Genomic DNA, 439,888 nt, shown 5'->3' on the forward strand with positions numbered 1-439,888 from the left:
AGGGAAAAAAATCTAATCTCAGGTGAATATATTAAACACATATTATAGGTGAGGGATGAAGGACGAAGGGAGAGGTTTCAGTCTAATCTAATTCAAAGCTAAATTTATTAAATGCCTAGTTTCCCAAAAATCACTCAGTATGAATGTGCAATATATTGTTGGACAGATTTTAGTTTCTGGGTTTTTAATTGTAATAGAGACTTTAAAAGGGTAGTTCTTTTTTCTGTTTAGAAAGATGGAATCACTTGGGTTAATTTTTCCCCTATTTGATTTAAAACATTAACCCAAAAATCAATGCCTTAAACACCAAAGACTAATTCCCATTAAAATTCGTGCAGTGTGCCACAGTCAGAATACCGTGTCATTTTTAACAGTAATTACCTAGAGTGAAGAGTAGACAACTATGCATGGAAGTAAACCCAGAATCCCAACAAATGAGTATCGTTCTGAGATCAGGGTCACAGTGAATAATTTTGAAATTGCCATCAGAATTATACAAAGATAGCAAGACCAAGGATTCATCTTTATTGACTATCAAGAAGAAAATCATTCAAAATGGCACACAAGACACCGAACTAAAAGAGCCAAAACCCAAGAGCCTAGAGCAATTCTTTCTGAAACCTATCCGCCCTCTACCCGCGTCCCTTCCTCGGGCCCTGGCGCGTCCTTGCCTCCACTTTCCTCAGCTGATGCAGGGCAGCGATCCTCCACCAGAAGTACTAGCAGAAGGACCGCGAAATCACTTCTTCCAGGTGTTCAGGAGCCCGGCAGTCCTCAGCCCAGCGCGGAAACTCGGCTCAGCCCAGAGCCCGTACTCCTGGCCCCGCCCCTTCACGCCCGGCTCCGCCCCACGTAGGCCCCTCCCTAGCCCCGCCCCGCCCGCGTTCTGTAGGCTTTTCCAAAGCTCCCCTAGGGAGTGACGGGCCGGGGGCCAGGAGGGGTCTATTGCGTAAGCCCAGTGCGCCGGGCTGGGAGAACAGGAGAGGCCTCGGTGGCGCGCTGGAGACTATGAGTCGCTGCGTTCGGCGGGCTCCTTCCCGGAAGCGGAAGTCCGAGGGGCGGGCCGAGGGGAGCTGGGAGTACACGGCGGTTAATTCCTTTTACCGTGCGGTTCAGCTTCCCTCGGTCTGTGCTTCTCTGAGGCTGCGGGAGATGGTCAGGTCCGGATCTCGACCGGGCCAGGTGAGGGCCGCGGACCTGAGGCGTCCACTGTGGGGGTGGAGAAGGAATCAAGGCGTTCTCGGGTTGGGAGGAGTGCAAAACTCTGAAAAACAAACAAACAAAAAACAGAGACATTGCGGCCGCGTTAAAAATGCTGGGAAAGGGGAGTGGGGTGCAGGTGGGGGGACACCTAATCTTAGCATCTTAACACAGCCTCTCTGTCCATAGATGTATAATCTTTAAAACCTTGTAGCCCTCCAGGGGGTCCGGGTTCGGGTTCGGCCTTCGCCGCTGAGTCGGATGACTTACCCTCTCCGAGTCTCTGCGTTGTTGCATCAAATCCAGGTGCTCGGCTGTTCCACCAAGTCGTGCTATTAGCTGATCTTTCGTCACAATTGCTGGTATTTTACTATTAGTTAAAAAAAAAAGTCTCCTTGTTAGTGTCGCTGCCTTTAGCCTTGCCCGTGCCAAATGCACGACCCTCGTAACTAAATGATTCAATTTTCTGCTTAAACTCTGACACTGGAACAGTTCTTTTTCAAGATAAAAATCTCAGTTCTTTGGCCTATCAACACGGCCATTTTTTTATCTCAGCCTGTGCATTTTTTACCAACCCCCACCCCATTCCAATGTTATCCTACACTGTTCACCTATCCTGCAGTGTCCTAGATGCCCCGTCCCCTCTCATGCTTCCGTGTCTTTGCAATTTTTGTTCCACCTAGAATGCTCTTGTATCACTTACATCTCTGCTTCCTATCTCCCATCCCTCAGCTCAAGAGCCACTTCTAGAAGCTTTGCCTAGCACTCTCACATCCCCATTGTTTGGGTGCCCCTTGGCAACCCTTTTGTGCCCTGTGCTAACCTTTATCATACCACTTTTCAGGCTAGAGACGTTGCTAATCTATCAGCCTCCTTTACTACACAATTTATCTCTACATCTTCGAGGCCTAGGACAGCACCTGGCATATAGTAGATTTTCACGTAATGGATCAACTTTTCCTCACACAAACCCACTACTTAGACTGTTCTTCTTAAATATATGAATGCTATACGCCCCCCCCCCCCTTTGATCCTCCATTTATTAACTCACCTATAATGCTGTCTTCCCCATTATGTGAATCTTACCCTTTTTTCAAGACCTGGCTCAAGACTTCATGCATATGTCCAGACCAGCCCCACCCATATAGATCTTTTATATTGAATGAACTCAATATGTGCAGTCAGCAAGGGGGAAAACAGGGTTTTTGTAGTCATAGTCACCTACAGACTCAAATTCCAATTCTTCCACTACTATCGTGATAGTAAGTGAAGTACTTTTTTTTATCTATAAAATAATTATAAATAGATATAAAATTCAGCCTCAAAGAACTGGGGAGATTAAGTCAGAACCTGGTGAAACGTCTCGTATCTCACACTTGGCATCAATGTGCAACAAAATTTAGTCTCCTTAAAAACACTTATTTTAGTGCCATCTTAATAATAAGATCAGCTAGCATTTAGACAGCAATGAGGCAGGTACTACTCTAAGTGCTTTTACATATTACGTATAATTTCTCATTTAATCTTCAAAATAGTCTTAGCAGGTAGGTACTATTATTATCCCCATTTTATCTGAAGAAATTGGGATGAAATGTTCATATAACTTCCCTGCAGTTACACAATTGGTTAGCAGTAGAAACAGGAATCAGACCCACAGGACTAGTTCCAGAGTCCATTCTTATAAACATTACACGATACTTAGAAGATATATGTCTGAACCACCTTTCTGAAATTTAGGTTCCCACCTCAGAACTAAGAATAACTCACAGGGTGTGGATTAAGTGGAAATGTAATATTATTTTGCACTTGTGCGTAGAAGATAGAACTAAGAAATGCTTATATTTTTTTCAAATAGCAAAGTAAAAAGTTTAATGATGATACCTAGTGTAATAAAATGTGAGGTAAAACAAACTGATTCTCTCACGTGTTGTGATTTGTGGCACTCAGTTTTGAGAGAATGGTTTTGCAATTTGTATGAAGGGCCACTCAAGGAAGCACTATGCAATCATTAAAAAATTTTGAAACGATGTTAATATGGAAAACAATTTACTGTGTTTCCCTGAAAATAAGATGTAGCCGGACAATCAGCTCTAATGCGTGTTTTGGAGCAAAAATTAATATAAGACCTGGTCTTATTTTACTTATTTTATAGTAAAATAACACCTGGTCTTTAATATAATATGATATGATATGACATAATTAATATAATAATATACCAAGTCTTATATTAATTTTTGCTCCAAAACATGCATTAGAGCTGATTGTCCAGGTAGGTCTTATTTTTGGGGAAACACGGTAAAAGTAAAAATAAGATACAAAATTGCAACTGTCTTGTCAACATGACTAAGTAAATAATCCATATGAAAAAAAATTGGAAGCCCCAGTAGGAAAGAGCACATCTAGTGGCTAGATCTTGGTTGCTAAATACCATTGTTCACTAAAAGGAACCATGGCTTCTTGGAGAAATGGTCAACTCCAGGCTGAGTCAGGGAAATTATAAGATGAGCCTGAATACATCAAAATGAAAAATTTTTACGCAGCAAAGGAAACAGTTAATAGAGTGAAAAGGCAAGTTACGGAATGGGAAAGAAATACTTGTAAGCCATATATCTGATAAAGGGTTAATATCCCAATATAGAAAAAAATTCCTACAACTCGAGCAAAAAGTAACCTGATAAAAAATGGGCAATGAGCTTGAATAGACATTTCTCCAAAGACATATAAATGACAATTGGGTATATTAAAAGATGGTCAACATCATTAATCAGGAAATGCAAATCAAAACCACAGTGAGATATCACTGCACACCTGTTAGGATGCTATTATCAACAACAAACCCCAAAATAACAAGTGTCAGTGAGGATGTGGAGAAATTGGAACCCTTGTACACTTGGTGGGAATTTAAAAGATTGTAGCTGCTATAAAAAACTGTGCGGAAAGTTCCTCGAAAAATTAATCCCATTTTGGGTAGTTATCCAAAATAATTAAAAGCAACCTTGAGATATCTGTACTCCCATGTTCACTACAGCATTATTCAAAATAGCCAAGATGTGCAAACAACCTAAATGTCCATTGATGGATGAATGGATAAAGAAAATGTGCTATATGTGCACAATGGAATATTATTCAGGCATACAAAAAGAAATCCTGCTACATGCAACATGGATGAACCTTGAGGATATTATGCTAAGTGAAATAAGCCAGTCACAGAAGGACGAGTTCACATCCTCCTACTTACCTGAAATTGTCAAACTCATAGAAGAAGAGAGTAGAATGGTAGTTGCCAGAGGCTGGAATGGGGAAAATGGGGAGTTGCTATTCAATGAGTGAAGTTTTACACAAGATGAATAAGTTCTAGAGATCTGTCGTACAACATCATGCCTATAGTTAACAATACTGTGTTGTACACTTAAGTATTTGTTAAGAGGCTAGATCTCTTAAGCGTTCTTAGCACAATGGAAAACAAAAAAGATGAGCCTGAAGCATCTTGTTGCAGAAAGTAAGCGATAGCTCAAAAACTAACAGGGACATGTTAAAGGATACAGGAAGTGGTTTGGAGAGACTCATACTGACAGAATCTGGGACAATTTGAGCATTGAAATTAATAATGGATCATAACCATTTGACTGAAGTAGGAATCAATGAGTCTATAGTAACTAAATGAAGAAGGAAAAGTGCTTCACTGAGTAAGAAATGTAAAAAGAATGATGTAAGTTAGAGCAATCACCACTTGACAAACAATTGATTAGGTAAGAATTATCAATGGATGCAAAAACTGCTCGGTAAAAGTCTTATGGATCGGATGCCTGTGTAATCTCAAAGTATCTCCCCACAAAATGCTTAACATTTACAAAGGTAAAAATAGTAACAGCGAAAAACCTGGCAAGCACCATCTTAAATAAGGTTTACATCACCAGTAATGGGACAAACTGACATCATATGCCTACTCATGATGCTGAGAAGGACACAGCATCCCTTTTGTGGTATTACTGCCAAAAATGCACAACCTGAATCTAATCATGAGGAAACATCAGATATCTAAATGTCCAAAGGGACATTCTACGTAAATAACTGGCTATACTCTTTAAATATGTCAAGGTTGTAAAAGACAATGAATGACAAACCAAGAATCTATTTCAAACTAATGGGAGCTAAAGAGATATGATAACTTAATGCAACATATCCTGGATTGGACATGGGCCAGAATTTTTTTCTTTTAAGGACAATATTGGGATAATTGGCAAATGTGAATAAAGTCTGTAGATTAGATTATACTATCGTATCAATGTTAATTTCATGATTTTAATGAATATACTCTGGTTATACTATGAAAGAGTGACTTTGTTCTTAGGAAATATGTAAGAGTAAATATTTAAATATAGGGGGATATCATGTCTGCAACCTACGTATACATTTTGAGAGAACATGGCAGATGTAGTAAAATATCAACAGTTGGGGAATCTAGGTGAAGTGTATACAGTGCTTTGTACTATTATTTAAAAAAAAAAATCGAAGGAAATGTACCAATATGACAATTATTGTGTAGGGTGTTTTTATCCTGAGTAATTTTCTTTACCTGATGGTTAGTACTGTAACCTCGTGTGTATTTTTTGGAGAAATACTCTAATCTTACAATTATGCCATACATTTATCTCAGACAGTACACATTTTTTTTAATTTTGAAAGAATAATTGTGGTAGTTGTTTTTGGATTTAGCAGCACCACAGTTTGGATTTTTATATGGTTCTGGTCAAGATACCAACATAGATATATTGAAGGGAAAGACCGTAAGAGTGTCATTCAGGGACCAGTGGAGCTACATCGTGTGGGGTCTTGTTTCCTACAGTGTTGGTTCTAACTGCTGGCTTCATGACTTCACATGTTCCAAGTTATCTCAAGAAGAAGTATAACTCTACCAATCCAACTTTCTCAATGTATTCTCAGTCGCATTCTTAGAAGGCAGGAGTACATAGTCAAGCAAATATTAGAATATTATATAACTCTAGAATGTGTAATAGTTACTGCTCAAAGCTATCTTGGGATGACATATGTAAATATGTCAAGAAAAACCATAAATACAACTGCCAGTAGTGACTATACCTGAAGAGTGAAATGAGGGAGTATATAGAGAATTTAACCCTACTTACACTTTTTAAATTTATGATTTCATAATTTATAATTACAACTAAATTTATAATTTTTTAAAATTATATTTTGAATAGAGATTATATTTATCTGTTACAAAGTTATTAAGATATATTGATAAAAAGGTATGCCCTGGAAAGTCTCCCTTTGCTCTGTTTCTCAGTTTCCCTCTCCAGAGGCAGCTACAATTAACTGTCTCATGTATAACTCTAAAGAGATTGGATGCATGTAAAAACAAATGCATATTTTTTCGTCTACACAAAAGGTAGTCCACTTATATTACTTTAAAAATAAAAATTTAAAACAGCGTTGCTATATGAGTTTAAAAAGATTGAGTGAATGAAATGTAGATAAAGAGGAATGGTAGAGTTCTGTGTGCTGGTCTTTTCAGGCATTGTAAACAATGTGGATAAATAGAATCAGAGTTATGAACTCTGCCCTATGACTTGAAGTAACATGTTTGAAGAATTTAGGGAATATAGAACATGGTCAGGGATTGAGTATAATCCAATTTACTGTAGTAGGTACTTCTGGTTAAAATAATATCTCAACTTCATTTTCAGCTGAAATAGAACATTATTTATAAGAGTTCAGTTGTAATTGTGGATTTTTAGAATATCACATTTATTAAAATTAATAACAGTACATTTGTAAAATGGAATATTATTCATCCTTAAAAAGGTAGGAAACTTTGACAAGCTGCAAATACAACATGGATGAACTTTGAAGATATGCTAAGTGAAATAAGCCAGTCACAAAAGGACAAATACTGTGTGATTGCACTTATATGAGCTTCCTAGAGTAGTCAAATTCACAGAGACAGAAAATAGAAGGGTAGTTGCCAGGGGTTGGGTAGGAAGGAGATGGGGAGTTTCATGGGCACAGAATTTCAGTTTGGGATGATGAACAAGTTCTGGAGATGGATGGTGGTGATGGTTGCACAACAATGTGAATGTATTTATGCCGTGGGACTATACACTTGGAAAGGCTAAAATTGTAAATTTTATGTTATGTATGCTTTACCACAATAAAATAAAAAGGAAATATTGAGTAACATTTCAGCTTTTGTCAAGACAGCATACTTAATATAGTAGAAAAATATTTGTGTATCTGCTATAATATAATGCATTACTCCATAGGTGTTATCTTCAGGAAGGCACACTGGACCTACTAAATTAATAAATGGAAAGAAAGGGTAAGTATGTAAAGAAGTTTACAACTTTAGCAAATCTCGAGATTTTTCAAGTCTTTGGGCTGGACTAAATTTAGCCTACCCTAGAAAATTAGATGGGTCTGTACCTTTACAAAACCCCGAGGAGGAACCTCCCATGTTGATCATTTAGTGTTTTAACTAAATCTTCATAAAGTCCAAATACATCTTATACATGATTGGACAAGCTTTCTTATCCAACCTTTGCTGGAAAGAAAATGAGTACTTAAATTAGGAAAAAAATTTGTATTATTTGTAAAAATGTTAACAAACTTGTTTTCCAGGACCCATTTAAGAAAGGTATCACGTTGCAATGCAGATTCTGGCTATCCCATCCATTCTGATTCAGAAAGTCAGGTAAGATTAAACTGAATAGCTACAAGTTACACTATTTAATTGGTTTTCAGGTAAAAGCCAAGAAGTGGGAATGAAAATTCAAAAGTAAAGTACTAATTGCTGTAAGAAAGTATGAAACCTTTTCCTTTCAAACGTGTTTTCTGTCAATACTTTAGTCTTAAAAGAAAATGTGAAACTGTAATTATTTGTTTTTTCCTGCGTTAAAATTTTATACCACATTTCTAAATGACTTTTCTCTTTACAGACTGAAACTATACAGGGGCTTGATGGTTGTGCTTCTTTGCTGCGGGACATTTTGAGAAACGAAGATTCAGGTTTTATTTTTTAAATGCTTCTTTGCTGATCACATATTCTCAATTAACTAGTTATCTTAATGCTAATGAATTTTTGTTTTAATTATTAATAGGCTCAGAAATAGCATGTTCACAAAATAGATATAATCCCAGACCTTTGGAAGGCAAAAGGTACAGTTCTAAGAAGAAAGGACACGAAAAACATATTGTTCCTTCAGTACGGAAAGAATTTTGTAAGTTTTATGTATTTAAATATAATACTTAATTCTGAGGATTTTGATAAATTATGAGAATTATGCAGTTGGTCTTTCATTTTAATAATATATTGGTTATTTGGGGTGTGTGTGTGTGTGTGTGTGTGCTCGCTCATGCGCGCTTATGCTTCTCTTTCTCTATTCAGTTCTAACGCTGAATAGTTATTTGTTTACTATCACTTTTCCAAGAATAAAAGTAGAAAAGTGACTCACTGGGTTTTATAGGAGAAAAGATTGAAATGCACAAGGGTATTTGGGAGATACATAGAGTTATCTTTGTTTTCCCTGCCACTTGTTTCCATAGAAAATCACAGATTGATTGGGTTTCATGTGTATACTTATTGTTTAAAATTATTTTATATTTATATATCCCAGTAGGTTTAATAGCTCAACTTGTTGAGCTGCAGTTAGAATACATGCTACATAAGAAGGTAAAATTCCAAGTTGGATAGATAAATATGGAGAGAGGGCCTGTCGCTGATTGATGGTGAATGTAGCCAAGGATATTTTACACCTCACAGTTAACTTGTTGACTTAATTAAGTGTAATAGTTCAGCAAACAGCTTAGAATAAGCAAGTTTTGATTATAGAACAAGATCGCCCCAAGTGGAAATTAAAAAGTCTGCAGTGGCAATTTAGATGGACAAGAATGGGATTAGCTAGGTCCACAGCTCAGGTGGGCCAAAAATGTTAAAACGGCCATGCATCCTGAGATTCAGCTCGGGCAAGGGGTGAAGTTTAGAAAATTATCTACAGCAGTAGCCCTGGATATTAAGAGATCAGGATCCAGGCAAAGAGGCTGAGAAAATGAGGATACAGCATTCATAGGACTAGAGGTTGATGATGTCCCACTCAATCCCTAAGGCAGAGAAGACAACTTACTAACTTATCTTGGAGTCCAATCACATTTAGCCTCAGGTTGTCTTGTCCTGCACTGTTCAAAATGGTAGTCACTAACCATGTGGCCGTTGAGCACTTGAAGTATAGCTAGGACAACCAAGGAGCTGAATTATGAATGTTAATTTTAATTAATCTAAATTTAAATTTAAAAACTATTACTTGATCCAGTTATTAGAACACTTTTAAGTATATTTGGAATAACTTGGGTACATGAATATACTTTTCAGCTGTAAATTTCATTAAATCTAAATACTGATCAAGTATTTCTGATGAAAATTTAGCATCCAGATTGAGGTGATTTAGAAGATTTCATCCAGAAAATAAAATAACTCAACTTTTTACATGAATTATGTGTTTAAATGTTAATATTTTGGGTATATTGCTATGAGTAAAACATACGTCTTATTTATTTTTACTTTTTAATATACCTACTGGAAAATTTTACATTGCATATATGCTTTGCATTATACTTATATTGGACAAAACCATCAGTCAGCATACTACAGCCAGTTTTATAAATCATGTTTAGTTATTTATTTTGTAAATAAAAATTTTATCAGCACCACCATTCTGATTCATTTATGAATTTTCTATGGCTGCTTTTGTGCTGCAATAGCTGAGTTGAGAAGTTGTGACAGAGGCTTTTGAAGCTGCTAAGCCTAAAATATTTATCCTCTAGCCTGTTAAGAAAAAGTGTGCTAACCCTGGTCTAAACTCTTAAAATAGAGGCCTAGGTATTGGGGCCCAAAGGACAAAGAAAGAAGTGGTAGTACCATGGCCTGTTCCTCCAGTGTCCTACTTATTTCTCCAGCCGGGTGATTTCTAGTCCAGGGCCCCTTTCTTCAGGGAACTCATTTGGAATGTTCGTGGCTGTCAGTTGTGCCATGGTAGCAACTTGGATCCCAGCTTAACTGCTTGTTACTCAGAGTTCTAATAGGAAACAGATGGCAACACTCATATTAAGATAATTCAAAGAGGGTTTATTTACAAAGGAACTCGTTGCAAAGGTGTGAGTGAGGTACAGGGAAACCCCAAGGGGCTGTGCTAGCCCAGTGCTACCGTAGCAGCGGCAGCAGCGGAGCTGTTATCATCCCTAGGTCTTAAGGAGTAAGGTGAGAGAGGTTACTAGGACTCAGAATGAGTAGGCAACCTGAAGAAAAGCCGTGAGCTTCATTTAAGGGACAACACCAGCCCAAGGTAGCCTCGTAGAGGGGGAGTTGTGAATAAACACTTTGGCTTCATACTTCTTCCTTTCCTTGATAATGTCAAGAGTCCCATTGGCTGCAGCCCTGTTGATGTATGTCAGGTCTGGCATTTGATTTTTCTTCTTACAAGCTAATGAGTTAGCCTTACTATGTCATGTATGCTGGCAGGGGCCCCAAGACTCCTGGGTCAGAGACAAAGGATTTATTACTCATCCCACAGCAAGCAGCATGTACCTCAGCAGCAATTCTTATGGGGATGATGTGATGGACTCAGATGGATGCTGTGCGTGCTGTAGATTTACGTTTCAGGAACATGGAGTTGGGGAATCCATCACGTTGGTAATAAGCAAGCCTATACTTGTCTCAGGGGAAACATTTCCTTACCCTCGAAGGTTGCTCACTACAAACATAACCCTGAGAAATGGCCCAGGTAGGGATTGGTATACCCAGCAAGACATGTAGGAGCAGAAGAGACCCGTGAAAGACTGTGTTAATGTAATCTAGATAGACCAGCATCTTAGGGACAGGGGGTGGAGGCGAGTAGAAGATGGGTTTGGAGGAGGAGATGAGCATATCTGGCATTCTGGGTGGGTCCTTAGCATTAAATTCTCGTTTGGATGAGAGTCACATTAGCAATTTTTTCCTGTGATCAGGATACAGTATTCTTACCGTCATTTCTCCTACACTTTCGTCATCAGAAGGAAGGACCTACTTCACATAGGACAATTTCCTTTAGGTTTGCAATATTAGAAATTAGTTCTCATTGACTTATTTGTTCCTAAGGTTGACTCATTAGAAGCGGAAGCCTCCTTTCCTTTAGTTCAATATCTCTATCTTTTATAGTTTACCAAACTATAGCACTATCTAGAAAGGATATCTTTTTGTTTGTGTGGTTGGCAGCTGTTAACCAGTACAAGGTTTTTGCTCTGTTATCACAGCGCTCAACAATATACAAAAACCACACTCAGCATTTGCTCTTTGCTCTCTCGCCACAAATGACTTAATTGTCAATAGAATTTTAAGGAATCTGTACAATATGTTAACTACTATCTATGTATAATTTTAATTTTAACATACGTTATCTTACTGTTTCAATGTGAGCCATCTTCTGAGGAGTGGTCTCCTTATGTTCTTTCTGCCTGGGACCTGCCTGATCATTTAGTGCCTGTGGAGTCAAGTCTGCCCACCTAGATGCATATGGGGAATAAAGAGGCAGAGAGGCAGTTCCAAAAGTGCAGTGAGCTGACTTTAGAGTGTTCCTGACATTTAAAGAAAAAACATTTTTAGGGGTGGCCGGTGAGCTCAGTTGGTTAGAGTGTGGTGCTGATAACACCAAGGTTGCTGGTTCGATTCCCGTATGGGCCACTGTGACCTGCACCCTCCTTAAAAGCAAAACAACAACAACAACAAGAAAAACATTTTTTTAAACAAGCAACTTTTTATGTTTGTTAACTGACACATGACTCTCCTTTCAGTAACATATGTGGTGCTGCCCCCACCTTGAGGAAATAAACCACTGCAGGCAGAATACTTTCAGCATTGATTGCCCCCATCTAGGCCAGGTGTCCTTTTACATATTTCAAATTATAATAGGTATCCAGCAGCTCTTATCTGCAGTAGATGTTTGTTTTACATTTGGATGGCAGGCATTAACTGTCACACAAGACTTGTAGATCCAAGCAACGGTGCTGTACAGCATCTGGAATTCAAAGAGTGAAAAAGTTGTGTGGACTAAATAAATGAGTGAGTCCCTTTCATGAATTCTAATTATCAACTAAGACCAATTAGACATATTGCCATACTAATTTGTTAGGTAAAATTTTTATGTAAGCTGCTTTGGTGTAATCAACAAGAACAAAATATGCTTCATTTGTATTTGTGTAGTAACAGGCTCATTTTGTTGTTGTTGGTTTTTTTGTTTATTTTAAAATTGTATAGTATTAATATAAATGCAGTGTTTTTTATATCTATTTATTGTTTTTAACTTGTCTTGGATAATTTGCATTAAGATTTTGTCTCTTGAATATAAATCTTCAGCATCATCAGTGGCGTTTCATAGGGATTGAGTTAATAAAGTAGCAAAATAAGTTATTTTAATTCTAAGGCTATGAATTTTAACAAATATGTTTGAAGTTCCTTAATTTATGTTGGATGATGACACCTGCTGGCAGAGGCATAATATTGTAGCTCATCTTTATCAGAGATTGTGAAAACCACCCTTTGAAAAAAAGGTAAATGAGAGCCAATGTCTGGGACCTGTGAGTGTGAAAGCTGAGAATTCCTCAAATCAGACAATTCTTATCTCAAATGAGGCCAAAGGAAATCCAAGAGCAGAAAAGAGACCCACGAATCAAGAAGAATGGAAGAGCTATGTGCTGAATGGACATGGGCTATGCTCTCACTGTCCATCATTTTAGATTTAAAAGATAAAATATTTTATTTTAGAGGATATTTTTCCATTTGATTTATTATAAAACTGTATTTCCAATAAGTAGTTTTTTTACAGAAATGTTAATTAACTAATTTTGTTGTAGCTCATCTGCTCAGATAGTGAAGAATAACTATTATTGCTTTTGGTTGTATCACCTCAGAGATGACATTCTCTGGTATATTACAAATATCAGATGGGAAACTTGTGAATATAAAATATTTATCTGTCTATCTTAAGACTGTGCAGCCATTTGGTAATAGAGATAACATTTATTGAATTCTTACTATGTGCTAGACATTGATACTTTACAAGTGTTATCTTGTTTACTTCTCACAACAATCTTAAGCAGTAGATGATACTTTTATTATCATCATTTTTCTGTTGAGGAAGAGGAGGTCAAGACAGGTTAAGTAATTTACCGAAAGTTATTCAGCTAAGTTAGAGCTTATATTCAGGCCTGGGAAGTATGTTCACAGGAATGGATCATCTCAAAAGAAAGCATACCCCAAGTCAAAAAGGAAGGATGTAATACTTCAAGTCAAAACAGAAGCATGTAATATTTCCAACCATTTTCATATTCCAATTTTAATTTAGTCTTTTTCTTTAAAATTTTTTTCTACATTGGTTATAGTACTTAATCTGCCTTTAACATTTTGCTTTTACATGCATGTTTTATGCTTTTAGCAATGTTATTATTTTCAATAAATTGTATATATAGATGTGGAATTCCATACCATTTAAAAAAATTTAACCATTTCACTCTTTGAACAATTAAGGAATAACTTTCATAGAGCAAGTGTATAAATCTCCATAAATTTTTGCATGTGTAAACTCCCACATAGTCACCACCCGGATGAAGACAGAGAACATTTTCAGCTCTGTCCTAGGCTCCTGCTCCATCAGTGTTCTCCCCAGCACCTATTCCGTCATCCATGCGTAACCACTTTTCTGACTTCTCTCCTCCATTGGATAGTGTTACCTGTTTTTGAACTTCATATAAATGCAATTGTACACTCTACAGTCTTGTGTCTGACACCTTTCAGAAAGCATTGTCTGTTAAATTCATATAGGTAGTTGTGTATATCAGTAATTTGTTCTTTTCCATTGCTGTATAGTGTTCCATCATATGAGCACTCCACAATTTATCCATTTCTACTTATTCATGGCTATTTGGGTATTGTGGTCAGGCTTCGGAGACTTTAAGTGCCAGGTTAGGACTCTGTTTGATGACGCAATGTGTAGATTAAGTCCGTTTTTATCTTGCTCTCAAAGCTCTGATAGATTGATTTTTTTTTTTAATGGTCAAAGCATCCAAATTGTTATAAAATATTCTTTTTTAACTCCATTTTCCCCCCAAGAGCATGAAGTAAATAAAGAGCAAGATGTAAGAGTTTTATTGGATTTTAGAGAGAAATAACACCCTTAACCTTTTCGCTGCGACGTTTGTCTATAGTCGAATGATATTTCCATGCTTCTGACTGCGGCGTTCGACTTTACCCCATGAGCTCAGGGTTCCAGAAAGGAAGTTTAGGAAAGCAGATGTACATTTTTCTATATTTTTGTGTTTATGAAGAATGAATAACAATAGGAAATTTTTATACTTTAAAGTAATCATTTATTTTAATGAAATGTAACACCTTAACTGTATTTACTTAAAATATAAATGCTATAATTATTTTCTGTGGATTTCTGACACATTTTGGAGAATAAACTTGAAATCAATTAACTCAGTGAAAAGGTTAAGAGGGGTCTTATAATTGAAGGCAAGATTTTACAAATAGCATTGAATAGAGAATTTAAAGACATAGTACAGATAATTTTTGTCTGGAGAACTTAATTGATTATGAACTATAAAAAAAGAATTTGGGATGTCTGATTTTCTTTAGGGGTGGAAGTGCTAGAGCCTTTCTGTAAAGTATATAATGAATCGAGCTACTTCAGAGTCCTTTTTTCCCCCTAATATCTTCAACAAAAGTTTTTGAAGAATCATTACTTCCAGAACTTGTTTCCTTCTTCCACATTAGTATCTTCAAATTATAAGAAACAGATACCTAATGAAGCTTCTGCTGGAAGTGAAAGAGACTCATCAGATAAGCCACAAAATTGGTCATTCCAAGATCATTATAGAATGTATTCACCTGTAATATATCAAGCCCTCTGCGAGCATGTGCAGACTCAAATGTCATTGATGAATAACTTGGCTTCAAAGAACAACCCTAATGGAATCCCTGCTGTACCTTGCCACACTGTGTCTGGTTCTGGTTAGTATGAATGATGTTTTTAAAAGCCTGAATAGAAACTCTAAGTTACCTGGTTATTGTATAAGCAATATGAGATGTGAATGATCTTTTTCTCCCTCTTTTCAGAATCTCTCTCAGACTCTCAGGCAACTCCACATTCTAGTTATGGCTTATCTACTTCCACCCCAGTCCAGTTACCTCAGCAGCCTCCCTGCCCTGCAATGGTTCATTCTGTGGGTACAGTTTATATATTATACAAGTAATAATTTGCTTTTAGAAATTGTCATCATAAGAGAGAAAAGTTTTTTTTTATTACAAAAGTTTACCTATTTATTAAAGACAATGGTGAGGAGATCAGTAGAAAAAAGAAATCACCCATATCCATCACCCAAACACAATTGCTGTTAACACATTGATAGAGCACTTTCCAGTTGTTTAATTATCTGTGTAGATTTTGTTTTCTGGTTTTTATTTAAGTTTACTTTCTTTTAAAAATATAGTCATAAGTTTTATATAGTTTTATGTACTGCTTTTTTTCACTTAACATTTTATTTTAAATGTGTATCTCTATTAATATATACCTTTTTTAAATTTTAATAAGTTGTTAATACTCTATTTAGTAGATACACCATAGTCTGTGTAACTACTCCCTATGGTTAGATATTTAAGCAACAGTCAGTTTTTTACTACCATAACATTTCTGTAAATATGTTTGTGCAGAAGCTTTTTGTATGTTTGAGCTTATTTTCTTTCAGTGCAGTTTCCCAAAGTGAGAATTTGTTTTAGTCCCAAAGTGGACTAATTTTTGATGCCTTTTAAACCATGTGTGATATTTATAAACAATCTATTTTAGTCATGGCTTTATAATGTTTCCATATTACAGAGTAAACTAATTAAGCTTTAAAAAACTAGACTATTGTGCTAGGGGAACTCTAGCTTACTCACTGGTAATCTATAATTCCATCCTACAAAAGTCATTTTCTAATATTTCTGGTTTGAGTTTATTATAATTGATGCCTTCCAGTCAGCATTTACATTTTTGAAGATTTAACTTGTTTTTTTCTTTCTTTAGGAAGTTCAGACTGATGGTGACAACCAGTTATCATCACAGCATAAAACAGTTTCGGGGAACTGTACTGATATTCTGAGGAATTCCTTCAGTACTAGTCTTGGAGTTCCATGTAGCCTGCCCCAAACTGACAAACCAGCTATTCCAACATTTCAGCCTCTGGTTGTTGCTAATGGGATTCTGCCACAACAAGTTCCTAAGGAACCAGACCTACTAAAGTGTTTCCAAACATATATGAATCTGTTGCATTCTCAGCTGGACAGTCAGGCACACCGAAGCCCCACTCTATTACAGCCAGCTTTCTTGGCCACTAATGAAGCAAAATGTGCCAAAGAACATACTGGAGAAGTCACAAGTGAAGGAAAGGATTTAAACACACATATGCGAGATTCAAGAATAAAGGATGTCCAGAAGGAAAAAAATGCAAACCAGAGTGCTGAAAAAGTTAGAATTATAAAGTATTTGTTGGGAGAGCTGAGGGCCCTGCTAGCAGAACAAGGTAAATGAGTTCTCTCTTTGTAATTTTTGTAGCGTGGTGTTAATGCTGTATATTAATAGCAGTGTCATATTATTTAGTCATCATTTAAATTTAGAATAATTGACATGGAGTTTGTATTATTTTTCAAAGCTAATAAGGAAATGAGTTCTACCAGTTTTATTCTTATTTTTTAGGGTCTGATCCCTCTTATCTCCTGTGGATTTGAAATGTACTAGGGAATATCAAACAGTCTTACTTGCAAGGGTATTAATTCTACTTGATCCAAAGGGATCTTGAAAAGATTCAGCCAAAGAGAATTTTTAGACCTAAACTTTTAAGGTTTAGAGGATCCCTAAAGATGATTAACTCCCTTGAATAGACTGATAATTTTTTCTATTTTAATAAAAAGATGCAGAGATTGTCTTCCCCTGATTTCTTTAATAACCAGTTGTTACAATGTTTCACAAATCTCACTTTGAGAAGTAACCCAAATCTTTTTATGCCCTTTTCAATTTACTTTTGGGATTTTTTTGTTATTATTAAATCAAGAAAAATGTCCTATGTGAAGCTATGAGATATTTGAGCCAGGTTGTATTCATTTGTTTGCGTTGCATGTGTATATTTTAAATAATGGCTTTTGCTTGGAATGATTTACAGGTTTGTCATCTTAGGAAGCACAATAATTGATTATAGAACACTGACTGACTACTTAATGTTTGCAGACTGACAAACTAAATAGCAAATCTTAAAATGTATCTATAGGAACATAGCACTATTAATCCAAAGGTTTAATATATTAAAATATCTTGTTAGATCTTCATCTTATTACTATTCTCCTAACCAAATACTTGTGGTAGCAATAATAATAATAATAAAGATAGTAACAATATTAGCTATTATTTTTTGAACGTTTACCATGTGCCTGGCACTACGCTAAGTGTTTTATGCGCGTTATCTCATTTAATCTTCATGGCAATCCTATAAGGTACTGTGATTGCTCCCATTTTACAGTTGAGGAAACAGGCTTGAAGAACAGTAGCTCATTTAATCCTCTCAGCAACCCTATGAGGTATTGTTGTTATCTCCATTTAACCATGAAGAAATCTAGGCTGCAAGAGTTAAGTTTAAGTAGTGTGACTGAAGTTACATTGCTAGAAATTGGTGGAGCCCAGGTCTCTGCCACCAGTGCTTGTGAGCGAAACCGCTATACAAAGGACTGGCAGAGGAGCACTTAGTGATTAGGGACAGTTGTTTACTGTGTGGGTGTACTTTTCATCATCAGGGTATTAAAATACCTGTGGGATTGAGTTACTTTTGAAGCTTAGAATATACTTCCTACCTCTTTTGGGTATCAGATAGTTACTATTATGATTATTGAATGTTTTCAGTGTATAGAAAATTTGAATGGAAATGAAGGAACAAAAGTAAAAGGGCAAAAGATCTAAAATCCACCTTCTACCTGTGTCTGCCACCTCCAAAACCACTCACGTCCCCCAGTCGATAACAGAAATGGTGCTGCTTTTGATGCTCCATCCAATGAGGTGTGGCTGGTTATGTTAAATCTCCTTTATAAAATTAAGTAATAAAACCTATCTTAGTAGACTCTCCTTCGATATTTTGCCAAATTGAATCACCTAAAGTGAATTATTTGCTTATGCCAGGATCAAAGGTTGTGTTGTAAAACTGAATATTGTAATATCAATGATAGGAAACCTGTTAGTAATTGTAGGAGTCTGTAGTCCTTTGGTAATATGAATTAGGAAATAGGTGTAAACCGTCTTCCTACTGGTCTCTTTAACTGAAAAAAAAAAAATCACTAATCTGTGATTTAAGATTAATCTTTAGTTTACTGAATTTAATTTCTTCAGAATTTTTCTGAATAATCAAATGCAGGTAGCAGGAAAGAGGAAAGTAGGATTTGTGTATTAAATTTAGAAATAGTTTATTTATAGCCAGTATGTACATATCTGAAAAATTTTCTTTTTTTAGTAATACACATGAATAATCTTATCTAAAAACAATTTACAATATTATTTTTACTCATATCTTCTGCCTCTTGTAGAGGATTCAGAAGTTCAGAGATTGCTGACAGAATTGGAGGCATGTATATCTCTGCTTCCAGCAATAAGTGGAAACACAAATATTCAAGTTGAAATAGCACTGGCCATGCAACCACTAAGAAGTGAAAATGCTCAGTTACGCAGGTAAGAATTGCTCTGAATATTTTTGTCTCTATGACAAATGTCCCATGGCTAGAACAAAAGGTGCCAAATGAGATTATCTAGGGCTCCATAAGAAAAATAGTTTTACTGTCTTATTGTTTCTACTTTTTCTTCCCCATTTTCCAAACATTGCTAGCATTCTCTAACTCTTCCATTACTTCTGCCCACTAGTACGTATTTTCTCCCACCTCTTTCACCTCCGTTGTCGGTCGGTTGGTAGCATATAGATAGGATAGTGAAGTACCTAAGGGTATTTATCAGGTTAGTGTAGACTATAGTGCAGTAACAAACTCCAAAATCTGTGGCATAACACAGCAAAGACCAACATGGCTCATCAGAGGTTCTCTTTCATCCTGTAACTCAGGAGTTAGGTTCCCTCCATTATGAGTCCACTGTCTCAATAAGTGTTTTCCAGGAAAAAAAGAACATGGATATGGCACACCAAGTCTTACATGCCCCAGCCCAGAAGTGACAATATCACTTCTACTATATTTTGTAGGCTAAAACGAGGCACATGGCCCTGCCTAATATAAACACCTGGGACACACATTTTTCCCATCCTTCCCACATACCCAGAAGGAAAGGAGCACCTGATATGGGTGAGCATCAGAAGCCCCATCACAGACATAGAGAATCTTCAATTCTTAGATATTTTTTATTTTCACCACCTTAACTTATATTGGAATTATAGTCTTAATTCGTTTTTATCAATATCTTAACTTTGAATGTTTCAGTGATGACCACCAAGGCCACGACCCTGGTGTCTTTGTATCAGTATGCTTTGCAGAGCATTGGAGGATATTTTCAGGTACTTCTGTAGCACTGCAGCGTGAGTGTGCCCTGAGGGCATTATAGTTGCATGAGCTATAGACACTACCAAATAGGACCTGCAAGAACCTGTACAGACAGTGTCAAAAAACTGGAAAGCAATAAAATAGGATTCCTAGTTGGAGAGTAGCTCAAATTCACGGAGCTAGAGCCTGCAAAGGCACAACACCTAGTGAGAGTTACTTGCTTAGGATTATTTCTCTATCAATCGTTAGTCTCTTCACAGTATGATGTGTGATGGGGTTTAAATGCTAATAATAAATGTGTCTTCAGTCCTGGCTTAAGTGATCTCTATAATAATATTAGTTTTTAAAATCAAAACCAACTATAAATAATAATGATAATAGCCAATGCTATTTTTAACACTTATTGGATGTTTCTTATGTGCCAGGCTATTAACAACTTCTATATGTGTCACCTTTAAATTCTCACAACAGCTCTGTAAGGTATGTATTCTTGTTATTCTCATTTACATATGAGGAAACCCAGGCACAGAGAAGTTATGTAACTTGCCCACGGTCACAAACCTAAGTTAACAAACAAGACTCAAACCTGGGCACTTTGACTTTAGAGCACAATGATCTTGATTTCTGTACTTCTACATTCGCTCTGCTAGGAAATAGAGACTAACTTATTTATACTTCAGTATTTAGGTGTATTTTGTGGAATAAAAGAATATACTATAAACCATTTAAAGTAAACAAGCATGTTTTTAAAGGTATGGCTATCAAATAATTGGTAGCATGCTATTACCATTGTTTACTTGACCTTCTAAAATTTAAATGATTGCAAAATGAAGTATTTCTTAGATGTATGCTCTTTTTAGCAGAATGAGGTTTCCAGCAGAAGTGTAGGAATTTTTGTGCCTCTTTGGAAATCTTAGCTTAGAATCATCCATAATCTCCATTACAAATGAAAGTTGGAATGCATTGGCTCATTCAAAAGTGTTTTTCAGCACTTTGAAACAAAAAAGTTTTTTTTCTGTTTGGATTTCTTTTTAGCCAGAAAGTGATCTTTCAGGATTCTCTTGGAGTTTATTGCCATCTTGTGGCTTTAAAAAAAAAAAGCTCGATCCATTTTTTCTATGGCATTTTGGCATTTTTGGCATTTTTGGCTGGACAGTTTTTGTGTGGAACTCCTGACACAGTGCTCAACATTTAGCTGTCCTGGTCCCTACCACAAAGTGTCTGTAATGCCCCATTCATTGTGACCACCCAAAGCCCTGGAACATTCCCAGATTTCCTGGATGAGTGTTGGAGGGATACCACTTTAGTTAGGAACCATCGAGCTAGAGAGTGCTTTAATATTTATAGGGCAAGTTAGAATTCATGACCACTTCCTGATTTCAGTCTCAAACACGAGACCATTTAGTACCCACGCAGAACAAAAAAGTAAAATGGGAATGAGTGGGAGGAGCCAGGAGGGACATTCAGTCTTTCGATTTGATCATTTGACAGATGGTAACATGGTTCTTCCGGGCAGAAACTACTAGAGGAAGAATAGATTGTTTTTCATTTCTTTTATTTTTGAGGTAGAAGATGTAATGGGATAGAGCCGGTGAGTTAAAATGTAGACGTGTTAAATGTGCCTTTTAGACCATCTGGACATACGTATGGTACAAGTGGAGCACAGGAGCATGTCCGGGATAGAAATGTAGGTGTGAGAGTTATTCACTGAACACATTTTTATTGAGTTTTTACTATAGACCTGGCACATTTTGGCACTGGAGACAATGGTGATTATAAGCAAGTGATTTGTTATCAGTGTAGAAGTGGTAAATTCATAGAATGTGAACACAGCCAAGGGTACATTGCTGGGGAATAACAGCGTTTAGGGAAAGAACAGGAAGAAGAGCCTGTGAAAGAAACCCGAGAAGGAACACCTTAGGAAGTAGTAGGAAAACTATGTGATGTTACAAAACCTATGGAAAGAAATAAGTTTATAGGAGGAGAGATCTTTGCATAACATTCAAAATAAATAAACTGACAAAAGGGACAAAGGTAGGTTCAAGAATGAACATCACAAGATGAGTCACCCAAAGAAAACCCAGGAAAACTTGAAACGGTATTCTAAAGTCTCCAGGAAATTATGGAATCCATAGAAGCAGGAAAAGAAAAATTGAGAAAATGCTTAAAGAACATAAGGCAGTAAAAAGAGAAGAAACAAATTAGATGAGCTCAGCAAAATAAAAGAGAAAAGCAAAAAGTATTACAAAAATTGAAAGCCCCATTAGAAACAAACAAAAAAAATTAGCAAACATAAAGTGTCAAGGATGTTATGTTTCATAAGAACCTAAGCAATAGGAAGGCTGAATTTTTTTTGTTTTTTATTGGCTTTTGCTGTTCTTCCCCAAAGTAATCTTTGTTTCAGTTGTTATTAAATTCCTTTAGTGTCTCCTCCCAGCCTTAGCTTACTTCCCTTCCCAAACCCCTTTAAAAATAATTTAATTTATTTTCATTGTAGTAAAATATATGACTATTTATCTTTTTAACCATATGTAAGTGTACATATCAGTGACATTAAGTATATTCACAATGCTTTGTTCCTATAACCACTATCTATATCCAAAACTTTTTCATCCCCAGTATAAACTCTGTACCTATTAAACAGTAATACCCTTCTCCCTTCACCCACAGCCCCTAGTAACCTGTTCTCCTTTGTATCTCTGAATTTGAGAAGGCTGAATTTTTGTCTCTTTTATTTGTTTCTGCATTTTTAGTGCTGAGAATTGTGCCTAGCACTCACTCTAATAAATATTTGTTAGGAGATTGAATGTGTGGTGGATATGTTTCAAGAAATAATACAAAACAAAATAGAAAAAGAATAATCTAAAAATTAGTATAAATAAGATGATACATATGGAAGAGAAACAAAAGAAGGCAAAATTGGCATAATTAGTGTTCTTGAAAAAGAGAACGGAACCAAAAGATTAAAGACAACCTTAAAATACCGGGGGTGCCAGAAAAACGTACACAAGTAGACACTTTGGTCAACATTGCTCAAGCAATAGTTTGCTGTAATCAAAAATGTCTAGATGCTGATGGTAACCACTTTGAGCACCTCTTTTAGTTGCTGAAGTCAAATGTGACTTGTATTGATCTTTTGTTATTGGTATATATTGAGTATTACAATTTTAATACAGTTTTCCTTTCTTAAAATATGTATACATTGTTTTGGCACCCTCTGTATATATAAATAAAGGAAAATTTACTAATCTAAAGATCTGTGTCCAGAAAGGAGTTGCATAGAGGATCCAAAAAAACTATCAAAATAATTAACACCAAGACATAAACTGATAAAGTTACTACACCTTAAGGACAAAATAGAATTAACTTTTATAGACACTCAAAATAAAAAAGCAAAATATGTATAAAGAGAAAAATTGTGGGCTGGCCTCAGCCTTTTCACAGCTATAGTCATTGCTTAAAGATCATAGAACATCATTTACAAAGTTCTAAGGGAAAAAGTATGCCCTAAGAATCTAAGTATGTGATCCATCTGTCCTTGTAGTGTAAAGGCAGCAATCATATTCTCAGGTATGCAAGAACTTAGGAAATACAGTACCCTTGGAGTCTAAAACCAAACAAACAAAAATTATTCAATATCAAAGTCCAGTAAACCAAGAGATGAATTCACATAAAGGAGTGGATTAGAGATGAACATTGAATTTATGTATAGAACTAAGACAACTATGGAAAATATAGTTACAGAATAGAATGTTAGTAACCTTGACAATGTAAATTTTATTTCCTATATTTTAGGTTATTTAGGAATAATGTTTTTTTAAAGTAGAGAGATATTTGCCTAAAGTTCATTAATGAGTTCTCGTTCCACTTGTTACTTTTCCTTCAGTTAAAATCACGTAATCCTAAACTGAACACAAAATATTTTTAAATAGCATTTGTAATATCATCCCATTGGTTTTAATTCTGCTTACCTAATTTTTCTGTCTATGCTAGAAAAATGTCTGAATGATATACAGCAAATAATAATTATTCTATTCAGTATTGTGCTAAAGGGTCTAACTAGTGCAATAAGGCAAAAAAAAAGAAATAAAAGCCAGCCACATTGGAAACAAAAGAAGTAAAACTGCCTTATTGGCTGATGACGTGATAGTCTCTGTAGAAAATCCTACGGAATCTACAAAAAAGCTACTAGAATTAGTAAATGAGCTTAGCAAGGTTGAAAGATATGAGATCAGTATACAAAAGGCAATTATATTTGTATGTATTAGCAATGAACAATCTGAAGTGCAATTTAAAGTCAATATGATTTATATTAGCATCAAAAAATATGAAGTTTAGGGATAAATTGCAAAAGATGTGTACAGGACCTATACACTGAAAACTGCAAAACACTGCTGACAGAAATTAAAGAAGACCTATGATATATAAGTGAGAGATAAACCAGATACATTGATTATAAGACTTATTGTTAAGATGTCAGTTTTCCCAAAAACGATCTATAGATCCTATGTAATTTCAGTGAAAACCCCAGCAGGCATATTTGTAGAAAGGTGATTATAAATTTATATGGAAATGCAAAGAATCTAAAATAACCAAAACAATTTTGGGAAAAATTGCCATTATCCTATTCCAAGACATAAAGTTGTAGTAATCAAGACAGTATGGTGTTGGCATAAAGGTCGACAAATAGATAATTGAAACAGAATAAGAGTCGAAAAACAAACTCACACATATAGATAACTGATTTTTGATAAAGATGCCTAAGAAATTCAATGGGGAAAGAATCATCTTTGCAATAAATAGTGCTGGAACAATTACATTTTGTTTGATACTGCCAAATTGCCATCCAAAATGGCTACACCAATAGACTCCCTCAATTGAGACAATTCATTGCCCTTTATAACATTGCCTTCACCCACAAATAATGTTATTTCCTTTTATTTTTGCCAATAGTATGGCCATAGAATATCTCCCGTTTTAAACTTGCATTTCCTCATACTAATGAGACTAAGCATTTTTCAAATGCTTATAGGCCAGTTTTGTTATGTGATTGCCCATTCTTATCCTTGGTCACTTTTTAAAAAAGATTTTTATTAAACATATAGCTAACATGCAATATTATATTAGTTTCAGGGGTACACCATAGTTATTCAACATTTATATACCTAAGGAAGTGATCACCACAATAAGTCCAGCAGCCATCTGACACTGTACTATGTTATCGCAATATTACTGACTATATTCCCCATGCTGTACATTACATCTCTGTGACTTATTTGTTTTATACCTGAAAATTTGGGCCTCTTATTCCCCTTCACCTTTTCCCCTCTTTTTAATTTTTCAATTGCAGTTGACATTCAATATTATTTTATATTAATTTCAGGTACAAAGCATAGTGGTTAGACATTTATATAATTTAAGAAGTGATTCCCCTGATTAGTCTAGTACCCACCTGGCACTTGGCATAGTTATTACTATATCATTTACTATATTCCCTATGCTTTACTCTACATCTCCATGACTATTTTTTAACTACCAATTTGCACTTCTTAATCCCTTCTTTTTTACCCTGCCCCCAATCCCCTCCCATCTATCATGCCAACAGATCTAGTACCCATCTGACACTGTACATAGTTATTACAATATTATTGACTATATTCCTTATGCTGTACCCATGACTACATTGTAACGACCAATTTGTACTTCTTAATCCCTTCCCCTTTTATCACCCACACTCCCAACCCCCCACCCCCGCTCCTCTGGCAACCTTCAAAATGTTTTCTGTATCTATGCGTGTGTTTCTGTTTTATTTATTTTGTTCTTTAGATTCCACATATAAGCGAAATCACATTGCATCTGTCTTTCTCTGTCTCTCACTCTACTCCAGAATACTCTCCAGGTCCGTCCATGCCGCCGCAGGTGACAAGAACCCACTCTCTTCTATGGCTGAGCAATATTCCATTGTATATATGTACCACCTCCTCTTTATCCTTTCTTCCATCAATGGACACCCAGGCTGCTTCCACATTTTAGCCATTATAAAGCAATGCACGTATGAATGCACATATACCTCGAAGTAGCATTTGGGTTCTTAGGATAAATACCCAAACGTGGGATTACTGGGTTGTTCATTGTCTCTTGTTATAGCCTTTGTTTTGAAGTTTATTTTGTCTGGTATAAGTATTGCTACTCCAGCTTTTCTTTTTCCCATTTCCATTTCATGAAATAACTTTTTCCATCTCTTTCTTTTAGTCTGTGTGTGTTTCAATCTGAAGTGAGTCTCTTGTAGGCAGCACATGTAAGGGTTTTGTTTTCTATCCATTCATCCCTCCTATGTCTTTTGGTTGGAGAATTTAATCCATTTACATTGAAAGTAATTGTTGATAGATATGTAACTATTGCCATTTTATTATTCATAATTTTGATGTTTTTTTTTGTTTGTTTTTTTAATCCCCTCTTAAAGAAGGCCCTGTAACATTCCTTGTAATACTAGTTTGGTGGTGATGAACTCCTTTAGCTTTTTCTTGTCTGGGAAACTCTTTATCCATCCTTCAATTTTAAATGATAGCCTTGTTGGGTAGAGGAGTGAGTCTTAGTCGTAGATCCTGACTTTTCATCACCTTGTATATGTGAGGCCAATCCCTTCTGGCCTGCAAAGTTTCTGTTGAGAAATCAGCTGACAATCTAATGGGAGCTCCCTTATAAGTTACTAGTTGCCTTTCTGTTGCTGCTTTTAGGATTCTGTCTTTGTCTTTAACCTTTGACATTCTAATTATAATAGGTCTTGGTGTGGGCCTTTTTGGGGTTCATCTCATTTGGGACTCTCTGCGCTTCCTGGACTTGTATGTCTAATTCCTTCACCAGGTAAAGAAAGTTTTCAGTCATTATTTCTTCAAATATGTTCTCAATCCCTTGCTTTCTCTCTTCTCCTTCTGGTACTCCTATGATGCAAATATTGTTATGCTTGATGTTATCCCTGAGGTTTCTTAAACTATCCTCATGTTTTTTATTCCTTCTAGTTAATTCTTCATTTCAGTTATTGTATTGTTCATTTCTAACTGGTTCTTTTTTATGGTTTCTATGTCCTTTTTTATGCTTGCTATCTCTTTGTTGAAGTACCCACTAAGTTCCTTGAGCATCCTTATAACCATTGTTTTGAACTCTGTCTGTGGTAGTTTGCTTGCCTCCATTTTGTTTAGTTTTTTTTCTGGAGTTTTCTCCTGTTCTTTCATTTGGGACACATTTGTTTCCTCATTTTGGCTGCCTCTCTATGTTTGTTTCTTTATATTATGTAGATCTGCTATGTCTCCCAGTCGTGACTGGGTGGGCATATGTAGTAGGTGCCCTGTGGGGCCCTGGCACAGTTTGCCTGGTCACCTGCTCTGCTTGCTCCAGGAGCGTCCTTCTGTGGGTTGTGTGTGCCCTCCTGTTATAGTTGAGTCTTGAGTGCTATTGGCATGACAGTGGGTGGGATTGGCCCTCAGGCTGGTTGGCTGTGGGGTTTGGCCACATCCACAGCTTATGGGCTGCTGTACAGGGGGATCCCCTCACTGAGTGGGATTCTCCTCCAGGAGACTCTGGTGCCTGTTGATACCTCCCTTTCTGTGTACTGCTTGTGGGACTAATTGGGCGGTGTTCTGTAGTCTGAAGCCAGCCTCCAAGTATGTTGGTTCTGGGACCTCTTGGGAGTGGCTCCGGTGCAGGCCCAGGTCACCCACTACCTGTGACCTGCTGGGGACTACCCTGGTATGAGCTGCAAAGTCGTCTGCAGTTGTTCGCTGGTTGTGCTAAACCTGGAGACGTGTGGGAGAGGCTGTGCTGCGAACTGAGGATGTCTGCCACCAGTACCTGGCCTGAGGTAGCTCCACAAAAAACCAGGACACCCTGAAGCCCGCTGCCACCTGCCAGCTCCCTTAAGGTTCAGCCACTAATAAAACCTCTAGCAGTACACAAATTGGGTGAGGCAGGGTTTCAGGGAGTCACTAGAGTGGGAAGAGTTGTGGTTACCAGGTTAATGTAGATTCTGGTTCGGTGCCAGTGCTGAGCCTAGAGATACTCAGCAAAAGTCTCAGAGCATACCGAGGCCAGTGCCTCTGATCCCCAAGTCACCTTCCCTTTGCCAGACCCCAGGGTGAGTGGCCGGTGAGTGAGTCTGTGTGCGGGTCTTTTCCGAAGATGTCTGCATTTCCCGCAGCCTTTCATCCCACGTGGATGATCAGAATCCCCACTGTTTTTCACAGCCAGGGGTTGTGGGGGCTCCTCTTCTTGTTACCAGTACTCTGGGCTGGGGAGCCTGATGTGTTGCTTGGGTCCCTTACTCCTCTGGGGGAACCTCCTCCGCTGATTCTCAACTACCACCCGGAGGTTTGGGGCCATCCCATTTTGTGTCTCTGCCCCTCCTACCAGTCTTGACATGGCTTATTCTTTATATTTTTAGTTATAAAACTTATATTCAGCCAGACTTCAGATGGTTCTCCAGGTTGATTGTTCTATAATTTAGTTGTAATTTTAATGTGTTCATGGAAGGAAACAGGCACAATGTTTATCTACTCCACCATCTTGGATCTTCTCATATTTATGTATCTCCTTGGTCACTTTTTTTCTGCCTTTCTTAACTATTCTATAAGAGCTCTTTAAATGTTTTGGACCTTTTGTCATTTATATATGTAGAAACTGTTTTCTTCTAGATTGTTAATTCTAGAACAAGTTTCAAATTTTCATATGGTTAAATCCTTCATTGTTTCCCCTGATGGTTGCTAGATTTTGAGTCTTGTTTAGGAATGCCTTTCTACTTCAAGGTTATGTAGATTTCCACATGAAGCTTGCATAGTTGGGTTTGTTTGCATATTTTATGTTTAGCTCTTTAATCCATCTGGAATTAATACATATAAATGTTGTGAGGTAGGGCACTATTATTTTAGATTCGTAACAAGAACAAATACTTTAATGCAGAATATTTTCAGATAAGTAATTCTGGACTGATATTAGAGATAACCTTTTTTAGTATTAACTTCTTAGACTTAAAGAAAACACTTTTTTAGTTCCTTTTGTATGTTTCTATTTGTGAAGCAGCTACATATTAGGAAGTTCATTGTAGGGCAAAGTTGCTGTTTATTATTCTCTTTACTTAAATTAGACCATTAACTTTTCCATCTAATAAAGAAATTATTAGAAGTATAGATTTGCATTTCCCAATTTTTTTCAGTGTGTGACAAACTAAGCAGATAGATGTCTGATAGCAGTCAGTTCCTGTAGGTATTCTAGTTCATAGTTATGACGTATCTTTTAAAAAGTAGATCATTACTATAGTATAGAGAAAATACAGAGAATCAAGGCAGAAGAAAACAGCAAGAGGAGATAGGAAATGAAAGAAATAGGAAAACAAAGATATTATTGATTGAAAAGATAAGAGAACAAAAAAGAAAAGAGGAAAAATCAGAGAAGTTCACCTTTCCCTAGAGAGAAGTTTTATGCTGTCCCCGTCAATCTTTTAAAATTATCTCAGACCTATACATAATAGTGTGGTTTTATTTGGTTTTTGTCTTTTGTTTTAGGGTTGAGATGGACTTCTGCTGTCCTCCTGGATGCCATCATTTGTATTATCTGTTTAAATAGACTGTCAAATGTACATTGTTAAATAAGCTTGGGATTCTTGTATTTATGTTCATATATCTTTATTATTTCCTTAGGCAGTTGAGAATTTTGAACCAGCAACTTAGAGAACAAGAAAAAACTCGAAAGGCATCTAGTTCATGGGAATGTAACCTTGAATGTAGGTAAAAGAACTTTAAGAACTGATGGTAAATTCTTTGTGGCTCTGGAAATATTGATAAAGAATTGAACTTTCTTAATTATATCTTTGTCTTGAATGGACTATTTTTTAATCAAAAAATTTAAAAATAGGAATAATACTCCTTATTAAAATTTAAAGTAGTATAGGAACAGAAAAATAAAAAATCCATGTGCCCCATTTTAAAAAAAGGCTGTATTTCCTTTCACATATTTTCTGTTGCTATATGATTGATTTACTTCACAAATAGTTACTGAGTAGCTACCATGTGACAGGTACTAATAGAACTATGTAAATACTTTGCTTTTTGTAGAAATGAGATTTATATATATATATGTATGTATATATGAGATTTGTATGAGATTTGTATGGTATGTACTCTTTTGTAGCTTGTATTTACTTAACACGTAGTGGATATTTTTCTCTATCAAAATATATAAACATGTTTATTTCTATTTAAGGACTACTTGGATATTCTGCTTATAGGATTATGCATTTAAAGTCCTCTGCTGATAGGTATCTAGATACTTCCCCATTTTCTCAATGCCAGCAGTGCTGCACATATGTCTGTGCACATGTGTGAGCAAATGTTTTTATTGATTATAGCAGAAATGAAGAGCCAATGGGTATATACAGTTGGAATTTTGACAGCTATTGCCAAATTGTCCTCATGGATCACATAGCTTAAAGTCAAAGAAAAGGAAAAGGACAAAAACTAATAGTACTAGAGGGAAGGATGAGAACTTTTTTGGGGAGTTGGGGAGGACATTTCCTAAGCCTGACAGAAACTCAGATGCCAAAATGGAAAAGATTGATAAAATATGCCCACCCCCCCAAATTTTGTTTTCCATTTTCTGCTCAGCAAAATTATAAATACATTCAAAATGCATCAACAAAATGGCAAACGTGATATGACAAAGGCTTAATTTTCTTTTATTCCTCTTACAAAGGAATAAGAAAAATATGAGCACCCAACAGAATATGCACATCATAAAAGTGTTCAACTTCAGAATAATTTTGGAAAAGATCACTGGAATTTTGCTCTGAATAAATGATGGGGGTAGGGAGGATGCGGGGGAGAGAGGCCCAGATGGGAAGTAGGGATATCAGTGGTTCCTACTCTAACTAGCTTATGTCTTTTTATTCTGTACGCATTTACTTATTGTTTCCTTGAGAGCATTTATTGCTACTTATAATCACTTGTTTGTTGCCAGCTCCATGAGAGTGTGGGCCATGTCTCTGTTGTTCACCACTGTGTGCCCCAATTCTACTATAGTGCTTCACACAAAGTAAGCCTTCACTCAAGCCTGTGTTGTTTAAAAAAATGGTATCACATACTTCTATAGCCGTTAGAAAGAGTGTGATAGATATATGGCTGATACATAAAATCTTATGGGGGGAAAAGGCAAGGTTAGAAACTATGGCTATACTGTGGTATGATTAATTTATGTTTAAATATGTATTACTTGCAAAAATGTTTTCAAGAAAGATACCAAAGTTAATAGTGTTCATCTCTGGGGGAGAGTGGAGGTGGGATGGGAGAGAGATTCTTCACAGAGAATCATTGGTATTTCGTGGTGTTGGAACTTTTAAAATTTTTGTGCATGTATTATTCTTGCATTAAAAAAGGTTAAAAAAATCTTTTTTAATGCCCAAAATATCAATTGGAGAAGGAAGGCATAGCTTCTGCCAAACAATTTTACAAAATACATTTAGTATTAACATAGAAGTGCTCAAGCACATAATTGTTAAGTGAAATCAATAAATTCTAAGCTTTTTCTTTTTTAAAAAACAGATCTCAAGTATGTACTTTTTAAATTGGGGAAGTAATTATTTGATCTGTTTTGTCTTACAGTGTTTTCTCTTCAATCATTGAATAAGTCACTGCAGAATCAATTACAGGAGTCATTGAAGAGCCAGGAATTACTACAGAGTAAAAATGAAGAGCTTTTAAAAGTGATTGAAAATCAGAAAGATGAAAACAAAAAATTTGCTGATATATTTAAAGAGAAAGATCAAACTATACTTGATAATAAACAGCAATTTGACATTGAGACAACTAGAATAAAAATTGGTACGTATTTGAACTGTAGTTATGGTCACATTTTTTAAAAAGGAGTAAGGAAAGTGAAACTTGTTTGTCGTTTTAGAATTGGAGGAAGCCTTAGTCAATGTGAAAAGCTCCCAGTTTAAGTTAGAAGCTGCTGAAAAGGAAAATCAGATATTGGGAATAACATTACGTCAGCGTGATGCCGAGGTGACTCGACTGAGAGACTTAACCAGGTAATACTGGCTATTTGAATAACTTATTCCTTTGATTAGATGTATCTATGAGCTTCAAAATAATTTTAGAACTGCTGACTGTTCCCTTTTTCTCTTATTTTATCAATTTTTTGCTAATTTCTAATGATTTTTATTGTTGTTGCTCCAATTAAGTTAGTTTAGAAATTTCGAACCTGGCTAAATGCTTTTTGAAGTCATGTGATTCCAGGAAAAGGGCCGTGATGAGGAGCTGAAGACTTGTATAGCAAAATGGTTAAGAGCGCTCTGGCTCTGAAGTTTGAGAGACCTGAGTGGAATCCCAGCTCTACCATGTATTAGCTATGTGACGTTGAGCAAGTTATTTACCTGAGCCGTAACGTTAAATACGGTTGATAGGGGGACTAAGAAATGTCAGGATAAGCACCTAGCACAGTAAGCCCTCCTAGCATATGATCTTGGGTAAGTCATTTAGCCTCTTTGAGCCTCACGCATTTCATCAGTAAAATGAGGGAGATGGCAGCAACCCCTAAGATCCCTTCGTTCTCCTTACTCAAATAAATAAAATCACCTCACTCAGTTGTTTTTATTAGTAGTTTCAGGTGTGCATTACTCAATTTTTATATGGTACACACTTATATAGTTCAGTTTTCTCTTGAGACATTTGCTAAGATTTGGATTTTTAACTACTTTTTAAAATCCCAGAAGTCAGTTATTTTAGGCCTGCATATCGTCACATCTGACTGCGCCTTTGAGTGATCCTGGAAGTTCATAGTTCTAAATATAAAACAATTTTGAATAGAAAACAGTCTCCTTTGTATTTTAAATGAGCAGATCCATTTTGAATTATAAACTTTTAGGAGAAAAATAGATGAAATAGTAATATATATATTATTTAGTTTATTCATTTAGTTTTGTAAACATTTGAAATGACTTTGTAGAAGTTATGTTAGCATAGAAATATTGCTTTTCATCCACTTTCATATTTCAAAGAATAATTTTATTCAAACTTTATTGAACAGTAGGAAAAGCAAAGACACTTCTTATATTCATGTAGTGTTATAATTAATTAGGCTCTAGTCAAAGTTCCTAAAATGTTGGCCTATACCACTCTCATTTAAAATAAAATAATTGAGAAAATGTGCTGTCTTATGAAAGCCTTTATAAGGTTTCCAAAGAAAAAGCATCTCATTTCTGAGGAGTACTTTTGGGGTGAAAAGTCTGTTGTTATCAAATATTTATGATAAACCAGTCACAAAAGGCTACCTACTGTACGGATTCCATTTATATGAAATGTCCAGAGTAGACAATCCCATGGAAACAAAAAGTGGATTAGTGGTTGCCCAGGGCTGGGGAGAGAGGGGAGACTAGGGTGTAACTGCTAATGGGTACAGAGTTCCTTTTTAAGGTGATGCAAATGTCTGAAATTAGGTAGAGGTGATGATTGTACAACTCTGAAAATACTAAAACCCACTAAGTTGTACACTTTTAAAAGATGACTTTTATAGTATATAAATTTAATCTCCAACTTTTTAAAAAGTGTATTGATATATAGTCCGTTTGGAAAAGAAAAAGGACACAAGTGAGCAGGGTCCAGGTCCATGCGCGGTTGCTTCAGTGTCACTGGGAGCGAGGGGCTTGGTTCTCAGCCTCAAACAGAGAGTGAAGCAGAGAATCTGGTTCCCTGGGAGTTTACTCTTCTTCTCACAGTTTTTCTCTTCATACCACAAAATCTTGCTCCTTTACGGGCATGAAATCAGAAGCTGATGTTATCTTTTATTTATAAAGTACTTTGATTTAAAAAAAAAAAAAAAGTCCTCTCTCCCCTGTCTACAGAGGGAAGATTTTAATATCTGCATTTTCATAGATGGGGAAACTGGGACCATGCAAATTAAATATTAATACAAATTGAATAACAGAGCTGGGACTACAACGCACATCTCTTAATTCCTAGACATGTTTTCTTTCACTCTTTCACATGTCATGGCCTTAGCTATAATAGGATAGTTTATTCCTGGTAATAACTCCATGCCTAATGTACTCTAAGTAAACCTTAGCATTTTTCTACCTGGGATATGGGTGGATAAATAGATGGATTCATTTGCTTATTCATTTATTCAACAAACATTTATTATATATTAAGTTCCAAATATACCTATATGTGTAAAACACAAACAAAAATATTTAAACATTTTAGTTGCTAAATGTCCGCATCATGAAGCAGAAAGCTTATTCTAGTGCATTGATTATTTATGTAGGGAGATACATCTTTTTTTTAAGAATAAACTAGACTAAAAACTTTTAACATGTGTGGTGCATTTGAGAAGAAAATTAACAAAACTGTAAGAACAGTTTTCAGAATTTGTAATAGTATAATTATTCTAGAAATTAGCATAAATACAAGCCCAAAGAAATTAAGGAACTTAACCTGATTTTCACAGCTAGTTGGTGCCTGAGCTAGGACCTGAGCCAATTTTTCAGATTCCCTCTTTAGCCTTGTTTGCTGTTTTGAAAGGACAGCTTCTCTCTGAGAGAAGATGACCCATTATTGAGAGATTTTTCTACCTTTGTAGAGGATACCTTTGTGTCTGCTCATTCTTTCAAAATAACACACAGTCTGCCTTTTCCAGTGTTTATTAGGAATGAAAAAGGATTCGCTTGTAACTGGAACCTTTTCTTAACATTTATCCTAACCTAGAAGCATCGGAACTGAAAAAGCTCATTATTTCTTGTATATTATCTACTCTTAAACAGACTATGTCTGACCTATTAGACATAGATGTTTTGCTCTCTTTTTCTTAAGACTCAAGAATTTCCCTGTCAGCATTTTTCCATTGTTGTCAAGGACCTTTTATTTTTATGCTGGCATAAATCCTGCCTCATGACTGCTAGCTCACCCATTAGACTCTTTAAATGATTATAGAATGATTTAAATGGGCTGGCTTAGCACAGTGTCTTATAAGGGGTAATAGTACCCCTACATTTTCTGAAGATTGAGTAACAGCCTCAAAATGCAAGTGCATATACCCATTGATGGCAATTTTTGTTTTGTCCTTTAAATTAAAAATCAAAACAAAACAACAGGCCTGTCTTTGAGCTTAATTGTATCTAAATTCACCCACGTTGGTGATTTATAGTATTAATATGTTTGGTGACATCCTATGCAGTTCAATTCATTAGGAACATCTGCAGTACAATCCTATAGCTGGGCTACCGTCACCACTTTACTTTGACTTTGACATTAGAAGGTAAAGCAGCAACATCCGACAGTCCAGATAAATCTTCACATTCATCTACCCCATCCCTCTTCCCTATAGTACTCTACCTCAGTTAGCTAGGTGTATGTGTTTTGTATGTGTGTTTTAAATAATCTCTTGGAAGAGAGAGTTCACAAAATTTCTGAATGCCTTTCTCCGACTATTGGGGAGGACTACTGGCACTAGAAACACATTCAAGGTTTAACCAAATATCCTAAATGACCTCTCTGTCCCTTCTCCAAACTTCAATAATTTTGAAATACGTATTTATCCTTTTTTTTAGATTTTACCACAATACATATAAAACCATTAAAAATGTGGGGAAAATGAATATATTTTCAGTAAAGAAATAGTAAATCTTCTAATAGCTTCTAAGAGCACTCTTCCAAGTGCTGAAATTTATGTAAATTAGTATATTTTTATAACTAGCCAAGAAAGAACCTTGTCTGTGCTAATTTTCTAAGCATTAAAAGTCAACGTGTTTAGCTGTACCCCAACTAATACGAACACAGATATATCCACTTTGTTGCTCTTTAAATGCTTGCTTTGCTACCTTTAAAATTTTGGCATAGTCTCATCTCTTTAATTAGAGATTTTTCTTTTAATTTCAGAAACAGTGGTGAGATATATTTTGTTTATACATCAGAATCTTTAATTTCCATAGATTAAGCTGTTATTGATGTCATTGTCCCTTCCTTCCTTTCTTTATCACTGATTTTGTCCATAGCAAAGATAACGTTTTTAAGTCTAGAAAGAGAGCTCAACATGTCTTCCTTTTCAAAAAATAAATGAAAACTTCAGTAGGCAGTTCTGATCGGATTAATTAATGGGTCATTATTTATTATAGCATTCCTTTAAAGATATGTACCTATAGCATATTTTTTGTCTTTTAATAATAGCTCATTAGCTTCTTGGAAGAGTTATGAGAAAAGATGGCAGGAGCCATTGCCATTTGAACAACAATCAGAACTCAAAATAGAGCATGTTTAAGATTATGGTGTAAGCCAAGTTGGAAAAAATAATTTTTTTCTTTCGTAGCAAAAAAAAAATCACTCATTCTACATCCAGAGGTATAATCACTACTAACTGTTTAGTATAAACATTTCCTTTTGGTACATTATTTGGATGTGCGTGATTGCTTTTACAAAAATAGTATTGTATGCATGTTACTTATAGCCTGCTCTTTTTAATTTAACCTCATATAACGCACATTTCCCCATCAATATTCTGTACAACAGGAATGTAAATGGCTGTGGTGCAGTTATACGATAATTTACCTAAATCAGTCCACTGTATTTGAAGATAAAAATATTAAGCCTGTCTATTTTTTATTGCAACTTATATCTTTGGGTACAGCATCTTGTGTAGGATAGATTTATCAGTAGGATAAATTCCTAGAAGTGCAAATTGGTGACTCAAAAGGTGTGGCACATACAAATTTTCTGATGTATTGCCAGTGTGCTCTCCAGAGAGCTATACCAGTAGTACCTGCCTCTCCACGTTTCTCTCACAAGGGCTTATTTTACTGTTAATTTAATAGGCAAAAAAAGTCACATTTTAAAAATTTGAATTTGTCTGATTAAAAGTCGAACTTTTAAAACATGCTTATTGGCTAGTTGCAATCTTTTAAAATCACCTGTTGATGTCCTTTGTCTCTTTTTTAAATTGGTGCGTTTCTTTTTCTTATCAATGTGTAAGAACTTATGCGATTGAATTCAAATAGACTAAAGCTTGGTATAAAATGGCTTTAATAAGACTAATAATAAAAGCTGCCATTAAATGAAGTGCTTAGCACACTTCACCCTTAGGTTTTATTATTTTATCATATTTAATGTTCATTGTAATTCTGAAGTAGGTATCTTCATTTTGCAATTGGGAAACTTGAGATTCAGAAAGGTTGAGTGACTTGCCCAAGAGCTAGTGATGGCACTAGGATTTGATTCCATTTCTGTCTGACTTCAAATCCTGTGTGGTTTTCCTTACATCACACTTTTCCTGGTACTTAGCTGTTGCTTATACTTATTTATGCCAGATGATATTCGAACCACCCTTTTTTTCCCAGTATTGTTCCAGTGTCCTTTGCATATATTTTTTGAATAAAGAGAAATAACTTAATTACTAACAAAATCCACTATCAAATGAGTAGTATATTTAACATTTTGCAATGTTGCTCAAGAATAAAGCATCTGTATACCTTAAGAGAAAAAAATTTCCGAGCCTCTCCTTTTAATATTTTAGATATAATAATGCTAGATTTGATGCAAACCAAGATCTTTCATCATTTGTTATTTTAATTTGCTCTTTCCTGAGAGTATTCTTTGATTTTGTGCTTTTAGTTGCTCTTCTCCATAGTAAGAGCCAGACACTTGCCTCCAATCCTTTTTTTTAAAGATGAGGTATATATAAATAAATGAAAGAAATGGGTGAAAAAATAATTAGTGTGCTAAATTCTTCTTAACAGAACTTTACAGAGCAGTATGGCAAAGCTCCTGTCAGATCTTAGTATGGACACTGCTCGCTGCAAGCCTGGGAATAATCTGACCAAATCACTTCTGAACATTTATGAAAAACAGCCTCAACATGACCCAATCCCAGCTCACACTTCCATAATGAGCTACCTAAATAAGTTAGAAGCAGATCCCTCTTTTACACATTCACAGCCGCTTTCTACAATGAAGAGTGAGGAGAACACAGTGCCAGATAGTCCCTACGAAAACGTTCTGCCTTCCAAAGGCGCTCCGCATAGTGACCCTGGGAGCGGAGAGGAAGTACCTGCCCCTGGAATCTTGTCTACCCTTCCCAAACAGGATTCCGGTGAGGAAAGCGAAATGACGACTTTAATAGAAGATGAGTGTAATCTGGATAATACAATTTACATTCCATTTGCTAGAAGCACTTCTGAAAGGAAGGCAGCACTGTCTAAGAGGTTATCCCCCCAGCCACAGGTCAGCGTAGCTCCGCCAAAGCTGATCAGCAACAGTGGACTTGTCTCTGAAAAAGAAAAGAAATTGTGTGCACCCGGAGTTTGTTCTTCTCTCGGAAAGGAAGCAGAAGATGCACCTGAGAAACTGGCCAGAACAGCTGACATAGAGGACAAGCAGCTCCTCAAAAAAATAAAGGAAGCCATCTGCAAGATCCCCGTGGCCACAGAGGAGCCACAGGAACCGGCCGTGCATCACGGCCCCTCCACTTGTCAGAGCAGCCGCTTTCAAGCGAAAAGCAGTGCTGTCTCCGACAGTAGCTTTTTACATTCGGACCTGACATCTGACTGGAGCATCTCTTCTTTCTCAACATTCACGTCTCGTGACGAGCAAGACTTCCGAAATGGCCTGGCAGCGCTGGATGCCAACATCGCTAGACTCCAGGAGTCCTTGAGGGCTGGTCTTACGGAGAAGTGAACTCAGAAGAAAGTGGATCAAGGGCTTCTTTTAAAGAATAGAACTTGGTTACTCTGAATGTATATTTTAAATTTCTTTAGAGAAGTGATGTTTTATATTAATTATGTGTGAAAAAATGAATAATAAATTTATTGGAATATATTGACACAGTGGAACTTATGAAAGAAGTCATCTTACACTGACGTTTGCTGAAAGAAGAAAGTCGTGGATAACTAGGGAAGTATTATATATAATATTTTATTTTAGTACTTAGCAGTCAGAGGTCTTTTATTACCCTACTGGGCAGAGGGTGCAGGTTGGAAGGATTCTGGTTTTCCTAAAGGATAATAGGAAGGGAGTCTCTGGGTAAAATATATTCAACCTAGAGTTTATGGATTCCTTTTTGGTTTTTTTAACGGCATTGTGTTTTTATATGGATGTTCCGTGCTACAGGCTAGTATTTTTAGTGAGATGTATAAATATTTAAGACACAAAGTATTCCACCTCTTAAAAAATATTGATTGGTCCAATAAAATATAGGTAACATACTAAGTTAGCATATGGTTTCTTAAAACTAGCACTTTTATTTATTTTTATCCTGAATGCATGTTTAAGGCCTTTAAAAAATAAAGTCAGACTCATAAAAGAATTGCTAACAGGTAAGTTTCAGTTTGAGCACTTTGGTTATTTTAATAAAAAAGTAATGTTTATTTGTGTTTTATCCTTACTACTTGTATATTTGAATGTGATGGAGTTTGTAAATCTTGCACTGGTTTTAATTCTGCCTTTCTGGACTAATTTTTTTTTCAGCACTTGAGCTGAGAACGTTCTCTATAAATAATATGAACCAGGTTGGACTCTGCTGCTCTGTACTAACACCACTTAACTACTCAGTATCTCTTCTCTCCATGTAAGTAGCACATTGTAACTCTTAGGAAGCTGAGTGTTGTGTTATCACTAATACTCCATACAAATCACCTACCTGACGTCATGTGTTTAGTGCTTGGGCAAGCTTTAGCATTAAAGAGGGTTCTGCTGGTCCCAGAACCTCTTCCTGCAGTTTTGTTAAGCATTGGTGCTGCAGCTTCTGAAGTAACCCGGTATAACCTCTTTGACAGGTCCACATTTTATAAATAGAGATTTCTTAAGTCTGAAAATATTAGGTGAATTCTAGGCTATTTTCACAGAATTGTCCATTAATACTTTTAATTTTTCTTACTTCCAGTGATTAATTTTCTTCATGAATTAATTCATCAATTAATTCATTTAGTGGTTGCCCAACCACTAAACACATGACGTCAGGTAGGGGATTTGTATGGAGTATTCATGATAACACAAGCTAACAGGCCACAACTCTTTAACATATTAAGTTCACAAGTATAAGATAATAAAGCAAGGAAGAAAATTGTGTGATCTGTATATTCCCAAATATTCAATTGTTATTCATATGCAGAAGTACATTCTTAAGATTATTATATGATGATACAAGAAGATTGTCCTATTTTACTCTTACTACAGGATGAGCATTCTTATGCGCAAAGACAATTTTAAGCTGCTTATGAGTTCATTTAATTAGGGGTTAATAATTTGATTGAAGAAAAATGAGACTGGAAAATCCTTGAGGGACTATTTATTTGATATAAGACATACATGGCATAGAAACATGAAAAAATTCAGTTAAATTTCAAGGTGGAATATGACCCTAACAAAATGGATGGAAGAGACACTGTATTTCATAGAAATTTAGAGAAGAAGGAAGGCAAAAAAAAAAAAAGTGGTAGGAGAAAACTTAGAAGAGGTTTCATTTGGATCTTAAGTAATGTATAGGATTTGGACAATCCTGTGAATATCTTCAAAATGTTTACCCCACAGAAATTCATTATCACAAAATGTGGGGGTTGTTTGGGTAGAATATTAAGAGGATGGTAGATAATAACATCAACCTGACTAAACCAGAAGGGTCAAGATCATATTATAATGGTAATAATAGATGTTGATTACACAATTAGAAGTCTGGGGGTTAGATTGTAGCTCCAGGCTGAGGAACAACCATTAAACATGAAGTCATTGGGTGTTTGGGTATCTTTGGTGATAGTGTTTTGGTTTTTTTTAATTGAGGATCACCAGATGAAATTGGGTGTTCTTAGAATTGCACAGAGTGATGGTAAATCAGGACTAGAGAAGGGAGAGATTGGAGACCACTTAGAAAGCTGTTGCAGTAGTCCACACATAAACTGACAAGCCTTTGGCAATAAAAGTGAAAAGGAGAGACAAACTGAAAAACTGTTCAATAGGCTTGGTGGTGACTTAATAGAAAGTGGAAGACAAGGGGAATTCAAAGATGACTCCAAGATTTCCAATTTGATCAGTTTGAGTCACACTGAGCAAATAAAAAATAAGGTCCAAGATTTGTTAAGTCCCAAGTTAACAAATCCCAAGTTGAGTCTTAATACAGAACTGTAAGTGAGGAGTTGGATAAAAAGGAGAGAGAGAAAGGGTGCCCATTCTCAGGAGTCGTCTAGCTCTGCACACCAGGAGTGAGTACAACTGCCCATTGTAGTCTCAAAACAGTCAGTCTCGTCCAAATCCCAGCTGTCTCACAAATGCTTTTCAGATGTCCCAGAGTGTGAGAGACATATTAGTGGAGTGTCCCCTAACCTCTGCCAGGGCGAATTCAGTATCTCCTGATAGATACTGGTGTAGAGGAGGGAAAACCATCCTCCAGCCTTTTGTCACTATTCTGCTGTCCTTTCTTGGATCTGTGGTGGTAATGTACAAACTGTTAATGGATTTAGCATTTGTGTACCATTGAAGATGAAAGAATCTGATTCTATTTGACCAAATGTAAAGATCCTAGGGGCAGAGCTAAAAAAGCCAAAGTACTTGGCCACCACCCTGGAGCTAGTAAATATTTCAAAAATCTTTACTTTTCACTAAGGGTAGCATTTATGTCAAGTGCCTTACAGGTTATAAAGGCCTGCTTAAACTACATGGGAAGTAGGGCATGCTTGCATAGCCTAGTTAGAAAGGGCATACAGCCAAATCACATCTTACCAAGTACGTATCTAGTGCTCATGTGGGCTAACCCCTTCAGCTACAGATTCATTCATTCATTCAATGAATGAAATAAATGAAAGCTCTAATATGTGCCATGTCTTAATCTGAGCTCAGAGAATACAACAAAACGAGATATTCTCTGTCCTCAAGGAGTTTACATTACAGTGGGACACAAGTAAAGGAACGTATAGTGATACCATGTTTCTCTGAAAATAAGACGTAGCCGGACGATCAGCTCTAATGCGTCTTTTGGAGCAAAAATTAATGTAAGACCCAGTCTTATTTTACTATAACATAAGACCAGGTCTTATATAATATAATATAATATAATATAATATAATATAATATAATATAATATAATATAATATAATATAATATCAGGTCTTATGCTAATTTTTGCTCCACAAGATGCATTAGAGCTGATTGTCCAGCTAGGTTTTATTTTCAGGGAAACATGATAAATACTGTGAAGAAAACTGGTAAAGGGAGAATTGCCAAAGAATGGCAGAATTGCCTTAAGTTTTAATTATGGTAAGAGGCCCCTTCTCAGAAATGATGTCCAGAATTTAAGCATACCACTAGATAAAGTTGGATTTAATTTGCTAGCTAACAATCATTTTTCAAATCTGTTAATTCTAAATGTCCTTATGCTCAAAATTGCTTAAACGAATGATTTCTACAATTATACTGCACCTTGTATTTTGATGTTTTTGTATACCTCTTGTGGAGAACTGGTCGCTATTTTATTTAAAGCAGTGGGCCCAAGTAGGACCTTCCAGAAAATTGTTATCAGATATGATAAGATTTTAGGGGTTTTAGGGCTTAGAAATTGAGTTTTCAGAAGGATGTTAGAAGTCACCTATCTCACTCTCATAGCCAAAGACGGACTCTGTCCTACAGTGATACCTATTCTGGTACGATACCAAACGCACCATGTATATTCCTTCTGCCTGGACTGCCCTTTTGCCCAGGCTCCTGACGACAAATTCTTACTCATGCTTCAAGCCCCTCGTACTACTTCTGTACCTTGTATGTACCTCCACTGATGTATGCACCTCCACAGGTGTCAACCTTCCTACCTTGTATGGTTCTTAAAGTCAGGGACCAGGATTTCTTCATCTTTGACACCTGCTGTGACACTTGGTGTCTTTCATATAATAGGCAGTTGATAACTCTTGTTGGACTTAACTAAATCTCTGACAAATGGTCATGTAAGCTTCACTTGATTTCACTTAGTGTTGGTAAGTTCATGCAACAGCTTCTTTCTAGCTTTAATGCACACATATAAGCTCTTTGCATTAGTCTTCCTGTAACTTTTGTGCTTTCTTCCTATTATTTACTTCTGAAAGAAAAGTCACTTTTGTTTAGCAAACATTTCACACTACTGCTTGTTCTAAGGAGAAACCATACATTGTTAAATATTTAGGAGAAGAGATACGGCAGAAACATTAACTATATCACCAGTGCAGGGATAACCTATCCTACCAGCCTCCCTCATCAATTTATGAGAAGGATAAATGTAGGAAAAAGCCCTTTGAAAACTGGAGGGCACTGAACAGTCTGACTCATGACAACATTTAAGAGCCCTCACCATTCTTCTTGGCCTCTTGATGTCCTCCAGTTTGTCCGTGTCTTAACATTTAAATCCAGCAATGAGCAATGAACTCCAGATGTGATGTGATTAAGAAAATACAATTAGATTATCATTTCCTGTAATCTTGTTCAAGTCGTATTACAGAATTGTATACCTGAAACCTATGTAACTTTACTAACAATTGTCACCCCAATAAACTTTAAAAAAACCCAAAAACCGGAACCCAGTCATCATTTCCACATATTGAGATGGCTGCTGATATACACAGTCAACTCCGCAGAATAAATTCCTATTCAGGTGTAAAAAATAATAATAACAATAAAAATAATAATAAAGTCGTTTTTAAATGGACAAAGGTTAAGTTGGCTATTTTTGGTCATCATACCTATATTACTGCAAATCATATTAGGGCTGTAGTCAGTTTCCAGATAATACTCACGTTGTCATTCTCAGTGCTGAGTGGCCTCATTCTCAGCTCCGGGGCCCAGGTCCTGTCCAGCTAGAAATGAGCAGTTCCTCACAGTCTGAGGTTCTGCCTGACCAAACAAGTGGCCTCAGTTACCCCTAAAGGAAGAGCTCACGTTTACCACAAACTCGAAGTGTTCTCCTTGAAGCCAGGTCTTAAAGGCCACAAAGAATGGTAAGACGAGCTAGACTAGGAATCAGGAGACCTAGGTTCTTCCATGGCTTCTGCTGCAGTTTTTATGTACGAACCTTGCTTTCCAGTTACACAATGCGAGAATTTGACTATGAGTTCTCTATGGTCACTCCACGGCTTGACTTTAATAATGTATTCTAGCATTTTGACAGGACATTTCTTTGAATTAGTCAGCCATGAGATTCTGCTTAGGGTATTTAGAACTCTATAGGCAGGCCATTCTCCCAATCAATGGGATGGCCCTGCCAACTCCAGAGCAGATTTATAGAAAGAAGGAAGGTCATTATTTGTCACATATGATTCAAAAAAGCTGTGACGTTGCTGGTGTCTCTATGAATAATTCCATCTATCTCAGGACTAATTTTTAAACATCACCATTTCTATTAGCATTCCCTACTTAGAAGATTAAAGTACTCCCAGTATAAAAACATGGTGGATAACTGTTGCTTTTCTTTTTACAGACATTGACTTTTATAGCTAAAAGGGACCTATGCTCATCTGATCTAATCTCATTTTTAGAAGTAATGGGAACTGAAACCAAAAAATATTAAAGACATTTGCTCAAGGTCACACAGCTAACGTTTTGAACCAGATACTGTGATTCTCAGTCCACTTTCTTCACTATGTTATCTTCCCACTATCGGACAAATCTCATAACCATTTGAACCCATGAGGCCTGAAATCTGTCACTAGAATCTAGCTGTATGCCATTCTTGCTCTACTAACATGGTCTAATAATAGGGAATTCCCTCTGAGATTTGCTGCAAGGATTAAATAAGTGAAAATGCTTTGTGAACTATAACCACTAAATAGATGCTAATGATCATTAATTATATAGAAGATGCCAAAAAAATGTATACACATTTTAAGAAAGGAAAAACTATTAAAATTGTAATAATATAGACCGATAACAAAAGATGAATACAAGTCACGTGTGACTTCTGCAATTACAAGAGGTGCTCAAAGTGGTTGCCATCAGTGTCCAGACACTTCTGATTACGAGGAACTACTGCTTGAGCAATGTTGACCAAAGTGTCCACTTGTATACATTTTTTTGGCACACCTGGTATATAGGTAGTCTATGTGTATATACTCGTATATACAAAGGCTGACAATTAAGTTTGTGAACTTGCCACCGTGCACTTACATTGGCAGCACTGTACAAACAGCTCGGGAAGGTTTCATAACCTTGGTATATCAGTGTCTCACAGCTGTGTTTGTGTCGACATGTGGCGGTGTCTTGCTGAGTGGCGTTCATTATTGTTTTGTGTTTTTGTGTGCCGTCGCAAGAATGTCTGAGCTTGAATTAGAGCAATGAACAAACATTAAATTTCTTGTTAAACTTGGCAAGAGTGGAAGTGAAATCAGGGACATGTTAGTCCAAGTTTATGGGGATAATGCCATGAAGAAAACGGCAGTGTACAAATGGACTAAACTTTTTTCTGAGGGGAGAGAACGCGTTGCTGATGAGGAGAGGGCAGGGCAGCCAGTAACGAGCAGACCTGACAAAAATATTGCAAAAATTTGTCAAATTATGAGTCAAAATCATCGGCTGACTGTGAGAAGCATAGCAGACCAAGTAAACATCGATAGAGAAACAGTCAGGAATATCTTAACTGAAAATCCTGGTATGAGAGGTGTGTGCAAAAATGGTCCCAAAGGAGCTCTTGCATCACGACAATGCACCAGCTCACTCGGCACTGTCTATGAGGGAGTTTTTAGCCAGGAAACAAATAACTGTATTGGAACACCCTCCCTACTCACCTGATCTGGCCCCCAATGACTAATTTCTTGACCTAAAGATAAAGGAAATATTGAAAGGAAGACATTTTGATGACATTCAGGACATCGAGGATAATAGGATGACAGCTCTGAGGGCCATTCCAGGAAAGAGTTCCAAAATTGCTTTAAAGGATGGGCCAGGCACTGGCATCGGTGCATAGCTTCCCGAGAGGAGCACTTCGAAGGTGATAGTGATATTCAGCAATGAGGTAGGTAGCACTTTTTCTAGGATGAGTTCGCGAACTTAATTGGCAGACCTCGTATGTGTGTGTACTGTACTAGACACTTAAGGTTTTACTTTTGCTTAATGAAAGGCACACAATGCTCTTAAAATCTGTTTAGCATGTGGCATGGTGCTAGTAAAACAAATTTCCCACCTGTCATTCAGCCAATTCCATCTATTTTTAAAGTAGATGGAGAAAGTTACATGAGTTTTTCTCCCATTAACACTGACCTTCACAGTGCATTCTGACATTTCCGGGACTATCTTCTGTTCAGTCTGAAATGGTTCATTTCTCCATGAAGTTCTCAAGGAGACATGTAGAGGTCTCCTTGTATCACAAGCTATGCAGGAGGAAAACATGGTCCCCCTTTGGAACTGGAGACTTACACATTTGTCAAGTCTATAACAAGGAGTATTGCCCACTGCTCAGTAGGGGGCATACAGCCAAGGTACATATTTTCACCCCATCATCCTTTCGAGATTATTCTGCACTTGGCTGTGAGCTCTAGGCCCAGAATGGGGTAGGAGACCAGAATCAAATATTTTAAAAGTGAGCAGCTCCAAAACAAGCAGAACAGATCCTCTTGGAGGGTAGTAGTTTGTTTGTGGTTTGGCAAGAAGAAATGAGTGAAGGAGAAATAAAATTTCAAATCCAGAGCCTCAATGGATGGAGAGAAAATTAATCTTTTTTTTTAGGTCTGTCAATATTATCAGACTTGCTATCTTTGGATAGGGAGATAGGTTGGTGGAAGAGGAGACAGACTAGAACAAGTCAGTAAATAAATATTTGAGTAAGTAGGGCTTCACTATTTAGAGCCACGACCTATATATATCCCACGATTCTACACTTCCCCCACCATAAAGCTAATGATCCTTTTTTTCACCAGAGACTCAGACCACTGTCATCACCTCTTCTCTCCCACCCTCCCAATTAGTCTAAAAATCTGTCAGGTCATATTTCTGTAATGATGGATGACTAACACATAAAGCAACTCCTCTCAACGCCTGACTTACCCAGAAAGAATATGTGAATTTAAGTTGTAGTTTTGTATCTTTGACCAAAGTTTGAGAAAAGGTCATGATAGGTCCCTGATGAAGATGAGACACTGAAACAGGCAATGATATTTTAGTCTGTGGCAAAGTTCGTATTAACGGTGCATTAGAAGAGCAAGAGCCCTGAATCAGGAATCGTGACCTAGTGACTGTCTTCATATTCTATGTGCCCTTCATTCATTTATAATGTATTAACTCTAATTTATGCTGCTCTCTGAGCATGTAAAGACAAAGAAGACAAAGTGTGCCCTTGAGAGAACTAGAGCCCAAGGACCTGCCAAATGAGGGGATCTGATCTCAAAGACCCTCTCCAGCTCAAAATGCTACATTTTCCAAGGAGAAGTCTCCCAACACCCCAGGAACTAGGCACATTGTTCTGATACACCCTCACACCATGGTGGTGTCATGTAGAATCTTAGCTTTGGATTGCTGTTCTCTCTCTTCCTTTCACACTCATATCTTAGGTGCCTTCCATATTTATTTGATGTCACTTCCAAATAGTATCTCTGTGTGGTGACTCTCTGAAATAAAAGTAAATATTTTTATTTCATTCTCACACTGAAATGATAGCTTCCACTGGATTTCAACGTGAAGATGGTCGTGTAAAGTTGCCCCTTTCCCCTTCCTTTGTAGAAATCAAAACCAGCTAGAGGAGTACAAACTCCATTTGTGTGGGGAAACTAGGAGAGCACTCTAAAACCAAGCCACAAATTAGCTAGAAGCACTGCCAAAAGCAGTAGTAATCAAGCAGGGTACATAGGAAAGGAAGCAGAGAGGGGATGCTCCAGATAGCAAACAGAAAGAGCTGGCAGAGTACTATTCTCTGATGAACAGCTCACCCAGAGAGAACAGTTTTAAATGCTTACTTTATGACCGTGGGAAGAAGATCCATAGGCTTTACATGGGAGGGTGGGGGGAACAGGTGGACATAGATGCCTATTGTCATGTGGAGAAGTAAACACTAAAATAAATACACAAAACAATGTTAAGGAAAAGTCCAACCCTTCTTACAAGAATTCTGCAAATAGCTGATCTGGAAAAACCTTCCTTATCTGTTTCAAAAAAGTGAGTTATCAAGAAGTATGAGCAGAGGATCTATATTAAAATATTTTGAGGGGAAAAAAAAGAAATAGAAAAATAAAACTAAATTAAAAACACTTATCAGACAATGGTTTGGTGGTTGCCAGAGGGTAAGGGGGGTGGGGGGTGGGAGATGAGGGTAAGGGGGATCGAATATATGGTGATGGAAGGAGAACTGACTCTGGGTGATGAACACACAATGGGATTTATAGATGATGTAATACAGAATTGTACACCTGAAATCTATGTAATTTTACTAACAATTGTCACCCCAATATATTTAATAAAATTAAAAAAACACACACACTTATCAGAAGTGTTGCCATGGAGTAGATAAAAGTTGGAAGAAATCAATAAATTTAAAACATGATAGTTTTAGTATAAAATCCTAGGTACCCACGTTTTTCCTTCATCACTTTGCATATCACACCTTTCTCTTCTCACTCCCAGTGTGGCTATTAAGAAACCTGTCATGGAGCAGGTTCTTGTAGCTTTGAAGGTGATACAATTTTTCTCTCTGGTTTTGATGATCTTAAATTTCACTCTAATGAGCATGACAGTGTTATTGTGTGTTTTTTAATGTCTCCTATTAATGCTTTGTTAGCTTTTTAAATCAGTGATCTTACATCTTTTTCTAATTATGGAAAATTTTTAGTCACTATTCAAATATTTCCTTCTGTGATTCCTACTAAGCTTCTACTTCAAAACTTCATGTCTCTTTTCTCTTATTTTTTTTTTACCATATCTATTCTTAACTCTTCTGAGGAAAGTTTCCTGATCTGATCTTTCATCTCACTAATTTATTCTTCAGCTATATCTATTTTGCTGATAAATTCATTTATTGATTCTTAATTTCAACTGTTGTATTATTCACACAGTTTGTACTTCTTTATAATTGCCTGTTTCTGCTTCATATACCCAACCCTTTATCTTATCTTGTTAAACATATTTATTATGTATTTTAAATTCTTGTGTGTCTGGCCCATTGATTCTGTTTCCTTTAGCACAGAATGTTAAGCTTGTGTACCTTGTTTACATTATTCTTTCCCTCTGTAAGTTCATATTTCCTTGGGAACATTAGCTACCTAGACAGGTAGTGTACACCTGGGAAAGGTAGCTGAAACCCAGACTATAACTTAGACCCCTCATGATATGTTAACAATGCAGATTTATAGATTTATAATGTCTTCATATCTAACAGGATGATACTTTCTAATTCATCTTCTAAATCAGGGGTGTCAAAACTGCGGCCCGCGGGCCAACTGCGGTCCGCAATCCATTGTTAATTGGCCCGCAGCAAATTCCAAAAATATATTTAGTTTACTTAAATAAACCAGGTGAGGCAATACGTACTTCACCTCGAGTGAGTGACCCGGCTGTTTGTGTATTTTACTGCGTATGGCCCTTGGTAAAAAACGTTGAAAAAAGTTTGGACACCCCTGTTCTAAATTAAATTGTCTTGACTATTCTAGGCCCTTTACTCTTCTGTGAATTGAGAGATTAGTTTGTCAAGTTCTGTGAAAAATCCTCTTGAGATTTTATTGCAATTGCTTTGAATTTATAGGTTAATTTGGAGAATTGCCATCTCATTATATTGAGACCGCTAATCCATTAATATTGTGTAATGTCCCATAATGATCTTGTTAAACTTTTTGAAGTTAATTCCTAGGTACCTTGTAGCTATTGCTACTATTGGAAATCACTTTTTTTTTTCTTTTTTTTTCACAAGAAAAATACTTTTTTTCCCTTTTTTATTTTTTACAAATAAACTCTTATTTATAAAAATTTGATCATTTTATAAGTATGTAAAGAAGAAAGTAAATCCCACCTGAAATCCACTATCCTAAGATTAACATGGTGGTTATCTTTTCAAGCATTCTTTATACATACTGTATAGGTACACAAACGAATTTATATATATTTTTTTCAACAGTACCTTCCCTCTTCACCTCCTCTTCCCGTATTATCCCCTTTCCTATTCCCTAGCCACACACTTGTAATATTCATAACCCAGTGTGTGACCGTCAATATTTTCTCCTTGCTCATAAAATTCTATATAGATCCTTATATTTATACAAATTTTAGGGAGTTGATCATTGTTTTACAAAAATGGGTCATATTATATACTTTTCTGTCTCTTGATTTTCTCACACTTAGAAGTACCTGTGAAAGTTCCTCTAGATGACATCTAGAAAGTCATTTAGTAGGGATCTAATTCATGGTTTTCAATGGCTGTTTCATATTCCATGATACAGAGATATAGTCCAATTTAGTCAACAATTTGGTTCAGTTGTATATAATAGAAACTAGTTATTTGAAGTAGAAAGGGATTTGATGTAGGGAATCTGAGACTTAGAAAATTATTAGAGGGGTCCAAGTAGCAGGGTCTAGGCTGGGCCTCCAGGAATGACCCAGTACTACAGAACCTGCCCAGCAAGGGAGCTGCTCCATCATCACAGTCAGAAAGTTGCTATCCTGGCTGCTGGTCCCAGAATCACACCCCCTTAGCTGCAACTTGGGGATCAGGAAGCTACCACCATAACTATTGACTCTAGACCCATACTGTGTCTGTTAGATCTGCATTAGTACCTCTGATTGGTAAACTTCAATCACAATCTAGACCCCTAGCTTCAAGGGAGTCTGGGAAACATATCTTTAGCTCTCCAGCCTCTGCAAAATAGACACACAAGAAAAGGGTGAACTGGAGCGGGAGTGGGCCAATATACCAAATCTGCTGTGAGCGTTCACTTTGTTTCCAGTTTGGGGTCTCCTATGAACAGTCTTACAGTAAACATACCTGTCATGTGGCCTCATGTGTTTCTACTTCTGTTTCTAAGGAGTAGTGTCCCAGGAATAGAATTTTTGGGTCAAAGGATGTAGGTATTTTTCTTTTGTTGACCTAAAAAAACAACTAAAAGAATTGACTGTTTAGTAATGTAACAATATTGAACAAAACTCACTATTTTATTTTGAACATATTAGACCATAGATCTATTAAAATCAAATCAGTACTATTTAGTTCATTGTAAACAATAAAAAAATATGTTTTCATATTAGCCAGACACCACACTTGAAAAATAAAGTAGATCAAACTTTACTGAAATACAGTTATTATGAAAACTGAGATGGCTCTGAAAATGGCCTTTGGCTTGCAATGCTCAGGCACACCCCGGGCGGTGCATTTGCAGCTGGTGTGCCTGAGGACTGCCTTGGTGGCCTCAGACATGGCGTGCCTGCCGGTCTCCCAGGGCGGAGCAGGCGAACCACCTTTGGATCTCTCTGGAGGTGAAGGTGGAGCACTTGGTGTAGAGGGCCAGGGCAGAGGCATAGTCTGAAATGCATTGAACAATATCGTTAAGAAAATAATTCACAATGTGCCTTAGGATTATGTATTTTTAATAATAGGTCTTGCCAAATTGCCTTCTAAAAAGGTTGTAACTTTACATTTCTGCAACACTGTGTGAAAATTGCTTGCGTACATACCACCAGCAATCAGTAATAGGAACTATGGCTTGGTGTGTTTGTGTGCATGTGTTTACTTTTTATTATGGAGAATGTCAAACACACACAAAAGTAAGCAAATAGTATATGAATTCTCATGCTCCCATCAGCCCACCTTGACCACCGTCAACCTATGCCCAATCCTGTCTCATCTACTTCTCCCTTGTTTCATATTGTTTTAAAGCAAATTCCAGACACCATATCATTTCATCCATAAATATATTTCTAAAAGATAAAATAAGCATAATAGTATCATACTCAAGAAATTTAACAATATTTATTCATTAAATATTCAGTTAGCATGTATATTTTGTGTAAAGATTCAAATAAGGTCCACAAATTGCAATTGATTAGTCTGTTATGTCTCTTAATTTATAGTTTCCCCCTCCATCTTTTTGTTCCTTACAATTTGTTTGTTGGAGGAACTAGGTTGTTAGTGCGTGAAGTTTCTCACAGTCTGAATTTTGCAGGTTGCATCCCCATGTTCAAATAGAATAGTTACCTCATCCTGGTTATTTCCTGTGAGTTGGTAGTGGAAGCTGTAGGTTGGGTCACATGTGGATTTGACCTTTATGGCAAGAATAGTTCATAGATTGGTGTCTGTTCCTCCATCAGGAATCACATAATGTCTAGTTGCCTCTTCCCTTTGTGATGTTAGCAATTATTAATGCTCCGTGTCCAGATCCATTAACATTACAAAATGATGATAGTCGTGCTCTGTCCTTTTTCATTTATGACGTAGAATACATCTATAAAGAGAAACTTCCTCATCTCTGATTTTTGGTTACCTGATAATACAGGTCATATACATAAGACAAGAAAAATGCTTGATTCTAGTTATTTACCAGTTTTCAAAATAATGAATTGGATCCCTATCTCCTTCAATTGTGACTTGATTTTTAGTATCACTGTAAATTCATGGATTACATTTATTTGATGTATTTCAATCCATTGCAGTTATGATTCTTATTCATGTTTAAATTGTCCCACATTTGATCAGTGGAAGCTTTGCTATGGCTATTTTTATGTTTGCCAGTGTGATGGGTGTCAAGTAACTTTATGTCACTTTTATTTTTATTTCCCTAATTTCTAGTGAATTTGAGCATATTCACATTTGTTGGGCCTTTTCTGTTTACTCACTAGTGCATTTTTCATTTGTGTCTGTTGGTTTTGTCTTATTAATTTGTTAAGGGTGCTTTGTATAGAAAGCAATCCTTTTTGAGAATATCATAGCACAAACATATTTCCAGACATATTTATTGTTATTAACTTTGTATTAGTACCTTTTGCCATACCAAAAAAAAAAAAAAAAAAGAAAGAAAGTACCTGTATATGGTCAAATAAGCCCATCTCTTATTTTATAGTTTCTTGGTTCTCCGTAAGGAAAGTCTCCCCAAACCATAGATTATACATGTAATCTCCTAAATATTTTTCTTCAAGTTCTAAAATAATTTTTCTTTTACATTTAAATCTTCAATCCATTTGCAGTTTACTTTTGAATTTAATATAAGATGGCAGTCCAGTTTTCTTTTCTTTTGGATAGGTGGCCACTTGTGCTTGCACTTTTAGAAAAATAGTTCATCTTTTTCCATTTGAACTACTACTTTAGCACATAAACATTTTTAATCGCCATTGTGATATAATTGTCAATTATTTGGTTCTGATCCACAAATATATTTTTATATATCCTTAACCAGTGCTATATTGATTTGAATTCATAAACTTTATAGTATGACTGATACCTTAGTAAGCCCCCCTATATACACACTTTTATTTTATTTTAATAGTTGTATTAGCTGTTTATTCATTGGCATTCTTTATATTATGAACTTTGTAATTATTTTATCTAATTCCAAGAAAAACCCTGTTGGAATTATAATTGGAACTACATTAAATGTGTGTATTAAAATCTCTGGAATTAAAAGTTTTATTTTGTCTTTCCTTCCAGGAACATGATGTGTCTTTCATTTTATTCAAATCCTGTTTTGTGTCTTTTAATAGTTTTTTTTTCTTCAATATTTTGTTAAATTTGTTTATAAATATTTTGATTTTTTGTCACTATCATAATTTGAATAGATTTTAATTAGCACCATGAATGATTATATAAGCATAAGAAAGAACTTACAAGACAGAATGTCCAGTCACTGCAACTGATAACTGAATTGAGGGCTTCTTCTCATATCACCAGGAAGGAAAGGTGAATATGCATCTTTCTAAGACCATTTACGTATAATCTTGATGACAGGGAGGGGGAGGGATCAGATGAGTACTCCTTGGCAAACCTACAAAGAAGAATCAGGAATGTTGCAATTTTAGCCAAGCTTCTAATTTCAGACCTCAGTTCTTGTGAGGGCTCTTGACTTAACTAGACAGTTTTTCCAGTGGGTCATGGACGTGTAGGAGACCATTATAAAACATGCTGGGATAATCCAGAGTAACAATTTCCCAAAGAAGAATTTTTTCTGTGTTTTTTTTTTTTCTTTCCTCTTAGAAATTTCATTTTATTGTTACGATATAGTTTGGCTGTTTTGTTTTTGCAATGAATATCTATTTGTTGTTGTTTATTTCCACAGGTAAGTAATACAATAAATATACTCATTTGTTCACTTTGTGTATTCACAAATAATGGAAAGAATTTTAGCTGAAGGGAGGGTGGAGTATTGAATTTGGCATGGCATGATTGAGTAACTAAGTGATATTCTACAGAACAATAGTTACCGTCTGTGGAACAATTATTATGTGTCAAGCACTCTGTTAATATGTTTTACGGCGCATCTTTTCATTCAAACTTCAAAACAATCCTGTGACGTGAACAGGGTTTATTTCTTTTGTATCTCATTTTTAACAATTAGGAAATGAAGGCCCAGAAGAAGTCAAGTTACTTGTCCAAGGTCACACAACTAGTTAATGGCAAAGCTTCAGTACAAATTAAGTTGTTGACTCAGGAGACCTTTCCACTACACCGTGTTTCTTCCACACAAAAAATATAAGGTAGAAAGGTATGACTTTCCCGCTAACTTCCATTTCCCCTTCTGCAAAACCATGAATTTTTAATAGATGATATTATCTGGCTGTGTATTCTCATTATGCCGAAAATTGAGTTTACAGAATATATAAAGCACGGGTCTTACATAGAAAATATCCCTATATTTGCTTTACACGATAGATTTCTTACCCATAATTTTCACGTGCTCATTTTGTCCTTAAATGTGGTATTTGCTGTGCGGGTTTTTATACTACTTCCCTCTCTGGTTTCTAAGATAAACCTCTACAATGTGGTTTGGGGTGGGAGAGCAAATAGAAAGGCTATAGGTTATTAGCAGCAGAATATGAGGAAGAATGATAGCTAAAATGTGAAATAATAGAATGGGATCAGTTCATATTTAAACTATTGTTGCTGTTTTTTCACACTATGTAAAACAGTGGATTTAAGTGTCCTGCAGTCGCACGTGAAACCCCAATGCATGAAACAGAGAAAAGCAGAGCTGCTCTGGACAGGGAGCAGGTGGGGGTCTGGGGGCCTGGCCCCAGTCCCCTGCCCCATCCGCACCAATCATCTTCTTGGATCCTGGGGTTCTGCAGCTGGAAATCATTGATTTCGATCTTAAACTTGTTTCTTACATAATAATAACCACAGGAACTTTAAAATAACATTTTGGACTAAATTCTGAAACTATTATTATAATAAGTGATCTAATAAAAACAGTCCTTTCCTGTAAGATGCTTAAGAAATTTTCAACAGAGTTACTTGGGGGATTGCAGGGACTGGTCGTGGGGGAGATGACACATTTTACTTCCTACCTTTTGTATTTTTTCTTCTTCTCTTCCCCTCCTCCCCCTCCCCCCTCCTTCTGTCTCTTGTCTCGGTCTCCTCCTTCTTCTTACAATTAGAATGTATGACTTAGGGTTAAAAAATGAATTTAAACATTTTTCTAGAATTTGGAATTATATTTTCATTAGTGGATTTGTAGTCAAATATTTTCCCCCCAAAGATTTTTTTCAATTATGTAATTATAATGCATCCAAAAATAGGATTTAAAGTACAGAAAATCAATTTATAGTAAATATTTACAGGAACAAATCCACAAACATTCTGGAGCTCAGTGTGTCTGTATTTTCCTATGTCAGTGCATCTGGTTAAAGCACTGGTATTTACACAAAGCCTTTAGAACTGAAGAGCACAGTGAAAGGAAGCACAGTTAAAGTTAATTTCCAAACGGTTCTTTCTGCTTTGGAATTTACCTAAGCTATAAGTAGTTCTCAATTCCGGTCCCAGATCAGAATTCCTGGGGAATTGAAAAAAAAAAAAATCATTCCCCTGGCCCCACCCTAGACCAACTGAATCCATTTCTGCGGTTGGCACTCAGGCATAAGGATTTTTAAAAAGCTCTAAAGGTGAATCCAACATGCAGCCATACTTTAAAAACCTTAATCCACCAATGCTGATCTAGGTGGATTGAATACATTCATAAACTCAGGTGAGCGATTTATTATTCAACACAGTGAGAGATTAATGACTTGTGGCATTGTTACCTTGTCTTCCTTCCCTTTCTTTCTCCTTTGGCTTTCCTGACAAAGACCCAGCAGTGAAGAGGGCCAGGCCAGAGAAGGGATTCAGAGATAGGAAGGAAATGCAGAGGATGTGCACAGGCAGATGGAGGCCAGGGCTGGCAGATTAAACTTCCCAGGGAGGCAGTAAAAATAAACAGGCACCCCTCTCCCCAAAAGCAAAGGAATATTTTCTACAAATAGTGTCTTGCTTTGGGGCAATGGGACTAAACTGCATTATTTCGGGATGTGTAAAGGAACAAACACGGTTCTGTCACATTTCTTTATCTTGGCAAACCAAACATTATGTACTGGGTTTGTGTGTTTGGACCATGGTATTTTTCAGGTTAATGGATATATTTCTGAAAACTTTGTGCAAACCCTCTTGATCTCTAGTCATTAGGCAGAGTTTAGAAGGACTGGTGTGGTCTAACCCTCATTAACTCTCGAAATAACCAGCCAGCGTTCCCGTATAGGATAGGACTCCACACTAAGGAGAAATTTTGGAAGTGAAATAAAATTGACATAATATGGCAGGATATAAAAATCAATAAACGAAAAAATCAGTTGTACTTCTATATACCAGCAATGAACAATCTGAAAAGGAAATTAAGAAAACAAATTCCATTTTTTATAGTATCAAAAAGAATAAAGTACTTAGAAATAAATTTAACCAAGAAGCTGAAAGACTTGTACCCTGAAAACTACAAAACATTGCTAAAAGAAATTGAAGAAGATCTAAATAAATGAGAAGACATGCTGTGTTCGCAGACTAGAAGATTTTTAATTGTTAAGATGACAATACTACCCAAATCCATCTACAGGTTCAACGCAATCTCTGTCAAAATCCCAATACCAGTTTTTGCAGAAATAGAAAAACACCATCCTAAAATTCATGTGAAATTTCAAGTGACCACCTCCGCCCCCCAACAAGGAGCCAAAACAATATCAAAAATGATACACAACGTTGGAGGTCTCACACTTCTTGATTTTAAAACTTAACTATGAAGCTACAGTAATAAAAACAGCACAATCCTAGCATAAGAGCAGACATATATAGCAAAGGACTAGCATAAACAATCCAGAAATTAACCCTTGCATATATGGTCAATTGATTTTTGACAAGGGCGCCAAGACCAGTGGGGAAAGACAGTCTTTTGAACAATTGGTGCTGAGAAAACCAGATATCCACATACAAAAGAATGAAATTGTGCTCTTCCCTTACACCACATACAAAAATTAACTCAAAATGGACTAAATACCTAAAAGTAAAATCTAAAACTATAAAATACAAGAATACAACGGAGGAAATCTTCGTGACCTTGGATTTGGCAATAGTTTGAGTATGATACTAAAATCACAAGCAATAAAAGAAAAAAATTTTGAATCATCAAAATTTAAAGCATTTGTGCATCAAAGGACACATCAACAGAGTGAAAAGGCAATCCATGGAATGAGAGAAAATATTTGTAAATAATTGACAGAATTATGCAGAATATATAAAGAACCCCTACAACTCAGTGACAACACTCTAATAATCCAATTAAAAGGTGGGCAAAATAATTCAGACATTCCTCCAAAGAAGACATACAAATGGTCAATAAGTACATGAAAAGATACACAACATCATTAGTCATCAGGGAAATGCAAATCAAACCACAATGGGACATACTTCGCACCTGCTAAGATGGCTATTAAAAAAAAAAAAAGTAAAATGTTGATGAGAGACTTCCAGTTTCTAGTCTGGCTTGTGAGAAGTTTGGAAATCTCCATCCTAACAAATAAAAAGCAGAATAAACAAAAATCAACAACTCAGATCTGTGAGAGAAATGATCTCACAGGGCAAACTGCACTTCCTATATTGGAGAGACAGCTGGATACAGAGAATCACAATTTATGGGAGCAGAAACACAGGAGCAGAAATCTCTACAGGAGCCAGTGCCGGTAACAGGAGCCAGTGAACTGTAACTGACAAATTGTTGGAAGCTCAGTGTGGACAACTCTGACAGTTGAAAACTTCAGGGGGACCCATACACGGAGGTGGGAGGAGCCCACAATTTTGTGAGGTTCACCTCCATTAGCTCAATTTGGTTCTCACAGTGAATACCAGAGTAAAGGACCAGGGCAACAAATAGAAAACAGTAACAAATATGGTAGCTATTAATGCAAATATGTCAACAATCCCTTCAAACATCAGTGGTCTACATGCAACAAATTAAAAGAGAGATTATCAGAGTAGATGAAAAAATAAGACCCAATTATATATCGTCTACAAGAAACCCACTTTAAATATAATGACACATAAATTCAAAGTAAATGGTTGGAGAAAGATATACTATGTTAACAATAATAAAAAAAAATAAGTAGTTATATTAATTTCAGGCAAACCAGACTTCAGAGCAATTAAAGTTATCAGGGATAAAGAGTGGCATTACATGATGATGGAGGGGTCAATTCTCCAAGAAGACATAACAATCCTTAACATGTATGCACCTGACAACAGAGGAACAAAACACATGAGGCAACAACTGATAGAATTTCAAGGAGAAATAGAGGAATCCACTACCCTGTTTCCCTGAAAATAAGACTTAGCCGGACAATCAGCTCTAATGTGCCTTTGGAGCAAAAATTAATATAAGACCCAGTATTATAAGTAAAATAAGACTGGGTCTTATATTAATTTTTGCTCTAAAAGACACATTAGAGCTGATTATCTGGCTAGGTCTTATTTTCGGGGAAACAGGGTAGTGGAGTAGGAGGCTTCATCACCCCTGGGTCTGGTTAGCCTGGCAGCAGAGTTGGGTGGGAAACCCTGATCTAAACCCTCCAGAGACTATCTCTAATCTTAGGGGTTCTCGCTTTGCCTTCTATAACCTCTTCGCCCCTTCTCCCTGCTTCTTGCTTCTGATTGCCTTGATCTGATTGCCTCTCAGCTAAGTAGACGTATATCATACTTGCATAACATTTATAGTAAGAATGTTAGGCACTGTCCTATATCTCACTGAAACCACATTCCTATTAGGCACTTAGATTTCCCCATTTTAGAGATAAGAAAACTGAGTAAGAGATCGTAAGTAATTTGCCCAAAGCTTTGCAGCTAGAAAGTAAGGGGTGGTGTTCTCGCCTCCAGAGCCGCATTTCTAAGGACTATGTCATCCTGCCTATACAATTTCGTTATTTCTTCATTTACTGAAAATTGCACGTTAATCTGTTAATAATTAGGTTTTTCAGGATACTCTGTCCAAAAAAAAAAAAAAAATTGTAGTCATTTGGGGGATGTACTCGATTATTGGTTGTTTTTGACAGCCACATCAAAAAAAATTTAATTTAAAAGTCTACAGAGTTTTCCCAGTTTGTGGTCTTGTTTTGTCCTGTATCGAATGGTCTTCCAGGGGAATATACAACAACAACAACAACAACAAAATCGAGAAAACACCCTGACCACCACCACCACCACCATCAGTCTGGTGTACGAGGAGGAGTTGGGGCGTTGCAGGGAAAGGAGGTGGATCCGCCTCGGGCGCCGGGTTCTGTTGGGGATTCTCCGCGCGGGACTCCGGGGAGGAGGCGGGTGGGCGTGGCGGGAAGGACCGCAGGTCCAGTCCCTGAGCGCTATGCAAATGACATGCAAATCAGCGCATGTGAGCCGGCGTCCTCAGTTTGAGTCCCGGCCGGGAGCGCTGCGCTCTCAGTCGTTCTTCACGCGCGTTCGCTCCTGACTCTCCCACTTGCTCGCTCTCGCTGGGCCGCTTATCCCCGTCCCACTCCGTCGGGCCCGGGACGCGCCTCACCGCTTCCTGGCACCGCCAGGTCGGCAGCCGGCGGCGGAGCGAGCCCGGCCCCCGCGCTCCCTCCGGGACGCTCCCTCCGAGCGCTGTGCCTCCGCTCCCGGGCCGCCTTCGCTGCGCGGGTGAGTGAGCCCGCCCGACGCTTTTGTCCCGGCGCGGCCCCTGGGAGTCACGCTGCGAAGGTGGGGGTCGGAGGTCGGGACCTCCCTTGGAAGCCTATCCTCACTCCTCTGTTGGAGAGGGGTTCCTACGTGCAGCAAGGAGTTGGGCCAGGGGGCGCGTGAGGGGACGACTCCAGGACTCCAGCAGCCCGGGTTTTCTTTGGGGAGGTGAGGTGCTTTGGGGACAGTGATGCGGGTGTGTCTCTTAGCGTCATCCGAGGTACGTGCCTTTGATTCGAGGGGTGCGAATTGCCGCTAGCCCCCAAAGAAGAGAGGTGGGCTCTTCTTCCAGTTCCCCAACCCCTGGCAGAAAGACTCCGTGATGACGGGCGCGGGGGCGGGGTGCCACGTGAAGGTCCTCCCAGCCCAAAAGTGAGACCCGGAAGGTAGGGCAGCGAAGGCGGCCGCGAAGCCCCAGGCAAAGCTGGGGCGTCGGGCTCTCACTCCCTGCTCCTCATTCAGGCTCCTCGCCTGCTCTGCTTCCTTCGTTTCAACGGGGGTTCCATGGTTGAAGGACCCTAGTTTGCAGTCATTGCGGTTGATAAGTTTTGGATAAACTAGTCCCAGTGCTAGCTGTCCGTGGTGGAGGTAGAACTCCTCCCCAGAACTTGTGCTGCTGTCATCCCTCAAGAGCCAAAGGACTGGATGTAGGAGTGGTATTGTAGATGCGAAGAATGGCTGATGGGGAGAGGTTTTCTAGGACTGTTTTGGTTGGATGGGGGATGCACCCTCTATATCATAACCTGAAGGAGAAAGAGCCCGCTCCTTTGAGGCCTGGAGGGCTTAAAAGTAGCTGTGAGATTCAGGGAGCTGGATGAGGGTGGGGGTACACCCGGGCTGTGGGCACAGTGCCAGCCCTCAGGCCACTGGTTTTCACCATTCTCTCCAAGTGCAAAGATCAGAGTGAGTGCCATGCCCCATCTCCCTAGCCTTCGGGAGCCTGCTCTAGAGCTGCCTCCCCCTTCCCAGCCGGGCTGTAGGTTCTTCCCTGTATGTTAAGGCAATCCTTTTGTCAAAATGCACAACTTGTGAATATATTATTTCCAAATGGGGGGCTTGAGGGGACATTTGGTGAACCCCTCACACGTCAAAGCCTGTGGAATCCACAATGCAAGTCTCTGGGGGAAGTGGAGGTGCTTCTGGCAACCTTAGTGGGTTCTTAAAAGGCATTTCGGATGCTAGTAAAATAGTTCTTGTTTTTCTCATTTGCTTTTCCTCTTCCCTCCTATCTCTCTTATTTTCTCTTAAATTCTTAACCTCCTTTCCTCTGTGACCCTGCCCTGCACACTTTGGGACTGTGGAGGGTGACGCTGCTGGCCCCACAGTACCCTAGACCATCGTGGTGCCAGAGTGAGGTTGACTCTTTGTCTCCCACCACAGTGGGCCAAGGGCCTTAGCCAGAGCAGGTGGGAGCCTGGGCACTTGGTCCCGGGTGGGGAGTGTCTGGGTCTGGATTGGGTAGAGGGCATTCTGGGGACTTGCACAGGCCTTTTCATCCGGATGTGCATGTCGTTCCCCTCATTCAATGACACAAAAGGACGCTGGTCCTCCCACCGCTAGGCGTGAGCTTGGAGAACCATCCGCAGTGGTGAAGGATTTGTGTGTTTAGTTTCTTTTGTGCATGGCCTGCTAGCTGAGGAGCAGGGCAGCTGGGACACTGGAGTCATTTTCTTTGTATGAAATTTGCTGACCCTCTCATCAGGAGACTTTCCCCAGGGGCCAGATCTTGGGGGACATATACAGAGCAGACGAGGCCCTTGGGAAGTTCCTGGTCTAATTAGTCAGGCCAGGGGGACCCACCCGCTGCCTGGACCTTGGACAGACAGGTGCAGTCACTACAGGGCAGGGGGCCCCCGGCTGGCAGTTGCAGGGGAGTCTGCTGGGAAGGCTTGTCAGGAAAGGAGGTGGCCCCAGATGGTGCTGAAGGGAGAGGAGCCCCTTCAGCAGTGCCAAAGGTGAGGGAGGGGTCTTGATCCTGGCTGGGGAGGTCTTCGCCAGCCTCAGAAGAATAGATTGTGAATGCTCTGGAGTCACCATGTCCTCACTGCCTACAGGAATGACCCGTATTTTCCCCCAAAATATGAGTCTAGAGTCTTTGAAACAGAACTAGTTGGTTTATTGGCTCTTTGTGTTTAAAGAGGGTCAGGAGGTGGCAATCTGAGAATGCAGCCCTGTCTGGGGGTAAGGGTTCAGAGACCCCATGAACACGTGGAGTCTTATTTAGTATTTTTCTGAGAACAACATTTCTTGGTATTCTGGAAATATACACTAAGGCCACTTGAAAGCCCAGCTGCCCTTCTCCCAGTTCAAACCAGCACACAGGTTGGAAAATTGTTCATTCTTAAAAGTTTCCAGTTCTTTCCTCTCTGTAAATGTAGTGACATTATAAAACAACCTTTAGACAGTAATCTTACTGAACAGAAGACATTGTCTTTGCCCAGTTTGACTATTAAGTCATTTTCCTGTGACTAACAGAAGGTGTACCCGGAGAACCTGAGGAAGGACCATTCCCATGGAAAACAAACAGGTGGATGCGGCTTGCAAGTGGGCTCAGAATCAAGGAACCACCCAGCCAGTAAGCCAGAGTGAGGACATCACAGATGTCACTGGGATGGTCTCTGTGCCCTGTGACTTCGGTCCTTTCCCTTTACTCTACCTTCGTGCCCCACAGGCACAGAAAAATGAATGTGCTGGCCTGGGGTCTGCTGGAGCCATTCCCTTCTTCCACCTGTGCCATTCCACAGATGAATTTTCTGTCTCATTATTGAGTTTTGGTTTCATGCTTTTTCGTTTTAAGCCAAAAGGTTGAGCAAATGCAGTTTTCCTTACCATCTCAAGTGGGTGGACCTTGGTGCTTGACAGTAGACCAACAGATGCATCCCTCCTGCCTTGCTGTATCACCTGGTGTACCCGGGCTGCAGCCCTTGCTAAATGGACAGTGGCAGCCAGCCCAGTGGGGCTGAGGCAGGAGGAGGGCCAGTAAGACTTGCTCCCTGTTTATAGCTGGTGGCATGGGGATAAGGCTGGATTTCCAGATGCTCACTCCACCTTCTTTTCATTGCCCTCCTGCTCAGTGTCTAAGAGTGAATGCTCACAATGGGCACCCCACTAGGGAGCTGTGGGAATTTTCCATGTAGATCCAGCTTCTGGAATTTCCCATTGTCCCCATCCCCCACAGTTGGTACTTCTGTCCCCCTTTTTCTTCTCCCCTTTTCTCTTGGGTCCTGAGTACAGAGCCCTCTGGAGACAAAGGAAAAAGGATGAGGAGAGGATTTCCTTTTCTTTCAGATCTGCTTCTTGATTCCCCACCCCCGCCCGGCTCTGGGCGCCAGATCTGTTGCTAATTTGTTAATGTGGGACTTCACGAGTTATTTCTCATAATCTTGTGGGAACCAAACCCCTACGGTTTTGAGTTGTCATAGTTGAGGATGCTGTTTATTTTTTGTTTTCAGAGATTGAGGTTTCTAGTAGAGAGTAGCTCTCCTTCAGATTTCTGGCAGGAGGAAGCAGCACGAGGGTGGAATGTGGTCTTTGGTGTTCAACTTGGGTTCAGAGCCATCCCGGTCACTGATTGGCTAGATGTTCATACGCATGTTTTTAACCTCTATGAGTGACTTCAGTTTCCTGACCTGATAATGAGGGTGGTTATAAAAATTAAATGAATATGCAAATATAAAGAGACACAAAAGAAGGGATCACTATTACCTTACATACCAAGTAATGTTCTCTGTGCTTATGGAATGACCTATCCATCAGCCGGCAAACATTAATTACGGACCTGCTCTCCATGTAGCCCTGTGGAGGATTGTGAAACAAAGGCAGTAAGCTCAAGAGACTCGAAGTCTATATGGGGAAACCGCTAACACATGAAGTCATTAGAAAACAGGGCCAAGTTCTGTGGTACAGACTCAATTAGGGGACTGATGGGTGGCAAGAAATTCAGGGGCTGGAGTGGTGAGGAAAGGCCTCAGAGATGAGGAGGTCCCTGAAGGGAGGGGGCACTGGCAGGAGAGAGAAAGGCGGGAGCCCTTGGCTCCCGTGTTTAGAACTCTTACCTCTTCCTTTGTTGGAACGTTTGACCTGGTGGCGAGCTCTCAACCACGGAGGCCTGCTTGTCCTGAGATTATTTGGGGGGTGGTTTTCATTCCGGCTCGTTTTCCCTCTGCTGCCTAGGCTATTCCTGGAACAATTTTGTTTTGACTTTATACTGGATCAAAAAGAATGGGAAGCAAATCTGCAGCAAGCATGAAAGCCCAGGCCCATGGAAGACTTTTGGGCTCCCAGAGCTTTTTGTTCTTCCCTCATGCTTCATTTATTGTAGCTCATTTCCTGGTTCTGGAATGGCAGGCGTTTGGGCTGCAGGAAACCAGTCCACCTGACACCTGCATTATACTGAGGTGGAAACCAGGTCTACGAGGCCAAATGATTAGGGGCAGAACTGGAAACAGCCAGAATTCTTTTCACCCCACCCTGATAGAGGATGGTGATGGGGCTGGAAGGTCTGACCTGGGCCAGAGGAATGGAAGCACATTGGTTCCATCACACGTTCCACCTGGTTCTCCAGAGCCCCTGAAGTTTGTCCTCTTTAGTCTAACGGTTCATGGGCAGCAGGGGTGAATATTTCTGTGTCTGGTCTGACTGTGATCACTGCCGTTGTCTGACTCCAGGTACCTTGCATCTGTCCATACGAATTCCACCGACCTTGAAGTCCTAGCCTCTATCCCACTTAATATCCAGACATACGATCTGTGGCAGACACTGTATTCAGGGTCTGCCTTGACTCTGGAATGCACCATCCTTCTCAGGGATTCTCACCCTCATGAACAGTTCGAGGTCCTGGCCGTCTCCACTGACCTGGCAGGAGCGCCTTTCTCCTTTTCTAGGACTAGGCTAGATGGAGTGTCCTCCGAGGCTGTGTGAAAACCCAGGAAGAGGCCATGGTTTGCAGTCAGGTGTCGGTGGGTGCCTCTGTAAGTGGAGAGAGGAGCCACATCTCTACCTACCTGAGGAGGCTGTGGGCAGATGAACAAGTGCTCGCCCACCTTAGTCGTAAGGCGTGGTGTCCCACTAGGCCACGAGCTCCCAAGGGCAAAGGCCATGGTTCTCTTCTGTGTCCTTACCCTTAGCTCAGTGCCTGACACACCGCAGGTGCTCAGACATGGGGGTCAAAGGACTGGCTAATGGGGTGAATGGAAGTGCTCCACAGAAGATTCTAAGGGTTTTCCCATCTGCTGTTCTGTAAGAAGGTGCTTTCCACTCATCTGTTGCACTTCTCCAATTGTCTTCTTTATGCTTAGGTGTAACCATTCTAATTTTCCTCCTGAACTTTATGCATTTCCTGCTAGTTACTACGCCTGTTCACACAATGTGCCCCAAAACAGACCTATTCCTACCCTTCGCCATTACCCAAGTTAAGTTCCCATTTACTATTTTTGTATTACTATAGCATCAATAGCGTGATCATTTTTCACAGTCACGTGGTTGCTAACCTTGTGGAAATGAGCATATTAATGAGGAGGCAGCAGGTTGTCTCAGAGTGCGTCTGGAGGACCTTAGTCCTTGCTCTAGAACTTGCCTCTTATTACGACCAGAAATTGCTGTCTTTGCAGTGGGTCCTCCTGGTGGGCATAATACAATTAACGCAATGGCTACCGATTTTCCCCTTCCTGTTTCAACCAGTGGTGTGGTAGGGAGTTCTCAGGCTTTCTGTAGTGATTGGGCAGCCGCCTAGGAAAGCAGCTGGTGGTAGATAACCACAGCTGCTCAGCGCCTCCTCTTTCTGTGGGCGTTCTGGTTACCCCAGACGGAGAAAGCCTTGGCTGTACGTTCGTATTGCTGTGGCTCCTGACCAGGCCTTTGCTGGCACACCCTGAACTATTAACGGTGGCCTCTCCATGGCACAGATACATTTTTACACCTGATTGCTTTGTTCATCGTAAAGCACAGTCTAACAGTGTCATTCCACCTTCAGAAACCTGCAGTGGCTCCCTGTTTCTCACAGGAAACCCAAGGGCCTCCATAATCTGACCCCCAAACCAACAAGACTTGTTCATTTCTTGTCCGTGAACCCAACTTACACTCTCCTGTCTCTGCCTTTGACGATGAGTTTATCCTTTCATGGAATAGTGTTCACTTGTTTTTTTGACTGGCAAGTCCTTCTATCCTTAAAGATTTGTTCAGCGGATGAATTAAATTCCCAATACCTGTCAGGCACTGTCCCATAAGGGAGGCTGCCTTCATCCTCCTCAGCTTCAAGTTCTCTTCCTCATTTGAATGTCTGTAGCAATTAGTCCCTGTAAAATTCTTTGGATGGTGGTGAGTCATGTATTATTATGGAATGTTTATATCTTTTGTTTAGTTGGTTTTTTTTTTTTTTCATGTTGAAATTTTTATATCTACAACTATGTTGAAAAAACTTCAAGGGCAGGATATACCTAATGCTTTTATTTCCTCATAGCAATGGTTCCAAAACCCAAAACTAGCTGATAACAAAACCCCTTTGGGAGCCTTTTCGCAAAATAATCCATGCCTCCCCAGCACCTGGGAGGGCTCAGGGAATTTTTATTTTTACAAAGCTCCCCAGGTGTTTCCAATGTCAGCCAGATTTTGGAATTCTTGGTTGCTTTTTCACTAATTATTTGTTTGATTTGTATATTAGGAAGAATTATTCAAAATTAACAGAAAACAATTCGGGCTAGCAGAAGAGAAAAAAAGGTAATAGTTGTATAGTAACAGGAGATGGATTCCAAGTTCCCATAGGTTAATATACACAATTTTAGAAACATTTCTAAATTATATGTTTTTATACATAAAATTGTATACCACCTTCTTCATTATTATCAGAATCAAAATATTACCCTTCTGAACTGTGTTTGTCTGTCAGAGTTGCACATGATTTCAAGATGAAATGCTGTTTTTCATAATCTGTGTTCATGATTTTTGAATTCCTTGAATTCATCCTTAAATTCCTGGGATAAACTTGGTCATGATGTGTAGTTTAAAAAGAACTTGGTCATGATGTGTAGTTCTGGCTTTGATTTTCTAATAGTTCATTGGTTTTTTTTGTTTTTTTTTCATTTATGGTCATGAGTGATATTAAACTATTAATTACCTTTCTTTCCTTGGCCAGTTTTGTATGTGCCCACGATTTTGACATGTTTAGCACCTTCAGTATTGACAGAATAATTGAGAGGAATATTAAAGTATATCAGGGTTTTAGCTACATTTCCTTTAGGTTAAACTTAATAGTTTTATGTTTGTTTGTTTTCTGTAAGTAAATAGTATTGCTGAAAGTTAAATATCTTCTGAAAGTTAACTGAAGAATTTAAAAAAAATTATTGTTCAGTATCCAACGATGATCTATTGCACATAAATCAATCACACCTGCTTTTCCTAGCTTTGAAGCATCTGTGCTTTATTCTGATACATTTGGCCGTTTCTCCTGCCTTTTGAGTCCATTTCTCGTTAAGTGGTAGGCACTGTTCTGGTACACAAGTTTTCATTCAGTGCTGCATCATAATGGAATCTTTTTGAAGACATTTTTTTTTAAATTGAAGTATAATTTACATACAAACAATGCACTCATGTTAGTGTATAATTCTGAGTTTTGAGAAACATATATATAGTCATACAAGCACCGTTACAATCAAGATGCAGAACAATTCCATCACCCCCACAAAATTGCCTTGTGCACTTTTGTAGTCAACTCTTCCACTGGCTGAAGACCCTGGGAACCACTGACCTGTTTTCTGTTCCTATGATTTTGCCTTTTTCAGAATGCCACATACACGGCATCATACATAGGTAGCCTTTTTAGTTTGCCCTCTTTCACTTAGCACAGCGTGCTTGACATTCACCTATGTTGTTGGTACCTCAGTAGTGGGTCGTCCCTTTTGTGGCTGAGTCGTATTTCTGTGTGTGGATGAGTCGTATTTCTTTGTGTCGATGTATCACAATGTGTTTATTCACCAATTGAAGGACATTTGGGTGGTCTCTAGTTTGGAGTAATAATGAAAAATTCACTATAAATATAACCGTACAGGATTTTATGTGAACATTTTATTTCACTTGGGTAAATACCTAGGATAGTGGGGTTGCTGGGGGGTATGGTAAGTGTAAAATGCCAAACTGTTTTCCAAAGTGGCTGTATCATTGTGCATTCCCACTAGCATTATATGAGGGTTATAATTTTCACATCCTGTTGGCACTAAAGAGATTTTTAAATTTTAGGTATCCTAATAGGTATAGTTTTATCATTGTGGTTTACATTTGTATTCTAATAATGACTAATGATGTTGAGCGTCTTTGTTATTTGGCTTATTTGTAATCCGTGTGTTGTCTTTGGTGAAGTATCTTTAAGTCTTTTGCCTCGGTTTTGTTGGGTTATTTCCTTATGATTGACATTTGAGATACAATTCTTTTTATATTCTGGACACGAGTCCTTTATGGGGTACATGTTTAGCAAATATTTTCTCACTATTGTCTTTTCATTCTCTTAAAATGTCTATTATTTCAGAGCAGAAGTTTTTAATTTTCATGAGGTCCAATTTATCAGTTTTTAAAAATATATTCTTTTGGTGTTCTAACTAAGGAAATGTTTACTTAATCTGAGGTCATTAAGATTTTCTTCAATACTTCCTTTGCGATGTTTTATAGTTTTAGATTTTATATTTCGGTCTGATCCCTTTTGAGTTATTTTTTACACATGGTGCAAGGTATAGAGATTCTTTTTTGCATATAGATGTCTAATTATTCTAGCACTACAGTGAAAAGGCCATCCTTCCCCTATTGAATTGTGTTTGTATCTCTGTTAAAAATCAACTGAGCATATTTGCGTGGGTATGTTTCTGATTATTCTGTTTCATTGGCTTATGTAGTTATTCTTTCAGCAATACCACGCTGTCTTTATTATAGCTTTATTGTAAGTTTCAAAATCAGGTAATATGAGTTCTTTAACTTAGTTCTTCCTTTTCAGAATTGTTTTTGGTTATTCTAGATCTTTGCCTTTCACATGTATTTCAGAAACATCTTATTGTTTTCTACATAAAATCCTGCTGGCAGTTTGATTGATACTGTATTGAATCTATAGATCAGTTTGGGGAGAATTGACATCTTAACAATATTGGGTCTTCTAATACATACATAAGCTGTATCTCTCCATTTACTTAGATCTTCTTTTTTTTAATCAATATTTTATAGTTTTTAGCATAAAATATTGAACATATTTTGCTAGACTTATAGATATGTGTTTCATATTTTTGGTGCAACTTTAAATGGTACTTTTAGTAAAATTCTGTTTTCCAGTTGTTCATTGCTAGTATATATAAGTTTTTTTAATAGATTTTTTAAAAAATATAAATCAGAGAATAAAGTGATTTATTAAATATATTAAAATATAAATCATTTATATTAAAATATAAATCAGAGAATAAAGTGGGTGGCTTATAAACAACAGAATTTATTGCTTCAGTTCTGCAGGCTGAGAAGTCCAAGATCAAGGTGCCAACATACTCACGTTTTGGTGCGAGCCCTCTTCCTGGTTCATAGCCAGCACCTTCTCACTGTGTTCTCACATGGTGGAAGATGGTTAGAGATCTCCCTGGAGTCTCTTTTACGTGGTGCTAAGCTCATTCACGAGGGCTCCACCCTTATGACTTAAGCACTGTCCAAAGGTCCCACCTCCTAATTCCATTATCTTTGGGGCTTAGGATTTCAACATACGAATTTGGGGAGGACACAAACACTCAGACCATAGCAGCCCGATAGTAAATATTTCAGGCTTTGTAGATTATGTAAGTCTCTCTTCAACTCTCTACTTGACTCTCATAAAGTCTCTACTCAGTGACTCAACTCTGGCATAGTAGCATGATGGCAACCGTGGACAATACATAAATGAATAGATGTCTCTGTGTTCCAGTAACTATTATTTACAAAACAGACTGCATAGTTTGCCGACCCCTGCTGTAGTTTGTTGATAAGATAAATTACATTAATTGATTTTCGAATGTTGAACCAGCCTTACATTCCAGGAATAAACTTCAATTGGTCATGATATATTATTCATCTTTTTATATATTGCTAGATTCAATTTGCTAACATTTTGTTGTATGCTCATGAAGGATATTGGTCTCTGTTCTTGTAATGTCTTTGTTGGATTCTGGTGTCAGAGTATTGGTTGCCTCATAAAATGAGTTAGGAAGTATTCCTTTCCCTTCTATTTTCTGGAAGAGTTTTATAAGATTGTCATTTATCCCTTAAATTTTTGTTAGACCTTGCGAGTGAAGCCATTTATTTGAACATGGAATTTTTGTATTTTTGTAGGATGGGTTTTAACTACAAATTAAATTCTTTAGTAAATATAGGGCTATTCAGGTTATTTGTTTTTTTCTTGATTGATTTTTGATAGTCTGTGTTTTTTGGATAATTTATTTCATCTAACATGTAGAATTAATGACCAAATATTATTTATAATATTTACTTATTATCCTTTTAATGTCTTCAGGGATTGTAGTGATGTCTCCTCTTTTATTCCTGATATTTATAGTTTATATCTTTTTTGCTCTCTGTCAGTCTGGCTAGAGGTTTGTCAATGGTATTGATGTTTTCAAAGACTAGCTTTTGGTTTTATTGATTTTTTCTCTGTTATTTTTCTGTTTTCAATTCCATTGGTTTCTTCTTTCTTCTTTGTTATTTTTCTTCTGCTTGTTTAGCTTAATTGTCTTTATTCGCCTAGTTTGTTAAAGTGCAAGCTTAGGTCATTGATTTGAGACTTCCAGGGTTCTCCTTTGCTGGGACAGTTGGGTTGGGAAAGGGAACATGGGAAGGTAGAACCAGTGTTTTTACCTCCAAGCGTTTATTATGAAAGCTCTGGTAAAAGCTTGCGCCCGATTCTTCCAGAGAGCCCTGAGGCTTCAGTTCTTGGAATGGGACCAGTGGGAGGGAGGAGCAGATGTCACACCTTGGATGTCACACCTTGGACTGCTTTTCTCGTGGAAGGCAGAGCGGGGTCTTCTAGTCCTGATAGCCTGGCATCCTAATGTTCATCTGCCTCCCAACCTGGTCTGTAGAACACAGAATAGAGGGGCTGGAGTTGCTGCAGTTTTATGGGTGAAAGGGCTCTCTCCTAATAGTTTAGAGCAAGGGTAGGCAATTTTTTTCTGAAAAGAGACGATAGTAAATATATTCAACTTTGCAGGCTATCCCACCTCTGTTAAAAGTATTCAACTCTGCCACCATAGCATAAAAGCAGCCACAGATAGTATGTAAATGAATGGGCAGGCTGTGTTTCAACAAAACTATTTACAAAATAGACAATAGGCTGGATTTGGCCATAGTTTCCCCAGTCCTGCTTTGGTCTGTTAATACGGTGAATTACATTGATTAATTTTCAGATGTTGAACCAACGTTGCAATCCCTAGATAAACTCCACTTAGTTTATAGAGTATCTGGTCTGTACCTGGCCCTGTCTTTGCACCTTAGCTTGTGTTGTCACCAAACTGTGAGCTTCTCAGGAGCAGGGACACAATGGTACCACCCCATATCTCCCATCAGGCATATAGTGGATGGTTGGTAAACATTTGTGCTGGATGGAAACAACTGTACATGTTCACGGTGCCTCTGCTAAATACCCTTTATGGTCCCTTTAAGGGCCCAGAGGAGTGGGGGTTGTGTGGCAGAGTTGGGCTCAAAGGCTGTCACTGCACGCGCAGGCTGATCTGTCATTTTGGAGACTATTTTGGAAACATGACTTAAGTTTGGTCTGTGGGGTGCTGCTTTCTAATTACTCTCTCCTTTTCCTGAGCATTGTGGTTGGCACAGTGGTCGCCAGGCCCAGGAACTCAGGCATCCAGATGCCAGCCCAGCGCTGGGCTTCTGAAAGGGCTATGGCCTCCTCCTACAGAGGGGTGTGCCTGTGTGCGGGAGCAGTGCCGCAGGATGGGCCGCGCCTGGCTGGGTCCTGAAAGTGAGCGCCCTTGACCTTCATGTCTGTGGTCAGCTTCGTGTTGAGCACTTAGTGCCACGGCGACTTGGTGCGCCAGACAGGTTTTGTACGGGCAGATTGCAGAGTCCGTCTCGGCTCCTTTTCCTCAGTGACTGGGGGAACTGGATGCGTAGTTAGTTGATGGGAAGTGTCTGGGCTTTGTGGCTAACAGACCTGGGTTTGAATCTCTGCTCAACAACTTATTAGATGGGTGATCATAGGAAATTATTTAACTACAGTGGTACCTCGGTTTTCGAACATAATCCGTTCTGGAAGACCGTTCGAGTTCTGAAACGTTCGAAAACCGAGGCTCGGTTTCCCCATAGAAAGTAATGCACAATGGATTAAGCCGTTCCAGACCTTTAAAATCAACCCCTAAAACTGCAAATTTAGCATGAATTTTACTATCTCATGATACCATAGATCCATAAAATTTACGGCGTCCGTAAACCAAAACGTTTGTCAACGGAGACGTTCGAAAACCGAGGTACCTCTGTGCTCTGAATTTCTGTGCCTCATTTCTAAAATGGAGATTTGTACAACCTCCCAGCATGTGAGGGTTACATTCACACCACACTCTCCTGGCTGCGGAGATGAGAAGGGACTTGGAAGGATATAAAGCAGGGAGTGTTGGGCAAGTCAATAGAGACTTGTTAAACAAATGGCAAACATGATAGGAAAATCCATTTGAAGACGAGGGTGCAGAGAGGTGGCATTGGTCACTTTCTCCCCCGTTATTTCTGGACTAAAAAGTGTGGAGGGTGACTCAAGGGCTGAGTCTCTCATTTTGCTCTGGAGCAAGGAGGGGCCACTGCCAGGTCTGGGTGATGCCTTGGGTGGGCCCTGTGGTCTTTCGTTATCCAGCCTGGTTCACCAGGATGGGACGGGGTCCTGGAGTTGTACCAGACCCTGTTTAGTGGAACCAATTGCATAATTGCTTGGAATTTTATGGTGCCAGGCCCCTAGGACCTGGTGGTAACAATAACCCTCCTTTTTACATGTATAGGCCCTCGCTGTTGGCAGAATATGTTTATGCCGTGCTTACATCCACCCAGGGAGAGAAGGGGGAGGAAAGCCCCCTCCAAATGCCATCAGAATGCTCCCAGCTCCTTGTGCGCTAGAGGGGGCTCTGCTGTCCTATTTCCAACGTTCCAGATAGACCCCTGGGTGCGGCCGTTATGGGACGAAGCCCCTGCCTTTCTTGCGGAAAGTCAGTGAGTTGAGGAAAGTGCTGCTTCCAGGCCCACCCTGCCCTCCCTCTGGAGACATCAGACCAGCCTTTACTAGAGAGCTCAGAAACTTGTGGAAGATCAAGAATTAGATAAAATTCCAATTTTGTCACCCTGAGATGATTTTATGGTATTATATCAACCCTAAAACAACATTAAAACACAGATCTGCTTGTAACACCCCTGGTTACAGAATCATGTGGATGCTCTACTCCATAAAAGATAAAATTCTAGCTGTTTCCGCTTGGCATGCCACATAGGCTGCAGTCCAACTCTGGCCACCTGAGATGTTCAGACCTATTGGTGAGTGGCTGTAAGTACTTTTCATTTAGTTAATGCTTTAGTCTTAATGTTGTCACACATTTTGCATTTCATCTTTGTCAGGCTTATGACGTTATTCTTGTGCCCATTTTACAGTTGATGCCTAAGGCTTAGGGAAGTTACGAAGGGCCCACACAGTTTAATGTGGCCACAGTAGCATCACTACTCTAAACACAGGCATAAGATAGAGGTCACTTGCCACTTCCTAGCTGTGACCTTGAACAGGTTTCTTTATCCCTAAAACAGGGGTAGTACAGCTATGTCTTAGGTTTTTGCGAGGGTGAAACAAGACAATCCACGCGAAGCACGTGGCGTAGTGCCTGCCATATACAGTTATACAGTAGTGCGGGATCAGCACATGGTAGGTATTCCTATGATGCGCTCTTCTAAGGGTTCCACAACTCATGTTTCCAGTTTTTATTTCACTGTTGTGAGTCACACTGCTATATTATCTTTGTCCAAATGGTTTGTTTTTTCTGTTGTGTCATTTCCTTGGATTACATTCCAAGAACAGCATTAACTAGGTTGAAAGGTATGATCCTCTGGGTTTTTTTGTGTTTTTTTTTGCTTTCGTTTCATATTGCCAAATAGCCTTTTAGTGTGATGATTCCCATTTAACAGGCCGCTACTAGACCCATGAGAGTGACCCGTCTCTGTGGGTGGTACTTCCCCGGGACCTCTCAGCCCCTTCTAGGGCCCGTCAGTCATTCTTAATGAGGATGAGAAGACCAACACATCCTGGACTGGTTGGAGCCAAACCTTATGAAATAGGTTGTGCCTGCAGCGAGACACAGGCCAAGGTGGTCAGCAGATTGTACGGGCAACACCCGGAACGGCTGGCCTCTCACCTGCTTTCTGCAGGGCTCTGTGGGCGGTCTTCGCCCGTGCGCTGTAGCGGATATGGACAGACATGGAGGAGGGGGGCAGGGGAGGCCGGAGCTGCTTCTCAGCACTGGGTTGGCAGAGAGAAGGGCTGTGTATGGGGAGCCCGGGGGGCTCCAGACGTTTTATAGACGTGGGTGTTCTAGTTTCTTAGGGTGGCTGCGACTAAACTCCCACAGCCTGGCTGGCTTAAAAGAGCAGAAATTTATTTTCTCACAGTTCTGGAGGCTCAAGGTCCAAATCAACGTGTCAGCAGGGCCATGCTCCCTCTGAAGGCTCCAAGGCAGAATCCTTCCTTCTCTCTTTAGTTTCTGATGGTTTCCTGGCAATCCTTGGTGTCCCTTGGCTGGTAAATGCATCACTCCAATTCCTGCCCCCGTCTTCATACGGCCTTCTCTCTTCTGTGTCTGCGTACGTTCACATGGTATTCCCTCTGTGGATGTGTCCACAGTTTCCTCCTCTTGCCCGGACACCAGTCATTTGACTAGGACTCACCTTGCTCCAGTATGACCTCATCTTAACTTGCAAAGACCCTGTTTCCAAATAAGGTCATCGTCACAGGTTAGGGGGTGTTAGGACTTCACCATGAATCTTTGGAGGACACGATTCAACCCACAGCAGAGGGGTTAAGAAGAGAACACGGGAAGTATCCATGTTCTGTGTCCCAGGCTGCATTGTGGAGGGGGTGTTGATGGAGAGGCCATGGGCAGTAGTAGTGCCGCTGGTGGGACGGCTGGCATCAGCCTAGGGTCAGTGCTGCATCTATTCGTGGACTCCCCCACCCTGCCCACCCTGGGGAGGGGCCTGGGACTCTGTCTAGTGACAGATGTGGCACATCAGTTGCGTCTGGCTGGGGTGAGGCAGCCCGGGCAGAAAGAGCTTAGTAACTGAGGGAAAGGAAGCGGTGTCCCAGGAGCCCGTGGAGAGTGGGAAGAAGAGCGCAGGACTGACCTTGTTAAGTCAGGCAGGCTGCACACCATGGCTCTGCTGGAAGGTGACGGGTGAGGCTGGGTAGCTTCTGAGGGCTCTTCCTGCTCTCACATCACATGCTTCTGATTTGAGAGTTGACGTCTTAGAGACGCGCAGGTTCCTTGACTCTAAGGATTGTCATGAGCCTGTCTGGGTGATGAGGTGTGAGCAGCTGAGATGGGAAGGGCCCTGAGTTGGGGACAACCAGATGGGACCTGGTGTTTCCCATCCTAGACCTTTCCAATAGGACTTTTTTCAAGTCGCCTTCTCCATGAGGCCTTTCCTGGGCAGGCTGCCTAAAATTCCAACCCCACCCTGATATTCCATGTCCCAGCTTTAGTTTTTCTCCACATACTTAACCCCTATGTTACATGGTTTATATTCTCCGTTCTTGGATCACTTATTGTCTGTTTTCTCCACTAGATGGTAAGCTCCCGGAGGGCAGAGACTTCCATCCAGTACTAAAACAGTGACTGTCACATACTACGCACTCAATACGTATTTGTTGATTGTTGACTAAATGAAGACATAATAAGCTTGATAAGTGGGGTGAATTTTTTTAAAGGGACGTACCAGTTATAATCTTTAAAGGGGTGTCACTCGTTGCTGGCTCCAGGTCCCCAGCCTAGCCTACCCTGAGTACCACCTGCTTTTGAAGTCATTATCCCTGTTATCCACTGCTGGTAACAAAACACCCCCAAACTTAGTAGCATAAAACAATATTATTATGCTTGTCGTAATCATAACATACTGTTTATTATGCTTAGGAGTTCTGGGGGTCAGGAATTTGAACAGGACATGGGTGGGGAGGGCTGGCTTATGAAAACCTGAATGGCTTGGGTGACTCAAATGCTAGAAGCTGGAATCATTTGGAGCCTCCTCACTCACATGCTATCTAGGCTGAGGTGACTTACGGCTGGGCTCAGCTGGGACGCACGCAGCCAGTGTGTTCCGTGTGGCCTCTCCCTGTGGCTTGGGCTTCTTCACAGCAGGGGGCTGGGTTGTGCAAGGAGTGTCCCCAGAGGGAGCATTTGGAGAATGAGCATTCCAGGAGAGCCAGGTGGAACCTGTCGGGTCTATTAGTCCCTGACCTCAGAAGTCACAGAGGGTCACTTTCGCTGTGACAAGCAGTTAAAAGCTGGCCCAGATGCAAGGGAGAGGGAGCACAGATTCCCCTTTGCTTGGAGGGGAGGAGCGCCAAGGGCTTTGGGGCCTTGTTTTCAAACTGCTGCAGGGATCCTACAACGCGCCCACCAGCGTCAATCTGGAGTGAAACGAGTGAAATGTTTGGTTCTGCCACCTTCAGATCAGGACTTACCCTGGTGAGGACTATGCTTCTCCCTCACTCTTTCACTCACTGAGTTTCTTCAGGGAGGGTTTTTACCTCTTTTGCGGCTCCTAGTAGATTATCTGGCACATAATAAATACTTAGCACGTAATAAATACTTAGCGAGTGAGACAGAGAGTGAGTGAATGAATGAACAAAGGGGGTAGGTGCGTTCTGCCCGGGCATAGCACTCTGAGAATCTACAGGAGGCCTGGAAACTCATCTGTCAAGGCCGAAGTTTTCTGAACTATACCTCACTCTGTGTAAAGCTTCAGTCACGGACCGAACTGCTGAGACCTGTGGCTTAGCCTCTGGCCGCCCAGGAGTAGATTGCTGTGGAGGAGGCCACGATGCAGAGATGGGAGGTGTGTGTTGTGTTAGGGGATAAGCAGTAATCTGGTTTGACTGTAGCAAAGAGTTTCTGTATTTCCGTTGGGCAATGGTAGAAGAAGGATAAAAGGCAGAGGCCTTGCCGCAGGCGGAAAGCTTCGAGGTTATTAGTTAATGGAGAGTCATCAAATAATGCTGAGCAGCACAGTTCACGTAATAAAAGCTGTGGACTACGAAGCTTAACTTGGCAGTGACATTGAAGAAGGATTGGGGGAGGGGAGCAGCAGTGAGAGGCAGGACAGAGATTCTGCAGTTCCCGTGTGAGACCAGGGCCTGGACCTGGCTGGAGATTGCAGGAGAGCCCGTGAGGGGAGGGACGTGAGTGATTGTGAAGTTCGTAGGTGTTGGAAACTATGTGAGTGGTGGCAGAAAAGCGAGTAAAAGACACAACAATCTTATATTGTAGGTACTGTTTTCTATAACTTTATTATGAAAAATGTCAAATACGCAGCAAAGCTGAAACAAATGTGCCTCGATACCCTCCACTAGGTTCTAAAATGAACATTTTACTGTGTTTGCTTTGTCACATACCTGTCCATCCCTCTATCATGCACCAGACCATCCTGTAACTGTGATATATTTCACAGTAAGTTGTGGACGGTAGTGTATGCCCCCAAACACTTACGCATGCATACTGTTAATGAGAGTTCGATGGTTGCTTAGATTACTTTTACATTACTTTTCTTTTGAGGTAAAATTTACATACAGTGAAATGCCCAAATCTTAAGTGTGCCGTTGTATGACTTTTGACAAACTCATGTGCCTGTGCAACCCAAGCCCCTTTCACGATTTGGACATTCCCAGCATCCCCAAAATTCCTCTATGTTCCTTCCTAATCGGTCTCTGTCCCCACTCACCGGAAGCAGCCACTGTTCTGATTTTAAAATCATCAACCCACCGAGCCTTTCCCAGAGCTTCACCCAAATGGAATCATGCAGTATGTATTCTTTGGTTTGAGGTTGCTTTCACTCGGTTCAATGTTTCTGAGATTCATCCATGTGGTTGCGTGTATCAGTAGTCGTTCCTTTTTATTTCTGAACAGTATTCCATAGTACGGCTGTACCACAGGTAGTTTCTGCATTCCTCTGTTGATGGACACTGGGCTGTTTCCAGTTTGGGGCTATTCTGAGTAACGCTGCTACGAATGTCCTTATGCAGGTCTTTTTTTTGGTAGACATGGGTTTTCATTACTCTTAGGTAAATACGTAGGAGTGGAATATCACCGGGTCATGGGCTAGGTCGAGGGTTAGTTTTATAAGAAACTGCCAAAGTGGTTGTACCATTTTTACACTTCTACAAATAATGTGTTGGAGTCTAGTTGTTCTACATTCTCATTACCTTCTGGTGTTGTCAGTCTTTCTTAGACATTCTGGAGGATATGTGGCAGGATCCCAAGATGCTTGTAATTTACATTTCCCTAATGATTAATGAGGATACTAAGTACTTTTTCACGTGCTTATTGACCTTTTATATATCTTTCTATAAGTGTCATTCAGATATTTTGCCCATTTAAAAATTGTGTTTTTCCTCTTTATTGTGGAGTTTTAGGAATTATTATTTATTCTGAATACCACTTCTTTGTCAGATATGTGATTTGCAAATGTTTTTCCTAATTGTGGCTTGCTTATTTATTTTCTTAATAGCGTCTTCTGATGAACAGAAGTTTTAAATTTGACAAGGTCTAGTTTATCATTTTCTTTGTAAGGCGATTTTTTGTTTTCTGTGTCCTAAGAAACTTTTGCCAACTCCCATATTACAAAGCTCATCTCTTATGTTTTCTTCTAGCAACTGTATAGCTTTAGTCTTCTTGTTTAGATCTATCATTCACCTCAACTTAATTTTTGTGTATGATGTGAAGTGAGGGTCAAGATTCTTTTGTTCCCCTGGTAGATATTCAGTTGTTCCTGCCAGATTTGTTGCAAAAAAAAAGTGTTGCTTTCTGTTAGGTACTGTTTTTATCCTCATTTTGCAGATGAAGAAACCGAGACAGAGCTGGATTAGGAACTTGTTCCTAGGTCCTACAGCTGGTAGAGACAGATCCGGGATTTGAACCCAGGGCCTGTATTTTTAAGCACCGTCCTCTGTTTCTTCTCATGCTGATGACTCTGACGCTTTTGGCCTGAGTACCAGGCAGCTCAGTATGAAGCTGAGCTGCAGAGAAGTCATGAAGGGGGCTGAGTTCGTGAGCCTGTTGGATACCTGAGTGGGTACACGGGGAGAAGATAGAAAAAGAAAGGAAGAACAAGTAGGGAGGAGGGTGCTAAGCAAAAGAGGAGGGAGGCAGAGGGTGCTGAAAGGGGACATTATTAAACCCAATGTGAACTTTGACCTTTTGTTTAGTGTCAGGGGATTGGTACCGTGTCACATCAGCCCTGGTCCAGAAGAGCCCGTGGAATAGGCAAGATCCAGTTAGTGTAGATCTTTTCAGTTGAGGTGGTAAGGTTGACATGAGCAAGAGTCATAAAGCGAGAAAAGAGAAATAGATTCAGTGGGGCAGGAAGGGTCAGCAAGCATCGCGATGAGAGTGCCTGCTCTGTGTCAAATAAACCTGGCTTGTGGCCCACCTCCCAGACCTGCTGCTCACTGGCGTGAGCTCAAGCACGGTACTTCGTTTCTGTGCCTCAGTTTCATCATCTGTAAAATGAAGACAACACCAGCCTCACTGAATTAAATTAGACAATGGATTTAAGTCACTTCACACAGTATCTGACACATACTAAATAAAAACTCTATAAATGGCATGTTGGTAACTTCTTTGAAGATTCGGTATTTTAGGAATGTGGTTAGTACCTGGAATATCGTAGGCCCTTAGGGATTGCTGAATGAACAGAGGACCTCTAGAGACACAGAATTCTCCAACTAAAATTGTACACGTTGGCAGTTTTAGAACACATGGCCAGGAAGGTAGAGTAAGAAGCCAGGATTGTGAGCTGGAGCTGGTCTCTAAATACTCAGGGTGGCTCCGACGGCTGGTGCGGAGCCAACATGGCCTGAAAAGACTTCCTTGGGAAGGGTACTAACTGCTCGCCCAGGTTCTGCGTGGGGTCCCCACAGGCCTGGAGCTCTGCAGCGGGCAGGGGGTGCTCCTGCTGGGAGCGACAGGGAGGAAGCGAGCACCTCTGCCTGTGGAGGGCATGGCACCTTCTAGAGTGTTGTTGCCCAGTGAATCACAGAAAACCGTGTCTGTCTGTGGTTTTGATGCATGTGCTCTGCTAGATCTGGCTGCCCTTTTAGAAAAGCCCGTTTACATGGAGTTTGTATCCTCCATATTTTGAGTGCCATCTACTCCACACATGAACAGCAAGCAGATTCATCAAGTAAGTATTCGGTGCGTGCTCCCTGAGGACCAGACTCTGTGCGAGGGCAGGGGAGTGCCTGCCCCCCAGGAGCTCACGATCTAGTTAGGGAGATGACATGGGCGCAAAGAGGTCCATGATAAGTGCCAGATGTGGATGGCCAAGCACATGAAATGGCCAGGTGGTGGCTTGGGCAGAGTGTATGAAGAACCCCTTCTACAGGGGTTGTCAAGCCAATGATAGGCATTCAGGCCCTTCCGCCTTCCTCCAATCCCATCACCTCCTCCCCGCAGTGGGAACAACTAACCCTTGAGTGCTTACTGGGAGGGTGGCGCTGTGATTAGATTAACTCATCTGCTTCTTGTGATGAGTCTATGAGATGAGCTGTTAGAATCCCTGTAATTGACAGACACCCGGAGACTTACGCACGGTCCTGAGGCCGGAAGTGATGGGCCAGGGTGTGAACTAGCAGTCTCTCTATGTTGTTAGGCCTGCAAGGCCCAGCTGGCTAGTATTTGATGGGTCTCCTCTTTCAAATATAGAGCGGGAAGGAGGATGATTGACATTTCTTTCATGATCTTAACATGTAATCACATAGAATCCCACCAGTTTTTAACTAAATACGTCCTCTTGTACATTTTGCCCTGGCACTAGTTCAGCTAAAATATTCTTAATTTCAGAAGAGGAGGCAGTAAGACGGAACCACAGTGTTTATTGGCCCATTTAGACAGTCTCAGGGCACAGCATTGACGATCGGAGCACACTGGGAGTGAATAGTTTAACAATCCATGGCAAGATGACAGCATCTTGGGCTCAGACACAAGAATTATTCTCAGACAGGGCTTTTTTTCAGTGCCGTAAATTTAACCAGCTGGAATTCTTTTCCATCCTATTCAACCTCCAGAAGTCAAGAATTTTGTCTTTTATTAGGAAATCTGCGTTTCATTGTATAGATAGAACACTATGTCCTTGGCTCAGTGGGTCTCCAAGAGAAGCTGGGTCTTTATTTTATTGCAGGCGCTGGGTGTCCTAAAGACCCAAATACCAGCAAGTCTGTTTCAAGCATGAGAGGTCGGAGACACAGCACTGCTCTGATCAAAGAATGTGAGAGGCAAACTGTCCCCCTAGTGCGACCCAGGCCTTGTACACGACAGAGTGAGGAAGGACCACAGCGGGGAAGAGGGCAGGGCTGCTGCTCAGCAGCGTGCTTTCCACTGAGTTTCTGGTCAGGAGCCCTGTGCTGGGCCTTCCAGGGCATGGGTGCTGCAGGGCATGGGTGCTGCGGGGCATGGGTGCTGCGGGGCATGAGTGCTTCCAGGGGATGGGTACCGCCGGGGGATGGGTGCTGCCGGAGGAGATGGGTGCTGCCGGGGGAAGGGTGCTGCCGGAGGAGATGGGTGCTGCCGGGGGAAGGGTGCTGCCATGCCCTCCAAGATGGGACTGCGGAGTTGGAAGAAGGGTATTTTTAATCAATGCTGGAAGTCATTGTCTAACCACAGATGTCCTTCAAAATAGTCCTCTTTGGAGACTATGTATCACTACCTCTTATTCTGGTGTTGCTGCTAGTGCTCAAAATGTTTTTGGAATTTTCATTTTAGAATAGTGTTCGGCTTGGTACAGTTGCTTCTTCCTTCTGAGGCAGAGTTCTGCTTTGTATTTAGCTGCGTCTGAAAACACTGATAATCCCATCACTTAAAATTTATTTATGTACATGCATTTATTGTTTCTACTCCCTAAAGGAAATGACTAGTAACAATTTGATGCCCACACCTTATGAGATCGGTCATTTAGACTTTCATCAATCTAATGGGTAATAAATGCTAACCCGTTATTTTAATTTTTACTTTAGTAATTTTGTGCATGTTTTTTTGGGGGGCTACTTGTGAATTGTCTGTTCTTGTCCTTGGCTCAATATTCTATTAAACTATTTGCCTTTGTCTTATTGAGTTGTAGAAGCTCTTTGTATGATAGTAGTATTTGGACAGTCTTTAGTATCTTGTGTTACAACACAGCGTCATCTTTTGAACATGCATTCGATTTTTGGAAATGGCTGACATGTGGCATGATTGAGTCAGGCTGAATTAGATGTGAACTTAGTTACATAATTGAATAAACACAATTGGCACAAATGGTTTTGGGGTACAGGTCAGCTGACCGCTTACCTGGAGGGAGCAGAAGTGTGCAGGTGGACTAGAAAACTAGAGAATAATCTACTAGCCCTGAACATTCAGCGTGATGTGGCATCAGTCAGTATCTCGTACAGCGGGAACCGGAAGTGTGGGCTACAAGAGTGATTCTGGCAAGTGGAGGTTATTGAAAAGGGCTCTGCTCCCGCTAACATTTATTGAGTGACTGCTATGAATAAAGTGTGTTGTGTGCCAAGAGTCCTTTGTCCCCTACCACTGAACAGGCATCCCTTAGAGTGTGTGGAAAGATCAACGAGCATAGCCCTTCCAGCAGTCAAAACACGGTGCTGTCAGAGCCCAATCCCCCCAAATCCTTATAACTAATGATCTGCACATGCAGGTTTTATGTTCATCTTTTCTGGTTTATACTGGGGGGCTCTCTCTAGAGTAGTTAGAAGTGCAACATCTGTATCAATCTGCTTGGTTTCATATCCTAACTCTGACATATTATAGGCTGTTTAGTTTTGTGTAAATTATAAAACTTCTCTTTCCCTGGGTTTTCTCATCTGTAAAATGGGGGTAATAGCACCTACACCTCACACGCTGTTGTAAGGATTAAATGGAGTAAGGCACACCAAGCACTGAGCACATTTGGTTTCAGTGTGGGTTGGGGAGAAGCATTTTGGTGAACTGATGGCTATTTCAGGCAGTCCGAGGAATTACCAAAGAGGCCGAAGGAGGGGGTGAAAGGTTAGAGCCTGTCCACATTTCTGGGGAACCAGCTTCAATTTTCCTTCCCTTAGTACTTTGAGGTCTCTTACTCTGGAGACCTCTCAATCCTTTCAAGTCTCACTCTGCATTTTTCTGCCTATTATACCATCTTCAGGGCCAAGGCCAATACCACAGGATCTGGGCACCATTGCAAGTGATAAAAATAAGCTTGACAAGCAGACAAACCTCTAGAGCTTCAGCAGCAACAGCAGCAAGAAAACTATCAAACCTCAGGGCACTGACTGACAAGGCCCCGAATCCAACACCAGCAGGGACCCAAAAGTTCTCGTTGGCTCTGTCTGCATTCTGCCTGTAGCTGAGAGTTGTCAGCTCATAGGCCCCAGAAGCACACATGCCAGAACTGTGGCGGAGGGAAAATTCATAGATACCGGCCAGGCGACAGCCCTTGCACAGGCTGCTTTAGGCTGGCATAGCCTCAGTGTGAAAACTTAGGGCCATCACACATTATACAATTTCTTTATACCAAAGAACAGGTGTGCTCAGATTGAAATAGCAAAACTGGGTGTTTTGGAGCCTTATCTAAATTCAGTCACCAGCCTGTGTGACTTGGAGAAAGCACTGATAAGGAGCTACTATTGTCATTATCAAAAGGTGCTTAAGAAATATGTGAATGGGTAGTAGAGCTAAATGGAAAACTGGCTCTGTTAGGATAGACTTGGTGAAAGCAGAAACAATAAGCACACATACAAAGTAACCTGTTGGTGGTTAGAGCTGAGATCGTTGAGCCCCATCTCGTCCCACCTGGTGCTGAGACCAGTGTATACACAGATGTGTTGACCCAGCGTAAATGAATCAGGAGGCTTCGCTAGAATTAAATGACAAAGTTTTATTTGAGCGTCTTGAGTGAATTGCAATTCCGGAAACACTACCGGACCATACCCAGAGTGTTCCAAAGAAAAAGAAAAGTTGAGAGTTTTTACAGTAAAAAGTACATTTTTGAGAAGAATCAGTCCTGCATTCTTAGCTTCTGGATTGGTCCGCAATGGCGATCTTCCAGATGTCCGGTAGTCTGGGCACGTGAACATTTTTTCCTAGTTCTTCAGAGGGTTATCTACAGGATTTATATATCGAGGGAGGGGCGGGGGAAGAGCAAAGTCTGAGTTTGCTTGGGCTGTTACAATAAAATACCGTAGACTGGGGGCTTAAACAACAGACATTTGTTGCTCATAGATTTGGAGGCTGGTAAGTCCAAGATCAAGACTAATTTGGTTTATGGTGAGAACTCTCTTCCTGACTGCCTTCTCACTGTGTCCTCAGATGGCGGGGAGAGAGTGCAAGCAAGCTCTCTCCTGTCTCATATAAGGACAACTGATTCAGGAATTATTGCCCCTTCTTCAATTTTTTGGAAGAGTTTGAGGAGGACAGGAATTACATCTTTGAATGTTTGTAGAATTCAAACTAGTGAAGGCATCTAGTCCTGGACTTTTGCTTTTGGGGAGGTTTTGGATGATTGTTTCAATATCCTTAGCGTTGATTGGTCTATTTAGATTGTCCAGTTCATGATTCAGTCTAGGAAGGTTATATGTTTCTAAGAACTTGTCCATTTCTTCTAGGTTATTGAATTTGGTGGCATAAAGTCCTTTGTATTCTTGTGTGATCTTTGTATGTCTGTGGTATCTGTCATAACGTCTCCTCTTTCATTTCTGATTTTGTTTCCTTGTGACTTTTCTCTCTTTTCCTTAGTGAGTTTAGCCAGGAGTTTTTCAATGTTATTCATCTTTCCTAAGAATCAGCTTTTCGTTGCATTAATTTTTTCTATTGTCTTTTTGTTCTCTATTTCATTTACTTCTGCTCTAATTTTTATTATTTCCTTCCTTGTGCTGACTTTGGGTTTCATTTGTTCTTCTCTTTCTACTTCTTTAAGATGTAATGTTAGGTTGTTTATTTGGGATTTTTCCCGTTTCTTGAGATAGGTCTGTAATGATATGTTTGCATCTTATTATTGTTTTTGCAGCATCCCAGTAATTTTGATATGATATATTTTCATTCTCATTTGTTTCTATGTCTTTTGATCTGTCCTTTTATTTCTTCTTTGACCCAATCATTCTTTAGTAAGTTGTTTAATCTCCACTGAATTAGTGGACCTTGGGTTCAGAGAGGATTTTATGCGTTTGATCTCAAAGGCAAGGGAAGTAGAAGCAAAAATAAATGAATGGGACTGTATCAAACTAAAAAGCTTCTGCACAGCAAAAACCCCAACAAAACAAAGAGGCAACCAACTAAATGGGAGAAGATACTTACAAACAGCCCCTCTGATAAGGGGCTAATATCTAAAATATATAAAGAACTTGTACAATTCAACAACAACAACAAAAAAACCAATCCAATTACAAAATGGGCAGAGGACCTGAACAGACACTTCTCCAAAGAAGACATACAAATGGCCAATAGATATATGAAAAAATTCTCAACTTCACTAGTTATTAGGAAAATGCAAGTCAAAACCACAATGAGCGATCACCTCACACCTGTTAGAATGGCTGTTATCAACAAGAAAAGTAATACTGTGTTTCCCCAAAAATAAGACCTACCCAGAAAATAAGCCCTAGCATGATTTTTCAGGATGACATCCCCTGAACATAAGCCCTGATGCATCTTTTGGAGCAAAAATTAATATAAGACCTGGTCTTATTTTCAGGGAAACACGGTAACAAGTGTTGGAGAGGCTGTGGAAAAAACGGAACCCTCATACACTGTTGGTGGGAACGTAAATGACACAACCACTATGGAAAACATGGAGGTTCCTTTAAAAATTATGAGTGGAATTACCATATGACCCAGCAATCCCTCTTCTAGGTACCTACCCCAAAATTCTGAAAACATTTATCTATAAAGATATATATACCGCTATGTTCTGGAGCATTATTCATGGTGGCCAAGACATGGAAACAACCAAAGTGTCCTTTGATAAATGACTGGATAAAGAAGATGTGGTACATATATAAAATGAAATATTACTTGGCTATAAGAAAAGATGAAATACTACCACTTGTGACAACATGGATGGATCTTGAGATTATCATACGAAGCGAAATAAGTCAGAAAAAGTTGAGAACCATATGTTGTCACTCACATGTGGGATATAAAACTGAAAGCAACAAACCAACAAGACAAAGAACCAAAATTTCATAGACACAGACAACAGTTTAATGGTTCCCAGAGGGTAAGGAGGGACAAAAGGCAGTATAAGAGGGTAAAGGGGGTCAAATATATGGTGATGGAAGGAGAACTGACTGGGTAGTGAACGAACAATGCAATATATAGGTGGTGTATTATAGAACTGTACACTGGAAACCAATATAATTCTAACAACACCTCAATAAATTTAATAAAAATTTAAAAATATATATGTTAAAAAAAGGACAGATTCTATCTGATCAGGGCCCCACTCTTAGGAATTCATTTAACCCTGATCACCCCCCAAGGCCCAGTCTCCCAATACTGTCACATTGGGAGTTGAAGCTTCAACATACGAATGGGGGCTGGGGTACAGATACAGTCAGTCCATAACAACCAACTAAAAATCAGAGTTAAAAATACGTAATATAGAAAATTCCCCCTCAGTCAATGTAGCCAGGTTTCCCTACTCCAGAGCAAAGAGTACCCCTTCATTAGGGCTCAGTTCTGCTTCCTGGGTGCCTCCTCCCAGTCCATTGTTCTCCAAGGCTGTTGACTCCATTCTTCAGTCTCTTGGTCCTCACCCCCCATCAAGAAGTCTTTCCTTCATTTCCGTAAGAAATGGCCCATGTGAACAGGTTAGTATAACAGCTTTCTCATCCGGCTCCCTGTGCATTGGTATTAAATAATAGTTGAGAGCTGAGAGACCTCTTTGCAGTTTAATCACTTAGTTCCTCTAGTCCAACTTGATGGTGCTTTTGCTGGTATAGTTTTCTTTACAAAACATTTCAGGCTTTCCAAGTAGCAGGTTAGTGTCCACCTCATTTGACAAAAGCCACAATCACAATTGTTTTGTTTTCTCTAGATTTCTTCACAGCGATTTGGTATTCACATGCTCTTCATATTCTTTTTTGTCTAATTAAGAAGATGTACTTGGCACTTCCTTAAGTCCTTCAGAGGTCTTAACAGGTGGCCTCCCCTTGATTTGCCCTGTGTCTGAAAGTCTCCTTTTACTTTGAGAATCTTTTACTCAAAGACGGAGAGACTGGAGATCAGAGACATTTTTATTTCCTAACACAGTAGGTCCTGGGCCTCCTGCATTTCATCTAAATTCTGGTTGCAAACTGAACGCTTTCTTCTTTAGCTCATCTTTTGTCTTGCCATACTTGATCATACGCAGTTAAGAGTGCCCAACTAACACTCTTAATATCCTGTCTGGAGACCCACTTAGCTGTAACTGAATGTTCGTTAGGTTCATTATTTTTCTCTCTCAAGTTACTGCAGGCTTCAGTCTTACCAATTGTTCTATCTCTGTATAACATGAGTCATCATTTTCCAAGCCTGCTGTGTAGTTTTCTTTCCATTTTCCCAGCCTTTACAAGCTGTTATGCTTTTCTAGCCACTGCCCTAATCCAAAGCTAACACCACATATTTTAGGTTTTTGTTATGGCAGAACCCCACTCTTGAAACCAGTCTCTGTGTTAGTTAGCTTTTGCTGCATGAAAACAACCCCAAATTTAGAGATTTAAAGCATAGCCATTTTTATTTATATTGCAGTTCTTTGGGTTGGCCAGGTAGTTGGTCTTTCTGGTCGAGGCCAGCACAGTTGACCCTTAGCGGAGTCACTAAAGCTATTCTTTGAGGAAAATTTCTGACCTTAAGTACATGTATTAAAATTTTAAAATATGAAAAATATGTTTAATATTTCATTATTTTAAATTGTATTTGGCTATGTATAAAAGAGAATCTAAATGACTATGGCTTAAATGACCTAGAGGTGTAATATATGTTATATAACAAGAAATTTGGAGGTAGACAGTCCAAGCCAGATGTGGAGACTCCATTTTGTCATCAAGATCCCAGGTGCTTCTAATTTTCTATTCATATACACTTAGCTTTCAAATGCATGCATGCTGCTGCATGGTTGCAAGATGACTTGCTTTACTTCCAGTTTCATCTATATTCCAAGCATGATGGAAGAAAAGGACAGTTTATGAAAGAGGCATGTAGTAGCTGAGTCTGCTACCTTAATGTAAAGAACTTTCCTGGAAGCCCTCCTTAGTAGTAACTTGCACTTATGTTTCATTGGTAAGAAATGTATCACAGTAATTTCTAGCTGCAAGGGAGCTAGGGAAGTATAGTTTGTTCCTTAGCTTGGCACATTGATTTCCCAAACCAAATAGGAGTTACATTAGGAAGGAAAAAAGGGAGAATAAATATTGTGTAGGCAACTATGATTGTCTATTATGCATGTCCTGTCAAGAAACTAGGAAAGGAAAAAAATAAGCCTTTAGAGAAGTAAAAGGAAGGAAACAAAGATAGGGTGCAAAGGAAACAAAATAGAAAACGATTTGAAAGATTAAAAAATTATCTTTCCTAGTAAGACCTTTTTCTTAAAAAGCCACAAATAATATTTTTAATAAAAGGGAAATACAACTAAAACTATGAAATTGATAATAAAATCATAAGACTACACTCTGAAAAAAGTTTATGCTAAAATTTGAATTGGGAAAAGGCATGGAGTTTTCTTGGCAAATGTAATTTGCCATACCTACTTCAAAAGAAACAGAAAACTTCAATAAAACAACAATCATTAAAGGACTTAAACTGATAATGAAAAGACTTTCTCCCTGCCCCCAAAATATCAGGCTTAGATGATTTATATCTGTGTTTTGCTCAACTTCCAAGAATTAGATAATCTTAATATTGTACAAACTATTTAAGAGAATAGAAAATAAGGAAAAGCTGTCTACTTTCACAATGATAATATAACCTGAATATCCCAACTAGACAAGAAAAATACAAGAAAGTAAAATTATAGACCAGTTTCATTTATAAACGTAGATGCTTATAAAATGTTTGCAAATCTATTTGAAATATTTACATTCTGATTAAGTAGAGTTTATGCAAGGGATTCAGCATGATATAATATCAGAAAATATATTAATGTAACAAACCATATTAACAGATTAATAATACCTATAGTCTATAAGATACAGGAAAAACATTTGTCAGAATTTAGTACTCTTTCACGATTGAAACAAACTTCTCAGGAAACTAGAATAGGAAGGAATTTCCTTAACTTGATTAAAAAAAAAAAAAAAGCACCTGTCAAAATAATACAGCAAAAACTGTCCTTAACAATAAGATTTTAGAGTACCTTTCAGGAAAGTGGAAAGAGAGGGTTCACAAAAAGACAGGGATGCCTTCTCTTATCATTTATATTCAGCAGTGTACAGGAGGTTCTAGCCAATGCAGTAAGACAAGAAAAATGTGAGTACTGGAAAGAAAGATGAAAATGTCCTTATTTGCATACAATATGATTTCCTTGGAGTTTTTAAGTGGAGAATATACAGTAAGAGCTTGCAAATTTCCTGAGACACAAAACCGACATCAAAATGTTGTTCAACAGTAATAACTAATTAGAAAAATTAACAAAGAATCCCATTTCCCATTTTCAATAATAATAAAAGTCTCAGGATACCTAAAAGAATTCCTCACTAAAAAGTGTACAAGAATATTTTTTTGGCGAAAGTTACAATTATTGAAAGAAAATAAAACCTAAATGAATGGAGAAAAAGGCTGTGTTTGTGAACTTGGAAAACTCATTATAAAGATACCAGTTCTCTCCAATTAATGTTGTAAAATAAATGCACTAACAAGTATGGATGAGGATGTGGAGCAACAGACGCATTTACTGCTGAAAGGAGTGAAAATCGGCACAAAAGCTTTAAGAAACAATTTGGTTACACCTTTTAACCCAGAAATTGCTGTCCTAGATGGAGAATCTTTCCTGTGTACATCAGCAAACATGCATTAAAATGTTTATTGCACCAAAAAATAGGAAATAGTCTAAATGTTCATCAGTAGGAGAATGGATACTAGTGGTGTACTCATAGAAAGAAATACTATACGTATTACGTATTGCAGTAAAAAGAACTGTAACTATATTTCTTAATAGATCCATCTCAACAACAATGTTGAATGAAAAGAAGCAAGTTATGGAAGGGTATGTAAAAAATAGTATTTATATAAGTCTTAAAGCCTGGAAAATAATGCTATATGGTGTTTATGCTTATATTGTCCTTTTATGAATTCATGCAAACATGCCTGGGGATGATAAACAATGAGTTTATGATAGTGGTTATCTCTGGCGAGGGAGGAAAGGTCATGAAAATGAAAAGAAAGGGTTCACAAAGACCTTCAAGTGTATCTGATGTTCTTTTTAATAAAGGTCTGTTTGTCCCTATTTTATAAATCCTTCACCATTAGAAGATGTTTTATCCTAACTGTAATGAGGTGTCCTGGATTGGATCCTGGAACTGAAAAAGTACATTAGTGGAAAAACTGGTGAAATCCAATAAAGTCTGGAATTTAGTAAATAGTAATGTGCTGATATTGGTTTCTTAGTTTTGACAAATGTACCATGGTAATGTCAAATGTTAACATTAGGGGAAATTGGATAAAGTAGTTGTCTGTGTCATCTTAGCAACTTTTCTAAAACTCTAAAGTTATTCCCAAATAAAACATTTATTTTAAAAAGTGAGGGGCTGGATTTTATTTTATTTTTTACATGGTGCTTACAGCTATTTCCCCTAATCCCCACCATCCCCACTGTCTACTCTGACCTCTGTCCCTGTGTGGATTCACTCCTGACCGGTCCTTGTGGTCCGTCCTTCTTGGGTTTAATGCTTGTGGTCTGCACATATATTTGCCCTGCTTTAGAACGCTCCTAGAGAGCAAGATGAGTCTCTCTGCAAAATCTGATTTATCCCAATTTCATGGATTGATTGGTACTCACCTAGGGTTCAGAGATATTAGAGCAGGAAAGGACCCTAACAGAGCACGCTGTCCAGCCCCTTTTCACAGGGAGGTAAGGCAGGGGGGTTATTTCAAAAGAAATACTTGCAGACCAGGGTGGCTGAGGAACTCAGAACTTTTGCCTCCGAGGATGATCTTTGTTCTCACCTCCTTGCCTCACGTAAAAAGACAAGTGCAGTTAGTTGAACAGCCTCCCTTATTTGTTTGGAAAACCAGAGGAGAGTTATAGATCACTCAGAAATGGTTTAGATGACAGAAGACACGGGAGCTGGAGAAATCAAGGTGAGGTTGGTGCATCTTTTGGTGTCTTTGTTATGAATCTTCTTAGGATTAGACACTGCCTACTTCTGAGGGCAGAGTGGGCTGGGTGGCGAGGAAACGAAGAGTTGTAGAATGTACCTACCAGTATGTCCCTCAATCCTTATCTGAACCCTCTGGATAGACGTAATTGGTCCCATCCTACAAATGAAGTAACAGGCTTAGAAAGATAAAATGACTATCCCAAGGCCATAAACCGAATCAGAAGTAGGCCTATTGTGATGTTCTGATATAATACATATATCCATGATTCCTGGCAGTAGCACCTACTTTTGTAATTTCTTAAGTGATAAAAGCTATATATCTTTCATTCTGAGCTCTAGAGCATAACGATGAAATGGGTGTTTTTTTTGTCATTTATAACCAGCCCCTTTGAACCATACTTGAGTTTATATCAATGAGGTGACTTTGGAAAGCCCGTAGATAACTGCAGGAGGAGGGCTGGTTCCCGGAGGAACCGACCAGGTGATTAGAGGGTTGGAACTTTCAGTATCACCCCTTTACCTCTGGGGAATGGACCGGGGCTGGAGACAGACTTAATCAGCAGTGGCCCGTGCCTATGCAATGAAGCCTCCGTAAAAACCCAAAAGGATGGCTTTGGAGAGCTTCTGGGTTGGTAAACAAGAATGCATCCACGTGCCAGGAGGGTGGTGCACCCCAAAGTTCTGTGGCTGGGCTTCTTCTGAACCTCATCCTGTGTATCTCCTCATCTGACTGTTCATTTGTGTCCTTTAATATCCTTTGTGATTAAACCGTTAATCTAGTAAATAAACTATTTTCTGTCAGCTGTCCTAGCAAACGATCAAACCCAAGAGGGGTGGTGGGAGCCTCTGATTTATTTATAGCTGGTTAGTCAGAAGCACAGGTGACAAACCTGAACTTTTGATTGGCTCCTGAAAAAGGGGCAGTCTTGTGGGACCTGACACTATCTCCAAGTAGATAATGTCAGACTTAAGTTGAATTACAGGATAGCCACCCGGTGTCTGAGAACTGCTTCGCGTAAGGAAAACCTACACACACAGAGTAGAGAAAAACAGAGTTTTCCCTTTACACCTATGTCCTAGGAAGCCAGGGCTCTAAGAACTGATGATTAAGGAAGACCCCTCTGAAGGCAGGGACGATAAATTCCCCAGAGCTGACTGCCCCTCTCTGAACAGCTGGAGCTGGGAATGTGGAACGTGAGCCAAGACAGAACAACAGCCTGGAACAGGCTGAGAAGAGCTTGGGGGTGGGAAGGGCATCAGCCGTGCCCGGGCTACAAGCCTCCGTGGATCTTTCCCTCTGGGAAAGAAAAAGTCACATGGGTTGGCTCCCCTTTCGCCCACGCCTTAGTCCTCTGTCTCTTGTGCCTGATAGAGGGTCCCTGCCTGCTAGCCTTTCTGGGCAGGCCTCCCGAAAACCAAGGTCCTCACTTTGTCTCTCTTTAGTTGGTGTGGAAGAGGCTGATGTGACTGAAGACGGCTCCTCAGGGCTTAATTGAGGTGATGTGGGTAAAAGTAAACCGTAAATCACTATATAAATGTGGTTGTTGGCTGAACAGAGTGTAAACCTGGGAGGTTTGTGGGGGCAAGGGGGGAAAGTGCCTCTTGAGAGAGGTCTCCCAGGAGCATATGAGATTAGTTGAGGTTCATTGAATTCCTTTGTTGGTAACTCAAGAAGCATATTTGAAGGGATAAACCCCCTCACTTAGAGCAGAGCATCCCAGACTTGTTACCATAGTGACAGTGCTTCAACAGAAGCTTAAAAACCAGAAAACACCAGGTCGGAGGGATTCTTTTAGAACCATGCTTCTCCAGTAAAGGACTGGACTATTGTGTGCTATGGAGGAGAGGGGGCAGGGAGTTTGAATAGTTTCCCTTACTTCCTGTCTCTTGCTGTGGGGCTTTTGTTTTGGTGTTTCTCTCCGGATGGATGTGACTTTTGGGAAGGGGTGCCTCCCTGCAGAAGAAACTAGTCTTCATTAAAACCTGTGTCAGAAGTTGGAGGTACTAGCAATGAACTATCCAAAAAAGAAATTGAGAAAACCATCCCATTTACAATAGTATCAAACAAAATAAAATACTTAGGAATACATTTAACCAGGGATGGAAGAGACCTGTACACTGAAATCTGTAAGACTTTGATGAAAGAAACTGAAGAAGATACAAATAATAGATATCTAGTGTTCATGGATTAGAAAAATTACTATTGTTTAAATGTCCATACTATCCAAAGTGATATACAGATTCAAGGCAATTCCTATCAAAATCCAATGGCATTTTTCACAGAAATAGAAAAATCCTAAAATTTGTATAGACCCACAAAAGACCCCAAATAGCCAAAGCAGTGATGAAGAAGAGCAAAGCTGAAGGTACCACACTTCCTGATTTCAAACTATATTACAAAGCTATAGTAATCAAAACAGTATGCTACTGGCGTAAAGACAGACAGATAAATGGAACAGGATAGAGAGCCTAGAAGTACACCTTCACATTTACGATCAACAACTATTCTTTGACCAGGGGGCTAGGAATACCCATTGGGGGAAGAGAGTCTCTTTAATAAATGGTGTTGGGAAAACTGGATATTCACGTGCAAAAGAATGAAATCCTTATCTAATACCATACACAAAAATAAAATAAAATGGATTAAAGACTTAAACATAAGACTTGAAACAGTAAGACCACTAGAACAGGAAAAAAAAAACCTATTGACATTGGTTTTGGCAATTATTTTTTGGATATAACACCAAAAACTTAGGCAACAAAATCAAAAATAAACAAGTGGGATTACACCAAATTAAAAAACTTTTTCACAGCAAAGGAAGCCATTAACAAAATGAAAAGGCAATCTATAGAATGGGAGAAAATATTTCCAAACCATGTATGTCATAAGGGATTAGTATCTAAAGTATGTAAAGAACTTATACAACTCAATAGCAGAAAATAACCTTTTTCTAATATTAGCATTTAATGCAATACGTTTTCTCCTAAACGTTAGTTATTTTATCTGCATCCCCCCAAATTTGATACATTGTGTTTTCAGGTCATTCAATGTGAAATATTTTCTAATATCCTTGTGACTTCTTCTTTGATCTGTGAGTTATTTAGAAGTGTACTTTTTAGTCTGTAAATATTTGAGGAATTTTTCAGATATCTTCCTGTTATGAAGTTCTAGTTTAATTTCATTATGATCATAGACCATCTCTATATTAGTTCATTTATTTCAAATTGATTTAGGTTTGTATAGTGGCTCAGAATATAGTTTGTTGTGGTGACTGTTTCACGTGCACTTGAAAAAAAATGTGTATTCTGCCTTGTTGGATCTAGTGTCAATGCAGTCAAGTTGGTTCATAGTGGTGGTCAGCTCTTCTATATACTTACTTATTTTGTGTATACTTGTTTTATTACTATAAAAGGAGTGTTGAAGTCTCCAACTACAATTGTGGATTTACCTAGTTCTTTCTATTCTAAGAGTTTTTGAATAATGTATTTGGGGCTCTGTTGTTTGATGCGTAAACATTTAGGGGTGTTATACTTAGTACCTTTTCATCATTATGAAATTTCTCTCTTCATTTCTGCTAATATTCCTAGTTCTGAAATCTACTTTGTCTGACATTAATATAGCCATTCCACTTTTCTTTTTACTAGTGCTGTGCTTGCATTTATATCTTTTTTATCCTATTATTTTCAGCCTATCTCTGTCTTTATATTTAAAGTAAACTTTTTGTAGACAGCATGTAATTGGATTTTGCTTTTCTATCCAATCTGACAATCTTTAACTGGTATGTTTAGGCCATTTAAATTTAATGTAATTATCAATATGATTGGATTAAACTCTACCATCTAGATGTTTTATTTGTTTTGTTTCTTTGTTCCTTTTATTCTCTTTTTCTGCATGCCTTTGTATTAATTGAGAGGTGTTTTTTTTTAGGATTTTTTTTAACTTTTATTTATTTTAAATGTGTTTTTCCAGGACCTATCAGCTCCAAGTTAAGTAGTTGTTTCAATCTAGTTGTGGAGGGCATAGCTCACACTGTCCCATAAGGGGATTGAACTGGCAACCCTGGTGTTACGAGCATCGTGCTATAACCAACTGAGCTAACCGACCACCCCTGAGAGTTTTTATTATTTCTGTTTACCTCCACAATTGACTTATTACTTATATTTGTTTTTTGTTTTTAATTTAGTTTTTGCTCTAGGGCTTACAACATGGCATCTTTAAGCAGTGCACCTTCAAATAATAATGTGCCACATCATGTATAGCACAAAAACCTTAGAACATTATACTGCAATTTCTTCCCTCCCAACTTTTATACTGTTATCATATATTTTCTTTTATGTATTCTATAAACCCACAGTACATCACTACTATTTTTACTCTAAACATTCAATTATCTTTTAGAGTAAGTAAGGAAAAATTTTAACGTCTTTTATATTTACCTTCATTTTAACCATTTCTAGAGATCTTAGTTTAATTATATCCCAGTTCTTTCTGGTATATTCCTTCTCCCTGAAGAACTAATTTTAACAGTTCTGGTTAAAAGTACTTGTAGTATATGCCTGCTTACTGGTAATGAATTCTCACAGGTTTTCATTTATTTTTAAAAGTTTTTACTTCTCTTTTATTTTCAAGAGATATTTCCATGGATGTGGAATTCTGAATTGATAGTTTTTAAAAGTATTCTTAAGATGTTACTTTGTTTTTTTCTGGTTTGCATCATTTCAGATGAAAAGGGTGCTTGTACTTACCTTTCTTCCTCAGTAATATGGTTTCCTCTGTGTCTCTGACTACCTTTAAGATTTTCTCTTATCTTTGATTTTCAGCAGTTTGAATATATGACTAGGTGTATCTGACTGTTTTGTGCTTATACTGTTTAGAATTCTCTGAGCTTCTTGGACCCATGGTTTGATGTATTTCATAAGTTTTGGAAAATTCTTGGCTATTATTTCTTTTTCCCCAATCTCTATTTCTTCACTTTCTAGAATTCCAATTATACATATGCTAGACCATATGATATCCCATAGCTCTTAGATACTTTATTCCACTTCCCTCTTCCCTGCCCCTCCCCACACACACTCTTTTGTGTTTTCGTTTGGATCAGTTCTGTTGATCTATCTTCAAGATCACTGATTTTGTTTCCTCAGTTGTATTGAGTGTGTTGATGAGCCTGCTGAAATGTCCTTCATCCATAGAAAGAGAAAGTAGATTGGGGGTTGTCTGGGGCTTCGCAACTTGGGAATTATGGGCAGTGACTGCAAATAGGTACATGGTTTCTGTTGAGGGTGATGAAAATGTTCTACAATTTATTGAGGTGATGGCTGCCTAACTCTGTGACTGTACTAAAAATCCATGGGTGAATTATATGGCATGTGAATTATATCTCAATAAAGCTGTCATTAAACGGAAACCTTCATGCTTTAGGTTCAAAGTCTACACTGATAAAAATCTGGCAGGAATCAGAGGGACGTGACATCTTACTGATAGTGTTGAAGGACAAAAAGTAATTCTGAGGGAAATGCTACTATAACTGAAGCTGGTAGAGTGATAGACGTTATTTATATATTATTGTAGTCTGTGTTATATATGTAAGTATTGAAAACTGACCTCTACTAAGTGTTCATAACTAGTTTCTGTCTTTATCCTGCATGTTTGTTAATTCCTATAGATCAAATGTGATGTAGGGTTATTAGTCTTATAGATAAAAATGTTCCAAATCCTCTTGTTGCTCTGAATTATCGCCAGTGTTCCAGCTCCCCTCTGCTGTGTATCCTGCCTAGGACACCTGACCCGCTGGGTGCTGGTGTCATCTGGTAGTGTTCCCTTTGGACTTTAATGGTCTGAGAGTCTTCTTTCTGTTAGGTTGGTGCAAATTAATTGTGGTTTAAAAAGTTAAAAAGAATTGCAAAAACTGTAATTACTTTTACACCAACCTAATATTATCAAACTGTTCATGTAGGGCCTGTGGGGAATTCTCCAAACCAGGAATTTCAGGACCATTTCCCTACAGGGGGTTCACTAAGAAATCTACAAGAATCACGTGATGGCCTAGCAGCTGCTCCTCTCTGCAGGGAAGGTACATGCCCCCCTGTAGGGTGTTGAATGTTCCCAGACACTCAGAAGTCCTCTAGGGGTTCTTGATGTTTCTGATGTGGACAAATCCTGAAATATATTAAGTGAAAGAGGCAAGGTATAGAATTGTGTATTAATATGCTGTCACTGGCATTTAAGATAAAGTGGGTAAAAAACATGTAGGTACGTTTATAATATATTCCTAGAAGACACTGGTGACAGCTGACTTCGAGAAAGGGAAGTTGGAGCTGGGTACCTAGGAGCAGGGGCGAGTGAAGACCTTTCACTGCCCCTTTGTATCACTTGAATTTTGAACCGTGTAAATGGATTGGCTCTTCAAAGAGAATACAAGTTACATTAAAAACAGAATCCCTCTAGTATGGTTAATCAAAGCTGAGACTTAGATTGGCTCCTGATAATTTACTCTTTGCACCCATTTCTCCTCACTTAGCTCTTCCCCTTTCAGTCCCTCGCCTCTGGTCATTGGCCAGCAACGTGCCCCCTCCTCAGAGTCTAACAGAAACTCTGCACTGGCGTTGAGGCAGCACTTGTCAAACGCCTCTTGTGTCTGGTTGTCATAGTCAGCCCCAAACCGTCTAGATTGGTGGCTCTCAAACTTGAGCTTGCATCTGAATCACCGGGAGGGCTAGTTAAAAAGATTGCAGGGCTCCAGCCGGAGTCTCTGTTCAGCCAGTCTGAGGGGGTTCTAACAGGTTCCCAGGTGATGCTAGTTGGGGTCCACACTTTGAGGACCAGTGCTCTAGACTAAAATGGTTTCTCCTGTGATGTGTTGATGTGCAGTTTTGATGTCCCAGTGGTGTCCTCATTTAGATATATGAAGAAATGAAAAAAAAAAAAAAAAAAAAGGAGAGGTCAGTTCCTTCCCGCAGGCACACCTGTAGCTCACCACTGTGCAGCTCTCCGTCCAGCCAACAGTACCCGTCAGGCTCCCACCTCCTGGTAAGGTGCTATGGCTGTCACTACCGGCAGGACTTACATCAGAAGCCTGGCGTCCCCCTTCTTCTGTACTTCCCAGAGCAGACATTCTTCTGGTCACTGCTGTCAACTCCCTGTGGAAACTTAATTGGTATTTAAGAGCAGGCATCAGAACAGTCACGCTAATCATTGATGCCTCTTCCAGTGTTTCGCAATAGGGCCACGACTAGTTAGCATTTTAGACAAGACAATTCTTTATAATGAACATTCTATTTACTGTAGGCTATTCAGCATCCTTGCCCCGCTCCCTCTGTCCTCAGTCCTTATGGCAATCAATAATCCCACTGCACTTCCCTGTGCCACCCCTTCTGCCACCTTCCCTCCCTGACTTCCCCACGGATGGGTGTTGAGGGCAGCACAGCTTTCCACTGAGGACCACTGTGCCTTGTACTAAGTAACTAGGCCCTCCCCAAAGCCACATTGTTTAGCTCCCTGCAAAAATCCTATCATGCAGGGACTCAGCTCCCACACCCCGCACAAGAACGCAGGATATGGTGAGCAAAAAGGAACAGCGGAGCCATGAGTAGGGGGTTCATACCACTATATTCTTGCTGGTAGCTGGTTGACACACCAAAGCAAACATTTGCCAGTACCCCAACGAGGGGTCTTCCTGCACCCGAGTCTCTCTGGCAGCCGGGCAAGACGCGAGAAGTAGGATCAACATGATCTGCAATGTAATCCACTTGCTAACCACACTTGCCGCAATCCGCACTTGCTAGCTTCTCTGCCAACGTAGCCACGGCAGTTATATGAGTGGCTAATGGCTAACTGGTAACAGCTGATGGCCATCTAATAACTGAGCCAGCACTTTTCCACATGAGGCCGAGAGCCTGGAAACTGCTCTCCTGGCTCTGTCCCTACACTCCACCCCTCCAGGGTCTCGCCTCACAATCTATGCAACAAGCATCTTCCGTGAGGGGCCCTGTGCCAGGAACCCAGCTCACGAGAGAAAGTTTCAGTCCAGTTCAAGTAATGTCCCAGGGGGTGTCCCTTGATGTCCACCTACTTCCTGGGCCCAGCCAGGGTTCTCAGGGCACTGTGCTGGAACAATAGTGGCTTCCAGCCAAGGTGCTTACATATCCTCGATGGCAGCCGGTCGAGACACAGGAAGTAAACATCTGCTTGTACCCCAACAAGGGGTCTTCCTGCGCCACAGTCTCGCTGGCGGCCGGGCGAGACACAGGAAGTAGGATCAACACGGTCTGCAATGTAATCCACTTGCTAACTGCACTTGCTAGCCACAATCTGCACTTACTAGCTTCTCTGCCAATCGACCTCCTTACCAGCGTAGCCACGGCAGTTATATTAGTGGGTAATGGCTAACCGGTTACAGCTGATGGCCAACCAGCCACAGTGGATGGCTATCTGATTACAGTTGATGGCCGTCTAATAACTGAGCCAGCACCTTTCCACGTGAGGCCGAGAGCCTGGAAACTGCTCTCTTGGCTCTGTCCCTATAAATCCCAAGTCATGTTTTAATATTTTCCTTGCTTTCATTAAATATTGATATTGAAAAGCGACTAAATGGTGAACATTTCTTTGTGAAAACCCTGTGGGTGGAATTGTTTGTTGTAACGTCCAGACCCCTCTCTGTCGAGATTTGCACTGGAGGGCCCTGTTTCCTGATGAAGTGGTTTTGTATCCTCATCTGGCAAGGAGAACTATGTGACCCATCCTGTTTGCTTTTTTTGCCATAAGTGCCAGGGAACTTGGGGGTAGATCTTATGCTTGATAAGGTTGCAAAGTTAGCTTAGAAAACCATTTTGCATGTATTACCAGCTTTTATACAGTTTTGATTTTTGAATCATCCGTAGCTTACTTTTGCATTTCCTTGTGAGTGACTTCACGTCCTCATAGTAGCACCCCTTGGTACAGGTTGGGTTGGGAAAGGATTCTATCCAGGAGTGGCTAATCAGCCAGGCCAAAGCGTGGAGCAGCCAGGGCCGTGTGTGGGCACAGGACAGGGCGTGGGCCTGGCACCGGAGGAGCAGCAGGCAAGAGGGCTCTTCGTGCTGGCAGCAAGTGGAAAGGTGGCCGTAGGATGAGGTGCCCTAAGCTGGAGGTAGAGTCAAGATCCAGGAGCTAAGAGCCACAGTTATGCCTGAACCCTCACCAAAAGTGGAAAATTCTTGAAGAAAGTGGCAACAGATGGGCTGAGCTTGCTGGGTCAAGAGAAATTCTGCTGGGACAAGAGAAATTCTGTTGGGACTGATAAACTTAGCCCATGAGAGCCGCAGAAACCCTTACTTACAGAAACTGTGTCCTGCTTCAGCTCCCACCTGGTCCTGTGAGCAGATTCCCAGGAGCAGTTGGGTGCAGACAGGCTGGTGTTCTGGGGATCAGCTTTCTGATGAAGCTCCAGGTGGAAAAGAGCATCTAGCTAGTGGGTCTGTAACAGCGTGGGGATTCCACCCCGTCCACCCCTCCTCTGAGGCCCTGTCACTCCCATTTCCTCTTCAAAGTGTGCCTCAAGGTGTAGGGGGATGCACCCTAGACCGAAAGTCTCCACCCTCAAGATTTCCTGTCTGATTTAAGGAATACATAGGACCTTTCGGTCTGATTGTCTCTGCTGAAATTCCATTGTGAGAGCTTGATTTCCTTTGGATTTACAAACGATCCTTTACACAGTAATAGATCTTCTGAACGGTAGCCCACAGAGGGAAGGCTCAGAGGCAAGTCATTTGCACCTTTGAGAGAATAGATTTACTACTAACTGTAAGCATTTGTTCCCCTCTGAAGAAGGATGTATCATTGCTGCTGGAAGGAAACAGAAGTTTCTGAAGGGAGGAGAAAGGGTGAACTGCAGGAGCGTGGGCCAGGCTGAGAGGTGGGCCCTGTGGGCTGCCTGGGTATGGGTTCTGGGGGAGCAGTGGGTGTGGGCTTGGCTTTGTGACAGTGAGGGGGCATCACTCACTTCTGAGGACAGCCCTCTCCCGGGTGTGGGTATTGTGGGGACAGAGACCCAGAGAGCAGTTTCTAGGCTCTCAGCCTCACGTGGAAAGATGCTGGCTCCGTTATTAGATGGCCATCAGCTGTTACCGGTTAGCCATTAGCCACTAATGTAACTGCCGTGGCTACACTAGGGGGTTGGTGGTTGGTTGGCAAAGAAATGGACTGCGGATTGCATATCATGTGGAGCCTGCTTCCTATGTCTCCCACCAGCCGCCAGTGAGACTGTTCTGTATGAACCCCCATCCATGGTTCCGTGGGTGTTCGTTTCTGTCCTTGCCATAGCCTGCGTTCTTATGTGGGGAGCGGGAGCTGAGACCCCGCATGACAGTATTTTCTTCCTATCCCGTCCTCTCCTCCTTCCCCTGGCCCTGTCCTAAAGCTGGGCCCCTGATTGCTCAGGAGCCAGCTCCCTCCAGAAGTCCCAATAGCCACCTACCTATGCCGTGACCTTCCTCCCTCACCCCTGCCAGGGCCTCTCCCCAGACCTTGTGACCTCAGCCCAGCTCCACCTGCCTCAGTTCTCCCTTTCTGTTTTCTGTGGAGGAGGAAAGCACCTCATTCTGGTTCTCCTTGTAGCTATTGTTCTAAATTCTAAACCCATAATCCCCTACACACAGCAATAAAAGCAACCGTTGTCTCTGGGACGTTTCCATGTTTCCACGCAGCCTCTTTAAGTGGTGCCCTCCTCCCAGCTGCTCCCTCTCCCTTTTGCATGTCTGTCTCTGACTTGGGTTCCTTTCCTCCTTCCCACCAGGCACCAGCCAGGTGGCTCCCAAACGGCTGCCTCTGCTTCAGTTCAGAACAACTTCAGGAGCCACCGGCTGAGGCAGCCGAGCCCACAGGGAGGCAGCCCTCTTTCCTTATCCTCCCAGCACACTTGCCACAACAAACAGCACACAAGAGGGTGAGTGAGCCGAGGTTTAACTATGCTGTGGACCATTTCTCCTCAGTCCGCCCTGAGGAGGTTGCAGGGAGGAGACCTGTGTGTCTTCCTGGTCCAGGAGGGACCAGTGCCCCCGAGGTTAGGTGACACCTGGCAGGTGCTCAGGCGGTGGGGGAGAGGTCAGCATGCTTCAGCATTATCTGCTGACACTGGTTTGGCTGAGCAGAATTCCAGAACTGGTGTCAGTGGACCAGCCAGGAAACCAGGTGGATCAAGTACCTGCTGGGTGCCCTGACCTCTGCTAGAAACCGTTCATGCTGCCGAACTCTGGTTCTCCTTCCCTCCAGATTGACCCAGAACTTCCTCCTCCTGCTGCTCTAGGAGGCTGCTCTGATGGACTCCATATGGTTTTGGTTTCCCCTTTGCGGTTCCTTAGCAAGCGGACACCGTTGGGGTTAGGGAACAGGTGGGATTCTGTGTTAAGTGTGGGTCCTGCCCAAGAGCTCCCGCGGGCCCTGCTTCACAGACGTGGGCAGCTGCAGTCTGTTCAGTGAGCTGAGTGAGTCTGTTCAACCAAGATGGTGCCTCTGTGGGCAGCTATACTGTGGGACATATTCTCAGTAAGATTTCGGAAGGGTGAGTCATCTTTGGGATTTCCTGTGTGATTTGGGAGCAGGGGTCCGATGCTTTCGGCAGCTGTAGCTTGTGAGGAAGAGGGTTTCCCCCTGTCATCTTTAACCTCTCCTTAGGGTCTCACACAGCGCTTCCGGCTCCTCAGCCAGCCCGGGGTAGGCTGTTCACTCTCACAGCAGAGGAGACTCACAGAGTTACAACCAGTTCTGGTGAAACAAAGACAGTGAGGAAGAGGAGGGGAAAGAGGAATTACTGAAAGGAAGCCTGGCCTGTGATTTTATAACACTGATTATTTCCCCCATGGTTCTAAAGCTTCTTTGAACTACGGCCCCCACCACTGAAGTGAGAGAATAGCTTCTTAGACTACTTTGAAAGACAAAAGTATGTAGGTTCTGCTGTTTGTTAAGAAAATAAATTCTGTAACTTTAAAGGAATTTTTTTAAAGTGACTATGAGTTTGGACTCTAAAAGTGGTTGATAAAGGGAAAAAGCAGTGCCCTATTACTGCCCGAAAGAAAATACAGAACCTGTGGCTGTGATGGGAGGCATTATTTTAGGATTCAAGGCAGGCTGGATCAAAGTGAACAGTGTGTGTGTGTGTGTGTGTGTGTGTGTGTGTGTGTGTGTGTGTGCGTGAGTGTGAGCATGGCTCCCTCCAAAGGCAAAGCCGTAAGCACGTTGACATTGTGAAGCAGCGGAGGCAGATCAAAGGATGGAAACATTAATGCAAGTCCCTTTATTTTAAAGGCAGGTTTGCTTTGGCTAAAATCAAAATGAAGATAGAACTCTGGTGCTGAGGAGAGACGCTCTTTCTGGGTAGTTGCCAGCTTTGTGCTTATCACGGGGAAATTTACAGTGAGGAAAAGAGGACAGTCAGCCTTCCGTTGTGAAGCCTAGAGTGGACGGGGCTGCAGAAATCATCCCGTGCTCCTTTCCCTGCTTGATGAGGAAACGGGGCCTCTTGAGCAAAGGCATAGCAGCACAGCTGTCAGTGCAGGGGTGGTGTAGGACTCCGTGCCCTTCTCTGGAGTCCCTTAAAGTCTGAGCTGATGGGCCACTCACAGAGGATGCAGGGGCCTGTAGCAAGATACATTTCTTGATAGACTTCTCTACAAGGCAAGTAATCTTTAGTCTCCTCCACACATTTTTTTCAGATACGTCCATGGACAATCCCTTATCTGAATTCCATGCATGACCGTAATGAAGGTGTTAATTCTGCTTTTGATAAAATTTTGAGCTATAAAGTGTGATACTGTATCACATGAGGTTCTATTTCATTGTGATTCTTTTCTGCTGAAAGCATGTGTGCTTTAGAGAGCTTTATGTTGCTTGCTGTAGAACTTGGGATCAACTGTGGGGTTTAGTTACACAGTAACCCCCCCTCCCCTTAGCCACGCTTTCACTTTCTGTGGTTTGTTACCCGTGGTCAACTGCAGTTTGAAAATATTAAATGGAAAATTCCAGAAATAAACAATTCATACGTTTTAAACTGCACCCCATGTTGAGTAGCGCGATGAAATCTCGTGCCATCCTGCTGTGCCCCATGGGACGTGACTCTTCCCTTTGTCCAGTGTATCTACCGTGTATACACTTCCCCTTCCCTGCCTGGGGGCCACTTAGTAGCCATCTCAAAGGTTATTAGATCAACTCTCGTGGTACCACAGTGCTTGTGTTCACATAACCCTATTTTATTTGATAATGGCCCCGAAGCATAAGAGTACTGATGCTGGCAATTCGGATATGCCAAAGAGAAGACATAAAGTGCTTCCCATAAGTGGAAAGGTATATGTGTATAGGAAAAAAACATCATGTACATAGGTGTTCAGGACTATATGTGGTTTCAGACATCCCCTGGGGGTCTTGGAACACATCCCCCATGGATAAGTGGGAACTACTGTATTTCTTTAAACATTGGGCATTAGGGCCCTGACCAATATTGTAACCATCCCTTGTTTTATTGTTTCTATGAGAAATTGAGTTCCCTTCCCAAGAAAAGAATGCAATCTGTGTCAGTGTGGTTAACAGTGATCTGATGAATGGATCAGACGTGGCATTCATTCATTCATTCGTCATGTGCTCCTTGGGAGATGAGCGAGGCAAAGTCCTTGCTCTCGTGTAGTTTTCATTCTGCTGAGAGGAAGACAGTAACGTCTGGCATTGATTCTAATGTGCATTGAAGAAAAATAGCAGGGCATGGGATGGAAGGACTGGGGGAGAGGGTTGTTTCATAAAGGCTCATCAAGTAGTCAAGGGAGGCCTCTGAGTGGACGTGAGCTGTCAGCAGAGCGCAGAATGAAGTGAGGGAGTGAGTTTTGAGAAGATCTGGAGGAAGACCTCTATTGAAGGCAGAAAAGCGGGCCACTGCAACCACTGCCAAGGCTCTGAGGCAGGAGTAAACTTGGTGTGATTGGAGAAAGAACAAGCGCTAAAGTGGAGGGTGAGGCACAGCATGAGAGCAGGCACGTTTGGAGCAGCAGGCAGGCTGGGTGAGGTAGGGCCTAGTCGGCCATGGTGAGGGGTTTGGATTTTATCCCGTGTATAATGGGAAGTCATTGGAGGGTGTTAGTATGGGGAAGTGTCATGATCTGAGTGCTGTGTGGAGAACTGACCGTAGGGAAACGAGTGTGGAAGTAGGAAGGCATTTAGGAGACTCCTGCCATGGTCTAAGAGCATGATGCTGGTGGCTTCGATGGCTGGTGCCGTGGAGGTGGCGAGGAGTGATCAGGCTGAAGGTGGAGCCAATGGGAGTTGCTGATGGATTTGAGTGGAGTGAGAAAGTGAACGAGAGAGCCAGGGATGGCTCCGAAGCCTGAGCATTTGGATGGATGATGGAGCCTTTTGCCTGGGTGGGAAGTGCTGCAGGAGGAACACGTTTGGCTGGAGAAAACTGAGCAATCTAGTCAGATAAACCAGGGGAGATGTGGAGTAGGCAGTTGGAAGTAAAATCCTGGAGGTTGGTGGAGAAGTTGGGAGGGGAAATATGTTTGGGAGCCTCTAGCCTCTAGATGATATATAAACCCATGGGGCTGGATTTGATCCCAGGAGTGAGCACCCCCATCATTTGGAGACCAGGAAGAGAAAAGCAAGAAAAAGAACAGAGTGCCGCATCCCAGAAACGAAGAAAAGAAAGTCTTTCCAGAAGGCGGGGGTGATTGTACCAATGCAGCTGAGATTATCTAAATGCATTATCGTGTCCTTTGATTTCTAACGTGCTCGTGGGCTCTGTCTTCCCTCGTTAGACTGGAACTCACTGAAGCCAGGGATTCTTTCTTCTGCTTGCACTTGGAGCCACTCCAAGCTGTGATTTAACTGCCTACCGGCAAAGCTCTGCTATATGGAGGTTGAGGCCCGAGGGGACACTTCCTTGTAGGAGTTGTCCATCACTGGGGCTGTGGGGACAGATGAGGAAGGGGCAGGACCAGTCCCACTCTAGGCAAAGAGCATAGTGATGTCCCAGCTCTGAGTAGAAAGGCTTGGGTGGCAGAGGAGAAGACAAATGGGAGGAGCAGGAAGGAAAGACAGAAGTGTCAGAGTCCTGATTTAGGGGACTATTAGCCCCTTAAATGTAGTCTTCCGGTACCCACCCGAGGAAGGAGGGCACTGGGGAATCAGTATGAGCTCTTCGAATGGTCACTGATGGTTGCAGCCTTTGGATTCTCTGCCTTCCATCTCTGCAAAGTATATATAACCTCTGCTGTGGCTGAAGATCGAGGGAGGAGCCCCTCACAGCTTCCTTGGAGGTTCCTGACGCAGAACTACCCAGAACTAGGTAAGGTCCTGCCCAAGAGCAGTGTCCCCGGGGGACCTGTGTCCATGGAGTAGTTCCGTGGGCGGAGCTTCAGGACAGTCATGGCCTCTTCCCTTGGCTGGGTTGCATTGATCTTTATCTGTGGGGGTGGGAGGAGTACCCAGGCCTGAAGCTTTTATGTTCACATAGTTTTATGTGAACTGGGGGCAGTGTTTGTGGTGGAACAGCTTCAAAGACCCCTAAGGGCTGGGAGTTCATCTGTGTAGGGAGAGAGATGAGTTTTCTGGCAATTGGGAGTCTGGGATAGCTTTTGGATCATTTCTTGTCTCTTCCACAGACGTGGTGAAACTAGGGGACCTGTAGGAGTGTAGGAAAGCACAGGGACAGTCTCTGGTGGGGGCACTGTGAGAGGTCTGAAGAGATGGGACGCCATCTTGAGGAGGGAGGACCAGGAGTTGAGAGCCCTCTACGCCACAAAGTTGATGCCGGGTGTGGGACGCGGGTGGATCCCCAGCCCTGCAGAGTTTAGGCTGGTAATAAGCCTGCAAGCCAAGGGTCCGTCCCCTGGAGTTGTCCTGGGAACCTAATTACTAAACTGTTCCAGGCGATCCCTGATCAGGGCCAGATAAAGCCCAAGCTTACTGCTAAAACTATGTTAACATAAAAGCTGTTTTTATTCATTTCACATCCATTAAAGCCATCGCAGATTAGTTATTTTTCAAAAGAAAGAAAACTGTTCCACAGTTCTGCAAGTAACTTATGACCAGATGTTGAGGTCTTAGAGTACCCTGTCATGCTTAAAAATACTGTAAGAAATCTTTAGACAGTAAAATCTAAAAATAAAGCCCCCTAAATTAAAAAGATGAATAAGAGAAAAGCATTTTTGTTCATGAGATTTATTGGCTTATTTATTTTTATTTATTTTTGAAAAGAATCATAAGTTATAACTTAATACCAGATGCTAGAGTTCTAGATATACCCAGTTTTGTAGTGGAGAGGGAGGGTAATTATAAAATGCAAGAAAGTACCCAAGGGAGAAAAACTATGAGAATCATTGGTAACTTAGCTGAATAGTCAGTGGGTATCTGCAAGCTAGAGTTTATCATGCAAATGAATCCTTGATCTGAAAATGAGTGGCAGTGGTAGTACTGGTGGCAGGGGACAGTGGTAAAGGTCACATTCCACTAACTCATGGTGTCTGAGGAAGATTTGGAACCACTGACAGCTTCCATGTTTACCAGCCTCCCACTAAGCTGCCCCTGGGGCAAGTTGAAGTGATAGCTCATAACATTATCCCTCACTGTGTTTCTTTCTTTCGTAGTGTCTGAGGTGAGTCTGGAGCACAGCCATGGCTGTATTTGTACTTTCTGCTCCCATTCATGCAGCTGCCTTCTCAGATCTCAGCTTGCTCCAGGTTATAGCTTTCGTGGTTCTAGGCCAGATTTCCCAGAAGGACATGGATGTCCTTCTTACCTCGCCTACTTACACCAGCTGGAGTCCGGCTGATCTTTGGCTATGTCCTATCCATCCGGTTGTGCATCCCCATCTTTTGGGAGGGGGTGGGAGTGGTTCGTATGAAAGGCCCCCTCAGTGCTGTCAGTGAAGGGTGAGGAGAGAGTGAAGAGCTCCCTAGGACGTTGAGAGAACTTACAGTTCTCACAAATCGAATGAAGGTGGACGCTTGCCGTGAGCTTTATACAAGAGAAACCCAGTGTCTGACACTATGGGTGAGAATCTAGATTTAGACAGAGGATCTACTTGGTCTGTGGAATGGGAGGAAAGACTGCTCTATGCATCTCAGACAAGGGAACTTGAAATGGGGACCTTCAAGTTCAAAAGATGTCTTCCCCTAAAAGAAGTTTTAGAAGGACCTCAAATGAATGGAACTTTTGATGAAATCAAGAAAATGAAAATCAACATGAATAAATAAGGACATAAGGAGAAATCCTTCACTTAGAATTTTTTAAAAATCAGCTAAATATGGACAGAATGTCATGGGGTTGGTGATAGTTTAAGAGAAAGACCGGTGGGGGGGGGGGAGTTTATTTTGCCACCATCTGTTTAAGGTGTTATTAATAACTGTGGAAGGTCTGAGATTTCACCTACTTGCAAGCTAATGAGTTAGCCTGCCATAGTTTCATGACTGCTGGCAGAAGATGAGACCCATGGGTTAGGGACAAAGGACTTTCTGATTCACAACACTAACAGTGACCAGGGCATCAGCACTTTCTCCCACGGGTTCTGTGAGCTCCAATTTTCATAAGGTGACGCCGAAGGCCAGGTGGCACTTGCACACACAGTGGCGAGAAATCCTGAGTGTAGGAGCCTCAAATCTTTTATAATGGACAGTAAACATGCCTGCGCTTTGCTCCAAGAGGAGACACTACCTCTCTCTTCCGAGGTTGTTTATGATACAGATGTTCTTGAAAAGACAGTCTGGAACAAAGGCAGTGAGTGCCTGTGTTTGCAAGATGCGCAGAACTGCCAGACACGCACGGAGCACGGCGCCCAGCTGCGGCATCAATACAAAGGGCATGGAAGCTGATGTTTATTGCCTTCTTGTGAGGCACCAAGCCCTGACCAGGAGACTTCTCTTCTCATTCCTCACCTCATCAAAGCTCAGGGGTGGTGGTGTTGTTTATCAGTCAGGAAGCTGGTGAGTAATTAAACTGGAATATCCAGCTGCAAAATGCGTGTAGGTATTACATACTTATATGCTAAGTGTTGTGCTAAAAAAAAACCACAAAAAAAACTTAAAATGAGGTGCTTATCAGATGCCAGGCACAGTTCCGAGTTCTCCATGAATTATGTAATTCTCATAACAAAGATGGTCAGGTGCAGTGTAGGAAACTGAGGCACACACAGTGAGCGATGGGGTTGGGATCCAAAGCTGCACATTTAACCACTGTGCTCCTGTGTGCTGTCTTCACTCCTCAGGATCACACCAAGGGCGTCACGATGAAACGTGTGTGACCAGAGGATGTGGAAGGGTTTGGTTGAGGGGCCAAGTGTGTTTTGTCTGCATCAGGATAAAGGATAAATGATGACTGCCTTCAAATATTTGTAGGCATATCTTATAGAAAAATAGTTTATAGGACCCCAGGGAGCAGAATTGGGTCCAGTGAGAGGGAGGTCCATCCGGGCGCAGCCCATGACGGAATGGGCTCCGTGTGAGGGTTGGGGCTTCCTCTTGCAGGATTTTCTGGGTGACTGCCGTTTGGGATGCCCGGGGCTGGGATCCGTCAAAGGTGCCACAAAATACCCCTCTGTTTCTCCTCTTTACAGAAGCTGGACTATGGAGGACGATGGCCCTAACGCGGTGCTCTAGAGTTTTCCTAAGAGAGCAGAGCCTGCTGAACACACTGACCCAAACTCCCTTGCCATCCCTTCTTATCCCCTCTCTGACAATTCTCTACTGTCAGACACGCCAAGAGAGGGATCATGCATGAGTGAGGGTGGTGTCCTAACCCTGGGGCATCTGGCCCACCCTGATGGGGCCGGAGGAATTCATCTCAGCTGCACCCCCAGTCCTGCAGCTCCCGGTACGCTGCTTGGTCTCACCAAGGGACCTTCCAGGATCTCGGCTCAGTCTTGCCTCCAACCCTGATGTGTTGGGTTCTATCCCTGCCGCCAGCCTGGAATCACCAGCCTCACGGCTTGCCAGGCCCTGGCAATTGTTCACACACATACCAGGCTCTCTGTTGCCCAGTTGGTGACAGATCAGGATTCCTCTACTGGGTGGGAAGTGGAATTAGAAGATCTCCATGCTCTCCTAACTGTATCTGTGGTTCTGTGATTCACGCCTCCTTGTCAATAGCCCATACTTTAAAAAGAAGTGGGAACAAGTGGTTGGGCCCAGCACGGCTCTGTAAGGACCTGGCTATAGCCCGTGGTGAGTCCCCAGGTCTTGGGCAGCTCCATTCCCCAGCAGAGCAGGTCTGGACCAGACGCAGGTCCGGGGGGAACCCTGGGCAGGTGGGGAAAGGAATTTGGGGAGATGATGAGGAATAGAAGTGGTGGCAGCTGGTTTAATGGCCTCTGTTCCCCTCAGCCAGAAACATCTAACACTGGAAGCTAGAGACTCCCTAAATGTGGTCTCAATTAGTCTATGCATATCTTTAAAATAATTACATTCTCATCAAAGGGGTTTTTAGAGAGTGATGTTTGACTCAAAGTAAAGGGCAGGATTAGGACCTGATCCTGAACTAATGCCTCTGCTATCCCAGATGTCCGAAGTACTAAAAATATACTTAAAACTCTGAGGAATTCTTGGTTTATTGGGCCCAACTCCTTTCTCTCTCAGCCTCCCTCCAGAAAGTGAGAGAGGGAAGAAGCGAGCCAAAAATCCTTAATTATCCAGTCTGCTGACATTATTTTATCTGCACCACGGATATTAAATCTGTACAGCATTCCATTTCAATCACAGAGCTAAAAGCAACCTCTGCAAATTTGGGCCTTTGTTCTTCTGCTGGTTGTGGCCAGTGTTGTTTTTCTACCCTGCCCCACCCCCCTCAGACTTCTTCAATTCCACAGCTCTCTACGGCACCGGAAGTTACCTGACTGTGGAATGTACATACTTCTGGGAAGTCCCTGAACTGTGTGGGTTTATCCCCACTTGTGCACCCTTCAACTTATCTGGGCCACGTATGGTTGAGTTCTGGCTTGTGCCCAGCATTGGAGACACCTGGGTTTAGCAGGCGCATTTTGCCCAATTTCTGTCATTGACATAAATGAAATCCTCTCATTTCTATCATTGACACCAGTGGAGAAGGAAGAGAAAATCTGGCTAGTTTGTTTTTTTCTTCCTTCCTATACAAATTTAATTTTTCCTGTTGTATCTTTAGCTTTTCTGACCAGTCAAATGACTCTTCAGTTTCACTTGGGTTCTCTGGGCTGTGACCGTTCACCTGGTTTAATGTTGACACAGTCACCTCTTAGCCGATTTATTTAGCACCCAATTGATGCCGCTGTCATTGCTACAACTAGGTTCACTTATTGCGGGCTCCTGATGTGCCACGCACTGTGCTGAGGGCTTCAGTCGTCATAGCCTCTTGAGGCAGGTGCTATTCCCATCCTCCCCATCTGACAGACGCAGGCAGGCTAAGAGAGATGGAAGAACCTGCTAACGGTCCCACAGCAGAGCTGGGATTGGAAACCAGGAGTGGGGCCTCCTTACTGTCCATTGGCTCCTGCTGTGCGCTCACGTGTCCCCACTAACCCTCCGGAAGGTGCTGGTGTCTTTACAAAACGCTGTCCTCAGAAAGTATGTACTGAGAATGGACGGTGCAGGACACTCCGCCTGGAGATGTAAAGACGTGCAAACCTGAGTCGCCCAGCAGGGCACTACCGCTGAGGAGACAAAGCTGACCCAGTCAGAGCTTCGGCTCTGGGTAGGGGCACTGTTTCCTGTCTGTCTGAGCCTATGGATAGTGACACTATTGCCTTAGAAATGCCTAGGGACGCTCAGCTGGGCCCTACTCCTGGTGGAGAGCCCTCACAGACATCCCCATGTTGTGGCTGGATGGGCCCTGGTGGTTCTTAGGAAGATTGCACCATCCATCAGTCCATTAACAACCATCCATCCAAGCAACAACCAACCATCGGGGAACTTAGAAAATACTGTGTTTATTACTCACAGGTCCTGGAAAGTACAGTGCATGCCCAGGGCCACACAGGGAGGTCATGGGTGCAGGGAGGGAGAGAGAGAAGAGGGCGGAGGTGGAGAGAGATAGATAGATAGATAGATAGATAGAGAGAGAGAGAGAGAGAGAGAGAGAGAGAGAGAGAGAGAGAGAGAATGATCCCGTGGACCTAGGTTCTGCTTTTATTGGTATCAGGGGTGGGGTGCCTAGGCTTTCACGGGTTCACTCTCTATTGGTGAATTTAAAACAGCGGGGATTAAAGTGCAGGAAGAGGAAAGCAAGTGGTCAAATGGTCAGTTATCTAAGTCAGCCAGATCTCTCTAAAGACATGGGAACCTCATGGGTGAGGTGGCCTGGGTCTGTATCTAGTTCTGAACTTGGCAATGTGTTTATTCAGGGTGGATGTCTCTGAAGTAGATGCCTTAGCGATCAAAAGCTTAACATCAGGCATTTATATTACAATCAAAAAAGCTCATGGTCAGGTCTCACACCTCAGGAACCTGCTGTGTTCATTCCTGTATCTCCCCTGCTGGCATCCGGCATAGCACCTGGCAAGTAGTGAGCTCTCAAAAAATACGTGATGAATGAACAACTTACTATTTAAACAAAGCTGTGACATTTTTACAAAGAAAAATACATTCAAATTTACATTATAAAAATACATTAGAAAGACTACATTAACTCCAAAAAAGTATGGACATAACCTGAGATTAAAGGACCGCCTCTTATACCACATACATTGAACTATATGGAAAACTCCACGCATCGTCCTTAGTTTTTGTATTTTGTCATGGATTGATGGGAATTTTGTCCTGGATGGACGCTTGGGAACCTGTGTCACAGGTCCTGCTGGGCAGGCCTTAGAGAAGATGGGATCTTAAGTTAAAAGTAGGACTCAGCTGGTTGGCAAAGACTGTCAAAGACATTCCAGAGCTGCCCCACTGGTAGGACTGTGTAGGAGAGGGCAGCAGGCCTCATGTCGTGCTTGATACAGCAGTTGTTTTGAACTTCATGACTCATTGGGGTTGGATCCTTTCCTGTCTTGCTCAATATTTGCCTCACTTCCCAAACCTCGTCTAATTTGGTTGGATATTTAAGTGCACATGCCTTCAAACTGTGCAGAAGTTCCAGACCTGGCCCTTGTCTGAGACCTAGCACCAGATCAAGGAGCTCAAGCTCAGACTTGGGTTGAGGAAGAAGAGTGAAATATTTGGGGAGCCATGAGTTGGCCCCAGGTGGTAGGCTGACAGAAATCAAGACCCAGAACTATAAAAATTCCATGTACTTTGACTCACTATTCAAAATTCTTGAAATATATGTATCTTGGGGAAATATTCTAGAATGAAGGAAAAGTTATATACGAGGCCTGACAATTAAGTTTGTGAACTAGTTGCCACGATGTTGCTAACCTTTTTAGATATCAGAGGGATTATTCATTATGAATTTGTACCAAGTGGACAAACAGTTAACCAAGTTTACTATTTGGAAGTGCTGAAAAGGCTGCATGAAAAAGACGACCCGAACTTTTCGCCAACAATTCATGGCTCTTGCATCACAACAACGCACCAGCTCACACGGCACTGTCTGTGAGGGAGTTTTTAGCCAGTAAACAAATAACTGTACTGGAACACCCTCCCTACTCACCTGATCTGCCCCCAGTGACTTCTTTCTTTACCCGAAGGTAAAGGAAATATTGAAAGGAAGACATTCTGATGATATTCAGGACATCAAGGGTAATACGACAGCTCTGATGGCCATTCCAGAAAAAGAGTCCAAAATTGCTTTGAAGGGTGGACTAGGTGCTGGTGTCGGTGCACAGCTTCCCAAGGGGAGTACTTCAAAAGACGACCGTAGTGCTATTCAGCAATGAGGTATGCAGCACTTTTTCTAGGATGAGTTCACGAACTTACTTGTCCAACCTTGCACATGAAACTATAACTTATGATGTTGTTTTAGTGGAATTGGAAGCCACCTAAATAGTAAATAACAAGGGCACAATTGAGTAAATTATGATTCATCCACTTGAATAAATATTATAGAGTCATTAAAAATGAGACTTATGAAGAATGTACCATGACTAGGGAAAAGTTTGTGATTTAGCTTGAAGAAAAGTATGAAAATAAAGGCAATGATAATGTGTATATATAATTTTGTTTTTAATAAGTATACATATAGAAAAAGACTAGACAAAATATAGAAATGATAGTATTTATGTCAGGAAAAATACTCATTTTTGACCTACTCACAATCAGACTTTCAACAAATACAGAGGGTGCCAAAAAAATGTATACATATTTTAAGAAAACTATATTAAAATTGTAATACTCAATATATACCGATAACGAAAGATGAATACAAGTCACGTTTGACTTCTGCAATCACAAGAGGTGCTCAAAGTAGTTACCACTTTACTCAAAGTGGTTACTTCTGATAACGGCGAACTACTACTCAAGCAATGTTGACCAAAGTGTCCACTTGTGTACATTTTTTTGGTACCCCTGGTATTATTTATGAACAATGACAAAATAGGACGGAACAGGGAACTGGAATGAATTCAAAGTTCATGCAAAGAATCAGCAAGCAAGATACTGTTTAGGAAAGGAGCAAGGCCACATATGAGAACATGTCCAAATATAACCCAGTGTGTAAAATAACAGTTCCCTGGACTGAAGTAGGAGCTTGGCCAGAATAGGGTGAATGTGACCAGGGAAGACATTTTTGAAGTCACATCTCATGTCTAGCATTGGGGAGACTGTGGAAGTGCTTACGGTGGCCTTGTATACATCCTGGCTCCTCTGGGCAGTCCCAGTATAAATATTAATGGTGCCCTTCATTCTCAGAAGAGTTCTGGCATGGATAATATGTCATGTGGTCACTCTAGTTATTGAAGAGGAGGACGGAGGACATTCTAGGTTGAGGACATTTGTTCTGCTGCCTGCCTCTAGCACTTAAGAGCTGGTGAATTGAGATTCCCTGCAGCTGAGGTAGGCCCAGCCTGATGGAGAAGTGGCCCAGGTGTAACATGTGCCTATAGCTCTGCTTCCCGATTAGTTACAGGATAATCAAGGTGGTTATTCCCAAGCTGCCCCGTGTGTGGCTAGAATTCATATTTCGCTCTGACCCAGGAGTTCCTCTTTCCCTGGCCTCCTTCCTCACCGATCCCACAGGTCTAGTACATCACCATTAGCATTTTCAGTGAGCAGAAGCAGTTCGAGGAATTTACCAGCTGAGCCTTCCCCCTATTTGTGTTCCTGGGAGCATTGCTCCCTAGAGAAGTTCTTGACTTTTAAAGAAAAGCCCATGCATGGCTAGTGCAAAAATAAGTTCAAAGCGTACAAGGTGATAACTCGAAGCAGATAGGGGCTTGGCCTGGGTGCGCTCTGTTTACTTCTTGGTGTCTGCCCTTTGTTCTTTCGGCTCTGTCAGGGCGGGCTTGTTGGAAACCCTGTGACTGAGCGGAGCACCAAGCTGACCGTGTGTGAATCAGCCTGGGAGCTGAGCCCAGTTCAGTTTGTAAGAAGAGTGGGGTGGGATTGTGGAGGAGGCCCACAGTCCTGTGCCCACGGAGCATTGGTCTGACCCTGCGTGCCCCGAGACACCTGCCTGGACGTCATGGGGCCTGGAGAGAGGAGGCACGTGACCTTCTTCAGGCAGCGTCACCTTACAGTCTTAGCTCAGGGGGGGTTTCAGTCAGCAGAGAAGCCAAGCAAAGGCAATCCACTCTACACCTGAGCAAACAGGTAAGTGCTTCCGGGATTGCCGCAGTGAAGGGACAGCTAGACATTTTGTAGTTGTTTTGCCCTGTTGTTTGGTTGAGGGACATGGGTGGCGAGTATGAGAGCAAGTTCTCTTCAGCTTTTCCTGGACTTTAGGAAGAAATTGCCTTCTGGCCCCTGGATACTATTTTAACTCTGTAGTTAAAACATAAAGGGAAAAGCATTGCCTCACTTAAGAGAGACGGCTCGCTGCGTTGGAGGCCAGGCCATACGTAGGCTTGCCAGAAACCTGGTAGCCGAGGGAGGATACCTGAGCTAGTGCACATAGGCCAAATCGCAGCTTCCTACAGTGGTCCGCTGGGGCAAGTTCACCTTTTCATGGGGGAGAAAGTACCATTGTGAAGACTGAAACTGAACAGCGTAAGCAAGACAGTTCTGACCTTTCCCTCGTGTCATTTGAGCCGTGCCACGGGGAACAGGTGCTGTCAGTAGTGAGGTCCAGTTTTTCACCTGGACCCAGAAACTGAGAGGGACGAGGCCCTGAGGGAGACGGAACCCAGCCCTGACTAGTAGGTGCGGAGGGAGCAGCGCTGAGGGCAAGACTTCTTCACTATAATATCCTAAATCTCCCCGCATCAGACGCTGGACTCTGGGAGGTCCCAGGCTTTCTCTAAGAAAAGTCCTATAGCCAGTGACGAATAAAACACCAGAGTGAGAGAAAAATTGATTCATGACGTTAAACATTAATAATAAAAGCTCCAGATGACAGCCTTTTGTTCAATGTTCTGTGACTGTGAGAAATGGGAGTTAGTAATTAGAAGCGCGTTGTTAATTTAAGAGACGTACTCGGTGTCGATAAGCACATTTGGTACTCTTTTGGGTCGAATCACCCACACCTGGAGAGGCCTAGCTGGCTGGCCGCTGTGCCCCTAGACGGAAGCTTACCTACATCGCCTAGGAGATGTTCTGACGACTAGAATGGCCGTTTCAGAGCTTTGCAGTGATGGTGAACAACACACTTCCCCTCAGAGTCCGGGCCCATCTAGTTACTGTGGGGGAGAGCGGACATTTAACATCCAGTTGGGGCTGGGACTGCGCTGCCCTCTGGGCTGAATGCCAGGAAAGGGACTGCTGCCTTTGTGTTGGCTGAGTGTCCTGAGCCGGGTGCAGAATTGCCAGGTTCAGGAGGGGGACAACATGAAGGGCTGAAGGGCCAGTGAACAGGCCAGTGCCCCGCGATGGCTTTGCTTTCCAACCTCACTCCCTGGCCCTTGGGGTTCTGTTCTCTTTTGTAATCTGGCCTCTGCAAGAAGATTCTAAGTCCCCTAACCTCAAGGGGACAACTCCCCTGGCCAGGTGTGAGCCCAGCTCATACTTGGGGCTGGCCCACTGATCTTCCTGCTGGCCTGCATTTCCTCTCCGGTGGCTGATGGAGCCGCCTGTGGGGGAAGTCTTTCCTGCTGTGTGCCAGTGATCCCCTTTTCTGAGAGAGGGTTGGGAGGGACACGTGCCCTCTCCTTCCCACTGGGAATCAGTTGACCTGACACCTCCGAGCATGGGTTCCTCTCTCTGGAGGGTCAGTCACACTTTACTGTGTTCCGGCTGATATACTGTCAACCCAAGCCTGATATTGGGGCCAGAGAGGCCCACACTCCCCACACACCAGACCCCAGGATGCCCCATCCACCTGTGAGCTGCAGATGGAACTCTTCACCCAGAGACTGGCCACTTCAGCTGGGAAAGAAAAGCAGGGGAAGGTGTGTGAGGGTGAAGGAGGGAGATCATAGGAGCAGCTGGAAACCACCGGCAAAGCGAGGTCCAGAAGTAATGAGGATGTGCCCTCATTCTTCCTGTAGCGCTTATGTCATTGTATTGGGAGGTTGTGGTGGCCCCCACCTTAACCTCTCCCCTTATTTGTGCTCGCAGGGTCCTTGCAGGTGCTCAGCAAACACACAGGGATGGATATGTGGACAGACTGCATTCTGGTCCTTAGGCTGAGTTCTTCCTGCTCTGCTGGGACGACAAACTTGATAAACCTGACTTGATTGGCCTAGGTGATCAATATGGGAATCTAAGATAATGCAAATATTCTAAGTAGTCAAAAGGGCGTTGTATCTTCTCAGCATCCTTTTGTCCCGCCGTGGAGTAGGCCTTTCAGACAAACATCAGTGGCCTAGGAAGTTGGAATCTGGAAGAAGATTTGTGTAGATGCAAACCACAGAATGAATGAACTTCTGGAATTTCCTTGCTAAGAGGGGTGTGCAGGTTTGGTGGCTGTGGCTTTTGGCTACTATTGTATCCGTTCTGCTTCCTGGTACACAAGGCTTAGCTAATTTCTAGCAGACTAGCCAATCACTTCAGAACCAGAAGCGACTGGTAATTATCGAATGAGTTTTCCTAGCATCCCCCATCTAGCTACCTGGTGAGAGGTTCCAGGTAGCTTGTCTGAGCTGCCTTCTACAGACCAGTGTTTGAGGACCCCGGAAAGTGCTTGGGCTCCCAGAGGCTGAGCAGATGTACACGTGAGATTGTAAACTGATACATCCAGGGGGGATGTTAGAGGTTTCCTAACCCCACAGAGGTTAGGACACTTCCCCAGGACCCACTGTTAGCAGATTCTGTCCCTCTGGCCTTTAGCCGGGCCCGTCTCTCTGGGCCTCAGTGTTCTTATCTATAGACGGAGAAGGTGAGCTGAGATCAAGATCCCCTTGTGTTCTGTGGCTGTGTGTAATCTAGTGGCAGAGCCAGCGTAAGACACCAAGACCTTGGACTCACCCCTCGTAGCTCTTCCCTGCGGCACCTTGAACAGTGTAACCTTATTACCAAGGGTCTGAAGATTGGAGTCAGACACCTGGGTTCAAAGCCACCTGATAAGATGTAGCTGTTATTGTCAGCTCTGTGACCTTGGATGCATTGTTCAGCTTCATCTTTAAAGTGAAAATAATGCCTATCTTAGACAGTTGCTTTGAAAGACCCTCAGTACAGTTCTGGCCCCTAGGAAGCATTCAGCAAATGGGTTATTGTTATTAGTAACAGTAGATATTGTGGTTCACAGTCATTTCATTCGTCTGCACCTGAGGTTTCCTTTCTGTGAAACAGGAGGGTTGGATAGAACCAGTGCTTCTCTGACTTCACCATCCAAAAGGAAAGTGGAGAAAGAACATGTATTCTGGCAGTAGGGGTTTGGGGCTTAGCGTGACGCAGCTTGCAGAAAGCATTGCATTCCTTTGACATCCTATAGTTATTGGTAAAATCTACTTATAGTTGTCATTTTATACAATAATGTGAACCCACTGGTTTTAATATAAAAATTCTTCCCCCGAATCTTTGAGTATAGTTGATGTTCCAGGATGAGGTGGCCTCAAGTGTCCCCAAAGGGGCACAGAGCTGTACCCCTCTGGGGGTACAGGTGGGATCGCATCATTTCTAAGGGCCCTCTCAGCTGTGACATTCCAGGTTCCTAGGGTGAGTGAGTCTCCTCTGCAAAGGACCTGAGGGTAGTGCCCAAGAATCCTGAAGGAACCTCAGAGAGGCAGGCTCCCTGGGGCCCCTGCCCCTGGTGGGACTAGGAAGTGGTAGGTGGGGGTGCAACCAGAAAAAGAGAGGGAGATGACGTAGCCCCTTGGAGTGAAGAATGAAGAAGTCTGGAGGAGGAGCGGGGCTGTGTCTGAGCCTGACTTTTGGCCCTTGGGCTGCTAAACCTGGCTGGGTTGGGTTGGCAGCCCTCCACCACCCCAAGTAAGTTCCAGGAAACATTAAGCCATTGTTTCTCATCCACAGCTGGAGGCTGTCCTGGGAATGGGCCCTGATCCTGATATCATGGGAGGACAGGTGAGGGCAAGGGGTGAACTGCGTGTGGAAACACAGGGCTTGTCACACAGCCAGGGCATTGTCCCGGCAGTTCTGATACAGCACCCAAGACCGAGGTCTGGGTGTGTGCCCAGCCCGTGGAAGGAGACTCGAGGGGAGCCTGGAGTAGAGCAGCAGGCTTCGGGGGGAGAACACAGAGATCTGTGGCCTGTGAATGGAAGAGAGAGCATCTCTATGTGTGGGGAGCATTAGGTCTATTGATGGTGGTGTAGGCCCTGCATACATTTGCTGGAGATTACCCAGTATGCACGGCTCCCTCCCAGGCGTGAGCGATGGAAATGACGTTTAGGACAAATAAGGGGCTTTCCCTGGGCTAGGAATTGACTACATTAGTCAAATTTGTACCCATCAGTTATCATTCCAGGAAAATCTAAGAGAATAGCAGCACAATTATGCTGGAAGTTTCCTGTTGGGCATGGTATTTATTATAAGATTCAACATAGCTTGCTAAATGGTTCCTGAGTATGTTGTCAAATTGAGTCAGGATTTGGAGTAAGAAAGACTGGATTCTAGTTCTACTTTATTAACTATGTGACTTCAGGCAAGTCACTTGGTCCCTGAGCCTCAGATTTCCCATCAATCAAATGAGGTTATAATACATCTCGATATGTCATGAAGTTGAAGTACAATTTTGATTCGGAAAACATTTCATAAGTTGTCAGTAGCTCGATGTTAATTTTAAATAAGAAACCTTTCGGTAGCATTCTCTAAGAACATCGCTCTACTGTAGGCCATCCGTCACCTAGGCTCAATCAATTCGATGTCTATCGGCCCATCCCATCCCCAGACGAGTTCCCTTGCTCTTAGACCTGCGGCTCCATCTCCCCACCCCACCCCAACTCAGCTCCCGATTGCAGGGCTCAACTGCTTAGATGGTCCTGGCCCTTTCCTTGTGCCTTGCAGGCTTCAGAGATTCCCTGCCACCATCTTTGAGGATACATAGGTCCACTCTGCATCCATTTCCTCATCTGTATAATAACTAAATATAGGTGAGTTAGGTCCCCTTTCAGACCCCACATTCTGTGATCCAGCCATATTCCACTGTACTAACAGTAAGCCAGAATTTGGGAGGGTGACAGCAATGCATATGGTCTAATGTCAAGTAACTGATAAAAAGAAGTCAACATAAGAACGTGAATTAGTAATCTCCTCGTCGTGATAGGTAGGACGATATTTGCAGCAATATTTAAATAAACTAGGACCTCTAAGTGAAATGTGATAACTCTGATTCTTCATCATAGTTGACTGTTATCAGAGAGTTACCATGTGTTGAGTGCTTGCTACATGCCAGGGGTTGTTACAGATGGCATGTTACAATTACAGTGTATTGGGTCTTCTGAGTATCTACTTTGTGTTAGATATTTGAAGTTGTCTCTAATCTCCACAGAGCCCTACAAAGCAGATTTACAGATGGGAAAATTAAGGTTTAAAGAGATTAAGTAAATCACCCAAGGTCATCCGGTTACTAAGTGGCAGCGGCAGGCTCACATCCAGGCACGTGTGACTGCAAAGCCTGTGATAAGACCTCTCACTCAAGCCCACCGGCTCGCCATCGCCACCTAGTTTATTCTTAGATTGTCAGTGTATTGCCAGGAGTGTCCTAGGTAGGATTGGTGGTTACCCCAGCTGTGTTCTTGATACAATTCTGGGCTTGACCCTAGAGTGCGGATTGGTCCTCTCTCTCTCCCTAGCTGAGGTGGCCAACCTGGAAATTGCACGGGCAAACTCCACCTGGGAAAATTGCATGTGAAAAACCACCTGGATTCAGGACCCTGCCTGCTCCAGCATGTTGGAGACACCCAGTGTCGGCTCCCTCCTCATTGCCCTTCTCTGTGTACCTGCCCTCCTCTCTCAGTGCTGAGAACCGAGAGTGGAAGGAAAACTAGAAATCTCTGTTTGCCAGGCCTTTGGCTTTTGCCAGAGGAGACAGATTGTGTTGGTGGGAGTAGTTAGAAAACAACTGCAAACTCGAATTTCACATCCGGGAGCCTGTAGGAGTTGGTGGATCGGTTGGCTGTGCCTCCTTTTCCTGTGCTGTGTCACAGGAGGGAGGATTTGCAAAAGCAGCTCCAGGCTTCTCTGCAGGGGAAGCTCGAGCGAGTGCGCCCTGGACATGCTAGAGCCAGACGGGTGCCGGCCGCTGCCTCGGGCCCCAGGCGGCCCCGCGGGAGCTGTGGGCACTTGTGGCTGGAGACACTGCACACTCAGCCTTGGTTCCTGGGGGCGCTCACGTCTCCGCAGCCCCTCTCCGTCCGCAGTGCTTCCCGCTCCTCCTCTCTGTGGAAGACACTGCTCCAGCCAGATGCCTGAGGCTCTCGCGTGCAAAGGCAGGACTCCCACGGAAGCGTCCTCCTCATTCCCTCCTCCAATCATCCAGGTGTTAGTCCAGCACAGAGCTAATGTTTTCCCGGGAGAAACAGGCCATGGGAAGCTGGCGTCATCTTCCCTAAACCACATGGAGAGGAGCAGGGGCCACGCTGAGCAGCCCGGCCTGCGAGCGCTTTGCTCACAGTTCACCTGCATCCGCCTTCTCAGACTCGAAGGGGCCTCCCAGCACCAGGTCCTCTGGGCCTGTCGCTTCAATTCATCAACATAGGGCCAGCTTCCCCAAAACTCCGAGGGGCAGTGCGTGCTTCAGGGGACTCCAGAAGGGCGGGCTGTGCTCCGCAGAGCACGAGGCTCACTTCCTCCCTGCTCCTTCTCTTTCAGAGCTGTCCTAGGTTTCTCCAAAGACTAGGAGAAGAGGGGCGGGGCACACTGGTGACCCTTCTCTTTACTCCCTCTCCCTCCCCTTTCTAGATCTTTCCTCAGCCCTCTGACACTCCAGCATCAATAGCACCATACCCTGTGTGCTGCCCAAACCCACCCGCTAGCCTTCCCGCCTGCTGCCCCCTACTCGAGACTCATGTTTCAAAATAACTCAAATGACTAAATGTGGGCTGAATTGGGAGAGGAAGAATGAAGTAATAGAAAGAAAAGGAAAATACGCCATTTACTGAATGATACTCTCCATTAATTTTGCTATTAATGTTTGTCGCTCTGCTAAGGTCCATCCTAAGTACTTACTCCAATGCCTGGCACACAGTAAGTGCTCACTAAACAGTAACTATTCTTGGTTGTGTCTCTTTCTCCTTTTCCCCCCCTAGGGTTTCCCCTCAGCTCTTTCAGCCCCAGCCCCTCTCTAGACAGACCTGGCAGCTGGCCAGAGGCTGAGCCGCTGAAATAAGTGCATAGGTAGGTGCCTGTTACTAGCACTGGCCTGGGCTTCAGGCTCGTCCTGGCCTGTGCTGGGGTCCTGCAGGTGTTCCCTGAGGACCAGGTGCGCCTGTCGGGTTTGGCTCTCAGGCCTTGGAGCCTTGCATCGTGGGCCCAAAACAGAAGTCTGTGGTAAGGAGGGCTTTGCCTCCCACCTGGTGTCTTGCAGCATCTCATTCCTGCTCTGGGCGTGGCTCCTTCTGCTGGGACCTTTCCTACCTGCCCAGGTGTGCTAAGGAGAGCTGGCAGCAGTCCCGGAGACACAGGTGCGCTAGGGCAGGCAGGGTCCGGAGAGGCCCTTCAGACCACGTGGGAAAGACTAGAGAAGGGAAGGGACTTCCTTCAGGTCACACAGCCGGTTGGGGTGCAGCCATGGTAAGTGCTGGAGTCGCTGACTCTTCTGTACTGTTTTCCCCTCTGGTGCTGCCTCCCGATTTCTCCTGTGCCGACCCCTCCTTGGCCAAGGCTGCCTCTATCCTCCGAGCTGACAGAAATCCTAACACAGCAGCAGTGTGAACAATAATAGCTGCATGTATTGAGCGCTTCTTCTATGCCAGTGAGCGGGCTGAGGCTTTTCATTCACCCTGCTGACCCTCATAGCAACCCTGCAGATGGGCAGGAGGTGGGATGATACTAGCCCCATTTTACAGATGAGTAAGCTAAGGCTTTCAGAGATTGTCGCTTCCCTCAGGCCACATGGTTAGCGGTGGAGAAATGCAATGTCTGACTGCAGAGCAGTCTGTACCCCGCTGCGGGACATCGTGGGGGTGTGAGCCACGAGCACTGTTCCCGTTGCTGCGCTGATTTCCCAGGCTCCTACGAAGTGAGGTTGTGGGGCTGCCCCTACCCCCTCATCTCGTGGGGTTTCATTGGTATGGCTCAGCAGATTGGAGGGAGGAGACCTGGTGGTGGAGAAGGGGATGTGGATAAACACGTGTGACCCCAAACTTCCTTCTGCAGGGATGACACCTGATAATTAAATGAGTGAACTTCAGGATTTTTGCTAGACTGTGATAGGAACGTGCATTTTGCTAATTTAGTTATCATTGGGGTTTCTGGCTTTGATTTCTTTTTGCCTGTGACTTTTATTGCAGGAAGCTTCTCTCAGCCTGTTCTCATTACATCCCAAATTAAGCAAGAATCCCAACAGGAAGAGAGCAGCTTCAGGAGACCAGGCCGCACTCGTTCACACTGTGTGTGCGGTTGGGTCTATTTGTTTGATTCGATCCGTGTGTGTGTGTGTGTGTGTGTGTGTGTGTGTCCCCTTTTGAGAAAATTTAAAAATAACTTTCTGCCAAAGATGTGGGCACTCAGGATTGTGTTGCTGAGCAGACGTCCTCCTCCCACCCGTGGTCTGCTGCTGTGCTGACGGGGCAGCTCATCTGCTGCAGAAGCCCAGCCCCTCCTTTAATGTGCTTTCCAAGAGGAAAGGCCCAGGGAGCCATGGGGAGGGAGAGGCTGCCGGGTGCTGAGGCAAGAACTCAGCTGTGGGGACAGAGCGGGCTGGCTTTGCATGATTTTACGTGAGAACCCAGGGACCTGGATAGAGTTGCCAGAAGGAAACCAGAGCGGGTACTCAGGGCAGAGCACATTATGCCGTTTCACACATGGGAGGACTGAGAAGTAAAGAGTAGAAAGGGTGCATGAGTTACATGGCAGGTTTAGAGCTAGACCGGCACCATGTGTCTACAACCAAATCCCTACAGGCCCCAGAGGGGTAGATATTTTATTACTGTGACTTGTTCCCCTGCTGCTTTCCCTACGTCCTCTCTCTAACATTCATGAGATTCCCTAGCCAACAAAATTAAGTGGTGTCATAGTGTGGAAGTGATTTTTTTTTTTTTTTTTTTAGCCCAAATGTCTGTTCATCCATATATTCCGCAAGTTGTCTTTTGAGAACTTACTATGTGCTCCTCAGTATTTGAGGCATTGGGGATATAGCAGTGGGCGAAACACACAGGACCTGTAACCTGCTGGGGCTTGCGTTCCAGTGGGGGAAACAAAAGTTAATCATATAACCACACAACTCCATGGCTGCCAGCACAGAAGGGATTCGGTGTGTGCTCCTAGCAAGGACCGTGGCGGCCTAACTTCTGTGGGGCAGAAGTCCCTGATGAGCGTTTCCAGTCAGCCATTTTGTACTTGGATAGTTGTTTAGTTTTTGTTTTTGACCTAAGGTATAGGCATTTTAAAATTGTTCTTTTAAACATCCACTCAGGCTCTGGTCCCTTTTGCTGATCTTTCAGGGGGGTATTTAGCATCCAACATATTAGCTATTCCTACTTGCTTAGTGTAGCCCACAGGTTTGATAAATGCACCTTCCGAGATTTTGTCCAAATGATTGTCCTCAGTTCCTTCCAATCTCAAATGACTTTCCAGTCCCGTTGCCCACTAACAGGGACCACCATCTAGGAAGACTTAGTTAGATTCTGTTCGCCTCCATTGTTAGTGATGAACACCATTGATTTTTTGGATTTATTTCTTCTGTTATTCGCCATTGAAATATTCAGAATATGTACCACCTGCAAGGTCTTCCAGAATCTGGGGTGTACACTATGTTTTGGCCAAGGATTTAATTGACCTAAAGGTGTTCTCTTCTCAGTGTCTGTCTCAGGCTTCGAAGCTCTCTGGTCCACATTTGTTCAGCCATTCCCTTTAGAAGAAAAGATGGAATCAAATTATGTATTGATTCACCCACTGCCCTACCTGTCCCTCAAAGCTGCATACCACTAGTCCTAGAAAACCACTTTTCTCTGTCCGCGTATATCGTAAGGAGGACAGAAGTGAGAGCGGATGGTGTGACAGGGGGAGGAGGGGCATAAGCTAAAGCAACGGTTCTCGAGGTGTGCCCTGTCCCAAAGTGTGAGTTACACAGGATGAGAGAGTCCGCTGGGACTATGGACAACCTTCTGTCCCCTGGAGGAAAGGTGCTGGGCTGGGCATCACCTTGCCACCACCTTTTAGAGGTGTGCCCCAAGGACTGTTCCTGGAGCTCCCCAGGGGTCGGGACCAGGGCCTTTAGATCCTGTGCATGACGGGAACCAGTCTGTCGGACTGGTTCAGATCTCAGCCCAGATTCCTTAAAAATAATTGCGGCCTGGAGTTCCCCCCTCCATCTGCTCTCTGGGCTTGCCTCCCATTCAGGGATCGTAAATGGGGCTTCCTCAGTTTAAGGAGGAAGAAGCTTGGTCTCTGGAGACAAATGTCCCACGAGCCCCGGGTGGTAATCCTAGGCCGGATGTGCCAAGGGGTAAGGTGGGGTTCCAGGCCAGATGTGGGGGGGGTGCCCAGCCCCTCCAAAGTCTCAGCTCTCTCCTTGACAGTGTCCTCCCTTTACTCCACACTCAGATTGGAATCTGCAGCGCTGTAGAAACCCGTAAGCTTCCACCCCTGGTTTCCCCGGGACTCCATTGAGAGCCTCTGCAGCTGGCAGCCAGGGGTTTCAAAGGTCACCCCAGCTGGACGAATTAAAACAACAGATCTGCCTGACCCGGTGAAGCTGGCTGCCCAGCGGAAGGCAAGTTGCAACATCTGCGAGCAAAGTCAAACGCCCCTTAACTTTTTCAGTCAGGCCCTGGGCTCTGTGGCGTCCCTGTCTCTCCTTCCTTCTTCTTTCTCGGCCGGACCTTAGACAGGAATCTGTGCCGTGCAGTGGCAAAGCGTGGCTGCCCCAGCGACCCGACTCATGTGAGTTCTGCCCAGGGGAAGAGACCAGGTAAGGCATGGGCCGTTCTCCAGTGTGTGGCCCTGCACCCCTGTGTGTCCCGTGGGTCACAGCACATCAGCGTGGCACAGCCCACAGCTGAGGAGCGGCCTGCTTAGGCATTAGGAGCAATTAGGGAAATTGTCAGGATTTGAATGCACAGCAGAGAATTAAGGGGTGGACAGAGGAGAAGTCATTGCCTGGGGCATTTGCATCTGGGTGGTTTTACTGCCTCTGATGTGCGCTGTGGCTGGTCACTCACTGCTGACAGCTAGGCTTCCAGTGCGGAGCCTGCCAGGAGCCCTTTCCTGTAGGGAAGGCAGGGTCTGTCCAGGATACCCTGCTGCCGGATCTGGTGCTTCAAGGCTGCGATCATTTCCAATGTATGCACTTTGGGGAGGGAACGGGACGACAGCTGGTTTCGATAAACTTGTTCTGCCATAACTTGATCCCTGATTTTTACCTTTTTTTTCTGAGTCATTTTGCCTCACAGTTGCACTCCGTTTTGGCATAGTTGAAAGTGTTTCTGGGTTCAAGAGACAATTTAAAGTGCTTCTGATCAAATTAAAGTCAAATTAACTTAGTGCTGCTTTGAATGATCAATATATTCTGTTACTTGTGGAAACAAGTAAGATGTTCAATAAATGTATTTGGACGTGAGTTTTGCCCCAAGTATTGTGTGTGTGTGTGTGTGTGTGTGTGTGTTGGGGTGGAGGGGCTGCTTCCAGCTCTCAGACCACTGTTCTTTTTGACCCCACGCCTCCGTTTTTCTCTCTTCTTAACTTTTCTGTCCTTTGATCTGGGTGTAACTGGTAATGAACAAAACCCCCTAGTTGGTATGTTTCATTCAGCCACTGAGCACTGCTCTGCTGCTGAGAAGATATTGCAGAAGTCACCCCGGCCTCTGGTCTTCTCGATGGGAATGTGGTCACCAGGCTGGAAGAGGGATGAGAAGGGAACAAGGATGGTTTGACTTTTTTTTTGATAGAGCATTCCAAATATGTCAGTAACTATTAATTGGCAGTGTGGATGGAATCTGTTTATTCTGCTGATGGCAGTGGGCTGAGCGGAGCTGTTTGGTGTGTCTGGCCCGCCTGGTACGGGGCTGTGGTCCTGCTTGCATGATGGTTAAGTATCTGCCCCCTGCAGCCGCCTCGCAGGGGACTGGATGTCTTCTGGCTGTATCGATTTGCGTATTTGTTCTGTTTCTAACCATAATGCCAGACCTCCCCTAGAGCTGGATGACTTCTGTCTTCTGTGTTCTTGAGACCAAGGACGTTCCCTTTGATGACAGTCTCTGGGGTCTTCGGGAGGTTTTAGGTGGACCCCAGAAGGTCTTGGATCAAGAGGATTTGTAAAGGGGGTCATGAGCCTGATGTCACCACTCATAGTTTCCGGCTCCCCAGAAAACAGAGGCAGAAGAGACTTGTGTCTACCAAAACCAGGCCTGAGAGTAGGGAGGCAACACATTCCCTGCCCCCACCCCTTTTTCTCTCTGCAACTCCTAATACTCCTCTTTGCAATAGCCTCTGCCTATTTCATCCTTTTTCCTGGGAATAGCATGAAATGGCTCCCCTGGGTCTGGGGCCCTCCAGGAAAGGCACAGGGTTTGACTGCAGTCAGACTGCAGTGTGGTGTCCACCTCTTAGCTGTGTGACGTCAGACAAGTGCAGTTGGCTTTCTGAGCCCGTGTCCTCATTTGTACAAGGAGCATAGTCAGAACTGCCTTGCAAGGACTGTGGGAACCGAGTGAGATTAGTGCCCAGCATGCTGTCAGGGGCACACTCTCTGCCCATGAAACGGGGCTGCGAGAACGGACACGCCAGTCCTTCTTTCCCCCTGTTTTGCGGAATTCTGCCATCTGCCTCCTCCCGCTGTTCTGCAGCAATCCCACTCTCCTACCCTTGCCCTGAAGATAATCAGGCTGGCCTGGGCGTCTTGCTGTCCTTGGTGAAAAGGGTGGGGACACTGGTTTTCCTTTGGGAGCTGGGTGATGATGTTGACGGCTACCACTTACTGAACCACTTTTACGCTGTACTATGTGTTTTGCATACACTCTCATTCAAATCCTCCCTTCAACCTTGCACGTTGATATTATCATTCCCATTTTACAGAAAAGGAGACCGAGGCCAAGAGAACTGCAGCACCTTGCCCGGCTCACAGAAAGAAAGTAGCAATGCCCCTGTATTTACGGCAGGGTCAGACCCTCATGATCCCTGCCCCCACCGCTGGTGCTGTCGGCACAGAGTTTATCTGTCACCTCACTTCTGTGGCAGTGGGGGAGGGCAGAGGGAGCAGTGTCCCCTCTGGGGGACCATCCTAGGTAGCTCTGCAGGATATAAGAACCCCATTCCTTCCCTACCCATGTGACCACATTCAACACACACACAAGTAACTATTCACTTCAGTGTCCCAACACCTAGCTTGTCACATAGTAAGATGTTCAATAAATATATTTTAACTGAGTGAATGAATATATCCTGATTCTTGCCATTAAAGTTATGTCATGATTACTTTGAAATTGTTCTGCAAACACATACACCAACACAATGATATAAATATGGCAACAGACTAATTACTGGGTCTAGGTGATGGGTATTTGAGGTGCTCATTTTATTTTTCTTTCTATTTTTCTGCATGTTTGAAATTTTCCATAATAAAACTTATTTTTAGTTTAAAATTTTTATATTATTAAATTCCTGTCATTGTTTACCTTGTTAAGTATGCACTCATGTAACTGCCTGATATTCCATTGTACGTAACCAATTCTCACTGTTAGATGAGGGTTTTTTCTCTATTTCTATTTAACTGGATTATTTTCCTATTTCTTTTGTTAAAAATAATGTGATTACATTTTTATATATAAATTTTGGGCTGCATCTCTGATTGTTTCCCAATCATACATCTCTAAATGTAGGATTACTAGGAAAAGAGAGAGACATTTTATTCAGAATCTTTTTGCCAAATTGCTTTCCAGAAATATTGTACCAATTTATATTCCCCGGGTGGGTATAAGTATATCCACCTTACCACAATCTCACCAGCATTATATGTTATCTTTCTTTTTAAATGTCAATTGGGTTAGTTTTTTAAGACAACAGCTTGTTCCTAAGTTGCACTGCTGGGTTCTTACTGTTGCTAGGCAGTGTCCATTTGTTTAGTCGTCTTCTGTCTGTCTTCTGTGAACCAACCATCCAAGGCATAGCCTCTGCCCATTTATTGTCAGGTTGTTTTCTTTTTATATGTAAATTGTCCTAGTCCTTTGTTTTTGTTCCGAACATTTTATCCTGGATTATCATCCATCTTTTAATGTTGCTGATGATATGTTGTGACAGAGAAAATCTTAATTTTTGTTTGTGTGGTAGCAGCTCTCATTTCCTCCCTTGTTACCCCAACCTCACGCCCCTTCCCACCAGCCAGTTGTGACTGTTTCCAGGTGAGAAGGCCCAATGATTACGAATGATTAAGAATAGGGGCTCTGGTGCCCGATGCCAGGTTCAGATGCCAGCTCTGCGCCCTACTGAATACCACGACCTTGAGCAAATTTCTTAATCTCATTGCACCTTGGTTTCTGTTCCATAAAATGGGGATGAGGCGATTATCTGTCTCATAGTGTTGTGTGGAGCAAATGAGCTGTGACTTATAAAGTGTTTAGAATAGTTCCTGGCGTATAGTAAGTGCTATGTAAGTTTTGCTTTCATTGTTACCTAATGCACTGAACCTCTGAGTCTTATCACTTGGAAAGGATTTTGTTTGCAAAGCTGATACCTTATCAGTGAAAGAGAAAGCTGGATTTGTCCAGCAGGGATGTGCCCTGTTGCAAACAGATCTAGGTGTTTGTTATTTTAATTTGAACTGCAGAATAGTATCTCCATTTTATTTTTGTTAGATGTCATTAAATTTAAACAAACTAATTACATGCCCTGCATACCGCTGTTCATTTGTGTCAGCTTATCCAGCTCACAGTGTAGAATTGAAGTATGTGACTGAAGATCCCAAGTAAGTGAACAGAAATATAGCAGATGTTTGTCGCACGCCTACAATAGTCCAGGCACCACGGATTCTGTAGAGAATAAGACCTGGTCCCCGACCTGGAGCCGTCCCAGCCTGGCAGGCTTCTACCTGGACTTAGAACCTGGAACAGGGATACTTAGGATGTATTCCAGGCGGTGGCTGTGGGTGTCTAGTGACCTTGGCTGCAATCTGACCACTCAGCCTATCTCAACTGATGCCTAGTCTGGTCCTCCAACCTTTCCTGTGGATCTCGGGAGCTCCCCCAAACCCCCATTTTTCTAACAGATCCCTTTTCCATTTATGAGAGCCAGCGTCAGTTTCTGTAGTTTACAACCAAGAACTCAGATTCGTACCTGTTGCTAATTCCACTTCTGGAATCACTCCTAAGGCAGTCCCTTTGTTCCAGCTAACCTTGCCGTCCCCATTCACATCTTGTCTAGTCCTAATTAGGCCCTGGACCAGAGTCAGGAACCTGAGGTGTTGCCATCATTTTGCTTTGTCTCTGTGGGGAAGTAACTGAACCCTCTGTGGCCTCAGTTATAAATGTAGGAGTTAGCCTAGATAATCTAAAACTCTCTTCTCTAATGTTCTGTGACCTTTGAGCCTTTTTCACAGTCTAGTCCCCAGAAGTAGGATGTCCTTTCTGGCCTTGCTCCCTTCCCTTCGTCCAACCACACACGCTTACCTCACCCAGGATCCTTGCTGTATTAACCCCAAACTACTTTCTTTCTTGGAGGGTGAATCCTGTGTTTCTTTGACCTATGAGCTCTCACGGTTCAAGCAAAACCAGCTTTTTCTTTCTACCACAGTGCCTAATGTAAATATTGATTCTGACAGGTCAGTAGCTAATCAATACTGGTTTTAGGTACCATTGTAAAAACTCTGAGGACCATTTGGTTTCTCTGTTCTTGCCCCAGCTGCCCCTCTCCTAGTTCTCCAGGGTGTTTGGGGGCGGCTAGGGCGTGGCCCTGGGAGGTGGCGTCTGGGCTGGCTGGGCCTCCCCCTGGCAGACTTGCTGTGGAGGATACAGAGCCTCTCATTCCCCGAGAGGAGCTTCAGGTGGACCCTAACCTAGTGTGGCACCTGCTCCCTGTAAAACCCACAACACAGGGACCCAACCAGCACACTGGGCCCACTGCCGCCTGCGGGGAAACAGGGCTGTACTTTTTGTGTCACCTGACCTGCCTTCCTTCCTGTTTGCAGACCATGGGGGACGTGAAGCTGGCTGCGTCGACACACGTTTCTAAAACCTCCCTCAGTGTGGATCACTCAAGAGTCGGCTCCATGCCCCTGACTGCGGCCCCTGCTTTCATTTTGCCCCCTCGGAACCTCTGCATCAGAGAAGGAGCCACCGCCAAGTTTGAAGGGAGGGTAAGAAGCTGGCTGGGTGGGAAGCTTGGGGGAGATGGGAGGGGTCCTTGCTCTTCCTCCAGCCTTTTCCGCAGAAGGTTGGATGTGTTGGAGGTCCTGGTTTGTTTTGGACCCACATATGAAGTGAATATATGCCGTTTGCCCTATTTCTTTTGTTTATGGTTGGCCCTGGTCTGTGTCGGACAACTTGAGGGTGGGAGGGACACAGGTGTTTTGCTGTTAACATAGGTCATGTCTGGGTATGTGCTGCCTGATTATAAGAGAAGAAGCCATGGGCTGGTGGCAGGAAGCGTGCGCCCTCAATATGGTTTAAATGTGTGCCCTCAAATATGGTATAAATACTGTGTCTCCCTGAAAATAAGACCGGGTCTTCTATTAATTTTTGCTCCAAAAAACGCATTAGAGCTGATTGTCCGGCTAGGTCTTATTTTCGGGGAAACACGGTAGGTGCCCTCAAGTATGGACAATTGAGAACTGACTATAATTTTTCTTTCACTTCCTCCCTGGATGGAGTGTTTTAGTTAACTCACCCCCTCGTGTATCTACTGGGAACCTCCAGAGTGGGGTGATTAGATATCGGACCCTTTATCAGTTCTTTTGCTAATGAACATTGCTGGCTTGCCCTTATTGGGTCTCCATTTCTTCTTCTGCAAGTGTGCATGGTAATTCCTTGTCCATCTTGTACTAGAAAGGAGGAGAAGCTAGGAACATTACAGACTAATTGTCAGAATATCTGGTGTTATGCCCAGTTGGGGAGACTTTCAGTAAGCTGCTGGCTCAGGCCACCAGGAAGTCAAATCGTCCACTTGACATGGAGATGCATGTGGAAGTGGGGGTTGCAGGTGCTATTCGTGCTGGAATTAAACATGGGGGATCTACCCCAGAAAATGCTTTAGAAGCTAGAGGGCTTTGATGGGAGCAAAAGACAACTGAGGTGATGAGGAATTCTTAGGTTGCACTATGAATCTACAGTTGGCCCTTGCATGACACGGGTTTGAACTGCACAGGTCCACTTATAGGTGGATTTTTTTCAGTAAGGATACAGTCATCCCTCCTTATCCTTGGGTTTCACTTCTGTGGATTCAGCCAACCACTGATCGCAAAGTGTTTTTGATCTGCGGTTGGGAATCTACGGATAGGGAGAGCTGAATTAAACGGTACGAGTATGTGAATTTTCAACTGTTTGGGGGTTGGTGCCCCTAACCCCCGCGTTGTTCAAGGGTCAACTATACGATTCCAGAGCAGGCCCCGAAAGCTTGTAGAAGGAAGAGGTTGAGCGCATCCCTCTGCCTGGATGACGCTGGGCGTTGCCCAGGTTTGGCTGGGGGGCCATCTGGAGAGGGTGCAGGGGGTGCTGCTGTGCACATGGCCCGAAGCTGCACTGCACTGCCTGGTGTGCTCTGCACGGGCCTGTCTAGCTGACTGTTGCTGGTGGAGGTGACACAACAGCCCTTGTCATGTCTTTTACTTGGAGAAGATTGTGGAGAATGTTCGTGCTGCTGCTGAGGGATCCGTTTCTTCCCTCTGGGCACTGCCGGGATGAGGGTTGTTTTCGGTTACCCTGACCGTGATCCCCCCACACCCCGATACCCCCACAACTGGCAGGAAAGAAGCAACAAGAAGAATCCCTGGAGGGTTAGAAGTGGCTTAGACAGCCATAAAAAGGAATGAAATGCTGGTACATCCTACGACATGGATGAACACGGAAAGCATCACGCTAAGTGAAAGATGCCAGACACAAAAGGTCACATGTTACATGATTCCATGGATATGAAAGGTCCAGATCAGACAAACCTACAGACATAGAAGGCAGATTACTGGTTGCCGGGGGGCTAGGGAGGGGTAGTGAAGAGTGACTGCTCATCGGTACAGGGTTTCTTTTGGGGATGATGATGGTTGCACAACTTTGTGAATGCATTATGAAACACTGAGTTTACACTTAAAAATAAAGAAATTTAAAATGAACTTTAAAAATGGCTTAACAAAACTGATTTCATCTCCATAACGGCCGTCTTGCCCTCTGCCTCTGAGAGATGAACTTCGTCCTTAAATTCAGACAGACGTGAGAAGGAAGAGATGGCTTTACTTCCTTGCAGCCTGATGCTGGCCTCGCTTTCTCTGCTGACTTTGGAGGTCACCAAGGAGCTGATTGGTGGTCATTTGAGGTCATTTGATTTGGGACTTTGAAGAATGAGCTCTGGCCCCGGAGTCAGCTCCCCGGAGTCCTTGGTTGCTCATTCTCTCGTTGGCAGGTCATACCTTCTAAAGACCTAGGTCTCCTTATCTGAGAAGAAACAACTAGTTGTTGCTGTATTTCTGGTCTGCAGGGTTGTGAAAAGGAAATGAGTTGAAGAAGAAAATGGTAAAGCACTTCAGAACATTAAACAGTGTAGTGATACAGTATTTTATTAATGAGATGAAATTCACATAACATAAGAAGAACCATCTTAAACAACTCATGCTGGGTGCGTTCACAATGTTGACAGCAGTATTCTTAAAATACAGCATTCTCTGTGAAATTTTTATTTTGTTTATATTGATGAAGTAGTTGACTGTGTATGTTGCATGTGGGCTGTAAACGAACACGCACCTAAAAAGTCAGCCTTCAGAGCTACCTTCTCGCTGATCACCTGCCTGGAACAAACCCAGAACAACACCTTGACAGCATGCTGGCGGAGAGTGGACACAGAAGGAAGACTATTCCAGAGAGAGGTCGGAGGGAGTGTCTGCTTCCATCTGCAAAACTGCAGAGGGAAACGCAGAGGGAGAGGCTGTCACAGAAAGTGCTCTGTAAACTAGCGTGCCACAAGTGGGTATTGTCACAGTAGCAGAGGACACAAAGGGGCGTTTCGCATTGGGGCAAGGCCACCTCAAATGATTCCAGGATGAGGAAACTGATTGTTTTTCTACCAGAGATGAGGTTGATCGGGAGTCTTCCTGACCTGGTGCCCTCAGAGAAGGGGAAGGGAAGGTAGTGTTAACCGGAAGTACGTGGCCTACAACCGGGAGTTGCTAGTTATAAAAGACTGAGCTCCATAGGGAGCATGGTCAGTGCTTCTCTGCCTCCAATGCATGTTAACCTTCATAGCTGTGGCCATTTAATTCTGCCTGCACTGACCCCTCCCTTCATCTCCTGGGACACATCCTGTTCTAGACGCTCAGTCTGCAGCAAACCAGTCCCAGGTCAGTCTCCAGTGGCCTCAGGACCTCAGCTCTTCAGTAACGGGGCTCTTGTAGAATCTCTTACAAGTGAATGATTTTTAAAAATGAAGTCTTCAAGCTACTTCTTAGGCCCAGGCTGGTGCCCACTGCAGCCAGCGAGAATCCTTCTCTTACTGGTGGTAGCCCCCACGAGCTCTGTCTGCTTTCCTCTCCTCCGACCCTCCCTCATCTTTAAAGTTGCCACCAACAGCTTGAGCCCTGAAGCGTGGTGTAGAGGGTACCAGGATGTCCCAGCTTCTTCTTCTGAAGGTGGCACAGGGACCCTCCCATCACTATGGAAACACAGCGGATACCACAGATGTGAGAAAGTTATAAAGGTCTGTTTCCTTCTGCTCCCTGAGCTGGTAATTAGAAGTCGGTTCAAACTTGTGCTTTCTGTTTTTATTCCCGAAAGAGGCAAACGCTGTTGCCCGCCCTGCCCATTTCCTTTTTATGCTTATTGTTAGGTCAAGAACTTAATGAACCCCTTCCTCCAGGAAAGCCTCTCTTTCTAGCAAGAAGACTTGGGGGGCATTCAGGTAGGGCCACAGGTGCCCCTTGTGGCTCATGTCTTTTTCTGAGAAGCCCCAAACTATGAGATGATCAGCTCTGTGGGTCTCAGTCCGTCACGTCCACTAGGGTTTTCCCCGTTTGTTGAGGTACTTGGGACGGCCACCCATCACCCACTACCGGTCCCCTTTCCCCTTGCCCGTTTCCACTCTACAGGCCACTGTAGAGGCTTCCTTTGCAGCTAACGGTGACCCAGTGACACATTCTGCTGAAATCTGCTAGGGAGTTTCTGGGAAAGTTCTTGTTTTTCTGATTTAAAAAAAAGAAAACATCATCGCTGTTACTGTCATATTCTACCTCTGCTTCCTGCCCTGAATGCAGAGGTGATGCTTGGTGCTTGGTCAACTGTAGTAAAATCACGAGGCGACAAGCCAGAACACTACGGATTGGGTGGGGTGCGGTGGGGGTGGGGGTGGGGTGTTCAGCGGTGGAGAGAGCCTGAAAACTAACAGCCACGAGACAAAAATCCTAAGGCTTAAAAACTTTCCCAGATAGGATCTTTGGCTGTGGTTATTCACACAGGAAGTTTTACAAAAAGTATTCCTAACTGATAAACACCTAGTAAGATACATGTGGAGATACTGGGTCTTTAAATGATGAGGATAAATAGGGGAGAAGACATAGGACAGAGAAGAACTAAAAATCTCAGACCCTTATCAAATCTGCCAACAGTGAGGGGAGTACCTTATTCTGAGTGGAATGTGGCCCTGCACTTAAAGCATTCTAGAAGAATTCAGGCCTTCTTGGCTGTGGCCATCTGGCTTGAACCAACAGGGTCTAGGGTTTCTGAGAGGAAGTCAACCACACTGGGTCAAGTCGTAAGTTAATGTCACGATAGAACAACTACTGTTTGATCAGGGTCTACTTATTAGGCCGAAACTATCTTCTTCTTTTGGCTCTGCCAGCCTAAAGCTTGAGATTATACTTTCAGGAACTCATAAAACTTTGGCTCTATATCTCATCAGTACCACCTTTAAACCCAGGAAACCTGAGCCCGTGTTCTAGAAACGCTTCTTCCTTTGTCTGGCAAAGGATTTTCTCACCTCAGAGCAGGGGACCTGTCTACCCAAGGGATGTGCCCACTGGAGCCCAGCGTTTTAGATACCCAGCACCCCAGAATTCTTTACCAAATGGCCCTGAGTCCATGTTCAGTGCCTGTGTGGGCCTCTCTCGATGAGAAGGTGTTGCTAGGCCTGAGGGGGTGGTCAGGGGGCACCTGTTTGCTTGGGGGGATGAGCAGGTAGCTGAGACTCGGGTGTGGGGCTCTGTTGCCCACCCATGTGTGTAGGACAATCTCCGCAATGCAGGATGCAGCTCGGATGGGACGCGTGGTACATCACACTGTGTTACCGCTTGGTGAGCACTACTGGCCCAGGAAGCTGGGGCTTCCATGTATAGCTAGCCAGCACCCCACAAGTGCCAGGGGCTGCCCGAAACTCCTCTAGCTGTTCTGTTGTCTATGTGGGCTGCCAAAGTATTGATGGACTGTTTCCCCCTCCACAGTCAAATACGAAAGGAGTAAGATGGTAGGAAAAATACTGACATTACTGGAGATTTCTTCCCCTCTGCTCTGGAATTCATTCTTATCAGAAAAAGCAAACATGGTGATAGGTCCTGGCTGTGCTGTGAATCAAATGAGCTGATACTTTAGTGCCTCTTGAAAAGTACAGCTCAAAGGAGGTTTCAGTCCAGGCCGGACTTCTCAGTGTTTACTCACGTGGGCCTCTCATCAAGGGCTAGTCTGGCCTCATCAAGGCATGTTTATGTTTAAGTCGTGGAGGAGAGAGGGAAGGAACACGAGAAAATGTGACCCAGGCAAGCTGGAATCATTTCTCAGTTTCTCCTTTAGCCAATAGTAGTAGCCCTCCCCCAATAACTTCTCCCCAGTTCACGTCTAACTCAGAAGCACTCAATCACTTTGAAAAATTGGAAGGAAGTAGCGGGTCTGCCTTCTGTCCTCAGGAGTCCCAATTGTGTGGTTCTGGAGGAAAGCATGTGCACATCAAGTAGCAGGATATGACAGTGTATCATTGGATGCTTGGAATAGTTCAATAAATACTTGTTGTAGTGTAGGAATTTAGAGGAGATGGAGACGGGGCTTGGAGTGACCTGAAAACTGGGTTCCTGCTGCTTGACTGCTGCCCTTCCAGGTGGCCCTCCCTACTGCGACGTTAGTCATCATCCGAAAACGCCCGTCTGCCGGTGTCACCCCCTGTGTCATTCCCTGGAACCTCGGATGAAGCTCTTCAGCCTAAGAGGCCTTTACGCCCAGCTCCTAGGTCCCCAGCATTGTATGCAGAGTTCTGGCCCTGCTCCCCCAGCCCACACATACGTGATACAGACACTTGGTTCTTCCATCACCTTTGTGGAGGAAAGGTAAACAAGAAAAGTATTTTATCTGCCCTATCAGTTTGGGGTTAGGAATGGGGGCAGAGTGTCATAGGAAGGGAACTGGCATTTGTTGCTGCCCTGTTGGGGCCAGGCATGTAACCTTAGTCATTTCATCCTTCTGGTAAGGTAGCTTTATCCTTTTATAGAGGAAACAAACGGGTGCTCAAAGTAATTACAAACTAGCCAAGGTTACATCAGTAAGTGATAGAGGCAGGACCTTTGGATCCAAGTCTTGTGTTCCTCATACTCTGTGATGCCGTCCCTTTCACGTGTCTCATCTGCTTACCTGAACTCATGACTGTTTCTTATTTATCACAATGCCTGCCACATGATAGGTGCTCAATAAATGTTTGGTTCCCCCAGGAGCCAAGGTGGTAGGGCCTAAGGCTCCAGCCCTCTTGCCAGTCAAGTTCATCAGGTTTGGTCCCATGCTTCCCATGGGGCTTACCTCCCCTTACCCCACCCCACCTCCTGCCCTCACTGTTACACACCCACAGGCCTGCATCCCTGCTCCCCTCATTGCCTCTGGCTGTGCCTTAATCTGGAATGCCCTTCCGTCTCTCCATCCTACCCAGCCTCAAGTTCCGATTTAAATTCTATCTCCTTCAGGCTACTTTCCTTAAGTATGTTTTCTTTTTTAAAGCATTTTATTAGAGGACAGTAGAGCCATGATAATAGGATGTGGAATATTTCCAATAATCACATAAGATCATTCATGAGTAATAACCACAGGAAAGAGTTGACTGCTTTGGCCTTTTTAAAACGTACTATTCATTAATCATCTCTGTGCCTATAACTTTGTTATAAAGAAAAAATGATTTAAATGTTAGACTATTTTTAAAACAAAAATTCAAATAATGTAAAACAGTTCCTTACCTTGACACTTACTTCTACTCTTCAGAGGCAGCCACTGTCAACAATTTGGGTATCCTTCCAGGAATGTTCTGTGCAAATGTAAGTGTATATCTAGCTACATATAATCTATTTTACACAAACACACACACACACACACACACACACACACACACACACACACGAGGTCACACAATGAAGTTCATGAACTCATCCTAGAAAAAGTGCTACAGACCTCACTGCTGAATATCACTATGGTCACCTTCGAAGCACTCCCCTTGGGAAGCTATGCACCGATGCCAGAGCCTAGTCTACCCTTCAAAGCAATTTTGGAACTCTTTTTACGGAATGGCCACCAGAGTTGTCGTATTTCCCTTGATGTCCTGAATGTCATCAAAATGCCTTCCTTTCAATATTTCCTTTATCTTTGGGTAAAGAAAGAAGTCATTGGGGGCCAGATCAGGTGAGTAGGGAGGGTGTTCCAATACAGTTATTTGTTTCTTAGCTAAAAACTCCCTCACAGGGAGTGCCGTGTGAGCTGGTGCATTGTTGTGATGCAAGAGCCATGAATTATTGGCGAGAAGTTCAGGTCGTCGAACTTTATCACGCAGCCTTTTCAGCACTTCCAAATAGTAAACTTGATTAACTGTTTGTCTAGTTGGTACAAATTCATAATGAATAACCCCTCTGATATCAAAAAAGGTCAGCAACATCATTGCAACAAGTTCGCAAACTTAATTGTCAGGCCTCGTATATCTATCTACATATAATCTATTTTACACACACACACACACACACACACACGCACACACACATACAAAGTGGGCCCACATACATATACTGATCTGCAACTTGCTCTTTTCACTTAACTTTTTGCATTTTTTCACATTAGTGCATAGATCTACCTCATATTAATAGATCTAATCCTGAGCTTTCTAACCTTCAATTGCTCCCTCCTCTGAATTCCTATAATACTTACATATATGACACATGTTTACATTTTACCAGTTTACAATTTTATCGGTTATTGTTTATCGTCTTTTGTTTCCTCAACGAGAATGAGTTGTTCAAGGTCTAGAGCTGCAGAATCCAGTCAGACGGCCACTGGCCACCTGTGGCTACTTAAATTTAGGTGTAGGTTCATTAAAATTGAAAATTCAGTTCCTCAACCACACTAGCCTTATTTTAAGTGCTCAAAGGCCACATGTGGCTAATAGCTACTACGTTGAGCCGCACAGATTACTGAACATTTCTATCGTCACAGAAAGTGCTATTGGACAGGGCTGGTCAAGGCCACTCACATTTAATTCAGTTCCCATATAACAGAGCCACAGCTAGAAGATAAATTAAAAATAGTTGTTCCATTCACAATAGAAATAAGACATTAAATTCTTGAGAGTTTACTAAGGGCATAAGATTCATCAAAGACAAATGTAATCTCTTGATGAAGGAATCTTTGTCTTCCAGTTTTGTTGAAAAATGGTAATCTTGGTATCCAGCAAGCTTGAATGTGCTCCCAAATTTTCCATAGCTGTCTGTTCCCAGAAATTGTCACGGCAAGGCTGCTGGTGTTAGGCTGCCTGCGTGTGACAGAGTTCCCAAAGTATTCAAAGGAAAAGCAGCAGAATGGGAAATGACAGGACAAGTGTTGTTGAAACTACAATTGTCAGCAGCTGGTGGCACTTCTGGTTCAAAATGCCAAACTGAACAGATTTATTAACTCCTCCTTCCTCCAAATATGCCATTGAAGTGAACATAAAGGGTTAAAAAGAGAATAAATTCAGAGCGGCACTGAGAACAGGAGAAAAGACATTAGTGGGTGAGAGATTTTCTTGAGACCACACTAAAGGATATACATTGGCGCTGCCCATCCATAACATATAAGGGGTGAGGCTTCAGCAGAAGTGAGAACCATATATTGGAGATGAAAAGATTTGGACACCAGTAGTGGGCTCTCTGGGGCAGAAATCAGGGTGATTAAAAGATGTTTACTTAATATCTGTATGGAGAAAACGGAAGTGTCTAGTGTGGAATTAATCAGTATCTCAAAGTGTTTTTATTTTGCCACCAGCTGAAATGTGTTGGATATGCTGTCTGTCCAGTTAGTTGCTACATGCTCAGACATAAGAGAAGCCTGCCCATAGGTCTGTTCCACTCAGGTCCACGGAGCCTGCCGTCAGGCCCCTCATTCAGACACAAAGGACTGCACCCAAGGGTTGGAAAACCCACACTAGCTACCTACATTTGGAAACTAGTTCTTCAGTCATGGATTGTGAACCGTTAATCCACGGCCGCAAGAGATTTGAAGAAAATATTTATACAGTATAATATTGCTATCAAGAAAATTGTCATTCTGTTTTTTAAATCAACATAGGCAAAGCTCGAAACCCTTAGTTATAGTTACAGAACAGAAAGTAAACTCCGTAAGCTTTGGCAAGCCAAAAGTAAAGGGATGGTGAATGGTAAGGGGGAGCTGGGGAAAGAAAGGAAGAGAAAACCATAAGGACACTACCGTCCTCATCTTACGGAGTGGAAAGTCAGGAGATGCCATCTAAAGCAGATGGAGCTAATAACAGAGGTTAGAGTACATGACTTGAAACCATAATGACAGACCTCAAAAACGGTCAGCTCATTGGCCATGGTTGGCACATAGACCTTTTGCATTTGGTCAGTGGTGTTCTCAAAAATTTGAGCTAAGATTTACAAATGAAAAGCTTACACATACAAGTCATTTCTGAGTGGCTTTTCTCAAAAAACAAGATCTGGCAACATTTCCACGTGGCAACAGTTGGTCATTGGGTGCTACCCTCTGCCTCGAAGCATGTCTCTGCCAGGTTGCTCTAGTCCCCTCATTCCTACTCATCGCCCCACACATGGGCAAGCGTCTGCTGCCAGTTGTGACTGCTTTTTCCCTAGCCATGTCCATATTCATAGTGGGAGAGCAAAAGATGGACAGGAAAGACCCGTGACATTTCTTATCCCACAGACTCTATACTTGTGTATCCAGCCCAGAGGCTGGAGGCAGTTGTGTTGGTGATCTTTCCATCAAGGTCCAGTAGAAGATTTGAAAAAAACAAAACACAGAAAACCAGGACTGGTGACAGGGAGGCAATGTAAGTCAGCAAAATTCCTTGTCATTCATAGTGGGAATCCACTAAGTGCTGTCTAAATTCTTAAACCAGGAAGTATACACAGGGTATATTATGTAGAATTACAGATTTTAGTGATAAGAAGAATAAACAATGATTTCAATGGTTATATCTGGACAGGGATACTATTACAAGGAGGGGAAAGAGTAAGAGGGAAAGAAACCTTTTACCATTTTATTATGTTGCTGGAATTATTTTTAACAGTACATAGGAATTATTTCTGTAATTTCTAAAAAGCACAATCAAATTGCGTGTAAAAAGGCTTGGCATATCTGAGTTTAATGGGCAGATTTTATTTGGTAAATGGTCAAAGGTGAATACACAGTTCACATAAAAGAAACGTACACAAAGTCTGGGCATGGAAGAATATAGAACACTGCATCAAAATACATCACACAACACTGAGCAATGAAACATGGAAATTAAAATACCTTAAAAGTACCTGAAAAACTAGCAAAATAAAAGATGCCAAGTGCTTGCTGTTGGGCTGTGAGGAAACAAGTGAAGTTTTCCTTTGCTGGGAGCTCTGATTGTTGGTTCAGCCTTTCTGAGGCTCAGACTGGCAGAAGTTGCAGGGACAATAAAACCCTTGACATGCTTCGCCAAGAATTCTGCCTTTGACACTATAACTTAACTCTTAAAGGAGAAGAACAAAAGTAGTTGGTACAAAGATAGTCAAAGCAGTATGTAAAGTAACAAAAGAGGGACTGGTCTGTGCTCAAAAGGACATAATTAAACCAACACACCAATATGGCAGATGTTACATAATCACATACTTGTCATTTGAGGAGCTACGTCCATAAATGGAAGTGTGTGTGTGAGTAATATGAAGTGGAAAGAGAAGCAGAGCAAGAATGCTCTGCACGGTCTGATGGCCACCACATGAAAGCATTGATGAGTTCACTACCCAAAATTAGAAAAGGATTTGGAACCCTGTAAATAGAATTTTGTTGCTATTGTAAATTCTTTTAAGTATTTGTATTTATTAAATTTCACAGTGATAGTTTACTCATCAGGGAAGAACAGGCTGGTACTATCTGGATACACCTGTCTCTCTGCTACTAAGTCCTTTAGGCTCCTTTTATGTTAACGTGTCCAGTTATCTTGACTGTCTGCCTTGTAATGGAAACAAAGTCATGTGGCAAAATGAGCAATGAGAGGTGGGAACACCAGATTAGGTTTTTCTTTTTCTAACGGTAGCCGGAGGGACAAGGTATGAAGGGCCAGGTTTGGCATTCATCAATGGGCATCTACGTGGGAGATGTCGTTAAGGTCTGGCTTGTGCTTTTTTCACATAGATACAATTTTTGCAGAACCCAAGATGTTCACGTTCCTTGTAATATGCAACTTCCTTCCAATTTTAAATTAAGTTAATAATTAGATGCTACTTTCTTAAAAGTTGGCCAACAAGAGTTGAGTTTCCTCTGTGCTCTGAATGATGGGACAACAAGTGCTCTGAATGATGGGACAAAATAAAATGTGATTCCCATCATCAGCAATCTTGCAACTAATTGATTGTCAGTTTTGGTAACAGAAAATTAAACTTTCCTCCTCTCTGAAGCCTTTTCCAGCTCTTACAGTCCACTGTATTCTTTTCCATTGCCACATTCTAGGAGGATTCTTTCTGTCCTGCACTGTACAATTTAGAATTTAACTAGATGATTAATATAACGTGGAAAGAATACTGGACTGGGGTTCTAGTTCTTAGGAAACTGCCTTAAAACTTTGGACAAACCACGAAACCTCCCTGAGTCTCACATTCCTTATTATAAAACCATGATTTTGATGACCCATAAGGCCCTTTGAGACCTGAAATGCTATTCAGTTTGTAAATTTTCTAAATTTTTATCTCCTGCATCATTACAGTAATATTCTGCTTTTATTTAACGTAAATTTCAAGTGTTTGAATTTGATTCATTGAACTAATGTTTACTGAGCACTTTACCACGAGCCAGGTACTGTTCATTGTGTAGAACTGGACATGTTGAGAGGGCTGGGCCATCCTTTGTGAGGACTTTGGTGTTTGGGATCTATAAGTCAGGTTGGGAGTGGGACCAAATCTCGACAGTCATGTCCATCTTTAACATTTTATTTTATTCAGTTCCAACATCTTGGTGTTGGAGTTTTCTTTGTATTACGTTCCTATCATGTCTTTTTAAATTTTGTAATGCGGTACAATTGACATACAACGTTATCTTATTTTCAACATAAGGTGTACAACATAATGTTTTGATGTATATTTGATACACACACACACACACATACACACACGTTGCCAAAAATATGTATATACGTTTTAAGAAAGGAAAAAACTATTAAAATTGTAATAAAATGAACGAACACTAACATTCGATTAACGCCATCTTTTGAGAGAACATCATGCTACACATTCTACTGTAATTCAATGCGACTTCAAAAAGTAATACATAGATAACATCTCTTAAAATGTGTACATTGTTTTGGCAAGGTCTGACAATTAAGTTTGCGAACTTGTTGCAACGATGTTGCTAACCTGTTTTGATATCAGAGGGGATTATTCATTATGAATTTGTACCAACTGGACAAACAGTTAACCAAGTTTACTATTTGGAAGTGCTGAAAAGGCTGCGTGATAAAGTTAGATGAAAATGACCTGAACTTCTCGCCAACAATTCATGGCTCTTGCATCACGACAATGCACCAGCTCACACGCCACTGTCTGTGAGGGAGTTTTTAGCCAGTAAACAAATAACTGTATTGGAACACCCTCCCTACTCACCTGATCTGGCCCCCAATGACTTCTTTTTTTTTTTTTAATTTATTGGGGTGACAATTGTTAGTAAAATTACATAGATTTCAGGTGTACAATTCTGTATTACATCATCTATAAATCCCATTGTGTGTTCACCACCCAGAGTCAGTTCTCCTTCCATCACCATATATTTGATCCCCCTTACCCTCATCTCCCACCCCCCACCCCCCTTACCCTCTGGTAACCACTAAACTATTGTCTGTGTCTATGAGTTTCTGTTTCTCATTTGTTTGTCTTGTTCTTTTGTTGTTTTTGGTTTATATACCACATATCAGTGAAATCACATGGTTCTCTGCTTTTTCTGTCTGACTTATTCCGCTCAGCATTACACTCTCAAGATCCATCCATGTTGTCACAACTGTTCCTATATCATCTTTTCTTACTGCCAAATAGTATTCCATTGTGTATATATACCACAACTTCTTTATCCATTCACCTATTGAAGGACATTTTGGTTGTTTCCATGTCTTGGCCACCGTTAACAAAGCTGCAATGAACATTGGAGCACACGTGTCTTTATGTATAAATGTTTTCAGATTTTTTGGTGTTTTTGGAACCACAAAAGACCCCGAATAGCCAAAGCAATCTTAAGAAAAATGAACAATAATGGAGGTATCACACTTCCTGACTTTAGCTTGTACTACAGGGCTACAATAATCAAAACAGCATGGTATTGGCAGACAAACAGACACATAGACCAATGGAATAGAATTGAGAACCCAGAAATAAAACCACATAAATATGGACAGATAATTTTTGACAAAGAAGCTAAAAACATACAATGGAGGAAAGACAGCCTCTTCAATAAATGGTGCTGGGAGAATTGGATAACCACGTGCAAAAGAATGAAACTGGACTGCTATTTGTCACCATGTACCAAAATTAATTCAAAATGGATCAAAGACTTAAGCATAAGACCTGACACAATAAACTGCATAGAAGAAAACATAGGTACTAAACTTATGGACCTTGGGTTCAAAGAGCATTTTATGAATTTGACTCCAAAGGCAATGGAAGTAAAAGCTAAAATAAACTAATGGGACTATATGAAACTTAAAAGCTTCTGCACAGCAAAAGAAACCATCGACCAAATAAAGAGGCAACCAACTGAATGGGAGAAGATTTTTGCAAACAGTGCCTCCGATAAGGGGCTAATATCCAAAATATACAAGGAACTCATGAAACTCAACAACAAAAAAACAAACAACCCAATTGAAAAATTGGCAGAGGACCTGGAGATACATTTCTCCAAAGAGGACATACAAATGGCAAATAGACATATGAAAAAATGCTTAACATCACTAATCATCAGAGAAATGCAAATCAAAACCACAATGAGATATCACCTCACCCCAGTCAGAATGGCTGTCATCAGCAAGACAAATAGTAACAAGTGTTGGAGAGGCTGTGGAGAAAAAGGAACCCTCATACACTGTTGGTGGGAATGCAGACTGGTGCAGCTGCTATGGAAGGCAGTGTGGAGGTTCCTCAAAAAATTACGAATAGAATTACCGTATGGCCCAGCAATCCCTCTCCTGGGTATCTACCCAAAAATATGACTTCTTTCTTTACCCGAAGGTAAAGGAAATATTGAAAGGAAGACATTCTGATGACATTCAGGACATCAAGGGTAACACAACGACAGCTCTGATGGCCATTCCAGAAAAAGATTTCCAAAATTGCTTTGAAGGGTGGACTAGGCGCTGGCATCGGTGCGTAGCTTCCCAAGGGGAGTACTTCGAAGGTGACCATAGTGATATTCAGAAATGAGGTGTGTGGCATTTTTTCTAGGAGGAGTTCACGACCATAATTATCCAAACTTCGCGTGTGTGCGTGTGTGTGTGTGTGTGTGTGTGTGTGTACACACACCTACATTTTCTTTATCTATTAGCCCTGGGCTAACCTGCCAGGACTCCTAGGTGCTGTCCCTCAGCCAGGCTTCTGCGAGGTTCTTTGAGCACTTCTCAGCACAGAAGGCCTCCGGGGTGCTGAGTCCCGGCTCCCGGCATAGCGTACACTGTTCCCCACAGTGCAGGCCAGTCCCCTGACTTCCTGACTTCCTACAGCCCAGGCCATACCACCCCTGAGCAGGGCCTGGGCTTTGCCTCTCTAACTTCTGTCATCTTTCTACTTGGAGTCTGGACCCCAAATCTACGAGAGTGCTACCCAGGCTCTTCCAAATGTCACTTCTACCAGGAAGCCCATCGTGCTCCCCTCGCAGTTGTGCTTTCCTCCCTTCCGAATCACCTGCGGTTTCTTATATTATCTTTGGCTTTCTGTGCTGGTTATTTATGTAATTGTCATGAGAATGTGAGCAACTTATTACTCATTCTTGTGTTCTCCACAGCACCTAGGACAGTGTCCTGCCCGCGGCAGATTTGCAGAAAGGCCTGGTTGGACTGTAGCTGACAGGATCGATTTAAACACCTGCATTCAGCCTGATGTGGCTAAAATGCCGTCCTTTGCAAATGTCTTTGCTTGGCAGTTTGCTGGTTCTTGTAGGGAGCTGGCTGCTCTTAGGACCAATGGGGTGACCCTAGAAGGAGGGCTGGGCTGGCGGTCATGTGCTTGGGTCTTTGCCTCTAACTCACTGTGACCTCTGGGCTTTGGTTTCCTCACCTATAAATCAGGAGGTCGCACCAGATGACTCGGATGCCTCTTCCTGTACTAACATTCCATAAAAATAAAATCTAAACAAGATTTTGAAGTAGAAACCTAGTGGTTTTATTGGCGTGCCCACCAGCTGACCCCCCACTGCTGCAGGACATGGTGACACTCAGGAAGGCTGCCTTGAGTGGGTGGTTCACAGGTCAATTCCGTTAAATAAGCATGAGCTCTATGAAGGATGTTTGGTATGCATCAGATAAAAAAGACGACAGAGAGGACCAAGAGACTGTCCCTGCATCTAAGGGATTCACATTCTTGAACAGCTGAGACTATGAATCCGGCCCTCTGCACACACCAGCGTGGAGTGCTGGGATGACGTCTGGGAAGGTAGGATGTGAGTTCTGACGTCACAGGTCAGACCTGATGGCTCCTTCAGGTGCAATTCCTGCCCGCCCCCACCCTCATCTCTGCTCAGGAACACTCTGAAATGAAAGTGGGTGGAGGCACAGAGATGGTGAATAGATATCTGTGTCCTGTGTCCTGACAGAGCTGGCTGAGTGGTGACGAGGAGGAGAAATAGGCCCACTCGTTTTCTCTCATTTGGTGCATGCTGAGTTGCCGAGCAGCTCCTCTAAGATTGCAGGTCCATCCATCTCAGAAAATTCTAGCAGCATTTAGGACAGGCCAAGGCGGCTGGAGCCGGGAGGGGCCTGTTGAGTGCTGGAGTTCAGATGGCAGGCCCAGGGCCTGGGAAGGAGGGTTGTCTGCAAAGTGTGAAGGGTTTGGCTCGCTCGGCCCCCAAACCCTGGGAAGCCTGACAGGAGAGTGAAAAATGAGCCTGGAAGGGTTGGAGCCAGGAAGGCAAGGAAAAGCAAATCAAATCTGGATCCTGATTTAAAAGGCATTAGTCTGAGGGGAGCCAGGCACCTGAGCATACTTTCCACAGCCTGTCATGCGGGGCTTGCATCATCCCTGAGCAGTGAGGGGAAGTAGAGGCCACTCAGGGGCAGACAGCACCCCGTTAAGTGTCATACTCAGTTGTTGGGCCAGAGGAACAGGGAGACCTGCTGTAGTTAAGTCCAGAAAGAGGAGGGGAGACGCTGTTGTCTAGAAGCAGGGAGCACAATGACCTAGTGCCGGTCGGTCCCACACGCGTATCACGAAAAATGGGACTTGATTTATGACTTTCTGGGGCAAAGCGTTTTTTTTTTAGAATGAAGCCAAATCAATCACCGCTCTACCCTCACTCCTTCATTATTAGCAGATAAGGCCTGGCTCTTTGGAGTTTGGGGTGAGATGGGGAGTCATTAATGGAGACGCTACAAGAGCCTGTTTCTCACAGTGGCCCAGCAGCATCCCCGGGGGCACTTGTCATTACTCAGCCCCGACCCATGGAGGGGAGACCAAGGGATCTGCGTTTGCACACACCGGCCCCGCACAGGTTATTCTTTATGCCACTAAAGGGAGACTGTTGTTCTCGAGAGACGGACGCAAAGGTCAGAGCTGCAGTTTTCACTGGACATGAGGGAGCAGATGGCTGACGCAGTAGAAGAGGGGGGCACTTGACTTCTGCATCAGGGGAAGGTGTTCCTTTTATTGAGGGCTGCTCAAGCGTATGATTGATTCACGTGGATCAATGGTCCTCAAAGATATACTTGGTATCTGTTTCTGTACTACATATATATTTATTGATGTGATTTATACATAACAAGTAAGCGTTTTTTGCCACCTCCTCCTGAACCAGCATTCACCTTCTTGGAGGCGACATTGCCCCATACAGGTTAAATTTTATAATGTGTAGAATCCTCTCCTGGGGTGGAGGTGAGAGATCAAAACAGAGCAAAGGGACGATATGGGAGGAAATAATAAAGGCGAGGTTAGAACAGCACACAGAAATGAGTGCTGTATCATTGCTAGAGATGAGCTACACATTTGACGATAAGCTTCCTGAAAATCATGATCGGGTACTAGAACCACTTTGTCCTTAAAAAGTAAACCCATTTGCTCAGGAGATGCAATCACAGGACATAACTAGTGGGAGCTCTCCAGACGGTATGTACTGTGGCTATGCACACATTTCCTGTGCTGTCTAGATTTTAAAGGCAGCACGAGATGCTATTTGGATAGAAGAGTGGAGGACCGCTCTGTCACTGTTCTGTGTTGCGTGATCCTCTCCTCCCCAGAACTCAGGTCACCACCGTCGTCTGCCCTTCCTTGTTCCTACCCTGGCTCAGGCCCCTGCCAGTTTTTCCTCATCTCCTCTGCCCCGTGGCCCTAAGAGCTCCCTGTTCTACTTGCGGTCATGCTGCCTGAATCTCTAGGTGACCCCAGCCAGGTGAGAGGCGTGATCTTGCCGAAGTTTCAGGGAGAGAAGTGGGGGTAGGGAGACAGGAGTCCAGCTGTTGCAGAAGGTGGTGAAATGCCTCTGGGAGGTCTAGTTCACCTTGACTTCTTCAGGGAGCAGTGGCCAGCCCTATGCTTATAAACATGGGCTTGCCAGGGCGCCAATGGTCGTAAAATGTCAGGGCAGGGGACCAAGAACCTCTGTGCAGTGGGGCGGTAGGGAGAGTAGAAGGAGTCAGCCTTTGCGGCCAGGAAATCTGGGCTTGAACTTCTCCTACTTAGTTCTCTAAGCTGCATAGGGGAGCTGGGAATAATAATTCCTACTTTACAGCGTTACTAGGGGGGAGGGAGGGTTGATGCAATAGCAGAAGTGTGTTAGCACATAGTAGTTGCCTAATAAAATGGTAGGCATTATATTAGTCATAAGATTGGGATCACTGATCTGTCCTTAACACCACTTTTAAAATCTTACTTTAAGAATATTTTAAAGCAAAAATACAATATACCATTTAAGAAAGTTTGTAAAAGCAAAAGTAGAAAGAAGGGTAAAACTACCCATGGTTCTGCTCGGCTAACTAGTCACTAGTATAATTTTGTTTGATTGTTCTGTCTTGTGTTTCTTTGCTAAGATGGGGGTTTCTTTTGTGGTCAGTGTAGAGATAACTGTAGCATTTGTAGGGGTCGGGTGTCTTGCTGGAGGAGGGCAGGCTTGGACTCTGACTTGATTTGAATTCAACCACATCCTTTACTAGCAGTAACCTTGAGTAATTTGCCTAGTTACTCTCTAAGTCATTTTCCGATCTATAAATTTTACTAAATGGATAAATTATACCTATATTATGGCATTGTTTAAATGAAGTATAGTATCTTTGCTACATATGTAGTAGAAGTGCTAGTAACTTTTAGTCATAATTAAAATCATTCATACTGTTTTGAATCCTGCTTTTTTTTTCCACTCAGCGTATCCTTTTTCAAAACGCTCTGTCAACATAATTTTAATGGTTAATATTCCATTAAATTTGATATGCTCCCATTTGCTGAATCACTCTTCCATTTATAGTTATTTAGGTGGTTTCCAATATTTCCTTTTATAAATTAAATTCTGATGAACATCTTTACACCGGGGAGGCCAAAAAATGTACACAAGTGGACACTTTGGTCACCGTTGCTCAAGCAGTAGTTCACTGTAATCAGAAGTGTCTGGACACTGATGGTAACCACTCTGAGCACCTCTTGTAATTGCAGAAGTCACACGTGACTTGTATTTATCTTTTGTTACCGGTCTACATTGAGTATTACAATTTTAATGCAGTTTTCCTTTCTTAAAATGTGTATACATTTTTTGGCACCCTCTGTGTATGAAGCTTTCAATTCCATATTTAATATTTCCTTGGGATTGACTAGCTTGCATTACAGGGATTACTATGACAAAGGCTTTGGGCATTTTTAAGCTTGAGCGCTTTCCTCACACTCCCATCAGTAAGGGACGAGACGTAGCACCCACTTTCATGGCCCACTCGCTCCCTGGCCTGTGATGGCTTACATCTTGGAGCACCCCATCGCCCCCTTCTTCCTGCCTTGGCTCAGCTGACAGTCTGGATCTTCCCTGTATGTGCCAATCTGCTCCCCGAACCGAAATCCTTCACGAGACTCCAGGCTACGTGTGCCCTCCAGCTTCACCTTCTGGTGCCAGCTTCCTTGTCCTGGTGCCAGACCCCGAGTTTCCTCCCATCACACAGGGTCAAGTCTTGAATGACAGTTTGTTCTTTTTCTTCTTCACACATCAGGCCTTGCTCCACATATTCATTCATCAGAATGATCTTTCCATTTGACTCATGTCCTTCTTCAGAGTATGTTTGTCCATTTGTCGTCACTGGGTCTCAGAGAAGGAGCCCTTATGGGTGGATACTATCTTCCCCAGTAGAGAGGCGCTTCCTAAGGTAGGGGCCACGCCGACTACTGACCGTAATGTCCCAGCAGGCGTGCAGCTCGTACTGGGCGAGGCCCTGTGAGGCATGAAACACTGAGCGTTCTGTTCTGGTTCACGAAGCGTTGACGCAGCCTGATGGAGGTGATACAATGCGCACACATTCTCATTTAACTTACATTTGTTTCCTGAGCTCTGTGATGAACCTGTCTTCTCCATCTCCCTTCTAAGAGTAGGTGCCCCCGAGTGGAGACGAGTCCTTGTTCACCTTCGTATCTCCTACAAATAGCTAGCACGGTACCCGGAAGTGGGCTCTATTAGCCTTTGTCAAGGGAGTGAATGAACGCTAGTTAGTGAACAAGTGAATAACTGCTAGTTAGTTAGCTAGTGCTCTAGGGTCAGTGTTAATTACTATAAAATGTGTGACAAGGGTATAGGCAAGAAGCATTCAGAAGACCTTGTGGAGAAGGTGGGGTCTAGCCTAGGCCATTCGAGGAGTGATTCATTTATTTAATTACAAAGTAAGTACTTCACTGTACCCTCGAGAGCAATCCCTGAGGGGCACTGGCAAAATGTTTTGCCAAAAGACTAGGTGGTCCTGGAATCGCTTTTTGATATCTGGAGCTTTCTTGCCCATGATCCTATTTGACTGCCCTGCAAGGCTGTCGTGGAAAAGGCATGAAGTCGGGGACCTTGTACAAATCACTTAACTTCTTTGAACTTTATTTTTCTTTCCGGTAAAATTAGCATAGCAATGCTGGCCTTCCAAGGCCATTGGGAGGATCCAGTGAAATGATGTATATAATGTGGCGTGTCCGTAGTGAGGCCAAATGTCCAGCCCCTCTGTCCTTGGGTAGCAGGGGGAGGAGCTGTGAGTGTCTTACAGGCCTGTGCTGTCATCTCCACTGACCCTACAAAAGTGGTGTAACCCCAGCCTGACCTGCCGGTAGGTTGCTTAGGAGAGGAGCTGAGAAGCGACAGGAAAAAGGTTTCATGTGCAGCTCATGAGTTAAGAGAATATTACTTAATTGTGGGTTTGATGGAAAACATTATGTGAGGTTGGTTCAGATCTTTCCAGAGGTCTGCCAGCAACCTCAGAAGTGGAGCCTTATTGAAAACAGCTGGGGAGGCGGTTGGCGCCCAGCCTCTCTTTTCTTTTCCATGCCCCAGAGCTGTCTCACTCCGTGGACAGAGCTCAGCCCCAGGACTCTGCCAGGGGCCTGGCAGGCTCAGCTGGGGACTGGCGGTGACTCTGCCCAGCTCCAGATTCCAGCTCAAAGGTTGAAACCAGCGAAACCTGAGAGAGGATTTGGCCAGCTCTGCCAGCTGATATTACTCTCAGGGCTTGGAGTTAACCACTGACTTGAGTCCTTGCAGGATGAGTTAACCAATGCAAGGTTCTCTGGGCAGGGGTGAGGGCTGCCTGCTGGGCGAGTGCTTTGAAGTCTTCTCCGCAGTCCTGCTGAGCACCAGCTAGGGAATGCGGACACTGTGCAACGCACCCACTCAGAGGCCTTACTGTCCCCTCCTGCAAAGGGCCTTCCACGGAGCACGAAGTCCGCTAACTGCTGCAGCCCAAACCCATTTAGTCTGGTTCCAATTGGTCCCAAGCCACACCAATTTCATCCAAATTTTCTTACAGACAAGTACGGCATGCCATTCCTTCCGTCTTCCCTTCTGAGGGGACTTTTAGTCACAGCCATTCTCTTTTTTTATTTTCTTTAATAAAAATGTGCTCATAGCAAATTTACATAATTCACACTCCAGTTATATTTTTTAAAAAGTAAAATATGCTCATTGTAGAAAAAAGCTTGGAAATACAGAAGAATATAGGAAAGAAAACAATTCACCACCGAGTTAACAACTATTTACATTTTTATAGATTTCCTTTTAATTTTTTTCTTTTATAACCGGAAGAAAGTATATGATTATTAAATATCATATTATGCATACTAAATAAGTATAGCTTGTAAGCCCTCTTTTTATTTAATATTTACTGAACATTTTCTCATATGCCTCAAGATTATAATTTTTTTAATACTCGCATAGTATTTTATTGTTTTACTATAATTATTTTAAATAAATTATGTTTTAGACATTTGGATTTCTAATCTTTGATCTTTTAAAGAACTTAAACTTACATGCATCGTCGTGGACATCTTTGATCATTCCTGAGGCAGATATTATTGAATCTTTTTAAGTCTTTTGATTGCTTTTTCCAAATTGTTAAGCTAGCCGTGTAAGAGCAATATTACTACGCTACTTTATAGGTAAGAAAGATGAAGGTCAAATTGCATCAGCAATGTTTAAGAATTTGTAATCACTAGTCACCACTTTAAGCACTGGTAATCACTTTACCTGTTAAATGAACAAACTTTAATGAAAGATATCACATTTTATTTTACATTTGCTTAATTACATTTAAATTAAATGTTTTTTGTATGTTTGTCTACATCATGACCTTCTTGTTCATATCCCATGCTTCTTTCCTTATGTGCTCCTTTTATTTAGTCATATAAACTTTTTGTATATTAAAAACATTCACCTTTGTTTTCTATATATAATTCAAATATTTTTAGTCTGTTTAGCTTTTAATTTTGGTCATGATTTTATTTTTGTACGAAAATGAGAGTTTTACATTTAAGTGGCCAAGTAGCTTTATGGTTTCTGCTATTGGTGTCGTGCTAGGAATCTCTAAGATTATATCTGCATTTCTTCTAACACTTTTTTTACTTTTAAAATTTTAATCAAACTGGGTGTTTCTGAGTAAGTTTGAGGTAGGAATCCTAAATACGATCCCCCCCCCAAATTATCCATACTTACTGAATAATTCATTATTTTCCCATTCGTTTGAAGTCACATTTTTCATTTACTAAAGTCTTATGTATAGAGTTTGTTTTGGGGGCTGAATATATCAATGTGTATATCCTTGTATCAGATCCAAAATGATTTATTGTAGCTTTTTTACTGTAACTTGTGTTACTGTCATAGATACTGTCATCTCAAGTAATTGTGAGCCATTCTGATTTAAAATATTCTCATTTTTTCCAGTTAAGTCATCCAAATATCCTTGGTGTTCCAATATTTTGATGTTGAGACTTTTATAACACCAACTCCTTATTGCACCTGGAGGCTGCCCATAAATCTCTTGTTAGATAATGTGTCCTGATTTTTTTATGGAAAATATGGTCTCTGTGTTTGCTGTAGGACAGAAAGAAATATGAAAGATGACGTAACGGTGATTAGTTGTACCAGATTTTCTGGGACAGGCCTGATTTTAAATGGTCTGTACTGTGATCAGTTAAATGTCTGCTGGTTTTAAAAATGTGATCCCTCTAGACCAGGGGTGTCAAAAGTGTGGCCCGCGGGCCAACTGAGGTCCACAATCCATTGTTAATTGGCCCGCAGCAAATTCCAAAAATATATGTAGTTTACTTAAATAAACCAGGTGAGGCAATACGTACTTCACCTCGAGTGAGTGGCCCGGCTCTTTGTGTATTTTACCGCGTATGGCCCTTGGTGAAAACCGTTGAAAAAAGGTTGGACACCCCTGCTCTAGACAATAGTGTAAGTGCTGAAAGTTGGGAGGTGGGAAGAGATCAGACGGGGCTGGATAATTGGGGAGGCTCTTGGGAGGGGAAGCCAGTGGTCCTGCTGGGGGTAGCATCTCAGAATTGCTCCTCACCTGGTTCCACTAGCCATGCACATGTCTAGCATATCTGTCTTGTTCACCTAACAGTGTATGGTGAGCGTTTTTAAAAAGGACAAAATTAGGAGGGAAAATCTGAGGTATGACACATCCTATGGACAAATAGAAATAAAACTACAATGATCTCCTTTTGCAGTAAGAATTGGTTATACTGGCATTTAGCCCTGGCTTTAGGAGATTATATATATAAATATGAGATCTGACAATTAAGTTCGCGAACTCATCCTAGAAAAAGTACTACATGCCTCATTGCTGAATATCACTATGGTCACCTTCGAAGTACTCCCCTTGGGAAGCTATGCACTGACGCCAGGACCGAGACCACCTTTCAAAGCAATTTTGGAACTGTTTTTCTGGAATGGCCATCAGAGCTGTCATTGTATTACCCTTGATGTCCTGAATGTCCTCAAAAAGTCTTCCTTTCAGTATTTCCTTTATCTTCGGGTACAGAAAGATACCCGAAGATGGGGGCCAGATCAGGTGAGTAGGGAGGGTGTTCCAATACAATTATTTGTTTACTGGCTAAAAACTCCCTCACAGGCAGTGCCACGTGAGCTAGTGCATTGTCGTGATGCAAGAGCCATGAATTGTTGGGGAAAAATTCAGTTCATCTTAACTTTTTCACGCAGCCTATTCAGCACTTTCAAATAGTAAACTTGGTTAAGTGTGTGTCCAGTTGGTACAAATTTATAATGAATAATCCCTCTGATATCAAAAAAGGTTAGCAACAAGTTTGTGGACTTAACTGTCAGATCGCCTGGGAATGTGTATACTTTATAAATAAACCCTACCTATTTAGAGGTGGCGCTCTCTCCCCAGTACCCAGCCTGCAGGTATGTTTAGAAACTCGCCCTCTTGTGGCCAGGGGGCAGGAGCAGCAGTGGCCTGAGCCCTGAGTGGTGGTAGGGGTCTTTGCCATAGAGAAGGCCTGGGTCAGTCACATGGGTCATTGTTCCCCTTGTTCCATGGGTCTTCCCCTCAGGTGACCCAACAGGGCAGTCAGAGCTATTCTGCCACGGCCTGTATCCGTGGCTTGCACATCTACTCCGGTGACAGATCCTACCAGGGACAGCAAAATCAATTCAAAAGGAGCTATTTGCCAAGCAGCATTGGCTTTTTCCACTGCTCCCTGTCCAGCAAAAGGCAGGGAAGAAGACCCACCTTGGAAATGGGACCCTGGCCCTGAGTCCATTCGTGAGGCTCGTAAGACAGAACACGGCTTTGGAATAAACGTCGCTCTCACAGTGGAATCCTGCTGCTGAGGCGAGGGGCCCTGGGGACCCAGGCATGCCCATTGCTTCTGGGCTGCACACTGGCCTGGCTTCCCTTGGCGTCTGGGGCAAGAACCTCCTGACCCGCTCAGGCTGTGGCGGCACCAGAGTCAGTGAAGTGGCTACTGCGGGAAGCTGTTGCGGAGAGGCAGGGAGTGTTTCCAGGATTCCCGGAGTCGAGGGGCTCCCTGAGAAGGCGAGTGATGGCGGTAGAAGGAGTGAAGCTCTTCTATGCGGAAGTGGACTCTCTAGTGTCATAACAAGTTTACAGGTCCTTTCAGTACCCAACCTGAAGCTGACCCTTTTTCACAACACCAAGTCTGAACCAGGCCTTTCTCAGGAGGCCCCAGGGCCTCTCCCCACAGCCTGTTCCCCTGAAGCTACCCCACAGGCACCATTCTTCCCTGCGAACTGCTTCTCCCTGCTGCTTCCTGACACTCCCATGTGACAGACACCCACCCACTCTCAGGCCTGGATGTGACTCTAGCTGTCGTGCTACATTCAGCAAAAGCCCCACTTAGGGCGATCCTGGCGCCTGCCAGCACATCCACTCATTTCTAACAGCGGCTCCGGCTGCACCTGGAATTGTCTGAGCTGGGTGGTCTGAGCAGTTTACCCGCATGGAGGCCACAGCCGGCCCCGCCCGCAGGCGCCCCAGCCCAGAGTAGTAGCAAGAGCTTTTATCTAACAGTGGCACTTACTTAATTTCTTAGAGTTCTCTGTGACTAGGAAAGGAAAGCAGATGCCTTCCTTCTGCTGACTGCCTATTTACCCTCCTCCTTTCATTAGGGATATGCTAGAAGGTAGGGAGAAGCTCCCAGCAAAAAACCCTGCGAGCTTCTCTTGTAGCAGTCTGGGAAATGGACTGGTTTTGTATCCCCCTCTACCAACCAGGGGTTGGTCATGTGGGAGCAGGCTCCCCTGGCCCTGCGCACAGTGGGGAGGCACCGCAGCTGTCTAGCCAGTGACTGGAGCTGCCATTTGTGGGGCCGGCCTCTGGGGATGCAGATGCTCCCTGCCAGCTCCGCTGCGCCCCGCCCCCGTGGCTCCTTGCAGATCACATAGTTGAAAGGGACATTGGCAGGAGGGAGAAAGGAAAGTTTGAGTTTTATTTTTACTAAATAACTGGGCAGCTTTCCCCTCCATTTTTTCCAGATGCTTCTTCAGAAAAGAAATTTCAATGGCTTGGACTGGGAAGTCTAAATCTGCTTTGAATGTGTGTTTTGCACTAGGACTCCAAACCCCTTTGGCGTTCCCCTGCCCCAACACGCAACCAACAAACACCCTGAGAAGCACCATACCACAGGCTTGTTCACAATAGGACCTTATTTGAAGGTTGCTGGCATTTATTCCTCTGTCTTTCCTGTGTCCCCTGGGGCCCTGCCCTAAAATTCCTGAACAATAGCTTGTGCAAGAACGGCACTGTGGGGAACGAAATTGGCAGGAACAATACATCAGGCAGAAGTGGCTGAGGAGAACCGCTCTGATTAACGTGGACCTGTCTATGGAGAGAGACCGGAGGAGGAGGAGAAACCCCAGGACTCCTCCTGGCGGTTTGTGTACTGCCCTGGCCTGGAATCCTGCTGGGTTCACCTCTCCTTGAGCCCATCCCAGCATGGGGTCCCTGAGCTGCTGACATCAGGTCAGCAGAGCTCCTGGGAACCATCTCTTGTCCAGTCAAACTTGAATGACTGGTTCTTACAAACCCAGTGTTCTCAGTCACACCAGCCCCAGCTCCCTTGGGGCAGAGTGCTGTGGTGGGAGGTGGCCTGGGATTGCTGCTCGCCTGTGGTCCTCTGGTCCTTGCTCAGCTTGCAGCAGCACCCCGCCGAGCTCCGTCCCACCTGCCTCCGGGCTTCCACCGCACTAACTGTACATTCTCTGTGAGATGGCGTACCCCTGTCATCCAGCAGGCTGGGAGCCCCTCTGGGGTGGGAGAATCTGCTGTCTTCATCTTATTTCCTGGCCCAGAGAGAAGGCCTGTGTGGCAGTAGTGTGCAAGGACAGAGCGGGGAGAGAAATAGGGGCCAGGTCTCGTAGGACCTTGTGAGGCATGGCATGGGGATTGTATTCATAGCGCAAGAAGAAGCCATTGGAAAATGTTAAAGTAGAGAAGTGACTTTGGTCTAATTTACATTTTTTTCAAACTTTTTTTCTTTGATTTTAATACTTAATATAGAGCAATTGTGCTAAAGGCAGCGTGGTATTTGACACAGAGATAAACATACAGATAACTGAAACAAAACAGAGTTCAGAAATTGATCTACATATATGTCTCATTTATTTTTGTTTAATTGTGGCATGCTTAACAGTGGTATTAAGTACATTTACATTGTTGTGCAACTATGACCACCATCCATTTCCCAAGCTTTTTTCATCTTACAAGACTGAAACTCTGTACCCATTAAACAGTAACTCCCCATTTCCCCCATCCTCCCAGCCCCTGGCAACCACCATTCTACTTTCCGTCTATGGATTTGACTGCTCTAGGTACCTCATATAAGTGGAATCATATACTGTCTGTTCTTTTGTGACTGGCTTATTTCACTCAGCGTAATGTCTTCAGGGTTCATCTATGTTGTAGCATGTGTCAGAATTTCCTTCTTATTTGAAATTGAATATTCCATTGTATGTATAGACCACATGTTTCTTATCCATTCATCCACAGATGGACACTTGTGTTACTTCCCCCTTTTGGCTATTGTGAATAATACTGCTATGAACATAGGTGTACAAATACCTCTTTGAATCCCTGCTTTCAGTTCTCTGGGGTGGATACCCAGAAGTGGAATTGCTGGATCGTACAGTAATTCTGTGTTTAATTTTTTTAAGGAAACGCCATACTGTTTTCCACAGCAGCTGTACCATTTCACATTCTCACCAGCAGTGCACAGGGATTCCAGTTTCTCCACATCCTTGCCAGCACTTATTGTTTCATTTTCTTTTTTATAATAAACATCCTTAAAATGAGTTTTTTGAAAAAAGTAAATGAAAACTTATAAACCCATGAGGACAGATAGAATCGGAGAAGCAATGATAGACAATGGAAATCGAGTAGCTGATTGGCTGACCTGGGTTGCAGCTTTCTGTGTTGTGCTATGCCTGTGGTTAGGGGCATGGGAAACAAGAAAAAGTAAGGCTGCTTGTGCCAGAAAATTCCTGAAAAGGCTGAGGAATTGGAGGCATCAAGTACTTTCAAAGCCTAGATTGTGGAGTGAAGCTGAAAACTGGAGGGTTGGTGATAAGTGTTTGTAATAAGTAGTTAGGCTCCAGATCCATTTCTGTACTCCATATGCCAGGCCAGTGTCTCTCTCCCATACCCGAAAAGATGGAAGGTTCTCTGTGGAGAGACTGAACCTGACCAACTCTCAACTCCTGGACACAAGGCACAGCTGCAGGCAGGGGTGAGGTGTACTCAAAAGGGAGAGGGGCTAATTGGAAGTCAGCATGTTGGAATAAGACCTCTGATGGTCTTCCCTCACTTAGAATCCTTACTGCTGGTAGACAGACTTAGTTACTGTGTTCCCACCACCACCACCAAAGCAGGAAATTGGAAGATTCCTCTTTGTAGAAACTGATCATCGCAAGAGAGAAAAGCCACAGATATTGATAGTTGAGGGTTTTTATCCATTCACTCTACTGGGAGGTCCAACAGGTTGATAAGGCCCCACCTGTGTGCCTGGAACTTTTAATTTCTTCACTCATATATATGAAAAGCCAATGAAGGACCATCAGATGTCTAAGGGAAGCCTCTGTTATGAAAGCAACAAAAAGAACCAAAAAAAAAAAGTAACCAAGTAGAAACAGAAGACTACAGAAAACAGAAAAATTCAAAGAAATTTTATCTCACCTCAGAAATAAGATGTTGCTTCCATTAAATAAAAAGAGAAGATTATTCAGAACAGTTTGGAAAAAACTAAAAAAAAAAAAAGGATTTTCTGAAGTTAATGATAGCCAAAATAATAACTTTAACTTCAAAAGACTGGTTGGAAGATAAAGTCAAGGAAGCCTCCTGGACAGAATGAAAAGAAGGAGGTGGAAAATAAGTGAGAAAGGAAATGTTAGAAGGTCAGTCTAGTAGGGCTAATATCTAGCTGATAGAAGTTCCATAAAGAGAACATAGTAAAAAACAGTGGAGAAAAATTGCCAAAACACAAAATATCCTCAAAATTGAAAGACATGCATTGCCAGTAACGAAAAGACCTATTTCTAAGGGTCCAACACAGTGAGTGAACAAAGACCCACACCAAGGCAAATCATCATGAAATTTTAGAATATCAGGGATAAAGAGGAGATGCTAAAAGTTTGAAAGGAAAATACACACACACACACACACACACACACACACACACACACACACTAGGTCACAGGTGAAGAATCAGCATGGGATGGCATTATACCTCTCAATAGCAACACTGGATGCCAGAAGCATTTCCTTCAAATGCCATGAAGTAGTATCTTCAAACTTCTGAAGAAAAAAGTTTTCCATCTATAATTCCATTCTTAGAACAGCTGTAAGTTGGGTATAGATACTGACACTTTCAGATTCCAGATTTTTAAAAAAAAATTAATGTTTTTTTTTTTCTTTTTTAAGTGTGTTTTTTCCAGGACCCATCAGCTCCAAGTCAACTAGTTGTTTCAGTCTAGTTGTGGAGGGCACAGCTCACAGTGGCCCATGTGGGGATCAAACCGGCAACCTTGTTGTTAAGAGCACCACGCTCTAACCAACTGAGCTAACTGGCCACCCACCAGATTAAAAAAATTTTAACTTTCTATCCATTCGTCCTTAAGAAACCCCTGGAAGAGGACATGTTCAACCCAAATGGTGGCATACACCGAGAAATTTCCAAGAGGATGATGAAAGGAAGTTCCCATATCAAGCCTAGAAAACATCCAGTTTAGATTGCAGGAAGGTAATAGAATGTTCCAGGAGGGATATCTGCAAAGGAGAAAAAAAAATAAAAGCCACTGATGAATTGCTTATCTGATGCATTTGACCATTACTGAGAAGAATTTTATAGCTCTCTTGAGAAGTTGGGGTTCTTAAGAAAACGAAGCAAACCAAAAGTATGGCAGTTATTAACTCCAGGAAAAATTTAAAGTTCCAGAAATTTAATTGTAATATACTATGTAGTTTGGCAGTGAGCGAAGTTAAAATGAAGCAAACACTAACACATTGACATAAAAAGTATGATGTAATTATTGGGAGGTACGGGAAGGGTTTATGTGGGGGGAGATTTGGGAGCTAAAATCTCATATTTTATACAGAGAAGTTAAGAAACAATGTCTAAAATTAAAAAAAGGATAAAATAGTAGTTGTGCAAGACTATTTTTAGACCTGTGAAAGAAAATGCCAGAAGAAATGGCTAAAAGAGTTGAAAACGATTGCCTCAAGAAAGTAGAAATTAAGGGTGGGATGAGTGGAACGGAGTCCTGCTTTTTTTGCTGTTGTTTTGACTTACAGTACCTTTTGACCATGTGCATGTACTGTCTTGGCGAGAATACAGACAAGTGAAGAAAACATGTTCGGTTGTGCTTTTCAGCCTGGTGGGCAGTCAGACACGACATTGCACAAGGAGCAACTTTTGACTCCCGGTCTGGCATGCCATTGGGGAGCTGGGCCTGGAGGAGATATTCTGCCACAAAGTAGCAAACTCATATGGCTGCTCTCTGCCCCTTGTGCCAGGTGTTCTCTGACAGTGTCCCAGAGGCACTCAGGTGGCATGAAGGGTCCTATTTGCAAAGTTCCACCTGCTCACGCTCCCTCACTCGCAGCCTACCACCTGGGAAAGTCCAAGCAAAACACATGCTCTGTGTAGTGACATGCGTCTACAGTAGGTGTTGGGGTCCGCGGGCAGCTGGAGAGACCAAACATCTGACATTAAACCAAGGGACCGAGTCAAGATGTTCGGGAGTTTTGCCCACCTCTGCTTTTTAACAGAATTACCTCATCCTCATAGAGTCCTCCCAGGACAGGACCTTCCCAGTACAATCGGTGGCCAGTTTCAGAGTCTTACGGCATCTGGCTTCTGCTGTTTCCAAGGGTCAGGAGGCTTTGCCAAGTGGTCTGTGTGTTGTTTGGGGAGGGGCCGTCTGCTGCATCCCTTCTGCCAGTGAGGTATGTCTCTCTGTCTCCAGGTCCTACCAGGACTGGCTAGGAACTCCAGATTTATTGCCCCAGATTTATTTCCTTCCTGACACTCGCCCATGCCCTTGAAATTCCAGGGCTGCATTAGTCAGTGAGGCAGAAATCAAGGGAATGGTCTCTGTCTCAAAGGTGCACATGGTATTACAGGAGCGGAATGACAGCACAGTCATCAAAACTACAGGCTGGATATTTGTTTTCAGATGTGCTTTATGATGTTACATAAAAACAACGATCACTTTTCTAATGGGCTTTATTCTTTAAAAATAATAAGCCGGTTCAGCTGAGGCATAAGTTGTTCTCAAAGTGTTTGGTTTTTATCGAAAAACGGAATTCCTTAAAGTTGTCTATAAGAATGTACATTGTGTATGATGAGTCGTAGTAAGGCCAGAAGTTCACAAGTACTGGCATTTCTTAGGGCACAAATAGTTTCATGCTTTTAAGAAAGCTGGGAGCTGAATGGATTCTATGGGACCTTACAGTAAAGAGTTACTGATTTTGAAGAAAAGAATAGACAGAGGATTTTAGAATTTATTAATGTGCTGTTGTACATGTGCTATCTCATTCGATTATAAACTTTTCCGGATGATACTGGTATCATCCCATCTTACAGTTGGCGTAAACTGAGGGCCAGGTAAGTTAAATATTAGGTTGGTGGAAACGTAATTGCAGTTTTTGCAATTATTTTTAACCTTTCAAGCCGCAGTTACATTTGCACCAACCTAATAACTTGCCCAAGGTCAGGCAACTGGTGATCGGTGCAGCCAGAATCCGCATACAAGTCTGTCTTGATTCCAGAGGCCATTCCTTCCTGAATTAGTTAGGCCTCTTGTTTGCAAGGGACAGATATCAATTCCATCTGGACTAAGGAATGGAGATGTGTTACCTCATGTAATTGAGTGGATCTGGAATCCACCAGGTCTGTCAGGCAGTGCCTCCATCTCTGTTCTTCTTCACTGGGTGTGTGACATCTTATTTTGCTGATGGCTTCTTCTTCTTGGGTGGGGGCAAGAAAATAGGGGTCAGGGATGGGAGAAGATGACTCCCGCCATCTTCTTCAGGCTGACATCTTTCCAGCTTGGGATCCCTATGAAGACACCATTTGGTCTCCCTTTATTCTAATTTAAAATTGCAGGGAAGAGCTCTGATTGGCAGGCTTGGATCACATGCCCGTTTTTGGAGCCCCAAGCACTTGGGCCAGGAAGGAGCTGACTGATCACATCCCCACCAGACACTCACTGTGTGTGTAGAAAGAAAGGGAGCTGTTCCTCAAAGGAGGGGTGTGCAGCTTACACTGGGACGGGGGGGGCAGGAGCTACTGAGCAAATTGAACACACAGACACACACAAAAAACAAGCCACAGCACGAATTTGTTAAACATCTACAATGCCACATGCCTCTTATTAATATTTTAGTATATTTGAGAGTATATCTCAACTTGGTAGTAGAAACGGGAGTGAGTTCCCAGGCCAGCCTTACCAGCTACAGATGCTGTGTCTTTGGAAGCTTTCAAGAGAGGGAGTAAAGCCAGAACCCCAGGACCTTGTGTAAGAGGCTCCCAATGCGGCTGGAATCCCACAGCCATCTCAGAGGATTCAAACAGAAGGACACTTGTTTTTGTGTGAAAACTATGACTTTGGAAGAAGTAAGAAGACGCTGATGTGAGAGGTTCCCGATTACACGTAGAATTCTGTTTCTTTGTTGGACGGCTTCAAAGGCTTTTAGGTGCTTGTATCATTAAAAGGAAATCAAAAAGGTGCATGCATTGATAAGCTTGATCTAGATAAAAGAAAATCAATCCTTTTTCGGGGGAAGAGTCAGAAGAGCCCGAGATGTAATCCAAGGCTACCAAGCTATAAACTGTCTCGCTCTCCACGAGGTGAGAGAAACCAGAAATTCTCAGAGTTGCAGATGTCAGCGTGTGGGGATGTCTGTGTCTTGGGCCACAGGAAAAGAAAATTTGGAAAACTTGCCCTAAACATGAGACTGAATGATCACAGAGAGAGAATGTCAGCCTTTGTCCTTGAAGACCCGCGTGGCATTTGCTGGGCCAGTTTGAGAAGCGACTCTCTACATCTGATTTTATTTTTCATGGAACCACTTTTGTCCTCACTGTTTCACAACTTGGACTAGGGACAGGGAGCATCCAGCAGTTGAAACCTCTCACTAATTGCTGCTTTTAGTTGGTATGATCTCCTCCTGATGGATTCTGTGGGTTCAGTTAAGGCTTTTGACGGTTGGCAATGGGATTATTCAAAGCCTTAATTAAGTTCCTGCCTGTCCAATGGGCCGGTTGCCAGTTGCTGACACAGACGCAGGCCCCTAAGTGTGGTCATGCCATGCCCATGGCTCACGCTTCACTCTTCACTCTCCTGCTATATCCATGATGTAAGTTTTATAGGCATTTTTTTGGTTCTCATCTGTCTGAGGTGTTAATGTTTTACTTCTCCTTTCTGTGCCTCCATGTCCATTTATTTTTTGAGGGAGCTGATACTGGGAGATGGAGCAGATGAGTCTTTGTCAACTAATTCCTCAGCACCATTGGCTTATTTCCTATTCCTTTTCAGTTTTTAAATCACCAGCTCTGTCCTAGTCATTTATCATAGGAGAAGCTGCCTGGAAACATGGGAGGAGTTCAGAGCCATGTGCTACATACAGACAAGCAGGCAGGCAATTATGAGCAAGTAGACAGTCATACTGCAGAAGCAGCTTTGTCCAGCTTGGGGGAGACAGCTGTCCGCGTTTTCCTTAACGTCCCCTCCTCTAGGCTCAGCCTCTCCCAGAATCTATTCAGTTACTCATCAAGATCTGAGGAAATACGTATTGACAGCCCCTCCAATCTGTTTGTTCCCGGCCCTAAGGATTTCTTAGTTCACTGCTGAGGTTTTCTTTATGTACCTTCCCTACTCCCCAGTGTCCTGCCGGGCGGCCTCAGCTCAGTCCTTTCTCCCCTTTTGGTTTCCCTCCATCCCTGACATGGGCAGGGCCTCAGCTGCAGCTCTGCCCTGCAGCTGTGTGGGCTTGTGTGCGTACAGGGACAGGCCCACCCAGGAACAAAAGACACTCAGGAGATCATCCAAAACAGCAAAGTCACCCCCCTGTCTGCCGCTGACCGAGCTAAGAAGGCAGATGTGTTGCTTTGAGGCTTGCGGAGGTTGTGGGGATGGAGAACCTGCCACGGCTCTGGGCTCAGGCTCTAGTAGCCTGTCCTGGGCACCTTGGAATTGACTGAAAGCCCTCCTCGCATGTCAGAGAAACCTTAAGAGACTCAGTGCACTTAAGAATGTTTCACTTTTAGCCATTAAGGAGATCTTAAGACAACACTGAGTTGTGAATAACTCCCTCAAATACGACAGGTAGGTGTGACGCAGCAGCAAGCAGCTGCCTGCCTGCCTCCCAGCTTTCTCCTCACCATCCAACACACTTAGAACAAACCCCCGTTCCTTTTAAAGGCCTTTTGAGGCCATAAAGGTTTTTTAGGACATTTTATAGAGCTGGAACACAGTTTTACTGTTTTAAATTATTATAGGGGTTATGGTTACTGTATCTTTATTTTTATGACAAGTTGTCGGTTATGCCCTTGATTTATTTGATCCCAGGCTTTAGTTCAAGAACACAACCTCCAATTAAATGTGGTTACTGTGGCGAAAACACGATTCTCCTTCGAATGACCCTCTTTGGGGCTGTTTCCAAAAACTCATTATGGTGAAAAGTCAAGGCTGCCCGTTCACGTTCATGAGCATTCCTTTTTGTGGTCACTTGCTTTTCCCATCTGGAGGATTAGAGGGGACTGAGGCTGTGGGCGGGACGCAGAGGAGACTGGAGGGAGAGGAAAGAATCTTCCCGCGGAGGCTAAGTGGGTCACTCTCTAGAACCACACTGCTTCCGAGACGGAGAGGACCTTAGACATCAAGAGCTGTTTTCTTTTCAGTGAAAGGAAGGAAGAGGCTAGGAAGCCACGCGAGACCCAGAACGCAGGCTCCAGCTTTCATGCTCTCCTCTCTGTGTCCTGGGCACACGCGTAGCACCAGTCTTGCCTACCTGAGAGGGTATTTCACAGAAATAGTGCAGACTGGGTGGCTTAAGCAACAGAAATGCATTTCTCACAGTTATGGAGGCTGGGAAGTTCAACATCAAGGCACCTACACATTCAGTGTCTGGTAAGGACCCACTTCCTGGTCCATAGATGGCTGTCTTCTTGCTGTGTCCTCACGTGGTGGAAGGGCACGAATCCCATTCATGAAGGCTCTTCCCTCCTGGCCACCTCCTGAAGGTCTCAGCCTAATACCATCATGTCGGGGCTTAGACTTCAACCTGTGAATTTGGAAGGAATGCAAACATTCAGTCTATGGCACTGTCCTGTTACTCTAAGAAAATAGCCCAGGACTTGCTGTGGCATGGCTATATCTTTAGTGAACCCTTTGACTTTTTTCCAAAGTGGACAGCAGATACTGCTTTAACCCAGAAGAGATTTAGGGTCTATTAGAGATAGACACTTATTAATGCTTTGGGTTCTACAGTGTTCTTCTCACCAAAAACATGAGCTACCAGTAAGGCATGGACAGACAGGCATTCAACTTGGAGACCAATATTGTGGTGCCAGATCTGCCACTTAACCTGCCATGTGAAGTCACTGGCAAACCATCGACTTCTCCAGGCCCCTTTCCTCAGCTGTCTGGGCTCAGTATGATTGGCGTTGTGTGCTGTCACAGATGTTGTTAGTGACCTCCCCTCTGCCAGACCACCAGGCGGGTACACCCCTTCCCAGCTGCAGTGAGTATTGGCTAAGGGTTCGCAGATAGGGGTCCCTGAATCCCTATTTCAGATTCTGCTTCTGAGGAACCCAACTCAAGACACCTCCCTCAGAGTGTTGCAAAAATTAAATAAGATTCTATACGTGGAGGCCCTCTAAAAACTAAAGCATCAGTGGGTTTTTAGTGTGGTCTTAAACCAAGCTGTAAAAATCCCAGCTGTGGCTTCTTGGTGAAGGCGTGTGGGGAAGGCAGATAAAGCACCCAGGGAGGGCAGGGCCGTCATCATGTACCCCGGGGATGTGAACCCAGGCTTCTCTTCCTTCCCCACCCAGGGGCCCAGGATAGTGGGCAGACAGTAAAAATGGGTTTTCTTGAAGTTGACTGAGTTTTAGGTAATGTTAAATAGTGGTTGGACAAGTTTTTTCCATATTGGGAGGATAAGAACTGGAGCTGCAAATCATTCAGACCTTGGAACGGAGCAAGGTCACAGAAATTCCTGCTTTTGCTTCAGATGCAAAGAGTACAAAAGTCCCATTGCAAACCGCAGCTTTCTAAGAGGTGCCAGTTTCAGCATATTTAAAAATCCCTGGATATTTATTTTAACAGGACATTTCAGAGGTAAATTTGTGTGTGTGTGTGTGTGTGTGTGTGTGTGTGTGTGTGTGTGTGTGTAAAATGAGAGGAAAATTGAAAGGGAAAGAGGGAGCTGTGTCCCTGAGATCTGGAACACTTGCAGTGTCCCCAGTTAATCATTGATGCCTAGGGGTCTGATGTGCCACCTGAGCTGGCACTGCTGCAGGGGGCCAGCGTACTTGCTAATGGAATGCTAAGTACGCCTTTGGTGCAGTTAATGATTTATCTGTGCCACTCACAGTGCTCTGCACTCCCTTTCTCTGAAGCGCACAGAAGTCTGGAGGTTCGGCAGGCCCTGCCTAACAGAGTGGAGAAGATTGCGATGATTTGCAAATTCACTATGTGACCAGACACCCCAGGGGCTTCCTTCTGTAGAAAAGAGTTTCTTTCCTGAGTTGTTTCCTGAAAATATGCTTTAACAGAGAAGAATCCTACTTTAATAGTAGTTGTTGTCCGACGTTCCTTTGCATGAATCTTTGGGCCAAGATATAGTGCCATGAAATGGCATGATTTTACATGAGTACGCAGCATTTGTCACCTTCAAACATGCATGATGTTTACTTGTGTAGGGTTTTTATTTCCCTTGCTAGATTGAAGTACCTTGAGCACCTCCACAAATTAATGTTTGTGCCATACATTCATTCTGTAAACACAATAATATAAAGGGCACACATTTTCATTTAAATGATTTCTCTATTTTACAAAACCCAGGTGTGTTATTTGCAGAAATATCAGAAAATAATAGAAAAAGAGGAAAGACCAGAGACAGCCTCTGTTCCCACTTCATTTCATATTATAAGATGTGAGACCTTATCTGTCCACTAACGTGGTCCCCAGCAGCCTAAGGTGGGACATATATATTTCAGTGAGCCTTCGATTGCTTCAGACACTGTTGTCTGCTTCTGGGGAAAAGTGACTTCAGAATCTAAGCATTCCCTCGCACGTATTAAATCTGTCATGAGTATAGTTTAGATTTTGATAGGAAAGGGGTTTTTGTTTGCTTCCAGGAATTATAAATAAGATGGTAATATTGATTTGGAGTTTGGGTTTTGTGTGTGTGTGTGTGTGTGTGTGTGTGTGTGTGTGTGTGTGTGTGTGTTTTCTTTTTCTTTTCTTTTTCATTGAGATCTGACTACAAATTAGTGAGGAGGGGAGGCAGGCCTTGTGAGGTTCCTAAACTGTCACAGAAGGGGTGCCTGAGCATAACCAAAGAGGGGATTGTTTACTTGGGGTTTTCCCTGTCATTCCACGCTTCCTTTCCCAGGAAGACATCTGTATCCTGGCTGCTGAGAAACAGGTCTAAGGATGAGTTCGGGGCTGGACATCTGGGAAGGGAAATCCACGCTGTCCAAAGACAAATAGTGCTTCGCTCAGCACAGTTCTTTCTTCTTAGCTGCTTAAGGAATGAACTGTGCTCTGGTGCCCAGAAACGCGTGCGCACTCCACCGCCCGCCCCCTTCCTCCCACATGCTGATAGAGCATCGTCTCTGACCTTACTGGGAGGCGAGGGGTGAGGACAATTATTGCTGTAGATCATTGAAGCCTTTCATTATGAATGTAATTTGGGATCATCTGGCGAATTTCGGTTTTGCTCTATCCATATCCATTCTCTCTTGTCTCGGGGTGGCTGCATGGATAAAAGCTGGTGCTACGACTGTTTTGTAATGCAGACAACTTTCTCAGGAGGTTTCTGTGCTGTCTGTGCATTGCCAGTGCTAATGTGCCCCATTCTAGGCTCCCAGGCTGTGTCGCTGGGCTACACTGAGCCCTGTTCCTCCAAAAATGAGTTCATTCTGAAGGGCCTGTTGAGTTTCAGGAGCTTGAGGGTTCTTCGGGAACTTTTTCTTTCTCTGAAACTCCAAGTGATTTCTTTTCTTGGAACTTCTCTCTCCATGCATTTCCCCCTTTTTGGGGAAGTACCTTCTCTTTGAACAAGTCATTCTGAGGCTCAGATGCATCGAGTACTCAGGAAAGTGCTTACTTAACACTTAGCACTCAACAGAGGTTAGCTGCTCACTGTTCTCAGAGAAAGACAGAGCGTCTGGGGCAGCACTGCCCAACAGAAGCACCAAGCCAGGCACATACATAGTAGTAACTTTTCTAGTAGCCACATTAAAACAATAAAAAGAAACAGGCAAAATTAATTTTCACGATACATTTTGTTTAACCCACGATGTCAAAAAGACTATCTTTTCAACATGTCCTCGATAGTTTTAAATTATCGAGTTATTTTACATTCCGTTTTCATACTCAGTCTGTAAAACCCAGTGTATAATTTACACTTACCGTGCAGCTCTGTTAGGACAGGCCACACCACAAGTGCTCCTTCACCTTGCGTGGCTCGTGGCTGCCGTAGGGGCAGCTCAGGGCTAGAACCTTCCTACTCAAGGTGAGTTCTGGGGACCAGTAGCATCAGCATCATCTGAGAGCCTGTGTGCACTGGAGCATCTCAGGCCCCATCCCAGACCTACAGAAGCAGAATCTGCATTTTAACAAGTGAGTCATTTGCATGCTAGTGTAGGAAGCACCAGGCTGAAACCCCCATGCACATCCTGCTCCCTGGGGTTCTGTTTTAACTGGTCTGCGGTGTGGCCTGGGAACTTATATACAGGTTTAAAGCTCCCCCAGATGATTCTAATATGCAACCAGGCTTGAGAATCACTTGTATAGTGGGCTGTGGAGCCAGGATGCCTGACTCGGCCACATTCTACCTCCGGGACCTCGGGAAATCCACCCAAACTCTCTGCATTTCAATTTCCTCATCTGGAAAATGGAGATGAAGTCGTATCTGCTTCAAGGGTTTTTATGTGGAATAAAGAACACATGTAAAGCACTCGGAACAGTACCTAGCAGATAGGAAGTATGCCTTAAATATAAGCTCTCACCGTTTCTTCTTTTTCCTGAAGGTCCGGGGTTACCCAGAGCCCCAGGTGACGTGGCACAGAAACGGGCAACCCATCACCAGTGGGGGCCGCTTCCTACTGGATTGTGGTGTCCGGGGGAGTTTCAGCCTTGTGATTCATGCTGTCCGTGAGGAGGACAAGGGGAAGTACACCTGTGAAGCCACCAATGGTAGCGGTGCCCGCCAGGTGACAGTGGAGTTGACGGTAGAAGGTGAGTCCCAGGAGGAGTGAGCCGTGGTGGGAGGTAAGCCGTCCACGTCCCCAAGGCCACAGCTCCTGCTCCAGCCCTCTCTTGAGAGAGGCGCCCATGAGAGAAAGTACACCCATCCCTGCACTCAGGACCTTTTACTCTAATGGGGGAAATGTGGTCCCTGTGAACGAGGGAGGTGTTCCACGAGACAGTATTTGTCAAGTTACCCGTCACGTCACTTTCCTTTTCCAGTCTTACCATGGCTTCCCCTCACACCGAGAAAGAGACCAGACTCCTTACGAATCCCTGCCCAGTCTGGCCACTGCCTGGCACTCCAGACCGTCTCCTACCATCTCGCCCCCTCTCTCCACTGTGGTCACGCTGGCCCCCTGCTCTTTCCAGCGGAAGGCCTCAAGGCCTTCACCCTGCTGTTCAAGTCTAAGGAAGAGCTCTTTCCGCAGCCCTTCTCCTGACGCAGGCCCTCAGGTCTCTGCTCAGGTGTCCCCTGAGAGAACCCCTTCCCCAGGACTCTCCATCCTCTCACTCTACCCCAGTTTTCCTCTCTAGGACTCAGCACTGCCTCACAGTCTATTATCTCCTCCACCCTCTACCACTGCCTGGAAGCTGTAGGAGGACAGGGACGTTAGCTTGTTCACTGCTGTATCTCCAGTGTCTAGAAAACCTCCTGCTTCGTGATAGATGCTGAAATAGTTAGAGAATGAATGAATGATATTTATTATCATCATTATAAAGTAATACATGCCCATTATTTAAAAGTTTGTAAAACTCAGAAAATATAGAGAAGATAACCATACCCACATATTAACACTGATTATTTTGTCTCTTTTTTCTCCTTTGTACTTACAAAAAAATTCTATTAACTTTAAAACTGCCAGGAAAAACATTTGACCATCAATAAAGCTATTTCCTTTGCTGCGAGTATATCCCCCACCTGCCGAAGCTGCTTCACGGGGAGACCATTCCCAGTTCAGGCTGCCAGCTGATGCCTAAAGACCTGGTGTCTGAAAGGACATGTCGTCAGACCCTCAGACATATGGCAGGTTTCCCTCCATCCTTCCAGGCCTTTCTAAGGGCTCAGCAACCAGAGGGTCAGACTCACTTGCTCCTCTCACAGAAGATAGTCCTCCCAACCTGCATGTCAGGGGACATTGTATGTGAAGATTAAGGTAGCCCAGAAAAGTTCCACAGGTGGCCAGGGCGCCTGGGCCAATGTTTCCCTGTTTTCCTACTTCATGGAAGTACACACAAGCTGTTTCACGGAACAGAATATGCATAGTTTGGATACTTTCCCCAAATTCTTTCACGGAGTGACTTGTTTCTTTTAATGACCTTCCGATGCCTGTGGGCTGGGGCATTCCCCATGGAAAGCAGACCCCGGTCAGAGTCTCTGAATGGCCCTCATCTAGGCCATTTCTGGTGTTGCGCTTTCCCCTCCATTATGTACTTTTCGATGCGCAAACTTTGAGCTGAGGCCCACAAAAATTGTGTTATACCCATGTATTAGCTTCGGCTGCCATAACAGACCACATGGCTTAAATGACAGAAATTGATTTTTTCACAGTTCTGGAGGCTGGAAGCCCAAAATCAAGGCCCGACAGGGTGTGGTGTCTGATGAAAACTCTCCTCCTGGCTTGCAGATAGCCACCCTTTTACTGCCTTCTTACATGATGGAGAGCGGGCTCCAGAGTCCCTTCCTCCTGTTATAAGGGCACCAGCACTATTGCATTAGGGCCCCCCCTTCTGACATTTTTGAGCCTTGATCACACCTTCACAGGCTCTGTCTCCAACTATAGTAATACTGGGGTTAGGGATTCGCCATGTAAATGTGGGCAAGGACACACAAATCCAGTCTGTAACACCCCTTTTCTGATTTTCTGTTCGGAGCTAGGGAAACGGAGAATTCAGTCAGAGGGCCAAGGTTCTGTCCCAACGTTTTTCAAGCGGATGTGTGACTTTAAACCTCTGGACCTCTGTTTCTGCAAAATAAAGGGTTTGCATTCAGTGGTCTCTACAGCCTGGGCTAGCCCTTGTTTTCTGTGATTCGTTGGAAAGAATGGGGTGGGTTAGGAGGCAGGGGAGGTATATAAAACCCAGGTAATATGAAACCTTTTTTTTAAAATTCCCATCATTGAAGAAGTTAAGTCTGGTGTCTCAACAAATTTTCGTAGGTCGTGGAACTCGAGGCAGGGGCAGGAAACAAGGCACGAGAGCAGAATGACAGAAGGCTGGGGCTCTCAATCCTGATCCCTCCCGTTTGGTTTTAATTTGGGGAGACTCAGGCCCAGACCATTTAAGATGTTGTATGTCTTCTAACCCTAGGAGACAGAATGGTTAAGGCTGCAGCCTCTTTGACTGTGAATGGCCCTGTGTACATTTTGCTTCTGCATCAAAGGCCAGTTTCAGCTGATGTGTGGTTTGGGGCCACCTGACAGACCATAGGCCTGGGAAGATCCTCTCTGGTCTCTTCTGCCATGGATAAGTTGTTGACTGTGCCAGGGTAGCCCAGTTCTTACCAACGGAATCTAGCAGATCCCCTGCCTTCTTGCCAGCTCTCTGTGCTATGCTTCTCGCTTGGAAAGAGCAGAGATCCTGGAATTAAGAGTATATATAATTCATATGTGGAGCCTCTTGACCCCCTAGTGGTCAAGTTTAGTAGGCAGTGTTATCAAATGGTCTTGGATTTTAGCTCCACTAATTTCTAACTATGAGGAAATTAACCTTTCAGAGCCTTATTTCCTTTTCTGTGAGCTGGAACTAATGGCTGTCCCACGGGTCGTGTAAGGATTAGTGCAGCACTGGCGAAAAGTAGGCACCCAGTAAATGGTAGTTTTGTTATATCTGAGCCTGGTAGTCACATCCTGAGAACTACTTCCAGGGGAAAATCCTGGCGTGGAGAGTAGGGAGAAAAATTCCTCATCTGGGTTCCAGTTTGGTAGCTGGGGCCAAGAAACATGCCATATCCTCTGTGAGGACAAGCGCCTTAACAACAGGACCATTTGTGACCTCATGCAGTGGGATGCAGCCCTAGTCTGAGCCCCGGAAAGGCTCTCAAAAGCCTGCCCTGACACTCACCCACCTCCAGAGGGCGGGTCACAGAGGTTTGGGGCACAGCAAGGAAAGGACATGGTGCCTGCCCTCTGGGAGCTTTCTCCTAAATGGAGGGGCCACAGGCCTGTCCTCTAGCCCAGCACTGTCCTTAGAAATATATAATGTGAGCCACGTGTGTAACCTTAGGTTTCCTAATAGCCACATTCAAAGAAACAGGTGAAATCAATTGTAATAAAATATTTTACTTAACGGGACATATCCGAGATACAATCATTTCAACATAATCAACATGAAATTATTAACGGGATATTTTACATTCATTCTTCCACATTTGGGGTGTATTTGACACAGCGTATCTCAATTCAAACTAGACATAGCTCAATAACCCCACGTAGGTAATGGCTACCGTATTACACAGCACAGCCCTAGAGGTTCCCATTGGAATAGTGACCGACGAGGCTTACGCAGAGAAAGAAGAGAAGAAAAACCCACATGTCCCAGCAAGGTAGAGAGTAATCCTGGGCATTCAGATTCACAGAGAGAGCCTCGGGTGTGGGCTGGAGTGAGGGGTGGTGCTGAAGTGGATGGGCCCCACACCCGCTGGTCTGAGTCTGAGAAGGCCCTTTGTCTTTCAGGGACCAGACAGTCACCTAAGTCATTTCAAGTAATAAAGGGCTAATTTTAAGGACATGAGCTCAGGAGCCCGGAGAGAGCCACATTGGCAGGCTCAGAGGAGATCCGGGCCTCAGGATGGCTCATATTCCCCTTAAAAAATGATTTAGTGCCAATACAGGGGCACACAAATCACCTCGGGAACCATGTCAGAGTGCAGTTCTGGTTCCGTAGGTCTGGAGAGGGGCCCGCGTGTCTGCAGTGCTAACCAGCTCCCAACGAGGCTTGTGCTGCGGGGCCACAGAGCACACTTTGAGTAGCAAGGAAGGATGCAGTTAGTTACAGGTTGATACATTTCGCCTGTACAGTGCTTCTGAAATGTGAGCACACATCCGAATCCCGCGGAGGGCTGCTGAAACCACACACTGCCAGGCCCTGCCCCGGAGTTTCTGATTTAGTAGGTCTGGGATGGGCTCCAGAATGTTCATGTCTAACACGTTTCCTAGTGGTGCTGATACTGCTGCAAACAGGGACCAGTAGTTTGAGAACAAGCTGGCTAATGTTTCTACCTTCTGTGTGAGGGTTCTCCAGAGAAACAGCAGTAGATGGTGCATATAGGCGTGCCTCGGAGACACTGCAGGTTTGCTTCCAGACCACGGCAATAAAGCGAGTATCCCGATGAAGCAAGTCATAATCTTTATGCTGGTGGACGGTACTGCCGTCGAGTTGTTATAAATGCAACATCTGTGACGCGCCATCCAGTGAAGCACGATGAACCAAGGTATGCCTGTGTACGTGTGACTCACATGATTACGGAGGCTAAGAAGTCCCAAGACCCACAGTCAGCAAGGTGGAGACCCCGGCGAGCTGGTGGTGTAGTTCCTCTCCAGGTCCAAAGGCCTGAGAACTACAAGAGCTGATGTGGTTTCAGTCCCAAGACCAGCAGGCTCAAAACCCAGGAAGAGTTGACGTTTCAGTGCAAGTCAAAGGCAAGAAAAAACCGATGTCCCAGCTCAAAGGCAATCAGGCAGGAGGAGTGTCCTGGTATTGGAGGGAAGGTCGGGCTTTTCAGTCTATTCAGGTCTTTCACTGACTGGATGAGGCCCACCCACATTAGGGAGGGCCATCTGCTTTACTCAGTCTACCCACTTAAATGTTAATTTCATCCAAAAACACCCTCACAGAGACACCCAGAATAATGTTTGACCAAATATCTGGGCACCCCGTGGCTCAGTCAAGTGGGCACATAAAATTAACCATCACACCCACTAAGTACTTAATTGTAACATTCCTGAATTACTTCATGGAATCTGATTGACACCTTTTTTGAGCTAGGTACTGGAAATATCAACTAAGTAACCCAGAGATGCTATAAGAGTTAGCAGTGGGTACGTGATGTGGGCTGGAAAGGCAGAATGGGAATATGTGCGTTTGTAAGTTGTGAGAAAGCAGCAACAGAGCCAAGAAAAAATGTGTAGAAAGCCAAGTGTCAACCAACTGAATGGGAAAAGATTTTTGCAAACAACACTTCCAATAACAGGTTAATATCCAAAATACACAAGGAACTCATACAACTCAACAACAACAGAAAAAACAAACAATCCAATTAAAAAATGAGCAGAGGACCTAAATAGACATTTCTCCAAAGAGGACATCCAAATGGCAAATAGATATATGAAAAAATGTGCAACATCACTATTCATCAGAGAAATGCAAATAAAAACCACAAGCCATTCCAACTGGTGTGAGATATCACCTCACCCCAGTCAGAATGGCTATCATCAACAAGACAATAACAAGTGTTGGAGAGGCTGTGGAGAAAAAGGAACCCTCATACATTGTTGCTGGGAATGCAGACTGGTGCAGCTGTAATGGAAGGCAGTGTGGAGGTTCCTCAAAAAATTAAGAAAAGAATTACCATATGACCCAGCAATCCCTCTCCTGGGTATCTAGCCAAAAAAAATCTGAAAACACTTATCCGTAAAGATACATGTGCTCCAATGTTCATTGCAACTTTATTTGTGGTGGCAAAGAAATGGAAATAACCAAAGTGTCCTTCGATAGATGAATGGATAAAGAAGATGCACAATGGAATACTATTCTGCCATAAGAAAAGATGAAATAGTGCCATTTGCGACAACATGGATGGACCTTGAGGTTATTATACTGAGCGAAATAAGTCAGACAGAAAAAGTCAAGAACCATAGGATTTCACTGATATGTGGTATATGAAACTGAAAACAACTAAAGAACAAGACAAACAGATGAAGAAACAAAAACTCATAGACACAGACAGTAGTTTAGTGGTTACCAGAGGGCAAGCGGGGAGAGGGTGGTAGATGAGGGTAAAGGGGATCAAATATATGGTGATGGAAAGAGAACTGACTCTGGATGGTGAACACACAATGTGATATACAGATGATGTATTACAGAATTGTACACCTGAAATTTATGTAACTTTACTAATAATTCACCCCAGTAAACTTTAATTTAAAAAAAAAAAGATACAATGCAAAAAAAAAGCCAGGTGTGACATAATCATAGCTAACTTGCATTCAGCCCTTACTCTGTATTGCTGGTAGAGTGGGGTTGGTTATGTTTAGGACAGGTACCACCATGGGTCCAATCTGCAGAGATATATAGGGTGGAGTAATGAGCATAAAGCATGGCTGCCAGCTGGTTGTTCCTTCTGCAGGCCCATGGTCAGAGCAGGTGTCATTAGGGTGACCATCCCAGTTTCTGCCAATGCCTGCTCTGCCAATGTGATTCTGAATAGAGCTTCCTTTGATTTTCAGAAGAGTCTCTGCTTGGATAATAAATTACATGGTTACCCTAGCCACGACTGATCTGACTGGTGCACTGGGCAGTGAGTTAAACTTTAAAGGTGATGTTGAGAAATAAAGGATTATTCTAGGGGAAGAGGAGTAGCAAGAGTAATAGTTTCAGAGAAAGTGGAAAAAAATTATTTTCATCTCTGAAAAATAAATTCCAAGCCATTAGCCACTCTGTATAAGAATGCAACGAACATTTTTTTTTAATAACTGAAAATAATGAATATGTATTTGGTGGAGTATAGATTTAGCCAGGAACTCCCTCCTCTTGGGGAGTTTTCTTTGAAATAAATAAATAAGGACAAAAACCTGTTTCCTCCATTCTTTCTCGATCCAGCCTTGGCCATCACACTTTCTTCTCTCTCTGTCAGGCATCCTGTCCTTCATGTAGGTGCCTCCTCCTCTGCCTCCATTCCTGTGGAGTTCTTTCCCCAGCTTCCTCCCCTGTAGGTGATGGGTTCTAAGGCTGCCCACTTTTGTCTCTGGCCCCTCATCCTAGAATGTCTCCCAGGAGCAAAGAGCGAATCCCTCCATCCAGCTCTCTGTTCACCAGTCTGCTCCTCTCCGTGTTGGGTACTGGTAATAGAGCAATTCAGATGGGGTCCCTGCCCTCTTGGCATTGACTTTCTACTGGAAAGAGAGACTATAAATAACAGATACAACTTTGGTAGTAGAATTAAGTGCCCTCTGACCATGCATGAGAGAGAGGGCCAGGGAGCAGGCCGCCTAGAATGTGACAGCAGAAGGGACAGTGACCTCGTGTCGTGGGATCTAAGGGAGAAGAGCAGCCCTAGGAACTTAGAGTTAACTGAGGGGCAAGGGGGCTGGCGTGTTTATCTACCATTTCCCTGTCTGTCATTACTTGAGGGCTTCTTCCTGAGACATTCACTCTCCATCACTCTGGCTCTCCCTGCATGTGACCTGAGTCTGCTCCTGAGACCAGAAATAAAGCCACAAAGAGTTGTGGGAGTTTTGTAGACATGTTTAAGAATGAGAAACAGCAACAAAGTTGGTGGGGCCAGAGCAGAGTGAGTGAAGGTAGAGTGGGGATACATCTGGAGAGGCAGGTAAGTGTGGGACCACGTAGGGCCTTTAGTCCCTGGTGACGGGAAGCCATTGGAAAGTGTCAAGGAGGAAAATGACATGATTTGATTTAGGCAAAATCTCACGAAAGCGGAGGGGGTTGCCATTGGTCTTCTGTCTGTAAGCGTCGGTTTCCTGGAAAATGACTGAGAAACAGTTGTTTCCACACAGAAAGCATTTCAAATCCAAACCAGAGGTATCAGCATGTTGGCTCTTTTAATGGTGCACTGGCCTATGGAATGATAGAAGGGGGCTCACCTCACCCCCTCATCTCCCTTGGCTTGTTTGGCTTTTGTTCCTTTGTCCCAGAAAGATAAAGGTTTTCCTCTGCTCGTCTCTCTACCGCACCACTGGCTCCGTGGGTTGCCCAAAGCTGTCGTCTTTGCTTTGCTGTTCAGTTGCCCTGTTCAAAACAAAGCCTGGGCTCATGCTGTCGGCCTGGGGATGGCCTCCTGCCCATCTCCTTTCCAAACACACTTCCTCCCCGCCCCAGCCACCCGCGCTCAGTACTGCGCTTCTGCTGTGTGTACCCCCACCACACCACTGTCCTGTAATCCAGGGCTCCCTGAACGATGTGAGAGACAAAGGGTCAGGTGGCAACCCGCCTAGATGTGGCAGCAGAAGAGAATGACCCCAGGCTGTGGGATTTAAGGGAGAACAGTGGCCCTACTGTTTTCTTGTCCAGCTAGACTGGCGCCACGGACACCATCATTCTTGGGTGATCGTGACTCCGTAGGAAATATTCCCATGCCATCTTTATTGTGATTCCCATTTTTCAGGGACAGATTTCTCGGGTCCCTTTTATTTTCACATTGGGGTAGGTTGATGACATTATGTATTTTGGCCCTTGTCTGTTTATATTGGCCGAGTTTTAAATTATTGTATTCCTCAGGAATGTCTGTCGTGATTCTCCTTTTTTGTTCTCATATTTCTTTTGTACTGTCTCCTTTTATCTTAAATTTCCTACCTTCTTAAAGACCTGTAAGTGTATTTCCCATTTATATTATTTAGAAACTCTCTTTAGTCTGTAACACTCGCTGCTGACCTTTTTTTAGGGGCGTATGCCCTCGTTTTTTAAAATGTAGTCAGAATCAAAATGCTCTGAGTGTTTTACCCTTTTCTGTCTCATCAAAATTAACAATATAAATGTGGTAGAGATGAACATTATTCTTTTAGCCCCACTAGTCTTTTTGCTGTAAAATAGTTGTGCATCCAGCCTGCCTTGGCAGAAGCCTCACTTATTTGCCAGACAGAAAAGTTAGATGACAAAGTACTTGGTCTCATTCTATTCTTGAAGGATGTCTCCCAAATCTCCTTGGCCTTGACTCCCTTTCTTCCTTTACTTTCACCTTCCACTTTGCATTTGTCTATTTTTCCCTCCAAAATATACACCAGTACCCCTTGCTGGCCCAGCTTTGATTTCCACCGTTGATGCTGCCATCTTTTCTTTCCATCTCTGATTCTACCATCCCCTCCTCCCATCTCCATCCCTGGTGCTTTCTCAGTGGCTCATAGTTCTACCCTCTTCTTTATTCATCAAATTTTATTGAATGTGCTAACTTTGCGCTGGGATCTAAGAGCAACAAGACCTGGTGATTACCCTCAAGAGACTGACTTTCTTGACCTCATATTTCATTATTATACTGCAGTTGAGATTCAACATCAGGATTTATTTACGAGGTGCTAACTTTTACTGTGTGGGAGACATAATACTCTCTCAAATTCTTTCTGCAAGAACCTGGTTGGTCAGATGAAATGTAGACACATTAAAAGCTAAGCAAAAACACAAGGCAGCATGGGTTTATTTGTCAAATGAGTGGCACATAGGCTCTGTAAACTCAGGAGAACGAGACCCCTGCAGGCTGACATGGTCTGTAATGTCTTCTTGGAGGAGGAGGGACTTGGGCTTGTCCCAGAAGAATGAGCCCGATTTGGATGGCAGATTGTGATTTAGATGCTGGGGCTGGGAGGAAAGTGGAGAGAGTTTGGGCCTGGGGTAGGGGGTAGGTGAGTAGCCAGGTAGAAGCAGAGAGGAGGGAGAAACAAAGCTGAAGGACAGAGCAGGAAAAGGCTGTAGGAGGTCTGGAGCATGAGACCAGGCAGTGTTTAGAGACATATCCACTGCGGAGTATGAGCAGACTGGATTCTGCCCATCAGTGGTTGCTTGTCCATTTTCACCCTGCAGGTAAGCTCTCTGGATGAACTGCTCCCCTTAGTAACAGCCAGGGGGACATGCTGTGTAGTTCCGTTTGCCTCAAACCTTTTTTCACCTTACCTTTATTTTTCTGAATGCCTGGGTTTATTATAAGCATTCTGGTCACAGTTTTTTCATGTGTTCCGTCAGTCTTTGATACACTGTCATTTTATATGATCCCCAACAAAAATGAGTTGCTTATTAGGACAATGAATTTCTCTGGAACCACGCTTAAAATACCTTCCCGTACGCTGCATGGCTTCTGCTCAGACACCTGTATAGCAGACAGCAGCCAGATAATTCACACATCGGCCTGCAGAGGGTAGGGGGGCTCAAACTGGAGGTAAAATTTTCTGTTTCTGTTCTGATAAAATGATGCAAAATCAATCTTTATAACTTAAGTACTAACGGGAATGCTTGCGACTTGGCTTAGTGTGTTTGGGGAATCGCCATGGATAGTAGTGGCTCTAGGAAAGTGAGCTGGGATGATTAGAGTCTTGGCCTCTATAAAGAGTTATTTTCTCTCTGCAGAGCATCGTAGAGTACTTATTTAAGACAATTGAGAGATCGCTGGCCACAATTTATTGAACTGTTCCCCCCTCCAAAACAAAACTGGTGTCACCATTCCTTTGAACTCATTGGGTAAGACATGACTATTTTGTTCACGGATGACTGGGAAATCATTTGTTTTCTAAGTGGTGGATATTTTATTTTAAACCCTGAGAAAGAATTGATTCTTTATTGTGTCAGTTTCCTGGAGTCCCAAACAGAACTCCTGAGGTGTCTGCTTGGTGCCTTGCGTTGACCTCCTTAGCCTCTATGGAGTGTCACATGTACTTGTTATTGAGTGTCACAGTAAAAGAATAAAGGACCTGTGTACATTCCAGCAAGAAGGGACTACAACAGTGAACTCCAAAGCTCCCTGTCTGAATAGAGACTGTTGAATGAATAGTTTGTATAGGACGAGGCCCCTTTATATAGTGACAGGCAGCCTCTGGGAGGGGCCAGTTCACATTTATGGTTAGGACTTTGGTGGCCCCGGGAAGACAGAGCTGAAACTTCGACAGGTGACAGCCCACATCTCCTTGGAAAGGAGGGCAGCCAGGCCACCTCAGTCATTCTCAAGTACTCCCTTTCCTTCTCCAGTCAGTCGCCAAATCCTGCTGTGCCATCTGCCATGCAGTTGTCATTTGTCCTCATTGCCACCATCCTGGTCCTGGCTGCCATCATCTCTGTCCTGTTGCATAAATTCCCAGCTGTTCTCAGTTCCTCTCGTAACCCATTCTGATCTCCACATTGCTGTTTAAATATCTTTTTTAAAAAATTCAGATGGGATTTTATTATTCCCTCCCTTCAAATCCTCCAGTGATCTATTGCCTTTAAGTTGAAACTCGGGATCTTCAAAAGACCCAGCAATGAGATGTCCCGTCTCCCTGCTTTGAAGCAGTTTGCCTCTCTCTTACTCAGATTTTATTCTAGCTTTTATTATGCCTGTCAGCGTACTTGTTGAGCTCTGGCCAATGCCTTATGCAAAATAGGAACTGAATCAGTATTTTAGTACAGAGGAGGTTTCAAAGATCCCATGTCATAAAATAGAAAATTGTTTTGACACCACACTTACCGTCTGTTTGTTTTTTTTTTCATTTTCTCTACTTCAGTGATCTGTAACTTGTCTTGCTAAGTAATCTTCTTTGAAGTTTATTTCATTCTTTCTTTTTCATATAATATGTCTGCTCTGTGATTTATCCTAAAACTACTTTCTTTTTTACTTTATTAATTTTTCTTCTTTTTTCTCTCTTTATTGAGCTGTAATTGACATAATACTGCTAACACTACTTTTTATTTTTCTCATTTTTTAGGTATCCACCTGTATACTTGTTCTCTTTTATTTTTCTGGACTATTTGTACAGTGTTTTTCGATCATTCACTTTTAAATCCAAACATGCATATGAATCAGTGCAAACATCTGACCATTTCATTATGTCTTCTAATGTGCCTGGACGTGTACATATTGAAATAGTCATATAGCAACATTTACATATTTTTAAAAATTTACATATTGAAATAAATATTATTATAATTTACTTTCCTTTTATTTTTCCTTAATATTTTAGTTAGGGCCTTTAGATTTATTTTCTTTTTGAAGATATATATATATCAGCAAACTCCAATTCAGGATAGCCCAGGGGGCATTGCTCAATATGTGTTATAAAAAGTGGGCATTTGTTCTGATTAAGTGAAGAACCACTATTTTAAGTAATCTTTAAAGTCCACTTTGGAGTTGGCTACAAGTAGTGTGACTGCCTGCTGGTTTGCCGGGAATGGTCTTGGTTTAATCCTGTTGTCCTGGCAGAATTATTCATTATGTCCCTTTCAGTGTCGAGAGTCCCTGTTTGGATGATAAGTTACGTCATCAGGCATTTTGTGAAGCATTTCTTCTCCTTATCGTCTTGATCTCATTATTCCCCTTTGCAGCAGCCTTCTCTGTCCCAACTCAGGCTTTCTATACCCCTTTGACAAAAAGTGCTAGGTTCCCTCCTCTATTAAACTTTTCACGACTAAAACATGGCAGCATTCTCTTACTTGTCCTTGAAAACTCTAAGATTAGTGTTTAAATACCTTCAGTGCGTTGGCCGTTTTTTCCCTCACTAACTTGATCCTGTCTTCACCGATTCTCTTAACTTTTCTATTTTTGGCATTCTACCTTAGCCCCCTTTCCACTTATTTTTCTACATAGCCTTGCTGTTCTGCCAGATTTTCATACTTTCACAAAATTAATTTTGCCTTATCTGACAACTTGTAACTTCAAATTGTTTGCCTATAAATAGACCCTTTTAGTTATTTTAACTCAAATTCTCTTTTTGTTTTGATGTGCACTCTGTGTTGTTAACACACTAAAATAAGCATTCCTCAATTCCATTTTTAGCTGACTGCTTTATGTGTTAACTTTGGATCTTACCATAAACTGCTCGTACTCTGATACGGAAATACCTACACATAGCATTCTTTTGCTAGTCTCTGAAGAAATGCCATATTTATTGCTTTATTTTATCTTTTAAGAAATAAAGGAATTTTAGCCTTTGGATTAAGATATTTAGCTCCCAGGAGTTTTAAAGATGCTTAGTCTAATATTTTTTATTGTGGTAAAATATACATAACATAAAATTTACCATTTTAACCATTTGAAAGTATACAATTCACTGGCATTAAGTATATTCACAATGTTGTGCAGTGTTGTGCCTAGTTCCAGAACTTTTGATCACCCCAAACAGAAACCCCATATCCACTGAGCAGTCACTTCCCATCCCCTCCCCACCCCCCCTACCCCCCCACCCCCGGCCCGTGGCAACAACTAATCTGCTTTCTCTCTTCTATGGATTAGCATCTTCTGAACATTTCATATAAGTGGAATGATACATTTCTTGGTGTCTGGCTTTCCTCACTTAGCAAATTTTTTCAAGGTTCACCCATGTTGTAACATATATCATTACTTTATTCCTTTGTATGCATAAATTATATTTCATTGTACGCATAGACCACATTTTGTTTACGCATTAATCAGTTGATCAGTCTGATTTGTATCAAATCTTTACTCCAAAATGAACTGAAAAAGATTTATCAAGTCTTTACTCCAAAATGTTACAGAAGCGTGCTAAGTGCCATGAATGGTACATAGACATTTTTAGGCAGGAGTCTTAGTGATTGGGTATATGAGTGTAGCTAATACGTGGGACGGAGCCTGGATGGCCCTTCTGTTTGGATGCCAGCACCTTTCTCCTTTTGAAATTTTCTTTCTCCATTCCCTACCCCCTACCTTTTTTTCTTTTTTTTGATAATGAGGTCACGTTTTGTTTTTTCTTTGCACTATATTTATAGGTTTTACAAAATACAGCTGAATAAAATTACTCATGTCCCACCGCCCCAAAACAACATTTCAATATATTTTCCTCTGGTTGTTTTCCTATGTTGGAGTATTTTATTTTTACCTGATTATGATCACATTGAATAGGACATTTTATATGCTGCTCTTTTTTCGTAAAATTCATTTATGTAACAAATATTGGAATGTCTGCAATGTGCTGGTCCCTGTTCTGGAGACCTCTGATGAATGAAGAAGACATTGCAGTGGGGATATGGTTCCAACGTCATCAGCTTACAGATGATAGTTAAAGCTGTGGGGCTGTCCAAGACCTCCTGGGGGAGAGCCGAGAGTGCTGAGGACCCGGGGTGCAGCCTTGGTCATTCCCACGTGCACAGATGGAGCAGAGAAGGAGGCTGAGGAAGAAAGGGCAGCCTAGTAAATACAGGAGAGTCTGGAGGAGAAAGTGCTTTGAAGGGGAGTAGCCCGTATGTCATGTGCTACAGAGCCTCTGAGGGAGAGGGGGGTTAGCGGTAGTGCTTTGGCAAGGTGGTGGTCAGGACGGAGCTCATGGAGTGGGGAGGCCCACAGCTCAACTGGAGTGTCCTCAGAGCAGATGATAGAATGTTTTAATATATTTCTGTGTTCCATATATTCTTAAACATAATTGAATAGCAGATTAAGATGCTAATTGTACACTTCACTTACCCACTTACTGTCTTCCTACCTTGTGACATTTGCACTGTTTCCAGTTTTTACTGTTACAAAAAAGACCAAAGTGAACCGCTTTGTAAATTTGCTTTTCCCCCGTAAGCATCATTTCCTTTGACTGGAGGCAGAAGTTGCTGGTCTAAGAGCAGAGCATGTTTAGAGCTTAGGATTCTCATTCGCTCAAATGTTTTTTAAAAAGACACGTTCGCGGTTCCTCCAGCAGTGTCTGAGGGGCCCCAGCAGCATAATTGCCGTGGTCAGGTGGCAAGCTTCCTGTCAGCTTAGAAGTTCTTTTAACCTAGAACAGAATTGAATGACACGGACCAAACCCACATCATGGAATGAAATTATGTATAGCTCACTAAGTAGTTGTGTTACACAGAATGCATGGACAATAATTGCCAATCCATAGGGAGTCACACTTAAATGTGCTGCGGTGTTTGTTATTAATCCTTTTTCACCAAGGTTCTGGTGAAACCTTAAACCAGATATGGCCGAAAGAAATACTCAGCCACGATCTTCATCCTTCATTCCTATTCATTCATACAGAGGTGATCAGGGTTGGAATTGAAGGGAATCCACCCTTTTCCAGTAAACACTCTTCAGTCTCCCACAGCAGCTGCCTGCTGGTATCAGGAAATGTGGTCTGCCCTTTCTGTGTGTGCCTCGGGCGGGGTTTTATAAACATTCCCCGCTTGTGGCAAAGAACAACTTCCAGGCTGATCGTCTCAAAATGCCCTCCTCTTCCTCTCCCTATTCCTCACAAATACCTCACCATTTTATAGTCCCTTTCTGTTCACATGATGACTCCTCCCTCGCCAGCAGCAGCAGCTGGATAAAACGAGCTGACCCCAGCTGCCTTGCTGGGTTTGCTGTTTAACTGCTTCCTGCCCAGCACAGCAGTGCCTCACCCGGGACTGGCAGTGCCCAGTGTGCTGCTGGTACAGGTTCGGGTGACGTGCTGGCTCCACGGTAGCTTATTTCCAGTGATCTGCTGCATTCCAGGTATTGCTGCTTGCAGGGCCTTAGTGGAAAGATGCAGAATTGATTGTGTTTAACATGAAGAGACTTGGTAAGAGAGATGCACGTGCCTCTCCCTTTCTCCCTTCAACGGGGTCATTTTTTAGAGAGGTCTTGGATGGCCAAAGATAATCCCCAAAGTAGATGCTCCAGTGGCATATGACAGCTCAGCAGAATGGTTACGTGTTCTAGAAGAGGCAGACCTGGATGCGTTCCTGCACCGTCACTGGCTCTGTGACTTGAGTGGGTGACTTCACTTCCCTGAATCTCATTATTCTCATCTACTTAAAAAATAGAAGGATGATAGTGTACCAGCCTCCTGAAATTATTACAGGAAATCATGCGAGATATATGTAAAGTACCCACCACAGAGCCATACAGGCTCAGTCAGGGTGAACCATTTCCATCATTATCCCACCCACCCTGGTTGTCGACTCTCGCTGACTTTCATTGCTCCAAGTTGGTGGCTCAGACCCGACTCTACAAGCCTCTTTCTCTTTGTTTCCTACTTGCAGGGGGCTTTGCGAAGAAGCATGGTCAGCCTGTTGTTTCCAAAACCTCGGGGTAAGTTGTGTGATGTTCAAGCGAGGGTAAGGGCGGGATTGGCTTTTCTTGCTGACTTGGCACAAACGGTGTAGGGAGCAAGTCTCGGGCATCCTGGATTGTGATTACTAAGGCGGAAGCCTATTGGGACGCCATGTGTCATTCGCACAGTGCCTCCTGACCTGGCAGCCTCTGTGGATAGACCCTTGACTGGCCTCGCTGCTGAATGGAGGGGAAGGGGGCTATGTGGCCATAGTCCGCAGGGATGTCTAGCCATCAAGGCAATAATCAAAAGACTGAAATAAGCAGACTTAGAAGAGGCAATCAATATGTGACACTTCTTTTGGAAAGTGAACCTGTATTGTAAGGGTAAGTAACAGTAGCTGCTATAACAAACAAGTCCCCTAATCCCAAGGGTTTAACACAGGGAAAGTTTATTTCTTACTCAAGCAGAGTCAATTCAAAAATTCTTGAACAGGTGGAGAACCTTCCCGTTATCTTTCAGGGACCCAGTCTCCTTCCATTTTATGGCTCCATCGTCTCCTAGGCCTTGGAGCCTCTGCTGGACCCTCTGCATCTAGCCAGAAGAGTGGGCAAGAGAGTGTGGAGAATCTCACAGGAGGTTTTATGGGTCCAGCCTAGAAGTGGCATACAGCTCTTCTGCTCACACGCTGTTGTCCAAAACCCAGGCTTTTGGCAAGAGCTCAGGTCTACCTTACTTCGGGGGAGGCTAGTAAGTGGAGTCCAGCTGCATGCCCAGGAGATAGAGGAAATAAGTTTTGGTGCTTCAGGTTTTTCCAGAGGGTACATCAGAAATGTGTTGGAGGTAAAGAGCTGGGAAAGCTACCCTTTGCTGGGTTTTGATCCCAACTTAAATGACGTGGGTGGGGCCACAGAGATGAGGATCTGAGTTGCCGTTGGATTCTCTGCTGATTTCTTTCCAGGGACAGATTCGCATCCTCCACAGTGGAGACCCGTCCTAGCATCTGGGGAGAGTGCCCTCCAAAGTTTGCTACCAAGCTAGGCCGAGCGGTGGTCAAAGAAGGACAGATGGGACGATTTTCCTGCAAGGTCACTGGCCGGCCCCAGCCACAGGTCACCTGGCTCAAGGTGTGGTTTTGTCCGCCCCAACTCTGGACCACGCCTGGGGACCCTGAACGTTCAGGGTTAGACCCTTTGACTAGTGGGAGTCTGTCTTTCCAATCCCTTCTAATTCATCTACAGGTGGTTCTCGAGGGTTCTCTGTATAAGGGTTCTCATATGTCTGATAGCCATGCTTGTTCTTTCCTGTTTGCACACTCTCCCTCTGTTACTCAGTCTACAATGTCCTGTCATCCACACACTCACAAAACAGCATAAAAATTACCAGTCAAGACAGACCAGACCATCTCAAGAGAGTGGAATTTGAAGTCATGGGACTAGATTTCAAGCCACGGCTCCTTGGCTCACAGGCATGTGATACTGGGCAAGTCATTTGATCTCTTGGAACGTGGTTTCCTTATCTGTGAGGTGGAGATAATCCCAGCTATGTCAAAAAACTGTTGGGAGGTTCCATGTGGAAGTGCTTTCCAAATCCTTCCGGGCTGAGCAACATGAAGGCAGAGGTTGTGGAAGAGGTGGAGGGAGAAGTGGAGGCAGCAGTGGGGTAGGAGAAGGGGTAGATGGTAAACAGGGCACTGGGGAGCCGCGGGGAACACTTGGGGTCAAGGTCAAGGACAGCAGGTTTTCCACGGTGGAACTCCTAGATTAAAATGAGTGATGGGACACGTTTGACCTATTTCCTAATTCTCCTAAACGAATGCAGGGAAAATAATAAAAGGAAAAAGCAGAACTAAAGTGAGGAGTATAGGATTTCCCACCTCAAACTAGGGCTACTTTGAAACAGGTTCCATACATCTGCTCTAAGCTGGAGCGAACATCACAACACATACATAGACCTCGAGTCAGGGCTATTGGGCTGTCTGTCCAAAGACTGTTCTCATGCAGCATAGAGGATATAGTTAGTGATATTGTAATAACCACGAGTGGTGTCAGATGGGTACTAGGCTTACCGGGCGATCACTATGTAAGGTATATAGATGTCTAATCACTCTGTCGTACACCTGAAACTAACATAATACTGTATGTCAACTGTAATTGAAAAATACTTTAAAAATAAAAATAAAAACAAAGACTGCTCTCTAAGCATGTTGGCAGAGCCCAAAACAGAGGGCTTGCTGCCCATGCCTGGTGTCTGTCGCACCAGGATTGGCAGGAGGTAGGAGGACGGTGCCAGCAGGTGGCAGTTGTTGTTTTTGAACCAATCCACTTTATTGCCATCCACAGGGAGATGTTCCCCTGCAGCCAAGTGCCCGTGTGTCTATGTCTGAGAAGAATGGGATGCAAGTGCTGGAAATCCATGAGGTCAGCCAGGATGACCTGGGAGTGTACACATGCATGGTGGTGAACGGATCCGGCAAGGCCTCCATGTCAGCTGAGCTTTCCATCCAAGGTACCAACTGGTCGGGAGAGCTAGTGCCCACGCCCCCTTCCTGTACACTCCTAGGAGCTTGTTCCTTACACATCTGTGTGTTACACGTGTCACACTTATGTACCCATGCGTACCCTTGAACCAGAAGGAAGGAAATGGCCGGCAACACAGACATGACCACAGAAGGTGCTTCACTTGTGTCTCCTCCGTACACCCTACACCTGTGTCTTCTGTCTTTCCTCCTTGCTCAGACTCCCTTTTTATGTCTCTAAATGTCAACTGGAAGAATGGGTATTGCTAATATCTTGCTGTCACCTCACATGTAACTTATCACCCATTGTCTCTCTGTCCTTCAAATGAGGTGTTCCCTCAACTTAACTCTTTGGACCCCAGGAGCGCCCTTTTCCTTCTCTCCCAGACTGGACATTCCAGCCTCACCTTTGACCCCGCCTCGTCCTTGCTGTAAGCATCAGAGCCTGTCCGTTCTTCCTTTGAAATATCTTTGACTCTGTTTCCTCCCGGTATTGCCCTGGGCCCACCAAGTGCAGCCTGGGAAAGCCGAGGTGTGTGGAGCAGGAACCGTGAGCAAGGTGGGATTTGGGGGCTCAGGGAGGGAAATGACCTCCACTCTCTCCTCCTCCTTTCTTACCTTCTTTTTTCTTCTGTAATTTTTCTCTTCCACATCCCCTTCCTTTCTCAGAAACTCTTCCTCCTTGCTCTCTTTACCATTTTTGGCCCAAGCATTTTTCACCACCCACAGAAAGAAATTTATTCTACATTGCAACCCAGGACATGATCGGTATATAAACATTTACCTGAAACAAGTTATATGAAACAGTCTTGAGTTGTACTATGTACAGTACACGCTGGTATTTTCTGTTCCATTCTACATCATTAAGGGGGCGGAAATCCTGGTCCCGTGGAACTTGGCTTCACAGCTCACAGCAGGCTCAGGACCGGCTGTTATGCATGGACAGTAGTGTTTTAGTCACTCTTCCCTGTACTTGCCCTAGCCTTGAAGTAAACCCTGTTCCCTTCTGAAGTGCTTAATGACAAAACGCTATGTTGCCTGGAATTTGTTTTAAAGCACTCCCAGAAAAAGGCTCCTGAAAAAGAAAAAAACATAGACCAAAAGGGATAGAAATAAGACTGGCAAAATATTGATATTTCCTTAATCTGGGTGATAGCTTTCAGGGTTTGTTATATCTTTCTACTATTGTATAGTTTGAAATTTTCCATGGTAAATTTTTTTTTAAATAATGTGGCAGGAAAAAATATATGTTTCTTTGAAGAACTGAATAAAATTACACTTCCCTTGTACATTTTCAAAGCAGTTATTTGTCAAACATGATCATTTTGGGGGTTTGTCTTTGAGAGCCATGTGTACTGTTTGGGTTTGAAATTTTCAGTCAATATTGAGTTGGTTTGTCCCTCAACTGGTTTTATTTCCTTCTGTGGGCTAGTGAACAAAACAGGTGCCATGCCACATGGTATGGTAGCAGAAGCCACCAAAAAAGGCCCAGGACAGCAGTGGAATTATTGATATATGTCCAGGGCTCAGAGGAGTTTATCAAATTAAACCAGTAAGTTCAGGACCAGGGAAGCTGAAAGGAGTGAGGGAGGTGGGACCACAGGGGAGTGGGAAGGTCAGAGCTTAGAAAGTGAAAAACTCTGTAATAAATGACAGAGATTGTTGCCTTATCACTTTCTCCTCTTGGTGTGTTGGTGTATAAAATATTCCACTAATAGTCTTTCTACCCTCTCCATTTCTCCAGGTTTGGACAATGCCAACAGGTACGTCTAAGCTTTGTGATTATTATGTTTCCATCTTGAAAATGCCCCGTAAGAAAAAGAGGGATAATAATCAAGAAACACCCTGAATTTCTAAGTCATCACATGGGGAGAGAGAACTGACTGTTTGGGGCGGGGGGAGGCATTATTTTATTTTGGGTATTTGTTTCATTCTATTATAACATGACATCCAGGTTCTCTGTCAGGCTTGCCATCACTCTCGAAGACTCAATGCCACGGTCTTTCTCGGTGTCTGCTCAGTATCTTCACTAGTCAGGGTGATTAGGAAGGGCATTCTGCTCTGGAAGGGTGCCTCCCACGTTCCAGGCTGGAATCCACTCACTCATCCAGCACATCTGCCTCAGGACCTTCCTTTTCTGTGTGCTATGGTTGGTGCCAGGCTCTGGGTATGTGGGGTGAGCAGGCACCTAGTGTGGAGGTGGGCTTTAAACAGAGCGCATGGACACATAATTGCAAACGGTGATGCCTCTCTGCGGAGGAATAACAGGGAAGCGCTGGTTTAGATCAGAGGGTCAGAGAAACCCTTTCTGAAAACTTGCTGTTTGAGCTCAGGCTTGTGAAGAGTAACATTAGCTAGGTGAAGAAAAGCTCAGAGAGAAAGTGTTCCAAACAGAGGGAGTAGCGTGTGTGAAAGCGGTGAGGTGGGAGGTGGGCATTGGGGGGACCCGAAGGAACACCCCTGTGGCTGCGGCCTGGTAGGCAACAGAGACGGTGTCTTGTGAGGTTCCAGAGAGGCAGCCGGAGCCCACACACGTAGGGGCATCTTGGCAGGCTGCCGTGAGAAGTTCAGTTTTATTCTTAATACAGTGGAAAAGTTGTTGGAACGTCTTTAAGCTTGAAATGACATGATGTGATTTCTATTTTAAAAGATTGCCTACGCTTGCTATGTGGAACATAGGTTAGAGAGGGCCCGGTGGACGAGGGGCTGTGTGGTTTGAACTAGGGGGGCGCTTGTGGAGAAAAGAGGCAGATTGAATGAGTGTGGCTAGAACAGGCTCGGGATTGGGGATGAGGAGCCTGTCAAGAATGGCTGCTTGTTTTCTGGTCCGGGAAACTGAGAAAACTGCAGAGAAAGACCTTTGCTCTTACTCTCGCTTCATTTGTGGGCTTTTGTGACCCCTGGAATCTGTGCTTGTGGTGAGTAATGCTTGTGAGTAACCTGATGATCATTCCATCCTTCCCCCTTCCCACCACCACCACCACCGCCACCACCACCGCCACCAAGCAGGTCATTTGTGAGGGGAACAAAGGCAGCCAGTTCAGATATCAGGAAGGAAGTGACCAACGGAATCACGCAGGGGCCAAAACTGAACAGCCTGGAGACTGCAGCTGACAGTAAGAACTGCTCCAGCACCCAGAGAGGTGGCTCCCTGGCCTGGGTCACAAGTAGCCAATCTCAGCCCCTGGGGGAATCCAAGCTGGAGCCATCCGGGGACACACCTCGAAAGGCCCTGAGGACCCCCATCCTGCAGAAGACTTCCAGCACCATCACCCTGCAGACCATGAAAGTCCAGCCAGAACCAAGAGCACCGGCTGTGGGGCCCCTCTCTCCTTCCAGAGAAGAGAGGGAGAGGCCAGCTGGTCCCCCTCCAGCCACCCTCCCCACCAGGCAGTCTGGCCTGGGAAGCCAAGAAGTTGTGAGCAGGGTTGCTACCAGGAAAATCCCTATGGAGAGCCGGAGGGATTCAACATTCCCCAAATTTGAGAGCAAGCCCCAAAGCCAGGAAGTCCGCGAAGATCAAACAGTCAAGTTCAGATGTGAGGGTGAGTAGAGCTAACTCAGGTCACTGGCTCCCACAGTGTAGCTCCCTTCCATCAGCACAGTGGCCTGAGCTTCCTGTACCCACTTTGGATCCCCTGCACCCCGGCAGCCCCTTACAGGGGTCTTCCTTCAGGAAGGACTCAGTCTCGTAGCTTCCTTTGTTCTGGAGAAATACCCAGCAGTGGCCACTGCCCACTGTTGGATAGAGCATCAGCCCTGTGCCCTTATTCTTACCACCTCCAGGGGAAAACTGGTCGTCTCCATCACCGGCCGCAGGGTCTCCTCTTTTGTCCCTTCCGCTAGCTTTGGCTCCCCTAGAAAACTGGAGGTCACCCTGTGTCCCACCTCCCCAAGGACCCTGCCTCTATCGTGGGATGTTTACTTTTGTGCAGTAGAGGGTTGAGGGGTGAGACGTGGACTGAAGCTGGAGGGCAGCCGCACAGCAGACTGAGCCCTTCCCTCAGGTTCAGCCCCACCCCCACCCCATCCCCACCCCACAAGCACAGTGTGCTCTCAGGGGGGCCTCACGGCCTTCACCTGGCCCTATAGTTTCAGGGATCCCGAAGCCCCAAGTGACCTGGTTCCTGGAAGGTGCCCCTATGAGGAGACGAGAAGGCACCATTGAGATTTATGAAGATGGTGGGTCCCATTACCTCTGCCTGCTGAGAGCCCGGGCAAGGGACAGCGGGAACTACAGCTGCACAGCCTCCAATGTCCGAGGCCAGGTGTCCTGTGGCTGGACCCTCCTGGTGAAAAGTGAGTACCTTCCTCGGGGCCCCTCTGGGTTCTCTGAGGGAGGACCACTCATGGGGGGCTTCATATACTGCACCAGGTCACCTTCCATAGCCCTCTGCCCAGGGTACACAACCGAACAGAAACATTGGCCCCACACACATGCCAAGGCCAAAGTCATTGCTCCAGGACGGTGATTCTGGGTCAGGAGTTCCTATCAGAGTCACCTCAAAATAAACATGCCCAGGCCCCACGCCCAGCCCAGCTGAGAGCTACCTTTTTTTGGTTCCTCAGCTGTCCGAGTAGCAACATGACTCACTTTTGGAACCACAGGGAACCAAAAGTTTAGAGTAATAGGAGATGATGTGGCATCCCACATCGTTTATGTTTATTGTAATATCTGTTTATAAAAGCAATGAGTGTTCATTGTGGGGAATTTCAACAATATATGATCTTATGACTCAGAAATAAATGATGTTTTAATGTTTTTAAAACAAATTCGGCATTGTGCTGTTTGTATACCGCGTTCTATTCTAATTTGCTCATGTTACGTGAGCATCTGTCTATACTGTTTCTTTCTATATTATTTAATAGTATTTGAGAACATAATTTTTAGTGCCATTAATGTTTCAGAGAACAATGTGTCTAATTTAGGTATGCTCTTATTGAACGTTTAGATGGTTTCCATTTTTTCACTGTTGTGACAAAGTTATAAATATCTTTGTAGCCATCCTATCTCTCTATAAAATTGCCCCCTCTCTTTAAATGCTGTTTAGTGACCCTACACCCATGTCATACTGCTGAGGAACATACTAACCCACAGGGATAGAGTCAGCAAATGTCAGGCTGTTGGACACTCTATGGGACAAATAACCTTTGCCCATTTTTTCCACAAATAAATTGCAAGCAAAAAGAAGAAGGGAAAGACAACTTATAAAAAACTTAGATGAAAAGATACGTAAGAGACATCAATACTTGCAATATATGGACTTAGTGTGGATCCTGATCGAGACGCCTTAAAACATTTTTTTTTAATGAGAACATCGGAAACATTTGAGCTTAAAAAGATATTTGATCTGAAGGAATTACAGTTGACCCTCGGTATCTGCAGGGGATGGGTCCCAAGACTCCTTGTAGGTACCAACATCCAGGGACGCTCAAGTTCCTTCTATAAAACGGCGTAATATTTGCATATAACCTACACACATCCTGCGGTGCGCTTTAAATCATCTCTGGATTCCTTATAATACCGAATACAATGTGAGTGCTATATGAATCATTGTTGTACTGTATTATTTAAGGAGTAATGACAAGAAAAAAGGTCTGTACATGTTCAGTACACACTACATACTACATAGCAGCAACAAGGTGACATTTTTTGGCAATATTTTCAATCCCCGGTTGGTTGATTCTGCAGATACGGAACCTGCAGATACAGAGGGCCAACTGTAGTGCCATTTTTAAGATGTGATGGTGGTCTTGTGGTTTTTATTCCATATATTTCATAGATACAAATTGAGGGTTTTTTTACTGGTGAAATGATATGATTTCTGATATTTGCTTCAGGAATAATCCATGTGAGATGGGAGCTGGTGGGTGTATAAAGGAAATGAGATTGGCCATGAGTTGATAATTATTAAAGATGAGAAACAAATATATGATGATTCACTAGACTGCTTTCTCTACTTTTGTGTGTGTTTTAATTTTGCCATAATAAACGTTTCCCAGAAAACACAGAAGGAAAGGGAAGGAATTTAGTGGTTCCTCCACAGAGTAGGACACCATGCAGCCAGTAAACAAATGTGGCCGACCTCTAGACTCAGATGGTGACATGTGTCCAAAACACATTAATAAGGGAGAAGAGCCAAGTACACAGCCATGTGTATCACACGCTATCTGTATAAAGCGAAAATAAGAAATCGCTACAGATATGTAAACAGATGCTTGCGTGTGCATAAACCATTTCTGGTAGGGTCCACAAGTTGCCTCTAGGAAAGGAAACGGGAGTCCATAGGGTAAGGGTGGGCGGTAGTCTTACTTTTCACTGTGTACCATTGATTTTCCTCTTAATTGGGATTTTGACTTTGTTCGTGAATTTCTTTGGAGGGTGTTATCCAGTCCATTCAGAGATGTGCCTGTAGGCAGAGCTCGCAGGTCCAGGAGCCCAAGCTCGTCCAGTAGGGCTCTCTGTGGTTGGGCAGGGAACATGGCACCCTGTGCAACTAAGGGTAAAAACCAGCAGGCTTTCGCTGGAGTGGTAGCTGTTATGATTAAATGGAAGCTGTGCATAGAGACTGTACTTGCAGCAAGTCGGAGGTGGAAGAGAATGTTTGGTTCTTAAAGCTACAGCCGAGCTGGGGCAAGGGGGATGGGAACTGAACATGCCACAAAGCTTGCTGGTCTTGCCAAGATTCAGCTGTTTGTGTGTTTTTGAATTAATGCTCCTCAGAATGTTGCAAACCTTTGGCTAATTTCCTAAGTTCTGAAAAAGTTGGTTTTGACTTGTTGCCAGCGTGGAGGAGTGTGTTTTCAGAAGTCCTTACTCTGCCATTCCAGACTGCTGCTTAATTTTCTTCTTGGAGACACTAGATGTTCTGGAACTTCTCCAGGTGACGTCACCTGGATGCAGGTCATCTGACGTGTGTTCTTTTAGCCTCTCCTGCAGCATCCTCTTTCTCTCTTTTTTCCAATCCCGCAGAAGAGCTGTCTGTTTCCCTTACCGAGACTTCTCTTTCCATCCCTTCCCATCTCCACAAAGATTGTCACTAATAATGATTTACGATCCCACCATTATCTTTCCCCATCCCCATATGTAGAGGCCTTTTTCTTCTCCCTACAAGCATGCTCTGGTCGTCTCCATGCTGAAAAAGAAAGAAAATCTTCCTTCTGCTCAACAGATTAGAAGATACTTTCCTTTAGCTCCACTCTCTTTAACCCCCAAACTTGCTGCTAAGTATAGTCTCTGTACACAGCTTCCATTTGATAATAACAGCTAACGGTCCACCCAAAGCCAGTTCAATATGCCAGGCTTTGTGCTGATGCGTTTCTTGCATTGTTCCATTTACTTATCCCAACAACCTTGAGATCATTTTAGTTTCATCCATTTTCCGGATGAGAATACTAAGCTATAGTAAGGTGAAGTGACTTGTCCAAAGTCACTAGCTTCACGTCTGGAAAAGGGCTTGGCACATAGTAAGCCCTCAAATATTAGTTTTGCCCTCAAACCCCAGAAATATAATATGGCTTTCCCCTTAGCACTGTATTAAATAGCTTCTCTTGAAAAGCACCCAGTGAGATATCTGCTAATCACCAAATCCCATTATCTTTCTGCAGCTGCCAGCCACCTTGACATTTCTGCAGCGTGTTCTGGTTGTTGTAGAAAAGATGATCCATCCCCATTGCTCTTAATTAAGGCCCTCAATCTACAGAATGCTCCCCAGTTCACCGATGTAGAAGGCTTCTGGAACGTTTAGCCATGTGGCTCTCAGTTAGAATGCGTCAGCATCATGAGGGAATTTAGTAATGCACAGTCCCAGGCCCCCAGCCCTCCTGAACCATTGGCCTAGGATGGAAAACCTGGAATTGGAAAAAATAATTATAGTAATTTAAAATTGAAATGTTCTCACCAGTGGGCATGTGGCCTCTCCATGTAAAAAGATATTCACAAAACTGTGCAATCACCAATGGAACATAAGGCTCTGGGGGTGCACCAGGGGAGCAAAAGTCAAGACAAGACAGGAGGTGCCTGAGTCCTGCTTCCAAGTATGAAGATAGATAAGGCAAAGCCAGGCCTCCGAGGAAGCCCTGGGGGCCCAGGGCAGTGAGGCGTCTGCCTGCAAGACGTGGGATGACTGCCGTCAGTCACCAGCGTGGGCCAGCTGTGATCTGAGATGGCCTGTCTGTTCTTTGCCCTCGCAGGGCTGGCCGTGGTGGAGGTGGCCCCCTCCTTCTCCAGTGTCCTGAGGGACTGCACCATCATTGAGGGCCAGGACTTTGTGCTGCAGTGCTCGGTGAGGGGAACCCCAGTGCCCCGAATCACCTGGCTGCTCAATGGTGAGTCCCCCCTGCCCCGGTCCCTTTGGCCCTGCCTGCATTCTCACTTGACTTCCCCATTGATCACACTGAGCCACGTCTGCCTAACAAGGAAGCACAAGCACAGAGAGAAAATGGGACCTGGGAGTCTGCTCGTGCCTCGCTGGGGATCCCGGGTAAATTACTACTCCTGTCTGAGCCTTGAGCTCCTTGCCTGCAAGACGAGAATAATCAACCTACCTTCCAGGGTGGCGGCTGTGAAACTTAAATTAGATCCTTTATGTAAACGGTGAAAGAAGGACTTGGCAGATAGGTGCACAAGCAATTTAATTCCTTTTTGTGTGGCCAGACTCATCACAGGCCCTCAATAAATGTTTGTTGAGTCACTAAATGAACAAAACAACCATCAAATTAATGAACCACATTAAAGTTGCTCAAAGGACCTCATCTTTTATTTAGTGGCACCTGTTTTTGGGGTTCACAGGCCAGTAATTCTCATTAATGTTATAGTCCTATGGAAACAAGACACCTTTCGTTTTTTTTCTTTTTTGCCAAGTAATATCCTCTGAAAAAAGTTAATTCTCATGTATTACCATCCTTCTCTTTTTAAAAAGGCCTTTAAATTCCAAAAGTATGGGAGCTCTCTGATTTTAGACCTGAGAACTGTCCATAAATTCAATGAAATTGAGCAAGGTCTGCTTTGGGGGTCACCAAGGAGGATGAAGGAACAGCTGCCAAGAGTCAGGAGACAGGGGCGCTTGTCCCTGTCTGCCACGGAGTGGTTGGGTGACCTTGGAGAGCCCACTACCTCTCTGGGCGTTGGCTGCTTTGTCAGGGAGGACAGGGGCTGAAACAGAAGGTGTGGGGCTTGCTCAGCTCTCAGAGCTTGTAGAATAGGCTCCTTCAGGGAGCAGCGGCTCCCGTCACCTATGCAGCGGCTCCCGTCACCTATGCAGTGGCACCTGTCACCTATGCAGCGGCACCCGTCACCTATGCACCAGATAGCCCCCACTTGTTTCTGTGCCATTGACGTGTTGCTGTGACCCTTCCTCACTGGTATAGTTTGTTAGGCTTTGATAGAAATTGGCTTTAGTCAGTGAGAGAAGGTGCCATGGAGTCTACCTCTGTGTGATCTGCTTGGGCAGATAAGTGAGAATTCACGTCTCCTTTCCCTCCACCCTCACTAAGGACAGAGTTCCTGTCACATGCCCTCACGAACTGCAAGGAGGCAGCCTTCTTGGGGCTGTAACAGAACATGGAGGTTAAGGAGCAGTGACGGATCTGAGTAAGACAGTTTCCCTTCCACCTCACTCAGGGTCTAGTCCTGCAGTCATGAAAAACTGTCTATCAAGGGCCAGATAGTAAATATTTTCAGCTTTGCAGGCCATACTGTCTCTGTCACAACTACAGCAGCTCTGCTGTTGTAGCACAAAAGCAGCCAGAGACAATGTGTAAATGAAGGAGTGTGGCTGTGTTGCAGTAAAACTTTACTTATGGACACTGAATGAAAATTTCATATAATTTTCACATCATAAAATAGTCTTCCTTTGACTTTCTTTCAGCCATTTAAGAAATGTAAAAACTATTCTCAGCTTTTAGGCTGTATGAAAACAGGCCGTAGGTCAGAGTTGGTCCACAAACTACTGTTTGTGGCTGACTCTGCACCCCTCAGGGCTGAAAAGCAAACCCACCTTCTTCTTCTTGGTGAATCTTGGCATTGCCACAGGCTAACCACTAGAGGGCGATCGTGTCAAGTTGGATTCTTTTGGCCACTAACTGGTCTTAACCTTGGAACGGGAGGAGTTCTGTGTTTCCCAATTCTGAGTGCCCTGAGGCAACAATTTTTTTTCTGGGGGCACCATTTCATCCCATGCTTGTGGGGCCAACATGAGTTATGCTCCAGAAAAATGAGAGCTCTCAAACAACTTGTCAGTGCTTGTTTCAACCGCAGCGGCCCTTTGATGGCAAATCAGGGGGTATACTGGTATTTTCAAGGAAGAGAGGTCTTGGGGTGTCATTTTCACAAAAAAATAAAAACAAAAAGTGGCGTTTGATCTGCTCAGTAGCAGGATCCTGGCCCCTGCCTTTCCTAGCCCCCAGCCACCTTTTCTGAATCGTCTTGGGTCGGGCAGAACCTCTTCCCTCGGGCCCTGTGGCATGCTTGGCAGTCTCTGCCAGGCTGTCATGGAGACATGAAGTGTTGCTATGTGCAGAAGAAAACACTGCATTGCAGGGAGAGGACTTCTTTCTGTACTATCTCCCTCCCCCACCTCCCACCCCCAATTTTATGAAGTGCAAACCAGGACCCTGGGGCCTGACAAAGGCAGAAACTGACAGTTGCTTCCTATATAGCGAACAGACACATTCCTGCTCTAAGGCCAGACTCTTCAGTAATGAGATTTTTCCCCCCCTGGAAATGAAAGCTCATCTCCTGGAATGATGAAGTCCCAGAAACATATAGCGTTAAGGAAGCCACTAAAGTTCATAGCATGTGCTTCTGTCTCCATGCAGGACTTTATGAATCAAGGGCCTGAATCAAGGGCCTCTTGTGGAAGGGACTCTGGGAAGTAGGGGCCAGAGTCATTTTTAGTTCCCCATATTTACCTTTTTCATGAACCCTTAATGAACCTAATTACATAAAGAAATGCACCTAATTTCAGCATTGGGTTGAGGTTTCTGATAAATATCTGCAATGGGAAATGCAGTCGTTTCTGGAGAATTCTAAAAGGAGCCAGGAGTTCAGTTTCGGCAAGGTCTGTTCTGCCTGAGGCTGGGCTATGGGCCAGATGACCCTGTAAGATTCTTTCCAGGCTCAGAATGCTGTGAAGTCCAGGATGTGGATTTGGGGACTATTTATTTACACAGAATGCACAGAACTATGTCTCTCTCCCTCCCGGATTCTAAATGCCTCCAGAACCCCTCCCCCAGTCCTTCCAGCCCCCCCCCACTCCCCCCAAGCAGCCGCTCCCTCGCCTTCATCTCCCTAGCACCTGCCTCTCTATCCACCCACAAGCCTCTGTCCAGGTGGCTGGGTGTGGCCTTGACACGTCATTAGCCCTCAGTGGCTCTGAGGGAGCGTGAGGAGCATAGCGTCATGACCACAGCAGCTCTGCTGAGGACACGGCTCACGTCCCGGCCACCGTGCTCCCTGACCTAAGCCTGGCTGTGCTTCCCTCCACAGAGCAGCCCATCCAGTATGCTCACTCCACCTGCGAGGCAGGGGTGGCTGAGCTCCACATCCAGGACGCCCTGCCGGAGGACGATGGCACCTACACCTGTGTGGCCGAGAACACCTTGGGACGGGCGTCCTGCAGCGCCCGGGTCACTGTCCACGGTAGGAGCTTGTGCAAACACATCTGCTTTGGAGAAAGGCACCTGAAGGCAGGCAGGTGGAGGAGACGGCCTCTCGCGATTCACAGTGACATGGGTCTGGCATGGGAGATGGACATGCAAAGGCCAGTCCCCACCCCCAGGGCCGAGGGAAGATGCAGCGGGAAGAGGCAAAGACTCCCTTGGCTCAGGAGGCTCCCGATCTATGAGGCAGGAAATCGCACACACTGAAAGATGACCTTGGAGGAGGAACCCCAGGCCCTTAGGTCTTAGGGCTCTCACAGATGACCCCTCACACATTGGGGGACACTGCATAACAGAATGCCAATACTGAGATTCTAGAAGGCCATAGGCTGGCCTCCTTTTCCATCTGCCCTTGCTCCTCCCCACCACCCCAGGCTTATTTTTAATACATCACCAGCCTGGTGTCCAGTAATCTGATTATCATGGTCCTGCATTGCTCCCTACCAAGCACTTAGTCCCAAGGAGTCACGGGGCAGCCACAGGACTCAAGACGTGGTAGTGACAGTCTCCGGGGAAGTGCTTCTTAGGTCCCGGATGTTCAGGTACGCCGACTCCCACCCTCACCCTGGGCCCCAGCTCCTGTGTGTGATGGGGGCCTGGGGCCTTGGACTGGGTGCGCTGTGCTCTGCTTTCCCTGTGGACCAGCAGGAGGACCGTGTGTCCTTACTCTGTCCCCAGGGCACAGGCCCCCGGGGAAAGTCTCCCTGTAATGTGAGCAGCTGCCTTCTAGAAGGCCACAGGAGAGGGTTTCACTAAAAAAGGCAAGGGAAAAATCATGTGCTGGTTACTGGGTTCAGTACTTCCACGTCACCCATATTTTCTCATCTGGACTTCACCAGCTCTGCGGAGGTGGGGTGGTTTTTCTGTTTTACACAGAGGGGTCTGGGGGTCTCAAAAACTTAATGTGACTTGCCTAATATGCCAAGCTAGTTAGTCAAGCTGACCTTTCAAACCCAGATCCTCGTGACTCCACGCCCGTGCCCTTTTCTGTGCCTGCCCTTCCCAGAATGTGTGTCCCCTGGCCCAAAATGGGAGGGTGGCCCTCTGGGCTGGACAGCGTCGGCCCCACAGGGATAAAGGAACTGTCGCTGACCGAGGATGTGACCGCTGGCTCTGTGAGGCTCCCTGCCAGGAGGGGACATGCTCCCTGGCCTCTCCAATTCTCTGAGGTGCCCCTGCAGGGATTCGTCACCCGTGACCTGACCTCCCCTCCTTCTAGGAAGCCCTTCACACTCAGGTCGGAACCTGACGCTGGCCCCAGGGAATTTGTCAGCCAGCAATTCGGTTTATACAGGGAACCCCTTTATCCTCACAGATCTCATTTCATGGCTGACTGAGGAGCCTGGGGAAATTGTGGTGATGAGACTTAAAAGGAAACAAGACCAGATCTGAGCCTCGTCTCGTTGAGCCAAGAGAGCAGCTCTCCAATTCCCACCAAGGAGCTCTTCTTGGAGGCCCACGTGACCTACCCCAAAGTCTAGTAATGGCAGAGAGAGCCAGAATGGCGTGCAATGGGCATGTCATTGGACTGCTCCCTCGCTAGCCTCAGCCAATAGCCCAGCTAATCCAGGGCCTGTCTCAGGTTGCCTGTGTTAAGATTGGATTAGAGAGACCCAGCTGAGCTAACAGTCCCACTGAAGTGTGTGTGTGGGGGGGGGAGGGCGGGGGGGGGAGGGCGGGGGGGGGGTCCCAGATGAAGGATCAAGAAGTGTTTGTGGTTAACATTCTTGCCTCAGGTCTGTGGGAGGAGTGGGACCTGCCTGATCACCCATCCAAGTGTGTTTTAAAGCAGAAAGAGGAGAGGTCCCCGGCAAGGACTCTGCCAGGGCCATTTGATCTTGCTCTGAGAGCAGCCCTGTGTGAGTGAGAACCCCTTCCCAATGTGGGGATTTGCTGGCCTGTGAAGGCCAGAGTCTCAGATACCATAAATGGAGAAGGAGGCTGAGAGACGCAGCCACGTGCTCAGGCCGGCTGTGTTGGGGCTCTCTGCACAGGATTGGGGCCGGCTGAGCCTGGCACAGTGACACCCCTGGCTCCGTGCCCCAAGGCACTTGGGAAGCTTGAGTCCACATCCTGCACCATCCTCACTCCACAAACTGTGGAGTTTTTCTTACTTAATTGGCAGCTCCTTTGGCTCCAGGTTCTCTGGGGGCCTCTTAGGGGGTAGGAAATGACGGCAAAGGAGGCATTTGTTCCCTACTGTGCCTGCCACGCTTCCAGCCTCTCCCTTCGCTGCCCAGGCCTGGCCTTTCTGTGGCCTCAGTGTGGCTCCGGGCCACGGTTGGAGCACGAATGTGGAGCAGACTGCCTGGGTGTGAATTCTGATCCTCTGCTCACCCCTCTTTTGACTTAGGCTGCTGTTCATTTCTCCGGGCCTCACCTTTCTCTTCTGTGAAATGGGGACACTGATAGTGACCCTGCAGTACTTTGAGGGTTGAATGAATATTCATAACATCCCCGGAACATAGGAAGTACTCAGTAAGTGTGTGCTGTTAGGGTGCCAGTCCCACGGAGCCCCAACCTTTAAACAAGATAAAAGTTTAAAATGCCAAGTCTAAGGAGCCATCTTACCAAAGGATCAACTTTGTCACAGTGGGTGCTTGTCTGTCTGTTTTGGGAAGAGGGACAGAGAATCAGAGAATCAGAGAAGGGAGGTGTTGGGCCAGACACTAAAGGCATGGTCTCCTGCATGCCATTCTAGGGTTCTGGCCACACGAGGGCGCCAGTCATCAAAGTATCCCCCTCGGTTGTTAGGGTTCCAGGGCAGGGCTGTTTCTGAGGGCGGCTCTGCTGGAGGCAAGCTCAGTGGGAGATTTCAGCAGATACTTTGCTGAAGACCAGACATGGGGACTCTTTGTCACCTCCTTAGCCTTTTGCCAAGGTTTTGCAATCGTCCAGAAGTTGCTGGCCCAGCACTCTAACATGATTTCTGCAGCCACTTTCCCCTGCTTTCTTTGCCTCCTCCCCTCTGTACCCTTCCCCCTAAAATATGGCTAATTCCCTCCCAGAAATGTCACTTCCTCTGGGAGGCCTGATCACCCCAGAATGAGTTCTCTTACCAGCTGTACTACCTCCCCTGTCGTTTTGCTTATTTAGCAACAAATCTTTATTGAGCATCTACTTTGTTCTGGGGCGGTTGCAGTGAACAAGACTGACAAGCTCTGCCTTCGCAGCATTTCCATTCTGATGTGGAGACGGGCAACCATCAGCACCGGGTTTAATCAAACACTAACAAGTGCTATTAAGAGAATGAGAATAAAGGGTGACAGGGGTCCATTATTAGTTGAGTGATGAAAGAAGCCTCCATGAGGAGGTGACTTCTGAGCAGATACTTCAGTGAACTGGAGAAAGAGTGCTCCACGCAGGTGGCACAGCAAGAGCAAAGGCCCTGAGTCAGGAGCAAGGTCAGCCTATTCAAGGAGCAGTGAGACAGTCAGTGTGGCGGAAGCAGAATGAGTGGGTGGCCAGGGGGTAAAGCAAGAGTTCAGAGAGAGAAGCAGGGGTACATCATGCAGGGCCGATAGGGGCAAGGAGAAAACATTATATTCTGTGAAAGTTTACTCTAATTGCTTGTTTATTTGTCTTCCCTGCCAGACTGTAAGCTCCCTGCAGGTGGGGACCGTGTCTTATTTATCATTGCAGGTAGAACAGGGCCAGCCATGTGAGCGTGTCTTCAGTGAATTCATGAAACAGCAAACTGAGGTTTGTGAGTCTCCCCAGCAGTGCAAGGAGCATACCCCCCCACACACACCTCTTCACTTGCCTGGGGGCTCCATGCTCATGGGAGGGTACAGGAAATCCACAAACTAGTTTGCAAGAGCCCCTTACCAAATGTTCCTTCTTTCCTTCCCCCCACTCAAGGAAAAAAAATCCCCAGTAGTTAACTAGGCAGTGAAACCCTTCCCTTCTGACCCAGGATGTAGCCTAAAGGACAATTAATCCAAATTCCTGCAGGGCGCAGCAAGACCTGAATGAAAATAAATTGTTCAGTGTATTTGGACTAACTCATTGGTGGGGGGCTTCCTGAGGCACAAATATTTTAGTTTGTCTTCTCTTGGAGTATCTTTGTTAGGCTAAAAATCTTAAGTGACTAGATTTATTAACCTGCTAATTGCACCCATGTTGACATAGTTTTTCAGCCTAATGGTTTGTTTATTTCAGTGAAGGTCTGCTGGGCTTCTTAAAGGTGCTTAAGGACGTAAAATTTGGATTTTTATTTTTATTTTTTTAGCGTCTCTAGGAAAAAAATGAAACTTAATAAGCGTATTTATTAGAGTATTTGTTTTGATGAAGAGCTCCTAAGGAAAACAGTGGGCACCAGCAAAGTCAGCCATTCTTGCAAATAAAGGTGCCATTGAGGCCCAGTTTTTCAGGGTAGTGACAGGCCCCCTGCAGGGCAGCTTTGAGCACTGGCAGCCTCTGTCATTGGAAGACGCTGGCTGCCACCTCCTCGCTCCTAAATTATGCTCAGGTACTCGGGACATTATGTAGTCTGTTCAGTCGGTGTCAGGTATGAACCCTGCCCGCCATGAGTTTAAAAACACAGAAAACTTTTTAATACTTGTGTTAGCTAAAGAGAAATTGATTGAAGGGCAAGGATAAATATTGGTTTTAGCTTGTCTCTTTTTAAAAAAATTTTTTTATTTCTTGAGAACCTCAGTCTACCCAAAAGATCTGTCCAAAAGTCTTTTAAATTCTAAGAAGGTAAGCGATTAAATATGAAATTCTTTTAAACCCAATATTTTCGCTTTATATAGGTTGGCTACCACAGAATTTGGACATGTGGGTCCTTTGTGTCACAGAAGGCCTTCCAAGTATATATTTGGACACTTGTGTCTGTATCCTAGCACTTGAGCCTCACTTCACTAATTAGACATTTATAACCGTCGACAGCCCACTGTAGATCATATCTACCATTTACTTGCTTGGAGTCCTTGGTCAGAAATGCCATCCAGAATTACAGCTTTGTGTGCCTAATGGCAAAATGTGTGCCTTGCTGTGACAGCGTGGTGAAGAGTGTGGTTTCCAGGCCCTCATCAGGAGGGAACATTGGGTGGTTTGGATGCTCTACCTTGACGTTTCGAGTTTGATGAGCACTTCTCAGGCACTGTGAAGGCTGTGGCTGCAACGATCCCCGCTGCTCATCCTGCTACCCTATCATTACTGGTCAGAGATCTTTTCTGGGATGTCATACGTCATGGTTTCCTTTCATTCTTTTCCTTGCACCCTTCTCTTCCCGTTTGCTTCTTAGGTTCTAGAGAAGTCAGTGGGGAAGAAAAGCTAAAAGAGAGCAGGATTATGAGCGAAGACTCTGTGTGTGCCTCAGATGTAGATATTCGACTGACTCTCCAAGTAGGCTTATTTGGTTAGGACTTGTGTTGAGAGAGAAGTCAGATACCTCCCTGGGGATTTGCACTTTGCGTAGACACCCTGCAAATGGGAAGAGGCTGGGCTCCACGTCCACTGAGTGATGGTCACCTTCTTTTGATGAGTCCTCTCGAGCCAACAGTTCATGAATTTAGGGAAAGGAGAAGGCAAGTCTTCCTCCCTAGACCATGCTGGATTTTGAGCACCAAATAAAGGAGGTAGGGGGGACTGTGCTTCCAGAACTTCCTTCATTGATGATTTACTGAATTTCCATAGTATAACAGTGTTTGGAGTGAAGCAGATTTGCTGTTGGAATGGTATTTTGCATTGTAGTGACTAAGCAGAATAGCTCAGGCTCAAGTTTAAGGAAAATCCATAATAGATCTGAGATAAAGACAATTGTTTTCCCTGCCCCTAATTTTCCAAGAGGTCTGTGTGTCTTCCTGCTTGAGAGGTGCTGGGAGAGTGAATGTTAGGAAATGGAGGAGAGCCATTCCACGTCCATTTTCATAAGGTGACCACCCGTGAATCCAGAATGCTCTCAAGTTGCTGACAGACGGGGGATGGGACTTGGTCAATGGCTGTGACAGCAACAGGCAGAGGTCCTCTGCAGGAGAGAGCCCTGGGCAGCTTCTTAGATGGCGGGTGTTTTCTACCAATATCCTGTCTCTGTTTTCTATTTCTGTGTCATCTGCTTAAACACTTTCAATGTAACATTCCACAATTTTTCGTTTGAATCTGAAACCAGTTTTGAATGAGCTAACAGACTGCAGAGGGCTATTTTCAAGGAAAACTCCTCAGCTATTCACAGGTAAACATGTGCATTTAATGCAAATTCAGATCCAGAAACATGGTGTTTCAGACAGTAGCGTGTTGGCTAATGAAAGTTGGCAGGTGGAGAAAATACATCCAAGGAAAAATTCAGAGTTGGTTTTCCTGCTAAACCCATACAATGAAAAGGTAGGACTCTGAAGGTAAGGACAGGAGAATTATTGTAGTATGGAGGGAGATTCTGAGATCACAGCCAGACACTGGACACAGGCTGGAAGAGGTTCTTAGTTTTAAGCCCAAGAGAAGCTAGAGGCCTCCTTCACGTCTCCAGGTGTGAGGAACGGGTTATACAGGGTATTGTGTAAGAACTAATAAGAAAGGTAAATTGCACCTGTTGTGTGGGTATTTAACACTTTCTCCAAATAAAAGCTTTTCAAAAATATAATATCGGATGAATACCAATTCATGTGTTTTAAACTAAAACCTCTGTCTGTTAGTGTTTTTAAAGAAGAGCATTGTTTTGGTAGAAAAATCTCATCAGTTAAAAAGCTGGTTTGTTTTCTTTAATTCCCGTAACAACTCCTCTTTCCACTTTTGAATGAACTCCACTTTGCGGTTGAAGAAAATGGATGCTCAGAGGTAGTCAGCTGTCCAAAACCCCAGCTAAGATGCGGCAGCCGTAGGCTTCCAACTGAGCCCACCTCTGTGCTTTCTACTTTGCTGCTCTGGGACCCTGATGAGTCATTTGCCTGATACTTTTGCTTCACCAGAGCAAGAACTGAATGTTTCAGTTCATGACTAGGAGCTGTCTTCAAAAACAGTTTCTGGGGCCAGCCTTTTAGCTCAGTGGGTTAGAGCGCGGTGCTCATAACACCAGGGTTGCTGGTTCGATCCCCACATGGGCCACTGTGAGCTGCGCCCTCCACAACTAGGTTGAAAACAACGACTTGACTTGGGGCTGATGGGCCCTGGAAAAACACACTTTAAAAAAAACACATCCCAAAAAAACCAGTTTCTGATGAGTCTAAACAGCAAAAATGGACAAGGAGGAAAAACAGTGGGATGTGAGGTCAGTGGGATCAGAAAGCCGTGTGTCTCTCTCCCTCGCCTTCCTTTCCCCCTCCATCTCGCTCCCACATTCCTTCTCTCTCCTTCCCTCTCTCCTCTCTCTCTCTCCTCTTCCCTTTCTCCAACTGTTTCCCTTTCTCAAGTCCTGTTGACAGCTTTAGTCTCTCTGGCATCATGTCTACCTGTCAATTGTCAATAAACTGCTTACAAATATTCTTAATCTTCGTTCTTGTCTCCTCATTGTAGGACAGGCTTGGTCCTTCTGATTTTCTCCAAATGGAATAGTGCCCATAGCTAGCAGCTCCGTTTAATGACGGAGTGAGTCGGTGAGTGGTAAGTCATTGGCCAGGGAACCACGTAGCAAAGCAATAGATCCGCTCACTTTATATCTTTAATCCTAGGCCAGTAACTCAAGGAGGCTCAGCCCTTCCTGGATTCCAGAGAGAAGGCCTTCTGTGGGCTTGGTCTCAGCAGAGCAGCCGAAAGAACAGCTGTGGGAAAAACCTGGGGTATATTTAGTCTGGCCCCATTTGAGCTGGGTAGCAAGTCTGTCCCTAGGTCCCAGGAACCCCTCCCTTGCTATTTGTGTGCCACAGCCCGTGCCTGCCGTCCCCAAGGTACCCTGCCCTCCTCAGGTTCCCTGAGGCACCCTCGCCGCTGAGGGCCTTGCCTCAGGCCCTGGCTCTTCCACCCCTGCCACGAACCAGAACCGTGACAGATGACAGCTAAAGCACAACCCCACAAGAGTGTATCTCTAGGGTAACCAGCGACTCCGGGCATGAACACAATGACAGAAAGCTCCCTGTGGAATCTAGGTGGCCGGCCTGTGTTCTCAGGACAGTGGAGGGAGAGATCCCAGACCAGGAGCCTGTTGGTCATACCAGCCCCAGGACCTTAGGACAGGCCAGCTTCTTTCTCTGAGCCTCAGCTCCCCCCGCTGTCAAATGGGGAAACAGTCTGTCCCACACCACAGGAAGTTGAGAATAACACTGAACAGCGTCATGAACATCCTTGAGAATCTCAAAGTGCTGAACTTTGTAAGAAATTGGCACCATGTCATCTCATTGGCGGCTGTCCATGCCCTTTCAGATCTCTGTCTGATTAAATGTGAATGTCCTGGTTTGGGGGGACTTTTCTCATTATAGTATTGTCAGATTGAGTTTGTTCCACCAGAAAGACCAGTTGGGCTAGGAATGGCACAAAACATTTATTTTTATAGTTATTATGTGCCAGATATTGTTCTAGCTGCTTTACATATGTTATTTCTTTTGATCATCTAAAAACCCGGCAATATTTATCATGCATGGTATTGATGATGTACAGTCCACTTCTCAGTGTTGGATTATCAGCAGTAATGATGATGACGTCTCATCAGCAGGTTAGAGGAGAGAACAATGAGGCTTAGTGTGGGGAGCTTGCTTTAGCTCATGCAGCTAGAGCTATGGGTTCAAAGCACCAGTGTACATCTGTCTCTTCTTCTCTTATCGAATTCCACAGAGGAGTGAGCAAAAACGGCTGCATGGTGTGTAGGCCACAGATGAGCCAGAATAATTTGTTTGGCTTTGCAATTAAGTGGAACACATATTGCCCTTTTTACCTGGCTTCCCCTGCTCTGCTTTAGCACTTCTCCCTTGTCAAGGGTGTAAGGTGTGGGTCAGCAGGCACTACGTTTGTCCCCGTGGAGAGTTCCCCCTGGGTGCCACTGAAGAAGCTGGTTCCCTTGGAGGAGACAGTCTCCTGAGCGTCTTGGCCTTACTATCAGGAGGCCTGGGTACGAGCTCTAGGTCTGCCTGTAACAGACACTGTGACCTTGGACAGGTCACTTCCCCTGAGCACACCTGGCCTCTCGGTCAGTAAAGCGGGGGGGGATTGGGGGGGGTTGGGCTCGAGTTTCAGGATTCTATTAGGGCTGCTTTTCTCGGGCCTCCTAAAGGAAGCTGCTTGTCCTAAAACTGAGGTCCTCACTGGCTCCTTAATCCCAGCGCAGAGTGTGTTTGTAGGGAGGGTTGGTTAGTTGTCTCACCCTGTGAAGAATCTGGGGCAGTTGAATGACTTAGTCACTCACTAGTATGGATTCACAGTCACTCTAGTCCCATGTGACCCCAACCTGAGGTCTGAAAACAGGTTCCTCCTGCACAGTTACTCCTGCTCATGTCCCTCTTCTGGCTGTGGGACCTTGGGGAAGAAAGAACAGGGTCAGGAGGCCATGGGTGACCCTGGAACTAAATGCCTGCCCCAGGCCAGTTCCCACAAATTCAGTCACTCTGTTCTCTCTCCTGGAGGGAGAGCCGTGAAAGTTTGTTCTCAATTGACTTTAGATATATCCCATGATATTTTTAAGCAACGGTTTTGTATTCCTAACAGTAGTTGCCTCAGGTCACATAAAAATGAGTCTGTAATCTTTGGATGGGGGCCCAGTCTTCATTTGTGGTGCCACTGCTGATAATAAACCCACCAAGTAATTGAGCCCAAGTGGATAGGTGTGAGTCAGCTTCCAGGCCAGCCTCATAGAAGTGTACTCTTGGATGGTCTGAATAGTCGGAACAGTTGTACAAAGTCTTCGCACATATTGTCTCTAAACTCCCCACGTCCTGGGATGATACCATTGTTACCGTTATATATCGGCGAGGAAGTTGAGCTTTGGCTAGAAGCGGTGACTTGCTTGAGGCCAGAACCCAGCCTCAGACCGTAGCTTTCCAGTGGCTTTCAGAGAACCAGTGAGAAGTGGCGGAGGCGGGAGAGGGGTGCAGGCAGTGTCCAGGCCACCGCTCAGGAGGAGGAGACACAGATATGCTTTGGTCCCCACTTGCCGAGACCCATAGAATGACGTGGCTTTGCCAAAGGTCCAGGCCAGGACACTGGGCAGTGGGGAGACCCGACTGATGACAGGGGCCAAAGAGGAGCTACCACTGCCTTGAAGGACAGGGAGCCGGAATGCCTGAGGTTCCCGCCGCACCTATGAATAAGAGTGTGTGCACGGAGCTCAGGGGAGCTGGGGACTCTGGCTGAGCGAGCAGGGAGCACTCTGGACAGGCGAAAACATTTTGTCCTCATGCCTTCCCCGTCTGTACGAGACAGGAAATTCCTCAACTCTCCAGAGGCAGCCTGCTTTCCTGGCCATTGCAGCCCAGTCAGAGAAACGAGATCTCTGCATTTTCAATAGTGGGCCCCCCAGCCCACTCGCGGGGCCCCTTGCCAAGGCCAAGGCTGCCTGGCTGCCCCTCTGTCAAAGGCAGCCATGCTGGGGGCGGGGCCGGGGGACCTGAAACCCCATCCTCTGCTGATGGACTGTCTGGTCACCCTGTCTTGACTGAGCTTACACCCCAGCTCCTTGCCCTTACATACTGCACTTACTCTGCAGGAAATTTTCCTCCAACCTCCCAGGCCTTTCCAGCCTCTCCCATCCTTGTTCCCAGACGCTGCACTGGGAGAGCTCTGCAGTGGGCCATATTTTGTTTTCAGTGCCAACAGATAAAAATTCAGTGGCGAGTTTGGAGGTAGACCTTTCTCAGGTGTGTATGACACCCTGGAAATGGATCCCCATGGCTACGTGCTTCCTGGAGAAGACCTGATGTTTGTGGCCCTGTGCCAATAAGTGCCCAAAATATCAGTCACTTTCCCCCGAAACTTAGAGTTTAGGTTAGAGATCTTGTAGCCTTCTCCATCCCTACACCCATCAAAAGACAAAAACAGAAAAGCTAAAACAAAAACAAAACAAAACAAACAAATGAAAACAATTATTAAAGGTCAAAGCCATCTGGCTGGCAAAACAAAAGGCAAGATCAGAGACTGGGCAGTTGTGAGCTCGTCCTGCACCAGGGTTGTCCTGTGGGGGAATGACACCAGCTCAGCCCCTTTTCTGCCCCTTCCCATTGGGCTCACATGAGGCAGGTCAAAGCCAGCGTAGGGAGGCTTCCAAGAATAACCTGTTTGTTAACCCTTTTCCCCAGAGAACTGAATGGGGGTGAGTGGGCCAGCCTTGAACCGAGAGAGTTGTTCTAGTTTATGACTTTGACTAGCTGGTATGCTCCCTCCCTCTCTCAGAGAGAGAGAGAGAGAGAGAGAGAGAGAGAGAGAGAGAGATCTTTCCCCTCTGGTTTTTACTGAGGTAATATTGATGTACCGTAAATTGCATATACGAGGTGTGATCAAAAATTATGGTAAATGTTTGAATTTTTAAAAAATTATTACAGTAAAAGACACGTTGCCATTAATCCCTCTCAAAATACTCCCCCTCGCTTCGAACACACTTGCCCCATCATTCTTGCCACTTTCTGAAGCAGTTCTGGAAGTCCTCTTTAGTTGTGCTGTCGTGGCTGCCTCGATGTCCTGAGTCGATTCAAAATGTTTACCTTTCATGGTCATTTTGACTTTGGGGAAGAGCCAGAAGTTGCACGGAGCCAGATCTGGTGAATAAGGTGGATGAGGACACACCATAATGTTTTTATATAACAGAAATTGTACCAGAAACAATGTGTGACACGGAGCCTTTCCATTTTGATCACAAATTACGGTGAATGCTGCTGCCAAGTACCATCCAACGGAAAGGCAGGGATCTTCAATATGGGAAGTGGCACCTCGAACCTTAGTAACAGTGTGTGACAGGTTTCAACTTGTTCGGTGCAGTCAGTCAGGTGCGAGCTACAGTTGAGAGAAGGTGTGTTTTAAAGTGTGCTGTAAATCATCCTCCATCACGACAATGCTCTGTGTCACACATCACTTCTGTATACAGCAATTTCTGTCAAATAAAAACATTACAGTGTGTCCTCATCCACCTTATTCACTGGATCTGGCACCGGGCAACTTCTGGCTCTTCCCCAAAGTCAAAATGATCAGGACATGGAGGCAGCCACAACAGCGCAACTAAAGACACTCATGAAAGAGGACGTCCAGACCTGCTTCAGAAAGTGGCAAGAACAAGGGGATAAGTGTGTTCGAAGCAAGGGGGAGTATTTTGTGGGGGATTAATGCAATGTGTCTTTTCCTGTAATAATTTTTTGTTAATTTAAACATTCACCATATTGTTTGATCACACCTTGTATTTATGGTATATGATTTGAAACTTCACCCATGAAATCTTCATCACAATTAAAAAACACTCATCTCCATCACCCCGACATGCTTCCTCGTGCACCTTTACAATCCATCCCCCCAACTTCTGCCCGAAGCCACCGCTGATCTGCTGGCTGTCACTACATTCTGCGTTTTCTGGGATTTTATATAAATGGACTCATCCAGTATGTACTCTGTCTTCTTTCATTCAGTGTAATTTTTGTGAGATTTATCCCTGCTTGTAGTGTCTATCATCCGTCCATTCCTTTTTATTGAAGCGAAGTACTCCGTTGTAGGGCTGTTCAGAATTTGTTGATTCATTCACCTGTTGATGGACGTGTGGGTTGTTTCCAGTTTGGGGCCGTTAGGAATAAAGTTGCTATGAATAAGTCTTTGTATGGGTATGTGCTTTCATTACTCCTGTATAAATACCCAGGAGTAGAACCATTGGGTCATATGGTAAATACATATTTAACTTTTTTAAAAAACGGCCAAACTGTTTTCAAAAGGGTCTGTACCACTTCCCATCCCCACCAGCTGTGTGTGAGAGTTTCAGTGGCCCCCCATCTTCGCCCAACACCAGTGCTTGAGATGATCAGTCTTCTTAATTTAGTCATTCTCATAAGTGTTTGGCTTTCTTGAGGTGCTTCAAAATCTCATGAGATGGCAGTGGAGCGTCATGCAGTCAGAAAACAATGAGGAAGTTGTTCAGTTCTGTTCCATGAGAGACATCAAGATATGTCGCTAAATGGAAAAGCAAGAGCCCAGTCATTGTGTATACTCTGCTGCTATTTTTCTTGAGAAAAGAAAAGATGATGATTATGTGTGTTATACACACTGACCATCTGCAGCAAGAACAATAAGAAACTGAAAATTGGTTGCCTCTGGGGACAAATGCTGGATGGACAGGGGTGGATGGGAGACTTGACACATACTCTTTGGTACCTTTTGAATTTTGTGTCATGTGAGGGTATCGCTTGTTCAAAACAGTAAGTAAACTTTAAGAAAAAAATCTTATAAAATGCCAAGTATTGCCCCGACCCTTTGAAGTTCTCCTGAGGAACCTAGATTGGGCGCGGCCTTGCAGGGGCCTGGTTCTTTCCCCACTGTCAGCCTAGAGCACGGTCACGCCAAGCAGAGAAAACAGCACACCTTGTTCTCCGTGCTCTCCAGAGCCTCCCCCATCTCCTCATCTACTAGCGGTCAGTTTCTGGCGGGAACTTGTACCGGACGGTCGTGTGCCCAGGGATCATTGAGTCTGTGTTTGTCAAATGAATGAATGGGTGTTCACCCCTTCTGTTGTCTGCCACACAGAAAAGAAAAGTGACGGGAACAGCGAGTACCTCCTGCCCCTGGCTCCTGGCAAGACCGTCGCACCCCTCTTCCTGCAGGGCCTCTCTGATCTCAAAGTCATGGACGGAAGCCAGGTCACCATGACAGTCCAGGTGTCAGGTCTGTCTCTGCGTCTGTCCCCTCAGGATGTCTGTGAAAGTGGGCGTGGTTGCAGCCTGGGTGTCGCACCCCGATCATTGAGCCACCAAAAAATCAGCCAGGGACTGTGAGTCAGTGGGACCCAAAGAAGTGAGCCTCGTGGTCTCTCTTTTCTGCTTTCTCGGAGCAGGGTTTTCTGGATTCAAGGGTAACTAGTCCCAGGGAAGAAGACAGCCATAGCTCGAGGGGTGAGGGAGTCATGTGACAACAGTGTGGCCAGTGTCGCTGGGGGATTTCACACACTGGTGCAAAACCAGATGATGTGAGAACTTCCCAACTCTTAGAAGATAGTCTCAGTTTCTCTATTCAGATTTTAAGGTGAGAAGATGGAGCAGAGGTTCTAAAACAGAGATGGGGTGACAAGACCATGTGATTCGCAAGCAGCCCAATGTGAGATGTCACAATCCTTGCAAGGCCAGCAAGAGACGCCTGGGGAGTCAAGTTTCCCATTCATTCCACAAATGGTTACTGGCCACTGATGAGTCCTTCTGACAGCCTGGAGGTTGTCGTACTGGGTCTTTAGCTCCTCTTCAGCTACCAAAGCAATAAAATGAACGCATGGGCTCACAGTTTTCACGATCCCTGGGTGAACCTCCTGTTACTGTGATAGTCCCAGGCAGAACTCTGAGGCCGCACCCCTGGCCACACTCCTCAAGGTGACAGAAATCAGAGGCACTTTGCACCTGGCCTCCAGACTTGCGCTGGCAAACCCAGGAGACAGGTGTGGTCTCCTCTCTCCGGGAGCCCCTCAGAGCCACTCGCAGCCCTCCTGGAGCCCTGTTCCTCTGGAAGCAGAGCTCTAACCGCAGAGAAAACCCTCCCTGGTGGCCATTGGTTTATGCCTCCAACAAATGGCTACAAACTGCCCAGGAAAGTAGATTAGTAAAAACTGAAAATGCTATTCCCCATGAGCTGTGCTTAGAAATCCTGTATGTGCTCATGCCCATCGTCACCCTCAGACAACATCGGTTTGGTAGCGACATGAAATGCACCTGAGCTTCCCTGCTGGTGAAAGTTGACAAGAACATTACCATGAAGTCCCATTGTTTTTATTGCCTGGACACGCCCCGCGTGAGGCAGCGCAGAGCAGGAAACACGTACACCTCCAACCCGGCGGGCCTGTTAGCACTCAGTATCCCCAGGCAGCTTGAATTTTAATTTTAAAAACTATTCTTCTTGGGTTGTTTTTTGTTTTGTTTTTTTTTCATCTCTGAAATTGTACTTTTTCACTTCTGGGCTCTTTCTAGTTTCCCCAAATCTGTTGTTAAATAATTATAATGAACACGCACTGAGTACGTTCTTCCTGCCAGATGCTGTTCTAATCTGCCATGCTCGTGGGCTGCTCAGGGGCTGCATGAGCTCACTTAGTCCTTGCAGTCGCCCTTTGAGGTTGGTGCGGTGAGGCTATATCCCGGCCGGGGAAACTGAAGCACAGAGTTAAGTATTCAGTGCAGTGTCCCAGTACTGGGTGCTGAGTTGCCGCAGGGCCCAGGGAAGCACCTCCCTGACCTGTCCCCTGCCCTTCCTCCCCATTCAGGTAACCCACCCCCTGAGGTCATCTGGCTTCACAACGGGAATGAGATCCAGGAGTCGGAGGACTTCCACTTTGAACAGAGAGGCACTCGGCACAGCCTTTGTATCCAGGAGGTGTTCCCGGAGGATACGGGTACCTACACCTGCGAAGCCTGGAACAGCGCCGGAGAGGTCCGCACCCAGGCCGTGCTCACGGTGCAAGGTGAGGCTGCCCAGTGGGGTGCAGGCAGGGGGAGGTGCTGCCATGGGCTCTCCAAAAGCAATTCGGAGGCAAGGAAACTATATGAGCCTGCTTTGCTCCCCCCGTGGACCTTGTGCTCTCTTAGTCCCATCCCAGACCCAGCAGCCAGCTCCTCACCTTACATCAGCCTCTGGCTGAGTGGGGCTGCCCTGCCCTGCCTTCTCACGTCCCTGCCCTCTCTGGTGACAGCTGCATAGAGTGCTAGGGGAGAAATCACATAATACACATTAATAATTTGGCACATGGCGTTTGATGTGAGCTGTGGCCTTTTTCGGGTCCTTGCCTTTAGAGAGCCTCCATTTAAGAGGAGAGACACATTAAGTGCACACAAAGCAAGTGACAACTCTTAATCATCACATCTGATATAGATCATTACTGCCCAGCCCAGGGCCCCTGTACCGTCTGGGCTACATTCCCTTGCTTTGGATACACAAAGTCATGTCAGTATTATCCTTTGAGAATGTAACCAAGATGGATTTGCCATAAAAAAGATGTGCTATATCTATATATGCAATAAAAGTGGTTTCTGGACAAGCTGTTCTTATTTGGTAACACGCTGTCTTCTAATCTTCACCCCCGCGGGGAACTGAGTGGACCCTGGCTGCTGAAAGGCCTCCCTCTCTAACTCAACCCTTTGCCAACTTCCAGAGCCTCAGGATGGCACCCAGCCCTGGTTCATCAGCAAGCCTCGCTCAGTGACAGCCTCCCTGGGCCAGAGTGTCCTCATCTCCTGTGCCATAGCTGGCGACCCCTTCCCCACCGTGCACTGGCTCCGAGATGGCAAAGCTCTCTCCAACGACACCAGCCACTTCGAGGTGCTTCAGAACGAGGACGTGTTCACCCTCGTTCTAAAGAATGTGCAGCCCTGGCACGCCGGCCAGTATGAGATCCTGCTCAAGTGAGTCTGTGTGTCCTGCCCTCCAATTCCTACTTCCTGTCAAAGTCCCTACCTGGGGCTGGGAAGCCAGAGGAACCGTAAAATACTGTGGGGCTGGGCTTCAAGGTGAAGAATGGGCAGGCTTGATGCTGCTGACAAGCTTTCATTTCTTCCCCTTCAGTACAACAGACATTCATTGAGAACCTTGCCTTTTGGGCTCAGTTCCCCAGAGTCCTCTGTCTTACTACATCCTGGCTTTTGTTCCCCCGTTATTTGGTGCACAGAGAATACAAAAGAGGGAAGAGTGGATTAAACTTGGAAAAGCAAGAGGATAAAGGGAATTATTAGTTATTTCTTTCTGTGTAACAAATTATCCCAAAACTTAGCATCTAAAAACAACAATTATTGTCTCACAGTTTCTATGGCTCAGGAATTTGAACCAGCCTAGCTCAAGGTGATTTTGGGGTCAGGTTTGTACATGAGGTTGCAGTGAAGATGTCAGCTCGGGCCGTCATCTCTGAAGTCTTGACTGAGGCTGGAGGATCCACTTGTAAGAAAGCTAACTCACAGGGCTTTTGGCAGGAGGACTCAGTTCCTTACCGTGTAGACCTCTCCATAGGGCTTCTTGAGTGTCCTCATGACATGGCAGCTGACTTCCCCAGAGCTCGTGGTCCAGAGAGAGAACGAGCTGGAATCAGCAATGTCTTTTATGACCTACCCTCAGAAGTCACGCACCGTTATTTCTGCTACATTCTATCGGTTAGAAGTGCACCACTAAGTACAGTTCATACTGAAGGAGAAGAGAATCAAGTTTCACCTTTGGAGAGAGGAGTAGCAGAGAATTCGTAGACACTTTAAAACCACTCCAGGGAGGTCAACTACCCGCATTCCATTTTCCCTCCCTGTCAAGGCCTTTCTAGGTTACACAGAAAGGAAAGCTCCATGAACGCACACGGCCGTGTCCCCAGTGCCTAGAGCCGATCTGGCCCATAGTCAGCAAGTGGTAACCATTTGTTAAATGAATGTGATCCAGAAATGTTCTGCTGTTTTCAAAATGCTTTCTTAACATTCCATGCCAACCCTGCGCTGATGGAGACAGAACACCAGCCCCTAGGGTTGGTCTCAACATTGAAGAAGAGCACTTGGCAGCACCTTGACCCCCAAAATAGGAGGTTGTACCACATCCTGGGGGTAGCTGGACCTGCCCTGGCTCAGGCACCTGACCGCTTTGCAAGGGGCTTGCTCTGCTGGATAAATCATTTCCCTGTACTGAGCCCCTTAGGTTCAAGGCTCTGTGGCCACATCCTAAGGCTACTACCATGATGGAGCATTGTTCCTATAATAATAGCAAAGCCTAGTTTGTGCCTCATTCCCGTGTGTCCTTTCTGGGCCTGTGCTTTATACTTGTATTGGTCAGCTTTTACTGTGTAACAAACCACCTCAATACTTAGTGGCTTTAAAAAAAAAAAAGCCACTATTATTTCTTAGGAATCTGTGGATCTGAGCTGGGCAGGGCTCAGTGAATCTTAGCTGAGCTAATGACACACCTGTGGTCAGCTGATGAGGTGGTTGTGGGCTGGCTGGTCACGCTACTACCATGAGCGGTCTGCTCAGAACACACCAACAGCCTTTAGCTACTGGCTGAATCACTTACTCTCAGGAAGGCAGATCTGCCTCCAAGAGAGATGATGCACTCTTCTCCTAGACCATTACAAATCATGGAAACCGAGTCTATGCGAGAATAGAGCTTGACTGTATGGAAGGCGTATTGCTTTGAAGCAGTGTTAATCAAATCAGACATCCTAAAAGAAGAGCTTTTTGTGGCATGTTGAGGAAAACAGGCTGAGGCTTAGCAACTGCGTAAAGGCTTGGCTTGTTGCGGGCCTGTTGGATAGACTGAGTAGGAAAGGGTAGGGCAGAACAAAGCGCAGGCTGTGGGAAGTTAGCCAGGCCAGCATGGGGGGGTTGCATTGGGAGGTCGGCAGGCAGACTGTCTGGGCCCAGCTGGGGATAGTCATAAAACTTAGACTGTCCCAGCTGGAAGGGACTTCAGAAGTTATCTAGCCGCCTCCTCGTTTAATAATGGGGGAAACTGAGGTCTCAGGGTCACGGCCTTGCTTATGGCCCCCCAAAGGCCAGTCGCAGAGCTCAGATTGGAACCCTAATCTCTGTCTTTAAATCAGATGCTCTTCCATTCCCTTTCTCCCAAGTGCATTGGGAATGTGGGGAACCTGGGAAATTGCACTCGAGTCCCCACCCACGCAGCGCTTACCCCTTTTCCCTCCCCAAAGTCCAGCCTCTTTGTTCCTTTGGGAGGCTGGTGTCCTGGCCTTGGCTTTGTCCCCAGCTGAGAAGGAGCAAGTCAGTGGAAAGTTCTCCTGGGAAATGTGTGCCAGGCCTGCCAGGGGCCTCGCTCCCTTCCAGCTTTCTCATCCTGACAAAAGTCAGACCTAAACCCAGGACGAAATACCTTTCAAGAAGGAAGACTGGATGGCTGGGAAGAAGCCAGGGTGGGAGGGCGAGGGTCCTATCTGTCCCTGATAAAGTTGTGGGGTAGGTGGTGTCTACCTCCCCTTCCCTTCCCTGAACTAAAAGGGGAAATGTCAAAAAGTCAGCTCCAAATCCAGCTGAAATATTTGAAACATTGATACTCTCCAGGAAATCAGTCTTTAAACTAATTTTGCGTATAAAATTCATTCCAGAGGTAGGTGATTCAGAGAGGGACAACATCCAAGGATTTGTACCCAAAGAGTAGGCTTCTTATTCAAGGGTTGAGAGGTGAGGGCAAAAAGAGGTCTGTGAGTTTGTAAAAGGTGCAGCTTATAGGGTGGTAGCCCCATATCCTCTGTGGCAGCACCTGGGCTGGGTGTGCGGCAGGGACCTCCCCCTCAGACCCAGTCCTGACATTGTAACTGAGTGTGTGCAGATACCCAAGATGGCCCCAAAGGCCAGTTAGAGTATGTGGTGTGTGGATCCCAGCCAACAGGCCTGTCAGACCTTTGTGGGCTTCCGATGAGCCAAGATTCACCTTAAAGGCCCTGCAGAAATAGCAACCCCTGGGTCACCCCAAGGGATGATCCACTTAGTGGCCAGCCACGGATCCCAAGGCCTCCACAATCCGTCTGCCCCTCAGACTGCCCGGTGCCTCGGGGTGAGGCAGAGGCCACTGGCGTGCCTCCCCTCCTTGAGAGAAGGTAATGGAAAACAACAGAAACCCTTACCTGCTTCTCCCACGAGGAGACAGAGCTTACTGCAGCGCAGTGGACAGGGTGCCCCACCATTTCAAGCCTCTGAGGAGTTTGGCTGGGGTAAAGCAGGGCCATCTGGTCAGTGTCTGCTGCTGATTTTTGCATCTGGGCTACGTTCTACTTGTGACAGGAGGAAACTCAGCTGAGGAGATGTTGAAAAGGGCTACTGCGGAAATATGGCCCTTGGGCAGCGTGCTCCTGCTCCACACAAACCCCGGGCACCATACCCTGTGCCTGAGAAAAATGGGAAAGAATGGCCTGATACTGGCCAGCTTCCTGGCAGAAGTGGGGTGCCAGGGGCCTGGGCCTCACCCCCAAATGACCTCCCATGATTATTCCACAAGTTGATCCAAGCCACATAAGCCATCTGTGTTAAGTGCTCAGGGTTCTCTGAAGGCCTTCCAGCCTTCCCAGGGCCTGGCAGTAAGGAGGCACCTCGCTGCCCTTTGTTGGGCAAAGGAGCACCCTGGGCCCTCAAACTCTCCAGACATGAGGCTCCCTGAACCTTGAATCTGAGAGCCTGAGCATTGAGGAAAGTGGCCAAGAGGGGACTCAACAGAAAAGAGGAAGGATGGGGAGCAGCAAAGATCAACCTCTTCTTGCTCCAAGTACCCGGGAATGAGCAGCATCCCCCCACCCCCAGCCCCAAGAGTCATCTGCCATGCCATGAACTGCTAGCATGTGACCCAGAGCTGGGAAGGAGGCAGAGCAAGGCAGATGCCCGCATACATCGGCAGAGCTCCACGAGCACTCAGAGGTCTGTCCACGTGGGGTGGTTCATGCACGGCACGTGTTCCCAAACACGGACTCCCGAACAGTGGGAATCCGTGTGTGTGCTTGATCTAGACACACACATCCCAGAATAGATTTGTCCTGATGAGCACTGTAGAGCTGAGTGGCCTGGTCACAGGGCTTGGATTCAGGTGGGCCACGGTCCCAACTCCTTTCTCACTGGGATGTTTGGGAACAAGAAAGAACAGATATGAAAATCGTGAAAGCTGGTGGGTGCTGTATAAAATGGTGGTTATTATCATCAAGAGTTGCCTTTGGCTCTCAGACCGGCCGCTGCCCCGTCCCCAGTTGGAGCAGAACCTCTTGGCTGGTCAGAGCTCAGCAAGGCCAGCAGGTGGCAGTGTTGTGGGGCCAGAGGGCTGAGCGGCCGCACACAAGCGCGGTACAGCCCCGCCGCTGAGCGGAGGGCGCCTCAGCTGGTCCCACACCAGCTTGGGGAGATCGAACAGTTCTAACAGTGGGTTCAAGAATTTGGAACCATCCCCACCAGGAGGAAGAAGAGAAAGGGCCACCCATGAGGGAGACACCTGTTAGGTCTTTAATACAAAAAGTTCTGACCTGAGAGCATTAGCTGATGGGTAGGCATTTTCATTTCATGAGCAGGCAAAGCGGAAGTAGCAGATGGGGGGACCCTGTGAGGAGAGGGAAGTAACCAGCTCTATATGAAGGGAGCACGGAGTCAGACTCCAAGTCTCTGGGCCAGCTGACCTCGACCGCAGGGTCTAGACCAAGCGGCTTCAACAGCCTTCAGCAGGTTTAGTCTTTTATTGACTGAGCGATTGACTGACTGTATTGTTTTTGTAATATACTAGCAGAAAAGAATTCCTACTCTGGATGCCTATCTTAGCTGTTGCCCAACAGATTCCTTTTTTTTTTCCTTTTTAAACAAGAGCTGAGAAAATGAAGGGTGAGCCAAGGGGGAGGGGATGGCCCTGCCCTAAACCTAGGTCTGGGGTGAGTGTATTGGGGTCACAGCTAAGCCTGTGTCCCTGTCTTCCCTGGAGCCAGCAACCAGCCTATGGCCAAGTCCCTGCTCGCCCTTCCCTGGTCACAGCCCTCGGGCTGAGCAGGCCCTCAGCCTAGAGAGCCTGTTGCTCTGTACTGAGCCCTCGAATTCTTTAGGAACCGGGTTGGCGAATGCAGTTGCCAGGTGTCGCTGATGCTACAGACCAGCCCTGCCCGAGCTCCTCTGCGGTGAGTGCACCCCCAGGGGTTGCCTGGCCAGGCCCCATGCCGCCACCCACCCACCTTCCTCCTGGCCCCTGCAGGCCCAGCCCAGCAGCCCCAGATTGTTTGTATCCTCCAGCTGAGGCTGCCTGAGCCAAGAGGGAGCGATTGGAAGGAGAATGAGGGAGGGAGAGCAGGGGAGGAGAGTGGGGGGAATATTTTTTTTTTTTTTTTGCACACACCCTTATAAGGCTACTGAAGTCATTACCGATGTAACAAACCAACTAAGCAAGCAAGCGCCTCTCACCAATGTTCCCTTCTATAAACACAGCCTGGCCAGCCCCCACTGCCCCTTCCTCCTCCCCTCTACCCTCCCTCTCTCAGGGATTTGCTCTCCCCTGACGTTTCTTTCTTACCCAGCCCCTTTTCCTCCTGCTACTTTCCTTTTTTCCTTCACTGGTCGCAGGGGGAGGGAGCCTGCCAGCTGTGAGGGCCTCTGCAGTGGTGGTGCTGATGGTGGTGGTGGTGACTGCTATGGGACCCTGAGGCCCGGCTGGCCAGCAAGAGAACAGGCTTGGCAAGAGGAGGAAGACGGTGAGGGCGTGAGGGGAGTGCTGAAGAGGCGCGTGGAGACACGGCAGCACACGGAGGAGGCCATCCGCCAGCAGGAGGTAGAGCAGCTGGACTTCCGTGACCTCCTGGGGAAGAAGGTGAGCACCAAGACAGTGTCAGAAGAAGACCTGAAGGAGATCCCGGCTGAGCAGATGGATTTCCGCGCCAACCTGCAACGGCAAGTGAAGCCAAAGACTGTGTCCGAGGAGGAGAGGAAGGTACATAGCCCCCAGCAGGTCGACTTCCGCTCTGTCTTGGCCAAGAAGGGGACTCCCAAGACCCCGGTGCCTGAGAAGGTACCACCTCCAAAACCTGCCACCCCGGATTTTCGCTCGGTGCTGGGCAGCAAGAAAAAAGTACCAGCAGAGAATGGTAGCAACAGTGCCGAGGGCTTGAATGCCAAGGTAGCAGAAAGCCCCAAGGCCGTGGGCAATGCCCAGCCTTCAGGGTCTCTGAAGCCCGTGGGCAATGCCAAGCCTGCTGAGACCCCAAAACCCTTGGATAATGCCAAACCTGCTGACACCCTGAAACCCGTGGGCAATGCCAAACCTGCCGAGACCCCAAAACCCTTGGGCAACGCCAAACCTGCTGAGACCCTGAAACCTATGGGCAATGCCAAGCCTGCCGAAACCCTGAAACCTATGGGCAATGCCAAGCCTGCTGAGACCCCGAAACCCTTAAGCAATGCCAAGCCAGCTGAGATCCCCAAAACAGCGGGGAAAGAAGAACTCAAGAAGGAAGTTAAGAATGATGTGAACTCTAAGAGGGGGCATCCAGGGGACACAGATAAGGAAAAAAGATCAGAGAGCCTAGGGACAGCCCCAGCTTTCAAGGAGAAGCTACGCGATGTCCATGTGTCGGAGGGTGAGAAACTGCTACTCCAGTGCCAGGTGTCCTCTGACCCCCCGGCCACCATCACCTGGACGCTGAACGGAAAGACACTCAAGACCACCAAGTTCATCATCCTCTCCCAAGAAGGTAATGAGGACGGGGGGCCGGGAGGAAGGGGCCTTTGGATGAGGGTCACTGTCAGCTCATTCAGCCTTGGTCTTATTGGTGCCGCTTGTGACGCAGAGCCTCTGCCGGAGCCCCCCCTCACTGACAGGCTAGGTGCCACCACTCAGCCCTTGGGCACATGCTCCATTATGAGGAGTGAGAGTGGGATCGAGTCCTGTGGCACATGCCCAGGTCTTGGCATCTGTCTGCAGAGCCCTCTCACAGCACCCCAGCGGTGGGCTCCTCAGAGCATATGGGGACCTGTGCTAATGCCGCATGGCTCTGGCTTGGAGAAGGCTTTATTCACAGGCTTGGATATCGGGGCGCAGGGTCTGGAGCCCACTAGGGACTCTGAGCTAACAGCTGATTTTGCAGCAGCATTTTGGGTTTGGTAATGGGGTGGCATAGGACTGTGATTTAGGGTCAGTAACAACTTCAGTCTTGACATTGTGGGTTTGAAGGGAACTCTGGGGGAGCCCAACACCCCAAACAGCCCTTATAGCACACACTCACTGGCGGACAGAGCTGCTTGCTTCCTAATTTGGATGAGACTTTTGTTTGCTGCTATTTCACATTCTTGGGTGATGGGGAGAAGAGGGGGGGCTCTACATCCTCCCATCTGGGGCCTTTCGGGGTCTGGAGTACTCTGGTGGGCCAGTTTATACCTAGAGAAGCGATGGGGGTAGGAGGGATATTCTCCCTGGACCCTCAATTTGGTTTGAAATGTTTTTGTAAATCCCAAGCCTGGGTGGGAGCTCCAGGACCAGCAAACTTCCCACACCCCACTCTGGTGGCGAGCTCTAGAGTAGAGTCCAGCCTGAGCTTGGTGCTGGTGGCTGTAGGCAGGGTGGGGTACAAAGCTCTCTGGGGAAGTGGCGTGTTATCTTGAGGGGTAGAGAGCAGCCACCGCAGAGGCCTGAGAGGGTGGCTCTTGTGAAATCCAGATCAGCTGAGATGTCAGAAACACTCTCCCCACTGGGCTGCTCTCCATCCTGTCCTCCCACTGCACCCCTTTCCAATCCCTCCCTCACCCTCATCCTGCTTGCATCCTTCCTCTTAAAAACCAGAATGAAGCACTTGAGGATAGCAATAGCCCCCTCTGCCCTCACCCCTCCGCTCCCTTCTCTCTTCCCTCTGCATCTCAGATAGCAAATCTGGAACCACTGAGTGTTTTGACTGTAAATGCTGAAGGAGTAAAGGAGAAATTGGCCAGGAGAGAGAAAAATGTTATTTTCTGCTAATGTGTTCACCCTTTTCACACGGATGTCCCCAGATTGGCACGGTCTTCCACAAGTCATCTCATCCAGCCCCCTGCCTCCTCTAGTTCAACCTGCCCATAGCCCAGCCACAGGTGGGCCTGGGGATTACCACGGTGGGGTGAGATGTCCAGGGGATTAGATGCCACAGCCTTCCCTGTCACCCCCGTGGACCCTCCCAGTTGGGAAGTCTTTGGTAAAACTGATCCACAACCTTGACCAAGAGCATTTCCCAGGTTACCCTGTGGTGATCTCTCTGGGCAGGATGGAAGGTGGGACGTGTAGTCACACAGGCCTGCAGGGTGTGAAGTCCTTGGCAGCTGAGGGCAAGGCCCAAAGCAGTGCCGTTGCTCTTGGACCTGCATGGAACCTGCAGGCCCACCAACAGCCACTTATAAATGATCCACTCCACGAAGCAATATACACAGACCTCGGCCCTGGTCTGCAGAACACAGCTGAGCCATTAGACATCGGCTGCTCCTGCCCAGAGTGCCTGGAGTCTGGTGGGTCTGGTGGTCACTGAGTGTTAAAGGGCATCGAGACCTTCAAGGGCTACTCCAGCATCACCTCCCCCAGAAACCCTCTCAAAGGGACAGTTTTGGTCCAAAGTAGGGGAAGGAGAAATGACTTTTAAAAAGTCAGCACAAGGAGAGGACAGAGAGGTACTGAGAGGGAGGTGGGAGGCACCAAATCCAACTTTAAAAAATATTCTAAATATTTGGAATTCTCCTTGGAAAAATAAGCAGAGCTGGCATTTATTGAACACGGTGTGCCAGACACTGTCCTAGGCATCTTACACTTTTCACTCATTGAATCCTCGCATCTGCTCTACTGCCCATGTAACAGAGAAGTTAAGTACCTCGCCCAAGATTGCACAACTAGTTAGTAACCGAGCTGGAAATCGAATGCAGACAATTGAGTTCCGATGCCTAGACCGCTATGCAATGTTACCTCTAAGTTAATTCTTATGAGCATGGCAGCACACTGGTGCAGCTGAGAAACCTTCCGTGATCAATCAGCTCACCAAGAGCATTGCCTGTCAAGGGAAAATGCTAATGGCTCCTCTTCAACACTCAACCGTGGTCAAGAGGTGAGAAGAATGGTGCCACCCTCTGGGCTGGCCAAATTTCTGGTATTTTCACTGCAGTGGAGAAGCAGACCTGGAAACAGGCCTGTCTGTCTTGCCGTGGTAGGGAGCGTGCCTTGTCTCAAAATACCAGCCCCACTTTCTGTCCACCATCCCTTCTTCAGAACTTCACCAAGTTTTCAAGATCCTAGGTTAAACGCGGCCCCAGGAGAAAGCCTATCAAAAGCTTTATCGGTGAGCCCTTCAGCAGGCCCCACTGCCGGGCGTAGGGCCCTTGGAGAAGTGTAAGCGGATCTGCTTTCAATAAAAAGCAAGGACACACACTCATGGTGATTAAACTATTCCAGTCAAGTGCCAATGATGAGCTGCTGGGAGCAGGAGGAGAGGGAGCTGAGTGCTGGGGCCGCAGGGAAAGCTGGTGGTGAAAGAGCTGGGCCTTGATGGGAACCTTGAAGAGGTTCAGGGCTTGCCACCTGGAAGAGGGAGGGGATGGGCTGCGCGGCAGGGGCAGCTCGGTCTGGGCTGTAGAAGAAGGCCTGGCCTTGCTCTATCCTGTATCATGCTAAGAAACTATTCCAAAGGCAGCAGGGAGCCATGTAAGGGGTCTGGAGTGAGGATCAAAGTACACAAAGCTGGGGTTTAGAGGGTTTTGTTGACTCCTTGCCCAAAGACAAGTAAGGAGCCCACAGAAAAGGTTGAGGAGAAAGGTGGTGAGGCCTGGACTAACAAGTAGCCATGGGCACCGATAGGAAATCACTAGTTCAAGAAGCCAGGATGGAATTAACAGAACCTGTTGCCTGGCTTGGAAGGGTGGGGGAGAGGGGGAAGGAAGAGGAAGGCGTGAAGACCACTAAGCTTCGGTGTCTGGGTGACCGGGGTCACAGTGAAGGATTCAGTGGGAATGAGGACGCTGTGGTTTCGGGGGGGAGATGGGGGCGGTGGCCATTAGGCCTCCTGGCCCTTCACACCCCACAGCCCCACCTCCTCCACACCTCCACCTCCTGACTTGGAACCCTTGCTCCCCTGCACTGTGCCCTGTGCTGACTTCTTTTATAAGCTCAAGGTTCACTTCCTCCAGGATGCCTTCCCAGACTATTGCCACCGGCCTTTGTCCATGAGAAACTCTCGTGCTCTCCTCCCCTCACATCAACCTGTATGTCTGCAAACCAACTGCTAGTGGGTGCTCTGTTCACAGGTTTCAAGGGGGCTTCTCTGAACCCGTGGCTTGCACAGGGCTTGAAGCCCGTGAGCTCCCTAAAACAGGAGTGTGTCCACCCTACCTAGCGCCGGGGAGAGCAGAGGAGGCGTGATGGCAGCCCAGTTGGTTGGAGTGTCCCCTAATTCTCAGAGGGACATGTGGAGGAGACCTTCCTGCTCCTGTCTCCCCCAGAGCTGCAGGGTGCATGGCCCTCACTTCCAACGCCAGGCCTGCCCTCCAGACCCACCAGGTGGCTACACCAGACCCTTTCTGGGCCTGCAACAGTGCTCCCCAGGCCACAGCCCGGGACTGGGAGGCCAGTGAGCCAAGTGGGCCCTGTGCGGCCCCCAAAAGGGGCTTTCACCTTTATGCCTTGGTTCCTGTCCCCAGGCCAGGCTGCTCTCCGGGCAAACATTCCTCACAATCTAATAAGGAGGATTCATTTTTGTTGCTGTTGTTAACTGATGATTCATTTCGAATCACTTTCAGTGTGGGATCTTGCAAAAGCTTTTTCAAAGCCTGTATTAAGTTCATCCTACAAACCACAAGGATTTATGTAGCACCCACTATGTGTGAGGCGCTCTTCTAGATGCTTTCGTTGTAGGCACAATCCACTCAAAGAATTCTGAGTTAGGAGGTTTTTTTCCTTTTAGAAATTATAGGCATACCTTGGACATATTATGGGTTCTCTTCCAAACCACTGCAATAAAGCAAGTACCTCAGTAAAGCAAGTTGTAATCTTTTTGCCGGGGAAGGGTCTTGCTTTTGGTTTGTAAACAAACAACATCTGTGGAGAGTACGTCATTAAGCAAAACGCAATGAAATGAGGTCTGCCTGTATATTCTCTTTTTCAAGGTCGGTTATATCTGATGAAATGTTTATGACTTTCTTTTGCATAGATCTTACCAGATCACCTGCTACAGAAATGTGCCTTTGTCATTCTCAGAATGTCAAATATTTTTTTACTGTGACTGCATTCCAGGCTCAGGGAAAACATTCATAATAGATAAGGTCACTGCCCTCTGGGAGCTAGTGTGGGAGATGGGCATAGGTTTCAGCAGTGGCCTTGAGAGACATGTTTTGATTAAGATGAACTCAGGGCTTAGAAAGGTCCATCTATGGCTGGGGGGCTTAGGAGTGATACGGAAGGTACCGTCCCTGAGGAGGTGACCTGGAGCTGAGTCTTCCTATCCAGACATGTCAGGGGAACCAGGTCAGGCAGCTTCAGGACGCAGCCCCACGGACCTAGCGGAGCTATTCATTAGACCCCTGGTTCTGTGGTGACCGCTCCCATCCCCCTCACCTCCCTCTCAAAATTCCCCACCAGGCTGAGGCTTCTCAAAAAAAACGCTGGGAAACGTTTTTTCTTCGGGAGGTCAGGAATAAGCTGTCCCACAGGAAATACCAGAGTCTTCAATCTGGGCTAGCTGAGGCTCCAAGCCTGCCTGGGGGCCCTCCCCCGGCCCACGCACATGGCCAGGGGTCCAGGCTTTGAGCGGCTTGGAAAAGCTGCCTGCTCTGCTGCTATCCCTGGTGAGGGGGCGAGGGCTGTGGTCCAAATGCTCCACTGGTCCTGTGTTCTCGCACTGTCTTTGCAGTTTGTGCCATTTTGGTTTGAGGCTGAAGGCAGCTGGGGGACTGGAGCTGGAAAGCAATCAAGGATTCGAACGGGACGTCCGTGGGGAACCTTCGTTTCACACTGAAGGGAAATTGCAAGATGGGGTCTGTTTCCTCTAAGCCTCGATCAAGATTTAGGGCCACAGGTCACCTCAGCCTCCTCTGCCCTCCCAGATGAATGGAAATTCCTCCCTCTGGAAGAGAGTTACCCGCATTCCTCCATTCCTGTGCCTCACGATTTGCACTCTCATGATAAGCTTCCTAAAAATCCAACCTAAATCTTTTCTGTTGCAGTTTCTGCAAATTCTGTCTCCTATAGTGAAAGAGATTCCAACCCATTGCCCTCCCCTGTGGGAGAACGCAGTGAGGCCTTTCCTGAGAGGCAGGGTCTATATAAAGGGGGGTTGGGGGGGGCTGCAGACCAGCCATCCTGCCTCAGGTGGTCAGTAGGACTAAGGTTTCCCTGTTTAAGACAAGCCCAGGTGCCAAGGAGTAAAAGGAACTATTACGCCTCTGCTTTCTCTTTCAGCTTCAGTGAGGTTCTTTGGGCAGAACTGACATCATCCTTCCTCTCTCTCAATATCCCTGTTTGTTGGTCAAGGCTGTGCATCTGTCTAATCGGGGTGAGGGTACTTTTTGAGATCAAAGGCCTCCCTTAGGCCATGCCACCCCACACATACACCTGGGATGCACACAGCTCTGCCCGCCCAAGGCCAAGGGGTTGCCCCAGGCAGCGGTGGGGGGAAGGGAGGTGGCCGAAGCCGGCAGCTCCGGGCAGCAGGATGCAAGCGGCTCTGGCTCTGTCCGTGTGTGTTGACTGCTGCCCTGACAACAGGGGTAGCTTTGGGCAGGACGTCATTCTGTTGGCTTGTTTGTGTATCTGAAGGCAGGAACTAGGGTGCTGATTGCTGCCTTCCTACCTAGCCCAGCAGGCCCAGTCCTCGAGGGAAACCCCCTGGGTTATCCCCCAAAGAAGGAGCCAGCCATGGGATGAGAGACCCAGAATGGGCAAGGACCCGACCCCAGATTCCTGTGTATGCCCAGCCTGACTCCTCCCGACCAGGCCAGAAGAGGTGTGCTGGGGCAGGGATAAGACCCAGTTAGAGCCTATGGGGAAAGAAGGCCATCTCCACCCCTCTCTGAGTGACTACAAGACCCAACACTGAAGGGAGGCAGCCCCGAAGTGCCCCTGTGCCAGCCCAGTGCCCAGCATTGGCCATGATTCTCAGCTCCGATACCATTCCTGAAAAGCCAGCTCCGGAGACATAGGCTGCAGTCACCTTCTTCTCCCAACAGCTCTCACAGCCCAGTGCCCGACTGGACAGGGAATCCCGCCCTCCCCCCACCACCTCTTTGTTCAAAACTCCCTTTTCCAAGGTACTTTCCCAGCATCGGGGCTGTAAGCTGGGCAGAGCCCCCTCACCTGCCATGTTCCTAACACAGGTCTATAACACAGGTCTGTAAACCTGTGCTTATCTACTGTTTGTCTCTCTCGGGATGTCCCAGTGTGCGTGGCCCGTGTCCATCTGCTCCTTCTATTGCATTAGCTGGCAGACACGATTTCTCTCTCTTGTTCTGTACTTTTTATTTTATATCCCCATAAAAGAACTCTCTGGAAGGGGGGGTAGGGGTCCCAGGAGGGAGTATATTTAGGGATCAGTTATTTTGGATGAGGGTTATCAGCAAAAGTGCCCTCAGTGGGGAGAGGGGTTGGTTCCCACAAGGCCTCTGACTTCAGGGCTCCCAGATGCCTCCCACGTGACTAACAATCACCTGCTGTGCTTCAGGTTCCAGGGCAGGAATTAGACCCTTACCTGGTCCACTCAACTGTTCTTCCTCTTCTTCCCCAGGCTCACTGTGCTCCGTCTCCATCGAGAAGGCCCTGCCAGAGGACAGAGGCTTATACAAGTGTGTAGCCAAGAACAGCGCTGGCCAGGCTGAGTGCTCCTGCCAGGTCACTGTGGACGGTAGGTCGTGCCCACCCGTCGCCGCCACACACAGAGTGCCACTTCTCAGACACCCTTCCTGGCCCACTATACTGAACAGAACTGCACCCAAGGCTGCCATCCCTACCTGAAGCATTCCTTTCGCAGGTGTCAAGCCATCTTTTACCCAAAAAGTGACAGGAAGGAAAGTGGGAGCCTTACTGGATGGCCCTCTGTGGCCTCAGCCCCGCCCCTGGTGGGAGGGGCGGGGGGAGGAGCTGCTCACCTTGCTGTCTCCCCTCCCCAGTCCTGGCCCCAACCCGCAGAGCCTTGCTGAACAGGGAAGCTGGGCACAGGGCAGGAGGAGAAAAGACACACCCACAGGAAAATGACTGCGTAGTATTTTACAAGCCGCAACAAACAAGGGTCAGTGCTGGCAGGACTGGCCTGTGAGGAGGAGGGAGCAGTGGGGTCCATGTGGGGAAACTTCGTCTGGGAGGTGAGTAGGGGCTGTGTCTTCCTATAGAGGGGACAGGGCTGCCTCTGCAAAAAGGGAAAAGGGAGAATAGTACAGCAAAGGGAGAGGGAGAGACATTTGGGGACAGAGAGGCCTCAGGTCTGAGTGACGTGTCCTTGTGAGGAAGGGGCAAGATGAAGCAGTGAGGTGCTGCGGTCTGTCCTAAGGAAAGGCCCGTAGTGCATTTGTAACTCTTCTCCCCTCTGTGTGCATTTCAGAATCAGAGACTTGGAAGTGGAGCAAAGAGGGAAAGCGTGCTACGTGAGGTTCCCTGGCCCATTCAGGGCCAGGCTAAGGCCAGAATCCATCTTGGAACTCAGTTCAGGGCTCTTTCTTTGTATTTTTGTTATTTGCTGCGAACTGTCAAAAAAGGTAGTTCAGGGAAAAACAGTTTCTGGCCCTTGAAATTCCTGGTTAGTAACCATTAGGGACACTAATTAACTAGTGGCCAGAAGGCATCTTGAAGACCAGCTTGGTGGTCCTGACTGCTGAATCTGGTCACTTGCATTCTAAAACCCTAACCTATTTCATTGCCAGTCCATGAGATGTAGAATCTTTGTCCCCATTCTGGATTTTATCATCTGGTTTCCTGATCCCAAAAGCTGAGGTCTGTGGTACATAATGAGTGGGAGAGAAGGAAAGAAAGTCTTACAAAAGAAAAATCTTCTTAAAAAAAATACACACGGCAACACAAATTAAATTCTCAACAACCAGCAGGAAAGCTGGAATTATTGAATGGTGTGTGTCTCCCTGGAGAAGGTGAATGTATTTGCCACAGGGGCTCTGAGTCTACGGGAGCAGATTTGATGGGTTAAAATGAGTGGTCAGTTCAGGGAGGGGCTTGAGACACGTGCTTTGAGGCTGGGGGGGGGGGGGGGGCTCTGGGTTGTCTCCCACCCAGCTAGATCCTGCTGCTTTCCATGTAGGTGCCGCAGCTGAAGAAAAGAAACAATAGTTTTTCTGGGAACTTGACCCCAGAACCCTATTTCTGACAGCCCTACCGCTCACGTGGGACCCATGCAGGTTCCAAAGAACCTATAAGGACGGTCATTCTGCTAATGAGAATATCTGTGGTTGGAATCCTTAGCCCCTTTGAGTCCTGTTTACACTACTCGCTGAAGGCAGGACAGCAGTTCATTCTCCTTATCTGCAAACTGTCAGCACCTTTTTGAGAAACAGCACGTGGTTTGTTTTTAAAACCAAACTTTGTTTTCAAAATAAAATTTCCTTTTCCCCTACAGAATACACACTTGGGGATTCTTTTTCTTTTTTAAGTTTCAGGGAATCCATTCTGCAACTTACGGGGTTTTTTTTGTGTTTTTTTTTTTTTTTTTTTTTTTTGCCCTAAATCGGTCTCCTTCTAGTTTATTCTCTTACTCTCTCCACTAATCTTGATGACCTTCATTATTTATCTCTAGTTCCTACAAAGAGGCCTCCTCAGGGTTTGGCCTCAGGCTGTAGAGTGGGAGAGGGGTCTTAGGAGAAGAGCTAGAAAAGGGATTAGAGGGAGACCAGCTGGGACAACAGGACTGACAGCTCAGGTGGGTCTTGTTTTGTTTTGTTTTCAAAGAGAATAAGGGCACCCCCTGGACACCCACTCTTTTCCCTGTTGCTATACTCAGAGCTACATCAGCGTCCTGCATGCAGGTGGGCTTCTTGCCACATTTAGCTTCATTTCTCCATCAAGAGCCAGCTCTGGGCACATAGTAAAGGACTGCAGTCTCCTTAACTGCTCCCCTGCCACCTTTCAGCACTCTCCCCCTCCTGTGCTCTATGAAGCTGAATCGGTTTCCTCTCCTTGGTTGTCTCCTGGTCTTCTCAGCTCTCTCCGCCCCCTAAAGCTGTAGCACCTGACTCAGAGATTCCGTTGGGTCCATTTACTCTTTGAAATTATAGATAAAATGTTTTGTGTGGATTAGAGCATTTTTCTGAAGAGAGGATCCATAGTTTTAAATCAGAGTCTCAAAATGAATCATGAATTAAAATACATTGAAGAACTACTTGCTGTGTGAGGTAGCCATGACTGAATTCTCAAGCCCCGTCACTGTGGGGTCTCCCAGTCTCTGTCCATCTGCAGCTACCTGCCTGATGTCTGGATAGGACCAGTCCTGCCTTCTTCCCCAGGGCCAGGAAGGTCCCTCTCCACTAGGGGAGGGGAATAGAGCTGCTGTTGGCGTCAGTCTTCCCGCTGCCACTCAGCAGGGCCCTGCCCGCTGGCGTCACTCACACAGCCTGGCCAAGCATCACTAAGACTATCTGTGGCCAATATAATGATCTATTTCAAGACCTCACAAAATTGACTTTGGTTCCTTGGCTGTTCTGTATTAACTACACTACCATTGCGCTCCTACAGTAAAGACAAAGGGAGGTAGCCCTTAGGATGCCGCACAGAGGGCTGTTTTAATCATGACGTTTGAGTGTCTTCCCTAAGAAAACAGGGGCACTTGTGCACTTTCTTGTTTATAGTCGTACTGCCCCTCCTTCCAAATGTGGCTGGAGGCAAGTGTCAGCTTGTACCGTAGAAGGGAATTAAAGCCTAGCGTGGGTAAGGACATGCCAGAAAACTCATCCAGGAAGAGAAAAGGCTGACCTTCAAGGCTTGCCATGGCCAGAGACTCGTGCGTTTTAGTTTATGCATCCATTGGGCGGTGTCTTTCTCACTGAGAAAAGCAAAGTTGAGCAGGGTCAGCAGCCTTCTCAGGTCACACAGTGCTCAGGAGAGGCAGTGTGTCTGGGTGTGTCCGACACCACACCTGTGGAGCCATCTTGCACAGGGAGTTACAGGACTTACCTTGGCAGGGCTTGAAGCTGGATGTGCCTGGTTCCAAAGTCTGCACCTTTCCACAGGACCTGTTGTGGCCTCCTGTCTAGTGAATAACATGGCAGTGTCCACTGTCCAAGAGATACAGGTCTCCCTTAGTAACAGCCCTTCCTGCTGGGAAGTCCTTCTGCACATCTGGCCTGAGTGACCCATTCCCTCTTATTCCGACCAGGTGAGAGGAAACAAAACCCTTTGTAGGCCAAAATCCCAAGACAGGAGTCAGAAGACACCTCAGTGCCCTTACGGGCGTGTCTAGGCCTTCCAAGTGGGGTCACCCTTGTCCAGCCACCTGGCTGAGGACATCTGGCCTCAGCTGCCAGTGAGATCAAGGGCTTCGCAACCATGGTGGGTATGCCTGTGTGTGGTAGGAGGTGACATTCCAGTGGGCACCCAGCCATCATTCATTTAACAAATATGTGAGTGCCCATTCTGTGCTAGGCTCCGCTCCAGGAGCTGAAGTTACAAGCAGCGGACAAAACAGAAGTTTCTGCCCTCAGGGACTGTACATTCTAGTGAGGGAGAGATAATATGGATGAACACATATGTCACAAAATCTCAGGCAATATCACATGTTTGAAAAAAGCAAAGTGGGGCAATGGGGGAGGAAAGGCCATTATTGGAGAGGGTGGTTGTGGGGCTTCTCTGAGGAAATGACATTTGAACAGGGACCTGAAGGAGGTGAGGGAAGGAGTCCCAGAGGTCAGAAGAAGAGGTAACAGTGAGAGCAGGCCCTGAACTGAGACGATGCCTGAGGCATCCCTAGAAGTAGGGAGTCAGGGTGGCAGAGCCAGGACCAGGAGTGGAGAGGTGGGAAATGAGATTGAGGGAGACCAGCCACCAGGTCTGCCAGGCCAAATAGGCTGTGACAAGGAAACTGGATTTTATTCTTAAGTGTGATGGGACAACACTGGACATTGTAAAGGCTCATGCTGGTGGCCATGTGATACCCAGACCCAGAAGGGGTAAGAGGGTGAGCAGGGAGACCTGCTGGGAGGTTGCTGCAGGAGCCCAGGCAGGAGGTGATGGCAGCTTAGGCTCCCTGGAAGAAGTGGGAGGTGGTCAGATTCATAATCTATTTTGGTGGTAGGGCTGATAGATTTGCTGATGAATTGACAATGGAGAGAAAGGGAAGTCAAAGGTGACTCTTCATTTTCCTGGGGAGTGCGGATCAATGGTGGAACCCTCTACTGAGGTCAGAATGTGTGGGGTAGGGGAACAAGCAAGAGTTCCTTGCATGTGAGCTGAAGACGCCCATTAGACATCCAAGTGTGCACGTCACAGAGGCAGGCATTTAGATGAATCTGGGTTGAGGAGGGAGGCCAAGGTTGGAAGCAGGATATGGGGAACCATGCACATATGAGGCCATTTCATGCTCTGGGATTGAATGGGGTCCCTACGGAGTAGCTGCAGATGGAGGAGGGAAGGAGGCAGAGGCCAACATTGAGAAGGAAGCAGGACAGGTATGCAGAGCAGACTGAGCAGGAATGTGCCCAATGAGAGGAAGAAATCCAGGAGAGAGGGGTGTCCCAGAAGCCAAGTGGTCATCATTTCTATAAGAAAGGAATGATGGAGGTCAATGTGTCAATTGCTGCTGCCAAGTAGAGTAAGCTAAGTCTGAGCATTATCATTGGATTCAGCATTGCGGAGGCCACGGGTAACCATGACGAGGGTGGGCGTGAGGGGAGTGATAGTCAAAAAGCCTGATTTGAGGCATACAGAGACCGAGCCATTTGCTGAAGGCCACGCAGGTAATACCAAGCTGGTGGGAATTTAAACCCAAGCCTTAGCTCCTAACCACTGGGTTCCAGCTGCCACTATGGCCACTTTCTGACTCTTGCTGAACTGATTTCAGCCCACCTTCTTTTGTTGGTCTCCGCCCTGCCATGTTCAGAAGTCTGCTCCCACTTATACATTTGCTCTTTATATTATCACAGGCAGCCAACATGTATTACGTTGAACTAAACAAAATTGCTGTTTTAGTAGGTCAGAAGCACTTGAATATTGGCAAGTGGTATGGTTCAACCTGAAACAAGCATATAAAGCACTTAACATCGTGCTGGGCACGGACAAGGTATCCAGTAAATGCCAACTTGACTTTACGCCCCATTTACTCCTCTGTTGGGGTGTTATTATTCCCACTTTCCCGAGGGAAAATGTCAGGCTCAGAAAAAGGCAGGAACTCGCCCAAGGACTCACGGGCACCAAGCAGCACAGACAGAAAAGAGCTGTTTCCTAACTAGACTCTCTCTCCTGACTATGCCAGCGTGCAGCTTGCTGTGGGGCAGAGAGGGAGGCCAGCCCCTCTATCCTGCCCCCTTGTGGGGCTTCTGGGGGCTTGGACCCCCCCGCCAAAGTCTGTTTACACCTCATTCCCCCTACATAGGGTTAGAGCTCAGGGAACCCACCTGCTGGGGGAGACAGAAGAGAAAAACTGCCCTGGAAGGCTGAGTCCAGAGCTAGCCTAGGAGTGGAGGGGTGAGGCATTGTCCATATAAGGACGCGTTTTCCTCTCTATGTGGAGGCCCCCCACGTCCCCCACTGCCATCTTCCTCCCCCATGCTTCTTTGGGGCACAACCAGACCAGCAAAGGACTCCAGCCCTGAGGCCCAGATCTAGAAATGGAGTTCAGTTTCATCACCAGCTGATTAAAATAGACAGAAAACACAAGCTGCTCTTAAACTTTTATTACTATTATTTTTATCCCCTGGGCAGCTGTGTGAGCGCAGAGCTGGTTCTGATTAAGCACGTGGTCCTTCAAGCCCCTCCTTGCTGTGGTTCTCACGGAGCTCCAGTGGCTCGTGGTGCGTGCACAGCCCCCATGGCGGGGGCTGCAGAGGGAAGAGAGGGTTCCAAGTCGGGGGGGTGCCTGGTGAAAGGGAAATTGAGCCCCTTTCCTCATGGCCATATGGAAAGATAAGGTGCACAAAACTTCTAAAACCAAAGCTCAAAGCACATGGCGGGGAAGTACATGCACACGTCACGGTAAAGCCAGCACCCACGAGCCAAGGACAGGCGCAGAGGCAGGAAACGTGCGGTAGGGGCTGGTCAGGGAGGGCTTTCTGAAGGCAGAGAATTTTAAAGCAGACTCGGAAGGAGGCAAGGAAATGTGGTGAACAGCAGGGATGAATTAATAGTAAATGATCATTTTTCTGCTCACCAGTGCACTGCTGCGTGCATTCTTTCCCTTGGGCCTCATAACAGAGAATGAGTGGCATTCCCTTCGTATAGATGCACAAATAGAGACCCAGGGCACTTGAAATAATTTGCCCATCGCCCGAGCTTGCTGGTGACAAAGCCCAGACTAGAACCCTCCTCTCTTGGTCCTATTCTAGGGATGTTTAGACGCAAAGCCCAACACAACCCATAAGGAGGACTCTCAGGCCCTGTCTCCTTTCTTGCAGGAAACCAAGAACACTGGGCCTCTTATCCTTTGCTTGCTTATGCCTCAGTTTACCCATCAGTTTAAAAAAAACATTTGATTCTTCTTTATTTGCCTCCTCTGACGTCCCAGAACTCATCAAGAGAAAGACAGCAAAGAAAGTGCTAGAGCCAAGGAACATGGAAATGTCTGTACGTGCTCTGCCCTGTCCTTCTCCTCCTTACAAAGGGGGGAAACAAACAAATTTCTGGGTGCACCTTTCTTTAAATTGTCATTGGTGCATGTCAGAGTGCTGGTCTTGAAAGAAGGGAAATTGGGAGGGCACCAGAGGGAACTGTAAACTTACCCTACGCCCCTGGTGATGGCACCCTGTTCCCCAATATCCAGGGAAGCACTTACGGGTTTTTCTGTCTCTTGCCATAGTCCCTGAGACCTCCCGGTGCCCCAGCCCCACTTCTGTACACACACCACCACCACCACCACCACCACCACCACCACCACCACCACCACCACCCGCATACCCACCCCTCCACCCCTGAAGAGAGAGACTAGGAGTTTTCAACCTGGCAACATATTAGAATCATCTGTGGAGCTTCTGGATACTATTGACATCCTGGCCCTGACCCAAACCAATTAAACCAGGCTCTGGGGAGTGTGATACTTAGGATAGGTACTTCCAGTGTGGTTGAGAACCACCGAGGTTGACAACAGTTGTACTGTACTGAGGACTTTTCTGTAGCTGAGAATGACCACATGCCTGGGGGGGAACCCAATGTGAGAAAATGAAATCGTCCTCTTCCCATGGCACTTCCTCCTCCCCCATCCATGTGCACATGGAACCCTGAGGAGACAGTACGCAGGCAGTGTCAGCTACAGATGGCGGGGACCCCTGACTTACCATCTGGGGTTCCTTTGCTCTTACAGAAGGTGGCAGAAGGATAGCACGCAGTGGGGAATGGAGGTAGGGAAGGGGTCCTGGTTATCAGGTGCTGCTTAAAAGGGTTTCTTCCAGCTCTGTTCCCTCAGCCCCACTCCCTGTCACTTACTGCTAGAAGCTCTACTTAAGGCCTGCACTTAATCATTCCTGTCATTACACATGTACAGCTCTGGGCCGACGCCCTGGAGACATGTGTGCTGTGGGCCTGGACACTACCTGCCCCGGACCTCTACCCCTGGACTACCCAGCTAATAGGGAGTGGGCAGGCATTAGCTTGGGAAGGAAGCCTGACTGGGATGGAGGGGTTTATACGCACAGATCACATTCTGGAGCAGGAGAGAGACCCAAATGCCATCTAGAAGGAGCAATACATCCAGATGGGAGCCCCAAGCATCCAGTGCCAGGGAAGTGTATGTCCCTAGCCCCTAGTTCTATGCTCCCAGGCCCAATCCCCAAACACCCTAGGAGACAGACTGTTAGCAGCCAGGACTGCCCCATCCAAGAGGAGGGGACAGTAAGATGGCCCTTCCACCCCAGCCAAGCCACAGGAATGTGGCCGAAGCCTCAGCTGGAAAGTCCCACCCCCTCCTTCCTCCGCCTGAGCTTCCTCTCTTCAGGAGCAGGAAAAGGATGGACAGGAAGGGGCTCACAGGGGGAGGCTCCCTCCCAGCGGTCCCTGAAGAGAGTTCCTTGTGGGGCAGATGCTGGAGCACAGATAACCGTTCAGCCAGCTGCTTCGCACCCCTGCTTATCCGAGTCCCTCGTGGTTTCCCCTCATCTTCCTACAGCCCAGTCTCCTGGGAGCCCAGCCCAGCCCCTGCCGCCCCGACAGGGGAGGGTTTCCCAGCATTCTCCACGGTGTGCATGCCCGTGGAGGACAGGCCTGAGGACTTGTGCACTCATCCGTGTCAGCGCTGCCCACAGGCTGCTGCCAAAGGGTTTCACTGGGTCCGCTGTGGGGAGATGTGCAGAAGCACCCACAGTCCCGAGTGGGTGAGGCTTTGCCAGCCACCTGCTCAGAGGCCTTCGCCTGGTTTGGAGGTCTGAATGTCAGTGCCCACCTGTAGAAGGAAGTTCGAGAAATCAGAGGATACAGACCCCTCCAGACCATGAGTCTAAGGGCAGGGCCTTGTCCCCTCCTTCCTCTGTATGAGAGACCTCTTCATGCAGAACAGGCGTCTGGAAATGCAGAATGTTTAGCCCGAGAGAGTTAGGAACCCAGGAAGGGAAGGATGGGGGGAGATGAGCAGAGGAGCACCCCCTCTCCCCCTGCCCTGCGTGGTGTGATTTCTGGCAGCACGTGCCTGCTGCAGAGGGGAGAACACTAACGAGTTCCCAGGACAACGGCCTGTCCATCCATCTTGCCAGGCGATGTGCTCTCCACCTGATTTATAAGGCCCAGTGGAGCGCAGCTCCTTCTTTGGTACTCTTGTGGAGAAAGGCCTGGGCTGCAGGCACTGGCTGCTCAGCGCGCACAGCGGGCCCTCGGAGGGGGCTGGGGGAGGGGCGGCTGGAAGGGGCTATCCTTTTAGTTGAGGTGGGATTTTTATTGAGAGGCCTCCTCTGCGCATTTCCTTGGGCAGCTGCCAACTAATGTTTGTTGTCACCTGTTTTGCTCCAGATGCTCCCGCCAGCGAGAATGCCAAGGCCCCAGAGATGAAAGCCCGGAGGCCCAAGAGCTCTCTCCCTCCGATGCTAGGAACAGAGAGTAAGTACTTGTTCAGCTTGTCTCGGCAACCCCAGGACTGGGGGCCAGCAGAGGCCTCTGCTTCCTTACCCCCGCTCCTAGAAGTCTGGCCCCTTCCCTCACCTGAGTGCCCAGTGAACTACTGGAGACCGAGCCCGCGGCCTTTTCTCAGCCGCTCCCATCTCTCCCCCACCTCCCCACAGCCAGCGTGGTGGTACCTGTACATGTCCACCCTCACCTCACTCAGGCCCCTTGTACTTCTCGTAAGACCCCTGTGAGAGCGTCTCCTAATGTCTCCCAGGTGAGTCTTCCCTGCCAGGTAGACCTTTGGAAACTGGGCTCTGATCTTGTCATCCGGGTTGGAGTACCCAGCGGCTCCCCAGAGTCTTATCGGTCCCATAGACGTGAACTCTCCCACCTTGCTGCCCTGGCACACCTCCACACATATGCACACATTCTGACATTGACCTCAGCCTCCTTTCGAAGCACTGCCCCCCACCTCCTTTACCCCTGAGCCCCTCATGTGCACTGGACATCTCTGTGTTCCTTCCTTCATGCCTTTGCTCTGGCACCTCTCCTCATGGGACGCCTCTCTCATGGGACAAGCTCCCACAGAAAAGCCACCTCATCCCCGAGTTCGTCCTTGCTCCAGCTGAAAGTAATTCTTCCATCCTCCGAGCTCCTGTAGCGCTCGGCACCTCCCTTCTGCCGTTGACTGTCTTCTTCCCAGTGTCATGGTGAGCTGTCCAGTCTCATCCTCCCACCTCCACTGTAAGTTCCCTGAGGGCTGCAACTGGGCCTCCTCACGCATGCCCCTTGCAGGATGACACGTGCTGTGTGTTGCTCAAAGCCCTTACCGGAGTCTCTGAGAATCAAGTTGCAGCTGTGCTATAAATAGCAAGGGGAGAGGAGCCGCTCCTGTGACTGAACAGCTGTCTCCCTCTTTGTGGATCTCGGCTCCCCCCAGGGCCCACTTATCTATTAGGCGTGGAGTCTAAGGTCCACAGTGCTTTTACAGGCCACAAAAATATCCTAACATCTTGTAAAATTAGAAGGAAAAAATAAGCTGAAGTCAAAGAAAATGTTTTAATTCATGATATTAATATATTCATCTCTATACCAATGCAGTTGTAAAATACGTGTGTGTGTGTGTGTGTGTGTGTGTGTGTGTGTGTGTGTTGACTTTTCTCTTTAATGGAGGAAGAGGTCAATAAAGGCAAAAGTGCCTAGAATCCACAAAAGTCATAATGCAGCGGCCCGGCTTCCACTACTGATTAATTATTGGTCTAATTTTGTTAGAACTATGCTTTGAATCCTCCAGTTTTAACAGAGGGTGTGGAGTTGCTTGAACAATGCTAACACACGCTTTCTGTGTTTTCAAAAACAAAAACAAGACAAGCTCTTAATTATCCATCCTAATTGAGGAAAGTGATTGAGCTTGATTCCTTCAAAGGCTGTTTCTCTTTTTCTTTTACAACACAGTGTTCTGTGACTTGGTTTTACTCTTTCTTTTCAAAGCAGCATATTTCCCTTCCTAATGACGAGCTTGGCTTCCCTGTGCACGTACCAGCCAGGCCGTCTGGGATGCTCGGCCTTCGGTATGTCGGGGCCGGTAAATCGGAATAAGAATCTCTCATGGATATTTAGCTGCTGCAGGGAGCCTCAGTTTATCGGGTGGACCTTTAATAAGTTATTGGAAGCGCATAAGCAAGTCTAAGAAATGCCTAATAAGAATGGGCTAATGACTTTCTCTTACAGAAGGATTGCTTAGGCCCATGTTCTATTAGTTACAGGACATGTGAGCAGAACGATGCAGGATCTTACAAGAGCAGCAAGCGCTTGTGAATTAGAGGTGTAACAGGTCACCTTCCCGGGGGCAGAAGCAGGAGTGCATGGAGTCTGAGCTGAGAGGTCGCAGCCTCCTTAGCTCTGGTACATCCATTCCAGCGAGGTCCTGCGGGAGGTGAGGCAGAGTCAGAGCTGTGAAAGAGAAAGACAAACGAGATCCTGAGCAGACCAGGGCCCTGAGCTCCGCGCTAGAGAAGACAGGGCTGTGGGAAACCCCAATCAAGTGGTCGTCACCCAGTTCTAGGGCAGGGGTCTCTACCCTGGCTGCATCTTGGATTCACCTGAGGACCTTGTGAAAACACGGCTGTCTGGGCTGCACCCCACACTAATTAAATCAGAATCTCTGGGGGTGGGACCCAGGCTGCAGTGTTTGTCTTAACTCCTGTGTGGGCCTCCCACTCCGCAGCTCCCACGCGCAGTGCTGCAAGTGAGCTGTCAGGGTGAGTGGACAGCGCTCATTCACGGGGCCCGAGAGCCCCTGGGCGCCCCGCCACTGCAGGGCACTGGGCAGCATGAGGGAAAAGCCACGTCAATCTGCCCAACCCTGGGGGCAGGGTGAGAGAAACTGACCAAACAGTTAACCTGCGGGATCCCAACTCACAAGTACAGGAGTGAGGAGGGGGAGTGTGGGAAGAGTTCGGGGTGAGGGAGACTCTGGGCCAGGTTGTGAAGCAGGAGAAGAATGTGATTTGGTTGAAGAAGATAACATGGTGAGGAGAAACTGCACGGACGCTAGAGTGAATGTTGTGAGGCACCCAACTTGGGGTCTTCATATAAACATACAAAATAAGCATTTGCTGAGCACCCGTGCCGCAGGCATCACCTTAAGGGCTCAATCTATATCACTTCAGGCAAGTCTCACCCTACTGAGCTACAAATAGTTGTTCCCATTTTACAGATGAGCAAAACTGAGCCTTAGAAAACTAAATTTTCCTGCCCAGGGTCTCATAGCTGGTAAGCTGTGGAACTGTGAGGCCAAACCTGCTCTACGTTCCTGCCACAACCACCACCCTGTGTGCCTTCCATAGTGTCAGAGTCATACTTTGTGCTGTCCACAGAAGCCTGGGCAGTACTCCTGTCGGCCCACTTGGAGGGCAGAGGTCTGACTGCCTTTAGAGCTAGGAGGAGAAGGAGGGCAACAGGTGGCATGCTTGTCTAGATCAAGACCCGTCAGGGTGTTTGCTACATGCCTCTCAATGGGAAATTTTTAAATAACTTTATTTTCATATAATTTCAAATTTACGGAAAAGTTGCAAGAATAATACAAGAAACTTTTGTATACCCTTTACTTAGATTCACCAATTATTCACATTTGTTCCATTCTGTCATTCTATAGGTATATATTCATATCTATTTGTCACTCGTATATTCATATAGATCTACATCCATTATCTATCCTATAGATCCTGTGGCTATGTATACACTACGTATATGTTCATATGTGTACATTCATCATATGGATGTAGAGACCATTTATGAATGAATTAGGGACATCGTGCCCTCAACCTGTAAATTTCTCATTGTGTATCTCCTAGGAACACAACCACAATGCAGTTATTAAAATGAGGAAATGTAACATTGAACCAATACTGCTATCTAATCCATGGCCTATATTCAATCTTTGTCAACTGTCCCAATCCTTTATGGATGGTTTTCCCCTGCTTGATGGGGGTTGGATGTGAGCACTTCAGGAACGCTTCATCCACTCCTCCAGCCCAGAGCGGGTCGTCTCCCACCTTTGGAGAGAGAACATGACAGAAGTACACTGGCCCGGGGAGGAGCATCAAGGCTCCTCCCCTGAGGTGAGCGGGTATGGGGAGGCAGCAGGCCCCTAGGTGGGCCTCCCGATGTCCATTTACTGTGTCAGCTCTGGAGCCGTGCTCAGGGACCAGGTGTAGCCAGACAGCCACTGGCTGAGAGAGCAGGGGACAAAAGTCTTGGTTCTATCACTGATTGAACTTAGTCAAAGCCCTTTGTCCCTCTGGACTTTGGCTTGCTCACCTGTCAAATGGGGACTCTGTCCGACTGACCCCAGGCTTTTCCAGCTCTGGCATCAGGCCATTCAATGGAATCCTGTTTTTAAGTGACGCAGTTCAGGTGAGGTCAGCTAGCTCCCTTTGGGGTCAAACGATGGGCGAAGCGTCGAAGCTGCAGCCAGCATGGGTTGTGTTCCTCAGCAGCAGAAACATGCTGACCAGAAGGAGTTCTTACACATCAGGCCCAGGTTTAGGGTGTTCCAGCTGGAGGGAATCTGAATGGAATTTTGTGTGAAGGAAGCATCGATGGAGCTTAAGAAATGGTTCTAGAAAACACAGAAGAGGCCGTGCTGGTATGATAACAGACCCAGGGATTCCTCCAGTCAGTCTGTAGAGCTGATGGTCTTTTAGAAAAGAGATAGATGGGAATCCATAGTGCACTTTTACAACGTAAGGAACAGGAGCCAGGGCTTGTCTGAAACTCCAGTGCCTGGCCCAAAGCAGGGATATATTCATAATAAGTATTTGATTTTTCATACTGATTCATGAGTTTCCATGCTTTAAGGGTGCTGGCCTCCACCGTGCTCTGGGGTTGGGGGAGATCCTTGTGGGATACCCCTTTGTAGTCCATGCCTGGCCTTGGCCCGAGCTTCACCTCTGACACTGGGCATTTTGGCTTCAGTCACCACGATGGACCATCCCTGATTATGATGCTTTTAGATAGCTTTGCTTTGACCTCCCGTATATGTCTCTCTCTGAAACCAAAAGTCATGTCAACATGAAAGCGTCTCTGGATGTCAAAAATAGTGTCCAGTTTTCCTGAAAGGTTTCCCCAGGATCAAATCTTTCTTTTAAATATTCTTTCCAGGTCATGGGGAATATTCAATCCTGATAAGATTCAAAGGGCTAGAAGGAAATGCTAGAGACGTTGAGACTTGGCATCAATATTTGCTTGACAGTGAAAGATACGGGACCCTAAGAGAGAAGCTGGGGTATTTCCATGAGTGTCTTTGAAAGCTGGCACCAACTCCCAGTAACTCTAACCAACGTTTTGGTCTGTGAGGATTCTGCTGCCTACCACCCCCTCCACCCTGCCCTGCGTGTGACCCTGTCACCCACCCCTCATGCTGCCTCAGCTCCTTCCAGCTCTCCTACAAGTCAGTTACATGGCAGGATGGGTCCTCCCAGGGAGGACTGGAGGACGCCAGGCAGGCAACCCTGGAACTGTTGTCCCAGCCACGCTGGGCTGCCTCTTTCACAACCATCTTGACGTTCTTTGTCCTGGGGGCTTGGGGATGGGTGTTTGCAGTACTAAGAGGAGCCATGTTCCCCTGGAATCTCCTTATGTGACAGCCTTTGCTGTGAGGGGCTGCGTGCTGAGAATTTGTCCAGAGTTGTTAATTCTGGGAAAAGGATCAATATTTCTGCCCAGATCTGTAAGGAGGAACCGGAAGGGGCCTCGTCGATGCAGGAGAAGGGGACGGGTGTTGTCAAGCCACCCAGAGCCCCGAGCCTCCCCCAGCACAGGGCCGCAGGAAGCAGCCTTCCATCCCCATGTCCTCTCGCCACCTCCTGCTCTGACCCAGTCTGTAGGATAGGTGCTCCGTCCACACTTCACCAACCCAAGTTCCCTTCAGGAGCCTTTGGCAGTAAGTTAATACTGACTGGGGGAATCGTGACGGTTTTGATGTCTCTTTTTAGTTAACTACCTAAAAAGGGCAATGTCCCCAGAGAGGCAGAGGTCCAGGGACCTCCTTGTATCCAAGGCTGTTCGTGCTACCTCCCTAGTTCTCCTCTGCGTTCCATTGTCTCAGACCCTTTTGACTCTGTGAGACCCACCTCAGGCTCTGTAAATATCTCCCAGGTGCTGGCTCTGGTCTTTCTGCCTTGCTGATTGGATTCTCGAGAGAGAGAGAGGTACTAGGTGCCTTCAGATTGAGCAGTCTGGAAATTTCCGTGGGGTGCCGGCCTCCTCCCTGCCTGGGCCAAAGGAAGGTTCATGAGGCCAGGACTAGGTTCAGCTGGGGCAGAAGCAACAGATGGATTACACAGACAGTTGGAGGCGGGTCTCCCCAGCCTGCCCCAGGTTTCCCAGGAGTTTGGAATTTGGTTTTCCAAATTCAAAGCTTTGATCCATGATGTTTTTATTGGGCTGCTTCACTTCTTCCAGCCTCTGTCTCTTGTCTAGAGTGGAGGGCTCAGCACCAGGTAGCTTTCATCTAGTTGGTGACAGAGCCAAGAGGCTTCTCCTTTTCATGGAAAGTCACAAAGGATTCAGGCCCCAGGACGTAGGTTTCAGCGTCAGAGTCCAGGATTGGGGTGGAGTGTTCCTGGAGTTCCCAGGTGAACAGAGATCCTCAGGGCTTTCACTCGTGCCTTTAATGGCTCTTTTTCAAGCCTGTGTCAGGTAATGCTCGAAGTAGGCACTGGGGAGACACAAGGTGAGCAAGCCGGTCCTTGTTCCGTCCCCAGAGAGCGTGCTGTGGTCTATACGTGCTGAGGGCAGGTTTGTGCCGTTGTGATGCCCTGTGCTAGGTGCTGAGATAGAGCCTCCTGAGAGGGGCGCGGAACACAGCCCACAGTCGTCCCCAGAGGAGGTGCGACAGTCACCCAAGAGCTGATGGCAAAGCCTGGTACTGCAGAAACTGAAAGGCATCCGGGGCAGACTGTAGAGCCGTGCTCCCGAGAAGGCAGTGCCGGGACCAATAGCATCAGCATCCCAGGAAGCCCGGGAATCTGGAATTTTAGCAGTTTCCCAGGTGATCAGCATGCACGCTAGGTTTTGAGAACCACGGATACTGAGCCCCGAGGGCATGGGTGAGGCTGTTCCCCAGGAGGGAGCAGTAAGAAGGAAGGCTGGACATGACAGCCAGGGATAGATCTCAAAGGCCCTCGTCAGGCGAGTTGGACTTGATCCTAAGTGACAGTGGGCAGCTACTGGAGAGGTTTAAACAGCGGGGTGACATCAGAGCTGCATTTGAGGAAAACTGCTTTGGCCACAGGGATGGATGGATTGGGGTGGGGCCTAGGATTAGGGCGGGGCCTAGGAGGTGGTACAGGTAGGACTAGAGTGGTGACCGTGGGGATGTGCAGAGTGGCAGGCCCAGCAGGTGTTCAGCTGATGGGATTGACAGACATTTAGCAGGTATTTAGCTGATGGATATGAGCAGGGAGGGGGCCTTGGGAAAAACGGGTGAGCAGCATTGTGAGGAGAAGATCCTGGATTTGGTTTTGGATGTGTTGGCCTTGCAGTCTGTGCCAGGGGAGATGATGGTTGGGTAGCGGGATGTATAGCTGGGCTCAGGAGAGAGGTCGAGGCTCCAAGGAAAATGAGGCAGCAGACAGAGGGGTAAAAAGAGGGACTCAGAGCATTTTGGGGGAGCAGTGCTGTGCCAGGAGGGAGATGCTGCTGGCTGGCTGGGAGAAGTGACTGCGTCCCTCCACAGAGGGACAGACCCTCTGGCAAGGGGAGGAAGGGTTCCTTGCCTGATGCTGTGGCTGGTGGCTGTCGTGGGATTTGCAAAGATGGTTTGATTTTATTTTCCTCCTGTGATAGTCCCCTCTGAACTAGGTGGTGCAGTAAGTGTGGGCTGCTGGAGAAGGGGATGAGAGACAAAGAGCTGACAGGAATAGTAAGATAATAAGAAGGGTGAATCCAGATGAGAGGAAACTAGTTAGTGACCCAAGAGGCATCTGCCAGCAAGCATGTTACCTCTATCGGGTACCCGGATCGGGAGAAAGAGCCCCAGGTACCACATGAGATCTCATGGAGCTGTAAGTCTGAACTGCAGACAGTGCGACATACTAAGTAGGTGACGGCAAGTATACAGGAGTCTTCTGGGAATCTATTTGGGAAAGAGAGGAAAATGGGGAGGCATTGGTATTTGTGCTATACTTTCTTACAATGTAGCTTAATTCTTTACAATAAATTTCATTTATTCTTCTCACATTTTTTCAATGAGGAAACTGAAGCTCTGAGAGGTTAAATAACGTGCGCTAAGCCACAGCCCAGGGAGCGACAGAGCAGCATTTGAACCCAAGTCCAGCTCCAGAGCCTATACCCACTGCATTTCTGCAAAGAGATGGAGAAGGGTTTCAAAGAGCTGGATTTGGGGATGGAGCGGAGCATCAGCTGGAGTTAAGAGGCAGCAGGAGGAAAGCAGGGATACACCAAGGCCTCAGGAGGCTTCAATCCTACTTCTGCTCAGTCACATGTGGTGTTATGAACCCAGGAAGTCATCTGACTTTTATGCAAATCCACGTTCTTTTGCATGAAATGGAAACAATGTGAGGTGCCCTGCTTGTGTCTGGTGGGGCAAGAACCAAGAGAAGAGGACGATGTGACCATGGGTTAGAAACAACTCGCTGAGTCCCACTCTCTACGAGGAACCAGGTTTTAGAATCAGGTGACGACTCTGCTTTCCAATCCATTAATTATGTTCTTCTAAGCCCAGAACACAATGAACGGATCACAGCAGATGGTCATATAAAATATGTATAGAATAGGATACAGAACATTATTAACATTTAAAATTGGTTTTACTAATAGGAACCAAACCAGTTTCGAATGCTAACTAATTCAAACAGCAGAACCTCCAAATTTATAGAACAAACATAAAACTTTGGCCTTCAATCCCATTTGACTGGAACACAGAAAGATAAACAGTAGTCCAGGCTCTACTTCTGACACATAGGTTTTACCCAGGGCTCCAAGAATGGTAAAGGGAGGGACTCTGGCATCTTCTGACCTCATGCTGTGCTGCTGTTCCCTCCTTATCAGCTCCTGGGCCACCACTCCAGGGGCTGTCAACCTCCTTCCCGGCCCCCAGAGCCCATCACAGCTGCATTCGTTTGCTGGGGCTGTCCTAACAAAGCGCCACACACTGAGTGGCTTAAATAGCAGAAATGTGTGGTCTCACAGTTCTGGAGGCTGGAAGTTCAAGATCAAAGGGTCAGCAGGTTTGGTTGCTCCTGAGGGCTCTCTCTGGGCTTGCAGACGGCCGCCTTCTCCTTGTGTCCTCACATGGCCTTTCCTCTGTGCATGTCATCCCTGGTGTCTGTCTGTGTGTCCAAATTTCCTCTTCTATGACACCAGTCAGACTGGATTAGAACCCACCTTACCAGCCTCATTTTAACTTAATTACTTCTTTAAAGGCCCTATCTCCAAATATAGTCATATTCTGAGGTACTGGGGGTTAGGGCTTCAACATATGAATTTGGGGAGTGGCGAGGGGCGTGCGGAAACACAACTAAGCCCATGCAGCAGCCCTCCACACAGTTCTTCTGAACAGATGCCTTTCCCTCTCCACGGGAGGTCAGACCTGGCTCTGGTGGAAGCCTTTCTTCTTCCCATGAGGGCCTCTCCCAGCTGTGCCCTCTCCCTTTCCGAGAGCCCTGGATGAAGAGGGCACAGCCAGTCATGGGTGTTGCGTATCTCATCCGGTATCTTCTCGCAAGCGATTTGGCTTTCCCATACTCTTCCCGTCTAGCGTCTTTGGGCTCTCCCTCTCCTAGCCTTCTGCTTTCAGAGCTGTGCTCTGCTCTCTCACCTTGAAGAAACCTTAGCTTGATCCTCCTCTTCCGTCACCCCATTGCTTTCTGTCCCTTTCACCTCCGGCATTCTTGATGCATTAGTTGACTCCTTCCTGTTTCCTTGAGGATCTCCTCTGGAGTGATTTCTGAGCCCACAGTCCCACCGCACCTACCCGCTCCAACACCATGCGTCTCTCGCTGCTGGTCATGCCTAACGCCCACGTCCAGTGCCCGTTCTGTCCTCTCCGAGGTCACAGTGACTGTCCCCCTGCTGCCTCTCGGAGTCCTTCCTCTACCCCCCTCTATCCTCATGTGGGTATCACCTGGAATCAGACCCTGGCCCCTTTTCATCTTTCATTGCGTTTTTTTCCCCCAAAGAACTGACCCATCCTCACAGCTTCCATTATAAATTGCATGTGTGGTCCTGAAATCTTTCAGTTCCAGTCTCTACCAACCTCTCTCTAGAATTCTGATCCTGGGCCTTTTCCTGCATACAAATTAAATTCTTTCATTCACCACATTCCCTGGGACCAAGCCAAACGCATCTTGTACTCCCGATGTGCCATCAATATAATTTTCCCCAGTGATCCAAGCAAGAATTCTCTAAGGTAACTTTATACCTCCCTCCCTCATGTTTAGCCCCTAGATTTTTTCAACTTTTCCTTATTTGTATTTTCTTTTCTGCTGCCTTTACCAAAGTTGGACCTGGAAGATTGGTTCCTTCCAAGAGCGTGGCAGTAGCCTCTTTACTGGGTATCCTTGTCCCCCAGGAATTGGAGAGACCTCCAGGTGTGCTCTAGCCCAGGCGGACTGCTGTTTGTGTGAGGACGCCCTTTTCACAGAGGACAAAGACCTAACTCTCAGACTCGCCATTCTAGACCAGCTCTGTCCAGTCTGTGTCTACGCCACATGGAGGCCACTAACCACATGTGGCTAGTAAGCACTGGAAATGTGACTAGTGTGACTGAGGAACTGAGTTTTTAATTTTCTTTTATTTAAATTGTCATACTGTCTTCACACCACGTTCTCTAATCCCAGCCCTATACTCTGGCCAAGCTCCAGCAAACACCACCCTGAGTCCCAGCTCTGGGCCACTCCCTGATGCTGAGCTATGGCGCAGGCTCTTCTCCCTTCTTTAGTTCAGGGCTTCTCCAGTCCTCAGGCCCATCCAGCGCCGCCCCTCTTAGCCTTCCTAACCATCTGCTCAACCGACAGTGTACACTCTTCCTCCTTCATTTGAACAACCACGTCATGTTGGCTGGATACAATTATTTTAGCTTTCTATTTAACTTTTATTTTGAAATAATTTTAGACTTGTAGGAAAGTTGCAAAAATAATGCAAATCTCGTATACCCTTCATTCAAGATTCTTCAAATATCAACATTTTACCATGTTTGCTTTATATCTTCTCTCGCCCTCTCTTTTTCCATCTCTCCCTCTACCTCTGTGCGCGCGCACACACACACAAATTTTATGATCAGTTTGAAAATAAGTTGCACATATGGTATCCCTGCACCTACCCTGTTTCACTGAAAATAAGGCCTAGCCGGACAATCAGCTCTAATACGTCTTTTGGAGCAAAAATTAATATAAGACCCAGTCTTATAATATATTGTATAAGACCAGGTATTATATTATATTATATTATATTATATTATATTATATTATATTATATTATATTAACCCAGTCTTATATTATAGTAAAATAAGACTAGATCTTATATTAATTTTTGCTCCACAAGACACATTAGAGCTGATTGTCTAGCTAAGTCTTATTTTCAGGGAAACAGGATAAATACTTCAGGGTTTATTTCCTAAAACCCAGGACAATCTCTTATAAAACCAGTTTGGGGATCAAGGCATAAAATTAACACTGATACAGTCCTGTCATATAATTTATTGGACTTAATTCCAATTGTTCCAGTTGTCCTATAAATGTCCTTTATGGCAAAAGAAGAAGAAGCCTTTCCTGGGGACCACATGCCTTGACATCGAAGCCCTTGAGGACAAACCCTGTTTTCTCACATTTGTTTGGTTTTCTCCCCAGTACCCAGGCTAATAGAGTGCCCTGACTGGCATTTGCCCGACACATTGTAAGCCCCCCGTAAGTTGTTGTGAGTTGGACAAATGGATCGATAATGGTGACGAGCCAGGGTGAACTTGGTGGCAGCAGGCCTTGCACTGGGCATAACCATGGGACTGGTCCTCAGCAGCTCTGTGCTTGTAGAGCGCTTCTGTCAGAGATCGCCACCAGATGCAATCCTCTGGGGGCTCAGAGGGGAGCAGCACTCCTCCCTTTTCACAGATGCACCACGGACAATCCCCAAAGTTAGCTAACATGCCTGTGGTCCAAGCCAGCGTATCGCACTGCCTCACTTTAATCGCAAAGGTGAAGCTTTGTAGATAGATCATTGTTAACATAACCCCACGCATTCACTCAGTAAATAGTTATCGAGTGCCTACTATGTGTCAGGCACATTAGGTAAATAGAACAAAAGAAGTTCCTGTTTTTTATACTTTTTTATACTTTAGGGGGAGGTAAAGGGCAGACAGTAAATAAATAAGTAAATACATAGTTTATTATATGACATGTGCCACGAGGGGAAAATAATAAAGTGGGGTAAGCACGGTCAGGAGTGCTGGGGGTGGAGGGTTGCTATTTGATGTAGAGTAGTCAGGGGAGATATCCTTGGTTAAGTGACTTTTCCCCATTTTGTGTGTGTGTTAAGGTATAATTTACATGCAGTAAAATTCACCCTGTCTAGTGCATAGTTCTGTGAACCTTGACAACACATACAGTCAGGTAAATACCACCACAATCAAGATATGGTTCCATCACCTCAAAATCTGTCCTTGTGTCCTCTGATGGTCCACCCCGCCCCACCTCTGGCAAGCATGCATCTACTCTCCTGTAGTTTTGTCTTTTCTAAAATGCATAGACAGAGAATTATACAGTATGTAACCTTTGAGTCTGGCTTCTCTTAGCCGAAGGGATGAGTCACTAATAAGATTGAATCACTAATGAGATTCATCCATGTCATGTGTATCAGTAGTTTGTTCCTTTTTATTGATGAGTAGGATTTCATTGTATGAAGGTACGGTACTGGAGTTTATCCATTCTCCAGTTGCAGATATTTAGATAACTTCTAGTTGTGGGCAATTACAAATAAAGCCACTATAAACATTCACGTTCAGGTATTTGTTTGCATGTAGATTTTCATTTCACTTGGATAGATAGTTTAGATGACTTTTGAGCAAAGACCTGAAAGAAATAGGAAAACAAGCCATGAAGATAGCTGAGGATGTTTTTGCATATTTACCACATTGTTATTTAGCTAAATGAATAGGTTTGTGCTGCCAAACTGGTCTGTTTGGGTCCTTTTTCTTATTTGACTTGTTTGGAGCAAGTTGGGGAAGGAATGGAGGAGGCCATTGGTTGGTTCATTCAATTCTTCATTCACTCATTGATCCATTCAATAAACATTAAAAAAAGGAAAGCCACCAGTCCACAGTCTGTGACCCAAAGGAAGCCTGAACCCCTTGGATCCACAGCAAAGGCTAATTTTGGTTGGTTTATCTCACTTAGTTTCCTTTCTGAGTTTCCTGAAAGTTAGGATGAGAGAATAGTTAGTGAGTTTGGGGTTATCATTGAAATGGACAATGGAGGCTTAAGCATTTTTAATCTCAATGGAGGCTTCAGGGACCCCCTCCAGAGGTTCCCTGAGAACTGATATTCATGCAATCGTGAGGTTGTCTGTGTGAGACTGCAAGCTCTCCAGAAAGATATATCCGAGCGAGGGCTCTGTCTAGATAAAGGGCCGGTGGGCAAGACTGCATCCTCCTTGGATCCGGGAGCTTTGTGAGAAAAATAGAACTGGCAGAAAATAACCTGTGAACTTCTTGGTTTCAGGTGATGCAACTGTGAAAAAGAAACCTGCACCGAAGACACCTCTGAAGGCAGGTAATTGGTCACAGAAACCTTTGGGGGTAAGGGAGTCATCTGCCATGAAGGGTTTGTCCTTTGCCCGGTTAGGCTGACCACTGGGTGTGTGGTCCCCTCCCAAATTCGAGCTCTGCATTATTCAGGCTGAGTTTTCCCTACAGCTTCTGCACCCCTTGGCCCCCCAGCCCCTTCTACTACTTGTCTTTTCTCCTGCTCCCCCTGTACGGGCAGCATCACACAGTACTAGCAACCCTCCCATCCCTTCTGTGAAATTCCGCCTCATCCTCCGCCCTCCACTCTGCCCCTTAAGGAGATGATTCACTTTGTGCTGTTTTAATGCTCTGCTCCTATATGTCCTTGTCATATGGAACCTTCTCTATTTTCCACTGAAAGACACTGGAGGACGTGAACCATATTGAGCCTGCCAGCCAGGGTCACCTCCAGGTTCGACGGCCAGGTGCTGTTTAATTAACAAAAGAGTTAGGATGTAGATTCAAAAAATCAGGGTAAGATGCAAATTCCAGACCAACCAACAAATGGAGAATTGTGCCGTGGGAATTGCATGGGCCACTTCTGAGGACATCAGAATAAAGAGATGACCAAAGCTAGCCGGCCCCATCAGCTCAGGTGTTCTCTGGAGCAGTGATCACTGCCTTCCGTCTTACCCTGAAGGTTCCAGAAGGTGAGAGAGGAGCAGCAGACCCATGTGGACAGCAGCACCAGTTGAGATCAGACTGTCTGAGGCTCCCTCCTCCTCACCTACTTTCTCGCTTGTACTCTCCTAGCCATGCCCCCGCAGATCATCCAGTTTCCTGAGGACCAAAAGGTGCGTGCAGGAGAGTCTGTGGAGCTGTTTGGTAAAGTGGCAGGCACCCAGCCCATCACCTGTACCTGGATGAAGTTCCGAAAGCAGGTCAGTAATGGAGGAGAACCACCCACACAGCCCCTGGGCCGGAAGGGATGAGAAATGCTGTAACGGAAACAGCATCACAGCTTTAGAAATGGATGAGACCCCTCATCCACTCATCACCTACTCATCCACTCTGAGTTCTTCATAACCTTTTCTTCTGAATCTACAAGAATGCCTACTGTATAGATAATTTGTATAATAAAGAAAAGTATGAAGGAAAAAGTAGGAACCACCCTTGGCCCTCACCCAATTTCGATATCTCAAGTCTAGAAGTGTATTCAGAGTCAGGAAAATGGAACCAGTAACCTAACTGACTTCTCAGACTGTGAGCTTCCGGTGACTTTTGTGCCAGTCTACGGAACCAATTTGTGGTAACAACTGAAATTTACCACATGCTGAAGGGACAAAAGTGGATCTGAGTATTTGGATCGATAAATTGTTCTTTAAAGACAATTGTAGCTTCCTGGACCAGAAATCAGGCTACCATTTATAATAATGGTCCTATGGGGAAATGTTCGCATTTCTGAACAACCAGCTGTTGAAGGGACTTGGGGATCCCATATCGGTAGTGTGTGCCCGTATGTGTGATCAGCAGAGGCCCCAGAACAGTGGGCTGGCACTGGATCTACAGAAGGCGTGATTTCTTCTGAGCTCTCTGTTGCTCTATTTCCAAACCATTCAAGTTGTCCTAAGGCCCAGAGAGGAAAGGCTAGTACCAGGAGGGAAAGGAGGGTTGATCTCAAAATGTGAAGAAGAGAAGCTGGTCTTTAACATCCTAAGCATGTTTGGCCAAAGCATGTGTGGGCCAGTGTTGTCTAAAGTAAGGTGGGCTCCCATCCCTTTTCAGAGACATTTAGCCAAGTTCCATCTGTCCAACAGAACTTCATGTAGTGATGGCAATGCCCCATGTCTGTTATCCAGTATGCACTAACCATATGTAACTTTTGAGCACTTGAAGTGTGATTAGTGGAACTGAGTTTTAACTTTTAAGTATTTAAAAGTTGTTATAATGGCTTTGTTGAGATATCATTCACATACCAAAAAAATTCACCCTCTTAAATAAACCCTTTGATGGTGGTTTTTAGTATATTCACAAGGTTGTGCAACCATCCTAATGATCTATTTCCAGAACATTATCACCCCAAAAAGAAACTCCAGACCCATTAGCAGTCATTCCTTCCCTTCCCCCAGGCCCTGGCAACCACTAAGCTACTTTCTGTCTCTATGGATTTGCCTATTCTGGGTATTTCATATAAATTGGATCATATAATATGTTTTCTTTAGTGTCTGGGTTTTTTAACGTAGCATAATGTTTTCAGGGCTCATCCATGTTGTAGCATGAATCAGTCTTTCATTCTTTTTTTATAGCCAAATAGTATTCCATTGTCTGGATATACCACATTTTGTTTATCCATTCCTTAGTGAATGGATGTTTGGGCTGTTTCCGCTTAATTAATTAAATTTTAAATAGCCACGTAGCTAGTGGCTATGGCTTCAACAGCACAGAAAAGGTCAGACTCTGCCGGGGTGGGCTTTGCTCAGATGTGTTCTCCCACCGCATCCCAGGGTGGTGCAAGGAGACCGGGACGCTCCTGAACTCCAGTTTGGAGCAGCAACTGCAGCATTCATTTCCCTGACCGTACTCAGCACCTTCCTGTCTGTCCCAGATCTGGTCCCCTCAGGGAGGTCTGGCTCTGGATGCAGGAGAGGAGGGACCCTAGGGGGAAGCCCAGAGCCCAGACAAAACCAGCCTCGCACAGCTCGTGCAGCTGCATCCCTCAGGGAGTGGGGAGTGAGGGTCGGAGCCCCGTTCCTTTCCTGCCCATGTCACAGCACCTGCCCACTCTCTGCCCGCAGATCCAGGAGAGCGAGCACATCAAGCTGGAGAACAGCGAGAGCGGCAGCAAGCTCACCATCCTGGCGGCCCGCCAGGAGCACTGTGGCTGTTACACCCTGCTGGTGGAGAACAAGCTGGGCAGCAGGCAGGCCCAGGTCAACCTCACTGTGGTCGGTGAGTGCGGATGGGTGGCCTGGAAGTCAGAGGCAGGAAAGGTAGACAGCCTCTGCAGGACGCTGGGCCTGCCCCGGGAGCAGCCGTGGTCTCTGCCCACAGCCTCATTTCCCTCTCCTTGCTCTCACACCATTGCTGTGCTTCATGCTCACTGAGCACCCAGACCCTGCACACACACCCCCACAGTGTTCTCCTCTTCCTGTGAATCCCTTCCTGGCTTCTCTTTCTTTCTGCCCTTTGGAGACCCTGAGCCCCACTGCCCCAGGCCCTTTCCTGCTGGCACCTGAACGTCCCTGTCCCCTGTGGTCCGCTGCCTGATACCCCACTGAGTTCCCTGCAAGTCTTCACCTTGAATCGATTCTTTCTTCTGATTTCACTGCCCCTACACCTGATTTGGGGAGAATTATAGGAAGATCACATCAACCCCCAGACTTAATCCAATTCCAGGCTCAGCCAAGGTGTCAGGGCTGGTCTGTGATAGTTTATCACCCCGCAGGCTTTGTCCTTCGGCTTCTCTGACTTAGGAGGCATCAGGCATGACCTTGCTCACCATCATGGCCCCACACCTACGGCTGATTCCACCCTCCAGGGTCTGGGTGTGGTCCACCTTTCTCTCCCTGAGGCTGCTTCCTGCTCCTACACTGAATCCCAGCCTCTTGGGGGCTACACCACCCCCCTTTTCTCTTCCCTTCAACTCCTCCTCTACTTCTCCCATAAATGTTGCCAGAGCTCTCGCGTCTTAGCCAAACACACAGGCATGCGTAACTGCTGCAATATCCTGTGTTTCTCTAGCCACCCGGCCATCTCTCTCCTGCGCTCTCTTCGTGGTCAAACCCTCTGAAAGAGGGTTTCTGTTCCTACTCCCACTCTGTTCCTTTACTCCCTGGCGCTCTTCAGCTCCCTGCAGCCTCCCCTCCACACCCGAGTAGTGTCCTGGGACCACCCTTCTGAGGTCACCATGACCTCCTAATCCTAAATCCATTTCTTTTTTCTTGTCTTCTGAGTCCCGATACCGTCTGTCTCCAGCCGGATGCTCAAGTTCATTTTTCCTCCCCGTCCCACTCACCGTGTGGTTCATGCCATTGTCAAGTCTGAAATATCCGACTAGCCCGCTCCCTGGTCTCCCACTGTCAGTCGTGCTCAGCTCCTTGCCCCCCTCCATGTGGCAGGTACTCAGGACAGAAAAGGAACAGCAGGTGACAGAACAGACTGATGGATAGTAGGCCACGTCCTTGTGCATTTGTGGGTCTTCACACGTTATGCATGTGAAAGCCTTTGACCTGGTGGTTATTGATCAGACCTTTCTTTTGTTGCCTTAGGTCAGGAGTTTTAAATCTGGAAAGTCAGTGTACTGGGTTTGGGGTCCGGGAATGGGTTTCTCATCTGTAAAAGACGGGGGTGGGGGCTTTCCTCACTCTTCCTCTCCTTGGGGACTGGATGCTTATTTCAGCAGTTAACCCCGTGGAGTCAGGAACACTTGGGGGGTGGGGGGCCTTGGTGCCCCCCATCTAGTCTGCCTTTACATTTAGACCTGGCCCCATGCCCTCACGCATCAGCAAGCACTGGTTTCCAGTTTTCCTGGGTGTCCTGTCTCATCTACCGCTGCCCGGGGAACTTCGGGGTCAACTCCTCTGCACTGCATTTCTGTGATGAGTGCCCCCTACCCCAACTCGGGCAAGGCTCCACTCGGTGCCACACGCTCCCCTCCCCCATCACCACGGCACGAGCTGCAGTTCTGGCCTTTTATGGTTTAGTTTCTTATTCTCCTCGGCCAGTACTGACAGGGCCATTGGCGTGGCTGCCCGCCAGCTGGCAGGAGCAGCATGTTAAATGCCGTCCTGGGAGGGGAATGGAATGGAGGGGAACGGGGCTTTCTGTCTGCCTCCCCCTCACAGAGCTAAGAATAGAATTGCTCAATAAAATGAGGACTCGCATTGATGGAAACAGCGAAGCCACATTCATTCAGAGCCCGTGGATTTAGAATTAGTCCAAAGTAAACCTGGATTAAGCCCAGATTTACCTGCGCGTCTCTAAAGACATCTGTGGGTATCTGTGTATTATCTGATCAGGGTTGGTTAACTAGATGTACAAAGTAAATGAGATGAAACGGGAATTGTTTGGCCTGCTCTGGATGAGGTTCCAGCATTTTGGAAGCATCCGTTTACAGCCCAGCTACATAAGGCTGATTTAACACAACTTCTACTTGTTAGCAATAAACTTCTTTTCTGGTATGTTCTTTAAAGTACCACGTTCTCCTCAGATAGTCTATGACTCCTATTTTTAAAGGATAATGAAAATTAGCCTTTCCCTTCAGTTACTTTAAATGGGCGATGTTTAGCGTTTCTAAAAGCTTATGATTATTACATGTTAAGGACAGGGGAGGGATTTGTGGCAGCTCAGAGGGCCTCTGCCTGCAGCCTCTAATCACAGCCGGGAGTCGGAGGGCTGGGGAGGGGGGCTGCTCGGGCAGGAGAGAGCAGCCTGACCCAGATTAATTCCTTCCTGTAACTTTTCCAGCATGAGAAAAACAGGCCACTTTGCATATCTCTAAAGGAGAAAAACAAAGTAAAGAGATCCCCAGATACCCAGCAATCCCCAAATACTATCTGAGCCGGGAATTGCATGATTTTTACGGGCAGGAGAGTTCCATAATGCGTGACTTGGGTTTAAGCAAGATGTGTTCTTGATCTTATTCCACCTGATGGCCTGGAAAATAAAAGGCCCCTGGAGCGAGGCTCTGCAGATTTTTTTGGAATCACCTTTTGGCTCTGCCACTGGGTATTCTTAGTAAGCAAGGTGCCTTAGCCTCAAGGGCTGAGATTACCCAGGGGGACGACAATGGGGGCCCTTGCAGCCCCCTGCCATTCTGTGAACGGGAGGTCCAGGTGGGAGTAGGCACAGACACAGGTCATCTTCAAACACACAGGCTTGCAGAGACTACCAGGGCGGTTACTCTAGTGTGGAGCAGTAGCCGTGAGATCTCCATTTTCTCAGAAACGCGGACACTTGCTGAATAGAAAATCCTGGAGCTGGTGCCATCGGAGACCCTTCCCTTGGACTCAGCATTTCCCATTCTGTTAGTTAGGTCTGTAGGGAGGCATGGGAGAATTCCCAGGAAGCGTGGAGCTCAGGGACCTAGACACTGAGCCCACCTCCCCTTTCCCAGGCCATGCCCCAGGTCTCCCGCCCAGACCTGGAACGGCTGTGTGTTTAGCATGAACGGCAGGCTCACAGGCGCCCTGTTCTGAGCGTTTTCATCCCTGGCTAGTCCCACCTCTGTGTGGGGCTCTGCAGGTGGGAAAGAACACAGCCCATGGCCCTAAGACAGGTGTGGGGGGCAGGAGATTGGCTTCCAGTCTCATACCACTTCAGACTTGGGTCTTTTCTGAACTCCTTAATTCACATTCCTTGAAAGCACTGAAGTTTCACTTGGGGTTAAAGCCCCGCTCTCCAAATTTTGCATCTTCTTTTGTACTTCAGGGAGTGACATATGTCATATGTCAGTTCTCTTTCAGCCAAGAGACATCTGGAACAAGGTAGGGTACAAATAGTACCTCTTCTGAAATACCCATTTCTCAATATTTTCTCTTCTTGACCAAAGCACAAGGGGAGAAAGTCAGTCAGTGGAGTGGAGTGCATTCATTATATAAACCCACATGACTCTAAACGTGTCCAATCCGACGTTTTCCAGGCGGTTTTCTGTGGGCGAAGCAACAAGTCTGTCTTTCATCCCTCCTTAGGCTTCTTTACTTCCTTAGCTGGGTCTTGAGAGGACTTGGACCACTTGCCTCCAAGAGAGTTTAGAGTAATAAACATCTTAGCCAACACCAGAAGTATTTCTATAAAGACCAATATATCTTTCAGAACAAATCGTTTTTCTAAGAGAACATATTAAACAACCAGTGAAAGTGGTTCCATCACAGGAGGCCTCCAGAGCGACTGCAGAAAGTGGCTCTGTCACAATCACAGAATCAGCCCTGGGCAAGGTCCGGGCTTGGTTGCAGGGAATGGACGGTTTCCAGCAGTGCCTTCTTCGCTGGAGTGTAGAAACAGAAAGGCTTGGGGGTGGGGGAAAGAATGAATATGTATGTGTATATGTGTGTGTATATGTCAACACACACACACACACACACACACACACACACACACACACACACACACTACTTTTCTCTTCCCCATATGCACAGGGGCATTTGCAGGAACTTCCTTTGGTCTTCCTGTCTTGTTGAGGGGTGGGAGAGTAAAAGTCAAGCACTTTACCTGAGTTTGCTTAATTGATGCTTGCAAAATCCCTAAAAGGTAGATACTGTGTTTCCCCCCAAAATAAGACTGGGTCTTAATATGAATTTTTGCTCCAAAAGGCACATTGTGGCTTATGTTCAGGGGATGTCACGCTGAAAAATCATGCTAGGGCTTATTTTCCGGTTAGGTCTTATTCTGGGGGAAACACAGTACATATAAGCACCCTTTTTCAAAATGAAAAAGACAAACAATCTAGTCTTGGAAGTTCAGGAATTCACTAGAGTTCACATAGCTTATAAATTCACAGAGCATAAAAGCATGGTTTTAATTCCTATTCCTATTTGGGGGAGCTCTGCACCTTAAATTGCTTTGGGGGGATGAAAGGTGACTGAGCACCGATATCTGTAACTAAATGAACCACCTGCAAAAACTAAATCTGAAAAATAGCAACTGACAAAATCAGCAGAATTCAAGAACCTCATTAAAGCATTGACTGCTGTGATTGGCTTTGAATTTGGCAGTGTTACTAGTTCTTAGCGTACTGGTCTGAATGGGAAGGCAGCCAGCCAAAGGGCCACTTCTTGTGTCCTCAGCTCATTTTCCAGCCCTTAGAGGTGGTTGCGATTTGCTACTATGGTTTGGTTTTAAAATTCTTTACCTTATTTTCTACGTGTCCTATGAGGATTGAAAGAGGTAGGGTAGGAGTAACTTTTCTGTAGTATAAAACCATAAACTCCTACAGGAATAGCTACTCAAGCCAGCCACTTTTCTAAGAACGTCTCATAACAACCTTGTGATCCAAGTGCTATTATGATTCACATTTTACAAATGAGGAAACTGAGGCACAGTAACAAATAGTGAATGGGGTCAGAGCCATGTGCAAACCTGGATCTGTCTGACTTCGGCGCTCACTGTGCTACACCCCTCAGGGGAGACGGCGTTTCCCAAGTCCAGAGAAAGTGAAGCCTGACTCCTAGTTATGTCACAAGTCACTAACCTAGGGCCTGAAGGACACACACACACACACACACACACACACGCACTGAACTCTCTCTCAAAACATATTTTTGATGGGAAGCAGTCCCTGCCTTCTGGGCAGCTTCCTAGATCTGTTTACTCTGAGAAATATGTTTATGACTTGGGCAAAGTACAGGAAGTCATGATTTAGACACTGGAAAACTAGCCAAAAAAGAGTTTCTCTGAACAAATAGATATCGGTAGGGCTTTCCCTAGAGGTGGGTTTGTACATAGGCGTGACTGTGTAGCTGAGGGAACCAGAGTCACCTTGGGTTCTCTAGGCTTCTCCCCCACAACACTGCTAATTCAAAAACTTTCCTCCCTTGCAATTCTGAGGAGTTGGCTAATATTGCGCTTTTCTATCCCAGACAAGCCAGACCCCCCCGCCGGCACGCCTTGTGCCTCTGACATCCGGACCTCTTCCCTCACCCTGTCCTGGTACGGCTCCTCGTATGATGGGGGCAGTGCTGTCCAGTCCTACAGTGTGGAGATCTGGGATTCAGTGGACAAGACGTGGAAGGAACTAGCCACGTGCCGCAGCACTTCATTTAACGTTCAAGACCTACTGCCTGACCGAGAGTATAAATTCCGTGTGCGCGCCATCAACGTGTACGGAACCAGTGAGCCGAGCCAGGAGTCTGAACTCACTGCAGTGGGAGAGAAACCTGAGGGTAAGCTGCCTTTACCTCATCACTGGCTTGAAATCGATGTGCATGACTTACCTTGTGTGTGTAGAAACCTGTACTGAGTGGTCCAGAGGAACTGGGAAGTGATCTGTGAGGGCTGGCAGAGTCTTTTGGGATCTTGATTTCCAAACTTGTGATACTGATCCATACTTGAAAAGAAGTACATATGGCCTTTCAAAAAACATTGAACCAGCAATTTTGCTACACTACCAGCAGGGGGTGATGGTGTGTTCATCAGGCACCCAGTCCTGGAAGGTAGAAGCTCAGATAAACCTCAAGTTTCAACATCCCTCCTCCACTGTCCTCCCTCCTTCTCTTGCACTCAAATTTTAGTGTCTGCTCAGTGTCAGGTGCGTGGGACACAAAGAGATAAGACAAGGAGCTTAAAATCTAACTAGTGGGACAGCTGTGTAGACAGCTACCTATAATGAGATGAGCTACATCCTATTCTAGCAGTATAAACAAATTGCAAAGGAGACACAGCAGAAAGCATGAATAACTTTGCCATGGAGGCTGAGGAAATCTTCCTGGAAGAGGTGACACTTAGGCTGAGTCTTGGAAAAAACAAGTTGGGTGTCCAAGAGGCAAGGAAGATGAGGAGAGGCAGTCCTCACAGAGGAGACAGCATGCGCAGAGGTACAAAGTGATGGAAATGCATGGCATTTTGAGATGCTTGTGTGTGGCCAGGACATATGCTGTGTGAGACAGAACAGAAGGAAGCGACACTGAAAGGGTGGTTTAGGTAAAATTGTGAAGTTCTTTAAAGATCTTCAGGCAGGGGATTGATATCATTTGACGGGATTGTTTGTTTTTTAATGTAGCCTATTATTTTTTTGAAGTAGCATACAGACTCCAGCAAGAGACAGATCCATGTGTTCCTAAGACTGTTGAAACGTCACCTTTTTTGGATTAGATTTTTTAAAATTCTTTTACTATATAAGTTTCAGGTGTACAGAATTATAATACGACATCTATATGCACTACAAAGTGATTGCCACAAGTCTAGCTTTTTAGAAAGAGAATAAGGGGAAGAGTAGAGCTTTGCTGCTACTCAAAGTGTGGTCTGAACCAGCAGTTTTGGGATCCTGGGAGTTTGGTAGAAATGCAGACTCGGCTCCCCACTCCCCTACTACCTTCTGAACCTTCATTTTAACATCACCCACCCCTACCGCTCCCCCACCCCACCCCCACCCACTTATTTGTAGGCATATGAAAGTTTGAGAAGCCCTGGAATGGAGGCAGGGAATGAGATTGTAGTCAGTGAGACACCAGTTGGGCCTCTTGGTATAGTCCAGGAGAGGGATGGTAAGCATGAACTAAAGCCTCAGGAGGTAGAATAGACCATTCTGGATGAATTTTCGGTAGAGTTGAGGGAAAAAAATTAGAATTGAAAAATTAGAATTAGAGTTGAGGAAAAAATTAGTTTAAGATGAGTCCCAGTTCCTCGCTTGGGTCACTGAACACCAGTTCAAGAGCCATTTAGAGGTTTTTTATTATGAGTCATGGTGGTTAACATATATTCCCACTTGCTATATGCTAACAATATGTTAAGTACTTTACATGAATCATTTCATGCATCTAACTCAAGGAAGTAGATACTGTCATTACCCCATTTTACAGGTGGGGAAATGAGGTTTAGAGAGGTGAAGCTACTTGCCCAAGGTCACAGAGCTTCTAACTAGTGAGCTGAAGCTTGAACGCAAAGCTGCCTGACCCAAAGCCTGTGCTTCTTTGGTTAGACTGATAGAGGAGGTAGGCTGCCGCCCAATGACTTAGAGGTTGGATAGCAGGGAGTCCAGGAGAAGACAGAAGATCTGGTTTCAGCGCTGTTGTGAAGGGACACCAAGGGAAAGAGCTCTTAGAGAGAGGAGAGCTTAACCGTCGAGAGGACTGTGGGCGGCTGCAGGTCAGGGAGCTGGACGGGGCACAGGTCCTGTAATCACCATCTAACCAGAGGCATCGTGAGTATGGAAACTGTCATCACGATTTGACACCCCTCTTTAGTTTGAAAGCTCAGGAGTAAAATAGATATTAAAACGTTGCTTTCAAATTAAACGAGGGCTCCAGAAAGAAACTTTGGAGGATGCCCATGAAAAACGCAACAAATTCACCGTTTGCCAGTTCAGCCCTATCTTGGGGGCCTTTACCCAGGGAGCCCTAGACATACACACAGCAGTGTTCCATGGCGGCGTGATCTGGCCCCCAGGATGGCCCTGGCTGGGCCGCTTTGCAGCTTTCATGAGGCCCACTAGCCACGCACAAGTGTGTGCTGGCCAAATGGAGTAACAAAACCACCATTGCTGCTCTTTCACACACCCTCCCCCCTTTGAAATGAGCAGACTGGGGAGCAGGCCCGTTAGAGTGGGGGTGCCAGGAAAAGCGACCAAGTTCCAGTCTGTCTGTTTGTAGCATCTTACTTTTTCACGCAGAGGACTCCCACCTCTTGGAAAAAATGACAGGAAAAAGGGTAACACTGCAGTGAGAAGATGTTCATTAACTGGAAAGGAAAGCGTCTAGATGCTTTTTGGCATAAAGCAGGAGAAACTGTAGAATCCCCGATGAACCCCACGCAGAAACACAGAGGCCACTGAAGTGACGGCGTGTGGCTCCAGGAGACCAGGACCGCAGCTCCCAGGCTGTAGGGAGAGACTGGGGAGGGCTGGCTGGGACTTAGGTTCCCGGGTGTCCTCTCCTTTCTTTCCTGCAGCCATCTGAACCCCCTCTGTGGTCCTCAGATTCTCCTCCTGGGGCCCCTCCTGACTGGGAGTAGAAAAAAGGAAATGTTGAAATAGCCTGCAATCCAGAGGAAGGGTCCAGGCCACCCAGGTCTTCCAGGCTGGAAGCTGCTCCCACCCCCAGGCCCAGCTGGCTTATCCAAGGGAGGAGAGGGGGAGGGGCAGAATAGTTGGCCAGCTTCAGGCCTGAAGGTCAGGATGGAGGGCGGTGGGAGGGTCGGGGTAGGAGGTGAGGGTTCAAAGTGAGTTCCTCTGTGGACTGCTCACGTGCTTGTTAGTTACAACCTGGGTAGGTCATCTCTCTCTACTTGAAAAGGAAAACGGCTCTCAGAGAAGTAGGGTGCGTATGTGCACGTGCGCGCGCGCGCGCATGTAGGGGAGGGATGGGATAGTGGTTATGGTAGGTCATTTCTGTGGAACCAAGTGGGGTGCGGTGGTCATCAAAAAGGCAGTGCTGGTTAACCGTCCCTCCACTAAGCCCAGCTAATGTTGGCTGTCACCTGCCCCGCTGCCACCGCTGCCCTCCTTCCTCTGCCTTTGCAGCTTCCGTCTTCTGCTTCATCCTGTTGGCCTCTCAGTCCCACCCCTGCTGGCGCCCCAGCCGCTCCAGTGGCCTCCCTATGCCCGAGCTACCCTCCGAGTAGGATCCCTGACCCACAGCTGCCCTCCCCATCTTCCCAAACTGAGTAAACAGGGCCCCGCCTCAACACAGCTGCCCTCTCCCACCCTGCTCAGCTCTAACTCTTAAATCCACTCTGTCCTTCCTTGCTCCTGGTCGTAATTTGTTCTCATGTATAATAGTTGTTAGCAAACAGCTGTGATAAGGCTTCTTGCAGAGTTGGGACTTCCTTCCAACCCCGAGGGCAGTTAGAGATGCGAAGCCCCAAGGGCCCAAGGGCCAGAGGGCCCCCCCCCACCCCCTCACTCACCCAGCCCTGGGCTACAGCTATGCTGCCCCTCAGAGGCCCTCTCCGGCGCTGAGGTGCCCTCTAGTGCCCGGTGGGCGTAAAACAGCCCCTCGGCCTCAAAGTGACAGCTCTCTGTCCAGGGCTGACTGGCCAGTTGTGCGGTCTGAGGGTCTTGGGTGCTCAGCTGGTCCTCTCCCAAACACCATTCCAGGGCAGTGATGCTCATCTGTCCACGGAAATATCTCAGAGCCATTGTCCACGTAGTTCTTTCACTTGGCGCTTGGATCTCATAGCTTTCTGAATAGAAGATTTTGACATGTTTTGTTGAAGTCCCTCCTACTGCAGTTTAGCTCCTTCCTTAGTGGAGAGATGCAAATGGAGTGGTCGCCTCTCTCACCACTACAGCCCTTTATGCTTGAAGAGCTTGGCCAACTGAACTGTGGTCTTTCCCCAGCTCCTCTCCTGCCCCTCTCCTTGCGGCCATTCCTCCCAATAGAATGCAGACAAGATGGAGGAGAAGGAAAAAAGAAAGAGAACCATCTCAGCCTGGAGGCTTGGTCTGCATTTCACACAGAGGAAAGTTTGCAGTGTACCACTGAGCCAGAAAGAGGGGTGTGAATTCCCTGAGAATAACCTAGGTCCCCACAATCAAAACATCAGGAAATTCTGTACCTTGATTGCCAAGGAGAGAGGCAGGAGGTGACGGCAAGTGTGGTGTTTGTGATGAGGGCAAGAAGCCTCGCTCTGCAGTCTCTAACTGGTGTCAAAGTGAACTGGAGAAGCCTCTTCTACAACGGCATGCCCTCCTCAGGGCCTGCTGGGAAATGTCCCCAGGTGACAGGTCATTGGAAAGCCCCTCGTGGCTTACAGCACTGCTGCTCCTCCTTCACTAGGAAAGTCCAGATGGTTCCTCCTAAAGATGCCAGGCCCGAAAAGCCTGCCTTCTCTTTTCTTTCTCATCTTGCTGCTCAATCCATATGGCATGGGAACAAAAAGGCAAGGGATGCCTCGGCAGGTCAAACCAACCTTTGTCTCAGATAGGGGCCCCATGGGACGGGATGATGGGGGGGGGTCTCCCTAAAATAAAATGTTATTACTATTGTTATTTTGTGTCGAAGGCCCACTCCAGTGACTGGCAGCCACCGTTGCTCAATGAATGACTGAATTGATTGGAATCTCTTGCTTCCTTTAAAGCCCTGTTTGAAATACCATTGTTGAACTAACATCTATGGAACCTATTTACTGTTTTTATGGTACCTCTTGAGATACGAGTTCCGTATGCCTACAGCCTTTCTCCTGTATGAACTATAACACGAAATTGTTCTCTCAAGTTATAGTATTCATTAGTTGATAAAAGTCCATAACCCTAATCCCACCCTTGGCAATTGTGATTTTTTTTTTTTTTTAATCATGTCTGCTTTAGACTTCTTTCCCAGCCAGAGAGGCCTAATGTTTTCTGATCCTTCACACATGGCAGCTCTTTTTTTCAATGGCCCTGCGTACCTCTTCCAGCTCCGTTGTGACTTTCTAAGTGCTAACAGCCAGAGTTCCAGGAGCAGATGACCCAGCCTCCAGGGCAGAGTAATTCTACCTATGTGTGGCCACTGCACATTTCCCCTGACAGCATTCTGTGGGCCAGAGCAGTAGGTTGAGAAAATGGGCTCCCAGGTTGAGTTTTAGCTAAATACCCTAGGGCTTGTCACCCTCCAAAGGTTAAATGATTAAATTCTCCCTGAACATGTGACTCCATTACTGCCTTCCAGGTGTGTTGCTCTCAGGTGCATTCTGTCCTCTATGAACTTCACAATGTCACTCTCAAGCCTCAAACAGGTGACGTAGAAAACTTGATCAGTTAGGCTTACATCCTGGAAATATCTGTGAAACCCCTTTACTAACTTGAGAGTCCCGTCTGTCTTACCTTTTTTTTTTATTTTTCCATGACATTTTCCTTTCTGTGACAAAATATTCCCCTCAATCCTACTCATGTTTAGTTTTCTAAAGGTAAACTTTGTCAACAGCATTTTAAGAACTCTAAACAAACCACAGCCTCTCTTGCTCCTGGTTACTTGCTTATAAACCCCCTCAAAACTCTGTTTCAGCTAGGGGTACTTACATCGTAAAAGGAGCCGCGTTACTTCTCAGATTGTTTGCTTAGGTTTTAGTAATTTGTTCTGCCCTTAGCCTCAGAGAGAGGCTCACTGTCTATAGTTCCCAGAGGCACCTTCTCCCCGACCCACACCTCCATCACAGACATGCAACTTGCAAAACACGCAGAGCTCTGTGCACTCACACATGACCCCTCCTGGCTTAGCCGGGTCTGACTCACCCCTGCACCCCATCTGTTCTTTCCCCCTAGGAGATTGTCCATGTGCTGTGCCCTTCCTTTCCTCAGTCTTGCTCTGTTGGGATTGTCAGCAAATCACACCCTTTCCCCAAGTCTTCTTCACACGCCTGCACACACACGCACACATTTGTACCTTTTAACTCCTTGTACTCCCTCTCAAACTTCTCGCAAGTCTTGGTCTATCTCCTCAGGAAACCTCGCTTAGCTCCGTCTGTCAGCCAGAACACAGCCCACAGCATGGCTGACGGGCTCCAAGCACGTCATAAAGCCTGGCGTCTAGAACTAGCTGGGGACCCCAGAAATCACCTAAAAATAAACACAACCCCTTCCTTTTACAGATGAGGAAACAGAGGGAGGTCCAGAAATGGAAAGGTACTTAGCCAAGGTCAAAAATGTAAAGTGGCCCTAGAGGGACAAACCTATGCCAAGGCAAAGGGAGACACATCCAATGGGAATATGTTCTGCCAGACACCTGCCCGCTTCCTCACATCCCCCATTCACTCCTGACACATGCGTGTTGCAACCAGCATGGCTGCTTATGTTCCTCCTCTCCATACCTCACAAACACCTGTGGGTCGCATTGTGTGACGTCATCCACCCACCTCCTCCTCGTGTTCCCCCATTTCCTTTAAGTCACAACTCAAGGGCTACTTCTTCCGAGACTAATTCCTCTGACTTTGTAATTGCCCTATTTTGTGTCACCTCCCTCCATGGTGTACTGTGACATTGTGTGCTTGGTAATAGAACACTTGTCATGGGTATTTCAAGAATATGTGTTTTTGCTGCTCCTATTAAGATATAAGCGCCAAGAAAGAAGGAGAGACGATGCCTGTGTGTACTTTGTTTTGTAAATCCATAGTAACTGCCCAAATACTGGGTCCTTGGCTAGAATTCTGTAAAAACGTTCAGTAAATAGATAAGTGGATTTGACACGAGTAGCAATCATAAGTCGCTAACTTTCTTCAAGCCAGAGCAGAAAGGGACTGTCATAGCTCTGTGTAGGTGCCGAAAGTCAGAGGGACTGGCAGAGATGTGAAGAAGGGTGTGTCTAAGGGACCAGAAGTTAGGGAGGAAGGGATGGAGGCGGGAGCTAGTGGAGGGTGGGACCGGTGGGGGACGGGGGCCAGTGCCTGTCGGTGCACATGTGGCTCTGGTAGCATGGACTGACCTGTCCCACGGCGATGCCCAGAGCTCTGGGCTTGAGGGTCTTGTGCCTGGGGAGGCTGAGGTTGGACAGGCCCCCAGCAGGGTTTGCTGTCAATGGGCCTTCAGTACTAATCACCCATGTCCCCTCTGCCTCTCTTTGTCTCCCTCCCCCCCCCCCCCAGAGCCTAAGGATGAAGTGGAGGTGTCAGATGACGGTGAGTGCTGGCCACCTGTCCTCGGGCGGGCTCGAGGGGTGGGGGCTGAGCGAGGGAGCTGATGGCTCACACCCACCCCGACCCCCACCCTGCAGATGAGAAGGAGCCTGAGGTTGATTACCGGACGGTGACAGTCAATACTGAACAAAAAGTGTCTGACTTCTACGACATTGAAGAGAGACTAGGATCGTAAGTGGCGTGGGAAGTGCCCTGTGGGCCCCCAGCGAGGGCGGTGCTGGTCCCACAGTTGAATCCCATGCCTCGTCTGCTTGTCTTGTCCTGGGTTCTGCCGACTCCCCAGACTGAGATTCCTGCAGAATTAGAAGGGATTGACCCTGTCACCACCGCACAAAAGTATCACCCACCCCAGGCTCTCAGGAGTTGCTCGTGTAGCTGGCCCAACTCTGCGAAAGGCTTGGCAGGTCCTTCCTCTCCTGTGCCTCAGTTCTCCACACGGAACAGAGGGGACTGAGTCTGGGTCACACTGTCTTTAGGATCCTCACGTGTGAGCCACAGACGGCAGTCAAGCCTGACCCGTGCTCACTGCTCAGCAATTCCAGCTCTAGCGCTTCAGGAAAACACACACCCTTGAAATGCACAGCTGGCCGTTGCAGCTCACTTTATGAACTTGGACCAAACAGTTTACTCTGGATCCTCCCTGGGGTGTAGACCCCAATGCTGAGCCCTCATCACAGCCAAGCTGACCCCTCCAGCAGCAGGATCCCAGTCTGTCTGTCTCACGTTAACGCTCCATCCCTGGAGGTTTGGGAGGTGGAAGGGAAAAGAAGGGGGCTCAGCTTTTATTCCCAGTGAGGGACACCAACTTAATAACAGGCTGTGCAAGGAGCCTGCACCACCAGTGGGAGCTGTGTCGGGACCACCACAACCCCAGGGGCCCTCCTGAGAGTGGGGTAGGATGAAGGTAGCCACTCAGACATTCTCTGTTTGGGGAGGACTTCCCCAGCCCGACTTCATGGGTCCCTCTGCAGGGAAAGGGGAGAAAAGTCCAACAGCCAAGCTTGAGGCCTCCCCACGAAGGTGACAGTCCTGAAAGAACATCAAGTCCGGCCAGTGTCGGAGTGGGGATGCGGGGGCAGGCACAGGCTGAGGCCGGCAAGTAATGGGGAAGAGAGTAGGTTGCACGTCACTGATCTAGAGCCGGGGCTGGCAGACTTTTTCTGTAAGGGGCCAAATGGATATTTTAGGTTTTGTGGGCCATACAGTCTATGTTGTAACTACTCCTCTGCACATGAAAATGCAAAAACAGCCCCAGACAATATGCCCACAAATGGGCATGGCTGTGTTCCAATAAAACTTTATTTAAAAAACAGGTGGGCCAGGTTTGTCCCATAAACTATAGTTTGCCAACCCCCATTTCGAGGAAAGCTTGGCTACGTTTGCCTTTTCTCTCCTCCTTTCATTTGCAGTGGAAAATTTGGACAGGTCTTTCGACTTGTAGAAAAGAAAACTAGAAAAATCTGGGCAGGGAAATTCTTCAAGGCATATTCGGCAAAAGAGAAAGAGGCCATCCGGGAGGAGATCGGCATCATGAACTGCCTGCACCACCCCAAGCTGGTGCAGTGCGTGGACGCCTTCGAAGAAAAGGCCAACATCGTCATGGTCCTGGAGATGTGAGTGGCCTGGCACCGGGCACTGTGCGCTGGGAGTCCCTTCATGCGTGTCCCCCACTGTCCGACCCCAGCCCTTCTGCTGCAGGCAGGGCTGTGATACGCACGCTCCTCACCAGCCCCTAGGGCCACAGGCTGACTCCTCAGAGCGGTCTGTGCATAGCACTGGCCCTGCCCACCGGCCAGCAGCCCACTGCAGCCCCTGCTCATTTCCATAGCAACAGGCAGGTCTTTGAGGACCCCTGCCCCCTTTCCACCCTCCCCTCCCTGTGAAAGGGCCAACGCTACCCCCAGCCTCCCTGGTGTCATTCAGGGGCTTCTGACCTAGAGGTGGATTTAGAGTAGGAGGTGAGGGACAGAGCCACTTCCTGACTAGTTTGGGAAAGAGGAGGGGCCCAGGACTGGGAGCTCAGACTTCAGGAGTGTAACCCTTGCTCCCGTCCTCACGTGTGCATAGTCTCTTGACATCTCCTCACCAGAGAATAGTGCTTACTGTGCTGGGTTGTACACAGGCAGGGGAACGGATCAGATGACCTCCAGCTAAGGCTTTCGTTTTCCATTGTTTCCTCCCGTCCTGTTCCTCCACCTCTCTCACATCTGAGCTGCTGGCATGCATACACACACACACACACACACACACACACACACACACACGTACACACGTACACATACACAAACACACACGTGCGAACACACACACGTACATACTGGTGTCAGTAAGCCAGACATCCTCCACAATATCTGTATTTTCGAAGAGTTTCTTTTTCTTCCTCTAATCTGAATTTTTAAAAAATATATGATACTATCACATCAAAAACCATAAGAATATATGCAATGAAAACTCCCATTCCCACCTGTGTGCCCCATCTACCCTGTTCCTACCCCACTCCCACCGGGAACCAAGTTTGCTGATTTTGTCTGCATCCTTCCAACGTGTCTTTATGAAAATACACGCATATATCATACACACATACATTCGTATTTTCCCACCTTTTAACACAAAGGTAATTCATACTCACGATTCTATACTTTGCATCTTTTCATTCCATGGTTTATCTTGGAGCCAATCCTGAAACAGTAGCCAATGGGTTTCCTCGTTCTCCCTGCCCCATGGGATGTCGTCACATGCACCTACCACAGATTCAGGCAATCTTCTTCTGATTGGAGGTTGGCTGATTTCTAGGCTGTTGCCTTTACAGACTCGCAATGTTTGTAACCTTGTCCATACACCTTTTCACTCACACCTGTGTACGTCTGTAGGATGAATCCCCGGAAGTGTGGGAGTGCTGGATGAAAGCGTATGTGCCTTTGAAATTTTGAGAGACATTGTGCAATTGCCTGCAGCATCCTTGAGTTATTCCTCCCCACTTGTCAGGGATTTCAGTCCTTTGGCGAGGACATATCAATATCTCGGTGTTCTTTCTTTCCCAGGCAAGGAGAGGACAGCAAGAGGCAACCCCAAGCTTGGGTGTGAACGCCTCCCCTCACTCTTAAAACATTTCGATGTGTTCCTTCCAGTTTGTGTTCTGTAGGAAAGGCAGTAGCAGTTAATAGCATAGACCAGCATCCGATAAAACTCACTTCAGTCCCAACTCTGCCTCTTACTTGTTGTGTGACCTTGAATAAGTTACTAGACTATGCCAAGTCTTAGTTTTATTATCTGTATAAGGAGGCTATAAACCGCCACATGAATAATGTGGGGATTAAATGGAATAACGTATGGCAGGCACAGTGCTCTGTCCTTGAGAGTTATTCTTAGTAGTATGATGCACGGACTTTTCCTGGACCCTGGTTTTTTTTTCCACTCTGAATTATTTTGTGAGCATTTTAACACACAGCTAGGTTTTGTGGAACAAATCCCACTACTCAGGTTCTATGACTGTTGAGCAGTGATTTGGGAATTATTAAATCCTTCCAGTGAGGACAGATATTTGGATTAGACTCTCTTTTGGTTCCCAAATTCTGTGGAACTGTGTAAAAGAGTCAAAGGAAATCTTCATTCGTGTCTTCGACTGTATTCAGCCCCAAACTCAAACTCACCTCCCCACTTCCAGGAAAGATTGGCCTCACTCGTTACACCCTCACAATAGCCCTGTAGGCTGCAGCTTTTCACATTTATTCTGGAACAGGTTGCTTGGTCCGGGCAGTGTGGGTGTGTGGGGAACATGCAAAGAAATGTATTATCTTTAGAAGTTAAACCTTGAGCAAGTTCACGAGGGGGTGCGAGGAGGGGTAGAAGGCGGCCCAGCCTGGGTAAGGCCGGGCGGCAGGACCAGTGGGCAGAATACCATACTTAGCTTGGAATTGGGAGTTGGCAGGCTGGATGGAAAATGTTGGGAGAAAATGTAAGAAGGCTTCAGCTGGTCTGGCTTTCATCCCCCCGCCCCACGCCTCCCCCAAGGACAGGATCAAATCTTCCATGCGCAGAGGCCAGAGGATTCACCTGCACTTGGGGTAAGGAACTTGCCCCCTGATCAGAACTCAACCAAAGAAGAGACAGTAGATTCATACTCGATCTGTACTTCCCTTCCAGCTTAAACGGACTTGGCCGTAGAGAGTGCAAAGGTTGGCTTCCAGAGGTACAATTTGCTATTCTTGTTTGAGAAACTGAGATTAAGAGAAGGACAATGCCTGGTGATACAAAAAAATGAAAATGTATTCCAGAGTCCCTGCCTCCAGTTCAGCTGCCTTAGATACAGTGAGAAATCAGATTATTGTGTCTTCACCCTTTCTGACCTCTGAGTACAGGACAAGCCCCTGTCACTATAGCAGCATGGCTCTGAGAGTAGGGCTCCTTCAGGCTCCTGGCCGGGAGTCTGGGCTTGTTATTTTGGGAGTGCTCAGGACATTCCAAGCAGTGGCGGGACGCTGAGCACTGGAGCAGATGTGAAGCTTAGGCTGGGTCATCCATGGCCCATCTCACCTTTGCACTACCTTTGGCAAAATTTATCAAAGAACATCCAGCTTGTTGCCATGAGACAAGGAGTTAGAGAATCTGGTACCCAGTTGCCTAGACACCATTCCTTCTGGCTGCCATTGAGGGCTGGCAAGTTCTACAGTTTGGGGATAAATTAGATCCCTTGGGATTAGGTATCCTTGGTAGTAGGTTCATTCATTCATTCATTCACTCAGTCACTCGCTTACTCACTATTATTAAGACACATTTCCTTTATCCTGGGTGGTGGCTTGTTTCCCACCAATACTTTCCACCTATAGTCTTGAGTGTTTTGAATAGAAACCTATAGAATGATTAATCCTGTTTGTATAACCCCTTCCATCCTAGAAAATGGACCATAAGAACAGTTTTCAAAATATATTAAATATATTTGAGTAGGTTTGAACCTTCTTGAACCTCTATTAAATAGGTTACCTCTAGAAACGCAACAGTAATTATTTCCAGGACTGTGATTTCTACTACTCATTTCCTCAGATGTTCCCAAGGGCACAGCAAAAAATGGTTGCTTGCTTTTTTCAGAATGACTTGGGGTACTTACTAAAAATATGGATTCTCAGATTCCTCCCAAGATTTTCTGAATCAAAATCTCCAGGAGTGGAGCTTAGGAGTCTGTATTTTCAACAAGAGCACCAACAGGTTCTTTAAAAAAAACAAACAAACAAAAAAAACAAAAAAAAAAACCACAGATAATTAACATTATTGAGCACTTACTATGTGCCAGGCACTCTTCTAAGCACTTTAGGTGTATTAACTCAGTCTTTTACAGCAGCCCTGTGAGGTGGTGCTATTTTTATCTGCATCTACAGATGAGGAAATTGAGGCACAGAGATGTTAAGAATCACCTGTGACCTAAGAGAGGCCATGAGTTAGTTTGACTCGGAGCCTGGGTGGAGAGCAATCGAAACGGAGGGCTTGAGGATAGATCTGCCACCTGCTGGCCACCCAAGGACCTCCATCTTGGTTGGTTCTAGAGGGTCGGTTCCAGCGCCCCCCAGCGGCCACTGGCCCAGGACGCCTTTTCCCAGCTTAGCGTCCAGAAGTGAAAGGGGCTGTCACGTGGTGATGAAGGCCAGCCTGAAAGAGGCTGTGGTATGCTGGGCCCCATGGTGCGCTCCTGTCTGTCTCTCCCTCGTGACAAGACCCACTGGTGAAAATATGTGCTGAGCACCCACTGTGTGTCGGTCATGATGGTTTACAAAAGTTTCTTCATTCCTAACAACTCTGAGGTAGGGACAGTTAAAGACACTAGGGCTCAGAAAGGTTTAGAAATTTGCCCAAGGTCACATAGCTGGTAAAAGGTGGAGACAGGATTCATACTCAGTCTCCCTTCTTCATGATGATTCTCCTTAGAAAAGGGAAGGAAGGCCCTTGGGAGAAGACTGGCCCAGAACAAGGCCACCCAGCCTTGTTCAGCTGGTAGACCTACAGGCCATTGTAGAAAAGAGTTTACTGATGTCTGGATGCTACATAAGTTACCAAGGAGACACGTTAAACTTCCTGAGCAGCGAGCAAGGAGGGTGGGTCCCAGGGCTGGGACGGGGAAACAAAGAGAACCCATGAAGCTCAGGGAGCGAGGCCCGGTATTTGCACTGAAGCGTTGCAGCCTCTGGAGCAGAAGATGCCAGCTGTGGGCCCCAGAAACACCGTGGCCAGGATCCAAAGTCTGTCCAGGCAGGAAGGACGCACTACACTTTCAGCCTGGGCAAGGGAGCAGGCGAGACAAGTTAGTTAAGGCTGGAAGGAGTAAACTGCTCCTATAGGCCTAGCCAGAGGGAACAAATCAATCACAACTAAAAGTATAGCGGGTTATATACAGCCAACGAATTTGCTGAGGCTCATTATTGAAGATACTTTTCTGATCCTGTGAGTATGATTTTAAGCTTCCATCCTTATACTAAAAAACCTGGCTGGCATGCAAGAATGATCTCTTGCACATCTATAGTCATTTGGAGAAAGGGAACTGCCTAGAAGTGACCATTTTGCAAAGGTCATCAAGTGTGGATCTCTCAGTTCATGGCCACCTCTGAAACTACCCAGCCTAGATGCTTCCCCAAATCCCCTAACAGCTGAGTGGGCACAGGCTGTGTCCCCCAAGCAGGAAAGCAGGAGGCCTGGGCCCTCCCCACACCATGGACGACTGGGACCAGCGTCCCAGGGCAGTGGCCTGGGACTCAGGAAGCGGCAGGAAATGCTCAGCACCTCCATACCCTGGGCTTTCCTGCCAGTGTCCCCGACCCCCAGCCTGCCCTTGGCCGGACTCCCTGCCAGCCCGGGCTCCGTGATCCTGTGGTCACGTGATCCTGACCACCCCTTCTGCTCCCACAGCGTGTCGGGGGGTGAGCTGTTCGAGCGCATCATCGACGAGGACTTTGAGCTGACAGAGCGGGAGTGCATCCAGTACATGAAGCAGATCTCAGAGGGGGTGGAGTACATCCACAAACAGGGCATCGTCCACCTGGACCTCAAGCCCGAGAACATCATGTGTGTCAACAAGACAGGCACCAGGATCAAGCTCATCGACTTCGGGCTGGCCAGACGGCTGGGTAAGGCCGAGCCACCCCTCCTGTTGTCATGTACCTGTAGTGGCAGCGCCTGGGGCTGGTGCCACATACTGGGTCCTAGAGGGGATGCCCAGTATTGCAGTTAAAATCAGAGACCCTTGGAGGCGGCTCGGGTTCAGATCTTGCCCCTATCACTTACGGTGTGACTCTAAGTCTCAAATTTCTTGTCTATAAAATGGGATGATAGCAGTACCTCCCTCGTAGAGTTGTTAGGGGGATCAAATGAGTTAATGTAGGTAAAGTGATAAGAGAAGCGCCTTGCACATAGTAAGCACTACGTAGGTGTTAGCTATTTATTATTATTATTATCCCCTCTCGTGTTTTTCACATTTGCAGCATACTGTAGTTTCTAGAGCACTTTCACATGTTTTCTCTCATTTGATTCTCACAGCAACCCTGTGAGGTAGGCAGGGCAGATTTTATGAGCCCCAATTCATAGACTAGGAAACCGAGGTTCACAATAGCTTTGCCCAGCAGGTCCCACCACGAGCCAGGGGAGGTGCCGGGGCTAGAATAAGAACCCCGGACCCAGTGCAGGCGTCTGAAGCACATCTGCCATTCCTGCACTGGGGTGGGGGTGGGGGTGGTGATGATGAGAGAAGGCGGGCAGGACCTTCGTACCCAGCCCTGAGGTCATTTTGGTGGGTGACTGTTGGCCTCACACAACCTTGCCTATATAGCCCTTTGATGTCTCAGAAATTGAGGAAACAGTCTCCCCTCCCCCTCTTGACCACTGCCCTGTCAACAAGGAGCCGGAGGACTGGTGCAAGCTGGCCTTTCTTTCACTCCCCTGCTGGGAGCTGATGCCACCTGGGAAATCTCCCAGGATGGCCAGTCCTGGTTAAGGCCATGTGATTCATAAAGAGGAAAGCGAGGCAGTGAGGTCCTGCCAGGCTGTGACTCACCTGGTGATGGGCAGCCAGAGGCTGGGCGAATGTGCCTGCTCTGCTGTCTCCTGCTGAAGGCACGGCGTGGGGGCCACGGCTGGTTTGTAGGGCCTGCCTTCGCGCAGAACCACTATAGTTTAAACAAATAGGGTGCCATTGGCCTGAGGAGCTGGCAGTGTCAGACCCAAAAAACACAATTTACAGGCTTCCTTGATGAGGGCATATATGGGGACAGGGTATCCACCAAGACCCAGAGAACTGGGAAGGTTAAAATGTAGCAGGAATGGTTCAGGTTGGAGCTGGTGCAAAGCTTCCATGTCCAAGGGTCATTAAATGCTTTGCCTTAGAATAGTTGTTGTGGGCTCTGTATTTAAATAAGACCAGGTACAGCCCACAGGCCAAAGGTGTGCCACCCCCTACCACTGATGAGTCCTCCAGGAGCTGTGAAAGCTGGTACCTATGTGTATACTTCTGAGCATCTCTGGTCCTTTATGGCCCAGGGGCACCACCTTGGGGTGAAGGATTTTCCCAACTCTCCTCCCAGCAGCTCCTGCGGGAGAGAGATATGATGCTACATATGGAGAGGCCGTGGAGTAGGGAGGCATGACTCAGCAGTCCGGCCACCTGGGTTTAGGGCCTGACCACCACTATTAACTGGGTGGGTGTGTCATTCCACTTCCCTGAGCCTCGCTGTCCTCTTCGGGGACACGGGCCATACCTCCCTCTTAGGGCTGTCGAGAATATTAAGGAGGAAAGTCCTTGTAAAGCAGGCAGCAGGGTTCATAGGATATCATGAATGGTAGAGATGATTGCCGAGCACAAGTCATAGCCCCTGCGCCAGGGCATTCAGGGGAGAGAGAGAGACCGGAAAGAGCATTCAGAGGCAGGGGCTTTAATGGCCTCCCCTCCCCCCCACCCCACTGAAGACACTTGGGGTGACTTTGTGGTTTGTCGGTTTCACTGGTGTGTTGATGCACTTGTTTACGGGGAGGCCAGTGTCTGTGCCATTCTCAAAGGAGCGAGCAGCCAAGGGCTGGGCCTCGTCTGTGTCCCTCCTGGGCACGCAGATGAGGGCGTTCGCTTAGCATGGGTCAGCTCCCGGATGTTCTGGCAATTGATCCCTCTCCATCCCGGTTACAGAGAATGCAGGGTCTCTGAAGGTCCTCTTTGGCACCCCGGAGTTTGTGGCACCTGAAGTGATCAACTATGAGCCCATTGGCTATGCCACGGACATGTGGAGCATCGGGGTCATCTGCTACATCCTGTGAGTCTCGGGGTACACGGGGAAGGGGGTGGAGAGCCCCACAGGGGGGTCCCCAGGCTGCCCCGATGTTGAAGGGGCCAGGGTCGCTCATGATGGGGAGCCCGCCTCAGAGTTAGGAGGGTGGCAGGCTCCCATCTTAACCCCCCGCCCGCCCTTCTCGTGCTCCCATGAGGTCAGCAGCTCACATCCCCTTCCTATAGGATCTGCATTCTGGGGACCCTCGCCGTCCCTGCCGCCTGGGGCCTTTGGGCAGGAGGGCGGAATGTGGCTAGTACCATGACATTTACCTGCACTTGTGTCGGTGTGTCCGTAGAGAAGGAGGGAGGGAGACCAGGTGCCCATCTCCCATGGGCGTCATCGTTGTCTTCAGAGGACAGCACCCCATCCTCACTGCAGAGGGACCCCAACTGCCAGCCTCGTCTCTGAGTCCAATATATGGGACAATTAATAAGCACTTTTGATGACAGAGCCCTCAGTGAGGCCAACAGACAACAGAAAGCCACGTGGCAAAACTGGGAAATGAGGTAGAAAATACAAAGTCATTTCAGTTAACAATGCGGGAGAAAAAGAGGGGAGGCCAGTGATCTGGACCAGCGCTCCCCAAAGAGTAACATGGATGAAGCACCTGGGCCTCTCCTTAGATTGCAGGGTCTGATTCAGAAGGTCCAGGGGACCTGAGGGTCCACATTCCCAGGAAAGTCCAGGCTGCCCAGGCTCTAAAACACACCCTCTTGGTGGGAGTGCACTGGTTTGATCTCTGAAGCCTCAGACTGCAGTCATTGCCCCAGAGGCAGTCCTGGAACGTGTGTGACAACACTCAGCTAAGGGATGGCCTCCCAGAAGGTGAAGATATGCATGCACTCGTTTTGAAAAAATATTTTTTGTTGCTAAAGCAAAAGGAAACATGAAGCGTTTTCATAGAAACTTTGAGGAGGAATACTTTCTTAAGAATACTTTCTTAGACACCTGGGGTCTTCAGCCCCCGTGTGGGAAATGCTCTCGGTGACTGCTGCGTTGCCGGAAGTCTGTTACAAATGCGTTAGTGGAAGTGGAGTGATTTTGTGTGCAGTGTGGCTTTTTCACGTGCTCAGGAGTTTTACTCTCCCTGTGGACTGTTCGGACAGCCTCCCTCAGTTGAATCTGTGTCACGGGTTCTGTACCCCAGAAAGTCATCCTCTTCCTTGCCCGGCATCACCCCCACCACCACAACCTCCCTGAGATTCAGCAGAGAAGGCCCCTGGCCAGGTATTTCCTGACCCCACCTACTCCCAGAGGAAGGGAGCTATGATTAAACAAAACCACACGTGATTCAGGAGTCCTGGGTTCTTGGTTAAAAGAAATAGCAAGGCAGGGGCCCTGCCTGCCCTTCCTGGGGTTGCCGCAGGCTGCATGGTGCTCACACTGGCTCTTTGGCCCTGGCTGAGACCCCTGACCTTGAGAAACAGTATTTGGTCAGCTCACTCTATTCAGACCCAGCTGCCCTGGGACCTGGCTTGGTCCCTGGATCCCTCTGCAGCCATCTAGGAGACTTATCCTACTGTCTCCATTGGTTTTCCTACTACTGCAATCATCTGCAGCCATGGATTGTCACATGGGCTGTTGTTTAATCCTCACAGCAAACTTGGGAGTGGGTCATGGCAGGGATTCACTCTTCCTTTGGCATTGAGGTGCCCGGAGCCAAGGAATCCCACATGGCTGCCCACGTCCCACAGTCCTAGAGGGTGACCTGCCATCCCAGTTCACCCAGGACTGACAGGTTTCCTAGGGTACAGGGAAAGTGCTCAAGCAAGGACAGTCCTGGGCAAACCAGGGCATTGGTCTCCCTAGTGGTCAGGGACAGAGCCTAGTCTAGACTGCTCGGTTAATTGTCACAGCGGACACACCCACGTAACCTATACCCAGATCCTAAACCAAACACTACTCCCAGGTACTATCCCCCAGTTACTATCCCCCAGATGCAACTATAATCCTTGTGTCTAATGTCATGCTTACTTTTGCCTGTTCTTGAATTTGATATAAATGAAATGGTACAGAAAGGAGCGTCTGGCTTCCTTTGCTTAGCACTGACTGTGAGACCGTTCGTATTACTGTGTGTAGTTGTAGACTGCTTGTTCTCAGTGCCGTGTGGTAGTCTACTGTGCAAACATCATCCCATTTATAGTCCATTCCACGTCCATGGCTTTGGGACAGATTCCGGTTGAGGCTGGTACAGGTGTGTTGGTGAATATATTCATGCATTTCTGTTGGATATATAATTTAGAACTACAATTACTGGGTCATGAGAGCACTTTATTTTTTAGGTGGAGGAACATAGTAATTTGGATAATAGGTTGTAGTGTTTACTAGATTACTTTTAAAGCTAAGACCAGGAAAGAGGGAAGAGTTTTTGAAACGGGGAGAACATGACTCTTTTTTTTTTTGAGAAAATGATTTTGAAGAGTGAGGCAACCTCGGGAAGGTGTTTGGGCAGGGGGGTTTGAGGAGGAGGGAGACATTTATGAGGCAGGGAAGGAGCAGGTGTGAGGGAGGCCGGTCAGCTCTGCACAGCCTCCTGCAGCCCCCCAACACCCACTGCTGTGGGCCTGTCTGCCCTTTGGGCCTTGTCCCGCTGGCCCTCACAGTGGGGATGGAGGTCTGGGAGTTCCCCTCCCCAGCTCACAGCAGAGCACGTGGTGCTGAAAACCCGCAGTGAGAGCCAGCCAGATTGCTTCCTTTCAGTCCTGCTACACAAAAATCTGGAGCTGCTTTTAGACAGAAAGGGGGAGGACAGAGAGTTAATTGCCTTCAGCTCAAAACAATCCTTATGCCGTAGTTTGGAGGGGCATACTGGTCCCCTTCAGTTAAAAACTAGGCGAGACTAGGGAGAGAGGTGAATGGTTGTGTTTTAGTGCTAAGGTTATTATGTGCGTTGATTGGGTTAGTTCCTTCTATAAAAAGATACCCGATCCTTATGCAAATTCGGGCAATAAACAAAAGTCCCAAAAAAAAGTTAAAAAAAAAATTCTACAAAATCCCACCACCCAGAAACAGCATTACTGCAATTCGAACAGTCTCTTCGTCATCATGCTCTGTACATATTCCAAGTTTTATTTTAGAGACATATTCTTTAGTAGGGAAGATGTGGGGGCGGGGACCTCGGGCAGGCCTGGAGCCAGCCAGGGGTCAGGGGGTATTTCAGATGGATGGGCTGCCAGGAAGGAGGAGAGCCAGAGGCCAGAGGCCAGGGGGCTCTCCCTGGCTGTGAACATTACAGAGATTAAGCCCTATCTTTGCAGGATTACAGTTCCTAATTAGGAAAGGAGGTTTACAGAAGGGGCCCTTTCAGCATTCCACAGCAGGCTTGTTTGCTTTTTCTGCAATCTTTTGGAATACTGCAGGACTTTCCGTCCTCTGGGTTTCAAACAGAAAACGTAAAGACAGAAGGAAGCAGAAGGCTGCCAAGCAAGAGCCAGGCTGCTGCTTTTTTTTTTTTTTTCCTGACTTTTAAAAGGATTTATTTCCCAGTTTTCAATTTCTCTGAATTATACTAAAAAAAACTTTATCAAGACTTATCAAATCACCATTAATTTTATCTATTGCCTTTCAGAAGCATCTGTTTAACCTGATATATGTAGAAAGGTTTAGAAAAATTTGAATACGAATGTACCATTGTTAATGATATTTTAATAACATTCATTTGTTATATACTGGCTGCTTCTCGATGGGGCTAGCTTAGGTCTGTTCAAGAACAAAAATTCATTGGCTTTTTGGAATGGTTCATGAATCAGGCATCCCATCTAATAAATATATGCTCCAAGTCGCTGTACAAGATGGAAGGGTTTTACAGGCAGAAGGATGGGACAAAGAAGTCAGAGCGAAAGAAAAGAAAGGATTATTTCAGGCCAGGCACTCTTCCTTTGGGGGGAAGAGAACAGCATGGGTTTTATCTTGCCGAGTACCTCACTAGTGCAAATCTGGAAGTTTCGTGTTGTCTGTTTAATGGTCACATTTCTAGAAGAGGTTGAACTTGCAAATGTCTTGGTTTGCTGTGGTGAGCGAAAATGACTCCATTTTGGGCCTGTTATTTTTTAACAGGACACACACGATCACAGAGATGGGAAAGCTGGGAGCCCCTAGGAATTCAAGCCCAGTACCCGTGGTGTATAAAAGGGAAAACTGAGGCCCAGAGAAGGAGGAGTAGCATGTAACAGTGCAGACTTGGGGACAGATAAACTCCCACCCTTTCCTCATTGTCATGTGAACCACAAGGATGATCTCTGCGTTCTGAAAAGATGAGTTGGTGTCTCGCTTTAAGACACTTGAATGCCATCTACAAAAATCTGTTATTCAAAAACACAGATATATTGATTAGAGTGAGACAATTCACATTACAAAGGCTTTCTGCTTTTTACAAAAGGTTTTACCGTGGCAAGCTTTCGTCACAGTATTTCAAACTTAGTTTTCGGGTACGGCTGTATTTCCTAAGCCGTGGCCTCTTCAGGGCCAAAACAGCTCCAGAAGTGTTTGTGTTAGTTATTGTTAATGACGGTAGATTCATAAGGATTGGGGGGAAGGGCCGTTAGTGAAGCCTTTACTTGGGGGGTTGATGGCTTGAAGGCCCCAGATCCATCTCATGAGGCTCAGGTGGGGTCAGGGCAAAGTGAAAAGGCGGGGTGACTTGTTCAAACATTAGTAAGAATTTCAAGATTCCAGCAGCAGAGCATTAAAGCAAGAGCCGGGCCTGTTTCAGGGTGGGGCCCTGTGCAGCTATGAGTCCAGCCCCAGGTCAGGGTGAATGGGGGGTGGATGGTTAGTGTGCAGAGGTGAGACGTGAGTCCAGTAAGCCATAAAGCTGCTCTGTTCAGCGTTGAGATACTTTACCTTCTGAATTTTATTTGGCTTACACTATTGGTAAACAAGTCATCGCTGAGGCAGTGGGGGTGAACTGTATACAGAAGAAGGATAACATCTGTGGTCAGGGACCCAGCTCCTTCCTGTGGACAGGGCCTCGTGCAGGCCTGCACACCACGATTTACTTCATCTTCATAGAAATATTTGTGTAAAGTGGCAGTTAAGATACAAACTCGAGAGAATGATGCCTGGGTTCACATCTCGCTGGTTGTGAATCCGTGGGCAAGTTACTTAACCCCTGTCTGTGCGGCAGTTTCCTCATCTGTTACACTGATGAGGGAGTTACCTGCGTGATAGGGTGGTGGTAAGGGTGAATGAGTTCATCTGTTTTCATCTCTTTGCCCAGTGCTCTGGCACATAGGACATGTTTGATAAATGTTTGCTGCTGTGACGGTGATGATGGAGGAGAAAGAGGAGGAAGAGACGTGGAAGTGGTGACCAGGAGCAGGGTCTCCATTTTACAGAGGAGGAAGCTGTGACACAGAGATTAGGGGAGTTGTCCAAGGTCACCCAGCGAGTACGCAGGCTGTGCCCTGTCCTCTGCCGTGGTACCTCAGGGAAGCTTCCTTTGGGCCTAAGTGCCTCAGGCACACTGTACTCAGGGTAGATGGAGCCCCAAACCCACATTGTTGTTTCACATCCGTCTTTCGTGCACTGTGTGTGCTGGGCCCTCGCGTTGGTGCTGACAAGTATGCAGACGAGAAGTGGAAGGAAGTGGGACAGACGGGTGCGGTGTGGGTGCCATGTAGCACGTGCCCATCCGTGGTGAGGGGGGCAGGAGCACAGGGACCTTGCAGAAGCTTCTTTGGGGCAAAGTTGTAGCCTGGGCTTTAGGCAGAATAGCAGATGGAGGCAGCGCCCTGCTGTGTACTGTGTGGACATCACAAACGGAAGTAAATTCTTCCACCTCAGCCTCACAGGCAGGTGGTGTCAAGAGGCAGGTGGTACCCCAAAAGTACAGCGAGCACTGAGAAGAGGCTGGGCCATAAAAGCCTGGGGAGCCAAACCCCCTCTTCTTTACATGGGTGGGAGGAAAGACAGGCACAAGGGCATTTGGGGGTGCAGCGTTTTGCCAGCCCTCACCTTTGACCCCAGTTAGCACTTGAGGGGAATTGTCCCACCCTGCCCGCCCTGCCACTCCCGCCCCCATTCACCTGCTCTCCTGTTCTTATCTCGCAGGGTCAGTGGACTTTCCCCCTTCATGGGTGACAATGACAACGAAACCTTAGCCAACGTTACCTCAGCCACCTGGGACTTCGACGACGAGGCGTTCGATGAGATCTCCGATGATGCCAAGGATTTTATCAGCAACTTACTAAAGAAAGATATGAAGTAATGCGTTGTGGTGTCAGCTTCCCCACTCCCTGGACTGGCGTCCAGGGGCAGGGGTTTCCTTTGCCTGTCGTGGGTCCCTCTTTACCTGAGGAGCAGAGGGTGGGCATTGTGAGTTGGGGGGAAAGGAAGGGGTCTCTAGAAGTACCGAACCTCACTTGAAAAGCAACACTTGGCTGAGTGTTGCAGGGAGAGTGGCAGCAACATTTACTTGAGGTAAAGTATCTCAAAGCTGAATAAACAGCTTTATGGCTTATTATATATAAATAATGATGGACCCCTTTATTTTCCATGTACAGCTGTGGCCTGTAGAAGCCCTGCTGAAACCTCAGTCCCTCTTCAGGGTTGCACAGGAAGTATCCTATTTATGAGTTGTCATCATATCCCCAGACTATTCTGGCTTGGTGTTTTTCATATCTAAATTATTTAAGAACTGCCTCCCTGAATGCGGCCAGGTCCCTTCTCCCACTGGCCAAAGCTAGGCTGTAATCCCAGACCACTGGGCTCAGCCCTCTCCCAGCTCCATCTCTGTCCCCCCATAACAGTGTAGACTGTGAGGTTCCCCACCTCTGCCTTCTGGGGCTGCCTGTGGCCTGCCCAAGTTGTCAGTGGATGAGTATATAAAACAGTCGTGAAGAGTGGGAAGCCAGTGTGTTTGGGTGTAGAGATGGCCGAAGGCAGTGAGGAAAGGTCAGACACACAAGACACTCAGTAAGTATTTCACTGAAAGAAGAATGGAAATTGACGTTGCCGAGGAGACTAGAGCTGAGGAGGTGAGGGTGGAGGGGGGCTTGAGTATAGTTAGATAGAATTCATTGCTGAGGACTCTCCTTTGCAAAGGGAACCCGCTGAATTAAAGCAGGAAGGGGAGATGGGTAATGTGTGTCTAGGGAGAGCTGGCCTGTCCCAGGGGAAAGACGTAATGGGGGTGTCAGGTGAGAGCAGCTGGCCTGTTGGGCACCTTGCCCACTCTGTAAACAGGTGGCCAGATGTGGCAGGGCCTGGCTCCGGGTGTCCCGAGGAGTCGTATTTAGAATGAAGAGGCAGTTACAGGCTTTGCCCGAGAAGGGTGGTGTTGAAATAGGTTTATGCCAGAGGATGAGAAGGGAGGGGCAGCCCAACTCCAGAGGTGAGTAGAAGTCACCAGGTGACTTTGTGGCCTAGGCTTTGCCCTGTCCGCCTGACCCACAGATTCCCCCTGAGGCTGTTGGCTGTCTTGCTTTTGACTGGGAGAAATCCTGTTTGGGACGGGAGAGCGCAGTTGCTAAAGGAACAGTGTTGGAAGGTCTCTTCCTGTCTGATTTTCTGGTTACCCACACGTGTACCTCTCAGTCTTCTTTACCATCTTGAGACCACCTGCTCCAGAGGGTATAGTCTACACTCCTTGACAGTGAGGTCTTTTAGAGTTTTACTGTCTTGGTCTTTTTATCAGAAGTAGGCGTGACGTAAGGAGCATCTGGATGTTGTGGGGGTGTCTAGATTCCCTTCCTGTGTGAGGGAGCCCCGTTCCCAAGGTGTTTCAGGGAGATGTAAACTCTGGTCCAGGGATGGCTTTTGTCAACCAAGCTTCATTTACCAAAGATTTGGTAAATGAGGTATTACATATATACCTTCTTTTCTTATCTGACTTGAATTAATTCAGTAATGAGCTGTGTCTCCTCTACGCTCATAAAATGGACTCACCAAAGAACTGATTTCAAATAGATAAAGACACTAGATTCCCATAAACTCTTAAACTCAGCAAGTCTCTTCAACCAGAAATCTTCATCTGTCAGCACTTTTTAAAATGTTGTTCTATAATATATGTAATACATGTAAATTGTAGAAAATTTGAATAGAAGACAAAATAATCCATAATCCCTTTATCTAAAGATCACTACATTTTGCTATACTTAGCAAATTTACTTATACTCATTTCTCTATGAATGTTAGCATTTGGTTCTTTGGGTTTTATTAGTCCTATTTCAATTAAGGTGATGGCCCTGAACTATTTCTAGATTCCCAGAGCTATCAGAAAGATTAAATGAGTTTCAGGGCTGTTCTAAGGTATATGTAGGACATACATCTTTGAGTTTTAACAGGAAAAACCTGATACTGAACTACACCATAAGACATGAGAGTTCGTGGATTCTCAGAGATTTTGGCGTAATGCTTCACTCACCCCTCCACCAGACGGAGGCAGAAGGATTAGGCCTCCACAGCCCCCAGCCCCCATGTGACCAGCAGTATGACCCACCCTGGAATATGGTGCCAGCCATTTCCAGACATGTCTGACCTCCAGCACTTACCCTTCCGGGACCCCAATGGCACGGCATGGGACTCCAGTTGCTTACTTGGTGGTTAGGTCTTCTTAACACTAACCTTTTCTGGGTCTAGTCAGTGTAATGCAGACCAAGAGAGGAAAAAGGCCAGGAGCACGGTGGTGGTCATGGTGGATGGACTAGGAGCAGAGAGCCCTGGGCTCTGCCCTGTGTGACCAGGGACAGGTGACCTCCCATTTCTGACCTGACTAGCAGTCTCTGAGGTCCCCTCCCGCTCAGAATTCCTCTGATCTCTGCTTCTATCAGAAACCGCCTGAACTGCACCCAGTGCCTTCAGCATCCGTGGCTAATGAAAGACACCAAGAACATGGAGGCCAAGAAGCTCTCCAAGGACCGGATGAAGAAGTACATGGCAAGAAGGAAATGGCAGGTAATGAGGGGGTCGATGCGGACGGGGATGGTGGCCCTCCTATTTGCTTTATTCAAGCCCTCCTCATTCCCCGCTTGCCCCGGCCTCACTCCAAAAATGTGTACATCTGTTTCTGAAATAGTCTGGGACCAAGACTAACGTCTCATGTCTTTGGGGCTAGGGATGAGCACTGTCGCCTTGGGGACAATTTGGCCACCCTGGAGAATGTGATCCCCTTAAAGGTAGTATGATGGTCTTACACTTCTTTTCAAAGAAGGCGGCGGCACATAATCTGCAAAGAGAGCCACAGTCTCCACTTTCTAGGGAGATTTATGTTACTAGCTATGTGTCCTTGGGCAAGGGACTTAATCTCACTGTGCCTTTGTTGTCTCATCTGTAAAGTGAGGATAACAGCGGTACCAACAGCACAGCATTGTTGTGAGAATTATATGAGATGACCATCATCTGGCCTTCAGCACATTGCCTGGCTTATAGCAAGTGTTCAAAAATGACACCAGTAGCTAAGACGTAGGGAGGGCTGGCTGTGTGTCAGGCAGCATTCAATACACTTTTTATGCATTAAATCTTATAATCCTAGGAAGAGGGTACTATGTTATCCATAGTTTTCAGACAAACTGAGGCACAGAAAGGTTAGGACAGTCACCCAGGATCACGTAGCTAGTAAGTGGGAAAGGCAGGGTTCAAACCCAGAGCCTGGCTGCAAAGCACAGTCTTAACAGTGACACAAAATTGCCTCCCATTGTTATCAGATGGATAAAATGATAATCCGAAGCCATGGAGAATGTACCATCATCTATTGTATTATTTTTATTATAGCCATTAGTATTATAAAATTCCCGGGCTACTGGAGGGTACATGGTTTCTATACTCAAGGAATGTATAGTGTAATGGAGGAACTGAAGCAAATAGACATAAAAGGACATAATGCACGCCAAGAATTATAAACTATCAGAATAGCGCTCTATACCCATATATGTGAGTCTGGACAGGAGAACGGAGCCAGTCCCACCAGACTTGGATGTGGTGATGAGGAAATGCTATCAGGGCAGGAGTTTGAAGTTTGTCATGGAGCACGGGCTAGAACACGGAGAAGAGAGGGTAACAGCACAGATGGAGGGAAAGGCATACCAGCAAGAACTGGACCTCACCTGGTTATGCTGACCTGATAGGAGCGGAGTCTTGCAGCTGGGCAGTCAGGGGACCTGGCATATGTGGCAGAGAAAAAGGAAATCACTAAGGGCTACTGGGACACGGTAATCTGTCACACAGGATGACTAAATCACAGTTCCCTTGAAAAGTATAACTTCACACAAAGGTAGAAAGAAGGAGTGAAGGCAAACGGGGAGCTTCTGGTGTGGGGGTGTAAGGGACTACCACCTCATGTGTGGGAACTCCCCCATGGTGGGAGCCAGTTCTTGATTAGCCCCCACTCATATGAGGGTTTGGGTGGATCTCCTGGCCACCCTCAAGTTCAGGTGAGTTGGAACACCTGTGTTGCTTACCTTACCCTCTAGTGCCGTTAGGATCCAGTGAAATCAGGTAACAAATAGTCTTAAAACAAAACAAAACAAAGTCCAGAAAAATCAAAGGCTGGATTTATTAATGATTCTGTGGCCAGTAGATCACAAAGAAATAGCAATATTTCTGGAGCAGATGGCGTGGCTGTGGTGGGGGTGGGGCGGCCCTCGGAGGGATTCTCACTGGATTCTGCCTGGATGCAGCTGTGGGTTAAGGGTCAGCCTTCTCACTTAAGGCTTTCTGGGGGCATTGACACATCTGCTGGGAACCAAACTCCAGAGATTGGCACGCAGGAGAGATAAGGAAATGGAAGCAAATGGAATTTTTCAGCCAGATGGGTCTGGGAATCATAATTTGTGCTGATATTTTAATCACTTACATTTTTTCTTGTTTACACTGTTATTAGTCATAGGGTTTTTCTGGAAATGAGGGGAGAAAGAGAAGGACAGAATTCAGAGAAGGAATCTTAAAGTCATATTTTAGTATAGGTGGTAGCATTTGGAAATGATTTTTCCACAGAAACAGTGGTTAGGTTGCACTAAAGTAGACCACAAAATCACATTTGACCCACAATGTCCCTGAAGCATAATTTCACTGGTAATAGTTCTGCTGCATCTGACCATCTTGTGTTACGTTCCTTCCTTAGAAAAATGTTTTCCACATTTTTAACTCCAGCCACCAGTACCATAGCTGCCCTGGAATAGGGGGTTCCCTCTCAGAGCAGCGAGGTTCTGTGTGATGGATGGATGGGCAGGGTGGAATGGAGTGGAACAGAGTACGGTGGATTATGATGGAGGGAGAGGAGCAGAGCAGTCCCAGGTGATCCAGAACTCTCTACAGTTGCACGAGAAAAGATTCCTTGTTATCATTTTAGCCTTTTCATAAAAGGCCCGGGAGGGCGGAAGTAACATGGGAACAAATCCCTGCACACTAGGTAATGTATAAATGACTGATCGTATTATTGGACTTTGAATGAAGTTATTCTATACGAGGATGTGTTCTTCCATTTATATCACAAGAATTGTTTAAAAACATGGTGGTGAGTAGTAGCATTGAGAGTGGATAAATTGAGCAGGATAACAGGGCTTCTGCATGCAAAACTAGAAGCCAAGGTCCAGGAATCGGAGGCCCGTGGACAGCCATCTTTACTTTCTGGAAACCACAAAGACCCCAGCCATATGGATCAAAGGGCCATAGGGAGAAAAGCTTTTGGCTCAGTAGAGCACACAGTATTCTTGACCATCACATTTGGATATTATGTACTTCTCACAGGAAATCCTAGTCTTCGGGCTGTTGGTATACGCAGGGTCTACAACAGCTGGCTGGCTCTATGGTGACCAACTTGCCCCATTTGCCAGGGACTGTCTCAGCTTTAGTATTGAAAGACCCTCATTCTGGAAAGCCCCTCAGTCTCGAGCACGCTGGGCTAGTCACCTCGCTCTCACGGGGAGAGGGTGTCTCTGCTGCATGAAGGAGGCTAGTACAGCTACCTGCCTTGGCCATTGCCCTCAAACAAGAAGAAGCCTTCCTCAAAACAAGGATGGAACTTAGAAAAGCGAAACTTTGCTGTCTTGATGTTCCAAAAATTTCCGAAGGTCTTGGTCTAGTAAAACAGCAACCAATTTTCAGCTCAAAGGCATGAAAACTGGAAGACTGGAACATATATATATATATGTATATATATGCCATGTTTCCCCCAAAATAAGACCTAGCCAGATAATCAGCTCTAATGCATCTTTTGGAGAAAAAAATTAATATTAGACCCGGTATTGTTTTACTATAAGACCCGGTATAATATAATGTAATATAATGTAATACAAGACCGGGCTTTATATTAATTTTTGCTCCAAAAGACACATTAGAGCTGATTGTCCAGCTAGGTCTTATTTTCCGGGAAACAGGGTGTGTATGTGTGTGTGTGTGTGTGTGTGTGTATATAAAACATATATATACTATATATATTTCTGTAACATATATATATAATATATATATTTCTATACTATATATGTTATTTTTTTTTTTTTTTCATAAGTCAGTTTCCAAAGATGGAATTCTGATGTAGATTATTTTTTAAAAACTTTCCTTGGAAAGCACTTCTCCCTGTCTTAGAAATGATATGCGATCTTTCCATCTGATGTAAATTTTCCCCCTATGTGTGGTCTGTTTGTTAATGTGAATTTGCTGCCCCCTCAGAAATATTGTAACTTTCTGATTTGCCTTGTTCTGGTCAGTTCCTCTTAGTCGTTTTGTTCGTAGAAGAGGCGAGACTCCATTATTCCTCACCAGACAAGTGAAGACAGTCCTGGGCAGTCACAATCCAGGTGTTTGGAATTAGGGAGCCAGGGTCCAGGGGGCTGCTCCCTGTGACAGGTGTGAATCCTCGTCTTTCTGGGGAAGACTAGAGCTGCAGGGACATTTGAATCTGCTGGTCCAAGGACATGAGGCCCAGAGAAGGGACGTGACTTGCACCAGGTGACACAGTCATCAGTGGGCCAAGAAGTAACCTGTTCCATGTTGGGAACGGACCCTCTGGTTTTAGAGACGCCTGACCCAGCGCAAACCAGTCTGTGCTGGATAAAGGGAACCAAGAGATGAGAGGGGTGGAGTCTGGGAGTTTGGCCGATGAGGAAGCAGCCTGTCTGACGTTGACTCTGGATGGAGGGCTGCCTGCCTCGTATACCTCTTACGGGTTCCTGAGGTCACGGTAAGCTCTCATGGGAAGAGCTGGGTGTCTCCACACTCCAGCTAGCACAACAAACAGATCAATGACATCACCATTAATAGCCTCCTCCAGAAGAACGTGCACGGTTGCCAAGTGGTCTCATTCCCTGCAGAACTACAGTGCCCCTGCGCACAGTGAAGTTGGTCAGTCATCGTCCCTCATCTTCCTCCCCCACTCATCACCTCCACCTGGGGCTTCCGGGGTTCAGTTCAGAGTGACCCAGTTTCACCGTACTGACAGAGGGCCAGAAGCATACCCACACCACACAGGGATGTACTGAGAAGGCGGATGGCCAGAGGACAGAGCAAAGTGGAATGTCTATCCAAAGTGCATGAAAATAGTCTGCAACAAGGATGGCAAAACAGAAGAGTGATTGTGATAACAGCAGTAGGTCTCCACTTAAACCACACACACACACACACACACATACACGCACACACACACACACATATGCACACATACGCACACACACACACATCGTCACACACATACGTACACACTTTTCTGTATGACTCCTTAGTGCCCTGAAATTATTTACTTTCGAAATAAGCTTTTTACTGAATCATACTGGCTTTCCAGATATTCCAAAATTGTGAGGCTTTACTGAAGTACTTGAATGTCTGAAGTTAATTCAGGAGGGAAATGGCTTTGGCCGTGTGAGGTCCAGTGGCTGAAAGCTTGCCATGTGCCTGTGTACAGACGGTGTCCTCCCTCTCTCAGCAGCCAGTCTGCAGTGACATCTCTACATGTGTAGCATCTGGATGCATGAAAAGATGCTTTGGGTGCATGAGTGGGAAGAGTTGGTTATACCTTAGTTTCTTACCTAGTCGTTCCATGAATCTTAGAAAAGGGGTGAGAAACTTTAAAGGTGAGAAACATAGTCACATGGTACATTATTGGGGATTTTGTGACCTAAACAAATCCTGTGCTTGTTAGAATCTTCACAATGCCAAGGCATTTTCATCTCAAGTTCTGGCCTCCTTTTCAGCAGAAATTCTGTCCTCTCCCACGGTGCCTCGTCTCAGAAAAGCAAAGTGCCGTTGCTTTTCATTTCACCAGCACTTCTTTTTGATGCCTGGGTGTACATCAGGGAAGAGCACCGCTCCGTAACTGTGCATTCCCAGGCTTGTGCTGAGGCCAGCCAGACTGTTTCTCGAAATCTCTTAAGTATCTGAATCATAAACAGAACTCAGTGAGACCTTGGTGATCCTCTTGTCCACCCCCCGCCTTAAACAGAGAAGGAAACTGAAGCCCAGAGAGGTTAAACCACTTGCATAAGGTCGACAGAATGCGTTTTTTCCCCTCGCATCGGAACCCGTGGGATCTGTAGTAACTATTCTCTTGACCAGTTAAAATCCTACACTAGCATTGTTTTACGAGAAACAGCCCCACTGGGCCCCGTCAGCAATAAGTCTTTGGAGCTGTCTCAGCCTGCAGTTGCTTTATATAAACTATCCCTTTTATGGGAGTTGAAGCACAGTATGAAAAGGGTTTTTGTCTCATGTTGACCTTGTTTAGTCACATTAACGCACACATTGGTTCCAGGCCCCATTCCATTCTCCGAACATCTTCTGACACACAGATAGTGCTGAGCAGAGCAAGGCTGGGCTCACTGCTCTGGCACAGCTTCGCCACTGCGGAGGCCCTCGTTTCAGGGACAGCGCTTCTCCTGAGCTGGGCTCTTCTCTCTCAGCTCCACTGCCCAGCTGGAACCAGGGACGCTGCCTGAGTCCAACCCCAGTGTCTATTTTCCAGAAAACGGGCAATGCTGTGAGAGCCATTGGAAGACTGTCCTCTATGGCAATGATCTCAGGGCTCAGTGGCAGGAAATCCTCAACAGGGTCACCAACCAGCCCGCTCAATGCAGAAAAACTAGAATCTGAAGGTAAGGCGCTCCAGGAAGATTTCCTCCAAATCTTGGTGAAAAAGGAAGGTGAAAAAGGAAGGGCTGGGGGACGGAGGGGCATTTTGAGGGTTTTTTTGAGGGGTGGGGGTTGTTTTTTGATAAGACAAACTACAAGGATAAAATTCAGCACTACTTTCCGGTTGCTCTGACCACAGTTACTTAAGTCTGTTAATTACTCTTTAATTGTTTAACCTTAGGTTTAAAGATTTGCAGCGGGAAAATTATTATTTGTCTAATTGAACTAGATGACCTCCGCTATTATTTTCCTTACATTGTACTTAAGAATTAGCAAAGACTGTATTAAAAGTTTCCTTTTTTTTTCTCATTACAAAAGTGATACTTAATATGTTGACAGGCAAACATAAAATTTAAGTCACATGTAGTGGTGTACTTTTTTAAAATATCCTATTTTTGTACCATCTTTGTGTTTTTCTTTTAAACAAAAATTAACTCAGTCCATATTTGTTTGCCACTTTTCATGCTGCGGAAACATGTCATCTGAACTGGGTAGACTGATTGGCAGCCCCCCACCCCCACCCCGCCCCAGGCCAGTACAGTAAGTTTCTTGCCCCCCAGCCTTGGAGACGCTGCTCCATCCATCACCTCAGTGAGTGCCTCCGCCACGGCCTGCTTCAGATGCATGCAGGGCAGGGTCTGTCCCTTATCTTCCTGAGGTGCCTCGTTTGGCCAAAGACACCCTTCCACCCCCCACTGCCTGGTGCTGTTGGTATTCAAAGGTGAGAAGCTGAGCCGAGATCCCTTCTGCACAAAGCAGTGTCATTGGTGAGGCAGCTCGCTGGGCCACTCTGATGTCACCAGAGATGGAGCCGGCAGCACATGGGTCTGTTCCCTCCGGATCTGCTCCTGCCATTCCCAGATGATCCACAAATAGCCTGAAGGGGAGGGAGAGAATATAGGAGCCCCTCCAAGTTCCGGCTTTTCCCTGGACCAATCCCAAAACCCGATCCCCAGTCATAAGTGAGGACAATAGAACTGCTGGCAAGTCAGAGATGCCTCGAGGACTGGCTCCTCCTTCTGAGAAATAGGGAAGGGCCTGCCGCTGCAGGAGGAGGACGAGGGGTACAGACCAGGAAGGCTGGCGTGCTTCCCTCCTTCTTAGATACCTTCAGCTAAATCTTAAAACAGCATGAAATGCAGCCAAAAAGCCTTTTTAAAGATGATTTCTTTTTTCAACCTGTCAACATAAGGAAAGGGGGGTGTCCAAACATTTCCCCAGTTTGGTCACAGTTCTCTCTTCTGCCAAAACCATTTGGCAGCAGGACAGCGTATCCCCAGGAGGAAGGTGTGTGTATGATTCAGTCCTCTAAGCTGCATTATTTGCTACATTCGAGTTACTCTTTAAAGAAAAATGTAAAAGTCAGCTTTTTTAAGCTAAGGAAGAAGAGAGAACAAGGGATGAAGCAATGACCATGTGCTCTTCCCGGTTTTCTAGGAGATGTCTCCCAAGCTTTCCTGGAGGCTGTTGCCGAGGAAAAGCCACATGTGAAACCGTATTTCTCTAAGACCATTCGTGATTTAGAAGTTGTGGAAGGAAGTGCTGCTAGATTTGACTGCAAGATCGAAGGTAAGTTGTAGCTGTTCTTCCCTTGACTACAAAAGGGGTTTGGCTGGCTGATGGGCCCCAACTGTGTGCCCTGGGCAAGATGTCGGTTCTGGGCAGCCTGGGAACAATTAGGAACAACAACGCTGTGAGGGTAACTGGGTCAGGAGGAGGCGGCCCCATGCTGCCCCTCCACCCCCTCAAGGTTAGCACCATTCAGTGACTTACCTAGGGGCACATTTGATGTTTCACTTACTTACATCAGCCACTTGGGTCTACTTGACATAGACCCAAGTTAAAGGTGGTTTCTCATGGACGTCTTTGGCTACGGAACATGCTTAATGAAATAAAGTTTGCAAGCTTCTGGGAAGCACGTGCCTGCAAAAGGCTCTCATAGGGAGGTTGGCCCAAAGAGCATGGGATGTGGAGTTGGGGTTGATCTAACTTCTGAGCCTCAGGCCCTCACATGTGAGGTGATGTCTAATGCACTGAGTGTCTCTGGGGATTCTGGGAGATGACATATGTGAAAAGGGAAACCTTTTAAGTCTTTTAAAGATGTCATGGAGTCTTGGGAAAAGCTGTGGGCTTGGTAAGTGCAGAGAGAGTATGCGATGTGACTTCAAACTGAGGAAAGTTGGGACCCAGGCCCCGTATCATCTTCCCCACGCTTCTCTGTCTGCCGGGAATAATGTGGCCGTAAGTTTTTAGAGCTCAATGGACCTTAAGGGAACTTAGCATAGCACCTGAGAAATTGCAACGTTGGTGACACAAAGCATTTCAGTTACCACAGAATGCAACATTCTAGAAAGACAAAGGGCAAGATCAGACAGGCTTTGCGTCTGTGACTGCCGTGTGCCAACCAGCGTAGAGGGTTGGCTCCCATTTCAGTCTGACCAAATAAAGCACAGAGGTTCATTAAGCAACATTTCTAAGCCTGTGTGGCACAGGACAGCAGTCAGACCCAAGCGTGGCTCCCACTTCGGAACAGTCTCCAGCAATATGACTAGATAATGCCTTTTGGGTCAAGTAACCCAAAGTTAGGGATGAAAACACAATTTTTGTCCTGCATCATTTTATTACCCACCACAATCTTTCTCTCTTTTCATTCAGTTTAAAAAAATGTGACGTGTTCCCTTTGCTATTGTGAAAGTGCTCAGATTGGGGGTTCTGCTGAAAGCTCTGGGGCCACTGCTTATAACCCCACCATCACCACAGTCTTTGGGTCTTCTGAAGTTCTTTCATTTTTCCTTTATCTATTTAAAAAACATTATCATAACATGATTGTCATCTTTGTACTTACTTTTTTCCCTTTGGGATTTTTTCTTTGGTATTTGTACAACTTTGACTGGAGGGCTGAGGAGAAATTAAGTAGTTGGACACTGTTTTGATTGAAACAAAGTTCCACTTGAAAAGAATGTTAGAATTTTTTATGTTCTTATATGTAATTTTTATTCTGGTTGGGGTTACAATTATTTTCCTGTAAAAATATTTCTTCAAATTATATATTTTAAAGGCATATCATAGATCGATCGATTGATCGATCGATAGAGATAGATAGAGATGGATACATAGATAATTTTTAATGCTGAACTTTGAAGAAACATGATTAAGTCATAAAATTAAGCTAATCTAAAAAATAAAAAAATAAAAAAAAAATAAAAATAAAAATAAAAAAAAATAAAAAAAGAATTAAGCTAATCAATGTGCAATTTCCAGTTATCTACAGGCAGATTTTCTGTCTTTGGGTCAGACTAAGACAAATATTGCTTTATTTTTCTTAGCAATATTATCAGCTCCTCTAACTTCTGTTTTATAGAGCTGTTATCAGCTTTGAGTTATAATTTATATACCATACAATTTACCCATTTTAAGTGTACAATTCAACAGTTATTGTTAGTAAATTTACAGAGTTGCAATCATCACTACAGTCCAATTTTAGAATATTTCCATCACCCCCAAAAGATTCCTTGTGCCCATTTGTTCTGAATCTTATTTTTTATTTAAATTTATTTACATTCAACTTTTATACAAGATGAAAAATTTTCTTTTAATCCCAGAAGATGTTTAGCTGTAGGCTTGTAGTTGGAGATGGGGCAGTGGTCCAGGTAGTTCTCTGTGTCTGTATAAAGGTGGGAGGTCGTGCAAGCTCCACGTGGACAGGAAATGGGATGACTGCAGGTTACCTTATGTGGAGTTTTACATATTAGTATTGGCCCTACTTGCCCATATTCAAATGTAAGTATCAAAACAGATGCTAAAAGCCAACATAATTTTTTGTTTCCTTTACCATCTTAATCAATAGAGGTAGCTTGGGAGCTGCTTGCGTAAATTGATAGGACATTTTGAATAACAGTTTGTGCTACTTGTGCTCTCTCCCTGTGATGCAGGATACCCAGACCCCGAGGTCGTCTGGTTCAAAGACGACCAGTCGATCAGGGAGTCCCGCCACTTCCAGATAGACTACGATGAGGATGGGAACTGCTCTTTAATCATTAGCGATGTTTGCGGGGATGACGACGCCAAGTACACCTGCAAGGCTGTCAACAGTCTTGGAGAAGCCACCTGCACAGCGGAGCTCATTGTGGAAACCATGGAGGAAGGAGAAGGAGAAGGGGAAGAGGAGGAAGAGGAAGAGTGAAACAAAGCCAGAGAAAAGCAGTTTCTAAGTCATAGTACAAAGACTATTTCTCTAAAACTCAAAAAATCCAAGATAGTAAAAGCACCTAGTGTGATAGATGATTTAGTTATGTCGTTTGGGGGTCGGTTCTTCAGCAACAGCAGTTGATACCTAGCAGCGTCATTGATGGGCATTAATTTGAGTTGGCTGGTACGTAAGATACTAGTTCACCTAGATGTCATTTTGGGAAATCACCAGTAACTTGCCTGACCAGTTGATTTTAGAGAGAAAATAACCCAAAGTCACGAATTCCCCAACTGAGAGCAGTCATAAAAAATAAGGCCCTGCAGCCACAGCTCAGCCCAGAGCGTCCCTGGTGATGGAGGTCTCCCCTTCCCAGCTCCTAACTCTGGGAACAGGGTCTTCTCCAGTACTGCAGCCCTTCATTCGGAAAGCAGTTGAGCCATTTTAACTTATGAGGCACATTTTATTCCAAAGTGTACTGTAGACATTCAGACTTTTCATTTCCCCCTTTCTACCTGCCAGTTTTTCTGGAAGTGAACCTGCCATGAGTTTAAGCACTAAGAACATTACACTTCTTAGATTCTGAAGACAGGTCCCCTGCTCATGGATGGCTGCCTTCCCTAGGAAAACAGAATCTCCTTTCTCCCCAAATCCATAGGAAATCTAAACTTATCCCCTCTTTGCAGATGTCTAGCAGCTTCAGACATTTTTACAAGAACCCGTGAAAAGAAATCCTTGTTAATGTGCTTTTCTTCTGAAACCAGGATTCATATTTGTGCTGTTATAGATCAGCTTTGCATGTGTGGTAAAGATTTTTCTGTTTGAATGTATGAAAAACCAGTTTGGTAAAAAGTTACTCTTATTTATTGGCCACTATGAAACAGATTGCAACTGATGACAAGCTGTAGAACTCTACATACTTTGGAGTCTCCTTCAGTTTAATGCACCTTCATTGTAAACACTCTCCAGAGAGCTCTACCTACATTTTGGGTTCCACAATGTTTTTTTTCTTGAATGTGCATCAATCATGCCTTGCCCCCAACCTATATTCTTAGACCTGAAAATACACTCAGACTTGCATCTTTAGAAATTTTTAACTTTCTTTCACTATATTGGCACTTAAAATTTTCTTTATAAAACTTTTTGGAGGTCATAAACAAAGACCATAAACTGATATGCCTAATACATTTCCTGTGCGTGTGTGTATAACATTCCAAATGCTTTATTCTTTTCCACTGTTTGTAAAATGCAGCAATTTAATATTTCAAGGGACTTTCTAATAGTTCCTTTAGAACCAATTTTAAATTACTTCAGTGCAATCCTACACGTTATCAACATTAGAATTTTGATATTGCTTAGTCTTATGTTATTGTCCATTCTATCTTGCCTGCTTTTTGCTGCTAGTTTCAAATTGCCAGTATTGTTTTGCTTTTAAACAGTTACAATATTTTTCATGATAGCCACTGTATTGCCACAGTTTATTATACCAAAGGGTGTTTAATTTGATTTAGAGCAGTCAAAGCTTTTTTCCATCACTTTTAATTGTGTTAGACTATAATCTGTGTGTGCGTGTATGTTGTACGTGTGTGCGCATGTGTGGTGTGTACGTTTGTTTACAGGTTTTCAATGCCTTCCTGAAATTGTGTTAATGTTCTCCCAGTTTATTATGCCATCAGAATGGTACCTGAGAACACTACAACTGTAGTTAGCTCACAATTTTTAAATAAAGGATACCACAGTGCATGCTTTTTGTTCAGTCTTTGCAGAACTTCTCTTTCTTCCCACGCCACCAGTTGCAGACGACCCAGGTAGCTCTTGGAAACTAAAAACAAATGTTGTGCGCACAAATGGCTTATCTGGTTGTGTTTTACTAAGGAACAGAATGACTTCGGTAGTTTTTGTTTATACTCGGTAGCCTAATTTGCACATTTGGTGCAAAATTTCTCTCGAGCATCAGTTTGGTTCAATTACCTTCTAGATATCTCTCGTAGCCTCATCATCTAAATCTATATAACATTTTCAGCATGTGACAGAATCATAACCATCATTCATATTATTTACCAGAGCTTGGTTTGCATTTGTAACTTTGATGTAATTTATTATTAGCAGCCATGTGCTATCTTTTCATGTCTTGATATGAAAAAGCCTTTGTTATCACCAAACTGTCATTCCTGCTTTTTATAGGAAGTCTGTTATCAGATATCAGATGGTGACTCCCCCGTGTCTTGAGTGGCCAAATAGTGTAGATATTATAGAAAGAATTAAGACATGTCATCAAGTGTTGGACTAGATGATTCTGTGATTCCACAGTGTAGTCTGGAAAGAAATAATCCATTCTCCAGTTAATAAATATTTAAATTTTTTCATCTTTTTTTTAGACAACCACAATCTACAAAGTTTCCTAGTGAGAAAATTATTATTTTTAAAGAAAAGGACTTGTTATTCCTTGCTAGTGAAAAATGTACCATATATATTCTGCACCAGGAAAAATAACAAATACATTTTCTTCTTTTCCATTTTCATTCCAAACATATAAAAAGCAATCCATTGATTGTTCCTTACATTGCAGAGCTTGATATTAAATGATATTTCTATATATAACTAAAAAGACATGCTGACTGTTGTCAGCTGGAACTTAATTTATATAAAGTCTCTTTTCCTTTTTCTCAAAATGTTTGAGTTTTACTTTTCACATCTTACCTGCTTTTGATAAATCTGTGCAATGAGTATAAAGGAGGTAAAGGATAATTGAATTCTAAAGAATCGTAATTCTCCACTTTTCAAGAAAATAAAAGTAATACTACTTTCTTTACCTCTTGAGAACTCCTTCTCTGTATTGGAACAGGAAGGCTAGCAATGTCTGTGGCAGTCGTGACTGAGGCTCGTTGCCCCGGCACAGTCAGGCCTGCATTCCTGGCTCCCGGGCTAGTTGGGACTGTGTGACAGGTCCTGGTCAGTGAGCTGGAAGGAGGGTCATGTGCGTCCCCTCTGGGCCAGAGCATGTAAGTACTGGGGCAAAACTCTCCGTAATCACTGCCAGCGTGTGAGATGGTGGCTGCTTTATCTACCTGGGTCCCCAACCACCCCAAATGGGTGCATAACACAAACAAGAAATAAATCACCAACATTTTAGGGTTCTTTGTGGCTGTAACATAACCTAAACTACCCTGTGATAAAGTCATCACCATATTCTAGATCTGTTCTGACCATTATGGTAACCATGTGTCACAAGTGGCTATTTAAATGTGAATTAATTTTTAAAAAATAAAGCTTAAAATTCAGTTCCTCAGTTGCACCGGCCACATTTCAAATGTCCAATAGTCACATAAGATTATAGTGGCTACCTGTTGGACAGCACAGATTAGAACTTTCTGTAAAGTTCACTCACACAGCACTGTTCTAGATGGACTAGGAAGAAAAAAGAAACTCCAAATTTTATATTAAATATGGCTGTCACTTTTCAAATTACTGTGAAATTAAAACTTAAAAGTTTGTGTGAAATCAATCTGGAAAATAAATGTGGTCTAGAGTTTCATCAATTGTATTGGATAATATAAACTCAATACTTAGGTTATCGTATTTGATTATTTATATTCTTTTCTTTCCCCACTTTTTAAGACATTTTTAAAGTACCAGTTTTGTGCTTCTCACCACAAAATCTAAATAGACCTCCAATTCACAAGCAATTACTAGATTACGTGTGATATGAAACAACCAGCTACACCAAAAATCTCCTGTTTTTGAAACTTGGGGCTATTTGAGATAGGGGGACACCCCATGGCGACATATGAGACAGATGCAAAGAAGGAGAGAGACAAAGTCACTGGGGCAGGATTTCCTTGACAGTGGAAGGGGGAGGGGCCATCCTGACAGCTACAATCATTTTAAATTCAATGACTTTGATCATAACACCCTTCCCATTGGAATTAGAAATACCTAGGAGATCTATACGTTTGAAGACAACATTAAATTTTTAACTGCTGGTTTGAAATTGTAGCCCATAGGCCTTGCCTGTGTTCCTAAAGCTCACACATTGCAGGAAAGGCTTCATGTCGTCCCAGTAGTGCGCACACAGAAGCATATGATAAATCTTCACATTGTTTGACTCTCGGTAACTACACTACTTCCAGTTAGAGATAACTAAGGAAGAAGGAGTTTACAAATTAACCTAAGTCGATTTGGTCACTCACATTTATCAGCTTCTTTTAGGCAGACATCAGTAGCCTCCGAAAATCAGGATAGGTTGAGCTATAGAGTTTCTCCACAGCCTAGCTCCACATGGTATTTCACAGGGAAAGATAGCCTCAGGCCAAATTCATCAAACATTTATTAGCAAGCAGTTGTACAGCCTATTCTGTAAACTCCATGAAGTCCCGGATCTGTCTCTCCAGAAAGCAGTTTATCTGTTCCCTTAAGGCAAATACCGCAGGATACTAGGACAGGATCTAGCCAACCCGGTCAATCAGCCAAATAGTCAGCTCCAGCTGTACATCTTACTGGAGCTGTGTGGCTCACATGCCTCAGCTTCCTTACCTGTAATATTATAGTAACAATCGTTCCTACCTCATAGGTTGTAATAAAAATTCAATGAGCTCCTGCACAGGACCCCATCTTTATGGCAAGCCCCTTTTATGTTGGCACTCAGGGATGTTACACTATGTGTCATGCAGGACGGCCTGTGGGGTTTCAGCTCCCACTCCCCACACAAGAACACAGGACATGGTGAGGCCAAAAAGGAACACCCACAGAGCCATAGGTAGGGGAGTCATACTACTATAGTCTCACTGGAAGCTGGATTCACATGGCATGCGACCTTTTCTGCCAACCGACCAACTCTCTCACTTCCCTCGGCTCTCTTCCACTCCCCAATGTAGCCACGGCAGTTATATTAGTGGCCAATGGCTCAATGGTTACAGCTGACGGCCAACTAGCCACAGCTGATGGCCATCTAATCACAGCTGACGGCCATCTACTACCCGAGCCAGCACCCTTCTGTCAGTGTGGGGACAGAGCCCCAGAGAGCCATTTCCAGGCTCTCGGCCTCACGTGGAAAGGTGCTGGCTAAGGTAGTAAATGGCTATCAACTGTGATTGCATGGCCATCAGCTGTGGCCAGTTGGCTGTCACCTGTAACCACTGAGCCATTGGCCACTAATATAACTGCTGTGGCTATGCTAGCAGAAAATGGGGGCTAGCAAGAAGATGGTGGCTGAGCCTGCAAGAGCAGATTGCAGTTAACAAGTGAGGTTGGTTGGCAGAGAAGCGGACGGCAGGTTTCGGATCCCGTGGCTCCTGCTTCCTGTGTCTCCAACCCAGCCGCCAGCGAGACTATAGTGGTATGACTCCCCTACCTATGGCTCCGTGGGTGTTCCTTTTTGGCCTCACCATATCCTGCATTCTTATGTAGGGAGCGGGACTAGAGACCCCGCCTGACGACATCCCGCGTGACAGTCAGAAACATCCTCTGACAGTCCTCAAGGAACTGATTACACTTCTGCAGAATCAAAACAAGTATGTGAGAAAGTTACATGCTTCATAAAACTTTCATGATATAAAAGGATACTTTTACATAATGAAAGATGAAAAGAATTATTTAAATTCCACCCATCTCCCAATAAAGAATCTTCAAAACAACGTTCCTGTGCAATAGTACAAAAAATAATCGCTGTGATTAGGAAATGCTACAACTGCCCTCTTGTTCTAAGGAAAATTTTAACTCCCAGTTCCTAAAGACTCTCTTCTTCATAGCCAAAGAAGAAAAGCTCATCTGACTTCATAAGTCTTATTTTCCAATCAAGAAGAAATTTCTCAGGTAAGCTTGACTTGAAACAAATCGCAGTTAACCTTTACCCCACAGGGTTCTTAATTTTTCATTGATATTTACAGAGCTAACTCACACTGACTTGTTTCTGACAGCTTATCAGCTTATTAGCCACAGATCAAGTGGGGCTCTGCCATGCAGTCCCAGGCATAGGCTGGAGAGAGAGCCTTTCCAAATTGTCTAGAAAGCTCAAAATGGAGGCTCCTAATGTCTACAAAACCAGGAGATCAAGGTTTTAAAAGTGGGAAGCTACCATGGTAGAGAAAAGGCCAAACATGAACTACTAAAGACAAGCAGTAACTCTGTTCTCGTCGGAATTCCCATTAAACTGAGATTACGGGAACAAAATATATATTTTTAAAAAGCTACAAATATGGGAGAAGACAGATGAGATATAGCAGAAGTTTGGAAGACGGAAAGCAAACGAATGAGTGGGTAACCGAATTAGAGCAGAGAAGCTGAAACCTGATTTCCTGCAAAGGAGGAAGCCAATACGAAGGCAAGTCCGTTTTGCCCTGAAGAATCCCCCAAAAGCTAGAGACTGGAGGAACCAGGAAGCTACAAAGGGGAGCCTCAAAAGGAATATAAGGCATCAATTCACTGATGCAAACCAAGGCCTTTAAGGTCAAAGCAGATCAAAAGTCCATCTAGGAGCCAAGGCAGAGGTAGGATGAGACAGTTAGCAGTCGGGACAGCATGGGTCCCGAGTCCAAGAGGTTAGTCTGAACATGTCGATAGTATCCTCAGTCAAAGTACAGAAAAAGAGCCAGATCCTAGAAAAGCATTTGCTTGAGTTTTTAAAGACAGATAAGCTTCTTTAAATTGGTTGTCCAAGAAGCCAAATAGTTGGGCTTTCAATAATGTACCCTCTTTATGAAATGTCTTATATTCAGTTATTTAAAGCAGAAGCTCAGTTAACTAATATCTGTTTAATCCAACTTGCCCAACTTAACCACAATTTTCATTTCCTCTGTAAATTAACTGATGCCCACATACTTCTCTTCCCACTGAGTTGTATATTTACCAAGCATCAGCTGGGTTTGTTCTTAAATTTACTTGATGCCAGTTCTACTTATAATCACATAATTTAATTACGTGTAATATAAACCAACAGAAACAGGGTGCCAAAGGTAAGACTAATTGTTTCTATGGAAACTAAATTGAGACTAGTGGTCGTACATGGCAGTTTGAACACTTACATTTATCTCCTGTCTCCCTACACCTCATTAAGATGAAAGTAAAGGGCTAACGGGCATAAACTTCTAAGGGCAAAGAATGAGAGAGATGATACATACATAGACTCTAGTTGCTGACAAAATTTTGGGATAGAATAATTGGTAATTAAGTTTCAACTTTTTCTACTCTATAAGTGTCTGCAAGGGAGAAAGCCTCAAAAAGCAAGTTGAGTCCTGCTACATAGAAAGAGGCAAAAGTAGGGGAATTACACCGACTCCCCCTCCCATCTTCCCTTTCGCCCATATGGCCCTCGGACAGTCCCTCACAACTGCTGATAGGAAGCAGGCAACTCAGAAAACACAGGGAAGGGGGCGGGGTGCCAAATCATGAAACGTGCAACTCTCGCCCTCTCCCACTCTGTGGCTACCAGAACTCTGCCAGGTAGGACCAACTACGTAATTTGCAGAGCCCAGTGCAAAGTGAAAATGTGGGGCTCCTTGTTCAAAAAAGTATTAAGAATTTCAAGATAGTGACAGCAAAGTACTAAAACAAGTGTGATTCCCTCTGGGTGGGAGGTGCTGTACACCGCACAGGTTATGCACCCCTGAGGCCTGCCCTGCTACTGCAGGCTACTCCTGCACGTAGACTGGAGGGTGTTTTCTTGGAAACTTAGACAGCCCAGAAAAATGACTGGAATTCCATACGCAGGAATTTCTCAGTATAACAGTTCAATTCTCATCTTGTCAATGTGGGTATTTTATGCATTTGAGGGCAATTTTTGTGCAGCACAAAAGATTACTCAGAAATTATCCTGGGCTTTTTAAATTAATTTTACCTCTTAATGTTACAAATATTAAAACCTAGTTCTTCCTTAAACTTTTAAATTCAATTCCCAGCTCTGATTTGGTAGATTTATAGCTCTACCAATATGTAATATTCATTTTTAAGAGGGTTTTTAGCTCCAAATTCTCTTTCAACATTTTTAAGCTTTAATGTAATGAATACATTTCATTTTCATTTCTTCAACTCTTGTAACAAAACTTTCAAAGAAAAATCCCTAGCAATGCCTTCTCAAGTAAAATAACTCATAAATTAAATTTATACACATAATGGGATTTAATTTCTTTTAAATGGTCAATTTTTTTTTAAGATTTTATTGGGGAAGGAACAGGACTTTATTGGGGAACAGTGTGTATTTCCAGGACTTTATTGGTGAACAGTGTGTTTTTCCCAGGACCCATCAGCTCCAAGTCAAGTTGTTGTCCTTTCAGTCTTAGTTGTGGAGGATGCAGCTCAGCTCCAGGTCCAGTTGCCATTGTTCAATCTTAGTTACAGGGGCGCAGCCCACCATCCCTTGCGGAACCGGCAACCTTGTGGTTGAGAGCACATGTTCCAACCAACTGAGCCATCGGGGAGCTCAGTGGCAGCTCGTTGTCTTCATTCTAATTTTGGAGGGTGCAGCCCACTGGCCCATGTGGGAATCGAACTGGCAACCCTGTTGCCCAGAGCTCACGCTCTAAACAACTGAGCCACCCGTCTGCCCCCAATACATTTTATAAATTTAGTAAGAGTTAAACTTTTAATCCCAAATCTAAATCAGTTACACAACTTGTACTTTAAATAGGAATCACAGATTAACCTGTTCTCTAGTATGCCTAAATCTCTTAAACATTAGAAATAATACTCCAATCTCTCTGCCCCCGTGGCCACCCTGCCTCCTCCTCTGTGTGTCTCTTTTTCTCTGTGTGTCTACTTATAAGGATATATGTGATTGCATTTAGGCCCAATTCACATAATCCAGGATTATCTAATCAAGATCTTTCATTTAAATACATCTGCAAAGATCCTTTTCCCAAATACGGTAACATTCACAGATCCCAAGTATTTGACATCAATATCTTTTGGAGGACCATTTTTGGGGGCCTACCTAAACATCCATCCCCTTCTTTTGGTAACAAGTCCCTTATTACTTCTTGGAAAACTATATCCTCCAAATGGGGGTAATCTATGAACTCAATTCAGTTTGGGTGAAGCTACCTCTTTGCCCTCTATGGATACATGATAAAGACCTGGCCAATCAGCATATTTTATCCCCTTTAGCCATAATAATTGGCTCAGTGATATGCATGTGACTCAAACTAACGTGACCACTTTCCAAGACTTTTGTTGGAACAAATGGGAGACATGATTTTTGTTGTGGGACTGCTAGACTAAACAAAAGCTATACATTGACTCACTTGATGGGAAGGATAATGAGATAATCCACAAAACTGACGGAAAAGCATTAGGTACTAGAACCAAGGCTCAATGTCTCCAAGATACACATTCCGTCTCATGTCTGCTTGGTTTCTTTTCATCAACAATCTCTCTCCACATGGAAGGGAAGATGGTTGTATAGAGCCAGGAGCATATCCTCTTGTCTTTGACAATCCCAGAGAAAGACAAACACTACACTCTAGCATCCACATATTAATTTCAAAGGACGTTGATGAGCTCTGCTTTTGTCTTCAAAGTCTTAAGGCTAGAAATAATTACCCTTGCTAGAGAAACCATCATTGATCCAGGCTGTATCATGTTGCCAGGCAATGTGTCAGGTAATGAGGAGGGGACACACAAACACAAACAACTCAAAGAAACCACCACCACCAAGAAAATACCACTGTTCTTGTCTTATAAAACTTGTAGTCTAGTTGGGAAATCACATGAATAAATATAAAATTACTGTGGTATATGTCATGAGAACAAGTACATGAAGACCACAGCAGGGAGGATGGCAGAATTTGTATCAGAAAGAAGAGGGCTACATAGTGTTCTAGGCAGAAGAAATATGTTCAAAGCCCCTGTGGCAGAAAGGAGCATTGCTCACTGAATGACCTAAGACCCGGCTGACAGGCTAGGGAGAACAAGGTGTGATTGACACTGAAGACGTAGGTAGGGCAAGAACATGCACATTATTGTAGGCTACGTTAAGTAATTTATATTTTACCTGAAGTGCCATTAAACGCCATTTAAATGTCTTAAAGGGGTGAGAAGGGGGACAGTAATAGACACGAACAAATTTGTATTTTGAAAAGATCACTGTGACTATACAGTAGAGAACAGACTGGTGTTGCGCCTGTGATTGCAAGAAGATACACTGAGTTTTCAGATTGAGTTCCAGAGCTTTATGCATTCCTGCCTCTTACTTTCCCAGGTTATATTGAAAAGAAAAATCAGTTAAATAAATGAAAGCAGCTTTTAGAAGAGTGATTATCTGCTCTGCAAAATGGCTCGCTTTCTTTAGCAATTTTTTTCCCAGTGGTCACAGTCTGCAATTTGAGTCCATCCACTTGCTCTTCAAAGAAGTCAAGAAAATAAGGCAACAGGATCTCTACACAATCTGTGGGGCCATAAAGGATGAGACACTGACAATTGTTTAGTTCCTGTGTCTCAATTCCTAGATGCCTCATGGCTCTAAATACCATCACCCGGATGACTCTCAAATTTCTATCTGTAGTCCACACTTCTTCCCTGAACCTCAAAATCGAATTGTCTACTCAATTTCTCCACTTGGAAGTCTAATAGATTTCAAACTCAACACATAAAAAGCAAAATTTCTGATTTCTTCAAGAATCTCTACAACTCAATTCTTCCAAGTTGCTCACAATCTCTTTTATCTCACACGTATTCCACATCTAATATGTTCACAAATCTTATCAGCTCTTTAAAAATATGTGCAGAATTCAATTCAACTTTCATTACCTTAATCGCTACCACTCTGGCCCAAACTACTATCACTACGGCCTGGATTATTGCAGTAACTTCCTGATACCACTTTTCACCAACTAATATGTATTTATTTTCACCAGCCTCCCTCTATGTAATCTCCGGGAAACCGAGGACCTGTTTCTTTCACGTAGTGCCATGAACCCCAGGCAATCTCGCAGACGCTCCATAAACACTTACTGGAATGAATACTTTATACCACCATATATGCAGTCATTCACTTAAAAAGATGTTTGGGTGTGTGAAAATTGACAGTAGAGGACTTTTACAAATTACAAATGCCCTAAGACAAAGCAGTGAATGGCAAGTGGGGTCAGCGGGTTGATGCAGTGTACACAAGCGGCCCGGCTTTCCCTCCGCCGGCAGGTTCCCATGCAAGCCAACGTCCCTCTGTTTTGGGCCACTGTGGGTGTAAAGCTTTGCACTCCACTCCACACCTGACCCTTAGCCCACCGTCTAAAGAGCCTCGGCCTCGTCCTGCTGAAGCGACGGGCGAACCCAATCAGTTTCGGGCTGGAGACGCACTGGAGCTCTCTCCAAGCTCTCACCGCTGACACTGGCTCCTAGGCTACACGGGTAACTTGCATCAGACAGTAAAAGGGGCACGCTACTCGTTGATCTTCTCCACTGTACTAGTGACCTAAAATCAAAAAGCAGGGAAGACACCTTCAGAGAATGAACCTTCAACCTGGCTATCAGTTACGGGCAGAGGCCCTCGGCGGAGATACTCCTTGCCCGCCTCTGGGGTTGATGGGAAGCGAAATCGGCATCAGTTGCCCTGACCCAAAATGGCAGGTTACTCCATCGCATATAGAGACGCGAAGATAGGGCCTTTGGGAGAAGTCAACATGAGGCGAGAGAACGAAAGCATCATTTTCTTGACCCAACATGTAGGCGGAGGTTAAAGAAGCGAGAATAGACACGGACGATAAAGCATCCAGATGGTAGAAACAGCGCACCTAGTGAGTGGCCACAGGCAACACGGTAACCTAACCCAAGATGGCGCCGGAAGTTATTGCCAGGACACAAAAGAGGCGGTGATTACCCTGATCCAAGATGGCGGTGGCGATTTAGTCGAGCCGAGGGAGCGTCTTTGCCCTTCTCCAAGATGGCGGCCGCCGTGGGCGCTGTCCCTGGCCCCGCCCCCGCGCGCTCCGCCCCGCCTCCCTCGTCCCTCCCACCGCCCCCTCGCAGTGCCTAGTTCCGGCGGTGGTGCTCGCGCAAAGAGAGCGGGCTCCCGGCATTTGACATGGCGGTATCGGCGGCAACTGCAGCGAGCAGGGGGAATGGGGGTGGCGGGGGCCGGGCCGGGGCCGGCGAAGCCAGCGGCGCGCGGAAGAAGAAGGGCCCGGGGCCTCTGGCCACGGCGTACCTGGTCATCTACAATGTGGTGATGACGGCGGGGTGAGGCTGGGGCTCAGGGAGGCGGGCAGCGAACCTGGCCGGTGAAGGGGCTCTGCGGCCGGCGGAGGGGCCGGGCCAAGCCCACCGCGCGCAGCGCAGTCCCGGGGCTCGGCGTCTGGGACCGGGCACCTGGGCGCTGAGGGCAGCCGAGCGCCGAACGGCCCCGGTGCCTGCCAGGGACACGGGACTGGGCAAGTACCCAGGCAGCGGGTGTGCCTCGAGCTGGAGTTCGGGACTCCAGTGGGGCACGGGGAGGATGCCCAGGCGCAGGTCCGAGGGCCTTGGGAGGACGGGTGGGCTGTTCACAGGTCCGGGTCTGGGGAGCCGTGTGTCCGGCGATCGATCCCTGGCGGTCGGTCACGAATGGCGACCTGTTTCCCCCAAGGGGAGTGGAAAAAACTGTAGTTGCATAGTGACCATTTATTTAGGCGGCTGTTTTCAAAATCCAGGCTGAGCTATAATCTGAAAGGTAATGGAAAAGCTTTCAAAGTTTTTGACCAGTGACATGAGCAGAGGTGTGCTGTAGATGAGTTTAGACTTTTTTTTTTTTTTTTGGATAGATTGGGGTGGGGAAGGCCCTGGAGTGGAAGGCAGACCTACCGGGGAAGAGGGGAATAGACTCACCAAATGAGCTTTACCCCTCTTGTTTCTCCCTCATTTCAGTCCATCCCTTGTCATAGCGAGTTTTTAGTTCTAGTTCTGACACTAACTAGCCATGAGACCTTGGATACATTACTTTGTTTTTCTTGGCCTCTGCGTTTTCATCTGTAAAACTTAAGAGTTGGGCTAGGGGATCTCCAGGCTTCCTCCAGTTCTTTGATCCCCTGATTTTTGGTTAGGAGGAGCACAGGATCAGACTTTTTGTTATGTGTTTTTAAATTTTATTTATTTGTAAAACATTTTTAATATTAAGAAAATTTTTGAATCATACAGAAAAGTTGTAAGAACTGTGTAGTGAACATCCATTTTTGTTTATTTTTACAATAGGTAATACACTGGTGGGGTGCAAAATTCAGAATATATAAAAAGGCATACAGTGAAAATCTTACCCCTCAGCCTTCCCTTCCACCCAGATCTGCTCCCTGGAAGCAGCTTATTTTGTGTATCCTTCAAATGCTGATATAAGAATATATGTGTATATATACACACACACCCACGACGTGCCCATTTTTTAAACATATCACAAATATCTTGGGAGGATCATAGGCTTTATTGCTAGTATTAGAAATGGCCAGTGTTGAAACCTAGGCTCAGAGAAGTTGTTACTCGCTTGAGGTCACAGAACTTGTCAGTATTACTGAGTATGTCTGGACCTAGCACCTATTTCTCTTGACTTGTGGGCCATTGAAGGAATTTGACATATGCAAGTTTTCCTTATCCCATAAATGGTCACAGTGATTTTGAAAGAATATTCAGGAGTCTATTTATATGTAAAATTCTTGCCTTAGCAATGGCACTGTGAGAACATTGGATCTGGAAAGGGATATTAAGGTACTTTGGGGAAGAAGAAAAGAAGTCATTATTCCTGGGCAATGAACATAGAGAAGGGTGGGGAGAGGATATCTTAAACAGGAAGAGAAATGGGGATTGTGAGAATTAAGGAAGCTTTTTTCCTAGGTTGCTAATGCTGGACCAGTTACACCATGAAGGAGTTCATTTCTTTTACAGACGCTTGTTTGATGTTTTTGTATGACAGTTTCTAGCAATAACATAGACCACATACATACCCCATTACCTAGTTGAAATTATACACATAGGTAAATCTATTATTGCCTTCAAGGAGACCGACCTTAATAAAGGTTCACTTGTTTCGTGGAACTTACATTAAAAAATTACAGGGCCTGAGATTTATTTTTGAGGACAGTAAAGCAAATTTAACATTTACAGTGATATGCCTGAGTGCTTTCCTGTTTTGCATTTTGTACTGATCTGGATTTCTTTACAGAATTGATTTTGGGAAATTCAGCTATAAACAATCTTATTCTCTTAAAAACAAAACGAAAACCACCTTCTATTCTTACTTTATTTGCAATTTCAAAAGGATAAGTTTTAGGTTTGGGTAAGTTCCAGTGAGCTACTTGTAAAAGTAGTTTAAAACCTCTCTCCACCCTTTTAGTATTACAGACCTTTTAACTGCACAGTTTAAATTTTTCCTTTAACACTCTTTTTTTCCCCCCTCTTGTCTTAGACTTTCTGGCACTTAATTTAGCTGCTCAAGGACCAATTTAGCTTATTCCCTTCATTTTGGCCTTGTTCTCAACAGGCAGTGTTGCCAAAAAGCCGAGCTCCAGATGGGTGAGGTGCCACTGTGCTTTTGCAGAGCACTCTGTATGGTGCAACATTTCTGTGCATTGGCACTGGGAGCTATGGCTGATAAATCCAGGGCACTGATTCTTGAGGTCACCTTTAGCAATATTTGTTGGTTGCTATTACCTTACATCCTACTTACCTTTTTTTTTCCTTTTTCCTGATTGCTCTTTTTTCTCTTTTTCTTAGGTGGCTTGTTATAGCAGTTGGTCTGGTCAGAGCATACCTGGCTAAGGGTAGCTATCATAGTCTTTATTATTCCATTGAAAAGCCTTTGAAATTCTTCCAAACTGGAGCCTTATTGGAGGTAGGTCCTGAGATTTGTTGTTGATTTCAATTGTTACACAATAAAAAAACATGCTACGAAATTATACTGAAGTCGCCATATCTGTTGGATTTGCTTTAAATTTTGAAAACTTGCCTCAGCGTACTATAAGGTTCATACCTAGACTATCTTTTTGATCTAGATAAAGTAAAATCTAATTTTTTTTTTTATTATCTGGAAGATATTTTACATTCAACTTCCGTTGGAAATCATATGAAACAAGCTCATGTAAGAATTTTTTAAAATTCTAGGGACACTCTAGGGAAGTGTTAGCAAACTCAGATGCTTTCACGGGCCAGGCATATAATGGAAACAGTGAAATTGTTGGATGTAGGATGTCAGGAGTGATAGATGTTAGAAACGGTAGAGCCTATTGAAAGGTGTCCAAATTAAAAAAAAAAACAAAAAAATTACACAAAAGCTTATAAATTTCCCTGTGTTAATGTATCTCCAATCCTGTCTCCTGGGGTCAGTATGTGTTAGGATTTTTGATTTGCAAGTGACAGAAACCCAGTTCAAAGTATTTTAAGCAAAAAAGGAATTTACTGGCTTCTGTAGTTGATAAAGATACAGACTTAACTTACAAAATCAAAGGAACCCGCTCAGGAATGAGAACCAAGGATTTGACATCAGCACACTCTTTCCATCGCTCATCTGTGCTTACTTCCCTTTCTCACTGAATGTTGGTTCTAGGCTCTCCTACTGCAGTCTGCCTTCTCCACTGGGCAGGAAACCGGAAGGGAGTTTGTTTTCCTCAGTGTCTGTCACAGTTCTAGAGAAGGATTCTGGTTGGCCTTCCTAGACTAATCCCTCGTGCCAGTGATTAGGCAGGTGTAGGACACACGCCCACTCTCTAGCCAGGGGACTGCCCTGTTTCCCCAAAAATAAGACCTGGCCGGACAATCAGCTCTGATGCATTTTTTAGAGCAAAAATTAATATAAGACCTGCTCTTATTTTATTATAACATAAGACCTGGTCTAATATAATATACCAGGTATAATATAATTAATATAAGACCGGGTCTTAGATTAATTTTTGCTCCAAAAGATGCATTAGAGCTGATTGTCCGGCTAGGTCTTATTTTCCTGGAAATATGGTATACACTTTGTTAATGGAAAGAGGAAATGGGTATAGCTTTAGGCACACAACGTCAATAGCTGCCATAGTTCATTATGATGGAAAACCTTTAGGTTGAAGAGATCTGGTATTCTGTTTCCTTTCACTTAGCCTCTAGGGCAAGCTCATCATGACATTCAGGAGGATTTTTAAGGAAAAAAAAAACAAAAAACGTTCACTTCATGAAATGAGATGTGATGCCTCAACCTGTCACCCTCTCATTTGAAAGCAGAAAATTATGGTTTGTTTATTTTTTTCTCTCAGGAAGCAGATTTAATACTGTCCATACATGTTGTCAGTAGATGGTATGATGAAATGAGCTTCCAACTAGAGTCCGAGTATCCTTATTCTAAGTCTGCTGGTTTTACCAAATTACTCTAAAGTTGGGCAAGTGATTTATCTCTTGTTCATCTCATTTTCTCATTTTTAAAATTCTTACCCTGCGCAAGATCCAGCTGCTTGCCGCAGGAAAGCCACAACTCAAGAGGGGAGGTTGGTGGAAAGAAAAGCAGGTTTATTCCAAAATGCCAGCATTAAGGGAAAACAGTGGACTGCTTGTCATGAAGACTGCCTTCCCGTCGAAAGGTTTTATAGACATGCTAGAGGAGTTAGAACAAAGGAAAGGAGAAGCTGGTCAGGCAATCTCAGGAAAAAGGCGCTTTCCAGAGGCCAGTCTACCCCAGGAATAGGAGTGGATCCCATACAGATGCAAAAACCTCTCCCAAGTCAAGTAAACAGAACTATGGAAACTGGTCTGCATAGTAAATGTGTAGTTAAATGATTAAGGTTTGGTGGAAAGGAGGCAGAAAAAACAAGAACTTTCCAAAAGTCCCAAGTTAAATTACACTTGTTAAATCTAATTATACTAGTGGTCCAAATCTCAAAATGAAAGATGTAGTGCCAACATTACAGTCCCCCGTCTTACCAGCTTATCCTTATGGGAACTATTAGTGCTTGACAATATAGCCTATTTATAGGAGGAGAAAATGAATGCAGGGAGGTTAGCTACTCATTTATATCACTATGCTAAATGTTATTCTTTAGTAGTTTCTGTGGCTGTTTGCTTAAAAAACAAACACAGGTTATTCCCAAGAAACTTCAAATCTTAGGAAATATAACACTTTGCTTTTTAAAAGGTTTCAAAACATCTGCCAAGCAAGTGCAAAAGGGCATGTAGTAGTGTAATACAAAAAGACGATTTTGTTTCTGAGGAAATTAAATGATTTTTTGCAAAAAGGGTGCAAACGTCTATTGAGTTGGTGTTACAGTAATATAGCTTTTTATCAAATGGACACAAACCCTAGCTTTTTTGTACATGCTCATTCAAGAATGTCTTGAGTATTTTTTATAGATAACTTTCCAAATTATTCCAGGTGATAATTTAAATAAGTATGTATGTGTTTGAGTCACTGTAACGGGTGCTGTGGAGGTTGAGCCTTTGCTAATTAAAAAGTTTAAACTCTTATTGTATAGATGAGTATAATAGGAGCCTTGGCTGGACATTACAGAACCTCCCTAGCTAACTTACACAGTAAGGGAGATTCATTGTAGGGTATAGTTTGCCCCATGGAATCCAAGGACAGGCGTGCCGCTGGCTGGGCCTTAGGAATGGCCTGCAGTCAGGGACTGGGGCACCATAGGGAACCCAGGAGTTCTGACTCAGACTCTTATCTCTGCTGTCCTCTTTCTCCTTGTCTCTGATTCTCTCTTGTTTTCTTGCAGACTAGTTTTTTTTTTTTGGTTTCTTCGTTTACATGGCAGACAATGATTACAGAGAAGCTCCTGAGATTGTAGCTGGTTGGAAACAGAATCTCAGTCCCAATTCTTCATTCCCAGTGAAGGGCCTAATTTATCCAGCTTGAGTCAGTGCTCATTCCTGGACCAATCTCCTGTACCAAGGAACAAAGGCACATTAACTGTATAGAAGTTAGAGGGAAGGGGTAATATCTCGGAAAAGGGGTATGTTAGGTGGAAAGCCCAAGAAGTATTTAGCAAAGTACTGAGACACAATACAACAAAGATGATAATGTATGAGATGATTTATAAATTGACAAAGTAAAATACTGATAATCTTGTGGCCAGGTAGTGAGTATGTGAACAAATACAGTGTGTGTGTTGTGTTGAGTAATCCTAAGAGCTAATTAACATATGTAGCAAAAATATATTTTAAAGATGCCATCATGGATACACAAAGTGTGGTATCTCCATACCATAAAATGAAGTACTAGTACATGTTGTAACATGAATGAATCTTCAAAACATGCTGTGTGAAAAAAGCCAGGCACAAAAAAACCACATATTGTATGATTTCATTTATATGAAATATCCAAAATAGGTAAATCTATAGAAATAGAAAGATTAGTAGTTGCCAGGAACTTTGGGGAACGACTGTTAAAGAGGACAGGATTTCTTTTTACAGTGATGAAAATATTCTCGAATTGGATAGTGGTAGCAGTTGCACAACCTTGTGAACATAGTGAAAACCACTGAGTTGTACACTTTAAATGTGTAAATTTCATGGTATATGAATTATATCTCAATTTTTTTTAAAATGCCATTCATCTATAATGTGCTGTGGATAAGTTTTTGGTTTTTTTTACTTCATTCTTTTTTTGAATCCATGATATGGATAAGGACAGACTCTTAAACTTTGTTAAAGTTAAAGATTAGAAGTTAGTAGATTGATGCTACATTATGGCAATTTAAAATTATTTTTGAGAAAATTTAGAATTCTGAATATGTTTAGTTAACAGAAGACTAATCATAGCACACACTTTCAAACACTCGTGGTTGGTTGTGCCTCTCTGATTGACAGTGAGATTCCAGTGGTTCAACGGGACATTAATTCTGCAAAGACATTAATTGTTGAGACTGATAAAGACTGTCTTCAACATATGTGCATCACTATATACCACTTACCTACCACTGTCCGTTTTGAAATAGCTAATGGACCATAGCAACTCCCTTTCCTTCCCATCCCCTTCCAGATCTATTGCTCGGAAACCCCTTGTATCTACAATAAGAAACGGGGGGGGGGGGGGGAACCCAGTCTTATTTGTGATCTTTTTCTAGTTGATCTAGGGCTGGGTCTAAAGTGAGCTTCTCCAGAACTGGTTCTGGAGAAGCAGTGAAGGAGAGAAGACAGCTTTTGTTATGTTATCCAACCATCACTATCATTTTTAAAGCCCCATCTTGATGTTCTGGTCTAATTCTTCATGCTTTGCTTCTCAACTCACTTCAAATGCTTTAATGAAATATTCAGGAAACTGATTTAGGATATTTCTCTTAAATATAATAAAATCTTAACAATTTGAAGTATCCTTAATAAGACGAGGGCTCCCATCTTTTCTTCCTGCCCGTTTTATTGTAATACTAGATGATTTTTTTCCCACAGAGATACTAGGTCGTTAGGCTCTGTTGTTATTAATGCAATAATGTACTTCAGGTAGCTTGTCTTACGTTTGCTTTTGTGAACTCATCTGTGGCCATAATTATCATCTGTAATATTTTTCTTCCTGAAAAAATGCTGATTTTCCAATAATAGTAATTTTAAGAAGGAACCTTTGAAACAAGCTATATGCACATTTTAAACTACCTTTATTCTGAAGACGTGTTTGAAGAAAACAAACCTCTAAAAAAGACTTCTGAAAAGTCAGCAAAGCAAGTCATAGTGGAGATATCTAACATAGACAGAAATGACAACAAACCTAGACAAACCAGCTTCAAAAACAACTTGAAAACCAGAGGGAAAATAGAACTTGGATATAATTAATAAGTGTCACAACATTGGAAATGTAAAGGGAGCCTGTGAGAAATGGGAACCCACCCACACAGCCCTCACTGATTGCTGACTTAAGCAAAGAAGCAAATTGTTATGGTATTCAAAGAGGTAAGACAGCTAGTGGCTATAGAAAGGAATGTGTTGAAATTAAAAACAAAAAAAGAAAGAAAAATGAGCTAAAAATATTGATGGTGGCAGTCAGGGTAGAGAGGAGGCCTTAGTGCACAGAAATAGGTGGTACTGAAGATTCAAGAAAGACAGGAGTTCCCAGTTACAGTCTCAGATAAAATAGATTACAGAGCTGAAGTCATGGGGAGTTTTCCAAGTTCACCATTGGAAATGTAAAAAAGAACATTACAAAATAGTAGTGCCAAGCACATCAGAGGTATTATGTGTTGGTGCACTACCTAATGCATGACTGATTATCTGAACAACAGAAAAAATATATAGAAAAATAGTGAAACTCAACAGACTAATAATAATTTAATAGAACCAATGTATCTAGAAACTGGATTGAGGGTATACAATCTGTCAAAAAGTAAGGCTATCAGAAGTAGAAAAGGTTGGAATGTGTAACTGGTAAATAATCAGGAAAAATTGTAGAAAACTTTTCTGGATTGAGAGTATGTGGAGTTCTATCTAGGAGCTATTTTTTAAGAAAAAATAATCCCTTGTCTTTCTAGGGACCTGTTTGTTAATTTTTTAAACTTAAAACAAAGATAAGTGGTTGCCAGCAGAAAAGAGAAGGTTTTAAAATGTAATAGTAAAACAGTTTGAGTCCTTAGTCTTTGAAGAATAAAAAAAATCCACAACAAACTAGGAGAAAGCATTAGGTTCCTGGATATCAGACCATGCAATTTCCTACAGATGGAGATATTTTGAAAACAGTTACAAAAAGAAATGAAACTTTGAAAGAATCTTATCAAAAGATATTTAACTGTTACATAAAGAAATAAAATTAACCAAGTCTTTAACTGTGCAATAGAACATTCTGCAATGATAACATTCCCAATCTATACTGTTGGTTACGGTAGCCACTAGTCACGTGTGGCTGTTGAGACCTTGAAATATGGCTGGTGGGACAGAGAAACTGAGTTTTTAACTTTAGTTATTTTTAATTTAAATTTAAATAAGCACGTGTGGCTAGTGGCTACTGCACTGGACAGCACAGTTTTAGACCAGGGTACATATTGCTAGGTAGGTGTCCATGTGGAATCTCATAAGGTATTTCACATTTTACCAGGGTAGCATGAAGGGAAGGAGGGTAAGTAAGCAAACCTAACAATGAAAATTTTATGTCACTCCAGAGTTTATAAACTTAATTCATAAGACAAAAATACTGAGAATAATAAATTATGCCGATATTTTCATACTAGAAAAGTCAGTAGAAAAAAAGCAAATTGAAGATACTGGAGAAGGTATAGAAGGTACATATTAAATTGTTACTAGTGCTTACCTCTGGAGGGGTGGTATTGGGACTAAAAGATAATTTCTACTTTTTACTCTACATACTTTAATGTGTGTTTACATTATCACTTTGTGAATCTTAAAAAAGATACGCTATATAATATATAATAAAATATAATAGAAAACAAAAATTAACAGGAAAAATAAGATTAAAAAGTTCCTTGAGAAAGGAAGAAAATAGTCAGATAGGTTATCTTTTGATTTAAAGTAAAGTACAGAATCTTACATCTGCTATAGAAATCCTGTTAAATTAGAAAAAGGAAAAGACGGCAGAAATAATAAACCTGTCGAATGATTGAATATAGCAGAAATGCACATTTCTAATGTTTATGCACGTAGACTCGTTCATTTTATTAAAATAAAAAGGTATAGTGATGATTACTAGTTTAAAAACAAAATTCAACAATCCGTTGCCTGTGAAAGACTGACTTAAGGGCCTGCCCACCAGCTCGGTGGCTCAGGTGGTTGGAGCGCCATGCTCCTAACACTAAGGTCACTGGTTTGATTCCCACATGGGCTAGTGAGCTGCGCCCTCTACAGCTAAGATTGTGAACAACAGCTCTCCCTGGAGCTGGGCTGCTGTGAGGTTGGCGTGATCTGCTGCGGGCTACCTTGTGCCGCCACCCGTGAGCGGCCGTCCGCCAGCGAGAGCTGCCGTGAGCTGCTGTGAGCAGCCAACCGATGACTGGTCACGACTGGTGACCGACTGCCTCAGCCTGGGGGGAGCACAAGGCACATAATACCAGCATGGGCCAGGGAGCTGTGTCCTACATAATTAGACTGAGAAACAACGGCTTGAACCGGAGTTGTGGGGGGCGGAGGCGGAAGAAGGGGGTAAAAAGTTAAAAAAATAAAAGACTGACTGAAGCTTCCTAAAGGATAAACCAGCCTCCCATGACCAAGCATACAAGAAAAGCAGGACAGCCCAGTCACAGCTTGAGATAAAGTCAATTTCAGAGCAGAAGCCAAAGAGAAACAGTTCACAATTAGTTGTGCAGAAGAAACATGGGAGACACACATTGGTAGAATTAGTTATGGGCAAATTATAGAAAAGCTGACAGAAATGCTATATAAGTAAGTAGAATGGCACTTAAGAGGTGTCACAGTATATGTAAAAGAACTTTGGAGATAAGTAATTCGGGTACTAAAACTTGGTTTTGCCACTTGATCTTAACCTCTCTGGTCTTCCATTATCTGCAGTGAATATGCCAGATTAGACGACCTTAAGTTTTTTCCCACTTTTAAGTTCTGTAGGGCTTCAATATGTGACTGTCAGCATGTGAAAATTAAGCAGATAATGAATTAATAAGTTATAAAGCTGAATATAGCAAGAAAGGTAAAATTGACAGAGAGAAAGCCATGGTAATTAAGGAAATTTCACCCATTTCCTCCTTAAAAAATTGATTTAAAAGGACTTTCAAAACAAGTTTGGACTGGAGTCTGAGAGAGCCCAATCAATAGCCCTGGTTTCTAGCTTAGTTCTGAACATTGAGAAATAACTCAGAGGAGTTGCGTAAGAATCACTAAGGTGATAAAGGCCTAGCTGGAGACCATGCGTTAGTGTGTAGGAAAAAGGGTTTGCCAACTGAACTCCAGAATTAGACTCACCACCTAGCCTGCCCCAGGCCATAGGGCCAAGGTGGCATGAAGGGAGCCAGAGAACTTGGGGACCTTTGTGGAAACCCTAGGGTTGAGCACACCACATTTACTCTTCCCACATGTCCTGCTCAGATGAGTCATCCTTTCCCTGAATAAAGTGATTAAAGGGTAGAAAGAGACCATACATATTTGGGAGAAAACCCTTCTTGAAGAAACCAGAGGAGAGGGGAAAGGTGTTTAATCTTAAGTGCTATATATTCATTGTGGAAAAAACCTAGATAAGCAAAAAGAAGAAAATGCATTCTCGGTTATAAGCTCACTACTACAGATAACCACCGTTAGCATTTTGGTGTCTGTCCTTCAAGACTACATGTTAGTATATAGGTAAATTTTAAGTAAAAATGGAATCTCATGTATAGTATGATAATTTTCAAAACTAACCAAATCCTGGTACATGTAACTCGGATTAGTTGTGGACCTCTCCCCAGGAACAGGGGTGCAGGAGGCGTGCCCTGTGGAGCTGCCCAGCTCAGGAGATCCTGTCCTCTGGAAGTTTCCCCGGTTCTCGCAGCTGGACCCGTAGCTGCTGGACCTCTACTCCCTGACTACCTCTCTTGGTCTAGGGGTGCATACATGTATCTGGTCCAAACTGGGCTGGTCAGATTTTTTTTTCTTCAAAAAGTTTGGAATTTTAAGTTGAAAGAGATTGGAACTCACTGTTGCCAAATCACATTAAGTCCATAAACTATATCTGAGGTCTCCAAAGCTGCTTTGGTTCCTATTTCTCTCGAGATTTGCTAAACTTTTTTGGGCTTTGTTGTTTTTCCTTGGATTAAAAATGAAATTGAAGGATGATAGAGGATTTTTAGGGCAGTGAAATTACTCTGTAAGGTACTATAATGGTGGACACATGTCATTGTACATTTGCCCAAACCCTTAGAATATACACCACCAAGAGTGAACCATAATGTAAACTATGCACTTTTGGTGATAATGATGTGTCAATCAATGTAGGTTCATCAGTTGTAACAAATGTACCACTCTGGTGGGTATGTTGGTAATGGGGGCAGCTATGCGTGTGTCGAGGGGCAGGGAGTATATGGGAAATCTCTACCTTCCTCTCAGTTTTGCTGTGAACCTAAAATTACTCTTTCAGAAAAAATGAAGTCTTAAAAAAAATGAAACTGAACAAATTTGTTGGTAACTTAGAAAAATAATTTCCTTAGTGCAAATTTTAGAATCTTTTTCAAAAAAATTATTTCCAAGTAACCAGTTGGTGGAAAATGGCATTCAACATTGAGGTTAAATTTTAATACTACAACTTGTTGCCAGTAAGTGGAAATGTAAGAGTTCAAGAGGAGAGAGCCATTTACCACACATTTTCAAGGGAGATTTTGAATATGGCAAGTCTTCTAAATTTTTTCCAATGAAATATGCTTATTTTAGTTCACTGATTTTCAGTGGATCTCAAGAAGAGTAGTCCCAGCCCCAGAGTGCACTTGGGAAAATTGTGAGGGTATTTTGATCGCCACAATGGATAGGGATGTTGCGGACTAGATGTCTTACAATGTCTGAGACAGTCGAAGATTTGTTCTGCATCCCCCCTGACTTTTCGCATATTCCCCCTCTACAAATAGAAATTGATAGTTTTGTAGTACTTATTAATACTAAAAAAATGTTCATGAAGAATTAAACAAAAAGCTTATAAGTTAGAAGATGGTTGTTGTCTTAGTTTTCTATTGCTGCATAACAAAATAACTAACCTAGTAGCTTTAAACAATACTCATTTATTATTAGCTCATGGTTCTGTAGTCGGAAGCTGGACTTAGCTGGGTTCTCTCCTCAGGGTCCTGCAAGACTGAAATCAGGGTGTCAACCAGGCTCATTGTGGGGGCTTTGGAAAAGAATCTCCTTCTAAGCTCATTTTGTTTGTTGGCAGGATCCTCTTCCTCATGGTTGTAAATCTGAGGTCCCCATTTCCTTGCTGGCTGGCTGCTGGCATCACTCCTGGCTCTTGGAGGCTGCTCTCTAGTCTTTGCATACGGCCCCCTTCATCTTCGAAGCCAACAGTGGCTTGTAGAATCCTTCCTGTTCTTTGAATATCTCTGACTTCCCCTTCTTCCACCAGCAAAGAAAACTGCTTTTAAAGGGATCACCTGGTTGGGTCAGGCCTACCCATATAATCTCCATACTTTAAAATCAATTAATTTGGGACTTCAAGTCCCAAATCCCTATACTGCAGTATCTAGATTAGTGTTTAATTGGATAACCAAGGAACAGAAATCTTGGGGAATTATCTTTAGAATCTGCCTACCACAGTTGGTATAAAGAGGGAACCTAAGTAAAGTAAAGATATCATCTCAAAATAATTGAGTAATATGTTTGCTTGGCACATTCTGTTCAGTAAGTATTACAGCATTTCCAGCTTGCATATTTAGTTGAAAAGGATTTCAGTGCAATAGTGTTGTTACTGTAAAAGCGATGAAACATTGAAAATATGTAACAGGAGATTTGAGATTCCTGTTCAGACTTCAATTACATTGGTGGAGACATAGCTCTTACTGGATTTCTTTAATATGGACTATTTTAATAATATTTCATGTTATTGCCTTTGGGAGAGATCATTAGTTTTTCAGCTTTATCCCAAAACTATTACCAATCTATTACACAACTGCTTTATTACTTCTTGCGTTACTGGGGTTTTTTTCCGCCCAATCCGTCTTCTATTCCTTATCACACCATTCAAAGAAAATGGTCTCCAAGGTCTTTTCATAGACCAGACACTGACTGTATGTCTCAGTGGGATTTCAAGGCAAAGGGATAGGTTTTCTGTGATAGTTTCTTTCCCTATTCTATGGCACAATCTAGGGATTATTTTGATATCACACTTGCAAATGAGTAAGACCTAGCTCATTTGCAGTAATATTGTACTTCCTCATTTCCTTTGCTTTGACTGGTATTTATCTTGGCACATTATTCTGACTTCGCTTAAGATTACCCCTATTCACTTGAAACCTATGTAACTTGACTAACAATTGTCAACCAAATAAACTTTAATTTTAAAAAAAAGATTACCCCTATTTCTATTATTATCTTAGTACTATTTTTTATAGTACTGTTAGTCTGCACCTTTGCTCTTTTATTTTCCTGTATTCGTGCCAAGTGGACTTTGAAATTCTTATTTTGAAATTCAAACTTATTTATTATAAGTTGGTTCATATATCTGACTGCTTCATGTGTCATATGTCCCCAAACATTACTGAAATACATGTTTTTTAATAAATTACTTTGTGTTTTATTTCTTCTTTACATATCAGTTAGGACATTGTATTTTTCTGAAAATTTTGTGTAGGTAGGTTGTATCATCTATGAATTTCATTTCAGAATAGTAAAGGAGGCATTATAAAATACATGTGATCAAATGGGGCTATTGGATCCAATAGGACTAAGACCTACTGTTCCATCATGCAGAGGAAACAGGACAGCCCTGAAGCGCTATCTATCTATCTATCTATCTATCTATCTATCTATCTATCTATCTATCAATCAATCAATCAATCAATCATCTGTCTCCTTCCCAGCAATGTCCTATTGTTAACCAGCACCCTGGATGTCTTGCCACATACATGGATAGAGTAGGTTTTCTGTCTAGGCTCTGTCATCTGCTTGCCTCAGCATGTTCTTCCTTCATGTCTTCCATTCTTCATTTTAATCTACATGTATCTTTTTGTTTTCTTTAACTTTTCAGTAAGGTTCAGCTTGTCGTATAATATTCATACATTTCAGATTCTTGGCAGTGGTTTGTTTTTTTAAAAAAAAGATTATAAGATTTGCAGTATATTCTTTTTTTCTCTTTTCAGTTATCAACAGATTTGTGCAGCTTGATTTTTTAATCCAATCCCCCTGCACCACCCCAAAAAACAACTTGGTGAAATATTGTACTTCCCCCTTATCCGCAGGGAATGATCCCCATTAGATCTCTAGTAGGTGCCTAAACCTGCAAATAGTACAGAACCCTAAATATACTCTGTTTTTCTGTGTATACATACCTTTTCACTTAGAATAAGCACTTTACCGCTTCTCCTTGGCATATTCGAATTGCCAGCATCACTGCTCTTGCACTTTGGGGCCATTATTAAGTACAGTAAGAGTTACTTGAACACAAGCGTTTCAATACCACAACAGCTGATCTAATAATCAAGATGGCTCCTAAGTGACTAATGGTTGGGGAGAGTAAACAGTGTAGGGACGCTGGACAAAGATGATTCACGTCCTGGGCAGAACAGAGGGAGACAATGAGAGATTTCATCGTGCTATTCAGAGTGGTGCACAATTTAAGACTTATGAATTGTTTATTTCTGGAAGTTTCCATGTAATATTTTCAGACTGCAGTTGACCGTGGGTAACTGAAACCATGGATAAGGGGGACTACTGTAATAGTTTTTGACGAGTCTGATCAAGTATGTTTTAGATAAGCTAAGTCTTTGCAAATTATGGCCTCTGTAGATATCTTATGAAACTAATGTACAATGAAGTACTGTGATAGAAAAATCGGTAAAGTAGAAGTAAAACATAGGTTCTTGATCCTGGACAACACTTACTACCTTGGGCAAGGTGTGCAGCTTCTCAGCTTTGGTTTTCTCATCTGCATTTAGAGATAATCTGTCCTGCCTATCTACCAGGGTAATTGTCAGGTTCAAACAACAGAATGACTGCTAGGGAAATGTAACTTCTGAAATGCACTAGAGTAGCTCTTAGGTCTATCATTTAGAAAAGCTTTGGTCATTAAATCTTATAGATGGCTTTAAATTATTTCTTTAACCACCACCAACCTGGTACCAGAGTTAAAGCAATGCCATATACAGGATGACTTGGTAGGGGATTTAGAAGAACCTAACTGGCCATTGAGATGAAGAGGAGATAGCAGTCTCACCCCAGGCACTGAAATTAAAAAAACAGTGAAGACAGATGCCAGAAGTATTGGAAGGACTTGGAAACCAGTTGGACTTGGAAACCCGTTGGACTTGGGGATGAGGGGAAGGAAAGAATGATTGAACCTCAGAGACTAGGAGGTTGGTGATCAAGAGGCGTATCAGGTATGAAGGAAGGGAAGGGTGTGCTTCCCGTTGAGGCATGCCATGTTTGAACTGCTGCTGGCAGTTAGCTGGAGATTTCCAAAGGCAGTTTGGAACACGGGCCTGAAGCTCAATGAAATCTAGGGTTAGAGATTGGACCAGTAATGAGATCATGGAGTGAGACAAGGTAGGAACTAAGAGTGGAGCTTTGTAGAATGAATGCATTAAAGGGCCTGCCAGGCAGAAGGAGCCAACAAAGGCTCTTCTGAGCCCATGTTCCATGGTCTGTGACAGTTCTGTTCTGTAGAATATGGGACATGGCAGTTAATACACTTAACTGCTCTTACAGATTTGTATATTATAAAAGAGGTCCTTGACATCTGATAGACTGGTAGGTGAGATTTACTCCTTAGGAACTCCTCCACAGATAAACTGAAAACTGACCAAGAATTTACATTTTTTTAAATAGCCTGTAGCCAAGTTTAAAAGTGAAATAATTAGTTTTCCACATTCAATACTGCTGGCAGACACTGCTCTATCCTTACTGAAAGGCTAATTTATCTGAAATAAAGCCATGATATTATTGACCATTGTTTACTAATTCTCTTTTTTCCTTTTTTCCTCTAGATTTTACATTGTGCAATAGGTAAGTATAGAATTATGCCCTTACTATGTACAGTGGATTCTGCTTTTTTTAAAAGTCATTAATGATAGGTTGATTTGATTCTTACTGAATATTGAAAAAACTAAACTATTTAATCATTATATATAAAATTGCTTAAATTGGTATGGCTTTAGGTTTCTAAAATCGCAAGTACTATTTACATGTTATCACTGAACATTTTATTAACTGTCACAACTATTTTGCTCTATCAATTTAAAGAGGACTCTCCCACCTTCTTGTTACAAGGGTATCAGAGAAACTAGCATATTTATAAAATTGTGACTTGAGTTCTGGCGCTGTAGAAAGCCCTCTCTGTGATCACTTAAATGTTATATTCTTTTTTCTTACCTTTAAAATGGGAGTACTGTATATATTGGCCTACCTGTCAAATGAATATTTATGTAGGAAGGATTGGAAATGTGTAAGTATAAAGGGTTGGTTATACAAATGTCAGAGATTTCTGCTAAAAGCAGGTACAGTGTGTTTTATTTTGGGGGAAGGAGAAGGGCATCAAATTTTGCTCTGGAAGTAGAGGCATGGCTTCTAGGCTGGGGTGGCTAAACCCTCTAAGTAGAAATCAATTTTGGAAAGTTGACAGACCCTGTGGAGTAAGCCTATAGTGGTTTCTCAGCATCCAGGCTTGTGTCTCAAAGGGAGGATTTGAAATTCGTACTGGTTCAGAAGCGCTGAAGGTGCATCCATACCATTATGACCCTGATCAGCTTAATTCTGCATCCAAACCATAATGGCTGTGATCAACTTAATTCACAAATTAAGTGGGTTCTTAATATATTCAGGACAATGTGCTTGGCACTGGGGAATTTAGAGCTGAGGAAACTTACAGTTCAGGTGGACACAGAGCACACTGTATAGGTCTTGCAGGCGTCACTCTGGTACCTGGCCCCGTCACTTTTAAGGAAGACCAAAAAAGCATCTTCATTATAAAGAGTTGTACCTTGGCTGTTTCCCACTTTTTCCCAGGAAAAAGGTTGACAGGGATTTCTCAGATAACTTGCAGAATTTTGTATGCATGTTTCTGTTTATTTGATAGCTGAGTGTGTAAAATTCATAGCTTTCATTAGATCCTCAGAGGAGGGTGTGATCCGAGAAGGGATCCTTTGAGAGAGAGATTTGAAAGGGACTTGGGGACTCATCTTTCACATGGTCTGCTTTCCCAGAAAAGGTTAAAGGACCTGGCATAGGTCACACAGCCAGTACATGGTGAAACCTTGCTTGGAACCAGACTCCTCTGGGCCAGAACCTGTCTAACTGATTTGATTTTATGGTGAATGGGTTTTAGCTGATATATCATTTTGATTCTTTTTCCCTCTTTTTTCCGCCTGTCCCCTACTCTGGTTCTAGCCGTTGTTTCTCAGTCTAGTTGTGTAGGACACAGCTCTGTGACCCATGCTGGTATTGTGAGCCGTGCACTCCTCCGGCTGAGGCATTCACTGCCGGCCACTCATAGCTCATGGCAGCACACAGCAGCCCGCAGCAGCTCACGCCAATCTCTGGCTGCTCACAGCAGCCCAGCTCCAGGGAGAGCCGTTGTTCTCAATCTTAGCTGTAGAGGGCGCAGCTCACTGGCCCATGTGGGAATCGAACTGGCGGCCTCAGCGATAGGAGCACAGCGCTCCAACCACCTGAGCCACCGGGCCCCTCATTTTGATTTTTATGGTGAATAGGTTTTAACTGATGTATCATCTCACACACATTTCCTTTTTAATCCTTTTTCTACAGTTTGGAGATGAAAATATTTGTACCTTAAGTGTTAACCATGAATTTTAAACATAAGCTTGCAGATTGGGAGATATATTTGCCCAGAGTTCTGGAACCACTTTAGGCCTTCTCCACATAATAAACCCTGTGCCCCCCATTCTCTCCAGCTCTCTTAACCTTCAGCTGCCTACAAAGCTGTTCAATGCATATGTTTTCTGAGCATGTGTACTATTACTTTAATTAATATTTCATTGTACTAGAATACCCAAATTCCCTGTATTTGTCTTAGAATATATTCTCGTACCTCTTTATAAAATTTCTACCCCTGCAAATAAAGTTTCTGACAAGAATATTCATTCATCCCAAGAACATGAGTGAATGCCTAGCAGGTGGCTGCCAGAACCTGTTGGGCAGTGGGAGTAGAGAGGTGAAGCGGCACAGGCTTGGGTTCAGGAAACCTGCCGTCAACCCCTCTGAGCTCCTTTGGTGGAAAGCATTCCATGGACTAGCATCCATGTCACACTCTGCTCTGATGGTTTGTTGACAGGTGGCCCCTAGCACACAGTAGATACTTACAAATTCCTTCTTATTTCCTTAAGAACCTTGTTCCGTCAGTGATTCTCCCGCATGATTACCCTTTGTCTCTGTCTTTTCCTTCTTTGCTCACAAAATGCTCAGAGTGATCCATCCTAAAACTCATTTTTAACCTAACCTTTGATGCTACAGTCCTCCCTTACCAGTACATAATTACTCTTCATCCCTTTTACAAAATTTATGGTAGACTTTGTACTTCTTCGCTCCCATTTATGCCTTAACCCAACAGTCAGGTTTCTGCCCTCATTGTCCTACTAAAATTACCCTCTGGTCTAAAATCAGCAACAGTTTCTGCTAAATTCTGAAGACACATATGGAACTTACTTCTGAACTAGTTGTCTCCCTCCAGGAGAGCCTGCTCCGCACTTTAGCTTCCATTGTGATGAGCCCTGCTGGCCTTTCTTGTCCTCTGTGGTTCTTCTCTTTCTTTGGGGCTTCTCTTTCTCTTCTTGCCCCTTATTTGTGGGTGTTTCCAGAGTGGGACCTATCTCACTGTTCCTCTGACTGAGCATGGCCTTTGTGGGTGGTTACTTCCCTTCTCATGGCGTGAGATACTTATGACACTTGCTTCTTTAACTCTAAGCTGCACCTACACCCCAGACTCCAAACTTGTCCGTTGACCTTCTGGATATCCATTCCTGATTGCATACCTCCTCCTCAACGTGGCTCAGACTCCCAGACTTGTTCTGCCTCCCATGTGTCTTGTCCATCTCCAGCTGTTCAGTGACCCAGCTTAGACCTAGAGCTTGTCAATGGTGCCTCCTTCTCACTGACCCACACGCCCATAACCAGCTGGTCATCAGGTTTTGTCACTTCTATTTCCTGAATCTCAGATTGTCCTGTTTTTTTCATTCCTGTTCAAGGCCTCAGCGTGTCTCTTCTTGACTCCTGTATGGGTCTCTCTGAAATTCTAGATTTACAATACTATAACAGTAATAAGAGCGACCATTTATTGAACGTTTACTGTGTTCCAGTGCTTTACATTCGTTATCTCACTTTCCATCTTACAGTTGACAGGACAGGGGCTTAGAAGGTTTCATACTGTGCTACAGTTCACACAGCTACTGAGCCTTGTAGCCAGGAGTTGAACCTATGGCTGTGTGTCTCCAAGTCCATGCTTCTTCACACAGCCCTCAAGGGATTTAGTTAAAAGGATAATTCTGAGCATGTCACTTCCCTTGGTTTAAACTGTCACTCTCTGTTGGTTTAAACTTCTTTATGAGTTGGGCCCTGCCCACCTGCCAGCCTTACCTGTGTCCATTTCCTGCTGCCCACTCCATGCTTCAGTGACCCTGACCTATGTGTGCCCCATGTGCCATGATGCTGCACTGCTTCCTGCCTCTGGTCGGTGCCAGGCTTTGCACTCTGCCTGGAATGAACAGCCCACACTTCAGCTGACAACTGTTCACTACTCTTCCTCCAGTAAGCTCCCCTACCACCGACTGACTAGATTAGATACTGTTCCTCACTTTTTCTGTAATACCCTGCACCTCACCCTTTATTATACTTTCTGCAATGTGCTATGGTGTGTCACTGTACCTGTATCCCCCACCAACGCCACTGAATTTTTTGAGAATGAGAACTGGTTCTTATTGATTTCTATATCCCAACACCTAGTGGGAACTCAGTGAACATTTGATCATAATCTTACAAATTCTGGTGAAAATTTCCAAAACGTATTTCATAATGTTTTCAGTTACTTACATTAATGAGAATAATAAAAATTAGGCTGTTGCTAGCATTAGCCTAAAGTCAGTGCTTTATTTTTTACTCATACAACTTAAGTTTATTTTTGGAATGATGGTTTATTTTCCTGCGGCTTTCTAAAAGTTTTCACTGTAACAGCTTGGTCTTTTAGAAACTTGTTAGAGAGCCTTGAGCTGTCTTTAGTTTACATACGGTTGATGAAAAGTCTGGACTCCAGTCAGACCTGGGTTGTTTACTAGCTGTGTGACTTCTAGGAAGTAATTTAACTTTTGTGTACCTTCATTTCTTCATGAATAAAAGGGGAATAATAATACGTACCTCATAGGGATGTTGTGAAATGAAATGGGACAATGCATGAAAAACAGCACAATGCCTGAAACTGTGATGTTGAAAATTGCCCAATAAAACGGTAACTGTTACTAACTAAAGCAATGCAGTGTTATAGAATGTTAAAAGTTTTTATTCTGTCCCTAATGTAATGTTTCATATTTAGATTTATATAAATGTAACTCTTGCATATTCTTATTTTTCTTAAATTACCATTTCAGTGTAATTCAGGGCCACTTATTCTTAGGATGGGTTGGAATTGCTTCTTGTTGATGGTTGTAACAATGCAACTTGGAAAAAATAGCCTCCAGAAACAAACTAAACTTCCATGTGAGAGGCTCTTTTCTGTGAGGAAGTCAAGCCTTCTTTCCTTGCCAGTAGGTTCCCATGCCCCAACTTCTTCAAAGTAGGTTGTCCCAATAATCAATAATCCAGGGACAGGATTTCTCAAATGCTGTGGTTGCAGCTCTCCTCAACCTAAAATGTGTAGTGCTTTATATTTATGCAATAGTTTTCTTTTTGGAAATGGGAAAAATTTTTTAGAAACCCTCTTTGAGTAGTAGTCTTTCACAAGACTGTTAAGACTTGTGCTTTCTTTAGTCATGTGGGACGGTTTGTATTGAGAGAAGTATAATCTGCTTTTCCATGTTGTGTTCAAGGTTAGATTATGGAAGAGACATGGGATATGGGGTGGTTCTCAGATAACTTCGGACTATGGTTTCCCCCTTGTTGGGATGGAAATTAGAGGTAGACGGACTGGAACTGAAGGTACTCTTGGTAAGATGTGACGTTGTGCATTTGGTGAACCTTTGTGTTGGAAATTACACTGTCAATATAAGTGACTTAGGAAGTTCTCTTTTGATTGAAAATGTAGAACAGGTATCTGAACAGGAGCCCAGTCATAGCCCAGAGGATATCAATGCAAAGTTGAGTGTCAACACTTGGATTTCATCAACACAATGACGGAAGGCCTTGCACTTAGGTGTGTCCTAGATTTGTGGTTTCAGATAGTTGCTGTATGTGCCAGCTTGCAGTCCTCTCAAAGTGATGACACCTTTTATTTAATTTTTTGCAAGTCCATTTTAAGAAATTCACAGTCACCTTAATATTAGTAGGTGGCATATGGTTTCGGGCTGGTTTTTCATACAGGTGGTAACAAACAGTGCCAGGAGGGAAGGGGAGCAGCTGCTGGGGAGACAAGCACCACAGGACCCCATCTCCTCCTAACAGAAATGTTCTCCTTCCCACCAATCCTCTTTACACTATAACACCCCCTCCCCCACACTCGGGGAGGGTCAAGCTTTTTATCAGTCATTTACGGTACAGTACTGTGTCGGAACTGCGATCACTTACTAAAACCTGACACGGAACCCTCCATGTTTTAGCAGAAGAAAACTCTGAAAAGGAGGCTTCCTGGAGGGACGGGATAATGCCTCCAGACTCGCTCACCTGGAATTCTGCTTTCACCCCTCACCCAGCCCTCGTGGGTATACCTGGACACAAAAACATAACCGTTTTCTTTGAACTTTCTTGGAACAAAAACTGCCTTCTTTGGTTTTACTTAGCTTAGTTGACATTTTAAAAATGAACTTCACCAAATCTTGCGGAAGAACAAAAAGGGGTTAAGTCTTAAAAATACAAACAGTATAAAAAGTCTATTCCCAAAGTAGTAGTTTCTGATCCTGAGATTTAACTCCTTTCTGTGACTGGGAGCCGACAGACACGTCACGTGGACCTTGCTGGCTCTTCTGCCCTGTTCTTATTAGCAGGCTCAATTCTGGGGACGTGCTTTCCCAAGCCCATTTTACTGGCCCCCTCACAAATGTGAATACAAAAAGTTTCTGATTCAGATTCAGATATCGCTGTCTGCCTGGGGGTGATAAAGGTGGGGGCAAGACGGATCCCTTTGAGGTGGGAAAATAGACATAACCTTTCCCAGCAAACCAGCCTATCTCTGCTCCTAGGGCTTCTAAGGCTCGCTCGTGGCGAGGCGCCCTGGGTGCAGTGGGGAGGTTAGAGGCCTGGGTAGGAGGTTGCCAAAGTCAGCCTTCACCTCCTTGCAATTCTGCCCTTGTCATTTGTTCAGCACAGTGGTTTTCCAGCATCCTAACACCAGAACTCTGTATCAAGACTGTGTGAGCATGTTCAAACCATAATCTCCCAAATCAGACCAGACTGGTTTAGGCTCCGTCTATCTTGGCTCTTCATCCTGTTGCCCCCTGATCAAATTTTGCCTCCTCCCCTCCAGACAAGCAAAGAAGAAGGAAAGAGTTTTAGAATCTGCGTCTTCTGCTCCCAATGCCCAAAGCTTCAGTCCCTTTTCTCCAAATAAACCTTGCTTTTGCACACCTCCATTATTTTGTACATACAATTTCCTTAGCCTGTAATGCCCAGCTTAGTTTTTCCCTGTTCTCTGTGAATATACTGAGATGAAAGGAAGGGAGAACTAGAACATGCTTGTTAGGAGCCCAAAGTGACTAAGCAGGTAGGAGACTCCCTCAGAACCCGTACACACTGACTGACACCTAGCAAGCACTCAGTACGTTGTAGCATTTCTGCCATCGATGATTATTGGGCAAAACTTAATCCCCGAGGGTTGCTGTGCCTACTTGGAGTTCAGAAGGGAAAGCCACAAAGAGACCCTAGACCAGGGAATTATACCTTCTGCCATCCTTGCAGGAACAGCTAGAGGTTTGGTTTGAATGGGAAACTGTTACTGAGATACTTAAAATAGCTTCTCTGTGAGATAATATTATCTTGCTGTCCAGTCCATCAGGAGCCAAGCTAAGGCAAATGAGCCCTGGCAGAAACACTACCAGCTGTGTGACAAGTCAGGCATCCTTCCTCCAGGCCTTAGTTTTCACATCAGAAAACGAGAGGTTGGACTAGAAAGTAGATGGTCTCTAACATTCCTTTCAGCCGGATGTTCTGAACTTCCTTGGAACTATAACTGATGTCACTTCAGAGATGAATGTCAATTATCTGAGTAGTCATATAAAAAGATGATATGCTAAATGTATGAGAATTAGGAAACTTGCTTCAAATACAGTAGTTTTAGTACAGTTCTTTCCTCTTAACGTATTTTGAAAGCCACATTAGAGAGCAGGATTTCCTGTCATACATTTACCCACGCTCATCACTAGATGGCACCCTTGTATTAGTGAGGAGATTTTTCTCAGGAATTACAGGACTTATAATAAAAAATAGATAGTAATGAATCAATAGCTGTAATAGAGGAATGAGTAAGTTAACAGGAGGAAAAAAAAAAGGATGTTTTTCTATCAGTGATGACTTGGTCATTCTTAATATTTGAGGTAATGAAAAGCTGGAACTTCCCACATTGCCCCAAAGAAGGTTATCTTATAAATATTTCTTAATTGTAAAGCACAAGGTATCATTAAAATTAAAATGAGCTTATTTTTTAAATTAAAAAGCTGCAGGCAAATCCCTTGTTTCAGAAGTTCTCTGATAAGATGGTTTGTGACAGTCTGAAGTCAATAAACTTGGCGTTAGTCCATTGAAGCTGGAAAAACCATCTAGTAGTGACAGTTGAGTAAATTCCATTGAACTAAAAGGTGAAAGCTTGAATCATCTTTTAACAAAAGAATTACTTGATTTATGATTGTATAGCAAGAGTTGAATTGTTAAGTAATGTATTAATAAAGGGAGGAAGAATGCTGACTAATGTTTAATAATGCTATGTCTTTTATTCTGTAGAGCTTTCCTGGGAGAGAGGATATTTTCTTCTCTTATAGTGAATATCTTTCCACTGATTTTTTTCTTTTAACAAGAGTTCCTACCTCACTGTGTTTTTTAAATTAACAGTCTGCATTTAAGATTCATCCATGTCTTGGCATGGCTTCATAGCTCATCCCTTTTTATTTCTGAACATTTCACCGTCTGCATGTACCAGTTTCCATTTACCTATTGTAGGACATCTTGGTTCCTTCCAGTTTGGGATGATTATGAGTAAAGATGCTGTAAATATTTCCGTGCTGGTTTTGTGTGGACAAAGAAATAATTTTGTAATTTTAGATCAGTTGAGTATATACGTCACAGCACAATTGTTGGATTGTATAGTAAGATTATGTTTAGCTTTGTAAGAAACTGCCAAACTATCTTCCAAAGTGGCGATCTTTGCATTCCCATCAGCGATGAATGAGAGTTCCTCTTGCTCTGGGTCCTTACCGGCAATTGGTATTTTGAATTTTAGCCCTTGCAATATGTGTGTAGTGGTATTCTTGGTTTTAGTTTTCATTTTTTAAATGACAAATGATGTTGCATATCTTTTTTTTTCCCTCTTCTTCCGCCTCCCCCTACTGCACACTCCAGTTCAAGCCGTTGTTTTCTCAGTCTAGTTGTGTAGGACACAGCTCCCTGGCGCATGCTGGTATTATGAGCCTTGCGCTCCCCCCGGCTGAGGCAGTTGGTCGCCAGTCGTCGGTCAACCACTCACAGCAGCTCACGGCAGCTTTCACTGGCTGCCGGGCACTCACGCTGGCTGCTGGCCACTCACGCTGGCCACCAGCCGCTCATGGCACCACACAGGAGCCCACGGCAGCACTCAGCAGCCCATGGCAGCTCACGCCATCCTCCAGCTACTCATGGCAGTCTAGCTCCAAGTAGAGCTGTTGTTCACGGTCTTAGCTGTAGAGGGCGCAGCTCACTGGCCCATGTGGAAATCGAACTGGCGACCTCGGCATTAGGAGCATGGTGCTCCATCTACCTGAGCCACCGGTCCGGCCCGAGTCTCTTTCTCTTCGTCTAGGGAAAGGTTTGTTGATTTTGTTTTATCTTTTCAAAAACAACTCTTAGATTTCTCGATCTTTTCTATTGTTTTTCTAGTCTCTGTTTTATTTATTTCTACTCTGATCTTTATTTAATTTCTTTCCTTCTCTTACCTTGGGATTTAGTTTGATCTTCTTTTTCTAGTTTTGTGAGGTGTAAAGTTAGGTTATTTAAGCGTCCTTTTTAGAACTACTTATGCTGCATCCTATAACTTTTAGTATGTTGTGTATCCATTTTCATTTGTCTCAGATATTTTTTGATTTCCACTTTAATTTCTAATTGACTAATTTTACTCCTGATATTGGTTTCTAGTTTCATGCCATTGTGATCAGAAAAGATACATGATACGGTTTTAGTCTTCTTAAAATTAAGATTTGTTTTGTGACCTGACATGATTTATCCTGGAGAATATTCCATGTGCACTTGAAAAGAATGTGTATTTTGCCATTGTTAGATGGAATGTTCTGTTTATGTACGTTAGGTTCATTTGGTCTATAATGTTAAGTTTGCTGTTTCCTTATTGATTATCTGTCAAAATGATCTATCCATTGTTGAAAGTGGGGTATTGAAGTCCCCTACAATTATTGTATTGCTATCTGTTTCTTTCCATTCTATTCATATTTGCTGTATATATTTAGTGCTCTGATGATGGGTACATAGATTAACTTAAAATTGTTATATCCTCTTGATGAATTGCCCTCTTTATCATTATATAGTGATTTTCTCCATCTTTTGTGATACTTTTTAACTTAAAGCCTATTTTGTCTGTTATAATTTAGCCACCTCTATTTCCTTTTGGTTAACATTTGCATGGAATATCTTTTTCCAGTCTTTCACTTTCAGCGTATGTGTCCTTAAATGTAAGAGTCTCTTATAGACAGCATGTAGTTGGATCTTTTTTATTTTTAATGCGTTCAGATTCTCTGTCTTTTGATTGCAGAATTTAATCTGTTTACATTTAAAGTAATTATTGGTACTGTTACTGCTGTTATTTTGTTAATTGTTTTCTGGCTGTTTTGTAGTTCCTTTGTTTCTTTCTTCTCTTACTGTCTTCCTTTGTGATTTGATGATTTTTTTTTTATATCTTTGATTCCTTTTATTTTATCTTTTGTGTATCTACTGCAGGTTTTTTCTTTGTGGTAGCTATGAGGTTTCTATAAAGCATTTTCTGTAATTTTTTGTTAATTTATTTTTTTATTAGTGTCAGGTGTACAAAGCAATGTAATAGTTAGACATTTAATGCCCTCATAAAGTGATAACCCCCTCCCAAGCTACTACCCTCCCTGACATCTTTTATAGGTGTTACAATACCATCAACTGTCTTCCCAGTGTTGTACTCCACATCCCGTCACTATATATACCTATATATTTAGTTATAGTTGACATTCAATATTATTCTACTTCAGCTCTCCAGGTGTATAGTGCATTGGTCAGGCATCTACACAGTCTATGACGTGATCCCCCTGGTAAGTCCAGTACCCCTCTGGCATCTTACATGATCTTTACAACATTGTTGAGTCTATCCCCCATACTGTATTAAAACTATCAATTTGTATTTCTTAATTTGTCACTCTGCCCCCAACCTTCTATCACCCTGATAGATATAGTACCTACCTGGCACCATACCTAGTTATTACAATATTAACTATATTCCTTATGCTGTACCCTACATCCCCATGACCACTGTATAACAACCAATTTGTTCTTAATCCCTTCCCCTTTCACCCGTCCTTATCCCCCCTCCCATCTTAAAGAAGTCCTTCTAAGATTCCTTGTAATACTGGTTTGGTGGTGATGAACTCCTTCAGCTTTTTCTTGTCTGGGCAGCTCCTTATCTGTCCTTCAATTCTAAATGACAGCCTTGCTGGGTAGAGCAACCTTGGTTGTATGTCGTTGCTTTTCATCACTTGGAATATTTCCTGCCACTCCCTTCTTGCCTGAAAAGTTTCTGTTGAGAAATCAGCTTCCAGCCTTATGGGGACTCCCTTGTAGGTAGCTAACTGCTTTTCTCTTGCTGCTTTTAAGATTCTCTCTTTGTATTTAACCTTTGGCTTTTTAATTATGATATGTCTTGGTGTGGGCCTGTTTGGGTTTATCTTGTTTGGGACTTGCTGTGCTTCCTGGGCTTGTATGCACATTTCCTTCACCAGGTTAGGGAAGTTTTCGTCATTTCTTCAAATATGTTTTCAATTTCTTGCTCTCTCTCTTCTTCCGGTACCCCTATAATACAAATGTTGGTATGCTTGGTATTGTCCCGGAGGTCCCTTAAACTCTCCTCAATTTTTTGGATTCTTTTTCTTTTTGCTGTTCTGGTTGGGTGTTTTCTGCTACCTTATCTTCTGTTATTAATACATCACTGGTTGGATCCCCTATTTCATCTAATCTACTGTTGAATCCCTGTAATATATTCTTTGTTTCCATTACTGTATCCTTTATTTCTGACTTTTTTTTTTTTTTATGGTTTCCATCTCCATTTTTATGCTTCCTATCTCTCTGCTGAAGTTCTTCCTGAGATCACTGATCATTCTTATAACCAGTGTTCAGAACTCTGCGTCTGATAGATTGTTTGTCTCCATTTTGCTTAGTTCTTTTTCTGGAGCTTTGTTCTGTTCTTTTATTTGGGACATTTCTTTGTCTCCCCATTTTGGCTGCCTCCCTGTGTTTGTTTCTAGGTATTAGATAGGGCTGCTCTGTCTTCTGGTCTTAGTAGAGTGGCCTTATGTAGTAGATTTGCTGTAGGGTTCAGTGGTGCAGTCTTTCTGATCATCTGAGCCATGCACTCCAGGTGTGTTACTTGTGTGGGTTGTGTGTGCCCTTCTCTTGTAGTTGAGCCTTGGTTGATAATTGCACATCAATGTGACAGACTGAATCTTGGGCTCACTGGTTCTAAGGACTGGCTTTGACTACAGTAGAAGAGTTGTTATGCAGGGGCTGATCCTACAGATCAGGATCTGCCTCAGCAGGATTGTGGTGCCTGCCCAATCTACACCTTGGGTATGCCGTACTTGGAGGTGGCTGGGTGATGCTCCAGCTTATTTTGAAGCTGGCCACTGAGCACATCAGCCCCAGGACCACCTTGGAGGAGATCCACTGTAAGTCTACATCAGCCACAGCCCGTGCCTTACCTGGGGCCACCCAGCGGGAGCCAGAAAGAAATCCACAGATGGCTGCCGCCCATGCTGTGCTTGGAAGTGCCTTGAGAAGGCCAAGCTGCAAACCAAGGCCGGCTGTCGCTAGTACCAGCTTAGGCTTGCTCAGCCAGAGGTACAGATGCTGCTTCTCTGGGTTCTGCAAACCTTTGAGAGACCCTAGGAAAGTCTTCAGCTTGAGCCAAAGCAGACAATCTGCATGAAAAAGCCACTGAAAGCAGCCTGGGTGTGCCTGAAAGTTGGGCGGGGCCAGGTCTCAGATCGCCAGGGCGTGGTGAACTAACGTGGGAGGCTCAGAAATGGCGGCTGCCTGTGTTCACATGCTGGGAAGGGGAAAGGCTCAGCAAAGAAACAATGGCCTCCGTCAGCTCCCCAGTCCAGGAGAAAGCCGCCTCTCTGGCCCCCATCCCAAGCCAGACAGTTCAATTTCCCACCACTTATCCCTGCTGCCTTTCTAGCTGCTGCCCCAGCACTGGAGCTCAGAGCAAGTGATTCTGTTGGTGGGTAAGTCCGAGCGCAGTCCCTTTAAGAGGAGTGCCTGGAAGTGCAGTCACACTCATTCTCACTCAGTCACAATCTCCGCTGGTTTCCACAACTGAAAATCATGGGGACTTCTCTCCCTGGCACTGGAACCCTGTGCTGGGGTGGAGCTGGAATCTCTTGCTCCTTTAGGGGATGGCAGGGGGGACCCTCACAGTGGAAATACCCCTCCCAATCATTAAAGGTCGCACACTGGTGTGGGACCAGCCCGTTCTGCATCTCTGACCTTCCTGCCAGTCTGGAGGTGGCTTCTTCTGCAAGTCTTTAGTTGAAAGGCTTCAGTTCAGCATGATTTTAGGCGATTCTCCATAATGGTTGTTTTGTAGATTAGTTGTAATTTTGATGTGGTTGTGAGAGAAGGTAAACACAGTGTTTACCTAATGCGCCATCTTGGTTCAGGACTCCCGGGTCACCTCCATAAAGCATCTTTTAATGGCCATGGCCTCTTTTGAACAGATTTTGTATAACCACTTAACTTTGCACATAAAAACTCTGCACTTTAACTTTTCTTTTATTGATGTTGCAATTTACATATTTTATATATTTTGTATCCTTTAAAAATTATTGTAGCTATAGTTATTTTTAGTACATTTGTCTTTTGATTTTTATACTAGAGTTTAAGTGATTCATGTACCACCATTAGAATACTAGAGTATTCTGAATTTGACTGTATTCTTATCTTTACTGTGAGTTTTATACTTTCATGTTTCCTGTTGTTAGTGTCCTTTCATTTCAACCTGAAGTAATCCCTTTGATGTTTCTCATAAGGCAAGCCTAGTGGTAATGAACCCCACAGCTTTTGTTTATCAAGGAAAATCTTATTTTAACCTTCATTTCTGAAGGACAGCCTTGCCTGATATAATATACTTGCTTGGCACTTTCTTCTTTCAGCACTTGGAATGTATCATCCTACTGTCTGCTGGCTTGCATGGGTTCTGCTGAGAAATCCCCTGCTAGTCTTATGGGGATTCCCCTGTGCATGCTAAGTTGTTTTTCTCTTGCTGCTTTCAAAATTCTCTTTGTCTTTAACTTTTGAGAGTTTGATTGTTATATATCTCAGTGAATTTAATCTCACTGGGATTCTTTGGTCTTCAGGAACTGGATGTTCATTTCCCTCTCCAGATTAGGGAAGTTTTCTGTCATTGTTTCTTTAAATAATCTTTTTGTCCTCTTTTTTTCTAGCTCCTTTGGGACTCCCATAATGTGTATATCAGTTAATTTGATGGTGTCCCGTATGCTTTCTTCATTCTTTTACATTCTGTTATCATTTTGTTCCTCTGACTGGGTAATTTCAGATGACCTGTCTTCAAGTTCACTGATTCTTTCTTCTGCTTGATTGAGTCGGTTATTGTAGTTCTCTATGGAATTTTTCAGTTCAATCCTTTTTTTTTTTTTCCCAGCTCCAGAATTTCTGTTTGGTATTTTTTTTATGGTGTCTGCTTTTTGGTAAATTTCTCATTTTGTTCGTTTGCTGTTTCCCTGATTTCATGTTATCTCTCTGTTCTCTTGTAGTTAGTTCACTGAGCTTCTATAAGACAATTATTTTGAATTCTTTGTCAAGCAGTTTATAGATTTCCATTTCTTTAGGGCCAATTACTGGTACTTTATTTTGTTCCTTTGGTAGTGTCATGTTTCCCTAATTATTCATGATTATTGTGGCCTTGCCCTGATGGGCTACACATTTGAAGAAGTAGGCACCTCGTTCACTCTTTGCACACCAGCTTCAGCAGGGAAAGCCCTTCAACAGTCAGCTTGGCCAGAGATTCTGGGCAGGCCATATGGTGGGGTCCAGCTTACTACTGCTGGAGTCCTCAGGCAGGCTGACCTGGTGCCTTTGTCCACTGGAGAGGGTCTGAATCCTGGGTTCACAGGGGTGGGCTTGGTGCCTGGGACAGCAGGGTCAAGCCTGGAGCCTGGGCACAAGGGGGCCAGCCTGGAGGCTGGGACTTCAGAGGCCTGTCTGGCATTGGGTAGGCCTGAAGCCTTAGTCTACAGGGGCCAGCTTGGCACTGGGATGGGCCTGGAACATGGATCCATGGGAATGGGCCTTGGTCCTAGGTGTATAGAGGCTGGCCTGGAGCTTGCAACCATGGAAGCTTGCCTGGCTAGTTCTAGAGCCTAGGTCACTGGGGTCAGCCCGGACCTTGCAGCTACTGCAGCCATAGGCTGCAGAGCCTGGTCTGGAAGTCACAGGCACAGGCCTGGTGCTGGGGTGTGTGGTGAAGTTTGGTTGTTACTTCACTATCCTCTCCACATGCGGAGGGTATCTCTTTATGTGTTGCACTGCCCAGGCTTGAGGTCTGGCTCACATAGGTGATGTGAAACTGTTCTGCTCTCTTCAATGAGTGTTTTCTTATTTCTGTGCTTTACCCCAGCGCTGTAATCTCTCATCTGGAATCCTTAGCTCTTGTGAAGGTACTTTTGTGCATTATAGTTGTTCAAATTGATGTTTCTGTGAGGGAATGAGCACTGAATAATTCTGTTTTCCCATCTTGCTGACATCACTGAGAATTTTTTTTCCTTTATGTTTAAAGTCTAATGGTTGTACTAGGATATGCCTTAGAGTTGACCATTGTAGGGCAAATTCCCTAGGTACTTAATGTACCCTTTCCATGTATGGATTTAGGCCTTTTTTTATTTATGGAAAGTTTTATAGGATTATAGTTTTAAATTTTAGTTCTGTTTCATTAATCTGTTTTTCATTTTCTCAGACTCCAAATCTGTTTTTCATTTTCTCAGACTCCAAATATGAGAAATGTTGGATCTTCTTTGCCTTTTTTCTCTTTCAACCACATTTTCTCTGATCCCTTTTATTTATTTATTTGTTTGTTTGTATGTGTGTGTGTGTGTGTATATATATATATATATATATATATATATATATGTTTATTAATGTATATATGTACATATACACACACATGTACATATATATGTATGTATATATGTGTGTCTGTGTATATATATATATATACAGTATATATAAATGAATTTTAATTCTCTTGGTTGTTTGGTTCTTTCTTCAATGTCCGTATTAAATTTTCGTTTGAATCTATTCTCCCTTGATTACCTTGAAATTTAGTCATCATTTCAGATACGATTTTGTCTTTCTCTTCCATTTTTACCCTGAGTTCAACTAATTTTTTTACTTCTGCCTGGTTTTGTCCATTTCTGTTCTGTGTTTTTGAACTTCTGCTTAAAATATTTTTTTATATTCCTAAACACTTATTTAAGTATATTTAATTCAGTTTGGAGCCTTGTGTTAAAGTTTTCTTTGTGATTGTTTTCTGGAGTATATTTTTATTAGCTGAAATATTTTGATTCTGTTTTTTTCTGATAGTAATTTTGTATAGTTGTGAATTGCTTTCATCTATTTATTTTTTGGATTGGGTTAGAAGTTTGAATTGGTTTATAGAATTCTAGCTTGAGAACACTTTATCTGTAAATGTAGTGTAGTCTCTTCAATGGATGGCTTTTTGTTTGAGAAGGTCAGTGGGGATAGATATTGTATGTCTGTCAATTGTTTTAGCTCTCATTTGTGTTGCAGGCGTCTAAAGTTCCTCCTGTCTCTTTTTTCTCAATACTCAGTCACCAGAAAGCATCTCTTTCTTCCCCAGAAGCAATGCCTTTTTGAGATTGCCACTCGAGTCCCGACAGACTGAAATCCCTTCCCTGTAGTTAATGCTCTGGTTGACAAGGTATTTTTTTAGCGCTTTTGTACTTAGAGTGGATTGCCCTTTCTGAGGTGATCTTAGCTAACATTTAGGCGCTCTGTTCTTCTCTTGTCCATGTCTTTTTTTCTAAATCCCTCACTTTCCACAAAGGTTTACAATAGGAGCTCAATCTATTGAGCTATTAGCTCTGCAGGAATTTGATGTTTATTTTTCTACTTACAGATGAATTGAGCGTATAGTTGTCTGTTTTTTAGTTGTGCTTAGTGTGTAGGTTTCATATGGCTTTATGTGTTATTGTTGATCTTTATAGATTTTTGGAGGATGTATGGTATCCAGTTATATAGCTGTATTATGAGATTTAACCAGTGATTTATTTTTTAATATGTAGGTAGTTTTAAAATATGCAGATTATAACTATGCCTATAGCTAAATCTTTGCACAGCTGTAGTTAGTCTCTAATGGATAAATTCTTAGAAGTAGGTCAAAGGTAATATCAAATTTTAAGGCATTTACTAATGCATACTTTCCCAGGTGCCCTTCAGAGAACCTCCAAATGTTTATTGAGTTTTTGCTGGGTGGCAGGCACTGCACTGTACTGACTAAGCACTGAGAATACAAGTATCACCAGACCCAGTCATGCTTTCTATCAAGATCACAGACATGAAGTGGCAAAAAGTTGGCCCAAAGGACAAGTTCAAAGTATAGGAGCACAGAAGGAGAGGTGACAGTGCTTTTTGGAACCCTTTTCCACTGAGAACAGACTCACCTCTGTTTTCACAGAATATTTCCTCAGGTTTCTTACCTTAATGGAAACCTGGCTTTCCCTGCGGACAGCGTTTCCTTTGTTGCCCCTAAGGTGGGACTATTTATTCACTCTTCCACCTGCCCCATCTCTCTCCTAACTCTACCTACACCTTAAGCTACCTGCACCTGTCCTTAGATTTTTAATGGGCTCTTCTTTCTCCGCATGTCTCTTAAATGTTGGTGTTCCCTCAGCTGTGGCCCTTAAATTTCTTTTTCTTCCCTTATAAAATCTCCATGTGACCTCACCATACTGTCTCTGTGACGTCAGTGGCTCCCACATTTTCACTTCTGGGCCACATCTATCTCCTGAGTTTTCATCCCAGCTGCCCAGTTGGACATCTCTGGTTGGTTACTCTGCAAACACCACAAAGTTAACATGTACAAAGCTTAACTCATCATTTTTCCCCAGACCTACTCTTTCTACTATATTCTTTGCATCTGTTTGTGGCATTGCCATTTTCCACTAGTTACCTAAGAGAAACTTGGCCATAAAGTGCTGACTCTTCACTTTGTCTCTTCATCATTTTCCCTCTGCTCCTCTCTCTCTCTCCCCCCCTTTTTCCCCCGCTTCAGGGAACTGCCTCTCTGTGTTTTTATCCTCTCTGTTTGCTCTCATCCCCTACTCTAAAATATCTCTACCCCTCTTTCTCTTCCTTCCTACCTTTTCTTCCTCCCGTTTATTTTTCCTACCTCTTAATTTTTGCTCATTTTCTCCATTTCTTCTTCCACTTCCTTCCCCATTTGTTCCCTGTGCATTCTCTATTCTCAGACTCTCCTGAGTCTTGGTCATGCCCCTTCTCTTCTTCCTTTAGAGAATTTGAGTTTGCTTCAGGCCAGCTTGAGGCCAGAGTACCATTTGTGAAGCATGGGGCATAGGAGATGGAGTGAGCAAAAAGTATCAAATACTTCTAGACTAGAAGCCAGTTCACTGTTTCCCCCTTTCCCTTCTGTACCAAAAGGTAGACCTGTATACCTGGGTTCCCAAAGGACGGCTCTGGAGTGCCTTGGAAGCTATAAACAGTTAAAACTTTCGTGCAGGAAACACCTCTAGAAAGCCTCAAACCTGAGAAAGGGACCCGAATGATCAGGAATTAGGGGCTTTAAAGGAATATCAGTGAGTAAGCATTCGCTGATCTTGGTGTTTTTAATGGTGGTTCTTTTTCACAGCCTTCTTGAGATTTGGTTCATCTTTAGCTTTTATCACAGTTGTAGCCTTGAGAAGCATGACTAATAATTCCAGGAGGCAGTTGAGTTGAATAAAGAGTGTTTTGAACTCCTAAGTTGTTCTGTTAATGACAGCTGCTCAGAAAGGAATCAAGGATCTATAAATAATGGCAGATTAGCACCTTGAATAGACTGTCAGGACTCAAACAGACAGATTGTTCTTATAGATAGATTTTTGGAGCTGGAATATGTTGGGTTTTTTTATTGACCTATAAGAAAGAAAGCAAAGGGTTTGTGACAACTTAAGGCAGGAATAATATTTGTACATATATATGAGTATGTCTAATATACGTTTAATCTTTGATTGAATAGGGTAGAATCTCAGAAACTATAATTCAATTCAACTCATTATACTTTTGAAGGGACATTAATGGATATGTTGTTTGCCCTTCTGCAGTGATCAAAATGGTTATTGCTTCTAGGGAATGAACAGACACTCAAAATCATTAAGTAATTACACAGTTTATAGCTTACCTAAATATAATTTTACTATATTGAAAATGTGGTTCTGATGAAAGGTTCTATAGTAATCTGTTGATACATTAAAAATTACCCTAAAATTGAGTGGCTTAAAACAACGAACATTTCCTGTCTCATAGTTTCTGTAGGTCAGGAAGTCAGGAGCAGCTTAGCTGGGTGGTTCTGGCTCAGTTTCTCTGGTAATTATATCAAATGTCAGCCAGTACTGCAGTCAGCTGAAGACTTGACTGAGAGTGGAGGGTCTGCTTTCCAGATGACTCACTCACGTGGCTGTTGGCAGGAGGCCTCAGTACCTCACCACTTGGTTTTCATAAAGGAGTGCTGGAATGTCCCTCATGACATGACAGCTGGCTTCCCCTAGAGTGAATGAATAATCCAAGGGAGACGGCAAGAAGGAAGTCACAGTACGTTTTATGATCTAGTCTCTAATGTCACACACCATTGCTTCTACTTTTTTCTGTTTGTTCGAAGCAAGTCACTAAGTCCAGCCCACACTCAGGGGGAGGAGAATTAGGCTCTACCTCTTGAAGGGAGGAGTATTAAGAATTTGTGGGCATAGTTTAAAATGATCACAGGCTTGTTTTGCCTGATTATCTCCTTCCTGTGGTTGGAGGTAGTATAGCTTAGTAGTTAAGAGAATGGACTCTGAAGCCTGACTGCCTGGGTTTGATTATGGTTTTCTAACAGTAACGCATTGTGTAATTTAGCACAAGTTACTTACCTTCTCTGGACCTCAGTTCCCTCATCTATACAAGGAGGAAAATAATAGCACCTACCTCATAGGAGTAGTGTGTGAGAAGTAAATGAGTTAATATAAGTAAAGGATGTAGAACTGTGGCTCATGCATAGAATGTTCTCAATTAGTAATAGACTAGTGTTGTTGTAATTTGAGCAGCAATATGGCCTAATTTGTTTCTCTGTGTGTGTGTGTGTGTGTGTGTGTGTGTGTGTGTGTGTGTGTATTCTAAAGAATTGCTTGGTCTAACAGATACCACCTAATATATAGAGTTTCTGGTCACCTTGGCAAGTCCTTCAGGAATACAGGGATACGTGGGAGGAGCAGAGTGAACTGCTGGCTCTCGGTGTGGTAGAGTAGACCTGTAGTAGGGTAGACTGTGAGGGCTTTAGTTTCATGACACACCATGAAGAAAGTGTATCCCTCTCCACTCTGAAACTTAACTTAGAAAGGGCTTTCTCCTAACTTTACAGGAACCTGCTCTGGGATGTGTGATGTCTCTGTTCCTTATTCTTAGCGTTTGTTCACATATTCAGCCCATAAATATTAAATTTCTTTGGAGTTCAAAGCAAAGTGATCCCTCAGAGCATTTTATCTACTGTGAAGAGTCAAGTAAAATACATATTTCCTAGCTCACTGGAATTTATCTCCTTTCATATAACGTTTCATCTCAGATCTGTGGCGGATTTGCTTGATTAGAGTATGGTACTTATGACTGGAGTTGTTTTGTTTGTTTGTGTTTTTTTTAATAGTGTGTGTAGGGCAATCACAAACTTAACAGTTTTAAAGAAAAATGATGTATTAAAGGGCAAGCAACTGTTTAGGGTAGTTAAATACCCCAGTAAATACTGCATTTATATCTGGTAGATCTTGACCTGGCATTGAGAGCCACATTCTTGGCTTCAAAAAGATGTTTTTAAAAGACATTCATGAATACCACATGTCAAAATTGCAAAACAAAGCTTTTTTTTTTTTTTGTGGACATAAAATACTAGTCATTTCTTTTATTTATTTATTTATTTTTGAGCTATGAACTGTTTCATAGATGATTCAGAAAATCGTTAACCAGAAGCAATTGTTCCATCAAGTTTCCACCATCTTCTTTCTTTATTGATGTTATTGGTCTTCGTGGCTGCAAAGTATAATTGAAATAGCTTCTTTTAAAAAGTGTTACCTAGTCCTGCACTCTGATATACTTTGACCTCAAGTTCACCCAAATTCCTTTCAGATTTTGGGTTATTTTCTCAACTGTGATAGAAAGAGTATATAAGTAGGATTGCATTTGGATATACATGCCAGAATTCTGACTGCTGTGCTTTAACCAAATAGGGTTTGTTTTTTTCCCCCATATAACAAGAAGTCTGTCTTTCTGTTCTACCATGTGACTTCTGTCTTGATGCATGTGGTCCCATAGCTATAAGACGGCTATGATGAGTTATGTAGTGTCATGTCACATTCCAGGCAGAAAGTGACTGCACAGCAAGGCTTCCCAGAACATTTCAGTTTATTTTTTCATTAGTCAGAACTGTGCCACATGGCTTCCTCCAGTTCTAAGGAATTCCAAGGTAGCTAGTATTTTAGCAGGGTATACCGCTACCCCAGATACGTGCTCTGTTAGTGAGGAAGAGAGGGAGAATGCACAGTGAATGAGGAACTAGTAGTGGCTGCCAAAGGGTTTTGATGGTTGCTGAAGTCTCCAGCCAACAGAGCAATCCATGAGTCCATCCACTTGCAACAGAATATGGTGATACTATAGTACTTGATGTGAATAATCTGCTTCATATTTTTAAAGTTGGATTTGAGAAGCAAAAACATCTATTGGTTTACCCTTAAGTAATACACATGTTTGTAAATTGGAGTGTCATTAGGTAATATACATGGTCATAAATCTCACTAATGACATTGTACACGATCCTCTCCTCCCAGCAAAGTTTCCCTTAGAATAGAGAGTACTTGAATAAATAAACTCTTACAAAAGCTGTTTGCACTGTAGATTTCTGATTACATGTGATTTTTTTTTTTTTTGCTAAAATGATTGTAAATCAGCTGTGTGTGAAAACAATTATGTATTATTTTGATTGAAATTGTACCCATTTTTAACAGAATTTGCAATATGGTAGCTGTTAAATAAAACTGGTAATTTTTTTAAGTGAAAAGACCTTATTTTCTAAAGTAACCTTATTTCTGTGTAAAAGTAACACATGTATATTGTAAAAAAAATTCAGCTGATACTGAAAGACATAAAAAAGACAGTAATCTAACTACCCAGAAATAATTATTGTTACCATTTTGGTATACATTTCTATGAATACAAAGTATTTGTATTTTGGGACAATGTATTTTAGGATTTAGGTAATATATTTTGGAATTATTTTGAACATAGTTCAGCATGAATAAGTATATTAACTGAGATACTGCTTGACATAACAGTTTTGGAAAACTTTGGATAAATAACTCCATTTCAGCCTTCAAAAGGTAAATAAAAGTTACTATTTAGTTTTCATTATTCATAGCTGAAAAATTTTAAAGTAGTGTCTCTGGAAAAGTTTGACAATAAATTCTTACTGATTTTGATTTATCTTCTAACAAGAAATAAAAGCTTTTGCTCTGAGCCTAGGATTTCCTTATTCTTCCCTGAGTCCGTTTATTTATTTTGGGGCTCACAATTGAAATCAGAATAATACAATAGCGGAAAATTGATTTGAAAATTGAATTTTTTTTTTATAATGACCATTTAAAGTTCTCTGTAGGTTTGGGTCTTTTTGTACCTGAGCATTCATTTGTCTATCATTTTCAAGCTGCAGATATATTCCACCTCTCTAGTTAAATTTAGCTGAGGAATTGTTAGGTTCAGGTTATAATTGCTCTTTTTCTTCTCTTCACTTTCCCAGCCTCTGCAGTACTTTGACAAGCTTCACTCCTCCTGCGAACAGTGTTTTCAGTGTGTGTCTTATGCGCTGTCGACAGGCTCTTTCCATGTTCTGCTGGCCTCCTACTCAGTGAATGCCACGGCCGCCTCTACCCCCGCATTTAGTGCAGGGATGGCATAGAGCTGGGCAGAGTCATTGTATTTTTAACATCTATTTTATGAACAGTCCTCAATAGACCCTTTCTTTTATCCTTCTTAGATCTCTTGCCTACAATAAGTGTCAAGTTACCCCCAAATGGTTTTTGGTGCCTTGATTACTGGCTCAAGGTTCAAGTAGTTAGGCTTTCCTACAAGTCTGGGTAACAGAGAAAGTGAAAATACTATGTTTTCCATTTTAACGCCACTTTAACTATTTATTGGACAAATAACATTATAAATATAACAATGGAATTCATTTAATGAAAAGGAAAGATGTTCCCAAGTTCTGCAGTTCTAGTGAACAGTTTTGCTTTTCTGTGTTTTCTTCCAGGTTTGGTCTATATGCATATGCAGTTTTTACATTGTTATCATCAGAATGGCTATCATTTGATTTCTAAGTTGTTTCCTTTAATTATGTTTCCATTTTGTTACATAATCTCTATAGTGATACTCAAATGAGTTCATTTTCCGAATAGGTAATTCATTCCCAAGTTATAAAATTCAAAATATATAAAGGTGCACAGCAAAAGCTCTATCTCACCCTGGTTCTCCAGCTGTCTTATTCCTTTCCACTTTTCCCAGAGCCTAACTGCTTTCCCTGGTTTCTTGTGACGTAACTATGCATATATACTTTTCTTTGATTCTTTCTCTCTATTTACGAGGTTTCAGAATAATGTATTGGTTTCCCAGAATCCTTTAAAGAAGACCAGTGAATGTTTGTAGGTGTTTTTCCCTGTATAAAATATTTTTTTATTGTCCTTTAAAAAGGTTCAGCATGTGCTTTTAACTCAGGCAGCAGTGCTTCTCATCAGTCTGACGTCTCTCACCATGTCAAACTGGCTGCAGCTAGTAATACTTCATTAAATCCAAACGGAAAAAATGGTTTCAGTTTTGAAGGAAAAAATCCAATTCTGAGAACTGTTAACATTAGTCTATAATTTAAATCAAAGTGAGGGCTAGTATTTCACGTTAACTTTATAATACTCTTCTTCTCATACAAAACCAAAAACAAGATTTTCTAACTCAACAGGTACTGATACGATAGACACTGCATGCTTACTCTGGCACTCGTGCTCGCGTGCGCGCGCGTTCTCTCTCTCTCTCTCTCTCTCTCTCTCTCTCTCTCTCTCTCTCTCTCCCCCCCCCCCTCTCTCCCTCTCTCCCTCTCTTTCTCCCTCCCCCAAAACAACAACAATCAGTTCACGTCAAAGGGGGGACAGACAGTGAAGATTTTTGCTTCTCATCTTATGAACATCATGAATTTTAATGTATTTGATGTGATTCAGTCCATTGTAGCTCTTCTTTTTAATGCTCAGCTTGGCCATCTGTGGCCAGTGGGAGCATCTCCAGGTTGTCTTCAAAGTCCTTTTTGACAGGACCCCAGTCATCTTTGAGAATTTTCTTGCTTTCTAACATGGTAAGATGTTTCAGACCCATCTTGTATTCACTGATATTTTTAAATTAATATAAAATATCTCATTGAATCAGATGTAAAGTCATGCCTTCCTTAGTGGAGAAAGTTTAGGTTGTTCCCATTTAAAAATATTGTTAATAATTTTCAATCAATATCTCTGTTGGTAGACTTTTTAGGCTTTGGTTTATGCCCTTTGTGTACCTTTCACATGTAATTACTAATTCAAAGAGTATGAATATTCTTTTAATTCTTAAAAATATTGCCAATTTAATCGCAAAATGATTGTGCCCATTTGTAAAATATGAGTATGGTGTTTTTAACATAATGCCAACATTTGGGTATTATGATTATTTTTTATATTCAGTCAATCATATGAAATCATAGGTACTCTTCTTGTATTGCATTTTTGCTAATTATGAAATTGAATATAATTCCATATGTTTGTTTATGAATTAAGTTCATTTTTATATGAATTATCTATGCCCTTTGCTTATTTGCCCGTTAAGGTCTTGATTTTTTTTTTTTAAGGTCTTGATTTTTTTAAAAAACAAAAACATTTGTGTTCTTTATATATTTTGAATATTAACCTTCATCATATTGGTTGCAAATAATTTAATTCTGTTTTAGTTATATATTGACCAATATTTAATCTTCTTTGAGAGACCACCAACTTTTAAACATAAATATTAATTCGTTGTATTCAACTATCTGTGTGAGCTTGGCAAGTCACTTTACCTCTCCAGACTTCACTTTCCTCATCTATCAAGTATTGGGTTGAAGGTGGTCTCTCAGATCCTTTCTAACTCTGACAGCCAAGATTCTCTTAGGTAAAGCTCACCATACTTAAATAGCCCTTGCAGTTCCTGCTTTTTTAAATAAAGAATTTTTACCAAGGGAACCTTTCACAACCTTCTGGTCAAGTTAAACTTCATCTTCAATTTTCCTTCCCTAGCCACATCGTTTGGTAGAGCTCTGAGAAAGAATATGGTTTGGTAAAGTGCTTTTTTTGTTTTGCTCCAGTGAAATCCTGTGATTGTTGGGTTTTTTTCAAGTCATGGAGAATGACTACTCTCTCAGCCTTATGTTATTAGATCTTAAGTTATTTCAAGTAAGTGACCATTAGATCGTGTTCAGCCTTTTGAAAAAGTTTTACAGAAAAGAATTTTCAGAAGTATATTGAGGCAAAATTTAATAAGGTTTTAAAATAGAGATACTAATATTTTTTTATCCAATATCCAGGGTACTTATATTAGGTTGGTGCAAAAATAATTGCGGTTAAAGGGTTAAAAATAATTGCAAAAACCACAATTACTTTTGCACCAAGCTAATAGATTGTTAACATAAGTTAGCAAAAAGTGACTATAAATTTGAGTTCAACTATCAATTTTATTTGGCTCTTACAGTTTTACTAAATCTTTTTTTTTCCTTAAGAAAAGTTTATGATTGTAGTCTTGCTGGTGAAATATATATTGAATCATCCATATTGCAAGGCTGCAATTAGAATCCTGGACTAAAACACCTGGAGGTCTGTGAACAATAAAAATAATCTATTGAGAATTTGCTGTTGGAATGCTAACTGTAATACACAGATTTGAATGAGTTCCCATGACTTATAATTGACTCGTGTCCTTAGAGAATAGTTTCTAATATTTTTATGCTTTAGTCTTTTTTCAAAATATGACGACGCTCTTTTATGTTATCTTCAAAAAGGTTGGAAATACGTCATTTTTTTCATGTCTGTATTTTGCTCCCATTCAGAAATTAGACTTTCAGTAACTTTATTTTTAAAAAGTGGAGGCCCCAAAAGTAAACAAACAAACTAAAAGCCGTTGGGTATTTGATGAAGCCCTCAAAGAGCCTGTTCCCTGCAGAGGCCTGTGGGCCCTCCATTGAAGCCAGTTTATTGTTATTTCACATGTAAGAGCCTCAATTAAGTTTAAGAGCAAGCTGTTAGTGGCAGACACTTTGACAGCTGGCCATCTGAAACAGAAGAAACAGTAAAAAACAAACCAACCAAACGGAAAACTGTATAAAGGACATCTAGTAAACCAGACACTACTACAATAGTCAAAGCCACCTAATATATAGAGAGACATGGCTCAAAAAACCGAACACCAGCTCTGTATATTTCATGTACACTGAATTATACAATAGTATTGTTTTCTCTCATATTGGTCATTAACAAGCTCAGGGCCAAGTTTGTGGTCTGCCCCAAACAAGTGCACAGGCTTTCTGTGCATCTACCATGTCTTCCCGAAAATAAGGCCAGTTCTTACATTAATTTTTGCTCCAAAAGACACATTAGGGCTTATGTTCAGGGGATGTCATCCTGAAAAATCATGCTAGGGCTTATTTTCTGGTTAGGTCTTATTTTCAGGGAAACACGGTATTTAGGTATTAATTTCTCCCATGGTTTCAAGATTTTCTTTCTACCTTTACTTTCCCTATGCCCAGTTCCTACCTTACATTTTTATTATGTATTGTAGTGTTTTTCCAGCTTTTTTCAAGTTCCCCTAATGTCTATAAAGAAGTGTGTTTCCACCCCAGGCGGTTAAGAGTAAAGGCCTGCCATAATGTGAAACATTTTTGAAGTCCCCTTTTTTATGTTTTAATGTAAAAATGGATTTCCCCAAAAAATTTCAAGGAAAATCCACGAACATGCACTATGTATATGTCCTGTGGCAAGTAGAATTGCTTGTGTAGGGGTAATATTCTAATGAAAAATACCTTAGATTGTTCATATAACATGATACAACTTGGTGTTGACTCTCGGTAAGTTCAGCACAGCCACTTTTCCCTCCAATGTTGAAAGTGTTTATTTACTCTTCCTTCATTTGAATACCAGATGAAATAGTTGGCTTGCATTTAGGGCCTACTCACATGTTGGGTGAGTATTATATTATCTTTGAAGAGTAAAAATCACAGTCAGTGTGGTGAATGGCCAGGAGACCTAAGACCACCACTCATCCCTGGTGCGCACATTCACCCTGAAATGCTGGGGGGAGTTGCCCACACTGTTATTTTTCTGTCTTATTTTATTTTGGCTGTGTTCATACACTTGAGTTTGAGTGAGTTGACTGCTAGCAGGACATCACTGGATTGGTCCCTGATGCACATCTTTGGGGTATGCATGCCCCAATTTGAGAAGCACCTCTGTATTTAAAGTTTTGTCACATAAAGGTAAAGACTTCATTCCAAGTGCATATTTCTTCCCAATGCTAGACACATGAGGTATCATTGTACTTGATTTCTTGTGTTTTTCCCTTTATATCCATTTCAGTTAGGTTAAAAAAAAAAAAGGCCTGAATGCACTTAGTAACACTATTCTTTTAGCACAAAGAAAATACAATGTCCTCTTACAGTTTAGTACATCTTTTAGACATGCCAACCTCAAATAAATCTAGAGCTTATCGTATACATGCCATAATTTTGCTACTGATTTCAGTGTAAGACACAAATTTGTTTTGTCAGAGTTCAGTAAAGTAAGTGTGGTTATGTAAAATATATTGAAAATTTTTTTTCTTGGCAGGGGGTGGAGGGGCATGTCAGGTGCTGCAACCTGAAGAGGCATGTTCAGTTTTCTATTTTCGTAAAAAAAAACGAGAATTGCTCTTCTGTCTGTCTTTTTTTCCTCCCTCCCTCCCTTTCTCCCTCTTTCCTTCCTTCCTTCCTTCCTTCCTTCCTTCCTTCCTTCCTTCCTTCCTTCCTTCCTTCCTTCTTTCCTTCTTTTCCTTCCTTCCTTTTTTTAAGCCGGTCATTTTATTCCTTGAATCCCATACTCCAACTCTTCTCATTTTGGCCAGAAATATTTTCTGTTTCCCTGAGATTAGCTTGTACTCTAAAAGAAAATATTTAAGAAAATTCCTGTTTAGAACTGCAATTAGTTCAATTTCAGAATTTTTGCTGGTGCCAAATGTTTAATTTCTTCTTAAGAACAATGATTTTTATTAATTTAGAAATTATAATTCACATTTTTTATAAGGAGTTCAAGCAATGTGGAAAAGTACAAATAGTAAAGTTTTTAAATGATTCCAAATTCTACCAATAGAATTAATCCACATTGATATTAGATAAACATCATTTAGAGTATTCCTTTCACATCTATATTAATATAAGGAAGAAAAGGTATATGGATGGAAGAATCAAGATCTGTTGCTCATACTATAAATGCTATTTTTCATTAAAATCATTAAGTTCATCAAAAATAATTATAAAACTTTTTTAACATGAGATGTATATTATGTACCAAAAATTCCCTTAAGTTGAACAGAAAGATTTTGAAATTTTTAGATTAGAATTATGTTTGGCTATATATCAGTTTTAGGCAATATCTTTAATTCTGTAAAGGAAATTAGTATTGGCACTTCTGACATCTCTTCCCTGACTCCTATTTTTAAATTATTAATTATTATTGTGGTTTATAAGCATTTACACTATGTTCTATGACCATGATTACCATAATTGTTAAATCTTAATGTTATATTTAAATGGATTTGTTGCCTACTGTGGGCCCTTTTACCATAACTTCTCCATTCTTGAGTTTTTTATTTTGATTTATCTCTTGTTTGTCAGAATTTCTGAGAGCATGTGTATTTTAAGAAGGTCGGTCGTATAGGGATTATGTGACAAATTCTTTCATATTTAGTGATGTTTACCTTTTGCCATTACACTAGAATGACATCTTGGCTGGGTATAATATTCTTGAACATACTTTCTTTCCCTCAGACCTTTGTAGTGTTGCTTCATTGTCTTCTGACATTGGATGTTGCTGTGGAGAAATCTGAAGCCAGGCTGATTTTCTTACCACTTTGTAGGTAACTTGCTTTTTTTGTCTGGATCCATGAAGTATTATTTTTGTAACCAAAATATTTCTCAGCTTTACTCATTCACTATCAGTTGTCGTTTTCTGGAACACAATGTATTCTTTCAGTACAAATTAGTTCTTTCATTTCTTGGATTATACCATTGAGTACATTTTCTGTTCCATCTATTGGGTTCTCTACTTTGGGGATAACAATTATCCCTGTGTTGGACTGTCTTTGTTTTCCATAATTATTATCTTCCTTCCAGTTGCTTTAGTCTTTGACTTTTCCCTTAGATGCAGTGCATGCTTTATTTTTGTTTTTTTGTCTTGCATAATGTTTGTATGGTTACCATTCCTTTTCATCTTGCTAAAGTGTGAGCAGCTTTGTCGAGCCATTTTATTTGTTCTGGTATAGATGTTACTGAATTCTTCCTGACTGCATTTCCACAATATTTAAGATTTAATTGTTTTCCTCTCTGAGCTACAGTTTTAGGATTGGAGTTTGCTGTTTTATATATTTTTCTGTACACTGGCGGTGGGAGTGTAGGGCTTAAGAGAGTGTATAGATATCAAAACATAAAGCCTCAGTAATTAAAACAATTAATATATGTGTTGATACAGAAGGATCTTCAGGGTATTTTTTTAAGGGAAGAAAAGCAGGCTATGGATCAAGGTGCATAAAATGCTCCCACTATGTAAAAAAGTTTTTTTAAAAATGTATAAATATATATACATTCACTTATATATTTGTTATTACATACCTAAAATATATCTCTGGAATGATAGACAGGAATTAATAATTGGTTACCTGTGGGAAAGGCACCTGAGTGGTAGTAGGATGGGATTGGGAGGGAGACTTCTCTGAATACCGTTTTTATACTTTTTAAATGTTAAACAATGTGAATGAATTACTTATTTAAAACACAGGCACTCTTCCTTCTTTTCTGAGATTTAATTGCTCCATCCTGGATTCCTCAACCCTATAGAAATAATATCCCATTCCTATAGGGAACTTGGTACCAGCACTGCAACTCAGTGTGGGTCCTGAAAGGCTTGGCATCGATGAGGTGGCTCCCAGGTAGTCACTTCCCCCCACATCCCCATCATTTTCCAGCCTCCATGCCTGACCCACTGCAGTCAGAAATGTATGTTTCTCTCCAAATCTGAGCCTGTTAGTGAAAATTCTCAGGATTTTATTGATTCACCTATATCACTTTTGGAGGGTAGGGACAGAGTAGGAGGTATGCGATCGTCTTTCCTTTCTCAGTTAACACTTTAAAGAAATGCATGGCATAAAGTTGTGCCCCATTCCTGTTTGGCTGCTGCTAGTGATTTTTGCTGTTATTGAATGTTGTCACTTTTATTTCAGTGCATCTTGTATTTGGGTAGGGAGATTCTGATTTCACTTGCCATCATTTAGCTTAATTTCTAGCACCAGTTTTGTGTCTCCTGCCTTGCTTTGGTCAAGTCTCCATTACCCATGTACGCCTTAATGGTTGGCTCCTTCCCTAGTTATGGGCTCCATCAGAACACTGTCCTACTCTGCTTCCAACCTGTGTTGCCTTTCCCATGCGTAACTTTCAACCTGGTCTTTGTCATAGGTAGCCGATCCCCCAACCCCACTAACCTGGCCCATCTGAGGGCTGCACTGGGCAGACTGGATTTCCAATGCTGCCCAGCTTTGCAGAGCTCAGCTGTTTTGGGAGTGCTCAGAACACCCTGCTTCTGGGGAAAGGAGAAACTGATTGCCAGATCCCCTTTGTACAGCTTCCCTCACCCACACATGCCTATATTTCTTTTATCTGCTAATGTTTTACTTCAAAAGTTCATTGCCCTTTCAACATAAATTCTCATAATTATTTCTAAAGTTATAACCTTCCTTTGCCAAAGATTTACAATGCTGGCAGATGTCTTTCTGAAACCAAGAAGCAATCATGCCATTCCCTGTGTACAAAGTCCTGAAAATAAGAACTATCCTAAAGCGAATCATTTACACTCTGAGAGTAAGTTCATGAGGGCAGGGACCCTGTTGTATCCCCAGGATGGAGAATAATACCTGGCACAAAGCAGGTACTTCAAACATATTTTTGAATTAAATTACTAAATAATAGATGCCTAGTGAATCTTTTTTTAATGAATTTTGACCTAGTGATAGCTTACTGATAAGATTGCAGAATCTCTTTCTGTCATCTGAAAATAACCTATTTAAGTAATAACAACAAAAAATCTGCAGTTTATGTAGTTTTAACATGCAGTGTCATTGTGTTCAAATAACGGGTAAACTGGCATAATAAGTGCAAACAGTAGAATAGACTGCAAGAAGTCTAGAGAAGAAAGAGGATCTGATGTGTCTCATCTATCTATACTCTTCATTTCACAAGGATTTGTGGTAACATACACAAAATATAACAATTTAGTATGGTTCACATTTGGAGTGAAAATTTCTGACTACCAAGTGGAAAAGGACAACTGAGTTACATAATTCCTTTCATTGGAAAAGAATAAATATTTCTTAGCATTAAATTCTAAAACAAATTTCCCACTTGGGGCTTTATATAACGAGCATTGAATGATAGGTTGGATATTATACTGCATACCATTTCTACAGCAAATAAGGTAATAATTTTTTTTAACAGTAAATGAAATCTACCTGATAATAACAATAAACCAAAGTCAGTGACGTCAGTTCTGCTCGGAGCTAAGATAACATGGTCCATCTAGGTGGCCTTCTTTTGCTGTCTGGCTTGACTCCCAGGATAAACTTGGAGTTCCTGGCCTTCAGATGGTCTTGCTTATATAAGGGTCCGTTCTTCCTGCTGGCCTTTTGATTGGTCCAGGAGAGCAAGCAATTTGAGATTGGACTGTCTGGTTAGGGTCTGAGCTGCTGGTTACTGGGTGACTGGTTGTGGTAGGTTCATATGCCATAGAAACTAAGTGAGAGTTGATATGAATGACATCATTTCAGGAAAACTCAGTGGCCTAACTAGGTAGGTTCCCTGGATGGGGAGCACAGGAGCTCCTGCAGCACAGCCAGCAGCATCTCTGCATCTGCATCAAATTAGAAAGCTTTCATCAGCTTTTTATTCTCTAATTATTAAAATGTAAATTTACTGGCTTTTTATTCCCTAACTTATTAAGATTTAAATTTACCGTGGAGGATGTACTAAAGCAGGCACGCTTCTATACTGCTGGTAGGAGTGTATATTGATACAAACTGTTTGGAAAGCAGTTTGGCAATATATGAGTATATCAGGAGCCTTCAAGGTCTTCATATCATTTATCCTGGTATCTACTTCTTGGAACTGTCCCAACAAAATAATCCTTTTAAAAAAAAACCTAAGCCTCAAAAAAATGTGTTATTTCTAATACTTTATTACTTCATTTATAGTATCCAGAAATTGGAGCAAATTAAATGCCTCTCAGAAGGAGACTAGGTAAATACTATTTTCCACTCAAAGGAATATTGTGGCTCAAGTTAAAATATTTTGAAGACTATTTTTTAAGATAGAAAATTTCTTTAAAATGTTAAGTAAGAAAAGCAAAATACAAAGAGTTTAAACAATAGAAGTTAAACTGTATTTAAAAATGTACTTAAGGATTAATATCATTAAAATGTCCATACTGCCCAGAGCAATCTACAGATTCAGAGCAATCCTTATCAAAATACCAATGGTGTTCTTCTCAGAACTAGAATAATCCTAAAAATTATATGGAACCACGGAAGACCCTGAATATACAAAGCAATCTTGAGAAAAAACAAAGATTTCAAACTATACTACAAGGCTATAATAAGTAACACAGTGTGGTACTGGCACAGAAACAGACACATAGATCAATGGAACAGAACAGAGAGCCCAGAAATAAACCCGCACTTGTATGTTCAATTAATCTATGACAAAGGAAGCAAGAATATACAATGGGAAAATGACAGTGTCTTCAATAAGTGGTACTGGAAAAACTGGACAAATACATGCAAAAAAAAAGAAACTGGATCACTCTCTTATACCATATACAAAAATAAACTCAAATGGATTAAAGACTTAAGTATAAGACCTCACACCATAATAAGTTGTAGAAGAAAATACAGGTAGTAAACTCTGATATCAGTTTTAATAATATCTTTCTGGATACGTCTCTTTGGGCAAGGGAAACAAAAGCAAAAATAAACAAATGGGACTACATCAAACTAAAAAGCTCTGCAAAGCAAAAGAAACCAACAAAAAAACCTACTACGTGGGAGAAGATATTTGCAAACGATACATCCTTTAAGGGGTTAATATCCAAACTAAGGAACTCATACAACTCAACGTCAGAAAAACAAACAGTCCAGTTAAAAAATGGGCAGAGGACATAAATATTTCTGCAGAGAAGACATACAGACGGCCAATAGACATGAAAAGATGCTCAATATCACTAATAATCAGGGAAATGCAAATCAAAACCACAATGAGATACTACTTCACACCTGTCAGAATGACTGTTGTCAAAAAGTCAATAAATAAAGGGTGTGGAGAAAAGAACCCTTGTGTACCGTTGGTAGGATTGTAAATTGGTGCAGCCAGTAAGGAAAACAGTATGGAGATTCTTTGAAAAATTAAAAATAGAACTACCATACAACCCAGTAATTCCACTTCTGGGTATTTATCCAAAGAAAATGAAAATACTAATTCAAAAAGATTGTGGCATTATTTACAATGGCCAAGATATGGAAGCAACCTAGGAGTTCATCGATAGATGAATGGATAAAGAAGATGTAGTACATGTATATAATGGAATATGACTCATCAGTAAAAACGAGTGAAATCTTGCCATTTGTGACATGGATAGACCTAGAGGCTATTATGCTAAGCAAAGTAAGTCAGAGAAAGACAAATACCACATGATTTCACTTGTAGGTGGAATTAAAAAAAAAAGAACAAACAAACACAGACTCATAGAAACAACAAACTAATAGTTGCCAGAGAGGAGGGGGGTGAGAGGATGGGTAAAAAATAAAAATGTACATAGAAAAGACTCGTGAGAAATATACCAACCAAAAGAGTAAATCTTTGTTTTTGGTTACTAAAACTTATTTTTAAGAAAAACAATCTTATTTTTGTTTAGCACTTTTGAAAATTAGAGGTACATAAATCTCCCTAGAAAAAGGAGCTTTATGGTTAGAGAAGAAACCTGTGTTCAGCCAAATTGCGATCTTCATTCCTCAGATCCTCCCACACCCTTCTGTTTAAAGTCATACTTCCAAGCATTCTGATGCGGGCAGCAGAAAAAAGTACTCCTGGATGAGGGTGTCTAAAATCCCCAATATTCAGTTATTATAAAGGCTCTGCCTCTATTACGAGAAACTCCATACCCATCAGCAGTCAGTCTTAGCTTCCCTTCTAACCTCCCAGCCCCAGGTAATTACTTTCTGTCTCTATAGTTTGCCTGGTCTGGACTTTTAAATTGAATCATGCAGCTTGTGGTCTTTTGTCCACTGGCTTCTTTACTCAGCATAATATTTTCAGGGTTCATCAATACAGTAGTATGTATCAGTACTTCATTTCTTTTTATTTATTTTTCATTACTTTTTACTTTATTTCTAGTGTTCCATTGTGTCGATAACACCACATTTTATTTATCCAGTCTGTTGTTGGACATTTTGCATTTCTCTTTTGGGTAATATGAATACCACTATGAACGTTCACGTACAAGTTTTTGTGTGACATATGTTTTCATTTCTCTTGGAGATAGATATACTGTGTTTCCCCGAAAATAAGACCTGGCTGGACAATCAGCTCTAATGCGTCTTTTGGAGCAAAAATTAATATAAGACCGGGTCTTATCTAACATAATATAACTGGGTCTTATATTAATTTTTGCTCCAAAAGATGCATTGGAGCTGATTGTCCGGCCAGGTCTTATTTTCGGGGAAACACGGTAGATATATACCGGGAGTGCCAAAAAAATGTACACAAGTAGACACTTTGGTCAACGTTGCTCAAGCAGTAGTTCGCCGTCATCAGCAGTGTATGGATGCTGATGGTAATCACTTTGAGCACCTCTTGTAAATGCAGAAGTCAAACGAACTTGTATTCGTCTGTTATCGGTATATATTGAGTATTACAATTTTAATACAGTTTTCCTTTCTTAAAATGTGTATACATTTTTTTGGCACCCGCTGTATATATCTAGGAGTAGAATTATTGGGTCATATGGTAATTCTGTACTTAACATTTTGAGGCACTGCCAGATTTTTCCAGAGTGGCTGCGCCGTTTCAAATCCCATCAGCAGTGTATGAGGGTTCCAATATCATCACATCCTCATTAGCAGTTGTTATTGATTTTGATTATAGCCATCCAATGGTTGTGAAGGATGTATTGTTAAGGTTTTGATTTGCATTTCCCTGGTGACTCATTGATGTTGAGCATCTTTTCATGTGCTTATTGGCCATTTGCCTATCTTTTCTGGATTCTTTGAAATCTCTATTCAAATCCTTTGCCCATTTTTAAATTGGGTTATTTGTCTTTTGCTTGTTAACTTGTAAGCATTCTTTATATATTTTAGATATAAGTTCTTTATTGTATATGATTAGCAGATATTTTCTATGTGTTGGTTGTCTTTTCACTTTCTTGATGGTGTCCTTTGAAGCACATAAGTTTAATTTTGATGAAGTCCAACTTATTTATATTTTCTTGTGCTTTTAGTATCACATCTAATAAACCATTGCCTAATCCAAGGTCACAAAGATTTACATCTATGTTTTCTTCCAAGAATTTTATAGTTTTAACTTTTACATTTAGGACTTTCATCTATTTTGAGTTAATTTTTGTATATGGTGTGAGGAAGTGTTCTAACTCCATTCTTTTGCATGTGGCTATCCAATTGTCTCAGCACCATTTGTTGAAAAGACAGTGATTTTTCCATTGAATTGTCTTAGCACCCTTGTTGAAAATCATGTAACTATAAACGTGAGAGTGTATTCTGGCTTGCAGCTCTATTTCATTATCCTGTATGTCCATTTATATTTGTCTTTCATTCATTCTACACAGATTTACTGAGCATCTTTATATGCTAAGCATTGCTTGACACGCCCACATTACTTGCTTTTGGGAATGAAACCATCCCCTCTTGAAGCTCAGATCTTCTTTAAGAAACTCATTCTAACAGGATAGAGCATCTCTTTTTCTTAATGAGATACAAAGTGATTACCTTTTATAGCCAAACCTGTAGAGACAATTTATCTCTGTCTGATTTGTACATGGTCTTTTGGCAAGTTGTAGTTTGTCCAGCTATAAATGTTTAGAAGTCTGAGTGCAATTCTTTTTTTTTCTTGCTAACACCAGCAACCTTGGTGTTATTAGCACCACGCTCTAACCAACTGAGCTAACCGGTAACCCCCAAAAGTACTTTTTTTTTTTTAAGGAGGGCACAGCTCACAGTGGCCCATGCGGGGAACGAACCAGCAAGCTTGGTGTTATTAGCACCACGCTCCAACCAACTGAGTAACTGGCCACCCCCGTGAGTGCATTTTTGAGGGCTTGGAAGAATAAAAATTGGTCTGGGATAGTCCAGTGAGTGTATTGAAAATGGTATTAGTTTTAAAGTGGAAGAAGGATCTTCGACTATGGTGAGAGGTTCCTGGCAGATGTGCAGGGGTCCACGTGCAACTTGAGAGGTCCAGGAAGTTGGTAAGTCTAGTTGCTGGTAGCAGTAAGGCCAGAGAGAAATGGCGGGGGAGGGGGGCTGCTGGATTGAATACCCATAATTCTGCTTTCAGGTTTTAGTAACAGTCTGCCGGTGTAAAGTTACAAAGAGAAGATGATGTTTACAGATCATGGCTTATTGCTGGGTGTAGGATGACCTAAAGGAGGCAAGAATTTTATATAATGGTGGTGGCATCTGGTCTCTAGGTAGAGATTGTAGTTGTAGGAACTGAAGGGAAAGGCCAAAGAAATGTAAACTTAGCAGAACTTGATGATTATATGAAATAATTAGAGATGCTTCCAGTGTTGTAACTTGAGGACATTGGGAGGATAATTGTACCAATGCTTTCTGTGATGAACAAGGTAAGAAGAAATGGTTTACAAAGATAACAAACTTTGATTTTGCTATGCTTATTGGCAAAAATCTTCATGTGGATTCTAAGATATCAACTTAACCATTAGATAGTATATCAAGTCTGGTATACAGGAGCTTCCAACATTCATTAGACATAAATCCAGTTGATTTCCCTTCTATAGGCGCCTATTCATTTTTGAAAACCCATATTATAAAATGAACTTCAGTGTCGAATTGTAAAGGTTAAGCAGTGGTTTTGTTTTCTCTACCTGTATGAAAAGTATAAAAAACATTTTACTTGGTCAGTGATTTTTGAAAGGTTTAGTTAAGAAGTGTACTAGATTCCATGGTTCGTTATTGCCATTAACAATATTATTGTTTTGAGGGAGGAAGAAGTTTTTAATATTTACTGTATCAAAAAACGTAGTCTCTATAGCAATATAGATAACTCTCAGTTGCTCAAGATGGTTTTGTGCCTAAACATTAAATATTGCATGTTAGAAAATGTATTTCATGCTGAAACAGTACATTAGATTCATTTATCCATCCTAAAATTTCTTTCAGGAATTGTTCCGTCTTCTGTTGTCCTGACTTCTTTCCAGGTGATGTCAAGAGTTTTTCTAATATGGGCAGTAACACATAGCGTCAAAGAGGTAAGTGTTTGTATAGACTAAAATAAAATAATATCAGCACTAACAAATGCTAGTCAACTTTTCTTTCTCATGTGTTACAGCTAAAGATGGAACTCCATGTCACATTAATATAGCCGATAAAATTTATATTTACCGTAGGAGTTGGGTTATTGGGGTAAACACATCCCAAACCTGGTAGTGCTGTTGAAGACAGGACCGAGTAAATGAGGAGTCCTGCGCTGTCAGTTCCCATGGAGATTCGGATGGCGTGGATGTGGTCTGCAACTCAGTTATTTTTTTCTGGTATCTTGTTTGTATCCCACACTAAACTGGACAACTGCATCCTTATAGGGGGACCATTTTGCGAATGGGGGACATTAATTAATTCCCAGAACAGTCCAATTTTTAGAGGACCAGGAGAAACAAACTTGTTTCTACCTAGCCCAGCAGGATTAATGGAATTCCCAAATGTGCTGAGTCTGGAGGATCTGGGAGCCTGGGTGGTCCATACACAGTTCATACACAGGGATACTCCTTATAAGAACTAAGGGAAGAAAGGCATCATTACCATGAGTGTGAATTCACAACTAAGCTTTCATTTTCTGATTGGAGAAGGGGGTTCTTTTCCTGTATGTTTTTTGCTTTTTAAAAGTCATTTATTTCTGGCTAATGTCACCTTGAGGTAAGATATCTGTAGCCACCACAAGGATTCATTTTTCAGTTTTCCCGTCCCAGTAACCTATCACCATCATTATTGGATTCTTTCGGGCTCATGAAATGCACTTATCCATTGGCATTTTTCTGGTGTTTTGTCTTCTGTTCTTTCAAAATCTGTCAAAACATTCTGTTTTTTGGGATTTATGTTGACCGTTTCATTTGTATTTCAATTAATGAAGTTTTTAAACTTTCTATTGTCATGATATGTATACAGAAAAATGCACATAGCTGATGAGTTTTTAACCAAAGTTGATTAAGCTATTATTTTTGTTACATTCATATGGAAGTTGCAGATACACAGGTGTTTTTTTTTAAGCTCTTTCCTTGAAGATGTCTGAACTTTCTATGCAGGAAGAATGTAAAATAATCACATACTTCTTTTAGAGTGATCACATTTCTTAAAAAAAGAAAAAGTTTAAAAAAAACAGGCAAGTAAATCCTAGTGTACCATATTGCCCTTTGTTCTCGCTTTTGTTTATGGAGTAAGGAAAAGTTACTTTTCTTATACCATGTGACCTCTTCATTCATTTCAAGGTTCTTTCTACAAGTCATCATTTTAACCTGTATTTCTTCCTTCCTTACTTTCATGTATACAGTATTTCCTTTTCCTTTTTAAAACAACTCATAGTTTTAACTTCCCAATAGTCTCAAATGACCTATTTCTTTCTAATAGTAGCTCATTTACATTCTTAACTAGGTAATTATGTACTTTGAATAATTAAATGTTAGGTAAGTGAAGACAGTACTGTCAACTGTGGAGGGTGTGATCGCTTTGCCGACACTGTCCAGGTGCTGACACACCAGCTGATAGATTATTCATGGCCCCTGCGTCTCCTTTTCTCTTCTGCTTCAGGACCACTCCTCTGCTTATTGGCCCTTCTGGCAAACAGGGTAGCAAGTAAATAAAAAATACTCACAGTGCAGGTCAAGCAATTCTGTTAGCCACATTACTGTTAGCGACATTTGCCAGGATTTCCTGGGAGACCATTAAGAATGTTGGCTTTAAAAGCAATTGAATGTCTGTGTATTACAGGGACATGGACCGTCATTGTCCTCAGTAACTGCCCTGCCAGACATACAGATGGACTTGACATTTAGCAAGTGGTTTCAGATACAGTGTCATATTTGAGCTTTATAGTAATTTAAGTTATATACTTACTACATTTGCATATTCAAAACTGTTCTTCTGTGACCAAACTTAACAGTTTCTACTATCATTAACATATCATTTTCTTAAGAATGTGGTACAGTAAGTGTTACTGTCTTTTTGCCACCTCTGGCTGACACTTTTACATATACCCTACGGATGAGTTGACTTACTCCTTTCTCACGTGAGTAGGATTCAGTGTTTCCGCTGTTCCAGGATCACAGTTCTTTTCTCATTTCCCTTGTCTTTGAACAGAACTCATTCATCACTTCGTTTATGGCAGCCCGCCCCAAGTCTTTGATCGCACTGAAAAGCCTGTTGCTGTGGCTTCTCGCAACAGCTGCCTGTCACCTATTCCTCAGTCCCTTCTCTTGGCCAAATGCTGTTTTCCTGCCTTGGAGTTTCATACTAGCTATAATTCAGTTTGTTCTCTTCAAAATTACACATGACTTCCCTGCCAAACTTCCATTCTTTTGTTTTTTCCTAAAACAGCTTTAAAATGTCTTTATTTTCCTTATATTCTCACTGTCTCACAGTAATGTTCAAATTCTTTTCCCAGAGTCTGCTCTCAGTTTCAGTTTCTTTGACATCGTAGTTCCCTGTAAAGTGGACAAGAGCGCCTCGTGTTCACAGCATTGCATTTGGATTTGGACTCTTGCTCTGCCCTCTCGGGGCAGCTCATCCTTTCCATGCTTATTCCTTTGTTTTCCTGTAATTGTACATTGTGTGCTAAGGTGTAGCCTATGTACCTTTTAGTACTAGATACTACTTTTTTTATATTTGAGGTGTATTTCCTTTTAAGAGGCCCCCCCACACTTGTCAAGCTAATTCTCTACCCCACTGAATGCTACTCCCATAAATGTTGCCATGTACATTGTAGAACTAAAAGGTAATTAGATGATTTTCTTTTATGACATATAAAGAACCACCCATCAGCTATTGTGATACCTTGATTGGCAAGATATCAAAGAAAAAAATTGTGGTCTCCATGTTCATAAGGTTTTTCTTGACCTAACATAGCAAATAGCCTCCCCACTTTTTTCCTTTTAAAAAGTGACCATATATGTGACCAAAGTAAATCTGACAAAAACAGCAAGGTCAGGTGGGAGGTAGGGCCTGGGGGATACAGAAAGGAATCAGCAATTCTAGCTGACCTCTTTCCTTTCCAGTTTTCCCACCTGTCTCTCAGACCTGACCTGGCTCCTTCCCATCCCTTACACTGGCTGGCCACTGCTGCCACCACATCGAGCCGCCCCGGTCATTTGTTCTTCTCACCCTCTGTTGGGTCTGTTCTTTCTCTTCACTTTAAAGTGAAACAAGATTGGCATTTTTCAGAGTAAACTGCAGTGGGAAATGCCACCTTCCATCCCTCACTACAATCCCCGCTTCAAAAACAGACAAGTTTACTGGGCACATACTCTTCCTTGTGCAAAAGTAGCTACGCTGAGCCCAGATTCCTGGACACACGAATAGGCCACTGTCTCTTTTCGTGGCCCAGCCCTCTTTGAAAGAAGCCACCCCAAATCCTCTCCTGAGTTCTTAGTGTAAGATCAGATGTCCCCGGTCACCTCCATGGGCAGTAGTTGAGAAAGAAGTTGCTAAGCTCTCCCTGTGGCTTTAGCCCAAGTGCAGTGAAACTGCCTACACTTCACTAGGGGAAATTTGCGTAAATAGAACTGTACCTGGAATGCTGAGCCTGCTTTCTTTCTCACCCTTTGCCACCATTAGAGAAAGGGATGTTTTCCCGCATTCCTCTGGAATGTTCTGTGAGTTCTGATTTCACTGGTCAGCCACCTCCCACCTCTTTTTTGGCGTGCTGCTGGGCTTTGTAACACTTAATCTGCCATTCTTGCCAACTTCTCAGCAAGATGCTTACAAAAAGCCTGTAATCAGTATTTTAAAAAGTCAGTAACCTCCACTTTGTTATCATTATACTGGTTTTTGCTTGCTTGCTACCTTGTCGTTTGCAGAGGGCTTTGTTAAAATATATCATGATCATTCACTCTTGACAACCATCCCTTGAGGTAGGTTGGAGCCTCTTCCATTTAGAGTTTGGAAACTAGAGAGGCAAAGTGACTGTCATACGTCCAACGAATGGCAGAGTTGACTATCCCACCGCGTCAGTTTCCTTCTCACCCTTTAGAAACGTCATGTGAACACAACCTTATTTTCACGCGCTAACCATGCTTTCTCTATCTCGCATGGAGTTGGAAACCTCTGTCTCAGACCCAGAAGCACTTTTCCTCTTCAACAGTTCTGTCATGCCACGTGCATATCAAGACATGATTCTCTAGTGACGTCATTTGCACATGAAGTGTTCACATCAGGTGTGGGCCCTGGAGGCTTGTCTGCAACACTTTGCCCATTTGCTTCTATTGTTTCAGTGCTCAGGTAGCTCTGTGATGAACCCCTCCAACCAACTGGCCTTTGACCATGAAAGTTCCAAACCTGTTTTTCATATTGGGGTGTATGGACTATTTGGAACATAATTACCCAGAAAGCTTATTAAAAGTGCACATTCCAGGTCCCACCCCACACTTGGGAGCAGAGCCAGAGAATCACCATCGTGATTAAGCTTCTCAGGTAGTTTCATGAATTCTAAGGTTTGAGAAGTACTCTAAGATGTTGTGCTCTAACTTTTATTTGACTTTTTTCTTGATTTTACTTCACATTTCTACTGAATTTACTTGAATCCTAATCACATCTCACCATCTCCTTTCCAAGCCAAGAGCTATAATTTCATTCATGAAGAATGAAAGCCTTAGAGTTACCTTATGCTGCTAAGTAAAGGTACTATGTGTCATCTGGTGCCTTCTCCAAAATCCAGTGTCTGCTGAGCTGAGGCTCATGTGCACCTAAGAGGAAGCTTGAGAGGCCCGTTCCGAAAGCAGCGGAAGATCAGAAATCACAGCACTGAAGAAGCAAAACTAACTTTCATTTGTTCAATTTGAGAGAGAGTTGTAAGGAATCCAGCTGCTTCGCTTTGGGAGGGGGCTGCTGGGAAAGACTCCGTCCTGGGCATGTGCTTCACGCTGCCCGGCCAGCACCCCCGGCAGATGTAGGAGGTCATTTCCACCTGAGGAAATGCTGTGCAAACATCTCTCTTTCTGGGATTTCTCAAGAAGTGTTACCTTCCTTGGATAGTTTTATTCTTTTCTAGGTAATGCGAACGCAGTATTCTAGAACATGGAGGCTGACCATCCTCCCATGACCAACCCCTTATGCAAGGGATTGATAAGTGTTGGCTTTGACACCTACCCTGTGGCTTAGGACAGAGCACTTCAACTTTCTGAGCCTTGTTTTTCTCATCTGTAAAATGGTAATACTAATATCTGCCCTGCTTATGTCAGAGCTTTTGTGAAGATTAGGTGAAAGGACTATCTGAAAACAGTATTTAGAAATCAAGGTCTTTAGCATGTAATTTTTTGGCCGAGCAGCTTCTGAAATCCCTTACAAAGCAGTTTCAGTTCAGAAGGAATGCTACTTCCTTCATAGATGGAACACAATTTTGTTTCTTCTTTTCCTCTTCTTTTTCACTCTTGTGGAAGCTAAAATACGAAGTAATATGCTATCTCCCACACTCCAGTGCAATGCAACCAAAGCAGGTTTTTCTTGGCCAGGTACTCCAACTGGGCTCACTGTATGCCCATGCTCTTGCCACCTCGTGAGGTGCTTCTCTTGTTAGTTAGCCTCTTTCCTGTGGCTGCACACGCTTCTTTGTCCCTAATGATTATCCGTGAACATGGCTTTTCAGTGAGGCAGGAAGGGTGTCTTATCCCCATCAATCAGATGAAGAGCTGAAGTTCTTTGTGTGGGGTACATCATCCCTCAGGTGCCATCTTGGACCAGAAGTCATGCCACTCTGTCTTCAAGCTCATTGCCCTTTCCACAGTGAATTCCATCTCAGTTAGCAGAGTCCATTGGGATGCATTCAGTATCGTTTGGCCCCCTCGAATGCTAAAATGTCTAAAATTCCCCTCCCTATTCCATCTATTCCCTTACTTTCTATTTTAAATAGTTCTGTAGGTGGATTTGCATCACCTTCACTTTTAAAATTAGCACGTCTCCTAAAGGTAGAAAACCTCATCATTTGATTGTTAATCAGACACTGTCAAACTTTAGACAGCTCCTAGACAAATGCCACCGTACTTCAGTGTCACTTCCACACCTGTTAATAATGGACACTTAAAGGTAGTGTTACTTTTCTCGTAGCATGATGATTCATTTTGCCAGTACCTATATTTAGCATAGGTGATGTTGGCAAAATCAGACTATCTGTTTTTCTCTGTGTTTTCCTGTCTTTCCCTTTGCAACATTTTCTTGAGCTGTGTATAAAGATTTGATTTCAAAATATCGAAAAAACATTTAGATCCTTTCAGGTTCAGTGCAGGTTTACTTCTGACATCCCATGTTGTGTCTTGCTCCCATTGTCTTAGTTCTTTTGTCGTCCTTGAAAAACTCCACTGGAACTCATTACTGTTCTTTGATAATAAAATCAGCTATGTTGAAAACGATAAATGTCTTAAACCAACGTTACCACCACTTCCTACAGAACATAGCCCCCTTTGTCAATTACTAGTCGACTAGGTTCCAAGCTCTACAAAATCAGGAAATTGGTTTCATCTGTCTTTTCCTGCTAATCTTTTTCTTGTCTGGGCTCTCCTCCCTCTGGTGACCTTTCCCCTCATGTACCCCTCATTGAAGCGTCTTAGGACTTTTTCTTTTGCTCTCTTACCCCAAGGGCCAAGTCTGACATCCACCATTCCTGATTGTTGGTTCTGGCGTGAAAGGGAGCAGTTACACCCAGCAAACTCCCCGGAAGGCGGCACAGTTATGTTTATTTTGGGGAATCTCACTGGGGTAGAGCAGCGCAGGGCCAGCCCTGCCCCAGCCTCCCCGATTCTAGACCATCCTGACAGACGCCCGGTCCCTTCAGGCTTGAGCACTTGGCTTCTTTTCCCTCTGCCCCAGAACTTTCAGATCTTAGGTTTTCCAGTACATTTTACACTTCAGTTAGTCTTTCTAAATATGATGCTAACCCCCCTCTCCCGTTTAATTGATGGTCTGGATGCATCAGTGAGGTCTCCTACAGTGCTCCTATTTTTTATAATGAAATTTCTGACAAATTTATTACTGGAACATATCCTCTTCAAATATAAGATGTTTTATACTATTAGGTAGCATCTTAATCTATGTACTGCTGCTACTTACAAGTAGAAGGAAGCCTGTTCAGAGCCAAATCTGCTTGCAGTCCTGAGACTAATAAAAGTGCTTGACTTTTGACACTAGGAAACTGTCATGGGAAAGGAATGACAGTGAAGGAAGAAAAAAATTGTTACCTTGAGTATGAAATAGTAGTTTCCCAAATAAGCCCATGAGATTTACAGGCTGGGAGCCTAAGTGATTTCAGCTTTGGTTATATGTCATCAGCTTGAAATAAAGAATAACATGGGGAAACAAAGCACTGTGTCACAGATCTATGCTGTCAAGTTGTATTGTCAGTGGGGCGTTACCAATATGTGAATTCTGGCATCCACACCAGTTTTTATCTATGCTTTGAAAGTGAAATGAATTACGATGCTTATTTAGACTGCTTATTTCAGGCCAAAAAAACCCAGTAACGTTTTGGTACTGTGTAGTGAAGAGATATGTTGGTTATCTACATTTTTCTTCTGGGTATTTCCTCTCCCAGCACTGTCCTGAACTTCCTGCAATGGTGGAAATGTTCTATGTCTGTGCTTTTCAGAACAGTAGCTGCAAGCTATATGTAAACACATATTGGACCCCTGAAATGAGGTTAGTGTGATTGAGGAACTTAATTTATTTCCATTTTATTTTAAATAGCCACATGTGACTGGAGGTTACCATATCGGACAGTACAGCTATAGATGTTCAGTGTTCAGTGTAATATTTACTATTCTCTTGACTTCAATTAGGTGTTCATATGTTTTATTTCATGTACATGACTGTGTGATTTTTTTTAAACCAAATAGTCAAAGCATATTTATATGGTACACTTGATGTGCTGTGTTCTTTAAATCCGGGGACTTTTTTTTTAGTGCTCTGTAGATTAAATCGTTATACAAATCCTAAGTGCAGGTGTGGGCAGCAGTGTGGGTGGTGTGCTCAGCTGCTGCAGTAGTAGCTGCTGATTAGCTGGTGAGGCTGGTCGCCAGGCACCACCTTTCAGAGGCCCACAGCTGGGCTTCTGCAGTAGATTCCCCAGGATAACATGTCCCATGTGCGCCCTTGTTGAAAACCATTTCACAGGACTTTTCTCTCCTATTTGAGTTAAAAGATGCCATCGAAGAATAGTCAGCATTATTACCCCAGTGAGCTCAGAGTCTCATTTCACACTGTAGAAGTGAGGTGATTGGCATGCATCGTGAGCATTGCGAAAATATGTCAGCACAGTCAGGGAAAGTTAGAAAGTGTAAACTGCTTTTAAACGGGTGCTCCACAGGGCAAGGAGTGGCACTTTTAAAGCATCATTAATATTCATTTGGAAACTTCTGATACGTGGGAGGAGAAACTCTCTTAAATTGGTCTTTTATATACTGTAGCGTTTTCAATATAACTTTGTTTTAAAGCACAAATATGGAGTATCAGATAGTTTAATTAAAAACACACAAATTGTCAAGAATACCAGTACATTCACCCTCCTGACAGTTGGCCTACACAGTGAATACAGCAGGTAACTGGTCTCCTTGGGAATCTTGAAGGAATCATCCCCCACCCCCCCGTGCCTATTAAATATATAAAATATATTTCCATTTCTTTGAGCAAGAGGATACAATAACCTTTTTTACTTACCTATATCAAGAAGCCCTAGAAGTCAGGAAGCATTCATTACAAGCTGTGATGCAGTGGATAAAATAAAGCATATTACTAAGTTGTCTGCCTTTTCCAGAGACAGGAGCCTTTTCAAGTCTGAATTGAAACCTTGGTGCACTTCGGGAATTTGTAAGACATGACTTGATATACATGTGTGGATGCATGCCCAGAGTAAGCTTTGCATTTTAGAGGGGACGGGAACTAATTATTGGGCTTGATGCGTTAAAGATTTAACTTTTGTTTTCTTCAGATTGCCACCATAAACGTTTGTTTTTAACAGGATGAGTTTTGGCATATTCTCCTTTTTACTTTATTTTGCTCTGGCAAAAAAATTGCCAGAATAACCAAATTTGAAAATTGTGCATCTCTTTTGCCATCTGCATTGGTGCTGTCTTGTTAGGTCAAGTTTAAAAAAATCTTTTGCTGAGGTTATTGCTTCAAAGCAAAGTATGTTCAGAGCCTCAAGTGTTGTAAAAACTAATCAAACTAACCACATTAAAAAAAAAATTTTTCATAGTTTTTCAAACTTTAGTTTTCCAAAACCTTTCAATTGTGTAGCACTTGGCATCTGTAGCAGAGGTTATCACCTAGCAGGTGGGTTTTAAATGAAAGCTCAAGAAAAACATAGTGATTGGCAGGTGCAAGTGCCGTTTCACAAGAGTGGCAGTGCTTCCTTCGCTGGTGACTGCTGACCGAACCCAGGTGTATGCAGCCTGAATACTTAAAGTAAAGGCAGAAAGCCAGATGATTTTTTTTTAAATATGGAATCTCCCAATTTTAAAAACTGGCTCAAATATTTTTAAAGCACTGTACAAGCCCAAACAGAAATCTGTGGACCAGGACCATGGGCCACTGTTTTAATATTTCTGCTCCAGGAGTTGGTATACATATGCTTTACTGTTATTTTCTGTCATATTGAAATTATTGCAATTATTAAACTGTCATAGAACAAAACTAACCTTAACGTTTCACAATATGTAGCCAATTTCATGTTCTTTAGACGTGTCAGTTACATTTCTGACAGTGAGCCATCCTCTAGAGTGTTGGGCGGGCACATTGGGATACTGCATTTGGGCATTTGGGGGAAGATTGTGGGGTGAGTATGCCTAGCCCTCCCCATGGGGCCACAGTGACCGACTGCTGTGATCCTAGACTGGATTGGATAGTATAATCAAGGTTGGGACTAAATATGACCCCCTTCTGATGTGATCTCCGTGCTTGAGTTGGTTGAAGGAAATAGTTGCATGAAAACTTTTTAGTCAGTAACATGCTCTTTGGAAGTGAGATAACCAAACAGAATTCAGGAAGAATATTGTGAAAGGCTAGCAGCTAGTGAGGTCCGTAGACATCCCAAAGTTGGTAGAACTATATCAAATAGATGGAGAAATGGCATCTCTTAAACAAAGCAATCAAAAGCAAAACAAAACATTATCTTGGTATTTGAACCAAAGAGACAGCCACCAGCCTGAGTTATAGCAATGGCTAGCACAGATCATAAATATTAGTTGAATTCAATTTTTCGTTTCAATTGCCATTTATTAAATAGCTGGCACTTTACTAATCACATTTTTCTAATTGTACAACAACCATGTACAGGCAAATGCTATCTCCAATTTCCATATGAGGATGCCGAGCCTCAGATGAGACTCAGATGATAAGTAACTTGCCTTGGAGCATGCAGCTTAGAAGTGAGGAGGTCTGCTTGATTCCAAAGTTGTACTGATTGGAGGAGAGGCGAGTTGTAGTAACTAGCAAGGCTTGATGAGGAACCTACCACCATTCCTTCATGTTTCCCAGGACATGGGCTGAATACATGGTAGCATTAAATTGCACTAATGGTAACATTTAGCATTCAGACCTGCATGTTTGACTTTGTCAAAAATGCAGAATTGATTGAGCATTGTTTGTTGACTGCATGCTTATACATTTTTCTAATTGCATGTTCAGAAAAGTTTATTTCATGACCAAGAGTTGTTTTGGTAGGTCAAACGTTTAACTAGGCCATCACCACATCAAAAAATAGTTTTTAGTTATTGTGTTTTAATGGAAAGAGTTTTTTAACCAGTTTCCTTTGTCATTGCAGAGTTTTAAAAAATCTATATAGATGCACATTTTTCTCTCCTATCAACATTTCTTTATAATATAACTCAAATTTTTCCATAAAGAAAAAAAAACAGTATTTTTTGGTTTGTTCACTATGTACCCTATCATGGATTTTTAATAAATATTAAATCATGAATCATGCGAAAAGACTAATAGTAATCCAAACATCTTTAAAAACAAAAAAAGCCACCACATGTCAATATTTATTACATTTCAATTTCTTTCTTGTCAAGGATGAAATTCCTTTTAAGTAGATAACTAAATGAGTTACAGTTTTTGTTCAAAAAGCTTAACAAAATTATAGAAAGGACAAGGAGTGTTGTCAGAATTGTCCTGTTCTCCAGTCCAGGCCCTCGGCTGCCGTCACAACCAGGCATCAGCCTCAGGGGCCTCAGCCTCACTCACTGGGCAGTTGCCCTCCTCACCCAAGGCTGTTCCATCCGAGGCAGAACATGCAGGCTCAGACTGCACATGGTCACCACCTATTTATTGATTCATTCTTATGCATTCAGCAAATATTTAGTCAGTGTTGTCTATGCTCTGGGTATTGCACTAAGCACAGGCATACATGAAAAAGGAAATTGATGGGTGCTGTCCTCACAGGGCTTCCAGCATAGTACAGGAGCAGAATCGAGCAGACAGCAATACCATACAGTAGGATAACTGATAAGGCAGAGGACGAATGGGATGCTGGGACCACCTGCCACACTTCAGCTGCCCCAGTTGAGGGGGCTCCGAGGAACTGGTCCAGTCTCCCAGTTGTTTCCCCTCATGGAGTGGTCTTGGGAGTTAATTAATACATGTAAAGCACTTAAAAGAGTACCTGGCCCCTAGTAAGTGCTCAATTAATGTTAGCTACATGTTAGCTATGATGTAACCTAATCTTTTCAAAAATTTTTAATGACAAATTTCTGTATAACTACTTTGAATTCTTTTCTAGGTCCTGAGATTTAAAACAAATATATTAATTGACTTTTCACATAGAAATGAATGGTTTTTGTGCTTATTAAAATAGTTTCAGTTGGCTGGTGAAAATTTACACATAATTACTTTTATAATACTTAAGGAATAATTAGCCCTGCTAATGGGAGTTATTATCTTAATCATCGTTATCCTATTCTAAAGCATTTATTAAAAATTTTACTTTGCCTTATATAACTAGGCTAACCCCTCTTCAAAGTAATTTTATGGACCTGCCCTCGAAGTATGTACAGTCTAAGACAATAGTAACGTTGATACAAATTGTGGGTCCTCATTAAATCTATTATTCCTTCTCGAGTTACCCCCTCTTAATGTGCTCTTATTTATATGTTTTGTTGTAAATATTCTAATGTCTTTTCTGTGGTCTGTAGCATGCCTCTTCCAGCAGATTCGGAGGCTTCATATTAATAACAATGTATCTAGAAATCAGATGATTGTTGTATTTGCTTCTTTGTAATTGTGCCCCTAGAATGATTGCTTAGCTTGTCGATGAGTTTTTTAAATTTATTTTGAAATAATTTGAAATTTACAGAAAAGTTGCCAGAACAGTACAAAAAACTCACATTCCCTTCCCTCAGATTCCCCAGCTATTGGCATTTTTCTGCATTTGTTCTTTCACCCACTCTTCTGTATTTATACACCTATTATCATTGGTCTTGTTCTGAACCTTGAGAGCAAGCTGTACTTGATGTCCTGTCACCCCTACATATTTAAGTACATGTGTCAAATACTCTCCTGTATCACCTGCATACAACCCTCCAATCAGGAAACCAACACTGGTGCAAAAGGATAGTCTTGTCCACAGGCCCCATTCAGATTTCACTAACTGGCCAAACAATGTCTCTGTTTCTCCCCTGTTTTGGAATGGCAGATAGTTTACTAAGTGTCTTCTATGCTCCAGGTATTATGTTAAGCACTAGGGTAATCAGCGGGAGAGGAGGAACATGGTGCTGTGGTTCCTGCCACATGCCTGTTACATTTACCATGTTTCCCTGAAAATAGGACCTAGCCGGACAGTCAGCTCTAATACATCTTTTGGAGCAAACATTAATATATGACCCAGTGTTATATTATACCCGGTCTTAAAGTAAAATAAGACTAGGTCTTATATTAATGTTTGCTCCAAAAGACGCATTAGAGCTGACCGTCCGGCTAGGTCCTATTTTTGGGGAAACACAGTAGTTGTCAAGTCTCTTTAGAGCCATCAGTCTGGAAGAGCTTCTTATCCGTGCTCTGTCTCTCATGCCCTTGATCATCTTAAAGAGTACAGGCATTAGGTTCTATAGGGTGACGCTCAGTCTAGATCCATCCAGTGTTCCCGCGTAACCAGTTCAAGCCATGCATCCTTGGCAGGAATGCTACAGAAATAGTGTCATGCTCTTCTCAGGGCAATACATGCAGTGGTAGTGCCTGACCACCCATCCTACCCCTGGTGACGACCCCAGTCATCTGCTCCTATTCGTGTCTGCCAGCTTTCTCCATTTGCAGGTCACCCTTTCCTCTTTTTGTTAATTTGTGTTTTGTGGGAATGACTCCTACCTGTATCAGTCACCTCTATGGTGGTTACCAAGTGGTGATGCTCTGTTTCTGTCATTTGTTTTACATGTATTAATTGGCGTCCTGCTATAAGGAATAGCTTTCCCTTTCTCCCATTTGTTTATTCATTTATTTTATTTATATCAATTTGGACTCAGGAATTTTTATATAATCTAGTGTTTGTGATTTTTTTGTTTACTTTGATGCTAAAATTCTCAGTGATCTGGCCAGTGGGAGCCCTTTCTCCTTGTCCTTTTAACTTGTCTCTATCATTTGTTGAGCATTTCCTGACTTTCAGACAAAAAAGATTTCCAGACTCACCTTGTAGCTCCCCTGCCCCAGGCCTGGAATGAGCCATTTTGCCAAGGAACCTGGTTCCTTTTCATGAAAGATGGTGTTTAGGAAGCAAGATCTGGGCTAGGATATACATACACGTACTCGTATCTACATATATGTACATATACAAGTACATACATACATACATCTTATACATACATGTCTACTCATTACATCTAAAAGTATGTAACTGTGTGTGTGTGTGATCATGAGTTCATACTGATTCCTCCAATTACAATCCAACACCTCAGCGTTCTTTCTAGCGCTTTTCCTTCCATGTTTGTAAAAATACCTTCTCCAACAGAAGTCCATTTCTTTTACTATATTGGTTCATTTGCTTGGTTTACTTATTTACTCCCCATAACTGATTTCTCAGCCACACTAACCATCTCTTCCACCTCTGTGTCTTTCCCTCACCTCCCTATCCTAAATTGCCAGGCCTCTGGTTCATACCTGTGTGTAGCCCCCAACCTTCCCTCATCTGTCCATGTCTTTGGCCTCCAGGTCCACTGACCTACATCTCCACACAGCTTCCCAACCCTGCTCACCACCTTGAGCTTTCAGCCTCCATGCTGACTCCTCCGTAAGGGGAAGGGAAAGAGGCGCTTAGGTGAATGAATCTTACCCAAAGGCAAATATGAGATGATTAAGATAAGTCACTTCTCTGGAAAACCAGAGTCACTTCTCTGGAAAACCAGAGGCTTGCCTTGTAAGGTATTCCATTCTGTCTTTTTTTCTCATTTTTTAACTTTGTGTTTATGAGTTTGTTTTTAGTTTTAATTAAAATCATATTTTGTATTTTCATTATTTTCATTTCTGCGTAGCAGAGATAGAAAAGAGAAACAAACTCTCAGATAGATTTTTAGGGGTCTTGGCAGTAAGTTAAACCCAGGAAGGAAAACAGGGCTAAACAAAGCAGTGAAGATTATTAGCCAAGCAGGGTTCAGGGAAGAAGATTCACACTAACTGTTGGGAATTCTTTAGGGCTTGTTCCAAGTTCTTATGTTGGATTCTGTCTTGGGTCAGTTGATCCACAACTAAAAGTCATTTCATGGACATATTAAAAATGCCTCTGGACAGCAGTGACCTGTACTATTTTATACTTAGTCCTTTCAGTGAGCCTGTTCCACTCAGTCCCTCTGGTATCCCACATCCTATCCAGTGAGGGAGCCCTCCTCAGAGGTCGGCCACGTTTTCAGAGAACTGGTGGCTTTCCTGATGCTATGAAATGGTCACTTTTATTATATCTGTTCTCCAGGCTCTTCTTGCATATGAGTTCCTTCAAAGTTTCTTTTGATTTTGCATGGGATCTCCCCATTACTGCAAGGGGTGCGTGCGTGTGTGCGTGTGTGGTTGCATCTGTTTACGGCCTGAAGGCCAAGAAGACAAGTCAGAAATGAGTTTCAGGGCACAGACCTGGGTTCAAACTTCTGTAAGCTTTGCTTTCCTCATCTGTAAAATGGGGATTCAATGAAATATTATGAGTAAAGTCCTTGGCATGTAGTAAGAGTTCAGTAACTGTTAGGTACAATTATTTTTACTGCTGGTGTCACCATAATTATTTAAAAGATGATTTAAAAAACAAAAATGGGCACAGGACTTGGAGACATTTCTCCAAAGGAGATACACCGATGACCAATAAACACATGAAAAAAATGTTCAGTCTCACTCATCATTAGGGAAGTACATATCAAAACCACAATGAGAACCATTATGAAATGGTGGCTACTTTGACAAATAGTAATGATAACAAGTGTTGGTGAAGATGTGGAGAGATTGGAGCCCTTGTGCCCTGTTGGTAGGAATGTAAAATGGTGCAGCCACTGTGGAAAACAGTTTGCCGGTTCCTCAAAAAGTTAAACATAGAGTTACCATAGAATCTAGCAGTTCCACTCCTAGATATATACCCAAAAGAATCAAAAGCAGGGATTCAAGCAGGTATTTTACGCCCATGTTCATAGCAGCATTATTCACAACAGCCAAAAGATGGAAACAACTCACATGTCCATCAACAGTTGCATCAGTTTGTAAAATGTGGTATTTATGTACAAGGTAATATTATTCAGCCTTTAATGGGAAAGAAATTCTGACAGGCTACAACATGGATGAACCTTGACAGCATTATGCTAAATGAAATAAGCCAGACACAGAAACACATACTGTATGATTCCACTTAAATGAGGTACCTAGAATAAGCAAGTTCTTAAAGGCAGAAAGTAGAATAGTGGTTCAGAGGCCAGGGGGAGAGAAGAATGGGGAGTTATTGTTGAATGGGTACGGAGTTTCTGTTTAGCATGATGAAAAAGTTCTAGAAATGGATAATGGTGGTGATTGTACAACACGGTGAATGTACTTAATGCCACCCAATTATACATTTAATATGGTTAAAATGGTACATTTTCTGTTAAGGTATGTTTTACCACAAACATTAAAAAAATTACTGAGATGCTAAGATGACGTAGCATGAAAAACTCACATACGCATGTTCTTATAAGAGTACTTCCTCTTTACATAATTAATGTCCACTGGTTATAGATATATTGTCCTCCCCGCAGTATACCTCATCCCCCACCCTACCCCCGGCAACACACACACAGAGACTGGCAAAGGAAGGATGAAGAATATTTGTTGGAGTTAACAGGAAGGGAAAGTTGGGGCGTCAAATGGATCTAGAACAGGAGCCGGCCTTGAGGCCAAATCTAGCATGCAGTTTGTAATGGTTTTTACATTTTTAAAGGGTATAAGAAAGCAACGAAGACAGATGCATGGCAAAGGCCGCATATGGCATTAAGTCTAAAATATTTGCTATAAACCCTTACAGAAAAAGTTCGCCAACACCTGATCTGGAATATTGCTATGGACTGAATGTGTCACCCTAAATTCATATCTAAGCCCCAAAATGATGGCATTTGGAAGTGGGGCCTTTGGGAGGTGATTAGGTTTAGATGAGGTCATGAGGGTGGGGCCCTCACGATGAGATTAGTGCCCTTTATAAGAAGAGACTGTAGGAACTCTGTCTCTCCCCACCACGTGAGAACACAGTGATACGGCAGCCAGCTGCAAGTCAGGAAGAGGGTCCTCGCCAAGAACCAAATGCACTGGCACCCTAATCTCAGACTTCCAGCCTCTAGAACGGAGAGAAAATACATTTCTGTTATTTAAACCGCCCGGTCTATGGTATTGGATCATGGCAGCCAGAACAGACTAAGATAAACATACTCGTCACAGTACTGCCAAGAACAGACTAGTCCTCACCTCGTAGATTTTACAAAAATCTCTTCACTTCACAAATGAAAGAGGTATTAAAAAGAGGAAAAAACACATAAAACATGATCAGGGTATTTTTTTTTTAACGACCACAGTGGTAAGCTGCTGGTTCCAAACTACTAAGAATAGAGTTTCTACAATAGTGACTTTCTTACGTGGCACCATCTGTTTTTCTTTGAATATAATAAAAATGACAGCTTTTCATGTACTGATACTCCCTGAGCCTTTTAAAGTCAAACGTGGTGCTATTTGTGTGTAAAGGTTTTTCTCTTGTACTCATTTCTCCAGCTTGAATTTCTATGTAAACTCCGTTGGCTAAATTACACAAGCCACCCACACCCAGCACCTCCTTCCCCTCTGAAGAGCAGGGGATGGAAACCAGCCTGGAGGGTCCAACATGCAGCTTAGTGTACCCGGCAGAGGGACATTTCCTGGGAGGCAGGACTATCCTGCACCCACTCCCCCATTTGTGCCATGACTGGATATGCAACTTTAAAACATGGCCCTAAACCTGCCTTTTGTCTCCCTCTTTTCCTTTGTAAACGTTGATAAATTCCCCTTACCTCCCTTCTCGAACCCCTTTGCCCTAAACGCCCCCTTTTCCTTTAAAAGGCAATAATATGCATTTAAAATAAACACCATTTTCTTTTATAAAAGCAACTTAATGGAGGTATAATTTATGTACCATAAAATTTATATACCATTTTAAGCATACAATGTAATGCCTTTCAGTAAATTTACCAAGCTTAAACCATCACCATAATCCAGTTTAGAACATTCTCATCACCACACTATGACCCTTCATGCACTTTTAATAGTTCACTCCCATTCCCACCCAGCCATTCATCTACTTTGTCTCTAGATTTGCCTTTTCTGGACACTTTATATGCATGAAATCACACAAAGCATGGTTGTTTGTATTTGGCTTTTTTTTTTCTTTTTTTGTTTAATATAAAGCTAATCATTTTTTAAAATTTTTTCATAAATTTTATTGGGGAATATTGGGGAACAGTGTGTTTCTCCAGGGCCCATCAGCTCCAAGTCCAGTCGCCTTTTCAATCTTTAGTTGCAGGGGGAGCAAGCACACCATTCCACGGGGGAATTGAACCGGCAGCCTTGTTGTTCAGAGCTGGCGCTCTAACCATCTGAGCCCTCCCACCTTGCATTTGGCTTCTTTCAGCATATTTTTGGGTTCATCTATGTTGTAGCCTGTGTCAGTACTTGCGTGTGTTGCTGAATCGTACTCCATCGTGTGGGTGTGGATCACATTTTGTCTAGTCATTCATGAGTTGCAGGACGTTTGGGTTTTACATTTAGCTATTATGAGTAATGCTGCTATGGATATTTGAGTGCAAATCTGTGTGAGAATAAATTAAAACCCTCATTCTTGATAATTAATAAAATTATATGTTTCTAGTTCTTAATTCAAAAAGCAGCTGAATCGACTTTTTATAATCCTAGTCCTTGGCCCCTCAAAAAACCACTCCAAAGCTAAGCTGGCTTTGGTTTTATTTTAGTGATGCTATCAGTTGATTCTTTTTCTGAGTCACTGGCCCTTGATACAAAGGTGATTCCCAATTGGTAGAAAAATTTTCGCAACTCCTGCTTTCAAAAAAGAAAAACAAGATACCATTAAAGTTCGGGGGTATTGATTCCACACATTCCTTGTGTCCAGACCTGTGTTGGGGGCTGAGGAAGCCACTGAGATGAGACCTGAACTCTCCAAAGACCTGAGACCTTACTCTCTAGGGCTGGGGGGGGTGGAGGGGGAACCTGGGAACTATTCCCATTCTACACACTGAGCAATCAGTAATGAAAGAGGTCTTTTAAGTCATTCTCTCCTGCCTGCTTTGATGAAGGAAAATTATAAGAAGTACTTCCATTTTTCTTCCCAACTGAAAAAATTTCAGCTCGTGCAAGGAAGTTAGGGTTAGCCAGAGTTTGATGCCTTTTCCATACACGGGTTATATGCATACCCCTTCCCAAAGAAAAGCAGCTGGAAGCCTCATTGGCTACCACCTAAGACTCTCTGAGCAGTCTCGGTTTGAGTATGTTCAGGGTCTAGGAGCACACAGCGTGGGGAAGTGGCCTGTTTTATTAGTCAACTGGTATGTTACATAGTTTTCTTTCTTTTTTTTTTTTTTTTAAAGATTTTATTGGGGAAGGGGTACAGGACTTTATTGGGGAACGGTGTGTACTTCCAGGCCTTTTTTCCAAGTCAAGTTGTTGTCCTTTCAGTCTTAGTTGTGGAGGGCGCAGCTCAGCTCCAGCTCCAGTTGCTGTTTTCTAGTTGCAGGGGGCACAGGCCACCATCCCTTGCAGGAGTCGAACTGGCAACCTTGTGGTTGAGAGGATGCGCTCCAACCAACTGAGCCATCCGGGAGCTCAGCGGCAGCTCAGCTCAAGGTGCTGTGTTCAATTTCAGTTGCAGGGGGCGCAGCCCACCATCCCTTGCGGGAGTCGAACTGGCAACCTTGTGGTTGAGAGGATGCGCTCCAACTGAGCCATCTGGGAGGCAGCTCAGCTCAAGGTGCCGTGTTCAATCTTAGTTGCAGGGGGCGGAGCCCACAATCCCTTGCGGGACTCGAGGATTTGAACCTGCAGCCTTGTGGTTGAAAGCCCAGTGGCCCATGTTAGGAGCATGGAGCTCTAACCGCCTGAGCCACTGGGCCGGCCTAGTTTTCTTATTTTTAATCAGGCGTTTTACTCCCTGTTAATTTTTCCATTAGTTTCTTGTCCATATGCCTCATGCACATGATATTTTGAAGTAGTTAACCCTCTTTTCCAAAGTAAGCTTTGCTAGTTCAGGGTTTCTTATAACTGACTCTGATCTCTAAGTGGGGTCTAATCTATTTAGAATAGAGTTATGGAGAGGAGACGCTTAGTGTAGCCAAATAGTGGTTGGATGGGTGGGTGGTTGGTTGGTTGGTTTGAACAGCCACGTGTACCCTCTTGGCTCATGAAGCTTGTGGTTCACCCAAAAACTCCATCTCTCTTGGATTCATGAAGTTGGGTCTTCTATATTATGTACTGGAGTCATTTTGTTATTGCTGAATCATGTTACTTTGCATTTAGCCTTGTTAAATTTGATCTCACTGGGTTTTCACATTTTTTTTATTGTGGTAAAATATGCATAACATAAAATTTACATTTATCCATTTTTAAGTGTATGGTTCAGTTGCATTAAGTACATTCCCATTTTGTACAACTATCACCACCCTCCACCTCTAGAACTTTTTCCATCTTGCCCAACTGAAACTCCATTCCTATTAAATGATTATTTGCTATTTCCTCCCACCCCCAGCCCTTGGTAATCTTCTGTCTCCACTCTGTCTGAATTGGACTAACTCGGAGTATTACATGAGTGGAATCCATACAATATTTGTCCTTTTGTGAATGGCTTATTTCAGTTAGCATAATGTGTTCAAGGTTCATACGTGTTGTAGCATGTTAGTTAGAATTACCTTCCTTTTTAAGAATGAATAATATTCCATTATATGTATGTGTCATATTGAGTTTATTAATTCAACTGTTGATGGACATAGGTGTTATTTCTACCTTTTGGCTATTGTGAATAATGCTGCTTGAATGTGGGTGTCTAAATATGTGTTCCAGTCTCATTGATCTTACCGGTTTTAACTCATTACATTCTGCCTCTGTTTTGTGTTATTAGGTAATTATCTGCAAATCAGATAAGCTTGATTTCTGACTCTGCCCAAGTCCCTTCTTAATAATGTTGCACTTCCTATTGATCTGAATATATCATTTGTACAACATAGTCATTTCCCCTGTCCTCCGTCTCTTTGAAATGATGACGTGGTCTTTACAGCTGGACTCTGGGAGCAGACTGCTTTCACGTTTAGCCTGAGTCTGAGTTTGTTACAGTTCTTTTGGTTCAGGTCTAACTGGGGTTGGAGTAGGGGTGAATCAAATCTAGGCTGGGTCAGAGTGGGAGGTTTGGGGATTTTTGTTTGTTACCTGTCTACTTGAAGGTCATTAAGACTACACAGAAACTAATATCAGGTTTCAAAAAGCAGGGAACTGAGTCTTGGAATGACCTGATTAGGATTGAATTCATTTGCTTCACAAATATTTATTGAGCTCCTATTTATAAAAAGCATACAGTGGCTTTGGGGAATCAAAAGATGACTAAAACACACTCCCTGCGTTCAAGGCGATTACAGTGTAAAATATTAGAAGAACTTACTGTTGTACCCAAAGATCTTGAAGCAAGGCTTCAGCTACAAAAACATCTCTCCTCAAGAGGAGGAGGATTACAAAATATATCAGAAAGCAAAATGTGCTCTGAAATTATATTTTATTATAGATGGGTTTTAAGCCAGGATTTGGGGACAGACTGAAAAATGAAACAGGAAAGCTTTAGAGGTGTTAGCGTTTGCTTCACTTTGACTAATATGAGAGCACCAGGAAAACAAAAAGTACTCTTGCTCTTGACAGTATAAAGTTCTTAGTATTTTTAGAGAATAGTAACTTTGCATTTATGAAATTCTTTGTCAGAGCAATTTAGTTAATAGGTATGTAAATGACTGCTTATTTCATTGTGTAGGTGGATCGCTCCATGTACACTTTCTGAGGAAGAATGTAAGTGCTAAAAACTATTAACATTGCAAATACAAGAAGCAAAAGTTAAGGTTAGAATGCCATATACCTTGGCTGTATTAGATGTTAAGAGTAAGATAGGAAAGATCCATCTTACAATTGATGTTTGTTCAGTTTACTCAGTGGACTTTCTTATTTACATCCAACTCTCCAACCACCGTTTTTGAATGCAACAAAACTTAAGTGAATTGCAGTGCAAGGTTGTTTCATATTATTGATTTTCAAGCATCAAGGATCGTGATAAACCTAGCTAGGGTGGGTTGGGGGAGGTACTGAAAGTTAAAAACCACAGTAAAGGTTTTCGTGCAAGATTTGCAGTCTAAGGCATCTAGTGAGAACATCCTAAAAAAATACCTAGGGGGCTCTCTTATTGTTTTTTCAGCATGAAAACAACTTCAGAGGAGGCTAGGAATTCCAAAGCTCTCTGGCTTTAGCTACCTCTTGTGATTAGCATGGAAGCTTCTATAATCCTTGAGTTAAACCGGACCTGGTCTGGGGGAAGAAGTCACCAGTGGAAGAGAATAAATAGGCCTTACCTCTTATTATACATGGTCTCCAGCTCTTCCCTCACTTGAGTTCATCCTGCCCAGTGAATTAGCCTCATCTTCAGTTGTGTTTTAACCATTACATTCCCCTTCCTTTAAATTTCCTCAGGTTCCAAGTTGTCTTGCAAATCAAATTAAAATTCTTATTAATGAATCCCAAGCTCTTCACCAATTTGCCCTTCTGCCCTTCTTGTCTAACTGCTCTGGTTCCCACTAACATCAGTTCACATTCTCTGAATCAGGCTAGCCAGTGACACTCACTCATGTTTCTTTCTTTTTTTTTTTTTTAAAGTTTATTGGGGTGACAATGGTTAGTAAAGTTACATAGATTCAGGTGTACAATTCTGTATTACATCATCTATATCTCACATTGTGTGCTCACCACCCAGAGTCAGTTCTCCTTCCATCACCATATATTAGACCCCATTTACCCTCTTCTAAAGCCCTAAACCCCTAAGCTGTTGTCTGTGTCTATGAGTTTTTATTCCTTCATTTGTTTATCTTGTTCTTTTGTTGTTTTCAGTTTTATGTTTATTTCTTTTTGGGAGATAACACTCATATAATTCCCAGTCCCTGCCTCTCTCACTCATCAGCAAGCTGAGTTCTTTCTCCCTTGCCTCTTCCCGCTTGGCTCTGTACACTTGTTGTCATAGGCACGTGTTCCTTTATGTGGCAAGCACTGAGGATAGACCGGGGGCTGTGTCCGCGTCAACCCCCCAGCTCAGTAAGGGGCGGGCTGGGCTGCACACTGTGAGTGCTTTCTGTTACAGTGGTTTGGCTTTTGCTTCTGTTTTCCTCTTCCTTCAGGTGCAGAGTGAAGACAGCGTCCTCCTGTTTGTCATCGCCTGGACAATCACAGAAATTATCCGTTACTCCTTTTATACATTCAGTCTGTTAAACCATCTGCCTTACCTCATCAAATGGGCCAGGTAAAGAAGCACAGGGAATGAAGACTAACTTGAAATCCATCACTGTGGTATTGCCTAAATACCGCCTGCCTCCAAGTTCCTAAAATAAAATTGCCGGAGACAGGGGTTGGGTAGAAATCTGGTCTGTAGATGTCATCAGGATTCGGAATCTACTTAATTTTGATTAATAGAAACACTGTTTTACATTTTTTATACTTAAGTTATTTTTATTGGCTCAATTCTTTTCAGTTAAATTATTCAATGGAGACTTGATATAGCATCCCTTTTTTGTCCATATCAAATTTTACTGATGTGCTTCTGCCATTATGATAGTTTTTGGACCAAGTCCAATTCTATTCTCAATTTTGTCAACAAGCTATTACTCTTAAATTAATTTTTAATTAATAACAAACATGAGATGGCAGTTTATCTTATCAGTTTTATTTTGCTTTCATTGTTTTTACTGGTAATACTCATATGAATTGGATAAAAGGTTGACAGTTCATCTTTCTGTCTGAACTCATCCATGAGACAGTTATAAGCAGTTTTCTGAGTTGGAAAAGAGTATGAAAACAATTGTCAAAGCAAAAGGAGCAAAATTGTCCTTGGGGCACAAATGCTTCATTTCATAGAAAGAAAACAGGCGTTTCTAGACGAGTTCTGTGATTAAATTAGAGACATAGAACAATTGTTTCCACGCTTAAAGTATGTGAATTTTTTTTTTTCACTAAACATTTTTATTAGGAAAAGGGAAGAATGGGAAAAACATAGCAACTCCTGACCAACGTGGGCAGGCATTGTGAAAGCTGTTTACCTGATTATAGGGACATTTTATTGACCAAGCCCTGATTTTACTATTGGAGAATGATTCTTTTGTCCATTGTTTTCCATGGGCAAAATGGAAGGTTCTTCCTTTTGTACCATCTTCCTTTGAATGGCTAAAGTTGGCAATGGAGAACATGCCTTCCTTTTATCATCAGAGCTTTCTCAGCACAATTCCTATACCTGGAATTTTGGAGCCTAGCGCTTACTGTCAGCCACAAACAACCAAAGATTTTTTATGTTTTTATTTTGTTTATAGTTAAAATATAGTTGACGTACAATATTATGTGAGTTTCAGGTGTGCAACATAGTTGGCAAACATTTATATACCTTACAAAGGATCACTGCGATAAACCGAGTAATCATGTGTCACCGTATGAAGTTATTACCATGCTATTGAGTATACTCTGTGCAGTACATTACATCCCTGTGACCTAGTTATTTGCTCCTGGAAGTTTGTACCTCTTATTCCCCTTCACCTTTTTTACCCACCTCCCTATTTCCTTCCCCTCTGGCAACCATCAATTTGTTCTCTGGGTCTTGAGTCTATTTCTGTTTTGTACTGTGTTTTAGATTTTACATATAAGTGAAATCATATGATATTTGTCCTTCTCTATCTGACATAATCACTTAGCATAATACTCTCTAGATCCATCCATTGCAAATGGCAAGATTTTAATTTTTTATGTTTGAGATATATATATATATATCTTCTTTATCTGTTCACCTATCGTACATTTAGGTTGCTTCCATATTTTGACTATTGTAAATAATGCTGCAGCCAAAGGCTTTTTAAAATCTGAGCTGATGATTTCTTTAGCATTTCTTTAGCACCTCGAAATGCCTTCCAGGTGGTGCCATAGGATGAACCTCTCTCTGAATTCTTTTTCAAACAAAAGTCCTTTTAAAGTGACAAAAATTGTCTATTCTCCTATGTGATAGTAATTGTAGATTTTTTGATTGAAAAGTTACATAGTGACCAAAAGCTATTATGAATTTTTTAATGTTTTTTTAAATTAGCACATATTTTCTTTTCACAATAGCATGTACGAGGTGTGACAATTAAGTTCATGAACTTGTTGCAACTCTGTTGCTAACCGTTTTTGATACCATGAATTTGTGCCAAATGGACAAACAGTTAACCAAGTTTATTATTTGGAAGTGCTGAAATATCTGCATGAAAAAGTTAGACGACCTGAACTTTTCACCAACAATTCATGGCTCTTGCATCACGACAATGCACCAGCTCACACGGCACTGTCTGTGAGGGAGTTTTTAGCTAGTAAAAAAAATAGCTGTATTGGCACACCCTCCCTACTCACCTGATCTGGCCCCCAGTGACTTCTTTCTTTACCCGAAGATAAAGGGAATACTGAAAGGAAGACATTTTGATGACATTCAGGACATCAAGGGTAATAAGACCACAGCTCTGATAGCCATTCCAGAAAACGAGTTCCAAAATTGCTTTGAAGGGTGGATTAGGCACTGCCGTCGGTGCATAGTTTCCCAAGGGTATAGTACTTTGAACGTGACCGTAGTGATATTCAGCAATGAGGTATGTACTGTGTTTCCCAGAAAATAAGACCTAGCTGGACAATCAGCTCTAATGCGTCTTTTGGAGCAAAAATCAATGTAAGACCCGGTGGTACAGTAAAATAAGACCGGGTCTTATATTAATTTTTGCTCCAAAAGACGCATTAGAGCTGATTGTCCGGCTAGGTCTTCTTTTCCGGGAAACACAGTAGCACTTTTTCTAGGACTAGTTCGTGAACTTAATTATCAGACCTCATACATTTGAGTAATTGTAGCAGTATACACACATTGGATGTGCTATTTTTGTTCAGTCCACAGACCAGACGTGGTGTACACTAAGGATTCCTAGACACATGCTCCAACACCTTTCCCCTCAACTCCCTGCAAAGCCGCACCCCCACCCCATTGGGCAGGACCCTTCAATATAAACCGTGACTCATTGTTCCTCCTTATCAATATTGGGCATCACCTTAGTTATTTTAGGGAGTTGCTTTGAAGAGTTTATTTAGTCAGGCCAAAAATTGAGGCTGACTGAACGCATTTATTTTATTTTAAAACATGCAGAAACATACCTGCTATAAGCCCTTTTCAAAAACTGGCTTGTAAAACCTGAATTTAAGCAGTGGGTAAAACAGAAAATGTATAAATAGTAGCTTTCTAAAAGACCAGTACTGATTTGAAGAGTGGGAGTGCATCTTTGTACTAACGCTGGCTTCGAGCCTCAGTAATGAATATTTTGTTTTGTTTCAGGTACACACTTTTCATTGTGCTGTACCCAATGGGAGTGTCAGGAGAACTGCTCACAATATATGCTGCCTTGCCCTTTGTCAGACAGGCTGGCCTGTACTCCATCAGTTTGCCTAACAAATACAATTTCTCCTTTGACTATTATGCATTCCTAATTCTAATAATGATCTCCTACATTCCACGTAAGTAAACAGTTATGCATGTATTTACTTATGTTTTTTAAAATTGGCTGTACAATATCTAGAATCAAATGCCTTTGTTTGTTTTTACACCGTATCCAGGTAAACATAAATCTAATTTATTGGGAACGCTTTGGTTTTTATTGAAGGCCAACTGCCAGAAAGAATTTTCTCTGTTGGTAGTTGAATGAAAATGAACCGTTCTCAATACAGCTGTCAAAAATCAGCCCTTCTCAGTGTGTGGACTGTCGGGGGGAAGTACTGAGTGGAAAACAAAAAAGGCCATTAAAGCCTTACCTTGACTTTTTCTGTTTCTCAAGAACTGCCTATTATGGTATTTGAAAAACACTGTAAAGAGATTTTTGCATTTTTACTGTATCAAAATAGACAGTTAACTTTATTTTTAAGGAATAAGTTAACTAGAAACAAATAACAAAATAAAAATAGATTAATTTATTTTTTTCCATCTTATTTTCTTGTTTGGAAAAAAGCACTAAAACCATCTGAACAGAACATAGTGTTCTCTTCGGGATGGTTTCCAGTATTTTGATAGTCCTGCTAACGGGCTATATTGGATAATCAAATGTGCCGATCAGCGTATTTGGTAACAGAAAAAATGCCATGTTTGAGGCTTCTGTGAAGTGAGTCCTGTTTGCTGAGGAAGAGTTTGTTAGTCCTTTTCTTGAATTCTGATGTTCAGTTGAAACCCTGGGATCGATTTCCACATATCCAAAAGGATCTTGTTCTACCCAAGGACGTATCATGTTTGTACTCCTTTGGCTATTTCTGTAGCCACTGTGACTCTGAATCTTATTTTAGTCTATAAGGTGCTATATTCTCCCTCTGGACCTCAGGTTAAATTCAGACAGGAGGGTTGGGCTTTTCATCAGCCCACAGCATTCACTGCATGAGTCATCCTAACAATCATAAGCAGCATGTTTGTGTCCCTGTGTGGAAAACTGTATTTCATGCATTTTGAGGAAAAAACTGCATCCAGATTTCATGTGAACACTTATCTTGGAGAAATTCTTGGACGCAGTACTGCTCCATGATTCATTTCCCACTCTTCAGTAATTATCAAGTCCTCCTCTTTGGTGCTGAAACCATGGTGGCTTAAAGGCCATCTCTCTCAAATGTAAAAGGTAGTTGATTATCAAACAAAAGCTAAATATGGAAGAGTCTAAAATTTTAAGTCATAAAAATTAACTACAGCTTTTCACCTTTCTCATATTGTTCCCTTAGTGTTTCAATTTCCAGTGTCTAGAACAACAATTCTTAGTTGCTGTTTTGCCACACCCAGAGCAACACAGGTTATCCCAGTGAACGCCCCAGGATTTATTTAAATTCACAAGTTTCTGAATGAATAGGCGATAGATTCCGTTTGGGATAACTGGGAAAGGGGCAAGGAGGGTGTCACACAAAATCAAACCGATCACCAGGCCCTACCACACTGACAGAAATTTGGGGCCCCTGCTTCAGAGTTGCTGTAAGATTTCTAGTCTGTCGAAGAAGCAGGGACTTCATTCTCAAAACGGCCCTCCAGGGCCACCTGAGTCTGTGCACCCCCAGACTCTCTGTTCTGGTGGCCAACCAGGGCCAGCCTTCGCCGCTGCCTGCTGACCTCGTGATACAGAGAAGGGGTCTGGTCAAGCCCATGCCACCCTCCCTGATACTAACCCTAAAGGAAAACAAACCCAGCGCTGTGGGGGTTTCTTTCTTGGCTTTAAAAGATGAGGAGAAAACACAAACTTACTCTCTTAAAGAGTAGGGCAGACTTCTCTCAGCAAAAGTCTGCTTTCTGTACCTCGTTTCCTTACCCCTTCCCTTTCCAGCCTCCTTTGGTAAGAGAACTTGGCTTGGGTGAAGTCTATAGTCTTCCTTTTTTAAGACAGCTTAACTCTTCTAGACAAAGAAAAAAGGTTCATTTCAAATAAAGATTAAAAGATTCCCTCCAAATCCCTGACTCCCCACCCAGCTCAGGATGGCAGCCCGCTGCAAATCATCTGTGTCTGCTGGCACTCACTGTGCTGCTGGCCGGCCCAGTTGCCCTGGATGTTTTCAGTAGTTTAGGTTGTTAATGTTGAGACCAATTTGTACAGTTCATTCCCAGCCAACTGCACATTTCCATCTTTCTACAACTTTGTATTTATAAGAAGAATTCTCCTTTACCTAATTTGGTTTTCTTTCTACAACATAAGTTTCTTTTAATCTTCTTTAACTGGAAGTTGATTCTATGCACATATTACGACCTGCTTTATGATCTTGACCTATTGCATTGATGTACGTGTAGCCCAAACTGTGGCCCATGAGCCGTGGTTCCAGGGGAGTGCTCGTGTTGGGGTGCTTTGGCGTCCCTTGCAAGGTGCCCCTCTCATGCTCTGCTGTAGTGGCAGTATCTGCGGTGTCTGCAGGACATCGAAGCCCTGTTTATATTTTCCCTCCCCACATTGGTGAAAATTGGTGCTAGAGTGGGGGTCCAAAAAGGCTAAGAAACAATGACGTAGGGTGAGAACACCAAGAAGCTGGGTGCTGCACGTTGCCAGTAACCACAACCACACCTCCGGTTTTCAAAGAATCTGAGAAGGAAACTTGTCCCAGACTGAGCATTTCCGGTTGCTCTCAGCCTCCAAGTCTTCTCCTCCCTGGAAAGAAAGAGAGCCCATCTTCTTACAGGAAGGTGGGCGCAGTGGTACCCACACACCCCCACCCTCCCCCAACACACTGAGACATACACGCACACACGCATGCTCGTGAGCACACACATACACACAGTAACCATCACCATTCTGTGTCCTGAACTGGGAGAGCAGAAGGTGGAATTCTAAATAGACTACTGTGAGAGTAAGATTTTCTTAGGGTTAGTCTTCAGTATAGCCCAGTGAATCTGGAATTGTTTCAGCCGTTATAGTTGGGTTCAGCCGAACATGGTGGGTAATTTAGATGGAGACAGTGTATCCAAGTTCTCGTCACCAAGAAGTCGATGCTAGAGCTGTAGAGAACCTTCAAACCCAAGTGTCCCCACTCCCCTGGCTTCCCCCATGCACATTCCTTTTTCTTAGGCACTGAGAAACCGCTGGAAGACATAACAGAATGAAAGTCCATCCATGTCTGCCCTCCATGTCTGACCTCTGGCTCTGGCAGCCAGCAGGCCCTTGCCTACGGGGATGATACTCAGCCATCTTGGTTTAACTGCCTGTAAGGGCCTAAGGAATGGCTTCTAGGTCACTGTCCTCCCTCCTCCCCTCTGCACTCGCTGTGAGGCTGTGGCTGCCCTGCATGGGGTGTTGTAATCACAAATGCAACCAGTGCAAATGTTCTCAGCGTCCTTTGCCACGATGTTTCCCTTTATTAAAGCATATCTATAGAAATGTGACTGGCCCCACATTTTTAAATGATTGCAATTAGCATTCCTTATGGTTTAATTATATCTTTACTTCCAGTTTTTAGATTATAAAGCCTGTCAAATTTTCTGCTTTTTGTACAAAAATAGTTCTCTCACTGTTGAATTATATGCACAAGCTGGTCTTTTCTGTGATAACTTCCTGCCATAGTGAGTGGAGTGGATGGCAGCCCTGTTTAGCATCAGGGCCTCCTCTGCAGTTTAGCAGCTCTATGTGCACGTGCCCACTGATGGCTTGGAGTACTTCTAGAGGATCATTTGAAATTTGGCCAACCTGGAACTCATTTAAAAAGGAAAAACTGTCCAAGAGAGTTGGCAGTAGTAGGCATTACCCTCCCCCAAAATACAGGTTGTTGTCTTAAAAAAAAAACAAGGATTGGAGCTGTTGAGAAAGGGAGGAAAGGAAGGATAGCCAGTATTATCTCATTGGAGTTTTTTACGTGGTTATGGAGGCCCCCTCCCCCCCCAGTTTACAGTAACCTTGGGAGGGCCAGGTAGCTCAAACGGGCATTTCCCAGCAAGGACACTAGGTATCTGGAGTGGTTCGACTCTTAGTTGTGGGGGATGCCACACATTACAGGGTTTAGCATCCCAGCCCCCATGTGCTAAATGTCAGTAGCTTGCCACACCAAATGCTTTCCCCCACCCCATTTCCACATATCCCTAGGGAGGCAGTGCCACCCCTTCATTTGAGAACCAGTACTTTTAAAAACAATCTTTACCAAGAACAGAATCTCCAGTGCCTAAGATACTGGCTGTCTTTTCATAAGGACTTTTTCTACTTTCAAACCTGGCTTAGTTGTGTTCAGATCAGTTTCCGTAGCATTCTTCCCTCCCCTCAGTCTTCCCATTCAAGGAACAACCCTTCTCAGGAAGTTCTTTTGGGAGAGACTAGGAGTTGGGAGCCCAGAGCCTTATCCTGATTCTGTGGGTGATTTGCAGTGGGACCCCAGACAAGTCGCTTACCCTGTCTGGGGCTTGCATTCCTCCTCTGGGAAACGGGTAATAACTCCATGCTTCACCTAGTTGTTGTAAAATCAGAAAATAAATGTGAAGATAATATGAGAGTGTACAGAGTATGATTTGGTGGCTCAGTGGCATCTTGATTGGTAGCAATAGTGACAAAAGTGTCTGTCGTTCCAGTCCATAGCAGCCTTCCTCTTTGGCTAATGCAAGAGAAGGTAGGTCTCTCTCTCTCTGTGCTTTCCTTCCCCTTCCCCAAGCCTGCCCTGTTACCTTCCACGGCCACTGGATGAGAAAATAGTGGGAGAGTCATAGGGGACCTCAAGTCCACGTGTTTTAAATAGAACATGCAATTTTAAATGATCTCTTTAACCAATTCTTTCTTTTCTTTCCAGTTTTTCCCCAGTTATACTTCCACATGATACACCAGAGAAGAAAGGTCCTTTCTCATACTGAAGAACACAAGAAATTTGAATAATTCTTAGTTCCTGCACCCCTCCAAAAAACAAACTTTTCAATGACAAAAAAATGCTGCAGACTTTTTGAGTTCCCAATACGTTTCATAGAAAATAAGTAAGGACTATTTTTAAAATACTAAAAAAATACAACAAAAAACAAAATCCAGTGTCACACGGGCCTGGGATTTTATAAAACAAAACAAAAAGCTGTTACATAAAACATCCTGGCCAGTCCATTCAGCATGCTTTTTCAACCAGAAGTTCCAATATTTATGGTGGCGTTAGAAAGGGATTTGGCGTTTTATATCCTCCTGTTTCCTTCCTGTATCTGATAAATAAAGATCTGTAACACTGCATACTTGAAAGTTACAGTCTGAGTAATGAAGTTGTACCAACAGAATGCCCAACTTGCAGTAGAGTTCTGTTTCAGTCTGCAGTGTGTTTAGCTTTCCCTTTTCAAAGTGCTTGACTGCATGCTGGAAACTATTTGTATTTTTGAAACAGCAAACTTTGTTCTCTGGAATGCTCTGAAGTTATGGCTGGGACCTTTCCCCTCATATCTAGTGAATGAAGTATACAGTATGTATGTCTATGAAGCTTTGGGTAATGCCCATAATCAGAAAACAACTAGAACCCTTTTGTTTGTTTTCAATTGAGTCATTACTGCCTGCCACTAAGAAACGAGCTTGAATTTAATACGTATGTGCACATTGTAGAGAACCTACCTTATCTGGGGCTCAGCCTCACTCATATTTTAGCAAAATGTCAGTTTTGAAAGGGAAAGCTCCATCGCTAGTAATGACAAGTACCTTTCACAGTTCTATTCTCAGAATCCCTCTGAGTAATGTATTTGCCAATAGCTATTCTCTTTTATGGACCTGAAACCAGTCTAGTCACATAGGAGCAGAGAATCTATTACTGAAAACACATGGAAGGTGTTACTTGAGAAATGTAGTCCGGAAGAACATTCAGGCTTAGCTTTCTACACCCTTATTATTTTATGTTTAAATTTTCATTCACTTCTATGTGGATCTTTTTCCTAATTATGGTCCTATGTGATTCCCACCAACTGGTAAGTCCAGAGGCAGTGGAGTGTTCCAGTAAGGCAGTCATGAGCCAAAAGCAGCATCAGCCCGCATATTGGAGCAGCCAAGACATACTCGGGTCATGCAGACATTGTCCTCGTAACACCATGTCTCTGTGCCATGTAATTGCTCAGCTGTGCATTTAAGACTCTTCAAAAAAGGGTTGGATGAAAATATAAAGCCCTAGTTTAGACATGCATTAGATTTTACAGGATGTTCTTTATGGAACCATTTTTTTTTCCTTTTTTTTTTTAATTGGTTGATCTTTAAAACTTTTGAATGTCTAGCTTACTGAGTAGATATTTCAAATATAATTGCTAACATCAGAAGAGTGTCATAATAGAAAACTAATTTTTTAAATGCTTATTTTCATAGAGGCTTGAAAATAAGATGAAAATGAGAAGAAAATATGCAGCTTAAAATTTAATGCAGGCAGATGTGTAATGAGCTATTTTTGAATTGAACATTAAAATTCTGCTTCAAGTCAGCAAGCACTCTTAACTGTGGCATATTGAGATTATAATCTGTTCTTGTACTTGATAAACAAAATATGTGGGAAAGATTTGTCATGCTTTTTTTCTTTTTCTTTTTCCAAAATGTATTTCTACTGTAAAATAGAATCAATTTGGGTTATGTTAGCCTTATTACTTAATGTGGATAAGATTTTTTCAGTCTTTAGTTATAGAAGATGGGATGAAAAATGCAAGTTTTCGGGATTGCTGGATTGGTTTTATTCGGGCTTCTCTTATAATGTCACAATTTGTGAAAAACAGTCTGTCGCAAACAGTGGTATTGCATCAAATTGGACTTTGGCAACAAGAACACAGCAAACAACTCCCTTCTCAAAAAGGGTCTCAACCCCAGTGTTTATTTTTGTACATCAAAGATTTATAATGCTTATGGCAGATAAGTAAGGCATGCCACCGTGTCCTCAGTCACCTTTCTCAGTAACTGATTTCTTTATTTCTAACATGAATTAATTTTTCCTTTGAAGTGGTGGCATTCTTTTATGAATTGAGACCATCTAACCCCACCAAATGTCCTGTCTTCTTACAAAGAAGTGTGAATGAGGAAGGTGGTGTTTGGTGGGTGTTTTGTCAGACTTACCGTGTTCATTTCAGGTCATAGTAAAAGGAACCGTCTGCCCAGCTGTTCTCCTGATGGGGTGCTTCAGATCCCCACCTTGGGGACCACATTCCGTCAGACTTCTGTGAGGTACGCAGTGCCTTGTAGACACAAGCTGCTAATCCGCATCTTGCTGTGTTCTGTTTGCTAATCTGGGATCATCCGTTTAACACAAACTGCCTATTGTCAAAGGCACCGGACACAGTTCCTCATGGAATCCAGCACCTCCCAGACTAGAACGTTCCTCTGGACCAAACTTCCAACAGGAGAGGTAGCATTAAAGAGGCATCTGAAGAGATCGTGCCCTCGTTTCCACTTGTGCTTTGGGTTATTTATTGGTAATAAAAGATTGGCATTGATGTGGTACAACCTACAAATTATTTTCAATTCTGAGTTACAGATAAAACAAAATATCAAAATCAGTACATACTGCTCCTTTGAAATTTGGGTAAAAAATTACACAACCATATATATATAGTCATTTTTGTATTTTTTTCTATGTTGTGAAAGCCAAAATTGTAATTTTATAAGTCTTTGATTCACTAAAATTCTATAATTTAAATGTATTTTTTGTATATTTAGAAATAAGGAGTTCAAAGACTATGCTTAACTTTCTATGCATGCATTTGGAAGCTGTTTTTACCTGATAATGTAGTAATAAGTTGTATTCATAAAATACTGATCTGTGTTGCATTTCAAAATAAACTGGTGTGTGCTCTGCCTGGATTTGAAATACTGACCATTGAGCATAGTGATTTTTCACATTAAATTGGCCTGAAAGTGGTTGTGTAGGGATATGGACGAGTTTCTGTTCTGCTATGGAGTCAAGCTCTTTTCTTTGACAGTTTTAAAATGTATTTCTGCTAATCATAATGGTTCTGCACTTACAGGGAAAATAGACAGATATATTAAGACATTTCTAAACAAATCATTCTTCCTGCCAGTCTTCAAGCTTACCGAGTCCTTCTCTAACCTAGGTGCAGCGGGACAAGAGGGAATCTTCCTGTCCCGTGTTTCCCCAAAGACAAGACCTAGCTGGACCATCAGCATCTTTTGGAGCAAAAGTTAATATAATACCCGGTCTTATTTTACTACAAGACCAGGTCTTTTATATAAGACTGGGTCTTATATTAATTTTTGCTCCAAAAGACACATTAGAGCTGATGATCCGGCTAGGTCTTGTTTTCGGAGAAACGCGGTCGTTATTTCTCTGGGTGATCTCTCGCAGGTCCCTCCAGCAGTGACATGCCCCCACCTGATTCTACCAGGTCTTCCCTCAGAGTTAACTGTCACCTTTGTCCAAGAGTGTCATCTTGATTCCCAAAGGAAACAATTTCTCAATGCTGCCTGGTCATGGCTTAGATGTTAGCAGCACAGTGGTTAGAACCACCTCTCTGCTCATCTAGAGTCTAATCTCTAGATTGGCTTTTGATTCATGAAGAGAAATAAGCTCAACTGAAACTGAGGACCAGGGGGTAAAGTTAATAGTACAGGCTACCCAGAAAATACCACCTCTACAGTCTTGGGGTGGTAATGGAAACCAGGGCTTCCTAATTTGTCATTGTCCTATTTGGTGGCAATTATGTGTACTATGTTAATGTAAGCCCCAGCCTGAGGAATTACCATTGGTATAATTAAGAGACCTACTGTTACACACAGCATTCCAAAAATACTGCTGTGTTCTGTTCTCTTTAACAAGAACGAAGACTAGCTTTGCAGTTTCTCATATTATTTATTTAAAAATTGCAGCCTTACACATAGACTAGCTCATTGTCATATAGTTTAGTGGTGAAGAAACTGTTCTCAGCAACTATTACCAAAAATAGCCATACTTACTAACATTCCCCTGCCTGCGACTGAGAACCAGAGTTAGAAGAGGGCTGTGTGGTTTTTTGACAAACACTTTCTTTTAGACATGTGAGGGACTACTTAACCTTTTCTTTTTTTTTTTTTTTTTTTTTTCAAATTTAAAGACACCCCTTAGGGGTAGGTTTCATTACCAAAAATAGTCGTTTTCCCCACAAAAGGCAATTCACCCTAAAATTCTCATTGGATGAGCAAAACTAACATGTGTGAGAGGCTGTGTGCGTGAGCACCTAGTACCCATTTCATAAACCTTTTTATGTTTGGAAATGGTGTTTTGTGCTCACTGATTCCAGCACAGACTTATTACCACAGCAGCGCTTTTGCATCTGTCTTTGACCTTGGTGGATGTAATCCAGAAACCTTTCCAGATGCTGCACTTGGTTAAAGCCCCAACACTTTCTACCTCCCGTACTGTTGTAGCCGGGCTGCACCACTGGGGGGCAGCACCTCGCAAGCGATCGGGGCCTTGGGAAGCCAAGGACACGGAGGGGGCAGAAAGGTGCACTAATGAAAATTAGTCATGGATCCCTATTGTCCATATAGAGAAAGGGCAGTCAGATCTTAAAGCATATTCTGGAGAAGTACAGGAAATCACGATTATTTTGGAGCAAAGACACCAATCTTGGATGCATGCTTTGAGGCTCCATCTATTCACTTCCCACTATAGAGCCCTAGGCAGCATGGACCCTACAGGCTGCTTGGTTTTAAAATGCCATCAGCTTTTGTTGAGAAAGCAGGTGTTTAACGGAGAGCCTGCTTGTTAATCTTTGAAATGTTCAGGGAGGTCAGTTCCCACTCTTCTTCTGTCTGGATATTTTTGGAGGGTGGCCTGGGCCATGAGAAAATGTCAGGCCACCTTATAAGGCCACGTCTGGCCCCGAGAATGCTCGTCTGCAGCATGTCCAGTACACTGCGCGGGTGTGAGTTAACTTGACTCTTGGACTGTGGGTTTTCTCACAGATTTAGAATGCTTCTATTCATGCCAGGGATTATTCTCACTCACAGGCTTAAAGTCTCCATCAAGAGAAAGATGTTTAAATGACACCAATTTGGGGCATACCAAATAGATGACCAAGGGCATATGTAAACTGGGTAATGTCCTCCACAACCATCCTAGTTGGTTGAGCTTGGGCCCATGATGATAATAGGCTATCGCAGGTGGTCTGTTTATGTCAGAGTGAAATCCACAGGATGTGATTTCGGAGTGAGGATGGGAGTATGGGAATGTTAGGAAGAGGGGGTTCTGTGGTTTTAAAAGTTGACGCAAAATTAAAGTTTTCTCTCCTGCTAAACTTAGAGATCTCTTTGCATATGAATGCAGTTTGTGACTGGGAGATGTGCTAACACAGGATTTTCAAAAGCTATTCTTGACCTTTATCCTTGAAGCATCTTCAGAGCTAAGGCTTCTTGAACACCTTGAAAAATACTCATCGATTGATGGCAGCTTTCCCCATCAGAGAACATTCACCTACCTGGGGGAAAACAACAAGATGGGAGCTTCGCCTGGGATCTGGGAAGATTTTTCTTGTTTTGAAAAAACCACCATCATCAAATAGGTAAATGAATTATTAGACTGAGAACCCAGGTGTCAGCAGCCCCAGATGGAGTCTATCATTTACTGCTTACTGGTGGATATAAAAGGTGTCTACCAGCCGACGGGAACTTGTCTGTCTGAGACCTGCTGGGACTAGCTGCCCCTACACTACCTCACACGCTTAAAATGTCAAGCTGGGGTCAGTCTAGCTGCCTCTCCCCCTGTGCCTACACCCGTTTCCAAACACGGACTCAAGCACCCACTGTCAGAGCCCCTCACTCAGGCTGATGTCCTTGAGGCTTGTGGTGTCAGGAAACCGTCTTCCACATTCCCGAGTGTCACCAGATGGTGACTCCTCTCCTGGTGTGCCCTGTTACCTGACAAGGCCTTAGAGCTCCCTTGTTCGGGGTTGTATCCTCCCGTTCAGCTCACCACACAGAAGCTTATGAGCCACAGAGCCACCACTCGCACTGTGCAGAGGAAACCAAGGCCCAAGAGGCCATGTGACTTGCCCTGGCCACACAGACAGAGCTGGGACTAGCGCTCAGACCCCTGCCAGGGCAGCTCCAGGGCTGTGCCCTGCCCTCTTCTGCCCACGCCCATCCCCTGGCTTTGCTGAAGCTTCTGCCTCTCATTCTGTTCCCTTTCAACCCCTGTTCCCCGATCTCCCCGCCCATGACTCCTCAACCTTCCCCATCAGCCCTCTTCTGCCAGACTCCACTGTTCTCACCGTTACCACAACCCTCTGTGACCCCTGCCCTTCAGTGCATGCTCATGACAAAGCCGCAAGCTGGGATCAGTCCAGCTCTAGCCTTCCCTGCACCTCTCACGTTTGGGGCTGCCTACGTGGCACATTGTCCACAATTCCCTTTAAAATCCATCCTCCTTAACCCTCTGACCCCCTCAGCCCAGGATAGCACCATCAATTCCACAGAAAAAACAGCAATTCTTCAACTTTCTGTCACCAAATGTATAAACTTGCTTATACCAGCTCACCCTTATTCTCTTCTTAGAATAAAAGGGGTGACCTTCTAGCCAAAGCTAATTCCTCCCTTGTGTTCTAGATGTTTCCATCTCCTCCCCCCCCCCCCCCCAGGGACCTCACTAGCCATCCCATCCTCTACCTCCTCTTCACTAGCTCTTCCCATCAAGCACCTCCTTATCCTGGCCTTGATCCCATGCCCTTCACTGCTTCCACCCTGTCTCCTCTGGAAAATTTAACTACAAGCACTTCTCTTTCTCACCTCCTACTCTCTTCCCATCTCATCACAGCCTGGCTCTTCCTATCATGCCATTGACTTGGCTCTGTTCAAGGTCACAGGTGACCTTGTTATGAAATCCAGTGCATGCTTCTTAGTCCTGGTCTTACAGTTGCAATTGGGGTACCATCCTCCTGGATGTTAGAAATAATGGTATGGTTTTGCAGTAGACTTGGGGCGGGGGGGGGGGGGGGGCGGATGCCAGCAATACCCAATCCTGGTCCAGAACTCTCATTTCTCCTCCGTGCATCTCTAATGAGGGTGTATGCAAAGGAAATAATGGGAAACCACCCAATGAGAAGTGTAATGGTTACCTGTGGCTTAAGCTCCTGGGGAGCGTTCTGGTAAGCTGGGTAAAACCTCATGGAACACTCCTGTTGGCTAAACTAGTAGGAGGCATTAGCTCAGACTAAAGAAAATTGTGAGGCCTGCTCAGCTCACCTCCCACCACGCCCCAGCCATTCTTCGCCATCCCAGCACTTAGGTCATGATAGGAAGAAAGGCTCACCCAACACACCACCACCTCCAGGGAAGAAATACTCAAAGACTGGATGTGTGTGCCACCAGGCTGGCCCAGGCAGGGAGGGACAGGGAGGCAGAAAGAGTAGATCCTGCTCTGCGTACTGCTTGCGGCCAGAAGAGCTGGAAGACAGACCCAAACCCCTGTACACCGACCTCTAAATGCCCATTGGCTCCACTCACTCTCTGTAGCATATGTAGCTCCATCAGATCTCAAAACTGAGCATTAGCATCAGCATTCCTCTTCCTTGGGGTTGAGCCAAGATGTGCTAGGGGAAATGAAGAGGGACCTTGGAATCCTTCCCAGAAAGCAACATCGTTCTTGAAAATTATCTTTGCTCTGAACACAAGGCTCTTCTGCTTTTCTCCTGCCTCCCTGACCAAACTTTCTCAGTCTCCTCTGGCTGCCCGCTGACCAGACGTTCTGAAACCTGAGTGCATCAAGAGTCACCCAGGGTGCTTCACAAAGTCCGATTCCTCCGGTCCCTCAGACCTACCTTGCTGAACCAGTGGAGATAGAGCAAGGGGGTCCATTTTGATTACAAGCCTTGTGGGTGGTTCCGGTGCAGGGTCTTAATTCTGAAGAGAGCATTGCCTTAAGGATCCTGGGAGTTCTAACTTCTCACTTCAAACCCAAGGCCCCTGACCAGCAGCCCTCGGAGCAGATCTGGCCCTTGGACATGTTCTGTTTGGCCCACATTATATTTTTAAATTGAATCAGTTGCCAACACTTTAAAATTGAGTGATGTCATGTAACCATCTAAGAGAAATCAGAAAATGAGGGAGCAGGAGTCCACATTGCCATATGTCGGGCATCGGTGAGAACCATGGGTTGCCCCATTGGATGGAGCACTAGAGAGGGATGAAGGTGAGGCCCCAGACACTCCCTGCCCAGCCAGGCCCTCAGGCATCAAGCAGGCGCTGGAGAGGAGGAATGTGGCTGCCACGGCTTCGACTCTTCCCTCCAAGCTGATGTCTTGCCTGTCTGACTTAGGGCTGCATCTATTTCGGGGTTCGGGATACCTCCCCTGGACATCCCGTAAGGACCTACGCTCAACCGATCCAGAAGGAAACTCGTCACCCTCTCCTCCCCCTGCCACAATTCTCTTCCTCCTCCCCTCTCCTCGTTTTCCCGCCTCACTGAATGGCACCATCCAGCAGCTGCTCAAGCCAACTACCTGGGAGTCATCTCTCCTCGTCTGCTCCCTCACCGGCCCTCACTTAATGTGTAATCAGTTGCTAAATCCTGTTGCTTCTATCTCCTGAGGATGGATTGAATCCATCCACTTCCCTCCCGTCTTGGCCAAGCCACGACCCTCTCAGCGAGATGGCAGCGGTGGCCTCTTACTCGGCTCTCGGCCTCCACTCTTGCCCTCTCCACAAACCCATTCTCCTACAGCGGCCGGAAGGGCCTTTCCAAAATGCAGGTATTATCATGGTGTCCCCTGTGTAACTCTCTGTTGCTTTTGGTAGAAAGTCCACATCCCTGAACATGACCCAGCGATCTGTGACCTGAGTCCATTAATGTCTGCAGCCCCTCCACACCCCGTTCTGTGAAAGCCTCCCAGGCCCTCAGGCTGCCGGGCTCCCACCTCCTGGCCTCTGTTTGCCACATCCCCTCTGCCTGGGAGACTGGCTCCCTCTCCACCTGGCTAATTACTTCCCATCCCTGAGCTGTGGCTGCAGCCCCACCGGCAGGAAGTACGGGCCGAGGTCCTAGGCCTGGCTCTGACGCTCCTCCAAGGAGCTCCCACAGTACCAGGGCTGCCAGCAAAACACCCGGAGCCCCAGGTAAAGGAGAATATCAGGTAACAGTGAAGACTGTTTTCATGTAAGTATGTCTCGTGCAATCTTTTTAGTTGCTAAATCACTGAGCCGTGCCCGTGTTTCCCCCTGGTAGTCCTCACGGCCATCTTTCTCACCTGTTTGCCTGTTAAGACTGTGAGCGCCAGGAGGGGAGGGGCTCCTCCAGGTTATGTCCCACTGTGTTCTCAGGGCCTGGCCTCCCACTGCGGTTTGGGAAACTGGCAGGAAGCTTACAAACAAATGATTAAATAGGGTCATTTCAGATGCTGATAAATTCTTTACACTTAGCAAGGCAGTGTGTTAGGAAGGGACTGGCCTGCTGCTTTGGCTTGTGTGCTCAGGCAGGTCTCTGAGGAGTGATAGAGTTCTGTATCTACGTGGATCCAGGGCCCACCGGGCCCAAAGCCCACAACGGTCTTCCTCCATCGTGCTGCCTCCCTGTTCCCTGGAGCACAGGTACGTTGGTGGGTGGCAGGGGTTCACGTAGGATAAATGTCATGTGGGTACCCCACCGAGACTGTCTCTCAAACGACATAGCTGCCAGCTCCTTAGAGACTTTCAGTCGTCCCTGCACCGGGCTCCACAACAAGCCCAGTGGGTGCCATGGGAAGTTGAGGCCCGAGGAGGGCTCCACCTCCTGGATTTCGGGCTGCAGCACCCTGCGTGGTGCCGCCAGTCTGAGCACCAAAGGTCTGAGCACAAATCTTCCCCGCGACTCAGCCTTTTTCTCGTGCACTTCTCATCACCAAAGCTGCTGACAGCTGAGAGTCTGGTCGCGAGGAATTCCCGCAGGCCTGTGGGCTGCTTATTTGCAGCGGCCCAGGCCCAGAGCCCGCCCCACAGTGCCTGGGGGGTGGGGGGGGAGTATGCAGGTGTGTGCCCACAGGCCATGGGCGTCTCTGACCACAGGCTGAAGCCTACATCTCTGATCATCTCTGCCCCTTCTCCCCAGCATTAGGACAGCTAGTCAAGCCCCAGCTGCCCCCTGAAAGCTCTAGGCACTGATCATAACCTGCCAGCCTGTCAGCGGCACGGGGTTGCTTCACTTCTTATCCAAGGTGAAGAGAAGATGAGCAGCCCCACCTGCTCCATGAAAGTCTGTCACTGAATGCCACCCCCATACCTTCCTGATCCTCCAGCCCACGTCATATACTAGGGAACCATGACATATCAGAGCTGGCATTGTCACCTTCAGCGTCCACTTATCCAGAGCTGGGAACTGATGCCAAGGAGAGAAAGGGACACAAGTGGTCCGTGGCAGAGCTGGACTACTCTTCACCCCCCAACCCCCAGCCTGCAGGACGGCCTGCAGGGCCCCTCGGGCTGTGCTCTGAGGATTTCATGCTCCTCCTGGGTCTGAGCTGCCAACCCAGGAAGGCGGAGCCTCAGCTGCCCACACGGACTTCAGGTGTAGAGGTGTAAGGAGGTTGTAGAATTGAGGGAGATCAACCCCCCCGGCCCTGAGGAGGGTGCTGTGGGTACTGTCCATGTCTGGAAGCTGGGAGGACACAACTAGGGGTGTCTGTGCCAGGTGGCGCTGCCAGGGCTGAAGGCGACAGGAGGATGGAAGTCCATCGTGGGGTCCAAGTGGCCCCCTCTGGCCACGGAAGCCCCATGGTTGTAGCACCTCGCCCCGGCCTATGAGGGGTGGCCAGAGTTCCTACAGGTATTTACCCAGGAACGGAAGTCTGGGGGCTCCTTCAGGAAGTCCCAGCTCCTGCATCAGCCCCTCTCCCTCACTTAGAGAAGCACAGCCTGGGGTGCAGCCTGCAAATGTGGAATCCAGGGGCTGGCCCATCCTCCTGTCAGGAATCTCAATTCGGAGCCTGGTATATTTAGAAAAGTCAGGCTCCGGTTGCTCCCTGTTCCCTACGAAGTGTGAACTGCACCCATCACATGGAAATGTGATTCACTTCTCAGCAACCAGGCTGAGTGCTTCCCACCGCCTCCAAGCAGCCCCCCCTCCTGAGGGCCCCACTCAGCCCTCCTGCAGTATGTCCTCAGATCTTCCTGTGGAGCTGAGGGCTCTGGTAACACCGTGAGGCCGAGAGCAGGGAAAGGCATGTCTGGGGATCGAAGCACAATGTCTTTTTTGCATCTCTTGATTGTGAAGCGTTGGTCTTACTTAGCCTGTTTCCTTTCTTTCTGGAAATCTAGATGCTTTCCTCCTTACAGCCTCAGAGCTCTCATTCCCAATCTCGCCCACCCCCCTGCTCCTCTCATGGTTTTTAGAAGCCCTGGAGAAGCTCCGTCTGGTGGTGAGACCCTCGTGGAAATAAGTGCAATAAAGCAGCGATGTTGCACTCCCGTCATCTGCGGGCTGAATGTGACTTTTTATTTTTTTTATTTTTCTAAAATGATATTCTAACTTGTTTTGGTTACCAACATTTTTAAATTAAGAGAGTTCACATTTAAAAAAATTAATTTCCTGCTTCTCTTGAAAAAAAGATCTGGAGCTGTGGCAACCCTAGGCCCCTGTCCTACAGGGCCTTGGGGGTGGGGAGGGGGAGGCTGCCCCCTTTCCCCAGGAGGGTTCTCCAGGTTACCCCACCAGGCCTTGCATTCATTTGTGTTCCCTGCCTGGGCGTGGGATGGGTTTGGGTGTATAACCCCACGTGTCTAGGGTCCTATTCTAGCAGGTCTATACCTGTATGTACCTATATAGCAGGTATAAAGCGGGTATATCCCTCCTGTCACGTGAACGCGGAGGAGATGTGATTTCTCCCTCTCCTCCTTTAATTTCTCATGCTCTGTGTCCTCGGTCTTCCCCGTTTATCTCCTTTTTCCTCTACACACCTCTCTTGTGCCCAGCACCAACCGCCCCAACCCCTCCCTGCCTTGGAGATGGAGCATCGTGGAGCTTGGGAGTCGGGCCTGAGTTTGATTCCTGCTGCACTTTGTGCCCTCACCACTTCCCTGAGCGTCTCTTACATAGAAGATAAGGACAATATACCTGGTTTGCAGGATTGCTGAGAGGATTCGATGAGCTGTTGTCCAGCTCATTCAATGGTCAAAGGGTTTGAGTTTATTTCAGTAGAGACCAGAGTAGAGGCTGTGGCTGCCTCTCCAGCCACTTCCCCACCACTTGGTCCCAGGAAATAGTCCAAGGGCACAGGCTACTCCCCAGAGGGCCCCAGAGGTGGGGGTGCTTCTGGCCCTTGAAGGCAAGAACTCTCTGAAATGACCAGTCTTTTATATTTATATAAACTTTTATATAAAACTTATATAAAACTTTTACTAAATTTATTGGGGTGACATTGGTTAGTAAAATTATATGGGTTTCAAGTGTACATTTCTATAAAGCATCATCTACATAGGGCATTGTGTGTTCACCATCCAAAGTCAAATCTCCTTATGTCACACATATATTTGACCCCCTTTACCTTCTTCTATCACCCTTCCCCTCCCTTACCCTCTGGTAACCACTAAACTGTTGTCTGTGTCTATGAGTTTTTGTTTGTTTATTTGTCTTGTTTATTTATTGCTTTCGGTTTTATATCCCACATATGAGTGAAATCATATGATTCTTGACTTTTTCTGTCTGGCTTATTTCACTTAGCATAATAATCTCAAGATCCATCCATGTCGCAAATGGCAATATTTCATCTTTTCTTATGGCTGAGTAATATTCCATTTTGTATCTATACCACATCTTTATCCAGTCATCCACTGAAGGACACTTCAGTTGTTTCCATGTCCTGGACACCGTGAATAATATGCAATGAATATAGGGATAAAATATTAATATATCTTTATGAATAAAAGTTTTCAGATTTTGAGGGTAGAAACCCAGGAGAGGGATTGCTGGGTCATGTGGTTATCCTATACTTAAGTTTTTGAGGAACCTCCACACTGTTTTCCACAGCAGTTGTACAAATTTACATTCCCAACAGAAGTGTATGAGTGTTCCTTTTTCTCCACAACCTCCACAACACTTGTTATTACTTGTCTGGTTGATAATAGCCATTTTAACAGGTGTGAGGTGGTTATCTTATTGTGGTTTTAATTTGCATTTCCCTAATACCGTGTTTCCCTGAAAATAAGACCTAACCGGAAACTAAACCCTGGCATGATTTTTCAGGATGACATCCCCTGAACATAAGCCCTAATGAGTCTTTTGGAGCAAAAATTAATGTAAGACCTGGTCTTATTTTGGGGGAAACATGGTACCTAGTGAAGTTGAACATCTTTTCACATATGTGATGACAATTTCTGTGTCTTCTTAGAAGAAGTGTCTGTTCGGGTCCTCTGCCCATTTTTTTTTTTTTTTAAAGATTTTATTGGGGATGGGGAACAGGACTTTCTTGGGGAACAGTGTGTACTTCCAGGACTTTTTTCCAAGTCAAGTTGTTGTCCTTTCAACCTTAGTTGTGGAGGGTGCCGTTCAGCTTCAAGTTGTTGTCCTTTCAGTCTTAGTTGTGGAGGGCGCAGCTCAACTCCAGGTCCAGTTGCTGTTGCTAGTTGAAGGGGGCACAGCCCACAATCCCTTGCAGGAGTCGAACCATCAGCCTTGTGGTTGAGAGGACGTGCTCCAAACAATTGAGCCATCCAGGAGCTCAGTGGCAGCTCAGCTTGTGTTCAATTTTAGTTGCAGGGGCACGGCCCACCATCCTTTGCAGGAGTTGAGGAATTGAACTGGCAACCTTGTGGTTGAGAGCCCACTGGCCCATGTGGGAATCGAAACAGCAGCCTTCGGAGTTAGGAGCACAGAGCTCCAACCACCTGAGCCACCGGGCTGGCCCTCTCTGCCCATTTTTCAATTGGATTATTTGTTTTTTTGTTGTTGAGTTGTATGAGTTCTTTATATATTTTAGATATTGGCCCCTTATCATAAGCGTTGTTTGCAAATATTTTCTCCCATTTGGTTGGTTGCCTCTTTGTTTTATTGATGATTTCTTTTGCTGTGCAGAAGCTTTTTAGTTTGATATAGTCCTATTCGTTTAATTTTGCTTCTACTTCCCTTGCCTTTGAGGTAAATAATGAATCTTAAAGGACACTGGTCAGGCCCAAGCTGGGCTCCACCCCAAGAAGCCAGGTCAGAGGGACAAGACACAACATCAGGCCATGCGTCCCCCTCTTTCCTCCAAATTACGGATCCCAGTGCCTACTGTAGCCCAGGGCCACAGGCACATTCGCCTGGGTCTCCAGCTGGAGCCCAGTGATGGGGTCTGAAGGAAGCCAGCAGAGGAGGCCTGACGAGGACCGGGGGGTGCCAGTATGGCAGAGTCCCTGCTATGTCTCTCTGCCCCCTGCCACTCACTGGTTCCTGATGTTCTGCGTTGTCATCTCGTGTCACTTAGGGGCTCCATCAGCCCTCAGGACTGCCACACACAGTGACCATAGGCTGTGCTCACTCTCAAAGCCAGGCTGATCCTGGTGGGCTGGGCAGACACCAGCGGAGACAGCAAGTCTGAGACCAAGTTTCCTGGGTCGGCTGATTGCCACCCCAGTGAAGCAGAGGTAGCCTTACCCTTCCTAGATGTGAATCTGAGGACTTTCCATGGGGTGGGGGACGAAGAGGCTGAGATCACTCAGTGACCCAAACCAGTGGTTCCCAGAGGAGAGCTCGCTTTCTTGCAGGCTAAAATCAAGCAATGGGCAGAGCCGCACTCCCCCGGCAGGCTCCAGGGGAGAATCCTTGCTTGCCTTCCAGCTTCCGGTGGCTCTAGGTTTCCTTGGTTTATGGCAGCATAACTCCAGCCTCTGCTTCTGTCTTTACATGGCCTTCTCCCCAGTATCTCTGCATCTCAAATCCCCCTCTCCCTCCCTTTCTCTCATAGGAACACCAGTCAGTTGGATGTAGAGCCCAGCCTAAATCCCAGATGATCTCGCATGAGATCATAATCTCATTTTAACACCTTAAAATGAGATCTTAATCTTTAATTATGTTTACAGACCAAAGCCATATTCCCAAGGACCAGGGGTTAGGACTTGGACGTATGTTTTTGGGGACACCATTCCACCTACTGCACTCAGTTTCCTCCTTACAAAATGAGGACACCAGGGGTGGCCGGTCAGCTCAGTTGGTTAGAACGTGGTGCTAATAACACCAAGGTTGCCAGTTCGATCCCCTCATGGGCCACTGTGAGCTGTGCCCTCCTTAAAAAAAATAATTAGAAAAAATAAAAAATAAAATAAAACGGGGACAGCAGTAGCACCTGCCTCACCAAGCTGTGCGGATCACACGGGTTACTATGCACACAGCACTCGGAGCAGCAGCTGCAGTGCTCATTCCACGTGAGCTGTAATCACTCCCCAGGGAAACGTGCCCTGAGCTGTGCCCCTGCCTCTCCCCTCGCGGCAGCAAAAGCCATTGCCCACAGCCTCTGTACACCCTTCCAGCTTTATTCCAGGGCCTGTAGTGAGTAGGATGGAGGCTGGTTCCCTCTGCCATCCCATTGTTTCCTTCAGATTAGAAACACTGGGACTTATTTATCTCTTTGAAAAAAAAAACAACCATTTTGAGTCACATGAAAATATCATGGTCTTAAGCAATAATAAGTGTATGCAGACATCATAGAACAAATGTAACTCATCACGATAAGCCCAAATGTCTCACAGTTTTCTCCTGACCATTTGACTGGACCCTTCACCCCTGTCTCTCCAGCACCTGGTACAGAGCCTGCCACCTAGGGTCAAGCAGATATTTGTTGATAATTGAAGGAGGAAGGCAACCTGAAGGTCAGAACAGAAATAAAGGAGCAGCTGAATGTACTGCCCAAGGACTGCTCGCTTGGGGGGACACGGTGGGTCCTGGGGGTGATGGGAGCATGGAAGGAAGGCCCTGAGATAGGGAGGCACCTGAGGCTCAACAGATGAGTGTCAGCAATTGAGTGTGACGGACAGTACCTGGCTTCAAGGCAAACTCTCAGCCTGGATCCATGACACATCCTGGAGAGCTCAGCAGAAAAAAAGACCTGCAGTAACCACTGGCTTGGCTGTGCAAAAGGCACATCAGTTGCCTTCGTTTCTGTGGCCTGTTTACTATCTATGACTAATTACCATGTAGCATAATAGCAGTATGTATATAATTATGTGGCAGATTAATTTTGTTATTAGATTCATTTAATTATACTGCTGAACTCTGTTTGCTAAGTCTCCACTACCCCCAAAATAAAAACAAAACCAAACAAATCTGCAGGCCCATTGCTCACCTCTGCTTTTGCAGTTGGAAAAGGTAGGCAGGACCTGGCCCAGTGTCCACCATGAAAGCACAGTCCCTGGCTAATCGCCTTTCTGGCCCTTGTGAAGAATTGTCCTGTCCTGAGCCCTTGCTGTCCTGGGCTACGGGTTTCATATGCTCTGACCTAGCACAGCAACCCTGCTAATGCCCCTTTAACATGCACTCTGCATGGGGGGGGGGGCCTCTAAAAGTCTCAGATGGGGTCAGTCCCCCACTACTTAACCGGGCTCCAAAGTTGGGGGATGGCTGGAATGACCTCAGACCCTTGCCAAGTGTCTGAGTTCACTCCAAGGGGGTCCATCCTGCCCTCACTACCCCCATCCGCGGCTCCGCCCAATGGCTTGGCCACTAGCTCAAGCAGTCTTCATCCCCACCTTCCTCACATTCTCTTGTTCCTACTCTGTCTCTCCTGTATGCGGTTTCTACAGAGTGAAGTACCATAGAAATGCTGACAGACGCCTCGGGTTCCAGCCAGACAGCCAAGTCGGGAGGAGGCAGAAAGCCAAAGAGAGAAAAGCCAGGCAAGATTTACAGCAAAGTGGTGACCCGCCATTTCCAGGAGACAAAGAACCCCGTGGGACTCCCCTCCAGACCTCCATGAGGTTCAGCCAACTCTTTCACTGCATTCCCTCTGTGGAAGTTACTTCTTTCATCTAGCCTATTCTATCTTCTCATATTGTCCAACAATTGCCTTGGTCTCTCTACTCAATGAGGTGAAACCACAATGGGTCAGCATCCTTTGAGGGAGTCCCTTCGGGCACCTGGAGATGAGATCCATTGTCCCGCTCCCGCCCAGCCCCCAGCCCCCACACACCAAGGCCACACGCCTGAGACCTTCCACAGCAGCGCCCATAGCGCCACTGAGCACTGTAGCCACGATCTAGGCCACCACTTCAGTCCTGGTCTCACTGCTCTTCCAGACCCCCGATAGCAGTTTTCATTGCCACCACTGCTCCACACACGAAGAGAATGAGGCTCTGACCTGTGGGGAACTTGCCCAAGACACACCACTGGGAAGTTCAGAGCCAGGACTGAAAACAAGGTTTGTTGTGCTTTAGCGCCCACGCGCGTAGCTGCTACTTTATGGCGCCTCGTCTCCTGTCACTCACTCAACAAATAACGCTGAGCATCTCTTCGTGGCCAGACCCTGTGCTGGGGTTTGAGAATGGACCCACAGACAGGCAGAGATGGACAAGCCCCTGTGGTGCTTACACCTGGGCCCACCTGGCACCGTGTGCCAGCTTAATTCTCCTGGGCTTTCAGACACCTGGCATGGGCTGCGGGTGGGGTGGGATGCAGTAGCATTGACTCCATTCCCAGCTGTAGAGGCACAATATTTGGGATAACGTGCACACCGCAGAGCAGGCTTCAGGCAAGCTGCTGACGCTGGGCCTCGACGTCTCCCTGGGGAGTCTCCCATACCCTAAGCTTGAGCATCCGCGTAGCATTCCTTCTGCTGGGTGGGCCCTCCTGGGGGACAATCTCCCCCCAACATCCTGCCCTTGGGCTCCTTCGACCAGATATTGTTTCAGCTAGAAATTGGGCCTGCAAAGTTTACCACCCCTTTACCTGTGCCATCCCACTTGGGGGGACCCTCACTAATCAACAGGGCTACATCTATGGGCTAGTGAAAAGCAGGCAGCAATACTAGGGGGTGGTGGGGTGGACCACCAGGTACCCCAGCCTCCTTCCTTGCAGAAGAGCTGAGGGGCTGGAGACGGAGGGAAGGGATGCCACCTGCCGCTGAGAGCTGCCTGGTGCAGCCCAAGGGGCTCCTGCGGGAAGGCAGGAGGCTCGCTCTGTTGAGCCAAGGGCTCTGGAGACCCAGCCTGAACGTCACACTGGGAAGGGACAGGGAGAAAAGCAAGCACCCAGCTGGACACTCTCCCAGAGGGACCCTAGGACTCAGCTAAGGAAAGGACTACCTCTCTTTGAGCAACTACTGTGTGTCAGGTCTTTGACAAACCCCGGGAGAAGAGATGTTTTCATTCCAATGATAAGGAAACTGAATCTCTGGAGATGTTAAGTAATTTTGTTGAGGTCACACATTGAGCAAACAGTAGTTCTGTGTAATGGGTCCAACTCGAAAGTCAATGCCCTTTTCACCACACCTCAGGGCCTCCTTTACGAGGCAGGACCAGAGGCCGCGCCTCTCCTCAGAGAACAGGAAAAAAGCCTGTATGTATGTAGGAGCATCTGTGTGCGAAGGTCCCTACACAGCCCCTCCCCAGCCAACCCACTGCCCTTCCCCAAACTTCCTCACAAGTGTACTCAGTGCAAGGTGCGCCCAGGATCCGTACCCCCATCCTCACCCCCGTGATGGGGACCGTTCCTCTCTCCAGGCAGTTATCCCACAAAACCACAGCCCCAGGATGGCAGGGACTTCTGGCCCCACCTCCCAGCCAGTCTAAGAGCCACCATCTCTCTGAAGGTGGGGGTCTAGGAGGTTACACCTGAGCCGGCAGCTTCTCAAGTCTGATTGGGGAGACTTCCGGAAAAATGGCGGCGTGAGGTGAGCCTCTGTAAAGCTCCCCTGGAATTTACAACGAATCGAACAACAAAAACTCCACAAAGGACTCCCTGCACAGCACACAGGCAACACGAAGAGGCCCACTACCGACTGAAATCACCTACAGGTGGGAGATTCACGCGAGTGGGGGGAGGAGGAAAGGGAGAAGTGCGCGGAGACGGAGCCGCGCGGGCGGAGGACGCAGACCTAGCTCAGTGCTCCGAGCTCGCTGCTTCCCGGAACTACCGCAGCTGCGGGAGAGGGAAGAACTCGGACTGCTAGGGCTCCGCTTATGGCCCACAGGGCTGAGGGGACAGCATATAACACGGCTGAACCCAACGCTCACGGCAGAGACCTCGGAGAAAAGACTGAGGGAAAAAGGCTGAAAACGGTGGTTTAAGCCCGCACTGCCGAGCAGAGAACGGAGCCTTAGGCACTGAGACTAGCCGCCCCCTCCCTCCCCTCCCAGAGCTCGCCCCGCCCCCACCTGCCCAGTGCTAAAAGCGAAACAGTAGCAGTGTCAGATCAAAACAACAGAAAATTTGCTGTTTTGAGAACTGTGGACTGCAAACACAATTTCACAGCCCAACTAGTTCCAGCAAAGGGGAGAGAGCTGTGGAAGCAGGACCGGCTTTGGTGGTGGTTGCCGCCATTGCTCTGGGCCACCTCTCACAACTCACCCCGCCTCTGACCCCACCTATCTGGGCGGATCCCTGCAGGAGTAAACAGAACTGCTGAAACCTACGGGCTCTGAATCAGGAGCTGGAAGAGCTTTGAAACATCAAAAGCTCTCCGCATACCCACCGGGACACTGCGCCCTGTGACTTAGATGAACTATTAACAGAGGAGAAGCCCGTCTCCCAGGGAATCCCCCCATTGTGTGAGAAGTTGGAATAGTGCAGAGAAAACATAGCACTACTGTGTGGGAGAAGGAAAATAAGTTGCAGTTGGAGAAATAATAAAACACTCTACCAACAAGTACTGGCAAACAAAAGAAAGACCGCTTTCTATCAGCCTGTTGCAGAAGCCACTCCTGTAGATGTCTAGGAAGAGAAATAGTAAACCAGTAATCGCCATGAATAACCAAGACAACAAGATAACTCAGAAAGAAAGTGAAAAATCTCCAGAGAAGGCACTTAAAGATACAGAAATATGTGACTTAAATGACAGAGAATTCAAGATTGCAGTTCTGAAAAAACTCAACGAGATACAAGAAAACACAGATAGGCAGTTAAAGGAACTCAGAAACTCAATCAAAGAACAGCATGAGCATTTTACGAGAGAGATTGAAATCTTAAAAAAGAACCAAATAGAATTTCTGGAGATTAAGAACTCAATAGAAGAAATTAAGAATGAAATAACCAGCTTAGGTAGTAGAGTTGACCAGATGGAGGAAAGAGTCAGTGACATCGAAGATAGAAACCTGGAAATGACACAGAGAGAAGAAGAAAGAGACTTGAGACTTAAAAGAAATGAAAGAACTCTACAAGAACTTTCTGACTCCATCAGAAAGAGCAATATAAGAATAATGGGCATACCAGAAGGAGAAGAAAGAGAGAAGGGAACAGAGAATATATTCAAACAAATTGTCGATGAGAACTTCCCAAATTTGTGGACAGAACTGGACCCTCGAATCCAAGAAGCAAATAGAACACCTAGTTACCTCAATCCCAACAGGCCTTCTCCAAGGCACATTGTATTGAAGCTGTCTAAAATCAACGACAAAGAAAGAATCCTCAAGGCAGCCAGGGAAAAGAAGACGGTAACATACAAAGGAAAGCCCATTAGATTATCATCAGATTTTTCAGCAGAAACTCTACAAGCCAGGAGGGAGTGGAACCAAATATTCAAACTATTAAAAGAGAGAAATCATGAGCCAAGAATAATATATCCAGCAAAGATATCCTTTAGATATGAAGGAGGAATAAAGACCTTTCCAGACATACAGAAGCTGAGGGAATTTTCTAATACACGACCTGCACTACAAGAAATACTAAAGGAGGCTATTCGACCACCATCAACAGGGACAATTTGTGGCAACCAAAACTCAAAAAGGGGGAGAGTAAAGGCCTGAACCGGAATATGGGAATGGAGAAAGTAAGCGTGCTGAAGATAATGGAATACTCTAAATATCAAGTCTGATTGGAGGGTGATGGCCTCACCGACAGAGTGGGGAGAGGTTTCATAGGCGCCCAGGTGATTCTGCTGCACACTTGGGTTTGAGATGCATTAGCTGGGAAGCTAATTCACACAGTGAGACCACCAAGGAAGAGCATTCACTAACGTAGAACTTGGAAATGAGCTAAAAGCACACAGCACAGTTTCCATGTGTGTGCATCAGAGGGAAAGGCCATCCCTGGGGTCCCCTACCTAGGATACAGGTCCTTGCCTCTCCACCTGGTTAATTCTCACCTCTCTTTCTGGTTTTTTCTCAAGGAAGCCCACCCCAGTAACTCCTGTGTCTCCATCGCCTGCAGTTGCTCTCGTTGCTCCACATTTCTCCTTGGAAGCCCTAGTACCGGTATCACTAAACGGCTGTGTGGTTCGTAGTCTGGTTCTGTCTCGCCCTCTAGAATGTCAGCTCTGAGAGGGCACGTGTTCCGGCCTTGCTCACATCTGCCCCCAACCCCAGCACTCACACTGTGTTTGGCATGTGGTAGGAACTCACGGATATTCGTTGAATGTGTAACTCAGGTTGGAAAGCTGGGAGGGGTAAGTCCAGGTAGAAGGAAAGAAACATGGAAAATAGACTTTGCCTTTTGGTCGGCAGGGCCTTTCCCCATCCAGGAATTGCTCAGCCCACCTAGGAATTTCACAGAGTGTGGAATCCTCCTGCCATACCATCATCTCATCTACCCGCAGCCTGGGTGGGACAGCTGCTCCCTGCATCCAAGCTTTTCTGCGGTGCTTCTCAAAGATCCCCGCAAACGCAAGCTCCTGCCTCTCTTCCCATGGTGCTCATGACAGCCGGGTGCTCTTTGGTGTTAGGCAAGTTCTTCTCTGGGTCTGACTCCCATGTGTCCTCTGCCATTTTTATCCCCCTTCCTCTCTCCTCTTGAACAATAACACAACTAGAAAGGAGATGAGAGATGATCTAAGAAAGTAGCTTTCAAGTCTTTTTTTTCTAAGCAAAAAAAAAAAGTCCTTTTTCCAGAAAATCAGAATCTGAATTCTAAAATGCAAGGCTGACAAAGGGGAGCAGCACTGATTGACATTGCAGTGGGAGCCCTCCCAGGGCACCCCCAGGAGCGTGAAGGAACCCAATATAAAAACCACTGATCAGGTCCAAGCCCGCCACTTCGTGGATGAGAAATTCCAGGGAAGGGAGGTGACCTGCCCCAGCCAGGAGCACAACCCAAGCTTTTCCTGTCCTGAAATCCACAGCTAAAATGGTCAGACCTCAGTGAAAAGGGCGATGTTGGGGGTGCTCTGCAGTTGTACGTTTTAAAAAGCATATTCCAGTATCATTTGGGAGCTATGTGTTTTGTATTTTCTCCTTTATGATCTTTGGCCCTTCGACCTGCCAAAAACCTCAACAAGAGATTGGCAAAGGAAGTTATACAAACATGTTTCGCCAATCTCCAAATCTTTGAACAAAAATGGTCATCACATTTTCCCAGACATTTCCACACAAGGCTGCGGAGTTGGGCCCATCTTTTTGTGTGTTATTTACTTGTTTATTTATTTTGGAATGCATTTGAGTACAAACCATGTGATCGCAAGAAAGATCCAATTGGAATGAGACATGGTGGCGTCCTTTGTGCTGGGACTCATTCAGCCTCTCAGCCCCAAGGGACCCGGAGATTTTCATGGAACCAATGTCTTTCTTGGGATTGTTAACAAAATCCTCTAATTGGAGCGTTGAGGGTCCTGCTGGGGGCCAGCGCAGCCAGTGCTCTGAGGAGCACATCCTTAGGTCTAGGCCTCTTCTTGGATTTCCCATGAACCACATGCTCTCTACCCCACACGCTCACTCTGCCCTCCCCCTTCCCCGGCTTCCAGGCTCCAGAGCAGGGGAGTGTGAAGTGTCTCAGGTGCGTGGGGTCAACAAGGGCTGGACTATAATAGCACTTACCAGCCACCACCTTCCACGTGTCACCCTCAGAACATTAGTCAGTCTAGTCCTAGTGCGGATACCATTTATTAAGCTTCTAATATGTTCTAGGCACTGTACTGGTTCACCTAGTCCTGACGAAGGAAGGACTATATTGTAATCTCCATTTTGCAAATGAGAACGCCAATTTTTCAGAGGCTCTTGGGCTGAGCCAAATATTATTTCATTTAATATTTGCATACATCATTTCATCTAAGACTGACAATGGTTAACTCGTATTGATTGTTCACCATCTTCTGAGAGCTTCACAGGTATAAACTCGTTTGATCCTCACAACAACCCTATGAAATTAATTGTCATTATCATACCCATTTTATATATGAGAAAACTGAGGCACAGAATACTTAAGAATCTTACCCAAGATTACTCAGCTATCATCCTCATCATTGGTTCCAGGTAAGCTCAGTTCAGTTCAAGCATTGTGGCCTTTCTGCAATTCAGTGGAAACAATACAGGGTTAAAAGAATGGACGGAGGAGTCAGACACACCTGGGTTCAAATTCCAGTTCTATCCCAGACAGGCTGTGTGAGTGTGGGCAAGTGTATTCGCTATCTATTGCCACGTAACAAATCACCCCAGCATTTGGCTGTTTCAAACAACAAACATGTATTACCCCACAGTTTCTATAGGTCAGGGATCTAAGAGCAGCTTCATCGGGTGATTCTGACTTGGGGTGTCTCACAAGGTTGCTGTCAAGATGTCATTGGAGGCTGCAGTCACGTCAAGGCTCAACTGGGGGAGGAGCTGCTTGCAAGTTCACTCGCATGGCCCTCTCTACAGGACTGCTTCACACCACAGCCTGGTAGCTGGCTGCCCCCAGGGTGAGTGGTCCAGGAGACCGTGAAAGAGAGCACCTAATATGGAGACCACCATCTTTTTATAACCCAATCTCAGAAGTGACATTCCATACCTTCTACACTATTCTGTTCATTAGGAGTGAGGGGAAAGCCCGGCCCACACTCGAGTCGTACGTGATTACCCAAAGACCATGACCGGGGGAAAAGGGGTGATCGGGCCGTCCTAGGGGCTGCCTACCACAGCAAGTCACTTAAACGTCTCAGCCTCAGTTCTGTGGTCTATACAATGGGAATCATAATAGTATTTCCCTCAAGGAGTTGTTTTAAGGCCTCGATGAGGCAGTGCGTATAAAGAGATCAGAACAGTGCCCAGGGAAGAGTGAATGCTCAATAACTGTTAGTCACTATCACCACCAAGGCTGTAAGCGACTCAAGTGCAGGGACACTGCATCTTTCTCAGTTGCATCTGTCCCTTCAATGCCTGCCTAGTTCAGTATCTGGCACTTGCTTTCACTCCACAGATGCCAGGCACAGACTGTGCCAGTGCAGGAGTGGGGAGGAAGAAGGCAGGGCTGCCCTTGCAGAGCACGCCATTCCAGCCATTCCCCAAAGGTGGCAGGAATGTCTATGAGCCAGCCAGACCACCAGGGTCAAGAGTCTCCGGGGGTCTGGCCCCTGCTGGCTCTTAGCCTACTCTACCCCAAGATGGTCAAGCAATGCAGGTGACCCCAGGGGGCTGGTCCTGGCTGTGTGTCCAGCCCTGCTCCTGTGGCTTGGCAGATTCCCCAAACACTGTCCAGACCGCTCCCAGGACGCTGGCACAAGAGCAAGGACAGGTTCCAGAATGCTGGACCACCTGCGTCTGGCGACAGTATCTGTTTGTGGCTCCCCGAGGCTCGTCATCAAGGAACAACATGTTGCCCTCTAGGGTGCTTGGCGATGGTGGCAGCTGCTTGGCATTACCAACCTGGAGCTCAAGGAAAGCAGCAGAGGGACGAGGACAGGGAGGGAGACAAATCCTCAGCCAGGCTGCGAACCAGGAAGAGACCAAGTGCAGTGGAGAAGCAATGGGCTGTGCTGGCAGGGCACGGGCTGTAGAGTCATGGAGTTGACTCTCGGCTCAACCACTTGTCTGCTGGGGACTTTGAAGAGGCTGTTTAACTTCTCTTCATCCACAGAATGACCTTCCATCTCGCACAGAGGTCGTGAGAAATAGCAGTACAGATGTGTAATACCTGACACGTGGAAGGTGCTTTCTGAATGGAAATGTCATTCTCAGCACAGTAGGTGTTCCATAAATGGGTGGGAGGATGCTTAGAGAAAGAGCAAAATGGGAAGCTAAGTAGTCTGTTCTGGTTTGTAAATTATATTGCAGTATGTATATATGCGTATACACAGAAAAAGGTGCATGTATCCCAAGTATAAAGCAAGATGAAAGTTCACAAAGGGAATGCACATGTGTACCCAGCATGTCATCAGGATATAAAACCTGACCAGCCATCTCCAGCAATCCGCTTCCTAGTCCCTTCCAACTCCAGTTCCCTTCCAGATCTCTGCAAGGAGAACCACTGTACTAACGTCTCAGATCCTGCTTTCCGGCTTTGTTTACATGGACGGGCACGGTGTGCCCTCTGTTGTGTCTGTGTCTTTTGACTCAGCACAGTGTGTGTGACACTCACGCATGTTGTTGCCCGTGATTGGAGTTTGTTGCCTCTCATAGCTCCGCAGTTTTCTATTGTGTGAATAGACTCCAGTTTACTACTTCGGTCTACTGTTGATGAACCTTTTTGGGTTGTCTTCAGTTTGGGGCTCCTCAACATAGTGGTGCCATGAACATTCTCATGTGGGTTTTTTGGTTTGTTTTTCTGATGGATTTAGGATGGAATTATTGGGGAAGAGGTCACCCATACTTATAGATTTTGTAGGTACTATCACACAGTTTCCAAAGTGTTTGTACTAATATACACACTACCAGCAGTGAGCAGGGCTCTCCTTACTCTATATCCTTGCACGTACCTGGTATCGTCACTCTTTGCTTTTCAGTCATTCTAGTGGGTGGGTAGTGGTGATTTTAATCATTATTTAATTGAGATTTTAATTTGCATTCTCTGATGTCTAGTGGAGAGGAGCACCTCTTCCTATGTTTATTGGACATTTGGGTATGAATCTAAGTGGTCTAATTTCTGTCCTGATGGGGCTTCTCTAGAGAATTGACTCCACAGAATTGCCAATTAAAACAAAACATACTACCATCTGTGACAGATATTGCAGACTGGTTCAAGCAGCTCCAGCCATCCCCGGGAGCAGGCCTTTCAGCTGCAGGGCCGCACGTGACCCACCTTCTGCCAGGCAGGCGAGCTGGCCTGAGATGGGGAAGGTGGAAGTGTGGCCAAGCACGTCCTTTTGCTGCTGCTGCTGTTTCTCCTGGCTAGCTTGGGGAAAAGATGTTTGGTTCTCTTGGGATGGCAGTAGCAGACATCCCAGGCCCAGGCCCTACCTTGGTGGGTGTCGAGGGTCAGACACGTGGCATCCATTTTGCTGATGTGGATCACATAGACCCCTGCTGAGGTGCTGTGGTCCTGGAGCCAGCAGATGGGGCCTATGGCTTCCAGATGCCCCGGCTTCCTCATGATGGCAGACATGGCAGAATTCTTGGCAGGCTGGTTCTACCATGTTTGGGAGGCATTCCCAGAAGCCCTGCCTATATCTGCTTCACCAGCCCTCCCAATGATTTTGTAAAGTCCTAAATCACTGTATTAAATTCTTTTCTGCTTAAAATAGCTAGAGTGATTGCTATACCTTGCAATTAAACTCTGACTTACCACAATTTCATGAAAAAAAAAAAAAAGATATTTTAAGACCAAAAAAGAAAAAGACGTAAAATGAAAGGAGAGTTTCTTTCTTTCTTTCTTTCTTTCTTTCTTTCTTTCTTTCTTTCTTTCTTTCTTTCTTTCTTTCTTTCTTTCTTTCTTTCTTTCTTTCTTTCTTTCTTCTCTCTCTGTCTTTCTGATGGATTAGGTACATTTTATTGGTTTTCTTTAAAAGGACCGTTCTTAAATTTCATTAAATCAGTGCCATGAAAAGCCCATTTTCCATTTCTCGTTTTGCCAGTGGAAATTTCAATACAAATGGGCTCTAAAGGAAGAAGTGAGTTTAGAGGAGGAATTAAAAGGGAAAACATAGAGTGGCCCCTAAATGGGACATGAGGACGTTGAGAACCATTGAGGTGGCATTTATCAACTACTTAAGCATCATACCGGGGCTAATGTGACCTTGGTACCAATAGTATCCTGAAGTCATTCAAAATGCCACAAACAGTGTTATTTCTATGGGTTCTTTCACCCTGACCCAGACTCGAAGGTCAAGGGGAGCTTTGATGAGGGGGGTTATTAGGCAAGAGCCTCTATAGCTGTGTTCCAGAAAATAATTTCAGTGATCATTAGTAATATTTGAATAGCTGTTTGGTATTTCAAGTGGTAATGGCAGGATTTAGGAAAAACAACTCCGGAGAGGAGAGAAAGGAGCTGGAGTGAGGAGCCATCCCAGAGGCCCCAGTGAGGCAGCCCAGGTGGTGAGGAGGATTGCTGGGCATTTGGGATCCAGGACGGTCTTTCTGCTCAGTGGCAGCTGTGACCAGGCAAGGAAGTCTCCAGGCTAAAAGCTGGGCACGGGCTCTGGTGACAGTGGCAGCAGTTGTGTGTGTGTGTGTGTGTGTGTGTGTGTGTGGACAGTGTACAATGGACGTTTTCAAATAGACACAAAAGTAGAGAGAATAGGACAATGAACCTCCATGGACCCATCACCCAATGACAATAATCACCAACTTATCACCCCAGTGATTTTAAAGCTGTTTTTAGCTTCTGATTCTCTGCTCCGATAAAACCTATGTATGTGTAGCTGAGCGAAATTATGAAATATTTACTTACGGTTTTTTTTTCCTTATTCCTTTCTCCCGTTCAAGCAGATGTTAGGAGAACTAGCAATACCTAGGAAAACTTAATGGGCTTGCAGAGAGGGGCAAGGAATCTGCGTTTGTTTGCCAGGACTGTCAACAAAATACCACGGGTGAGTGGCTTAGACAACAGAAATGTATTATCTCACCGTTCTGGAGGCTGGAAGTCTGAGATCAAGGTGTCAGCAGTACTGGTCCTTTCTGAGTGCTGTGCTCTCTCTCCTTGGCTTACACATGGCTGTCTTCTCTCAGTCTCTTCACATTGTCTTCCCTCGAGGCCTGCCTGTGTCCAAATTTCCTCTTCTCTTAAGGACACCAGTTATGTTGGATCAGGGCCCACCCTAAGTTTAACTTGATTATCTCTATAAAGAGCCGAGCTCCAAATAAGGTCACATTCGGAGATATTGGGGCTTAGGACTCCGACATATTTTTCTTTTTTTTGGGGGGGGGGCACAATTCAATTCATAACAGAGACTCACTGGAATAAACGGAATGAATGCCTTGAAGAAAGACATTTCCCCCAGGCTAGGAAGGGTTTTCCCAGGATGGAGGATAGGCTAGTGAGAAGGGTCTTGGAACAAGTAAAAGAAATGCAGAGGGGACATTAGTCAGTTTCTGAAAAGCACAGAGCTTCCAGGAGTGGCACAGAATCAGCAGAGACAGCTGGACCCCCAGGGGCCACTGGACAGAGATGGGGCTTGTTGGTGAACGTTTGTGTCCCAGAGCGAGGCGCTACCTCAGAGCAGAACTCCAAGAATATTTGGGGTGAATATGTCATCCAGCTCCTGAGAATGGGTTGTGGGGGTCAGAAATCAATTTAGAAATTTAGGAAACAGAGGAAATGATATTTTCTGTGCCTCCTGAGTTTGTCAACTAAGAGTTATATCTGCCAAACATAAAACAGATAAAAGCAGGACTGTTCTAGGTAGAGCTCACCCCCTCCCCTTGCTCCTCTGGCCCTGCAGCATCCCAGGCAATCCACGGAGTCCTAGGGTTCCAGGAAACTCCGTGTGAAAACACTTAAGGTCCACCGCCCCCTCTTATTGAACACACAAGGACATGAAGTCTCAGAAGAGGAAAAGACCTGCCTGTGGGTGGCATGAGGCAGCAGAGCCAGACTAGATCCCAGGGCTCCTGATTTCCACCAGGACACTTGCCTGGTGGCATCCTCACAGATTTCCCAGGGAGGCTGATGCTGTATCTTTCATCCACATCCAGTTTCTATCTGGGGAGATGTCTCACTGCGTAGCAGACAGCTGGGTCCCTGAGCCATCCTGGCGTGGGCCTACAGGCACTTTTGGGGAACTTGGCAGGTGTTTGTTGTTGTTTCGTTTTAGTCATTTTCATAGATGGCAGTGTCCTGTGCTCCTTTGACATGTCTCCATTCATCTTAGGATATTTTTGCTTTTTAGCTCAATGGGGCAGTCTAGCTAGATTCACCTTGTCCTTTCCCTACACCAGGGAATTTTCCCTGGAATTAGGCATTTGTGTCTGCCTCTATGTTGAGTTTTACTAGCAGTTTCACAAGAAGATTTGGGAAATTATGATGTGTTAGGGGGAAAACACCGTTAAAAAAGTACTTCTGTAACGCAGATTTGGTTATTCTGCAGTCACCTCATTCCCCACAGACTTGAGTAATTCTCATATGCAGAATCGGCGGAGCATTTCCTCCTTGAACTTGTCTCCAGCATCTTTTACTTACTTGTCTTTCTGCTTCAGCTATTAGAGTGGGTTCTGTTCTCTGTAATTAACCCTCACCAACAGAGTGGTTGATCCCAGGATGGTGGCAAGCAATAGACTCTCAAAGAAATGAGAATCTGAGATTGGCTATCTGATCTAGTTGGGTTCAAAGGCAACTGCGAACCCTGTGAACCCATTACCATGAGGAGATAGTATTCTGGGAGTCCTTATCACGCCACGGTAATGCAGTTATCACCTGCGGTCACCACTGATAAAGGTAAGGCTTTGGAGGACAGAGTGGCCACTGAGGTAAACCACTGTGGTGAGAATAAGAAATGTAAAACCCAGGGAGTGGGCTGGCTGTATCAAACTACACATAGTGTTTAAAGAAAGAAATAACCTCAGGGTGTTTTTTCTTTTTAAAAAATAGCTCTATTGTCATTATAGCTATGTATGTTGACATACAATACACTGCATGTATTTTGTGTATAATTTGATTTTTTCACTCACACATATACACACGAAGCCATCACCACATCAAGATAATGAATATCCACTACCCCCCAAATTTCCTTGTGCCCTTTTGCAATCAGTCCCTGCTCTCTGCCTCGCCCCGATGCCACTCCCAGGCAGCCACTGCTCTGCTTTCTTTTACTATAGATTAATTTGAGTTTTCTAGAATTTTTAATAAATGGAATCATACAGTGTGCACTTGCTTTTGTCTGGCTTCCTCCACTCAGGATAATTATCACAATAATTTTGAGGTTTATTCATGTTTTTAAATGTGTCAATAGTTCATCCCTTTTTATTGCTGAGTAGTATTCCATTGCATGGATATACCCGAGTTTGTTTATCTATTCACTTGTTGATGAATATTTGGATTGTTTCAGTTTGTGAATAAAGCTGCTATAAATATTAGTGTACCGGCCTTTGTGTGGACATAAGCTTACAGGCCTTCATTTTTCTTGGGTAAGTACCTCGGAGTGAAACTGATGGATTATATGGCATGTGTATGCTTAACTTTTTAAGAAACTGCCAAGCTGTTTCCCAGTGGTCGTACCACTTTATAACCCCACTGTCAGTGTATGAGAGTTCCAGTTGCTCCATATCCTGTCCAACGTTCGGTATGGTCACTCTTTGATTGCAGTCATTCTAATAGGTCTTTAGCGGTATCTTGATATTTTAATTTGCCTTTCTCTGATAATTAATGATGTCGAGCATCTTTTCATGTCCTTATGTGTTATCTACATTTTCACCCATTTTTAGTGAAGTGTTTGTTCAAATCTTTTGCCCCTTTTTATTGGGTTGTTTTCTTGTTACTGTGTGTAGAGTTCTTTTAGATGCTGCTTACAGATCCCTTATCAGATATGTTATTTGCAAATAATTTCTCCCAGTCTGTGGCTTGACTTTTCATTCAGTTAACAGTGTCTTTTGAAGAGTTCTTAATGTCAGTAAAGTCCAATTTATCAGAAATAGTTTTTAAATAATTTGAAAAATAAAAATTTTACTTTCAGTGTTATATCAAAGAAATCTTTGTAACTCAGGTTCACAAAGATTTTCTCCTCTGTACTCTTCTTATAGCTTTAGATTTTATGTTTAGGTCTATGATAAATTCTGAGTTAATTTTTTGTAGTGGGGTGAGGCAGGGGTCAGCAAACTTTTTCTTAAAGGATCAGATAGTTAAGATTGTAGGTTTTGTGAGTCATCTGATCTCTGTCATAACTACGTAACTGTCATGCAAAAGCAGGCTGAGACAATAAACTAATCAGTGTGTTGTGTTTCAATAAAACTTTATTTATAAAAACAGACAGTGGTGGCGTTTGGCCCACTAGCCAGAGTTTGCTGACCCCTTCTTTAAATCTTCAAACACCACTGAAACTCCCCTGGCAACAGAAGCAGCCCCATCCCTCCCTGTCTGTTGAGCCTGGTCCTGCCTTGCTTAAAGATACTTAGGACTTCAGCTGAGGTAGGTACCTTGAAAGATAATGACAATCGTTCTCACGCTCCACCTCTGCACTGCTTCTTTGGTTTCAGACCCATAAGCATGGGCATCAAGTACAAAGTCCGGCCTTAGGAAGAGGTGTGTACTCGCCAGACTCTCAGGTGGAAAAAGCAAATTATTAGGCCATTCAACTCCTTCATCCTCTCTGCCTGCTTGGGGTTGACAAAAAAAAAGTCAAGAAGCTTAGGTCAAATTCTGCCGCTAAAGGTGTATGATATTGATCAAGTCACTCTTTTTCTGCATCCCCATCTGTGGAAGAGGGAAAAAAGAAAAAAGATGTCTCCTAACACTCTCAATGTCACTGAGTGGATAAGAATAAGACAATACATTTCTTACCCACCCGGTTTGCTGTCTACCAGACAATTCCAAAGCTGCCTTCTCCTCGAACAGTTTTTAAAGATTGCTTTCTTTCTTTTCAAAAGCACTATACAAATGCAAGGTATTGTTCCTATTTTCTCTTTTTAAGTAATTCTAGAAAGTCCAGCCCAAGGATTTTGCAATCTGTCATTGTCCCTTGGTGCCTCTGCTTGTTGCCAGGGAGAGAGATTATCCTGGCTTGGGGAAGGTCAGCCAGCCCCAGCACGATCTCTAACATGGCTTGGCTTGCCATCCACAATCACAGATTCAAAGTCAGTGACACAGACTGGACAAGACCACTCCAAGGCCAAACAGAGTGGCCACTGAGAGAAGAAACAACACTCAGCACCACTCACGCTCTTCACCGGCCACTCTAATCACCACCCACGCCTGCAGGAGGGTGCAGCTCTCCAGTCGACATGGCAGACAGGCTACATGCAGCCTGTCAGAATCCTGAGAGAAAGGATGTCTTTGAGAACAGAGACTCCATCTGCATGGGCCTGGGGGCCCTGCTCTGAACACAGCAGAGATGGAAGAGCAGATCTCCCAGATTACTAGAGCAGCTGGTACACACACACAGCACAGACATGAAAATATTCACCGTCCTCTATAAATGTATGCAAGAGCCTGAAACCTGGCCATGTACCTCATTCCATGCTAACCTCTTAAATGAACACCTGGATTCATTAAAAACAACTCGCTATTATGAAGAATGACTCCCATTGTACGTAAGGGTGAATAACCTGAAAAGGAATGTCACAATGTTGTCTACATCCTCGTAACAAGTCATCGGTGGGGGGGTAGGAGAGCACTGTTATCCTTGCTGGGGATGGCAGTTCAGAGAAGTAAAGTGACGTGTTGGATATCACACAGCTAGAAAAGGGTAGCGCTGGTGTGGAACCTCCAGGTGTTCTGACTCCAAGCCTAGCTAGCACTCTTCTCCCCAGTTCTTCTCTGTGCTGAGTGGAAAGATTTTTCTCATCAGGTGGGATGCCTTAGTAAGGAGGCACAAAGGAAAGAAATGCACGATGCCAGTGCAGTCGGCCCTGCCTACCAATATGGAGAGAGATCTTAGAAGTAGATTGTCCCCCCTCTTCTTACCTCACCACAGTGCCCCTGGCTTGTAAAACACTTAGGGAGGAAGCACGGTGTTTTCTTTACCAAAGGATTCACCATAGAGAGCTTTGAATAGTAATCTCTCCAAGGGCATCTAAAATAGGGTTCAAGCTATAAAAATGGTATGGAAACACAGTGTGGGGAGATATCAGTATATTGTATAAGGTCCATGCACATAGTCAATTACAGGTGCAGGTAGCCGTGGGGATAATTTGAGTCAGGATGGGACAAAATGACTTCTAAAGAGTATAGGGGTACTAATCTCTGACTCTTTCTCTCCTGTGCTCAATAAAGAGGTTGTGGACTCAGTGTGTGTGTGTGTGTGTGTGTGTGTGTGTGTGTGTACTCATGGAAGCGGGTAAATGGCATATACACGGTGGGGGAAAGCCTGGCTTTAATTACCAAAGTGGAAGTTCAATGATACTGCCTTCCAAAAAGGTTGTCTATGACTTTTTCTAATGAAAAATTAATAGACACTTACTTGCTGCTGCCTTTAATTACATTTGCTAGAGACAAGTGTCTGCCAACCAGCAGACTCTGGCTGTCTTCCGTGCTGGAACTGCTCTCAGGAAAGTCCATTGGTTTGGGAGGAGAGAGGGCACCATTTTGGCTGTGCAGTTGAAAAGGCAGAAACATCATGGGGTGGAGATTGTATCACCTTTTCTGTTAATGGGCCCCCGCCCATCAGCCTTGGCCTGACAGAAGCTGAAGCAAACACACCTTGGTAGAGCATGGACCAGGATTCTAAACTTGTGGGCCCAGAGGACCACGGGAATCTTGAAAGAGGGCCACTAAGCCCTATCTGTAGGCATAATAAACATGCTCCCTCTACAAATACCATTTTTCTAACGTGTAGATGCTATTGGGATTGATAAAGTGGTAACTCATTTAAATCAATCACTAAATTTATGATAGCTTTTTACCATTATGTATTTTTTTAGGATTTTTATTAAAATATAGCTAACATACAATTATTTTAGTTTCAAGTGTACATCATAGTTATCCAGCAGTACCTACCTGGCACTATACATAGTTATTGCCATGTTATTGATTACATTCCCTGTGCTAAAGAAGTGATCTAGCCCAGCAACCATCTGACACTGTACCACTATCACAATGTTATTGGCTATATTCCCCATGCTGTATATTACATCCCCAAGACTTATTTGTTTTATACCTGGAACTTTGAACCTCTTATTTTCCTTTATCTTTTCCTCCTTTTTAATTTTTCAATTACAGTTGACATTCAATGTTATTTTTATTAATTTCAGGTGTACAGCATAGTGGTTAGACATTTATATAATTTAAGAAGTGATCCCCCTGACTAGTACCCACCTGGCACTATACATAGTTATTACCATATTATTAATTATATTCTCTATGCTTTATTTTACATCCCCATGAATATTTTATAACCACCAATTTGTATTTATTAATCCCTGAATCTTTTTCACCCTGCCCCAACCCCCTCCCATCTATCACTCCTATAGATCTAGTACCCATCTGACACCATACATACTTATTACAATATTATTGACTATATTCCTTATACTATACCCTACATCCCCATGACTACTATGTAACAGCCAATTCGTACTTAATCCCTTAATCTACTGTTGATTCCCTCTAATGTATTCTTCATTTCTGTTATATTATATTCTTTATTTCTGACTGGTATGTTTTTATGTTTTCTATCTCCGTTTTCATGTTTTCTATCTCCTTGTTGAAGTTCTTCCTGAGATCATTGAGCGTCCTTATAACCAGTGTTTTGAACTCTGCATCTGGTAGATTGCTTGTGTCCATTTTGTTTAGTCTTTTTCTGGAGCTTTGTTCTGTTCTTTCATTTGGGACATGTTTCTTTGTCTCCCCAGTTGGCTGCCTCCCTCTGTTTGTTTCTATGTATTAGGTAGGGCTGTTACGTCTTCCAGTGTGAGTAGAGTGGCCTTATGTAGTAGGTGTGCTGCGGGGCTCAGTGGTGCCGTCTTCCTGGTCACCTGAGCTGTGCACCGCAGGTGTGTCACTTGTGTGGGTTGTGTGTGCCCTCCTCTTGTAGTTGAGCCTTGGTTGCTGTTTGCATGTTAATAGGAGGGATTGACCCTCAGGCTCACTGGTTGTGAGGACTGGCTGTGACTAGAGTGGGGGAGTTGCGGTGCAGGAGCTGATCATACAGAGCAGGATCTGCTTCAGCAGGACTCTGGTGCCTGCCCAATCTGCCCCTTATCCTTGGCAGCATCTGGGTAATGCTCCAGTTCATTTCAAAGCTGGCCACTGGGCATGCCAGCCTCAGGGTCATCTGGTAGGGAACCCACTGCAGGTCAGGTTCAGCTGCAGACCGTTTCCCACCAGGGGCCACCCAGCAGAAGCCACAAAGCAATCTGAAGACAGCTGCCGCCAGCACTGTGCTTGGATGTGCCTCGAGAGGCCAAGCCACGAACCAAGTCTGGCTGTCACTAGTGCCGGGCTTAGGGCTGCTCAGCCAGAGGTATAGGATATGCTGAAGCCAGATGCTGCTTATCTGGATTCCTCGAACCTTTGAGAGACCCTAGGAATGTCTGCATCATGAGCCAAAGCAGGCGGTTTGTATGAAAAAGCCACTGGAAGCTGCTTGGGTGTGCCTGAAAGTTGGGTGGGCAGGGTCTTAAATCATGGGGCGGGTAGGGGACGAATAAACAGCATTAGCCAGCTTGATGGAGACTCAGATATGGCAGTCACCTGCACTCCAGGAAGGGAGACGGCTCAACAAAGAAACAATGGCTTCAGCTCCTCTGTCCAGAAGAAAGGTGCCCCTCCAGCCTTCATCCTGAAGCCAGACAGCTCAGCTTCCCCACCACATATATTCCTCTCACCTCTCCAGCTGCTGCCCCAGTGCTGGAGCTCAGAGCCGGTGATTCTGTTGGTAAGTCCATGCATGTTCCCTTTAGGAGGAACACCTGGGGCTCCAGCCACCCTCTGTCTCACCCAGCCACAATCTCTGCTGGTTTTCACAACCAGAAATTATGGGGACTTCTTTCCCTGGCACTGGAATCCTGGGCTGAGGAGCCTGGTAGGGTGCTGGGAGCCCTTGCTCCTTCAGGGGGGACCTCCATAGCCAAGATACCTCTCCCGATTTTCAATGGTCACATGCAGGTGTGGGACCAGCCCATTCTGAATCTCCGCCCCTCCTACCAGTCTTAAGGTAGCTTCTTTTGTATGTCCTTAGTTGTAGGGCTTTGGTTCAGCAAGATTATTTCAGGCGATTCTCAGTGATGGTTGTTTTATAGTTTACTTGTAATTTTGATGTTGTCGTGAGAGAAGATAAGCACAGAATTTACTTACTTTGCCATCTTGACTGGAACCATCCCATTATGTACACCCTGTTGGGGTCCTTGAAATTTTTTCACCTTAAAAATGGACTTTCATATGGGGAAAAAATAGGAACTTAACACTAGGATATTCTTTCTATAACTGTGAAGCAGGGTTACCAAAGGAATGTCTTTTTGGACCCAACCTTTCTCCAATTTTTTAACAGCTTTGTTGAGATATAATTTACATTCTATAAAGTTCATCGATTTAAAGTGTGTAATTCAATCATTTTTAGCATATTTACAGAATTGTGGAACCATCACCACAATCTTAGAACAGTTTTCACCACTTCATTGTGCTCATTCGCAGTTATTTCCCATGCCCCACCCCCACCCCCTACGCCACCCCCAGCTCTAGGCAGCCAGTGATCTATGTTTTGTTTCTATAGATTTGCCTCTTTTGGACATTTCATATAAATAGGGTCATACAATATGCGGTCTTTTGTGGCTAGAGGATTGTTTTGAATCCTCAAAACTCCACCCAGTCTTTGTATATCCAACCCTTATGCATATGTTAGGGCCCCTTCTCACCCCTCCTAGAAGCCTTTATTGATCCCCTAATGTATAGGAATAGTTTTCTCCTATTAGTTCACAGCCTCTTGTTTGGAGTGTTCAAGAAACACTTGGCGTAAGCTTAATGGCCCATCTTTGCTACCACTGTGCTTATCTCCAGCTAGTTCTGTGATTTCCTCACCTCTCACTTCTTGGGGGTGGCATTTTGCTGGCATACTTCTTGGGCTCCCCTCACTCAGTTGTGTCCAGCACAGTTTTCCTCTTGAAATGGTTAATCAGTTTATGTGTGTGAAAAAAAATAAATGACTCATGGAAATGTTCCCAGACTTTTAGGAAAACAAGGATTCAGGAGAAAGCCCGAGAAAGAAAGCAACATCAGGAAGAGGAACAAAGTTGAAGCATGGAATGTGGGCATTAGAGTCCAATCTGCCATCAGATGTGATCTTGTGTAGTAACTAGAGGACATTAAGAGGCCCTGGGCCTCAAAGGGTCTCCCATTTACCTCCAACAGCAATTGAGGGAACAGATTAGTCACTCCTTTAGCTAAAGACATTAACCGCCTCCATTAAAATGCAAATATCAGCACCTGGGAGAGTGGCAGATCGAGCTATTATCAGCCATTTCCACATCAGCTGCAATCTGAGCTCTTTGAATACCGTTTATTTCCTGTCCTCTGAAGGCCAGAGCTTTGGAGGTGGTGAGTATAGAATCTGGGAAAATAGAGGGGCTTGTTCCCCAGGCCAACTGCAAACTTCTTATCATCCTTGATTTCCAGGCCAGGGAGGCCAGAGGTCAAGAGTAAGAGGGCTGATGTCCTTGGTTTCTCCTCAGAGCTCCTGGTGGGCGGTGGGCTAGAGTGGAGAATAGCTCCTAAAGACCTCAGCCATCTGTGCCCAATGGCTAAGATACTGGGCCCCAAGCCTCCATGGATGACCTACCCTCAAGACAGTCAATGCTCCGTTAGCTGCTTTCTGACTTGGGAATAACAATAAGTTAGTTTTTCATGGAAATAATAAATCATCCAGTTTGAAACATGGGGCTTGCACTCAAAATGCAAATGTCTGGGGGAGGTTAACACACTTTTGGAAGTGGGATGATCTTTAAGGTTCTTTCACCCTTGAGAGAGCCTAGGATTCTTAGAGTTCCTTAATTCCTTGTGAAGATCTCATTATAGGGCAGGGCTCCCCTGGGCAGTTGGCAAAGTTCATTTTTGACCCCTAATTTCTAACTGGCTTCCATTTCTGCGCTCTTCCTGCTGCTGGGCAACCATGCCCGTTTCTGGTTCCACTTGCCTCTGGAAATGCTCAGTGGTCCCAAGTGTTCTCTCCTTCTGCTCCCTAACTCATCCCTGCACCTAAACAGCAAGCATCCATTCTCTTAGTGCCCCTAACCTTGGTTGGGCTTTAATGGGGGAAGCCTATGGATTGAACTCATTCATACTGACTTGATAACAACTGACAGTCCTGGCATAAATCTTTCAACCCCTAGAAGTATCTGAATGCATTATTTCAACCAGTTTATTGAGATATGATTTACATACCATAAAGTTCACCCAGTATTCAATACAATTCAGTGGTTTTTAGTATACTTACCACGTCGTGCAATCATCTCCATAACCTTATTTTAGAACATTTGCATGACCCCCAAAAGAGATCTTGTACCCATTAGCCATCGCTCCCTATTTCTTCCCCTCCCCAAGCCTAGGCAACCACTAATTTACTTTTTGCCTCTGTATTTTCCGTATTCATTTTTAGGGAATTATTGCCATTCCAAAGCATGCCTATCTCAAGGTAGAATTTTAAGTAGAGTGGGGCAAGGTATTTTTCGGTAGGGGAGTATTACTGATATCCACTTCTACAAATATTTCTAAATATTCTAACATATTAACGTTCTAATTTCCAAAATAGAAATATTCTTCTAAAAAAAAAAAAAAAAAAAAAAGCCTGGGGAATGAAGAATGAAGTCCTAAAGGTAACTGAGGAAAGATGGCTGGAGGAGGAGGGGTTTCTGCAGATATCCCAAAGGGACTGCTGTGTCCTGGGGTGTGTGGTCACCTGACCTCTGCAAACCAAGTACTCAGAGAGTGGCCTGAGGTGGTCCTTGGGTCAGCCCCTATCTGATGACAATAACAGGTGTACATCCTGGAGTTGGTCTTTTAAACCTCTGCCTTTTATTCCTGTGAAACACTCCCCTCCCCCTTCTTGGTTTTCTTCTGGCCTTGAGGACTCTCCTCTGTACAGGCTTGACCCCTGGGTTTCCTGGTCACCCCTCCACAGGTATCCGCCAGCCAATAGCATCACTCCGATCACCAGGCCACTTTTGGGCTCAGTCTACATCTGTTCTGCAATAGCTTCCTGACTGGTCCCCTATGCTTTTGAGTCTTGCTTTTCCAGTAGTTACATCACTGCCAGAGTTTGCCTCCCAACATATAATGGACCAGGACATCCCTGTCCCCAAATTCAGCGATGCTTCATGGTCTTGTAGCTGAAGCCCTCCCTTTTCCACAGTGTTCAGGAGCCAACCCACCTTTCCATCTTCACCCAGGGTTGCCACTTCACTCCCCTTCACACACTTTGGACTCCATTCTGCTCATTATTCCCCAATGTACCATTGGTTTATCTAACAAACAACTACAGGGCACCTCCCATGTGCCAGGCACCAGGCTAAGCACTGGCCACAAGAGTAAGATACAAACTCCACCCTTAAGGAGTTCTGCTGGCTGTGGAGACAGTTCTGAAAACAAGTCAAGATAATACAACGTGACAAGTGCCATCATACAGATAAAAAACAAGGTGTGCTGGGACCTGAGGAGGAGTGCCTAACAGCCTGCAGGAAGGGAAGGGCATTAGAGAGGGTGTCACAGAGGTGCTATAACTTTGATTTGTGTGTGTGTGGTGATGGAGGGAGAAGGTAATTTCTGCAGAGGCATAAAGTACCGTTCAGAGTGGGATGGATAACGTGGGCAAGTGGTGAACAATGAACACTGGCAGGTAGGAGGAGGCTGTTTCATGACAGTTTTTAGTAGAGTATGTGACATTCACGTTCACATTGGGACAAAGTGGAGGACAGATTAGAGGGCAAGGAGGAAGGAGGAGGGAGAGTTGGTAATTGTCCAGTCAAGGAAGTGGGGACTTCCCTGGGTACAGGACGTACCCAGAGAATGTGGAAGAAGAGACAGACGTGAAAAGACAAGGGCAAAGAGGCAGGACTCTGCGAACGGGATAGGAGGGGAGAAGGGATCATCTCTCTAAGATCAGGGAGTTGAGGGGAATGATAATTCTACCAGTGGAGAGAAAACAGGCAGGAGCAAGGTTGTTGGAGATGGTCTTAGTTTCTGAAAAATGGAATCTGGGGTGCTGGTGGTGGGTACCAAGCAGCATCCACGGGGAGCTCTCCAGTGGACAAGGGGAGCTTGGAACTGAAAAGGGAGTCAGGGACTAAAGATACAAATTTCAGAAATAACAGAGGGGAAAAAATGGGTTTATCCTTTGACATAGCAATTCTTATAGGAATTTCTCCAAGGATAAAGTTGTGTTTGAAGATCTATCTACAAAAATGCTCATTGTTTATAAGAGTAAAAGAGTGGGAACTTTTTATAAACTTCTATGACAGTGAAAAATGTCCAACCGTAGAGAATTGGTTAAATAAATTACGCTATATTCATGCAATAGAACAATAAAACGGATATTGTAGATGAATGCTTTATTGACATGAAAAAACATCCACACTTTTTGCTAAGTAGAAAAAAGCGGATTCTAAAACTGCTAGTAGAGTAACAGTCCCGTTTTTTGTTTCAGAAAAAAATTAAGATGTTAATGGTTCTTTCTAGGTGGTATGATTATGAATATGCTTTTGCTTTTCTTTCTTTTTTTAGTTTTTCTACATTTAATCACACGTGGCTTTTGTTATAAGATGGTTATTTTAAAATTTTGAATAAATTAAAAGGAATGACCGAGGGAGAGCTTAGGGAATGAGAAGGCTCAAGCATGGAACTCAGTCACCTTCATATCGCTGACTGTCTGGCCTCTGTCCATGCAATTGCCTGTCCTGGGTATTGCTCCCAAATCATATTTGCTACATGGCTACATGCTAGGGTACAAGTAGCAGGATTCCACACTGCTGCCAACTACAGACCTTGGGCAAACTTCCTGATTCTCTAAGTCGCAGTTCTTTCATCTTTACAGTGGGGAAAATAGCATCTTCCTCCAAATGGTTCTATGACAATAAAATATTTACAGACATATAGTAGTTGCTTCATAGATACTAGTTCATCCTCCCTTTCTTACTCATCCTTCCCTGCCAGCCCCAGATTCCACCTCCAGAGCAGTGTTTTGACCCTCACAGTGGGAACTGATGCCTCTTCTCTCTGAACCCCATAACTGCTTTGTTTGGACCTCTGTTGAACACGACTGAATTGTGCTCTGGAATTAGCAGCTAGCTGGTCTCCCTCCTGACTGCAGCCAGAGTTGGGGCATCTCTCCCTGTAGCACCGAGCAGAGTGTTTTGCACGTACGGGGTGCTCTATGAATGTTTGTTCACTAAATTCATGGTGTTTTTCATGACTTAGCTAATCATGGATTACTTAAAAGCTGGAATACTCAAGGGTTAGTTTAATCAGACCTCTTGGAATTTTTCTCCTCCCAATTTGTAAAGCTGGCAAGGTTTATCTTCTGAGCTGCAAAGAGGTGACCAGAGAAAGGAAAGCTTACTCAGACCTTTAGGCTCCTTGTCAGAAGCTCTGCAGAGAGACTTGGAGGATAAGGACAGTAAAGTGAAGGCTGTTTCTCCCTTCCCTGGATAGAGGTGTGGTTCTCCTACCCTCTCAGTGTTTACACTGCCTGAACTTCCCACAGGACAGCTTAGGGGCAAAGGGAATTGGGTAGGTGTATCATTCCACGGACCTAGGTCCTCTTTGGCAGAAAGCAGAGTCCTTCTGTCCACTCACTCCTGCCTCTTTGTTTCTGGCCCAGTGCGGGAGTATCTGGTCATTCTATGTCTCCTCCATCCCTCCCCTTCCCGTCCCCCCCCCCTTCCCCCTCAAGAGGAGGCTCCACTTTGCTCTGGTGCACCCTACTGATAACACCTTGCTAGGTAGGGGAGGCCGCTGGCGCTGACAAAAGATTTTTCAGCTGCAAGTTAGGAGACCTGTGTGGCCCGTGGCAAGCTGATTTAAGTTCTCGGAGACTCAGTTTCTGCATCTATAAACTGGGAATAGGCACACGGGCCCTGTCCGCTGTCACATCTCAGGGTTGAGGGGAATCAAATGAGATTTTTTAAAAGTATGAACAGGCAAAGAACTCTTCATAAACGCCAGGTGTTCCTAATGTTGTCTGTGGGGCTCCCTCTCGGTGACTATCCACCAAAGCAGTCCTGTGCGCCCCGCCCTGGCTGCATCAGCCTCACCCACTGCATTTCCATCTTCTCTGTCGATGTCTTTCTGCACCTAAGAGATCCTCAGCCTCTCCATCTCCCCGGCCCATTTCCGGGTCTGGCTCTTGGACCCCTCTAGGGATGGTGGTCTCCGACTGCCAGCAGCAGTCGCTGCCTGGGTGCCCCCCCTGCCCCCCGCCTTGTGCGCCCTCCTTTGGCACGGCCGCCAGGCCAGAGAATCGCCCAATAAGAGCGCCGGACTCCAGTCTGACAGCTCAGGAAACGGCCAATCGAGCTGTACCAGAGAAGGGGGGGAGCAGTGCTGGGGCTGAAGTTGGGTTGAATGGGGGGAGGGGGATTAAAGGGGGATACAAAAGAGGGAACTAGGACTAGGGGCGCAAAAACAGGAGGGGGCGGGGGAGTGCCGCACGCCACTCAGGTCCGGCGCAGGGACAGCAGGCTGGACGCAGCTCCAGGCGTCAGAAAAGGAGGGGGCGCCACTAGAATTTTAGGTGAGGAATAGGAGCTGGGACCCCTGAAGCCCCCGGAGCCCGGCCTGAGGATGCCCGGGGGGCGAGGAGGCGGGGGCAGCGGCCCCGCCAGGGGCGGAGGCGGCCGCAAACCTTTGTGAGCCGAGGCCGGAGCGGCGCAGGGGGCGGGGAGGTGGCGGGAGGAGGGGATGCGGAGGGCGCTCCCGCGGCGGCGGCGGCGGCAGCGGCTAGCGGGCGAGAAGGGAGGAGCGGCGCGAGCGGCCAGAGCGGCGCAGGGCCCGAGGCATGCATGGCGCGCCCTGAGCCCGGCTCCCGCGGGCCCCCCCGGAGCGCCCCTGGGTCGCAGCGGCTCTTGGGCGGGCCCCTGTCAGCCGGCTGCATCTGAGGGGATCTCTGGATGCCGTGCTCCGCGAGAGAAGCCCG

The 439,888-nt window shown here is 44.0% G+C and overlaps 3 protein-coding genes across 7 annotated transcripts; all 3 read left to right on the forward strand.

Annotated features, from left to right (window-relative positions):
- Window positions 1-851: 851 nt before the first annotated feature.
- CCDC14 (coiled-coil domain containing 14) lies at window positions 852-39,191 on the forward strand. The gene is made up of 13 exons (XM_019738991.3): window positions 852-1,182; window positions 7,485-7,540; window positions 7,840-7,912; window positions 8,157-8,226; window positions 8,319-8,438; window positions 15,020-15,256; window positions 15,362-15,468; window positions 16,308-16,803; window positions 18,845-18,986; window positions 29,488-29,570; window positions 31,444-31,662; window positions 31,739-31,871; window positions 37,566-39,191. The coding sequence occupies exons 1-13, from the start codon at window positions 1,009-1,011 to the stop codon at window positions 38,500-38,502; spliced, it is 2,847 nt and encodes a 948-aa protein (XP_019594550.3). The 5' UTR covers window positions 852-1,008; the 3' UTR covers window positions 38,503-39,191.
- A 20,437-nt stretch (window positions 39,192-59,628) lies between these two features.
- Window positions 59,629-301,299, forward strand: MYLK (myosin light chain kinase). Of its 5 annotated transcripts, none has more exons than XM_019738977.3 (32): window positions 59,629-59,887; window positions 132,160-132,327; window positions 171,577-171,784; window positions 187,658-187,706; window positions 188,630-188,795; window positions 190,011-190,176; window positions 191,931-191,949; window positions 193,193-193,731; window positions 194,279-194,485; window positions 198,380-198,514; window positions 201,675-201,827; window positions 215,420-215,557; window positions 217,134-217,331; window positions 218,019-218,268; window positions 223,410-223,481; window positions 223,921-225,044; window positions 232,071-232,187; window positions 241,421-241,507; window positions 254,753-254,803; window positions 255,571-255,698; window positions 257,553-257,706; window positions 263,334-263,636; window positions 270,967-270,999; window positions 271,095-271,188; window positions 272,427-272,630; window positions 277,909-278,126; window positions 280,172-280,295; window positions 286,365-286,517; window positions 289,085-289,208; window positions 295,204-295,333; window positions 296,808-296,939; window positions 299,303-301,299. In XM_019738977.3, the coding sequence occupies exons 2-32, from the start codon at window positions 132,163-132,165 to the stop codon at window positions 299,551-299,553; spliced, it is 5,892 nt and encodes a 1,963-aa protein (XP_019594536.3). In that variant the 5' UTR covers window positions 59,629-59,887; window positions 132,160-132,162; the 3' UTR covers window positions 299,554-301,299. The 5 variants fall into 5 exon arrangements, with proteins under 5 accessions (XP_019594536.3, XP_019594535.3, XP_019594533.3 ...); XM_019738976.3 differs by lacking the exon at window positions 59,629-59,887 and adding an exon at window positions 115,947-116,138; XM_019738974.3 differs by lacking the exon at window positions 59,629-59,887 and adding an exon at window positions 126,762-126,954.
- A 10,218-nt stretch (window positions 301,300-311,517) lies between these two features.
- On the forward strand, window positions 311,518-399,795 carry HACD2 (3-hydroxyacyl-CoA dehydratase 2). The gene is made up of 7 exons (XM_019738944.3): window positions 311,518-311,721; window positions 314,218-314,335; window positions 328,020-328,038; window positions 365,683-365,771; window positions 388,644-388,765; window positions 391,850-392,028; window positions 396,784-399,795. Exons 1-7 carry the CDS (start codon window positions 311,567-311,569, stop codon window positions 396,864-396,866), a joined length of 765 nt encoding a protein of 254 aa, XP_019594503.2. The 5' UTR covers window positions 311,518-311,566; the 3' UTR covers window positions 396,867-399,795.
- Window positions 399,796-439,888: the final 40,093 nt, after the last annotated feature.

The sequence above is a fragment of the Rhinolophus sinicus genome, chromosome 17 (assembly GCF_057876585.1).
Source record: "Rhinolophus sinicus isolate RSI-liver-muscle chromosome 17, RSI-T2T, whole genome shotgun sequence".
NCBI classification, from domain to species: Eukaryota; Metazoa; Chordata; class Mammalia; order Chiroptera; family Rhinolophidae; genus Rhinolophus; species Rhinolophus sinicus.

Coding starts and splice junctions, on each gene's coding strand:
- MYLK (XM_019738977.3), top strand. CDS start 132,163: ATGGGGGACGTGAAGCTGGCTGCGTCGACACACGTTTCTAAAACCTCC. Junction 171,785..187,657: donor AGTGGAGTTGACGGTAGAAG/GTGAGTCCCAGG, acceptor TCCTACTTGCAG/GGGGCTTTGCGAAGAAGCAT. Junction 278,127..280,171: donor CGGGCTGGCCAGACGGCTGG/GTAAGGCCGAGC, acceptor TCCCGGTTACAG/AGAATGCAGGGTCTCTGAAG.
- CCDC14 (XM_019738991.3), top strand. CDS start 1,009: ATGAGTCGCTGCGTTCGGCGGGCTCCTTCCCGGAAGCGGAAGTCCGAG. Junction 15,257..15,361: donor CCACACTGTGTCTGGTTCTG/GTTAGTATGAAT, acceptor CCCTCTTTTCAG/AATCTCTCTCAGACTCTCAG. Junction 29,571..31,443: donor ATGGGAATGTAACCTTGAAT/GTAGGTAAAAGA, acceptor TTTGTCTTACAG/TGTTTTCTCTTCAATCATTG.
- HACD2 (XM_019738944.3), top strand. CDS start 311,567: ATGGCGGTATCGGCGGCAACTGCAGCGAGCAGGGGGAATGGGGGTGGC. Junction 311,722..314,217: donor AATGTGGTGATGACGGCGGG/GTGAGGCTGGGG, acceptor TCTTTTTCTTAG/GTGGCTTGTTATAGCAGTTG. Junction 392,029..396,783: donor AATGATCTCCTACATTCCAC/GTAAGTAAACAG, acceptor TTTTCTTTCCAG/TTTTTCCCCAGTTATACTTC.